General features: G+C 38.6%; 4 protein-coding genes across 14 annotated transcripts in view; 2 read left to right on the forward strand and 2 right to left on the reverse strand.

The window, feature by feature from the left end:
• Positions 1–39247: 39247 nt before the first annotated feature.
• caly (ubiquitin carboxyl-terminal hydrolase calypso) lies at positions 39248–44950 on the forward strand. The gene has a single exon (XM_067149818.2). The coding sequence runs from the start codon at positions 39417–39419 to the stop codon at positions 41082–41084; it is 1668 nt and encodes a 555-aa protein (XP_067005919.1). The 5' UTR covers positions 39248–39416; the 3' UTR covers positions 41085–44950.
• Positions 44951–130048: 85098 nt separating this feature from the next.
• On the reverse strand, positions 130049–385732 carry lqf (epsin homolog lqf). Of its 9 annotated transcripts, XM_067149806.2 has the most exons (14): positions 385460–385732; positions 355990–356048; positions 355834–355906; positions 355465–355554; positions 348651–348860; positions 338066–338287; positions 322688–322723; positions 299618–299663; positions 285791–285950; positions 268857–269010; positions 230908–231019; positions 201535–201765; positions 167996–168178; positions 130049–132313 (listed from the first exon to the last, which is right to left on the reverse strand). In XM_067149806.2, exons 4-14 carry the CDS (start codon positions 355552–355554, stop codon positions 132075–132077), a joined length of 1683 nt encoding a protein of 560 aa, XP_067005907.1. In that variant the 5' UTR covers positions 355834–355906; positions 355990–356048; positions 385460–385732; the 3' UTR covers positions 130049–132074. The 9 variants fall into 9 exon arrangements, with proteins under 9 accessions (XP_067005907.1, XP_067005908.1, XP_067005909.1 ...); XM_067149807.2 differs by lacking the exon at positions 355834–355906; XM_067149808.2 differs by lacking the exon at positions 355834–355906 and having other exon boundaries at positions 355465–355557.
• Positions 356014–487084, forward strand: LOC136876126 (oxidized purine nucleoside triphosphate hydrolase). Of its 3 annotated transcripts, none has more exons than XM_067149815.2 (6): positions 356014–356161; positions 428009–428100; positions 436736–436881; positions 455734–455876; positions 471123–471290; positions 485410–487084. In XM_067149815.2, exons 2-6 carry the CDS (start codon positions 428026–428028, stop codon positions 485655–485657), a joined length of 780 nt encoding a protein of 259 aa, XP_067005916.2. In that variant the 5' UTR covers positions 356014–356161; positions 428009–428025; the 3' UTR covers positions 485658–487084. The 3 variants fall into 3 exon arrangements, with proteins under 3 accessions (XP_067005916.2, XP_067005918.2, XP_067005917.2); XM_067149817.2 differs by lacking the exon at positions 356014–356161 and adding an exon at positions 385843–385999; XM_067149816.2 differs by lacking the exon at positions 356014–356161 and adding an exon at positions 385844–385987.
• Positions 487085–504536: 17452 nt separating this feature from the next.
• Positions 504537–574653, reverse strand: part of Nup75 (nuclear pore complex protein Nup75) — a 201816-nt gene continuing 131699 nt past the window's right edge. The window contains exons 10-12 of the mRNA XM_067149038.2: positions 540311–540529; positions 536288–536387; positions 504537–505305 (exon numbers count right to left, since the gene is read on the reverse strand). Of these exons, the coding sequence (XP_067005139.2) occupies positions 504924–505305; positions 536288–536387; positions 540311–540529 (701 nt within the window). The 3' untranslated portion in view covers positions 504537–504923. The remainder of the gene's footprint in view (positions 505306–536287; positions 536388–540310; positions 540530–574653) is intronic.

Genomic DNA, 574653 nt, shown 5'->3' on the forward strand with positions numbered 1-574653 from the left:
GAGGCGTACAGTGCTCCAAGACAGTGAAAACTTAAAAACCTAAGGGGCACTAGGCTGGTGGAACAGGGGCTATTCCCAAACTACTGAGGTGACTCGTATAAGGGTAAATTAATACATTACGGGAAGGAAGAACAGTTACAAGCATGGTCACCTCAAACCAAGATGAAGGGGAGCTCGAGAGGGAATTTCACTCTCTATCCCCGATTTACAGTTAAAGATTTTATGAAGTTTTACATTGGCCGGCAGAAGTTACATTTTCAGAAAAGTAGGTTACATAGTTGATTATTCGGACCTTTCCCTCGGGTTAAACTGCGGAGCTAGCAAGAAAGAAAGAAAGAAAGATGTTATGTGGCCATTACCTTGTAGAAGCTGTAGTAGCTGACGAAGAGGCTTCCCGCCTCCTGCTTGACACACACACTCAGTAAGATGACGATCAATTGGCCAAGAGACGTGAAAATCCGCAGTTTATAAACCCTCGGGGAAATTTCGAGACCATTCAAGATTAAACTAGCCACACCCTCTAATTTTTATTGGGTAATGTAAAAGTGACACTCAAAATCGAAGAAGAAGGCTGTGATAGGTTGAAAATTAATTACAGAAATTTGGGATTGGCTAGATTCAAACCTGGCGGAAGGAAAAGATAAATATTGTCAACCCAAAAATAAATGAACATCAATTAGAAAAAACCTTATGAATACAAAACTTCTTTAAATCAAAAGTTCATTCACTCCGCACCAGGGTGCATGATCATAGTTTTTTGGTAGTGTCATCTATGGGAGAATGTCCAAACTTCTTGAGGAATGGCAAACAAAACAAGTAGAAATTCACACAGTACAGGAAACTTCACGATAACAAAATTACATCAGATTTATGTGGTGACATCTTCTGAGTAAATTTATAAGTTGGTCTAGTTTCAATTTCACTGTTTCACCAGTAGAGGAGTTCTTTTGGGCGCTAGATTTAAATGCGCGGCTTTGGGGTGGACCTCCGGGTACTATTATTATTATTATTATTATTATTATTATTATTATTATTATTATTATTATTATTATTATTATTATTATTATTATTGTTACCGTGTTTTAGTGGTAGGTAGAGGTGAAAGAAGGTGCGGGCGTGAACGGGTCTCAAACTACGGAATCAAAGTTAATGTAAAATTTAACAAGGTTATATTTTCTTTTTAAAATGAAGAAATAACAAGCATTGCAGGTAGAGAGTAGCAAGTCGACAAAATGAAGGTACAATATTTACTGGATTTGGGCTCAGCGCCCTTACTTCACAATTCGTGGGCAATCAGCTCAACCTTACTTCAAAATAAGTTTTACCAGAGGGGCAGAAAACCCCATTCATGTTCAGGAGCATTTGCTCCAAATTACACTGAAAAGCCTCCACGAGGCATACAACACTCAATTTTCGAAACAGAGCCACTCGCTCTCAACTTTAAGCCTCTCAAAGGCCACACCAAACTCCACCTTCAAGTTGTCCTCTCAGGACATAGACACAGGGGTAACATACCCAACCTACTGAGGTCAATTAAATGAAAAAGGGTTATTACAATGACCTCTAAAGAAACAATTTGAGAGGAGGCGATCTGCACTCCTAATGTATTTGTTTCAAAACCTAATTTGGCTCTAGGCCGCTGATGCCAGGGCTAATCCCATACTACGGAGATAACTTTAGAAAAGAAACAAATTTACATAATGTTAAGGAAGAATAGGTTGAGAAAATAAGTTCACCTCAAAACAATATGAGTGGGAGCTCGAGAGGGTTACGCACTCTCTATCCCAATACGTAGTTTAAAAGATAGAATAGATACAAGTTTCTTTACATTTTTAAGGAAGGTTACATAATGGAAACACTTCGGACCCGCCCCGAGAGTTAAACTGTTGAGCTAGCAAAGAAAGAAGTTATTAATCGGCCATTACCTGGTTGTTGACCGCTGCCGGAGAAAGAGGCGCTTCCCGCCCCCTGCTATGTACTTTACACACTGAAAGATGGAAGAGAAGTGGCCCAGAGACCCTAAAATCAGCAGTTTATATCCTCTCGCGGAAGGTTCGAGGCGTTGGGGGAATGAAAACACCCTCCCATAAACTCTTTATTGGGTAGGATACAGCAACATATTCAAGTTGGGGGAAGATACCTCTGATTGGTCAGAAATTAATAAAAGAAATTCGGGATTGGCTAAATACAAAACAAGGGGAAAGAGAGGGGTATACAGCCAACTTAAACAATAACAGAAAGAAATTTAACAAGAAACAAACTTTTGAAATAAAAATTTCTCCAAAAAAATAGTTCTTTCACTCCGCACTAGGGTGCACTATTGTTGATCTTCAGTAGTGTCCTCTAGAAGAGAAAGTTCACACTTCTTTCTACAAGCAAAACAAAAATATGTCGAAAATGACACAGTTCAAAAACTCTAAAATTTCCAGGTAGTGACATCTTCTGAGAAACTTGAAAATTAATACCGTCAATAAAGTTCAGACTTCCTCCAGCAGAGGAGTTTCAACTGGCGCACATTTTAAATTAGCGGCGTGGAGGTGTACCGCCCGGTACAATTTTTATTACGGGGTTGCACGTGGAATGCAGAGGTGAAAGAAGGTGCGGGCTGGAATGGGTCTAACTACAAAGCCGAGAAATTAATTAAAATTTCATTAAAGGTTATATTTTCAAAACAGTCAAATTAACAGTTTTGATATAGAATTTCCAACTTTAACAAATATCAACAAGTAATATGGTATCAGTAACAAAATTTAAGTCTAGGAACGACAAGATTTGGTGTTATAACAGAACTTAGGCTCAAGCCTTCACTTTACATTTTCTGAGCTCTCAGCTCCCAAACACATATTTACCAAAGGGCAAAAAAAAAAAACCCAACAACATGGAACACTTGCTCCCACTTTCGAATATCGATCCTCTCTGAGGCACTTTTACCACAAATAAAAGAGCTAACCCGCTCTCAATTTTTCAAGCTTATGAAGGTAGTACCAGACTTTTACACATGAGTGCCATCAAGGCAAAACTTACAACGAAACAGGGTATCTTGTACCCAACATATTGGGTCTTCGTTGAAAAAGAATAGGTTAAGCAATTGGAGCAAAATGCAAAACTTAATGGAGGCGTAAATTTGCACTCCTACACGAATCTTCTTAAAACCTAAGAGGCACTAGGCCGATGAAGCAGGGGATATTCCCAAACTATGGAGGTGACTCGTATACAGAATAAATTTAATACATTACGGAAGAGTAGAAGGACGGTTACGAAAACGTAGTCACCTCGAATTCAAAATGAAGGGGAGCTTGAGAGGGTAAAGCACTCTCTATCCCCGATTTTCACTTAAAGATATATGAAGATTTACAAAATTTTACATATTTAAGAGTTAGGTTACATAATAAAAAGGTTTCGGACCTTCCCCAAGGGTTAAACTGCTGAGCTAGCAAGAAAATAAAGATGTTAAACGGCCATTACCTTTGTGAAGAGTTGCTACCCGAAGGAAGAGGCGCTACCCGCCCCCTGCTACACTTCCATACACTAGGCTAGATGTTGTTCGAGTGGCTCAGAGACAGGAAAATCAGCAGTTTTTATACTCTCGGGGAAGATTCGAAACCTTTCATGAATAATTAAGACACACCCACAGGCGTTTATTGAGTAGCTTACAGTTGTTAAAGTTCAGAGTTTCTCCTGTAGAAGAGTACTTAAAGGTGGAAAATTCAAAAGTGCGGCGTAGAGGTGTACCAACCGGTATTGTTATTATTATTATTATTATTATTATTATTATTATTATTATTATTATTATTATTATTATTATTATTATTATTATTATTGCCTCATCATGCAAGTGACAATTTTGAATATCATAAGTAATACACATATACCATAAATGAACTAGCAACAGTCATGTTCTATTAAACCAAAACCAAAATTAAAGAAATTCAAATCCAATTGTTACGTGCTCAAGCGACCGTCAGCCTTGGCGAAGCTACCTCGGTATTACCTGAAACAGGATGACTAAGCCAGCTCGGGGAAACTCCCAGCCCTCCCGAGGTCATGCCACGACCGTTCCTCTATTCTTTTCATCTAGTTTCTCCATGCGATTTCCGGATGATACGACGGGAAGGTTCGATCTCCAGCCGAACACTGAATGTTCTAGAGAACCAACATCGAGGTATAAATGCATGGCCCCTGCGAGCGAGTGGTTGTTGTAGTGTCGGAGAGACCACTGAGTGTGTAACTGGAAGCGACAGAACGAAAGACTGTGTACTGCCTTAGGATTACTGTGTGTGTGTATTTCTGTGGATTGAGGACCGCCGTGAATCAGCGATTGAAGCAGCTATCGCGAGTGTGAGGATAATTGGGTGTGTGTTAATATTCGCTGTTGTGAGTATCGTCCTGCTGTTGGATACTGTTGAGCTGTTGCTGGTTGTTGTTCACTTGATGTGATTGTGTGAAGTACCGGACTATCATTGGAGTTCGAACCAACGAACAGTCGTAGAGTGTTGTATAGCCAGTGACACTGTGTTCAAATCCAGCTATCTACGCACAGCCGCTGTATGAGTTGATTGACTGGACATGGGGAAGTGAAAGTGAGGCTTAAGCGTGTGCAGGTAGATGAGCGGGCTATACCTCCTACTGGATGTGTACAGAAAAGAGATTTGTAAAGAGACTGTAATTAGTGTGGCCATTCATAACTGGTTAGAATTACTTGTGTTTAAATATGTGTGTGTATGTGTGTGTGCATTTATTAGGTCGTCCTGAAATAAATTACAGTAATGAAACAGATGGAGTTTTATATTCTTAATAAATGGTGTCAGAAGTTAGAATAGACCCAATGTGTGACACATAATTGTAATCAGCGTGAATCAGCGGACCAGATACTGCAGGTTTCGACTGCCACCGGAAACATTCCAGAACGTCGGTGTATATTGAATGCACTCTCATATAAATCTTTTGGTCATCTTTCGCTGATTACTGCAGAGGCCACACGAAAATGGAAACACAGTTACATGCGCTCTTCAATATGATGAAGAGGATGAGGGAGAAGATGGAAGGAAATCCAAGGAAGATGGAGGAGAGGATAGAAAAACCAAAAAAAGATAGAGGAGATGGAAGAATATCAAAATGTGATGAAAGACGGGTAAATTACGGCAGAAGAAGGCCAGAAAATAACGATGGAAATGGAAGAAGGCCAGAAGAAGATAGAAAACGTACAAAGACAGATCGAGCAGGGTCACCACGAGATAAAGGATATTCTGCAGGCAGAAATTATTAAAGTGAAAGACGAACATTGTCCAGCGGGAAATTGGCGAGAAAATTGCTGAATAGGTAGGAACGGTTGACGAGAAATTAGCTACGGTCGATCAAAAATTTAAACGCTATTTGCCAGGACCTGAAGCGAGAAGTCGCCCAGCTACGCGATAACGTACGAGACGGGACCTATATGGATGAGCCATCGTCTGCAGTACCTAGTTCGACCAAGTTGACGCCACCAACATTCGACAGGACGGTACCACTGAATACGTACCCGTGGCAGTTCGAGGCGGCCTGTTCCGCTAACCACTGGAGTGAAGGAAACAAAGCTATAGCCCTCGTCGTGGCTCTGAGAGGGGAAGCCCTCAGTATACTACAGACAATAACAGAAGACGCTCAGAACAACTACACCGCGCTAGTAGCCCACATGGACGCCCGTTACGGAGATCGCCACCTACAACAGGCGTACTAGACCCAGCTTCGAACCAGAACTCAGAAGAGTACGGAGACACTCCAGGAATTCCAGAAAGATGTTGTCCGTCTCGTTCGCCTGGCCTATCCTTCAGCACCAGAAGAGTTCCTCGAACAGCTGAGTAGTCAGGCCTTCATGGATGCATTACATGACCAAAATACTCAACAGGCCCTTCGACTCGCTCGCCACAAGACCCTAGGAGACGCTCTCGGCCACGCGATGGAGTTCGAGGCCGCGAAGCAGACATCGAGACTACAAACTAGGGAGCGCCGCTTGGAAGTGGATGAAAATCCGCGGTTGCGGGACGATAAGTCCCTGACCGATTTCCCCGAAGCCGTGGGAAGGTTCTATGAAGCCAAGCGGAACCCAGCGAACGCTCGAGCCATTTGGGTACCTCGAAGACCTGCCACCTGTTGGAAATGTGGTACCAAGGGCCATATAAGCCGGAGGTGCGAGACCGCCGGAGACGGGAGCCTTCATCTGACGCCCTAACGGCCGAGAAATACACCAGTCAAGGAAACGACTATTAGCCAACCTTGGGGACGAAATTTCATCCAGGAAAGTTGTCAAGACCCATCAGCCGACGCCTGCGTAACGAGACTGCGATCAGATAGTAGCAGCGTAATTGTAGACGGAGTCGTCGACATGATAGCGCGGAGCATACTGATTGACACTGGAGCAACGAGGACCATCGTGAAGCCAACAGTTGCGCAGCGGTAGAGAATTTGACCCCTATCGGTGAACCTCAGCCTTGCTACTGCCACAAGAGATACGACCCCTCTCCACGGCGAGACAGCGATGGAAGTCTCCGTAGGGCGGCGGACAGTGAAGTGCCGGGTTCTCGTTGCGGACATCGTAGACAAAATAATCATCGGACTCGACTTTCTGAACGAACATAAAGTCATCCTGGATATGAACGCCAGCACGCTTCGGTGAGAGATGAAGAAATTGCCATGCGTCCAGCGCGGGAAGGCAATTCTTTACGCCAGGTTAAGCTGCGAGAGGACCTGACCATACCAGCAAGGACCGAAGTGGACGCGGCTTTGGACGTGGACGGAGTTGCTGAAGGCTTGACGGCCATTGTGGAGCCGGAATAACAGAACAGCCAAACAAAGGGGTTACTGGTCGCCAAAACCTTGATCAGCACCTCTCATCAGCCTTACGTTCCACTGACCAACTTGAATCACTACGACGTCACCATCCACAAAGGCACAGCACTTGGAGTTTGTGAGCCCGTTGTATGGATTGCTCGCTGCGAAGCCATCGAGTCGGATCGGCCGAATGCAGGAGCGAGATTAGGGCGGAAGTTGCCAGAGGCCCTGCTGAGTTTGTATGATAAAATCCACCGACAACCTAGAACGCGGGTAACGAGAGAAGTTGGAAGACCTACTGCTGGAGTATCAAGACGTCTTCTCCCTGGACAGCAACGTTTTCGATTGGGCGTATCTCGTACAACATCGTATTGATGTGGGTGACAGCGCGCCGATGAAGGCTCCGTTTCGACGTGTCCCACTCGCGAAGCAACACGAAGTAGACAATATGATCGAAGAAATGAAAGAACAGAAAGTAATAGAACCCTTGGAAAGCCCTTGGAGCTCCCCGGTAGTAATGGTGAAGAGGAAGGACGGCTCTACCCGATTCTGTGTCGACTACAGAAGAGTAAATGACGTCACGGAGAAAGATAGCTACCGGCTACCCCGGATTGATGACACTCTGGATACGATATCAGGATCGAAGTGGTTCTCTTCGCTGGACCTGAAGAGTGGCTACTGGCAAGTAGAAATTCATCCTGAAGACAGAGAGAAGACTACATTTTCAGTTGGACATGGTCTCTGGCAATTCAAGGTAATGCCATTCGGGCTGTGCAACGACCCGGCAACTTTTGAGAGACTGATGGAGACTGTGCTGAGAGGGCTGCACCGGAAGATCTGCCTAAGTTACCCGGATGATATCATCGTTCTCGGAAGCACCTTCGATGAGCACCGGAAGAGTTTGAGGGACAATCTGGGAAAATTGAGAGCAGCCCAGCTGAAGTTGAGCCCGAAGAAATGCCAGCTCTTCAGGAAAGAAGTACAGTGCCTCAGCCATGTCGTCCTGGAGGAAGGAGTCCGAACGAATCCTGAGAAAATCACGACGGTGAGGGAATGGTCAGTACCTAAGGACAAGTCTCAGCTTCGAAGCTTCCTGGGCCTCCGCAGCTACTATCGTCGATTGGTCAGGGGATTTTCCAACATTGCCAAGCCGTTGCATAGTCTTACGGAGAATGACATAAGGTTCATCTGGACAGAGAAATGCCAAAAAGCTTTTGACCACCTGAAGCACGCACTATGTACAGCACCGGTATTGTTATATCCCAGAGCTGGGCTGAAATTTGTGTTCGACCCGGACACCAGCGTCCTGTCTCAAGTCATGGACAACGAAGAGCGGGTAGTTGCATACTTCAGCAAGGCCCTTTCCAAACCGGAAAGAAATTACTGTGTCACACGGAAAGAGCTGCCGGCCATTGTGAAGTCCACCGAGCATTTCCATAAGTACCTGTATGGCAAAGAATTCCTCATCAGAACTGATCATGCATCACTCAGGTGGCTTCTAAATTTCAAGAACCCGGAAGACCAGCTGGAACGATGGGTGGAGAGACTGCAGCAGTACAATTACGTGATCGAACACCGCAAGGTTCACCTACATTCCAACGCCGACGCTCTGTCTCGGAGGCCTTGTCCCGAAGACTGCAAGTTCTCCTACAAAAGAGAAGGTGATCACGACATTCCCTGCCGAAGGACCACCGCAGATTTCGAGAGAAGCTGGAGTCGCGAAGCCTTGATTAATGCTCAGAGGGATGACGACGACATCGGACTGCTGGCCGAGTGGAAGATCTCCCACGTACCGAGGCTTGGATGGATAAGTGTCAGTGATCTCAGCCCCAAAACTAAGCCGTACTACTCGCAGTGGGACTCGCTGGTGATCAGGGATCGATTGCTAAAGCACGTATGGGAATGCAGCGACGGGAACACTCTCCGGTAGCAGGTGCTTGTCCCACGCAGTATGGTACCGGAAGTCCTGAAAGGAATTCATGGTGGAGCTTCGGGAGGGCACCTCGCAGTAAAGAAGACATTGGAAAAGGTCCGACAGAGGTTCTACTGGGTAGGGTGCCGATCGGATGTGGAAGATTTCTGCACCAGATGCAAGGAGTGTGCTGCCGGCAAGGGACAAGGTCGGGGACGTAAAGGTCGTATGAAGACCTACATGTGGGCGCGCCCTTCGAGAGAGTCGCAATTGACGTGGCCGGACCATTCCCTAAGAGTGACACAGGAAATCATTATATACTTGTCGTCACTGATTATTTCACGAAGTGGCCGGAGGCGTACGCGCTTCCGAATAAGGAGACAACTACGGTGCCGGAAACCCTCGTAAACGAGTTCGTCAGTAGATGTGACGTACCACTGAAGCTGCATTCCGATCAGGGACGGAACTTCGAGTCAGCGGTCTTCCAAAATCTCTGCCGTTTGTTGAGTATCTGGAAGACAAGGACCACACCTCTACATCCCCAATCGGACGGAATGGTGGAGCGATTCAATAGGACGTTTGAGAATCACCTGAGAATAGTCGTCAGCGAACATCAGAGAGACTGGAATCGTTATCTTACCCTGTTCCACTGAACATACCGGTCTGCAGTGCACGAGGCCACCGGATGCACACCAGCAAGGACGTTGTTTGGCAGAGAACTATGGCTACCGGTAGATTTGGCGTTCGGTCGACCTGGCGATCATCCTGCTGCTATTGACAAGTACTGCCTTGATTTAGCAAGGAAAGTAGAGGGTGTACACGCCGCTGTCCGGAAGAGATTGAGAATAGAGAGCGACCGAATGAAGGCAGGATACGACCAACGAGCAGACGCTACCGGATATCAGGAAGAAGACCTGGTATGGCTGTACCACCCCATAAGGAAGAGAGGTTTGTACCCCAAACTTCAGTCGGCTTGTGAAAGCCCTTACCGTGTTGTCAAGAGGATAAATAACATCATCTATCGCATACAACGGAGTCCGCGGAGCAAGATGAAGGTGTGCATCTGGACCGAATGGCGCCTTACAGGGAGAAGCTGAGAAAGGTAACTGATCGGGACGTTCAACTCTCGAACGGGGGCGATGTTACGTGCCCAAGCGACCATCAGACTTGTCGGAGCCCCCTGAAAGCGGATGACTAAGCCAGCTCGGCGAACTTCCCAGCCCACCCGAGGACATGCCACGGCCCTTACTCTATTCTCTTCATCTAGTTTCTCCATGCGATTTCTGGTAGATACGACGGGAAGGTTCGATCTCCAGCCAAACCCTGAATGTTCTAGAGGACCAACATCGAGGTATAAATGCATGGCCCCTGCGAGCGAGTGGTTGTTGTAGTGTCGGAGAGACCACTGAGTGTGTAACTGGAAGCGACAGAACGAAAGACTGTGTACTGCCTTAGGTCTACTGTGTGTGTGTGTGTGTGTGTGTGTGTGTGTGTGTGTGTGTGTGTGTGTGTGTGTGTGTGTGTGTGTGTGTGTGTGTGTGTGTGTGTGTGTGTGTGTGTGTGCATTTCTGTGGATTGAGGACCGCCGTGAATCAGCGATTGAAGCAGCTATCATGAGTAAGGACAATTGGACGTGTGTTAATATTCGCTGTTGTGAGTATCGTCCTGCTGTTGGATACTGTTGAGCTGTTGCTGATTGTTGTTTACTTGATGTGATTGTGTGAAGTACCGGACTATCATTGGAGTTCGAACCAACGAACAGTCGTAGAGTGTTATATAGCCAGTGGCACTGTGTTCAAATCCAGCTATCTACGCACAGCCGCTGTATGAGTTGATTGACTGGACTTGGGGAAGTGAAAGTGAGGCTTCAGCGTGTGCAGGTAGATGAGCGGGGTAGATCTCCTACTGTGTGTGTGTACAGAAAAGAGATTTGTAAATAGACTGTAATTATAGTGCTATTAAAACAATGTGCGCGTTCTGACAGTTCGCAGCACGTGGCGCCGAACAAAGGAGTGGGAGCGCTGTGTTGCCACATGATCCGCCAGGAGTTACTACATCACAGTTAACATCTCTCGTTCTGCGCTAGGCTCTGCGGAAAATAATAACCATTAACGGCGATCATGAAAGAGTTAGAAAAACTTTAAATATCGTTGCTATTATTCCAAGGTGGCTCAGCAGTAATTTTATTGGCTCAAATATCGTAAGACAAACTCCTCGTTCCCCTTCCTCATAGGCTTTAATCAGTCTATCTCCGGAAGATTTATTTTAATTTCAATAGATTTCAGTATCAGAAATCTCACATGCCTTGTCTAAAATTCGAAAAATCGAAGTCCATCCACCTTAATGAGAAGAAAGCACAGAAGAAAAAGAATTTATAATTATTATTTTCAGATACAAAAAATAATAATCATTATAAAAATTTCGATGGGTGCGGGAAACACCTCTTATACTTCAATTCAAACATTAGCTTTTCTAGGTAATTTTGTCGACTTCATGCTAAAACTGGAAAATTTGCATTACCAATTTTCAAGAAAAATCCGAAATTGCATTTTATGCATATGATACTGATTTTCAGAAAGCAGACTCCCGTACTGGTTACTCAGCTTAAAATGCACTTTGAAGAAGTTCATCACAGTAGAAAATTACTCACCTTCACGGTGTGAGTGGAGCAACTCCCAGGGAGGAATTGCTTTCTTCACCTGTGCAGCTGGAGCTGAAACCGAGGGAGATGATCATTTCTTCCACACAGTGTTCCGAAACTCCTTCTTTTTTCCACTGCTTCTGCGTCAGTCCCCATGTGTGTTTCACCACAATGGCCCATTTTTCTGCAGTAACATTCTCAATACCCTCTCTGGTCAGTCTCCCTATTTCATTGATGGTGAACCTCTTGTTCTCAGCTACGTAACCATTCACTTGTGACCAAATATTTTCTATGGGGTTCAAATGGGCATGGTAAGGAGGCAACCTGATCACCTGGTGGCCATTCATTTTTGCTATCTCATCGATGACATAAACGGGTTTCGGTTTGTAAGCTGTCACAAGCTCTATTAGCTCTGACTTTGTAGTACAAGGTACAATGGTGATATCTGTGTTCCGAAGCAAGATATTTCTTTCTACCCAAGCCAGCATGTCAGCTTTTCTCGTCTGCATTGATGGGGCTCTGTCCGCTATTACAGAATGGTATGGTGCATTATCCATAACAATGGTGGACTTGGGAGGAATGTTTTTAAGGAGGGAATTTTCAAACCATGCCGTGAAGGAAGCAGCATTCATTTCTTCGTGGTAGTCCCCTGTTTTTCGCGACCGGAACATGAGGAAACAATCTGGAACGAAGCCTCGTGCAGTGCCAGCATGCAGGACAATGATCCTACCTCCCTTTCCTAACGGGGCTTTCATTGTGCCTTCTGGTGTTCTGTCTGACCACCCCTTGGTTAAGGTGTGGCCAGCGTTTACAAATGTTTCATCAAGCCCCACAATGCTTTCGTAATCTGCATTCCTAACAGCCCTCAAGTAGCGACAGCGCCAAACTACGATATCATGTCTCTCCATCAGCACCGTTCGGTTTGAGTATTTTTCAAAATGAAATCCTAACTTATGAAGGGAGATTCGAAGGGAAGACGCACTACCAAAAAACAATTTATCTTCTCTAAGACTCGTATGTATTTTCCGTCGAGTTGGATGTTCCTTTCTCTTGTAATAGGTATATATATGGCGTTAGCTTCAGAAATTTTTAAAGCTGCTGTTGTTCTTTCTACAACTTTGTTAACGTCTATAAGTGGGCCTCCATTTTCCCTTTCAGCCTCAAAATATTCCTGTAAGGCACATACCATATCGCGAGCTTGACCACGAATAGCGAAGCCATGCCTCCCCGTTACCTTGCCTTTTTTCTAGGCGAATGAATTCTAGGTCGCCTTCGTTGTCGTTTAGGGGCGCTCTGAACGGGTTGCAACATTTTGAGTTCAGTAAATGAGATGGTGTTAAAATGACACTATACTAAAATTTACACTACACTAGAACGCCAGCCTTGATAACGATACACTTATTCACACGAACACAATAGCACTATAATATTTAGCTGATTTCAAAAACACACTATACAGATAATGATATCACTCAAAGTAGACATTGTTAGCCCAGCCACATGTGTCGCGGTATACTATATTGGCAACGTGGAACTCGGACCGACCGCCTCTCGAAGCTGTAAGACAGCGGGGTTAGAAAAAGGGAGAGTTCATGTCCAGCTGAGATTGGCTGAAACGGGACGCGTGTGCTGGTTGCCATAGTAACTGCCACCTCCTACTACCACGCTGAGAGCTGTCAGAACACGCACATTGTTTTAATAGTACTATAGTGTGGCCATTCATAACTGGTTAGAATTACTTGTGTTTAAATATGTGTATGTGCATTTATTAGGTCATCCTGAAATAAATTAGAGTGATGAAACAGAGTTTTATATTCGTAAACTAATTAATAGTAGAGAAATCAATCTAAAATAAAATCTTACGAAAATCTGCAGGAAAGAGAAAATATGGTTTAGTAGGTGCTCATGTTTTCGATGCAGATAGATTTGGCTGGGCTGTGTAGACATGAACATAGGTCTCCTCTCTCGATTACGTTGGGTCGTACAAGTTCATTTTGCTGGCTCACACAATTACAGCTTAGAAGTAAATGATGTCGGTACAGTCAGGCAATATGAAGTGGCGGCGAGAATTCTTGAAATTATTGTAGAGATTCTCCCTCGCTGATCCATAACTGATAATTTTGCTCTCGTAGTTAGGCTGAAACTGAGATTCAAATTAGAGGTTTGATCCACTTGTATTACGTCACTAAGTTGTGCACAATCATACTTAACTTGTTTAACACTTGATGCAAAGATGTACAACAGTTTATGCCCTATTTCTTCTGGCACCATAATGTCCAATACATCTAACTCTTCATTTATCTCTTGATTAGATGTCCTGCAGTTGCGTACCACACACCGTAAACTGCTTAAAATTGTCTCTCGACTCACGCCCTGTAGTAATCTGTGTTGTGCGTTTCCATGAGTTCAGTCGTTAAATAATAATCTCCCATCGACGAACTGAAATGTTCCAAGTGTACCTCGGAACGAAGTAATTCACACGAAACCGTGGAATGAAATTCGATTTCAAAGTCAAATACGAACTCGTTAGAAAATTTATAGGCCAAGTCCATAAACTTAGATAAACATATACGAAGTTTCCAGACGTTTACTTCCAGACGAAACTGTATCATTTAGACTCCTTCGAATGAAAAGTTCGTTTCTCGACATATTCTCCCTGCTTCAGAAAATACTAGAAGAATATGACTATTATCGTAATTCATCCCATACTATATCGTACTCGCACTGTATTCACACTGTATTCAACTGTACTACCTTTCGTACATCTCCATTTCATCTCTCTACCAACGAACAAGTAAGGTGACGTAGTTTCGCGATTAGGGTTTCTATTGGTCGAGATTTTAGCATAAATGTGATTGGTCCCCTCTTGCGAGAGTATGGATCATTCCAAAAAATCTGTCGCCCTTTTTCCAAGCTTCTCTTGCATGACAAGTACACCGCTGTGATGTAGCTCACGTATCCTTGACCGCTCGACCCATTTCCGACTCTCTTGACTTGCAACGGGACGGCCTGGCTATCAGCTGACAACTGGTCCGTGCGTATGCATGAAATTTATGCAAATAAAACCAAATCTCCATTTGTTCCCATAAGGTACCAGTTGGACGGGTATAATAAATAGTTTCAGATTACATTTCATTCATACCTTGCACTAGAATTTTAAATAAAAATTCAGTGAGAGAAAATTATTTTGAGTAAAAATATTGGTAAACTGTTCATTGCATTGTCGTTGTTTAAATGTTTAAGTTCAGATTATCTTGGATAAGAATGTGTTGTGTTGCTGTCATGTGGCAAATATGACTCTGCCTAAAGAATTATTCAATGAAAGAAATATTAGGAGTAATAAATACCCGAAAATAGGAATAGAAAACTAAGATGAAGGTGGTTGTAGAGAGCTATAACACAAACTTAGGTGTCTCAGTCATTCTTGTGCTTGTAATGCAATTTCTGCTTCAAGCATATCTTCACTTTATGCTAGTTCTTCCACAGTGAAACTGACATTTGAAAAATTTCCTGTTCCTTCGTTATTGACTGTTGAACAGCTTGTATCAGTATTTTGAAAATGATAAGCAGCTTAAACTCTTTTGCGTTTTTTGGGTGAGAGTAGTGCAGTTCTAGTAATTTTTCTTCTAGAACTCTTGGTACTAGTCACCTTTTAACTAGGATCAGTAGGGCACACTGATAGTACAGAACTTTCATTAGTACTCTTCTACTTTTGCCTACGAATGAATAATCATATTCTTTGAAATGAAGGCTACAGACAACAGAAGAAACAGAATTAGTGTTAAGGACAAAGTTATCGCGAGAAATTGCTTTGAGCCACTCCTTAGTTTTGTCCTCGTCTACAGGGAATTCGTGAAATGATAGCGTCCTATTGATCTTTTTACTGTTCGAAGTACAAAAAGGCACACAGCAATAAATGTTCGAATATATCCAAACACAGTTTAAGAAACAAATCACTACACAACACAATTAAAAAAGGAATTGGCGCGTAAATTAGAATTCTTGTTTAGGACTAAGTTACGTCGATAAATCACTTTGAGCCACATTGTAATCTTTCTATTAAATCAATATTAACTGATAATGAAGAAAGGAAGTTAGGAACCACTGAAATATATTAATAAGTATAATTCATAAAATTGCTGGCTGTTGAGATTTATCTTCCGGGTCGTTGCCTTGTGACAAGGGGATCTGAATCCTTTAACATCTGGAAAATAATATTGGAAAAGGAGTCCATCTGGTAATTTCCCCACCCATGGAATTTAAACAGAATATTTCTCATAAAAATTACTTTTTCTATTGAGCGTCATGAATTAAACAGCATTCACCTTGAAATTTGAGCTTAGCTCGTCATGATACACCATTGAACATATATTACCAAATAAACATAATATTGCTATAAATAATTAATGTCTTTTAATTATGAAGTTACTCTCTCTCAATATCTCTCAATAATTAGGACTCAGTTTATTCCGGAACGCAAAATATTCGCACGCAGTCATGACTACTTTTACGAGAATGGACTCCATTTCACTGATGGCGTTGATATTGTTTGAAAAGGCCCAACACGTTACCTTATGTAGACTCTCCGTAAAATTATATATGGCTAACATTCATAACCATACAATGTTGTTACAATACAGCACCTCTCTCCCCAGTTCCGTCAACAGCAGACCTCGAATTCCCAATGGCATGGGACATATTGCGACAACTCGTACAAAATACCTCTGATTACACTTCGAAAGAAAGCAAGTATCACATCTGCTCACTACAAGCTCCAACTCGAGAATAATCTGACACGTGTCGGCTCAACGCGAGTCCAAGCCCATGCAACTGCATTCAAAATGGCATAGCTCCGGGAATTTTTCACCTCAGCTCCGTCAACAGTAGATCTCGCTCAGAGAATCGTCACATACAGAACCGGGAAATAAACTGAGTGATCGAAGCACGCTAGTCCCAAATAAATATAGAGTATATTATAATTAGAGAGTACCCACAATAATGAGAGTTCCCATAAGAATTACCACCGAGCTCGATAGCTGCAGTCGCTTAAGTGCGGCCAGTATCCAGTATTCGAGAGATAGTAGGTTCGAACCCCACTGTCGGCAGCCCTGAAAATGGTTTTCCGTGGTTTTCCAATTTAACACCAGGCAAATGCTGGGGCTGTACCTTAATTAAGGCCACAGCCGCTTCCTTCCCACTCCTAGGCCTTTCCCGTCCCATCGTCGCCATAAGACCTATCTGTGCCGGTGCGACGTAAAGCAACTAGCAAAAAAAAGAATTACCATGCCACGACGGCTAGATACATACACTTGAAATATACACATTAAATAATAATAATAATAATAATAATAATAATAATAATAATAATAATAATAATAATAATAATATCTGATCGGGGTTTGTCAGGTTACAATATATTAAATTTGTTCTTTTTTGCTGAAATTCGAAGTACAACAAAGCGCATAACAATATCACATATTCCAAGATTTGTAAACACAATTTAAATAATAAAATCACCACACTACACAATAAAAGGATAAACTAATTAGAGCATAACTATCAAATCTCAATAACAGGCGAACAAACACCTCATTACGAGCACATTACCAACACATATGACATAAAAATAATAATAAATTAAACTGGAAAAGTGGCAATTTGTGGTATACAGCGTCCTGTCAGTGACTTAAGTGGCCAGCGTTCCAGCGGCATTATGGTGAAACTGTCAAATTACAGCTTTATGATGGGCTTCACTAGCGACTGTCAAGGCCTGTATGAGGAGCGCAGCGAGGGATCCAGTTGGCCGTGCTGTTTTAATGTGATTCAGAGAAAGTGGACACAGTAGTAATTTCCTGCATATAAGTGAAGCGGCACAAGGTTGCACTGGACAGTCGTAATTCATGTTAGTACCACTAAAAAGACTAAATGAAGAACATTATCCGTCGGTTACAACGACCAATCCACTACTTTTTATGTCAGATACAGTTATTATCTGCGCACTTTTCATCAACAGATTAGTGTACGGGTTTGAGGAGTAAGGAGGGAGCAATTCTGGTTCCGTAAGTATTGCCAACCGAATGGAAATGAAATCTGAATTAAATCGATAATATATGATCGATCGATATGAATTTTGCTAAACCTTTGTTATCTTAAGCCAACAACTGTGTCACACTCACATTATATAACATTTCTCGATGCGAATCTTATTCTTAGAGTGAATTCTATAGTTTGGCTTTGCTGTGTAAATAACAACAGTACTAGTACGTAAAGTGTACGCCAGATGTCACACAGCGATGCATAAGCGATTCATAGTTTGTGTTTCAAAGGTTGCCAGTACGAATCTCGAAGATTGCCGAGGTCGACCAATTCAGCACTAGGGTGTAAATCTATCCAGAAAATGTGCGCAGATATTATGCATTTCTTACACATGATTTAGTATTTTATTTCGTATAATGCTTATAATATTTTATTTACTTACCTGTACTTACAGTACAAAAATATGCAGTGTTTAAGCCAATCGCAAAATAAAGCTGAACTATTTTCATTCGATTGTTGTTGGCAATATGACTAGTATAGTTGTGTCGTCTATAATTATTTTGACTACTGTATTGAAGTGTTCCCGCTTCGTCGCCGTCGCTAGCACGTGGTCAGGTGTGATTCGCGCGTTAATGAAAGTTTTGCTTTCTTTGTGAAATAATTGTGAAGATTTATATATAGTACATATAACTAGTGCAGAACGATGTCACGGAAACGATGACGACAAAGTGATGAATCGCGAAATGATAATCCTTTGTGCCGAGGAGTATCCTTTAATACTCGGGCATGTGAATTAGTGCGGATAAAGCATGAGTTTTAGAAGTGGGAGAGAAATTCGTATGGTTGCATGGCTGTCCGTTGGTTCCTGCAGATCAATTTGTGGAACGCACATGTCAAACATTAGGGCTTTCAAAGCGTACTGTTATTCAGAAAGGTGTTCACCTCCAGTGGGATTGCGAAACCTAGCTGATAGTGGGGACTTGTTTCTTAGCACTCCAGGAAAGAAACGAATGAAGCCATCTCCTGTAATGGGAATTGATTCTTTCCAGGCTGATGCTTTGCGAAGACACGTGTGCGACTATTACAGTATGAAGGAATACCCTACCGTGGCAAAATTACTAGCTCCCTACCCTTAAGTGTGCAAAGCTTATCTATGATGGTAATACTTCCTTAAAATTGGTACTGCGAACCATAGGTTTCAGACATAAGCAACTGAACAAGTGCTGCATGGAAAGTCGCACGTCGTAATGTCTAGGAGTATTTTTTCTTAATAAACTTATCAGTAAGGATCTCTGCGAGGTAATATGGTTGATAGATAGATAGATAGATAGATATATAGATAGATAGATAGATAGATTTATCTTCAATAGGTTATTTTCCCGATTAAAGATGATTCAATAAAACATAATATACAACAAATTCACCTTAAATAAATAACACTAATTTCCTAAAATAATAACCAAGTTCAAACTAAATCTATAGATCTTTATATATGCATATCTACAACACCTTAACGATTAGATCTATTCACAGGGAGCGTGTCGAACGTTGGCCATTTATTCTCAATATATTATCAATTTGTTTTCAATATCTACATGGTTTCGTTAGCTTAGGCTAATATGGATTTGAACTCTGCATTGGTCGAAGGCCTCTTTGGTTCACTAAATCCACTGCTTCAACACCTTAACGCGTGAGGGAATGGTAGGGAGTGCATTGCCAAATCTTGGACTGATGACAGTCCTAAAATCTCCGGTAATCAACCGACTGGGAGAGGCGCTAGATTAATAATAACGCACACAGGTCATCCAGTGGTTTTGTGGAAGGAGTTCTTATATTCCGATCGTAAAAGAAACTGCAATATCACTAAGATAGAGATCGTGCTCGCTTTTTGAATATTGCTTTAGGAAGCTCCTAAAAATGCACAAAGACCCTCCCGTCATTGTTATAGACAATGCACGTTACCACTCCGAAATAATGGACAAGAGCGCCCATAAAGAACTATTAGTGGAATGGCTGCAGGAAAGAACTATCTCACCGCACATGAGTATGACTAAATTAGCCTTATATGCACTGGTGAAACGAAACAAACCCGTTTCACCGACGTATGTAGTCGACGAGATAGCGAAGGAACAATGACACGAGGTTATTAGTTTACCGCCATGCCACTGTCACTTCAATCCCACTGAGTAGGTATGTGATGGGGGATGAGGATGAGAGTAGGCGAAGCTTTACCTGGCCCTGTAATAATTAAGAGGGGAATTCCTCAAGGCAGTATCATTGGACCTTCTTGTTTCCTTATATATATCAATGATATGTGTAAAGAAGTGGAATCGGAGATAAGGTTTTGTGCAGATGATGTTATTCTGTACACAGAAATAAATAAGTTAGAAGATTTCGAACAACTGCAAAATGACCTCGATAATGTTGCGAGTTAGACAGTAGGCAATGGTATGATGATAAACCGGGTTAAAGGTCAGGTTGTGAGTTTCAAAAATAGGAAAAGTCCTCTCAGTTTTAATTACCGCGTCGATAGGGAGAAAGTTACTTTTAGGGATCATTGTAAGTAACTAGTTATTATTATTATTATTATTATTATTATTATTATTATTATTATTATTATTATTTATTTATTTTCCACTAATTGTAGGTACAAATTAGGGATGGTGATTGGAGAAAGGGCATAGCCCCACATACACGAAAGCGCCTCCATCACCACTTAAAATTACAATATTCAGATATACAGTTGCATTCTACATAGTGTGCTTATATACATTTACCGTATTTACATAGGCATATTTACATAATACTCACCAGATATTTTCAACGTTCCAGTAATTCGACACACACATACACGCTCTCTCTCTCTCTCTCTCTCTCACACACACACACACACACACACATAATTAGCACAAAGATTATTACAAAAAGACGGTCAATGTCCCGTTTTCTTAAATAAAAATATTTACAAAATAAAAACAACAACCTGGGGAAGAAATACACACTTCGCCTCGAGTCAACGCAGTTAAGTTCATCTTATCGAATCCTGACGGATATCATTCAATTTACGGTTATAGGACATGCCGCGACAGAATAAAATTATGCTAAATCCGATCCATAATTAAAAATTATATATACAACACTTATCAACAAATCAATGTTCCAGGGTCTTAACTTATAGCTACACTGAATTTACTAACAAACCACTCTGTTACAAATTGGATGGCTTGAAAGCCTACTTCCCAAATAAAATGAGCTCCGGCCTCATATTTAAGAACAAGTCTTTATCAACGATGACAATGACATAATCAGCAATAATACATGTATCACAATTCAATATAAACAAAACACTTCAAAGAAACCTGTAAAATTCATGCAAATAAAATAAACAAAACATCCGTGTATCCTTTATCTGAAATACAAGCAATAAGATGCTAAGCACCTTCATATTAAAAAGAACACGGAACTCCTGGCTCAGCTGTCCATGTGTTGGTCTTTCTCTTGACACGCCGTATTATAACTCAAGTGACACTTCTAATAAGCCAGCTATGAAGCATCCTGCCTCGCAAAAAAAGGAAACTAACTAATTGGATTGGTAATTCCTGCCTGAGAGATTCTAATATATCTGGGAACATAAATTAACGCTGCCATTCACTTCTCTGTTCATTAAACTAACACAAGGCCTCGAACTCAACTTAAGGCAAAACAATACACATTCCTATGGCCTTAAATACATATTCCAATTTAACACGGCTATGATACGACATACGGCACATCTGGCCTAACACTTCGGAGTCCATGAGTTCGACTCTTATAGTATTAATGAACTTTCAAGGCAAATCAAGCCTCTCTCACTTAACATGCAGTTAACACCATTACATTTCCCCCTTTTTATATACCAGGCATCCACGTCCGGTATTAACACACATTGTAATCTCGGTATCAGGCTAATCTTGCCTTTTTCTCGTAAATTCATAACACAATACCAATTAGCTAGTCTTCTTTGCCGATCTAAAAGATACTAGTTCAACGGTGAACTTTCACGCTGGTTACAACTGCCATCCACTCCTGTAAAAATGCTACCTGCTTTTAAAAAATGTTCCCTACTAAAATTTATCCCAAAACAAGCTTTAGGCTGTGCAGCCTTCTTAATAAAAGAGTCTAGATCTTATTACAAAAAATGGAATACACAGTTACCTCTTGACATACCTATCCTCATCTACACCTAATCAATTCCCACTTTCCCATCTAATGAAAAGGAAATAAAATAATATATAAGAAACAGGGTTCAAACATGCATCTTCCCTGAAACATGACATTAAACTATAAAAAGAAAACATAACTCAGCCATAAAAGGACTGACATTTATAGTTATACTACTATAGGATCGAATTAGCCTAATTTATTCTATCTAAGCATGCGTAGAATTTTTTTAAGATGAACTTATCTGGTGTTATCTCAGCTTTTTCATGGTTCCAGGCCGCTGTGTCTGCAAAATTACGCCATTATAGCAACAAACTGCATGGCGTTACCAAATACACAGCAGATCCTTTCTTCTTCCATCATCTTTGAAATGTGGTGCTTCGCACACACCATTAAATTGAACCGAAACGATAACGACGATTCGCACACGTTCTTCGCGTTACCGGACGCGTACCGATCACAATATTTGCACTATACAGATGCAAATTACATATACGAGTTTGGAAATATCGATAGTAACTAACGTCTTAGTTACTGTCAAATCCCATGCCACAACCGCATTCTGGCATACTGCATCATCATACGTGATCTTATATGTATATAGCAAAGGTAATTGCTTTGTTACTGTACAATACACTTTTGTAATTACATTATAATCACTTACGTTTAGGAAATGTATTCTCATGAAATAACGTTTCAGCTTTCACAAAATATGTATACTTGCTTGATTACAAATCGTCACTGTAAAAGTTACTTTCATACAACACTGGCTGAATATAAAGAACACCGACTCGCACGGTTATCAACTTCAAGACAGAGTGAGCTTTCCATCTCCAGAAGCTACTGTGTTCACCAAACTTCCGGTACTAGTAATATCATCGGGGATTTCACTGATTTGATGACGCCATGGCTCGGCAAAAGCGCTGATTCAATAGAAATATGTTTATTCTTTATTATTATTTATTATTATTTTTCTCTAGATCACAGTAAACAATTACCAAATTGATCCGTTGAATGAGAAAAATAACAGCGTTCAACTTTAGCCACACGCACAAACTTCTACTAACTTTAAAACAAACAGACATAGTTAATATACATACAAAGAATAGAAAGAACACCACAGATTATAGGCAAAGACAAAAAGAAAAGAACACCACATAAAATCTACTGTCCGGCCGAGTCATCACCCCTGGTGATAAGAAGGCCGCCCTCCCGATGATGACCCGACCGGCCCTACCCGTGGAGACCTCCTGAAGGCCCCAATATCTAACCAGAAGACAATGTTTTCCCTCTCACCATTCCATTTCTAAACGTGCCCCTTGGACATGCTATGAAGTCCGTCGGATGCTCCGGATATGTGACTCCCTCTGATAGGGTCACCCAGTAGTCATCCTCAGTATTTTCATGTCATGTCCCTCCTAAGTATATTTGTCATGGGCCCTTCCCCACTCCGACTTCTTACGGGTGAGTCTCCCTCACCCTAATCCCTCTTTCCTTGCCATCTACACCATCATTTCTCTATACTTCTCCTTCACCACCTTCCAGCATAAAATTCAGCCTTAAATAATCACTTCAAAAATGCTCAGCCCTTACCATTACGACCACCCTTACATAATAAACGACATATAAACAAACAAATGGCCACGGTTAATTCCCTCGAGTAACCGTTAGCCCTAGGAAGAAGAAAAAATACAAAAAGAAAGGCCAGCGCATACATAAAAATAAACATAGAATACCACATATGCAATCCCGGAGCAAGACTACACCTTCTATACCCAAATGTCCTTGTCGACACGGCACATTCCATCACCGCCATTGTTCTTCTGCTTGACCTACTCCATGCTCGATCTAAATACCAATCCATACTCAACATTAAATTTGCCATCTCGTCCACAAAACCACAATTTCCCAACTCTCACAAATACATATAGACCCCTATGTACTACTTCTCTAAAATGCCATATATTTAAAAGATATATCTCTACCATCTATTCTCGATCTCCACATTATAGCAATAAATACACCACACACCATTCCATCTCCACAATTCCGCCACAAATTAACATCTTACCCCTATTTCCAATACCTACACATCAATAAATCCTACAACAACAATACATATACCACCTCTTGCTCTTAAATTCAATACCAACACATCTACCATCACTCTACCAACATCCACTTATGACTTCATTCCTTACTAACAATTTACTCGTAATTCAACACCCACACATCGTTAACTCATCACTCTCACACTCCCATCTTCACTCACTCATACCAAGCTCTCTTATACCATCACTTCTCCATCATCACATTTCAACCTCCACAATCATGACTCTGCTCCCCCTCCACACTCCTCATTATACATCCAATTACAACATCACTTCTCCATCACCAAATTTCAACCTCCACAATCCCAACTCTATTCACTCTCAACACTCACATATTTCATCAATAAATAGCACTCCACAAACTACACATTATACAAACCAATTTCGGCTTCTGACATCACTATTCAAAACTCTAATATTTTTTACTTCGCGTAATAACACCCCCTTCATTTCCACCTGTACCCCACATGTCTGTCAATTTTTTATTCGTTCCTGCTTCTCTACCACCTCTCTTGGCCGTCATTTCATCACTATCTTCACTCTGTTGACTTCCTTTGCCACCAACTCCAGCTTCCTTCAGGTCCCTTAAGCTTCTGCTCCTCCCTCTGCTCCTACTCAGGTCAAGTCTCCCCCAAGTAGTCTCTGACCTTGCCTTTTTCCCCTGCGCTTCCCTTACTACACTGCCTTCACTTTCCTGCCTTTCCTCTTCACTGTTTCTGGTCACATTTTCACTTGGTACCTCTCCCTGCCTCTGTTCACACAGTACACTGTTACTTTTGGTATTTTGCCTCTCTTCCCCATTGATCGCAGCACTTCTCTCTTTTTCTACGTCTTGTTTTATCTTCCTTTCTAAGTCCATCAAACTATTCATATTCCAGATTCTCTTCCAGTTGCTACCTGACACCACCGGTTCTTGTCCTTTGATAGTTGCTCTCAGCCCCTGATTTATAGCCAGAATCCTGTGCTTTTTAAGTATTTTTTCATTCCTAATCGCCTCCTTTCCCAGGTCTCTCTTAATCCATATTTTTTCCCTCTGCACATTACCCGCATTGCCTATCACAGCATCAGCCATCAGCGTAGAAAATTGTTGCCCCTAATTCTTCCCACTCTCTGCACATCGTCTATGTCCACTTCACTAAAATTAACTTTCAATTTCCCCTGTATTAAGTCCACTACTTTATAGGTCGTAAGCACTCTGTCTTCTCTCCGCTCCTCCGGCACATCATATATAAATAGGCACTTCTTCCTTCGATTTAAAGTGTTAGCCTCCACTTCTGCTTTCAGTTTCTGCGACTCCTCTTCTAATCGTCCTATTTTTTCTCTCAATGTTGCCACTTCTTCGGCGTTACTCCTCACTTGAGATGTTATATCGTCAGTCCTTTCCCGTAACCATACCTTCATTTTCTCAAACTCCCTAGTTTGTTCTTGAATCATATTTTTCAGTTGATCAAAGGGGCAGGCTTCTTCAACCACTTCTTTTACTAGGCTTCTGAATTCTTCAAAATCTACCCATTCCTCGTTTCTACTAGATGTCGGACCTGGGTTCAGCTTGACCCCCAATCCATAGCAACATCATAACCACCGCCGCTTAAAGCAATAATTCTCCTTTAATCTCCATTTCCATTTTACACCCACCTGATTTCACTTCTTCTTTCTTCTTTCTCCCCTGCCATCTTCCTATAGTAGCTCTATATTGTTCCACACCAATCATTGTCGATGCAACTCCACACAACCTTCCAGCACTCAGCACTCTCTCTCCCTACTCCCACTCCCGGGACCCACCACACTATACGTCCGCGCTCGACCGTGGCTTAAGCTGAACTGTGAAATATATTTATTACTTTATTAGTTCAGAATTAAGTACAGTAACTGTCTACAGGTAGTTTTTAACGTCTAACTTACTTCTATTTCATATCAAAAACGTGGAGTATGGCTTTTTAACAGATGCCTAATAAAATCAAGAGTAGTGCAGCACTGTAAATCTGCACTGTAAAGTTGGTAAGCCTGACTTCATTTGTTCTGTAGATCCCTTCATTCCACAATATCGCTTCCAGGGCTGTGATTGGGTTTTTTGAATCGGCAGCTCTCAAACACTCTCGTAAAATCCCCGATTGAATCATACGGAATACCCGAGATGCTCGCTGTTGCTATGAAAGGTAAGAAGTTATTTCTGAAGCCACGCGCTGCCGAGATACTGCATTACGCAACTTGTATATTGCACCATGACTGCTTCTTGTATTAATTGCACAATATTACACCATATTACCTAATTAATATTTGGGGCATATATGATATAGCACATTCTCCCCATACCCCGTAGAAAAAATATGTGACCACGTATTTTTTCTGTCATTTTATCTCATGGTTCACTACTGTGGCTTCAATTGTTACTTTTCCTGATAATAATTGTTTACGTTCAGGTAGCAATCGCTCCTTCTCTTTACGAGCTTCAAAAAATATTTCCAAAAGAACTTGGAACTTGTGTTCTTTTCCGTCACACTGTTGACAAATTTATGCTGGTAATTGGTCTGTATCTTCTATATTAGCCATGTTTACTTCCTCTGTAGCTTCTTCTTCGTGTTCTTGATCCACATCTTCATCTACTGGGTCATCTTTTTCGTCAATGTCATAATCATCATCATCATCATCTCCTAAGTCATCATCTTGTACTTCATCCAACTGCTATAATTCAGTCCTTTTTTCTAGTAGCTCCAGTATGACTGATATCGTGCTCTCTCGCATTGAAATATGGTGAATGTAGATTCAATCCATTCTGTTCTTCTTTCTTAAAATTACAGTAATTAACGCTCTCAGAACCATGGTTTCGGTTACTTAAGTTTTCCTGTATCGCCTGTTGCCATTGATCTCCGTCTTGTCGTCTATTTCTCAACTCCGTTACATACCTTTGTGACTCAGCATTTCGCTGTTGATAATCAGGTCTTTGTCTAAAATGATTCCGACCATCTGTATTCCTTCTGTTCTCCCATCTATTATAAGGTCGTTGCTGTCCTGCATTACCTCTGTATCGATGTCTGAATGTTCTTCCATTCCTTCCGTATGAATAATTATATCCTATAGTATCATTCCTATCATTGGTGCATCCTTGTCCTCTCCTATTATCTGAATAATTATTGACGTTCCATTCACCTCTCCGTGATTGCTCATTTTCAACCTGTCTAGCTTGCTGTGATGTCGTCTGCGTTCCTGAACTTTTGACTCTACCTCCTTTCCTAATTTTAGGTGGTGGACTACTATCTTCCGTTAAATCAATCGTATGTAAAGACTCCGCATGTCTTATGCTTGGTTGATTTTGTATAAAAGTTAAATCCAACTGACGTAAAGTCATCTCCGCTTCCGTCGCTGTTCTAACATTTGCTGCTATTAGAGTTCTCTGTACTTCCAAAGGTAATTGTTTAGATATCGCTACGATCATCTCGGACTCGGAAGGTGGTGTATCCAGATCTCTGAATTTAATAATTTGGGAAATGAAATAATTAGCAAACCTTGTTGGAATAGTGGCAGGATATTTTCTTGAATATAGTTACATACGTAACGATTACTGTATAGATATGTCCCAGAATTTTTTTAAGAATGCTACCTTAAATTCCTCATACGTACTAAACGTACATTGGAATGCCATCATCCATTCTAACGCAGAATCAGATAAGAATTTGCTAATTGTACGTAATCTTCTATCAGCTGGCACCCTATTATCTATCATATAATCTTCCATCTCTCGAAGAAATGCACGTGGTGTTCTATCGTCCAATCCACTAAATTTACGAGGTTTATCTTCTGAAGAAGTACGAAATATATTGTAAATTTGGCCTCCGTTCGTCTCTCTTGGCATAGATGATTTTCCGGTCTTGGTAAATTTAAAAGGTCGCTAAGCAGAGCTGGTTCACTAGCTTGACTAGCTTCTCTTTCAATACTATTATGCTGCATTGAACACTTCAGCTTATCCATCTCCTTGTTTGTTCTTAAGTCAAGTAATTATATTTTATCCTTCAAATGCTGCACTTCCTTTTCTACAGATATCAACTTATTCGTGTTTTTCTGCGAATATTCAGCCCATGCCTCGATACTTGCACCTACTCCTTGTCCATTGACTTTAGCATTCTCTCTATCTATCAAAATTATCTTTTTGATTTCTTCACCCTTGCCTCTGTAACCTCTTGTCTCAATTCTTCTTCCATAGTCCTCATCTTCGACACAGTTTCCCGTTGTTTTTCAGATAACTTCGCTTCCAGCTTATCCTCATTCTTCCGTTGTACTTCGGCTATCTGGGTACTTATTTCCTCCGTAATGTTAGAAAATCTTTCTTCTGTAGCCTCGCTTAAGTGGTCGATCGCGCTTCGATTCTTGCCTATCTCAGTTCGCGCCTCCTCTAAGCTATTTGTCAATTCCTCCAACTGCTTTTCAATCTTTACGGCTCCATCTGTTATTTTGCCAGTTAACTCCTCAACGGCTTTTCTAATCCGGTCCACCTGTTCCTCATTTCTATTCTCTGTATCATCCATACGCTTCTATAAACGTATCATTCCTTCCTGACAGCACTTTTGAACAATGTCAATCTTTTCCTCCAGTTCACCATTCCCCTCTGCTATCTTAAGTTCATTAATGTTTTTAAGTTCGCGATTTATTGCTTCCTGCTCACGTTCCATTTCACGTTTTTCCGCTTCCGCAGACACCAAGTCTATTCTCTCCGTAATCTGCTGCATACGCTCCTTTTCACGTTTCTCATCTTCAACCGCTGCTAACTCCATTGTCTCCATGATCCCTGTCATGCTTCTGTCTACTTCCGCAGTCACAAAGTCTATTTTTTCCTTAATTAATCGCATACGCTCCAGTTCACGTCTTTCTGCTGCTTGCTCACGCTCCTTCGCCTCTTTCTCCGCCAAGTCCATCTTAGCCAACAGGTCAGCTAAGGTTACAGCCATAATACCAAATCTAAATACGACTAGGCCTACGCGTCCTAGAATCCATTACGAATGCTTTAAGTGTGTTCCCCAGGTTTATAAATTAATTTCATCAGTTTCTGCGATTTACGTTACTCAAACAACAAACAATATGGCTTTACAATCCGCCATGCAGAAACTGCCTACCGAATATCAGTAATGTTCTCATCACGCACAATCAATATTAAATCTACGCGTATTCAAGTAATTTCAAAAATAATTTAAATCACAGCCTATTTAACTAAATATAGGCTTTTCCTAATATGGGCTCAAAACTATGCATTAGACAACAATGCCTAACTATATTTGCATATTATCTCCATCTAAAGGATAATATTTCCCGTTACAATGGTCCATACACCATCAACCTTCGATAACAATGCCAATATAGTTATCTCTTTCCATCCGAGATTGAGGCTATCTCGTCCCTGACTGAATCTAACTAACAAAATCTACTAACTCACTGGCTATTTAAAATTTGCAATACAAACAAATTATTCAGGCTATGTCTTCGATCAATTATATCTGAAGGATATAACAGCATCTGCCTCACGTGAACTCATTTTATTGTTCACGAATTCCAATGGAATCATTTAATATTTGACATGCCTTTCTCATCGGCTAACATGTTCTATCCAAGATATGTACCATATAAAAATATAAATTAAGTGCCGATATTTATCTAACGTTATCAAATATATTCAGTAATTACAAACTTTCTCTAAATATATTGTGTCCGCTTGTATTCTCATACCAAGAAGTAATATTGAACACAGGACCTTAGATTCAACTGTCTACTACGTTAGGTTGCCAGTTCACATGACTCCGTCTGGGTATCGAATAAGAATCTCAGACTTCATCATCTACCATTCGCCTATTCGAAATTACGTCTACCTATCTAAATTTATAAATATATTAGGTTAAGGTATCCCTTACGGACATTCCCAAAATTTCGAATTCCAAAATCCTGTAAAAGCCTATATAACAACTTCCTATATGTGTGAACAGCATCATTCTATTGGCTCAAAAATAAGTACGACGTCTTTTCACTATTTATGGTTTCAACACCATTAAGGTAACTTAGGGAGATCCCGACATAAGGGAGAACTCGACACTTTTAAGCTTAGCGCCTCTGGTAACCACAGTACTGCACAGGTCAAACTTGCAACTACATTTATTGGAGCCGTATGGTTTTGTGCTCATGGTCACCCTGTTAGCTGAAGATTATCAGTATAAATACAAGGCATATGAACTATTGAAGGTGAGTATGTAAGTGATATATGATTTAAAAGTAACTTGCTATAATATGATGAGTAGGTTGTGTACCGAAATAGGTAGATATGCGATACTTTTAAGATAATGTTTTAGGTTAGGCGCACTAAGCAAGGTTCGGAGAAGCGGTGATGTCATTTCCAAATCGCCAAACCTTCAGCTTGGTAAGTGTTGCGACCTCTTGCCTGCCAATGAAACTCGGGGAGATCTAGACACGACAAGCTGGGTGTCGAGATCTCCCTGAATCTCTAAACCGGGATACATTTTTGGGGACATGGTTTAATGGTGCGTTAATTCTACAGTTTAGTAGGAGTAATAAATGATGACAAACGATTGACAAAGCTATGGAGGACCATTTAGTCAACCATCTTTTTCATCTCGATTCTAAAGGGTTTGGGCGAACAGTGACCGACTTACGAGAACTGGCTTTTAGGTTCATTCAGAGGAATGGTGTTAAGAAGCATATTTAAAAACCAAAGGGCAATGGTTGGATATGGTTGGGTTTTTCAAGAGCCTGGCATATTTCGAATGTCAATGAAACTGGTGGTCAGCTCATATTTAAGGCAGGGAAGATTATCAGTGAAAAAGGAAAGAAAAACGTGTTTCACAGCATTATGGCAGAAAAGGGATCTACGGTAACAGTAATAGTGTGTGGTAATGCTATCCCACACTTTGTTATAATGAAAGGGGTAAGACAAGGATACACTCGAAATGAATGCCCAGTGGATCAGTTGTTAAAATATCCGAATCATTCCTTGATCACCTAAACCGTTACAAACCTCAGGGCAGGATTCGATTCATAATCGACGGACACTCTACGCACTGCGAAGATCCGGATGTGCTTGATAAGGCATAAGCTGTATGAATAGGGATGTGTTGTTCCCCCCACCCCCCAACCGCACCGGTGACTTCGCAGGATTATCGGGAAAATTGAAAGAATAGGAAACGCGAAAATGAAAAGAATTGTTCAAATCGAAGGACAACAACGAGAACTCGGCGTGCGCAACGGGAAAGCTAGTTTCTCAAGCAGTCTTCATTGCTCTGAGAATTACTGCGCGGTATGTGACGACAACCGTAATGAGGCATGGGTCCAATGTAGTGGGGAATGCAGGAAATGGTTCCACGAGTTGTGTGTGGAAAATGGAAACGATGAGCAGTTTATATGTAACCATTGTGTACAACAGTTGCGTAACTATTCGGAGGTCCTACCTAGTGTCAGGTTCTCCCTAAGTGCGGGAGAAGTGGACATTATTGCATCCTGTATTTATTTGATAATTTAACATGTTATGAAATGTTATTTTTTGCCGTAAATAATAGAAAACATAAACTAACTGTGTACAAAATCACCTGGGAAATAATTGAAATATTTTACAAATAAAGCATAATCAAAATTACAGGTTTTTGCTTAGCGTGTCGAGATATCCCTAAATTACTATATAATAGCCTTAACAAAAATAAATAACGTCTACTTACTTCAAAATTAAATCGCACATTCAGGGTTAACAATGAAAACTTAAATAATTTACTACTCCGTCCCTGAATAATATCCGGACACAGCAATGCTAAATCCGGTCCATAATTAAAAATTATATATACAACACTTATCAACAAATCAATGTTCCAGGGCCTTAACAAACTGGAGCTTACAGGACCAACATGAAAACAAGCCCCACGTACGGAAGCCAAGATAATTATGTACCGTTCCCGTCTAAAATACAGTCTACCGGCACCTTCGAAGAGCTGCGTGTTCGGTTCTAAAAAATATGATCAGGGCAAAAATACATTAAAATCTCAGGATAAAATATACCATGGGAATGTGAACTGGAAACAGTAACATAATTCCGAAATGAAATTCAAAATAAGGGGTAAGATAGATTTATTATCAAAGAAAACATTATTGAAAATCAAAAATAAACAAATTAATATGAAAACGATAAAAAATACGGCTCAAATAAATGTCAGAAATTCAATATGAGCCGTGCACATAATTAGCACAAAGATTATTACAAAAAGACGGTCAATGTCCCGTTTTCTTAAATAAAAATATTTACAAAATAAAAACAACAACCTGGGGAAGAAATACACACTTCGCCTCGAGTCAACGCAGTTAAGTTCATCTTATCGAATCCTGACGGATATCATTCAATTTACGGTTATAGGACATGCCGCGACAGAATAAAATTATGCTAAATCCGATCCATAATTAAAAATTATATATACAACACTTATCAACAAATCAATGTTCCAGGGTCTTAACTTATAGCTACACTGAATTTACTTACAAACCGCTCTGTTACAAATTGGATGGCTTGAAAGCCTACTTCCCAAATAAAATGAGCTCCGCCCTCATATTTAAGAACAAGTCTTTATCAACGATGACAATGACATGATAAGCAATAATACATGTATCACAATTCAATATAAACAAAACACTTCAAAGAAACCTGTAAAATTCATGCAAATAAAATAAACAAAACGTCTGTGTATCCTTTATCTGAAATACAAGCAATAAGATGCTAAACTCCTTCATATTAAAAAGAACACGGAACTCCTGGCTCAGCTGTCCATGCGTTGGTCTTTCTCTTGACACGCCGTATTATAACTCAAGTGACACTTCTAATAAGCCAGCTATGAAGCATCCTGCCTCGCAAGAAAAAGAAACTAACTAATTGGATTGGTAATTCCTGCCTGAGAGATTCTAATATATCTGGGAACATAAATTAACGCTGCCATTCACTTCTCTGTTCATTAAACTAACACAAGGCCTCGAACTCAACTTAAGGCATCACAATACACATTCATATAGTCTTAAATACATATTCCAATTTAACACGGCTATGATACGACATACGGCACATCTGGCCTAACACTTCGGAGTCCATGAGTTCGACTCTTATAGTATTAATGAACTTTCAAGGCAAATCAAGCCTCTCTCACTTAACATGCAGCTAACACCATCATATTTCCCCCTTTTTATATACCAGGCACCCACGTCCGGTATTAACACACATTGTAATCTCAGTATCAGGCTAATCTTGCCTTTTTCTCGTAAATTCATAACACAATACCAATTTATCCCAGAACAAGCTTTACGTTGTGCAGCCTTCTTAATAAAAGAAAATAAAAAGAGAAAAATACACAGTTACCTCTTGACATACATATCAAGTGACACTTCTAATAACCCAGCTATGAAGCATCCTACACCTAATCATTTCCCTCTTTCCCATCTAATAAAAGGGAAATAAAATAATATATAAGAAACAGGGTTCAAACATGCATCTTCCCTGAAACATGACATTAAACTCTAAAAAGAAAACATAACTCTGCCACAAAAGGACTGATATTTATAGTCATACTACTATAGATTCGAATTAGCTAATTTCTTCTATCTAAGCATGCCTAGGAATTTTTAAGATGAACTTATCTGGTGTTGTCTCAGCTTTTTCATTGTTCCAGGACACTGTGTCTGCAAAATTACGACATTATAGCAACAAACTGCATGGCGTTACCAAATAAACTGCAGGTCCTTTCTTCTTCAATCATCTTTGAAATGTGGTGCTTCGCACACACCATTAAATTGAACCGAAACGATAACGACGATTCGCACACGTTCTTCACGTTACCGGACGCGTACCGATCACAATATTTGCACTATACAGATGCAAATTACATATACGGGTTTGGAAATATCGATAGTAACTGTCGTCTTAGTGATTGTCAAATCCCATGCCACAACCGCATTCTGGCATACTGCATCATCATACGTGACCTTATATGTATATAGCAAAGGTAATTGCTTTGTTACTGTACAATACACTTTTGTAATTACATTATAATCACTTGCATTTAGGACATGTATTCTCATGAAATAACGTTTCAGCTTTCACAAAAATATGTATACTTGTTTGATTAAAAATCGTCACTGTAAAAGTTACTTTCATACAACACTGGCTGAATATAAGGAAGACCGACCCGCACGGTTATCAACTTCAAGACAGAGTGAGGTTCCCATCTCCAGAAGCTACTGTATTCACCAAACTTCCGGTGTTAGTAATATCATCGGGGATTTCACTGATGTGATGACGCCATGGCCCGGAAAAAGCGCTGATTCAATAGAAATATATTTATTACTTTATTAGTTCAGACTTAAGTACTGTAACTGTCTACAGGTACTTTTTAACGTCTAACTTGCTTCTATTTCATACCAGAAACGTGGAGTATGGCTTTTTAACAGATTGCCTAATAAAATCAAGAGTAGTGCAGCACTGTAAATCTCGAAGTTGGTAAGCCTGACTTCATTTGTTCTGTAGATCCCTTCATTCCGCAATATCGCTTCCAGGGCTGTGATTGGTCTTTTTTTTAATCAGCCGATCTCAAACACTCTCGTAAATTCCCCGATTGAATCATACGGACTACCCGAGATGCTCGCTGTTGCTATGAAATGTAAGAAGTTATTTCTGAAGCCACGCGCTGCCGAGATACTGCATTACGCAACTTGTTTATTGCACCATGACTTCTTGTATTAAATGCACAATATTTCTGTACATTTATAGATATTCTATTTATTTTGCACCACAGATCCACATTATCCAGACATGACTGTAACTTATTTACGTCGTTCTCATTGCGAATGGCTCTGTAAATGATAGTGTCATCAGCGTACTATGCCATAGAAGACGATACAGAACCTGGCAGGTCCAGAGTAAATATCGTGTACAGAAATGGCCCTATCACACTACGTTGAATCACATCCGAGGTGACTAAAGTTTATTCTGACCTGGCCCCACTGAACACAACGCTCTGCGTCCGACCTACCAGGAATGATCGAAACCATGCCTGCAGGTTGCCTTGAATGCCATACTTGTTAAGTTTTAACAACAGTCGTTGATGAGGTACCTGATCAAAGGCCTTACTCCAGTCGAGAGTTACGCAGTCCACTTGGGATATATTAGACTGGTCCAGGGAATGTTGCCACTGTTGTCAAAAGTGTAGTACAGGATTTTCAAGGGAGGAATCCATGTTGGTTGTTATTCAACAGGTTTCTCTCATTCAGAAAATCTAGCACATATTTAACAATTAGGCGTTCCATGCATTTACATAAGCCACATGTAATAGAGACTGGGCGATAGTTGTCTACATTTTCCCTGTCACCGTCTTTGAATACGGGAATGACATTTGCTTTTTTCCATTCTTCTGACACAGTCCCACTGTTCATTGAAATGTTAAATATTGCACAAAGAGAAGGTGCTAATGCTTCTGCACATTGATGGAGAATTCTGGCCGGCACGTTGTCTGGGCCGTTCGCAGCATGACGTCTAGTTCTCCGAAGACTTGTTACAACCTCGTTAGCAGTGAAGTACAAGCTAGTTAGAGACGTTAAGAGAGGGGGTGTCCTTGTAGTGAACATGTCTTCATCCTTGCTTGTCGAGTAATAATTTCCGTTTTCTCTCTTTTTTTAACAGCCTGCAAAGGCAATATTATCTTTGATAATCTGAAAAGATATCACTATAAATAGATGTTTTGGTTTTTTCTGCCATAATGCTATATATGAATGGAACTCAAACATTCAGTTTATATTATTCTTTCTCTGTTCAATCTCTAAGCACCTCCTTTATATGAACAATCATCGCCTGTACCAATTATTAACACAATTCACAATAGTTATTTAAGTTACTCCTTCTAATTTTGTATACGACATGTGTCACAAATTATGAAATTATGAAACGATTACAATAAATAATACCCTCTCCCTAATCTATGATTTTCGAGATTAAGGGAGACGGGTATCTTGAATCTTGAATCTTCATCCTTGTCAGCCGTGGTGAAGTTATTTTTAAATTTACTGTTAAATGTGTCTGCTATTTCTTGGGGAGAGGAAACTGATAGTCCGTCGTACTTGAAGACGGATGGAGCACTGTTGCCGCATTTGTTTCTGATGAAAGCCCATAGCCCTTTACGATTGGAACTAAGGCTGTGGATATATGAACTGTAGTCATCACGGATTAATGATTTGAGTTTGTTCCTAGCCAGTCTGTACTTCTCCCACCTACTGTAACTTGGGTTTTCCGTCCATTTCCTGTATAGACAATTTATCTTTCGAATACCTGATATTATCACTTTAGTGATCCATGGCGTTTTCCGCTTATTAGAGATGGAAACTTTCGGCACAGCTTGATCGACACATTCAAAACATACTTTTTTCCAGTTTGCCCAGATCTCGTTGATATTTATATCGCCGGTGAAGGACGCGAGGGGACTATGAAGATGTTTTGATAGAAAAGGGGAAAGATCGTTCCAGTTGATGCGGAACGATCTGAAGGAAAGATCTTCAGGGGGGGGTAATCACATAAATATGATTGTAAATAAACCGATCTCTCCACATGGTTATGAGGGTATTTATGGGTTGTAGTAAGGATGTAAAGGAGAGGGCATATAAGTCTCTGGTAATACCCCAACTAGAGTATGGTTCCAGTGTACGGGACCCTCACTAGGATTTTTGATTCAAGAATTGGAATAAATCAAAAGAAAAGTAGCTCGATTTGTTCTTGGTGGTTTCCAACAAAAGAGCTGTGTTACAAAAATGTTGCAAAGTTTGGGCTGGGAAGACTTGGGAGAAAGGAGACAAGCTGCTCGACTAAGTGGTATGTTCCGAGCTATCAGTGGTGAGATGGCGTGGAAGGACATCAGTAGACGAATACGTTTGAGTGGTGTCTTTAAAAGTAGGAAAGATCACAATATGAAGATAAGGCTGGAATTCAAGAAGAGAAATTGGGGCAAATATTCGTTTATAGGAAGGGGAGTTAGCGATTGGAATAACTTACCAAGGGAGAAGTTCAATAAATTTCCAATTTCTTTGCAATTGTTTAAGAATAGGCTAGGAAAACATCAGATAGGGAATCTGTCACCTCGGCGACTGCCCTAAATGCAGATCAGTAGTGATTGATTGATTGATTGATTGATTGATTGATTGATTGATTGATTGATTGATTGATTGATTGATTGATTGATTGATTGATTGATTGATTGATTGATTGATTGATGAGGGAAAACATTACGTACGCACTAATAACAAATCCTTCACAATTACTGAAATTGAAACACTGTTTCGGAAGGGTAGGTATTGTTCTAGTGAGTGCGGTTTCGTGGAGGAAGAAAGTTAGTCATGTAGCAATATTAACTCGGTAATAGTAATAGATGTCACCATCAGCGACTGTAAGGAGTTATGATCTGCCTGGACGATGACAACGACGACGATGACGATGATAGCGATAGCGAAGATGACTGTAGTGATAGCAGTGATCTGGAGGGTACCGGTATCTGGAGGGTACCAATGTGAATCAGGTAAGAAGAATAAGGTTTCTGAATTTTCGTCACATTAATAGATTTTACTCGAAACCCTTTTTAGCAACGGTGTATACTATTGTGATATGTATTGGTGAATTTAAAGTGAGATTCTTGTCGACCGATTTCTCCTGTATTTTCTAACGTCGCGATGATAAGAACTTCGTAGTAGATATAACTAGTATCATTTTGTGTGATGATATATTTTATTGTAAACTTAATCGGTGTGTTGAAAGTGCGATTGTGTTGGCCGATTTCATTTATATTGTGTACCATCGTGATGGCATTAAAATCATTTCTCCATTTCTAAAATCTTACGTGTCGTGAAATCAGCTCTTGTTGTAGTGGCAACATCGCGTCATTGCAGTATGGCCAACATTTTGCGCAGCCGTCATGTGCAACCTTACGCCCCCCACCTATTTACTGAGAAAATGCTCGTCTTTCAATCCTATCACTTTCATTCCACAACCCCAGATAGCAGAACATAAATCAAGGTTATAGTATTTTGAAGACTATTTCAAAAGGATTTACTCTAGAAATGTATTGCTAATATTTTTATTTATTTTTCTAATATTGAAGTAAGTAATCCCGAATACAGTAGAGACAATACACGACACTTACGGATTTCGCCTTGCTAAAATGGGAGACAATTCGACGGTGGCGCTCCTAGTGACTTGACCTGAACAAATCGCGCTAAATTCAAATATCAATGGAAATGTATATACGGAAATGGATAAATAAATTACGTCTAGAAAGACAGTGGTATTGAGATATTAACTTCGAAGTTGCTAAAGCAATTCTGGATAAATGAATGAAGAATTATTTAAAAGGTTATTATTCAAAGACTGAAATTAGACATATACACAAGGTGTGAAATGGACTGCTGTGAAATGGCTTGATCTTTCATTTATGCATTACTTTTTTTAGCTTTAGCATACCTGCCTGAAATCTTACGGTTGGATTTGTCTTTTTTCCTCACTTAAAAACAATGTATCATCACATTAAGCCATTTGTCAATAAAAATATCGGCACATTCCGTACACATATGATGCAATGAATTAACATTTAATAGCTGGACAATTTTCCTCTTAACATGAAGCCTACTAACAGAAAGAAAATCTACAAAATCCTGGCTTTAATCTGAGAAGAGGGATAAAAGAAAGAAAAGTTTGAAAATGTCGATAGTGATGCTTTAAGGAATATTTACGTACAATTAGAGTAAAAATGTAACATACCCTTGGCTGTATAGTCGAGGATTTTTAAAGTCGCTGGCCTGGAAATGATCTGAACAGATCTTATAATTCTTATACAAGCGTAACGTCCCTTCTTTCTTGTACACTTTATCCAAATCGCTTCTGTGACATTTCAAAACCCACAGATCACACCTACAACAACACATCGGTATTGAAGGTTAACTGCTGCACTATACAATAAAATATGCGTATTATATTTTAAGCCCGTTAAAACATGGTTCGAGCAGGTCAGAAGATTATGAAGTACTATAAAAATCTCTGTCACTGGAAGAATATATATGCAAACACAATATTACTTACATGTTCTTGTCACGAGGGAACCTGAAGAACGAGCGCGCATTTTTCTCTACTTCGTAATTACTGCAGCCAAACACAGCACATACCTTTCCCCTCATGTTGAGAGGAGATATCAAGGAATGACACACGCTACTATTTAATTATGTCAACTCACTGAAAACGCATAAATAACACCAAAAACTTCACACAAAAATACACGTGCTCTTATGACAGAATCAGTACCTTTCAGGTCTATCCGCTAGAGTGAGCTCCAATAGCTGTCCCTCGATATCTCGCTCAGTGTCGTGTATTGTCTCTACTGTATTTGGTAATCCATACGTCATAATGGTTCGATTTTTCAAATAATCGATAGTCCATCCTATCATTCGCAAATGTAGGAATTTGCTTCATCCGGTTGGTCACATTGGAAATGAATGAAAGTTTCCGGATGTTGTGGATTGCGTAAGATATTTACTATTTACTATGAAGTGTTTATTATGTTATGCGATTTGTGACACAAGTAGTTGGCAGGTAACTGCAGTGTGAACGTGTGTCGACTCATCTTCTTCAGAGTCTGTGTTATGGTACATTGATTTCGTGATACTTATAATGCCAGTGGATATTAATAGGTTAACCGAAGGCTGGTTGGAACTAGAAAGTGATCCAGGCCTTTTCACTCTGTTGTTAGAAGATTTTGGAGTGAAAGGTGTGCAGGTGGAAGAGATATACGATCTTCAGAAGTCTTTAGAAGGTCCTGTTTATGGTTTCATTTTTCTCTTCCGATGGATTGAAGAACGAAGATCCAGGAGGAAAATAGTTGACCAAAGTGACATTTTTGTTAAAGATGAAGAAGTTGTCAATAACATATTTTTTGCACAACAGGTTGTGCCAAATAGTTGTGCTACACACGCTCTTCTATCGGTGCTTCTAAATTGCCCAAATATCCATTTAGGAGCTACTCTAAGTCGACTTAAAGCACACACATCTGGAATGTGCCCTGAAAATAAGGGCTGGGCCATCGGCAATTCACCCGAACTTGCGAAAGCACATAATTCTCATGCGATGCCTCAAGCAAAGTGGTGCTCTGATAAGACAACGGGTGTGAGTACTGCACGCTACACTGGAGAAGCATTTCATTTTGTTAGTTATGTTCCCATTCATGGAAGATTATTTGAGCTTGATGGTTTAAAGCCTTATCCAATGGATCATGGTCCATGGGGTGAAAAGGAGGACTGGACAGAGAAATTCCGCCGTGTTATAACAGATCGGCTGGGTATGGCAACAGGGGAACCATATCATGACATTCGTTTTAATCTTATGGCTGTTGTTCCTGACAGAAGATTAACTTTGGTTCATAAACTCAAGATGTTAAAGACTAATCGACAGATAGTTTTGGATGCCTTACAGCAACTTGTAAAACTGACATCACAACCAAATGATGAAAAGGTGGATGGTTCTGCTATCACTGACACTGAAACTGGAGAAAAGAACTCAAAACAAGAAGAAGATTCTTATGAAACTCAAAATTATATAAAGCCAGTGACAGGTACTCTCTCCCCAGCTGATTACTCTACACCTTTAACAATACAGACTTCTCCAGCACCAAGTGGTTCAAGTACCGACACTTCATCAGAAGTTGGTTCAGCATTCAACTCACCGACTCAAGGCTGGGGTTGGAATTCTGGTCAGAGTAGTCCAACATCATCTAAAGAGTTCAAAAAATTTGTGGTAATTCGGGTTTCTGGAAGTAATGAAAGCTCCACTGCTGCCAAACGATTGTCATCTGATGTAAGTGCAGCATCTACAAAGAGAATATGTCTAGAAACTGGACAGTGGGAAAAAGATGTAGATAAATCAGGAACAGATGATGGAAATTCTGATGAAAAGAAAGAAGAATCTAATAAAACTTGTTCGAAATATCCAGAACTCTTTGAGCCTCATACATTTGCACCAAAAGATTTATTTGCTCTTCTCAAAAATCTTGAGAATGAAATCAGTGTTTGTGAACTGAATTTACGCGATGAGAATGAAAAAAGGAAGAAATACAAGATTGACGATTGTCGGCGCACTCATAATTATGATGAATTTATTTGTACTTTCTTGCAGATGTTGGCTGAGCAAGGGAAGTTGGCAGATCTTGTACAGCAGCACCTGTTACTTCACAAAAAACCTGGAATTCCTGTTGCTAGAGTGCAAAGGACTGTAAAAAAGGTTGAAGTTAAACCTAATCCTTCTCGCCGTCGAAGGGGACGCACCAACTACAGGAAACGCAAATGAAATTCCCCTTACTCTCATCTCTGTTGCTTGCCATGCACTTTATGTTGCTTCAGCATTAATTTTATACCTGCTGTTGTAAGATGGAAGTGTTTGCTTGTAGAAAAGAAAGCCAGGCCTAGATCTTTCATTTGCTGCATATTCAGGTTATGAGCAATATCATTGCTTTATTTTATTAATCAGTACTGGTCAGATAAGTGTATATACTGATAGATGGAATTAAAAACATCCTACTTATTCAGATATTCACTAGTAGTGTGCAGTTATTGTTGCTGTGGTAATTGCATTTGTAAACTTAGTGTCCTAGCATTATAATTTTCAGCTTTGAACCGGTGAACCTCATATTCAGTTTTTTTGTTTATGTGTTCAGTGCTATTCTTGCCAAAGTTGGACATTTCTTTAAGTATCTATTTGCTCTCAAGTATAAGATTGAAATGTCACTTGTGAAGATAGAAACTACACCTGGGTATTTTGTTCGCTAATCTAGGTGAATATTAGTAATTCTGTGATGGCAGCTGTTATTGCCGATTTCACTGCTAGTGATTTGGTCCAGCATGTTCAGAACTTGAGTTTGCTTTGTTTTGGTGAAAATTGAACAAGTATTTATGAAGTATTATTGAAGTGGTTGCTATTTCTCTTGCTGCTGGGACCGTTGACCTAGATGTTAGGCCTCTTAAAGCAATAGGCATCATCCTCTTACTGCTTAAGTATGTTAGTGCTGTTTGGATGTCTGGAATCAGTAACAGCAGTAGAGCACCATCCCATCAAGTACTGCACCAGAGTGTGCTACACGTGGCACAGAGAATGATGCTCTTTTGTTCTTTGCAGCTGGTCGGCGCATTAAGCAATAGAGCACAGCAGCACATTCTATTCGAGAGAAGACAAAACTTGAAATAATTTCTTGCCCATACAGAACTCTGACAGAGATTGGCTTAGTGACAAGACCATTGATCTGGGCAGACCACATTTGCATGGCAAGCAAAGGCGGTCTGGTGTTAGGACATAAGCGCCCCCACCACCACCACATTAGGCCATAAAGCAACATAGGCTATAGGCTTCTAGTATCCCCTGAGAGCTCAACCTGTTTTGCCAGTCATGTAGGAGTTTTCATTGTGGGCATAGATGACATCTACATCTGTATTGAAGGATGTAGCCAACAGCTGCATTCCTTTGTCTACCTACATTCCAAAATGTTGTAATTTAATTACAATTTACTATGAAAGTAAAGTAACTATTGAGGGCAGTGGCAACTATTACTCCTGCATCGTATGAGGTAAGATTTATAAGATTCCACGTCCTGTTTCAGAAAGTGATGGGATGGTGAGTGACTGTGGATTGCTCCTCTTCTGTGGCAGTCCTAGAGTAGTTCAGTAGAGCAGTAACTTATAGGTGAAGTTCCTTTAAAAGAGTTTTTGTTTCCTCACTGGCCAAAGAGCATTCTGGTTCTTTGCAGATTCTCTTCTACAGATCATTGAATTTTAACTTGATTATTTTATGCACTGATGGTTTTTATAAGCCAAGTTATTGATTTATGAAATCAATTACATGTAGAGATCATCATAATTGTGGGTAAGGTTGAAAACAGGTATTCTACAGATTATACAAGATATGAGAAGGTGTAATTTACTGCTCACTGAAGTGCTAGATCAAGAATAACAACACTGTTTTCCACGCCATTACTAGAGTATCCATGATGTTACATTAATGTGTTTCCTGTTTGATGATGGCATTTCATTGAATTAATATGAGTCTGTTCAAGAAAATAACCAATCTTTGAAAATATCTCTTTAGGTGTCTTACCTGCAGCCTAGTTAGTTTTGTTTGCTTCGAAGTACTCCATTTCCACTTATTGAAACAGTCCTGTAAGTAATTTGGGGGATTGTGTTCAGTTCTGCTTACAATTTCAGTTTGATCACTTCAGTTGACTGAGATTGTCATCCTTTTGAGCTTAATTTTAGTTTAGGAAGTAGAAAAATGTCTGCTGAGACCTGTTCAGGTGAATAGGGTGAATGGGGAGCACAGTTAGCTTTGTGTTCACCGAGCGAGTTGGCTGTGCGGTTAGGGACACCCGGCTGTGAGCTTGCATCTGGGAGATAGTGGATTCAAGCCCCATTGTCAGCAGCCCTGAAGATGGTTTTCTGTGGTTTCCCATTTTCACACCAGGCAAATATTGGGGCTGTACTTTAATTAAGGCCACGGCCGCTTCCTTCCCACTCCTAGGCCTTTCCTATCCCATCATCGCCATAAGACCTATCTGTGTTGGTGCGATGTAAAACAAATTGTTGAAAAAATGTGTCTTTGTGTTCATCAACTTTTATGAATCAGTAGCAATGAATGAGCTGGCACGTTGTCATGGTGTAGGCTCCAGGAATTGTTTCTCCACAAGTCTGGTCTTTATCTCGCGACTTTTTCTCTCAAACATCTCATGACATCAGGATAATACCAGTGAGTCACCATTTGACCCTCAGGTAGGAATTCATGGTGTACAACACCGTTTATGTCAAGAAAGACTGTCAACAACACTTTTTCACCTGACCTGTCCTGCCATGTTTTCTTCGATCTTGTAAATGTTTTACCACACCACCGTGTTTCTCCATAAATGTTTTGCCCAGTTTGAAGAAGCAAATGTTGATATACTGATCATAATATTCAGACATCTCAACAATCACAACACATATTGTGCTCATGTATAAACTAACAGATGCTGAGTGATGACTAATTGTTGCAGAATATGCTGCAGATGGTCAGTTATTTAGGAAGAATACAACCATACAGTGCCATTTACCAGAAACCACTGGATCTCACATTTGAATGGTATTTTCAAAGTTCTGTTATTTTTTAAATAGGCCTCGTACATCAGAATTGCAGAGCAACCTGGGTACTTTAGGGTGCATGTCACTTCTGCCTCACTTTTATAACATTCAGTGATATTCTCTCAACCTTGTTCATTCCCATTAAAAATTATTCTGTTTCATCTTTCATTGCTTTTTTCATAGTGGGTGCTCAAAGATTCTGTATTATATTCATCCATCACTTCTGATGTAGGTACTGCTATGATTATAAAAGTAGGGCTATGTGAAAATGATTGTTTTAAATTAATTGTTTCACACACACATATTTAATAAATAGACTATTAAGTATTCATCTTTGAAAAATATATTTCTAAAAGTATTATGTTCTTTGATCAGCCTTCCACCTCTGCTACCTTGCTTCTGGTAGCCTGGCTCACTCTTATGGTATGCTGGTGCTCTGTTATTATTTTATATTAATCTTTCACAGTAAATGAACACCGTAATGCATGGATATTGGGGAGTTAATTACATACATTGTGTTAATTAATTTAGGAATGAAATTCAAAGTGTTAACTAGGTGCTTTTTTTTTGTTCTGTTGTGGATACAATTAATAGCCTCAAAATTATCTAGACATTTTGAGGCCTACCTCTGTAAACTTGACTGAAAACACTGAGATGTTGTGACATTTTATGTTTCCTGAAAATGATAGAATGTTTAGAAAAAACGATTTGTTCATCATGCACCTAAAACATAATCATTTTATTTCAGTACATTATGCTGAGACACAAATGCCATTCACAACTTGTACTTGACCTTATGACCATTCTGTAGTTTCTGTGGTAAAAGTTGTTTATTATGTCAGATTTCATTTATGGAAATGCTTAGTAATATAACTTGTCACCAATGTATGACTTCTAATGTTACCATCTTCATATTTTGTACTAATACAGTACAGCAGTTAAATTCTCATGAACTTGAATTGTACCAGCTTGTGAGGAAAGATGATCTTTTATGTAAAGTTATAGAAAAATTGTTTAATATATTTCCCGTTCTATGAAACAATTGTGTTTTGATGATTCATGTCTTCATTTTTCTGTCCTATAGGACTACTTATCATTGATTTATTAAACAGATTGGTATCACATGAAGTTCAGTATCATTTCAGGAACAAACCAATTGGCAACGTATAGAATAGTTAGACATTTTACGTAATATGATCCATCATACCTGCAAATTTTAGTTATCATTCCGTCTCATTAAGTTCTCCGCAGTCCATTGACACCTGTTTCCTGCAACACCCACTGGTGCAGCAGATTCATGACCTAGCCAGGTTGTGTGGTGTTGGCACCAGAGTCAGTTTCGCATGGCTTCCAAGCCACATTGGGATTGCGGGAAATTAACTTGTGGATGAAGCTGCAAAGGAAGCTGTACTTGTGCCCCCTAGACCTGTAAATGTACCTGCTAGGAATATTTGTTCTCAGCTACATCAAACAATCTTGGTGTCCTGGAAATCGAAGTGGCTAGTTATCTAAACTCCCAACAAGCTGAGAGCAATTAAAAAGACAACTACTGTATGCTGGTTCTCTTTCTGGCCTTCACACAGAGGGTCCATAGTTTTGCAGAGGCTGTGGATAGGTCATGGAAGATGTAAGCACTCTTGTATGTTCTTGTGATACCGACTTCACTGTGGCCCACATCCTTACAGAGTGCACCAATCTCTCTGGCCTAAGATGGAACCTTGGCCTGTAGGAGACACTCAAACTCATACTAGCCGATGATGCGACTACTGCTGATCTCGTCATTCACTTTATGTGCGAGAGAGGATTAATTAAGGGTATGTAAATTTCAAGTTTTCTGTCACTCAGGGATCTTACGTTCCCTTTTGGGACTTTTGTTTCCTTTTGATTCATTAGCGACCTTTTCAGCCTAATATAAATTAATATTCTTTTATTTTATAATTCATTTCAAACCTCCATCGCTCAGGCAGCAGCACACCGGCCTCTCACCGCTGGGTTCTGTGGTTCAAATGCCGGTCACTCCATGTGAGATTTGTGCTGGAAAAAGTGAAGGCAGGACAGGTTTTTCTCCGGGTACTCCGATTTTCTCTGTCATATTTCATTCCAGCAACACTCTCCAATATCATTTCAATTCATCTGTCATTCATTAATCATTGCCCCAGAGGAGTGTGATAGGCTTCGGCAGCCGGCATGGTTCCTATCCTCGCCGTTAGATAGGGGCTTCATTCATTCCATTCCTGACCCGGTCGAATGACTGGAAACATCATTCATTTTGAAATTCCTTCATTGAATTTTATAATTTTTTTTTTTTTTTTTTTTTTTCCCCCCACTTCATTCGTTCAGTGAGGATGATTACCTAGTTGTACTTCCCCTTAAAACAAAAATCACCAAAACTTTTCACTTTTGTCAGCTGTGGACTATCTCATTTTGAAGAATAACATAACAGGGATAGTGGGAAATAGGAACATCAGAGCTGTGTTGTTGAGACAAGTGGCAGTTGTTCAGGAGGATGATATTTCTTTACCTAGGTCACACTTAAATGATCTCTTAGGATCAACTTTTGGAATGCTGATTTGGAGAATATCAAGGAATCAATGACAGAGTAAAATAAATTAACAAAGACTTTTAATTAGTTACATGAGGAGGTTTTAACCATTGATATTTTGCTGATTGGAAAACTCTCTCTATACTTGTACCCTTGATAGGGTGCAGTAACAAGTCATGTAAAACTTACAAGTTTGAGTCAGTTGTGTAGCCTTGTGGAGAGACTTCAACACTAGCATCTTCGTTTGGTCTGCCCATCTGCTTGGTGCATATCCTCGAGGTTGTCTTCCTCTCACCAGCTTCTCCATTGCCTCTCTTTGTCTGGAGATGTGTCCCAATCTTACAAACGATCAGTTAATCTCCTTTTTCATTAGTTTATTCATAACTTTTAGTTTTTCGAGAACTAAATGTTGATATAGATGTTGATTCCCATAGGGAACCTGAAATATTTATCCCGAATAAGTAATAACATGGTGCAGTATTCTGTCCAAAAAACACTGCTGTGCAAAACTTAAGGACGAAAGTAACTTTCGCATGTTGTGTCACAGCCAAGTAACATAGCTCGATGAAACTTGAACCGTACATAGGAAGAACTGCTACAGTATGGTATGGTAGGCAAGTGAAAGGAATATGCGATGAGGGCAACAGAAATGACACTTTTATGCAGAGATAATAAATTACACGTAAGTCACTGCAACTCATGATGGTCCCTTGGACATCACAAAAGAAGGGACATGGTTTTTAAAAGGGTGTGTGATCACCACAGACAGCATTGCATGCTCTGTACCACGTTCCCATTCTGGCCACAAGATTGGTAAGTAGTTCTTGAGGTAGGGCATTCAATTCCTCCACCAGCGTGGAACAACTGCTGGATGGTCGTTGGTGCATGTGGATGTGCTGCATTACATCTGCCCAACATGTCCCACACATGGGATTTAAGTCGGGGGAAACGGGCAGGCCAGTCCATTCGCCGAATATCCTCTCGTTCCAAGAACTCCTCCACATGTGCTGTTCGTAGCTGTCTTGCATTGTCATCCATAAAAATGAAGTCAGTGTCGAATGCTCCCCTGAAAAGATGTACATGGGGAAGGAATACACTATCACCATAACGTTGACCGGTGAGTGTACCCTGTTCAAAGATTTGGAGGTCAGTATGCCCATGCAACATTATGCCTTCCCATGCCATAACACTTGGACCACAAAAATGATCATGTTCGACAATGTTCCTCGGTGCATTACATGTTCTCGCCAGATGAGGGTACATCTAGAATCACTACACAGACTGAATCTGCTCTCATCTGAGAAGAGCACACGACCCCACTCCTCGTCAGTCCAGACGTGATGCTCTTGGCACCATCGCAAACGGTACCACCGATGTGTGGGTGTCAATGGAACACAACGTAATGGTCATTGGGCAAACAGGCCACCTCCACGCAGTCATTGTGCCACTGTGTAACGTGAGATTGGATGCCTTGCAGTCCTGTTAAATGTGGTTGCAATTGCACCCGCTGTTTGACGGGTGTCCCTTCTTGCCTGTTGCACAATGTAGCGGTCATCTGCTACTGTAGCTGACCGTGGTCAACCCCCTCCTCTCCTTCAGGCAGCAGTGCCTGTGGTTCTTCGTCCTTCTTCCAGTTTCCCGATGATTCTTCCCCATGTGAAGTCATCCATATGCTGTCTCTGGGTCATGTTGTAATGAATAATACCACTACAATCCACCATAACAGCTTGCTGATTGACTCGCACTGTCTTGTTCAGTTCCTTCAACTGCCTCATTTTGTGGGGTCACGCTGACCTCTCACCAGGTTTCTATGCACATGTAGGCGACCTCTGGCAACTTGTTACTGAACTTTCATTCATTTTCACAGAGTAGTTGACATGTTATGTTGCTTTGTTCTCTGTTCTCTTCCTCTTAGCTCCTATGATAGTCCGTATCTGACAAGGCAGGGACCTGTGGTTGACACTGATATTTTGGTAAGACCTATCTAATGTTTATTTGTCCAACCCTTGTCCTGTTTCTCTACGGGGTCGGGTATGAGGTGAGATGAACCTTTCATGACAGGATTTTATGACCAGATGCCCTTCCTGACGTCAACCTCATCAGAGGAGGTAATGAGATAAAAAATGAATAGTGTGATATATGATAGTGGGAAGGGAGAGGGTGAAACCCGGTGCTGGCACATAGGCTACTCCTGTCGAATAGCACTAAGAGGTCTGCTCAAGGCTTAACGCCTCCATCTGATGGACAAATCAACATCACCCTATACCTTCACTCCATATGAGCACTGCAGAGAGGTTTGGAATTTAATCCAGGCTTTTAGCACACGATCTATTGATTAGAAATTGTATACCACCACCTCTCCTACCCTGCCGGCCAACATTCTAATGGTGAAATTTTTTTCGACCAACAGGACTCAAACTGGCTAGTCGTGATGTCAGACCGTTTAAATTTCAACGCCTTAATGATCATGGACACCAGGCAGGCTTGTAAGACCTATCTAATAATGTTATGTAATGCACAGATAGATGTTTTGCCCAATTGTATGTGCTGTGGACAGTTAATTGTGGAAGGAGAGGGGAGGGAAATTTACGTACGGAGCGCAGACATATGGGCGAAAAAAAGGCTCCCTGCAGTCCAGACCTGGGTCTCGTTGGGCGCAATAGATGCGACCTACTTCACGAGACTGAAGTCCGTGTCATGCACTGTACAGAATGAAACAAGCTGTGGTTGTCAAGTTGTTGGCTGATTTCTTCGGTATTTTGGAAGAAAATCCAGTGAGAGTGAATTTATACATTTTGAACTGATTAAACGGCAGCTGCTTGAGAATGATGTTGTTTTAACAACTTGTTTTACTTCACACCGACACATATAGGTCTTATGGCGACAATGGGATAGGAAAGGACTAGCAGTGGGAAGGAAGCAGCTGGCCTCAGCATTTGCCTGGTGTGAAAATGGGAAATCACAGAAAACCATCTTCAGGGCTGCCTACAGTGAGATTTGAACCCGCTATCTCAAAGCTCACAGCTGCGCGACACTAACTGCACGGCCAACTCTCTCTGTAATGCTGTATTATTGATGAGTTTAACACACTTATGATAGACAAAGAAGTCATTGATTATGAAAAAATGGTAGTGATTGTGACAGTGATCCATCATTACAACTTGGAAAAAGAACAGTGTCCCAACCAGTACCCATGGTCTAGTGATTATTAAGAAAGCAGTGGTTTTTAATATGTCCCATCACAACCAAGAAAAGAGAGAACAACATTTCCTGAAAATTACTTGGCTGACGCATACAAAATTTGGACAAAGCAGCCAAGAGGAAACAACCCACCCTAGCCTTGTCTTCATGGATTGGCAATTAACATGTTGCCTCATGTGAAATTTACGTTTGTAAAGGCACAGAAAGGAGGATAAAAAATAAGACAGTCTTTCAGAGCTTTGAGAAGATGCTCCAAACCACTCGCAAGCACAGCACAGTTCTATTACAAGAAAGAATCAACAAAGATATACACGATCTTTTCAAAGCAAAAAGATAAGAACATGCAATTACCTATGACCGAATGTTTCTTATCTGGGCAATGAATATTAAGAAACATGTTGACCCAAGCAACATTATTTAAAGCATCCAAAAGTTCAAGAGACAAAAATAAATGAGTTTCTCGTAAAATTATACATAAAGTCAGCAAAATATTTTCTGTTGAAGGTTTGACATACATAAATGAAATATGGCATTTTAGTGTAGAGGACAACTTTACTCCAGAGCAGATAATTAATGCAGATCAATCCCAGTTTGATAAAGAGCTACATTCTGTAAGAACTCCTGCTGTTAAAGGAAGCAAGAGGGTTTGTGGCGCTGTGAGTTCTGTTGCATCAACTGCACAGTCATATGTGATAATGTCAGTTACAGAAATGGATGGCACACTGTTTCCACATATGTATGTTCTTGTCTCGGAGCCCAGTGGACAATTTCCAGTTAGCCTGGCAGTTGAATTACAAAATGTGAAAGCCTGTGCAAGCAAATCAGCAAATATGACCAAATGGGATTTGAAAGTGTTCCTAGAGAAGGTATTGTGGCCAGATTTGCAAGGTAAGGAATGCATTCTGTTGGTTGATTCCTGGGGGTCAAACAAGGATGACAATCTTTACAATGATGTAGAACCTCAAGTTGTGGTATCTCGGTGAAATGTACAGGACTTACACAACCTGGTGATGTTTTCTTTTTTTCATTCGTTTAAAACCATGGTTAAGTTCATCACATATGCATTGACAGTGTCTTCCGACATTAAAGTGTGGCACAGGGACAGTTTTCTCCGCCTTCAGTCATTGGTACAATTTCATTTACAAACCTTACTCTCATCCTTGTTCTGTATTGAAAACACCTATCTCACTAAGTATACAAAGGCCTATTTCATTACCCCACCTATTGAGTACAGGTGGGGTAATGAAATAGGCCTACTCCTTTTGTATACTTAGTGAGACATTTTCATTTTTCAGCCAGCAGATTCAAACCTATGATCCAATTTCATTGCTTTCAAAATGGATATTTAACCCGCCAGTGGTCGCTATATGAGCAAAATGCTCACGGTCCTTGAAAATCATCTGCTCTTTTACACAGCACGTAGTTTCGAACTTGAGCCCTGATGTACCTTCGCACTGCAGTTTTGAGAGAAGGACAGATGCATTGAAACGCACATCTGTGACCTTGAGAAGGGACAGGGAGGGGGAAATTATCAGCGAATGTCAACGGTGAGCATTTTGCTTCATGCGCGACCAGTCATGTTGGCGCTAATTTCTCTTTGTGTGATAGTTATGCTATTGTTGAATAATGTTTCAAAGTTGAAACAGTTCTTTGCAGCTTATTGTATTAATATGTTGCGTAATTAGTGTGTGACGATGGCTTCATGTCGTGACATTTTAGCTTGGTTTGATGAAATTCCTAGTGATCACCTCGAGGGCGAGAACAGTGAAATGCACCGTGAAAGTTAACAAGTGAACATAAAACGGATACTGAACAGTCCGAGACAGAAGAACGTACTGATGGAACCGTACCTGGAGAGCAACCTGTAGCTGGCAAACAACATACCTGTATGTTGGAGGTAAATGGGAATTTCATGTTTAGTGACAATGTTCATATAGGGAAAGATAAGGTGACAAAGTGGGGCAGACACTCACCAAGAAGAAATCCACACTCATGTACTTGTGCTGAAAATATAGTGACTCATCCTCCTTGAGTAAAGGGCATTGCGAAAGATGCACACACTATTTTAGAAAGTTGGGTATTGTTTTTCCAGATACAGTTAGAACAATTTGGGTTTTATTACAATTTTTTTTTTTTTTTGTGTTCTTTATTACCATTTGAGATTTATTCTTATGTTTATTTAATGTGTTAATACATTTACGCTTGAAATCGATTGGTATTTATAATGTAAACATGTCATATCATACCGTGAGCAGTTTGCTCAACACACGACCACTCGTGTTACATTCATTCTAGCAACCACTGGCAAGTTAACAGAACACCTACCACAATTTCAAACACGTTCCAAGTATTGTTTTGACAGTGGACTTACATAAGAGTGTTCCAGAGACAACTGTGGACAGCTTGCTTTCATACGATGTGTTTGCTGTGAAAGATGTTTCTGTGTTGACCATGCCTTAATTGTGAATCTTCATGTATACTTATTTAGTTCTTTTTCTGGGTTGAACCATGTTGTTTTCTGTTCATTCCGTACAAATTGCGGACGTTTCAAATACATTGCAGTATTCTTTGTCAAGGCGACTGAAATACCCCTACTCAATCCGAGGTAATCAGTCTCCTAGGCAACAATCACACTACGAGAGTAGTTCCTGGCCTTGGCCTTATATATCCTACCCTCAGCAGCCAGGGGGCTTACATCAGTCAGAGAAGGTCAGGAAATACTCTCATAGTGTGATTGCTGCCTGAGAGACTGATTACCTCGGATCGAGTGGGAGTATTTCAGTCCCCTTGACAAAGAATACTGCAAAATATTCAGAACGTTGGCAAACTGTACGGAATGTACAGAAAACAACAACACGGTTCAGCCCGGAAAAAGAACTAAATAATTTTACACACCATGGAACGGTCACTTCCTTCATGTATGCTGTTCAAATTGAACTACTGTGGGTAAGTAATATGGTACATATTCAATTTATAACCAACACAAGCCATTTTACTAACCATTCAGCCCTTTATCTCAGGATTATATAGTCATATTCATTCCTTTGCTATGTACTAGGGTTTGTATGTGTATACATATATCAAGGCTCACAATTCCTATGTTTACTGATCATAGTAGCTATAATTTCTGTGCTATACATATTTTGACATAAGCTATCCAATACACTACATAGAAATTGCAATTGTGTGACAACACGCAAGTCCCCTTCCTTGTGAGCAGCATACATGACAATAGAGAAAATTAAGGCATTGACCAACTTCAGTTTCATGCTCTTTGTGATTTGCCTAGCTTTCCAAATCTTGTTTAGCTTGGCAGTCACTGTGCAAACCATTGGAAGATGTCCCTTGGTCTTGTGTGAGCAGTCTCCATTGTTTGAATTTGGAGTTCATAGGTATGCAATTTTTAAATTTATTTTTTACAGTTTACATGCTCACTTTAGTCTGGCGATCCATTATAATCTCCATTTCACTGGAACTTGTGATTATGAGTATCTGAGTATTTCTCAGATTGCTGTGCCTTCCACACCTGTACCACTGTATCAGTTGTTACAGACCTTTCTCGTGATGTACTCAGAATAGATATTGTTCAACAAAGGGGTTAAAAGCATCCTTACATGAGTCCTGAAAAAGTCTACAGTTTATTGGTGTGAGAATCGTGTTGAATTTGTTTGAACTTTTAATCACTTTTCCATGTCTGCTATTCTTATGGTAAAACTTTAAATATGAATCTATGATTCGTTAATTAAATGCTTGAATTACACATTGGAGTATGAAAGTAATAAACAGTGCTTAAGTTAATGAAAAATTCACAGCCTGTTCCCGGTCATTCGACTGGGTCAGGAATGGAATGAATGAAGCCCCCCTCTAGCGGCGAGGATAGAAATTGTGCCAGCTGCCGAAGCCTGTCTCACTCCTCTGGGGCAGTGATTAATGAATGACAGATGATATTGGAGAGTGTTGCTGGAAGTGGAGGTAGACATGGATAGAGATAAGACAAAAGAGGTCATATCCAGGTGTATGAAGTACCTAGTGAACTGGAAAGCAACAGGACCTGATTTTGTATATAATTTTTAAAATGAGTGTATCTATATCTCGAAAACTGAACGGTTTAAAGACATGAGAATTGGTATTTTGAATCTCCTTTAAAAATAAAGAAACAGATATTTTTTGTTTTTGGAAAATCCTGTTAAGGGGGGTGAAAAAGGGGTTGAATACCTTTTATGTGAATACTTATATCTCAAAAACTGAAGATGTTACAGTCATGAAAATTGGAATTTGGAATCTCCTTTAAAAATAAAGAAACACACTTCTTTTTTTTTTTTTTGGGAATATCTACTTAAGGGGTGATGAATAGGAGTGACAAAAGGGGTGAATTCTTAAAATGAGTATATCTCAAAAACGTAACATATTACAGATGTGAAAATTGATATTTGGAATCTCCTATAAAAGTAAAGGAACATGCATAATTTTTTTTTTTTCTTTTTCTGAAAATCCACTTATGGGGAAGTGTTAAAGGGGGTAAATTTTTGAAATGAACATACATACAGTATATATCATAAACTTAACACATTACAGACGAGAATATTGGTATTTTTAAATCTATTTTAAAAATAAAAGTAACACGCATTTGTTTGTTTTCGCCAGCGGACTTGAGGGAAATAAAATACCTCTCGCAGACTAAACACACAATCCCATGTGGGTGGGGGATGCAGATGAAGAATACACCCACGGTATCCCCTGCCTGTCGTAAGAAGTGGCTAAAAGGGGCGACCAAGGGATGATTATATTAGAACTATGAAACTCCTTGTGATTAGTACCACCATGCGGGGAACACCATGGGTCGCTTTTCCTTGCGTGTAGAACCACTAAGTTAGATACCAAATAGGTTTGTGAATAGTAGCAAACGAGAGCGCAGCGGCTTTTACAGTACCTACGATTAGTAGCACTATATGAGCGACACCATGGGATGAGGGAACCCATGGTTTTGGCTTGCCTATGATTAGTACCCACTATATAAGGAACACCCTGGGATAGTATGAGTCCCTGTGGTTAGTACACTTAGGTGATGAAGAACATAGGTTTGCATTGTTGTCAATGGTGCCGCAATGTGTGAAACACCCTAGGTCTGTAATACATGTGTGAATTTCATTACCTGTGAGTAGTACCATAATGTGTGGAATACCACGAGCCTACGCTGCTCTTGATTAGTACCGCAACATGACAACTACCATGGTTCTACTTTTCTAGCGATAAGTACCATTATGAGGGGCCGATGACTTGGATTTTGGACTCCTTTGGACTACAAGCATCATCGATTCAGTATCGTGCTATAGAAGCAGTCCCTTGGTCAGTAATACTATTGTTTTACGCCAGCTTTTGTGCATGTGAGGCACTGTGGGTCGGTTCCAATGATGGTTTAAAATTCATATCCATCCATTCATTCATTCCTCGTCCTCGCGTTTTGAATTGTGGTTAGTGAAGGATTTTGGGGTTTTAATTTGTCCTTTCATTTCGTCTCATTTCGTACCATTAGGGGTCGATGACCTAGATGTTAGGCACCTTTAAACAACAAGCATCATCATCATCATCATGTTTGTTTTTGAAAAAAAAAAAAACACTTCAGTGGGGGAGGGGGTGTTAAAGGACTGATAAAGGGGTCAAATTATTTTTATGTGGATACTTATATCTCAAAAACTGAAGATGTTACAGACATGAAAATTGGTATTTGGATCTCCTTTGAAAATAAAAAAAACATACCTCCTCCTTTTTTTTTTGAAAAATCTACTTGGGGGGGGGGGGCTGACAAAGGGGGCGAGTATATCTCAAAGACGAAACATGATACAGACATGAAAATTGGTATGTTTAACCTCATTTAAATATAAAGTAACACACAGTACTTTTTTGTTTCTGGATAAATCACGTGGGGAGGATAAAAAGTACTGAAAGAGGGGTTAAATTACATTAATTAGGATACTGGTATCTCAAAATCTGAAGATATTAGACATAAAAATTGGTATTTGGAATCTCCTTTAAAAATAAAGTAACACGTATTTTTATGTTTTTGTAAAATCCACTTAAAGGGGGTGTAAAAAGGACTGAAAAGGGGTTGAATTATTTTTATGAGGATACTTATATCTCAAAAACTGAAGATGTTACAGACATGAAAATTTGTATTTCGAATCTTCTTTAAAAATAAAGAAACGTGCATTCTTTTGTTTTTGGAAAATCAAATTAAGGGTGGGTAAATGAATTGAAAAATGAGTTTAATACTTTGTACGAGGATACTTATATCACAAAAACGAAGGATGTTACGGACCTAAAATTGGTAGTTGGAATCTCCTTTAAAAATAAAGAAACACACATTTTTTGTTGATGGGGGGGAGGGGAAATCAACTTAAGGGGGGTGTACAAGGAGTTGAATTCTTTCTTTGAGGATACAAATAAAAAGTGAACTTAAAACAATACACCCCCAAGGGGTTTTGACCGGGGGTGAGGGAATGATGACAAAAATGTACATTTATATAAAACGATTTGAATTACAAAGTTAAAATGTCAAATGATGTCCTAGGTGTTAACTAAAAGAAGGTTTGAAACAAATATAACCCCTCAGAGAGTTAAATGGTTAAATGTTGATCAAGATTTAAAAAAAAATTAATTAATTCCTTCCTCCAAAACGGTTTGATGTACGAAGACAAAATTCCAAGTAGCAGTATGTATTTTAAATCCTAGGTGTGAAAGAGAAAATATTTTTAAACGTTCCACCGCTAAAGTGTCAAATGAGGTTAGCTCTGTATAAATTATTCATCCCTCCAAAACCGTTTGGCGTACAAAGTTGTAATTTTACAAGAAGGGTCTTCTTTTATGTCCTAGGTGTAAAATACTGTATACCGGTACTTCAAAACATTTCTCCCCTAAGAGGTTTAGATGGTAGTCGACTCTCAAAAACACAATATCCATTCTTCTGAGACCGTTTCAGGCATGAACATAACATTTTTTATGAAGGGTTGTCTTCTATATCCTAGATGTTAATACCGTAAATATTTCAAAACATTTACCCCTTAAAAAGTATTCATTCCTCCATTACTGTTCGACGTACAAAATAAAAATTTCACAGGTTGGTCGCTTTTACGTCCTAGATGTTAAATCAGATATGGTTTAAAACATTCAAATTCTTCATACGGGGTTCAAGTGAGGGGTACATTATAAAATAAATAATCATTCCCCCAAAACCGTTTTACGTACGAACTGAGGACATATTTTACAGGCTCAGCTGACAATGCACTCTCCAAAATTTTAAACTTTGAATAATAACTTTCATTTTCAAGCCGCAGTGAAGCACGGGTATCTTGCTAGTCAAACTATAGGTTATAGGAATGTAATACTATAATACTAGCTGCTGAAGTCCGATTTGTTACTTTAGTAATGGTGAAAGCCCAAAAAATGTAATGTACTTTCTAATATGGGAACCAATCTAAAAATAAATTGCAAAGGTGATTTACTGTAAGTGACTTCTATTCATGTTCCTTGTTAGCTTCATACTATAAGTAACAGTACATTGTACGTATATAAAAGATGACAGTTTGCATTTGTTTCGCAAATTTCTGCAGCCACTCAAGTTAAATAATCAATGTTATTTGCTTTGTGTCCCACTAAGTACTTTTACAGTTTTCGGAGATGCTGAGGTGCCAGAATTTTGTACTGCAGTTCTTTTACGTGCCAGTAAATCTACCTACACGAGGCCGACATATTTCAGCACCTTCAAATACCACCGGACTGAACCAGGTTTGAACCTGTCAAGTTGGGGTCAGAAGGCCAGCACCTCAACCGTCTGAGCCACTCAGCCCAGCAGCCAGGCAATATAGAGTCACTATGTTTCAAGAATGATGCCATCAACACATGGTAGATTGTCTGACTGCTTTTTCGAGCCCTTCTTCTGTCATTTCTAAGTTATTTGCGATCACAGATAATAAATATTCTGCTTTTAGTAACAGCTCACGCACAGTCGCTGGTAGAGTTTCATGCGGTACTGGATGATGATATCACAGCCCTCTGCTTACGTCACATGACTTTTTTACTCGCCTTGCAAAAGGAGACTTTCAAATATTTTTTTAATGATAGAAAACAAAGTAACTTATCACAATGCAATATGTTTCCTTACTATTTCATTCATAGCTGCCTCTGTGGATCAGTGGTAGAGTGTCGGCCTCCGGATCCCAAGATAGCGGGTTCAAACCCGGCAGAGGTGGTCGGATTTTTGAAGGGCGGAAAAAAAGTCCATTCGGCACTCCATGTCGTACGATGTCGGCATGTAAAAGATCTCTGGTGACACATTTGGTGTTTACCCGACAAAATTCATTAAATCTCAGCCATAGACGCCCAAGAGAGTTTCAGTTTACTCGGTCTGCCATCTAGTGGGCCTAGAGTAAAACGGAACGTCAAAATTGACAAGCAGACAGCCAGATGGCGTCAAATTGAAATGTCTGCACACGGTAGCTGAGGCCATATGATGATGATGATTATTATTATGATTATTATTATTATTTATTATTATTTTTTTTTTCATTCATGTACTTTAAAAAAGTTTTGAAAATTACGCATGTTCCCTACTACGCTCGAACACTTGGGAGGTTGACAGCCGATCAGATATCCTTAAATGCACGTAGCACTCCTTTTCCTATAAATCAATATTTACCCCAATTTGTCCTCTTTACTTCCAACTCTATCCATGTATTGCAAATTTTAAAAATTATTATTATTATTAAATGGCTCATGGTGTGGGTTACTGTAGTCACGTCCTAGTCCATGAACCATGGGCAACGGCTGAGTGGCCTAGTAAGTGGTCCTGAGAGTCGGGATACCTGTTGCTATGGAATGGGAGTGGGCATCTCGGACATATTCTGAGTCACGGCCCTCCTTGTGCTCAGGCGGCTAGGACTATAAAATTCACCGGTGGTCCATAACCCGTTAGAGGAGAGATCCTCACTTGGACTATGTGCAAGTAGGGTAGTATCCTGCTTCATGAATTTATCAAGCTCAGAAATTTTAAGCAAGTCTCGGACCTATGGGAGTAACGGAGTCCCACTCCCATTTGACCGGCGAGGGACTCCTTGGAAACAATTTGGCAAACGAAATGAAATTCGATTGGGAGCTATCAATATTAATGGGGCTTATGGAAGAAAGAAAGTAGAACTGGCTGAGTCAGCAAAGATGGATGTGCTAGGAGTAAGTGATATTCGGGTAAGGGGAGATAACGAGGAAGAGAGAGGAGATTATAAAGTGTACTTGACGGGTGTTAGAAAGGGAAGAGCAGAGTATGGGGTAGGGCTGTTTATCAGGAATACTATTGCACGCAACATAGTTTCTGCTACGTCTAGTACACATGAATAGGCCAGCTGTACTGCAAGGCGTGCAAGATCATACAGAACTTTATGGACAACTCTTATCTACAGCTTTCTCCGATAGCTGGCTAAGTGTGCTCCCATGCCTTTGTCTTAATATGCTGTCATTCACAAATTCAAGCAAAGTTGCCGCATCACCAGTAAATGAATGGGTATCAACCTTTGGCTCAATAACAACACAAAATACGGGATCACTCATCGCTGTATATTATATCTTTCATTCTGGTGGTTCTGAAGATCGCATTATGAAGCCACACCTGTTGTAATGTTATTGTGTTGGTACAGTATGTGTTGAAAATGTGTACCTCATGTGCCATATATTGTTCATAACGTTTCTGAAGAATATTGAACATATTTATGAACAAAGGTCTGCAAGGACACACACACAAAAAAAAAAAATGTTATCTTCTCAAGTAACTTGGGAATATTTGTAGGTGGATCATCTGTTTTGAAAACTGACTTCAAACATGCCCCATGTGTAGGCATCTCATTTTCTTGCATCAGCCCATCCTCTCCAGAAGAAGTCAACACAGCATCAATCAATCAATCGATCAATACTAATCTGAATTTACGGCAGTCGCTCAGGTGGCAGATTCCCTATCTGTTGTTTTCCTAGCCTTTTCTTAAATGATTACAAAGAAATTGGAAATTTATTGAACATCTCCCTTGGTAAGTTGTACCAATCCCTAACTCCCCTTCTTATAAACAAATATTTGCCCCAATTTGTCCTCTTGAATTCCAGCTTTATCTTCATACTGTGATCTTTCCTACTTTTGAAGAAAACACTCAAACTTATTCGTATACTGATGTCATTCCATGTCATCTCTCCACTGACAGCTCGGAACATACCCCTTAGTTGAGCAGCTCATCTCCTTTCTCCCAAGTCTTCCCAGCCCAAACTTTGCAACATTTTTGTAACACTACTCTTTTGTAGGAAATCACCCAGAACAAATCGAGCTGTTTCTTTGGATTTTTTCCAGTTCTTGAATAAAGTAATCCTGGTGAGGGTCCTATACACTGAAACCATACTCTAGTTGGGGTCTTACCAGGTACTTATATGCCCTCTCCTTTACATCCTTACTACAACCCCTAAATGCCCTCATAACCATGTGCAGAGATCTGTACCCTTTATTTACAATCATATTTTTGTGATTACCCCAGTGAAGATTTTTCCTTATATTAACACCTAGGTACTTACAATGATCCCCAAAAGGAACTTTCATCCCATCGATGCACTAATTAAAACTGAGAGAACTTTTCCTATTTGTGAAACTCACAACCCGACTTTTAACCCCATTTATCATCATACCATTGCCTACTGTCCATCTCACAACATTATCGAGGTCATTTTGCAGTTGCTCACAATCTTGTAAATTTTTCTTACTACTCTGTACAAAATAACATCATCTACAAAAAACCTTATCTCTGATTCCACTTTTTTAAACATATCATTCATATATATAATAAAACATGAAGGTCCAATAATACTGCTTTGAGGGATTCCCCTCTTAATTATTACAGGGACAGATAAAGCTTCGCCTACTCCAATTCTCTGAGTTCTATTTTCTAGAAATATAGCCACCCATTCATTCACTCTTTTCTTTCTACTCTAATTGCACTCATTTTTGCCAGTAGTCTCCCATGATCTAACCTATCAAATGCCTTAGGTCATCTCATACAGCCTTTTTGATCTTCCCTCCTGATGAATAAATCAGGGCAAAGTATTTGTTTATTATGTCATTTTAATTCACTGATCATGTTTTATCCTCAATAATGTAATTGAAGTCTGTTTAATAATAATAAATAAATATATACATACATACATACATACATACATACATACATACATAATCATTATAGACTGTTATGCCTTCCAGCGTTCAGTCTGCAAGCCTCTGTGAATTTACTAAACGCCGCCACAATCCTCTATTTGCAACTAGTGCTGTGGCCTCATTTAGTTCTAAACCACTTATCTTTAAAATGTTAGAAACTGAGTCTAACCATTGTTGTCTTGGACTACCTCTACTTCTCTTACCCACCATAACAGAGTCCATTATTCTCATATGTAACCTATCATCCTCCATTCGCCTCACATGACCCCACCACCGAAGACAGTTAATGTGTACAGCTGCATCCATCGAGTTCATTCCTGAACGAGCCTATATCTCCTCATTCTGAGTACCCTCCTGCCATTGTTCCCACCTGTTTGTACCAGCAATCATTCTCGCTACTTTCATGTCTTACAAGTTGTCCATTTCCAAGCAGGAAACATTACGAACATCTATCTTAATCTGAGGATGAAACTTATTTTGCCTGAGGCATTAATAAAGTATCGATTAGGTGGTTATTTATACTTACTTCTTTACTTTCATATCTGTTACTTCTAACTTACGAATAAGATATCCTGAGTCCACCCAGCTTTCACTCCCGTAAAGCAATGTTGTTCTGAAAACAGACCGATGTAAAGATAGTTAGTTTTGTCTGGGAGCTGACTTCCTTCTTACAGAATACTGTTGATCGCAATTGCAAGCTCAGTGCATTAGCTTTACAACACCTTGATTCAATCTCACTTACTATACTACCATCCTGGGAAAATACACAACCTAAATAATTGAAATTATCTACCTGTTCTAGCTTTGTATCACCAATCTGACATTCAATTCTGTTGAATTTCTTACCTACTGACATCAGTTTAGTCTTCGAAAGGCTAATTTTCATACCATACTCACTGCACCTATTTTCAAGTTCCAAGATATTAGACTGCAGGCTTTCGGCACAATCTGCCATTATGACCAAGTCGTCAGCATAGGCCAGACTGCTTACTACATTTCCACCTAACTGAATCCCTCCCTGCCATTTTATACCTTTCAGCAGATGATTCATGTAAACTACAAACAGCAAAGGTGAAAGATTACAACCTTGTCTAACCCCTGTAAGTACCCTAAACCAAGAACTCATTCTACCATCAATTCTCACTGAAGCCCAATTGTCAACATAAATGCCTTTGATTGATTTTAATAATCTACCCTTAATTCCATAGTCCCCCAGTATGGTGAACATCTTTTCTCTTGGTACCCTGTCAAATGCTTTCTCTAAATCTACGAAACATAAACACAACTGCCTATTCCTCTCGTAGCATTTTTCGAATACCTGGCGCATGCTGAAAATCTGATCCTGACAGCCTCTCTGTGGTCTGAAACCACACTGGTTTTCATCCAACTTCCTCTCAACGATTGACCGCACCCTCCCTTCCAGGATGCCAGTGAATACTTTGCCTGGTATACTAATCAATGAGATACCTCGATAGTTGTTGCAATCCTTCCTGTTCCCTTGCTTATAGATAGGTGCAATTACTGCTTTTGTCCAATCTGAAGGTACCTTACCAACAAACCAAACCAAACCAAACCCCATGGCACTACAGCCCTTGAAGGGCCTTGGCCTACCAAGCGACCGCTGCTCAGCCCGGAGGCCTGCAGATTACGAGGTGTCGTGTGGTCAGCACGACGAATCCTCTCGGTCGTTATTCGTGGCTTTCTAGACCGGGGCCGCTATCTCACCGTCAGATAGCTCCTCAATTCTAATCACGTAGGCTGAGTGGACCTCGAACCAGCCCTCAGGTCCAGGTAAAAATCCCTGACCTGGCCGGGAATCGAACCCGGGGCCTCCGGGTGAGAGGCAGGCACGCTACCCCTACACCACGGGGCCAACACTCCATGCTAATCTTACTACTCTATGAAGCCATTTCATCCCTGCCTTCCCACTATTCTTCACCATTTCAGATCTAATTCATCTATTCCTGCTGCTTTATGACAATGGAGTTTATTTACCATCCTTTCCACTTCCTCAAGTGTAATTTCACCAACATGATTTTCCTCCTCCCCATGAGCTTGACTGTTCGCAGTACACCAGTGTGATTTCCTTTTATGCTGAGAAGATGTTCAAAATATTCCCTCCACCTCTCCAGTGATTCCCTGGGATCTATTATGAGTTCACCTGAATTACTCAAAACACTGTTCATTTCCTTTTTCCCTCCCTTCCTAAGATTCTTTATTACTGTCCAGAAAGGTTTCCCTGCTGCTTGACCTAGCCTTTCCAGGTTATTACCAAAATTTTCCCACGACTTCTTTTTGGATTCAACAACTATTTGTTTCGCTCTGTTTCTTTCATCTACGTACAAATCCCTGTCTGCCTCAGCCCTTGTTTGAAGCCATTTCTGATAAGCCTTCTTTTTACATTTACAAGCTGCTCTCACTTCATCATTCCACCAAGATGTTCACTTTTTCACATCTTTACACACAGTTGTTCCTAGGCATTCCGTTGCTGTTTCTACTACAGCATCCCTGTATGCCACCCATTCTCTTTCTACATCCTGAACCTGCTTACAGTCTACTATTTGAAACTTCTCACTAATTATATCCATGTACTTCTGTCTAATTTCCTCGTCCTGGAGATTTTCTACCCTTATTCATTTGCAGACAGATTTCACTTTCTCTACCCTAGGCCTAGAGATACTTAGTTCACTACAGATCAGATAGTGGTCTGTATCATCGAAAAATCCCCTGAAAACTTGTACATTCCTAACAGATTTCCTGAATTCGAAGTAGGTTAAGATATAGTCTATTATGGATCTGGTACCCCTAGCCTCCCATGTGTAGCGGTGAATAGCCTTATGCTTGAAGAATGTATTGGTAACTGCTAAACCCATACTAGCACAAAAGTCCAGCAAACGCTTCCCATTCCTATTAGCTTCCGTATCTTCCCCACATTTACCAATCACCCTTTCATATCCTTCAGTTCTATTTCCAACTCTTGCATTGAAATCGCCCATTAGCACTATTCTATCCTTGCTATTGACCCTGACCAAGATGTCACTCAATGCTTCATAAAACTTGTCAACTTCATCCTCATCTGCACCTTCACATGGTGAATACACTGAGGCAATTCTCGGCCTAATTCCTCCAACTGCCAAATCCACCCACATCATTCGCTCATTTACGTGCCTAACAGAAACTATGTTGCGTGCAATAGTATTCCTGATAAACAGCCCTACCCCAGACTCTGCCCTTCCCTTTCTAACACCCATCAAGTACACTCTATAATCTCCTATCTCTTCCTTGTTATCTCCCCTTGCCCGAATATCACTTACTCCTAGCACATCGAGATGCATCCTCTTAGCTGACTCAGCCAGTTCTACCTTCTTTCTTCCGTAAGCTGCATTAATATTGATAGCTCCCCATCAAATTCCATTTCGTTCACCAAGTTGTTTCCAAGGAGTCCCTCACCTGTCAAATGGGAGTGGGACTCCATTACTCTCATAGGTCCAAGGCTTGCTTAAAATGTTCTGAGCTAATAATAATAATAATAATATCAGACACATCTTGCATTAGAATTTACAACTGCCCAAGTTAGATATTGGAATATACTGTCTGACAGCTTCAAAATCAAAACAGGAGTCTGGGAAGGTGATGGATTTTCACCAATACTGTTAAACTTGGTTCTAGATTAAGTGGTGAAGGAATGGAGACATTTGAACAAAACAATGGGTATCGAAGGTGTACGGATTGGATGCAAGATCAAACACAATGCCACAGTGGGCTGCTTGGCCTTCGCAGATGATATCACATTGCTAAACGAGAAGGAAAAAGATGCGAAGACAGCGTTAGCAAAAGCTAGCCGAGACTGCGGCGAAGGTTGGCCTGATGATAGCGTACAAGAAGATCAAAATACCTAATGTAAAGGACAACTGGAAGGTTGGAGATCAAGTACTAGAAGAGAGTCAACAGTTTCTGGTACCGAGGTAAGAATATAACAGGTAAACTACAGAATAATAGGAGCGTACAGGAGACAAAGCGCAATTCCTACAGAAACTACGATTCATGGCTAAGACGCTTTCTTTTTTTTTTTTTTGCTTTACGTCACACCGATAACGATGGGATAGGAAAGGCCTAGGAATGGGAGGGAAGCGGCCATGGCCTTAATTAAGGTACAGCCCCAGCATTTGCCTGGTGTGAAAATGGGAAACCATGGAAAACCATCTTCAAGGCTGCCGACACTGGGGACCGAAGACAACTTATGGGAAGAAGAATCTATCAAGCAATACCAAACTGCGACACTATACGATGACCATCCAGAGCACTACATTGTATGCTACTGAGACTGTGACATTTGGGCAAAAGAAATTGTATTCAATTGGAAAAGAAGTAAAGAAAGATCCTGAGAGATATATGGGGTACCAAAAAGTAGGGTGAAATATGGGTGCATAGATCAAGGCAGGAGATATATAGTAGAACCAATTTCAAGCGTATTACGGAAAAGGTTGAGTTTCGTGGAACATTTGATGAAAATGGATAACAAATGTTAACAAAGAAGATATGGAATGAGACGTGCTTAACGGGAAATAACTGGATGAAGGAAATTGGGGAGGACTGGAAGGCTATTGGCATAAGAGATAAATATCCACTATTTACAAAAAGCTCATCAAAAGTCACAAATGGACTGATACTAAGATAAAGATAAAAATCACAGAAGCAGAGAGGAATAGGAGGAGTGAAAGAATGAAGAGGTATTGGGAAGAACGAAAATGTGCTGAACAAGTCATTAAAGGTCGAAACAAATAAAATAATAAAATAAGAGTAGCCTTGTGTGGATACAATGAAAAAAAGAAGATTCATCGAGCTGCGGTATTTTTAATGACTTGATTGATTTATGTGCTGATTTGAGTAGCATGTTAAGAGAACATTTAGGAAGTTCTAAACAGTTTAAAGGCATTTCTAAAATGATTCAAAATTAATTACTGGATAGAATGTTAACAGTTTGTTGTGATGTAATTTCTCACGAATTAGAACAGGCATCCTTTGTTGCGATAATTAATGATGAAACAAGTGACTGCACTCAACAGTGTCAGATGTTTTCAGTGTACCGGTATGTCATTGAGCGTTTTGGTGGAATCATTTTTGCCACTTAAATACTATCTCAGATAATTTTAAATGAAATTGTTTGGATCATTCCTCTAGGCAGATTAATTGTTCAGTATTATGATGGATCAAATGTCATGAGTGACTGTGTGTAAAAAAAGGAAATCAAGGAGATGTATCAGATGGCTCATTTTGTGCATTGTTACACCCACCTGTTGAATTTAAAAATAGTCCAAGCATCGTCACAAAAGAAGCAAATCAGGTTTTCTTTTTAAGTTTACGAGAAATACAGATATTCTTTTCTAATTCTCCACAACACACTACCGTGCTGAATGAAATAGTACAGTGATAGGTATCTCAATCTGCACCTACACAATGTCATTTCAAAAGTCGCACAGTGAATGCTGTGTAAAAACACAGAATACATCTTACTGAATTAATAAAACAAGAAGCACAACAAATGACAACCATTAATCAAGCATCATCAATATAATAGAGTGCTTAAAAATTACAAGTTCATTTGTTGGTTGACATTTTTCATCATGTTATGCTGGATGTTGTATATTATTTAATCAGCTACAGAAAGTCTAAACTGACTATAATGATACGGAAAGGGCACTGAGATGTTTGGAACAAGTATATCTTCTATAAGAAGTAACATCCATGAAATTACAAAGCAAGCAGACATTCTTTCAAACAAATTGGTTTCCTAAGAACCAAAATGTAAGCACACCAACAATTCTGTAAATAATCATCACTTTGCAGCTCTCTAGTTTTTTACATAATGACGAGAAATTTGAGGTATCGATTCGAATTCATTGGCCATTTTAAACGCTCCTAAACTATTTTCGTCAGGTAACTTCCTAAGGTATACCTTGAACTTTCCTACTGAAGACCTGAATACTACCATTCAAAATTACGTAAGGCTCGATAACAATAATTTACAAACAGAATTATCAGTAATTTATATGATAAAGAATTTCGACCCCATCCAGGGTCCGACACCATTATTAAATTACGCACTTTCAAAGAAACTGTTCATCTGCTGGACAGTCTCATCAAAACTCCAATGACTACATCAGAAGTCAAACGTTGCTTTAGGCTCTTTTCACACAGTCCACGTGCTTTCCACGCCACGTCACTCCACTCCACTTCTCAGACACTCTTTCTATATCCTTGCTGTCTACTTCCGTCAACTTGCCGTCAACTTCTAGTTCCCACCACATATTTTGCTTCTTGGTTTGAATCTGGTCCATGGATGCAAACGTTATCCTTGGGATTTATATTCTTACGAAAAGAAGGTTGAGGTGAAAGAAGAGCACTAAGGTTCATTGGGTCCATCCATTGAATTCATATCACCTAGAACGAGGAGCTCATTTTTTTTCTAGATGAACGTACCAGTGATCCAAAAATGTTCTTTAATTACTTTCGTATGAGTGGAAATTTGTTTAAATTGTGTCCGGCTCCATGGCTAAATGGTTAGCTTGCTGGCCTTTGGTCACAGGGGTCCATGTTTGATTCCCGTCAGGGTCGGGAATTTTAACTATCATTGGTTAATTTCTCTGGCACGGGGGCTGGGTGTATGTGTTGTCTTCATCGTCATTTCATCCTCATCACGACGCACAGGTCGCCTACGGGAGTCAAATCGAAAGACCTGCAACTGGCGAGCCAAACATGTCCTCGGACACTCCTGGTACTAAAAGCCATACGCCTTTTTTTTTTTTTTTTTGTCAATCCTTGAAGCACGTTTACAGTGTCAGGACACCAACATGAGAAAATGTATTCCGCCGATATTTTGAAACAAAAACTTTGAACTTGTGATGCACACAATGTTGACCGTTTGAACGACTGATTTAGTGAGCTACCAGTATGGCCTTGCTACCTACACCTAACTGCTGTAAATAAAACACTGGTAGTTCTTACGAATAAGATAGGTTTTTTGTTGTTTTTTTTTAAACAAGTTGCTGGACATCGCACCGACACAGATAGGTCTTATGGCGACGATGGGACAGAAAAGGGCTAGGAGTGGGAAGGAAGCGGCCATGGCCTTAATTAAGGTACAGCCCCAGCGTTTGCCTGGTGTGAAAATGGGAAACAATGGAAAACTGTCTTCAGGGCTGCCGACAGTTGGGTTTAAACCCACTATCTCCCAAATACTGGTTAATGGCTGCAGTTAAGCGACTGCAGCTATCGTGTTCGGTCCGAATAAGAAAATGTTGTTATGTAATTTAATTGGAAGCAGTTCTTTTGAAATAAAGACTGCTAAAAATTATTTTTCAATGACCCATGTTATTGTAATATCGAATAAATAGTTAACATATAACACATATAGCCTATGCATATAGCCTATTACTGTAGTTATCAACTTCTCTCTCTTTGGAGTTGTTCAGTTTGGCAAAATTTGGAATCATTTCATGGGAAACTTCATTCCACATTTGAAGCCTTTAATTTTATTTGAATAGTCTGTCGTTCGTTAATCCCACAGATAAGGGCGATTTTGTATTCCTATTATTAACTTTTCAGTATGTATGAACGGAACCAACATTTTGAAACAAAATCTTTGAACTTGTGGCTCATATGTTGACTGTCTGAATGAGATAATCTGATTTAGTGAGCTTCCGGTCGCCCAGAGTGGAAGACACTTCAGGCCGGTTGACAGCAGCCTGCTGTTGACGAGAGTGGAGGGAGGTTGCACCACACGAAGTGTCTCGGGTGAATGCTACCGGCCTTTTTCTACACCTCTGGTGGAGTGGAGTGGAGTGGAGTGGAGTGGCCATGGTAAGCAGTGGATCGTGTGAAAGGGCCCTTATACTCTGAAAAGAGTAAAACCCTTTCTGTGGTTGATCATTTGCCAACACAGACTTAGTGACTATGTGGAGATGTAGTTCAAGGTGTGCAGAATCGTAAGAAAATAAAAGGTTTTCTAAATAATGTAGTGTTTCTTTGGAAACAATGTGTACCTGTGGTAGAATGTCAGCCTCAAGATTTCAAGATTGTGGCTTCAAATCCAGCAAAGATAGTTGGAGTTTTGAAAGTCCATACAAATCTCCAAGTTGTATGATTATATTACATTTCTGTGTTCAGGGTATGATTATATTACATTTCTGTGTTCAGGATCACAAACTGTGTCCTTCCAGCACTTCGCAACATTGTCATTGGCTGAAAAAAATGAAGGTCGTAATGAGAGCATAGACTACTGTAGACAGATTCCCACAGACCAGAAGATCTTGGACTAGACCACTTAGCTCAAGTATGTAGTGCTACTTAACAAGGTTTGATTTATATCTCAATGCACCGCTGCACAGTTGGATGAGAAATTTTCAGGTAGCAAAAGTTGATTAGAAACCAGTGGTAGGTTCCTCTCTGTGTTCAGTTGCAACCATAAAGAAGTATGATGTTGGATTGTGAAAGATCTCTGGCGACACGTGTGGTGTTTAATTAAAACTTGGCCATAGATAGTTGTTTAAAGAGGAAGTACAACTTGACAACCATCCTCCCTAAATTAACTAAATGGACATAAAAATTCAATTTAAATGCATTCATATTTAAAATGAAGGAAAAATATAAAACAGTAAAAAGCCTAAATGAACCTTGTGGAAGTTACAAACTAGATGAGGTGTCTGTGAGAAATTGGTACGAGTCACTGCAGGTAGAACAACCGAGGAAAGATGAGGAACAGGGAACTGTTGCTGAGAAGTGTGGAAGTAGGAGGAAGGGGAAAGGTAGGAAAAGGAAATGTGGAGTAGTGGATAGGAAAAGACGGGTAGAACAGGGTCATGTGAGGGAGAAAAGGGAGGAGGAAGTAGCTTCTTAATCAGTGAGAGAAGTGGGGTGGGTAGGGTTGAGGCTCTGGTCATGGGGGATTCCATGGTTAGACATGTGAGGAAAGTGTGTGGAGGAAAGGGAACCAGAGTAGAGCGTTATCAAGGTTGAGGCAGATGTTGATGAAAGTAGAAGGAAGATGGAAAGGAGAAGGTGGTAGTATTTCACGTTGGCACTAACAACATAAGACAAGCAGGTATAAGTACCAACATAGTTGGGGATGTGTGTGATCCGGTAAGTGCAGCACGGGTGAAGTTTAAGGAAGCAAGATTGTTATCAGTGGAATACTGTGTAGAAGGGATACTGATTGGAAAGTGATTAGGGATTTAAATGAGACTATGGAGTGGGTATGTGCGAAACTGGGAGTGAGATTCTAGGTCCTAATAGGTGGGTAGGAGATAGGGATCTGCGCTCAGATGGCCAGCACTTAAACCGCAATGGTATATATAAGTTCGGAAATTTGTTTAGAAGGGTTATAGAGAGGTATATTCAGGGAAACGGGGTGGCCTAGGGAGCAGTGGTAAGGGTGCAGGGAACTGGACGTCAAGTAAGGATGACAAAAAAATGTTAGTGCTCAACTATAGAAGTATTGTAAAGAAAGGAACAGAATTAAGTAATTTAAGATATATATACTTAGCAGACATTGTAACAGGAGTTGAATCATGGCTGAGAAATTATACAATGGATACAGAAATATACTCACGGAACTAGAGTGTGTATCGTAGAGATAGGATACGAATGGTAGGCGGGGGAGTATTAATTGTGGTGAAAGAAGAATTTGTAAGCTACGAAAAGGTTAAAGATGACAAACATGAAATTCTAAGTTTAAGCCTCATCTCTAAAGATAATAGGCAACTTGATGTCTTTGGAGTGTACAGACCGGGAAAGGGTAGCACTGATGCTGATTCAGAATTATTTAATAAGATAATCAGCTATGTTGGAAACGATATGGAAAGGAATGTGATAGTAACAGGTGATCCCACTTTGCCAAATGTCAATAGGGTAGGTAATGCGAACGACAGGAAGCATGAATAAAAAATGGCTAATAAGTTAATATGGGAAGAAAATGATGGAACCAACTAGAGGGAAGAATATCCTGGATGTGGTGCTCGTAAAACCAGATAAGCTCTATACAGAAACCAAAGAAATAAATGGTATTCGTGATCACGAACCTGCTTTTGTCGTAGTAAAAAATAAATGTGAAAGAAAGGAAGCTATTCAAATTAGGACCATTAGGCAGTACCAAATAGCTGATAAAACAGACATGAGGGAGTTTAAAAAAAGTAACAGACTCTGGGACGGTTTTAAAACAATTTTTGAGGAATGTGAAAATAGGTTTGTACCTTTAAAGGTGGTAAGGAATGGTAAAGAGCCATTATATTATAACAGAGAAGTAAAGAGACTAAGAAGGAGGTGCAGGTTGGAAAGAAATAGAGTTAGAAATGGTTGTGGAAGTAAGGAGAAATTGAAGAAACTTACTAGGAAATTGAATCTAGCAAAGAAGTCAGCTAAGGATAACATGATGGCAAGTATAATTGGTGCTCATACAAATTTTAGTGAAAAATGGAAGAGTATGTATAGATACTTTAAGGCAGAAACAGAGTCCAAGAAGGACATTCCAAGAATCATTAATGAACAAGGGGACTGTGTATGCGAGGATCTTCAAAAGACATAAGTACAGTATTCAGTCAGCAGTATGTAAAGATTGTTGGTTACAAGGATAATGTCCAGATAGAGGAGGTGACTAATACTAAAGAAGTTTTAAAATTTACATATGATAACAATGACATTTAGAGTAAGATAAAAAAGTTGAAAACTAGAAAAGCAGCTGGAATTGATAAGATTCTGGGGGTTGTACTAAAGGCAATGCGATGGGATATAGTACAATATCTGAAGTACTTATTTGATTATTGTTTGCATGAATGAGCTATACCAAATGAATGGAGAGTTGCTATAGTAGCCCCCATGTATAAAGGAAAGGGTGATAGACATAAAGCTGAAAATTACAGACCAGTCAGTTTGACATGCATTGCATGTAAGCTTTGGGAAAGCATTCTTTCTGATTATATCAGACATGTTTACGAAATTAATAACTGGTTTGACAGAAGGCAGTTTGGGTTTAGGAAAGGTTATTCCACTGAAACTCAAATTGTAGGATTCAGGAGGCCAAATGGACTGTATTGTGATAGCCTATCTAAGGCATTTGATAGGGTAGATCATGGAAGACTACTGGCAACAATGATTTCAATTGGACTAGAAAGAAGAGTGACTAAATGGGTGGCTATATTTCTAGAAAATAGAACTGGGAGAATTAGAGTAGGCGAAGCTTTATCTGACCCTGTAATAACTATGAGGGGAATTCTTCAAGGCAGTATTACTGGACCTTTATGTTCTCTTATATATATAAACGATATGAGTAAAGAAGTGGAATCAGAGATAAGGCTGTTTACAGATGATGTTTTTCTATACAGAGTAATGAATAAGTTACAAGATTGTGAGCAACTGCAAAATGACCTTGATAATGTTGTAAGATGAACAGTAGGTAATGGTATGATGATAAATGGGGTTAAAAGTCAGATTGTGAGTTTCACAAATATGAAAAGTCATCTCAGTTTTAAACACTGCATTGATCGGCTGAAAGTTTCTTTTGGGGATCATTGTAAGTACTTAGAAAGATCTTCATTGGGGTGATCACATAAATATGATTGTTAATAAAGGGTACAGATCTCTGCACATGGTTATGAGGGTATTTAGCGGTTGTAGTAAGGATGTAAAGAGGGAGCATATAAGTCTCTGGTAAGACTCCAACTAGAGTCTGGTTCCAGTGTATGGGCCCCTCACCAGGATTACTTGATTCAAGAACTGGAAAGAATCCAAAGAAAAGCAGCTCTATTTGTTCTGGGTCTGACAAAAGAGTAGTGTTAAAAAACTGTTGCAAAGTTTGGGCTGGGAAGACTTGGGAGAAAGGAGACGAGCTGCTCGACTAAGTGGTATGTAAAAAAATCAGATCTAAAATTAGATGTATGGCTTTTTCAGGCGTTTGCTCTATTAACCAGCGTTTCATCTTAGGTCTAACACTAGACTCTATTTTTTAACATAATATAGCACTTCTCTGGACTCCTAAGCCTCCACGCGCAACAATTACCTAATTCCAAAAAACTGAAGAGCCTTTTCAACATCCATGTGTTTTGACGTCTATGAATACCTTAAAAAATGACGTAACTTCTTCGAATATACAACAGCAAACTCAAGAAGCCAGCATTCAACTGATAATTCTTCTTTATAACATCTTTTAGTGCACACTGGACTTTTAATACTATACGGCGCACTGAATTTTATTCATAAATAACCAACATAACTTCCGCTCAGTGCTTCGTCAATTAGAGGAGTTATTATTTTTAATATATTGCTGTTCAATACCCCACATGGTATGTACTTTTGAAAAGACTGTACTTGTGTTTACATTGTTTATTTTTTCTTCGATATTTATGCTTTAATTTACTTCAGGCTGATGATGACCTAATACTAGGTCGAAACTAGTCCCTATGTAATTTAAACTATTTACATTTTGTATTGAAAAGGTGGACCCAAAATAATATATTATTTTACTCTATTGTATTCAATGACTCTAACTCAGTCAAACCATAAATATAGAAGATACGAGAAGATGTCATGGGACCAGCCATGTAGAACACTGAATGAGGCGTCTGATGGTGAAGTACTTTTGTAGATATGTCATACAGTTTCAAAGCAGTAACTCTCGAAATAAAGGTCTGTACTGCTAGACGTGTCCATGCTTATCTATATAAATAAAATTGTAGGGGGTCCGCTGTCTGTAATTTCATTTATTTTGCCAATTTTTCAGATATTTATCCATTTTAGGTCAACTCAAGATGGAATCAGTGGTTTTTATATTTCGTGCCTGTTTGTCCATTTGTCTGTTTGTTCCACCATCACGGTGAAACGGCAGGATAGATCTCGACCAAACGTCATATTTAGTATATACTCATACCGGCGACAGTTTTGTTATGCATATCGTTTTAAAATCTTTGAATAGACGGGGGGTGTATAGGAAAACCAAAACGGTTTTCCTCCATTTTCTCTTATACTATTGATTTTCTGTAAACCCCATGAACTTTATGTGAAACGCCCCTTCATTATAAACAATTTTTTTTTTATGTTCAAAATTTACCTTACTCTTGAAATGACGGAGAAATTTACTATTTTCTGCAGGTATCATGCTCTGCATTGAGTGACCGACAGACTGACAACGAACCTACAGGTTACCATGGCAACGTCTCTGACTGCATGCCAGCAGGGAAGTAACATATTGACATTTTCGTCATAATTCCTGTAAATTCATGGTTGTTCCTTGAGTAGAAAGCAAGAGAGGGGTCAATCGGACATTCTGCGGAATATTGGCGGAATATCGTTGGAGGTTATAACCGTCCTCGAATAGCTTGAGCAGTGGCAGCTCGTGACAAAAATTTTAGGGGGTTCACAACATTTTTGTTCATGTCTCAAATCAGCAAAAGAGTAAAATAGGTTCGTAAATCACTTCACTAAAAGTTCCTTGTACGATTCCTTTTTCACAAATAATATGGTAGAACCCCTGTAACCGTGGATAAATTTTGTACTAGACTAATCTGTTAGTGTAGAACAAAAGTAAAATTCATAATAACGTTACTACACTGCGAATATTGAAGGATGCGAGTACTATTCTTGGTTTTAAATAGCACAAAATTCACCTGGGTGTTAGTGTAGAACAATACCCAACCCCATAGCCTACCAAGTGACCGCTGGTCAGCCCGGTGCCCTGCAGATTACGAGGTGTTGTGTGGTCAGCACGACGAATACTCTCAGCCGTTATTCTTGGCTTTCTAGACAGGGGCCACCATCTCACCGTCAGATAGCTCCTCAGTTGTAATCACGTAGGCTGATGAACCTCGAACCAGCCCTAAAATCCAGGTAAAATCCCTTACCTGGCCGGGAATCGAACCCGAGGCATCCGGATAAGAGACATGCGTGCTACTCCTACACCACGGGGCCGGCTGTGTTAGTGTAGAACAAAAGTAAAATTCATAATAACTTTACTGCACTTTGAACATTGAAGAATGCGAGCACTATTCTTGGTTTTTAAATAGCACGAAGTTCACCTGGGTATGACGAGAAGCATAGAAATAACGTGTACCGCATTTACCGGTCAATTTTTTAAAAATAATTATTTCCGAATTGACCCCAATAGTCTCCACATTAACCTCGGTTAATCAGGGTTCCACTGTATCACATGTTAATTATTCTCATCTTGAAAATTACAGACACCACTAGCATAGGGAATTCAATACTCGCGCTTTTGTGTGCATGAGAATTTTCATGTTTATTTAATTTTGCGCTCAAATGAGCAAGGTCTGTGCACCCAGCTGAATTCCATACAATTTTTCTTCGTTGAACGATAAACAGGGCAAACAAAAAAGTGCATTCCTAGATCTACATCCACAGAGCCACTTGCGTGTTTCATACACTTCTCTCTTAAACTTACGCCTACACTCGCGTTTGTTAGTTTTTGTAAATTTTTCGATAATCAAATCTGGTCTGTCCGGTCCAAGCCTTTTAATTTCTAACTTATCCTGAGGTTAATATTTCGCTGCTTAAAATTACCTGAACTGAATTCATTACCTCTTGCACAAAGAATACCATGGTTACAAACCATACAAACAGAGAAGCAAAACAAAACACTCAGATAAATTTCACCTGAAACGATATTTTTCCAATCACAGGGCAAAGCAAACTTCTTCCCGCGATTACGAACACCTGTTCACAACAAACTAGAAAATGCTTATTCAGAATTACTAGCGAAATCTGCCAGCAATGTGATGCAATAGTAGCTCCTGGGAGGCTGTGGCTAACCGTAATAGGGGAGGTGGTGGACCCTTGTGGTCAACTGTAATACTGCCACTGGTTTGAGCGTGGCTCTAGACGGCAAGGCATGTACCTTACCGTGCTTCTCGCTAATGGGAATATCAGTGCATAAATCATGACGTCATCTGCTTTCCGCATGCGTATAGTCTTCAGCACAATAGTGCATTATCAAGTGTGCTCGCTGCACTGTCAGTCAAAACGAACAACTGTCGGTGTAACGGAGCTTCGATATAAGTCGAATGCTTTTGATCGATTGTTGAAATCAGTCATAATCTATAAGCTTCATTTCCGTATTGATTGTAGCTACAACATAAAAATTATACTGAAGCCTCCACCTTATCAATACATTTATTTATTTACTATTAACTACTATTTACTATTAATTTACTACTGTGATTACTGTGATTAATAGTAAATAAATAAATATATTGATAAGGTGGAGGCCTCAGTATCATTTTTATGTTGTCGAAATCAGGTCGAAAGAAAGGAAAGTTTTAAATTATCCATGAATGCGTAAAGCTGTATTAAAACTGGGTGTTCACGTGCTCATGTGCTCTTGAGAGCCCACCGCCACTGAGCTCGAGTAATAACACCATTAGTCATCTTCTTATCTGTTTACCTAAGAATCCCTGTGCTTAAATTTCTCCTCTGTTACCGCTTTCTTATATCCATAACTCATATCAGTATAATTTATTGAGGGGCATTTGATATTTCACTAATTCACTTGGAATTTACATATTTGTACTCATCCCGCTGTCCTCAGTTATAATCCTATTTTCTATTAATTTCAACTTTCTCAACTGTATTACTTTCTTCCTTAATTACTCCGTATGTATGTGAGTGCTAATCCCGAAACCTGGATAATCTTTGAGGAAATACAACTTCCAGGCTACGCAAATGTATAACTTTTGGCCCCGGAAAATATCGGAATATGGATGCAATTTTAACGACGGTGCAGACCTTCCTTTCGGAATAATTGGTGGCTAAACCGTAAGTGGTATCACAAAAGATCGCATTTCAATTTGGAGAGATCTACAACTTTGGGTCTATGACATTTTGTTGTATCTCTATCCCTCTATCTCTATCTATTAAATAGTACTGCATTTCTTGAGTTCAGGTTAATTTTATACTTTTTACACGTGTATGTTATCATTTGGCACACTTATAGGAAAGATGCATCATGACATTGGGCACGCACATTCACATGACCAGTGGCCATATGTTCGCAAAATTTTTTGATTCCAGGGTCACATGAGTATCAAAAAAATATAGTATGTGAAAACTGTACCAAATTTCACCCCATTCAATGAATAACTGTCTTAATCTAACCCATAAATATAGGAGAAAATGTCATAGGACCAACCATGTAGAACAGAGAACGAGTCGTCTGATGGTGAAGTCCGTTTGTAGGTGCAATTTAATATAGTCTTACTCACTGCCTTTACAGTAATTTACGGAGAAATCTGTATACAGTATAGAATACCGTAGCGAAGCACGGGTACATTTCCTAGTATGGAGATAAAGTTGGAATTCAAGAGGGCAGATTGGGGCAAATATTCTTTTATAGGAAAGGGAGTTAGGGATTAGAATAACTTACTAAGGGAGATGTTCAATAAATTTCCTATTTCTTTGCGATCATTTAAGAAAAGGCTAGGAAAACAGCAGATAGGGAATCTGCCACCTGGGTGGCTGCCCTAAATGCAGACCAAGTGATTGATTGATTGATTGATTGATTGATTGATTGATTGATTGATTGATTGATTGATTGATTGATTGATTGATTGATTGATTGATTGATTGATTGATTGATTGATTGCAGATGAAACTAGCTGTTTTAGAATATGACACCATGTAAAGGTGAACAGTGTTATGGTGGGAAAATGTTTAAGACAACAATCACATTTATGGTTGCTGCAAATATGACAGGATCATGTAAAGAAAAGCTTTTTCATAATTGGCAAATTGAGAAAACCAAGTTGTTTTAAAAACATTCAGTCCCTACCTGTAATTTATGACAGTAATTTATGTAGTCCTGGATGACATTGGAAATTTTTGAAAAGCGGTTATGTAATTGGGTTTATGAGCTGAAATCAAAGAAACAAACATTTCTTCTCCAGGTCAATAACTCATCCAGTAGACGACAATCTGCAGTGCATTAAGCTTGTGTTTTTATCTCAAAGTGGTACTTCAGTTTTACAACCTATGGACCAGGGAGTTATAAAATCTCTTAAAATGCAGTACAGAAACTTCATGTGATGAACATGTTACAAAGGCAAAGACACAGTTTTTAACATTCTTGATGCACACTTTTTTTTTTTTTAACAATTTGCTTTATGTCACATTGACACAGATAGGTCTTATGGCGACGATGGGATAGGAAAAGGCTAGGAGTGGGAAGGAAGCAGCTGTGGTCTTAATGTTCACCGGTGTGAAAAGTAGGAAACCACGGAAAACCATCTTCACGGCTGCTGACAGTAGGGTTCAAACCCACTATCTCCCAAATGCAAGCTCATAGCTGTGTGATCCTAACTGCACAACCAACTCGCTCAGCTGATGCAGTGTTAATGATATAGGAGGGTGGGAAAATGTCACTCTAAAGGACTATTGCAAATTCTTTTAAAAAGGCAGGTTTCAGAGATCTCTTTACCATCCCACGGTGAGGGAGACACATTTTCAGCAACAGCTGATGGTGCTGATGATGAGGAGGATGAAATTCATTTGGTGCGATTAGTGCAAGGACTTGGTCCATCTTTGTCAGCTAGTGAAATAAAGGAGTTTGCCAAGGTAGATAACAATCTTGCCACATGCTCCTCAGTGAGTGAAGAACAAATTGTATCTGACATCTAAAGCCAACACGTGATTGATGAGAATGAAAACAAATAAGAACAATTTGTTATGCCATCACTTAACGAAGCTCTCAGTGCAGTGACAACTTTACAAAAATGTTTTATTTAAAAAAAAAAAGAGTTTAATACAAATGAAAATAAAGAGGTGTTAAAACGAATGCACTGTCAAATGCAAAACGCATACGCATATCTTAAGTGCAAAAAGCAAAGATAACTGATTACCTTAAGTAGTTCAGTATACTGTACTATGCATTACTGTGTTGCATTTTAAGTTAAAGCAAGTACTTAAGAAAAAAATAAACAACATTGTCTTGGCTTGCACTGCATTGTGTTTTCATGACCGCAATGTTAAGAAATGGCATTTACTCACCTTTTATGTGTTTTGAATGCATCATTCAAGGCTTTTATATTACCCAGCACATGCATTAAGTTTATAACCTGCTCAACATTTTATCTCATTGAACAATTTATATTATTGCTATTTGTTTCCTCATTTATTGAAATGAAAACCTACAACCTATTTTCCAGTCAATGACCGGGTCAGGGATGGGATGAATGAAGCCCCCAACTTGCGGCGAGGATAGGAATTATGCCGGCAGCTGAGGCCAGTCGCACTCCTCTGGGGCAATGATTAATGACTGACAGATGAAATGAAATGATAGTGGAGAGTGTTGGTGGAATGACAGATGACAGGGAAAACCAGAGTACCCAGAGAAAACCTGTCCCACCTCCGCTTTGTCCAGCACAAATCTCACATGGAGTGGCTGGGATTTGAACCAAAGTATCCAGCAGCGAGAGGCTGCTGCCTGAGCCACAGAAAATTTCCTCACTCCACAAATCCTGTATTGTAAATACAGTACCTATTTCAGTTACATTTTTTGAAGTTTTAATTTTTTTTTTTTTTTTCTGTTAATTAACCATGCAAGTATGCACTCTAAAACTTACAGATATGAGAGAGGAAAAATAAAGGTTTGTACAACTATTGGCTATAATGGCCATTAGCTGGCTGTCCCTTCAGAGTCGTTACAACTAGTTTTGACTGTACTTGGAAAGTGCTACTTGTAATACAGTATTATCTTCTACCTGTGTGCACAAATGTCAGCCTAAACACCAAAAGACTATGTTGTTTTTGTTGTTGAAATCATCTATTGTTAGTAATGTTAGCTATAATACAAACTACTTTCCCTCATTTTTGAATGTCTCTGTTGCTTTAGACTGTTTTCCAACACTGACTTCCCTTCAGTACAGCTCAAATTAAAAAATGAAAAAGAGGAGAAAAACTAAAAGCTAGCATAAGTGAAGAAAAGCTCGCTATGGCATGTGCCTAAAAGGACAGTTGATTAGTCTAACTGGCACACTACCGCAAGATGAGGGATTTCTGAATTTGGCATTCGTTCTGAAATTAAGACAGGAGACAGGCATATGGACAAAAAATGAAATTCTTAGATTTAAAAGGAGACAGGCACTCGCAAAGATCGAGTACATTGTGGACATCCTAGAAAAACATGTGCTGCTGAAGATGAACATATTGTGATCCTAAGTAACTGTAACAGAAAGCTTATGGCTGTGGACATCTGTGCTGAAATCAACAGAACTAGAGAATAACCAGAATCAGTGTTGACTGTGAAATATTGTTTACTTGGTGTTGGGTTGTGTACCTGCCAAAATGTCTCTTTTAACACACAGACATACATCTCAGGAAACTTCAGTGGGCCAGACAACACATGGATTGTATCACTGTCCAGTGGAAATGTGTTATGGACTGATGAATCATAATTTGAGAAGTTTAGGTCAAATTGTCATCAGTATGTCTGCCGTCTTACAGTAGAATAAAAGCTAGAAGACTGTCTAATACCAACTGTGAAGCATGGAGGTGGTAGCTTTATGTTTTGTGGTTGTTTTGGTAAAAATGAGGTGGAAGACTTGATGAAAATGGAAAGTACCTTAAGAAAGGAACAGTACCATCTAGAACTCAACTTATCGGAAGAGGGTTTGTTCTAGAGCAGGGTGACGAATCAAAACACACGTCAGAGCTGTGCTAGAAGCACGTAAGAAACAAAGGATTCATCAGCAGTTCTACAAGTAATGATCTCACCCCCTCAGTTGCCCGATTTATTATCCATTTAGTTGTGGAATGAACTTGACTGTAAGGCGTAACAATCTTCTGTTAACAGTTGTGAAGATCTCTGGAAATGCCTTTTGGAGGCATAGCTACAGAGATGTTGGAAAAACTACCCAGAAGAATGCCACGTATTTGTCAAACAGATTCATAGCAAAAGGAGGACACTCATGATGTCAGAGTTTGAATAGTATAGCTCTAAAAGACACTGTTTTTCTGCTATTTGAAGCATCAATTCTTTATAGGGAGCCAATTTATGGGATGCTTATGTATACAGTATATGTGATGAACCATATCGTTTCATGTGATTGAGCTGTTATTTAATGCATAACGAGCAGTAGAAGCAATGTAATGGGCCTTGAAGGCAAGAAAGGCGTGAAAGAAAGCCTGGAGTTCCTACGGGGTTAGCGAGAGCTAGTTTAGGCGTGGCAAGATGTATGAGAGAACAACAGAATCAGATTAAGGGACAGAGTGACTCGAATGCTGTCTACCACACATATAAGAAGAAACGTGGGATGAGACAGGCTTGGAAATGTATGAAAACATGGTGCTAATTACTCATGTGAGCAGATTTCCGTAAGTATAAAATGATAGGAAACTGTGGTGTAATTTACTGAGGCCCAGTTTCTTCTACGAATATTAAGTGTTAACTCTGCTGTTAAGGAGACTTAACACATAATTTAACAAAATGGTAGTCTCATCAAGAATTGTTAATACTTGTGTTAAACCTCTTAACAGCTGCTAAAATTTCAAAATGGAGGTTTGTAGAAGACTTAAGTTTGAAGCTTTACTGCTGTATGAAGACTATTTATAAACTGAAGATGGCAAAGGATGACCCATACTAAGAAATAACGACTTTTTAGAGTTGTCAGGAGAAGTATTTCTAATTACCAAAGCCATAATGAACAAGGTACTAGACAATATGGTATTGAAAATAGGTTAGAGTTTCCAACAGAACGAAACTTATCGGTGTCTCCAGTGCAGCAGTTGCTTATAGACTTTACAAGGAGGGGTCAGACCCTGCATCCAATTGATTTCAACGAGATTAATGTACCTGTTAGGAGACGCTCAACAGTAACTCATGTATAAGGGTTTAGGTTAATACACTTTCGTTTTTGAAAAAATGAGGAAAAATGTCATGAGGCAGGATCCGCTTCAGACCACATGAAGGTGATAGAACATTAAAATGCAAAGACATTTTACTTAAACTTGTTAGATCCGCAACCTAATAATTTCCAAAAAATTTATTAATCCCCCGATTCTAATGCAACGCGTATATACTTGAAGAGTTGCAACACAGGCAAGTGGAGCAGTGGCCGAGTGGTCATCGTACTAGTCTCCGAACTGCGACGACATGAGTTCGAGTCCTGCCATAGATATACTTTTTATAAAAATTAAATTATTATTTCAGGGAATATGAAGGTAAAAATGCAAATAAAATTAATAATCAAATTGCAGTGGAATTTTTATTTTCTACCTCAAATTAATATATATCCGCCTCTGTGTGAGTAGCTGCCACCACCTGGAGGCCCGGGTTCGATTCCCGGCTCTGCCACGTAATTTGAAAAGTGGCACGAGAGCTGCTACGGGGTGCATTCAGCCTCGGTTCGATTCCCACCTCAGTCATCCTGGAAGTGGTTTTCCGTGGTTTCCCACTTCTCCTCCAGGAAAATGTCGGGATGGTGCCTAACTTAAGATTATGGCCGCTTCCTTGTCTAACCCTTCCAATCTTCTCATCCCCCCCGCAAGGCCCCTGTTCAGCACAGCAGTATCCCCAACCCAGAGAATGCAGCTCCAGGACACTGACCTTGTGGCGGTAGAGGTGGGATCCCTCGCCGAGTCTGAGGGAAAAACCAATCCTGGAGGGTAAGCAGATTAAGAAAGAAAAGAAAGAAGTTAATATATACAGAAAAAGAGATCCAGCAGTAATTGTGAGAATGTTTAGGCCTGTATTAATTTCAGGTAGAAAATAAAGTGTACTGCAATTTGCATAATATTTTTGTTCCAATTTTTATCTTAATGTTCCGTCAAATATTAATTTATATTGTACAGCAATTAGAGCTGCGACGAGACTTGAACTCACATCTACGAGGTTCACAGACAAGTATGATGACCCCTAGCCCACCACTTCGTTTTGCTGTGATGTAACTCCCAAATATATATGCCTTGCATTGGAATTGGGGATTCATCAATTTTTCAGAGGTTATTAGGTTGCGGACCTAACATGTTTAAGTAAAATTTGTTCGCCTTTTAGTGATCTATCACCTTCACTTTGTCCGAAGCGGATTCTGTGTAATGACATCTGATCTTTTTTTTTTTTTTTTTTTTTTACGAAAACGTATTGACTTAAACCCTTATACACGAGTTACTGTTGAGTGTCTCCCCACAGGTACATTGAAGCTCGGTGAAATCGGTTGACTGCGGGGTCTGGCCTCTACTTGTTAGATATTATGCTTGAGACACTTCTCATGTAATTGTAGGTGACTATGTTCACGAGTGCAAGAAAAGAGTGTAGAATCCTGCAAAGAATTCCTACTGCCATTACAGCATTAATAAGGCATTGCATTATTTTTCCTGCAATAAAAGAATGCCCGAAGATCATTCAAAACATTTCAATTATCACATTTTCCCGGTGATAAGAATATAAGAATAGGCTATATTGAATGTTGTGATATAACAGTCCGTTCTTTCATTTCCTAAGCAAACTTGCATAATTTTGAATTAAAACTATAACTGCATTTGTCTCGCATTCATCACAATACCGGTAACGCTTCTATTGCCTTTTTCTTGACATGTTTATGTCTTACCGGTCTCCATGGTGGTGGTGGTGATTTTTGTTTTAAGAGGAAGTACAACAAGGTAATCATCCTCTCTCAACAAATTAGTGGAAAAGAAATTTAAAATATAAAACAAAATTATTTATTCAACAAAGGAATTTTGAAACGCAGTACAAAATAAAACAAAAACAATTATAGAATTAGGCCGAAAAAATTACTAACGAATCAAAAGGGAATGTACGTTCCCTGAGTAACAGTACACTTGTAATTTGTATAACCTTGATAAGTCCACTGTCGCACATAAAGTGGATGACGAGATCAGCAGTAGTCGCGTCATCGGCTAGTATGCGTTCGAGTGTTTCCTGCAGGCCGAGGTTCCGTCTTAGGTCAGAGAGATCGGCGCACTCTGTGAGGATGTGGGCCACGGTGAAGTCAGCACCACAAGAACATACTGGGGGGGGGGCTGTCTTTCTCTTTAGGAGATATGAGTGCGTGGATCGTAAATGACCTATCCTCAGCCTGGACACTACTATCCCTCTCCGTGAAGGTCGGAAAGAGGACCGCTACACGGTAGTTGTTTTCTTAATTGCTCTCAGCTTGTTGGGAGTTCGGATAGCTAGCCACTCCGATTCGCAGGACGCCAAGATGGTTCGACGTAGCTGAGAACAAACATCCTTAGCAGGTACATTGACTGGTCTTGGAGGTAAAAGTAGAGCTTCCTTTGCAGCTTCATCCGCAAGTTTGTTTCCCGCAATACCAACGTGGCTTGGAAGCCACGCGAAAGTGATTCTGATTCCAGCATCCTCTAACTTGGCTAGAAGGTCATGTGTCTGCTGTACCAGTGGGTGTTGCAAGAAACAGATTTCCATAGACTGCAGAGAGCTTAACGAATTGGTACACATAAGAAAGTGGCTTCTTTCGTCATACAGTGCAAACTGCAGAGCCTCTAAGATGGCGTAAAGCTCTGCAGTATACACGGTACATACTTTAGGAAGCGAGATCTTCATGCTCATATCATCAATGATGAAAGAACAACCAACATTATCTCCGATTTTAGAACCATCCTTGAAGATATGTCTCGCAGCCAGATATTGGTGAACGAAGTCCTATAATAATGTCAATCATGTGTTTGTGTGACAAAATATTATTTCAGCACGTCACTAGGAGCGCTTTATGTAAAGAAATAAACAAACGTGTTCAGAAATCTCATGGAAATATATTAACTTGTCTTTAACATTTGTTTCGTAACAAATGTTAGAAATGTGTTCGTGAAACAGAATACTTTTAAATGAAGTGTTAAATTAATAACAATTGGTAGTTAACATTTGTTAAGTAAAATTTAGCACAGAGTTGAAGAAACCGGGCCTGAGTGTCTTGAGTTGATCTATTTTGCTAAGTGTGATTGCCATTATTAATATTTAGAGTACTGTAAATCCATACAAACCAAGCTTTAGCTCGCCATAAAGAAGAAGTGTTTGTATCTTGGTTTCCCCCCTAGCATGACATCACTGTCAACAACTCATAAGACAGGAATGCAAGAGGACGCGGTGTGCATTAGAAGACTGACGGTGTGACAGAGTGCATCACGAGGTTACAGCAGTTAGACAAAGCAAATGTGTTAGACAGTGTTAGTCAGGCTCGTCATGCAAAGCCTGTAAACAATACCAATTACACAGACCTAGGAAAAAATATTTTAATAAACTTTGATCAAGGAACTACTGCGCAGATGTGAGCCACAATTCGCAGTAAATATTTTCTACATTTGAGGGTAACTTACCCGTGATTAGTAGCTATACGGGATGAACTATAAGCCTGGATAGAGGAAATACACTATAAATTTCTGAGTTCTAACCCACGAGATGTTAAACTAGGAGTGACGGGAGTGCGCAAACTATCATAGTAATTCTGTGCGAAAATTGCCGTTATTGGCAAGGAATGGTAAAGACCCACCTTATTATAATAGAGAAATAAAGAGACTAAGAAGGAGGTGCAAACTGGAAAGAAATAGAGTTAGAATTGGCTGTGGAAGTAAGGAGAAATTGAAGGAACTTACTAGAAAATTTAATCTAGCAAAGAAGGCATCTAAGGATAACATGATGGCAAGCATAATTGGCAGTCATACAAATTTTAATGAGAAATGGAAGGGTATGTATAGGTATTTTAAGGCAGAAACAGGTTCCAAGGAGGACATTCCAGGAATAATTAATGAACAAGGGGAGTGTGTATGTGAGGATCTTCAAAAGGCAGAAGTATTCAGTCAGCAGTATGTAAAGATTGTTGGTTAGAAGGATAATGTCCAGATAGAGGAGGAGACTAAGGCTAAAGAAGTATTAAAATTGACACATGATAACAATGACATTTACAATAAGATAAAAAAGTTGAAAACTAGAAAAGTGGCTGGAATTTCTGGGGATATACTAAAGACAATGGGTTGGGATATAGTACCATATCTGAAGTACTTATTTGATTGTTGTTTGGTCGGAGGAGCTATACCAGATGAATGGAGAGATGCTATAGTAGCCCCTGTGTATAAAGGAAAGGGTGATAGACATAAAGCTGAAAATTACAAGCCAGTAAGTTTGATATGCGTTGTATGTAAGCTTTGGGAAGGCATTCTTTCTGATTATATTAGACATGTTTGTGAAATTAATAACTGGTTCGATAGAAGGCAGTTCGGTTTTAGGAAAGGTTATTCCACTGAAGCTCAACTTGCAGGATTCCAGCAAGATATAGCAGATATCTTGGATTCAGGAGGTCAAATGGACTGTATCGCGATTGACCTGTCTAAAGCATTTGACAGAATGGATCATGGGAAATTACTGGGAAAAATGAGTGCAATTGGACCAGACAAAAGTGACTGAATGTGTTGCTATATTTCTGGAAAATAGATCTCAGAGAATTAGAGTAGGTGAAGCTTTATCTGACCCTGTAATAATTAAGAGGGGAATTCCTCATGGCAGTATTATCGAACCTTTATGTTTTCTTATATATATAAACTAGCAAGATACCCGTGCTTCGCTACGGTATTATACTGAAATTTATAATTGAATGCTTATTGTTTTATATATAATCAGCCGAAATTCGCGATCTGACTGGTTTTCTGAGAGAATCCGCCAAATTTCGCGATCTGACTAGTTTTCTAATAGATTACGGCAAGTTTCCTCCCATTTTTCAATCTTTCTTTCTAGGAATCGATTTCGTACTTCCCGGGCTAGATCCAAGTATTCCACCCGGTCAGTTGGGTCCCTAAATCTTTGCCATCTTTTCCTGTAAGCATTTTTAATATGGATCAAATCCTTGAGGTGATCGGGCGTGGTTTCGTCTTGGGTGCCTTGGCGGTACTGAACCCGCGGCCAGACTGCATTCTAAGTCATTACCCGTCCAGGACCCATTCCAGTGCGGTCCGCACATTTGGCGACGGTCCAGAACATTATTATTATTATTATTATTATTATTATTATTATTATTATTATTATTATTATTATTATTATTATTATTATTACATGTTCTGGACCCCACAGCAAGATGCAAGACCGCTACTTGGCGGTAAATTACATCTGCTGCCATTGTCATTGTTGAAAATGTGACCAGCACCGTTGTCGCGGGAAGGCAAGTGTGCGGGTTTTCTGATGATACGAATGACTGACTTCCGTGCATTATTGACCTTATTATAGAGGTGAACAATTTGACGGTCAATCGCATTCCTATAGTTTATTTCAAATGTGTTTAAATTTTTATTTATATGCCAGGAGAATCTACTGTAATCTAAGAACGTTCTCCGAAGAAAGAGATGGCTGTTGAAAACGAACCCAGGTAAGATTAAAAATGATCAATTTATGATCAGAATAAGTACATCGAAAATCTACAGCCTGTTTCCAGTCATTCGATAGGGTCAGGAATGGAATGAATAAAGCCCCATCTAGCGGCGACAATAGGAATTGTGCCGGCTGCCGAAGCACTCTTCTGGGGCAATGATCGATGAATGACAAATGAAATGAAATATTGGACAGTGATGCTGGAATGAATGATGACAGGAAAAATTGGAGTAAACGGAGAACCTGTCCAGCCTCCGCTTTGTCTAGCACGAATGTCACATGGAGTGACCGGGGTTTGCACCACGGAACCCAGCTGTGAGAGGCCGGCGTGCTGCCACCTGAGAAACGGAGGCTCCTTATAAGTACATTATGAACAGTAAAATCAATTGGTCTCACCTCCTTTTACACCCCACCGCCGTTAAGTTTATTAACATCCCCCCCCCCCACAAAAAAATTAAAAGAAGGCGTGTTTCTATATGTTTAAAGAAGATTCCAAACACGAATGTTCATGTCTATTACCTTCAGTTTTGAGATATAAGTATCCCTATAAAAATAATTCACTTTCTTTCACTTCCTTGCACACTCCCCCCCCCCCCCCAAGTGAATTATCCGGCAAAAAATACTGTTTCTTTAATAGTAAAGGATATTCTAAATACCAATTATCACGACTCTAAGTTCTTCAGTTTTTTATTTATGTGTCCTCATGAAAGGAATTCAACTTTTTTTCACTCCCGCCCTCCCCCCCCCCCCCCCAAGATGGGTTCGCCCAAAACGCGTTTTTCTTTGTTTTTAAAGGAGATCCAAATACCAATGATCACGTCTGTAACAACTTTAGTTTTTATTATATGTATGTATTCTCATACAATTAAGTCAATTTTTCAATTCTTTCACCCACCCCCCTACTTCATTGGATTTTCCGAGAATACGTGTTTCTTTACTTTTAAAGCAGATTCCAAATATCAAATTTCACGTCTGTAACATCTTCATTTTTGAAATATCAGTAGCCGAATTAAACGAATTCAACCCCATTTTCAGTCACTTTTACCCCCCCCCCCTTCACCCAAGTGTTATTTCCGAAAACTAAAAATATACGTTTCTTTATTTTTAATAGAGATTAAAAAATACCAATTTTTTTTTTTTTACTTCTGTAACGTGTTGAGATTTTTGAGATACTGTGGAAATTCTCATTTTAAAATTTCACCCCTTTTTAGTTCCCCTTAAATGGAGTTTCCATAAACAAATCACATGTTTCTTTACATTTACAGGAGATTCCAAATACACACTTTTTCCGTTTATAACATTTTACGTTTCTCAGATATTCTGTAGATATAGTCTTTCAAAAAATTCACCCCACTCCTGTTTAACCGCCATTAATTGGATTTTCCAAAAACAAAAAATACGTGTTTCTTTATTTTTAAAGGAGATCCCATATACAAATTTTCAGTTCTGTAATTCTTCATTTTCTGATATGTATGTATCCTCATTCAAGGCATTCAACCCATTATTCACACTTTTACACCCCTCCTATTGCGATTTACGGAAAAAAAAAAAAAAAGGAATACATGTTCCTTTATTTTTAAAGGAGATTCTAAATACCAATTTTTTACATCTATAAACTTTTAAAGTTTTAAGATGTAGACACACTCATTTTAAAAATTCACCCCCCTTTTCACCCCCATTATTTGGATTTTGCAAAAACGAAAAAAATACCTGTTTCTTTATTTTTAAAGTAGATCCCAAATACCAATTTTCAGGTCTGTAATATCTTCTGGTTCTGAAATATAAGTAGCCTCATTAAAAGCATTCAACCCATTTTTCACCCTTTTCCACCCTTCCTATTGCGATTTTCTGAAAACAAAAAAATACGTGTTTCTTTATTTTTAAAGGAGATTCTAAATACCAATTTTTACATCTATAATCTTTAAAAGTTTTGAGATATAGATACACTCGTTTTAAAAATTCACCCCCCCTCCCCCATTAATTGGATTATCCACAAACAAAAAATATGAATTTCTTTACTCTTAAAGGAGATCCCAAACACCAATTTTCAGGTCTGTAATATTTTCAGTTTCTGAGATATAAGTATCCTCATTAAAGGCATTCAACCCCTTTTTCACCCCTTTTCACCCCTCCTATTGGGATTTTCCGAAAACAAAACAATACATGTTTCTTAATTTTTAATGAAGATTCTAAGTAGCAATTTTTACATCTGTAAACTTTCAAAGTTTTGAGATATAGATACACTCATTTTAAAATTTCACCCCCCTTTTCACCCCCTTAGCGATGGAATATCCAAAAACCCTCTCTTAGCGAGCACCTACATCTTAATATGAATATATCCTCAAAATTTAATTTCTTTATGTCCAGTAGTTTTGGCTCGGCGATGATGAATCAGTCAGTCAGGACAAGCTATTTTATATATATAGATGATATGAGTAAAGAAGTGGAATCAGAGGTAAGGCTTTTTGCAAATGATGTTATTCTCTATAGAGTAATAAATAAGTTACAAGATTGTGAGCAACTGCAACGTGACCTCGATAATGTTGTGAGATGGACAGCAAGCAATGGTATGTTGATAAACGGGGTTAAAAGTCAGGTTGTGAGTTTCACAAATAAGAAAAGTCCTCTCAGTTTTAATTACTGCATTGTAGGGATTAAAGTTCCTTTTGAGGATCATTGTAAGTATCTAGGTGTTAATATAAGGAAAGATCTTCATTGGGGTAATCACATAAATGGAATTGTACATAAAGGGTACAGATCTCTGCACATGGTTATGAGGGTGTTTAGGGGTTGTAGTAAGGATGTAAAGGAGAGGGCACATAAGTCTCTGGTAAGACCCCAACTAGAGTATGGTTCCAGTGTATGGGACCCTCACCAGGATTTCCTGATTCAAGAACTGGAAAAAATCCAAAGAAAAGCAGCTCTATTTGTTCTGGGTGATTTCCTACAAAAGAGTAGTGTTACAAAAATGTTGCAAAGTTTGGGCTGGGAAGAATCATTTGGGAAGGAGAGAAGAGATTTGTACCTGTTAAGAAGGGTAAAATGACCTCAGACCCTGTTTATTATACAAGGGAAATAAGGAAATTAAAAAGAAAATGTAGAATAGTAAACAGGAAAATCAAAGAGAGTAGGGAGAATAGAGAAACTAGAAAACAGCTAATGAGGGAACTGAATAGAGTGAAAAAGGAAGCAAAAGAGAAATATATGAATGGCATACTTCAAGAGGGTAATGACCACAAAGGGAAATGGAAAAAGATGTATTCATATATTAGGAATCAAAAAGGAGAAGGAATCCAAATTCCTACAATGGTAGGAGAAGGGGGTGAACACTATTCAACAGATACTGAGAAAGCAAATCTATTTAGTAGGGAATTCAGAGATTCAGTAGAAGATTGTCAGGAGTTGGAAACAGTAACAGAAGATAGAGAGGGAGAGACACATAGGGAAACAAGAAGCTTCTCATTCACATTCATTGAAGATATTTTCAGACAAATCCAACTGCTTCAGCAAGGAAAAGCAGCAGGAAGTGATTAAATTACTGGGGAGGTATTAAAGACAATGGGGTGGTACATAGTGCCTTATTTAAAATTTCTCTTTGACTATGTCATAAATAATAGTGTAATACCAAAAGAATGGAAGGAATCTATAATAATACCAATTTATAAAGGAAAGGGTGATAAAAGGATACCAGAGAACTACAGACCAATCAGCCTGACCGGTATAGTTTGTAAAATACTGGAGAGTTTAATAGCAAAGTACATCAGAGGGATATGTGATGATAAAAATTGGTTCATGAGGAGCCAGTATGGATTTAGAAAGAAATTTTCTTGTGAGGCACAACTGGTGGGATTTCAGCAGGACATATCAGATCAGTTGGATTCAGGAGGCCAGTTAGATTGCATAGCCATAGATCTTTCCAAAGCCTTTGATAGAGTGGAACATGGAATATTATTAAAGAAATTGGAGGGAATAGGATTGGACGTAAGGGTTATACGTTGGATAAGAACATTTCTAAATTCAAGGGTTCAGAAAGTCAAAGTAGGAAATAATATATCACAGGAAGAGAAAGTTTGGAAGGGAATCGCACAGGGTAGTATAATCGGTCCGTTACTTTTCTTAATATACACAAATGATTTAGGGAACAATATAACATCAAAAATAAGATAGTATGCAGATGATATAATTGTTTATAGGGAAATAAATAACACTGAGGATTGTTCAGAATTACAAAGGAACCTTGAAAGTATCCGACAGTGGGTTGAAGAAAATAATATGAAGGTTAATGGAGGCAAATCAACTGTTACAACATTTACAAACAGGAGCTTTAAAACTGAATTTGAATATACTTTGGATGAGATAGTTATCCCAAAAGATGGCGAGTGCAAATACTTAGGTGTGAGATTTGAAAGTAATTTGCACTGGAAGGGTCATGTTGATGACATTGTTGGGAAAGCATACAGATCGTTACATGCCATAATGAGGCTACTTAAAGGATGCAACAAAGAATTAAAAGAAAAAAGTTACTTAAGTATGGTTCGTCCATTATTGGAATATGCAAACAGTGTTTGGGATCCTCGCCAAGAATACCTAATAAAAGAAATAGTGTGCAGAGAAAAGAAGCAAGATTTGTAACAGGGGATTTCAGGAGAAACAGTAGTGTATCAGAAATGTTAGAGGAACTTGGGTGGGAAACTTTAAGTAAGAGAAGGAAGAAAACTAGACTTATAGGATTATATAGAGCCTATACAGGAGAAGAAGCATGGGAAGAAATCCGTGAGAGGCTTCAGTTGGAAAATAATTATATTGGCAGAACTGACCACAAGTATAAAATTAGAAGGAATTTTAGCAGAAGTGACTGGGGTAAATTTTCATTCATTGGGAAGGGCGTGAAGGAGTGGAACAGTTTACCAGGGGTAGTGTTTGATCCTTTTCCAAAATATGTACGGTATTCAAGAAGAGAATAAACAGCAACAGGGAAAATAAATGAAATGTTAGAGGGCATTCGACCAGTGCAGGCTATTGTAAATAAAAAAATGTGTGTTTAAAAAAAAAAAAAAACTCCAACCCCTGGTCCATGGAGTTTGGACAGCCAAAGTAAGGGACTGCATGTAGGGGTGAAGTACAGTGGGGACTTCGAGGGCCCTGGGACCGCTACGGTAGCTGTGAAGGCCCTTCAGGAACTCTGAAAAGTGGTGGCAAAAGGGGGCTCTGGTTAAGACGCAGCAGGTCGTTATGCTACTTAGGTTCCAAAATGGGTAAAAAAATAAATAAATAAATAAATGCAATGTAAATTTTAATCTTATACCAGTTGCACAGTATTATTTGAAGTAATTCCACATACTGTATATGAGTTGACTATGTTTGTAAGTATAGGAGATATTATAAGTAGAATTTTGTAAACAATATAAATTTATTAAGGATGATCTGTTTGTTTAATAGAAAAAAATTGTTAGCATAAATTGTATATTATTGTATTCTAGAAAAAAAAAAATTGTCTTATCTTGTTAATTTAAAATTTAGTGCTTGACAATAATGTATTTTAGTGTACCATTTGCCACCGAGGTAGACACCTCATTTGCAAATAAAGAGATTTAGAAGAAAAGCTGCTTGACTGAGTGGTATGTTCCGAGCTGTCAGCGGAGAGATGGCGTGGAATGACGTTAGTAGACGAATAAATTTGAGTGGCGATATAAAAGTAGGAAAGATCACAATATGAAGATAAAGTTGGAATTCAAGAGGACAAACTGGGGCAAATATTCATTTATAGGAAGGGGAGTTAGGGATTGGAATAACTTACCAAGGGAGATGTTCACTAAATTTCCAATTCTTTGAAACTGTTTAGGAAAACAACAGATAGGAAATCTGCCACCTGGGCAACTGCCCTAAATGCAGATCAGTATTGATTGATTGATTGATTGATTGATACTAAGCATGAAACCTTCCCACAAACCAGGCGTTCAAGCAGACAGCAACATGATGGAACATACCATGGAACTGAACTGAGGACCTGCAGCCCAAGACGTTAGCGTGATGATGTGTTAAATCCATGTAATCAGTCCAGAATGAAGAAGCCATGAGGTTGCAGTGTAACAAGTAAGTCTGAACAGATTTTTTTTAGTGTGAGAGAGGGACAGTTAAACCATATCTCTTTTTGCCATCATGTTATCCTTATTCTTTTTTTTTTACAACTGGCTTTAGGTGCACCGACACAGATAGGTCTACATAAAATCAGCTTCATGGTCCGTATCGCACTTCAATAGATTCACAATTAAGTATTTAATTTATTTTCCACCTAGTCGATACAATGATTGCTTAAGGCAATTTTTAATGGTCAAAAGTGGTACATGTTTCGTATATTATCAACATCTTGAGCCACATAACACTGTTTAGATGAAAAATATATAACATTGACAAAGTAATGCTTTAGAGGAAGTGTCCTTAAAATTAACATAAGATTGACAAGATTAAAACAAACAAATAACTCAAGAGAAAATATATATATATATATATTTTTCATCTAAACAGTGTTATGTGGCTGAAGATGTTGATAATATACGAAACATGTACCACTTTTGACCATTAAAAATTGCCTTAAGCAATCATTGTATCGACTAGGTGGAAAATAAATTAAATACTTAATTGTGAACAGATAGGTCTTACGGCAACGATGGGATAGGAAAGGCCTAGGAGGGGAAAAGCGGCCGTGGCCTTAATTAAGGTACAGCCCCAGCATTTGCCTGGTGTGAAAATGGGAAACTACAGAAAACCATCTTCAGAGCTGCTGACAGTGGGGTTCGAACCCGCTATCCTCCGGATGCAAGCTCACAGCTGCGCGGTCCTAACCGCACGGCCAACTCGCCCAGTATATTTTTCTTTGTAAACACAGTACGTGTTCATTATGCCTTAATGGCAATTATGTAAATATATTTAGAACTAATGCACGTGTTTTACAGTGTTACTAGATTTGGATTATGAGGGTATTTGGTTAAGTTTGGTTTGTTCCATAATCATGTAAAGTAGTGTTATTCATATCTGGGAGTGATTTATGGCAGCTTGAGAAGCTAAAATCATTGAAAAATAAAGGACGGACGTGCCTTTTAAGTTACTGAATGGGGAGACTCTTTCTGTGAGTGCTAGGCAACCTAAGGAATAGCAATTGCACGTTATATTAATGCGAACGAGATTTACAGCTGTGTAGAGGAAGCTATGGATTTTAAATAGCCTACCAACATTGTACTAGGAAGGGTTTTCAAAATAATTTCTGCAAGCTAATACTTGGCCATGCACGTGGCAATGTACCAGAATCTGTTGCATGCAGAAAGAGATTTACTGTGTATGTTCCGGATAACCTGATGTGAGGTCTAGCATTTAGGCCTATCTTATGTGAATTACGATTCTGGGGAAAATTATACCAGACAAGTGAGATATGTCACTAGTTATTGAGAGGACGTAAGTGCCCGCAATGCTTTAATGCTTCCCTAGCGAAGGGATGAGAGTTGGCTCAGCTGAGCACTGCCTTGTACTGACGGGCAGAAAGGGGGCCCATTAGCCATGTGATGATAAGCAGACGTACTAGAAGCTTTGCCGTGTAGCTATGTGTATCTGAAGATAGATGAATGTTATGTTTGGAATAGTGGGAGGCAGACGACCTTGCCATTCCCGCAGTAGATGACTCGGAAATTCAATTACGATTCCAACCCCTCAGGAACAGTGTTTAGTTTGTGTTTATTTCAGATCCAGTGGAATTATTGATGTTTTTGTATTTTAATGCTTTTGCTTGTAATTTCATTTTCAGTTACTATGGGAAGAGCTTGTATGGTTTTTATGAGATTAGAGGTTCAGACCTCATCTTTGATCATGGGACCACGCCCATATTAGTCTCAGTGTTCGTTTGGGGGTATCGGAAAGGTCCTGAACCAGACATTATTTTATATTTTGTGTCCCTAATTAATTGAGAGTAATTTTAGTCTTATTTTCCTTTTATATGCAAAGACTAGCAAGATACCCATGCTTTGCTATGGTATTATACTGAAATTTATAATTGAATGCTTAACGTTTTCTATAGAATCTGCCGAAATTCACGATCTGCCTCCTATTCTGAGAGAATCCGCCAAAATTCGTGATCTAACTCGTTTTCTGAGTTACGGCAAAGTTCCTCCCATTTTTCAAACTTTCTTTCCAGCAATCGATTTCGTACTTCCCGGGCTAGGTCCACGTATTAAATAATAATAATAATAATAATAATGCTACTGGCTTTACATCCCACTATCTACTTTTCCGGTTTTTGGAGACGCTGAGGTTCCGGAATTTTGTCCTGCAGGAGTTCTTTTACGTGCCAGTAAATCTACCGACACGGGGCTGACGTATTTGAGCACCTCCAAATACCACTGGACTGAGCCAGGATCAAAACTGCCAAGTTGGGGTCAGAAGGCCAGTGCCTTAACCGTCTGAGCCACTCAGCCATGGAAGGTCCACGTATTCCACCCAGTCGGTTGGGTCCCTAAATATTTACCATCTTTTCCTATAAGCATTTTTAATATGGATCAAATCCTTGAGGAGATCTGGCGTGGTGTCGTCTTGGGTGCCTTGGCGGTACTGAACCCGCGGCCGGACTGCATTCGTAGTCATTACCCATCCAGGACCCGTTTCCAGCGCGGTACGCCCATTTTGACGATGGTCCGGAACATTATTATTATTGTTATTATTGATGTTCTGGGACCCACAGCATGATGCAAGACCGCTTCTTGGTGGTAAATTACATCTGCTGCCATTGTAATTGCTGACAATGTGACCAGCACCATTGTCGCGCGTAGGCAAGTGCGCGGGATTTCTGGCGATACGAATGATATACTCCGGTGCATTATTGGCCTTATTATAGGGGTGAACACTTGCATGGGCAAGATGATCCCCCCAAAATGTGTTTTTCTTTGTTTTTAAAGGAGATCCAAATACTATTTTTCACGTCTGTAACAACTTTAGTTTTTATTAGATGTAACTATCCTCACAAAATTAATACATTTAATTTTTCAATTCATTCACCTCCCCACCCCCTTCTTTGGATTTTCCGAGAATACGTGTTCCTTTACTTTTAAAGCAGATTCCAAATACCAATTTTCACATCTGCAAAATTTTAGGTTTTTGAGATAATAGTATCTTTATACAATATCTTCAGTTAAGTATTCTCATTAAAGGCATTCAACCCATTTTTCACCCTTTTCCACCCCTCCTATTGGGATTTTCTGGAAACAAAAACTGAATTATTTTTCAATTCCTCCTTTAAGTGGATTTCCGAAAACAAAAAAAAAAAAATACTTATTTCTTTATTTTTAAAGGAGATTGCAAATACCAAATTTCACGTCTGGAACATCTTCAGTTTTTGAGATATCAATATCCTAATTGAAAGATTTCAACCACATTTTCAGTCACGTTTAACCCCCACAAGTGGCTTTTCAAAAAAAATACATCTTTCTTTATATTTAATAGAGATAAAAAATACGATTTTTCACTTCTATAACATGTTAAGTTTTTGAGAGGTACTCTAGTATTGCTTTTTAAAATGTCAACCCCTTTTTAGTTCTCCTTAAGTGGAGTTTCCAAAAACAAATCACCTGTTTCTTTACTTTTACAGGAGATTCCAAATGCCAATTTTTACGTCTGTAACATTTTACGTTTCTGAGTAATACTGTAGATATAATCTTTCTAAAGATTCAACCCAATTTGTCACTTCAGTTTAACCCCCATTACTTCTATTTATCAAACACAAAAAATATGTGTTTCTTTATTTTTAAGGAGATCCCAAATACAAATTCTCAGGTCTGTAATATCTTCAGTTTCTGACATATAAGTATTCTCATTAAAGGCATTCAACTAATTTTTCACCCTTTTCCACCCCTCCTATTGGGATTTTCCGGAAACAAAAAAATATGTGTTTCTTTATATTTAGGAGAGATTCTAAATACCTATTTTTAAATCTGTAAACTTTTAAAGCTTTGAGATATAGATACACTCATTTTAAAAATTCACCCCCCTTTAATTGGATTTTCCAAAAACAAAAAAAATACATATTTGTTTATTTTTGAAGGAGTTCCCAAATACCAATTTTCAGGTCTGTAATATCTTCAGTTTCTGAGATATAAGTATCCTCATTAAAGGCATTCAATCCATTTTCACCCTTCCTATTGGTATTTTCCGAAAACAAAAAGTACGTGTCCCTTTATTTTTAAAGGAGATTCTAAATACCAATTTTTACATCTGTAAACTTTAAAGTTTTGAGATATAGATACACTCATTTTATAATTTCAACCCCCTTTTCACCACCTTAGCAAGGGACTATCCAAAAATCCTCCCTTAGTGAACACCTACGTTGTACTATAAATGTATCCTCAAAATTTCATTTCGTTATGTCCAGTAGTTTTGGCTCGGCGATGATGAATCAGTCAGTCAGTCAGTCAGGACAAGTTATTTTATATATATAGATTTCTGTTCTTTATCTCGTATACCACAACATTTAAGTATGACACAGATAGTCGAGTCTGTTCAAGCTTATCTATTTTTCCGTGTAGTGTTTAAGTAACCGACGCACGGATTCCTTCCTGATCTGATTAAATGGTTTTAGGCAGATAAATGACTCAGTGTTATTGGATGACTTGACATAAATATCTGTAATTTGTATTTGTGTTGTTTAATAAGGGAATTTTTATCCAATTTTAAAGTTTTAGGTGGATTACAACTTCTCAAACCCCATTTTTGCTCTGGATTCTCATTCACTCATACACAGTGCTATTCCTGTCCTACTTACATCTCTAAGTAATTTTAGTTAGCTTCCATTGTAGATCTACATCAAACGTACTGCGGGCGGTGCTGCTGAACTAGCCTGGGGAACAAGAGGATAGGATAAATGGTACAATATATTAATTTAAAATCTGTCCTTTGAAATATCACTAATCTGCTGCCTAATGAATAACAAGAACTGGAATTTTCTCAAGGTGAATTCAAACCTTTTGACACCAGAGAGTATATATGTACAATTTGTGAATAATCCACTAAGGATGAAAAAGTAAAAAATCAAATTCTACTTACAGCTATGGCTATTCCATTTGAAAAATTTATTTTTCATCCCATTACATTTCCTATTTACAATTTGTCTTTCAACACAATACAGGGGTTCGTTTGAGTTTCTGGCAAAAATCTATGATGCATGTCTGCGACGGTGAGTTTAAATGCGGAGAATGAGATCTCTTCATCTACAGACATTACATTACGTAGCTGAATTTGGGAGCAAGCTTTGGTATTACACATTCAGGAAAATCCAGACAATCAACACCTTTTGAAACTTGCTTTTAGCCACCAAATTTTGATGGCTCGGATTTCTTTCCAGGATGTTACAATTTTGTTTGCAAATAATGTCCAAGGTTTCCAGACACACACTGAAGTTCAAATTTCACTGTCTGCACAATCTCTGGAGAATCACAAAGGCACAAACTATACATATCTAGTCTTTTAATTATCTCTGGTATGATCTGGAAGTGTGTCCTGACGATTGCTGAACTGCTTCAGTATTGAAAACACCTTTGGCTTGCTGAATAGTACTAACGTAACAGGTATCAACCCATTCAATTGCTTCGTTCACTCTATTGAAATTACAGCAAATAAGTGCAGTCTCAATCCAACTTTCCCACTGTGTAAAGATTGGCTCATGTTATTGGTTTTACATCCCACAAACAACTTTTATGGTTTTTAGAGATACTAAGATGCTGGAATTTTGTTCTGCAGCAGTTATTTTATATGCTGATAAATTAATCAACATGAGGCTGATATATCTGAGCACCTTCAAATATCGCCAGACTGAGATGAGATCAAATCTGCCAACTTGAGACTAAAAGGCCAGCGTTCTATTGTCCACGGCAACTCTTGGCGACAAGGAGGATAATGAACAGTTGGTAGGCAATCTATGCTAAACTCTATCCAGAGAGGTGCTTTCAGAAACACTTCCTTCATAGTGGATATTAGCAGATAGATGTTAGAAATCTGTATTTATATTTCATCTGCCACTGTGGCTGATTTTTGTACCCATCTGAAGGTCTTAATTAAAGCAATGAATTGTTGACAAAATGAGCAGTATTAAAATAATTTGTTTGTATTTTCCAACATTTTAAATGAGATGAAGTACAGAGTTTCCAGTTCATCTCCATACAACTTCCAAACAAAATTGTTATGCATCCACTGTACATACCTCATAGTCTTGCCTACACACCACGCTGAGTAGTTCAGGTTGCAGAGTGCTGGCCTTTTGAGCTCAACTTGGCAAGTTTGATCCTAACCTCAGTCCAGCGGTATTTGAAAACCTTCCAATAAGTCAGCCTCATGTCAGCAGATTTACTGGTACAAAAAAGAATTCCTATGCCGGCCCCTGGTGTAGGGGTAGCGTGCCTGCCTCTTACCCAGAGGCCCCGGGTTCGATTCCCAGCCAGGTCAGGGATTTCTACCTGGACCTGAGGGCTGGTTCGAGGTCCACTCAGCCTACGTGATTAAAATTGAGGAGCTATCTGATGGTGAGATAGTGGCCCCGGTCTCGAAAGCCAAGAATAATGGCTGAGAGGATTCGCCGTGTTGACCATACGACACCTCGTAATCTGCAGGCCTTCGGGCTGAGCAGTGGTCGCTTGGTAGGCCAAGGCCCTTCAAGGGCTGTAGTGCCGTGTTTTTTTTTTTTTTAAAGAATTCCTATGGGACAAAAACTCATAACCTCGGCATCTCTGAAAAACCATACAAGTAGTTAGAGGACATAAAACCAATATATTATTATTATTATTATTATTATTATTATTATTATTATTATTATTATTATTATTATCTTGTCTACGTCCACCTGGCAATTATGATCATTACGGCATCAAGTCTATATATGGTATGACACTGGTTGGCCAGTTCAAGTCCCATTGGTCGGACAAAAATCACCATCAGGATGTTGGAGAGGTAGTGGTATACAAATTCCAATCACTAGATTTTTGCCAAAAGTCTGGATTCAATTCCAAACCTCTTCGCAGTGTTCACAGGGAGGGCATATGATGCTGTTGATAGTGATTCGTCAGTCGGATGGACATTTTAAGCCTTGAGCAGACCCCTCGGTGCTACTGAACAGGAGTAGGCTATGTGCCGGCGCCAGCTTTCACTCTCCCCGTTCCTATTATCATATGTCACGTCATTTATACCTCATTAACTCCTCTGATGAGGGTGACATTAGGAACGGTATTTGGTCGTAAAAAACCTGCTATGAAGATTCATCTTACTTCATGCCTGACCCTGTACAGAAATGGGACAAGGGTTGGACATATGTTATTATGTCTTGTTTAAAACACCTCAATTTTGTAAATCTTCTTGAATTTCTTCAATCATTGCATTGCAGTATTTGTCCAAATTTGCTTTCTTATGTGGCCTGTCCGTTTGTTTTTGTTTTGTTTTTTCTATGAAAGGCACAAATGAGGTTCTTCCATTTATTCCACAGAATATTTGCTGCATTCATTGGGTGACATATATCACAAACAAACTTGTTCTGCCCTGATGAAGATGGGAGATTTTTTACCAGTAAGGTTTGTATTTTGTTACTATATGTTAGCAGATTAGCACATTAGCGAGCTCTAGTATTAGAATGTTGTAAGAGTTATACTTTTTTTTTCTTTTTGCAGAAAATTTGCCCTCCTCAAACATGACAAAAAAACTGTTTAACTGCCTGTAGTATAACATGGACAGTCTGCAAGCACTGGCTTTAAAATAATAGTTATGGGACCAAATATGCAACATCACCACAAGATAGCAACAAATCAAATACAGATTAAGACAGTTCAAGTGATTATAAATTTAATATTACAAGACTATGATAAGTAAGGTGCATATAGAGAAGGCAGAATGTATACCAAACACACTGAGTCCAAGTCACCACATGAAAACCATTGGGGCAGAAACACAGGGTCTTCTCATAGTTGATACAGTTAGAGTTTTCAAGTATACAGTAATCTGTAATTAAATGTTTTTCTTTTTCATGTATTTTCTAATTCACCCAATCCTGCATTAATTTCGAAGAACCAGAAAACTTCACGGTTAGGGATGTTGATACAGTGACATAGTGAAAAATATAGTTCACTTTGCACTTTAACATAGGACTTTAATGTACTGTATTAACTCATTTTCTGTATTTATGCAATTATGAACTCTATAGGTGGAACTTTGGTGACAGTATGTCCAGAACATTTGATAATGTAATATTAAACCTGCCACTGGACTTGTTTGTTGATAACAGTAAGACAAAATGCAAAGGAAACTTGGAATAATTGAATGTCATGGTTGCCATAAGCAGTACATTCAAACAGATGCAACTGGGCTTTTTCCACATACTTGTCTGCTAATTAATTAATTAATTATTAATTCTGTGCAGCTATTCCTAGCCTGGTGCAGCTCTTGTAAGGCAGACCCTCCAATAAAGATAGGCAGCATCTACGTGAATGGGAAATTGCATGTTTTTGTAGAGGAGAGTAGTGCTGTGTTTGGTATGCGAGTTGCAGAAATGCTGGGGACTGTACGAACACCCAGTCCTCAAGCCAAGGGAAATAATCATTTAAGGTTAAAATCTATGATACGGCCAGAAATCAAACCCTGGGCCCCTGAACCGAAGGAGACTACCCAGACCATTCAGCCAAGGAGCTGGACGCTGTTAATTATTTCCTGTTATTCTCATGTCCCTTGGTGGCATCTTTGTAGTCATTAAGAAGCATGAATCTACTATGCCCTCAGATATTGTGGGAGACATGAATCTATTGACTACAACTAAGATCAGTAAACACAAATGGCATGGTTCATTTGTGGGAGTAATTACTAGAGCAAGATGTTACAAAGCTTGAGCAAATTAGACACTAATATGGTAGAATTTCAAAACACTCATATCTAACAAACTTGATCTTCTGCACCAAGAATATTAATTGAGAAACATCTACAAAGGGGCAAGACTTTTCTACAATCTATGTTGTTTTGTGAATCAAGTGCTCCTGGCAAGCAGAAATGTGAACTATATGTCTGTATTACATTAGACAATGAAGACATATCACTTTAAAACACCAGTATTTAATCCAATAACCAGGATTAAACAAGCAAACTGATCCAGGTAAGCAGTGCTCCAGTAGGCTATCTTCATTCACATAATCTGTCTCTAAATTAATAAGTCTATCAAACTTCTCAGAAAAAAAAAAAAAAAAAAAAAAAGGAATTTATTCTATATTTACAAAATAAATCAATAAGCAATTGTCTCACTAATTATAATTACAAGTCACCATATCAGTGGGGTATTAAGAAATCTCTCGTAGAGATTATGGTGCTCTATTGAAAGCTAATAAAGATGTCACTAGGACTTTTATTTTGTAATAAAGAGGAAGGAAAGGACTTCTTCAAAACATGCGCAAAAAAATTAAATTAGTGAAAGTAGTGATACATTATATTACTATTCTGTACAAAGCAATTCATTGCTATACAAAATATGTACATAACACATCATCATGATGTCTACAAAGTAAGATATTTATAAAGCATTTCATTAAAAGCCATGGAGATAACATACAAAGTTCATTTTACACAGAAAGATAAAACAAAATACACATTAAAAGAGCTGACATGAATTCCTTCTTTATCAGGTGGCTGCTTATAACTTAAAAATGATTCTTGTATTCCCATTCATGAAGAATTGAGTAATCTTCAAAGTCTGTGCAGTTAATGATGACAAATACTTCAAATAAAAATAGGCATACATTACTAATAACAAACTTAACATAAAATTGGTATACTTTTTCATCTTTCTATAAGACATGAACAAAATATGGTGTTCAATAAATATGCAGTTAACTATACAGAGTACAAAGCCAATGGTAACATGCATGAAAATGAACTTAAATAAAAAGAAATGCTGTAATTGTATTAGAAGATATTCATATTTCATCGACTTACAATTTAAATAGTTGATATATTAATAAAGAATTAATTAGTTAGCAACCATTCCTCTGATAAGGAAGTATTTCAAAATATCTGTAAATAAGATCTTTAAAATATTTAGGTATTGTATTAAAAATCAAGATAAGGAATTTTGTAAAAGACAACTTACAAGGTTTCAAATAATTCAGTTACCACCTTCTCCAGTTATTGCACTATTTAACTACGTTATCTGATAAGTTTGTATGTACAAATTAGAATCATTATCAGCCTTATAAATTCCCAATAGAAGAAAACAATGAAAGTAGAATAATACATTTGACACATATATACATAAATATTTAATTGTATATTTCTTTACAGCATGCAAGGACATGAGATTACTTGAAATGTTAAAACTCACGATTCAGATTTCTTCTACGCTCAATTCTTTAGAGAATATTTTTATATGAAATTTTTTACAAAGATTGCAGTTGAAAAATATTGAAAGGAATTCTAACATAAAGAAACCTAGAAAACCTGTCATCATCATGGTAGATTCCTAAAGCAAAATTACTGAAAGTATTTAAGTTTCTTTTTTCTTCTTATTCTGGTGTTTATACCACACTTGAACAGCTTTTCTACACACAAAAGAGGGATGTTAACACAGAATTACACCTATATTTTAATTCGAAGTTAAGCTGTCTGTGGGTCAGTGGTAGTGTGTCGGCCTGGATCCCTAGAGAGCGGGTTCAAGCTTGTCAGAGGCAGCCAAATTTTTGAAGGGTGGAAAAAGTCCATTTGATTCTCCATGTTGTGCAGTGTTGGCATGTAAAAGATCTCTGGTGACATAATTGGTGTTTAACTGACAAAATTCCTCCCGCAGGTACTGCCACCTTGACGAAGGCAATATGGCATTGCCGGGTGTTTCTGGAGGCTTGTGTGCTCAAATGACCCTTAGAGCTATGCCAGTGGGAACTATGGCTCCTAGTAGGACCACCCAAGCTGGACAGGTCTAAGGCAATAAGCCAGACTAAGAGCAGTACCCTGGTCCTCCAGGTTGGGGGTTGGGCATGGGGTCAACAATCCTACCCCAGAAAAGAAACTCTCGTTACAGAACCAAAGGACAAACGAAACTGGACAGATGTAATGGATAAAAGACCCTGGCAACAGAAACAGCATATGATATTTTGTGACATGGAATGTAAGAACGCTGAATAAACCTGGAGGATAACTGAATATGAAGAATGAAATGAAGAAATATACTGTGATGATGGTAGCAATACAAGAAGTAAAATGGAATGGAATTTGGAATACTTGCAACTGGGACACACACCTTGTTCTATAGCTGTGGAAACAGAGAATACAGAGATACAGGGTTCCTTGTTGATAATGCATTTAAGAATGTGATATTGAACTTTAAGACTGTTAATGACAGAATTTGTGTCCTACGAGTAAAAACCCCCTTCTTCTTCAATATATCTTTCATATGTATATATGCACCAACAGAAGATGCAGAGTCAGCAGAGAAAGATATCTTTTATGGACAACTGGAACAAGAACCAACACTAGTGGCAAAGCATGATGTTAACGTGGTTATGGCGGATTTCAACGCCCATGTGGGAAGAGAAATTGCTTAAAGGAAAACAGCTGGTAAGGAGAGTTTGTATGAGATTTCGAATGATAATGGTATAAGGTTGATTGATTTTGCTACAGGTAATAACATGCTTATTAAAAGCACATGGATGCAAAGGAAGGATAAAAGGAAAGTAACATGGTGCTCCCTTGATGGGATCACAAACAATCAAACTGATCATGTGCTTATAGATAGATGGCATGCTTCAGATATCCTGGAAGTGGATAGCAGATGGAAATGGTGATCATTATCTGGTAAGAGTCAAATACAGACAGAGGATTAAGAGAGCTGTTATACCCAGGCTTGATGATGCTAAAGAAAGGATGAAAATATAGCACAGCAATATGCAACGGTTTTGACAAATAGCCTTAATGAAGAGGAAGATAGGACAGAAGACAGTACTGGAGTAAGATGGCAAATGGTTAAAGGTATAATACTGAAAACGGCTGAAACTGTTTTAGGCAGAAAGCAACAAGGATTCAAGGATTCAGCACTGGTTTGATGAAGATTGTAGGAAGAAGATTGAAGAAAGGAACGGGGCAAGAAGGAGAATGTTACAGAGAAGAACAAGAAATACTATAGAAGAATACAGAGAGGAGAAAGGAAGCAGACAAAGAATGTAGGGAGAAAAAGAGAGAATCTGAGAAACAGTGGATTGAGGAATTAGAAGAGAGGGACTGCTCAGGAAACTAGACAGTTTTATATAAGGGTAAAATATATAAAGAAAGGATTTCAACCCAGAGCAGTTTTCTGTAAAGATAAGGAAGAAAATCTGATTGGAGGTAAAGATCAGATGTTAGACAGATGGGTGAGCTGTTGAATAAGGAATCGGGATTTGAAGCTGAGGTTGAAAATGTGCAGACAAAAGAGAGGGGGCAGGAACAAAGTAGAGAAGAGGTGGACCTGCAATCAATCAAGGAAGAAGTTAAAGATGGAATCATGTTCTTAAAAACAATAAGGTGCTAGGAGAAGACAGCATTAGAGCAGAAATGATAAAATATGGAAGTCAGAAACTAACAGGGTGGTTGCATGAAATTATGGTAGAGATATGGCAAAAAGAGAAAACGACAGAGCAATGGAATATAGCATAAGAAACATGATAAAGCAGACTGTGGAAATTATAGAGGAATAGCACTGCTATGTGTGAGTTATAAAATCTTGGCAAAAATCATAGCTGGAAGGCTGAGACCATATGTTGAAGAATATCTACAAGATTATCAGTGCGGCTTCACAATTAACAGATCTACTACAGACCAGATCCTTGAAAAATGTTATGAGTATAACATTGATGTTCACCAGCTGTTTATTGATTTTAAACAAGCATACGATAGTACCAGAAGGGATCAGTTATGGAAAGCAATGAAATAGGCAGGAATACCTAACAAACTGACAAGATTGGTCCAAATGACTCTAGCAACAACAGTATATAAAGTCAAGGTTGAAGGTACTGTTGAAGTTAACCAAAGATTACGACAGGGTGATGTACTCTACACCCTTCTGTTTAACATTGTGGAGAGGGTAATACGAATAATACAAGGGAGCAACCCGGGTGGAACATTGTTTAATCGAGTGACACAAGACCTTGCATGTGCGGATGATATTGATTTGCTATCTAGGAGGAAACTGGATTTTGGAAGAGAAGTTGAGAAAACTAGAAAAGTATTTAAAGCAAGGAGTCTTAGTAGGAATCTAAAGCTGACTGTTTATTGCACGGTAGTGAGACCTGAGGTGATGTGTGGTGTGGAAACTTGGACTATGGCACACGGTGATGAGGAGTTGCTACGCAGATGGGAAAGGAAGATACTTAGGAAAGTCTATGGACCAATAAAGGATGGTGGACTCTTGCAAATCAGAAATAATAAGGAAATCAGAGAGCTGTATAATAAACCAGATATAGTAGCAGAAATGAAGAGTAGTAAACTGCAATGGTTGGGACATGTAGAAAGAATGACAGAGAACAGGACAGTAAAGAATGATGGGAAACCAAAAGAACATTGTATGAAGGGAAGACCGAGGATCAGATGGTTGGACAGCGTGGAGGAGGATTTGAGAAGGATGGGAGTTAAGAGGATGGGGAACCAGAGCGGTCAACAGAGAAGAGTGGGTGGAGATTGTCCAGGAGGCCAAGGCCCTACAGGGGCTGTAGTGCCAAGGAGTAAGTAAGTATCTGACAAAATTCATTAAAACTCAGCCATAGACAGTCATGAAAGATTTGGTTTATTCAGCCATCTAGTAGGCCTAGAGTAAAATGAAATGTCAAAATTGACAGACAGATGGCATGAAATTAAAATAGAAGCACATGGTAACTGAGGCCATATGATTATTATTATTAATTCAATGTTTACTAGAAACACCTTTTTATGCACACATTTTACACACGTGTTCATGTAACCAGGGAGCTGTCTATAGAAATAAACTAGAACCTTCTTGTCTGGCAATTTAAATTACGTTTCCATACGTAGCAAAACATTTTACAGCCTGATAAGTTGTTTATACTGCATTTGCTCTTTCTCTAACAGTGGCAGAATTTCTTATGCTCAAAAGTATGTCTGGTTTTCTTATTGTTTGTCCTTAGGATCTTTAAATGAGCATTCGAATCAATTTTTATTTCAGTTTCTTTTGCGGTAAGTGATGAATAAATAAATACACAAATGCATGTTATTTAAGGAAAAAAGAGTAGTATTCTATTCATCGACAAGAATGGAATAAGAAAACTTATCAGAATTAGAATTTTTTTTTTTTTCTTTCAAATTTTAGATTGTAAAACAAAGTTCACTCTAAGTCATATGTGAGATTTCATGCTTCAACCTACTGAAGCATTTGATGTAATTTTATTAATATTAACGTTCATTTCATATAGTAAAACACACAAATGTGATTACATTTTGAAAATACTGACATTTCAAGCAATATCATTTTTAAATATCTTACAACACCCCTTAGCATGCATGTATAGCTTATAAATAATATTTAGGACATCTTGGGTGAAGAACTGAATTAATTCACTAACATAAACATTAGTCATAAATATAATATTTTATTAAAGAACGAAATATATACTACATAAATATTCTGTATACTTTCTTAACTTTCACAAATAAAACATTTCTGTGTTCTTTTGCCTACTCTGATTTAAACAGTATCAAAACTTCAATCTAGAACACTGATAACTTGGACGAATTTTCAGATATAACTATTCTGGTGTTCGTTTCTTCTTTGTCTTCAAAGTTTGTGAACATTAAAAGAACTTGGTCACTTAGTGCACATTGTGATTATCAGGCAATTTGTAACAGTTTATGCAATCTATGTCAAATGAATACTGCGTAACATTTGTCCAGGCTGTATTTACGAGTACTTTTAGTGACTTGTAATTGCATAACTCCGCATTTGACTTAGCACATGAAAACACTGACCAGAAAATGAATTGCCCTTATTTATCACAGGGATATTCTTCTTTCAAGATCATCTGACTCAGGCTTCCATTGTCAACTTACATTATGCCGAAGACAGGTACATCTAGGTGCAGGAATTTGCAGTACTTCTTAGTAATGTTGAAAAATACTTACAAGTAACTCAGATGTTCTTTAAACATGTAAAAATACATTATCAGTGACATATTTTGAAACTTCAAGGGTACATAGCTATTATAAAGAAAGTAATAAATAATAAGCTCTGGCCATCCAAAGAACTATAGAATTTATTACTGAGAATGAAGAATAAATTTCCATTACATGGAAAGTAAAAAATGTTTGGTCAACTATTTGCATGATTAACAAGAGAACCCACAAAAGTTTCTTACATCCAAAGTCATTAACTTGCTTTTCAGCATTCTGAAGTTCTTCACGCAAACTAAAATCAAGAATGGCGACCTAGATGCCACTTGTAAAGAGATATTACTATTATAGACTTGTAAAAAATACAAAAGAAACAATATTCCAAAGAGACCCAAAGAAAATTTATCATTATCCCTGGAATTCAAGTCCAAGCCTCCAATTATCCTGTTGTTCAAGACATCTAAGTTTACAGCTTTTCCTCCCTGAGTTGGTGTGTTACACAATACACTATGTCTCATATTACTTATTCTAAGACAGTGGATAGCATGTCCAACCAGACATTAGAAGGCTCTTGTTTTTAGTTCTGAGGAGTCAAAAATAATTTAGACCAATTCTGTTCAAAATATTATAAGTTTTTGAGAATCTGTTCTCTTATAATAAAATTTGAAGACTAACACTGATTGTCTACAATAACTATCTTAAATTACCAAGACTTCCAGTTCAGCAAGTGGATGGACATAGGTTATCTCCAGTTCACTCAATTTCACATCTTCATATTTATCAGCATCACATATTTTAATCAAATACTTCAATATCATTAATGAAAAAACACATACATAGCACCAATATTCTATTTATTACAAGAGAAGAGTCCAAAGACCCTCAGAGGAAGAGGTAGTATTCCACAACTAAAACAGTTCAAAATAAATATCATAACTATGCACTAAAGAGAAGCTTGAATAACATCAAATCATTCTCTTCTTCTAATTACCAGTACATCCACCACAACAAGACAGAGAACTAATTAATTACCCTCAGGAACATTAGCAGAATTATTCAATAATGTCTCTTTCACCCATACCACATGACCAATGACAAGCAGTATTTAAGGAAATGTCATTACCACAAGTCATACAAAAGTTTAATGAAATTTCATAAATACAATATTTTACGATTCATAAATGACAGAACCTCTCCAAAACACACCAAAAGTACACTTTCCCAGAGCATTCAGACACATAATTCTACAGTGTGAGCACTTTCCAATGATCACAACAAGCTCATCCTCTCATACTGGGACAATATCAGCAGTGGGTGATATGAGGAATCAAAGATGCCATTCAATGTGTATACATAAAAACAGGAATGGTTGGCTGATGTCCAAATGTACCCAGAGATGGTTAAAAGGTAGAGCACAGAACAAAGAATAGTCATAAGTTGTTTTGTAAGGATTGAGTCCATCATTGTCTGCTGCAGAATATTTTGGCAGAAATTTCTGAGCATCAAATTCACTTTATGGTCTGCATTTCACTGATTTAGTGATAAAATTTGAGGTAATGAGATTCATTTTTAAAGAAAAATGAAACACAAACATTATGTTTTATTGCAAGAATACGTTGAGGTTTTTGGTACTTCATTCTAGATTTCATGAACAAGTCAAGCAAATATTCGGCTGGTGCATCATATTTACAAAGTGGAATGCTCAGAAATTACTGGTTGTAAAAAAAAAAACCTACAGTACTCAGATTCCACTTTTAAGTCTAAGAGACTGAGTGGTGAGAATCAACAACTATATAATTGTTTTTTCAGTACTTTCAGTCTGCAACTAATACTTTTAAGTAACAAAGCATGAGCATAAAAATATGTGAACAATAAATTAACTGAAAAATAAGTGGAATGGACTCGCATACAAGAAGAACAAGGTTCCTACCTACATCAAAGCCCCTCACAACACAAAAGGTGCAAAACTAATCGTTGGTCCTAAATTAACTTATCTAGATAAAGGTCTTCTTCATTTAACTGACACTGGAAGAACCTGTATCTGCTTTTAACTAGAAGCTTTGATCATATTACGCATAATACTTGAAATTCATTGGATAAAACAAGCGGCATGCTTTATCAAACATGGCTCCTTTGAAACCCAAACCTAATTCTATGCAATTCTTGTGGAGTAGATAAAAAATGGAAGTCTACAGATCTAATTCTTGTAAACCAGTGGAGTGGGAGAATAACACAGAAGAGGATATATCCTGAATAATGCAGCAGGGATCCAACACTCCAACCTAAATTTATATTCACAATACAATGCCTGCTTGGCAGCTAATGGAAGATGTTTCTAGCACCTCCAGTGAAATGGTAAGCTTTCTAATAATAATTTTACCTCTAACTGCACTCAGCCATCGCTTATGAAGAGTATTGCTGTGCACGCAGTAGTCTGCAAGCACCAAGCACATAACTATGAAGTTGCCAGTTATGTGACACGATCTTCAGGATCTAACAAAAAATACTCACACTGTATAAGATTAACCCACAATCAAATGTTATATAAATCACTGAAGACGGGAGGATAGAAATACACACAAACATAATGACAGGCTAATGAGAGCAGAAGAAGCAAGTATCATCTACACTTGCTACGCCTTTAAAGTCCGTATCAAAGGGAAGCAGTTTCTGCTGCGGTCATTTTTATGAAATTAAGATATTTTGGTCTGGCGCAAGTGAAATTTGATGTAGAGCGCAATACATTAAGTTGGGGGGGGGGGAATAACATGACAACATAGCAGCTATAGCAGCTGCTTGGTTGGACAACTCTTAATAACCTCTTAAGGCCAAAATACTCACCATTTGACAAAGTCTACAAGAAGTTATACAATTAAATACTAGGACAGCATCACTAGTTTGGCAACTTTTCTCAGAAAATGCACCTAGTCGAGGATATACAATATGAAAACTAAGAACAATATGTCATGTGTGACCATAGTGGGAGGAAGAGGAATGGAAGGTAGATCCACCCATTAAGGCATGAATAGAACAAAAGTATAGTTACAGAAATAACATGTTTCAAAAGTTTAAATGTTAAAAAAGTGGATTCTATGAAATCAATTGGTGTGTTTAATTAAATAGTCCAGGAAGAGGATCAGACAAGAAGAAATTAATACTTTAGTTGATTCATATTCAAAGACTTAAAATATTCTGTTACTGGCCTTCTGTCACACCAACAAAGACAAGTCTTATGACAACAATGGGATAGGACAGGGCAACGAATGTGAAGCAAGCCACTGTGGCCTTAATTATGGTACAGAGCTAGCATTAGCCTGGTAAGAAAATGGGAAAACTCAGAAAACCATCTTCTGGGCTTCTGACAGTGGGGTTTAAATCCATTCTCTCCTGAATGCAAGCTAACAAGTACATGCCTAAAATTGCATAGTTAGCTTGCATCTGGGAGATAGTGGGTTTGAACCCCACTGTCGGCAGCCCTGGAGATGTTTGCTGTGGTCGATTTTCACACCAGGCAAATGCTGGGGCTGTACTTTAATTAAGGCCACGGCCGCTTCCTTCCCATTCCTAGGCCTTTCCTATCCCATCGTTGTCATAGACCTATCTGTGTCGGTGCGACGTAAAACAAATAGCAAAAATAAAAAAAATTGTGTAGCCAAATTGCTCGATACTGAAATATTAGTCATCAGCATACTTATGAACTGCCTGATAATCTGCATTATTGGGGATATGTAATTGTTACAACCTAGGTTTGGGATGCAAACTAGTATAGCTTTCTAGTTACATCCTGCAGACACGGACAAAGCAGAGCTTGTAGCTAGTAGCTTTACACAACTCTTGATTTTGTGATCATAGACATGGAATCTCCATTCTAACATGGAATCTGAACCATAGGGATGTGGCTCTTCATTTTAAAAATCCCACATGCACTGGCCAGGATTCAAACCTCAGCTACGTTGGAGAGAAACCAATGACAATGCCCCTCACTCACTTGCTTAACAATTAATTACTAGAGAATTTATATATGGTAATCATTTTTATCATATGTACCATTGAGGATTTTTATTTTTACAATTTGCTTCACGCCACACTGACCCAGATATGTCTTACGGCAATGATGGGATAGGAAAGGTCTAGGAATGGGAAGGAGGCAGCCATAGCCTTAATTAAGGTAAAGCCTCAGCACTTACCTTATGTGACAATGGGAAATCATGAAAAAACCATCTTCAGGGGCTGCCGAGTGAAGTTTGAACCCACTATCTACTGAATGCAAGCTCACAGCTGTGCGATCCTAACCGCAGGCCTATACAATTTCTAATCACTAGATTGCATGCCAAAAGCCTGGATTCAATTCCAAACCTCTCCACAGTGCTCATAGGGAGCGAGGGCATACAACACTGTTGATAGTGATTTGTCCACCAGATGGAGGTGTTAAGCTTTGAGCAGACCCCCTGGTTCTATTTGAGAGGAATAGGCTATGTGCCGGCACCAGGTTTTACCCTCTCTCTTCCTACCATCATACATCATGTCATTCATTTCATCTCACTAACTCCTATGATGAGGTTGACATCAGGAAGGGCAACCGGTCGTAAAATCTCATTATGAAGATTCATCTCATTTCATACCCGACCACGCAGGCAAACAGGACAAGGATGGTGTTCCACTTTAAAGTGTAAGGTAAGACACACATTCTTTTAACTCAGTGGATGCAAATTCCATACTGGAAATTTTCCTAATATAAAGAGCACAAGAATATTTTTTATCATCATTGGGAAAAAATGAGAAACAGACTAATATTGCCAAATATGTATTTCTCATAAACTTGAAAACGATTATCTAATGGTAACTGATCTCTCTTTCCTAGTGTTTATCCCGATGTACAGGATCAGCAATTTTGCTATATCTCCTCCATTTTGGTCTGTTACTGACATCTTGAGGTTTTAAGCCAATGTCACGCATGCTGGCCTGGATTTAAAAAAAAATACTGTTTGTTCGGGGCGTCGACCTATACAGATCTTTTGCTCCTCTTTGCACCATATGAAATGAACCTGCATGTAATTGGAATTGCAGAAGTGTGGTGTTGGATGTAAGGAAAGGAACGTTAAGGATGATACAAACACTCAGTCCCCAGGCCAGGGATATTAATCATTTACAATTAAAAACCCCTGACCCGGCCGGGAATTGAACCCGGGGCCGCAGGGTGATAGGCGGACGCGTTGCCCCCTACACTGCGGGGCTGGATGGCCTGAATGTTACCAGTCCACTGCTTAATGGTCTTCCATGTAGTTGTATTCCACCTGGGTTTAAACTAATGACAAAAGGCATGTAGTGTTTGCAGAGAATGCTACATACACCATGGAGGGAAAGAACAAATGCTTCCAATATAGACCAACTGATCAGCAAGAAACTTCTATCCCTTGTAAGAGAAAGATACTTCTCGTGGCCACAGTTTTATGAAAGGACATCATTTGGAAAAGACCATTTTGCAAGGCAAAGTCAAAGGCATCACACCATGAGGAAGAACAGCAAGTAGATGGTTAGATCAAGCAATGAAGATCACTGGCCTGCTTCTTCAGATTACATCAAGAAGAGATGGAGACTACTTCAGATGGAGAAGTCTCATCAATGAACACAAAACTGATGATGTATTTATCTCTCCTCTATCCCGTAGTCAATTCCAAACTGCGCTGGAGATGATCAAAGGTACTTTCTCAAAGAAATTAAAAATTTGTTGGCATCATTCATTCTATGAAGAGAAGGATGAACTTACTGGATTATTAAACCAGCTTGGTGCTATTATTAAAGTCAATTCAATCATAAATTCTGAAGCAGTAGTGTTCAGCCAAATAATGGTTAAATCTAACACACTGATTCCTTGACTGCAGCCCTCTTTGTCCACACTCCACCATCCTTCCATTCAGTATAACCACACAATCTAACCCTATCTCAATGCAATCCCAATATTATTTTTTGAATAATAATTTTCAATATTGGCTCACATTTATGACGAAAATCATATAATACAAAATCGTTGTGAAAAATAACTTTACATTTAAAATGGTAAATGTCTTCATTTACTGTATGAATAATAGTTTAACCCTCCAAGTGATACGTAAAAACCTCTTAAGTGATAAGTGACTGTAACGTCTTATGATATATGTATATGTTGATTCCCATAGGGAATCTGAAACATTTGTCCCGAATGAGTAAATTTATAATACCAATATAAATGGTCCGTTATTGGACATTATAATTTTCCAGCCACTCACTCCTGGTTACCAGCGTTTCGCCCTTGTGTGCCAGGGTGGGCTCATCAGTTGGTACCTAGCACACCTACCAATACGCTGGCTAGTGCATACCGTGGAGGCCACTGCCTAGGCTACATGCAGCCACCAGCAGTGCCAATGCACTAAGAGACTTCGTCTCATTACCAAAAATTGATGCCTGCTTGGCTATCAGATGATATATGTATATGTTGATTCCCATAGGGAATCTGAAACATTTGTCCCGAATGAGTAATGTCCAATAACGGACCATTTATATTGGTATTATAAATTTACTCATTCGAGACAAATGTTTCAGATTCCCTATGGGAATCAACATATACATATATCATCTGATAGCCAAGTAGGCATCAATTTTTGGTAATGAGATGAAGTCTCTTAGTGCATTGGCACTGCTGGTGGCTGCATGTAGCCTAGGCAGTGGCCTCCACGGTATGCACTAGCCAGCTTATTGGTAGGTGTGCTAGGTACCAACTGATGAGCCCACCCTGGCACACGAGGGCGAAACGCTGGTAACCAGGAGTGAGTTGGCTGGAAAATTATAATGTCCAATAACGGACCATTTATATTGGTATTTGTAACGTCTTAGTACAAGTTTCTTTTAAAAATTCTAAAAAATAAAAGGGACCGTAAAATATATCATATTACATATCTTTTCGTTCAGTATAAAAGAGAGAATGTGATTATGTAATAATATTACGCACACGCCTTGATTACATTTCATTAGGGGTGGTGAATTACAATTTTTCACTTTTGAAAAAAAAAAAAACAATGTTTCAACTTTCACTGTACGTAGCTTCAAAACTATAAAAGACCGAAACAAAAGGTAAATGTATAAAATGTCCACCATTTTGTTAGCAACGAAAGACTTAGAGTACATATTTACCGTAAAACTAAAGAACAGAAAGTTATGTAGAAAAAACCAAAACTATGTACATCTCCTCTTCGGGCATAATTCTTTACTTCGAGTCACTTGCAAGAGTTTTTATTTTCCTTCCCTTTACTAAGGGCCTGTAGAAGTATTTCAACTTATGGTAGCAAGTAGGATGAATGCCACAATTACACTTAGGGTACCAGAATTTGCTTCGCTTTCTTTTTATCATCCTCGTTTTCTGACGAGTCACCACTCAAAGAGACTGCTTTTGGTATTTCTTCACCTGGCAAATCACTGTCGTCACTGTCATCACTGAAAATATAATTTTCATAATCTTCTTCTGACATATCCCGAATATCGTCAGAACAACATGGATCGCACTTACTAAAACACTAACCAATCAAGTAGAACAACATTATAGAACACTGCCATGCAGTGTGGCGCTTCGAACGACCTACGCTAAGATTTGTTTTAGACAGTACATAAGGAAAAAAAACCTATTCGATAATTCAGCTAGATGAATTGAAATAGCAAATGAACTGAACTATTGATTAGTGCAAAGTTCGACAATATTCATTAAATGGTTGCCCAGCTAAACGGCTCTAAAGAAATGAGTCGTTAATAACGACTTTATCATTTCACAAAGACATAAATGAGTCGTTATTAACGACTCATATCACTTGGAGGGTTAAGACTGAGATGATGAGAAATTAGATTTTCTGCTACTTTTATCAAATACAATATTTCAGTGGTCTAATATTTTTGAGAATTGATAATTAGACCTCTAAACTACCACTTTATACTCTACTAATAAAATAATTTATCATTAAAGTTACAATTCCTATTTACCTCAACTTAAATACAGTATTATCATAGAAAGTATTATCATAGAATTACCTTTTGGCCATTTTCATGTCATGTTATACAGACAGATAAAAATGAAAATTAACCTATTTTTGACATTTGTTAAGTCTAATTTGTGTTAAAAATGAAATAGGGGCAATTATCCTCAAAGAAAAAGGATTATTTACACTGTTATTAAATAGGTTGGCATACTTAAGATAGTTTTGTAAGGAATGAATGACAGACTCATGCAACATCATATTATCATACTAAATGTTTACAAAAGAAGCTATTAAACTTTCACAAAATGAGCTGTTATTGTTCATGTGGCCACTTATTGAAAAAGTTGCCTAACTTTGTTATACTTGCCCATTGCAGAAGAGAAACAATAATAATCATGTTATTCCAACAACAAGAACTGAATTGATTCAGAAAAATAACAGAAGATGAAGACTGCAAAGGGACAGGGTATAACAAAAGATGTGGAGAAAGAAAATTATGTAGCATTTACATACATACGTAATTAATTACTTTGACAGTCATATGGTAATGAATTACTTTGAAAATTATCATCAGAAAACAATCTTTTACCAACAATAGTTCAGATAATAGTATGGTAAAGAAAACTGTGTACTTCACAGTATTTTGCAAACAACAACCTATATCATTTGTTAAAATAATTTTAATTACATGTACAATAGCACAACCTTCTTAAAAGGTTTTATCTCTATAGTGCTTGAAAATTTTGTACAAGTAATTCTTGTTGGTATACAAAGAGCTAACCAATATCAAAAACTATTTTCTTTTTACAAAAAATTAATTTCTGAGCTCTCAAATGCATTACAACTAGATTCTCCTTAACAGACTGAAATATTGAAAAATAAATAAATGACAATGGCAGTGAAGGGATGACTGTTTCAAACCCCTAAATTTAAAAACAAATAAATCTGAAAGAGATTCGTCAACATTTAAGATAAAAATGTAAGAATCTAACAATAACTAGTACCTCCCTATTAATTATAACAAAAGACAATCGAGATTTGCCTTAAATCTCAATAATCTTGGAGGATGAAACACTCAAATGGTCATCAATATCTCTGGAAAAAACATACATTTGAAATAAAATTCACCATGTGCTTTCATGCAGTGAAATAACATTTTGGTAATAATTTATTATTCCACCATGCTTCTCTTTGATATGTAGCAGATTAGGAAATAAATTAAATTGACCATTGGGCCCATTCCTAGCATTCCTCTTCCCTTCAAATCTTAACAAAAATAAGTTATCAGTGAATAATTTACTTGTTAACCTGAAGTGACGTTCATAATAAACTTTAGTCTGATATAGCATTAAGCATCGTGGATAAAGAGAAAGGCTTCCTGTCCTCTCTATAATTTAAATGCATATTAAATTAACTAAATACATACACATCAAATAGGCTATGATTTACAACTAACATCCATAACTTAGGCCCAATAAAATACAACAATCACCATCAATACACAAGAGAATACAAAAACATGCAGTTTAAACAACTATCACCTAGAGAAATTAATTAAAAAAATCACAACACAATGGAAATTTTACTCGCAATAGGTATCCAAGAGACATTATGAACGTATAGAAGAGCCTATTTCTTTTACTAGGGATATGACCATTCTCAAGCAATAACAACAGGAGACTAGGCCAATTCCCAGATCAAAAATGTTTAGAAATGGAAGATGTCTCCTTGCTCAGCATCAGCTCAGTCAAATTACTAGCTACAAAGGAACAAAAATACCCTAACTTAGAAAAATAAATGTTTCAAATACTGTATTCCTTTCCACTATACAGGGTGTATCTAAATTATACAGACAAAAATAATCATGTCAGATAAAGAACAATGGCACAATCGGATTGGCAGAGAAAATTTTTCTTTTCAAGAAAATTAGGTTAATTTTTTACTTCCAGGCACACGATTCAAATTGACGAACTCGCCGTATATGCTGTGCCAGAGCGCAAATTGCTGCCTGCTGCCATGCCATGCAGATTAAGAAATCAATGTATTATGGCTTCTATAAGTCATTTCTAGTCTTGTATTTGTTCCTTAAACCATGCAACACTAATAAAGCTGAATTCATTGCACAGGACTGTTAATGGTATAGTAATAGGAAAGGTGATGGGAATATTCCTGTTATGGTCTTCATCTCTCTTTTCCTTTTGGGTATTAAGCTCTTATGTATGATCGTGTGACATTTTGAAAGAATGGCAAAACTGCTATGATGACTAAAAATAAATATGCTAGAAAGTTTTCAGAGCAGCTGCATAATATTTCAGAAGGTACAGGATCATTCATATTAAAAGAAAAAAAAAATGTCTAAAATACTATAGGAAGTTTGAAAGGACAGGATGCTTAAATATACGAACCCCAGTTACGATGTTACTATGACATTATTTTCAAACCAGATCCTTTTAAAGCCTTGTGCTGTTCATTTACTTTCTATAGATTCATTTTTCTCCATGAAAATACCAGAAATTGGAATGATACCATTGGTCTTCATTAAATTCTATGAGCAGATATATACTGCAAGAGCGTTTGAACTCAGAATCAGCCACGCTGTACTTTTTCTATCAGCGACATACCATATGCTGAGTTCAATGCATGGGAAATGCTCATGAATCTGTCTTGGCCTTGGGTGCAAGGCAAGTTTGTTAATGACTGAATGCCCATCAAAAAATGTGTTTGTGAGCTGTGTGATGTTCGGTTTTGTTTCTCAGTATATGTGTACTACTGCTCACTATATGTTTATGATTCCTACATGTTAACTCTGTCAGCCTGTCAAGTCAAAAACTATTTCAAAAAAGATTTCTAAGTGTTTTTAGAGTTCCAGGTCATGCGAAGATTAATACTATTTATACACTGATGAGCAACAGAATTATAGATACCTGCCGCATTGGCTAAATGGCATTGTGGTCAGCCCAGCAAATGTAATACCGGTAGTACGATGTGGCTCGATTGAAATGTCATCAGACCTCATCCTAGCCATGTAACAGCTAAGCACACGATGGGTAAGCCACGATATCTCAGCACTTTTGATTGTGGCCAGATTGTCAGTGCCATGCATATGGGTTGCTCCATCTCTGAAGTAGAGCAGGCAATGGGCTTTCCATTAGCCATGGTGTCAAGAGTGTACCATGAGTACGTGGACTCGGGAGAAACCATCATTGCCAAGGTCATCTGCTTTGGTGTATAAAGTGTTGATGTCAGGGGTCGCTCTTGGCTAGCTTGGATGTTACAAGCAGATAGACAGACCGCAGTGTAGCTGATCACTCCCAAATTCATGACTGCAAAGTGTGAGTAGCTATATCCTTCAGAATAATCTTCTCTCAATGTGGTACAAAAGCCACTATCACACTAGAGGTACCTCTACTCGCTGTACATCACAAAGGGCAAAAAGCCTGACATGGGTAAAGGAACACCATCATTGGACTTTCATAACTTGGACAGATGAGTCAAGGTACCAGTTCATACATGCCAAGACAGGGTATGAGTGCATCACCAAGTGCAGGAAACAATGGATCCCTCTTGCCATCAGGGTTCTGTTTCAGACTGGTGGTGGTGGTATCCTCAATGGAGATTGTTCACAGGGGATGAAATAGGACTCTTAATATATCTGCCAATGTCCCTCAATGGTGAACAATACAAAAACCTGATATCAGATCACATCCACCCATTATTTTGCCTCCAGCACCCTGTAGATCTGTACCTAGAGCAAGAAAAGTACCCAGTCACATCGCTCCCAAATTGTGACCTAGTGGTTTGATGAAGTCTTGCACGCCAGTCTTTTATCACAGACTTGAAAAATCCCTTCAACTTTTTTTTTTCTTTCGGATGTTCGAACCATCAGCGGTGATTCTGATACTGTTCTTATAAACTGAAAAAAATGTCATTGGTTGTAAAAACATTAGTTTGAAAGTATATCTGCATAAATGTGAAATCTATTTCCGTTCCACAAGAGATGAGACAAAATTTTCTGCAATGCAGGGCACTACTCCCAGAATTTGCGTCACAACAAAATCCAATCTATCCTTTCATCGCCTTCAGTTGACACCAGTGATGGGCAGTCTGAGACGGGGTCTTGAGATTTTTCGAGACTGACTAGCGCAAGCACTGTTTCTCGCAAGAAATTTTGAGAGTATTGTCCCAGCATTGTGTGCTAAGCAGCATGCCATAGGCTTACCGATAAATGGAGCTGAATGCTGTTTGTTCCGAGTGTGCAAATAGCCTTCTCCATTCCGTAAATGTGTGTCAACAAGCGACTAGGGCGGTCATTTCTCCCGAGGTCTATTTTGACACAGTATAACATAATTATAAAGAATATGTATTCTGGCAATGTATGCAGCGGTAAGTACACGAATTAGCAGATCAGGCTAAGTACAGAAAGTGATGGCCATTGTAGGTGTACATCATTATCACTCACAATTTATCAGATCCTACATTTACATATCCATTTGACCAGTGCTTGTGTTTACTGACATTATGGTGACGAAGAAAATAATTCATTACAATATTATAGAGTATTCGCATCATAATTAGGTACTTCAATATGCCTCTGGTGCAATGAATAATCGTGTCTTATTTGTATTCAACAACTTTCAGATGATATCTGAAACACAATGTAAGTCGTGTTATTTATTCAAAAGAAATACATCAGTACAAATACTTCTCGGATGATCCAGCATTTAAATACACATAATATCACTGAAGGGGAATAGTCACAGAGAACAACAACTTTTTTCTTTTTGCTAGTGGCTTTACGTTGCACCGACACATATAGGTCTAATGGCGACGATGGGATAGGAAAGGTCTAGGAGTTGGAAGCGACTGTGGCCTTAATTAAGGTCAGCCCCAGCATTTGCCTGGTGTGAAAATGGGAAACCATGGAAAACCATCTTCAGGGCTGCCAACAGTGGGATTCGAACCCACTATCTCCCAGATGCAAGCTCACAGCTGCGCGCCCCTGACCGCACGGCTAACTCGTCCAGTGAGAACAACTCCGGCCAGGTCTGCATACACAAGAAGCTACCCTGACGACAGCAACTGTGATGTATCCAGTTACATGTACATCCTATCTACAGTTATTAACAAACTATACAGGGTTATTCAGCTAAGATGTCCACCTCAAATAACTTGAACCGTTTAAGATACTGACATTTTGTTTTCACTTTCGTTAATGGTATTAAAGGGCTCATAGTTGAACATGCAGTCCTTTTCCAGGCTTTTGATAAAATTTATTGGCTCACGTGTTTACATGAATGAAAACCTACAACTTGTTTTCCCGTCTTTGACCGGGTCAGGGATGTAATGAATGAACCATATATAGGCTATTAGCACAATGGGGTCGCCACTCCCAAAGTGATTTTATGAATGACTGAGAAATGCTGTGAAATGATAATGGAGTGTGTTGCTGGAATGAATGACGATAGGGAAAACCTGAGTACCCAGAGAAAAACCTGTCCCGCCTCCGCTTTGTCCAGCACAAATCTCACATGGAGTGACCGGGATTTGAACCACGTTATCCAGCGGTGAGAGGCAGATGCGCTGCCGTCTGAGCCATGGAGGCTCCACATGTTTCCATATGAGAATGTTATTTCACGCAATAATCGCTGGTGATATACTATCAAGCTTACGCTCGTTGTTACTGGAACGTCACGCAGATCACAGCACAGGAAAATCGGTCTTGGGATTCTCACGAGAGTCTCGAGATCTGTGATATGAGTCTCGGACAAGAGCACTGCCCATCACTAGTTCACACCATGGAAGAACTTGCCAAGCAAAAGTTAATAGAATTAAAAAGGCTAGAGAGTATAAAATTTTATCAAGGCTATGTTCTCTGATTACGGTGATAATGCCGAGATATGTCAATGTCTGATACAAGATCACTGGAATGGCATGACCAATAATTTGAACCCTCCAGCATCCCTGAATTAAAAACAAGCTGGGGTATGATAAACACCCATCAAATTCCTGACTCTTTAATTCTGTTATGTCCATCAGATACTGATCAAGCACATCATCTCGCTCTTCATAAAAAGGAAGCAGGCTCGTGGCTTCAGACTTTATGATCAGCCAATATGAGCACACTTATGGATAAATCACAGTCACCTTATGTCTTGGTTGCAAGCTATGCCAGTCAAGTAAGTGCATATGTGGAGGTGATGTTGACATTAAGGGCAGTCATGCTTTAAGTTGCCTAAAGAGTGCAGGGCACTTTTTAAGACTGTTCAATTAATGACATTATCAAAAGAGCTTTTACATAAGTTGACATCCCTTCTTTCCTGGAATCGAGTGGTATTAGTCGTACAGATGGCAAATACCCTGATGGTCTGACATTAGTCCCATGAAACGAGGGCAGATTTCTCCCGAGGATGCCATGTGAGCAGATACTTTCGCAACATCTCATCTGCCTCACACTTTTAACTGAAGGTTCTGCAGTGGAATCGGCTGTGAGCAATAAAAGGATGAGATACAGGGCAGTGACCAACAACTACATCTTCATGGCATTGCAATCAAAACAATGGGGACATGGTGGCAAACAGTAATCTGAAATTATTGGAGACCCTTCTTCAGTGGAATTCCTGCCGCAGTGAAAAGGAATTGCTATCCAGTGAGGAAATGCCAGCATTATGGGCACTTCCAGATAACGCTCCTCTGGATGAAATTTTCTATCTTGTTTCGTAGACTTTCGAGGCTGGAGTGAAGCACCAAAGACAACACCAGAAATTTTCCATATTGTGATGTTTCATTTATGTTATAAATATCTGAAATACTACCCTACAAAAATAAATTATATAATGCTTATAAAACTTTATGAATTCTCTATACAGTTGCACAACATAATGCAATTTTGCTAAAATTCCTTTCATGACAGTAATAAACAGTCAATTTGGTACGCAAACTTGACATAAAATCTCTTGGTATGAAGAGTAAATAATTTCCCAAAGGCTTCAATTTGAAGTCTAGCGCAATGGTATAACAACAGCCGCTGGCTGGTGTGCTCTTACACCACAGCTGCCTGTATTGCTTTGATGATGATTATGACGATGATCCATTGGCTGATCTCGTACCCAAGTTTACGCTTCTTGCCTGCAGTTCTGTAATTCATTGGGCCACTCGATGGTGGTGGTGCTGATGGTTTATCAGAGCAATTTTTGCATAAAATATGTGGCCACATATGTTGCATCAAATGGAAGAGTGGTGGGGGTGGTAGTGTTTGCAGTAGTTTCTTTCTCTGGTGAGTTTCCTCTTCCTTTCTTCGACGTTCCTACTCAAACTGTACAACTGCAGCTGAGATGGTAGCATGCCAAGAGTGTTATCCACAGCAAGAGTATGCCATGTATTTAGGTTTTTATCTACTCTTCTCATGGTCTGTTTAAGATGATCTATATATCGCTTCAGAGGAGCACCACAAGTCCTCTTGCCAGTGGCAAGTTGGTGGTATTAAAATTACTCCTTGTATCATCTTTGTGATTAGTGCCAAGTTCACCGTACAGGATTTTCTGAGGGAGTCTGCTGTCACTCATACGATGGACATGGTCTGCCCATCTAAGCCAATGACTTCTATACTACTTAGCTGTGCTTTCTCGAGGATGATAATAATAATAATAATAATAATAATAATAATAATGATAATATTATATGGGATTAGCTACTGATCTGTAGAATTCTTGTTGGTGTCATACGGCATTCTGTGTATGATTCTGGATGCTCCAATTACACTACTACTGAAAAGGGATTAGAGGCCAACATCATTTTGTTCACTTTAACATGTCAACAACTATAATATTAGCCCCTTAAAAATATACCACCTCAGCTTTCTCCTAGTGGTTTCACGTTGCACTAACCCATGGAAGGTTTTTTGTAACATAAAGATGGGAAGGAACTGGCCATGGGCTTAATTAGGGTGCAGTTACAATATTTACCTGGTGTGAAAATGGGAAACCACAGAAAACCATCTTCAGGACTGTTGACAGTGGGGTCAAACCCACTATCTCCTGAATGCAAGCACACAGCTACATGATCCAAATTGCACAGCCCACTCCCTCAGCGAGTAGAATATACTTACCTCTGACCCAAGACTGCTTCTAATGATCTATAAAATTACTTTGTGGTTGTATTTAACTTCTAAAACCTATGCCATGCTCATATTTATCTCAAAGAATAGAATGAACTCTTCTGAAAATAAATAGTTCTTGTTAATAATATTAATGTTATTGGTTTAATGTCCCACTAACTACTTTTGATGGTTTTCAAAGATGCTGAGGTGCCAGAATTTTGTGCTGCAAGAGTTATTTTATGTGCCAGTAAATCTATTGACATGAGGCTGATGTATCTGAGCACTTTGAAATACCACTGGACTGAGCCAGGATCGAACCTGTCAAGTTGAGGTTAGAAGGCCAGTGTCTCAACCGTTTGAACTACTTAGTCCAGGTACATAATTCTCATTCTTCATTCAAGGGGCCTTGTGTCGAGATCATTGGTCATGTTTTGGAAAATGCTCGTGTTCACTGACAGAAGGTGAAAAGATCACAATGGATTCAAGAAATGAACTAAACTTTAAACTGTGCTGTAAGGTGGCAACACAAATAGTGAATATTTCAGTCAGCACTCAAGATGGGAAGAAAAAGGAGGAGGGGGAGAGAAAGTTGCAGTAAGGAACAGAACTAGTTTCATGGGAGAGGTCATTCAATTATTCTCATATCTATAAATCATCTTTTCTTTAGCTAGCAAACTGACTTGCCAGTAATGCATATAGGCCCTATCCTGCAACCTTAGTCTGGTTATAGTCCACTGGATCCCAAAGCGAGAGGAAGGTCTTTGAAACAAAATCATATCCACCCTCCAACCTTGTAAGCTCACCTTTTAAGTGATCCAGGTGGGCTTCTTCAAAAGAAGCATTGTTACCAACTCCTCCACAGCGACATCAAACTATCCTAGTATCCAACGCAGTACACACAAGTTTTATTTCTCTTCACTACTTTTATATTTCCATGTAACTGTCTATTATGGATTGTTTTGAAAACTAATATGGAGAAAGTAAGCAGTCAAGGCAAAAACTTGCCACAGAAGTCCAGGCCTGAGCCACTAATTTTTTTTAAATGGGTTACGGAATGAAAGCACGTGTTCTGCAACTCAAAGGCTGCTGGCTGGGGATCCATACATTAGCATGCTGCTTCTGCACTCATAGCACAGATAAGATATTTGATTTACGACACAATTTCAGTGGACTAACTCTTTGTATGAAGGAATTCATTATCTTTGCAACAACAGGATGCAACTGGTACCACATAACAGATTTCACTAGTTAGATGGACTTTGCTATGGACTAGCTCCAAAATGTATCATCTTCCTGCATTTAACAGACCCATTAAAAGGACATAAAGAAAATATATATTGCAGATTAGAATATTATAAATATCTTGTTTTTCAAAGGGAATCCGTTTAAATTAAATATGAACAACCCAAATAAAAATAAAAAGTGAGTTATTCCACCTTTTCAATACAAATTAAATAGTGTTTAGTAATAAACATTTAATGGGACTAGTTTCGACCTATTTAAAGGTCATCTTCATTTCTCTAAATATATGAACAACCCATCGATAATATATTAAAATAACAACTCCAAAGTATACATTATTCAGAGATTAAATGACATAATGGCACAAGTGAAGTACATAACTGATTTTGAAGTCCTATTTTTATGATTTAAAATTACCAATTTTGTGTAGTATACTTTGTCAAAATGGCAACCCATAATATTAGGAAGCAATTATAAATAACAATTACTGCACTGGGATGTGGCGACCCCATTATCCAGTAAGGAACCACTGCATTCAGCCACGCCATACCGATTTGAGGTAGGAGGAAATGCCTGCCTTCTACCCTGAACACCTAGGGAGATACTGCCAGCAGCTCTAAAATGCTTGGTGATGGGCTATGTGACAAACCAGCTGTAAAAACACTCAGTCACAATCTCATGGAACGATGTCTTTTGGATTTAGTACCAAGACTAGGCCCCCCCCAAACCATAGGTGACGTGTGTTGACAAGGCCTGGTCAAAGTGAGAAGTATGCATGGGTTATTGTCACATGGGCGACGACGGCTCAACAAGCTAGCCCATACAACTTGTCTTGCTTCACTCAACGTCGGCACTATGTCTGGGTGATACAGGGAACTGTCAAAGGTTCTTGAAAGGAGACAGGTCGATACTTGTGTGGTGCAGGAAACACAATGGAGTGACAGAAGTCATACATTGGTTGCGGGTACAAACTGATATACAATGGTACTCGTAAAACAGCAGTGGCATTGTATCAGCAAAGTTTGACAGCTGTATCTTTGATGTGCAGTGGTACGATGACTGTCTGATGAAGATTATCTACACCGTAGATAGAAGAAAAGCACACTTTCAGCAAATAAGCCCTGCAGACATGTTTGCTTGGAACAACAAAGGATGCCTTCTGGGAGATGCTTGAAGAGAAGATGACCAAAGTACCCCTAGAAGACTACCTCATTATCGCCGGTGATCTAAACGGACATGTCGGTCACACAGAGGAAGATCATGCAGCCCACAGTGAACATGGTTTCGGGAAAAAGAGCAACGATGGCGAACAAATCCTCGATTATGCAGAAGCCCACGACAGAGTCATAAAAAAAACCCTGGTTCAAAAAGGCGTAATCCACATTTAATTGCGTATTACAGTGGCACAAAAGCAATGCAGGTCGATTACAGCCTTGACAAGCATCAAGACCTTAAAGACGTGTTAAGACACAAAGGTTGTGCCATATGCAACTGTTGCAACTCAACATCGACCAGTCATCTGCAAGTTGCATATCAGATCGCTGAATTCCGAACATGCCTTTCGTACAGGATCAACAAGAATCAAATGGTAGCGCTACAAGGAAGGAGAGGCCGATGTTTGTCACAAGAATAACATTGCCACCAATTACTACAGTTGAAAAGAGCTGGATCGAACTGAAGGAGGCTGCACATGATATTGCATGCACTGTTCTTGGATCAACAAAACCAGGACGGCAAAGAATTGACAAAAATAAATGGCTTTGGAGTGATGAGGTCAGAAATGTACAGTAGTACCAAAGAAGAAATTAATTTACCATGAGTTGATTGGAAGCAGGCAAGAGTGTGTTGGCAGAGCTACTTTGAGAAGATCTCAACTGAGGAATTTCTCCCTCCACCAATCCCAGTCACTGCTGTTGTGGAAGGACCTATCAGATACATTGATATCAAAGAGGTCAAGGCTGCTTTGAAAGAAATGAAGCCAGGGAAAGCTATTAGCCCAGACAATCTTCCAGCAGAAGTCTGGCAACAATAGAGTGTGGCGGAATGGTTAGCAAAAATCTTCAAGCAGATCATTACAGAAAGCCAAACATTGAGTAACTGGCAACAGAGCATCACTGTACCCATCTTCAAACAGAAGGCGGGCCTAGCTGACTGTGCCGATTACTGGCTGATCAGACTTGTGTGTCATACAGTGAAGGTATTCAAACATGTTTTCTTGATGAAAGTATATGTGAGATCGTCGAGTTTTCCAGAAACCAAGATGAATTTGTAAAGAATTGTGGCACAACCAATGCAATCCATGCTGCACGGCTCTTGGTTGAAAAGCATCGTGAGAAGAGCGAGCTGATCCATCTAGCCTTCCTGGACCTTGAGAAGACCTTTGATCGCGAACTGCATGACCTCATGTGGCTGGCCCCACGAGAGTGTACCTTGTCAACTGGGTACAGCTGCTTTATGTAGACCCAGGCCGCTGCACGAGCATCCAGTGACTTCCCATTACCGTCGGTGTTCACCAAGGTACAGCACTGTCACGGCTCTTATTCATTCTAGTGATGGACACTGTAACAGCAGACCTGAAGCGTACTTTGCCATGGACGCTTCTCTACGAAGACTATGTCATATTGACCTTTGAGACCCAGGTTGATCTGCAATGCCAAAGCCAAGAATGGAGCGATCGGCTGGTGTAATACTGCCTCCATCTCAATAAAAAGAAGACGGAATATATGACATCAGATCCACAAGCAATCTGAACCATTCAGGTGAACGGTGAGGACCTGGCGCAAGTGACAAAATTCAAGTACCTTGGCTCCACAATTGCTGATGATGGCTGACTTGTCAAAGAGGTCAATGCAAGGATACCCACAGCCTGGATGAAATGGTGAACAACAACCAGCATTACTTGCAACCATAGGATGAAAGATAATCTCAAATAAAGAAATCTATCATACTTTCATCCAACCTGTTGCACTGTATGGTTGCGAATGTTGGCCCACTACGACTGAGAAAGAGCATTGACTGGGTGTCATGGAGACTAGGATGCTGAAGTGGACAGCTGGTGTTACTAAACTGGATTGCATCTCCAACGAATCCATCAGGGAGAGATTTAGCATTACACTGATTCAAGAAGAAATGCATGAGAGTCATCTCCGATAGTTTGGACATGTAGTAAGGACAGGGTCTGACACATCGTTCAGACGGGTTATATGTTAGAAGTCGCCAGTAGGAGACCAAAAGGACGACCAAAACAGCGATGGGTCGATACCCGTCACAAAGACCTGAAGAGCATCAATCTCCACCCTGAAATGACTCAGGACAGAACTAAATGGAGACAACTAATTCATGTAGGGGACCCCGCCACCAGGAGGCACAAACACAGAAGAATAATAAGACTAAGACTAAGAAGGAGGACTGATGTATTACTATGAAAATCATATTTCAGTGCAAGTCCATTATGTCATCTTATTGCTGTGACTATGACAGCAAGATTTTTATTTGCTGATTAAGACAAAGGTTTTAACCAAACTTATGAATACTCATATGCCTTGAAACACACTTTTGGTTCTGTTCATACATCCATATCCCAAGGAAAAAATCACTTTGATTACAGTGCAATTAACCTGACAGACACAAACATTGCTTCATGTAGCTTCTGCATCTTTTTGTGATAATCATGCTACCAAAAGAGGAATCAATATAATTTTTTTCTAGTTTTACAATGATATCATTGATTTCATGATCATTCCCAAGGAAAAAATTGACAGGGACAGAGCTATCAAGACTCAGTCATTCACTAACTTGATTCTCATCAGGGAGAAATTTCTTCAACTGTAGTATGATTATTTGCAACATGCCAAATCTGTCTGGTTGGGAGTGGACACCTATAAAATCTACTTTGTTGTTATCATTCATCTTGAATATTTTCAAGAGAAAATTTGTTGTGTCAACAACAACACAAATTGCCATTGATGCTTTCACGGCCCGTACTTAGAGACATGATACTGTATAGGCTGTATCGCCAGATGTTTCATTCCACGCTTGTGTCATGTCATACACCTGTCAATGTTATATGTTATGTACACATGTTATGTGACCTTCTTAGACTGATTCTGATGGTTCGGTCAGCTTCTGCTTTGAACTGTGCCACGTCCGGGGAGCCATCTGGTGACAAATAAACATACCATTTCTACTTCTATTACAACGTCTAAATTTCAAAAGTTCATTGTTTAAGAAGCCTTTCTCCTGGACAGTCAAGATTTTTTTTTGATGACGCAAAGCACAGTTCTCTGCAAAACTTAAAGAATTTCACCTAATTTTCTTGACACAGCATAAGCCCAAAAGCCTATACAGTATCATGTCTATCAACACAAATGGTTTGGTTTCATTATCCTCCATACGACCAAGACTACAAGGGAACAAAATACTGTCTAATATTTTAACACCAGAATTTCCAGACATCTTCCTTTCTTGTTTTGCAATCAAATCTGCTATTTTGAAATTGCCAGTTATCTGGGTGGGAGATATGAAGAATTCTCATGTACTTATTTTTCCAGTTATCAAGATTATTACAACAACAAAAACACTTGGAAAAATGTCTCATCCCTCCATTTTTAACCTTTCAACGAGTACGCATGGCATATACCGTGCAATAATGCCGGCCGCATCCTAGTACATAATTGACCGGTAAACAACCTCTGGGGCATAAGAAACTTAAAAAAATAAAAAAAAACTTCTTTATTACAACTTTGAGAGACTTTGAGACACATGAGAAGACATTTTGGATCGAGAAAACACTGTCATTTCAGAACTTTTTTAATATATCACCTTCACTACTATCTCTGTTTAGTTCATCTATAACTTGTGTCCAGAAACTCCATAGTATCACTTGCAATTTTCAAAAGAAGAAACTTTCATAGTTATATTTATGAAAACCAAAAATATTTATAGCTACGTAGAGCACAAACATCTATCTACATCAGCAGCAATCGTAACACTGCTGAAACCTGTAGGCTAACGGCGCGCCAAACTCTTACACTGTAGGGAGTATACGCATTTCCGTCAGAGACTATCACCATACAGAACTAGGATTTGTACAGCGACACTATTGAATAACTGAAAAAGTTCAAAAAAACGCCGCCGGATGTCATTACGTCAGTAAGCAATTAAGTTCTTAATGCTAGCCTGCAATGACAAATGCTGTGCTCCCTCATGTGGGACCAAACGGCAAATGCCGTGCGCACTCTACTGACTATCTTTAGGTGCACTCTTCAAGAGGTAAAACACAGAAAACCAACCAACCATAGAATCACACCCTTCAAACCTTGCTGCAAGTCTTATTCAATGATGTGGTCAACAGAAGTAATTATACAATTTCACAACTATGAAAATGTCACCATCGTCTATGAAATATTGCATGTTTGTGAAGTTGTTACGATGATGTTACTTCAATAGATAATTTCAAAAAGAACAGACTAGAAAGAAACACAAAGTCGAGCTAAATCGTACAGTTAAACACAGGAGTGCTACCTAATATTAGGCTTTGACATCTTTATTTCATCTGTCTGATTTGCACTCAGCTTTTGGCTCCATAATGTTCATTCATAATGTTTCCATTTAAATAGTATGTTAATTCTATAAACATACAAATCACTATTATCTGAAGGTTAAACACAAAGAATATATATTTACAAACTTACAGTCAAGAAAAATATCATACAAACACGAATATTATATAAAGACAATCTCTTCTGTAAAATTCGGATTACCAAAATTAAGGCTCTCAAAACTTTCTGAAAATACGTTTTGTAGAATTTTGCATGAAATTATGTTTTTGAAATCTACAGAGTGAAGAATAGGAAATGGTAGACTGCACTACCAACAGAAGAAAAATTTCCAAACATAAATTACCTTACATACACACGAAACTTATCACAAAATTCCCCTCTTCCTTCATTGAGTTTAGCCTCCAGTCAGCACTCTCTAAAATTCCATGCAAACACTGACAACCGTAAGTTCCACTGAACATGAGCATAACAAAGTAATGTTATTTATACAAAAAATACTAGAAGCACAATTTTATCAATACGTTTTAGGCTGTAGATCATTACAAAATGTTCCTCAGCTTTCTAGTCAAAAACTGTGCAGATTTTAGTAAACCCTGAAGTCACAACAGAGAATGAAGTCTTGAAGTTTCATAAATAATTTGCTGATAAAAGATTCTTTCAGTACAAAATTTCATAAGCAATTAATGCAATAACTTTGATGACTATAATAGCTTAGATATTTTCATCACTTTTTGTGGCATTATTTTCAAATGTCACTGTCTAGAATGATCAGAACACAAGGTACAGAATTGTTAGGAAAGGAATGGATTGGGTTGGGCCGATGGTAATAATGGAGTTGGTAATACTGGTCGAACTGTTGGTGCTCCGCCCCAGGCATTATCAGCTGTAGCTGGACTTCCAAAAGGCTGCTGTCGGATCTGGTTAATGCTGGGTCGAACAGCTGGTTGCTGCTGCTGTTGGAACAGATTCTGTTGCTGAGGTTGAGGTACCACACCAGCAAAAGGATTAGCCACCAAAGGGTTTGCAGGCACTGTAAACGAGAAACTTTTATCACAAAAAAGATCTGATAGAATTGCATCTCAACCATGGGGAACAACAGTCTATAACATTATCGAACAGCACAAATACCCACTGAGAGATGAATGAGAGGATATTGCTAAATCTATCAGAAAAGTCTAGTAAAAAAATAAAAAAAAATAAAAATTACCAGAAAGCAACTGAAAAAATAAAAATCACAGACAAACTTGAAGACTTAGTACACAACCTTAAACAAATTGCAGAAGACCTAGCTCCAATTAAACCACGTAAAAAACACCAATGGTGGAACAGTGAATGTGATGAAACAGTGGAGAAAAGACATCAGGCATGGCTATTACATCAGTCCCAAAAGACAGAAATATCCTATCAAAAGCTAGTAAAACAGAGAAAAGAAACTACCCAAGTCTTAAGAAGAATAAAAAGACAACATCATAAGGACACCCTGCAGTTAATTGAAGAACAGTTCAGTAAAACTAAATCAAGGGACTACTACAAAACCTTCAGAAAGCAGCTCCAAAAATATGAACCCCCGACCCTACTGATGAAGGATGAAGATGGTAAGCTGGCCCATAACAATAAAGACAATGCAGAAATTCTGGCTAAACATTTCAACAAGCTTTTAAATTGTGAGGAACCTACAGAACTCCTTCATTTGGACACCAACACCCCGATAAAAACATCACCAGAAAACATCAATCCCCCCACAATAAAGGAAGTCTACCAAGCTCTGAATAAATTAAAAAACTACAAAGCGCCAGGAGAAGATCAGACCTTTGCGGAAATCTGGAAATATGCAGGAACCTCAGCAAAAGTTGCCCTCCATCAACAACTTGTCTCTATCTGGATTAAAGAAGAACTACCAGAACACTGGACAACAGCCCTCATTCATCCTCTGCACAAAAAAGGGGACAAAACCGACCCTAATAACTACAGGGGAATCTCTCTCCTAGACATAACATACAAAATATTTTCAATAATCATCCTTAATAGGATAAGTTTACAACTTGAGAAAGAACTAGGAGAATATCAAGGAGGTTTCAGACCCTGGAGGAGCTGTCCTGATCAGATCATGAGTCTTAAGTTGATAATGGACTATAACAGGAGAAGAAGCAGAGATATGGTGATAACATTTGTAGATTTCAAGAAAGCTTATGATTGCATCCATAGAGAATCTCTGTTTAAAATTTTAAGGCACCTTGGACTACACCCCAAATTAATAAACATGATAAAATTGACTCTCACCAATACCAAGTCAAAAGTGAAGTTTAGGGGGGAAACATCAGAGACATTTGAAATTAAAACTGGACTACGGCAGGGAGATGGGCTCTCACCACTATTATTTAACTGTGCTCTAGAAATGGTAATGAGGGAATGGTTTAGAAAATGTCCCCCCAAAATAAAGATTGGCCGAAAAATCAAAACAAATTGCCTGGGTTTTGCTGACGATTTAGCATTACTAGCAGTGGACATAAAAGAAGCAAAAACCCAGATATCAGAACTTCAAAACATTGCAAATAAAATTGGCCTCAAAATATCATTTGAAAAAACAGAAATTATGCCCCAAAAACCAACACAGCTAAAAGAAGTCACCATAAATGGTAATAAAATCAAAATAGTAACTCAGTTTAAATATCTTGGAGAAGTAATAACACATAACTTAAATGAAAAAATCTCAATCCAAGTAAGAACAAATAGATTAGCTAAAGCACAAAAATTAACATGGGATATCTACAAAAAGAAATGTCTATCAATAAATACAAAAATAAAACACTACAACACAGTTATAAAACCGGAAGCTACATATGCAGCAGAAACACTCTTTTACCTGAATAAACAATCAAAGACTGACAGACTTCAGAAAATTGAAAGGAGGATTGGAAGAACCTGTATCAACAAAAAATATCAGAAAGATGGACAGTGGCGGTTAATACCTAACAAAGTCGTGTACAAAGAGCTAGAACCCATTACAGATACTATGCGTAAGAGGAGACTGGGATTCTTTGGACATATCATGAGAATGCAGGACTCGAGACTTCTGAAACAACTAGTACAACACAATCTCGTCTCAAAAAATACCACAACAGGATGTAAATGGATCAGAGAAGTAAGAGAGGATCTGAAGGAAATAGGCCTTACAACAGAAGACACCAAAAATAAGATAAAATTGAATACAAAACTCAAGAATACAAACCTCCGCTTTACCCTTACACAAAACAAACCAACAACACGCACATTTTCAACTGAGGAAAGGGCACGAAGATCGGAGCGTCTGAAGAAGTACTGGGAGGACCGCAAAGCCCGAACAATCCCTTCAAAGAGACCTGAACGACGGACTGACTAAAGTGATCCTATGTGGTCATAAAAGAAGAAGAAGAAGAAGAAGAAAATAAAATCAATAAATAAATAAATAAATAAATAAATAAATAAATAAATAAATAAATACTGATCTGCATTTAGAGCAGTCACCTAGAGGGCAGATTTTCTATCTGTTGTTTTCCTAGCCTTTTCTTAAATGAATGATTTCAATGAAATTGGAAATTTATTGAACATCTCCCTTGGCAAATTATTCCAATCCCCAACTCCCCTTCCCATAAACAAATGTTTGCCCCAATTTGGTTTCAGTCTAGTTTAACAATGCATTAAGGAAAGTTACAACTAAAGCCTTGTGTTGCTAAAAATACTGAGAAGAAAGAAATACTAATAATAATAATAATAATAATAATAATAATAATAATAATAATAATGATAATAATAATAATTTAAAAAAAAAGCTTAGTATCCCCTGAGAATCTGAAGATTAAAAAAGGTTCTCTTTTGCTGAACATTTGCAAAAACACTAAAGATGATGTGAAGACTGAAAACTTGACTATACCCAAACATAAAGAAATATGAAAATATGAAACTTGTTATCAAACAGTATTCTAGTCACACAATTCATCAGTGTATCTGCTGGATAAGAAATACTGGTAGTTCTAGTGTTTACAGTGCGCTTTGTCCTCAAGTATGGGCTGGAACAAATTTGTTACTTTCAACTGACCTGTCTCAGTCTCACCCTTGGATTTGACAATATGAAAGTGACAGAGGTATGAGCGATGCTAGAGATGCTAGCAATGCTATTGCTTGTGTAGCCAGTCCCTGTTGTGAATGGTGTGAAAATATCCCTCATAAAATTTGTTGGTGCATGCATTTCAGTGGGCCTGGCAGACTGATATGTAATAGCAACTTCCGGCTTGGCGTGGAAAGCAACGGGAAATTATGTCACTCATTTGCCTCGAATGACTCTTCAGTGACCCCTAGAAAATCTATGACAGCTGATGGCAGAGCTGTTGAGGACCCAACCAGCGTTTGGGCTTACTGCTCAAAATACATACATACATACATACATACATACATACATACATACATACATACATACATACATACATACATACATACACACATACACACATACATACATACATACATACATACATACAATTCCTGTACTTGCAACATTTTATTTCCCTATGACTTGAATTTCCTCACAATCCAGCAAATTTTGTATGTGAGGTTATGCTTCTTTCACTACCACCAAGTTCCACACAGACCAACATGCCTCTGTAAAACTAATCCTCCTTGACTCCGTGGACATGCCTGCTTCTTATCGATAAGCCCACAAAGTCAATGATTATCAAATACCTTTATCAACTTTCAGTCTTCAACAGAATCATCTATGCTTATAATTTTAGGGAAACAACTGAAGGGAAAGAAATCCAAAGATGAATGGGTGATTTTAGCCACTTAAATGACCAATAAATGAGATCCAAAAATGTATATTTTTACAGGAACAAGGGGCCTGTTGTGGCAATAATTTCAATATGGATTTAAACTGCAACAGTACTAAGTCTATAGCATGGTTATCTATGTAGCTGAACTTTGTATCTGTAGGTTTAAGGAAGGAAACAAATTTCATGATAAATTTGAACATTAATCCTACTTTTTTAAGTTTTCTGTTCTAAACAGTACTTTAATATACACAATGTTCTTAAAATACACAGAGTTATTATCCTAGCCTTGCTTGCTTGTTGCCTATACTTTCACCACAACATGACTTAATGCCAAATTCACAATAATTGTCCACGGATGAACACGGGTGCAGATCATAGATCTAAATTTCATTAAAGGTTAGCCCTTGGGTTTTACCTGTGGTCACTGCAGAGGGAATTCTCATTGCAAACATTAAACTTCATGACTTACAAATTCTGGTTTTTAATTCATAAAGAATGGGTCCACCTTTCAATACATAAAAGACTAACACTCAAATCTAGTGATAAACTTAGTCATATAAAAACCTTGTACATCTAGTGATAAACTTAGTCGTACAAAAATAGGGTACATTTTTATATGACTAAGTTTATCACTTGAATTGATGGTTAGTAATTATGTAATGCAAGGTGGACCCATAAACATAAATTCTTTAAGAATTAAAAACCAAGAAAAGGAATTCAGTGGAAATAAGATTGGCAATGGAAATAGCAGTTGAATGATTCTAGATTTATTCTTGGCAAAAATGCAATACCACCTTTTCCAACATCCTGGTATGAAACACAGTTTACCAAGCCTATGCTCAAACTCTGATTGGCAAAAGAGTAATTCTCATTTTCAAAGCGAGTTTAAGTGGTTACAATAGAGACAATGTAATACGAGTTTAGGTACTTCAATGGTACTTCTCTGCTGGATCATCATAAACTATTGAGTCAATACTGCAGTATTCTTAGCAATCACCGGGCATGTCGAAAGCTATGTGAAAAACTCACCCTCGTATTGGTCAATCGATTTTATGGATCTAATAAAACATGACTTCTAAAATCATCTGACATAACAGAAGTATAAGGAACACTACAGAAACTAATTTAGTAGGCATACAATTTTCACCAATCCTACAGTAAAAGGGAAAATGTACAGAACAAAGTCACGATGACAAAAGCTGCTTTACAGAAAGGATCACATAAAAATCAGATTAATAACTTGCATATTATTGCAATACACAGAAGCAATAACAAGAAAGCACAGAAGTTGTTATTATTTTATGCCATTAAAGCCTTAAATCAAAATATGATATGGCCAAAATAAAAATACCAAGCATAATGCAATTTCACAAATTTCAAGTTTTAAAACAATGTGTGGGAACTTTTCCATCTAATCTGCAAGTCAGTATCAATTATGATAAATACTTGTGTTAGCAGCCATTTATGATGTGGTGATGGAAATTTATACCTCGTAAAAAGATTATAATTTATACCCTCAGCAAGTGACTTGCAGGCTTTCTGAAGTGGAGACGTTCAGGCAGTTTACCTACCAATATTGATATTCTGATTGTGCAGTTGTCTACCAACAAAAGTGGAATTCCACTAGACGAATACTGTGACAGAGTTATTTTAAATTTTTTTTTAGGTGACACCTCAATGCACCATCGGCGATCTTAAACACACAGATAATGACATGGAGTGTCAAGATTGTCCTTCACAAATCAAACATGTAAACTTGGGATCATGAGTTGGATTCTCTACCACTAATCCACCAAGGCAGCCAATGGTGATAGAGAATATTGTTTTACGAGACAAAACAAAGCAATGATGATTTTCTGAGAGATACATAAAAAAATTCTGAATTTTCTTTCTAATACCTTGCATGAACTGATGCATAGAATGTATTTCACTTAATTTTACACTAACTTTACTTTTATCATTCACATTACAGTCAGATTGTTGCTTTGGCTGGAATATGTTTAGGTATGACACAAGATGAAAAATGGAGAATGAGTATTGTTGCATTACTGTAAGGTAGGTAACATTTTATCTTTTACAACAAGAATGAAATAATCTATTTAAAATTCTTTCTTTGGTGCAACAATACCAGTTTCATATGGAAGCTATGTCCTAAATAAATTGAACGCTGGCATATTTGTAATGTGTTAACTGCTGTATACTGAGCATTTTAGTCATATTCTTAAGCTTTACAACTTTTACACTTTTTGAGCTAAATGAATTATTCTTTTTTTGCTTTCTAAACTATAATGATCTGTCTCAGCACTGAATTCATTTGGTTCTTTTATTTTCAACATCAAAATATGAAAGGGGCCAATATATTTAATACATTTTTGAGCTTTTAATTTTTCCCATTTATTTCAAATCATCCAAGATATTAATTTTTCCATGCTGGTCGTTACAAGTGTTCTCCATGCATTAATCATAGTTTTGTTGATAAAAAGTGCCGTGACGTACGCGAAAAGTGTAACAGTGCATCCAGATAAGTCTTGTGGTGATTTGAAGAAGGTTCATCTACTGGAAAAACTGTTGGTAAGTGAGAAATGTTCTCTTAAGTGTCTCACTTGGTGTGGCAGTGAAAGCCTTGGGCTGCTGGCGATAGGGCTGCCGCGTCGTAATGGGGAAGGCAGAGTTGCCAGACTTCCGATTGCTGGGCGGCCACTGTGGTGCCTAACTCTCGCGCTAATTGGAGACATTGAATTGAACCCCGGACCTCAGCATTATACAATATGTGAAAGCAGCGGGCGTCGTAATCAACTATTTGTAAACTGCAATAATTGTTCGTCAAGCAGTCACAGGACATGTGCACAAATTTCTACTTCAGAATACAGGAAATTAAAGAAGGGAGGAAGAACGTGGACTTGCTGGCAATGCGAAATGCCGCCACTAACGAACTCTTTCTTTACCAATACCAGTGACGTTACCAGTGACTCTGTAAATAGCTACAACTGTAAATATGTAAATAATAATCTAACTCTCTTTGCGTTTAACGCACACAGCATTTTACGTCCAGGTAGAAAAGAATATATTCTCGCTTCGCTCTCAAGCCTAGATCCCTCTATTGTGTGTATCAGTGAAACATGGCTTTCAGACACAATTAATGACTCAGAAGTGCTACCAGATTCTTTCATCCTGTTCCGTAACGACCGCACTCTAACCACAGGAGGCGGAGTTCTTATTGCCGCAAAACCAGAGTGTAATCCAACTAGACGTCCCGAGATGGAGACGACAGCTGAAGCTGTGTGGTAGAAATTACGTGCAGTATTAATAAATTCCTCATCGGATCTGTATATCGTACACCGAAGTCCTCACAAACAATGAACGATGCCTTGCTCTCGTCTCTGGATCGTGTGCAACAAGTACAGAATAATTATGACGCAATTTATATTGCTGGTGACTTCAATCTTGAAATTACTTGGTCTATAAATGCCGCCCCAGTACCAAACAATCCTCTTGCTAATAGTTTTCTCTCCGCCTTCTACGACATTTTCCTTCATCAGTTAGTGTTCGAAGCGACTCGTATTACTCAAAATTCCCGCTCCACACTAGTCCTGTTCCTTACAAACTCTCCATCATCCGTGCAGTTCCTGGACGTAATACCTGGATTTTGTGATCACCAAGCCATAATTACAACTTTGAGCTACAGAAAACCCTCCCCAAAACTCCACTCCAGAACAATATATCATTTTTCCCGTACCAACTGGAACGATCTTTCCTCTCTTCTATGAAAAAGTCTTCCTATTCCCCTCGCGTCCTTCACCGGCGATATAAATATCAACGAGATCTGGGAAAACTGGAAAAAAAGTATTTTTTGAATGTGTCGATGAAGTTGTGCCGAAAGTTTCTATCTCTAATAAGCGAAAAACGCCATGGATCAATAGAGAGATAACATCAGGTATTCGAAAGAGAAATTGTTTATACAGGAAATGGAAGGAAAACCCAAGTGACAGTAGGTGGGAGAAGTACAGACTGGCTAGGAACAAACTCAAATCATTAATCCATGATGCCTACAGTTCATATATCCACAGCCTTAGTTCCAACAGTAAAGAGCTATGGGCTTTCATTAGAAACAAAAGTGGCAAAAGTGCTCCATCCGTCTTCAAGTACAACGGACTATCAGTTTCCTCTCCCCAAGAAATAGCAGACACATTCAATAGTAAATTTAAAAATAACTTCTCCACTGCTGACAAGGATGAAGACATGTTCACTCCAAGGTCAACCCCTCCCTTTCTGCCACTAACTAGCTTGTACTTCACTGCTAACGAGGTCGTAACAAGTCTTCGGAGAACTAGACCTCATGCTGCGAACGGCCCAGACAACGTGCCGGCCAGAATTCTCCATCGCTGTGCAGAAGCATTAGCACCTTCTCTCTGTGCAATATTTAACATTTCAATGAACAGTGGGACTGTTCCAGAAGAATGGAAGAAAGCAAATGTCGTTCCCGTATTCAAAGATGGTGACAGGGAAAATGTAGACAACTATCGCCCAATCTCTATTACATCTGGCTTATGTAAATGCATGGAACGCCTAATTGTTAAACATGTGCTAGATTTTCTGAATGAGAGAAACCTGTTGAATAACAACCAACATGGATTCCTCCCTGGAAAATCCTGTACTACACTTTTAACAACAGTAATTGATGAGTGGCAACGTTCCCTGGACCAGTCTAATATATCCCAAGTGGACTGCGTAACTTTCGACTGGAGTAAGGCCTTTGATCAGGTAACTCATCAACGACTGTTGTTAAAACTTAACAAGTATGGCATTCAAGGCAACCTGCAGGCATGGTTTCGATCATTCCTGGTAGGTCGGATGCAGAGCGTTGTGTTCAGTGGGGCCAGGTCAAAACAAACCTCAGTCACCTCGGGTGTGATTCAAGGTAGTGTGATAGGGCCGCTGCTGTACACAATATTTACGCTGGATCTGCCAGGTTGTGTATCGTCTTCTATGGCACAGTACGCTGATGACACCATCATTTACAGAGCCATTCGCAATGAGAACGACGTAAATAAGTTACAGTCAGATCTCGATAATGTGGTTCTGTGGTGCAAAATGAATAGAATGTGTATAAATGTACAGAAATGTAAATATATCCGCTTTACTAGAGCAAGATCACAGTTACAACACGAAATTTCACTGTGTGGTAAAAACCTGATGCCTTGTACCTCAATAAAATTGCTTGGCATTCACATCTGCAGCAATTTAAAATGGAATACGCATGTTGAGGAAATAAGGTGCAAAGCATACAGAGTCCTGGGATTCATCCGCAGATCTCTACTGGGAGCCAGGAAGAAAGCCGTTCAGACAGCCTATTTGTCATTAGTACGGCCAATACTGTTGTACAGGCTTCCCTCCTGGCACCCTACTACAGTGGAGAACATGACGAAACTAGAGAGAGTTCAACGCCGAGCAGAACGACTAATTACTCAACACAGTCATTTAAATACAGCCAGGTCACTGCCCTCCATAACATCCCTCTGTAAACAAATAGATATTACTTTCCTGAGAAAATCCCTCGCAGGTAACATTCATATAAACCCTTTCAACCGCTTACAGCTGAACTATCGTTCTGCTCAAAGAGGTCGAGGTGTGTCCCTTTTCCCTCCATTTGCAAGAACAGCATCATATCAAAGTGGCTTCTTTAGTCGTTCTGCTCGGTTGTGGAATGAACTCCCACCGCAGATAAAAGAACTACCTGCAGAAATTTTTTGTAAAGACGTACAAAGGATGTATATATAACGAAACCCTCTGTACAAAACATAATTTATCTACTGTGTGAATGTTCAGTATGAGTGGGGGAATGGATGAAAGTTATGGGGTCCCGAGTGATTGAGACGGTAAATGGGTATGAGTGAGCCGGCCTAGCTAAAATATATGTGGGTTTTCTAGAGGGAGAGAGAGAGACACTCTGTGTGTGTGTGTGTGTGTTTGTGTGTGTGTGTGGGTGTGTCGAATGACTTGAAAGTTGAACAGGTCTTGTGAGTATTATGTAAATATGCCTATGTAAATACGGTAACTGTATATAAGAGCACTATGTAGAATGTAATTGCATATTTGTATATTATAATTTTAAGTGGTGATGGAGGCACTTTTGTGTATGTGGGGCTATGCCCTTTCTCCATTCACCATCCCTAAATTGTAACTACAATTAGTGGAAAATAAATAAATAATAATAATAATAATAATATTATTCAAAATCTAAAATTGTGACATTATTATCAATATGCTATCTAAAAGAAAAAAAAATGCAATTGGTGAAGGTATGAATAATCCTTTTTTCTACAGTACAATTAAAAAAATTTGACTTTGTGTGATAAAGTTTGAAACATCTGGGTAAATAGAGGGGCAAATTGTTATTATCATAATTCAGTATGTATCTTTATTTGCATTACAGAGAATTAGTAGAGATCATTAATCATCATTGCCGTCATCCAGTTAAGATCATGAATTCCAGTTTATAGGGGTTTCTATCGCGCTACTCAAAGAATCAAGACACTATGACGCCATCGTAGGAACGAGCGAGGAAACAAAAGCACACAGAACACAGGTTTGCTACTCTTCAGAACAAACGTTTGTATTCTATTCGGCAAGGGCAGTGGTCTGGTACAACAGCAGTTAAGGAACTGTAACACTGTCATTCATGTTTACTAGAAGTGAGACAGACGTACTTCCAGCAGATGACTGATTAGCTTTAAAAAAAAACAACACACACATCCTGAGGGCTGCTTGGGTACTATGTTCAATGTGTTATCAAAAGGACCCCAAAAATTCAGAGAATGGTGTTGAGTTTCTAAACTTCTAATATCAGCCATTTCAGATATTCACAGAAGATATACAATTGAGAAGTACTTAAAGAACTTTAAACCTTCCGTGATGAGGAGAAATTTAAGAATGCAGTCATCTGCAAATTTCTACCAGTAAGAGAATGTATGGAAAAAGGATGTGCCAATGATGTGCAAGGTTTTATACTCATCCAATTTTAGAAATATACTGACCTATACTTCAGCAGCCTGGTGGAGGCTGACTAAGTGAAAAAGTCAATTCCAAGCAGCTGAAATGAGGTTTTTGAAGAGCATACTAGATGAGGTAGAATACAAATTAAGGAAATAAGGAGAAGATTGGGAGTTTGTGAACTTCGAGAAGAGACTGACATAACAAAGCTGTAGACATGCTATTGTATAGGCTTTTGGGCTTGTGCCGTGTCAAGAAAATAAGGTGAAATTCTTAAAGTTTCGCAGAAAACTGTGCTCTGGATCCTCAGAAGAATTCTCGACTGTCCACAAGAAAGGCTTCTTAAACAATGACACTTCTGAATTTGGAACGTTATAATAGAAGTAGAAGTGGAAATGGTACATTCATTCACCACCAGATGGCCCCTAGGACGTGCCACAATGCTAGCGTTCGAAGCGGAAGCTGACCAAACCATCACAATCAGACTAAGTGGTTCACGTAACGTGTTTGCGTAACATATGACAGGTGTAAGACATAGACATAAGCCCGGAATGAAACATCTGGCGACAAAAAATGTACGAATTTGGAAAACACCAAGACGAAATAACAATAGTGAAGGGACCAGGACAGTCGAGATTTCTTCTGAGGACGCAGGGCACAGTTCCCTGCGAAACGTTAAGAATTTCACCTTATTTTCTTGACACGGCATAAGCCCAAAAGCCTATACAGTATCATGTCTTTAAGTACGGGCCGTGAAAGCATTAATGGCAACATCTGTAAAACAGTTGAGAAAGTTGGGGCACAGAAGAGAACGATTCTCCACTGCATAATTCATCAGCAGGCTCTGTGTGGTCCGTCTTTACAACTGTCTGATGTGATGAATGTTGTAAGTACCGAGAATTTCATCCAGTCAAATGCTATGATACTCCTCATCACTGCGAGATTCGTTGACTTGGTACAGATGAAGTCCTGAAATGATTTTTTGAGCTTCGTAAAGAAATAGAGAAAATGCCCAGTGACTCTTCTTTCAGATGATTTGTGGTTATGGAAATTAGCTTTCCTTGTTGACCTGGCAGAGTAAATTAATTTCCTAAATTTAGAACTTCGATGAAAGAATTGTTTTATTACTGACCCTTATGCACATGTGAAAGGATTCAAACGAAAATTAATTCTCTTCGAGAAATGGATTTCTACTAACTGCTTTACTAATTTTCCTTCTGGTGCTCAGTATAAGAATGAATCCGCCACACCATTTCTGACTTCTTTTGCTTTAGAAGTTAGTTGAAATCTGAAAGGGTTTCGGGAGTTTGGTGGTGCATCAGGGTACTTGAGATTGTTGTGAAGCTGAAGATGTGCCCCTCCTGAGTTTCAGTGGGAAGTAATAAAACCTTCTTGAAATGAAATGTATAAAGTCTCGTTCAACGAAGAAAATCTCTTGTTTTACAAGACACAGCCTGATGAGAACTCAAAAACCTTTGAGTGTCCTCATTCCAGGCTTTCTGTGTTTGGGTCAACATATCATCTCTGAAAAGGCAAAGTATCGTAAGGAACATTTTTTTTTTTAAATTGAGGTTAAGAAGTTTATATGTCAATTGGAATCCACTGCACATGCTGGCAAAGAATCATAAGCATCAAATGAATCTAGAGGGCCAAAACAACATAAAAAATAAATTATCGTAACCCCCATCAGTAATATACAGAACACCAGGCTATTTTAAGCGCCAGTGATTACATCCTAAGCACCTGAGTTACAATCTTGTAATTTGCATGCAGATTATCATACGTGACAAGTTTTAATTCTGAAGGGAATGTGAGATGCGTCTGTTTCATTGTTCATGACTGTTGTCGGTCACTGCTGTAGTACATGTTTTAAGAGAAGAGAAGAGAAGAGAAGAGAAGAGAAGAGAAGAGAAGAGAAGAGAAGAGAAGAGAAGAGAAGAGAAGAGAAGAGAAGAGAAGAGAAGAGAAGAGAAGAGAAGAGGCTGCTTCTGGTGACAGATTTGACTGAGCAAGTACAGTCAGTAGCTAAATAATAATAATAATAATAATAATAATAATAATAATAATAATAATAATAATAATAATAATAATAATAATAATGTTATTTGCTTTTACGTCTCACTAACTAATTTGATGGCTTTTGGAGATGCTGAGGTGCTAGAATTTTGTCCTGTGGGAGGTATTTTACGTGCCGGTATTTGAGCAGCTTCAAATACCACTGGACTGAGCCAGGATCGAACCTGCCAAGTTGGAGTAGGTAAGCTAACGCCTAACCATCTGAGCCACTCAGCCTAGCAGTAGCTAAACAAATCAGTTCATTGTCAGTACGTATTCTTACCGTTCGTGCCCGAAGTGAATTATGCCGCTGAAAATTCTAAACTGAAGTTTGCGGCAACAAGAGGAGAAACACGAGAGATTGTTCAGTGTTCATAGTTTTATGAATAAGGAAGCTGAGGACAGAAAGAATAAAACACAAGAACAATATAGAAGGGAAGGCTACAGCCGCTGCCTTGCCGATCCTAGCCATTTCCCATTCCTCCGTTGCCAAAAAACTTCAATGTGTTAGTGTGATGTTAAACAAGTAGCCAAAACAAGAAAAAAAAGAATAGAGACAGCACGCGACTGAAGAAACTTCATTTGGTGCACCAGGAAAATCATGGAAAGGGTAAAGAACATGGAAAGGCTAAAGGGGGTAATGGATTTTTAAGATTTCGATGCACAATCCATGAATTTTACATTCTACAGAAAACAACTCTATCAATATCTAAATTACGATCTGTGTCAGAAGAGAGGACTAGTTTCCAAGGAGACTGTATCAGTTTGAGAAGTACTGTAAAAGAGTTAGGCTGCAAATGGAAGAAGATTAGAAATAATAGAATGGTTTTAATTGAGGTCACCTATGTGGTGAAAGACCTGCACCGGGCTTCCCTGGAGGCCACACGCCATGACATGACAGTAGTTATCTTGTGAATAAATTTGTGAGTTGCTGTGGAAACCGAGTGTGTTTTTGACGACTGAAGAGTGATATCCAACTACAAGATTAGCAGGTGGCACAAGACGAGTATCTAACATTACTTACGACTCCAAACATAGTGATCTATTACCACTGTACTGTACTGTAACCAGAGTAATTTCCACTTTCATTCTCTTATTATAGTGTAATAAGACAATTTTCCTATTGTGTTTTATCTACATCTATCTATATAAAATAACATGTCCTGACTGACTGACTGACTCATTGTCGCCGATCCAAAACTACTGGATATGAAGGAACTAAATTTTGGAGATACATTTATATTGGAGTGTAGGTACTCACTAAGGGAGTATTTGGGGATATTCCATCGCTAAGTGGGTGAAAAGGGGGGTGAATTGTTTAAATGAGTATATTTATATTTCAAAAACTTGAAAGTTTACAACGTAAATTTTGTATTTGGAATCTCCTTTGAAAATAAAGAAATGTACATATTTTTTTGTTTTCAGAAAATCCCATTAAGGGATGGTGAAAAAAGGTGAATATCGTGTTGAATACATTTTATGAGGATACTTATATCTCAAAAACTGAAGATATTACAGAAATGAAAATTTATTTGGAATCCCCTTTAAATGACTGGAAACAGGCTGTGGATTTTCAATCCCCTTTAAAAATAAACACATGTTTCTTTGTTTTTTTGAAAATCCAATTAATTGGGGGTGGGGTGAACAGGAGTGACAAAGGGGGTGAATTTAAAAAAAGACTATATCTACAGTATATCTCAGAAACATACATGTTACAGACGTGAAAATTGGTATTTGGAATTAAATGAGGTATCCTTTCAGGTAGGAGACAAGGTGCTCCTTAGAGATGAGACTCTAAGACGTGGTTGTAGCTCTAAATTTTCCCAGCTGTATCGAGGCCCATATGTAGTCGAGAAGATAGACGGTGTAAATTGTTTGCTAAAAATTAACAATAGGGGTAAGCTTATTAAAGTTCATAAAAATAGACTGAAATTATATATAAGCTAGGCCACACAGTGAAGGATTTTTGGGCCTTATTTCGGCCACGGTAGACCACACCCCCTTCTACCCCAATGGCTTTTTGGATCTAGCAACGGTCATTGGTGGAGTTATCTGAAATACTCAGCCAGACCACATACAAAATTTCCTAGGGGAGTATGGGAATTCAACCTACAACCAAAAGGGCCTAGAATATTAGTACACAGGGCTCAGCGCACGCCACTGGTCAGTACTTGTCCTAAAAGAGTCGTGAAAGGCGAGGACGACTTATAAGTACTCTCGCAACCTAAGGTAACTACATCCTAAACACGTAATGAGAAGCCCCGTCTCTTGAAAGGACAATTAAATTTCACACCCACTATACATATTACAATTTATTTTTGCAAGAACTCACAACTTATTAGGAGAAACAATAATAATGAACACCCTTAGTAAACACCCTGTACAAGAACATGTAACAATCCGTGACACATACCATGTAACGATTTGTAACAGATAATTCAGGCAAAAACATTACACCCTGAATGAATGAGTAACCTTCACAGATAAGAATGAGTGAAAGATAAGTTGAACTACAGCTGTGTTAGCAAACAAGTGAAAGTAAGCTAAGGCAGCGCGAAACAGAACACTGCCTGAACTTGCCAAACCAGGCACCCAATTTGAACACAGTAACTCCACGAGGAATGAAATGAAAAATGCCCTACGTGGTTAAAACTTCCACGAATGGAACCCAATCAGTCGGATCCAATCTGAGTGAATTCGAGTAATACACCCGCTACCACTAGGGAACCCTAAGTGAGCACGAAATTACCGTTCTTGCAGCTGAAGATTTATGTTCTTCTGCAAACATCGAAGATAGAGAATTATAATTTCTCTCAAACATTACCAGAGATGCACATACCAGGCATGTACACAAGCAACTCGATTCACACAAAATAACCTGAACAGTAAAATCATGACGTGTACCTCGTCCTTAGTATCAAAGGGACGGGAAACTCTCCTCGCCTGTAGCTCTCATGAGAAGGGCGAGATAAATCAAAATTTCACATGACCTACACATTACAGTTTAATAAAAAAATTCCTAAGTTGCTATTGTAATGAATTAGTACCTCAGGTACGTAATAAACTGTGTCACGCTGATGTTGGAAGGCTTGACTACTGCTGATGGACCGTGCTGTACCCCATGAAACCACTTTATCTCAGAGCTGAACCAGCGCTCTAGGGAATATTTCTGTTCCTCACCATCTGTTCCTCGAGCTCGAATGAGCCAGCCGTCCACTTATGGACAATTGAGATGGAGAAAATTCATATTACAAAACCTATAAGGTAACATTCTAACACTTAAATTATGGTGAACACCCGTCTCCTTTCGACGATGTTGAGTGTTAGAAGGTAAGCTATTCCTGGGCCGATGGCCACCACCTTATAGGGTCAGCCACTATAATTCACCTAACATTTAACTGTTTAAAACTATACCCTAAGTCTTATAACAGACATTGTTATGATGAGACGAGATATATCCACATCATAGAGTAACATGTCTTCACATGACTATCTAACACTTAGAAATCTACCCTAAATCCCACATTGGGCATTGTCGAGATTACATGAGATATCTCTACCTCATACTGTAGGAGGCCTTCACGTCACAATTTAACACATAGAAATATACCGTAAGTACCACACTGGACAATGTAGTGATGAAATGGGGTATCTCTACCTCATAGTGGAGCATGCTTTCATAATAGCACAACCAACATATAAGAGCATTGTATACATTGTACCACACGCTAACACTGCAGCTAGAGTGAAAACATTCTCCAGGTCATCATTCTCCCAGAACAAGATGGTGCAGCCAACAATGAAGGCAGCCCACCTCCTAACTGTCATACCATTAATTATAATCTATCACAATTATAGCCAGCACACTACCTTATCAAACCACTCCCTACGAAAAGACTCCAAGAATTTATTTCAAGGATCAGGGCATAGTACAACTTACTACCACAGAATGGAAGTTAGTCACATATGCAAACTTAACAAAACTAAACACAGCACTCACAATAATTCGGAAGAATATTCAGAAAACACAAGCCTTACGTTATCGGTTACCACAAACATTAAATTACACTTGTCAACATGAAGCCCTGTAACATGTTCCTGCCATAACCTTTGTATCTACGTTTCTACGAGTTTCTGGAATAATCTTCGCATCTACATCTCTACATACTCCGGCAATATCTTCGTATCTACGCTTCTACTGGATTATCTACTTTCTACCTTCATTATTATAACCGGCTTTTGCCACCTACGCTTCTATGTATTAATGGTTTAATCTTATTTTGTGCTCACCCGTCTCTCCGCTCCTGTAACTCGCTGCATACTGACTGTCGCTCTGTGTCTACCTACCACTACCTACGACATCTGCTATGTCACCTAAACCTTCTCGAAAATACTAGTCTTCGCTTCCTTGTGTATATATAATGGACAGCCTCACTCGTCTAACTAGCCTGGCATCGAGAGAGAGAGAGAGAGAGAGAGAGAGAGTGTGTGTGTGTAGGGGCCACTGACCTCGTGCGGCTTGCCGTGCAATGCGGATTTCTATTCCGTCCAACTGGAAACTTAACATCGTCGGATCTGGGTGAGCTAAAAATTCCACATGCTAATTATTGGAACTCTTAAGCTTAACCTTTCAGGCGTGCTGGCTGTTTATTCACTCTAGTTTTTGAAGGCCTGGATCTGTGCCTTAACTCTTCCTATTTTCTCCTGATTTAAATTTTTACGTCATGAAAAGTATTAATGTGGATCAAGGGTGACCAACGTTGACATAATTTACTCAAGCATTCAAAAGAGGACAGTAACGGGTGGATGGACTCTCTCAAGTTTGTGCAATCGGATCCCTACTTTATTTTCCTCTCTTATCCTTGCTGTTATTGTCTTCCTTTTAACCTTCCTTCCTTCTTTCATTTAGATTGTTAGACTTTTGTAAACACCCTGGAGGTGTTCTATTTAGATTGTGGCCAAATATTATTGTTGTCATGGTAAAATGTTGTTCTTTGAAAAGTTTACGTCTGTTTTCCTGAAAAGGATGTTATTTGACATGATAATGTGTGAACTATCTTGAAAATTGAAAGTAATCCTGGCTACTAGTTCCTTTTACTCCCCTCTATTTAGTGGATTGTCGAACTTTCTTTCTCTTTAATGAAAGTAGGAATTGTATTAATAATCTCCATCCATGTTTATCTTGGACCTTTTTAGATCCTATATTAATCTGTGTGTACTGTGCAAGGTTATTTATTTAATACATTTGTTTATCTGAGCTATCGAATGATGGTTCTTTTCTCTTGTTGGGTACCTACCATGGAAAACCTCTCCCTCCATCCCCCAGTGTTGCTTCCTGTCACTCTGCTCGTTTTCTGTATTGGATACGTAAAATGTTGATGCGATCAAACTTGTTAGAGAAATCGGTGATGCATTATTACCATTACTTTGAAATCATCTTGTTTTCCCAATAGCAGTGATGAAAATATACTATGCAAAATTAACTTATGTTGTAAACTTTGCCACAGCCCAACTAAAATTAATCAGGCTACAAAAAGTTCAAGATCTTAGAAATATAATTAAACAATTCTCCAGAGGACAGAATCAGAGAACGAAGAGTGGTCTCTTCAATTTTATTGGCACACTATCTAAATCCTTGTTTGGAAGGATGGATCAAAGTGACGCAGATTTCCATCAGGACAAAATATCGGAATTAGAAAAGAACAAATGTTGATGCTTAGGATTGCAAAAGAACAGATGGTAGTAGTCCAATCAACACTGCAATCAATGAACAGTACACTATATGACGTCACTAAAAATGAGCTAAAACTTAGTCAAAATTTGGAGCAAATTAAAAATTTTATTAAAAATGAAACGGAAACAGGGATACACCCACCTCTGCATAGAAATTAATATTAATCAACATTTAATAGAAATTGAGGACTAATTCGTACAAATACATGAACAACACAACGTAATAGGCTCAGCCATCACATATGCTCAATTAGGAATTATTCACATTTAAATTTTAAGCCCAGCAGAAATAGTCAAGGCTTATAAAAGAGCATTAGGACAACTCCCTCAGAAGATGACCCTACCATCTGAATTGGGCACAACTCACGAGTATCTAATTTATAAGATAGCCAAGTTACAGGCTGTCATTAACAGAGATGTTTTAGTGTATGCAATTACTACTCCTCTCACTGACGAAAATAATTTGAAGAGTACAAAATTCTTCCTTTCCAAACTCCTATAGCAAATGAAAATCATCAGTTTGTAATTATAAGACCTACAGCAAAATTCATTAGAATAAGTGAAGAACAACAATATGCTTAGTTAACAAAGGACCAAATGCTCAAATGTAAGGCAATCACTGACGATAAAAGTGTATGTCCATTAGAATTTCCCTTAAAAATTACTCATGGAGAGAAGGATTGTATTTTAATTTTACTAACTGGTTCCAACTCAATACCATTAAGCTGTCCCAAAGATATAGTGCAACAATCATTTTGGATGTCCATTAATATAAACAAATATACAGTATATATATGTAACTCCAGAATCAACCAAATTAATGGTTGTTTGTCAGGAAACAAGTGATGTAATGATAAAAAGAGTAGGTATTCTCACATTTTATGAAACTTGCACTGCCTATGGGCCAAATATAAAATTAAAATCGTCAGTCAAAGTAAATACTACTAATAAAAAGGACATCATTCCTGACATTTTTCTAACATATGAATGTTGTGAACATTTGAATGTAAATTTCAGATTACCATATTTAGATTTAAAGAAAGCTCCCTTACATACTATCCTAGTTCATGAAAACGATCTCCGCTATGCTAGTAGAAAAGTGGAAGATGTCGAAAAGCTTATTACAGAGAAAGAAAAGGAAATGCAATTTAATCAACTGTACTCACATTTCAACATTTATAAGGTCACTGTTTGGACAGTTCTGGCAATAACAGTGCTGCTAGCAATTTTAACTTGTTGTAAATGTAGTCTGTTTTTTTCTGGGATCAACATATAAAAGATATTGGAAAGATACCTCAGGCAGTTGCACAAGGATCTGCTTCAAACAAAAGATTATTAACTAAAGTAAAGTTAAGGCTAAAAATTCAGATCATGGTCTAGTAGTGCATTTTGATAGAACTAGACTTGTAACAGGTCGCGTTAGTATTCATGAGGTAGAAAGTGAAGATGACACTATCGAGCTAGTCCAAACATCCCGTGTTACAAAATCACATACCCGCGTATAAAAGTAAATTGAACATAACTGTCAAAAGGGAAATTAGGAACCTCATAAGAGTAAACGTGAAAAGAGTACATATGAATGAGCTGTATAAATAAGCAGTGTCACTCCAAGACAGGAAGCGAGGAGAAGTGCCTGCATCATGTGGACGCAAACAGTTCTTTTCCGAAGGGGGGAGGTGTCATGTCGCTGACACGGCGCCGCCCGCAATCGGTACTCGATGGGCGAACGGTTCGATCTCAACTCAAACCGCGACCTCATCATACCGGAGTGAGGTAGAATTAAGAATCATAGAATCAAGGAAAAGGATTACGATCCCAAAGTGTCAAGGAAAAATAATTATATATACAAGGAAATGAATTTAAGACGTACATCGGGAATATTAAGAAGATGCATTTCTGAACAGTAGAAACCAACCAGGCAGTGGTGAAATATTGAATACACACTGGATGTTTGTGACTTTCTTATCCCGATGTGTACATGGTCAAGGGGCAGATATGCGATGCTCAGAAACGCACGTAGGCAAGGGAAATTTCCAATATTCGTCCGTCCAGAACAATTGAGAAGATTTACAACTCCCTCGGGGAAGGGATACCGCTGACTAATAGGAGAACGACAAATCAGAATCACGCGGAGTTCGAAGTGGTTGGAACAGGGTAATTTCGAGAGCATAGAGATGAATAATACCAATATAAATGGTCCGTTATTGGACATTATAAATTTTCCAGCTAACTCATTCCTGGTTGCCAGCGTTTCGCCCCTGTGTGCTAGGCTGGGCTCATCAGTTGGTACCTAGCACACCTACCAAGACGCTGGCAACCAGGAATGAGTTAGCTGGAAAATTTATAATGTCCAATAACGGACCATTTATATTGGTATTATAAATTTACTCATTCGGAACAATTATTTCTGATTCCCTATGGGAATCAACATCTACATCATCTGATGGCCAAGCAGGCATCAATTTTTGATAATGAGACAATGTCTCTCATAGTGCATTGGCACTGCCGGTGGCTACAATTAGCCTACGCAGTGGCCTCCACGGTATGCACTATCCAGCGTCTTGGTAGGTGTGCTAGGTATCAACTGATGAGCCCAGCCTAGCACACAGGGGCGAAACGCTGGCAACCAGGAATGAGTTAGCTGGAAAATTTATAATGTCCAATAACGGACCATTTATATTGGTATTATAAATTTACTCATTCGGAACAATTATTTCTGATTCCCTATGGGAATCAACATCTACAGCATAGAGATGACTTAAGGAGGGGCAGAATAGAACAATAAGTCAGTCTGGGAAGTCGCAATCAGATGAAGTAGTTGGGAAGGAGCCTGGAGCAAGGGAAGCTCAGTGGGACAGTAATCCGGTTAAGTCGTTAATAGTTTCAGTAAGAACTCGAAGTCGGAATTACAGCGACTGATAATCGTTATTCTGGGATGGTCTGCCGGGAAATCATATACACTCAGACAATGGAGCATTGAGGTGGAGAATATCCCTAAGCGGACTAAAAGTCTCTGGCAAAAAGGGAAACCCTCAAGTAAGGATATACGTCTAGGGAACCGTATGAGTAATTAGACAGGGAGTCAAGATTCATATTATCAACAGTTAGTAAAGACTTTATTAACCCGATGAGTGCTACGCCTGCCTATAGACAGGCTGACGCGACCGGTCCACCAGTGCTACGCTTGTCTATAGACGGTGCACGAGAATTGTAATTTTTTAGGAGTTTCCCGGTGCACTTTCAAGTGCGAATTTGATCTGTGAAATGTTCTGCCATCTGTTGGGCATTATGTAGAACTAACTTATCAGAGATTATAGCTTCGGGAAGTAACTTACAGAGCTTTTTGTAGATGTCTGTGGAGTTCATCTGTGATGTAAACAAACATGGCAGATCAACAATCTCTTTGCTCTTGCATCAATGTTATTTCGGATCACAGAATCTTCCAGTTATTAACCACAGCGGAAAGTGATGACAGAGATAATCATTTTAAGGAATTGCTAAGCGATTTTGAAAATGAGAGTGATGGAGAGAGTGCCAAAAATATTGTATGTGAGAGAGAAACAGAGCCTCCTTCTAAACGAAAGAAGAAAAGCTATTTTATCGCTAATTTCGTGGTGGATGCATTACTTTTCTTCACCAGAGTTTCAGGTAACTGTGAAAGTCTCCGAGTGCCAAGTAGTGTTTGATGACAACCCGAAAATCATTGATTTTTTAGAAACTTTTGTGTCAGTGAAGTTGGTGCAGATAGTTTAACAAATCAGCATCACAAACAACCAGTAGAAAACATTTAACTATCACCACATTCCAGGTTTGGAAAGTATTTTAAAATATCAACTTATATACTTCTAAGGAGTTACTTGTATTAGTTGCCTACAGATTTTAGGAAATAATATTACTTTGGGCAAAGATAATGCAAACATGGGCACATAAGTGTAATTTTGTTTTCTCTCAAAATAATATTGAACATAAGTGTAGGATTTTCCATTTGCATTTAGATTTATAAACAACCAACATTTATAAACATTTTAAGCTAATCACCCCACTGATAAGTTAAAAATTGAGGCTTCTACAAATTGTTTTACATACAAATGAAAGAACTCAGCACTTGAGGTACCTAACAGTCAACTGGTAACTCAGCACTTAAAAGGTTAAGGGAGTAGCTGTGAAATACTTTAGTTGTTCAGTATTGACAAGTGGAGGTTCCTGGAGGAGCCCACCTGATAGTTGCTACTCAAAAAAAAAGTAGTTCAAGGGAAGCCATAGTTCAGAGGTGAAGAGTATCTCTACTATAGACTCGAGCCGGGATAAGAGCTGTACGAACATCGACCAGATAGTTGGAAAGAGGAAACCACGGCAACAGTATATTCCAGTACATCATTTGAGGCCAACACTACAGGAGCCACACAGACAGTAATTAAAAAGAAGTATCAGAATTGCATCCTCTTGGGGTAGTAGTGAAGGAAGCTAGTGAAATCAGTGAAGTGTTAGTGTACACGAGTGAAGGCACAACTTCAAGAGAGAAGACGTCGCGGAAGACAACAGTTTCCTGGAAGATAAGTATCAACTAGTATATCAAATATAAAAAGGGAACCAAAGACTCCTTAGCTAGGTTTGGAAGTGTACAGATTAGGAAGTTCCCTAAAGCAAGATCGAAACTTCAATTTAACAAAGTTGTATATACTTGTATATTTTTGTACAGTGCAAATACTAGCGTTTCAATATAGTGAAACCGTACAGTGTCCTGTACAGCTCATTGGAATTATAGGTGCCTATCTACTTCATTAAAATCATTCCTAAAGGTCGCGTCATTGGTAGTAGTATGGGCGATGGGGATCGAGCAGCGTCCGGCCAGAATGGAACCCGCGAAAGAGCGCCTGGAAAACAAAGGGAAGACAGACCAGGAGCCAAGCCCCCGCGAAAATACCCTCTCAACTTGCAGAGAGAGCTAGAAGAGGACGCGATGCTGGAGTAGTCAGATACGCCCCGAGGTGTGGCTTAGCTTCCCAGAGTTCCAAACTAACATAAGGAACTTCCGGTTTTTTATGCACGGGTTACGGGTGCCAACGTCGGATTTTGGCGCGTAAAAATGGGATGATATTTTGATCCCGACATAGGAAAATTATGTGACACACACCAATGAATACAGCTGAATTTTCTGCGTTTCCCAGACTAAAAATATGTAATAATTTATTCAGGGGAAGAAATGAGGTCACCAGCTGTCCAGATGTAACATATTGCTAACACATGTGAATACAACAGCGTCACCCAAGCTAAGAGTCGCGCTCAAAGATGACTCCACCCCCCAAGGGACGCTAATGAATTAATCAAAGGCGGGAAGCAAATTGCATAAAAACTGCCGATCGTAGGTCCAGCACGCCTTGCTCAAATGAAAGAGGAGATAGGGGGCCACAAGATGCACTATTTAAATGTCTTCAATTCTTGGTATGAAAGGAGCTCTTGTCCTTAATGAACTGTGAACGTTTACGCCCCCAGGCTTCCGGCGGGGAAAATAATATAGGCCGGGCTGGCCTCATTGAGAAGGGACAGTGTGTCCCGTGGTGCTCCAGTTTTACAGTCCGAACCCATTGACCGCTTACTAAGAGTGATATTGTGTCCGCCGCGTCGTGAAGTACAAAGCCTTTGTGAAGTGTAAACAGGAGGCCAAACGAGCCTAGGTGAATTGTTTCTGTGCTGCGTGTCAAACTAGTTAATCCGTGAGCATAATTTACAAACGAGTAGCGGAAGTCGGCTGGGACAGTGCCGGCTTAAATGAGTCAGTGAAATTCATAAAATGGTATCACCCAAAGTGTTACTCTGAATCAAGGTGCTCGAGTCTCGTGAGCCACCCGATCCCTGCTGTGAATGCGCCCGCCGTGATTTGAAAGACCTGTTAATTCGTGGTGTAAACTCTGGATTACTGTAAGATTTCAGCTGTGAACGAGTTCCCAAAGATGTCGGACTTGTATGGACCAGGGATGAAGGACTGCACGCCTGCCTCCAGCCCCGGGGTCATGCAGCAATAAACTCCACCATGGGTCTCCCGTGGAAGGAAAAACAACGGCCACAAAACAGATGAGTGATGTCCAAATCTAATTTCTTAAGCATGATAATGTAACCGGGGATAGGATTAGCTTTCTTTTGTAAATATCAAAATGTTGTTAGATGATGCATGTCCTAATATGGAAATTTTATTGATCTTTATTATGTTGAAGTAAATTCAAGGGAGCTGAATTCCCGGATGACCCATTCTTTTTCTTAATGATTACCTTATCGTGAGGGTTATATTTTTAGTAATATGTAGAATGTCCTAGCAAATATGGGAACAAGGTTAGGAGAATATTTGAGTTCCCCTTAGGGGTGGCTGGAACAATAATGCTGGCGAGCAGGGAAAACCATGTCAAAATGTTGTTAGTTACTGTCCCACGTGGCTATCGTATATGCCGGGGAAACTCATGGGTCAGTCAGACAATGCATGCCTAGCTTACACATATAATCAGTGCATGTACAGCAAGAGAGAAGAAATCCCGGCCGGGAGAGGTATATGCTGTGTTATTTAGGTAGTTGTGAGAGACCATGTGCAAGTCTCCCATGATTTTTGATTAATTGGCCAGAATGTCTGGAGTATTTTTTTTAAATCTATAGCCGGGGTGAGACACAGAGGCAGGAGTCTCTAATCTTTGGTCAAAAGATTCAAATATATGTATATTTCCTGTGCGAGGAACGAGGAGTATGGAAAAGGTTGACTGAGGAGTCATGAGAGCCCTATGTCCAAGGAAAGAAGATACGTGATATGAGACGTAATGAGAGGGCCGAATGCCCGAGGAATTTACGATGAGATGAGTTAGAAGTGATCGTGCCCACAGTCGGCGTTCAGCGGTAATTATGAGAAGGGAGAGAATAAAAGTGTATTTCTTGGGAACTCAGTGGTAAGATGATATAAACAAATGAAATGGGCCAGGGATATGTGCCCCGGCTGGCCATGGTAATTGAGAGGGGTCAAGAATCTGCCGTGGCTAATGATTCTTGAAGTACAAAGCCTTTGTGAAGTGTAAACGGGAGGCCAAACGAGCCTAGGTGAATTGTCTCTGTGCCGCGTGTCAAACTAGTTAATCCGTGAGCAGCGAATGACCTTCCCTTCTTTTTTTTTTGTGAGTGTCTGCTCCTCGTCCCTCACGACAGAGCTGGTCCCGCTGTGCTATTATAGTTAAGGTTTGAGGCTATGGGCCTCCCCCGTAAGTTACTGTTGTTTAACTGGTTCAACTAAAACACTGCCGGCAATGATATCACGCTGATTTAGAAGGTAATTAATAAATGAGTAGGGATCTCCCCCAAATATCCGGTAATATGAGACTGTAGCTAGTCTAGGGATTTTCAGAAATCCACAGTACCTCTCGGTCGGGAGTCGGCCAGTTCGATCCTGGATCAAGATGGCTCCCTTGAGCGAGCTGCTCCAAGCTTGCGCCTTGGGCCGGAGACAGTGATAACCATGCTGTTTCTTTCTAGGAATTGCTCTCCTGTATGCATGAAGTGTATATATATATCTGTGTATGTTTAGAATTAATGTGCATATATTTTTTGAGTTCAGACAGAACCTTTGTACAACGTTGTGTGGTCTTGGTGATAGATGAGGAAGTCCGGGGTTTAGCTAAATGGTATGTGTGTTTGTCTGTGTATTATGCAAATGTTTCTTTTAATATGGTAATTATGTAGCGTAGGCCCCGGTTATTTTCGTGCTAAGAACAGGAAGTAATATGTGAGTAGGGACATCAGATCATCTCTCGGTGTGATCGACAGAATAATATAAAAAGTCATGAACGGTATGAACTAATGAGGAAAGATGAACGATAGAAATAGCAAAACCTCAATTACACCGTTATGCAGACGACGCCTATGGGCGATTCATATTTTAAAGTGATCATTATTTTCTTTACCTCCCATATGCGGAGAGTTCATTGTATAGAGTTGTATCAATTTCTTTAATATGTCATATTTGAATAAATTAGTATTCGTAACCCCTATTTTATGATTCTTGTCATTTGTAGCAGTGCTAAGCAGTATCCAGTAGGCATTTGAACCCAGAGATCCTACTTTCATATTATATACATAAGGCTCCATCTTAAGTATTTGTTTCTTTTTTTTTTTTTTTTTCTTTCGAACGTACCACTCCCCAAGTGCTCATGCTGCCGGGCCAGCACAGAAAGTAGGAAGGGAAGCGGTTCGAAGCTCGTGAAGCAATTCGACCCGCTCTTCAATCCAATCTCATCCGTAGGTGTTTACCCCGTTACGTGGAGGCATTCTTATGCGTAGGTCATCCATTCGAGGCCCGGAAGGGTGTAATAGAAGATTTTGGCGTTAAGCCACCTTAAAATTGTGTTATCATTTTAGAATTTTAAGTGCATTAGAAACCCTTATAGTCCCCAGCCTGCAGTATTCGTAGAATACGACATGATATGACGGATGCAGAAATTTTCTCACGGAACTGGAGTGCATATCATAGAGATAGGATAGAAATGGTAGGAGAGGGAGTATTCTTTCTGGTGAAAGAAGAATTTGTAAGCTACCAAAAAGTTAATGACAAACATGAAATTCTAGGTGTAAGGCTCATCTCTAAAGATAACAGGCAACTTTATGTCTTTGGAGGGTACAGACTGTGTAGTGCTAATGCTGATTCTGAATTATTTGATAAGCTATGTGGGAAAATATGGAAAGGAACGTGATTGTAGCAGGTGATCTCAATTCACCAAATGTCAACTGGGAAGGTAATACAAACGACAAGAAGCATGACCAACAAATGGAAAATAAGTTAATATGGGAAGGACAGCTGACTCACAAAGTGATGGAACCAACTAGAGGGAAGAATATTCTAGACGTTTTCATCATCATCATCATCATCATCATCATCATCATCATCATCGTCATACTCCAGTCGCTCTGGATGTGGTGCTGGTAAAACCAGATGAGCTCTATAGAGAAACCGAAGTAATAGATGGTATTAGTGATCACAAAGCTGTTTTTGTTGTAGTTAAAATAATTTTTGAGTTAGAGAGGAAGGTCGTAAAAATAGGGCTATTAGGCAGTACCATATCTATCTATCTATCTATCTATCTATCTATATATATATATATAGATATATATATAAAAAATAAGAGTTTTGTCTGTACATTGCTCAGAATTTAAAAAGGATGGTATTTCTATATCGATTATGTCCACAGCAACAAGGAAATGCACTTGTAAATTTTCCATAATTTCTGTCTGTATGTATGTATGTATGTATGTACATGCATCACGAGAAAACGACTGAAGAGAATTTAATGAAAATCGGTATGCAAAGTCGGGGAATGAATTGCTACAATCTAGACCATTAATAATTTTCTTCACGCTGAGAGAAATGGTAGTTTAGGGGAAGGCCTAAAATTTAATTCTAAAAATATTTCTTATTAGTGGTCCTATCTTAATGGAGACTGGTTCGCAAAGGCGAGGAATAAATCGCTACAATCTAGGCCATAAATAATGTTATTCATGCAGAGTGAAATGGTAGTTTAGCCAGGAGAAGGCCTAAAATTTAATTCTCAAATATTTATGTTATAAGTGGTCGTATCGATAAATACTACATAACTAAAGTTATATAGTCTTATATTTCCGATCATTTTATACATTTTTACTGTACCGGCTATGATTTTGGATTTTTGTTTTTAATTCCATATCAGCGCCGAGTCACAAGAAAATGGGTTTTAATGAAAACCAGTGTGTGAAGTTGGAGAATAAGAAACTAAAGTCTACACTAATATCACAGAATTGAAGGAAAACTAATTGTGAAGGCCTAAAATATAGAATGCTCATAAAATTGATCAACAATAACATTACACTGACCATTGTTTGCTCTGATGTGCTTTGTGTCTTCTGTTGCTACTCACCTCCAATAGATAGGATTACTGCAGTGTACCAAAGATATTTTAAAATTTGCTTTACGTCGCACCTATACAGATAGGTCTTATGGTGACGATGGGATAGAAAAGGGCTAGGAGTGTGAAGGAAGCGGTTTTGGTCTTAATTAAGGTACAGCCCCAGCAATTGCCTGGTGCAAAAATGGGAAACCACGGAATACCATCTTCAGGGCTGCCAACAGAGTGGTTTGAATCAACTATCTCCCGGATGCAAGCTCACGGCTGCACACCCCTAACCGCACAGCCAACTTGCCCGGTCGTACTGAGTGCAACAGCCTGCCTGTATATCGGCGGGAAGTAGCTGTGGAGTTGGATAACTTTCTTCTTTAGCATGCCATTCATCTGGTTCATAAACTTTCTGATATACTGGTACGTAGCACACTGGTTCAGCATAGCATTCGTGCTATTCAACCCCTACTACTCTTAGGCAGTCATTGGAATGAGAAATGTGCATATTTAACTGAATAATGGCAGAGGAGTGTTCACGACTGTCTGCGGCCTGGTCACTCCAGCTCTGGAACTTTGGACTGTTAGATCAACACCGTAGTACTGTTTGTTAAAAGTGAGAAAATGTACAGTTTTTCATCTGATCAATTATTTCATATGATAGCACTGCTTTTAATCGCTACATTCCTACTGAAGCTTTTGTAATGATCTATGTTGACTTCAGTTAGGAAAACCACAAAGGCAGACTCTGTCAGAATCCTATAGGGAAGCACGGGTACATCAGGTAATGGCTGATAAAACAGTAAAAAAGTAACTATGATCGGTGGAAAATGGTAAATAAAAATGTAAACAGACTGTGGGATGGGTTTAAAGCAATTGTTGAGGAATGTAAAAATAGGTATATACTTGTAAAGGTGATAAGGAATGGTAAAGACCCACTATATTATAACAGAGAAGTAAAGAGACTGAGAAGGAGGTGCAGGTTGGAAAGAAATAGAAATGGCTGTGGATGTGAGGAGAAATTGCAAGAACTTACTAGGAAATTGAAACTAGCAAAGAACTCAGCTGACAATAACATGATAGCAAGCATAACTGGCAGTCATACAAATTTTAGTGAAAAATGGAAGGGTATGTATAGGCACTTTTAAGCAGAAACAGGTTCCAAGAAAGACATTCCGGGAATCATTAATCAACAAGGGGAGTGTGTATGCGAAGAAATTCAGAAGGCAGAAGTATTCAGTCAGCAGTGCGTAAAGACTGTTTGCTACAAAGATAATGTCCATATAGAGGAGGTGATCAATACTAATGAAGTATTGAAATTTATGTATAATGACATTTACAATAAAATACAAAAGTTGAACTAGAAAAGCAGCTGGAATTGATAAGATTTCTGGGGATAGTAAAGACAATGGCTTGGGATATAGTACCTTATCTGGAGTACTTATTTTGACAATTGTTTGCATGAAGGAGCTATAACAAATTAATGGAGAGTTGCTATGGTAGCCACTGTGTATAAAGGAAGGGATGATAGACATAAAGCTGAAAATTACTGTTTGACATGTATCACATGTAAGATTTAGGAAAGCATTCTTTCTGATTATATTAGATATGTTTGCAAAATTAATAACTCGTTTGACAGACGGCAGTTCAGGTTTAGGAAATGATATTCCACTGAAGCTCAACTTGTAGGATTAGAGCAAGATATAGCAGGTATGAAGATGAAGTTCGAATTCAAGAGGACAAATAGGGGGTAAATATTTGATTATAGGAAGTGGAGGTAGGGATTGGAATAACTTACAAAGGGAGATGTTCAATAAATATCCAATTTCTTTGCAATCATTTGAGAAAAGGCTTCAGAAAACAACAGATAGGGAATCTGCCACCGGGGGGACTGCCCTAAATGCAGATCAGTAGTGACTGATTGATTGATGCCTGCTTTTGTGCTTACACCATTTCCGGTTGCTTGAACTCAACTGCTCTTTGGTGGGAATATCTGTTGTTTCCCCTGGTTGACCATCTTGGAGAGTGGACATGCTCACGCTGAGCTCCTACCTCATGGGAATCGGTCTATTTTAAGCACTCTTGTTTCTTTCATGTTTGGTTGCAATTTCACTTAAATTTTAAATGTAATACTTTTCTTTAAATATGCAGTTCACCATCGGATCTTACGTTTACCGCTAACTTTTAATTTTGTGATGAGCTAGTTCTTCATCTAAACTCATTTTCAACTTTGTTGGAGGCAAACATTTTCGTTTGTATTAATTTTAATTTATCCATCAGGTTTGCCATTCTTTCTATCAATTTATTTTAACATTCATGTCCTGAAGAGTTTTTGTTTTCTTTATGCTGTTGTTTATATAAAAGTTTAGTTGCTCTTGGATACTGTAGAATGGGACTAGACCTGAGTTTCAGTGACGTGAATTATTGTAATAGGTTTTGACATGTTTTCATCCAAGTGCCAAGGCATAAGTAATTTGTATTTTGTCTGACTTAGCGCATCACGCACATCTTTGTCGAGGTATGTTCAAAGGAACATTTATTTCCTTCTTCTTGATCATGTTACTTCTATAGTCTTGTTTAATTTTTGAGCTCTGAATATCCTGTTTTTAAAATTAAATATATATGACTCCTAGGGATATTACACTTTCTGATTTATTGGTCACAAAAGGCTATGTTCCACTACCTCACATGGTTCCCACCTCTTCAGACATCCTACCAGTAGTTGTTGTGTATCCTAACCTTGTTATGTGTTTTAACGATTTTAAATTTGTTTTCATGTTTAGAATTTCCTTGTTTTAATTTAACTGTTTTATGTTAATCGCTCAAGGGCAGTTACCTTTGGTAGCATAACTAAGATGGTCAACCGGGAAAGACAAAAGACGGTCCCTCGTTCCCACCGAAGAGCGGTGGAGTTCAAGAAACAGGGAATGGTGTAAGCACAAAAGGAGATCAATAAGAACGCAGAATTAACCCTCAGGATCTTACACTAACCAAAAGAAAACATTACTTTGTCGCATTAAATTTCTCTTCTTTCTTGCTGACACTGTCAACTGCACAATTTCTGGAAAGGTCCAGGCTTATGAAATTGGAAATTACGCTTCCCAAACTACTGTATTGTGACCGTATCGGCACAATTAATAGTTATTTCAAGGTGATATGCTTGGTAAGGAAGCAGCAAGCTCTCTTTGTGTACTATGTGAACAAAGCGGGGGGTGAAATCTTTCACTCTTTTTTCGTTTATAATTTGTGATAGGCAACAGAAGATTATGGTAATGAGATGTACTTTAGATCTCGGTTGCGAAGTAGACTAAGACTTCGTGAAATATGAAGTAGGGTTTTGTATAGCAACAATTACTGGATAGTACGCAGAATTTCTGTGGGAGAACATAGATCTGTATAAATCCGCGCTGTTTCTGAACAAAGCGCAGGTCAGATTATTAACTGAGTAACAGGCAGTGAGAAGTGTTCCTGAACTATCAAAACATACAAAAGATAGGGATAGAAAATTCTGCATCATGCGGATGCTGGGAGCACCCGGCTTAACAGTGTAATAGACCAGCTGAAAGTAGCCGATATATTCATCTCCATGTAACTGGCAGTGGGTAGAAAAAGAAGTAATAGGAGTGAACGGTAACACGTGTGCAAGAAATTGATAAATTGTGTAAATTACAATCTAATTTCAGTGATCCGTGTGCTACAAAAATGGATTACGCGAGACAAGATATGGAACTTCTGAACTCCAGGACTCCAGGATCCAACGCCATGGAGTAATCCAACATGGGTAGGCCTCCGGATCCTCCGGACCAGGCCGATGACAGCAACCGTTGAGTACAAAGTTATGTTTTCTTCTCCAATGCTAGTATTTCCCTTTGTAAATAATAGTCATGAAGAATAGGGTTAAAATAACGTATATAAATAGGTTTAATCCGCCCAAGAATGGTCGGGAATCCTTTTATTCATTTTTGTTTCAATTAATTAATTAGATATGGGAAGGGAGTGATCCTGTGTTAGTGTATAGAATATGGGACCCCTTTTAGTGGATATATTTGCATGTTATCATATTTTGTTTATTTAGTGCTGAGAAGGTATTGAGGGGAAAAGGAGTAGAGTGCTATGTAGATTAATAATGTAGATCTCATCTGAGCTATTGCCTAAGTTAGACAGGGACTAGCGAGGTGACAGAGTCATCAACGAGTGCCCGTATGAGAGAAAAGGCTTGGGCTAGAATCAGCACTATGTTCGTAATGGTAGAGTTTGTTGCATGATAATATAAGTTTTGGCTGCAACTGAAGATGGTCAAGAAATGAAGTGCCGAGGTTTGAACCCCTGTCCTCCACTACACTATTGAGGTTAGATGTAAAAGGTCTGTTAGTGGTTTGGAAGGATTTAATAATTTAAATTAATTTGAATTTTATTATTATTATTATTATTATTATTATTATTATTATTATTATTATTATTATTATTATTATTATTATTTTCTTAATGTAACTTGATCAGTGTTTGGATGCCAATACAATTTAAGCAAAAGGTTAGAGGATTATTATTATTATTATTATTATTATTATTATTATTATTATTATTATTATTATTATTATTATTATTATTATTATTATTATTACTTTCTTAATGTAACTTGATCAGTGTTTGGATGCCAATACATTTTAAGCAAAAGGTTAGAGGATTATTATTATTATTATTATTATTATTACTATTATTATTTTCTTTCATGTTTTGATCGATGATTTCATGCCGATCTATTAAAATGGCAAGTTAATGTTATGCCAGGTACACAATCTATACACACACGGGTGGAATTAGGAGACGTTGTCGTTCGAGGAAAGGCGATTGGAAGTGTGAATGAGGATACGATTGGAAATGTATGGGTAAATCCCAATTGCTAGTATAACGAGGGAGTTTTTGATATAATCTGGCTGAGTAATAGAAATAAATAAATAATTATTGGTCATAAGGATCGTAATGAGCTAATTTGAGCAGGTGACCCTGCATTAGCTAAATTGAATGATGTTATGGACTCCTTGAAGGCCGCCTGTGAATGTGGTGAATTAGTCTCGCTGTGGTGCGAGAGGGGAGCGGACTTGGGTCAGAATTTATGACCAGAGAAAAGAAAGAACTCGCCTTGTTAAGAAAACGTGTCTGGTAGAATGTTGCGTTCTACTGTGTGAAAGAAGACACAAATTTTATGTAAATAATACACACTGTCCATTAGCCTTGATCCGGAAAACAATGTAGAGAGTAACTACTGTTCGATACATGATTAGATTAATTAGGGCTTGATTACAGTACCCTGGATGGAGACGACCAGAGTCTCAGGTTCGAACCTCGTGTGGGCACAGCAGGGATCAACAGCTCGCTAAGACAGCGGGTTACAACGGGTTATTTACAGCTATTGTCTTTATTGATACATGTGTTTGATATATTTCTTTTCCAGGAAGTGTTTTGTTTACTTATAATCGATGTCGATTTGAATCTAGACTTCGTGAAAGTCCACTGGTAGTGATTGCAAGTGATAGTTCGTTGTTCAAGTCTGTGTTTAATTTTATATGGAAGACTTGAGTCCATTTCTTTTTCTTTCTCCGTGTTTTAATGACGGATTTCTGATATGGTCAGAATGTTCGGATTAATTATGTTTTTTTATATTTACTTTCGTGATTTCTCAAGTTAGCCGACCATTCAAAAGCGGACATTTTTCTTTTGTGTAAATAGAGTCTAATGTGTAATACGGGATTCAGTCCCATGGAATACTCGCATTGGGGGGAACATGGCTTGTTTTATTTTTGTGAATATGATAGGGTCATTTTATTGTGTATGTCGTACTCAAGTGGTTTATGGTAACCGGGGGATGGAACGCACAAAACAATCGCGATAATACACAAAACAATTTGTGTAGCATACATCCAAACTAATGTAATAGTTATGTAAGCAATATAGGACACAGGCAATTCAAAGTGATAGTATGTGAAAAGGTGAGATCATATTAATAACCTCTCGGTAATTCTCTGTTTTGGTAGAGAGGGATATGGATATTTACGTCTGTGTCAAAAGGGAAATTTAAATTGGATTAGAGAGAGTACCAGTTAACGTTGCCGTCCACATAGATTTTGGTCTGTGGAATGTGGAGGTAACATCTGATGTCAATGGCAGCCCGGATTTTTCCGCTGCTAAAATAAGTGATTGCTGATATCAACTGTGTAAAAAGGATCAAGAGTGTATGTAAATTTTTGTATATTTCACCGAGTGAATAGAAAATTGTTCTAAACGATTTCATGCCTATCTCTACCGAAAAACATGCATCCAGAATCCTCTTCCGTTCATTGTAGGCCTTTAAGATAGCTTATGTTTGATAGCCTCTATATGCCGCGAACGTTCTTCGGCCCTGAGGAGTCCGTGTTCAGACCTCAGGAACGGGAGAGTAGCTGTGATCTAGCTGAGTCGTATGGCTGATAACTTCTCATGTGAGTGGATTAAGTATACAATCCCAATGAGGAGAAATCGGCACAGACCAAAAAGATCCCTTGACTATCGACTTCCGTGGAGCATGGTCCCATGTGTTCGTGACCCGAAAGGGTTGGTTTGTTGTCACATGGTCCCATGAGTCATGGGGGACGGTGGGAAAGGTTCCAGTATGTTCCAAAAGTTCAAGCCAACAGAACAAGTTTTTTATAAAGGAGCAAATATTACATTTTTCTATACAATCAAATAAATAAGAGTTCCAATGAATTCCAACTGCTATCATACTGGTACAAATACAATTTTCCAAAACTGATGAAATCTGAGGAAAGAGTAACTGAGTGGCATAAGAGGTTTTAAATATTAAACTTAGGCTATATGTTAATAGTATTTTCACCATATACAATTCCAGACCATATCAGTTAGTAATAAGACAGGAACCAGCTCCAACACGGAAGGTTTAGAGATTTAGACATTTTAAATCATGAAAAATAAATGTAAATTTATGAGGTCAAAACATATACCTGAAGGGTGGATTCTTGTAAATTAACACTTATATCTGTTTTGTTTTGTTTTTCATTTAAAATTCATGCAACAACTGTTTAATGCCAAACAGAACCATGCACAGACTTCCTTCCAAAGACATTTAGCACACAGTGAAATATCACAGTGAAGTAGATTAACTGCTATCCATACTCCTGCAGCATTTCACTCCTTTATGTAATATTTCTCACTATTGTGCATCATGTTGCATGCATCAATTGTCACCTGGTGCTGGGGTGGCCATGACTGAAGGAGGCTTGCTAACAGTCACCAAATTGTCCAGGTTCACAAGTGCAGAATTCTCGCCCAGGAAGCTGTGGGGTGTCTTTTTAGCTGTTGACTGCTTACTTTCTGTGAGCGTGTCTCCCAAAACACTCAAGTCAAAAGGATCAGGTGAGAGGGTTCCCCCTGTAATGCAATACCCTGTCTTTAAAAGACTTAACAGTCAGACTTATCACTGAAAAGAAGTCTATACATTAAAAGCCATTCAAACACTCATGCATCCCTGCCACAGCAGTAGTTCCCAGTTAGATGCTTATATTTGCAAAATGACCTCAGAAATTGCAGTTTAAAGTATTTAAAAACAGAGTATTTATTATCCTCCTTCAGTTCTTAATCCTCCAAGGTGATTCAGGTAATAATAACCAGTATTCAGTGATAGGAACAATGAAGGACAAAGATATGAAAGCTTTTGTGCAGAAACACAGCACCAGAATTTTTAGCATGGTACAAAACACAAGGCTAACAAATGGAACATTACACGACATGCAGAGCAGGAAGATAAAATTCTCAGAACTAACAAAACATTACAGTAACTAAGAAATGTCAAGACCAAATAAACACATTGTTCTCATGCATACTAATTAAATTACAGCAGAATTTGTGAAGAACAAAATAAATAATGTTCTCGTGCATAGTCACAAAGGCAAAAGAAGGCAAAGCTAATAACTGAAAAGTAACAAAAATAAATAAAAATCACATGACAATATTCGAATTGTCAAAACTGTGGAGATCCGAGTCCTATAAAGTTAGTTATTATTTTCAACCATGTCTTGAATTTTAAGAAGCAAAAATATGAGTATTTAGTCAGTTCAACGTGCAATGAGAAATCTTAGCACATTATTCATTCTCAGAAGATAGAAAATCAAGGCATGGTTCTGAATGCTGTAACTAAATTCTAAACATAGGGAAAGTCTTAAATTTTCATGTTCCTTATGGGTCCTTGTTTATTTGAAGTACAAATTTAGAAGGCACTTCAATAACTTGCCTTCTGTAAAGCCAAGTCCTTAATATTTCCCACAGATTACTTTATAGATAATTTCAATGATAACCAAATTATTTCTCTACTGTATCAAATACATCAGTTCTATTTATGTACACTGCTAGATAATATATCTATACTGTATGCCTGTCAGAAAATACAGTTCATCATGAACGGAACACACATTATTTTCAGGAAAGTAGACATTACTCAGAATGTTTGATAAGTTGGTAATTCATGGCTAAACAGAAAAATACACTGAACCAGATGTTACAAGTACTTAAACTACTTCAGCAGAAAGTTCTTTTACTTATTTCAATTATTATTATTATTTATTTTTTTTTTTAGACCTTTAAAAGGCTACTAATCGAATGGTTCATCACTATCAATGCACTTGTCCAGCTAAGGCGAGTGGTTGCAATATTACTACGACATAGGTTTAATTAGACATTTCATAACGATATTAGGTTCTAGAATATTTCTCTTACTCAGTTTCATCAACTTCTGCTAAAAACACAATTAAAAAGAATATTTGTTTTAAAATGTTAAAATGATCCATCAGTATGTTAAAATCGGAGAGTTTCATCAACCTATGCCAGCTCTATGTTAACCAACAGTTCAATTAATTAGAAGTTATGTGAATTTAGAAAGCAGTGGTTGGTATTCACAATTCGGAACGCTGGCCAAAGAGTGTAGAAACAGCATCATAGAATCTTTTATACTTCCATCTTATGCCATGGCAGAAGAGATGTTCATAAAACTAGAAACCAAAACTAATAAGAAATGTGTATGTGGAGTTAATTATACATTACAAGTTTACTGCCATAGATTTCTTGAACACTGATAGAAAATAGACCTTTCCTATTTCTATTGTATTTCATCTTTATTAACACAAGGAGATTCCACTTCAATGTGCACAACGTCCATAGCTCCTAATACACCTGGAAAACGTGCCATTTCATACAGGTATCTAATTAGAGTACCTCCTTCAACTGCATAAGGGAAATTAATATATTGTGGTCTCAATGCTGCTATAGCAGAAAAGACGCTGTAAACCCGTTAACTACCGTATTTATTAATGCAAAAGGTGCAACCGCATAATGTATGCACCCCAACTTTCCCCTTTAAAATTTGGAAAAATAATCCCTGCTTAATGGAAGCATTTAATTTTCTACAAAAATAGGCTTAGTAATACTTAAAATAATAAAATCGGATCTACTACAGTAAGCTACAAAATTTTGGTGAGGTTATAAGTCACTGCATGACTTTGCACTGTGACCAATTAGAGACGTTGTTTTCCTCTCATGGGAAGAGGGTGAAACCCGGTGTTGGTTCATTGCCTACTCTGTCGAGTAACACCATGGGGTCTGCTCAAGGTTTAACATCACCATCCAACAGACGGGTCATCATCAACAGCATCATATGCACTCATTCCATATGAGAAATATAGAGAAGTTTGGAATTGAAACCACGTTTTTGGCATGCTATCTATTCTCCGGACCTTTTGAGGAGACTAAAGCGGAAGTGATTGTATGGACCAGGGGATGGCGCGGGTGACAGGGGCAGCGCCTACGGTGTTGTCACATGGTAGGCGAGGGGGGCAAGGGAGTTTTGGCAGTGGTGCCGTCAGTGCGGAGCTGCCATGCTTACTTACTCAGTGGATGTCTTGAACACGTGGGTGCAGTTCCAATTGTAGTCTGTTTAAAACAGCAGTGAGAGAATTTTATCAGTGTGCTCTGCTTTTACGAAAAGAGTGCATGTGCGTATTGCGTGCTAATTCATAATTCTTGTAGTGTCTTGTACGTTTGTAGGTTTCTTATTATTGGTTATCGATATTATTGTGCAATGGATCTGAACAAAAATTCACCAGACTTATCAGTTGAAGAAGAAACGCAAGATTTTTACGTCCGGCGAGAGAAACATGATTCTGTCTGTTTATAAGCATTTCCGAGCGAAAACTACTGACGGGGGAATTACTACTGTTCATGAAGCAGCGAGACAGACAGCAGAGGCTGTGGGAGCTTCATATACAACCGTGCTCAAGGTGAAAGCAGATTATAAAACCGGAAAAGGGTTGGAGACACCTCGGAAACATAGAGGAACTGAAAGGAAAGTAACTCGTCTTCAAAAGTATGATTCCTTTACTCGAGCGGCAATAAGGAGAAAAATTCACGTCTTGTACAGGGCGAACGATCTACCGACATTAAATAAAGTGATATCAATCGTTAATGAAGACAAGGAACTTCCAAAGTTCTCTAAAACAACCATGCGGAGGCTACTTTTAGATATGGGGTTTAAGTATATAAAGCGAAGGAGAGAATGTTAATTGACAGGGAAGACATTGTTGCTTGGCGTCATAGGTATTTACGCAGTATTCACGAAGTAAGGGCCAAGGGAAAAGCCGTAGTGTACACAGCTGAGACATGGGCAAACGCCAGCCACACTAAGTCCAGCGTTTGGATTGATACATCTCTTAAGACAGCTACACAGGCATGGAGGGAGGGCCTCACCACAGGTAGCAAGGCACCCTCGGGCAAAGGGGGGCGTGTACTGCTGATTCATGCAGGGACTGAATGTGGGTTCGTTGAGGGAGCAGAACTTATATTCGTGGGCATGAAGACAGGCTACTATCATGGGGAAACGGACGGTGAGCGATACGAGGAATATTTCACGAAGGGACTATTACCGAACATACCACCTAATTCAGTTATTGTCCTAGATAATGCTTAATATCACTCAGTGAAAATTGAGCGTGTGCCCACAAAAAGTGCCACGAAACCTGTTATTCAGGCTAGGTTGACAGAGAAAAATATTACTTGGGAACCCTCTATAAATAAACTTGAACTTGTGGAAATATTCAATAAAATTCCTGCAAATTATGATGCCAACTATTGCATTGACAATCTGGCAGCAGCTGCAGGTCATGAGGTGTTACGTCTCCCTCCATATCACTGCGAGCTAAATCCCATAGAACTTGTGTGGAGCCAAGTGAAGGGATACATTGTGGCTAACAACAAACGTTACAAGCTCCCAGAAGTGGAACAATTAATGCGAGAGGGAATACGTAAAGTGACTTCGGAACAATGGCGAAATCATGTAGAACATGTGAAACAGACGGAGAATCGCATGTGGGAAGCTGATGGCCCCATAGAACTTCTTCACGACAAGATTGTGATCAATCTCAACGATGACAGCTCCGGTGATGATACCTTGTGTGCTGACCCCGACTCCGATTCCGACTTGGGGTGTGCAGCCACTCGACAGCGATACAGATTAATTACTGCGGCACAAGGTAAGCTGATGCTCAAACCTCCTGCAGGATTATAATAATAATACGTAATAATGTGTTTCATAAAAATATATTTGTTATAATTTATTTATTGAAATTGTGCTGGACAAAGTGGAGGTGGGACAGGTTTTTGCCTGGATCCCCAACTTCCCCTGTCAGTTTCAATTCCAGTACGAGTACATAATCATCACTTCTCTCTCTTAGTCATCAATCGCTTGTGAGTAGCGTGTCAGACCTCTCCAGCAGGCTCATTTCAAGTACTTGGAATGGATTAATTCGAAAGGAATCAGGCCATATATTTAGATAATAATAATAATAATAATAATAATAATAATAATAATAATAATAATAATAATAACCGACATAGAAACCACTAGAGCTCAAGTTGAAATATTAAAGGAAATTGCCGAACAAACTGGTTTGCAGATATCGTTTGAGAAAACAGAAGTAATGACTAACATCAAAGAGGCTCCACCAAAACTCCATACAAAATACGGGGACATCACCCGAGTAGACAAATTCAAATATCTGGGTGAGATCATCATGAAAAATGGACTGGACAAAGAAGCACTTCAGGAGCGAGTACGCAAACTGGAAATAACCTACCAAACATCCCGCACAATCTACAACAAAAAATGCCTTTCCCAAAACACCAAGATACATCACTATGAAACAGTTCTGAAGCCAGTAGTTCTATATGCAGCCGAAACCCTGTCTCTAAATGCCAACAAAGGACTCCTTGAAGAACTGGAGAAAAGAGAACGCAAAATTGTGAGAGGAATATCTTGGGATCAAAGTACAGAAATGGAATCCATCAAAAGAGATCCAACAAGGAAGTCTACAGCAAAATAGAGAAAATTACCGACACAATCAGAAAAAGACGGGCACGATTTTATGGTCATCTGAAAAGATTGGACAGAAGAAAGTTAACTAAAGAAATCTTTCACTTTTTTGTTTCAAACCCCAAAACCACAATTCCCTGGTTTAGAAATACCAAAGAAGACCTGCAAATGCTACATATCTCAGCTGAAGACGCCTTTAACAGAGATCTCTTCCGCAAGAAAATATTGACGAACGGGCTAAACCGAGACGAGCAACCGAAGAGAAGACACAGTGCCCCTTGGACAGAGGAGCGCAAGCAGGCCCACTCGCAAAGAATGAGGGAAATTTGGGCTCTAAAGAAGGCCAAGTTCAGTGTCAAATGCAACAAGACTTAACGTGGTCCTTGATGGCCCCAGCGAATTTTATATATATATATATATATAATAATGAATGGTAAATGATAAAATAATGTTATATATATTAATAATAATAATAATAATAATAATAATAATAATAATAATAATAATAACAACAACAATAATAATAATTATATGAATTAATTTAATGAATATAATGCTTACTGTGTATGTCAAAAGAATTTGTTCGCAATGCTTTATGTGTGATATTGTAGTTAGTACATTAAAAATGTAAGTCAGTAAATCAATTGTGTGAAGATGTACGCCGTTAAAAGAATGTATGGGATTCTACCATGCATACGTTCAAGTATTAGGCCCCTAATTCTTTTAAATGCACTCGACGTACAATCCTTGAGCTGTGCTGTATTATAGTGCTGGAGTACAACTTCAAATCACGCGCCGGTTCATTTGGCAACAACAGCGAGTGTGAAGAGGCAATGACGTTACTTCCGCTTTAGTCTGTTCAAAAGGTGGTCCGGAGAATAGTGGCTTTTGCCAGTTGTTATTTTTTGACAGATGCGATATTTTTGTATGTATCTCTTGACACAGGCCAGAACACAACATTCTTTCCACCGAAATCACAGTCTCATTCATGGCTGTGACGGTATGGAAGCTCCCAAGGTAGGGAGCACAGCTAGTGTGCCTCAGTGTTATAAAAGGTGTTTATCATAAGATCAGTCATGCTGTAATAGCACTTTCTGGCCAAGTAAGGAGAACAATGGCAAAAACTATCTCACTCTTTTATCTTGTCTAGTACACTTAATTTTGGTGTTGCCACTGGTTCTTGGTTGTGTTTTTACCAATAATCACTGCTGTAGTTTATTTCCAATTTTAAGTTATAATAAGTTGTATGCTGCAAAGGTCGATCAAATATAAACAGTATTTTTATTCCTGAACACCACCAATTGGTAGGACTAGCCCTGTGCTTCTGCCATGCTTAGGCGGGACCGTTAGGAGTGGGGAGAGCATGCTGTTAGATAATTCCCACAGTTTCGTCAGTAACGCTCACGATGTCAGAGCAACAGATGCAACCCTCCACGGCGCAACGCATAATTATAAAATTTCGTGCTCGTGAAGGAGTTACAGCGATGGAGATTTTGCCAGAGATTGACTGCACAGTTCGGTGATCAAACATTGTCAAGGACGCATGTGTTTGCCTGGCATAAAAAGTTCAAGGAAGAACGAGAACGTGTGGAAAATCAGCAACATGATCACTGTGCTCGGACCAGCATTACAGACAAAAACATTTGTGCAGTTAAAGACATCACTGACTGCGGTTGACGGGTGACAGTATCAGAAATTGCAGAACAAGTCTGAATCAGTAATGGGAGCTGTCAAGCAATCATCACAAACGACCTACAGTTCCATAAAGTGTGTTCCAGATGGGTCCCTCGTCTTTTGACCAAAAATCTGAAGTAGAGACGTTTGGAGGTCTGTCAGAGGCTTACAGCAAGGTTTGCGGAAGAAGGTGAGGCATTTTTTAGTTGAATCATCACCTGTGACGAAACATGGGTCCACCACTACACTGCCGAAATCAAACAAGCCACTAAGGAGTGGCGGAGGAAAGGGAAGGTAGTACCAGGGAAAGCCAAGACTTGACTATCAGCTGGCAAGGTTCTTGTAACCGTTTTTTTCCGATTGGTGAGGCATTTTGTTGATTGACTTTTTGCATGAGCAACACACAATCAATGCTGCTTACTAATGCGAGCTGTTGAACATGGAGAGGGTTGTATATTGCCACAAAAGACGAGACCAACCGATTCGACAGGTCGTCCTCCTCCACAACAATGCGCGGCCCCATACTGCAGCTCTGTCTCCAAGCTACAGGAAATGCACTTGATCATCCTCCTTACAGCCCGGCCTTATCGCCCTGCAATTTCCATTTGTTTGGACCGCTTAAAGAAGCTCTAGGAGGGCAATGATTTGAAGATGACGAGAGTGTGGAAGACTTCGTGCACAATTGGCTGGGACAACCCTGTTCTTTATAAGATGAGGGCATTAAAAAGCTGCCCATATGCTGGGACAAATGCATTTCCAAAGCAGAAAACTCCGTGGAAAAATAAATTGTAATTTCCTTGTGTTTTTCAATAAATAAATTTAAACAAAAAATAAAATCCTGTTTATATTTGATCCCCCCCCCCCCTCACATCTGTGTTTAGTTATGTAAGTTGAACAGCTGATGCTAGAGGCTAATCAATTGTAGACCTGTTTGGAATGAGACCATTCTGTAGTCTCTACTTGTTTACTATACCACTATTGATGCTACTGATTATTTCACATTCGAATTGGTGCATGTTTTGATATGTCTTAATTTTTTCATTATAATTTAAATTACTTTAATTTCGCACAATGTGCATAATTAAAGGACATACTCTTAAGCATTTTCACAGAATTTTGTCAGATATTTCTCTGTGCTTACATGTCATTACGTGATATCTGTCACATGGGTTATCACAAAGTTTGCACACGCATAGTTCATCCGGTTGGTGGTAGATGTGTCTCATGCAGATACCGTGGTGAAAACCCTTGTATAAAAGATGCACCGCTGCCTGCTGCCATTTCTTGATGGATACAGTACTTTGGATCCATCTCTTGGCACTGGCCAGAGCAAAGTGTAGCTTCCACTGAAGTCCCAGTCTCATCCATGGTTGTGACAATATGGAAGCTGCCGGGGTATGGGTGGTGCTGATTAATGACATTCAGAGCACAACCAGTGTGTCTGAGTGTCATGAAAGGTGTTGCTCATAGGGTTAGTTGTGCTACAATAGCACTGTCTGGCCCAGTGAGGAAAGCAATGGCAAACCACCTCACTCCTCATCTTGCCTAGTATGCCTCATTTTGGTACTGCCATTGGTTTTTGTGGTTTCCCCAAACGAGGAAGAGGAAGGAAAAAATATCAAATGTTGGACAATATCCAAGGAAATAAATATTCGGACATGAAAAACTTGGCGCAGGACAGGCAACAGTGGAAGAGGTTCATCCCATGACAAGACCTGCCATAAGGCAGAATACCTAGATAGATAGATAGATAGATATAACTTCATAGCCTTTGGTGATGCTATTTCAGGATCCAACCAGCCTCTGGGCTGATGACCTAACAGACACAAAAGATGCACCCTAGATTTTCTTACAAAAATTGGGGGAAAAAGTGCACCCATTATGCAAATCAATATGGTATTCTGCATACTATTGTTTTTGATACTTCATCAGTGTCTCCTGCAATTATCTGGAAGGGTCCTATGACATAAAATTGTACGGTAATGAGTAACTGTTGCACTATAGAAAAAGGGAGGTTCTTATTTGTTAAATGATCTAATCCATATTCAGTTTCAGGAACTTTAACACTTCCGTTTGTTGATCTGTATCCTTCCAGAAACTTCTCTTCTGACATTTTCAAAGTCATTCTTTACAGTAATCACTCTCTCACCTTCAGCTTCTGCAACATTAAGATAATTAAGATATAGCAGATATGCGTATAGACAATTGGCTGACCTATTAACAACCTTGACAAATGTTAAGCAGTTATCATGTGTTAGGGAAATTGGCTCTCTGCGTGTCAAAATGTCCAACAGCTTTACTTGTTTAAATAACATAATACAGTAAAACCTCATTAAAATGTTTCTGCAGAGGACAATGAAGTAGAATATGTTAAATGAGAAAACATACTATTGAATATGTAAATATAAACTATCCACCAGTGATATGGAAACACTAAATGTTTTTCTCTTCTTTTTCGACAGCATGCATTTTACAATGTGTATGTACTGATACAATGAAAGAGGTCTCTACTGTTTCTGAAGATGGTGGAAGAAAATTAAAAGGAGTGAAAAATCCGATCGTACTGAGCGGTAATAGTAAAGATTTATGACACAATATGCAAGGTATTTTTATATAGTTTTAACACAATGGGAATCAGGACTTGAAATTAAAATCTATTAAAGTAACTATTTAACATAGTTTATGTTGGGTCCCCCTAGTCAATACACTTTAAATTATTTTAATTTGCATACTGTTCCTGAAACATGTATGATAGAATAAATAATTTTCAATCATTAAAAGTGTATTGACAAGGTGGACTCTGCAAATAACATCAGCCTCTGTGGGTGAGGTTAACTTCCAAAAGTAACCAGGGGAACCTGACCCCTACAGAGCGCGTCCCCAGGTGGCGGATAGGGGGCCCCTACGGTATGTCGGGCTGGTTGAAATACCCAATACAACCCGCGGACCAACGGGTAGTCCAATTCCTGGGGGCTTTAAAATACTGGGATACCCTCTTTCCAGGGATCATAAATAGGGAGGGCTTGCCCTGGGTTATGGGTGAAGTCCTCAACGGCATCTATGGCGGAGAAGATGAACTTCAGTACGGTGGAAATGGTGGAAGGGGGAAACCCGTTGAGTCTGTACTCCAGAGGAGCGGCTACAAAAGGCATCTGTCTCCAAGTTAGGGGAGGCCTAATTTCGAACCTGGCAGTAGGTATAAAATGCCTTTGGGTGTGATGAGCCCATCGTAACAATAGCCTATATGGATAAAGCAGATACGGTGCCTCGGAAAACGTTAGGGCGCCCCCTGCTCAAAGCAAAGCGCAGCTCTTTGGATGCTGCGGGAACTCTGAGAAGTGGGCATCCAGCACCAAACTACATCAAGAATGTGACAGTAAATGTCCTAACACTGACAGAAAAGACAGAAGAACTGGCAAATTCATGAAAGAAAAAGATAGCCATACTTGGACTGTGTGAGACCAAGAAGAGGGGTACAGGAGAGATTCCTCTGAAAGAAGGATACAGGCTGTATTACAGCGGAGGACCTGGAGCAAAAAATGGAGTGGCCATCATACCTAAAAAAGAAATCCAAGGATATGTGAAATCTACAAAATGCGTCAGCGATATGATGATGGTGATGAAACTCCAGTTTAAAAATGGCATGAAAGATCTATTTCAGTTGTATGCCCCACAAATGGTTTGCATAGATTAACATCTAGAGGGCATTGTAGGGGAAGTGGAGAGAGAGAGAGAGAGAGAGAGAAGATAAGTGCCATTGATGGGAGATCTAAATGCACAAATTAGAATGGAAAGACAAAGAAATGAAGATGTTGTAGGGTCCTTTAGATATGGAAATGTAAATCCAGAAGGCGAGTTGTTGGTGGATTTTTGCATGAGGAACCAAATGATTGTTGGAAACAACATGTATCTTCTAACTTATTAAATGAACTGGTTTCTCACAAGATATTCCCAGTGGTTTAAAAAACACGTATGATGATGGATTCTGCAATAGATTACAACGTAGGGTTGGGAAGACAGACAAACAAAGACCATGACTGCTTATATAATCATTGAAAAAGAACACTGGAAGAACCTTTTAGATGTTACAGCCATGCCTGAAGAAGCGTTTGGTGGAGATCATAGTGTGGTGCTAGGAAAATTGAAAGTGGGAAAGATAGAAAAACCCCCATTAAGAAGAGAAAAGAATTACAGTATGGAAGTTGAAGGAGAAAAGCATAAAAGAAGAATTTCACAAGGAAAAAAATTCCCTTGGTACCCAGGACGGAGATGGGGAACGTTGAAAATGAATGGAAAATATTTAAGGAAGCACTGGTTGGATGTGCAGAAAAGGTATGTGGTAGAACATCAGGAAATATGAAAGACAAGGAGACACACTGGTGGAAAGATACGGTAAAGATTAAAGCGAAGGAAAAGAATATGGCATGGAAAGCATGTAAAACATCTAAGATGAAAATATGTGGTGGCAAAGAATTTGGCCAAGATAGTGCAGCAAGAAAAGAGGAAAAGCTGGGCCTTATTCACATAGAAATTGAGAGATGATACGCAGGGCAGCAAGAAATGATTGTATGGTATCTTAAGAAACAAAAAGAGAGATCAAGTAAACACCAGATTTGTGAAGGATGAAGGCGGCATAATATTAACAAAACCAGAAGAAATAAGAAATAGATGGAGAGAGTATTTTCAGAAGTCGCTGAACAAGAGAACTAATTAATGACTGTCGTTCAATGGACCACCAGGAAAGGCAATTAGTTGATGAAGAAATGGATAAAGAAATTACAATGAATGAAATTGAAATGGCAGTAAGAAGGATGAAGAATGGAAAAACTGCTGGAATCTATGAAATTTCAGTGGAGATGATAAAGGTAGCTGGAACTGTAGGTCTGCAGTGGACATATCGAGTTTTCAGGATTGTCTGGGAGAATAAAGGGGTCCCTGAGGATTGGCAAAAAGGAATAATCATCCCAATTTTCAAGAAAGGCGATAAGAAAATACTGAAGGATTACAGGGGAATTACTCTGCTATCCCATGTTGCTAACATAATGCAGAGGATACTGGAAAGTAGGATAAGGTTGAGGGTTGAAAATCAGAATACAAGAAAATCTGTTTGGTTTCAGAAGTGGAAGGTCAACAATAGAACCCATTTTCATTATGAGACAACTGATGGAAAAGCAATGGGAGTATGGGAATGATAGGGTGATGGCATTCAATGACATTGAAAAGGCTTATGACAGTGTCCCCAGGACTAAAGTTTGGAACAGTCTGGTGAAAAAAGTAATTGGAATTGGACAGGGATTAATAAAAATGATCATGGCAATGTACAAGGAATGTTGTAGTTGCATGCAAACACAAGCTGGCAGGCCAAGTTAGTTCAAAATCACCAGTGGGCTGAGACAGGGAAGTGTTCTATTGCCAATCCTGTTTACAATATGTTAAGAATGAAGCCATATTTTACAGTGTTGACTTAATTAAATGTAAAATAACTTTTCAGTCTGTCAAACAGACAGTAGTAACGATAGTATTTTACAGGTATGTTTATAGTCATAGGATATAAACTTCATGCTTCTGATCCATATCTAACTAACATGCTCTCTCCTTCAATTCATTAATAGAATTTTATCTAATTTTATTCAGGTTAACTTCATGTACACCACAATGAATTGTAAATTTTATACCAGACACAATGCATCTGTTTTAACCACATCTTTACATGCCGTCCTGACAATGTCCAACAACATTTCAGCATGATTTTAACAAGCACAACGAGAGCATTTCATTTTATTACGTTGATTGATGTTGATGTTGAAACACCATCTAGCAGTTCTGCGTCAGCTGGTGGTTGTTTACAGCGGCGTTCAGTGACTTGCATACGACTAACACCACTCAAATAGATTTGGTGATTGACTACAGGATCAACATTTACCAGTTCCTGGTTTACAATTGTAATTGAAATGATTAGCAGTGATGGAACTAACAGTTCTGTGAATATCAGTGCATGAAAGAGCCTTGATGATGAGCATACTCAAGATGCTAAGAATTTAGAGCCTAGTTTATTCTAATTTCATCCCAGTTTTTAATGTCAATTATATATATATGTTCATTTGATTTATGTCAATTGTATGAATGTACATTTGTTTAGTTATTAGATGTTTCATGTTAAGGCTGAAGATGGCCAGACCAGGCCGAAACTAGTCCCTAGTTAATGTAAATCAAAATATTGCATATATAGTATTGAAAGGTGGACCATTACAACATTAATTTACTCATTATTATTGTTAGTATGTTATAGTGTTATAATTGTTACTGCTGTGTGTTTGACAGATTGAAAAGTTTCCTTACCTTTGTTTACAATAGTAATGGATGACGACATGAGAACAGCAAAAGCAGCATATGGAGGAAGAGAAATGAACATGATGTTATTTGCAGATGATATTGTGATTTGGGGAGAAAAGGACATGAATGTTCAAGAACAGTTGGATGTGATGAATGGGAAGATCGAAGAATGTAGATTGAAAATACATGTAGAAAAGGGTAAAACTCTAGTTATGACTAGATGGGAGAAAGAAGGGAAAGGTCAAATTAGACTTGCAGACAAGCCCTGGAAGTAGTGGAGACGTTCAAATACCTGCGGAGTGAATTAATGGAGAATGTTCGACTGGATGCTGAAATTAATAAGAGGATTCAAGCTGGAAGCTGTTTCTATCATAGTATAAGAAACATGTTATAGGACAAAGATGTGCCAATGGAAGCAAAGGAAACTATGTACAAGATGTATTATGTACCCATAACAACTTACGGAGCAGAAACTTGGATAATGACAAAGAAGGATGAGAGTCGAATACAGACAGCCGAAATGAAGTTCTTGAGGTGTATGATACAGAAGAGTAGAAGAGACAAAATAAAAAATGAGGAAATCTGGGAAGAAATTGGAGTGGAAAAAATGAATGATAGAACAGAGAAGAGCTGATTAAGATGGTTTGGGTACAAAGTGAATGAGTGATGAAAGAATGACAAAAAAGGTGATGGAAATGCAAATGCAAGGAAGGAGGGGCTGTGGAGAAGGACACAATCCAACGCAGTATTAGGGAAAGAAACCTGGACTGGGACACAGTGTTGGAGGAGGAGTGGTAGAAAGACCAAAGAAAGTGGAGAGAAACCATAGTAGCTCCTACCCGGATACAGCTGGATAATGGGAAATGATAATGATAACAAGGTGGACCCAACATAAACTATTTTAAATAGTTCCTTTAATAGATTTAGACAAGTCAATACAGAATCAAATAAAATACCTATTATGGTTAAGTTTAACAACTTGAAATTTATTCGATGTGCTAAGCGAGAAAACGTCTTAATGAGGAACACACTAATGAGGTTTCACTGTATTGAAATATTCCAACAACGTATATTATCTAACTTATTAAATGAACTGGTTTCTAACTCACAAGATATTCCCAGTGGTTTAAAAAACATGTATGATGATGGATTCTGCAATAGTAATTGCTTTTTACAATAACCCTCACTTCAAAATTATTAAGAGGCAAGGAAGCAGCTATACAACAGCAATATAAACAAAGTGAATATACTGTATGTAATAAAAAATAATTTCATGTATAATATGGAGCTAATACAATAGGTTACAGGGTAGATGGGTTCCATTTTTAACGTGCTGAGTAAATTATTTTACTACAGATCCCGCCCCCTCCCAGAATTGGAGAGTTGTTGTTATCTTGGCTGCCATTTTTCATTATAACAAGTGGATCTGTTTCATTAACAGAAGAAATGACTTTAGCAACAGTTCAGAAAAATTCGAGATGTACTGTAGTAGCCAGCTTACTCTCCATAGTGACATGTTTTCATTTAACTTTTTACTGGAACAAAACATAGAATATAAAGACTAATACATACATACATACATACATACATACATACATACATAATTATTATAGACCATTATGCCTTTCAGCGTTCAGTCTGCAAGCCTCTCTGAATTTACTAAATGTCGCCACAATCCTCTATTTGCAACTAGTGCTGTGGCCTCATTTAGTTCTATACCTCTTATCTTTAAATCGTTAGAAACTGAGTCTAACCATCATCGTCTTTGTCTCCCTCTACTTCCCTTACCCTCCATAACAGAGTCCATTATTCTCCTAGGTTACCTATCCTCCTCCATTCGCTTCACATGGCCCCACCGCCGAGGCCGGTTTATGCGTACAGCTTCATCCATTGAGTTCAATCCTAACTTAGCCACTATCTCCTCATTCCGAGTATCCTCTTGCCATTGTTCCCAACTGTTTGTACCAGCAATCATTCTCGCTACTTGCATATCTGTTACTTCTAACTTATGAATAAGATATCCTGAGTCCACCCAGGTTTTGGTCCCGAACAGCAAGTTGGTCTGAAAACAGACCGATAGTTTCATCCGGGAGGTGAGTTCCTTCTTACAAATACTGTTGATTGCTACTACACCTTGATTCAATCTCACTTACTATATTACCATCCTGGAAGAACACACATCCTAAATACTTGAAATTATCTACCTGTTGAAGCTTTGTATCACCAATCTGACATTCAATTCTGTTGAATTTCTTACCTACTGACATCAATTTAGTCTTCGAAAGGCTAATTTTCATACCATACTCATTGCACCTATTTTCAAGTTCCAAGATATTACACTGCAGGCTTTCGGCACAATCTGCCATTAAGACTAAGTCGTCAGCATAGGCCAGGCTGCTTACTACATTTACACCCAACTGAATCCCTCCCTGCCCATTTATACCTTTCAACAGATGATCCATGTAAACTACGAACAGCAAAGGTGAAAGATTACAGCCTTGTCTAACCCCTGCAAGTACCCTGAATCAAGAACTCATTCTGCCATCAATTCTCAATGAAGCCCAATTTTAACATACATGCCTTAGATTGATTTTAAAAATCTACCTTTGATTCCATAGTCCCCCCAGTATGGCGAACATCTTTTCCCTCAGTACCCTGTCATATGCTTTCTCTAGATCTACGAAACATAAACACAGGTGTCTATTCCTCTCGTAGCATTTTTCAATTACCTGGCACATACTGAAAATCTGATCCTGACAGCCCCTCTGTGGTCTGAAACCAAACTGGTTTTCATCCAACTTCTCATCCACTTGCCCGGTATACTAATCAATGAAATACCTCGATAGTTGTTGCAATCCTTTGTGTTCCCTTGCTCATAGATAGGTGCAATTACTGCTTTTGTCCAATCTGAAGGTACCTTACCAACACTCCATGGGACCTGGGGGGATGTTTTCATTCCCCTTCCCAAAGGGAAGGGGCAGGCCACCTAGAATGTAAGGCCTTCTCTCTGGCCAGGAGATTTGGCAGGGTTTGGAGGTTGCTAGAGTTAGGAGATGGATAAGGGGTGCATTGATTGTTAGGGAGTTTGTGAGGACGTGGCCTCTTGGCTAAGGAGTGTAGCCTGTTCCATGCGTTATATTAGAATTTTGACAAGTACATATTGATTTACAGGGTTACATATACTGATTTACATAGAGATGTGAATTTATATACAGTACAATTACAGATTCTGATTTTACATATATGCTGGTGGGATGGGGAGATTTAGTCTGAGATGTTTGAGGTGTAATGTGAGGAGATGGATAGTGGCAGTGAAGTTATGAATGGAGGTGATAAGGAGGTAAAATGGGTCATACGTTGGTTGGAATGGTTGGGGATGGGATGGGTAGTCTTGTGGGTATGTAGGAATTGGAGTGGGGGTGGGCGGGGGCGGCGATGTGCGGTGACTGGAGGTTGGCGGCTGGGTGAGGACGGGAGTGCGCGAGGGCTTGACTCTTCAGTGCTGGCCATTGATTTGGATTCCTGTGCTTATTAGTTGCTTTACATCACTTTCTGATGACAGTTGCAGGCGCACCATGAACGTAGGGCCATGGGTGCTGTGTATTCTAGTGGCTTTTTGTATGGGGATGCCTGCTATTCTGAGTTCTTGAAAGATGTCGGCGTCTGTGAAGTTTGGTGTTACTCCCCGTAGCGCGCAGCTGAAGGTGGCTTGAGAAGGTGGTGTTGCCTAGTGAGTTGCTCATGACGGGCCATTGGAGTTCTCTGGTGCCGGCGGTGGAGTAGCCTCTGTCACTTCCTGCGGGGTTGGAGGGGGGGCGTTGCTGAGATGGGGAGGGGAGGTGTATTTCGGGGGAGGGGGGGATACTGACATTATGGGTGCAGGGTGAAAGGAGGTGCTATAGGGGGTTGGAGTTGTGGAAAGGGTGCAAACGGAGGTTGTGATGGTTATTGTGGTGGTAGTGGTTGGTACGGAAGACGATACTGGGGGGCGTTATATAGGGTGGGGGTTCCTGGATAACGTTGGGGTCTAATTTCATCTATTCCCGCTGCTTCGTGACAATGGAATTCATATACCATCCTTTCCACTTCCTCAAGCATTCCTAACAGATTTCCTAAATTCAAAGTCAGTTAAGATATAGTCTGTAATGGATCTGGTACCCCTAGCCTCCTATGTATAGCAGTGAACAGCCTTATGCTTGAAATATGTATTCGCAACTGCTAAACCCATACTAGCACAGAAGTCCAGCAAATGCTTCCCATTCCCATTAGCTTCCATATCTTCCCCACATTTACCAATCACCCTTTCGTATCCTTCAGTTCTATTCCCAACTCTCGCATTGAAATCGCCCATTAGCACTATTCTATCTTTGCTGTTGACCCTGACCACGATATCACTCAATGCTTCATAAAACTTGTCAACTTCATCCTCATCTGCACCCTCACATGGTGAATACACAGAGACAATTCTAGTCTTAATTCCTCCAACTGACAAATCTACCCACATCATTCGCTCGTTTATGTGCCTAACAGAAACTATGCTGTGTGCAATGGTATTCCTGATAAAGAGCCCTACCCCAGACTCTGCCCTTCCCCTTTCTAACACCCGTCAAGTACACTTTATAATCTCCTATCTCTTCCTCGTTATCTCCCCTTACCCGAATATCACTTACTCCTAGCACATCCAGATGCATCCTCTTTGCTGACTCAGCCAATTCTACTTTCTTTCTTCCATAAGCCCCATTAATATTGATAGCTCCCCATCGAATTCCATTTCGTTCGCCAAGTTGTTTCCAAGGAGTCCCTCGCCTGTCAAATGGGAGTGGGACTCCGTTACTCCCATAGGTCCGAGGCTTTCTTAAAATGTTCTGAGCTCGGTCTATTCATGAAGCAGGATGCTACCCTACTTGCACATAGTCCAAGTGAGGATCTCTCCTCTAACGGGTTATGGACCACCGGTGGATTGTATAGTCCTAGCCGCCTGAGCACAAGGAGGGCCAGGACTCTGAATATGTCCGAGATGCCCACTCCCATTCCATACCAACTGGTATCCCGCCTCTCAGGACCACTTACTAGGCCACTCAGCCGTTGCCCATGCTTCACGAACTAGGACGTGACTACAGTAACCCACAAACATGAACCAGTGTTTTTGTAAGATTATAATTACAGAGTACATATTTCATTATTGTGGTATATTGATGGTTTTAGTTTGTTCCCAGATTTTCTGTTTTTCCCGTTATTTCATTTTCTGTGATCCCTCTAAAAATGGAGAATTAAACTGTTGCTAGAGTCATTTCTTCTGTTAATGAAACAGATCCACTTGTTATAATGAGAAATGGCAGCCAAGATAATGACAACTCTCTAATTCTGAGAGGGGGCGAGATCTGTAGTAAAATCATTTACTCAGCACACTAAAAATGGCATGCAAATGAATTCAAAGTCAGTTAAGATATAGTCTGTAATGGATCTGGTACCCCTAGCCTCCTATGTATAGCAGTGAACAGCCTTATGCTTGAAATATGTATTCGCAACTGCTAAACCCATACTAGCACAGAAGTCCAGCAAATGCTTCCCATTCCCATTAGCTTCCATATCTTCCCCACATTTACCAATCACCCTTTCGTATCCTTCAGTTCTATTCCCAACTCTCGCATTGAAATCGCCCATTAGCACTATTCTATCTTTGCTGTTGACCCTGACCACGATATCACTCAATGCTTCATAAAACTTGTCAACTTCATCCTCATCTGCACCCTCACATGGTGAATACACTGAGACAATTCTAGTCCTAAATCCTCCAACTGCCAAATCTATCCACATCATTCGCTCGTTTACATGCCTAACAGAAACTATGTGACGTGCAATGGTATTCCTGATAAACAGTCCTACCCCATACTCTGCCCTTCCCCTTTTAACACCCGTCAAGTACACTTTATAATCTCCTATCTCTTCCTCTTTATCTCCCCTTACTCGAATATCACTTCTTCGTAGCACATCCAGATGGATCCTCTTTGCTGACTCAGCCAGTTCTACTAATACATTAACTATACAGGATGTTCCAAAACTTGACAGCAAAAATTTAGGAATGGATTCCTCACATAGAGAGAAGAAAAAAAGGTTATGACAACATGGGTCCGGAAACATATACTTACAGATTTATTCAAACTTTTGTACATTTACACCGTACGTCTGTAACGGCATCTGAAACACTTTGAGCATGTATCAGAGGAAATGTTCAAAGTGACGACCTTCAGCTTGAATACAAGCGTCGGCTCGTCGTCGCATGGAATTATGAACGCGATCAAAAATGCCTGGTGTAGTGCGTACTGCCTGACAGGTTGTTACAATGTGCTTCATCAGGAACAGGAGTCGCATACACGAGGGACTTAACATGTCCCCACAGGTAAAAGTCCAGGAGGTTCAAGTCAGGAGTGGTGGCCAACCAATCGCTCCTCCTCTACCTGTCCAGCACTCAGGAAAATGGGTATTCAGGTATCTGCGGGCAGGCAGACTGAAATGTGCGGAAGCACCATCGTGTATGAAAAAAATTTGTCGACGGGATGCAGGACAATCCGCAGGAGACAAAGATTGTACACGCTGCAGATAATACGGATACAACAGGTTTTCTCGTAGCAGTCTCCAGATCATCATGTGCGGCCTATTCCTCTGCAAGCCTAACCTCCTAATGTTGATTTCAGGACTTCCAAGTAATCAGGCAATGCAGTACGCAAGAAATTCGTGTAGTTCTGTCCAGTAAGTCTATACAGAGGAACATAGGGTCCCAACAAGGAATCACCAACAATGCCTGTCGAAGCTCCGTTGATGAGAAGATTGGATGACTGCATGAGGATTTGTATCACTCCACACTTGTTCATTATGGAAATTCTCTTTCCATCTCTTGTGAATGTCGCTTCATCTGTGAACAACACAGAAGCTGCGAAGATACACGTCATGCTGCATTTTCAAAATGGCGCCCGGTAATGACGACATAATGTTTTATCCTCCGAGTAAATTAATCGTAAAATGTGACTAAAAGTGCCGAAAACGTTGAAGATCAGTGAAAAATGGAATGTTAAATGATTCATGTGATCGATGGTGGCATTATAAGTGCGGAAATTGCCCTAGTGACATAAAAACTAATGAAAATGTTGACTGGATTTGTGAGCAGTGTGTTCGGAATGTTGTAGTTGGCGACGGCGTTGACGATGAGGCACCAAAAATAATCGATGACGAATACAGAAGTGCATTGGAAATTATAAACATTCTACAAAAGGACAATGAGGCTCTTAAAGTTGAAAATCAAGAATTAAAAGAAAGACTGCGACCGCTAGAATTTGGGACTGACCATTCTTCAAGTGATATACCGGTACCAGTAATGAACTCGAGCACGTGATGTCAAGTAGTTCATGGATGGCCGACTAAGAAGAAATCTACAACTGAATTTCTGGAAATAAACATCAGAAATAGGTTTTCTGCCCTAAATAATTTAATTCTGGAAGAAAGTGATCGCGTGCGTAAAACCAAATCATAAATCAGATCAAAAATTAGATGGATGGCTTGTCCGGCATTTGCTCTATTAACCAGCGTTTCGTCTTAGGTCTGACACTAGACTCTTCAGAGTGGGATGTGTCAGACCCTACCCACTGACGCTGGGGTGTATGCAGGTGAACTTATCAGAAGCTTATTTATGAAGCACAGTCTGACAACTGCATACGGGAGATAAAACTCCACAATGGAAATAATGCCCGCCTAGCAATTCCAAATGGAAATTCTAAGTTCCCATGGAGGGAATTAGATTCTTTTCCACCAATAGAGCATATCAAAAATCAGATCAAAAATTAGATGGATGGCTTGTCCGGCATTTGCTCTATTAACCAGCGTTTCGTCTTAGGTCTGACACTAGACTCTTCAGAGTGGGATGTGTTAGACCCTACCCACTGACGCTGGGGTGTATGCAGGTGAACTTATCAGAAGCTTATTTATGAAGCACAGTCTGACAACTGCATACGGGAGATAAAACTCCACAATGGAAATACTGCCCGCCTAGCAATTCCATTGTGGAGTTTTATCTCCCGTATGCAGTTGTCAGACTGTGCTTCATAAATAAGCTTCTGATAAGTTCACCTGCATACACCCCAGCGTCAGTGGGTAGGGTCTGACACATCCCACTCTGAAGAGTCTAGTGTCAGACCTAAGACGAAACGCTGGTTAATAGAGCAAATGCCGGACAAGCCATCCATCTAATTTTTGATCTGATTTTTGATATGCTCTATTGGTGGAAAAGAATCTAATTCCCTCCATGGGAACTTAGAATTTCCAAACCAAATCATCGCGATCCGTTGCCATGCCGAGGTTAAAATTTAGGCCTAGATTTCAGAATCAAGACCCAGTTAGTCCTAATCAGCAAAGGTAGCTGTGTTTGGTGATAGCCAAGGAAGGTGAATTGCGGGATTGATAAACGACGAGAATATAGCAGCAACCGGAGAAATATATCCACGAACTTCTATCAGCAATGTCCTGGAAAACGTAGAAGAAGCAACTAGGAACTTCGGGAGCGGCGATGCAGTGCTTATTATCGGTGGGACGAGCGACGTAGCTCACGACGATGCCAAGAATGTAAGGTCACAACTTAAATATACACTAGGGAAGCTGACTAACACTAACGTCTTTGTAGTGAACGTGCCACATAGGCATGATTTGAGTAGAGACTCGTGTGTGAACACTGAAGTAGACAAGGTCAATACAGATACTGTTAAAATTTGTAAACATTTTCAGAATACTCAGGTTATTGAATGCAGCATTTTTGAGAGACACTATTATACAAAACATAGCCTCCATCTAAACAATTCAGGTAAACGAAAGATTGCTAATGTTGTTCACAATTTTGTTAATCATAATATATGTAGTTTGAAAAATGCAACTCTCTGAGGTTGTAATACCCACCAGGAAAACTAGTAGAAAGAGCCAGCTGTTCTTCAGGCTGGCTCAGTCAACTAGAAAATGTTATGAATTTTAAGAGGCCATGTAAACCAAAATTAGCAGCTGTGACCGAATCCGATGAGTCACCACATCAAACCATTATCACAGATAGTTTAGTAAATAGCCAAACTGAGGTATGTTATTCTCCTATTCATAAAATACCAGTATATGAAACTTCAGGTCAGAAATCTCCACCAATAATGAGTGATACAGAAAGTAGTTGCCGAGAGGTAAATGGCATTCAAAAGAAGGACAGCAAGGTTAAATCTCTCAATTTATTGCAAGTGAATACACAATGCATTAGAAATAAGTTGTTAGAATTAGAACACTTTCGCCAAACCGAGAAAGTTGATGTGATTTGTGTATCGGAGCATTGGCTTTCTGAAAATCAAGTAGAATATTTTGTGCCCCGTGGATATACTATTGCGGATATGTTTTGTACAAGTAAAAAGAAAAATGGGGGAGCTGGGATTTTAGTTAGAGAGTGTTTAAAATTTGTAAAAATTGATGTACGTCAATATTGTGTGAAATTAGAGGGAGAAATTAGTTGTGTGAAGCTGGTTGATCAGAATTTGATAATTGTTAGTTTGTATAGATCTCCAAATGCCAATGCTTATGTATTTCCTAAGAATTTTGAATTAGTAATGGAAAAAATTTTGAAGTTTAAGGCCAAAGTTGCTGTTTGTGGGGATTTTAACATAAAGATGGCATATTCAGATGAGCAGATTTCTAAAAATGTTCTGAATTTACTTTTTTTTTTGCTAGGGGCTTTACGTCGCACCGACACAGATAGGTCTTATGGCGACGATGGGATAGGAAAAGCCTAGGAGTTGGAAGGAAGCGGCCGTGGCCTTAATTAAGGTACAGCCCCAGCATTTGCCTGGTGTGAAAACGGGAAACCACGGAAAACCATTTTCAGGGCTGCCGATAGTGGGATTCGAACCTACTATCTCCCGGATGCAAGCACACAGCTCTGAATTTACTAAGAACTCTAAATTTAACTTGCACAAACAAGCTACCTACACTTAATAATGCATGCTTGGATAATATTATTGTAAATTTTTCGAGATATTTGTATGAACTTAGACTTGTTGGTGGTGGTTTCGCAAATCATGACCCCTTGCTTATATCATTATATCTTAACCAGCTAAACATAATTTACAGTGACAAACCTGTTCTGATGTGGGTGAAAAGTCAGGGTGATGATTATACTGTATTAACATGTTTATAAAAAATCTGAAACAAACTAACTGGGGCTTTGTATTTGAATCTGAAATGGGAGAAAATGATATTGAAACTGTATTTGGAAACTTTTAGATAAATTGGTTGAATTGTGGCATTTATGTTCACCACTGGTAAAAATTAGTTGTAATGGTAAACTTAAAAGAAAGAAGGTGAACTGGTATACTGATGAATTGACTCAGTATAGATAAAGAATGCTTTTGCTGTACAGAATTTATAAAAACTCTTGTCAAGGAGGAACCGAGCAGAATGGCGTGTATAAAGCTTATCTTAATTGTAAAAAATTATATAAAAGAAAACTTATTCATGCCAAAACTTTAGCTTGTGAAAAATATATTGAGAATGCAACAAACAAATGCAAGGCAGCATGGGATGTTATAGTACAAGAAAATATCCCTACTCGAACTCAAGACGCATTTCTCTATCTGGAAGAACTGAATAATTATTTCTTAAACTCTGTAAAAGAAATCGGAGATCAAATTAAGGCAACAGGTACAGCTGCGAGTGACTTTCTTCACTATCAATCCCCCTGCCGAAACACTTTCCATTGGGTTGAAATCACATCTGATGAAGTAATTAAAGTTAGCTTAAAATTATCAAACTCCAAGAGTATGGATTGTTATCTAATTTCATCATCAAAAGAATAATACATTTAATTTCTCAACCTCTAGCTTTTATTTTTAATCAGTGTTTAGAGTTTGGAGTTTTTCCTGATCTACTTAAAATTTCTAAAGTTATTCCAGTATTTAAAAGTGGAGACAAAGAATTTCTTCAGAACTATCGTGCAGTCTCGATTGTTCCAATAATTTCTAAAATATTTGAATCACTTTTGTACAATCAACTTAGCAACTATTTTGAAACTTACAATCTCCTATCCGACTGTCAGTTTGGGTTTCAACAAGGTAAATGTACTACTACTGCTGTTTTTGAAATTGTTAATCAGATATTAACAGCTTTTGAAAACAAGCAGGCGATCTCTTTGGTATTATGTGATCTAAGTAAAGCTTTTGATTGTATTAATCATGAAATTTTACTTGCAAAACTTGAGATGTATAGTGTTGGATATCCCTTGCTGAACATACTTAAGTCATACTTAAATAACAGATATCAGTTTGTCTCAATTAAAAATAATTATTCTACTTTGAAGAAAGTTACAACTGGTGTGCCACAGGGCTCTGTCCTCGGTCCATTTTTATTCATTCTGGCAGTCAATGATTTACCACAAAATGTCAAATGTCATGCTCTTATATCATACATGGACGATACAACGTTAATTACAAAACACCAGAGCATCTCAGGTTTGCATCAGATGTCACATGAAGCTCTTGCAACTGCAATGCATTGGTTTTCATCCAATAGGCTGTTGTGCAATCAGGATAAAACTCAATTTCTCACACTAGGATTATCCAAAGATATTGAAAGTCAGTTGGTCTAACTTTTGGGTTTTCATATTGACGCCAAATTGAACTGGGAAGCACACGTTAATCATGTTTGTAAAAAAAATATCATGAGTAGCCTATTTGATATGGAAATTGAGGGATTTAGTTAGCAGTGACTACCTAAGGATGGCATATTTTGGTCTCTTCCAGTCACACATTACTTATGGGCTGTTATTATGGGGCATTCTTCTTATGTATATAATATTCTTCTAATACAGAATAAGGTTGTCCGAACAATGTGTACGGCTGGTGCAATTGACGATTGTCGACCTCTCTTCATTAAGCTTAAAATACGGACAATTATAAATTTGTATACTTATATATCCTTGACACATGTTAAAAAAACATAAATGAATACAGTACTAGGGAAAACATTCACCTTCATGATACTCGGGGTAAAGCAGACATTGACATCCCAATTCACAGGCTGTCAAAAACTGCTCACTCACATAAAATCAGTTGTTTTAAGATTATTTAATAAATTACCACATTCTGCATGGTCCACTCCTTTTTTTAAGTAATTTTAAAAGAAAAATGTATGATTGGTTAATAAAAAATCAATTTTATAATATCTCTGAATTCTTAGAAATGCATAATGTTAGTATTAAGTTTTAATAACAGGTGTATGTTCATTTAGCCTTAGTAATATTAAGTACTATATTATCAGTTAAAGATAAACATTTCATGATGTTCCGTATTGAACTGTATCACAATTAAATTGAAATAACAAATAATGTAGTTCAACCTATTCAATACAAATAAATAAGAAACGTAGAGTTACATTTCTATTTAATTATCAGCCGAATAAAATCTAAAAACAATGCATAGGAAAACAAGAAATTAAAGAATGAGTCTTTCACAAAAACAGTTGAAGAGGCAAAATAAGATGATGGGGATTGGCACTGTGCGAATTTAAATCGTAAAATCTACAAGAAGTAGAAAGTCAGTCACTTATATGAAGTAAGGCGGGATCTTCTGAATAGTAGCACAACACACGTGAAGTTTGGCACTGCCTCCAAATGTTTACAAGAAGAGGTGAACAGTTAAGTGAGCCAGCATGCATATAATATCAGGCACAAAGTCACAACATAATTTAATGAATATGAAGTCCAAAACAGTGTAGAAATCGAAGACGAGTCACTTGACTGAAGCGAATTGCTAGCTCCTGAAGATCAGCACAACATACTCAATGTCCGGTACTGTGCTTTCAAATGCCGACGGAACTCGGTGAAAAGCTTGATGATCCAGTCCATAATTGTTTCGGTTGCGAAATGTCCTTAACCAAGGTTGGTTAAATGCTAATTTGCTTATGTTCACTATTAAGTTACTTTAACATACAGTTTTACAGAGCTCAATAGCTGCAACTTTTATTATAATTTGGATCCACCTTATTCAATACCTAAAAACTGTTGTTTAGATGAAATTACAACATATATTTCAATCAGAACTAGTTTCGACGCCCTTTCTGCATCATCATCAGCTGTTTATCTACGTCAAATTGAACACAATTTAAAACCATATTAACAACCTAAAACTGTGTTACAATTATACTGTCTCAAAGTCCATATTTTCTACAAGTCCGAGACTTGCGAGTCTTAAACCTTAAATTGATGAAAACATATGTAAACCGGTTTGCTCACTAATAAAATAACGTGGATTTAAAAGAACTTAAAAATAAAATAGTTTTGAAGAAACATTAGCTTAATTTAACACACTTCTTAAAACGTGACGTAGAATCGTATTAAAATACTTCAATAAAATCTTCAGAGTCGCTTTAATGGAGCAATCCTAGTGACGTGGAAACGAGAAATCGGTCCTTTAAGATGTTAACAAGTACAACGTTCCCAGTTCAATGCGGACCTGAAATAATAGGAATGTAATAAACTATCACTTAACTGAAGAAGCAATATATAAAATTACGTCTTATAACGTAAACGTTTTTACGTGACTTACCTCAAAAGATCGCTGTCCATGCGAAGCACAATGAAGCCTAGCGAGCAGTGTTGTGTTAGTAATCAAGTGTCCAAGGTTGGTCGGGACCGAAGGGGGGAAATAGGGGAAAGTGGGAGGAGCAACTGAGGAGCGGCAACTTGTTGGAGCTCCGGAGGGCGTGGTCGTAAAAAGCAACTAAAAAAAGCTATTACGCAAAATACGAAACACCGTCCTATTGACTGCAAGTAATCAGCTCCATTTTCTCTCTGTGACAGTCCTATTGACCAGGATATGTACATTTTTAAAAACTCAATAAGGAAATCAAAAAGAATATTTGATTTTTCAGAAACTTCATTTAAATTAAGGTTTAGATTAAAATACTGATCCAGGTGTATATAGCAACCCTCCGTAACATCCAGCAAACTACCTTTTCCTAAGCAATGTCCTGTTCTATAGATGTGAATTTATGCTTTAGATCATGTACATGCTAGCCTACCGCGGAGAATCTGTTATATTTTATGGCATTGGTATGTTCCGTGTATCTAATTTTAAAACTTCGTCCTGTTTGACCTAGATATGTGCACCCACAGTCGTTACATTTAAATCTATACACACCGGATTTGGTATAAGGGTTTAATCTATTAACTGAGGCTGAACTGTGCAATACAACTGTATTATTATTATTATTATTATTATTATTATTATTATTATTATTATTATTATTATTATTATCAGTACGAAACAAAACCTTGACATTATGTTTCTTGACAATATTAGTAAACTTACATATATCCTTATTATAAGCAAATATTGCGAACGCCTTTTGATTAGGTTGGTCTTTGGGCAAAGTGGTTTGTAAACGGTACCGGAACTTGTTGATGATACGTTCAATAAAGCATTCACTAAATCCATTAACCTTAGCCACTGAACTATTGAGCTATTGAGTTCTTTATTCAAAATAGCTTTTGTCATGGGGATCCTAAAAGCCTGTTCTACTAAACTATTGTATGTAAGTTTTTTTGACTCTGTGGGTGTTCCGAGTCTTGTCTAATAGTGACTGCCATTTGTGTAGGCTTTCTAAAAATACTATATGCAAAAGATGAATCCGATCTGTTGATTTTTAAGTCAAGAAAATTAATTGATTCATTACTTTCTGACTCCAAAGTAAATTTAATCTGTGGGTCAATGTTATTAAGTACATCTAGAGTAGCCGTTGTGTCCCCAACATGTTCGTCTAAAATTACTAATGTATTGTCCACAAATCTAGACCAAAACAGAATGTTGTCAAATTCTCTGTCGTTCTCCATCATGTATGTTTCCCAAGAATCCAGATAAATCTCTGCCAAGATTCCCGAGGCCGGAGATCCCATTGCCAACCCATCCTGTTTATAAATGACCTTGTCGAAGACGAAGTAGTTATTATTTACAAGTAACTTAACCAATTTCATGAAATCTTGTATTTCAAGTTCACTTAGCTGACAGTAGGATCTTAGATTCTTAAAAACAATAGGAAGCAACTTACTGGTTCTAATACTCGGAAACATGTTGACGATATCAAATGAATGTAAGGTATGGCGAGCTTGTAATTTAAAATTGCTTAATTTATTAACCAGTTCTATGGAGTTCTTTATGGATTTCTTTGCCGTAAATCTATAGTGTTGTTTAAGGAATTTCTGAATGAACTTAGCTAATTTGTATAGAGGACTGGGTCTGAAAATTTTTTATGGGCCGAATGGAAACCCGGGCCTTGTGAATCTTGGGGAGTGCTCTCGCTGTTGGAAGGCCCGGGTTCATATTTACTAGTTTTTGCTTCTGCTGTTAGGGTAACGAGGAAGGAAGTATTCTTTAATGTTTGTTTTAATTGGCATTGTAGAGTTTGCGTTGGGTCTTTCTTGATCAAAAAAAGTTTTCATTATCGAAAAATTGTTTAGTCTTATGAATGTAATCTTCCTTATGCATGATTACCGTCACATTACCCTTATCTGCTTTAGTGATAATGAGCTCCTCATCTTTAACCTTTTTAAGTTCTATAATACACTTTTTATCAATACTGATGTCCTTGGAACTATAAACGGCATTATCTTTATTATTGGTAACTAAACTATTCCGCAACTTTCTTTCTAAATCTAACCTAACTTCCTCCTGCACCTCATGTGGTAATTTACCAATCGCAACCTTCGATTCCACCACAAGTTTTGTGGTCTTTTTGGCCAGATTGAAATTAGGCCAGTTATGTTTTGGGCCTTTAGAAAGAATTTGCATTTCTTTCTCATTCAAAATGGTCTTGGAAAGGTTGATTAATGGTGTATGAAAACTCCTGATTAAATCTTTATTAGGAGAATGTTTGGCCCCTAAGACTGGTTTGCTTGAAAATGATTCTTTCTTTAGCATTTCTAGTTTTTTATCCAATACTTTCTGTTTAGCAGGAAGAAAGTTATCTAATTTATTCTGAACCGATTTCAAAAACCTATATCAGCTGATGACGAAGCAAAAAGGGCGTCAAAACTAATTCTGATTGAAATATATGTTGTAATTTCATCTAAACAACAGTTTTTATGTATTGAATAAGGTGGATCCAAATTATAATAAAAGTTGTAATCTTGGTTCAATACGGACAAACAATGAATTTAATCGATAGCTGCAGTCGCTTAAGTGCGGCCAGTATCCAGTATTCGGGAGATAGTAGGTTCAAACCCCACTGTCGGCGCCCAGAAAATGGTTTTCCGTGGTTTCCCATTTTCACACCAGGCAAATGCTGGGGCTGAACCTTAATTAAGGCCACGGCCGCTTCCTTCCCACTCCTAGCCCTTCCCTGTCCCATCGTCGCCATGAGACCTATCTGTGTCGGTGCAACGTAAAGCAACTAGCAAAAAAACATACAGTTAAATGTCAAATGAGGTTGAATAAACTGGGCCATTATCATGCTGAAGAGAACTAACTTTTATAAAACCATTCTTCTATCTACACATACTTTCATACAGTTATCACTTCTCTTATACACATCACATTTACTTGCCTATAACACCCCTTATATTTTTCCTAATTTTCATCTTCAAAAATATTAAAAATTTATACACCACATAAATATCTAGCAGCTGATGAATCAACAGTGTCTTTCAGAGGTCGTGTGTTATTCAAGATGTACAATCCGCAGAAGCCTACTAAATGGGGACTCAGACTTTAAGTAATATCAGTTTACGTAATATCAGCTTCTACAAATCGATATGTGTGTGTAGTCTTATCCCTTACTACGGTTCTGCAACTACAGAATCGTTGATTCGACCGGACTTGGCTTTCACAGAAAGAAACATGCTTCAGTTAGTTGCTAATGTTACAAATGCAACAGGTCAGTCTGGGTACCATGTCTACACTGATCATCTCTATACAGGTGTTACTCTGGCTGATGAATTACTGAAGCAAAAGATCTATATCACTGGAACAATTCAACCGAATCGTAAGCACTTGCCAAATGGGATCTGGAAGAAAAATCTGCACCTAAAGAAGCATGAAGTCAAGTGATTACGCACAGACACTATGATGGTTCTGGGATGGCATGACAAGCGCACAGTACTGATGCTTTCAACATATGGAAACAATTCAACCTCAGTTATTGTCAGAAAGAAGAAAAACTGTGTTGAACAATTAGAACAATTAGAGAAACCAAACAATTGTTGACTATACGTGTTGATCGCTCAGACCACTACACATCAAGCTACGCTTTTGTAGTGAAAAGCTTGAAATGGTGGTGGAAATTGTACTTCTGGCTATTGGAAGTGGCAATAGTCAACAGCTTTTTGCTCCATAAAGATTAATGCACCACGAATCGCATGGAGATTCCGTCACACAAAACCTTCCGAAAACAGGTGATCAGCGAGTTGGTTGGCGAAGTACGGAACAAAAGTCAAAAGCGAGGAAGACAATCTACTTCTGATGTTGAAGAACGGTTGAATGGTAAACTGCACATCATCAACAAGCTGCCTGGAAAACAATATAAAGACTGTGCTGTTCGTTCAAACAGAAGCAAGAAAGGTGGTAGAAAGGAAACAGTTTATTACTGCAAAACATGTTCGAGAAAACCCGGTCTCCACCCAGAAAACTGTTTTGAAAAGTACCACACAGTGAAAACCTACAAGGATTAATGTATTTTGTGTACCTAATTGTAAATATATTCATGTAACATACTTATATTTTGTGTTAAGATTCTTTTGCATTTTTCACATCCTACAGCTGTTCATTGTGCAGAAATTAATTAGGAGTGGAGCAGGAAGCATACACTAAGGGTAATGGAGTTCAAAAGGTTAAATCTAGTACTATTATAAAGATAAAAGGTTTGTACTGTTGTCTGGGCTAATCTCAAAATTTACTGGATGCATTTTGATTAAATTGTCACTGTCATCTTTCTTATCATAAAAGTGCCATGGGCTATGTATCATTTCACTGTCTATAGGATTTGCATTATATAACAAATCATTTCAGTGTTATAAGAAGCTGAGCAGTAAAAAATACACCTCTTATCTCTAAGAGTATAAAGTGTTTCACTCTGACACCAAAAGCTTGAACTATCTACAGCTCTCCTTCATTCTTGGGCAAAAATGCACGTAATAGGCCATTTTCTTTATCAAGTATTTTTATGTAAGGAGTCCTTAAGAGTGCAAAAAGCTGTGGAATTTTTAAGTTATAAAGGTAAATAGCCTATTCAATATGGAACATTCGGTAAAATATCTTATCCTTGATTGGAAACAACTACCTACTCCATGAACTTATTCTCTACGAATGTCATTAGAATTATGACACCAACTCAAGGGAAAATTGGTTATAGCAGATGCTTCAACTTCCAAGTCAACAGTAATTTGGACCTGGCATGTGATTCAAGGCCGGCCCTATGGTGTGGGGGTAGCGTACCTGCCTCTTACCCAGAGGCCCCGGGTTCGATTCCCAGCCAGGTCAGGGATTTTTACCTAGAGGGCTGGTTTGAGGTGCACTAAGCCTAAGTGATTAGAATTGAGGAGCTATACACGACACCTTGTAATCTGCAGGCCTTTGGGCTGAGCAGCGGTTGCTTGGTAGGCCAAGGCCCTTCAGCGCTGTAGAGCCATGGGGTTAGGGTATTTATGTGATTCAAGAGATTAACTTAATTTGCTGTAGGTTTCACATGGTATGTGACAACTGCTTCAGCCCATTGTTCTCTAAAGCACAAATGAAATGAAATGGCGTATGGCTTTTAGTGCCGGGAGTGTCCGAGGACAAGTTCGGCTCGCCAGATGCAGGTCTTTCGATTTGACACCCGTAGGCAACCTGCGCGTTGTGATGAGGATGAAGTGATGATGAAGACGACACATACACCCAGTCCCCGTGCCAGCGAAATTAACCAATTAAGGTTAAAATTCCCGACCCTGCCGAGAATCGAACCCGGGACCCCTGTGACCAAAGGCCAGCACGCGAACCATTTAGCCATGGAGCCGGACTTCTCTAAAGCACAGATTTGAAGAAATGAAATGGCGTATGGCTTTTAGTGCCGGGAGTGTCCGAGGACATGTTCAGTTCACCAGGTACAGGTCTTTTGATTTGACACTCGTAGGCGACCTGCGCGTCGTGATGAGGATGAAATGATGATGAAGACGACACACACACCCAGTCCCCGTGCCAGAGAAATTAACCAATTAAGGTTAAAATTCCTGACCCTGCCGGGAATCGAACCTGGGACCCCTGTGACCAAAGGCCAGCATGCTAACCATTTAGCCATGGAGCCGGACATTTGAAGAAATATATGTCATTAAAAATTCCTAAGGTAAAATCAAATTAATCTAAAATGTCCTCACAAGAAAGAACATACAAGACTCTCACAGAACATCAAGCTCACTTGTTCCAAGGAATAGCATTTTGACAAATTAATAATAAGAACTCCAATTATGTTGTGCAAACTCAATCCATCCAAGGTGTGTAACAGGACCAAGCTGCAGGTAAAATCTGTTGCACGACAATATTACTGAAGCCACCATCCTTACAGGACTGACAATAGGAGAACTTGTGTACCTTCCTCACACTCTAACAATCCTCATAGAATTGTCATTTTAATAAATGTCTTCAGTTTCTAGTGAAATTATTTTCATCCTAATCAATAAATTACAGGATCAAATCTTTAACTAATAAAGGATGGGAAATCAATAAAATACAACACATTTTAGATTTCATCTGAGGAAATCTGCAGGTAAGAGCTACTTGCTCACAAGGCTGACTTCAGCTTGGGCATGCCTGGTCTTAATATAATTTTACTAGTTTTAAGTTCTACATTTTACACATGGAAGCACATGCCCCATACACTATAAATGAACTTTAAGAGAGGAACTAATGAGCTAATCTGATACATTACACCCTTCTACAAGGGCCTGCCTACACTCTGCAAGAGAGAGAGAGAGATAAAAACGGAACAAACCAATACTAGTAAAGTCAGAAATTCTCAATAAGACACATGGGACTTGAAAAAATAAAAAAATAATAATTTTACAGTGACATTCATGGGAAATCAAACAGCAGCATAATACCATCTAACTATGCAGTGATCTGCAATATAGTTTGATCATTTTGCAATACCCAACATGCACAATGAGACAAACTTAGAATCACAAAAATTACAAATGGAAAAGAATCATACAATAGCCAAAGTAGAGAATATCTTATCAATAATAATACCAAGTTCTAGCCAAAGCAATCTTTTTCAATTTTTAGTTTCAAGAGTGAAAATACTGTTCAAACTACACCACTCAAAAATGTCCTACCATTATTATTCAATGTGTTGGCATTGCTGATGAGATGATGATTAGCTGCCGAAGGACGTTCTCGATTGCTGATGATGTCAAATTCATCCAAGTCACCTCCAGGACTCACAGGACTAGAATGGTCAGTGTTTGTACTGGGTGACCACGGATCTTGACGGGCAGTAGCAATAGGGGGTGGTGGTTGAGGAGAAACAGCTCTCCAAGGGTCGACGACTGTGGCTGATGGAGGAACTAATGGACAATACACAAAGAGTACATCACGTAACACACACATAAACATCACATAACAGCTGGGTTTCATACACATTTTTATTATATTACATTCAGTGCAACTTCATAGTTGACTAGTTGCTACCATTATGACAGAGAGGAAATTCTACTCTCCATATATGGGACAGTACAATCTTATTAGATAAGGTGTTGCAGCCTCAGTTTTATCTTCCTTGTTAAAAAAATATCAGAAACAAGAATGATAGGATGAAGTACACCTAGATATTATCAAAGTTTATTACTCCTTGCTGTTGGATTTATAAACACATGGGGGAATCCATTGTTAGGCATGTGGGAAATTCAAGTAGAGGAAAGGGAACCAGGGTAGTGCGTTATTTGGGAACTAGGTTAAGGCAGACGTTTAGGAAAGTAGAAGGGAAGAAGGTTGGTGAGGGGTGGTAGTTTTTCACACTGGTTCCAACTTACTTATTTCAGAACTTCATTTTATATGGAATTTCTCTATTTTGCTGAAGCAAAATATCAATACGAGATTCATATTGATTGTCCACCTTGTTACCTAGAAGGTTATTTTCTCTCCCATTGAAGGTTGGTCGAGCTACCAATTCCCCACTCATTAACTTAGTTTCAAACAATTCATCTTTAAGGGGTTCCCTAACCTGTGATCCTGTCCAGCTCTGCGGTGTCGGGGGCAACGTGTCTACCTTGTCAACCGGCGGCCCCGGCCGGGTCAGGAGTTTTTAATTGTAAATGATTAATATACCTGGCCTGGGGACTGGGTGTTTGTGTCATCCTTAACGTTCCTTTCCTCACATTCAACACTTTACACTTCTGCCATTTACAAAATACACGCAGGTGCAAGTAGGGGCGAAAGATCTTTCTACGCCTCGAACAAATGGCATTTTTTTCAAACCCTGCGATCCTGTAAAAAAACCTTCTTGGAAAACTACTCTTAAGTAAGATTATATAAAGTTACTCTCCTCCTTGTGTAACATTATATCGAAGTTCTTACCATACTGGCCCAAATATAAGATGACTCTTTTAATGTTAAAATCGAATAATAAAAACTTTTCTTACACATGTAGCCTAACATTTAAAGTCTTTAAAGTCTCCAATTGAGACCATTAGAATAGCAGAGGCATATGTGCCAAAAGCTAGTTTAGAGAAAAACATGAAGTCTTCCTAAGTATCACACAGAGAAACATCTAGATACACATGGAAGGGACGAGGAAGTAGGATCTATAGGCAGGAAAAAAAAAAAATTTAAAATATTGCACACTGCTCAGAAAAGAACCAGAAGGCATTACTACTGTAAATTATAACAGGGAAGGGGATATAATGAGGTGGGTAGGTTTGAGGCTCTGGTCATGGGGGAATCCATGTCAGACATGTGGAAAATGCGAGTAGAAGAAAGGGAACCAGGATAGTGTGTTATCCAGGAGCTAGGTTAAGGCAGACATTGAGGAAAGTAGAAAGGAAGAAGGATGGTGAGGGGTGGTAGTTTTTCGCACTGGTTCCAACAATGTAAGGTAAGCAATTATAAGTACCACCATAGTGGGGGATGTGTGGGATCTGGTTATGCAGCGCACAAAAAGTTTAAGGGAACAGAGATTATCAGTGGGATATTCTGTAGGAGGGATACTGAGTGGAAAATGATTGGAAATTTAAATAGGGTATGTGGGAAACTGGACGCGAGATCTGCAGTTCAGCACTCAGAAGGCCTTCACTTGAACTGCAGTGGTATGTACAAGTCAGGATGTTTGTTAAGAAGGATTATAGGGAGGTATATTCAGCAAACGGGGTGGTCCAAGGAGTGGTAACGAGTGTACAAAATGGTGGAAGTCAAATAAGGATGACAATGTTGTTGGTGTTAAACTGTGGGAAAACTGTAAGAAAAGGAACAGAATTAAGTAATTTAATAGATACATACATACCAGATATTATAAAAGGAGTTGGATCATGGATAAGATGATATTATGAGTACAGAAATGTTCTCTCTGAACTAGAGTGTTTATCATACAGACAGGATAGATTCAATTATTATACTGTAATAGGAGTTGGATCATGGATAAGAAATTATATTATGGGTACAGTAATTTTCTCTCTGAACTAGAGTGTTTATTGTACAGACAAAATATATTCCATAGGAAGGGGAGTATCCATATTGGCAACAAAAAAAGAAAAGAAATTGTAAGGTATGAAAAAATAAAAGACGAGAAATGTGAAATTCTAGAAGTAAGGCTAATATCTAAAATTCTAGAAGTAAGGCGAATATCTAAAGATAATAGGCAACTTGATGTTTTTGGGGTGTACAAAAAGGGTAATGCTGATGCAAAATTATACTAAAGGCAATATAAACTGCTATGTAAGGAACGACATAAACAGGAACGTGATTGCAGCAGTTGATCTCAATTTACCAAATGTTAAATGGGAAAGTAACACGAGTTATAAAAAGCATGGCCAACAAATGATGAAAGAGTCAATCTGGAAACGACAGCAGAAGAAGAAAGTGATGGAACCAACTTAGAGGGAAGTATATTCTACTGATAAAACCAGATGAGTAATAAAAAGAAACTGAAGTGATAGATGGTGAAAGTGATCACGAAGCTACTTTTGCCATTAAAAATAATGTTAGATAGGAAAGTTGTAACAGTAGGACTATTAACACGCTGGGTGCCACGTGCCGCCATATGGCGTCACGCTGGTCTTCAAATTTGCGATGGCGGCACACCGTTCTTGAAATCAGAGTTGGTGTGACGCCATACGGCAGCACAATAGAGTTTCAGGCGATTGCAAATGGTGTAGACACTCATATGAACAATGATGCCTGCGGTCCTTGTGCAGGGGCACAAAAAGATATTCCATTTACAAACCAGGAGCATCTAAATCTTCAAACTGATACTTCTACAGCCACACCATATGAGTTTTACTGACTGTTCATAACAGAGGAAGTTCTTGATTTGATGGTACTACAAATTAATCTCAATGCAAATCAAACACTAGCGTCTATGCATATTAAGCGGTCTAGTCGCTTGAAGGAGTGGGTAGATAATACAAAGGAGGAAATGAAAGTTTTTAGAGGTTTGAGATTGTGGATGGGTCTTGTGAGAATGCCTTCATTACCAAATTACTGGAGCCAGTTTTCCGTATATGGAAATAGTGTAGCTGGTAAGGCAATGCCAAGAAATCATTTTCAGTGACTATTTTGATTCTGTCACTTTGTTCCCAATGATGCTTTAGCTGGAAAGATGCACAAGAATCAGCCACTGATAGATATAATGCATATGAACTTCAAGAGTGTCAAAACTCCAGGTGAAAACCTCGTAGTTGATGAATCAATGAATCCATGGAGGGGTCGTTTATTATTCCGGCAATTTATGCCTGGTAAGGCACACAAATACGGAGTTAAACTATTTAAGCTGTGCGACGACACGGCCTACACCTACAAAACGAAAGTATTCGCTGGTAAAGGTACCTTGAATGTTCAGAATACACTGAGCATGGCTACTCAAGTTGTAATGCAACTTATGGACCCCTATCTGGACAGTGGTCACTTTCTCTGCACTGACAATTATTACTCATCAATTGAGTTAGCTGAGGTGCTACTGGATCGTAAAACACATTTTATTGACACGCTTGGGAAATATCGATAAGGTTTACCAAAGGATGTTGTAAATACAAGCTTAAGAAGGGAGAACTCATTGCAATGGAGAATGGATTGACAGTGATGAAGTGGAGAGATCAGAGGGACATGCTGATTATGTCAACCAAATGTTCTAATGATGTAATAGCTATGGGCAAAAAGAACAGGAAACATAAAAATGTTGTTAAACCAAAAATGGTAATAACGTACAATAAAATGAAAGGAGGAATAGATATTGCAGACACAGTTTCTTTGTATCACACTGCAATGAGGAAAACCATCCGATGGTACCACAAAGTTGCAGATGACATTCTTTTTGGTACTGCCGTTGTAAATGCACTGCTTCTGTACAATAAGACGCGGGCTACTGGACATCGACAAATGTCTCTTGCGCAGTTTCGAAGGAACGTGGTCAGCACTCTGCTTTGTCTAACTAACGATCCTGTCAGACTTACTCCGAAGAGAGAGAACCACTATCTTGGGGAACGCAACAAGACGGATGGACAGAAAAGTACCAGGCAATTGTTATCAAGTTCAACACTATTGCGCTTCTGAAGGATGTTAATACTAATTTAATATCGCAGGAAAGCTCGAGGTTGGTGTCGAAGCTGCTATCAACAACTATGCAAGGTCATGGGCAGAACGGCTGTCTAATGGGGGTGTCGACTGTCTGCAGAACCTGTCCTGACACACCTTTCCTTTGTCTGCAGTGCTTTGAATCATTTCACAACAAAGAATGACTGAAGGTTAATTGTTGTTGTAAGTCTAATGCTTATGTTGCAATGCGGGTGTCACTGCCTGTCAATCGTACCGAGACTCATATTTTCATGGTTTCGATTTATCAGAAAACTGTTCACAACAATATGTAATGTAATATAAGTACTTGTTTTGCATTTTACTAGGTTTTCATAAATATTGTGTTAGTTTGAATTAGCAAATAAATCTCCCGTATTTGAAATTTGTGATGTACATTCCACGTCAAAAATATTCTGTGACACCATATGGCGTCACACGTGACCTTGGTATGGTGAGATAAAGTTTACTTAGTAGGCCTAAATCATATAAATGTATCCCAAGATTATTTAAACAGCCTACAACATGTAGAAGTGCTTTGACACCAGCGGAATACTATTCTAATACATGCCTGGCACTAGTGGAATAGTGTGCTACAATCGGCTAGGCACTCAATGTGTTAAGCAGTACCATGTGATTGATAAAACAGGCATGAGGAAGTAAAAAAATGTACAGTAGAAGTGCGTTATAGCGAGAAACCAGAATGGCGAAAAATTTACTCGCTATAACGAATTGTCGTTATATCCGAATTTTGGTAAAAGTTGGGGAAAACGCCATACACATTAAACTCGGTATGAAACAGCAATCAGTTTGTTCAAAACTCGGCTTTTCACGTATGATATCCACACTTCTGCTTACTTGTGTGTTATTTTTCAAAATCTGATACTACTTGAAGGTGTGTGTGTTAAATTTTGTTCTGAGGTGTGTGTGTTAAATTTATTTTTGGAAAAGTTATAGTATTACTCCAGAGGCCTCTGTGGCAAATGTTCCAGTTTTCTTCTTCAAACAGCGTCACCTAACCTAACCGCACATGTATCATGAAAACATATTTCAAGCACACGTAGAGAAATTATAACCTCCTCGATACAAATTTACATGGGCACAGCCTTTCTGAAATTTAACTAGACGTGAGAAAATATAAACTATCCTCTGAAATCAGTGCTGTACTCTGCCATATCTTGAGGTGTATCACATTCTTACTTAATTTCAGTATATAACATAAAAGTAAGCCTTTATTTCTAATGAGTTAACAACTGCTAATATACATATATGGACAAGAGAGAAATTCCACCTTATCAATACTGTTTATCGTAAATATAGACTTACATCAGTACTGGTTTCGACCCTATTTGGTCATCATCAGCTGACATATCATGGTTTTACATCTATTAGGCATTGGTTTGTATTACTTGTATTACATGAACTTTTAAACCCATCAAGTGTTGTATATACTTTTTTTAGTGTTTTTAATGTGTGTAATATGTACGTACAATTAGTTTTTAAGCTTAGGTTAAGTTTTTACAATCACGTTTAAACCTCAAAAACAATTTTACTTTCGTGAACTTACAAATGAAATGACAACATACATCCAACTCATACCCCAATTAGACATCTGGATATGCTAATGGATGACAACATCTCTTTAGACAAGTAATACAAACCAGTGCCTAATAGATGTAAAAACATGATATGTCAGCTGATGATGACCAAATAGGGTCAAAACCGGTACTGATGTACATCTGTATTTACAATAAACAGTATTGATAAGGTGGAATTTCTCTCCTGTCCATTTATGAGTAATCAGTCAATATGGACATGAAACTCATAAATAACGCTTAACAACTGCTATCCACCACGTTATTTATGCAATTTTTTAAAAAAATGGAAACATGTTATCCTCCGTCATTTTTTTTTTTTTTTTTTTTTTTTTAAGAGAACAGCAGTCATTGGGTACTACTAATCGACTTGGACATCACCTTTGAATTTAAAGTTAAAATGTTTTTCATTGTTCTGTATTGAAGAATATTACAGTTAAAATTGAAATAATTGATAAAGAGATTCAACCTATTCAATACAAAAGAATAAGAAATGTAGTGAATTACATTCTTATTTAATAACAAGAAGAAGTGGTACCGGTTTCGACCATAGTTCAGGTCATCATCAGCTGATTAAAACATGAAAAACAATGCATAGGAAAAGGAGATAAAAGATCAAGTACACTCCGGATCAGTAGAAGAGGCAATATAAAAGTGAACGGGGGTAGACACTGTAAAATTCAGAAGAAGTAAAATGTAAGTCGCTTAAAAGAAAACAGTGCATAATTTTCTGAGTGGCAGTATGGCACACGCAGTGTTAGGCAAAGTCTTATCAAGTTTATGAATAGCAGAGAATGGTTAAATGAGCTAGTTTTTAAACACTGTCAGGCACAAAGTCATATCATAATCGAACACATACGAAGATCAAGATCAATAATCGTGCAGGAGTTGAAGATGAGTAGATCTATTGAAGTAACTTGCCAGCTCCCGGTGATCAGCGCGATATATTTAACATCAGGCACTGTGGTTTCAAACGCCCAAGTAAAATGGAGAATAGCTTGATGATCCAGTAATTTTCTTCGGTTGCGGGAAAGTAAGAAAATTACTGGATCATCAAGCTATTCTCCATTTTACTTCGGCGTTTGAAACCACAGTGCCTGATGTTAAATATATCACGCTGATCACCGGGAGCTGGCAAGTTACTTCAATAGATCTACTCATCTTCAACTCCTGCATGATTATTGATCTTGATCTTCGTATGTGTTCGATTATGATATGACTTTGTGCCTGACAGTGTTTAAAAACTAGCTCATTTAACCGTTCTCCGCTATTCATAAACATGATAAGACTTTGCCTAACACTGCGTGTGCTATACTGCCACTCAGAAAATTACGCACTGTTTTCTTTTAAGCGACTTACATTTTACTTCTTCTGAATTTTACAGTGTCTACCCCCGTTCATTTTTATATCGCCTCTTCTACTGATCCGGAGTGTACTTGATCTTTTATCTCCTTTTCCTATGCATTGTTTTTCATGTTTTAATCGGCTGATGATGACCTGGACTAGGGTCGAAACCGGTACCACTACTACTTATTACTAAATAAGAATGTAATTCACTACATTTCTTATTCTTTTATATTGAATAGGTTGAATCTCTTTATCAATTATTTTAATTTTAACTGTAATCACCTTTGAATGTCAATGAGAGAGCTCGCAAGTGTAATAGCGAGAAAACGATACGGTACCAAAGATGATCGATCGCATTTTGTGGCAATTGTTTCAGTTTTCTTTTTCAAATAGCATCACCTAATCTAACTTAAATGAACTATATGTATCATGAAAACATATTCCAAGCGCCAGTGGAGAAATTATAACATTCTTGGTATATATTTAATGAAAGTAGCCTCTCCAAAATTTAACCAGACATGAGAAAATATAAACTAACCTCTGAAATCAGAGATCTTGAGGTGTATCACATTCTTATTTAATCTCAGTGTAGAGTATTACTTTTTTTTTTTTCTTTACATCGCACTGATACAGATAGGTCTTATGGCGATGATGGGATAGGAAAGGCCTAGGAGTTGGAAGGAAGCGGCCGTGGTCTTAATTAAGGTACAGCCCCAGCATTTGCCTGGTGTGAAAATCGGAAACCACAGAAAACCATCTTCAGGGGTGCCGACAGTGGGATTCGAATCCACTATCCCACGGATGCAAGCTCACAGCCGCGCAGTATTAAAATTAAGCGATTTTTTACTTAGCTTTTATTTCTGACGAGTTAACATCAGCTATCAACCATGTTATTTGCGTATTTGTTACAAAAACTTGTACCCTTTCATTTCTAATTTTCTTTATGGAACAGCAGTTGACGGATATTACTAATTGACTCAGACATCGCCTTCGAATGTCGACGTTAGAGCTCACAAGTACACATAGCAAGAAAACGTTACCGCACCAAAGATGACTGATCGCATTTTGTGGCAAATGTTTCAGTTTTCTTATTCAAATAGCATAACCTAACCTAACTTATACGTACTATATGTATCATGCAAACATATTTCAAGCACCAATAGAGAAATGATAACCTTCTCGCTATAAATTTATATGATAACAGTCTTTCCGAAATTTAACCAGACGCGAGAAAATATAAAACTTACCACTGAAATAGATGAAGCACTGTCATATCTTGAGGTGAATCCCATTCTTACTTAATTGCAGTATTTAAAATTAAAATTAAGCGGCCGTTAACTTCAGCCTTTATTTTTAATGAGTTAACAACTGCTATCGGACAATGTCGACGAGAGAGCTTGTTAGTGAACATAGCAAGGAAACGATACCGAAGACTGATCGCATATGTAATATAATCGCTGGGTGCATAAATATTGGTAATGCAAAAAAACGTGCACGCTTAACGGATGTATCAGTGTGATCGGGCTCTCGTTGTAACCAAAAGGATAATACAGAGTTTAATGTGGGAATTCCGAAGGGACAGAAAACTGTCATTATAACGGGGTTCTCATTATATGCTGTACTCGTTATAGCGGACTTCCACTGTAATTATGATCAGTGGAAACTGGTTAATAAAAAAGTAAACAGCCCAAGGGATGGGTTTGAAGCAATCATTGCAGATTGCGACAATATGTATGTACATTTACATGAGGTAAGGACCAACTATATTCTGAGAGAGAAATAAAGAGAACAAGGAGGTGCAAGTTAGAAAGAAAGAGTTAGGGATGGTTGTGGAAGAAAGGACAGACTGAAGGTACTTACCAGGAATTTGAAAGTAGAAGTCAGCTTAAGATAACATGATGGCAAACATAATAAATTGGCAGTCATACGAATTTTAGTGAAAACTGGAAGAGTACAGTCTATATAGCTACCTTAAAGCAAAACAGACTCCATGAGGTACCTTCCAGGAATTATCAATGGGGAAACAGAGTGTATATGGCAAGGATTCACAGAAGGCAGACCTATTTAGTCAGCATTATGTAAAGATAGTTGGACATAAGGATAATGTACATGTGGAGGAGGTAACTAAAACTGGTAAAGTTCTGACATTCACCTATGTTACGAGCTCAACTTCGCCTACCTTATGGCTGCTTCTCCGTCTTGATTTAGTGCACACTATATTGCGCTGCTCTATGAACCTTCTGCTTGCTATGCTGTCTCACCACTGCTTCATCTGCTACACCGCCACGCGCAATCTCCGTGACGTCACCTAGTTCTAGTGTGTTCTCGAGCTCGCTTCGCTCCGTGTATATATACTCGCCGCTTTCTCCTGTCCGGCGATCAGGTGTGACTTGGTGTTGTAATCGGCAGTGGGAGCTCAAGCCCTGCACCGGCTGGTCCGAGTGCATTTGGACTTTACTTGGTTCTCCGTTACGTGTTGGGTGAGCAGACTTTTACTGGAATTATTTACCATTCATTTTAATTTCGCCCTCTCATTCATCATATGGGCTTGAATAACGCTTCGATATTGAACTATCGTCCCTTCAGGACACAGCGAAATTTCACGGTGCCAAATTATTGACTTTGACTTTATGATGGAAATATGAAGGAGGAAGCGTGCTGGGCTTCAAGTTTTGAACAGTTGTACTGGAACCTTTTCTCTCGTTTGGAGCGGACATCGTACCCTGGTCAATCCCCTTTCCCTGCTTGAATCTCTTTCCCGATTTTTCCTTCTTTTCGTCTACCTTTCGTACCTCTAGTAACATATTAATAAATTTGTAGCTTGGTGCTCTGCTAAATTTTTACACTTCATCTGGCGTGTGCCTTTCGATTATTCTGGTGTCTACTTGCTTTAAAAAGAAAAAAGGTGTGCCTTAGTTTTAGGGGGATAGCCTGTTCTTTTATCACGTGCCTTTGTGAGCACTGGAAAAATTCCTTTTAACTAATGTTAATTTTCTTGTTCCTGTTTCCATAATTCCTTGCTACTTTTGTGGCATTCGCGTGAACATTGGTATAAAATTTTATTCTGGTTTCGTGCTTGGCGCCCCCCCCAAGCTCTATTGTGGTTTGGTGATTACCCCTTTAAGATACGTACACTAAACAAAAAAGAAAAGGAGAGAAAACCTGTTGATAATTTGTACAATTTCCCACTTTAATGGTGTATCAAATGGTCGAAGTTCTCATTCTTATAGTGTAAACAATTGTTATTTCTTGGAGTTGTTTTAATATATGTGTTCATTTTTTGAAACCTGTGCTTGTGGGAGTTTTCTTGGGTGTTCTCCTTCCCCCCCCCCCCTTTTCCACGTGTCCCTACCGCGATAGTTCCTCTGGGGAAAGGCCCCATAATTGAAATCACCACTTGATTTGGGATGCGATCACTGCTATCTGGTTATTCTAGACACGACATTTAAATATTGGTGTTACCTCACTTTACGCCCTTCCCTGCGCATTGCTCTGCTGAGTCCTCTTCCCCCCCGCACCGGCAAGTATTTCTTGAGTCCCTTTGCTTACTTTACGTCGAACTTGGTTGGTTTATGCTTAGTGATTGCTGCAAGCACTTGAAAGTACATATCTGTTTAAATGTGTCAACGCTCACCGTAACACCTATGATAATACAGATATTTACAAAAATATACAAAAGTTAAAAACTAAAAGATGCAGCTGGAATAGATAAGATTTCTGGGGATATTCTAAGGCAATGGGTTGGGACATAGTACTATACCTGAAGTACTAATGTGATTACTGCTTGCACGAAGAGCTATACCAAATGAGTGGAGAATTGCTATAGTAGCCTCAGTGTAATAATGAAAGGGTAATAAATATAAAATTGATAATTATAGGTCAATCAGCTTGATATGTTGCATATAAGCTCTCAGAAAACATCTTTCTGATTATATTAAGACACATTAGTGAATTTACCAACTGGTTTGATAGAAGGCAGTTCAGGTTTAGGGAAGATTATTCCAGTGAGGCTCAATTTGTAGGATTCCAGGAAGATATCACTGATATCTTAGATTCAGAAGGTCAAATGGACTGTATAGCTATTGACCTATCCGAGGTTTTTGATACGGTAGATCACAGAAGACTACTGATGAAAATGAGGGCTACTGCACTAGACAAAATAGTGACTGAATAGGTGGCTAAATTTCTAGGAAACAGAGCTCAGAGAATTGAAGTATGCGAAGCTTTATCGGATCTTGTAATGATAAATAATGGGGTTCCAAAAGGCAGTATTACTGGACCTTTACGTTTTCTTATTTATACATATTTATAAATGATATACAGGGTGTTTGAAAAAGAACTCCCTGGTTTTAAGTATAAATTTAATGGGCCCAACCGCCGCGACGATGCTTTCCGGTAAATGACTGATGTCTCAGATATTTTCACTGTACACAACATCTTTTATGTGGCCCCACAAGAAAAAGTCCAGTGGGGTTAAGTCTGGGTTTCATGGTGGCCTGCAGTGCACTGCACTGTACGCACAGACTGAACTGAGGGAACATAGGAAATAAACAGCACTGGCGCCATCTAAAGGTCAAGCAGACCTGCCAACTGCAGGGGAGCCAAACTTGGAGAGTTGATGAATTATGAATTACACACCACAAACCACAATAGTGTATGCCACTTTGTACAGATTCTAGGACACAATAAAACTAGGGAGTCCTTTTTCAAACACCCCGTATAAAAGAACTGAAATTATTACAGATAACTCTTTTTGCATTTGATGTTATACTGTATAGAGTAATAAATAAGACACAGAATTGTGAGCAACTACAAAGAAGACCTTGAAAATGTTGCCAGCTGGACAGCAGACAATGGTATGATGGTAAATGGGGTGAAAAGTCAGGTTGTAAGTTTCACCAAGAGGAAGCATCCTCTGAGTTTTAATTTCAGTGTTGATGAGAGTGGAAGTACTTCATGGGGATCACTGTAAGTAGCCAGGTTTAATGTAAGGAAGGATCTTCATTGGCGTTATAACATTAACGGGATTATAAGTCAATTTTACAAATCTCTTCATATGGACATAAGTGCACTCTTATTTTGGAGTTGTAGTAAGGATGTGGAAAAAAAGGGGTATTTGCAAAAAAAAAAAAAAAAAGCCACAAAGGGTGTGGGGTGTAAAAATAAAATAATTCCTAGGTCTCATAAATCTAATACAGTCGGGGTCAAAAGAGAACAAGAGTTGGCCACGGGAGGTCAGATAGGAAAGATGAAAGTGAGGAGCCTGATACAAGTGGAAGCAATGCATGACTCAGCTAGGGGAGCTATAGACACAAACCCACTCTCTGAAGTTCAGTGCCCCTGGCCCGCCTTTTATGACAGGCAGGGGATACTGTGAATGTATTCTACCGCCCCCACCCACAGGAAAAATGGCAGAGATGTTAAGATACAAACTTCAAATCGGGAGTTTTATGTAAGGCAAAGTGTACTAATAATGTACAGGCTGCAAATAAAGAGAAGGTTTTAGATAATCAAAGACAGGAAATTTTCATGTGATTTGAAAGCTCCAGTTACTGAATTTAAGGCACATGTAGGGTGGTGTAAAGAAATGATGCAGCATTCAGAACAATATTTACAATGTTGCACTACTGTTGCACAATGGCTACCAGCAGATTACACTGATAAATTTGCTTGCATATCAACATTACACAAAAACACTGAGGAAAGCTGACAATATTTTATATTAAAATAATACCTGTTTCTTAGATTAATTTCAGGCCTTATTAAATTATCTCAGTTACAGGAGACTAAAAATTCAGGGTCATTTCATACTTGGTCCAAAACAAAAATTATCTGTGTTATGCGGGATGGGGCACAAGTAATTTTCTGAGAGTCATTAGCGGAGTGTATTTCACAGAACACTGTTCTGAGATGAATTCATTTCTCTCTTCCAGTTCCTTACCAATGTAGTTTTGCTTTATCAGAACTGTTCAACAAGCAAAATATTTGGTATGCCCTCCTTGCCAATCTAGAGGTAGCCATATAAATTTCAGATCATCACATATGTATTAGGCAAGAATATTGTTCATAGCTAATTAAGCTAAGAAAGGTTTTCACAGTATCTTTAATATAAAAAGCTTTGTAAGGGTGGTGCTTCCATACCCGGTGGGCAGATTTAGGGAGAAAATTATATAAAAATGATGTGCAACGACACCTTAAATAGTAGAAAGGAAAGATCCTTCCTTTATGCTTGCCAGGGACCCACCATCCCATCCCTAGAAGTATTCTTACTTATACAGAAGAAGTAAAACTGAGACTGTGTAAATCAGCTGAATGCGACAATTTGCTGTGTTTCCATTGGATGACCAAGGTTCGTGCTTTGTTTCTATTCGCCGGCCAAGTTACGTGTTGTATCCGATGGAGCTCGCATCACGTGCAAGTACATGCTACCATATTTGGCTGAAGTAAGAGAATCGCCAATTTGAAAGTTTGCCCAATGGTTTTGTCACTAGTGGGACCTAACCTATCCAGACCAATGGTTTTGTCGCCCCTCCCCAGGACCTAACCAATCCACCCCAATGGTCTTGTCACTAACAATGCAGACGTTGGTAAGTGCTATGTGATGTTATCTCGGCCGCGCCATGTTGGATCTCTAACCTAACTTTTGTCCACTGGGTATGGAAGTTTTACCCAATGACCAATAGGGAACTAAACACAACAAATCTTTTTGTATAAACTCATAAATAATAGACCTGATAGTCCTAAACTACTGTACTTGAACAATTACAGCTTAACATTACAAAACCTAACTTATGCTTTAGAAATCACTTAGTAACCCTATTCCTAGGACGATATTTCATTACAATTCTTCACTGTTTAAGATGTACTCAAGGTATAATTTGCTTTTAAATAACCTTTCTGCTAATTATAATTTTTATAATGGGTTGCTAAAGAAGGTATTGTATGAATGTAGTTGTGAAAGCCAAAACTTTAATTTATACAGTATTAACCCACTTTTAAGTTCCCGCATTCAACATTTTCCCATCGTTTACATTTTTTTGTCGGTCCCCTCAATATAATTAAATCCTCAAATTTATGTTTGAAACATTTTATGCTTCCTGCCATTTACCTGTGCCAAATAAGGCTGTTCGCAACGGAGGGGGGAATCGCAGTCAAATGGCGTTGCAATGGTTCCAACTAACCTGTAATGCTTTGCATGATGACCAAACTGGACAGCACGTTTTACAACAACACATGGATGAAACCAGCCGATTACAAATATCAAGGTAAGTTACGCAAACCGCACGACAATTCTGACGAGTGGGTTGCTTATACAACAAAATTATATTTGCATTTTGAAGTACAATTACGTAGGATTAATTTCTTGCAAATAAAACACAAAGTAAAGCCAATTTTACTTCCTTCTTTAAATTTTTCTCCTGACTGTAGGGTGTGTGGATTATTCTATGGCACATATTATTCGTGTATATACAGTATTTTTGTTATTTGTCATGTTTTCTGTTCTTATCTGAGTTGAGTGGTCAAAGTCATTTGCCGCGATCTTCTTGTTGTGGCGTTTGTTTATCCTTCTATCTTACTGCTTTATTGTTGGTGTTTGCTTTTCTGGCTAATAATGAAAAAGGATGGAAAGGAAAACTTTCACTATGGAAGAGAAGGTTCAAATCTTGGAAAAGAATTTATTAGTTCTGCAGAACATGTATTGCATTGGCACACGAGATGTAACTTTCTGTATCCATATCCACACTAAATATAATGGCGAAAAACAGAGGAAGCATGTATCATCAAATGCTTCGTAATGCAGAATAAAAAGCATCATATTCCAAATAGAGGAACTGGAAAACATAGTAAAAAGTTGGTTTGAAACTTCAAGAGCCGCAGGCATTCCAATTGGTGGTGTGCACTTAAGGGAAAATGCATGTACAGTGGCAAACATTCTTGGTATTGTACATTTCAGCACGTCCTACGGCTGAATCGAACAATTTAGGAAAAAGCAGAACATAACCTATAATATGTAGTTAGTAACAAAACTGTGGAAGAGTGGATCAATGAAGATGACCAACTACTACAAACCCAGGAACATTTTTAATCTACATGAAACTGGTCTGTTTTTCAAGATTTTGCCCAGTAAGACTTGGGCATTCAAAGGGGATGAATGCCATGGTGGTAAACACATTAATATGGGCTCACAGTGATGTTGGAAGCCAATGCTCGTGCCTCTAAGAACCTCCTCCACCCCTTTGTGATAGGAAAAAATCTAAAAAAAAGCCTTGTTGCTTCAAGCACTGGCTATGATGCCAACCATAAAACTCTGATAACTTCAGATCATTTGTGAAAGCAGTTGGCTGCTCTGGATGCAAAAATGGGTGCACAAAATAGGAAGATCATCATCAACCATTGTCCTGCACATCCCATGGATGTCTAATTGAGGAACATGAGTTAGAATTTCTGCCTGGTAACTGCACAAGCATACTGCAGCCTATGGACTGAGGGGTTATACACTCCTTTAAGTCACTTTATAGGAAGAGCCTGCTGCAGAGAATTTTATTCCTTATGAATGCTGGCAAGGATCCATCAATATGTAAAGTTTCTAACCTGGATGCACTTACTTCATTGCAAAGTCTTGGAAGCAGGATTCTTCAAGAATCATCCCAACTTTCAGCTGCTGGAAGAAGAAGAAGAAGAAAAAGAAGAAGAAGAAGAAGAAGAAGGAAGAAGAAGAAAGAAAGAAAGAAAGAAAGAAAGAAAGAAAGAAAGAAAGAACATCAGGTTTAATAACTGTTAAGTGATTCGCGAATGGGTCAATTCAGACCATGCAGAATTAACATTTGTTGAGCTTTCCTCCTTGCCCAATAGTTCATTTCCATTAATTGTGGTAATTTCTGTTCCTCCAACCAAGTATGCCATGTTTGTTTCTTCTCATCTTCCTCAAATCCCCTTGCGTGAACAATTTTCCTGATTACATTTTTATCCAGCAGATTTGGTGATCCTAATTCAGTGAGGTCTTTTTTTACTTGCTTACACCATTTTGATCTCATATGTTTGATTTGCAGAAATGTGTGTATTCGATAAGTAAGTCTGGTGTTATTCTTTCAAAATGGCATAAAAATTAAAATCATTGCGGTATGATTGTATCCGTACGTTTAGATATTTTAAAATATACAGTATTTCTGAGTTGGGTTTGAGGTAATATATTCCATTTTTAATTCTTGGCCCTAAGATTTTTCTCATAACTTTCCTTCCTTTAACCTCTAAAAGTCCCCTTAAACTTTTATTATGTAAACTGAGCATTTCTGAAGCATAAAGAGCTTCAGGTTGAATCACTGTTAAGAAATGATGAATTTTACTGTTTCAGATTAAGCGCTTTTTGTTATAAACATTCTTTGTGTGCTGAAAAGTACTGTTTTCCTGAATTCTCGAAGCTACTGATTTATTTGCATTGCTATTTTCAGTGAACCATTCACCTAAGTACTTAAATTCCCTTATTCTTGCAATTTTATTCATATCAATGTTAAGTTCAAGTGGAGCAGTTTTGATATTTGTCATAAATTTAGTTTCTTCATATAAGATTTTAGTCCCATTTTTGATCTTGCTTTTCCAGTATAGTAATCTGTTTCTGTGCATCAGAGATGTCTTGGCAATTAGTGCCATACCATCAGCAATAAGACCTTTAGATGTTATATCTAATTTGAATTTTAAAAGAATTATTTTACTCTAAATTCATTAAAACTCAGTCATAGATGCTCAAGAGAGATTCGGTTACTCTGCCATGTAGTAGGCCTAGAGCAAAATGGAACATCAACACTGATAAGCAGACACCCAGATGGTGTCAAATTACAATGTCTGTACACGGTGGCTGAGTCATCAATCCATAGACTGGTTTGATGCAGCCATCTGTGCCACCCTACCCTGTGCTAACTTTCTCATTTCTATGTAACTGCTGCATCCTACTGTTCTAATCTGTTTGTCATATTCATACCTTGGTCTACCTCTACCGTTCTTACCCCCTACACTTCCCTCAAAAAACAACTACCGGGTGATGGTTTTCCGTGGTTTCCCATTTTCACACCAGGCCAATGCTGGGGCTGTACCTTAATTTTTTTTGCTAGTTGCTTTACGTCACACCGACACAGATAGGTCTTATGGCGATGATGGGACAGGAAAGGGCTAGGAGTGGGAAGGAAGCGGCCGTGGCCTTAATTAAGGTACAGCCCCAGCATTCGCCTAGTGTGAAAATGGGAAACCACGGAAAACCATCTTCAGGGCTGCCGATAGTGGGGTTCAAACCTACTATCTCCCGAATACTGGATACTGGCTCCACTTAAGCGACTGCAACTATCGAGCTCGGTGTGTACCTTAATTAAGGCCACGGCCGCTTCCTTCCCACTCCTAGCCCTTTCCTATCCCATCATCGCCATAAAACCAGTCTATGTCGGTGTGACAAAGCCACTAGGGAAAAAAGAAAAAAATAATAATAACTGCACAAGTCCTGGGTGTCTTAAGATGTGTCCTATCAATCTATCTCTTCTTCTCGTCAAATTTAGCCAAATTGATCTCTCACCAATCCGATTCAGTATCTCTTCATTCCATGATTTGATCTATCCATCTCACCTTCAGCATTCTTCTGTAACACCACATTTTAAAAGCTTCTATTCTCTTTCTGAGCGAGTTATCGTCCATGCTTCACTTCCAAACAATGCCACGCTCCAAATGAAAGTCTTCAGAAACATCTTTCTAATTCCTATATCAATGTGTGAAGTGAGCAAATTTCATTTCTCAAGAAAGCTTTTCCTCGCTTGTGCTAGTCTGCATTTTATGTCCTCCTTACTTCTGCCATCGTTAGTTATATTTTACTATCCAAGTAACAATATTTATCTACTTCCTTGAAGACTTCAATTCCTAGTCTAATATATCCTACATCACCCAACTTCGTATGACTGCACTTCATTACTTTTGTTTTGGACTTGTTTATTTTATTTTGTTATATTTTACTACCCAAGTAACAATATTCATCTACTTCCTTGAAGACTTCAATTCCTAGTCTAATATATCCTACATCACCCGACTTCGTATGACTGCACTTCATTACTTTTTTTTTGGACTTGTTTATTTTCATCTTGTACTCCTCACCCAAGACTCCGTCCATACCATTCAGTAACTTTTCCACATCTTCTGCAGTCTCAGATAAAATAACAATATGATCAGCATAATTATTATTATTATTCTCAGAGGTGAAAATTGTGCTCACTTGTGTAATTATTTTCAGAAACACAATTAATAACCGAGGACAATGTTAACGAGCTGAACAATGACAAGCTACCAAAGAAATGGTAACATTTTCGGATGTCTTTCACTACCAACTGTATGGCACTCACAGACCCAATTTTTGAACTCTGACAACTGAATGCAAACAATGTTTAGAATGCAAATGTTTTTACAATGATTGACTGGTCACAATTAAGTATGCTTACAAACCGAGTTGACTGACATGGATCATAATGAATCGGGAAAAGGGTCCTAATCATAAGCAGATAATCTGCTTGAGCCAGGAGAATCATTCATGTCATGTCCCTCTTTTAGTTGGAAAAGGCTGCTTTTTTTTTTTTTTTTTTTTTTTTTGCCACTTGTTTATGATCACACTAACACATCAAAGATTTTCAGCAACGGGAGAATGGGAAAGGGCTAAGACTGGGAAGAAAGTGCCCATGACCTCAATAAGGTACAGCCCCAGCATTTGACTGGTGTGAAAATGGGGAAAACTATCTTTAAGGCTGCCGATGGTGGGATTCAAAACCACTATCTCCCAAATGAATGTTTACAGCTGTGAGGCTCTAACTGCACGTCCAACTTGCTTGGTAAAAAGCAATTTCAACGTTGTGCTTTCCCAGGCAGTGTTTTCCCTGTAAACAGCAAAAATGCTTCAAGTGGCCTCCAACACTTCTGCTGCTTGGTTGAACTCAACAATAACATATATGGGAAAAATGTGAGATGATGTGATAACCTATTAAGGAACAGTAAAGAGCAAGCCTCCTTACTGAAAGGAAACTAATGTAAGACTATATGAGGAAAGGATCTACTAATTACAAATTACTAATTTGGCAACTGAATAGTGATGACATATTATTTCCTTTAGCCAATTTTTTTTCACGTTATGTCAATTGCACTCAGTATTTCAGTATTTCTAAATATATTATACTTTACTTATCCAGCTGCTGGCTGAATAGTCAGCATTGTGGCCTTCAGTTCAGAGAGTCCACAGTTTGAGGCCCAGCCAGGTTGGGGATTTTAGCCCACCCTCATTATTCCTCTGGCTTGGAGATGGATGTTTATCTCAATAAACATCTCTTTACATACACTCAACACACCAAACAACCAACCACTTCAGAAACATGCAATAGTGAAAACATTCGACATTCAACAATTGTTTTACCATCCAATTGTAAAACAAGGCCAAATACACGTGTGATAGAGTTCAAACCACCAGGGTGTGGGAATAAGTGGTAGAGAAAGAGAGAAGAAGGAAGGGTTGATTATATTGTCCTCAATTTCGCAGGTACCCTAAATTACTAATAAGAACTGTAGCATTTTATCTCTCTAGAATAAGCAGTACCTCTTTTCATTTTGAGATCCGACACATTATAGTCATATGAAGTGCGAGTAAGATTGTGTAATAACCAATGTTGTTGTGATGTTTATAGCAGATTATGTATCTGTACTTGTTGCTACGATTTAAAGGAAGCTTGCATATACACTGCCAAGGAAAAAAAAAAAAAAAGTAACTTCCTCAAGGAAGATGTCATTTTATTCACAAGCAATGTGACAGGTAGTTCATCATTGCAGGAGTTTATGAGGAGCATACGACTACAAATTCAGACCAAATGAAACATACGTCACAGTGAAGGATGCCCGAACAGTCGCAGCAATACACAGTATACTCCCATCTGGTGGCATTGCAGGTGTATATTTGCGCATGCAAATTATCGTAAAGGTGCCGAATGGCGTCCTGCAATAGATTATCCCAAGCATCTTGCACCTTTTAATGGAATTCGGCAATGGTCCTTGCAGGCTCTGGACAACACGCAAGTTCCTGATTCATCATGTCCCACATATGTTCAATTGGCGAGAGATCCGGTGATCTGGCTGGCCATGACAATTGTTGTACACAACATAGAGCACCTTGTGTCGCAGAAGCCGTATGTGGACTGCATTGTCCTGTTGAAAAAGCACATCACCTTCCTGTCAAAGAAATGGCAGTACCACGGGGACAACAACCTGTGCAACGTAACGGGCACTGGTTATGTTACCCAGCAAAAATGCCAACTGTGACTGCGAGTTGTAGCTGATGGCCCTCTACACCATGAAGTCTGGGGTGGGACCTGGGTGTCGTGGGGGAATGCACTCTAGAATAAACCAGGTCTACGCCGTACACGTGTATGTTAATCACTTGCATACAGACAGAACTTACTTTCGGCATTCCCCTTTCCAGTTGACTCTTTCACGACACCAGAGTAGACGTGCTCGGCGTTGTTGTCGTATCAGTGGTAACCTGGAAAGAGGCACATATGAACGTAATCCGCCAGCAGGCAGACGGTTCCCAATGGTCCTTGGTGACACAGCAGGTGCAACATGTGACCGGATTTAGTTTCTGGATGATGTTCGTCGATCTTGACGTGCGTCTGTACTATGTGGACGCCCAAAGCCTGGTCTGCGGATGTGGGAATGTTCCACAGACCACTGCTGAAAGCAGTGACACACCACTGATTCTTCACCTCTAACTTCAGCACAGTTATTGCCTGCAGAGTCAAAACAGAGTGCGCACATACAGGCCTCCTGAGGGCCATCTGATCACCGAAGCCCGTGATGAATCATTATCACAACAATCCCTGTCATAAACGAAGGGGAGTGGGGGTGAATAAACCTCCTAAGTTAAATCTATAAATACAAACCCATAAAATACACTAGTGTACACATTTAAAAATTCAAAACATTAGACATTTGATAAATGGTCAAGTGGATTTGGAATAAAAACTAGTAGGTCACAAGATTAATGACACTTAAAATGATTTCAAAACTGCACTTGTGTTGAACAAAAGATGATGTAAAAACCCACTGTCTATTATTAGTCTCATCATGGATCATAGTAAAATATGCATTACAAGAAAATATCACAGTACTGATGCAGATAAAATCAGTTAATTGTTGATGTGCCTGTCAATGCCCTATCACTGAAGGACGATCTTCTTTGGTACTTTGGTTACAATAAATTAAGGATATCCCATTGTTATTAAAGTAAGTCTATCCGTCCACAAGGGCATTAATAGGGGAATATCTAAAAGAGAAAAGAAACAGAATTAAGTAATTTAATAGACACATACTTACCGGATATTATAACAGGAGTTGGATCATGGATAAGAAATTATATTATAGGTGATACAGTTGTATCGAGTTTGGAAGTTTTTCCCAATTACATTTTCGTTGTGGCCTATCTGCCGTAGAAATCTGTGTCACATTTTGTTTATTTCCCAACTTGTCTTCTTCCCAATTATTTCTCTACACGATTGAGTGGCATGTTTTTGAAATTTAATAGCCTACTCAGCTGGAGCGACTAATTCTTATGCTTTAAAAACCTTCCATGTTCTATTTCACCTTCTAGGCACTACAGAGAGCATATTCTGACTCTGGGTTGTGCTGCTCTCGGCAGCAAGTGGTGTAACTTTGTTTGTAACCTTGTTGGTGCTCTCCGGCCAATGAGAGCACAGCCTGATTATTGGCACGCCTTTTTCTTCTTGCATGCCTGTAGCAACCATCATTATTATCTGTTTGACTACCATGAGAGAAAGACGCGTTCTTTGTCAGCGTTCTGTCCTAGGTTGGGATGGGACAATGGACCCGGGCTAGCCACGCTAGCGTGAGGATGTCTTCATCCTCGGAAGAGTTCTTAATAACTTTTTTTTTTTTTCCTTCGTCCTTGATTACTTCTGCAGATTGAGTATACTTTTTCAAGGTTTCTTCTTGTGAGTATGAGCATCGCGTTGGAAGCCACAACTGATACTGTAAAGTCTCCAACATTTATTCTCTTCTCCTTGGAATTATCTCTCCATGATGAACTTGGCCTTTGTGAAAAACCATAGAATTCATCGTAATCTCTCATGTGCGGTGCCTACTAGAAATTCATCCTTTCCTTTTGGACTTTTAAAACTCACCTGTCTTCGATCTATGCAAGTGTTATCGAGTTCTAAATATGTGTTTTATGATCAGGTTACTACCACAATACGATTGTCATTCTTAATTTCAGAGGAGTTACCTTATTGCTGAGTTGTGATTCATGAGGTTGATGTTATGGAGTAAACTATTTTGCTCCTTGCCATGTTAGCGTATTTACGTTGCCATGGCAATGTCGATGGTGATAGCTACTATTGTTGAGTTGTGATTCATGAGGTTGATGTTATGGAGTTACATTGATATGGTGTAGAATCTGATGGCGTGATTTCTCGATTATTATTCGTCTTTAAGATTTTTGCGGATTTTCTGCTTCATTTGTGCTACTTTTCTTCATTCTTCGTGACTGGTTTAATAACCTATAAGTTCCTTCTTGGGGTCGCAATAAAATATTGTGGAAACTCACGAGAAGAAACTTCACCTGAAAAAAGGGGAATTTGGTTTTAAGAAAAAAGGAGAAACTTAAAATCTGTAATGTAAAATACCTCTAACTTTGAAAAGGGGTACTACCAGGAAGTAATGTATGCTCAATCTGATATTATTTTTATTTTATTTTCTTGTAATTTAACTCAGTCAGCCGGCTGCGTTTAAGTTTTATAATTAATTGAATATCTTATTAATGGTTTATTTCTGAAGTTCAGCTAAAGAGAACGATTACCTTACTTTGTTCATTTCTTTTATGAAAACTTCTTGGATTAAAAATAATTATATATTTTGAAGTATATGTGTTCTCCTTTTTTTAGTGTAATCACTCTGATACCACGTTACCGGGTACAGTGTTTCTTTTAGTACCCCACGGGTTAACTGTGACATCTTCCGCCTGTTAAAGGTAAGTCGTTGGTTTTGTTGTTATTTGATGGTGTTTATTTAATTATTTATTTACTGATGTCTTTATTTGTGGCGAAGTTAGGGCTCTTGGCCCTCTCTTACACTTAACCACATTATGCGGCTTAATACTGAATACAAACTTAATATTCAAACTTAACAAACTGTATATAATATTATAATAATATAACTTAATATAGACTAAAACTAAAAGATTACATCCTAAGTCTAAAATTAGAAAAATAAAATTCAATAACTACTCTAGGTGGAATTCATATAATATAACAGTGATTTATGTAAACTTTTGGGAACTATTTGCTCCAGGCATTCACTCACACATGCACACATAACTACACGATATAGCCTGCGTATTCAAGAGGAAATCTTTAGACTGTCTTTTAAAGGTAATTAATGAGGAACAATTTCTAATTTCAGGGGGTAAAGCATTCCATATTCTAGCGCCCGACACAAGGAAAGAATTACTGAAGGCAGATGTATGATGTGGAGGTATTGTAATTGTTGACCCAGATTGCGTGTCACGGTCATGAAAGGAAGATAGAAAACGGAAATTACTGGAGAGATATTCAGGTATATTTTCAGTCAAGAGTCAATAGATAAGGGTTGATACATGGTGATTTCTCTGCTGCTCTACTTTTAACCAAGAAGTGCATAAAAAGGGGATACATGCGAGGCAAAATTAAATGAAAAAATAAATCTAATGCAGGAGTTTAAAGCTCTCTGCAATTTCCTATTTTGTTCACTGGTAGCATCCAGCAACACATCACAATAGTTAAAAATTGGAAGTATCAATGTTTGAACCAGTTTTATTTTTAAGTTGAGAGGTAATATGGTCTGGTGAATTTTAAGGGGATGAAGTGATGAATGAACTTTCCTGCATACATTAGTGACATGCTCATCCCAGTTTAAAGTTTCATTTATAGTGACTCCAAGGCTTTTTACTGATTTACAGAATGGGATAGCAACACCATTTAGTTGAATGACTGGAATTTATAGACTGTGTAAATGGGCAAGCAGTTTTCTCTGCCCTAGTATGATAGCTTGTGTTTTTGTTGGGTTGATGGAGAGAGAATTCTCAGCTGCATAACAGCTGATCTGCTCTAAGTTTCGGTTCATATTTTCAATAGCTGCATTTATGTCATTCACTTTTGTGTGGCAGTAAATTTGAAGGTCGTCGGCATAGAGATGGTAGTTGCAGCTTTTCAACTTAGAAGAGATCATTCAAATATAAAATAAATAACAGGGGGCTAAGTATAGAATCTTGTGGCACGCCATTAACTTTGTACTTCCACTCCATTTTCTTATCATTCATGACAACACACTGTCGTCGGTTATGGAGGCAGGATAAAGTCAAATAAATATCAAAGTTCATTTGTTCCACTTTCATATTTATTTGACTTTATTGTACATTTCAATACGGACCAAAATATGAGAATCATAACATGTAATATGGAGGTAGGAAGGGAACAAATTGAGAGCAGCGTGGCTAAGATGGAAGGAATGCAATTTCGCTATTAATATGTCCGTACTGATAGTGTCAAAAGCACTGCTGAAGTCTAGGAGAATGAGCACGGTCACTTTACGTTCGTCCATTGCTTTTCTTACGTCATCCGTAATTTTTAGAAGAGCAGTAGATGTACTATGTCCTTTTTTAAATCCAGATTGCAAGTGATCAAGTAACGAATGGTGTGTCAAATATTGGAGGTGTCTATTTCTTTTGCTTCCTGATTTGTTGTTTTGAACTGGGTCACTGGTAGTAATGCTGGTTCGAAGTGGACTGCTATTAACGGAGTGTCTGGGATGACTGAGTTAACGGGTCATGGGAACAGCAATTTTCTCTCTGAACTATAGTGTTTATCATACATACAGGATAGATTCAATAGGAAGGAGAGTATCCACACTGGCAAAAAAGAAAAGAATTTGTAAGCTATGAAAAAATGAAGGACAAGAAACATGAAATTCTAGAAGTAAGGCTCATATCTAAAGATAATAGACAACTTGATATTTTTGGGGTGTACAGAAAGAGTAATGCTGATGCAGAATTATACTAACGCCAATATAATCCAAATCTTGTTGGATGGTGGAGAAATGAAGATTAGCCTCATGAACATGCATTTACATGCTCCAAATACTGAGATTTGAAACTTCTCCCTATTTGACCGATGTACACATTGCTGCAATCAAAACATTTCAATCTATACACACCTGAGCGTGTGAATTTGTTAACTGGATTCAATGAACTGGGATTGTAAAATTCACAAAAATTATTGTTTGAGGTCCTGAATGCTATTCGAACATTACACAGTTAACTCAAAGTCGTCGGGATGCAAAAATCAGACTTCAAATTATGTGATTTTGTATTAACTGCCAACTCGTAATTCAGAAATGCCAACCCCTCGGTGTCACAAAATATTCTAAGACCCGTTACTGCATGCAATTAACCTTGATTCACAGTTTAAACCTTTCAGATGCTATGGGAAAAAAACTATTTTCAAAATGTATCCATCCAACAAGGTGCATTTACATTATTCAAATAATGCACTTGGATAAAAAAACACTGGCAAACATAACCTCATGGCTCACACGATGAAAGAAAGGGGGAAAAAACTCAAAATGAGGATAAACTATGCTGGCTCTTCTGTGCAAATGCTTTCTCCCTTGGATTATTGTACCATTTGCAATTCTGATGCCTTGTACTTGCACGAAAGTGCCTGACGCGCTTAAAACATCGTGGCTTATTGAACTTTCCTATGACAAGGGGAGAAAGTTTCTTACTTCCGTTTGCATTACAATACAGTACAGTGACCCCTACCCTTGTACGATTTCCCGGCTGGCACTTTTCTCTGTTAAAACGTTAAGTCCTTTTGGGCTCTGCATTAAGAAAAAAATGCAGTTTCATCGGTGCGTACCTACAAAGTGATTATATGAGCTACACTCTTTCGCCAACTGTCTGCATCGCCAGTGTTCACGGATTATGTTTTACCACACACTGCCTGCTACACGATATTATGGCGTTCCTTAAAATGCTGCATACAAAAGAATTACGATTACACTTGAACTTAGCAAATATGAAGCACACTGTAGACACACCAAAGTGAGCAAAAATGCGTAAATGTACTGCTGCACATTCCAGAAGATGCGTTCTTTATCATTCACAGTCCCCTGATTTTCCTTCAAATCAGTCAATTAATTTTCTTTCTTTACTTTTTTAGATATCCCCCTATTAACGCCTGTATGGACAGACACACTTATTTTAATAACACAGGGATGTCCTTCATTTATTGTAACCAAAGAAGATTGTTCCTTCAGTGATATAGCATTGACAGGCACATGAACAATTAAACAATTTTATCTGCATCAATACTGTGTATTGTATTCCATTACTTTATTATGTATTGTCTTCAGTTTATGCATTACTTATGTTTTTCAGTTTGTATGTAACTTTTCGTTATTGTTTTTTCTCATTCTTTTTTTTTTACTTTTATGCTCTGGATTTCTTTTTATCTTGTTTTTATTTGTTGAGCTTTGCTTTCATTCTTCTTTGTATGTTCTCCATATGTGTTATTTAAGTTAGTTATTCTTGATTTTATAATAGAATAGTACATCTCTTTTATATATGTATTAACTTGTAACGTATGTAGTTAAATGTAAGAGAGGGCCACGAGCCCTAACTTCACCGCTGCTAAAAAAAATTAAATAAATAAATAAATAAATAAATAAAGAAACAAAGAAATAAATAATAAAATAAATAAAAATATTTTATCATATAATGCATATTTTACTATGATCCACCGATGGGACTACTAACAGACAATGGATTTTTAAGTCATCTTTTGTTCGAGACAAGTGCTGTTTTGTAATCATTTTAAGTGTCATTAATCTTGATTCTAAATCAATGTGGCCATTTATCAAATGTCTAATGTTTGGATTTTTAAATGTGTACACTAGTGTAATTTGTGTCTTTGTATTTGTAGCCTTAACTCAGGATGTTTAACTCCCCCCCAATTGTTTATGACATCACTATGTCCTAATTCTAATTTTATGATTAATAGCTGAGGATGACCGCTATGTACGGTCAAAACTAGTACTGCTTGATTAGGTGGATAATAAACTGATGGTTCCACTAGGTTAGTCTGGCACTGCTTCCATTTACTTGCGTCAGTGTCCTTGGTCAACTATAGTTCTTTCTCGACCCTGATGATATTAGGTTTTCAAGGCCTAGGAAGTCTTTCATTTTCACACTTTTCGTGGCCCTTCCCTTTCTTTTGTCGATACTTTCACTTTTCGATGTGTAGGACCTCCTGCATTTTCCTTCTGATTAGTGTTAGTAGAGGATGGTTGCCCAGTTGTACTCCCACTTTAAACAACCACCACCACCACGTAGTACACAACTATCTAAATCTCTACCAGTAACCACAACAACCTGCCAGTAAATGAATGAGTGCACGACATATCCTGGAATTATACCCCTGGCGCGATGCCTTGCGAGTGCTGGGGCTCCCAAGTTGCTAAGCTCTCGATGTAATGTATATCGATTACTGGAATGTAATAATTACTAAAATGTAACAATTACAATTTTATTTGAAGAAGTAAATTAGGAGTAAAAATTACATTTTGCAAAACATAATGATTATGAGTAAAAATTACTAAAAAGTAATTGTTTCAAGTAATTCAATTACTTTTACTCAATTACTTCCAAATTTTTGGAACATCTTATCGTTTATCAAGTTATTCATCATTCTCCAGTTGCTTACGTGAGCACTGTATACACACACTCAATTTTTGCTGATCTAGGATATTGCACCACTCCTCTCCTATTCTGTGTCCCGTTTTATTTGGGTGAATAATGTTTTTCTTGGTCATTCTCAAAGTCTCTTGCCTTCCAGATCCTTCTCAAGCCATTCTCTTGTTAGTCTGTTTTTGTCCATTCTCTTTACGGATCAAAACCATTTTAACCTTGATCTAACAACAATTTTACACAAAGACTATCTCACCTGGATTTCTTGACATATCTTTTTATTTTGTGTCTTCTTTCTTCTTGTTTTGTGGAGAAATGACCTAAGGAATTTCATTTCTGCAGTCTGGAGCCTACTATTCCCTCTACTGTTACTAGTGCAAGTTTCAAGGCTGTATATTATTGGTAAAGAGGATCCCTGATAAAGGGTTGTTTGGGGTTTCACAGGAATTTGTTAGTCCCAAAGTAAAAAAATTACCATGGTAATGGAAAACAAGGGGAAACTCTTTGAAAGATGGCTGACAGAAAAGTTTTGATCTCATCAGTTTCCTGAGCCCACAGATAAACTTGAGGCTAACATGCTAACAAAGTAATCTATCCTGTTCAATCACTTTTATAGATTTCTTATATTATGAATAAATATTTTAAATTAAACAAACAATCCAGAACACAAACATCTGCTTCACACTCACATGATGATGATGATGATGATTGTTGTTGTTTAGAGGGGCCTAACATCTAGGCCATCGGCCCAAACACACAATCACAACAAAGAAACTCCCAACACAAATATTTTCAACACCAGAAAGAGCACAAAGATAAGAACACATTAAGAAGTACTGGGAGGCCTGCAAGTCCTTCGAAGACAGTTGGATAATGGACTGACTGAAGTAATCCTATGTAGTCATAAACGAAGAAGAAGAAGAAGAAGAAGAAGAAGAAGAAGAAGAAGAAGAAGAAGAAGAAGAACCCTGTAGTTTTGGGATTATATGAATACAAGCTAAATGAACTTGAACCTGATGGATGAATGTAACATGGGATCTTCATTTCTATAAATTTCATATTACATATTTCATCTTACCAGTTGGTAATATCCACCATCTATTAACATTTCAAAGCAACAAGTTTATCATATGCTTCATTCAAGCTGTCCTTATTACAACAAATAAAATACTAAAGATAGGTGAACTAACCTGTCTTGAGAACAGGTTCTGGTGGTACAGGGGCCCATGGATCAACCACTGGTGTGGGCGAAGCAACCGTCGAGGCACTAGGCACAGAAGCTGGGCTACTCCATGGATCATTCTGTATAGACATATACACCGTTCCTTTAGACAACAGCTAACATAAATTGAAGAAAATAATGAGAAGATATCAATTTTACACAATAAATATACAATTTAATCTCAATTATTTGTTACTTATATGCTATTCACACATGTACATAAATATGTTCACCTACTAACATTCCCCTATTAAAAATGAATTTATAAAATAAATATCTTCTTCAAGGTATGGAATAAAAAGTACAGCATATTCTGCCTCAGCATCATATCACTGCCACTACAAAACCTCCTATGTGAAATATTTTAGCTTAGAACTTTGGCCGGTAAGTTTCTGTCATCTAAGGTGCAATATTGTGTGAATACTGTCAAGGCATTCTCACTCTTCATAAAGTATGTGCTGCGGGTCAGTATATCTCCAAAAATATCATCACATAGGAGGTTTTGTCCCGGCAATGACGATATAACAAATTGCCGATTAAGTTACGGAGTATCAACATTTTTCCAGTATTTAAGAAGTCCGTTTTTAGATATTTATTACAAAAATATACAGAAATTATTATTTCCACAATTAAATATAATTGTTAATTATCTCCAGTGTAAGCCAATATAGTTAAGATCAAGTATATTATGAATATTAAATATTTTTACCATTAACTGAAAAACCGTCACTGTGAAGCTCGAGCTAATAGCTCATTGGACAATACTCGGAATGAATGAATAATAAATTACTTACTAAATTACTACTTTTGTTGTTGGTGTTCCATGTTTTAAGGTGTCATGCCTATATGTTGTTACAAAATTGGGTGCAAAACCTGTGTACTCCTTGAAATATGGATTGATGTTGCAGTTTCGGAACAAAATTGACGTTTTCATCCACGTTATAGAAGAAAGGAGAGACCCCATGAAGAACAATGCCCCTAGGTATGACTTTGAAATGGCAATGAAGAGCAGCAATCACAAGGACCAACTAGGTCTTGTCTGGCAGTTTTGGAGTGAACTCAACTGACTAAGGGTCACTAGTCAAAAAACATTAATGAGAGGAGTCTGGTGAAAGTACATGGAAATAATGTAAGAGTCATCTAAGGATCCTGTAGTTACAAAACATATCTTTATTTATTGCAAGTCTGCAGGAGAATTCCACTGTGAATAGGTTTATAGTGGGCTTTCAAATCTAGACCTGTGAGAATAAAACTGTCCTTCATTCCCTGTCCCAAAAACGAACCAACATAGAACAGATGAAATATTAGCAATGGGTTCAGTTCTTTAGAAAGCTTTAGATATACAGGAAAGAAAATAAAATAAAATCATATGACCTGGTCTACTGAGTTGCATGCATTCTGAAGTACTGCCATCTACGCAGCCTGTCTACCCATTTCAACATGCTGACTGTGCTGCTAACAATGAGAGTGGAATTCTACAGGACAGATACAATGAACGATTCATTTAATTTTGTCGGGGGAAAGACAGTACGCCACCAGAGATCTTGAACATGTCAACGATGACATGGAACATACAATGTAAAGAATTGGGCAATTACTACAGGGTGTTCGATAAATAACTCCCTTTTTTGACACTACAGTGTAAATGTATATGACAGCACACATGGAGGCAAATGTTGCTTATGATGCTGAAATACATTCAAAGTATTTAAGTGACCATGGGAAATGAGAAGTAGTGTGGAGGAAAAAACAAGTCAATGGTGTTGAAAAGAGAAGAGAGAAAGTAAAGTAGCAAAAAAGAGGTGACAGAAAAGGGAAGAACTACAAATATTTAGAAAGTGACTTAAAGGAGAATTCAAGACTTTGTATGGAAATGAGCACTAGATCACAACCTTGTACGAGTTTACTATCGCAGAATAAGGAATATACAGACCTATGTATGCTGAAGAAATTATGCATAAGGTATATTACTTGCCCATCATGACATATGCAGCCGAGACCTGGTCAGTGACAAAGAAGGAAGAGAAACAAATACAGAAAGCAGAACTTAAATTGCTTGGAAGTATGGCACAGATGGGGAGATACAGACAAATGAAGATACAGTATACAGACATAACTACAGGTGTAAAGTTGGGCAATGAAATTAATTATGCTGAGATGGTTTAGAATTATTTAATGGAGGAATGAAGAAAGAAAGCCAAAACTAACTATGGAAATATAAATTAAAGAAAAGAGCCAACAAGTAATATCCAAAAAACGATGAATGGACTTGTTTCAGAACACCATAAAGCAACATAGTAATGGATGAGATAGGGTGGAAAGATGTAAGTAAAATGGAGAGGTTATCCTAATCTAGGTACGTCTGAATAAGGGGAAACAGTGAGTTCTATCAAAGTTGGCTAATTCAGACTGTGTATGAGTCCAACCACAATATATATTTATAGTCCCAGGGTAACAAGCCACCTGCTGCCTTTTCTTGATATATACAGTATTTTTCCACGTGTCTCTTGGCACAGCCCAGATCAAAATGTATCTTCCTCTGAAGTCTCAGTTCCATTTATGGCAATGGCAGTATGGAAGCTGCAGAGGTATGGGCAGTGCTTAGTAATGGCATACAGAGCACGACTAGTGCATCTGGATGCTCTGAAAAGGTGTTATTTGTAGGTTCAGTAGTGTGCAATAGCAGTTTCTGACTGGGGAAAGCAATGACAAACTACCTCACCATCACCATGGCCAGTATGCCTCATTTTAACACCATCAGTGGTGCTAGGTGAGGGTCCAACCAGCCTCTGGGCTGTACTCAACATTAAACCCCGAAACTAATTCTGATTCGCCTTCCACAAAATCAAAAGGAGTTACATTAGTTTCAGCTAAACATGACTTGACAGATATTAACAACTTACAAAAACACCTGTAAAGTGATAGAGAAAAGTATTTACACTAGCAAAAAAGCACACTTGCACAAATAATTTGGTTTATATGCACCTATTATTGTGTATGTATACTTGTTCATGATCAAGAAGTCTTACAAAAAACAAACAATATTTTTACATTTATACCTGGTAAATCATAACATTCCCAATTTTTAAATTAATTTCACAATACAATAAGGTCATCTGAACATTTTTGGCGAAAGAAAATATTAATTTTCATTCTGCAGAACGCTAGCGAAAACTACACACAAAGTGGAGTAACAGATTTTATGGTACAGATGTTCAAATACTAGCAAAACATTTATGAATGGAAAGAAGAGGTCCACAATACAGCTTAGTACCTATAATGATACAAGGTAAAAAGTTTAAGCACCACACTGACAATGCTACTGTTATTTAAGGAAATGTATTACTGCAATATAAATTTAGTTAGGCTGAGAAACAGTAGTGCTGGCAGTAGAAAAAGATTCATCATATTTGCATTTTGGTGACACTTAAATTTTAATCACCATCATTGAGTTTATGGTTAGTATACAATTCTCAACAGAATTTACAGCATTTTATGCAACTAAATGAATTCAAGACATATAAAAAGTTCAAACAGAACCGATGCTTATACTATGAAAAGGAGTTTTTTATCCAACCCCCTCCCTTTTTATTCCATAAATTCTGATTGTTTAGCTATACAATGCTCTGTATAAAAAGAAAATAACTATAAATTACATGATGACTGGCCTCTCATAGAAGAGTTGGTTAACCTAGACTGTCAGCTAAATTATAATTAACATTCATAAAACTGTCATGTGGAAGGAAACAGGATACCTGCACATTATTTACCCTAGTAATGCAACTATGAAAGAAGAACAAAACTCTGGAACCATAGATTAAGGCACAACAAATATCTAACATATTTTGGAAGGCAAAGTGTTATACTAAAATTCAACTCAAGAGCTTAGGAAAAGTATCCTTCCGCACGTGAGCACGTCCCCTGTTCCCCCTTCCCGTCTCTGTTCTCCATCTCCACCACAACCAGCTTATTATTAACGCCATGCGTCTGTCTGACAATTACTTCATTCTGAAATAGTGAAGCATCAAACGAAATCACATCCTTTCACATAGCTGTACTTTGATTACCGGTACGTACCATACCTATTTATTCCTTCAATGACCATGTAAAACCTACAGATTACTGACGAATACCGAGGCAAGAGAAGCAAGTTTTTTTTTCTTCCATAATGCAATTTGTGTGAGGCACATGGGGACTTACAACATAAGTATACGATTCCGCTCTCATGCAACGACTGTCAGTGGTAGTTTCTCACAGTTCAAAAGCTGAAAAAACCACCTGTGAGTGGGATTGGAAAATACAATGTTTCCAGGAATGTTGTAAATATTGTAGTCTCGTCATTCGGAAGGTAAAAACGAACTCATGATCTCTTCATGACAAACATTTCTGCAGGTAGAGGGCGGTTAAGAATATAAAGCAAAGTACAAATTATTATTATTATTATTATTATTATTATTATTATTATTATTATTATCATCATCGAATACGCCAAGGATCCTATTCCCACACCGTATTAAGGCCCTTCCTGTTTTATTTACGGCGAGTGCTGAGCTGACACATCGACCTTTCGCTGGAGACTTGGATTTTCCGTGGAGTTTAAATTCCAAGTGAGCGGCGTAAACACTGTACACAGAAACGCTGGTCAGCTGCGCGGTGTTTTTCACCACGTCTTCCAGAGTCACAGCGGATTCTCATCTCGTAGGCTACTGTCAACATTTAAAACAATTTGGTTTAGATTTCCTACTTATTTTTTCTCCACTTTTGTTAGCTTTAAGGTATTTCACAGGGGACTCAAGCGTCACAGCATCACACACGTATTGCTCACAGCTGGCAGCCATTATGAATACTGAAGATGCTGTTGCCCTGCTGCAGCCAGTATTGCCAACAGTTTTCTTGGATCCATCTTCAACGTCGCACATACAGTATTATGCGAACCTATCAGCAATGGAATGAAGTCGAACAAAGCTCACTAAGTACACAGTGCAACAACATATCAATATCATATTAAATAATTTATTTTGCTACATACACCACTGAGAACAATAACTATTCATAGCCATCTACGTATGAAATGTAAGAGTTGGTAACGAACCCGAATAACATACAACCTGTGATATATTTTCCATATTTATATAGGGCAAAAATGTTTAATTCGTCAAGTCAGTTCACCAGAATATCTAACCAAACTGAAGGAAGCTCCTAACTTCAGGAACAAGTAACAAACCTAGGGAACTATTTGGCACTGCGGAAGCCGACCAAAAGTCTGACTAACATCAAAGGGACCGCTAAGGTCTTAAGTTGACTCTCAGTATAGGAAAGAAAGGAAAATGAAGACCTCAAAAGAAGACAATGGAAGCTGTGATGCAGTACATAGGATGCCTGAAGTACAAAGAAATGAAAATGGCAGTTCAAAATAAGGAAGATTATTTGCAGCAACAAGGCAGTGTCTTAAGATGATGATCTAAGACTTTTTTTTTAATATCTTGAAGCCATCTGTTTTCAGTTTTGACTCAGTTAAGTTATAACTGTTATGGTCTTCAGACTGCAGAAGCTAATTTCAGTAATGAGTGTATGTACTACCTGAAAAAGAAAACTTATGGTAACAGTATTATACCTGAAACAAAAAATTAAAACAGAATGATCATCATCAGATTACATCGCTCTCAAATATTTAGAAATGTTTTTCATTTTTCGGTATAATAATGTTACACAGGTTTCCTTTTGCAGGTCGTTTATAAACTTACTACCTATCGGCAGGCTGAAGAACCTAACATGTATAAATTAACCCAGTCAAAACTGAAAAGAAATGGCTTCAGATAATACAAACTAAAATAAACAGTGTCAAATATTTGTGATGTAAAGAGATCTTATTCATACAAGCTACAGCCAGCACTGGGGATTAAAATACCTGAATAACTTCCAAACATATGCATAAAATTCCTAAGGAAAAGCATGTTATTTACAACATTCAAACTGTAAGGTTTATAATTAGCTCAAATGTCATCAGTTAATGGGAGAAAGCATCAACAGTTTAAGTTAAGGGAATCCATTCTTACCAAATCCCAACTATAGTAAGAGATGTCCAAGGTCTGTTACACAGAGAAATAACACAAAGACAAGATCAGAATATAACATTAACTTTCACAACATTAAAAAAATCATATCCTTTTGTTTCATTCCAAGTACTGTAAAATAAAGTAAAACTGATAAGAAAATTCTCATGTCTGTTCAGTTTGATGATCTGGAAAATCAATGAATGTCCATTACAACAAATTTCATCCTTCTTTCTGAAGATTATCTCTTGATAAGTGGCTCTGCAGTTATAACAAAATATAGTGTAGAGCTATTAAAAACTATTTAAAATAGTAAGTGTTTGAACTTCACTGATGAAGGGAACGTAATATGTTCCTGAAACATGTATGAATAAATAATTTTCATATAAAAAGTATATTGAACAGGTGGACCAAAAACTTACTATTTTAAATAGTTTTTAATAACCTGAGACAATTCAGTACAGGATCAAATCAAATATCTATTACGGTTAAGTTTATCAACAGCAATATTGTGTGTCAATTTCCAAGTGTCATATCTTTGCTTCTATTTAAGCAATCATTCAAAAAAAGATATGGTATTTGCCATCTAATGGCTATGTTATTGAAGCTTGTGCTTACTTGTATCCACACAGGAAGTGCTGGTTTTTTTTTTTTTTTTTTTGCTAATTGCTTTATGTCGCACCAACACAGATAGGTCTTATGGCGATGATGGGATAGGAAAGGCCTATGCGTTGGAAGGAAGCAGACATGGCCTTAATTAAGAAACAGCCCCAGCATTTGCCTGGTGTGAAAATGGGAAACCATGGAAAACCATCTTCAGGGCTGCCAACAGTGGGATTCGAACCCACTATCTCCCGGATGCAAGTTCACAGCCGCGTGCTCCTGACTGCATGGCCAACTCACCCAGTAGGAGGTGCCATAAACTTAGTTTAAATATGTGAAAGAGAACTGTTTTTGAGAAGCAACTGCTAGCTGACAATAATGGTTGTTCACAGTCATGCTGAAGTATTACCTACTAGAGAGTGAGAAAAATTGTTAGTTTTGGTGAATGATGGAAGTGAGGGATCCGCTTTCGCCCATACAGATGAAAAAGTTGATGACTCACTTCCTAAGAAAATCATACGATTATGAAGGAATATGAAGGGTGAAGGAATATGCGATAGTGACAAAGTAATACAACCGGCAAAGAGGCGAAAAACCTCTATCACCCAGTTCATGGAAAAAAATTACAGTGGAACCTCAATTCTCCATTTTTAGAGGGATCACAGAAAATGAAATAACGGGAAAAACAGAAAATCTGGGAACAAACTAAAACCATCAATATACCACAATAATGAAATATGTACTCTGTAATTATAATCTTACAAAAACACTGGTTCATGTTTGTGGGTTACTGTAGTCACGTCCTAGTTCGTGAAGCATGGGCAACGGCTGAGTGGCCTAGTAAGTGGTCCTGAGAGGCGGGATACCAGTTGGTATGGAATGGGAGTGGGCATCTCGGACATATTCAGAGTCCTGGCCCTCCTTGTGCTCAGGCGGCTAGGACTATACAATCCACCGGTGGTCCGTAACCCGTTAGAGGAGAGATCCTCACTTGGACTATGTGCAAGTAGGGTAGCATCCTGCTTCATGAATAGACCGAGCTCAGAACATTTTAAGAAAGCCTCGGACCTATGGGAGTAACGGAGTCACACTCCCATTTCACAGGCGAGGGACTCCTTGGAAACAACTTGGCGAACGAAATGGAATTTCGATGGGGAGCTATCAATATTAATGGGGCTTATGGAAGAAAGAAAGTAGAACTGGCTGAGTCAGCAAAGAGGATGCATCTGGATGTGCTAGGAGTAAGTGATATTCGGGTAAGGGGAGATAACGAGGAAGAGATAGGAGATTATAAAGTGTACTTGACGGGTGTTAGAAAGGGAAGGGCAGAGTCTGGGGTAGGGCTCTTTATCAGGAATACCATTGCACACAGCATAGTTTCTGTTAGGCACGTAAACGAGTGAATGATGTGGGTAGATTTGTCAGTTGGAGGAATTAAGACTAGAATTGTCTCTGTGTATTCACCATGTGAGGGTGCAGATGAGGATGAAGTTGACAAGTTTTATGAAGCATTGAGTGATATCGTGGTCAGGGTCAACAGCAAAGATAGAATAGTGCTAATGGGCGATTTCAATGCGAGAGTTGGGAATAGAACTGAAGGATACGAAAGGGTGATTGGTAAATGTGGGGAAGATATGGAAGCTAATGGGAATGGGAAGCATTTGCTGGACTTCTGTGCTAGTATGGGTTTAGCTGTTATGAATACAATCTTCAAGCATAAGGCTATTCACCGCTACACATGGGAGGCTAGGCGTACCAGATCCATAATAGACTATATCTTAACAGACTTTGAATTTAGGAAATCTGTTAGGAATGTACGAGTTTTCTGGGGATTTTTCGATGACACAGACCACTATCTGATCTGTAGTGAACTAAGTATCTCTAGGCCTAGGGTAGAGAAAGTGAAATCTGTCTGCAAATGAATAAGGGTAGAAAATCTCCAGGACGAGGAAATTAGACGGAAGTACACGGATATGATTAGTGAGAAGTTTCGAACAGTAGACTGTAAGCAGGTTCAGGATATAGAAAGTGAATGGGTGGCATACAGGGATGCTGTAGTAGAAACAGCAACGGAATGCCTAGGAACAACTGTGTGTAAAGATGGGAAAAGGCGAACATCTTGGTGGAAAGATGAAGTGAGAGCAGCTTGTAAACGTAAAAAGAAGGCTTATCAGAAATGGCTCCTAACAAGGGCCGAGGCAGATAGGGAGTTGTATGTAGATGAAAGAAACAGGGCGAAACAAATAGTTGTTGAATCCAAAAAGAAGTCATGGGAAGATTTTGGTAACAACCTTGAAAGGCTAGGTCAAGCAGCAGGGAAACCTTTCTGGACAGTAATAAAGAATCTTAGGAAGGTAGGGAAAAAGGCAATGAACAGTGTTTTCAGTAATTCAGGTGAACTCATAATAGATCCCAGGGAATCACTGGAGAGGTGGAGGGAATATTTTGAACATCTTCTCAATGTAAAAGGAAATCATCCTGGTGGTGTTGTGAACAGCCAACCTCATGGGGAGGAGGAAAATGATGATGGTGAAATTATGCTTGAGGAAGTGGAAAGGATGGTAAATAAACTCCATTGTCATAAGGTAGCAGGAATAGATGAAATTAGACCTGAAATGGTGAAGCATAGTGGGAAGGCGGGGATGAAATGGCTTCATAGAGTAGTAAAATTAGTATGGAGTTTTGGTAAGGTACCTTCAGATTGGGCAAAAGCAGTAATTGCACTTATCTATAAGCAAGGGAAGAGGAAGGATTGCAACAACTATCGAGGTATCTCATTGATTAGTATACCAGGCAAAGTATTCACTGGCATCTTGGAAGGGAGGGTGCACTCAGTCGTTGAGAGGAAGCTGGATGAAAACCAGTGTGGTTTCAGACCACACAGAGGCTGTCAGGATCAGATTTTCAGTATGCGCCAGGTAACTGAAAAATACTACGAGAGGAATAGGCAGTTGTGTTTATGTTTCGTAGATCTAGAGAAAGCATATGACAGGGTACCGAGGGAAAAGATGTTCGCCATACTGGGGGACTATGGAATTAAAGGCAGATTATTAAAAGCAATCAATGGCATTTATGTTGACAATTGGGCTTCAGTGAGAATTGATGGTAGATTGAGTTCTTGGTTCAGGATACTTACAGGGGTTAGACAAGGCTGTAATCTTTCACCTTTGCTGTTTGTAATTTACATGGATCATATGCTGAAAGGTATGAAATGGCAGGGAGGGATTCAGTTAGGTGGAAATGTAGTAAGCAGTCTGGCCTATGCTAACGACTTGGTCTTAATGGCAGATAGTGCCGAAAGCTTACAGTCTAATATCTTGGGAGTTGAAAATAGGTGCAATGAGTATGGTATGAAAATTAGCCTCTCGAAGACTAAATTGATGTCAGTAGGTAAGAAATTCAACAGAATGTCAGATTGGTGATACAAAGCTAGAACAGGTCGATAATTTCAAGTATTTAGGTTGTGTGTTCTCCCAGGATGGTAATATAGTTAGTGAGATCGAATCAAGGTGTCGTAAAGCTAACGCAGTGAACTCACAGCTGCGATCAACAGTATTCTGTAAGAAGGAAGTCAGCTCCCAGACAAAACTATCTTTACATCGGTCTGTTTTCATACCAACTTTGCTTTACGGGAGCGAAAGCTGGGTGGACTCAGGATAACTTATTCATAAGTTAGAAGTAACAGACATGAAGGTAGCAAGAATGATTGCTGGTACAAACATGTGAGAACAATGGCAGGAGGGTACTCGGAATGAGGAGATAAGGGCTAATTTAGGAATGAACTCTATGGATGAAGCTGTACGCATAAATCGGCTTCGGAGGTGGGGTCATGTGAGGCTAATGGAGGAGGATAGGTTACCTAGGAGAATAATGGACTCTGCTATGGAGGGTAAGAGAAGTAGAGGTAGACCAAGACGACGATGGTTAGACTCGGTTTCTAACGATTTAAAGATAAGAGGTATAGAACTAAATGAGGCCACAACACTAGTTGCAAATCGAGGATTGTGGCGACGTTTAGTAAATTCACAGAGGCTTGCAGACTGAACGCTGAAAGGCATAACAGTCTATAATGATAATGAATGTATGTATGTATTTTAAAAAAACACTTCCATAAATTTCAAGAGTTAAAAATCTCAATACTTTCAATTCATTTTTAGCGCAGGAACTACGTCACTTTCCCACGAAAAATGATTTTAAGTCAGTAACAGTTTGTCAAAAAATATGCTACTACATAATACTACACAATACCAAGTAATAATGAAAGCTATAACAGTAAAGGAAAGAAGACATGCACAAGCTTGGTTTGACCAAGAGTGTTACAAGGAAAGAAAAGCAACTCTAAAGGCCCTGAATGCAGCAAAATTATATAGATGCCCAGACGACCTAACAGCATATGCAGAGAAAAGGAGAAAGTATAAAGAACTAATAAAAAAGAAGAAGAATATACAGAGAAACAAGGAAGGAAACAAGCCGAGGAAGCAAAATCAGACCCATACATAGCGCAGAAAAAGAAGACGTCAATCGCAACAGGAGAAATTCATATGGAGAAGTGGGAACATCATTTCTCGAACATACTGAATAAGGAAGGGCTGAAGCAAGCATATGACATAGAAACAGCAGAACCCACACATGCTCTGGAGCCAATAACAACGTATGAAATTAGGAAAGCAATACAAGGAGGGAGAATCAAGAAATCCGCAGGACCAGACAAAATTTACATGGAACACTTAAAAGACTCACTTGACGAGATGGAAGAACTGTGGAAAGACCTAATGAACAAATGTATACAGACTGGGAAGATACCAGAGGGATGGAACACACCGACTCTAAAGATACTGTTCAAAGGAAAAGGGAGCAGAACATCACTAGACTCATTTAGAGGAGTAGCACTAGAAAATGCATCCTTTAATGTTTTCACGAAGATACTAAATGAAAGATTACTAGAAGCCTTCAGTGGGTACATTCCAGAAAATCAATTCGGCTTTATGAAAGGCAGGAGCATGGTCCAGGCAGTGAAATACCTAATAAATCAGGTGGAAGAAGCCTTAAGACACAAAGGAGGGAAATATCACGCGGTATTTGTTGATTTCAAGAAGGCATTTGACTCAATCGACAGGCGAAAGCTAATCGAGAAAATGAAAATGACAATCGGCGAGAGAGACCCACTAGTGAGAATAGTTGAAGCATGTCTACAGAGGACATATAAATGAAGAAAAGACAGTACAAATGACCTTCAGAAAAGGTGGGAAATCAACGCCCAAAGACAACATAACATTACACCAAAAGCCACCACAAACGGTACGAAATTACAAATATTTGGGAATAACACTACAAACAACGGCGGCGTCCTTTGGTATACATATTCAAGAAAGAGCGGCAGCAGCAATCAGAGCCTCATACAGCATCCAAAACATTTCAAACCTATCAATCAGCACGGCGATGAGACTTTTCAAGACGACAGTAGCGCCAGTGATAACATATGGAATTGAGATTGTGTGGGAAAAGCTGAAGATCGGAGACCTGATGAGAACAGAAAGACCGGGCGAGTTGGCCGTGCGCGTAGAGGCGCGCGGCTGTAAGCTTGCATCCGGGAGATAGTAGGTTCGAATCCCACTATCGGCAGCCCTGAAAATGGTTTTCCGTGGTTTCCCATTTTCACACCAGGCAAATGCTGGGGCTGTACCTTAATTAAGGCCACGGCCGCTTCCTTCCAACTCCTAGGCCTTTCCTATCCCATCGTCGCCATAAGACCTATCTGTGTCGGTGCAACGTAAAGCCCATAGCAAGAAGAGAACAGAAAGAATAAAAGCAATGTTCATGAAGAGGATTACCCGAGTTGGAAAGACAGCGCCATCCCGGATGGTATACGAAATGATGCGGGAGACGTATTTCATAGAAGACATACGATCACAATTCTACCTACAATCAACGGAAGCAAGCAGTACACTAGTAAACATCAGGGAAAGGAAGAAAAATGAAATTGACCTATACTTCTACACCTCACCAGTGATGACGGACGATAGATGGACTAGAGAGTGCAACACACAGCGCCACGTGATAACACGACTCTCCATACATGGGTTTCACCACAAGATATGCGTAAACCAGAAGTTCCATGACCCAGACGAAGATTGTAAGTGCACTTTGGGTGGGCAGAAGTGTGGTAAGACACCACATAAGTTGCACGAAAAGAACCAGGACAATAACAGACTATAGCAAAGACTGAGAAGTGAAATTATTTAATGCTCAAACTTGAGTGTACATTTCTCTATTAAAATAAATAATACCAAGCCGAGCAAGAATCGATCAGAAGTAGCTTTTTAGTTCTCTGATCTAATTAAATTAAATAACAGTAAAGGATGAAAAAATTCTGGGAGGAGAAGAAAAGATAAACCAGTTGATTCCTGCAGTCCAAAGTAGGCCAAAATCTGCAGCAACAGCAGCAGCAGCAGCAGCAGAAGAAGAAGAAGAAGAAGAAGAAGAAGAAGAAGAAGAAGAAGAAGAAGAAGAAGAAGAAGAAGAAGAAGAAGAAAGCCCATTTGATACAAAAGTGTCCAACATGATGGTGAAATCCTTCATTAAATTTTTTTTTAAAAGTCACCCCTTGTTATTTGGTCACAGTTTTTGTATGGTAAGTCTTGTACTGCATAAATTATCTTCAGACCACCTCAAATTTAAAAGCTATTCTGTAGTCTAGAATATGGCCCCGAATGCAAGCATCCATTCTCAAACAGAATGGATTATATTCAATTCTGCCTGCCATTAATCACAGGCCACAAAATTAATTGGAAAACTCAAAAATCAAGAAATGTCCATTTATTCGTGACCCTGAGCCCGACTGTGAAGCGCACTGAGACATTCGTTGCACAAGCCAGAAAGTGGGAAAGGATACAAACTTTTTAAATGGTAGGCAACACACATAAAATGAACATTTCAAATGTTACACTGCACACATTAAAAAACCGTGGTTTATACAAGGATATTTTAACATAAAAGTGAGAATGTTATATTTAGGTTAATATGATAATATCTCGAGATCTCCCATGGCTTTATGTACATAAAGTCACCCCTTGTTATTTGGTCACAGCTATATGAAGTTTTTGTATGGTAAGTCTTGTACTGCATAAATTATCTTCAGACCACCTCAAATTTAAAAGCTATTCTGTAGTCTAGAATATGGCCCCGAATGCAAGCATCCATTCTCAAACAGAATGGATTATATTCAATTCAGGTCCCAAGAATACAATCATATACATGCCTCATGGTGCCAGAAGTTTGAGTGCATCACTGACATTTGTAGCAAATATGAAAGGTTCACCTTAGGTAACATGTCACAATGAGTCAATTTGCAGAGAAACTATATTTTGTAAAGATTTAGGAAGGACCCATCACCAACCACAGTGCTAAGAATATCTCAAGTCATGAGACAGAGAAATCTTCCCAGCATATTGCAAACTCTCGAGCCTAGATTCCCATCTGAAAGCCCAGTAAAGAGTGCTGTGAGAGATGCACCAAAAACCTTCACGGTGATACAATTGTAAAAGCCTGTCAAAAAATAAACAACTAATCCTGGACAAGTATGAACATTTGACTAAACTCCTTCTTTCTTCAAGTAGAGCTGCCAGAATGCGTTCTCTCTCCTTCCAATAGTAGCAGCTGCTCTGCTTTATGAATTTTGTGGTTTCCCTGAACAATACCAAGCAAACGTGATGTGAAGGTAATCCTTTTAAGCACGTTCACTGCCAATCACTTATTCCTGTACCTGCTCTACTTACCACAATGAGGGGACGTTAAAGCGAAAATCCATAGGCAAAAAGTTGCCGTCCTTTCCTTCTTGTTGTTTGGTCACCGGTACATGAAGTAAATTTTTATAAGTTCTGTACTGCATAAATTCCTTACTTGACTTTTAAAGAGTATGTAATATTGTACTTGAGAATATGGTTTTGAATGCAAATATCAATTCTCACTCGAATGTATTATATTCAATTCTGCTCATAATGATATACTTGACCAAGGATTTAGCACTGATGGGGCTGAAATTTCTGGATGGTAGATGCGGGTAACCATTTCTTTGAGAAACGGATAATGCAGGTTTTTTAAAACATGATTCAATCAGAATGTTTATGTGATTGCAGAATTTAAACAAATAATCTGGAAAAATGTTGTTTCCCAGAATGGATAATCAAGGCTTCCATTGTACCCAGAAATTCTTCCCTCAGCTTGAGTACAATATGGTCTGATGTAACTGTGAAAGGAATGTGTTTATTTTTAGAAATCCACAGAAGAAGAATGTTCTTTGTCCTGTAATCACTATAAAGCAATTTTACAGCACCTCCATTTCATTTCAATGATAACCGTTCCTAATCTGAAGATGACAACCTCAATAAAATCATCCAAAAAAAAAAAAGACACCCAGGAGGACCATTTACCAATGAAAAGACTGGAACAAAATGCTGTGTTCAGCACCATATGAGAAATACCACATAAAAAGCATTAACCATAAATACTGAGTTGATTTTGTGACTTCATTTTTCATGTACAGTATAACTAGACCATTTTTTAAAATACAGTTTGGTCAAAAATAATATCCCCACCTACAAATTTTACTTAATGCATGTCAAAACAACAACAAAGAGGCTATATTTCATTGGTTTACTAAACTTTTTTTGTTTGAAAGTTAAATTAAGTTGTACAGAACATATTGCATCAAAATCAGCTTGCATTAATATTTTGTGTGTCCACCTCATGCCTTTTTAAGTGCTTGAACTCGATGGGTCATTGACTCGACAAGTTTTTTTGAAATTAAATATACATCAGTTAGTTACAAAAATTGATACTAGATGGCACTTACATACTTGGAAGTTTCATTTCACTCCACCAGTTGTCTCTAGTTTGTCTTCCCACCAATTTTCTGTCAGCTGTTGTTTTTTAAGCTGAATTGTGTGCATTTTATGAAGAATTGTGCAAAAACCTAGTTCTGTAAGTACCCAGACAGTTTTTATATTTATCTATTGTGCTATTTAAAGCATAAATAACAATGACTTCGTGTTTCCATGGTTATTCACACAAATATTTTGTGGTGGTGGTGGTGGTGGTGATTATTGTTTTAAGAGGAAGTACAATTAGGCAACCATCCTCTATATCACACTAATCAGAGGGAAAATATGGAAGGGGTCCGACACTTCGAAAAATGAAGATATCGGCCAAAGGAAGACAAGGGCCACGAAGGGCGTGAAAATGAAAGACTCCCTAGCCCTCGCAAACCTAATAGCGTCGGGGTCGGAAAAGAACAAGAGTTGACCAAGTGAGGTCGGATAGGATAGATGAAAGTGACGAGCCTGGCACACAAATATTTTGTTTCACAGGTTATGGGAAAGAGAATAGACCTTTCTCCAAGGGATGGTTTTGGGACTCAAAGCAGAAGGATTCTTGAATAGGGAAGTTGCTAGGAAATTATCAATGGACCACAAAGTTGTGGGAAATATACTGAAGAAACAATCTGAAATTGGAAAGTCAAGTTTGAGGTACAAATGTGGTCATAAGAAAATCTCCAGTCCCAGATTGTGCAGGGCAATGAAAATGATGGCAAAGCAAGACAGAAAACTGAGTTCAAGGCAGATTGTCTTTAAGATTAAACAGGAGTTTGGGACCTCAATTTCCCATCAAACAGTGCTAAGATGCCTTTCTGAACTCAACCTTAAGAAGAAGAAACCTGAAGGAAAAAAAAAAACCACCCTAAGACAAAAGCATGATGAAGAAATTAAAAGGTTTGTCGATCTGCATCAACACTGGACATCCGAGGACTGGAAAAGTGATTTTTTTCAGATGAGAAGAAATTTAATGTCTATGGAAATGATAGTGGTTTGAAACTGTGAATGGAGCCAGGAGAGGAATTAAAGAAAGATTGTGTAGTGGAAACGAAGAAGTTCAGTGAAAATGTAATGCTGTGGGGAGCAATTACTGCTAAAGGAGTGGGAAGAATTAAGGTTTGCACAGGTTCAATTACAGGGTTAAATTACTGTGATATCCTTAAAAAATGAGGTATTAAATACAATGCACTCCTGGGCCTTTCATTTTCCAAGATGACAATGCTAGCTGTCACTATGCCAGGTTTGTCCATGAGTGTTGCACAGACCTGGGTATTGAGTGGTTATGGTGGGCCCCAATTTCTCCCGACATGAGCCCTATTGAGAATTTGTGGGCAATTATGTCTCAAAAACTAAGTAAATATTGTTGTACAAGTAGAGCAGAGTTAATTGAGAAAACTGTTCAAGTCTCGTACCATGAAATCCCACGTAGTACATGTGATAAACACACACAAAATATTAATGTAAGTTGATTTGGATGTAATATGTTCTGTACAACTTAATTTAACTGTTAAACTAAAAAAAGTTCAGTAAACCAATGAAATATAGCCTCTTTGATGTTGTTTTGACATGCATTAAGTAAAATTTGTAGATGGGAATATTTTCTTGGACCGAACTGTACAGTAGAAGTAGGGCATACAAGTACAACATATAACGAAGAAAGTAATGACATTTTGTCCTTTGAAAATTCCTATATTTAACAGTGTACAGTAAAACCATGTGAAGATATTTCTGCAGGGAACAAAGAAAAAGAACATGTTGAGCAAGAAAACATACTACTGAATATGCAAATAAAAACTATCCAACAGGGATATGGAAACACTAGACATTATTTTCTATGATATCAGAGCATTTTACATAGTGTATCTGCAGGTACAGTGAAAACTGTATCTATCACTTCTTATGATGAGAGGAGAGTATTGAAAAATGTGAAAAACACGAGAGAACAAATATGAAAACCTTTTCTGCTGGGGCTTACAAAGTAACAACAATGCACTGAAAGGTTTGAAATAAACCAGACAATAAATATGAAAATATATGCTCGGGGAGCCATAAAAATATCAAGTATTGTTGCAAATCACACTCTTTCTAAAACAAATGTTAGTACAAGCCTTCTATTTCGGACCAGTGGGTTATTGAACATTATTTTCTGATCACACTCTTAGACAATGAATTGGAGATTACACTCGACCATGAATGACTGTTGAGATAATTACTCTGGTCGCCATTTTGAATCCGACAAAACTTCAACCAAGTCAAGTGATGGTATCGGAACTCAAAGGTGTGAGTTTCAACGTTCATGCCACCTCTGCGTGCTTAAAGTTGCGAATGACAGTCCATTATTTGAAAGATTTTAATTTTGCCTTCACTTTTTCCATATCCATAACGCTATCTCAAGAAAAATATGCACCACATTAGTCAACTTTACACATTAATGTTCCTAATCCAGATATAGGTTATAGCGCGACAAAATATTCGCTACCATTCACAGTACCACTCAACACAAAATAAATTTCTAACTTCTGAATCGAATGCAAAATAAAAGCACAAACAGGATCACTTTGTTATTCAGCAATCTCATTGCTAAACAGTAAGCAAAACTGAACATTCCTCAGGCTAATGGCTTGTTCCCCGAAAGTACAGCTTATCTTGTGAAGTTTAGGAATTGAACGCCCTTTCCTCTTATCATGCAGCTGTTGCGAGGTCTCTTTTGTAATGAATGACAAACATTATTTTCAAGGCTAGGAAAATCGTGATCGTTCTAAACGGTAATAGTGAAAAAATCGTGATGCAATGAGTGAGGTATTTTTATTTAGATTTAATATGATGAGCATCGGGACTTTGAGTTTACGATGTGCTAAGAGGGAAAACGTGTTGATGAGGATCACACTAACGAGGTTTCACTGTATTATCCTTCAGTTACAGCAAGAACCCTATCACTGATGCATCCGTTACTATGACTGATTAAGCATGTGTTATTTTTTCCGTTATCAATATTTATGCACTCTAGCAATTGTATTAAGTGCGATCGATCATCTTCAGTATACAGTAGTTTTCTCACTACATGCACCAGCGAGCTCTCTTGTCGTCATTCAAAGGCAATGTTGGAGTGATTGGTAATACCCGCTGAATGGATTACGGTAAACAAAATTCAAAATGAAAGCGAATATGTTTTCATAATAAATGCATAAATAATGTGGCTGATAACAGTTGCTAACTTATTAGGAACGAAGGTTGAAGTAAACAATCGCCTAATTTTAATAATACTATGAACTGAAATTAAGCAAGAATGCGATATACCTCAAGATATGGCAGAGTGCATCACTGACTTCAAAGGTTAATCTGTATTTACTTGCATCTAATTAAATTTTGGAAAGGCTATTTCCATGTAAATTTACATTAAAAAGGTTATCATTACTGTAATGGCACCTGACATACATTTTCATGATACATAGATGGTTAAGTTAAGTGACTCTAAGAAAGCTGAAACATTTTGCCATAGAATCCTTTGGAAGAATAATAAACAATTTTTACCGTGAACTGTAAAGCCAAAATTGTAGGGCAGTCCCTCCCTTGAGCTAATAAGTTATTGGGACAATACTCAGAACGAAGTCGAACGAAGGCAGGTGATGTAGGAAATATTAGATTAGGAAATGAAGTCTTAAAGGAAGTAGATGCATATTGTTACTTGGGTAGTAAAATAACTAATGATGGCAGAAGTAAGGAGGACATAAAATGCAGACTAGCACAAGCAAGGAAGAGCTTTCTTAAGAAAAGAAATTTGCTCACGTTGTGCCCGTTCGCACGTCCACGACAGATTACAAAATTACATAAAATCAGCTTCATGGTCCGTATCGCACTTCAATAGATTCACAATTAAGTATTTAATTTATTTTCCACCTCGTCGATACAATGATTGCTTAAGGCAATTTTTAATGGTCAAAAGTGGTACATGTTTCGTATATTATCAACATCTTCAGCCATATAACACTGTTTAGATGAAAAATATATAAAATTGACAAAGTAATGCTTTAGAGGAAGTGTCCTTAAAATTAACATAAGATTGACAAGATTAAAACAAACAAATAACTCAAGAGAAAATATATAAATTATTACTACAATAGAAAGCAGTCGTCAAGGAAACACTTGTACAATATTCCATAGAGAAATTGTCCTAATAAATATTCTTTTCTTAATAATTCATGAAAAAATATTAATTTATAAATTAATAATTATACAATTTATAAGTAATTATCGAAACGAAGAAATCCTGATATCACAGTGCGGCTCTTATTATTAATGTAGATGAAAATATAACTAATTCCTAGTTGTCAAATCTTATTAAGCCTGCTTTCCTTTGGAACAGTAACTCCTGTCATTCTTTCACAGTTTTGCGCCGGGTGTAATATTGATGATGCAATCTTCCTTGCTCTTGCACCTGAGGAGGTGGAGGAGCGGGGGATATAGGTGTGTCAAGAACTTCCTTGCTGTCACCTATAGCTTCAACTGAGGAGGAACAAGTTGTAGGGCTATCTGTAGGTGGAGAAATTCCAATTCTTTTTTCGTGATCCTTCTCAAGCATTTTCAAATATACTAGAATTTGATAATATAATGGAATCATATATTCTACAGCCTCATTAAGGTTATCATTTTTCTTTACAAGTTGGTCTAGATGAATGTACAGGTCTTCATATGTGTTCATTAAGCTGCCCTTTTTTTAACTTTTTTATGATGGTCAGGTCTTGTTCTATGTTGGTAAATTTATGACCTGTGGCAGTCATGTGTGATCCCATTGCTGAGAATATTCTATGTTTTTCAGCATTCACATGTTCCAAATATCTAACTTTAAAATTGCGGCCAGATTGTCCTATGTATGTATTCTTACATTCAAAGCATGTGAGTTTATATATTCCGGAATCAAAAAATTTATCTTTTTCCGAGAGATTTATTGTATCATGGTTGAAAATACTATGTTTCATGAGGCACAGAAAAGATCAGCATATTATAGTTACGTTAACAGAGCGTTTAGTATTCCTTTATCCAAATCTGAAAGGAATAAAGAACTGTTGTTTATCCGACAACAAGCCCTCTTGAATGGTTTCAACAATAACATGATTGATAAAATAATTAATAAATTTTCGGAGAAGCAACAATCTAAATTAGCAGTTGAACCTAGTAAAACTGAAAAATATATCAAGTTCACATATAATAATCCAAACATTCATGTAATAACAAATTTATTTAAGAGAAAAAATTTCAAAATTGCATTTTCCACCAATAACAACATGAAACATAGTATTTTCAACCATGATACAATAAATCTCTCGGAAAAAGATAATTTTTTTGATTCCGGAATATATAAACTCACATGCTTTGAATGTAAGAATACATACATAGGACAATCTGGCCGCAATTTTAAAGTTAGATATTTGGAACATGTGAATGCTGAAAAACATAGAAGATTCTCAGCAATGGGATCACACATGACTGCCACAGGTCATAAATTTACCAACATAGAACAAGACCTGACCATCATAAAAAAGTTAAAAAAGGACAGCTTAATGAACACATATGAAGACCTGTACATTCATCTAGACCAACTTGTAAAGAAAAATGATAACCTTAATGAGGCTGTAGAATATAAGAATCCATTATATTATCAAATTCTAGTATATTTGAAAATGCTTGAGAAGGATCACGAAAAAAGAATTGGAATTTCTCCACCTACAGATAGCCCTACAACTTGTTCCTCCTCAGTTGAAGCTATAGGTGACAGCAAGGAAGTTCTTGACACACCTATATCCCCCCGCTCCTCCACCTCCTCAGGTGCAAGAGCAAGGAAGATTGCATCATCAATATTACACCCGGCGCAAAACTGTGAAAGAATGACAGGAGTTACTGTTCCAAAGGAAAGCAGCCTTAATAAGATTTGACAACTAGGAATTAGTTATATTTTCATCTACATTAATAATAAGAGCCGCAATGTGATATCAGGATTTCTTCGTTTCGATAATTACTTATAAATTGTATAATTTTTAATTTATAAATTAATATTTTTTCATGAATTATTAAGAAAAGAATATTTATTAGGACAATTTCTCTATGGAATATTGTACAAGTGTTTCCTTGACGACTGCTTTCTATTGTAGTAATAATTTATATATTTTCTCTTGAGTAATAATAATAATAATCGTATGGCCTCAGCTACCATGTGCAGGCATTTCAATTTGACGCCATCTGGCTGTCTGCTCGTCAATTTCGACGTTCCGTTTTACTCTAGGCCCCCACTAGATGGCAGGCCGAGTAAACCGAAACTCTCTTGGGCGTCTATGGCTGAGATTTAATGAATTTTGTCGGGTAAACACCAAATGTGTCACCAGAGATCTTTTACATGCCGACATCGTACGACATGGAGTGTCGAATGGACTTTTTTCCGCCCTTCAAAAATCCGACTACCTCTGCCGGGTTTGAACCCGCTATCTTGGGATCCGGAGGCCGACACTCTACCGCTGATCTTGAGTTATTTGTTTGTTTTAATCTTGTCAATCTTATGTTAATTTTAAGGACACTTCCTCTAAAGCATTACTTTGTCAATTTTATATATTTTTCATCTAAACAGTGTTATGTGGCTGAAGATGTTGATAATATACGAAACATGTACCACTTTTGACCATTAAAAATTGCCTTAAGCAATCATTGTATCGACGAGGTGGAAAATAAATTAAATACTTAATTGTGAATCTAGATTACAAAATGGCGCCGACCGAAGGTATGGGCCTTGTAATCTAAAACAAGCAAGGAATAGTCACCTGCTATGATGTCTCAGAGGGCCATATACTTCTCGGAATGGTCATGTATTCGAGTAAAACGGACAGAGGACGGTCTACAGTATTGTTTTCAAAAAAATAGAAAAAACATTATTATTAAATAATCTTCATCTTGAATTTTCACGACATCGAGAGCGGACGCAATTACTGTCATCGGATATTTCTTTTGGAGAAGCAAAGGATTGCATTAGAGAAAAGAAAGAATACAATGATTGAATAAGAATAAAATATAAGTCTTCGCCTGAATTCAAAATCAGTTGAGACGAAAATAAATGTACTGAAGTCGTTACGTAAGAAATTGCGGATACGACGAAGATACGAAGAAAAATAAAAATAAATTTAATTAAGGATAAACGACGTCAGAGAAGAATACTGAAATGGCAGTATATTGCAATATTATCTTCAACATTGTGACTGTCATGAAGATGATCAAGATGATGTGCTAAATTCAAATGATGGACCGACCTGGGAACAATTCATCTTACCATACGACCTGGAAATGACGAGGAAGGCGACGGGTAACCATCCGACCGAGCCATGACGTAGGAAGGCGACGGGTAACCAGAAAGTACTACCAGAACGAAGGAGCGGATGACGTTCCAGATGTCTAACCCGTGACCGAACCGAAGACCCATCTACATCCAATGGGAATGGAACAGCTGGACCAGGGACAACCATGAGCGAGCTAAGTCATTCATAACATTTCATTGCATAATTTTTGGTTTGCTTACACATGTACCTTAGGTATGTGCTGATGGCAATTGTAGACCGATAATATAGCAATGCAAGTGATGATTACCAACAAAGTGTAAGATAATTAAGTTCGAAGTTACGATTTAATAATATAGCAATAGTTTATGCTATATCGACCTGAACATTTGAAAGAAGCGTGAGGTTTGTAGAGAAATATGAAACAGCTGATTGAAATGACATACTGGGAGATTATAGAGATTTCATTGAAGTAATGCATGAAGTTGACGTCACGTATGGTTGTGCGCGGTGTAGAAAGAAACATGGAATTACGCTTTTGTTTGGTTTATAGAAAGGGCATTGAACTTCGTATGTAAGTTATGAGAATCTGCGACTTGTAAATTTTATTAAGAATCTGTGTGGTATTTTATCATAGTCGTCAAGTTGGGAAACGCGATATATTTTTATGGAGGCTACGGTGTTTATGTAAGATTGATGTTGTTATGAGAATATGAATATGGTAATTAGATGAAAGTTTCGAGTTATGTATTGTGATTTGAGAAGGTTTTACGCGATGCAGGACTATCGTGTACCTGCAAGTTAAGTTATACCACACTACAAGTGAATTATATGATTTATTTGCGTAAGAGTGCCCACACCGCGAGAGCTACATATGCCAAGGTACGAACTGGATTTTATTAGTATAAATGTATGCTCGTGACGTAATTTTATTTCAGAGTAGATGACTTGTTATGAACATTAGAATTATACGACTTTGAATAGCTGTAGTTAACCAGAAGCATTATTAACCGATATATATGAGATTATGTTTTCCAAACCTCACAGCTTAGCGCTTCCATGTTAATTGCAAGAGAGTAAAGTAGCTTGCATTGTGGTTGAATGTTATTGAAAGATAACTAATAAAAGGGACATTGAACCTATTAGGGCATGTGTGAGAGAGCCAAAGATTAGGCTAAAGTTAGATAGATAGCTAGATTGGTTAATATTCTCCGTTTTGAACATACATTTCTTTAACGAACTTCAGCTAGGGAAAGGCTAGAGTAGGAGCCGTATTTAACTGGCACTAGGAAAGAATGCCTTAGTTTGTAAGGAGTTTCAAGGCACAACGAGATCGTTGCAACAAAATCATGTCTTCGGATTTTATTAAAACCTAACTTAATATATTCAGTTCTATTTTAAATTTCCTATAATTCACTCAGAACTACTTAAACGTATTCCAATTAATTCACACTTAATTTATTAATCTATTTGTGATGCATTGCGGCTGGATATTGTATCCAAGTGAGACGGTTTATATAAGACTAAAGAAAGTGAACTTTCGGAACGAGTTAATTGTGTCGATGTTATACTTACATTTCAAGTACGAGGTGGACCTCAGATGTGTCCAGTGATCTGTTGTAAATGAGCAAATATTGAACTTCAACTTCACAAAGGAACTGATCATTTTAACAATTTAAATACTCAATATTATCTTTTGTTTGTCATACGAGCCAGCGCTGACTCATTTTCATTACGTATTTTCAGTTAATTTGAATTATGCGTTGCATAATATGAAGTTAGTTATTTAATATTTTATTAATAAATATTTTGTTATTTTTCTAATTGCTGGTGTCATGAGTTCTTTAATTACTGTCTAGATTGTAAGTTAACTACTAGCTAAGTAAGGTACCGTACAATTAAGTGTTTATTTAACCATGGCTAGTTTCTCTCGAGGTCAAACTCTGATAAGGTTGCCGGCGATGATTATCATTATGTCGTGAGTAACGATAGGTATCACCCGTGAATTGGAATTCTCTTGGACTCACGTAAAGCGAATTCTACAGTAGGATTACATGTCCTACTTGCCATAAGTAAACCCTGAGGTATCCGCTGAGCGACTCCATTTCGTCAAACTAGGCTGCCCAACGACGAGTTAGAAAATGGAGGTATCGGGCAAAGAATGTTTAACCCGGAGCGGTTGCAACGTCAAACATTGATATCGGAATTAGAAAGACGTTTTTGAAGACTTTCGTGTGGAGCGTGGCATTGTATGGAAGTGAAACATGGACAATAACTAGCTCAGAAAGAGAATAGAAGCTTTTGAAATGTGGTGTTACAGAAGAATGCTGAAGGTGAGATGGATAGATCGAATCATGAATGAAGAGATACTGAATCAAATTGGTGAGAGGAGATCAATTTGGCTAAATTTGACGAGAAGAAGAGATAGAATGATAGGACACATCTTAAGACACCCAGGACTTGTTCAGTTGGTTTTTGAAGGAAGTGTAGGTGGTAAGAACGGTAGGGGTAGACCAAGGTATGAATATGACAAGCAGATTAGAGCAAATGTAGGATGCAATAGTTAGGTAGAAATGAAAAGGTTAGCACAGGATAGGGAGGCATGGACGGCTGCATCAAACCAGTCTATGGACTGATGACTCAAACAACAACTCAGAATCATCATCATCAATGTCCCACTCCAGTCGCCCAGGTGTGGTTAACAAGCCTCCTCCACTCCTTTCTGTCCTTCCACTTTTCCTGCTCCATCACTTCCACCACATCTAATCCAGCTTCTCTAATGTCCTTCCAAATCTGATCTATCTACCTCCTCCTCGGTTTTCCAATGGTCTCTTTCCCTTAACTTCTCTTTCCAATTCCCTTCTTGCTACCCGTTCTTTTCCCATTCTTTTTACAAGTCTGAACCATCTCAGTCTTGCTTTCTGTATCTCCTGTACTAATGGGTTCTATATTTAGCTTTTCTCTGATTTTAATATTTTGAATTCTATCTCTTCTTGTCTTCTTAACCGGTGTTCTTAAAAATTTCATTTCTACTGCTTGAATCATACTATCTTGTCTCTTATTAGTTACGATCGTTTCTAGTCCGTATGTTACAACTGGTATGAAATATTGTTTATAGAATGTTAATTTTGCTCTCTTGGGTACTTTGTCATCCCATAAAAGCTCTCTGACTTGATAAAAAGTTGTACCTTTACTTAGTCTGATATTAATTTCAGTGTTAAATAATAAAAAAAAAAATAAATAAATAAATAAAATAAATAAATAAATAAATAAATAAATAAATAAATAAATATAAATAAAAATAAATAAATAAATAAATAAATAAACAAACAAACAAATAAATAAATACTATTACATTTTTTAAGAATGAACCTGAACACACACATTCACACAGTATCGGAATTCGAAAAATAACTAATGAGTAAATAGGATTAAGGAAATAATCTGTGTAAACGCAAATTTGATCTAACTGATTGCTGTTTCATAGTGATTTTAATGTGTTTGGGTTTTTTCCTCCCAACTTTAATGAAAAATCGGATATAATGACAATCCGCTAGAGCCAGAAAATTTTTCGCCAGAATAAATTCTCATTGAAACGGACTTCTACTGTATAAGGCGCTAAGTGCCTTTACAGCAATTATAATGGGGTTTATTTACATATGTTAAAAAACCTAAATTGTGATATGTCAGTGCTTACAAGTCACTGGTAAGACAAACTAGAGTATGGTTCTAGTGTATAGGACCTTCACTAGGATTACATGGTTCAAGAACGGTTGATATCTGACAAAAGAGTAGTGTTACAAGAATGTTGCAAACTTCGGGTTAGGAAGACTTGGAATAAAGAGATGAACAGCTTGATTACACATAATGTTCTGAGCTGTCAGTGAAGAGATGACTTGGAATGACATTAGTAGAAGAATAAGCTTGAGTGGAGTTTCTAAAAGTAGGAAAGATCATCTCTATTTTTTTATTTTTTTGCTACTTGCTTAACATCGCTCTAACACATTGAAGGTTTTCGGCAACGGAAGGACGGAAAAAGGCCCCAGCATTTGCCTAGCGTAACAATGGGAAATGCGGAAAACCATCTTCAGGGCTGCCAACTACGGGGTTCAAACTCACTATCTCCCAAATGCAAGCTCACAGCTAAGCGACCCTAACCGCACGGCCAAAACGCTCGGTTAGAAAAGATCATAATATAAAAATAAAGTTGGAACTGATGAGGAAAAATAGGGGTAAATACTTGTTTATAGGAAGTCCTAGGCGAGAGTCCTAAATGCAGAGATTACCTGACTATCACATGGGTAAATGAAGTCTCTGACAACCATGGAAACAGAACAAGTGTGAACAGTATGAGCCATGGAAGGAGTTGAATAACCCTGAATGATGAGAAGAATTTACATACAAAGGACACCAAAGGATTAAGATGTCCAGTTTGCTTTTGTGCATTTACGTGTTGGTCCTTTCTCCTTCCTTCCTATTGCTCCCTCTACTTACATTAACCTGTTATTGTGTTGATACTTCATACATGATCCTATCCTTCTCCTTAGCATCCACATTGATGAGTATTTCTGTACTTCAAGGTTCCCTTTCCACCATATAATGTTCATTTCCGTGAAACTTGGATAATGAAAAGGCACATCATGATAGTATATGCAGAAGCAACATACGGAAGGCCCTAAAAAATCACAGAGTTTGGAAACACATTACATTGAAACCTCGTTAGTGTGTTCCTCATTAACACATTTTCCCGCTTAGCAGGTAATAAATTTGAAGTTCTGATTCTCATCATATTAAAGTTATAAAAATATACCTCACTTATTGAGTCACAAACTTTCTCCATTACTGTTTAGTACGATTACATTTTGCATAGCCCTCAAAATGTTCTTTGTCATTTCTAGTGAAAAGAACATCATATCCAACTCAGGTAAGAGTCCTTGTCGAAAGTGGCAGGTCTGGGAAAGTTCCTAAACTTCACATAGTAAGTTGCACCTTTAGGGAACAAGCCGTTAGCATCAGGAATGTTAAGTTTTCCTTGCCAGTTAGCAGTGAGATTTCTAAATAATCCGGTGAGCCTGTTTGTGCTTGAATTTAGCTTTCCTATTTTGTGTTGAGTACTACAGTGAAGGATGGCTTTTTAAAAATTATTAATCAACAATAATCTGCATTTAGAACAGTCACCCAGGTGGCAAATTCCCTATCAATTGTTTACCCAACAGTTTCTTAAATGCTTTCAAAGAAAGAAATTTATTGAACATTTTCCTTGATAAATTATTCCAATCCCTTACTCCTTGTCTTCTAAATGAATATTTGCCCCAATCTGACCACTTGACTTCCAACTTTAACTTTATCTTCACATTATGATCATGACTCCACTCACGATTATTCGTCTACTAATGTTATTCCACAACATCTCTCCACTGACTATTTGCTGCGTGATATCCTACCTCTGGATTAGGAACATAATTGTGGTAAATGACTAGCGTGGTGCATATTTGTACTGTGATAACCTAGTTATGGATATATAAAAAAGTTGTGAAATTGCTTAAAAATAAAGACATAATTAAAATTAAAATAATTAAAATTAAAAATTTCCATGGCAAGCACAGCAAGATGAACCAAGCGTTGTTGAGTTTGAGATGACTGACAAATTTACCCATATTGGTTCACAATTGGTCTGTATTGCCAAGCTCATAAGGGGTGGTTGAGGTCCACCCTGTCAATATTTAATATCCTTCATTAATTCAATAATTTTTGTACATGTTTTGAGAACTGCCATTCTCTTCCTCAGTGAATAAACATCAGAAGTAAAATTTCTCAAATTCTAGGAAACAAACTTAATTACATGAATATTGATATTAAAACATGAAATTATTACACATATGACATTCAAAAGTTCTCTTGTAAAAGATTGCACTTAAATTGTTGTGTCAGTTTATAGCTATACACTGAAAGTTCATATTAAACCTTACCCCTCCTCTGTCGGGAGAGGCCCGACATTAAGATATTCCCTTTCCGGTCGCGTGTTGGGCGAGGTCCGAAAATACACGATGCTATACTGTACTGCCATCTTTTGCTTCAGTGTGGAACATGTAAAATCCAGATACTATTTGACAGTCAGTCAAAACTCCATTATTTAGATGGCAGTGTAGCCGTCAGCTGTGTCTAGTCCACTCACGCACGTGAAGGCTTGAGCGTTGAGCGATAGTAAACAAACATGGTTGCCACGAGCTCTCCTAGTCATGTATTACTCGCAAAACTTTTAGTGATACTTCGTACGGGGGTGAGGAGTAAGGAGGGAGCTAGCCCGGTTCCGGTAATACTGCCAACTGAATAGAAATGAAATCTGAATTGAATCGATAGTATGATCGATCGATAGGAATTTTCTAAACCTTTATCATCTTAAGCCAACAACTGTGTCTCACACACATTATATAACATTTCTCAATGTAAATCTTGTTCCTAGCATGAATTCTATATTTTGGCTTTGCTGTGTAAACAACAATAGTACCAGTACGTAAAGTGTACACCAGATGTCTCATGGCGATTCATAGTTTGTGTGTCAAAGGTTGCCAATACGAATCTTGAAGATTGCTGAGGTCTACCGATTCAGCAGTAGGGAGTCCAGGTAACACTAAAAGTTTTGCGAGTAATACAGTGCACAGTTCAGTGTTGTACATGTCAGTAAACTGTACAAAACCCCAGTATTTCCACACCTCTACTCCTTCCTTGTACACTAATGAATATATCTTGCAGCCTTTGCTGGCAGGATGTAATGTTTACAGTGCACTATGTCTTCTGGTATGGGCTAGAATAAATTTGTTACTTTCACTGACCTGTCTCAGTCTCATCCTTGACTTTGATAATACGAAAGTGACTGAGGTATGAGCAATTTTAATACCACCATTCCTAATGCAGTCAGTCCCTCTTATGAATGGTGTGAAAATATCACTCATAGGGTCAGTTGGTGCATGCATTTCAGTGGGCTTGGCAGACTGATATGTAATAGCAACTTCTGGCTCAGTGAGGAAAGTAACGGGAAACTACACCACTCCTCATTTCCCTAGTGTGTCTCTTCAACGACACCTAGGCTATCTATGACAGCTGTTGGTGGAGCAGTAGAGGATCAAACCAGCCTTTGAGCTGAATACCCAACATACAATAGCATTTGATAGCGCCTATAAGTGAACTGACTATGGTCGGCTTGTGAACTGTAACCCAACATGCAGCTGATGCTGATGACTGGCGCAATTATAAATCAACAGACACCGATTTCAAGAAATCGACGTTTACAGCGGTTTCAGACTACAAACCACCGCAAGGTATGAAATCAGACACTGGATTAGAGCACTGATAATTTGTTCAGCAAAATTACTAACAAAACCAATTGGTATGCGATAATAATATTAGTAATAATAAAAATGTGAAATAATATGTCTTAAATGGTACATGTTGCTTTTATTTGCTCCAGGATAGTTCACGTAAATGTTTATAGGTGGTGGTGGTGGCAATTATTGTTTTAAGAGGAAGTACAACTAGGCAACCATCCTCTATATAACACTAATCAGAGAGAAAAAAATGGAAGGGGTCCAACACTTCGAAAAAAAGAAGGTATCAGCCAAAGGAAGACAAGGGCCATGAAGGGTGTGAAAATGAAAGACTCCCTAGGCTTCCATACGTAATACTTTTGGGGTCTGAAAAGAACAAGAGTAGACCAAGGGAGGTGGGATAGGATAGATGAAAGTGAGGAGCATGGCACAAGTAAGTGGAAGCAATGCCAGGTCTCAGCAGAGGGCCCCGTCGTCGCCAACCCATGCTCCAATGTTCAAAGCCCCTCAGGCCCCTTTTAGTCGCCTTTTACGACAGGCAGAGGATACCGTGGGTGTTATTCTACTGCCCCCACCCATAGGGGGGTAAATGTTTATAAGCTTAAATACATCATTTAAGAGCAAGTACTATCTCCAAAATCATGAAACATGAATACAGGTCATATAAGATAGAAATTCACATTTAAAATAGGAGTAGTAGAGGCAACACAGAGAACTTAAATTCGAGGGGTAAGGGATGAAACATCTTCATTATCATCAAACAAAACATCAACAGATGAAACCTCCAAAATCTTGCCAGTTATTTAGATAAAAATGTAGTCCTGCTATGGTTATCATTTCCTTCGTCAGTTACCACTAACTGAATCTCATGACCCCCTGGATTATGCTAAGTAGAACCCCAAGCGATCAATACTGAAGCAAGTCCAATTGAAAACAGCATGGATCAACAACTCCTGCTGTGCCCTTGAAAAGTCAAACGGGTACTTTGCAAAAGAACTTTTTGATGTCATATGCGTAATGATTTCATGTTTTAATATCAATATTCATGTAATGAAGTTTAAGTGTTTTCTAGAATATCAGAAATTTTACTTGTGATGTTTATTCACTGAGGAAGAGAATGATAGTTCTCGAAACATGTACGAAAATTAAATATTGAATTAAGAAACGATATTACATATTGAAAGGGCAGACCTAAAAACAACCCTTTGTGTTATTCTTTGAGAAGATCGTAAATAAAGCAGGAAAACTAAAGAACTTGATGGACAAATTAGATAAACAGAAAATTTTAGTAGCAGGACTCCAGGAGATGAGAAATACTACAGAAGAACCATTTGAATCTCAAGGCTACAGAATTTACAATGGGAAACCTGGACTAAGGGTTATGAAACAATGCCTCCAATTTGGAACTGAGTTTATAGTCAATGTGAAAATAATAGATTCCTTAATTGATTTTCAAGCCATCTCACCTAGAATTGCAACTTTGAGTTTAAAAGCATCCAACAAAATTTATACCATCATAAATGCCCATGCCCCTAGTAATGAAAAGAATTTTCTAACAAAGACTAGGAAAGAAGTGGAAAAGTTTTGGGATCTCCTTGACCAAACCGTAAACCAAATAAATATTAACAACGTTAAGATCCTGTTAGGGGACTTCAATGCCCAACTCGGAAGAGAAAATAAATACCGAGATATCATTGGGAAATGGGCTCCACATAAACATACAAATAAGAATGGTCAAAGACTTGTTGAACTCTGCAGAGAACACAAACTAATCTCAAAGTCCACCCACTTCAAAAGGAGGCCCAACAAACTTAAAACTTGGAAACATCCTGAATGGAGAAAAGGGGAATGGCAGCTGGATCATATATTTATGGACAAAACCTTCCACAGAGAAATCTACAATGTTAAAGTATTAAGAGGAGTAGATATAGGTTCAGATCATTACATAGTCAAAATCAAAAAAGTTCACACCACTAAAAAAGAAACCAAAACGCAATAAACAAAAGAGGAACTTTGATCCACACCATTTAATTACGAATGATAAATATAGAGAAGTCACACAGAACATAAAACTGACAGATAACTTAGAAGAACTGGTTCCAATTCTCAGGCAACAAGCTGAAAATTTAGCCCCATTGAACACACGTAAAAGACATGCCTGGTGGACCACAGAATGTGACAAAATTCATGAAGAAAGACATCAGGCGTGGTTAAAATTTCCAACACACAAAACAGAAGAAAGTGCAACCAACCTCAAAAATATCAGGAAAAAGTTCACACAAATTATCAGGCAAACCAAGAGACAATCACAGAAAGATCTAATCAACTCAATAGAAGAAAACTACTACAAAACCAATTCCAGAGACTTTTACAAAATGTTTGGAAGACAAGTACAAAAATTTGCCCCTCCCACATTAATGCTGAAAAGTGAGGATGGAAAAACAACACATAATGACAAGGAAAATTCCAAAATCATGGCAAAAGCATTCATTAAACTTTTGAATTGTGAAGAACCCCAGGAACTTTTAGGAATTAATACAGACACGCCCATCAAAACCCCGCCTGAACTCAATATATCCCCCAACAATCCAAGAGGTGGAAACAGCACTTAAAGAGTTGAAAAATTATAAGGCATGTGGAGAAGACCAAGTTTTCGCAGAAATGTGGAAATATGCCAGTGATACAGTTCGAACATCCTTACACATGGCCCTACCAAAAATCTGGATAACAGAAAAGTTCCCCGAACATTGGCCCACAGCCATAATCCACCCACTCCACGAAAAAGGAGATAAAAGCAATCAAGATAATTACAGACGTATCTCTCTCTTAGACTGCACATACAAGATTTTCTCCAGAATCCTCTACAGGAGGATCAGAGAGCAACTAGAGGAAGAATTAGGTGAATACCAAGGAGGCTTCAGACTTTGGAGAAGCTGTGCAGAACAAATCATCATTTTAAAATTAGCCATAGCATATTACAAGAAGCAAATCAACCTCTTGCAATAACCTTCGTGGACTTTAAAAAAGCTTACGACTATATCCATAGACCTTCAATGTTGAAAATATTAAAAAATTTCGAGCTTCATCCAAAATGAATCAAACTGATTGAACTCACCTTAACCAACACTAAATCAAAAGTCAAGTTCAGAGGGGAATTCTCTGAGCCATTCATCATAAAAACAGGCTTAAGACAAGGAGATTGCTTGTCACCAATGCTGTTCAACTGTGCCTTGGAATATATAATGAGGGAATGGTACAAGAGTAATCCAAAGAACATCCGAACTGGAAGACCCAAAGACAACATAAGTTTAAATTGCCTAGGTTTTGCTGATGACCTTGCTCTCTTGTCCAACAATATTCAGGAAACCAGACAAGTAGTTATATCACTACAGGAAATAGCACAGAAAATTGGTCTTGGAATATCTTTTGAAAATACAATAATCATGTTTACTGACCTACCACTCATAACAAAATTGCCATAGGAGACCAAGAAATCAAAACTGTAGATAAATTTAAATATCTGGGAGAAATCATAACATATAACCTCAATGAAAAGCTAGCATGGCATAACAGAATAAATAAACTGACCAGAGCACAATATGTCACCAAGAATACCTACAACAAAAAAGGCCTGTCAATAGCAACAAAAACATTACAAAACAGTCATTCAACCAGAAATAACATACACAAGCGAAACCATCTTCAAAACAACTAACACTGCACAAATAGACAAAATACTCAAGATAGAGAGAAGAATCATTAGAACATGCATCAACAAATCATACCAAAAAGATGGACACTGGAGAGTAGCTTCTACTGAAACAGTCTACAAGGAAATAGAACAAGTAATGAGCTCAATCAGGAAGAAACGCATTTCATTTTTTGGACATCTAATCAGGACACCAGAGAACAGGATCATCAGGAGAATAATAGAAAAATTATGGAAGAGTAAGTGCAACATTAAGTGGATTACAGAAATCAAGGAAGATATGGATGAACTACAAATTACAGTGGAAGACCTAAGAAACAAAACAGACAAAATCAAGAAACTCACAGACAAACAAACCAGACTGCAAATAAGAATCAACAAACAGACAATAGGAAGGGTGATTTCCAATGAAGAAAGAAGGATAAGATCACAGAGAATGAAGAAGTACTGGGCTGGCAGGAAACTAAAAAATTCTTTGTATAAAGTTGGCTAGAGTGGTCCAATGAAGGCCATAAAATGTAAATAAATAAATAAATAAATAAATAAATAAATAAATAAATAAATAAATAAATAAATAAATAAATAAATAAATAAATAAATAAATAAATAAATAAATAAATAAATAAATAAATAAATAAATAAATAAATAAATAAATAAATAAATAAATAAATAAATAAATAAATAAATAAATAAATAAATAAATAAATAAATAAATAAATAAATAAATAAATAAATAAATAAATAAATAAATAAATAAATAAATAAATAAATAAATAAATAAATAAATAAATAAATAAATAAATAAATAAATAAATAAATAAATAAATAAATAAATAAATAAATAAATAAATAAATAAATAAATAAATAAATAAATAAATAAATAAATAAATAAATAAATAAATAAATAAATAAATAAATAAATAAATAAATAAATAAATAAATAAATAAATAAATAAATAAATAAATAAATAAATAAATAAATAAATAAATAAATAAATAAATAAATAAATAAATAAATAAATAAATAAATAAATAAATAAATAAATAAATAAATAAATAAATAAATAAATAAATAAATAAATAAATAAATAAATAAATAAATAAATAAATAAATAAATAAATAAATAAATAAATAAATAAATAAATAAATAAATAAATAAATAAATAAATAAATAAATAAATAAATAAATAAATAAATAAATAAATAAATAAATAAATAAATAAATAAATAAATAAATAAATAAATAAATAAATAAATAAATAAATAAATAAATAAATAAATAAATAAATAAATAAATAAATAAATAAATAAATAAATAAATAAATAAATAAATAAATAAATAAATAAATAAATAAATAAATAAATAAATAAATAAATAAATAAATAAATAAATAAATAAATAAATAAATAAATAAATAAATAAATAAATAAATAAATAAATAAATAAATAAATAAATAAATAAATAAATAAATAAATAAATAAATAAATAAATAAATAAATAAATAAATAAATAAATAAATAAATAAATAAATAAATAAATAAATAAATAAATAAATAAATAAATAAATAAATAAAATGGGGAGGCCAGTTCCTTTCCACACCACTTCCAGCCTATAGCACACAATATATTCAATCCAAGCACAGACAGATCTCAAGGGAAACTGGTGCCAGAACACAGCTATGCCATGGCACTATTAGTTTATATTTCACTGTACAGTGGAACCTCGATTATCCGTTCCCGGAAAATACGTTTTCCCGGAACATGCATTCAAATTACATGGTCCCGCGAGCATCATATTGTAAAAATCCTGCATTATCCGTTCCTCGAAGAAACGATTTCCTGGAACAACCGTCCAGAAATTTTAGTCCCATCAATACTAAATCCTCAATCAATCGTTTTTTAATAAACTGTATCTCATGAAAGGACGGCTATGGCATACTTATGGATCTTGGCATTAACGCCCCGTCATTGTGATAATTAGAGCAAGTAGCCTCCTGTACTGGAAAAGCAATCGGTGGTGAAGTTGCATAAGGGACCATCTTAGCATTGCATTCGGGTGGTATTGTTTAGAGAATCTTAGAAATCATAAATCAGAGAATTGCCACAACAATTGTAAGGAGATATGGCGGATTTCGACAGCTCTGCTTGAAGACAGAACGAGTTTCGTCAAATGTTCGCACTTATAAAACGTCCAAATTATGTCCAGGATTAGATGTTTATATTTTTACTTTTTTTTTTTCAATTGTCCTGCCGAACAGGTTTTCGGCGCTTTCCTCAGGGCACTGTAGAGCAGAGTAAATGGGCTTTCAGGCAAGAATCGAAACTGCTTCTTCCTAACACAAATTCAGTATTTTAATATTATCGTACGTGATTTTGTTAGCGAGACCAGAACAGATGTTGCACCTTACATTAAAAAAGAAAGCCATGGGAGGTCTTGGGATTACCTATTACTGTTTTCGTCCTAATGTAGGACTGGGAATTTTACGTTTTCGTGTTAAATTGCCAAAAATCGCAGTCGTTTCATCTGCGCACATTACATTTAAATTTTTTGTATCATTTCCAACTCTTACTGACATGTGCAGCAAGCGCGCTCTCCAGATGACCTCAAGGTCACGAATAACTGTAATTTCTGAAGTTTTGATGATATTCTTTCTCTTTCCAATTTGATTGGATTAGTGACAGGCAGAACTGAATATAATGCATTCAAGAACTTTTGAGAATCGATACTTACATTCGAAACCATGTTTTCAAGTTCAACATAACCTTTAAAAGTCGATCTAGGCCTAATTTACGCGGTACAAGATTTCCAGAAACTGACTACGAACAGTATACCGGAGACCAAATTACAATGAAAGATTAAGAAAAGAAGGGATTTTGCCATCATGTTGGGCACTTTTGTATCTAATGTGCTTTATTGTATTAGATGAGAGAATTAAAAACTACTTGTGGTCGACTGTTGTTCGGCTTGGCGTTATTAGATTTTTCGAAGAGTTTGGTTAACCAAAGTTGCTGAACTGAAAGAAGTTTTCACGGGAAACTGACGAAGATTCCCCTGTAAAATTGAATATAAAATATCGAGATTTTGAACTCACGTACCGGTAATTAATGAGGTTTTGCGGTCTAACATGCCTGCCTCTCATCCAGATATAAGGGCTGGTTCCAGGTCCACTCAGCCTACGTGATTACCTTTAATTTTTTTTTTGCTATGGGCTTTACGTCGCACCGACACAGATAGGTCTTATGGCGACAATGGGATAGGAAAGGCCTAGGAGTTGGAAGGAAGCGGCCGTGGCCTTAATTAAGGTACAGCCCCAGCATTTGCCTGGTGTGAAAATGGGAAACCATGGAAAACCATTTTCAGGGCTGCCGATAGTGGGATTCGAACCTACTATCTCCCGGATGCAAGCTTCACAGCCGCGCGCTTACCTTTAATTGAGGAGCTATCTAATGGAGAGATGGCGACGCCGATCTAGAGAGCCAGGAATATCGGGCGAGAGGATTCGTCACACTGACCGCGTGTCACCTCGTAATCTGCAGCCCTTCGAGCTGAGCAGCGGTCGCTTGGCAGGCAAAGTCCCATTGGGGCTGTAGTTTGGTTTGGTTTAGGAGTTTTTGTAAGATTATAATTATACATATTTCATTTTTGTGATGTTTAGCCAAATTGTTGGTGGTTTTCATTCATTCCCGGATTTTCCATTTTCCTGTGTTGTACGTTTTATTTATATGGTCCCTTGAAAAACAGAGAATCTAGGTTCCACTGTAATTAATCAGATCTGAACACACAAAACACACCTTACGCCTTTCTGAGCCATTTTAAACAAGTTTTAATGAAAACACACACCTGTTTTGAAGAGTTTAAATAACAATGTTACAAAGATAATGATGTCTACTAACTAATCCTTCTGTAACAACAGCTCTTACAGTAAACACATGTAAGAACAGAGAAGTTTTACATCTGTCTAATCACAGCTAAACAAACATCCAAATTCTGCAAGTGGCAAAAATTCTGAGTAACATAAGCAGAATGCATAGAACTTACTTGTGGTCTAGTAGGTGGTGACTGAGGTACTGTTGTCTGTTGAGGAAATCCCCAAGGATCCATCGCAACAGTTGAAGGACCTAGGTTCACATCTAATAAGTCTAACATATGGCTCTGTTTATCAGCCCCAGCCTGCTGAGGTGGTTGTTTCTGCCTATAAAAAAATAAGATTATCTTATGTAGAAGAAAAATTCTGCACTGTGTTCTGATATATCTGGAATATTTACATGAGTGAGCAATATGAAGGGGAAAAACAATACAAACTTCAGACTATCTTGTAGGCACCACACCTGGGAAACTGGGGTTAGAAAATGATAGTGATGATGATGATCTTGTGGAATTATTTTATTATTTGCTTTATTACTATGACTAAATCAATGTATCCCTCCAGATTGGGGGTTGGGCCTGAGGTTAACAATCTCTTCCCGTAAAAAAAAAAAAAAAGTTATGAAAATCCAAAGAGCAGAAGCCGGACAGATTAACAGACGACGACATGGCATGTATTCTGGACAACGAATGGTAAACACAAAATTGAAACTCATCTCCGAATTGATACCTGGAATGTTCGATCTCTACGTAGCCCAGGATCCCTTAAGAAATGATTAGACCAGCATGGGAAGCTCAACGAGAGTATCATCGCCATCCAAGAAATTCGATGGACAGGGAGTGGTGTATTGGAAAGGAAAGAGGGTACTACTGTATGTTCTATAGTTGTGATGACGGCAAACGAGTGTTTGGTACAGGCTTTCTTGTTCATAAAGATCTGAAACACTTGGTGATTAACTTCACACCTATAAACCCATGGCTGTCAATAATTAGAATTAAAGGAAGATTCTTTAATTACAGTATAATTAATGGACATTCAGCAACAGAAGAATCTAGTGAAGACCTAAAAGATGAGTTCTATAATGCCCTTGAAAAAGATGATGATAAATGTCCAAGGAATGATATCAAACGGTACTGGGTGATTTTAACGCACAATTTGGAAGAGAAGCCATGTTCCAGCCTATTACTGGAGCCCACAGTAAGCATGAATCTATTAATGACAATGGAATAAGACTGGTCTTTTTCGCAGCCTCCCAGAATATGGTAGTGGGGTCTACCAGATTTCCTCATAAGGAGATACATACAGGCACATGGAAGTTACCTGATGGCGTAACTATCAATCAAATTGATCACGTAACGACAGACCAGAGGCATAAATCAAACTTGATGGATGTACCAACTCTTCATGGACCGTATGTGGATTCAGGTCATTTTTTAGTGATGGCTAAGATAAGAGCGAGGATAATGAATGCCCGAAAAGGAAGACAAATCAGGAGAGAAAGGTACAATATTGCAGCCTTGAAATTTAAAATCAACAGAAACTTGCAAATTGTATTGTCAGAAAGTCTCTCAGGCCCTAGAACAAGAACAAGAAACAATAAAAGACAGTAAGAACATAGAGCAGAGATGGTTAACTACAAAAACAGCTATAGACAAATCAGCTAAGGATGTAGTGTACTAGGGATAGAAAGACAATTCAAACAACCTACATGGTTTGATGAGTGTAGGAGGACTACTGATGATGATGATGATGCTTATGCTTGTTTTTAAAGGGGCCTAACATCTAGGTCATAGGCCCCTAATGGTATGAAATGTAATGACAAATTAAAAGTTCAAAATCATCCACTGACCAAAATTTAAAAAATGTCCTGAAAAAGGAATGGATGGATATGAATTTAAAACAATCAGTGGATCCAACACAAAAACTATCATAAAAAATAGTATTACTAACCAAGGGACCACTTCCAAAGCACAATCCTGAATCGAGGATACTTGTTGTCTAAAAGGGTCCAAAATCCAGGCAACGGCCCCTCATAATGGTAATCATTGCTAGTAAAGTAGAACCATGGTATTTGTCATGTTGGGGTACTAATCAAAACTAGTGTAGACTCAAGGTATTCCACACATGATGGTACAACTCACAAGTATTGTACGTCGCACAGGTAACGTAGACCTATGGTGTTTCTCACATAATGGCGACACTAATAGGCAACGCAAACCGATGACGTTCCTCACCTACGTGTACTAATCACGGACGCTGGTATTTCCGTGGTGTTCCTCATATAGTGGGTACTAATCACAGGCAACACAGATCCACAGTGTCGCTCATATAGTGGTACTAATCACAGGCAATGCACAGGCTCATGGTGTTTCTCACAATGATACTAATCATGGGTACTGGAAACCCACAGTGAACCACTCTCTGCTACTACTAATCACAAACCTCTGGTGTACCTAATATAGTGGTACTACTCGCAAGTAAAGGTGACCCATGGTGTTTCCCACGAGATGGTACTAATAAAAAAGTAGTTTCATGGTTCTAATGCAATCATCCCTTGGTCACCCCCTTTAGTCGCCTCTCACGACAGGCAGGGGATACCGTGGGTGTATTTTTAGTTTGCATCCCCCACACACAGGGGGTAGACAGAGAGGAAAAAGAAGAAAAGAAAAAAAAAAGAAGGGATCCGTCACTTCGAAAAATGAAGTAACGGGCGAAGAAAGGCAAGGGCCACGAAGGGTGTGAAAATGAAAGACTCCCTAGGCCTTGAATGCTCTAATACAGTCGGGGTCGGAAAAGAACAAGAGTTGACCAAGGGAGGTCGGACAGGATAGACAAAAGTGAGGAGCCTGGCACAAAGTGGAAGCAATACCAGGACTCAGCTAAGGTCCCCCCCATGGTCACTAACCCAAACTCCCAAGTTGAGAGCCCCTTGGGCCCCTTTTAGTCACCTCTTACGACAGGCAGGGGATACCGTGGGTGTATTCTTCATCTGCGTCCCCCACCCACAGGGGGTGAGGGCTACTGAAGAGAAGACCATTGCATACCAAAAGACATTACAGACGAACTGTACAAGAAGTTTGCTGGAGGATTAATGAGAGAAAAGGAGGACTGAAAATATGATACATCACCGAAACAAAAGGGAATGGACTAAGCTTGAAGTGGAATGTATGGAACTGCATAAGAAGCAGAATGAAACCGGAAAGTTCTATACAAAAGTGAACAGTGCACAAAGACAATTTACTCTAATAACTAGTGTGATTAGAGATGAAGAAGGAAACATAACAAGTGAGAGTAAACAGATACTGGAAAGATGGCGAAGACACTTTAATGATTTACTGAACCAAGACCTAGAACAAGTAGACGATGGTTCCCATGAGTGTGAACAAGGATTAGACCATGGAAAGTCACTGGATAACCCAGTGATAGAGGATGTTAGAGAAGCATTAAGGAAGGCCCCTAGCACTGATAGCATCCCAGCAGAATTGCTAAAATGTGGAGGAGCAACAATAGAGCAGTCCTTGTTTGATCTTATTACTCTCATTTGGGAGCGGGAGAAAATACCAGACGAGTGGAATGAAGGAATAATATGTCCCATACATAAAAACGGCGACCGAATGGAGTGCAGAAACTACCGTGGAATCACCCTTTTGAATTTGGGGTACAAGGTACTATCCAACATCATTTTCAATTGGTTACTTCCACAGGTTGATAGAGAGATTGGAGCGTATCAAAGTGGATTCTGCCGGGGAAAGTCAACAATAGATCAGATATTCAACTTGCACCAAATCTTGGAGAAGACTGTCAAATACAGAATTGGAACCCACCACCTCTTTATTGACTTCAAGGCTGCATATCGCTCGTGGGCTACAATAGTGGCACTACTCAAAAATGTAAGTTCTAAGATAAATGAGTTTAAAGTTTCTGATGGACTACAGATAATAAGTAAATTCTTATGCAACACTGGCACAATTTACAGTGTGTCACTATTGATGAACCAAATGTGCTACATGACTGCTGAGCTCCAGGTGCAAACTGAGAAGTACCAGTATTGCAGCCAATGCAAACAAGAATGCAGAGAATGTAACACCAGCACTTACAACATTTGCTGGTAGAGTATTGAACTACAGTACAAGATATGCTGCTGTTGTTGGCGGAAAGACAACTAATCTGCAATACTGGAGAGTGCACTAACTCCAAATTCATACTTTTTGAGTTGTGCCACTATTGCAGCCCATGACCGACATGATAGCATCAATAGAGACCATCTGTACTCTGCTCTACAGGAGATGGGGACACATGGAAAGCTGTTGAGAATGGTAAAAATGTTGAGGTCTGATGTAAGAAGCTACATTCGAGTTACAGGAAATTGCTAAAACCGTCTGGAAATAAAAAACGGGCTATGTCAAGGAGATGCATTGGCATGCTTATTATTTAACATTGAACTTGAGAAGGTGATCAAGGATGCAGGTCTACAGACCAGAGGCACCATCTACTACAAGTCTGTGCAGATCTTGGCATATGCAGATGACTTACACAATACTAGTATTGAAAGAAGCCTTCACAGCCTTAAAACCAAGCAAGCAGAAAGATGGGCCTAATGATAAATGAAGATAAAACAAAGTATATGGCCTGTGAGAAAGCCTACCGACCTAATATGTCGACGACTTTCAGTGTGGATGGATATACATTTGAAAGATTAGATAGTTTCAGGTATCTTGGTTCCACAGTAACCTGCTTTAATGATGTAACCGGTGCTTCAGCGGCTACACCAAACACAGTAAAGAGAGGAAAATAAGTGCAATTGCACAGTACCTAAGACACTACACACACAATAAAACATCTGATGAACTACGCAGAACTCCGCCAATAAACAATACTGGTAAATATCAGTAGGGGCAACTTTATGATAATAAACCAGGAACGTGGAAAGGTGACTGGGAAACCGTACGAAGGGCCATGGAGGGGCGAAAGTTGCGGTTTCCGACAAGCCAACAGTGACCTCTGGTTTTCAAAATATTATTTACAAAATCGATAGTACAAATTAACTTCCGAAACAAATTCAGCTGTACACCAAATCTAGATACACACTACACATCATCTGAATGTTCTTTGACAAACTACAGTATAGATATTCCTAGACAAGAGCTTTGCCTTAAGTTCAAAGAGTTAAGCAAGTACATCTCAGTACAAATCAAATTCCACAAATACAATATTGAAGGTAAGAGGAAGCACACAAGACTATTACCTTTCAGAGTGAAATCATAACTTGCTTCTCACATCTGATCAAAGAGTGGCAATTAGGGCAAACTCCTGTGATACACCAACGAAAACTAAATGGGACTTAAAATCGGACAGAAAGTTACTGCGCACACCCTTAGGCAGCCCATGCAGGTTAAAAAAACCACAGATCAGATGTACCGAGAGAAGACGTTCACGACGTCAAAAACTTCGGAAGGCTCGACAGGCCAAGACCAAGACGGCTCAGAGACTTAAGACCTCAGACTTCAGACCTCCCACCAAATGCTGCCTAGCCCCTTTTAAAGGGAACCCTGGCTTTGGAGTAGCTAATCAGAACACAGGAGCTTGCCCGGATTGACCAATCACAACAATTACTTCAGTCGCGACGTTTAAATAATTTCTTGAATACATACGATCGTGAATCTTCCGTTTCCAGAATAGTCAGAACATACTTTCTAGAATACATAACTAACCATGGCCAACACACCCTGTTCAAAAATTCATGTCACAATTTTCTGGACAGTTCCAGTAAATACAGAAATGAAATATACTAGTTACAAATACCATATGTTACCAAAATATTTACACTGTACAGGTTAGGTAGTTACATGGAATACAAATAAAACATTCTATCACCACACTTCAGATCATACAGGAAGTACTACTTAACAAGGTTTACAAATAAAATCTTCTATAAACACTTTCCACTTCCAATATATTCTACACCTGTGTCATCTTCCTCCCCCTCGAAAGTCGAGCCATGCTCGACCCTTAACACTTTCAACACTACCATATTTTAACATGGATCCTGGCTATGAACTGGGTCTTTTTGCTAACTTTTAACACGTTATTATGGAACAGGGAAACATATTACATGCCTGATTTTTGTACCGTATGAAGGTGTCAACCATCCAAAATGAAGATGTTAATCAACAAGTGAATATCTGAAGTAATTTAATTATACTAATCTTATGAAAAACATGAAAAAAAAAGTACGGAATTTTTTTTTTTCATTGAGGTTATACCAAATAAGCTTGTTCAAACAATAAAAAATAATCATTTCATGTGACTACTTAGGCCTCAAACACAAATGCAGTGGAATAAAATATTTACTATTTAGGAATAGCCTGATTTTGTATGGTAGTCCTGAAAACATTGGACTATACACAGTCCTGCTTTGCACTCCTTGCACCACCATCTACTCTCTTTTCCTGTCTGATAAAAGGGATCAGTAGACCAATAAGCACCAAGTTTGGGTAGCTTCACCACACACATATGCAAAATTGTTGCAAAAAAACCAATAAATTTTGTGAAGTTTTACTGCAGACCACTGGTGCCACATGGAATTTTCCTTCAGTTTGCCCTGACGTTTCATTGCCGCAATTGTCGTACCTGCATATCTGTTAGTTTCTGTTTATATTTTTTTGATCACATTGTCACTAAACAAATTACTGAAACAATCCATTTCGTCACTCCCCGTGCAAAACTGAGTAGAACCAGATGCCGACTGAAAGACAGGTAGCTGTGGTTGGTCATCTGTTTCTGACCATTCATCATCAGATTCAGATGATCTAGCAGATGTTCCCGACACAGGCGAATCATCAGCCTGTGTCTCTTCGTCTAAATGAAAAAAATAAACCCAAATTTCTGTAGGCGAAGTATTTCTATCGTTTGTATTCGGAGTAAAATAATACAGCTAAACACCTACATTCCAAAGTGACGTAATAAATAAAAATCTTACCTGAAATATCGCTTGATACGTTATCCGGTTCGTAAGCAGGGTCGTCATCACTTTCATCCATCTCAAAACCCACTTCTTCTCCCGATAAAATATCCAAAATATCACTACCATTGAGCCGGCGTGAAGACATGTTTACACAGTAACACAGCTGACAGCGTGACAGATTTGGTGCGTGCAGCACACGGCACACCGAGTGCTTTGGTAGAGGTCACGGCAAGGAGAAAATACCCCGTTTGTCGTTTCAGTTCGAAATTCCCTATAACTGCTGCATTGTAGTGGTCACTAGATGAACTATTACCTCCAACCAAGGGACGGGAACCGTACGTGATGCATGCAGTTGGATATAAACACATGAGAAAATCACGCGTGATACGGGCGCCGTCCAGAAGCAGGAAAACAGTGCGCCCGTATCCCGTACGAGCATAGTGTTGAAAGTGTTAACATAATTTTACTGGGGAGAAAGGCGATCACTTTTGAAAACGTTCTCACTATAGTTTACATTAGTACAGATACCTGACAGTCACTTCACTAACAACCAAGATTTTCTTTTAAGCTGAACACAAAAACAAACTGTCACTACACCAAAGGTCCTTTAAGTAGCCGGGAGTTCACGATTTACCAATAAATATCCACGTGGATAATCATACTATACTTCAAATGGGACTTAAAATCGGACAGAAAGTTACCGCCCTTACCCTTAGGCAGCACATGCTGGTACCGAGAAGATGTTCACGACGTCAAAAACTTCGAAAGGCTCGGCAGGCCAAGACCAAGACAGCTCAGAGACTTACGACCGCAGACTTAAGACCTCCCACCAAATGCTGCCTAGCCCCTTTTAAAGAGAACCCTGGCCTTGGAGTAGCCAATCAGAACACAGGAGCTTGTCCAGATTGACCAATCACAACAATTACTTCAGTCGCGACGTTTAAATAATTTCTCGAATACATACGATCGCGAATCTTCCATTTCCAGGATAGTCAGAACATACTTTCTAGAATAAATAACTAACAAGGCCAACACACCCTGTTCAAAAATTCATGTCACAATTTTCTGGACAGTTCCAGTAAATACGGAAATGAAATATACTAGTTACAAATACCATATGTTACCAAAATATTTACACTGTACAGGTTAGGTAGTTACATGGAATACAAATAAAATATTCTATCACCACACTTCAGATCAAATGGAAATTCTAAATTCCCATGAAGGGAATTAGATTCTTTTCCACCAATAGAGCATATCAAAAATCAGATCAAAAATTAGATGGATGGCTTTTCCGGCGTTTGCTCTATTAACCAGCGTTTCGTCTTAGGTCTGATCTGCTATAACTCTAGTAGGTTTTGCAAGTGGAAGTCAAATTTGACAGGTTTTGCAAATCAGACTGTGATCAAGGTGGTTGTCGATGCAAATGCAAAACTTGCTATCCGTGAACTTTAAATTATTATAGCTCAAAAAACTTTTTGACGAGATTATACAGACTTTAAGGTTAAAATCAGGGATTTTTTCCTGATTTATAAAAATAATTTATCTCTTGGGGATTAGCCATAAGACATTTTTGCCAATTTCCACCATTACGTTTATGATACGTTTAGCAGGGTTTGCAGGTGGACGATTCAGTTATCATACAAAGTAACATTGAAGGAAGAAGAGGCCACTAATGAAACAAATATCTTGTTTAAAAACCTTGGTGACTGGTATGGAACCAGCACTTCCACATTGTTCGGAGTTGCAGAGCATAAACAGCAAATTGCTCTGATGACAGCCAGCATCTGATGAGGATATGGTATAAGAAAACAGAAGTATTGATTTGATACATTGATTTCTTCTTCTTCTGTGGCGATACAGTCCAGGGTGAACCTTGGCCTTTCCAAAGAGCTTCTTCCATCCATCACGGTCTCATGCTACCCTCCTCCAATTTCTGCATCTGGCTCCTGTAGATCATCTTCCACTCCGTCAAACCATCTTGTTCGAGGTCTACCTAGCCCTCTTTGTCCTCCTGGGTTTCCAAAGAGAATCTTCTTTGTCACCTCAGACTTCTCCATTCTTGCCACATGACCTGCCCATCTTATTCTTCCTGATCATATGATTTTTGTTAGTGGAGCATCAGTGTATATAGTGTACAATTCTGCATTGTATCATGTTCTCCATCGTTCTTTATTATACATGGGACCAATTATCCTCCTCAGAACTTTCCTCTTGAATCCATCAAGCATTCTTGCGTCGGTTTCTGTCAGGGCCATATTTCTGAGCCATAAGTGATCTAACAAGGGTTTTATAAATAGTAAGTTTTGTTGGGCGGCTGAGGAGTCTTGACCGGTATAAGTTGCTCAAGGCAAAGTACACCTTATTTGCTGAGATCAGCCTGATCTTAATTTCAGCTGAGATATCATTTGACACAGGTGTAGAATATATTGGAAGTGAAAAGTGTTTATGAAGATTTTATTTGTAAATCTTGTTAAGTAGTACTTACTGTATGATCTGAAGTGTCAGATCAAAAATTAGATGGATAGGTCTGACACTAGACTCTTCAGAGTGGGATGTGTCAGACCCTACCCACTGACGCTGGGGTGTATGCAGGTGAACTTATCAGAAGCTTATTTATGAAGCACAGTCTGATAACTGCATAGGGAAGATAAAACTCCACAATGGAATTAATGCCTGCCAAGCAATTCCAAATGGAAATTCTAAATTCCCATGAAGGGAATTAGATTCTTTTCCACCAATAGAGCATATCAAAAATCAGATCAAAAATTAGATGGATGGCTTTTCCGGCGTTTGCTCTATTAACCAGCGTTTCGTCTTAGGTCTGACACTAGACTCTTCAGAGTGGGAAGCTCTTTGGAAAGGCCAAGGTTCACCCTGGACTGTATCGCCACAGAAGAAGAAGAAATCAATGTATCAAATCAATACTTCTGTTTTCTTATACCATATCCTCATCAGATGCTGGCTGTCATCAGAGCAATTTGCTGTTTATGCTCTGCAACTCCGAACAATGTGGAAGTGCTGGTTCCATACCAGTCACCAAGGTTTTTAAACAAGATATTTGTTTCATTAGTGGCCTCTTCTTCCTTCAATGTTACTTTGTATGATAACTGAATCGTCCACCTGCAAACCCTGCTAAACGTATCATAAACGTAATGGAGGAAATTGGCAAAAATGTCTTATGGCTAATCCCCAAGAGATAAATTATTTTTATAAATCAGGAAAAAATCCCTGATTTTAACCTTAAAGTCTGTATAATCTCGTCAAAAAGTTTTTTGAGCTATAATAATTTAAAGTTCACGGATAGCAAGTTTTGCATTTGCATCGACAACCACCTTGTTCACAGTCTGATTTGCAAAACCTGTCAAATTTGACTTCCACTTGCAAAACCTACTAGAGTTATAGCAGATCCGACTTTTTTCCTGTCTATGTATTCTGAACTCATTTTAAGCGTTATAAAATGCAAGTGGCTGCAATATTACAATATTTTGGAACACGTAACTGGGGAGTGACAACCAAATGAAACTAATTAAAATAAATGACCACAAAATATTTAATATAAGTAATTTTTGTCCATGTTGAAATTAACCCCCCTTCTTTTGGGTTTACAGTATAATCATCTGAACACATCAAATCATTAGCTCCTGAATGAGCTGAACTTGACAGGGGGGGAAAAAAAATTAGAGGAAAGAGCAAAGTAAAAGTCTAGTAAAGTAACAAATAAAATTAACTCTTTTCATGGTCCAGATATCATGATGACTTGTAAATTTAACCAAACAAATCATACTTGCAAAACAAAAAAGAAAAATAGCAATCACTGCTTTTAAGAAGGCAAAACATTTACAATCATCTTGACCAAAAATATTAACTAAAAAATTGTGGTAAAAGTTTCGAAAAGATATATAGCAAGCACAGGTAAAAAAAAAAAAATATTTTTAAATGCAAAAGTAGAAGTTCAGAATGCCGAGTCTTTATTTTGAAAATACTCCCAATGTTCAAAATGATCAAGTAATCTCAACGTTTTCAGCGGCCTTCAAATCGAACACTTCTCCATCTTCATTACCTTCATTGTCAAGTAGAAGGCCCCGTTCCTTGAAAGGGTCCAAAAAACTCACGTTTTTACAGCTCATCCTAGTAGTCTCCGTAGTGTAATTTTTTCGGTAATGTTTTGACGCCATTCAATTTTTGGCTCCCCATGATGATGCTCTCGGGATGGAATTAGGAAGAAGTTTGTTCTGAACAGACTTCCCTCTTCTGTTTAAGTTCTTTCACTGTCTGGATTGGAAATTATAAAATTATTCTCCTTGAATGGGGCAAAGAGATTTACTTTTATTCTTCGTTGTAAGAAGTTTCTTTACTTTTCAAAACTGGATATGCCACTGTTCAACTTCCTTCAAGGTACTGTCTGATCAGTGTTTACAGTTTTGAACAATACATTCTTATCCTAGATTTAGAACTTTAGCATCTTTTTTCATGATAATACTCTAGGTATCAGAATGCAGTGTTAAGACTGTGTTGAAACGAAAACAGTTTAGGAGGTTTTTTATTTAAAATTTCACAGCCATACAGAGGGCACTGAGAGCTTTCCATTGGTATCAATAACTACAATTCAAGGTTTTAAAAAAAAAAATTATTTAGTAGGATTTGCAAGTCGACGATACTATTTTAAGTAGTTGGAACTCGCGGTTCCTCATTATGTGATCATAGTACTCAATGGTTTTCTTTCTTTAAATGGTGTACATGGTCTTTATTTCTTTTTGTAGTAATTCAAGTATTTTAGTGTTGTGTACTTTGTCCAACCATGACTTTTTTAGTTTTAATTCAAAGGATTCTAGTCTTTTGCTGGACTTGGCTGCAAGTATCCAGGCCTCAACACTATATAGCAGTACTGAGAACACACAGCATCGGAGTAGGGGAAAATACATTATTTATTTCCTTTAAATTCCATGTATCATACAGAACAGAACACTAGCTAGTGGTTTTGATCAGGAAGGTTTTCTTGCAATTACTTCATCTTGAACTCTTATATGAGTTTGCGCAACTCAACTAAGTTAGGTTATTTGGTGATACATATAGGTAATTTGGCGGTAGTTGCAAGGTAATTTGGTGATAATTATTTTAGAACACTTTTTACTTTCAAGAGTTGTAAAACTACATTTCACAGGAATTTTCCTCTTTTGATGAATCTTCACAACACACGTCACACAAATACACAATTATGTCATCAGTATCTTGCGACTGGCAACCGTCATGCATATTATGGCTACAAGACCTGCAATGACTCCACTTTGCCTCAGTTTTGCATTCTGAATCATTAGGATATGATTTTTCATATATGATAATTATCCAATCATCACCTAACTTTACACCTGAAGGTCCAGGAATCAATAAGTCAACATCAACCTTGCTAGGTCTTCCTTCCTCCTACTGGCACTTCGCGGAAGAGTTTCTTCTTCTTCTTATCGCGAGTCTTTCACGTCTTAGTTCACTGGAAAGCCGAAGAAAGTGCTCGACATTGGAATTTGAGTCTTCAAATTCACTTCTTTCTGAGGAAGGTCTCTCAGTTGTGAAAGATGAGGCAATAGCTGACGAGGAGATCACATTTTGATTAAAAGGCACTATTCCAGCCTTTTTAAATCCACCTGTTATGTTAGCATGAGAGAAACTTGAAATAAATGCAGGATTGAACCATAAGATAATTTGGTGATAGTCTATTTCCTGAAAATGATTATGAAATTTGTTAATTTACACTACTTACAACTGAAATATATACAGTATTACCCCTCTTTTACGCTTTTCAAGGGACCAAGGAATACTGGTGTAAAAGGGGGGAAAATGTAAAAGGGGAAAGTGTAAATCGTGGGAAACAACTTGTACAGGTATATATAAAAATGCTCTGAAAAAGGAGGTAAATGTTACACAAATGCATATTATTAATTTATATAGAGTATTTCAATCTCAATCGATTTACTGTATTTACCTCAAATAAATGTCCATGTAAGTTAATAATTACTGTACTGTATTAACTGTTAACTACACTGTCTTTGTAATTCCGTTCATCTTTTGCCCAGGAGAAGGTTACCAGCAGGTGGTTAAAAATTTGTGTAATATATTCTCTTAATATACAGTAGTTACTTTCTTAGAATGACTATAGAATTATCTAAGATGCAATATTTTCTCTGAATGAAACATTGCTACTATTGTACCTGTATTTACAACATTAACACAAATTTATTCCAGATGGAAAACTACACAACAACTGCTTCCTAACAAAATAGTCCAGAATCGATCTCTGTTTACACTTCTTATTTCTTATGACCTTTATTTGTTTTTCAAGCTCATAAAGGTTATGAAAATTATTTTCAGCCCCCTCTACAGATGACAGATACCTGCATAAAACATCCACTGCTGCACTTGCATCAGCACTGGTAAGCACCACTTCACTGTCTTCCTTTGCTTCATCACTGTCACCGGTGGGAGACTCGGCTGCTGTTTGCTCAGCAACCAATTCCTTCACACTTCTTTCCTCTGCAGTGATCAGAGAATCATCTACCCGAAGAAAATCTTCAGTAGTGCAGCCTGACTGCAACATTCTCCATACATCAGGTAGCAGGCCTTCCTCTTCTTCTTCTTCTTCTTCTTCTTCTGGCAGCTGAGATTCGGCATGATTCTTGATAAAACCTGCTTTCAAGAAACAATTTGAGATGGTCGTCTGCTTCACGGATTTCCAAGACTTTGCAGTGAAGTGAAGCACATCCAGGATTGAAACCTTAAATGATGATGGATCCTTTCCAGCATCCATAAGGAATAAAATTTGCTGCACCAGGTTCTTCCTATAAAGTGACTTAAAGGAGTGAATAACCCCTAAATCCATAGGTTGTAGCCTGCTTGTGTAGTTAGCAGGCAGAAATTCTAACTGCACATTCCTCAAATTAACATCCACAACTGTCGATGAAAAGAAGGATCTTCCTATTTTGCACACCCATTTTTTAATCCAGAGCAATTAACTGCTGTTTCTTTATACTCTTTCGAGTCATTATTATTATTATTATTATTATTATTATTATTATTATTATTATTATTATTATTATTATTATTATTATTATTATTATTATAGTTGGCATCGTAAGCAGTAGGTAATGATCACATATTCTTGAAGCAACAAGGCTTTTTAGATTTCCCTATCACATAAGGGTGGAGCTTCTCAGAGCCATCAACATTGGCTCTCAACGTCACTGCGAGCCTCATCTTGCTGTATTTCCCTCCTTTATCTCCTTTGAATGCCAAAGTCTTCCTGGGCAACACACTGAAAAAATAGTCCAGTTTCATCTACGTTAAAAATGTTCCTCGGTTCGTAATCCTTGGTCAGCTCCTGCAATCTTCTATCAATCCATTCTTCCACAGTTTCAACACTAACTGCATTAGATTACCCACAAACAGTTTTATAGGTTAGGTTATACCTTTTCCTAAATCGGTCGATCCAGTAATTGGACGCACTGAAATTTTCAATGCCAAGAATGTTTGCCACTTTAAGCGCCTTTTCCCTTAAGCCCACACCATCAACTGGAATGCCTGCGGCTCTTGAAGTTTCAAACCAACTTTTTACAACTTTTTCCATTTTTCATATTTGCAGTATGGTGCATACTTTCTTTTCCTGGAGTTTGCTCCGCATTCTGAAGCACTTGGACTTGATGTAATGCTTCCTCTGGTTTTCACAATTGTATTCAGCATGGATCCTGCCTGAATATTGATGGGAAGTAGCTGGTGAGTTAGATAACCTTCTTCTTTAGCATGCCATTCCCCTGGTTTATAAATTTTCTGATACTACTGGTACGTAACACACTGGATCTTCATAGCATTCGGGCTATTCAATCCCTACTCTGAGGTACTGATTGGAATGAACAGTGTGCATATTTAGCGGAATAATGACAGATGAGTGTTCATGGCAATCTGCGGCCTGGTCATCCCAGCTCTGGAACTTTGGACTATTAGATTGGCACCGCAATCTAACCGCAGCACTGTTCGTTAAAAGTGATGAAATGTGCGGCTTTCCATTTGATCGAGTATTTTATATAATAGCATTGCTTTTAATCGCTACATTCATACTTACGTTTTTGTAATGACCTATGTTGATTTCAGTTAGGAAAACCACAAAGTCAGTCTTTCTGAGAATCCCGTAGCGAAGCACGGGTACATCAGCTAGTAATGAGATAAGTGGACCATGAGATACTAGACATGTGGTAGAGTTGGGGGTGTAACGCAGAGATAGTAGAATTAAACTTGTAAATATCAATATAGGATTTGATTGTGGCCCATCAGGCTGCATATTAAGATTGTTTTGATATATCTAAGGGTAAGAGTAGTTACAGTAGATTTGTTTTTTCATCTTTATGTAAAGCAGACAATGATGTAATCTTGATAACACGGCAAGATGTTGTGTGCCATGCGGATATAAGTTGCTTGAGAGTGGTAGACGGGATATGTCTTTGTGTCGGTCGTTGGATACGTTTTCCTTTCTCTTGTATGATTAGGGTACTTGTATAATCATCCTTTCATCTTATGGGGAAGGGCAGACATATCTGCGTGATGTTAGGGGTGCATGCTAATCGTATTTCGATCATAGGCATGGCTCTATTTATGCAACTTAGATGAACGTGATCTGTAACGCTGGTGGAGACATTAGTATTATTGGAGTCTGTGCGACTCTGCCAGACAGGGCTTGAACCACAGACCTTAGGTGACTGTGACCTTGTCGTAAATTTGACGATATTTGATTTATCGGGGTGTAGCACGATCGTAGACTTTTTATGTTATAATTGGGGCCCGTGGTTGTTTGTCAGTGAAATCGGATACATAGTGTAAGATGTATTTCCTCACTTATTTTTGTGGCTATTTTGCTTTGTCAAGGGTAGATAAATAAAAGCCCCTTTGTGAAGTTAGCTCTGGGAGCACGAGAACCAGGATACTGGGTCACAGCCGGTCGGTGTGTTTACAAATTTTTTTGCTTAGGGCGAGTCCCTCATGGCTAGACGAAGCAGGTCAATGCACGGCCCGCACTAAGGGGGTGGCACAGCCATCTTGGTGTAGCCCGCGGGAAGGTCATCTTTCCTTTGAAACAGAGATGTTTTCTGGGGACACTGTTACCTCATTGATTCGAACGTTTATCTCCTTTCCTTTATTTTTTTGTTGTTTCTGCATTTCTTATGGTTGCATATTTACCCTTAAGTTATCTTGCACGATATAATTATTGTGAGAGTCCATCTGTTGACACGAAATTCTGCCTGGTGGATGTGGGTTCACGTCCGTGTAAATATGAAATTGAGGGCGCTAGAGTAGGTTATCTGAGATTATTTTTATTACTTATTGTGCTGCTATTTTTGTGTATATAAATATCCCGGTATGGGAGGAAACTTTCATAATAGCGATAATCTCTGCGGGTATCCTTAATTCTACCATCATATCATTTTATGTCGCAGGCACAGGGATGCGGTTTCCATGTGGGGAACACATCCGGTCTTTCTTGGTTCACAGATCGACAAACCTCAGCATAACGTCATCATCCAGATTGTATTTCTTTGTTTTCCTTTTAAACTGTAGATGTGAGCCTTTGGGGCATTTATTTGGGCACTCCAGGTGCAATCATTGTAAATAATTTGAGTTATGAATACAAACTTATGCTCAAAAATTCTGATCGCTGCGCAAGTGTTCCTCATTTCTTAGTTTAATGTAATTGTATGAGTTCCCCATGATCCTCTCGTCATAAGAACCCAACTATCGACCACTTCTGCCGACTGCAGCTGAGCTGGTGCCCGTATGCAAGAGAAGGTAAGCAGGTAGGTATGATCCTGCAGTACTGATGTGCCCTGTAGGGTACAGTATGTCACGTCTGTGCAGAACTATTACCTTGCTGTTTGGTGCCTAGATACAAGTCTGCAGATGCACTGCATTGTTCAATCCAATTTAGTAGTGCTTGTAGACCAATACAAAACTTCATAATACATTAAAATATGAACAGGAGAAACAAAAAAATGGATATTGCGATTTTTCTGAAGGATTAGTTTCATAATACATTAAATGATGGAAAGTTAGCAGCCAAGTCACTGTGGGAATTCTATCCCTTGAATTTAAAACATCAATTCTTACTTGAATTCTTCTTCACTCTGCGATAGCGCAAGCTGTAATCGCACATCATCGCTTCGTCTTCTTTGCTCCTCCTGTTCAGCTTCCTCTCTCGACATGGCCAAAGCTAGCTGCAGTTGCAGCTCCTCCTCTCCAACAGTCTGTGGACGTGCTGTCTCAAGTTCTACCAAGAAAAATCAGAAGATATTAAAAACATACATACATTCACACATTATCATTATAGACTGTTATGCCTTTCTGCGTTCAGTCTGCAAGCCTCTAAGAATTTACTAAACGTCGCCACAATCCTCGATCTGCAACTAGTGTTGTGGCCTCATTTAGTTTTACACCTCTTATCTTTAAATCGTTAGAAACTGAGTCTAACCATCATAGTCTTTGTCTACCTCTACTTCTCTTACCCTCCATAAGAGAGTCCATTATTCTCCTAGATACCCTATCCTCCTCCATTCCCCTCACATGACCCCTCCACCAAAGCCGGTTTATGCGTGCAGCTTCATCCATTGAGTTCATTCCTAAATTAGCCTTTATCTCCTCATTCCAAGTACCCTCCTGCCATTGTTCCCACCTGTTTGTACCAGCAATCATTCCTGCTACTTCCATGTCTGTTACTTCCAACTTATGAATAAGATACCCTGAGTCCACCCAGCTTCCGCTCTCGTAAAGCAAAGTTGGTCTGAAAACAGATCGATGTAAAGATAGTTTCATCTGGGAGCTGACTTCCTTCTTACAGAATACTGTTCATCACAACTGTGAGTTCACTGCATTAGCTTTACAACACCTTGATTCAATCTCACTTACTATATTACCATCCTGGGAGAACACACAACCTAAATACTTGAAATTATCAACCTGTTCTAACTTTGTATCACCAATCTCACATTCAATTCTGTTAATTTCTTACCTACTGACATCAATTTAGTCTTCGAGAGGCTAATTTTCATACCATACTCATTGCACCTATTTTCAAGTTCCAAGATATTAGACTGTAAGCTTTCGGCACTATCTGCCATTAAGACCAAGTCGTCAGCATAGGCCAGACTGCTTAGTACATTTCCACCTAACTGAATCCCTTCCTGCCATTTTATACCTTTCAGCAGATGATCCATGTAAACTACGAAAAGCAAAGGTGAAAGATTACAGCCTTGTTTAACCCTTGTAAGTACCCTGAACCAGAACTCATTCTACCATCAATTCTCACCGAAGCCCAATTGTCAACATAAATGCCTTTGTATGATTTTAATAATCTACCATTAATTCAATAGTCCCCCAGTATAGCGAACATCTCTTCCCTCGGTACCCTGTCATATGCTTTCTCTAGATCTACGAAACATAAACACAACTACCTATTCCTCTCGTACCATTTTTCAGTTACCTGGTGCATACTGAAAATCTGATACTGACAGCCTCTCTGTGGTCTGAAACCACACTGGTTTTCATCCAACTTCCTCTCAACGACTGAGTGTACCCTCCCTTCCAAGATGCCAGTGAATACTTTGCTGGTATACTAACCAATGAGATACCTCGATAGTTGTTGCAATCCTTCATGTTCCCTTGCTTATCGATAGGTGCAATTACTACTTTTGTCCAATCTGAAGGTACCTTACCAACACTCCATGCTAATCTTACTACTCTATGAAGCCATTTCATCCCTGCCTTCCAACTATACTTCACCATTTCAGGTCTAATTACATCTATTCCTGCTGCTTTATGACAATGGAGTTTATTTACCATCCTTTCCACTTCATCAAGCGTAATTTCACCAACATCATTTTCCTCCTCCCCATGAGCTTGGCTGTTCGCAACACCACCATGATGATTTCCTTTTACACTGAGATGATGATCAAAATATTCCCTCCACCTCTCTAGTGATTCCCTGGGATCTATTATGAGTTCACCTGAATTACTCAAAACACTGTTCATTTCCTTTTTCCCTCCCTTCCTAAGATTCTTTATTACGTCCAGAAAGGTTTCCCTGCTGCTTGACCTAGCCTTTCAAGGTTATTACCAAAATCTTCCCACGACTTCTTTTTGGATTCAACAACTATTTCTTTCACTCTGTTTCTTTCATCTACGTACAAATCCCTGTCTGCCTCATCCCTTGTCTGAGCCATTTCTGATAAGCCTTCTTTTTACGTTTACAAGCTGCTCTCACTTCATCATTCCACCAAGATGTTTGCCTTTTCCCATCTTTACACACATTGTTCTTAGGCATTCCCTTGTTGTTTCTACTACAGCACCCTGCATGCCTTCCATTCACTTTCTATATCCTGAACCTGCTTACTGTCTACTGTTGAAACTTCTCACTAATCATATCCATGTACTTCCGTCTAATTTCCTCGTCCTGGAGATTTTCTACCCTCATTCATTTGCAGACAGATTTCACTTTCTCCATCCTAGGTCTAGAGATACTTAGTTCACTACAGATCAGATAGTGGTCTGTATCATCGAAAAATCTCTGGAAAACTCTTACATTCCTAACAGATTTCCTGAATTCGAAGTCGGTTAAGATATAGTCTATTATGGATCTGGTACCCCTAGCCTCCCATGTGTAGCGGTGAATAGCCTTATGCTTGAAGAATGTATTCGTAACTGCTAAACCCCATACTAGCACAGAAGTCCAGCGAACGCTTCCCATTCCCATTAGCTTCCATATCTTCCCCACATTTACCAATCACCCTTTCGTATCCTTCAGTTCTATTCCCAACTCGCCCATTAGCACTATTCTATCTTTGCTGTTGACCCTGACCACGATATCACTCAATGCTTCATAAAACTTGTCAATTCATCCTCATCTGCACCCTCACATGGAGAATACACAGAGACAATTCTAGTCTTAATTCCTCCAACTGACAAATCTACCCACATCATTTGCTCATTTATGTGCCTAACAGAAACTATGTTGAGTGCAATGGTATTCCTGATAAAGAGCATTACCCCAGACTCTGCCCTTCCCTTTTTAACACCCGTCAAGTACACTTTATAATCTCCTATCTCTTCCTCGTTATCTCCCCTTACCCGAATATCACTTACTCCTAGCACATCCAGATGCATCCTCTTTGCTGACTCAGCCAGTTCTACTTTCTTTCTTCCATAAGCCCCATTAATATTGATAGCTCCCCATCAAATTCCATTTCGTTCGCCAAGTTGTTTCCAAGGAGTCAAGAATATAATACAGTATATGTATAAAATTCAATTTTAAAAGAAGACTTCAGTTTTATTTCTGAAATGGCTTTGAAGGAATTCACAGCAAAGATCTACAGCATATAAATAAAAATATAACTTTGTCGGTACATTTCAAATATTTGCCCCATAATTCATGTTTGTAACCAGATCAGATATACAAATGTTGAAAGAAAGTTCAGTTCAATTTGTTTGTTTAGACATCATTAGGAAATTAGTATTTAAGGTGATGTAAAGTATAGTACACTAGGCTATATATTATTTTATTACTATACAATATCAGTAACAGCAGGAGGGTAGCCATTGGTGCTTTCACAGCCCGTACTTATAGACATGATACTGTATAGGCTTTTGGGCTTATGCCGTGTCAAGAAAATAAGGTGAAATTCTACAGTATCATGTCTAGCAGGAGGGAACTTGGAATACAAAGATAAAGGCTGTTAAAATAAACCTGATGAAATTGCATGTATAACCCTGCATTGGTAATGGCTTCATGTGAAGTGAATGCAGGAAGGGAATAATAATAATAATAATAATAATAATAATAATAATAATAATAATAATAATAATAGACTCAAGCGCATAGGATAAGAGAAGTAGGGGAAGACAAAGGCGATGATGGTTTCGACTCAGTTTCTTAATGATTTAAAGAAATGAAACTAAAGGAGACCATAGAGCTAGTTGCAAACAGAGGATTTTGAAGTGCTTAGTTGATTCACAGAGGCTTGCAGACTAAACACTGAATAAATATGTATGTATGTACATAGTATATATATGTAGCAATATAGGGAAGACGTGCTCAAAACAGGAATTATCAAAACCTCCATTGATAGAACTATTGATATCCGTCTTTTTGGCTGAATGGTCAGCTTACTGGCCTTCGGTTCACAGGCCATGGGTTTGATTCCTGGCTGAGCCAAGGATTTTAACTGTGTATGGTTGATTTTTCTGGCTTAGCCAGACATCATATTAGAAACCACTACACAAACATAAAATAGTAAATACACTCCACCATATACATTTGGAGCCAGGAGGACATCCGGCTGTAAAACTGTGCCAAATCCCCATCGACTGCCAACTCCAATAAATTAAGGAGGAGAAGAAGAAGAAGAACTTATACCGAAAATTTGTACTTAACAAAAGTTGTACAAAATATAAATTTACTTTTTTTAGGACTACATCATAAAATGAGCCTCAGATGTAAACAAAAACCGAGACAAAGATCTCCTTCTACTGGTAAGGATGACTGTCATAAGCCCAAAGTTAAACGGAATTATTCAAAGAAGAAAAGTCCTGGATGGAAAAACAAATTTAAAATAGCAACATTAAATACCATTACCCTGACTGCTAAATGTGAGGAGCTTGTAGATCTCGTGGAAAGACGTAAGACTGATGTCCTTGGACTGAGCAAAACAAAGTGGAAAAGGAAAGAACTGCTGCAAAAAGGTTATAAACTCTACTGGCATTGAAATAAAGAAACATGGAATAGTGTGGCATTCATAATGAACAATATCAATGCTAATAATGTTATTGGGTTTACGTCCCACTAACTGCTTTTATGGTTTTCGGAGACGCCAAGGTGCCGGAATTTTGTCCAGCAGGAGTTCTTTTACGTCCCAGTAAATCTACTGACACAAGGCTGACGTATTTGAGCACCTTCAAATACCACTAGACCGAGCAAGGATCGAACCCCAAGTTCGGGTCAGAAGGCCAGAGCCTCAACCGTCTGAACCACTCCGCCCGGCAATATGAATGCTATGGCTGATATTGAATATGATAATAAACTAAAACTGTTAAGCTACATCAGAAAATCAACAAAAACACCTTGATCATTGTTCAGATTTAAGCTCCACAGACTGAGTGTACTCAAGAAAGTTGGATTTCTTCAAGAATTAAAGGACCACATCAAACAAGGCAGTACCGTAAAACTTCGGTCACTTTCTCATATATTTTTAAAATTAAAATGTGAAATATTCCCTCTAATTTTCTGAAAAATTAATATAAGTTCTGCCATGTTTGTTCTTCATTTCTAAATATGAACATAATTCAAATTGTTATTCAGTAATGAAATATCTCTTAAAACGAAGTTTTCTTCGATGTAGTGTTACTTCGGCCACTGTGAATATTTTTTAAAAACCTGCAAAAAGCCCAGTATCAACAATTACAAACAAATTAAAACGATTGGTGGTGAAACAGAAGTATAGTGACCAAATTCACATTTTTCACAAAGAAGAAACTATTTTATTTAGCCTAAGCATACAAGCATTGTATGATATTACAAATTACGTGTTGCATTGCGTCATTATTCGTAATGGTTCAAAAGATAATAATTAAAAAGTACAAAAATCATAAAGCTCAATAGTATGGAGGGAAAAGGGGATCGGAAAAAAAGCAATCTTATAGACTGTTCTCATAATACACTGTCTTCTAAATTAGAAAATATCTGGGCTGTAAATCAAGTTCTTAATTGCACCTCGTCCATGTCAACTGGTTTCCGTCTATTTATCATTGAAAATAGAAACCGTCCTTCTCCTCCCTGTCGGGATAAACTTCTCCATTTATTGTTATTGTGGCTTTTTAATCTCTTCTAAAGCATTCTTGAAGTAAACAGGCTCGTAATTACAAAACTCGCAGTCGCGTAATGTTTTCCTGTACGTTCTTGGCATGGCCAAAGTTACCACGGAAGTGGACAACTTTCATCACAAAACTATTCCCTGAAGAACCTATTTGAATAAAATGCATCAAATTAGGTTGATCAGTTACCAGACGTACTTACATTTTGACCCCACAAACCACTGGAATGGAGAATCGAATGCTGGGGCTAGAGAACAGTTTGTTTTCTGCTGTTACCAGACAAGACAATAGTCGGGGCTGCGAAAAAAAATGGATTGACTCAAAAATGAGCCCACCAATGTTCTTTGGACTACCGAGTGTTGATAGAGCATTCTATCCTACGTGCATTTCAGTTGTTGCAAGTGCTTTATCTTTTTCAGTTTAGGAGGCAGGAGAAAATAAGTGTTGCTATTCGTCAGTGGCCGAAGTTACCCTGTATGGCCGAAGTTACCCCGCTTTACGGTACTCATTATGGGAGGCCTAAATGTTCAGGTGAGAACTAAAAGGACAGAAGAGGCAGTGACCAGTCCTCATGGATATGGAAATAGGAACCGCACGGGTGAATGTCTCCTTGACTACTACATACAACACAACCTAGTTATCAAAATCATCTAGTTCAAAAAGCAGCTGAGCCATAATATTACAACATACAGTTAGAATGGAGACAGAAAATTCTCAATGACTATGCCATTATAGACAAGGAGGCTGGAACATTTATTAGAGATGTGAAAGTGCTGCCAGGAGAAAGTCTAGGGAGTGAATGAAGGTTACTATTAGCCACCTGGCACTTTTTTAACTTAAATACCATGCATAAACCCAGGATGAAAGTTTGGGAATTTGAAAAACTAGAAATGAGGTCTGAATACCAGATGAAAATTAGAGACCAACTGCCCAAATCTGAAGTAGAAAGAATTGAAGAACAATGGCTTGGATTTAAGAAAACCCTAGTGGACACTGCAGACAATATTGTTGGCAAAACAAGTAGCGGAGTAAGAGAAAAAGGTGTGGCAAAGAATGAAGAAAGGTTAGAAGAACTCAGCTGTACACAGCCCCAAAACTTAAAGTAAAAGAATCATTTCTAATGAGAAAAGAGAGAACCTAGACTGAATTTGCACAGAAACTAGAAGAGGACAGCAAGAACAACAAGAAACTGTTATATCAAGTGGTGAGAAGTAAGAAAAACAACTATGAAGGAATAAAGGCCCTAGAGAAATAAGACTGAAACATCACTTGGAATGACAGAGAGATCAGAGATGAGATGGGACAGTGTTTTGAAAAATGATACAATGGCATAAATTTAAATGTCAAACAACGGAAGACCATGGCAAAAGAAAATATTCAGAATGTGAAGCGATCTGTAACATGGATGGAAATGAAAAATGCCATAAAGAACATGCATAAAGCCAAAGCAACAGGCATGGATGAGGTTAAGTGCTGACATGATCAAGGCTGCTGAGTCCAAGGATTGCAATGGTGGTTTAGGAGTCCTAAACACCATTTGGAAAGAAGAAAACTACCCAAAGACTGGACTAAAGGAGTCATTGTCCCATTATTTAAGAAACCCAGCAACTACAGGGCATCACTCTTGTATCTCATTGACTCAAAATACTGGAACAAATCACAGAAAAGAGATCGAAAACATAACTGAACCACAGCTTCAAGAGGAGCAATATGGTTTTAGAAAGAATAAGGCAGCCACAGATCTAATATTTTCTGTAAGAATGATAATGGAGAAGCACTGGGAAAAAGGAAAAGAGGTCTTCATTTTCCTAGATATTGAGAATGTTTACAAAAGTGCACAAAAAAAATAATAAAAAAAAAATCTGGGAATAGATCTATACCATGTGCTTTAATTAATAAAATCAAGGGGCCGATGACCTAGATGTTAGGCCCCTTTGAACAACAAGCATCTTCAATAAAATCAAAAGGCTGTATGAACATTGCCAGAGATGTGTTCAAATAGGCGATGGATATTCAGAGTGGTTTAAGACTAGGTAGGGTGTACAACAAGGCACCTCACTATCACTATTTTTATCCATCACTGTAATGGATGAAAAAATACTGCATTTACCCGAATAATCCCCGCCATCGAATAATGCCCACACCCTCATTTTAGGAAGGCTCATTTTGACAAAAAAATGAAATGAACTAAAATTCCTTCCATCGAAAGAGTAAAGTTGGCATAAACAAACATTTTGTATCATTCCGCAAGGTCCACGTGGTCTTTACGCAAATATGAACATGTAAAATGAAAATGAGCAAGTAGGCCTACGTGACAGGTATTTCATTAATCTGAATTTGCAATAGGCTTGGTTCCCTGTAGATGGGAAAATTCATTATCTCTTGCATCACAAGAATCCTCTCCTAAATTACTTACAAGTTCGTCACACACCATGTCTAAAACACTTCTCACACATGGTCTCTTTTTACTGGACAGTAACATGATCAGTGGTGGATAATTCTTTTCGTGCAATGTAAACACTTGAAATAAACACACCAGCGTAATCTGATGTTAGTTTTGCAATACAGTACAACCTCGTTAATTCGAAGTCCTTGTAATACAGAAATAGGACTTCCAATTACGTGTTTTTGAATTAACAGCCATCTTGTAATTCTGAAATGCCAATCCTTGCCAGTTTTTGCGGATTCTGCTTTTCCGCATACTGCCTGCTATGTGATATTGTGGAGTTCCTTAAAACACTGAATACAAAAGAATTACGATTTCACTCTATTTTCAACTATGAAACACACTGTAGACACACCGAAGTGAGTGAAAGTGCGTAAAGCTACCCCATCAAGTTCCGGAAGACGCGTTCTATCGTGACGTGGAGAAATTTTGAATTTAAATTACTCTGTAAAATATGGTACTATTTTAAAAAAATGTAAAATCAGTTTAGAATTAAAAGTCTGAATTGTTTTCTGTTTAAATATGACATATGGGGACAGTTTTCTTCCATCTACGGTTGCACAAAGCGTAACTGTGCACTCAGCATCGAAAACTAGGTGAGCCAGGAGTGTGTTGGCAACCTCGATGCAAATAAAACCCACACCCCCATTTCGTGTCTCAAAATTTAAAAAAAAATAAAAAAATATGCAGGGATTATTCACGTAAATACGGTAATTAAAAGAGTTAAAAAGACTCAACAATAACCCTAAGCTCTTGCCTTTGCAGATGATGATGTGATATGTGGTAATAAGGAGGCCAAAGTACAACAAAAGCTGAATGACTGGAATGCTATATTCAAGCAATTTAGTCTCAAGATAAGCAAGTTCGAAACAGTAGTGTTACCTGTTTGTCGACAACTGAACAAACATAACCCAAGATGGATCAAAATTGGAACAAGTACATCAGTTCTGCTATCTTAGCAGTGCAAAAACAACAAATAGCTGATCCTGTTCAGAAATCAATCAGTTGTAATCCAACCAGCGAGGTGAACAGACGTGTAGTGCTGAGTGTGTGACTAGAGTGTGTATGAGGAAGAATGGGAGTGTTGACCGAGCAATACAGGTGTGCTATAGGGAGCTGGCATTGTAGGATGAAAGTAATATCCATTCACAATGCCAACAGCCCCTATAACTTTACACAGTTTGTGTTAACAGCATGTGTTGTGATGGTACTGTTTGTGATCGGTGGTGTGGAGTTGAATCTGGGCCCTCGACTGTCTTCGGAGGATACTGAAAAGCTGAAAGAAGTTATGAAAGATGGATGGACCGGAGCAAGGAACTGCAAGACATGAAGACTGATTTAAAAATGGAACTAATTGAGATCAACGAGTGTCTGGTACAAAATAACTTCGAGTTGGAGGAAATTAAGAATCAAGTTCTGGAAATAGAGGCAGGTGTAACAAAGCTTGAGATGGATGAATTGGCATGAGAAAGGGAAGATAAGAAGAGATAGATGATCATATATAGACTGGTTCAGTCTAGCTTGAGCAACCGAGGAGTGAAGTCGCGTGGTGCAGTGTGTGCTGTGAACATGGTCGGTATTGAACAGTACTGGGCCGCGATTGGGAAATGGCAGGTGTAGCAGAGGAAGGAGGCCAAGAATGGGCTGGTGATAAGAAAAGAGGAAGTAAAAATGGGTGAAGCGGTGCTGCTAGCGACAGTGATAGCTGTGCTGCTGGTGATTGGGGGCTGGAATTAAACCCAGGCCCAAGTACCAGCGGAAAATTCAGCATGGAGGGCGTGGTAGCACTTAAGGTGGTAATGAGCTAAGTAATACAAGAAAATTGTCAATGAGATAAAGTGCAAGAAATAAAGGACATGGAAGAGCAGAGAAAGGAGATAGGGAACATGAAGAAATGGTTAGAAACCAAGACTGAGGAATTGAACCAGACAGTGGGCAACAATGAGAAGAAAATAGAGTTATTAAGAGGGAAAGTGAAACATCTAGAAGAGGAGGTGATGATGACGAAGAGAGAAGCAGAGGGGTACAGGCAGGAGAGAATGAAGAAAGCCATATTTATATATGGTGTGGAAGAAGGTGAGAGGGAAGGCAAGATTGATCTAATTGATCTAACATTTTTCTTTACCCTAATGGCAGAAATTGTGATAAGAAATGGCAACAATTTACAGGGCCAGAAAGTAGGGGTGAAAAGAGACATGGGAAAAGAAGGCAGTGAAATTATGAAGATTCTGAACAGACACCTGTGGAGAGCGAGACAACAGGGCCTAAAAGCCCGAATAAGAGGTCAGAGGCTAGTAGTGATGAATGGAAGATGGGTTAGAGAGCACTCAGTGGCGAAGGTGAAAGAGATGGACGAATACGTTAGCGGTGAGGGGGAGATGGCAGTGCAAGATGGAAGGATGGAAGGAAGAAGAAGAAACGAGGGGTAGAGCGGAGGAAGAAGAGGGTGGAATTGGACAGTGCTGTGTGGATACAGAAGATCAGAACAGTGAAGGGGTGAGTGAGGGTGAACAGCAAGAAACGGCGGGAGCAGAGTGCAGTGGTTTAGTGAACAAGAAAGGACATGAGAAGAGTGATAGAAAGGTAAAGCTGTTATGAGCAAAGGAAGAAGTAGGAGTCTAAAAGATTTGTGGGGTAAAGTATGTAAGGGGATGGAGGATATGGAGGGCATGGAACGGCAAAGGTTGCTAAAAAACAGGAGGAATGGAGATAGGGGACGAGAACTACATGGAGTAAGAATAGGGGAGGAAATTTAGAAGGTAGGGAGGGAAAGTTATAACTATATTGGAAAATAGAATATATGAATATTGAGGGACTAATAAGCAAACTAGGAAATAAAAAGGTTCGGGAAGTAGTGGAAAGTTTTGAGGTTGTGGCACTCTTAGAGACGTGGCTGGAAACAGGGTAAGAGATTTCATGGAAGGGGTTTGTGGTTAAATGTAAATATAGAAGAAAGGAGAGGACTAAGGGACGTGCCCCAGGAGGGATGGTAGTATTAATTGGGGAAGAAATTAGTGAACTAGTGGAGGATATCGAGACAGATATGAAAGAAATCATATGGTTGAGATTTAATATGGGATGGGTAGAGGGAAGGATGAAGAAAATAAATCTAGCATTTGTGTATTGTCATCCTAGTAGTTCAGCATATGCAAATAAGCATCTTTTTGAAGAACTATTGGTGGACATTAGTATGATATGAGAGAAGTTTGCAGAAGAAGAGGATATGTTGCTATACGGAGATTGGAACGCGAGAATAGGGGAACAGAGCCCAGTATATAGTAGGGAAGATGGGAGGAGTTTGTTGAAAAGTAGAAGTGAGGATAACATTATAAACAGTTATGGACAGAAGCTCCTAGAGATGTGCGCTACGGGAAATTTGTATATTCTGAACGGATGGAAGGAGGGTGAGAGTACGGAGAAATTGACCTATGTTACAGAGAAGGGAGGTAGTGTGATAGATATGGTTTTAAGCTCGGAAGGAGTGTTGGAAGTAGTAGACTGGTTTGGATCACACCATTTCCCAGTGTGGATTATGTTAAAAAGGGGGGAGGAGAAGCATATAAGGAAGGAAGTTAAGATGAAGGATGAACTAGGGAGTGGATAGACCCCTTTTTTCCCACTTTTACAGCCAAAAATAATAAAGGGGGATCCAATATGGGATAACCTCAAAATTTTGTGCAGCGAACACATGACTTCTAGGTTATAAAGAGCTTTAAATTGTACATGTAAACATTCTATACTATTACGAAGGCCATCCGGAAAGTGGTATCCGTTTGTGCAATAAAAACACAGGAGTAAATATTAACAAATATACACATTTTTATTGGAAAGAGCATACTTTACACCACTTCTTCACATAATCTCCAAGCAAATTTAGGCATTTGTCATAATGTTGGACGAGTTTTTGTATTCCAGCGGCATAGTCCTCCGCCGCCAGCGCATTGAGATACGTAGTCACGGCTCGTTTAAGATCCTCATCAGTGTCAAATCAAATTATTGTATGGAGCAGAAATATGGGGAGCAGATGATGGAATTGTAACATCAGATATAGTTGTAAGTAAATTTGCCAAAATAATAATTCGACTACCAATAATTGGAAATAGTGGAGTGAGAAAGATGTGTGAAGGGATGAGTATACGGGAAGATATTGTTAAACTAATAATTAAATATTGGTGGAGGTTAAAGACGGGGGCAGGGGGCAAAATTCTAAGGATGGTGTACCAGCACCATATGAAAGACCAAAATGAGGGTTACTGGGTGGATGGAGTGAAGAAGCTACTGAATGAAATAGGAATGGGGTACTATTGGGAAAGAAACTTATCAAGAAATGACAAGGGACTGTGTAAAACGGTGGTCCAAAGAGTGAAAGACATTGAAAGACAAACAATGTCAGACTGTAACAGCAAGAGAACACTAATTGAATTTTATGAAATAAGTGAAAACATGACAGAGACCGAAATGTTAACAAAAAGGTGAGAGGGTAATTTAATAGCTGATGGGAGTATATATAAGAATAAAGCTTTAAGACAAAAAAATGAGGAAAACCTCTGCATTTTATGCAATAAGGACATGGAGGGGAGGCCAAGATATGAATTTGTAAACAGTTACAAGAGATGAAAAATTTGGCACAGGACAAAGGTGGCAAGGTAAGCTGTATCAAATCAGTGTCCGGACTGAGACTCGAATGACGACGGCACCAACAACAACAACAACAAACTACCTACCTCATCTTATGCTATATGGAATACCAACTCTCAAGCCTACTAATAATGTTTAGCTACTGGACCATCTGGACTACTACCTGCAGATTCATAAAACATGCAAGAATTCATTCCATGAACTAACAATCCTAGATAATTCAGATTTAAATTTATCGGGTACAGTATTTCAAGGTTCAGTAATAATAATCTTTCAGGATTTTGCCATGTCAAAGAAATAAACTGTAGGGATTCTTTATGTTTTGCAAAGACTTTGCTTCACGTCCTGAGAAGAGGAATACATCTGCCATGAATATGACTTTTCTAACAAGAATCCCTATTGTTTACTGTACAATGTTTCTTTCACATGGCAAAATCCCTAAAGAAGATGATAATGATGATATTGGTTTTACATTCCACCAATTATTTTTTGGTTTTCGGAGATACCAGAATTTTGTTCCACTGGAGTTCTACTTGACACGAGGCTAATGTATATGAATACCTCCAAATACCATCAGACTGAGCCAAGATTGAACTTCCTAACTTGAGCTCAGAAGGCCAAAGCTTATTTTTTTTTGTCTAGCGCTTTAACATCACACTTAACACATCAAAAGTTTTAGCGGTGTAAGGATGGGAAAAGGGCTAGGATTGGGAAGCTAGCGGCCATACCCTCAATTAAGGAACACTCTCAGCGTTTGCCTGATGTAAACATGGGAAAGCACAGAAAATCATCTTCAGGGCTGCCAACGGTGTGATTCAAACCCACCATCTCCTGAATGCAAGCTCATATTTATGCGACTCCAACCACACAGCCACCTCGCTTGGTTTACCATAGTATGAGCCACTCAGTCTGGCTATTTCTAGATTTCATGAGATGGACAGTCAATTAGCTGAAGACAGTAAAATAATAAAATATTAGTCAAGGTCACTCACCTCTAGAGGTTGCGTCTGATTCACACGATGACCACTGTGTCTGAAACTGCAAAAAAGGCAAAAAATAAATTAACATGCAGAACAAGATGGTTTGAAACAAACACAAGCAGATGATTGCAATGTAACTAAAAATATAATTTATCTGTATACATATTCTGAATCTCTATATAGACAAACATGTGGTTTTATCTCTTAAAATATAATAATCATTACTAGTTTCTTGATCTTCCTATACTGTAGGAGTTCTGCCACTCACACGTTCAGATTATTTATTAGCACACAATTAAAATAAAGTTATTCTTACAATATGCACTTTGTAGAACACATTGAATCTCTGATGAAAGATATCGATTTGTTCTAGTAAGTCTATTGCACATGCATTTGCACAGTAACAGCATATCCAGAAATATCTAATACCAAGTTAAAATATGAATTGCACATGCATTGCACACAAGCTAACATGCTGAATACTACAACAGGGTTTTCCGTATAAAACCTGACCGCTTGTGTGCGGCTGAGTCAAGGCTGGCCAACTGGCTGGCTTTCCCACACCCAGGGCCCACCTGGTTGTCTCGCACGCTTCCTGTGCTTCACTTGACATGCTGTAGTCATTAGTCCATGTTCGTTTGCAAAAACGGGAAGGCGGTTACCATCAGAGCAACATATTTTTGTATGTTAATGTTATTATACATATGAATCAGCTCCTTCCAAAATTTCAATTCACAAATGTGTGAATAAGTTTGGGATTACTGATTCAGTGCTAAACCAGATAGACACAAAAGACAAAGTGTTAACAGAAGGAAAATTACATGAAACTGGTGCAAAACTTCAATGTTCACCACAAAAATCATGAACAAAATTAGCACAGCAAGTTGGGATTTCAGCGACTTCTGCACATACAGCAACAAAATTATTAAACTCAAACCTCACAAATGCACACATGTTCATAATTTAAAGCCAGCTGATCCCACAGCGCACCCAGTAAGGAACACAGTGGCTGAGCTAAATTATGTCAATCTAAACATGTTTACCTGGTACAATGCCTGTTTAACTGCAGAAGGAAAACATTTTGAACATTTGCTATGGGGTAAGAATTGAGTTCAGTGTCTTATACTGTATATGCAGACTCACAGATTTAAGAAGTGAAGACCGAATGCAGGCCCAATATGGACTGGTGGGCCGTGGGTGTGGGGGAAGCTGGCTGGCCTTGGCTTAGCCGTGTGCAACAAGCAGTCAGGCATTATACAGGAAACCAAGTACAAGTACTACTATTACCACCACCACCACCACCAATTGTAAGAGGTGCCTAGCTACAGGATGAACAATAAATCTGGTTAAGATTTAAAGCAGCTAAGTATACCAAGATTTGGTCATGCAACACTGAATACAGAATGAAAGTGTCTACCCGAGCTAGTGACTGCACCAGATAACTTGAACCACGCATTCTGCACTGCTAAAACTTGGTTTGGCTCATAACAGTATAGGGAGTTCAGCGGGATTTCTGATTCGCTATCAACTGTTGAATACATTATCTCTGAAGAGTTTTTTATAACAGCTTCGGAGGAGATCTCTTGTAGCAGTTGGTCTTAATTACAAACAAATGCTAACTTTAACTAATCACAAACCAAAATAACAAAAATAAATCTCTCCAAATAAAACACTTCTTAGATTTAGTGCAGAGCTTACAGTTCCATGCAGGAAAAGTAACACTGTAAGACATAGCAAGGAGAAAGGACTCATCACAAATGTTGTGAAGTGCTGTGAGTAGTAAAAGGTATACTTTCAATAAAATAAAAAAAAAAGGTGTACTTTGAGCCAAATGTTTTGTGTGAACAGAATACATTTGCAGCGCATGCACAAACCTTCATACTGCTGCTCTTTTCTTTGTCTATCCCTTTTGCAATATGGTTCAAGTTAACTAATACAGGCAATATGCTACTGATCAATATAGAACAAATACAATTAAAATGACTTGTTTCTGAAATTATTTTTGCTTTCTTTCCTAATAAACTCACAATTACCAAATTTTTATTTTTTTGAAATTCCACTTAAAACATCCTTTGTGTACTAATTATTAAGGAATGATAAACAGACAGATTGCAACTATAATTGTTTAATTTCAAAGGACTGCTCACAGACACAATGCAAGCCTTGAGGAGGCATGATAAACGAGTAATATATGTGTTTAATGTCCCCTTAAAATATTGCAGATTTAAGACACACCACTGAACAGTAATTTTCACCTGAAAAGTAGTTCTTTAAATTATTCTTTAGCTTATCCAAGGCATATCTCAGATCACTGGAGCAACCCAGGATAATTCTGGTATTGGCTGGGGGTTTAAGGCTGGGTGCCCTTCCCAACACAAAGTGACATTTCAGGTGAGAATAATGTTAACCCAGAACAAACCAGGATTCGAACCTCAGACATCTAGCTGGAAGGCCAGCAGTTAAGTCACTGTGCTAATCACACAAAAAGGGGTTCTTTAACATTCGAGTAAATATACTAGTACGGATCTCTTGAATTTAAGTACTCTTATATGCTGACAGTGCCAGGATGCAATCCTGCAGCCAGTTTCAACTAAGATAAATTTCTCTGAATACATTTTACAAAATACTCTAGACAGCATATGTCAGGACCTAATTTCTCATTCTTCTAAGGGAATATCAATACAGATAAATACACTGCTGGGAAAAAATCAGGACATTCTTTGGGAGGCTTCCAATTCACTGAAGATTTATTGTAGGAACAATACAAATACATGAAATTATTACATTTTCAGATCAACAGCTCAAGCAGTTCTGAGATACTGAGTATCGACCTATGCTGAAACGCCCATACAAGGTATAGCCTCCCACAGAGACCAATGCAAGTACTGACTCTAGCACGCAATCGATCATACAGGTGGTAAATAATGTCTTGAGATGCATTGTTCCACGTCAGTTTGACCTGTACATGTAATTCTATGAGTTGTGGATGGTCAAGTTACTTGTCATCCCATCATGTCCTGCATGTGCCCTATTGGATGTAAGTCTGGCAATCATAATGACCAGGTAAACTGCTGCATGTCTTGCATATCATGTCGAGTTGCCCGGGCAGTGTGTGGGTGAGAATTACCCTGTTAGAACAGCACATCAACTTCCTGTTGCAAGAACAGCAGAATAAAGGCTCAAACAACACTCAACACATACCAAGCTCTGGTCAGCATTCCCTCCACAAACACCAAAAGTGAACGAGAGTTGTAGCTTAATGCACCCCATACCATAAGGCCAGAAATGGGACCGGTGTATCTTGGATGAATGCACTCTACGAGAAGGTGCTCACCAGGTCTACATCGTACGCGTGAACGACCAGCATTCCATCCTACAGGTGATCCTCTCGCAGCGCCAGTTGAGCCGCACACGTCCATACTCTAGTGCAAGAGGAAGACGGGCTAAAGGTGTGCATGCTTGTAGTCCAACTGCCAGTAGCCAGTTCCGAACAGTTTGTGTTGACATTTCTGGGGTTATATTTGCTCTTATCTGTATTGTGGTAGCTGCATGGTACCACACTGCTGCTCTTACAATATAACGATCTTGGCAAGCGTCTGTGCTGTGTAGACGTCCAGAACACTGTCTATGAGTTGGAGAACATTCAATTGTTCACTGTTGCCAGTGTCCCTGCACAACCAATGCGGCATGTCAAACTTATACAACAATTCTCCGCAATGACATTCCAGCCAATTGAAAGGCTACGATCTAACCCCTCTAAAACTTGCTCAGTTAGCTGCAGAAGCACCAGTTTGTCTTTGTGGCATGGTGTCTGTTTGCTCTACATGTTTACATGACACTGAACCTTTCCTTTTGAGGGGTAAACACAAACGGTGCTCTGGTTGGTATGCCGCTACGCCATCTGCTGACAGATGACATTGAAACTATTACCAGCAAATCTACTAATCCCATGTGGGATATGCTGTCATCAGATCAAAATAGACATCAATGTTCTGATCTTACTTTCTGGCAGTGTATTATAATGATTTCTTGTTTCTCTTATATGCACTTTTCATCAGTGAGGTGTGCGACAGCATTTTACATAATAACAAAGTATTGTCACCATCTGAATACTCATAAGTTATTGTACAAGGTTATTTGAATCTTTCACTGAGAACAGTATCAATGCAGATCCTATTCACACCATCCTCGACCCATTTGGACTAACACACTACTTCCAATCTGAACAGTTTGGTGATACACCAACAAGAAAAGAAAATGTACACAACATACACAAGAAAACTAATACCATATAATCTCGAATAGCACCCGCACTGGTTTTCTTTCAAAAATATTGCTTCCAAAATTGGGAGCGGGTCTTTTTTTTTAATTTTGGGAAATTGATCTTTCCAAATGCGTGTAAATTGGGCATCACCGCCAGTGCGGCTTAGCAGCAATGCTCTCTCCGTTCTCAGTATACGCTACTTCCGCGCTTGGCGTCACTCTCACGCACGTTCTCGGAGTATCAACATGAATTCCACAAAGCGTTTGCGATCTTTTACTGCGAGTGAGAAACTGAAAGTAGTTCGGGAAGTCGAAATTATTGGAAATCATGCCACCGGTAGGAAATACGATATTGACAAGTCATGTATTCACGACTGGAGAAAGAAGAAAAATGTGCTATTGGTGATCATAGAGCTTTTCGTGGACTGAGTGTATAGTTTCCAGAAATTGAAAAAAAAACTTGATAAATATGTGACAGAAAGGCAGAAATTGGGATATGGTGTGTCAACCGAAATGTGTCAGCTAAAGGCATTAGAGGTCGCAAAGGAACTTTAATCGGCAAGGTTTAAGGCAAGCCGAAGATGGGTTTGTAATTTTTATAAAAGAAATGGGTTGAGCTTACGAAGGCGTACCGCAATTTTACAGCGTCTTCCTGGTGCCTACGATCAGAAGTTATTGTCGTTTCAGCGTCACATAATTCGGTTGTGGAAGGAAAATGCATATTTGCTTTCCGAAATTGGCAATGCAGATCAGACACCCGTCTACTTTGAAATGCTAGTGAACAAGACTGTGAAAAAATTGCGAAAAGTGTTACCATTAGAACAGGTGGTAATGAAAAACAATGGTGTACGGTAATGTGGTGTATTCTCGCCGACGGAAACATTGCCACCATACATTGTTCTCAAGCGAAAGACGCTTCCTAAAAATCTACCTCCTGGTGTTATCGTCAGATCTCAGAACTCCGGCTGGATGGACAGTTCACTTGTGGAAGACTGGGTAAAGTGTGTCTGGCAACGTCGCCCTGGTGCATTATTGTGACAAAAGAGTTTGCTTCTTCTCTACAGTTACCGCGGCTACACAACAGACGCTGTGAAGAAACATATCAAGGATGGGAAAACCGACCTAGAAGTCAGTCCGGGCGGGATGACGTCTATGCTACAGCCGCTGGAAGTCTGTGTGAACCATCCATTTAAAGTAGCCTTGAAACAGCTCTATACAGAATGGATGGCAGCTGATAATCACACATTGATGCCAAATGGTCGCATTCAGCGCCCAGAAGTTCAGCTGCTGTGTTCGTGGATTTTGACGACATGGAATCGTATCCCTGGAGACCTCATACGGAAGAGCTCAGGAAACGTAGCATTTCTAATACTATGGATGACAGCAATGACGACATTTTGTGGGAAGGTGATGGTGATGAAAGTTCCGAAGTTGGTACTGAAATGAAATGGCGTATGGCTTTTACTACTGGGAGTGTCCGAGGACAAACTCGGCTCGCCAGGTGCAGGTCTTTTGATTTGACTCCCGTAGGCGACCTGCGCGTCGTCATGAGGATGAAATGAAGATGAAGACAACACATACACCCAGCCCCCGTGCCAGCGGAATTAACCAATTATGGTTAGAATTCCAGACACTGCCGGGAATCGAACCCAGGACCCCTCTGACCAAAGGCCAGCACGCTAACCATTTAGCCATGGAGCCAGACAGTTGGTACTGATGATGATGATGAACTCATTGGATATCGTTCTGGAAATGTTTGTTTAGGTACTTTTATTTGTATTTTCTAATCATTTGATGTGTGTTAGTAAAGATTGTAAATAATTTTGACTCACTTTTTTAAAAATGTTGTTCTTTCAAAATAAGGGTGCGGGTCTTTTTTTCGGTGGTGGGTGGTATTTGAGATTATACGGTATATGGCGTTATGAACCGATATTATTTCAAACAATAGGATACTAAATCAATGTGCTTCGACTACTACTTTTTCTAACAGTATGAGATAAAATACAGTGTCAACAGAAAGAAACCTTAAAGACTTTAAGCAATAGGTATTAACATGCCTGCTTGAGATCAGTTACCACTACTAACTAATGTGGTATCAGAACTGAAACAATAAAAAGAGGTTTCTAGCTTCACTTTCAGTGAATCTAATAAAATTATGACTGTTCTGGAGCCATTTTAAATAATAAAAATAACACATTCTATCTCATACAGATGGTAACATATCCCCAAATGTAATCATTATTACTCAAAATATGAAGGCTAGAATTTTGAGAGAGGTAGCCTAACTATTAAATTACTGAAAACCTACTCAAAGTCTTGCAACTGAAGAACTCATCAGCACTATGTAATACCCATTTGCCAGTGTTGTGGAAGTCCTACGATGCAATTGGTTGCATCTGTTCAGTTGATCACTTGAACAGAGATGTCTACTTACTACAGCATGCATGAGCAAATCCTAGACCATTTGATGACCAACCTGCAAAGCCAGAGAACATGACACAGTTCGGAATGAACCGGTAGATGGAAGCAGAGAAAGACAATGAGTGTAAGGGCTGCTGCTTATTCTGAACCAAGTACTCATTACTGTTTATAAGAACTTTAGTTTACAATAAACAACATATATTAAATTAATGTACATGATTTTATTCTGAATTACATTTCTTTTACATTTCCAATTCATCATCATCATCATCATCATCAATTTCCCTTTTCAACCTGACATCGGATAGGGGTGTTTCAGTCCAGGTTCTGTTGTCCTATACTGCTGTTCACAGTTCATCTATTGTAATCTTGGTCTTCCTCCTCTCTTCTGTCTTCCCAGTGCTTGTCTTGGCAGTTTTTCTCTTTTCATGCACTTGACATGTCCAAATCATCTCAATCTGTTCTGTTCCAGTATGTAATTTACTTTTGGCACATATAGCTCTTTTTGTATGTTTTCATTTTTCACTCTATCCCTCCTTGACTTCTGTAACATACTACTCATTAATTTAATTTCAGCTGCCTGTACTCTACTCTCATCTCTGTGAGTCACTGTTCAGGTTCCTGCTGCATATGTCATTATAGATAAGTAACATTCATTGTATATTACTTCTTTAGCCTTCATTGGTACATCTTTATTCTTTCCATTGATTTAGTACCTGGTGGTAAAAGGCACTCCGCAATTATATCCTCCTACCAATTTCCAGTTCCTTGTCACAGATTTTAATAACTCCTTTTCCTTCTTTACTTCTTCACTCCATCTACTCATCACCACTGTCTAGTTCTTTGCCATGTTGATCCTCAATCCCCATTGTTGAATCATCCTATTGAGTACATTCAGCTGTTGTTTTACATCTTCCTGATCTTCTCCCCAGATCACATCATCATCATCCACAAACATCATTATGTTCATCCCTTCCCTTCTATAATCTTCTCTTGCTGCCTTTATTACATCATTTATCACCATTATGAACAGAAAAGATGACAACACACTCCCATGTTTTAGCCCATTGCCAATTCCAAACCATTGTGTTCTATCCACTGTTGTCTTCACACAGCTGCAACAATTATATTGCTTTTATCATTGTTATTAGTTCCTTGCCAATGTCCCTGTGTGTCAGGCTTTCCTAAATGTTTGTTCTGTGGATGCTGTGGTATGCCTTTTCTAAGTCTATCAAAGTCATTCCTTTCCATATTCCCAGCTCTTTTCCTTGATCTGTCTGAGTAAGAAAATGGATTCTATTGCTGACTTTCCACTTCTGAATCCAAATTGTTCCTCTTGTAACCGACTTTCCACCTTTTCTCTAATTCTTCTTTCCACCATCCTGTCCATTATCTTGGCAACATGGGAAGTGCAGGGACTGATTACTGCACATCTTATCTCCTTTCTTGAATATTGGTATTATAACCTCCTTTTCCCACACCTCAAGCACTATTTTCTCTCTCCATATACAAATTAGTATGGAGTGGACACGGGGAAGAGGGTAGAAATGGTATAGCTTTCCTGATAACAAAAGACATGGATGCCCATTACCGAAGTATCCTATAAGAATGATAAGATCATTAAATTATCTATGCAGCTGGAGTCCACAAATTACACGGTAGTGCAGGTATATGCACCACAGGTTGGATGTAGTGCTCAAGAGAAGGAACAATTTTGTCAAGATCTAGAAGATATAATTGATGATGAAAATGTCTTCACCATTCGGGACTTGAATGCACAAGTTGGGACAGACTTGGTTATGAGGAAATCATTGGACCACATGGGTTTAGGAACAGAAATGCAGAAGGTGAATAACTGCTTGATTTGTGCAGAAGAAATGGATTGAACATCAAAAATACCTTCTTCCAAAAACAAGACAGCCACAAGATAACAAGATATAGCTGGGATGGAAAACATAAGTCGCTCATCAATTCTATCATCACTAACAAAGGAGGAGGGAAATATGTAACTGATGTCAAAGTTATCCCCAGTGAGAGTATGGACAGTGATCATAATTACTGATTGCAGACCTAAATCATGTGGCTAACACAACCCCGAAGAAAAGAAAAACGTAAAGTGAAGACTTGGAAATTAGAAGCAGCCAAGCTGAAGGAAGAATATAAAATAAGGATACAGAGACACTTACCAAAAGGGGAAATGAATACAATAGAAGAAGAATGGAAATTTTTTAAGGATACTTTGGTGGGTGAAGCTAAAGACCTGTGTGGAGTAACAGGATCGACCATGAAAGAAAAAGAGACACCTTGATAGAATGACAAAGTCAGATTGGTTATAAAAGAGAGAAACTGGGCAAAAAAAGATGCTAGATAAAGAAAAGCAAAGAGATGCACAAGATCCAGGTGGTCAAGAAATAAATTAACTACAGGAACTCTACAGGGCAAAAAAACTTACAGCTAAGAGGATAGTAAGAGAGGAGAAAGAGAAAAAATTGAATGAGTTTGTGGAGAAGTTGGAAGAGGACAGCAGAGGAAACAAGAAACTTGTTTACAGAGTAATTAAAAACAAGCGAAATAACCTAGAAGACATCAAGGTAATAGAGCAGGGCAGTGGATTAGTAGTGCGAGAGGAAGATGGAATTCGGAGAGAATTCAAGACCTTCTTTGACAAGCTCCTGATTGGAGAGGCATCAAATGTAATTCAAAACAGAGAAGAATCTGAAAAAAGTGAAGAGCCCAGTAAAAATATGGAGCCACCAATCACATGGCTGGAGATAGAGAAGAGCCTTGAAAGTATGAAGAAAGGGAAAACTGCAGGAATAGATGAGTTAAGTGTGGACATGTTAAGAGCAGGAGAAACCCCAGCAATCCAATGGCTATATAGACTCCTAAATGTAGTATGGCAGAAAAATACCATCCCAGAAGATTGGAAGAAAGGTATAATTGTACCTATATTCAAGAAAGGCAGCAGACGGAATTGTACCAACTACCGTGGTATCACTCTACTCTCTCATAGAATAAAAATTCTGGAAAAAATTATAGAGAATAGACTGCAAGAAATTGTAGAACCACTTTTAGAAGAGGTTCAATATGGCTTTAGCCCTGGAAGATCAACAACAGATCTTATATTTGCTGTCAGGATGCTGATGGAAAAACATTGGGAAAAAAGAGAAGCCTTTATATCTACTGTTCCCTGACATCGAAAAGGCCTATGACAGCATACCAAGGGAGCTTATTTGGGAGTGCCTGAGAAATCTCGAAGTTCCAGACAGTCTAATTTCAAAAGTGAAGATGCTTTACGAGAAAACCAGAAAATGTGTATAAGTCGGTTCTGGACTGTCAGACTGGTTTGAGACAAAAAGGGGAGTACAACAAGGTAGTGCTTTGTCGCCCCTATTATTTATCATTGTAATGGATACCATATTGAAGGCGCTAAAAGAAAAGTGGGCAACAAGACTTAAAAGCATTTGCATTTGCAGATGATGTAGTAATTTGGGGTAACTCAGAGAAAGATGTAGAAGAGAGACTGCAGGGGTGGAGTCAGGAGTTTGAGAGATATGGATTAAATACCAATAAGGCTAAAACGGTGGTGATGAAGGTATAGAAAGGTAACAATCAGACAGAAATCATGCTAAATGGCACTAAGCTGGACAGTGTCACAGAATTTAAGTACTTGGATAGTATAATGTCCAAGGATAACTTGGCTAAATATGAAGTAAATAGTCAAATCAGCAAAGCAATACATTTTTACCTCCAAGACAGCTACTATGGGATAAACAAGTACCACTCAAAACCAAGATGACACTGGATAAATCATACTACACCCCTATCCTCACATACAGCCTGGAAAGCGCTACATTAACAACAGAGGACAACTCGAAACTCCAAGCAGCAGAAATGACGTTCCTACGCACAATGATCCAGAAGACCAGGAGGGATAAAATCAGGAATGAAAATGTCAGAGAAGACGTAGGACTAGAAGAGTCCTTACTCCAGAAGATCCAAAAGGCAAGACTGAAGTGGTTTGGTCTTGTGAAAAGAATGAGTGCTAACAGGTCTGCAAGAAAGGAGTATGGAAGAGAAATCAGGGAAAAGAGACCAGTGGGCAGACCTAGAGAAAAATGGACAGACTTAGTGAAGAAGGATGTAGAGGAGAGAGGTCAGGATTGGGAGCAGACTGAACGAAGAATGGTTCATGGACAGAACAAAATGGAAGGGTCTCCTATACCACACCTGGGAAACTGGAGTTGGTCGATGATGATGATGATGATGATGATGATGATGATGATGATGATGATGATATACACTTGAGTATTCTATGAGTCAAGTGAAGTTCCGCTGGCCCTGCCGCCTTGATCATTTTTATGGCTATAACTATTCCCACAGCTTTTCCTATCTTAATTTTTTTAACTACCCATTCCAACTCTGTCAGCGTAATGTCTGATTCCTTCTCTGTTATTTCTATTCCTGCAGTCTAGATACCTTCTTCCTATGTCTGGTTTCTCACATTCAGCAATTGACTGATATATTCTCTCCATCTATTCATTTTCTCTTCCGATTTTTTCAGTATTGGTCCTTTATTCTTCATAAAACCTGTGTTCGTTTTATTACTGCAGTTTCTTACAATTCCAATTTTTTTTTTTTTTTTTTCACCACAGTTCAAATATTCCTTTACTTCCTGGGTGAATATTTCATAACTTTTCTTTGGCTACTGTTTTTTCTGTTGGGAACTATTTTTGCTTCCATGTATCTGGCTCCACTCTCTTCAGTCTTCTGTGTTTTACATTGCTTCCAAGTACATTTCCAATTATTTCACTAAAATCTAATTTTATTTCAGTTAAAGCTATTTTCAGCTGCACCAACGGATGTTTGGCAGTCAAACAGGATCTGTATTTCGACTTGGCATATTTCATTTGTGAAAACTGTTGCTCACGCAAATGAGTAAAAGTAAACATGGCCAAAACTTTAGCTACAAATCATCTTATTTAGGTTTATAATGCAAAAGAGTGATAGAAGAATGAACAGCGTGATCTCTCGTAGTTTGCGCAAAGGTAAATAACCACTTTTGGTTCCTAGACCAGTCCTAGGGAATACAGTATGTGGATTGTTCTGAACTGAATGCTGTGAAGTGATTTATTCCTTTAAGGCAGGGTTTCCCAAACCTTTTTTGTCTGAGGCCCCCTTAGCATACCGCATCCATGTCCAAGGACCTCCTAGCCACAGAACATAATACTGAATTCAGTGAACAAAAAACAGAATTTTGTAATATTATTATGTCTGATTGTACCTGTATAATTTAATGCTAATATTTACTTTATTTTAAATTAAATGTAACTCCATTTACATAAAGTATGTAGAAATTATAAAAGATTGTGACACTTGGCTAATAACTACAAGAGTCTGGAACTGGAAACTTACTTGATAAAATTCACTTGGTTCAGTTGTTGGATCAATGGGATGGATGGTGCTGTTTTCCAGAGAATAAGCGTTTTATAAACTTATTAACCCAAACTGAAGATCAGCCTTTATATTAGTTTGTTCCTGTACTTCGGTTTCATTTGTGTGATAGCAGAAAACATACACTCACACAGGTATGTTGTCACAAAAAGCTTTAAATGCAGTATTTCCTTCCTATAATAATAATAATAATAATAATAATGATGTTGAAAAGGCACGATGTTTCGGAAAGTAGTAAGGTCAGCACGGTTTATATTAAAACGACACTATTTACTACATACGTAAATCACAAGATGGATGCAGTGAACACAATAGACATGGAGATTACAATTGTGACATGTCAGAATGGACAAAGAAACCGTAGTGTGTAGGTGGCGCTACTTGATGGTGGCTCAGCCAGAGTCATATGAATATATATAAATATTCTCAACACCCCCTCTCGAAGGCTGAACCAACTTCAACGTTTCAGTCTTCTGACACCTAGATATTCTAAGCACTTCCAGTGCTTATCCTTCGGTAGTCCCTTGGTTAATATATCTGCAGGCATCTTCTCAGTTGACAAGTATTCAAGATGGATGTCCCCAGATGAAAGAACCCCTCGTACAAAATGATGTTGCACATCAATGTGCTTGGTCCGAGAGTGGAGAAACAGGATTTCCAGCAAGCTTCTGAGCTCGAATGTTGTCGTTATATAGCTGTACAGTCGACACATGCTGTTAATGCCTATCTCCCTTGCTAGTTGTAGTAAGTGCACTGCCTCTTTTGAAGCCTCACTCAAGGCCATATATTCAGCCTCCGTTGACGACAATGCCACTGTCCATTGTTTCCTGGATTCGCATGATACGACTCTGCCATACATTGTAAAGGCAAAGCCAGTGTATGATCTGCGATCGTTGATGCATGCAGCCCAATCAGCATCTACATAGCCAGTTAAATTACTGGTATCGCTTCCAAAGGTGATTCCCACATCAGAAGAACCCTTCAGGTACCTCAGTACCCTCTTTGCTGCTTGCCAGTGTTCTTTGCCAAAAGAATCATTATTTTGACTTAAGACATTCACTGCATCAGATATATCTGGATGTGTTGTGGATGATAGATACATTAGAGCACCTATGAGCTCTCTGTAGGGGGCCTCTCACCATCATCTTTGGACCAAGTATTTGATCTTGACAATTTAATTCCAGCATCAACTGGTGTGGCCACGGGCTTGCAATCAGACATTCGAAAGAGATCTAAGATGTCCATAATGTAACCTTTCTGTTTCAAGGTGATACAGGATTCATCTCGAGAAAACTCAATCCCAAGACAGTACTTAATGTCTCCCCGTGAAAAAACTAAAATGTCATCAACATAAACTATGATTAGGAGAGCTTCAGAATCTGAACCCTTGACATAGACGCTCGAATCGCCGGACATTGGTTTGACACCAAGCTTTAGTAGTTGCTCGTTCAAGCGTCGGTGCCAACAGCGGCCAGCCTGCTTCAAGCCATACAAAGCCTTTTAAATACGGCACACACAATCCTTGTTCAGCATCTTCAGCATCCTCTTGACTTCAGCTATGACCTCGGATGTTGCACTGCTTTCCTGTATGATAAATTAGAGTATTTCTCTGGTGTAGTTTGGTACTTCCATAAAGATTTCCTCTTCAACAATTCCATTTAAGTATGCAGTTGCTACATTGAATTGTCGGACATACATTCCATGATGAGCAGCAAGCACAATAGCCATTCGTATTGAGCTGAGTCGTGCTACTGGTGCAAATGTTTCAGTATAATCTATACCTGGTCTCTGGGAAAAACTCCTGGCCACGACTCTAGCCTTCCTTCTTGTGATCTCGCCATTTGCTCCGTACTTATTCCTAAGGACTACCCAACTTCCAATTGTCGTGCTATTTTCTGGGCAGTCTACAAGATCCCAGGTCTTGTCTCTTAGAATAGAGACAAATTCATCTGCCATTGCCAGCATCCACTCATTTTTCTCTGGACCTGAAAATGCCATCTGAATTGGAAGCTCAGCCAGACATAAAGAACCAATTTGTCCTCCATCGTGTTCCTGGTAAAGCTTTCGAGGTCTGCCTCATGTTCCCGAACGAATCATTTTTTGTCTCCCTGGAGTATGTCGAGATTGTCGTATTTCTGGTTCTGGTTCATTTTCAAAACCAAGAAATTCTTCTTCAGAACTATCCGCATCTTTGGTGCTTTCTGTACGTTGTGTGTCTCTAGGAGTTATGTTTACATTGATGAAAGGATCAACCTGCTCTGGCTTTATCCTGGGATGATCTTCATCAAAGAGCTCTACATTTGGGTGCTGACTTGGAAGAATATCAAGATCGTATTTCCTGTCTCCTTTCCAAAACTTGACATCACATGAGATTTCCACTTTTCGTTCCTGTGGTATCCAAATTCTGAAACCTTTGGACTGCTCTGCATATCCGGAGAATATGCCCTTTTCTCCCCGAGGGTCGAATTTTCCTATGTTCGGCGATCGATTTAGGCAGTAGGTTTCACGTCCAAATTTTTCGAATTTACGAACGTTTGGAACCTTTCCAGTCCAGACTTCGTAAGGAGTTTGTCCACCCAGTTTACTCGTAGGACATCTGTTCCTAATGTAATTCGCGCTGTTGAAACAGCCTCTGCCCAGAAAGAAGGAGGAAGTCCGGTCTGCATTAATAAACTTCTGGCCATCTCGACGAGTGTACGGTTTTTCCTTTCCGCTACTCCTTGTTCCGGGTTACGCGGAATTGTCAGGCGTCGTAGGATTCCGCAGCTTTTCAACAGTGCGTCGAATCGGGAATTCACGTATTCCGTACTATTATCAGACTGCAAAATCTTTATCTTCACGTTTTTCTGTGTTTCCAGACGTTTTCTGAAGTCCTGAAACTCATTAATGACTTCATTTTTCTGACGAAGAAACTTCACTTCGCACCATCCAGTTGCATCACCGACGAATGTGACGAAGTAACGCGCATTTCCATTCGAGGAAACCCTCATAGGGCCGCAAATATCGGAATGAATCAACTCTCCTGGTTCCATTCTCGTATCGGACTTCTTCGGAAAAGGGGTATGTGTCATCTTTCGTTGGAGACAGATCTCACATTCAAAATCCTCTTCAGTGTTGATAACTTCGATACCCTCTATCCTTTTATTCTTCACTGCCTCACGTAGATCTGTTATGTTTAGATGTCCCAATCGAATGTGCCAATCCATAATAGACTCTTTTCGTACATCTTCAGCTCGGGCAAGTTTTCCCTGTTCTTCGGTGTACGACCCATTAACGTAATAAAGTCCGTCTTTTCTATGTGCAATGAATAAGGTACTATCGTTCACATCTGTAACTCGAGCGGATGTTTTGTCAAACAATACACGGTGACCCCTGACTACGATCTCCCCGACTGAGAGTAGATTAGTACGCAGATCAGGTACGTATAATGTATCGCATAGGTTGAAACTTTTATCACAACCATCAACGTTCATTGACATTTTCACAACACCTTTTGCACTTATTTTCTTTGTAGAGCTGTTTGCTAATTGTCAGAAACATTGGATTCTACTTGTGAAATATAGTCCAGATCTTTACACATGTGCGATGTACAGACGCTGTCTAGGCACCACACTGTATCTGTGTCGCGGTCCGTCACGAACTTGCACGAGTTCAGTTCTGATGTAATATATAGCAAGGTACTTCCTTCGGCCTTGTGAGCATTGTCATGATCATTTTTACTCAATTTGCACTCCTTCGCCTCATGACCTATCGTTTTACAACGATAACAACGAAGAGATGTGGATCCTCCTTTTTCGCCTTTATCGACTTTGCCTGTGGGCTTTCTATAATTCTTGTTCTTGTATTTTCGTTCAACAGTCATACAGTTTCGCATCATGTTGTTTCGATCACTGCTCCTCGCATCACTTTCTTCGACAATTTTTTTCCGTAATAAATCGGGCTTTGGAAGTTCGTCGCAAGATTCTATCGCGCACCGAAAGTATTCAAAACTGACTGGCAAGCTATACAGAAGTAATATGGATAACAAATCATTGTTGATTGCCCCGTCTATACCATTGAGCTTGTCTATGGCATCGAAAAATCTCTGCAAATGATCGCGAACATCCCCATCTTCACTCATTCTTTGAAGCACGATCTGCTTTAATAACGTTGCTATCCGCGCTGGCCCCTTCGATTGGTAAATTGACTCTAGTTTTAGCCACAATTCGTGCGAAGTGACACAATCTTTTACCTGTTTCAATTCCGAGGGTTGAATCGCCAAGATGATATCTGACATTGCTTCACCGACACGTTCTTCCCATTCTGTAATAGCGGCCGCGTTCTCGCTGACTGGTTCAGGTTTGACCTTTATCCCAGCTACGTACGCCCAAGTACGATTTTTTACTAACACAGCCTTCATATGAATTTTCCACGTGTCAAAGTTGTCCTTTGACAACCTCTCGATGCGCACCATACTTGAAGTGTTCATCTTCACACACTATTTCTTCGCAGAAGTCACTTGGCTAAAAGTTTAACTCAACCTCGCCAACCATGCGCGACACGATATTTTCACATGTCTATTTTTCAGTGTATTTTGTCACTACACATTTAATCACTTTCCAAAACGCACATCCTAGGCTCATAACCTGTTGAAAAGGCACAATGTTTCGGAAAGTAATAAGGTCAGCACAGTTTATATTAAAACAACACTATTTATTACATACGTAAATCACAAGATGGATGCAGTGAAAACAATAGACATGGAGATTACAATTGTGACATGTCAGAATGGACAAAGAAACCGTAGTGTGTAGGTGGCGTTAGTTGATGGTGGCTCAGCCAGAGTCATATGAATATAGATAAATATTCTCAACAAATAATAATAATAATAATAATAATAATAATAATAATTGTACCGGGCGGTACACCTCCACGCCGCTAATTCAAACACTGCGCCAGTTGAAACTCCTCTACTGGAGAAAGCCTGAACTTTAACAACCACATTAATTCTAGGGTTTCCCAGAAGATGTCTTTACAGTAAATTTTGAAGTGTTCTGAACTATGTCGATTTCGATTCGTTTTTGTTTTCTCTGTAGTAAGAAGTGTGAACATTCTCTTCTAGATGGCACTACTTAAGAACTACAATTGTGCACCCTACTGCGAAGTGAAGGAACCTTTTTTGAAGAAATTTTGTAGTCATAAGTTTGTTCTTTGTTAAATTTCTTTCAGTTATTTTTTGGGTTGGCAGTATAACCCTTCTCCTTCCGCTTGTTTTGAATTTAGCCAATCCCGAATTTCTCTAATTAATTTTTGACCAATAACGTATGTCTTCTCCGATATGGAGATGTTGCTTTATGCTACCCAATAAAATTGAGGGGAGTGTGGGTTCTCATTCTTGAAAGGTCTCGAATGTTCCACGAGGGTATTTAAACTGCTGATTTTCTGGTCTCCGGGCCACTTCAGTAACATCTATCCGTGTGTGATTATGTAGCAGGGGGCGGGAAGCGCCTCTTTCTTCAGGCAGCAGTTCATCCATAAGGTAATGGCCTTTTAATAACTTCTTTTCTTGCTAGCTCAGCAGTTTAACCCTCGGGGCAGGTTCGAAACTTTTATCATGTAACTTTCCTTTGAAATGTAAAAGACACTTGATATAAATTCTGTCTTTTTAACTACAAATTGGGATAGAGAGTGCCTAACACTCTCGAGCTCCCATTCATTTTGTTTTGAGGTGACTACGTTTTCATAACAGTTTCCCTTCTCTTCGTAATGTAATAAAGTTTTTCTATCGTGTCACCTCCGTAGTATGGGATTAGCCCTTGCATATGCAGCCTAGTGCCAAGTAGGTTTTAAAAAGGTGCATTAGGAGTGCAAGTTACGCTCCACTCATGTTGGTATTTTGGGGCCATGTAATTATCCTGTTTCTTTACTGAATAGGCCTCAGTAGGTTGGGTATTTTTACCCCTGTTCTTGTGTGCCTGGAGGGCAGCTTGAAGGTTGAGTTTGGTGTGGCCTTTGAATAGGCTTGAACTTTGAGAGCGGGTTGCTCTTTCTTAAATTGGGTTTCTGTGTGCCTCGAGCAGGCTTAACTGGATAATTGGGAGCTAGTGCTCCTTGGCATGGTTGGGGTTTTCTGCCCCTTGGTTGAACTTTGGACATAGGCAAAGTTGGGCTCATTGCTCAAGGATTGCGTGTCTGGGGGCTCGAAGCCCGAATCCATTAATAAATTGCAATTGTACATTCTTAATTTGTTGATATGCTACTGAGTACCTGTTATACTTGTTATTTCTTGATCTTGAAAAGAAAATATAACCTTTGTTAAATTTTAAATTAACTTTAATTTCGTAAGTTGAGACCTATTCATCCCAGCACCTCCTATCACCTCTGCCGGTCCACAAAACATCGTAACAACAACAACAATAATAATAATAATAATAATAATAATAATAATCGTATGGCCTCAGCTACCATGTGTTGACATTTCGATTTGACGCCATTTGGCTGCCTGCTTGTCAATTTCGACGTTCTATTTTACTCTAGCCTACTAGATGGCAGACTGAGAAAACCGAAACTCTCTTGGACGTCTATGGCTGAGATTTAAGGAATTTTGTATGGGAAATACAAAATATGCCAGAGTACTTTCACATGCCGACAACTCCTTTTTAGAAATTGTATGGTGTAGGGGATGTCACGGACACAAAAGTCGATCAGAGATGTGTTGTAATACAAGGTCTTCGCAAAATACTGCCAATTTGTACTATTTATTAGCCAAGAAATATATATACTGTATGTAAGTTATACAACAGAGAAGACATTAAATTTATTCCTAAATTTAGAATATTGATCTATGAATTGTGTGTGTACAATAAAATTTTGCTCTTTAAATACAACTTATATTATTATGGTGGACCCCTCGGATTATAGTTGCCCCCCCCCCCGGTCTGCGGACCACAGTTTGGGAATGGTTGCTCTAAGGTATCAAGCGGAAGACGCAGGTGATTAAAATAAGGGAAATAAGTCTGACTGAGCACTTCCCATTCCAATGACTGAACAACTCAACCACAGCTAGGTCAAAATGCAATCAAGAAACCCTATGATGAAAGTAATAATTCAGGACACTCAATTCAGAATGATTCTAAGCAGTCTTCAAGAGCAGTCTGCTCTATTTGTGTGGACTATCAAACAAATATAGAGCCTCTATGTCATTGGCTTCAAGTATGACACAATGCTTATGCCTACCTGGAAGGGAAGCAAAACTTTGAAACTTTTCTGAATTTTCAGTAATTGAACAGTTACCACTACTAAAATTCAAACCCTCTCAGAATTTAGATTCCTCAATACTAGCTCAAAATTCATCAATCTGAAATTGTTTTATCTACCATCCTTAATCAAATTTCAGTTTCCTCAATGTACCCATGCTGGTAGGATGATGATTCATGCAACATGCAAAGTCAATGTTCACTACAAGCTCACATGAAACCTGTAAGATATTTTCTATTGTTCATGATATATTAGAGATCTGTACGAATTATGATAGAGAAGTTTGGTTTTCTCTTCATTTGTTACAGAATAGTGAGAGAAGTATAGACTAAATATAAATGCATTTTTAAGTAAATACATATACTGTATGTAAGTTATACAACAGTGAAGACATTACATTTGATATTCTGTAAGGAAGATGGCCATCTAAAAATTAAGATCTGATGATATACCTAATGCAATATGGGAGGCAGCTTTACTGTAGAGCACAGGACATGCTAACAAACACCAATGATACACATGAACATTGAAGGCACTTGTCTGTTACTATGTTAATATTCTTAACTGAAATATTAATGGTATGAAAAATATAAAAAACTATTTTATTGCTTTGTCATCAGCTGGTATTGTGAGATCTCACAAAGATATATTACTATCTAGCATAATTCATAAAGCGTTCAGTCAGGATGATCAATTGAAAGAATGATTTTGTATCAGCTTTATAATGAACACTAAAATTTGTAATCGGTAACCAACCAATACTGTCACCGATAACATTGTTCTTCAATGAATGTTTCTATCTTCTTCAGTGTTTTAGCAGCACAGAAAATGGTGAATCTCTTTCAACAGATGCAATGACTCAAACTCAGACCGCATGTCAGATATGACGACCTGAGACAACCAAAACTACTTAGGATGTCAAATCAATTAATCAATCATGATCTCCATTTAGGGCAGTCCCCCAGGTGGCAGATTTCCTATCTGTTGTTTACCTATTTTTTTTCTTAAAATAACTGCAAAGAATTTGGAAATTTATTGAACATCTCCCTTGGTAAATTATTCCAATCCCCAACTTCACTCCATCATCATCATTTTCATTTCCCACTGTCCAACTCCTGCCAGGTCAGGGTGTTGATGGCACTTCTCCACTGTTCCTCTCCTGCCACCACTCCTCTTCAGTAATTGTATTCCAGTCCAGTCTTCTGTTTCTTATACTGTTCTTGACAGAGTCCATCCATCTTGCTCTGGGTCTCCCGTTTGCACTCTTTCCTTTTATCTTAGTCTCCTTTTTGGTATCCTTCCTCCTCCATTCTCATAACATGTCCGAACCATCTCGATTTATTCTTCATACTTTCACTCAGTTTTCCTATCCCTATCCCTTTCTGACCTCAACATTTTCTTACTCTGTCTCTCCTTGTCTTCCCTATCATACTCTTCAGGAACTTCATCTCACTGGCCTGAATTTTACTCCCATTTCTTGCTGTCAAAGTCCAAGTCTTTGATGCATACGTTAATATAAGAGTATAGTACATCTTGTACATTATCTCTTCACATTTCACAGGAACTTTTCTGTTCCACACTAGGTTCCTTACATTCTGGTAGAACACATTTTCCACTTGTACCCTTCTGGTGATCATCTTATCCAATCTTGCATCATTTTACTTCCCAAATATTTCAACAACCTCAAGGTTTAGTCCCATGATAGTAATGATTCCTTTTCCTTCTCTTTATCTTTTTCTTATCACCACTGTTTTCCTCTTCTCCACACCGATTTTCAAACCATTTTTCTCAATACTGTCATTTAAAGCTTTTTTTTTTTTTGCTAGTTGCTTTATGTCGCACCGACACAGATGGGTCTTATGGCAACGATGGGACAGGAAATGGCTAGGAGTGGGAAGGAAGCGGCCGTAGCCTTAATTAAGGTACAGCCCCAGCATTTGCCTGGTGTGAAAATGGGAAACCACGGAAAACCATTTTCAGGGCGGCCGACAGTATTTAAAGCTTCTAGCTGGATTAGCACTTCTATATTGTTCATTCCCCAGATCTATATGTCATTAGCAAACAACAGTATTTTCATATCCCCTCCAAATCTTCCCTCTGTTTCCTTTAGAATTTCATCCATAACCATTATAAACATAAGTGGAGAAAATACACTTCTCTGTGTTAGTCCAGTTTGGTTTCTAAACCAATCTGCTCTCCCCACTGGAGTCTGGACACAACTGGAACAATTCTTAAACATTGCTTTCATTAGTTCTCTTGACTGCCTTCCACATCCTTTTCCTTCCAGGGTTTCCCAAACCTTTTCTCTATTAACACTATCATATGACCTTTCTACATCAAGGAATGCCATCACCAGATCTTTTCCATATTCCCACTGTTATTACATTAGTAATCTCATGGTAAATATAGAGTCTATTGCTGACCTGCCCTGTCAAAATCCATACGGCTTTTCTTCTAAATTTTATTCCACCATTCCTCTCATCCTCTATTCTATTATTCTCTCCAATATTTTGGCTACTTGTGACAACAGTGTAACTTCTCAATAATTGTCACATACCTTCCTGTCATCTTTCTTAAATACTGGTATTATTACACCTTTACACCAATCATCAGGCATTTGCTTTTTTCCTCCATTTACACCTTAGCTGCCTATATAACCAATGTAGACCAATAAGTCCTGCTGCCCTTATTATTTCCACACATATTTTCATCCATCCCTACCACTTTTCCTGTTTTCATTTGTTTAACATCCATTTCCACTTCTGCCATTGCAATATCACTCTCAATTTCTGGGTCATCCTCATTCACTACTTCAGATAATGCTCCACCTGCTCTAATTCCTTGAGTTCTATTTTCTACAAATAGCCACCCATTCAGGCACTCTTTTGCCTAGTCCAACTGCACTAATTTTTGCCAGTAGTCTCCCATGATCTACCCTATCAAATGCCTTAGAAAGGTTGATTGTGATACAGTCCACTTGATCTCCTGAATATAAGATATCTGCTATATCTTGCTGGAATCCTAGAAGTTGAGCTTCAGCAGAATAACCTTTCCTAAACCAAAACTGCCTTCTATCGAACCAGTTAATTTTGCAAACTTGTCTAATATAATCAGAAATAAAGTTTCCCAAAGATTACATGCAACATGTCAAACTGACTGGCCTGTACTATATCATCATTCATGTGTTTAAATTTTAAAAACTATTCCTTACAAATTTTTTACATTGTTGATGAATAATTTCAATTATGCTGAAGGCCATAGTTGAAGAAGATCATTACCTTCTGTCATCATGTCATAATTTTGATGCAGGTCATGAAAAGACATGTTTTAAAATGAAGTTTTATGTTATGTAACATGAATGTTCATTTTTAGCTAGTTGGTTAGTCAGTTAGTTAGCCATAACTCTACTCAAGAAAAGATTTATTAGAGGGAATCTTCTGTCAATAACATATTCCCAAATTAAAAGCAATGGCTTGAAAGTTTGTCCTTTACACGTTACTTATTCCTTTACAAAAATGTTTACCACAATGCAATATAAAGATTAATAGTATGGCCAGAGGACAAGTACAAAAATCACACTTATGACCCACAACAGAGAGAAACCAACTACCATCATACAGAACTAGAATACATCAGTAGGGTTCCCAAGAGCCAGAAGTGAACAATAATGATGTAGCAAATAGCAGGCAAGAGAGAAACAACACTCACAGTGGGGAAGCTTGGGCTCGGGGGTGAGATAGCCTCCTGCAAACAACAACCAACGTTAAATAGTGCAATCCTAGAGAAGAAAGTGCAAAAACAGGTCATTTACATCACTGGAATTATTCATACCACTTTTCAGCAAACAGTTTCACTAACAGAAGAAAAGTTTAGAACAGCAACAATACAGTGTATTAATGAGTCTGTAGTGTAAAAAGCAGATCATTCAAGATATAGTCTGCTTCACCTGTGCTGCTACTTTATTCCTTGACAATTTATTAACAACTCACTAAAGCTTTTAATTTGCTCTATGAAGTCCATGGCAAAGAAAATCATGGAGCAAATGAATAGGTGATCCACTCATCATAATCATCATGTCATCATTCAGGACAGTGCACACTGCATGTAGCGTCTTTAGGTTTGTCTACCTCATGACTACACTCACATAAAAATATTTTTCACCTTAAATCAGCTTACTGGCTTACTTCGACAAGTGTCGCTAGAACATAATCAAACAGGCCCCAAGTTACTTAGACGAGTGGCACTCATGAAGTCTTTATCATTAATTTTTGCTCTTTTAATGGCTCAAACTACCATGAGAAGGTGAGTGGAGTTCAATGGCAGGACCTATATTCATAGAAGCACTGCTTTTACAGCCTCATTGGACCACTTGAATTCAATACCATTTCCAATTTAAATTATATAAGCTAGGAAGTTCCGTCCCTCGAAAGGGTCCCCAGTCTACAGCACCCTCTGCCTACGTCAGCTTCCTAAAATAAATGGATAAAAAGATTTCCAGTCTGGGACCACACAGGACGTCATCTTGCATCAAATTTGTGTTAGGAAACCTTCATGTCCATAAATATATCACGACCCCTTAAAAAAACAATAATAATGCTATTGGTTTTACATCCCATGAACTAACTTTTTACAGTTTTCAGAGAAGCTGCAGTGCTGGAATGTTGTCCCATAGGAGTTCTTTTATGTGCCAGTAAATCTACCGGCATAAGGCAGATGTGTTTCAGCATCTTCAAATACCACTGGACTGAGGCAAGATTGAACCTGCCAAGTTGGGTTCAGAAGGCTGACGCTCAACCGTATTAGATATTTAGCCTGGCTATAAATAACAACTGCCATCTGTAGTTATATTTACTATAGAAGAGTGCTTTGTATTTTTCCAAAGAATTTAGTATTGATAAGGGTTCTTTTTGAAGCATGATGAATAGCTAAATTAACTTAACCTGCTTGCAAAACTGGAGATTAGTATCCACCACACTCTGGATTCAATGAAATATTGATGCTACTGGTCTGGAGTGGGGAGGACGCTTGCCACGCTAGTAGGGAGAATACAAAGTCAGTGACGTGATGGAAGGTGTGAGATTGAAGTGCAAGCATAGAAGTACTTAAGGGCATACTGCGGATGCTACAAAAATATTTTCAATACATAGGTATTAAAATTGTTACATTGGTATTGTTCACATTAATATACAACCTGTGACAATAAAGTTCGGCAAATAGTCCTGTACTATCAACATAGATGAACAATGCACGACAGTGACCTTACTGTACTTCGAAATAGTCCCCTCCCATAACTATGCACTGCTGAGATCAGTGATACATGTCCTGGAAACTTTGCAAGAAGGCTTCCTTTGGGATGGTGTTCAAAAGCCGCGTCACATTTTGCTGGATGTCAGGAATATCGTCAAATCTCTTTCCGTTCAAAGTGAGTTTGACGCGTGACATTTCTGCTCTGATTTTTTTCTGACAAGGGGATCCCGGAGAATGCCATTCCATGCTTTGCTGTTTCGTTTCAGGGTTGTACCTGAGACACCAGGTTTCATCCTCAGTGACAGAACAGTTCAAGAAATTTGGTGTCGCATCCACTGTTTCGACAAAATCCTGTGAAGCCTCTAAACATGTCTGCTTCTGATTGTCAGTCACGTGATGTGGCACAAGACGAGAACACGTTTTCCTCTTCCCTAACTTCTGGGCAACAATCTGTCGCACGGATTCACGGTTAATCTGCAGTTCACCCGCTATCATACACACAGTTAATTGCCGATTGTTCATGATTAATGTCTTCACCTTCTCAATGTTTTCATCACTGACGGCAGTTGCCGGTCTTCCGCTATGGGGGTTGTCAGAGACACTTTCCCGGCCTCCTCGAAAACGGGCGAACCACTCGTACACACACGTCAAGGACAGTGCTTGATCTTCATAAACATGTACCAGCATCGCATGTGTTTCTTTCGGTGTCCTGCCAAGCTTAAAACAAAACTGTACATTGATCTTTTGGTCGTTCATGTTCCTGTTCGCAGTTCAGAACAAACGCACTAAACACGCACTGTGTCAAACAGTTCTTACACGGCACACACATGATGCTCAACTGAACAACGTTGGGAGCAGGTGGTCAAAACCCGCTGCTACGCAGGTGCAGCATTGTGTCTCGCCAGTGTTGCTGGATTGACCGCTCTGACTTCACTCACCGAATTTATTGTCACAGGTTGTAATTTGTATGTTTGGACTCAGATGCCATACACAAGGCTAGTTTCAAATCTTCATTAACACGTACCAGCACCGCATGTGTTTCTTTCGGTGTCCTGCCAAGCTTAAAACAAAACTGTAGCACTAAAGTGTCAGATCAAGTTATATGAAGAGAGACAGGACTTAATACTACAAAGCCCAGCCCCGCGGTGTAGGGGGCAACGCGTGCGCCTGTTACCCGGTGGCCCCGGGTTCGATTCCCAGTCAGGTCAGGGTTTTTTAATTGTAATGATTAATATCCCTGGCCTGGGGACTGGGTGTTTGTGACGTCCTTAATCTTCCTTTCCTCACACACAACATTCCACACTACCGCCATTCCAATTACACGCAAGTTCATACAATATGGTGCCAGTAGGGGCAAAAGATCCACATGGGTTTAAAAAAGAGCAAAACAGTGGTAATGAAAGTTAACAGGACAAATACAACTTGTAAGCTCACCCTCGATGGAGAGAAGATTGAACCTTCAAATATCTGGGGAGTACAATATCAAATGATGGAAGTGCCAAGAACAAGGTGTTGAACAGGGTGGAAAAAGGATCGAACTTCTTCCATCAAGTACGGAACATAGTGTGGGACAAGAGAGTTCCTCAGAGGGCTAAAGAGACTATATTTAAGACTTGCTCTTTTTTTTAAAATTAATATTACAAAAGCAGTTTATTTTATTTTATGAAATACTTCCTCTCATGCAGAGGTTGCCTTGCGACAAAGTATACTTTTACATTTAATTTTACTATACAAATAATCATTTGCATCTGACAGCAATTTTTATTGCTTCAGAACATACCAACTTGAGTTTGCTATCTTTATTACTATATTTACCGGTACTCACATAATTTTCCTGCATTTCAAACCTTTTTCAACTTCACCATTTGGGCGAAGGGGAATAATATGTAAATTTAATTTTGAATCAAGAATTCAGATTTAAATCCATAACTTATTCAGTACGGTCCTTCCGTAACTGCATGCAAGAGATACCCTCCTTTGAAGACAAAGGGTGTTCCTCTTCATGAATCTACAGTCACCCTCGACTTGTTTTAAACTATGAGATGTCTATATAGCTTTCCTCCGTGATCTGCAGCGCCTGTATAACTGTGGAGTTTTGTGTGAAACTGAATAGTCATAATCCAATTACATAATTTTAATACCTCTTTATCAATTGCTGGATACTACCCAAATTTTGATCCTAGAAGTAATACGGCTGTCTTCTTGGCACATTGACCATTCTTTTTGTTTATGCTAGTAGTGTACATGTGACACATCTACACAAACATCATATGGCGCAGTACAATTACTGCTATTTTCTGCAAACATGATCACTGTTAATTTAAATTGTGTGTTGTAACTCCGGTTTTTCTTACCTATCACTAACCACTACTCACTTATGTATGTAAAGGGACCGGTATATGTTACAGACTAAGTGTGTGTCTCCCACCTGATTACTACAACAAGTGTAGTAGCGATGCGGTAACAGACCAATACTATGCAAAGCTTGCTGAGTGGTACCATTGCTGCATTGTTGCTGCTTGCGCTTCTCAGTCACTGCCTTCAAACTGATAACCAGCTGCTGAAACAATGCATGTTTTCACAGCTGCACATCCCCTTCCCCAAAAATGAACAAAGAACACTATGATGATTGAAAACTTTTACACAACCATGGCAAGGAAAATTATGCAAATTGTCATGCCAAAATCAAAGGTGGAAAATTTATGCAAGGGGGAAATTATGTGGGTAAATACTAAATATTTTAAAATGAATTCTCCCAGAATTTTTTTTAAAAAATGCTAGAGTTAGTCACAAAACAGAGAGTACTGAAATTCATACTATTACAGATATGTAAATGTTCGTTTTAAATGGAAAAATTGCACCAAGACCAATCATGGCATTTATGCTTCTGTTAATTTTTCTTCACATTCTAGGACCAACTTTATGGCTGTAATGTATGCATAGAAAAAATATGCACTGTTGTACTCCAAGTACTGTATCATTTTCTGTTGAACGGTGAACTGACACTAGGAACACAACGAAGATCCAGTGCGGTGGATTTGGTCAAAACTAGCAAAAACCTGCCAGGAACTGGAGCCGGGCCTCTTACAGATAACAAACAAATAAGAGACGCAAAGAAATAAAAATATAACAGTAATAAGGGCAAGAACTTAAATTTATTATGGAGAGGAAATAAAAAAATAAAAAAAAGGTTGCATAGGTAAACTAAGGGGGCCAAAAATCAAATAGGTAGTATTAATAATATGTGGCACATAAACAAAATACACCAGACTCATTGATTATAGCACCTTCACATATGCTTACCTTCATAAAAGACGTGACGAAAAGTTTGGTATAAGGACTTGGCATCTATATTAATTAAATGAAGAATTTGAAGAATATGAATTCAGGTGGGTACAAAACATATCTTTGTAGCACATCGGGTCTAAACAGTCATAAATTTAGGGAGTAATAACACCTAACCATAACATTCTCCCTTTTAATTCCCCAGATAAGACATAAAACTCTCAACAATAAAAAATCACGTCCCCCGAGAATACAATACCATTAAGTAAAAGAGCTTAAAACGGGAGAAGAGGGAAGGGTGCACCGAGCTCATAAAAATAAATGCAAAGAGAAAAGGGGAAGTTACCATGGTTTCACGCCAAACAACTAAAACATATGGAAAGGCAACCCACAAAGAATAAAACATACTAAACTAGAAAATAGGTCAAGAAAGCCAAAGACTGCAATTTGAAACAAGCAATAAATTAGGCACAAAAGGTATCACGAATCACGCGTCAGAACCACACACGCTCACACAGAGACCAAGGGGTTAGGTCGCCGAAATAAAGGGACGTATAAGAACGTCAACGCACAGCACATAACAAAATAAACAACCGCTCTCAAGCTCAGATAATATGAACCAGAAAGTGGTCCATTTTAAAGAGACGGAGTGTCTCCAACACCAAAACACACAGAAGCAGGCCAATCGCGTTGTTAGCTTGTATTCATACCAAGTCTATGAAGTGGACATGAATTATACAGAACACGCGATAAAATAATACAACATGAGCTCAAGCAGAATGTTAATGAAGCGACATGAGTAAAAGGTCTCGGTCGGCACACAGCAAACAATCTCATACACACATGAATCCGTGTCGCGTTCTGTTCTCAAAACATAGTGAAGTAAAGGAAAATCAAAGTTAACACACAAATAAATTAGAAACACACGTAATGAGGGAAGCCTTTCTAACCCAACAATGGTGAGCACAGAACGAAGCAATAATAAAACCAAGAGAAGATTAAAGAAAAATAAATACCTCGATTACATACGCAATTAACATTCTCGAAAGGCCAAGATGTGTACAGAAATCTTGAATCTGTTAAAATATCTTTTATATGCCACAAAGGCGACTTGGAAATCCAATCCTTCCATCTTCTCAAGTCAAAACTCCCCACCCTAACAACCAGAAAGAATAACCCAACAAGACGTGGCAGAAAAGAAATGCTTTGACCTATGCTAACGTATGAGATGCCATCTACCGGAATAAGGAGATTACATAGTGGTAACAACACATGATGGGAAAGAGTAACAGTTCACAAATATAAGAGTTCGCTAGGAACGTGAAGACTTCAGAAAAGGCAAACGTACCATAAAACGATATGGTGCGGTTGAATGGACATGACCAAGGGTAGATCATCTTATTAGCAGCATCAAAATCAAATGAGATTTCTCACAACAGAGAAGTATTCTTAAGCATACTTTTTCCAAATGGAAAGTGAATCAAACAATTAGAGGTTTTTTTTTCAATTTTCATAGCCATAAGTAGAATAATGCTATTTCCCCCCAATTAAAAGCATCCCTGTCCACTTACTAGGCCATTAATAACGAGCCTTTCACTCCAAAATTTCTGTCTAGAGCAAATGTGTTCTCCAGCAAATAATTACTACAAACATAATTCAACCATGGATTCTGTAATTTGTTCCAAAACTCTCTCTCTCTCTTTCTGTCAAAATTTTTAACAAATTGCTTTGGACATATATCACAATTAATTTAATTATCTGACATAACATCTTAGGTTTGCCGAACGACACAATAGTTTACAAATTTTGAAGAAATACATTTAGAAAATAGTCGACATGAAACAAAATGGTACAATGATTCAAGTAACAAGTTTCTTTTAAGAGTACTTTTTTGTTTTTAGAGGAGTTTAATTCTGCAAGTAATCTTGACAAGGAAAAAGTAGGCCTATATGGTATTAAGGTTCTTCTTTAGCTACCTGTTTGCTGTATTTGGTGAATAACATACAAAAAACATTTTCTAATTTGTCAAAGGCAACCGTGGAAATATTATGAGAAGTAAATACAAAACAACCACACCAATAGTTTTAGATGAAACATTCACAGAAAGAAGAAAAACCACTCAAGCAGTACTCACACAGGAAAGTTTACGACCATGAAAAAATACATTACAGAGACTGACATTCCTGGTGCAACACTTTAAACTATTAAAAGGGGGAGTAGGGAAAAGAGGGGAACCACTTTAAGAATGAGAAGTTAAATGGTTTTTAAAGTCATACATTTTCTTCACATTGTAATTTCTCATTAATTGGTAACTCATTGAAAATTTTTCCTTCCTCTTTCAAACTCTTCACAAGTGAGAGATGATACAGATATCAATGATACACAGGGAGCCAGCGCCAAAGGTATATAAAAATACATGCTTATATTTTAGTACACACAAGGAATATACAGTAAAACTTTGTTTATATGTTATCCAGGGGACTGAAGGGAACTAGAAGAAAAAAGCAACATATAAATGTGAAAAACACTTAAATGGAAGTATGTAAATATGAAGAGGAAGTTACATTGAAAAAATATATATGGCAAAATGAAACAATACAAAAATAAATGAAATGTACCAAGATTGAAAAAATAAAATGAAAGACTCACGTTACAATTACAGTAATCAATTATCTTGGCTTGAATTTTTGTTGGCTGCGGCCATGGCATGAACTATGTTCTCAAACCGGTACAATTCGGACATTATTTCCTCAGAAATGTTACGGCATGTCACAAAATGTTTGATAGGCTATAAAGCATCGACAGCATCATTAAAGTCCACTGAAGTATGCTGCGGCTCTTCAACATCATCATCGTTACATAATTTGCTTTACGTTGCATCGACATAGATAGGTCTTACGGTGTCACTGTTACAGTCCTTGTTCAGATCCCATAGGGCGTCTTCAACTACCTCAGAGATAGCCATGGCTTCTGCAATGATGAGGTTGGTGTCAACATTTATGTAATCCTTGAATGATGCATCCTCTTCCAATTTCCCCCATTCACTGTCATTATCAGGAACTTCAACTTTATCATCGATGATATCACCAAGGAAAATTGTATAGCACCACCTCCTCTCCTACTCTGCCAACAGCATTTTTATGGTGAAAATTATTTCCATCGACAGGACTCAAACCAGTTAACCACAGTGTCAGACCATTAAGACTCGACGCCTTAACAAACGTAACTGCCAGGCGGACTAGGACAATGCAACAGTAGTCCAGCATTCTTCTAATGAATGAAGTTGGTTTGAATGATCACTAAACTAACAAGGCAATTATCGTGTGGAAATTCTCATTTCATCAAAAGGGAATAATTTGACTTTCCTTCCTGATAAAGAACACAAATCATATGATCAAGAAAATGGTCTCAACTGTCTTACTTCACATAGTCTTCCCTAAAGCTCAAAGATAAGCACCCACACTATGGCCAGATAGTCACTATCTACAGTATATGGTTTATTCTCACAGGTGACTATGGAGCCAGCGTATACAGGGTTATTCAGCTAAATTGTCCACCTCAAATAACTTGTGAACAGTTAAAGATATTTACATTCTGTTTTCACTTTTAGTAATGGAAGGGGCTCATAATTAGACTTCCAGAACTCTTTCATGCATTGACTTCTTCTGAAATGATGCTACCAACTTTCTCAAATGACATTACAATGTTTTTCTACACACAGCCTCTTTCTTTCTTTGCTCGTATCAAATCAGTTAAGTAAAATGGAGATGATGAACAGTAAGAGGTAAAATACATAAATTAAGATGCAGTACAGTAAAATAATAATAAAAATATACAGTAGTCAAATTATTCTAAACCTAACATTACAAATCCATGACACCAAGACAAGTCAACTGAACCATTCAAAAAATGTCTTGATCGCTAGGCAGTCCTTATCCTATTAAATGTTCTGTGTCCAGCAGCAGGCAACGTCAACAGTATGAGGATTGGCAAGTATTAAATCTTCCATTGTGCATGATGTTGGACACACAGGCCACCGGTAAAGGTGATGAACTGTCTGTAGTTCCCTGCAATAACAGAGGGAAGAGCCACTTGAAAGCCTCCATTTCTGAAGATTCAGCTTGGTTCAGCCTACTTAGCCTGTTGAGTGCCTTCCATGTAGCCCAGTCCTCCTTGTGGCCAGGAGGGAGGCCATCTTTTGGGGTCATTTTTAAACCTACAAACATTACAAATTCAGCACCATGATTATTTTGAAGAATTAGACAAGTACTTCTTGAGAAAATGTAATGTAATTCAAATGTGGTTCATTTGCCAGCTGGGAACTGCCCTGTTCGATTTGCACTACATATAAAATATGAGCTAGCTGTTGACATACAGAGCTGCTTCACCTTTTCCTCACATATACGTATTCTCTCTAATGAACTCGTAAATACAATATGATACAATGTATGATTTAACATCTGTAATATAGTCATAGATAACAGGTAAATGAAAAGCAGATAAGCTATAGGTTCTATGAGACAACATTATTATCCTGGCAAGACATTAAACCACACAGGACCGGGCGAGTTGGCTGTGTGGTTAGGGGCGTGTGGCTGTGAGATTGCATCCGGGAGATAGTGGGTTCGAATCCCACTGTCGGCAGCCCTAAAGATAGATAACCGTGGTTTCCCATTTTCACACCAGGCAAATGCTGGGGCTGTACCTTAAATAAGGCCATGGCCGCTTCCTTCCAATTCCTAGGCATTTCCTATCCAATTGTCGCCATAAGACCTATCTGTGTCTGTGCAACGTAAAGCCACTAGCAAAAAAACCACACAAGACCAAACGAGCTATCTGTGCTGCATGAGCCACTTAGCTGTTAGCTTACATTTGGAAAATGGTTGCTCCAAACCCCACCATCAGTAGCCCTGAAGACGTTTCTCCATGGCTGACTATTTTCACACCATTTTCACTTAATGGGCATGACCGCTGCCTCCTTGCTCCCAGCACTTTCCTAACCGATTGTCACAGAGAACCCATGTGAGTTAGTGCTAACATTAGGAAAAAAGAAAACAATACATTATTGATGTCAGGAAGGACATCTGCCCATAAAACTGGGCCAAATCGACATGTGTGACACGGATTATAACATAACCCCAAGAATTTGTGGGAAAAGTGTCAGAGAAAGAAGGAGAAACAATAAATAAAAAGAAAGAAAGGCCTAGTTTGAATGTTTAAAGTAATGGAGGTAGTGGAATTGAGTATTATTTGAAGAAGTAGTACAACTGGGGAATCTCTTCTTCTTAACACTAATCAGAAGAGAAAATAGTAGTAGTTCAATTCTTCGAAGAATGAACAAAATAGAGAGAATGGCCAAGAAGGACGTGAAAATGAAAGACTCCCTAGACTTTGCAAACCTACCACTGTCGGGATCAGAGAAGAACAAGGGTTAACTAAGGGAAGTAGGAGAGGAAAGGAAATCCGCTGCATATTTGCTTTTCCTTTACCTGTTACCTACAGTGATATTAAAGTTAAATCATACATTTTATCATAGTGTATTTATGAGTACAATAAAGAGAATACTTACCTGTCAGAAGAAGGTGAAGCAAATTTGTATCTCAACAGCTAGCTCGTGTTTCATATGTAGCACAAATCAAACAGGGCAGTCCCCAGCTAGCAAAAGAAGCGTTAGAATACATTACATTTTCTCGAGAAGTACTTGTCTAATTTTCAAAATAATCAGTGTGCTGTATTTGTACTGTCTGTAGGTTTAAGGCCATGCATAGAAAACAGTGTAATTCCATTTTAAAAAACGAAGTACCATCATCTCAGAGAACAGTAACGCCACGGAAAAGTACTAAAATCCGATTATGAGCCCCTTGGCACCATTACTGAAAGTGAAAACAGAAAGGCAATAACCTGAACAGTTGACAAGTTATTTGAGGTGAACAACTTAGCTGAAAAGCCCTGTTTAATGTAGCATATCTTACCATCATTCTGGAACAAACTAGCCTGAAGTTCTACACAATATGAAACTCTACTGGCTGCAGTTCAATTGTAGAGTAGGCAGAGACAAACAAACTTCTTTCGTATTTCCAAGATCTGTATTTGTAACATGAATTATGGCTTGGCTTGGGTAGCTACAGGCTTCAAGTTGTGTGTGTCGCCGTTCTGTTTTTAATTGTGGAATATTTATATTATTTTTCACTTGTGAAATTCTACCTGGATGGGAAAATTTTCTGTCATTTATTTGTTGTCATTTAAATTTGATTTCTTTATCCATGCAATTTTATTTGCTGTTTGAGCCACATTTTGTTTTCGTGCTTGTATCCGTGTTCCTGTCATTGCTTAATTATTGACGTGGGGATTTATTGCAACAAATTTCAATTTTTAACTAGATTTATAGTTAGTAACAGGCCCGTATTCTTTTTATCAAGTACGAATTAATTTAAGATAGATGATCATCTATTTAATAGTATCGATCTATGAATTTTCTTTATGGTCCAAGAAATTATAATTTATTTAATACCGAGCTCGATAGCTGCAGTTGCTTAAGTGCAGCCAGTATCCAGTATTCGGGAGATAGTGGGTTCGAACGCCACTGTTGGCAACCCTGAAAATGGTTTTCCGTGGTTTCCCATTTTCACACCAGGCAAATGCTGGGGCTGTACCTTGATTAAGGCCACGGTCGCTTCCTTCCCATTCCTAGCCCCTTCCTGTCCCATCATCGCCATAAGACCTATCTGTGCCGGTGCGACATAAAGCAACTTGTAAGAAAAAAAAAAGAAAAAAATTAATAGGTTGCAACTTTTCAGTATTCTAAACTTTTAAGGTTTTAAGTAAATATTAGTTATTAATTATTTAAAGATATCAGTTTTTAATTTTCTAATAGAGTAGAAGTCCGTTATAGCGAATACGGCATATAACGAGAACTCTGTTATAGTGAGGAACTTTTTATGTCCCTTCAAAATTTCTATATTAAACTGTGTATCGTCCTTCGGTTACAGCGAGAGTCCTATCACTGAGGCATCCGTTATTACGAGCGATTAAGCGTGCGCGATCTTTTCCGTTACCGGAATTTATGCACCCCAGCGATGATATTGTATGCGATCGATTACCTTCGGCATTGCTTCCGCGTTATGTGCACTAGCGAGTTCTCTCGTCGACATTCGAAGGCAATATCATTGATTAGTAATACCCGTCGAGTGCTGTTCCATAAAGAAAATTCGAAATGAAAGAGAACATATTTTCGTAATAAATGCAAAAATAACGTGTCCAATAATGATTGTTAACTCGTTAAAAATTAAGGCTGACTAAACGACCGCTTAATTTTTAGGCTAAATACTGCAATTAAGTAAGAATGGGATACACCTCGACATATGGCAGAATGCTTAATTGATTTCAAAAGTTAGTTTATATCTTCTCGCGTCTGGTTAAATTACGGAAAGGCTATTATAAAAATTTATAACGAGAAGGTGATCATTTCTCTACTGGCGCTTGAAACGTGTTTTCATCATACGTATAGTACGGTTAAGTTAGGATATGTGACGCTTTTGAATAAGAAAACTGAAATGTTTGCAACAAAATGCGATCGATCATGTTCGGTACGGTATAGTTTTCTCACCTTGTGCATTTGCGAGCTCTCTCATTGACATTCAAAGGCGATGTTGGAGTTGATTATTAATACTAATACCCAACGACTGCTGTTCTTTAAAGAAAATTCGAAATGAAAGAGAATAACACGTTTTCGTAATAAATGCGTAAAAAACATAGCAGATAGCAGTTGTTAACTCATTAAAAATAAAGACTGAAGTAAACGATACCTTAATTTTAATGTTGTATATGGAAATTAAGTAAGAATGTGATACACTTCAAGATATGGCAGAGTACATCACTGATTTCAGAGGATATTTCATATCTTCTCGCATGTACATTTTTCGCGAGGAGGTTATCATTTATCTACATGCGTTTCAAATATGTTTTTATGATTCATATACGGTTAGATTAGGTGACGCCGTTTGAAGAAGAAAACTGAAGTGTTTGCCACAGAAACCTCTGGAGTGATACCGTATTTCTCCGAATCCAAGACCTTTTTTTTTCTCAGTATCTCATGCGAAAAATTAGGGTTGTCTTGCATTCGCGGCCTAACAGTAATTTAATGGATACCACTGGCAACTACCGCAGTAACCACGCTGCTTTCTTTTCACACGTGCATGCACACACAAAACTCGTTGACAATAAACGACCGCCTCTTTACTATACATCGCTAGCCGCGACAACCGGTTGTACAGTGCCCCTGTGTAACGTCACTGGATCTCAGGAAATAGTAAAGAGAGAATGGCGTTCTATTAACCTCTACAAAAATGTTTCTCAAATCTGCAGAATGGCATCAAAACATGCCAGCCTTCGATTTCTTAGAAAGGCCATGGCTACTCAGTGGCAGAGTTATAACGCTCCTATTGTACTTGACGCTCAGTAAAATTAAGTTTTGTAGATAGCAGGAATATTTTTGTTTCCATTTTTGTGATGGATAGTCGTATTGTAAAGATACGTGGAGAAGGTATTGCCGGCAAATTTCTAATGGGTTCTCATCGATATTATGATGCCAATTTGAAGTTAATGGTTATTAAACGCTCGGAAATGTAGAATAATTATGCAACCGCAAGAAAATACGGCATAGGCCTAACTAAAGCCAATATTTAGTGTTAGCGTGAAGACAAAGAGCTAAAAAAAATATGTACCGGTACTGTACAAAAAATGCATTCAGTGGTCCGCAACAAGGACGCTTTAAAGAAGTCGAAGATGAAATTGTGAGGTACCGGTATGTGCATGAAAAACGCAAATGTGGAATGGCCAGACAGTGGCGCAACAAACTCGTTCATTGACTTTCAACGTCCGCGATTAGGCCTATACATCGTTAGCCGCTGAAATTGGCCGAACCCGGCAAGTGAGACGTGCGTGCAGTGGTAGCTGGTTAAGTCTGACGCTGAGTAAAAGTAACAGTTTTATAGACAGCAAGAATAATTTCCTGATGGATCATCGTATTGTAGGGACGCATGGAATAGGTATTGCCGGCAAATTTTCAACGGGTTCTCTTCGGTATTATGATGCCAATTTTAAGTTAATGGTATTTAACCCTGCGGAAATAAAGAATAATTGTGCAGCCGCAAAAAATACGGCATGACGAAAGTCAATGTTCGGCGTCTAAAAATGCGTAGGCCTACAGTACAACAAAGGCATTCATGTGATTTTACAAATTAATTTTTGAGCCTGATTTAAATTTTTTGAGGGAAAAAGTGGTTTTCATCTTGGATTCGGAGAAATACGGTACGATATTTTTTCAGAATTAAATTAAACTACACTTTCACGTAGTATCGGATTTCGAAAAATAACAAACAAGTAAGCCGTACCGTAGTGTGGATATTATCTGCGGAAACGCAAGTTTTGAACAAACTGATTGCCGTTTCATACCAATTTTAATGTGGAGGGGGGGGGGGGTTTCCTACTTTTATACAAAAATCGGATATAACGACAATCCACTATAGCGAGGAAATTTTTCGCTGTTGTGAATTATCGCTATAACAGACTTCTACTGTATTTAAATTCATTGTAATAATCTATGAAGGTATCAGCTTTTCAGCATTCTTAGTTTTAAACAAATGGTTCAATTTAATATTATTTAGTAATTTATTATATGGTATCTGTTTCTCAAATCTTTTTATTTTCATTCATTTTATTAATTTAAAAGGTGCCAAGTTTTCAATTGTAAATATCCATGAAATTTTAATCTTACTTATTTATTAAGTAAATATTTCTCTCCAATTTTAACTTGGTCTCATTATTTAATTTTATTAGTCACGTTGATCAGGCAACCCCTCAAGTGTTAATTTAAGATCCTGTCCTCTTTATTCCTTAATATTTCTGGGCCCTTCCATGCTTTATGTACGTATGCAACTGTCCCAAGGTAAGTAATTTTGTGCTTTGTTTTGATTTTGTCATTTCTCTGTATTCAATGTTGTAAGTGTCCTTGGGCATTGCACTAGTGTGAACCATGCTCTGCTACCACACACTACGCCCACATCCACTGACCAGAATTCAAACCACAACTACCTTCCTGCATGGTCAGCGACGTCACTTGACCCATCCTTTTATTAAGGAAGTGTGTTTCATGTTTGAAATAATCATTCAAGTATCTGTCTACATCTCTTCTCCTGTTCTAATGCAATCTGACATTGCGAACTAGTTCATTCCCTAGACCAGATCAGAGAACCAAACACTAGATAACTCCAAATTAGGAACCTCCTACTACCTTATTTTCTGTCAAAAATTATTTATACTCCTCTTTCGGTTTGTCCAAAGAGCTTGCCAACAGATAACACTGCTGTACACACACTAACAGTCTAGTTAGGGTTTCTACTATGGAGGCAAAATACAGTTTTTATCAAAACACTAAAAATTAATTTCATATTTATATTTTTTTTAATTCACGTCTCGAACCATATTTATAGTTTCTTGCCACTACAATTTGATATAATACGTCTTTAAGTAAGCACAGTTTCCATATTTACTTACCATCCCGTCACTTCCGAAGCCAGATGCAGCTTGAGCAAATCGTTCCTTAGCTTTAAGAGCTCGAGCACGTTCATTTCGTAGTCGTTCATCATCCTTGAGTAGCTGGACAAGTTGCTTAGCTTTCTCACGAACATTTAAACCCTGATCTTTATTACCTTCAAAATACTGGAAGTCTTTTAAAGTCTGAATTGCAAATATATTCTCCTTGCATTGCTGAGCAACCTAAAACAAATAGACAACATCCTTCAGTGATCTTGTTTTCAAATATACTGTAAACTTTGCTTTAACTCTACAGCACGAAAATATGTAACAAGTAAGAATGTGACCAACTTCCTTCAGTCAGTGAGCTATTAATCAGATTCTTCTTCCTGAACTTGAATTGTATCTACCCATGTTAACTCTCCTACATTCCCCACCCCTCTTGAAATACATGTATAAAGTGGAAAATTCCCTAAGCTCAAAAATGAACTGTTCCAGTATGTGAAATGTTTATTTGACAAAGAAATGCTACATTTTAAAGCATGCAAGATAGAGGCGATGCAGGATATGAGCCATACAGAACCAAAGGTCAGCCATAGCTGGGTTTCAAAAGCATCTCTCTCAGCAACATAATAAAATATATGTAATAAAATGTAATATAACGTAAAATGCAAACACCAATTTATTTATTTATTTATTTATTTATTTTACTTCATGTTTGTGGGTTACTGTAGTCACGTCCTAGTTCGTGAACCATGGGCAATGGCTGAGTGGCCTAGTAAGTGGTCCTGAGAGTCGGGATACCAGTTGCTACGGAATGGGAGTGGGCATCTCGGACATATTCCGAGTCGTGGCCCTCCTTGTGCTCAGGCGGCTAGGACTATACAATTCACCGGTGGTCCATAACCCGTTAGAGGAGAGATCCCTTGGACTATGTGCAAGTAGGGCAGCATCCTGCTTCATGAATATACCGAGCTCAGAACACTTCAAGCAAGCCTCGGACCTATGGGAGTAATGGAGTCCCACTCCCATTTGACAGGCGAGGGACTCCTTGGAAACAACTTGGCGAACGAAATGGAATTCGATGGGGAGCTGTCAATATTAATGGGGCTTATGGAAGAAAGAAGGTAGAACTGGCTGAGTCAGCAAAGAGAAGTGTACTTGACGGGTGTTAGAAAGGGAAGGGCAGAGTCTGGGGTAGGGCTCTTTATCAGGAATACCATTGCACGCAACATAGTTTCGGTTAGGCACGTAAACGAGCGAATGATGTGGGTAGATTTGTCAGTGGGAGGAATTAGGACAAAAATTGTGTCCGTGTATTCACCATGTGAGGGTGCAGATGAGGATGAAGTTGACAAGTTTTATGAAGCATTGAGGGACATCGTGGTCAGGGTCAACAGTAAGGATAGAATAGTGCTAATGGGCGATTTCAATGCGAGAGTTCGGAATAGAACTGAAGGATACGAAAGGGTGATTGGTAAATGTGGGGAAGATATGGAAGCTAATGGGAATGGGAAGCATTTGCTGGACTTCTGTGCTAGTATGGGTTTAGCTGTTACGAATACATTCTTCAAGCATAAGGCTATTCACCGCTACATATGGGAGGCTAGGGGTACCAGATCCATAATAGACTATATCTTAACAGACTTTGAATTCAGGAAATCTTTTAGAAATGTACGAGTTTTTCGGGGATTTTTCGATGATACAGACCACTATCTGATCTGTAGTGAACTAAGTATCTCTAAGCCTAGGGCAGAGAAAGTGAAATCTGTCTGCAAACGAATAAAGGTAGAAAATCTCCAGGACGAGGAAATTAGACAAAAGTACATGGATATGATTAGTGAGAAGTTTCGAACAGTAGACAGTAAGCAGCTTCAGGATATAGAAAGTGAATGGGTGGCATACAGGGATACTGTAGTAGAAACAGCAAGGGAATGCCTAGGAACAACTCTGTGTAAAGATGGGAAAAGGCGAACATCTTGGTGGAATGATGAAGTGAGAGCAGCCTGTAAACGTAAAAAGAAGGTTTATCAGAAATGGCTCCAAACAAGGGTCAAGGCAGACAGGGATTGGTACGTAGATGAAAGAAACAGAGCGAAACAAATAGTTGTTGAATCCAAAAAGAAGTCATGGGAAGATTTTGCTAACAACCTGGAAAGGCTAGGTCAAGCAGCAGGGAAACCTTTCTGGATAGTAATAAAGAATCTTAGGAAGGGAGGGAAAAAGGAAATGAACAGTGTTTTGAGTAATTCAGGTGAACTCATAATAGATCCCAGGGAATCACTGGAGAAGTGGAGGGAATATTTTGAACATCTTCTCAATGTAAAAGGAAATCATCATGGTGGTGTTGCAAACAGCCAAGCTCATGGGGAGGAGGAAAATGATGTTGGTGAAATTATGCTTGAGGAAGTGGAAAGGATAGTAAATAAACTCCATTGTCATAAGGCAGCAGGAATAGATGAAATTAGACCTGAAATGGTGAAGTATAGTGGGAAGGCAGGGATGAAATGACTTCATAGAGTAGTAAAATTAGCGTGGAGTGTTGGTAAGGTACCTTCAGATTGGACAAAAGCAGTAATTGCACCTATCTATAAGCAAGGAAACAGGAAGGATTGCAATAACTATCGAGATATCTCACTGATTAGTATACCAGGCACAGTATTCACTGGCATCTTGGAAGGGAGGGTGCGATCAGTCGTTGAGAGGAAGTTGGATGAAAACCAGTGTGGTTTCAGACCACAGAGAGGCTGTCAGGATCAGATTTTCAGTATGCGCCAGGTAACTGAAAAATGCTACGAGAAGAATAGGCAGTTGTGTTTATGTTTCGTAGATCTAGTGAAAGCATATGACAGGGTACCGAGGGAAAAGATGTTCGCTATACTGGGGGACTATGGAATTAAAGGTAGATTATTAAAAGCAATCAAAGGCATTTATGTTGACAATTGGGCTTCAGTGAGAATTGATGGTAAAATGAGTTCGTGGTTCAGGGTACTTACAGGAGTTAGACAAGGCTGTAATCTTTCACCTTTGCTGTTTGTAGTTTACATGGATCATATGCTGAAAGGTATGAAATGGCAGGGAGGGATTCAGTTAGGTGGAAATGTAGTAAGCAGTTTGGCCTATGCTGACGACTTGGTCTTAATGGCAGACTGTGCCGAAAGCCTGCAGTCTAACATCTTGGAACTTGAAAATAAGTGCAATGAGTATGGTATGAAAATTAGCCTCTCGAAGACTAAATTGATGTCAGTAGGTAAGAAATTCAACAGAATTGAATGTCAGATTGGTGATACAAAGCTAGAACAGGTCGATAATTTCAAGTATTTAGGTTGTGTGTTTTCCCAGGATGGTAATATAGTAAGTGAGATTGAATCAAGGTGTAGTAAAGCTAATGCAGTGAGCTCGCAGTTGCGATCAGCAGTATTTTGTAAGAAGGAAGTCAGCTCCCAGACGAAACTATCTTTACATCGGTCTGTTTTCAGACCAACTTTGCTTTACGGGAGCGAAAGCTGGGTGGACTCAGGATATCTTATTCATATGTTAGAAGTAACAGATGAAAGTAGCAAGAATGATTGCTGGTACAGTGGGAACAATGGCAGGAGGGAACTCGGAATGAGGAGATAAAGGCTAATTTAGGAATGAACTCGATGGATGAAGCTGTACGCATAAACCGGCTTCGGTGGTGGGGTCATGTGAGGCGAATGGAGGAGGATAATGGACTCTGTTATGGAGGGTAAGAGAAGTAGAGGGAGACCAAGACGACGATGGTTAGACTCTGTTTCTAATGATTTAAAGATAAGAGGTATAGAACTAAATGAGGCCACAACACTAGTTGCAAATCGAGGATTGTGGCGACGTTTAGTAAATTCACAGAGGCTTGCAGACTGAACGCTGAAAGGCATAACAGTCTATAATGATAATGTATGTATGTATGTATGTTATTTTACTTCAAAAATGTTGTCGCAGTTTGATGCACATAATGGTTCAGTGTAAAACTTTCAATAGTGGCATTCTAGTTCATGAACTATGGGCAACAACCCCAAGTGTTGAGAAACGGGTTACTATGGAATTATTATTCTTGTCGTAGTGCCGTCTCTTTAACGCAAGTTAGTGATCATTATGGAATATGTACGTCTGTCCTGATCTGTTCTAATTACTGTACCTATTGTAGATTCAGACCTGTCCACTGTAATATATTAGAGAGCCAAAAGTCCTTTTCCTCTCCTTTCCTTCCATGACAAGCTGAGGCAATTCATATCTTCCAAGCCTTTTGATATGACCGAGATACGCTATTTTTCTTATTGTAATGCTTTGAAGCAACTCTCTCTCTGATCCTACTGTGCACTGGACATTTTGGTTGGTCATTTGTGCTGCCCAAGGTATTTTCAGCATATGTCGATATACCGACATCTCAAAAGCTTTGAGTTTTTGCTCCATAGCTACTTCAAGAGTCCATGATTCTACTCCATACAGAGGGATAGAACAAACATAGCACTTAGCAAATCTAATAGGTGGATTTCAAATAAGCTGAAGGTCACAGAGTAACTGCTTCATTCACATAAATCCATTTCTTGCTAACTCAATCCTTGTTTTGATTTCAACATTAGGATTTAGTTGATGGTCAATCTAGTAGCCAAGGTTCATGAATCCCTTTACTCTTCACAGTATTTTACCATTTAACAATAATGTTATTGTTTTTACGTCCCACTAACTACTTTTTGACGGTTTTCAGAGATGCCGAGGTGCCTGAATTTCGTCCCGCAGGAGTTCTTGTATGTGCCGGGAAACCTACCAACACAAAGCTGACTTATTTGAGCACCTCAAATACAACCAGACTGAACCAGGATCGAACCTGCCAAGTTGGGGTCAGAAGGCCGGCGCCCGGGCACCATCTATTTTAATACCTACCAGTAATGGAACATTATGACTCTTGCTGATAACCATAACTGTAGTCTTTTGGATGTTCATCCTCATACCGTACTTCGAACTGGCTGGATTAACTAGGCTAATGAGATGCTGTAGTCCTAGATCTGAATCTGGAAGTAGTAGCATATCTGATGTTGATAATTTCTCTGTTCATTTGAATGTGAGCTGTTTCATGTTTTCTCGCTTAGCACGTCATAAATTCTAAGTCCCGTTTTACATCATATTAAATCTGTATAAAAATACCTCACTTACTAAGTCACATTTTTTGCTATTACTGCTTAGAACGATCAAATTTTTTGTAGCTTTGAAAATGTTTTATGACATTGCTTGTGAAAGGAATGTAATTTCCAACACAGATAGTGCCCTCACCACAGGAGGACAGGGAAAGTTGCGGGAAAACAGGAAAATGACTTGAATTCCTGAACTTTACAGGGTAAATTACACCTTCGGGGTGCAAGCGATTAGCCTCATCAGGTAAGCTCAATTTTGCTTGCCGGTTTTCAGTGATATTGCTGAATATCCCAGTAAGCCTGACTGTGCTTGTATTTCACATTCAATTCAGAAATCAAAAATTAATTCTATGTTGAGTGATAGAGTGAAGGTTGCAGTAGCGAATATTTGTCCCATAATAACCTACCTATGGATATGGAACCTAATCGTGTGAAACTGACTAGCGTGGTGCATATTCATCTTGTGGCAGCCCAGTTATGGATACTGAAAAAGTTGTGAAATCGCTTACTGATGAAGACAAAATTAAAATCTAGGAAGTAGACAGGCATCCACATCAATCAGCGTTTGCACATATATTGAAACTCACACCTCTGAGTTTCAACCCAAGTTGATGAGTGTTGTAGTCAAGACGGCAGTCAAAATAATTCTCTCGCGTACAGCCGAGGTTAACCCCCAAATGAATCATGGTCGAAGAGTTTGACCAGAAAACAATGTTTAATAACCCACCCGTCCAAAATATGTGGCTTTAGCTAACGTTTTAGGAAGAGTGTGATCTGCAATAGTACGTTAATAATGTTTGGGCACCGATGCAAATATTTTCATATTTCTCTGGTGTTTTACACACCTTTTAATACACTTGTTATTTAATAAACTCCAGTGGAAAAGGTTTTCATATTTGTACTCTCATCTTTTTTATGCCTTTTAATACTCTCACTTCATCTTTAGAAACGATAGATACATGTCGTAAAATGCAAGCTTATAATACCAATGTAGCTGGTCCGTTATTGGACATTATAAATTTTCCAGCTTTCAGGTTCCCTATGGGAATCAACATCCATCTCAAATGCATGCTTGTCGAGAAAATATACCGAATGTTTACGCATCCCTGTTGGACAGTTTTTATTCGTATATTCAGTAGTACATTTCCTTGCGTAACATGTTCTCTTTCCCTGTCCCCTACAGAAATGTCTTAACAAGGTTTTACAGTACACGATTTTGAGAAGAATCTTCAGTATATGGCTCTAAGACTTATCAGGCGGCAATCATTACAGCGATGGGGTGTAGTTCTTTTTGGGAGAGGATAAATGTGGACTCCAACCAGTCACGTGGTAGATTTCCTATTTCAAGGATCACACTTTGAAAGTTTCCCACAATATTCATATTTTTTTCGGGTATAAATTTGATGATCTCTGGGAAGATATCGTCTGGAACCAGCAAGGGATAAATTTCCTGCATGAAGGTTTCAAATGTCCGGCCAAGTGTACTTTAAATTTAATGCCTGCAGCTGCATTCCATTTTAGTTTCAGAGTTTAATATTGTAATTTCATCGACTTGAGTCGGAACTCAAAGGTGTCAGTTTCAATACATGTGCAAACACTGAATGATGCGGATGCCTCTCTACTTCCTAAATTTTAATTTTGTTTTCACCAGTAAACGAATTCACGACTTTTTCAGTATCCATAACTGGACTACCACAAGATAAATATGCAACATGATAGTTTCACACGATTAGGTTCCATATCCGTAGGTAGGTTATTACGGGACAAATATTCGCTACTGCAACCTTCACTCTATCACTCAACATAGAATTGATTTTTAATTTCTGAACTGAATGTGAAATTACAATAAATAAACTTTTTACGTCCACCTATTCAATTGTTTTATTGTAGATTTCATTGGGTTTTATATTACGCACAATTTAAGGTATATCATGAGTTTTATACATAATTTGCCTATTTTCTGTTTCTTTGTACAGCTGAAGATGACGCCAAAAAAAATGCGTCGGAACTAGTTCTAGTATGTTGAATGTGAAATACAAGCACAGAAAGGCTTACTGGGATATTCAGTTATATCACTTATTTATTTTATTTATTTATTTATTTATTTAGCGTATGATGCTTCATTTGACAATCGTTTGAAATGTATTTTACATTATAAGTGTTATTAGAAAAATATAAACATATTTAAATACATGGATATAGAGTATTTACAGACTAACTAAGAGGTAAAAAAAAACACACACACACAGAGTGATATAACTTGAATATTTATCCAAGTTATATCACTGAAAACCAGCATGCAAAACTGAACTTACCTGATGAGGCTAATCGCTTGCTTCCTGAAGGTGTAATTTACCCTGTAAAGTTCAGGAATTCAAGTCATTTTCCTGTTTTCCCGCAACTTTCCTCGACCTCCTGTGGTGAGGGCACTATCTGTGTTGGAAATTATGTTCCTTTCAAAAGCAATGACATAAAACGTTTTCAAAGCTACAAAAAATTTGATCGTACTAAGCAGCAATAGCAAAAATTTGTGACTCGGTAAGTGAGGTGTTTTTATACAGATTTAATAAAACGTGAAACGGGACTTCGAATTTACAATGTGCTAAGTGAGAAAACATCTTAATGAGAAACGAATTGATGAGGTTTCACTGTATAACAGAATCTACAGAAAATGTTGGAAGAGAACAGTTCAGTGTCTGAAGTGGAATAGGTACAGTGCACTTTTTACTCTTCAAGTACTAGCACAAAATTGTTTAGATCAACTGAAGGACATATTTGTCCGTTTTGAAGATTTTGAGAAAGCCTTTGACAGTATCCAGCATTGTACGTTAATAAAAACTGTTATCAACTTGACTTTCGTCAGTAAAGACATATGGCTTCTGAAGAACTTTCACTGGCTACAGACTGCAAAATTATGAGTGGAAGGATCTGTGTCAGATGAAATTCGTATTTATAGAAGTGTACACCAAAAAATGTGTTCTGTCACCCCTTCTTTTCGACATATCTCAGAGCTGATATCCAAAGAAGCTCTTAAAAATGAAACAGCTTACATTCAAGTGAAAAGGGAAATAATCAACATCAGATATGCTACTACTTGCAGATTCAGACCTAGGACTACAGTATATCATTAGCGTAGTTAATCCAGCTAGTTCGAAGTACGGTATGAGGATGAACATCAAAAAGACTACAGTTATGGTTATCAGCAAGATTCATAATGTTCCCTTAGCTATTAAAATAAATGGTGGCCAGACAGTTGAGGCACCGGCCTTCCAACCCCAACTTGGCAGGTTCGATCCTGGTTCCGTCATGTGGTATTTGAAGGTGCTCATATAAGTCAGCCTCGTGTTGGTAGGTTTCCCAGCACATATTACAATATTAATTAATTACAATTTCGTCTGGAGCTGGACTTTTATTAGACAAATATCTAAAGGATCTTTCTTTCTCTGCTATCGTCAAAGTGATCTTTTACGTACCGGTACACACTTTATTTTTCTGAAGAATTCACAAGCATCTTTCCCCTTGAATTTACATTCCTCAGCATGTATTATTATTATGAACTATCATTAGTTTTTGTATTCAATTCCATCACCTGATTTTGCTATCAATTATTTACTGCTTGCTCCATTTCATTTCATCTATTATGTACCATATGTGTGTGTGTTAGAATTAAGGGAATTTGTATACTGTGAGATTTGCTGCTACATGTAACAGGTTAATTTATTACGTGAACGAACATTTAAGGAGTTGCACTCTAGGTGGTGAAATACAGCTACATTTAGTGTGGAGTCATACTACAGGTTACCCATACGTCACCGAGTTCATTTTGAAGCAGGAAGTACTCTCAGGGAAGTCTTATCATACGGAACAGCTCTACGGTCTTACCCTGCAGTTGCTATTGGCACACAAGGTGCAATCCTTTTAATCTTGGCTTGAATGAGGTCACAGTCTGATTTGCCCATGCCTTAGGGGTGAACCATGCGACAAAGAGAGATGATAAAACAGCTTGCATCCCATAGTGAGTGTTCAGATGGATGTCTCTTCAGTGGTTAGACGTATTAGATGATTGGGATGTGTTCCATATACCATTAGCAGAGTTGACTGTGTCGTTTCTGTGAGAGGTAAATGGAGACTAACAGCACGGTGGGCAATGTCTGAAATTGATTGTTTGAGCACTGTGCTTTAATATATAGGCCATGCTAATGAGAGATCTTCCGTTGGTGAAGGTGAGTCACCGATAAGATGATAAGTCAGCAAATCAGGTCTGAGATAACTACAGCTGACGCCAGTTTCAAGAAACACATCACAACAACACAAAGTGAACCAGTGAGGGTAAATTTCCTTTACGAAGATTTCAAATGTCCGGCGAAGTGTACTTTAAATTTAATGCCTAGAGCTGCATGCCATTTTAATTTCAGAGTTTTATATTGTAATTTCAGTATCGCAGCAAATCTCATGATTTCCAGTTCAAACTTTAAGAATACAATTTGTTTAGTATCAAGTGCAGTTAATTGTTTTAGTTCATGGTAAAGCAGGTAATCCCAAATTCTAAGTGGGAACCGTACAACAATATCCTTTTCCCAAAACCTATTATAGGTTATGCTGTCAAGTAAGCTTATTACCCAACACCCTAGAGGAATTCGAGATTCTCGTTCTTTAATCATTACATTTACTTGTAGCTGACGCCCATTATCAATCAAAGTATTAGCACTTCCATTTATTGTAAGTGTAATCAATCAGTTAATTGCAAAGTTGTCGCCCAACAGTAGGGCATATTTTATGTGTAAACCCCGAGAACACTCACAAAGTTGCGCCCAATGTTCGGCTCGAATAATTCAGAACTTGTTTTGAATGACAGCATATCATAGGTTGATTTAGAGAATATGCACATCTAAGCCTTTGGAATTATAACTGGTAAATGTGAGGAGTGTAATTTTGTGTTCCATATTTGTATTTTGGGGGGCATGTCAGGGGAAGTGAAAGGGGAAATCAATTTGAGATCGCGTACTATTAACAGAGGACCAAAGCTGAACAAGACAATAAAAAGTCAAATAACAAGGAGGTTATTGCTTGTAAGGAAATCCAAGGTGACGTTGAGAACAGGGACTTTATAACCATGATGGAAGGTTCAGAAATAAGTCAGGAAAGTGCAGAAGTTGAGAAATCAGTTGAAACTCAAAAAGAAATCACGGGAGGGAAACAGTGATCATTTGTGGAGTTTCAGACAGTAAAAAGGTTCTTAACTGAGATCTACAATAGGCCTAAATTAATTAAGAAATTATATAGGAGGAATAGATAGTTATGTTGATGTTTTGTATATCCAGATAACACATAATGACAGAGTTAACCATTCTAAAGGACTATACGATCAAAGAGAGATTAATTTTGGAAATTAGAAAAATGAGGTAATGAAGTCAGTCATTTTCATATAACTTGATAAAAATATGAAGTCTCACCTTCTCAGTGCCAGTCTTAATGAGGTATTCTAAAAGAACAAGGGCTTTATATACATGACGCCAATTGCGTCCATGATCATTTAATCTCTTCCAAATCATCTGCATGATTTCAGTAAAGGCCACAACATTATAGGTGAGGTCAGCAATCTCTGACATAATAGTACTACTAGGTCCCCAAGGATCATTGCTAGTGGCTTCACGAACTTTTACCTATAGAAAGAAAATTCAACATATTAAAACACATTTTACTTATTAATTTACCGAATTAACAAAGCACATTAAAGTACTTAAGAGTATCAAAAATTGGACACAACACTATGCAGGAAACAGCAGCCTGGGAGTATTTAAAATGTGGTGCTTTTATAGGATGATGAAATATCATTGAAGGATAGGAGCTTCAATTCAAAGGTCCTTGAGTGTTAGTAAACCAGGAAAAGATCTTTAGTACACCTCATACACAAGCAGTGCCTGTTCTGGCGAGGAACTGTGACAGGTCACTCAGATTCCATACAGGCAGTAGAGGAAGGTTTCAAAAACAAACAAACAAACAAACAAACAAACAAAGAAAATAAACAAAAACCCTACGACGCTACAGCCCTGATGGGCCTTGGCACACCAAGCCACTGTTGCTCAGCCCACAGCCCTATAGATTACGAGGAGATGCAAGGTCAGTGCAACACATCCGCTCGGCTATTATTCTTGGCTTTCTCGACTGTGATCACTATCTCACTACCAGATAGTTCCTTAATTGCTTTCACATATACTGAGCGGATCTCGAATCAGTCCTCAGATAGAGGGAAAAATCCTTGACCAGGCTGGGACTTCAACTTGAGGCCTCCAGGTAAGAAGCAGGCTTCTCACCCTAATGACCAAGGGGCCTGCAATGGAAGGTTCACTGAAGGAAAGACACAATTTGAACAACCAAGATAGAAATTCACCAAAGAAATAATTAATGAACATGCAGATAGTTATGCAGCAATGAAGACAACTATGAAGGACCATGGAACATAGCAGAAATTCATGGCAACTGACCATTTCTAGGAATGATTACTTATGATGAAGGGATGAAGGGTCTCAACATAGGAAGGAGGTGAGCACCCTACACTAAAGAAAGTGAGTTTCAGAATAGTGTAATCATGACATACAGCTGTCATCATCATCATCATCATCATCATCATTTCCCTTTATCCAGCTGTAGCCGGGTAGGGGCAAATATGGTTCCTCTCCACTTTCTTCGGTCTTTCCACCACTCCTCCTCCAACACTGTGTCCCAGTCCAGGTTTCTTTCTATAATGCTGCGTTGGATGGTATCCTTCCATCTCAATCGTGGTCGTCCACGGCCTCTCCTTCCTTGGATTTGCATTTCCATCACCTTTTTTGGCATTATTTCGTCGCTCATTCGCTTTATGTGCCCAAACCATCTTAGTCGGCTCTTCTCTATTCTATCATTCATTTTTTCCACTCCAATTTCTTCCCGGATTTTCTCATTCCTTATTTTGTCTCGTCTACTCTTCTGTATCATACTCCTCAAGAATTTCATTTTGGCTGCCTGTATTCGACTCTCATCCTTCTTTGTCATTGTCCAAGTTTCTGCTCCGTAAGTTGTTATGGGTACGTAATACATCTTGTACATAGTATCCTTTGCTTCCATTGGCACATCTTTGTCCCATAACATATTTCTTACACTATGATAGAAACAACTTCCAGCTTGAATCCTTTTACTAATCTCAGCATCCAGTCGAGCATTCTCCATTAATTCACTCCCCAGGTATTTAAACGTTTCCACTACTTCCAGGGGTTTTGTCTGCAAGTCTAATCTGACCTTTCCCTTCTTTCTCCCCTCTCGTCATAACAAGAGTTTTACTCTTTTCTACACTTATTTTCAATCCACATTCTTCAATCTTCCCATTCACCACATTCAATTGTTCTTGAACCTTCCTGTCATCTTCTCCCCAAATCACAATATCATCTGCAAATAACATCATGTTCATTTCTCTTCCTCCATATGCTGCTTTTGCTGTTCTCATGATGTCATCCATTACTATTGTAAACAGGATTGGTGATAGAACACTTCCCTGTCTCAGCCCACTAGTTATTTTGAACCAACTTGTCCTGCCAACTTGTGTTTGCACGCAACTACAACATTCCTTATACAATGCCATACAGCTGTAACGGATAAAAATGAGACACCTCATATCTCGTAGAAATTGAATACCATTATGATAAAAATTACAGAAACCCAGGATAAATTGTATAGAAAAAATGAAAATTAAAGGAGCCAATGTAATACTTATAATTTCCTGGATTGTCAATAATATCTCGTCAGTTGAGAACTCAAACAGTCAACAAATTTAGACATCAAGAGTGTTCTTCAAGGTCCAGCTGTCAGTGTGTCTTTCAAGCACTCCTACTTTTTCTTCTCTTCTCCAGTGGAGGTGATTATTGCTTTAAGAGAAAGTACACAGTCGAGTCACTTTAATGTGACCACCTGTTATTATACAGAATAATGACCCTTTGCAGTACGGACAGCAGCTAGACATGCTGGCAGTAACGCAGTCAGGTGCTGATAGGTCTCCACGGGAATCTCGAACCATGCTGTCTGCAATATGTCCCACAACTGTTGAAGGGTGTGTGCCAGACATGGCGAATACGACAATCATTGTGGTTAATATTTAGAAATTTCATGATCCGTATTGAAGTGGGATTACAATATTTGTTAAGAGGGTTCCTCATATTCAATACAAAGATGTTTATTAATGTGAAAGAATCACATATCGTTCACATGAGGTACTAGTTTCAGCACCCGTAGAGGCGAGCGGCTGTGAGCTTGCATCCGGGAGATAGTAGGTTCGAATCCCACTATCGGCAGCCCTGAAAGTGGTTTTCCGTGGTTTCCCATTTTCACACCAGGCAAATGCTGGGGCTGTACCTTAATTAAGGCCACGGCCGCTTCCCTCCAACTCCTAGGCCTTTCCTATCCCATCGTCGCCATAAGACCTATCTGTGTCGGTGCGACGTAAAGCCCCTAGCAAAAAAAAAAAAAAGTTTCAGCACCAAATATGTGCCATTATCAGCCACAAAGTCAAATCTGACAAACACAATAAAACCTTAAAATAACTTTAAATACACTATAACACCTGCATGGATGAATATGAAATATGACTTTAAAACAACTTTAAAAACACACTATAACACTTGCACAGATGAATATAAAATAAAATATGGTACATGATGAAGTTGCATTTCATTTTAAAATCCGTTAAAATGATGACTCCGTTGTTGTTTACCCATGACAGTTTGTCCAGCTTGTATATATCTTTAGTTTTCTAAAACTGCTAAATTATGCTGCGGAGTTTAATTTAATGTCATATGAAGTTGACACTATGCGTGTTCTGTAGTTTGGTTCCGAAAAATAAACGTAAACATGAACTTGGTTAGATCCAAAGAATTAATTCCCACTTCAATATGGGTTAAGGAACCTGGGGAAGAAATTAAAAGTCGAATTAGGCAAAAGATCGGAAGGAAAGATCAAAAATAAAAGTGTAGAAAAACCGAGAGAATACTAGAAAACGAACTCACCTTGAGCAGCCTGAGTGATCGGTGGACGGAGCTGGACTGATAGATGCGATTATAAGGTTAAGCAGCGAGGCAGAAGGGAGGAGAGGGGAGGGGTAGAGGCGGAGCAACTGTCACGGAGCTAAGGTGGAGTGGAAGGATGTGGTAGTGGGGGTAAATGATGTGGATATGTACTGCGTATGGTTTGAAAGATCGAATTGTTTTTAGGTGGTCTAATATTTCTTAACCATTTAATTAAGAGATCATAAAGAATATTAGATTTCTCGGAAATTTCTTTTAAATTATAGTTAGGCTTGAAATATTGATCGCAATGAATGAAACAATTTTCGACAATGTTCATAATTGGCCCTTTGTTTGCTATTTGAAGTATCTCAGAATCATGTTCTATATCAGTAAACTTATGATTAGAGTCGTGAATGTGTTGGCCTATAGCAGAAAAATTGTTATATCTTACTGCGTTGACGTGCTCTGAATATCTGTTTGTGAAGTTGCGTCTAGTATTCTCTCGGTTTTTCTACACTTTTCTTTTTGATCTTTCCTTCCAATCTTTTGCCTAATTCGACTTTTAATTTCTTCCCCAGGTTCCTTAACCCATATTGAAGTGGGAATTAATTCTTTGGATCTAACCAAGTTCATGTTTACGTTTATTTTTCGGAACCAAACTACAGAACACGCATAGTGTCAACTTCATATGACATTAAACTCCGCAGCATAATTTAACAGTTTTAGAAAACTAAAGATATATACAAGCTGGACAAACCGCCACAGGTATACAACAACGGGTATACAACAACGGAGTCATCATTTTAACGGATTTTAAAATGAAATGCAACTTCATCATGTACCATATTTTATTTTATATTCATCTGTGCAAGTGTTATAGTGTGTTTTTAAAGTTGTTTTAAAGTCATATTTCATATTCATCCATGCAGGTGTTATAGTGTATTTAAAGTTGTTTTAAGGTTTTATTGTGTTTGTACGATTTGACTTTGTGGCTGATGATGGCACATATTTGGTGCTGAAACTAGTACCTCATGTTAACGATATGTGATTCTTTCACGTTAATAAACATCTTTGTATTGAATACAAGGAACCCTCTTAATTTCAAATATTGTAATCGTGGTCCCACAGATGTTTAACTGGACTGAGATCGGGGCTTTGGTGGCCAAGGATGAACTTTAAAGTATTGATCATGCTCTTCCAGCCACGTGCAGACACTTCTAGCCATGTGGCAAAGCATATTATAGCGTTGGAAAATCCCATCCTCCCAAGGAAAGAAAAAAGAAAATCATCATGTACGGGTGGATATAATCACAGAGGATAGATTCATAACCAAATCGATCAGGAGTCCCATCCACATGGCTGGTGGGACACAGAGAATACCACGAGAACATTCCGCAGACTATAACACTGCCCCCGCCACCTTGTGCTCATCCAGCAATGGTTGTACAGTGCTGGTTCTCTGTAATATCACACCAGACACGCTGACGTTGATCCATTTTATGAAATTAAAAATGCGACTTATTGGAGAAGGCTACCTGTCGCCAATCAGCAGCAGTCCAGTTGCCATGTTATCGAGCAAATTCCAGTAGTTTTCATCGATCCACCTGTGTTAGCATGGATGCAGTCACCCTCCTCCTATTCCGCAGCCCCATTTGCAGAAGGGTTTGCTGAACTGTTGCAGTAGAAATTTGTCTGGATGCCTCCTGGTTCATTCGAACAGTGAGCTTTTCCACTTTAGCCCTTCGGTTGGTATTCATGCACCATCATATTCTGTGTTCACCTCGGACATCAATGGCATGTGGAGCTCTGCAGTTTCCACAACAGTTATTCCTTATTCATCCACTCACGACAGATCTTCACCACAGAGGTACACGAACAGTTCACAAATATCGCCATTTCTAAAATGCTTGGCCTGAAAGTCGATGAACATCCCTTTTTTGCAACTCTGTTAAATCGTTTCCTGCACCAATGATGGCAGGAAGTGCAATCTGTATAAGCACCTTGTCGGTTCCGTTATATATCCGCTTCACCAGCCATGTCACAGGGTATATGCCATGAGCTACGCGCTGCAGATGGCACTTGTAACAGGTATTGACAATAATGTTATTTGACTGAGTATGTGTTAACTCTTATCACTGTAGAAAGAAGAATGGTAGAGTGAAGGTATCGGCAAAAGAAGGGAGGGTCATGAAATGTGCGACAAAGAAAATCCCCAAGCCTTGTACGACAAATATTACCAGAGTCAGAAGAGAACCTCCATGCCTGATGAGAAAGACTTGGGAGTGTTATCTCTTACAACAGACAGCGGATAACACTGATGAACTCTTACCCCCACATTCACAGGTGCTTTGCATATCAATGATTATTATCACACCATTTTTCAAATAATGACAATGATGATAATTTGTTTTTTATCCTAATTGAAAAGATTATCCATAGATACTGGAGTTATTTAATGAGACAAAAGGAAATAACACAAGACAGTTGTCACCTTTAAACACCCATAAACCCATTACCTTGGGAGAAGGATAACTAACAGACTGAACCACAATCTTGGTAATCTTTTCAAAACTAACATTCATGCTGCTGCTGCCTCTTGAAGAGCATGTTAAGGAACATGTAGTGCATATGATCACACAGGGCCAAGTATGGTAGTATAACTTCTACTACACCAAAAGTATCTCACATTTTATTTATCAATTATTTTATTATTATTTATTATTATTAGAACCATTAGTACAGAAGATTCAGAAAGCAAGACTGAGATGATTCGGACATGTAAAAAGAATGGGAAAGGAACGGATAGCAAGACGGGAATTGGAAAGAGAATTTAAGGGAAAGAGACCAGTTGGAAGACCTAGAAGAGTGTGGATGGATCAGATTTGGAAGAACATTAGAGAAGCTGGATTGGATGTGGCGGAAGTAATGGAGCAGGAGAAGTGGAAGGACAGAAAGGAATGGAGAAGGCTCGTTAACCACACCTGGGCGACTGGAGTGGGACATTGATGATGATGATTATTAAATATTTTCCTTTTCAGGGATCTTCCAATTTTGTAAAACCTACGTAAGTTTTGACAGAGTGAAAACCTTCAAAGCTATATATCAAAATTCAATATTCAAACAACATTGTACAGAAATGGGGAGGTACGGATGTTACAGAAAGTTTATTTGTCAAAAATTTACAGCATATTTGAAATATGATATACATATGAATATCACAATGAAATTTACTTACCTGAGCATCAGAATAATTATGGGCTAGGTTAACAATATTTCTGCGTAGTCCAGCCATATTTACTTGCATCTCCCCACGCTGTCTCCGCATCTGCTGACCACACATTCATCATTATTTCCCAACCCACATATTTTTCTTTTAAAAGGCCAGGAATATATATATATATATTTTCCATTTTATATCCATTAAATTAAGAAAATAACATCAAAACAAAGTTAAAAAAAAGCAGGCAAATTAAGTGTTGCTAAGATTATCCAGACATTCACTAAGCAGAACACAATCTGATTTCTAAGAACATAAGTAAAAATTTTTGCTACAATATATGCTGAAAAAAGAAACATAAAAAATATTAATTAATTATTGGCATACCAAAGAAAGGGGCTGCTATTTTTTAATTCTTCACCCATCCAGAGTTATATCCTTCTCTACATATGAAGATCAACTGAAAGTGACAAACACTTCTAGTTATCACATATGTCACTACCTCATAAGTAAGATAAGAATAAAACGAGATAAGAGACTTACAACTGAGCTCCCAGCAAGCAATTATGGGTGCTGCTTCCCGCACCTTTGAAGGAGTCCACCTGGAAAATATATAACACGAATAAATATTGGCATTCAACGAATTTGCATATGAAAAATATCCATAGCAGCAGAGAAATATGCAATCTACATTCACACTGCTCACAATGAAAAGGTAAGATGCAAACCATTATCTACAAAGATTGTGAAATTTTAGGGACTGACATATGAATAGATAGAGAGTATATGTGCATTACAATTTAGTAAAGCTGCATCCAGAGTTACAAGGAGGCAAATAAATGGAAAGAAAAAGAAATCTGTTCAGGCACACTAATGAAGCCAGGACTTCAAAGAAACCTGAAGTGTCATTAGTTGAGAAAGATATGGGTTAATACTGTTTCATAACTATGAAATTATCAAAATTATCAAAATTCTTCTGCTGGAGGTATGTACAGTATTCACTATTGTGTGTTTTGTGAAAGTCTGATATTGTGTGATTTGCTATGTGAATATGAAGAGAAGTGTGTTGGGACCCAGTCCCTGAGACAAAGCAGACATGAGTAAAATCCCCCAAGCCGGCCAGGAATTGAACCTGGGACTCTAAACTAAAAGCTTAAACGCTGACCATTCAGCCAAGGAGTTGGCCAATTATCAAAGAAGAATATATAAATAATTTTCATCTTAAAATTCCAGAGAGATAGTGGAAAATACAACTACAGAACATCAAATTCATACCAAGATTTTCAATAAAATGCATGTTAGTAATGAAATTACCAGTATGCAACAATTCGTGATCTGCAATAGAATTCTTTCAATTGTGAATTTTTAACTGAGCTGCTCATTTCTTTAATCCCAAGTCTTCTCAGCCCAAAATTTGAGACATTTATGTAACACTACTCTTTTGTCACAAATCACCCAGAACAAATTGTGCTGCTTTCCTTAGGATCCTTTCCAGTTCTTATATCAAGTAATTGTTGGTGTGGATCCCATGCACTGGAACCATACAAGAGACTTATACGCCCTCTCCTTTACATCCTTACTACAAATCCTAAGTAACCTTATAAATATATGGAGAGATCTGTAACTTTTATTTACAACCTCATTAATGTGAGGTATCTTCACCCCATCAACACAGTAATTAAAACTGAGAGGATTTTTCCTCTTGATGAAACTTATAATCTGACTTTTCATCCCATTTACCACCATACCATTGTGTACTATCCATCTCACACCTTTATGTCTTTCTCCAATTGTTCACAGTCCTGTAACTTAATAACTACTTTATACAGTAGAGCATCATTTGCAAAAGGCCTCATCTGGGATTCCAGTTTTTTACTCATATCATTTATAAATTTATATAGTATATGTTGTACAAAAATATAAAAATCCAATAATACTACCTTGTGAAAACTCCCTCATTAGCATTAGAAGATCAGATAATACTTCAAATACTCTAATTCTCCATGTCCTACTTTCTAGAAATTTAGCCATCCATTCAATCACTATTTTGTCTAGTCCCCTTATTTCTATCAGTAGTCTTCCATGATCTACCCTATCAAAAACCTTGGATACGTCAATAGTGTTACAGTCCACTTGACCTCCTTAATCTAAATATCTGCTACATCCTGCCAGAATCCTGTAGGTTGAGCCTCAGTAGAATAATCTGTCCTATATCCAAACTGCCTTCCATCAAACCAGTTGGCAATTTCACAAATTGGTCTAATATAATAATATTTCCCAGACCTTACATGCAACAAATCAAGTTGTCTGGCCTGTAATTATCCACTTTATGTTTATTATCCTTTCCTTTTTTAGGCTGGGGCTACTAGAGCAACTCTCCATTTATTTCGTACTTCCTATATCCCAACCCATTGCCTTTAGTATATCCCTGGAAATCTTATCAAGTCCAGCAGCTTTTCTAGCTTTCAACTTTTGTACCTTTTTATCATAAGTCAATTTCAGTACTTTGTAAGTATTAGTCATCTTCTCTACTTGGACTTTATTATTATGTGAGCTAAATAACTTTTTTAACTACTAGTTTGTTTTGTATCAAGACTTTCTCAGGTAAAAATGGTACCATTGTAAGACATGCATGATGCCTTAAACGAGGAAGGGAAGACAAAAAAATTGCCACAAATGATTTACATGTTACCTACAACGGGCTATTAAAAACTATACAATAACATAATGTTGTGATATGGAGTGCTACCAAAATGACTTTTGATGGTTAACAATCTAAATGAAAATACTAAGCTAAAGAAGTTCAGTTCCAAATCATGTTTTTGATTATATATAATTGCAAAACATGCATGAAGCTAGATAATAGGTTAAGATATAAGCTTACAATAATTTCTGTCGATATGCAAGAAGGATATTTATATTTAATAAAAATCAACAAATTTAATTTCTAGGACTAATAAAAATAGTTACATTTTACCTCAATCAGCTTATAGCACCATCTCACTAATCTAATGCATAACAATGACTCTTCTATAGATCATGCTATTGCTAGTCAACAGCAAGTAGTCCTACTAAAGCTTTCCAACACATCAGCGAAGACAAAATGACATTTGGTCTGCCATATCACTTATATGGATGCAAGCCAAGAGATTAAGGTGACACTGCTTGAGCTTCCCCCACATTACTCCGAACGTGACAGACTTCTCAAAGAAGAACACTAAATAACAAATACTTCAAACCACCCTTGTTTGGTCCATTATTTGCAAAGCCATCAGAGGCTGCCACATCCTCAAAAACCACTACCATGAGTTGCAAAACTAATATTCTTTAAATCACTTAATGAGAACATTTAACATTCGTAACATCATTCTTTCTTCAGTTTCTTAAATGTTTTAAACTATAATTTGTGATGTCAATTTTTACAATCTACTGAAGATGATCCAATTAGCATTGAACATCCATGTATAGTTGTAACAAATGTGAAATTTAAGTTTTTTAAATTCACATTAACCATAAGGTATTGTATAAGGAGGATACTGTTCAACAACCACCAAGTTTTGTATACTTACATTTCAGCACCCTCCGAGTAACACTGTCTACAAGAAATGTGTAAAGCCCTCTCCATTCCCTAGATTTATGCCCTTTGCCACATCAGCATAGGCTAATATAAGCAAAATATTGAATCTGTTGTACAATGACAAGATGACCATTTTAAGCCTCACCCAAAGAACAAAACTCGGTAAGTTCCTGGGAAACACCAAACACCATGTTTTAAGGCCTTAAAACAAACCGTTTTCAAGATATTGGCACCACACCACCCCTGCTGTAGAAATCGGATAAAGAAATGACCCACTGTAACCATAGCAGTATCAGCTCAAGGGTTCTAGAATGCAAGCCTGGTGATCGAAGTAGGCACATGTGTGAGTGTAGGCAAGGCCAAGGAGAGATTACACTTAAACATTTTAAACTCATAGCTAGCGTTAACAGATCCATATTTCCATGCTCTTCTCAGCATAGAGATTTTGAATAGCACCAAAGTTCTTCTGCTATTTACAAAGCCGATTTTTAACTAGCGTTAATCTAGCGAGATAATTATGGTTACTGGAGCCACATTTCCATGCTCTTATCACAATGATTGTGAATAGCACCAAATAGTTGTTTTCGCTATTACAAACGCAAGAAATAGAAATAATATCCTCAATAAAAACCTGGTCTTCATGCTATATCAAACATCATCAGAGTCAAAGAAACTTCAGTAAAATTTACAACTTCCTTCTGTAGAAGTAGTAGACATCGGTGTATACATAGCTAAACTTGATTTATTTATTGGTGACAAAAGGTCCCATAAGCCTCTCGCTCATGATAAGTATAGTACAGTACATACTTTTCTTAAGGCGACACGATAATTACATTTAATATACTACAGCACAGTCTTGAACAAGCAAGTGGATAGAACGGATGTGCTGAGTGAGTGCTGCGGAATGGGGAATTCCTTGCAACAATATAGAGCAGCGATAGGAAGTTGACAGAGCAGATGGAAGAGCAATGAGATAACGGATAAGAAGACGAAGGATACGAAAGAGGGGTTAATGGCAGCGCTGCTTGTAGCAGTGGTGGTGGCAGTGTTGCTAATGATAGGAGGAGTGGAGACAAACCCAGGACCAGGTCCAGGTAATGTGGGCGCTCTTGGACGGGAAGAAATTGAGGCAAGAAGCTGGTGAAGGAGGCTAGTCAGGCAGATCAAGTACGGGATCTGATAACAAACCAGGCTGAGGATATTAAGCAATGTATCAAGGAGGAGATGAAAGAACTAAAGGGGAAGGTGGAGAACAACGGAGAAGAGGTAGAAATACTGCGGAAGGAGATCAAAAACCTGGAGGAGGAGCTGGTAAAGGTGAAGATGGAAAGAATTAATGGTGATCAGGAAAGAAGGAAAAGCATTTTTATTTATGGAATTCAAGAAGGGGCCAGAGAAAATAAAGTGGACTTGGTGTATAAGGTGGTGGATGTGGTGCAAAACAAAATGAAGATACTCTTTAGTGAGGTTGACATTGATGATGTGTACAGAGTGGGGAGAAGGAAGGGCAATAGACCCATTAAAGTGTCGCTATTATCCACCCTGATGGCGGATATTGTGTTATGGAACACAGGAAATTTAAAAGGGGAGGAAGTGTGGTTGAAGAGTGATATTGGTAGTGAAGCAATTAAAGAGCTGAGAATTTTGAGGAAACATCTTTAGGTAGCGAGAAAGCAAGGTTTGAGAGGACATATTAGAGGTCAGCAGTTGGTAGTTGGAAACGGCCGCTGGTCACGTGTGTGGAGAGTGAACAAGTTCCAGAAAATTGATGACAAACATCAGCAGGTTAGCGTACAAGAGGCAGGTAAATGTGAAAGGAATGTCGAAGCAAGTGCCGAGTGTGCTGACGCAGTAGTGAATAACTGTGACGAAGTGACCGAAGTCCAGTGTCCAGAGGAGGAAGGAGCATCGGGTAGATCACCGAGTGAGGAGGGGTTGGTGCTGTCACACGCAAGTGGAGCTGTGGAAGGAGAAGGTCTGGGTAGGGGAAGGAGTCTAAATTTAAAAGACTTGTGGGCTAAGAAAAACAAAGGGCAGAATGACAAGGCTAGTACGGAGAGTGCCAAAATGAATAAAAAGGAAGAAGGGGTAGCTGAGAGAGAAGGAACGAGGGTAACGAGAAGTACAATGATCAACACAACAGAAGGAAATAAATTTAAGGGAGGAAGGGTAAAAGATGGAGAGGGGAATAAATAGCTATATTTGAAAATAGGATTTGTAAATATTGAGGGGGTACTAAGTAAATTGGGTAACGGGGGAGTGATAAAAGCAGTGGAGAGTTTTGACATTGTGGCCCGTTTGGAGACATGGTTAGGAGAAGGAAGGAGTTTGACATTGAAAAGGTTTGTGGTAAGGAACATAACGAAGAAAAAACGGGGGAGAAGGGGAAGGAGAAAGACGAATGCATTGAAACGCACATCTGTGACCTTGAGAAGGGACAGGGAGGGAGGAATTATCAGCGACCGTCAACGGTGAGCAATTTGTTTCACGCGCAACCAGTGGAATAGCATTACTAATAAAGGAAGAAATATGTGATATGATGAAAGTGCTTCACAAATTGAGATTTTTGACTCATACAGTGGCTGGTCTTTTGGAAGGTACATCAATGGAAGTTGAATGAAAGGTCCCCTTATGATGCAATATCACTAATGTAAGGCAAGCAGGAATAGGTACTAACATAGTTAGGGATTGGTGGGATCTGGTTACAGCAGCACAGAAGAAATTTAAGGAAGCAGAGATACTTATCAATGCAGCAGCACAGAAGAAATTTAAGGAAGCAGAGATACTTATCAATGCAATACTGTTTAGGAGGAATACTGACTGTAAGATAATTAGAGATTTAAACAAGACTGTGGAATGCAGACATGCCAACTTTCAAAAGTAAAAAAATCAGGAGAAATTTGGCAGCGAATCGCGACGTATTAGGACACATCACTGATGGCAGAACATGTACTAATTCATCATAATTCAATACATTAACCCGCCAGTGGTCACTATATGAGCAAAATGCTCACGGTCATTGAAAATCATCTGCACTTTTACACAGCATGCAGTTTTGAACTTGAACCCTATTGTACCTTCGCACTGCAGTTTTGTGAGAAGGACGGATGTACTGAAACACACATCTGTGACCTTGAGAAGGGACAGGGAGGGAGGAATTATCAGCGACCGTCAACGGTGAGCAATTTGCTTCACGCGCGACCAGTCACATTGGCGCTAATTTCTGTGTGTGTTATATTTTCGCTATTGTTGTATGTTGTTTCATAGTTGAATCAGTTCCTTGTAACTTATTGTATTAATGTGTTGTATAATTAGTGCATGACGATGGCTTCAAGTCATGACATTGTAGCTTGGTTTGATGAAATTCCTAGTGATCAACTCGAGGGGGAAAACAGTGACTCGGACTGTGAAAGTGAGCACAGTGAACATACTATGGATACTGAACAGTCCGAGCCAGAAGAACGTGTTGATGGAACCGAATCTGGATAGCAATCTGTAGCTGGCAAACAACATATGAATGAGAATTTAATGTTTAGTGACCACGTTTATATAGGGGAAAATAAGGCGACAGAGTGGGGAAGACACCCATCAAGAAGAAATCCACGCTCACATATTGTGCAAAAATATAGTGACACATTCTCCTTAGGTAAAGGGCACTGTGAAAGACGCACACACTACTCTAGAAAGTTGGGAATTGTTTATCCGAGATACAGTTATAACACTCTGAGATTTATTACTATTTGTAATTTTATTTGTAATTCTTAATATTCTTTATAACCATCTGAGGTTTATTCTTACGTTCATTTAATGTGTTAATACATTTACGCTTGGAATCGGCTGGTATTTATTATAATACCAATATAAATGGTCCGTTATTGGACATTATAAAATTTTCCAGCTAACTCATTCCTCGTTGCCAGCGTTTCACCCCCATGTGCTAGGCTGGGCTCATCAGTTGGTACCTAGCACACCCACCAAGACGCTGGCTATTGCATACCGTGGAGGCCACTGCATAGGCTAATGTAAACACGTCATAACATACCGTGAGCATTTTGCTCAACGCGCGACCACTCGCGTTACTTTTATCCTAGCGACCACTGGCAGGTTAACAACTCTATTTGGCCTACACATATATATTTTTTTATTATTTATATGTTTATCTGCATTATTTGAATACTTCATTGTGGGTCCTTGTAAGGACTGTTTCCCTGAGATCTTGTCATTGTGATATATTTTAAGCCAGGAGATTACAAGGATTGTCTGGTTGCCAATGTTGTTGCTTTCTTAGCACCATCCAGAGGTCATGTGTAGGGCACTTTGAGGTTAAACAAACTTCTGGAAACTCTGAAACAGAATTAGTTCCATCATTTCTCAGAACTGCCTGTTGAACAACCAGGGTTTTGACCAAACCGTAGCTGCACAGATCAGGTTTTGTCACTAACGACATTTATTGAGGCTGGCTTTGAAAAACAACTGAAAACCTCCACGGCATTTATTGATTTGACTGCAGCTTATGATACTGTGTGGACACAAGGACTTATCTGCAAACTACTATGTGTTTTGTCATGTAAGAAGATTGCACGACTTATTGATAACATACTCACCAAGAGGAAGTTTTGTGTAATACTGGGAAATCGCACTAGAAGTGAGAAAACTCTAAACAATGTTCTTCCCCAAGGTTCTGTATTGGCTCCTCTGCTTTTCAACCTGTACATAGCTGATATACCTGAAACTAGCTTTAAGAAATTTGGATAAGCTGGTGATTGGGCTCTGGCAGTACAAGATAAATTCATGGAAAATACAGAAGAGACACTGACAGCTGATCTTACCACCTTGGGACAGTACTTTTGTAAATGGAGATTACAACCAAATTCAAATAAAACTGAAGTTACATGTTTTCACCTTAGCAACAAAATGGCCAATCCTGAACTGAAGGTTCAGTTTGAGAACACCTGTCTTGCCCACAACAGACATCCAAAATATCTAGGGATCACTCTTAAGAGAACTCTGTCCTTCAAGAGACATCTTGCAGAAAATGGCTGCTAAGTTACAGAGCTGTTCCTTATGGAGATCACTGTATGTTACCCAGGTGTTAATATAAGGAAAGATCTTCGTTGCGGTATCACATAAACGGGATTGTAAATAAAGGGTACAGATCTGTGCACATGGTTATAGGGTACTTAGGGGTTGTAGTAAAGATGCAAAAGAGAGGGAATATAAGTCTCTGGTGAGACCCCAACTAAGTATGGTTCCAGTGAATGAGCCCCTCACCATTATTGCTTGATTTGAGAACTGGACAAAATCCAAGAAAAAGCACCTTGATTTCTTCTGGGCAATTTTCAATAAAAAAAGTAGCATTATTAAATGTTGCAAAGTTTGGACTGGGAAGACTTGGGAGAAAGGAGAAGAGCTACTTGACTGAAGGCTTATTTTTTGTGATAATTGTTTTTTAACTTGTGACAGAACGAACAAACAAACTTGTACCACCAGCATCCTGATTCATCACGTAAAATATTCCCTAAGAGCTTGAAGTGAACTGAAAATTTTGGTCCTTATACAAACCCAAGCAAGAGTTATCACTGGATGAAGGAATGATCCCATGGAGAAGGCATATCAAATTTGGAACGTACAACCCAAGAAAGTTGACCAGATAGGGTATTTTGCTAAGAATGATCTGTGAGGCTAACACTGGTTATAATATAACTGCAGTGAGATGATGGTGGTGATTTTAAAAGGAAGTACAAATAGGTAGCCATCCTATTAGTGAGGGAAAGAAGCTAGAGCAAATATACTGTCAGTCTTGAGGCCTTTTCTTGGTATGTGGCATCACATATGAAAATCCTCAACCTGTTTCCAGTAATTCGACTGGTTCAGGAATGGAATGAAGTCCCCATCTAGCGACGAGGATAGGAATTGTGCAGGCTGCCAAAGCCTGTCTCATTCCTCTGGGGCAATGATTTAGGACTGACAGATAAAATGAAATACTGGAGTGTGTCACGGGAATGAAAAATGACAGGGAAAACTGGAATACCTGTAGAAAAACCCGTCCTGCCTTCGCTTTGTCCAGCACAAATCTTACATGAAGTGACAGGGATTTGAACCAAGGAACCCAGTGGCGAGAGGCCGGTGCACTGCCGCCTGAGCTATGAAGGCTCTTGGCATCACATATACCAGGATACCAAGGAGCCACTGATTATCTACCTGATGTTGAAAACTCTCCGATTGGGGGAACAGCAGACCATGCCTACTGTAGATTTGTGGCAAGTGAAGATAAGAGATGTGGACTGTTGAAGTCTGGAGCAAAGTTGCTGTATGAGTTCATCCCAGGAGGTTTGATAAAACAGGAGTTGGAGTTCTGGGCTAGCCAATCCATTTTCAGAATGTTGTCTGAAAATCATTCATGAGCAGATGCTGTACTATGGCAGTGTGTCATAATGCTGTAACAAGCAGCAAACATTTCCAAAAGTCTTCTACCGTAGATAAAGCACAGCTTGTCGAAATGCCTTGTAAGAATGGTCTGTGAGGCTAACACTGGTTATAACTGCAGCATGGAGATACATGCAGGTGAGGTGGGGGTGGTGCCAAAAGCACCAAGGAAAAATATGTTAGGCTGATTCCAGAGAATAGTCAACCCAAGAAGGAAAAATGTAAAGTTTAAAATAAAACTCAACAGTTGGTTTTTATGATAGATAAAACATTAGATTTTATTAATTTTATAATATGTATTCATTTATTGATGTCTTTCAATTTTTAACTGTGTGGTTCATTGAAACTTCATGTGCAGTCTAAATTCATTTGATATTTCTCAATGTTTTAGGAATTACTGTCTATCATGATGAAAAGGTATGAAAATAATTATGGTAAATATTAATTCTAATGCTCTTTCTCTTCGTAGTAAAGTACTTATTTAGGTTATTAACAGTTTATATAAGGCAGGGCCTCTCAAACGCCCAAAATCTCATGCGAGCAAACTGTGGCGCAGAGTTCCAGTGCACAGTGCATCGGCCCCGCTCGGCTCGGACCAACGCTTCGCCTCTGGACTACTCAGCTAAGCTCGGCTTGGGTTTGGAGCGCTACGGAGCAACTGAGGAAGAGGGAGACAGGCGTGGGGAAAGAGAGAGACAGCGCTATTGCTCCAAATCAAGGAGTGGGGAGGTCTGCACTCTGGTCAACCAAGCGAAGTCGTGTTTTGTACCTGCACAGTGAGAGGCCCTGATATAAGGTATAATAAGGTGACGAATTTATTGCTGCAGGCCGTGTAAACACGAAAAGAAAAAAAAAGAAAGAAAAAAAAAAGGTATAAAAGTTTCTATAGACGAAAAGTGCGTAGCCCAATTTGAATGAACTTTTGTATACAAAGCTAATACTGTACACCCTTTCAAAGTGCTATATCATTCATCTAAAATTTTGAATGAATTCATACGAAGCTGATAGTAAAATACGTCGCGTGTTTACGGCGTTCTCGCAAACGGGCGGCTAGGGAGCTCCCCATCGCATGGAGCCATGAGGGAGACGAAACTGACTAGTACCAGTGGCAAAGTGATGATGAAATTCACGTATCATGAATTAAAGAATCTGGCACAGTTCAAGAGTGTTTTGATAAACTAGTAAAATTGCGTCCCTTGTTTACGAAACACACAATTATTAAAACAATGCAAAGCAAAAGGTTCGAAGTGTAGAAAAAGCAAGTTTTGCCAGTGGATTTCGTGGAGAATTTCACTGTTCTTCCACAAGATTAAATTCAGAGTTGTTATTGGCATCACCGACAAATTACAATATTTACTGCTGTTGCGTGGTTTGTGGGAGGAAATCATGCTTTATATGCGATTATATCTGACCATATGGAGCATGACAAATATGCCACGCACTCATTTTTAAGCAAAGTATTAACAGACATCAAGGACAAACGACCAGAAATCACAAGTGTGTTTATTTTCTCGGACGGGGCGGCGAGCCAGTTCAAGCAAAGATTCACGTTTGCAAACCTAACGTTTTTTAAGGAAACTTTTGGAATGAATTTAACTTGGATTTGTTTTGCGTCTGGTCACGGGAAAGGTGCTGTTGACGATGTTGGCAGAACACTAAAACGTAATTTGACTGTTGCTCTAAGTGTGAAAAGAGACCTTATAAACGTGCACGATGTTGTGGAAGTAGCAAAAAGAAATTCAGCAAACACAAATGTTATATTTGTTCCTTCTGAAAATGTTGAAAGGAGTAAACCCCTTCTGAAAAGCCGCTACGCCGATATCTGTGCAGTACCAGGAACATATGATATTCACTATGTGAAGCAATTTAAAAAAAACATAGTTCAGGCAAGAAAATATTATTATTCAGAAACAACTACCACACACTCTCTACATCCAGACTACAACATCGAAGCAGATGACAAAAATCCACCCTGTGATACAACTTTTGAAGTGGGAGACTTCGTCCTTGGAAAATACATGATATAGATGTTGATTCCCATTGGGAATCTGAAATATTTGTTCTGAATGAGTAAATTTATAATACCAATGTAAATGGTCCGTTATTGGACATTATAAATTTTCCAGCTAACTCATTCCTGGTTGCCAGCGTTTCGCCCTCGTGTGCTAGGCTGGGCTCATCAGTTGGTACCTAGCACACCTACCAAGACGCTGGCTAGTGCATACCGTGGAGGCCACTGCGTAGGCTAATTGTAGCCACCGGCAGTGCCAATGCACTATGAGACACTTTGTCCCATTGTCAAAAATTGATGCCTGCCTGGCCATCAGATCATCTATATCATCTGGGCTACTCGGCTAAGCTTGGCTCGGATGTGGAGCGCTACGGAGCAAGTGAGGAAGAGGGAGACAGGCGGAGCGAGCGAAACAGGTGTGGGGAAAGAAAGAGACAGAGCTATTGCTCCAAATCGAGGAGTGGGGGTCTGCGCTCTGGACAACCAAGCGAAGTCGTCTTTTGCACCGTGCACAGTGCATGCAGAGGCCCAGATCTAGACGTTATTATGCATAAATCTCAATTTGTTTAGGTGGTAAGTTTCATATATATGTTTTAAAAAATGTACAAATGTAAACACGCGATGCCCGGAATTGGCCGTTAGCCATTCTGAAGGATTATGGGATCAGCGATAAGTCTGTATTGGCAATCACAGGCAATTATGTTAACAATAGGGCCGCAGTGAGAACTGATGGTAGAATGAGTTCTTGGTTCACGGTAGTTAAAGAGGTTATACAAGGTTGTCATCTTTTGTGTTCATAGTTTAGGCCTACATGGATCATTTACTGAAAGATATAAAATGGTAGGGAGCGAATATGTTAGGTGGGAATGTAGTAAGCAGTTTGGCCGATGATGGCGTCTTCATGGAAGACTGTCTTGAAAATCTACAATCTATTATCTTAGAGGTGTAGTGAGTATGATATGAAAATGAGCATTTCCAAGAATAAGGTGATGTCAGCAGGGAAGAAACCTAAGAGGATTGAATGTCAGGTTGGGAATACAAAACTGGTACAGGTAGATCATTTCAAGTATTTAGGATGTGTATTCTCCCAGGATGGTAGGATAGTAGGTGAAAGTGAATCAAATGTGCAGCAAAGCTAATTCACTGAGCTCACAGTTATGATCAATGGTATCCTGTAAGAATAAGATAGCTCACAGACAATATTATCTTCACAATGGTCTGTTTACAGATCCACTTTACTGTATGGGAGTGAATGTTAGGTGGACTCAGGATATCTTATTCATAAGTTACAAGTAACAGACCTGAAAGTAGTGAGAATGATTACTAGTAAAAACAGGTGGAAACAATGGCAGGAGGCTGTTCAAAATGAGATAGAGACTAGGTTAGAAATGAACTCTAATGATGAAGCTGTATGTATAAACCAGCTTCGGTGGTGAGGTGACATGAGACGAATGGAAGAAGACAGGTTACCTAGAAAGATAATAGACTCCATCATGGGGTGTAAAAGATATGGAAGGAGACCAAGGTGACAATGGTTAGACTCGTATTTTCACGATTTAAAGATAAGAGGTGAGGAACTAAATGAGGCCACAAAGCTAATGACAAGTAGGAGATTGTAGAAGTGTTTTTTTTAATTCATAAAGGCTTGCTGACTGAAAGGCATCAACAGCCTATAACGAAGATGAATGTAGGCTTATGTAAAATTTGATAAATTTCATTCTCTAACCACTTGAATTAGAATTGATGAAATGAGTATTTGAAATGAAATGGTGGAAACTAAAAGAACACAAGATGGTCACTGTTAGCAATGTCAACTTCCCTTAATAAATTCAGTCGATCGAGGGTATATGGACTGCACTACACAATTAATACTACAGTATGGAAACCTTTTAGCTTTTGTTTTATATTATACTGCTCTTGAATAAGGAATAACATGAAATTTATTACCTATGATAATACTACAGTAGCAAAGACCGTCCCAGGCATGAAGAAAACTGGCTGAAAATGCACTGACAAACACAGGAAGTACAACAGAAAGCCAAAGCGAAGAAAGGCGAAAAGAACACATTTTGGCTGGCAAAAGCCTGTGCCAAAATAGCCTGGGACATTGAACACTGCATGCATATCTAAGATAAATTGGGCAAAGGCTATACAACACACACAAAATCTCGCAGCGGTAGCAGCATCATTTCCGTAAGGTCTGTAGTGCAGAATTCACCCATCCTCCAATACCACACAGTTCTGTGCATGCCAGCCCACTTCCTCAAATCTCAGTTAAGAGGTTGATACAGTTTTTAACAGTATGGAAATGTTTAAAAGCATCTGGTCTTGATGACTTGCCAGCAAATTTCTGGAAGCTATGGGAGCAGGACCATACTGCTACTGTCTGGCTTGCAGACTTTTTCGATGCCACTGTGGAGTGAGGACATGTGCCCGCAGAATGGAGTATGAACACAACAGTACTTACATTCAAGAACAAAGGTGACCCAGCACTGTCTTAAGTTATCACCCTATATGCCTTCAATCCCATGCAATGAAGATCTTTGTAGGAATTATTGACCAGTGACTTCACTAACTTGTCCAGCCGTGAACCAAGCAATGAGGATTTGTGAAAGGCTGCAGAACTAATGCAATTTTTGCTGCTTGCCAGCTCCTGAAGAAACATTATGAAAAGAAAATGTCACTGCACGCTGCCTTCCTCGATTTGGAGAAAGCTTTAGACCAGGTGCACCATGGGCTAATCTAGTATGTGCTACGTGACCATGGTATACTTTAGCAGCTCGTAAACTGAGTTCAGATGTTATTTGTCAACACCAGAAGCAGAGTGCAATGTCCTGCTCGGAATCTTCACTGTGAAGGGATAGTTTACAAAGGTTCTCTCTTGCCGTTACTCTTTGTTCTGGGTATGGACAGGACACTCACGCAAGATCTACAACAAAATGGACCATCAACCTTGCTCTATGCAGACAATTTTATGCTCGTGGCTACCACCAATGAAGAGCTGCAAAAAGTACAGGTCTAGAGTGATCATCTCATCTTGTTTGGTCTCTGTCTAAACATTGCAAAAATGGAGTGCCTGGAAACCATTTTGAGTGCAGACTCCATCAGAATCAAAGATCAGAGATCCCGATCTCACCTACAAAACGACAGAAGTACTGATCGTAATGAGCGGACAATGAAAAAAAGTCACATCGTTCTTGTGTGACAAGAAAATGCCAATTTGACAGAAGTCCAAAATCTATTGGACAATGACTCGCCCAGTCAAGTTATATGAAACTGAATGCTAACAAACTACTAAATCCGCTGAGCTCTGTCTCCATATTATGGAGGTGTGCATGGCTCGCTAGCCATCCAGCTCAACCATGTACCCAATGAAACAATTATGACAGCAGATGGGTATTGTGTCCATTACAAAGCAAATGTGGTAAAGAAGACTTCAGTGATTTGGACATGTAGTTTGTGCTTCACACGAACACTGTCAGCACTGCTCACCACTTCCAAACCGATGGCAGACATTCTCATTTTACAAAGGAAATTTAATATGTAATACACACATCTCCATCATTAGATGGAGTAATAATAGTCAAACATGTTTCACCTCGTTTGAGCCATCTTCAGTGAAAAAACAGGGGTAAAGTTATTTACATAATTGATGCTAAAAAATATGCTAAAACATAATGAATGGAAGAATGAAAAACAAGAGACATGAAGGGAAAAAAAATATATATATACACACATTTCCATCATTAGCTGGAGTAATAATTAACTCGGTTGAGACATCTTCAGTGAAAAATGTTAAAGATTTTTACATAATTGATGCTAAAAATGTGTTAAAACCTAATGAAGAAAAGAATGAAAACAAATAAGACAAGATGGAAAACAAACAATAAGTGATTATGGCGAGGTTGTGGACCTCTTAATCTAAAACTTGCAGTGTGTTATAATTAAAAAACAGGACGAAATATCTGTGTTAAAAATTCAAAACGACAGTCTGTCCCTGTTGAGTCACCACCTCAAATAGTTAAGACGGAATGAAAAACTTGAGAAACTAAATTTGAGAGGAAACACGTGCCAGGTAAAATGTATGTGACACATAGTGGAAAACCACCAATGAAGTTCAAATTTTGAATAGTTGCACTCTCGGAAGGCCTGGCCTTCTCAATTTTAACGGTCCCGTTCTAAATGATCGTGTCCAATGTTGGCTAGGTGAGTTTGCATTATTTTTAAATAGTCAGGAGGGCAGCGAAAAAATTGAGAGGCCATGTTAGAGAAGATAACACCACTATTATTTAATTGTGCTCTAGAAATGGTAATGAGGGAATGGTTTAGGAAATGTCCCCCCAAAATAAAGATTGGTCGAAAAATCAAAACAAATTGCCTGGGTTTCGCTGATGATTTAGCATTACTAGCAGTGGACATAAAAGAAGCAAAAACCCAGATATCAGAACTTGAAAATATTGCAAATAAAATTGGCCTCAAAATATCATTTGAAAAAACAGACATTATGCCCCAAAAACCAACACAACTAAAAGAAGTTACCATAAATGGTAATAAAATCGTTCATTCGTTCATTTATTTAGCTTCCATAGACTGTACAATTACATATTTTGAAATATGCCAACAGTATAGGAGTTGTCAAGTGATTTCCTAATACTAACAACAATATATGCACAACAATGAACATTTTGAAAAAGAAGAACAGAAACACCACATACCTCAATGTTAGGACAGCACAACTTAATTTTTTTTAAATAATATTAATAACCAATATTTACAAGACAAAATAAAAATATATATATATTTTTTTTTTTTTGCTAGGGGCTTTACGTCGCACCGACACAGATAGGTCTTATGGCGACGATGGGATAGGAAAGGCCTAGGAGTTGGAAGGAAGCGGCCGTGGCCTTAATTAAGGTACAGCCCCAGCATTTGCCTGGTGTGAAAATGGGAAACCACGGAAAACCATTTTCAGGGCTGCCGATAGTGGGATTCGAACCTACTATCTCCCGGATGCAAGCTCACAGCCGCGCGCTAAAAATATATATTGGTGTGGTGTTAATAATGTGAACATAGTCAATGTGACATTAACTTATTTTTAAGGCTATATACTAAATTACAAGTTAATAAGTAGCAGCATCATTACCAGCACTTCATCATGTATTCTTCTGTACTGTAGAAGCAGCTACTCAGCAGGAGATTTTTTACAGCTGTGGTAAATGAACTGACGGGACTAATATCTTTAATTGTATTTGGAAGCTTATTATACAATCTGATTCCAACAGAGTCTACATGTCTCAAGGCAATGGTGATTGTCAAAATTCTTTCTGAAGTGATCAATATTTTTTTTCACGTGTAGAATGCATTGCATGATGTATATACTTGGTACTGGGAGTATCCTTAGTCTCTTAAATAATGGTCTGCAATGATCTAACCTGTTACGTCTCAATATAATTCTGATAGCTCGTTTCTGTATTCGAAAAATAACATCAAGATTTGATTTGTAACAGCCCCAGAGACCAATAGCATAAGTGATGACTGAATGGAAATATCCAAAATATGACATTCTAACATATTCAAAATTGTAACTCAATTTAAATATCTTGGAGAAATAATAACACATAACATGAATGAAAAATCTCAATCCAAACAAGAACAAATAGATTAATTAGCTAAAGCACAAAAATTAACATGGGATATCTACAAAAAGAAATGTCTATCAATAAATGCAAAAATAAAACACTACAACACAGTAATAAAACAGGAAGCTACATATGCAGCAGAAACACTTTTTCACCTGAATAAACAATCAAAAACTGACAGACTTCAGAAAATTGAAAGGAGGATTGGAAGAACCTGCATCAACAAAAAATACCAGAAAGATGGACAGTGGCGGTTAATACCTAACAAAGTCGTGTACAAAGAGCTAGAACCCATTACAGATACTATGCGTAAGAGGAGACTGGGATTCTTTGGACATATCATGAGGATGCAGGATTCGAGACTTCTGAAATAACTAGTACAACACAATCTCGTCTCAAAAAATACACCAGGATGTAAATGGATCAGAGAAGTAAGAGAGGATCTGAAGGAAATAGGCCTTACAACAGAAGACACCACAAATAAGATAAAACTGAATACAAAACTCAAGAATACAAACCTCCGCTTTACCCTCACAAAACAAACCAACAACACTGGTGTATTTTCAACTGAGGAAAGGGCACGAAGATCGGAGCGTCTGAAGAAGTACTGGGAGGACCGCAAAGCCCGAACAATCCCTACAAAGTGACCTGAACGACAGACTGACTAAAGTGATCCTATGTGGTCATAAAAGAAGACAAAGAGAAGATAACAGACACCCAGTAAACTGTATGTGACACATAGTGGAAACCATCAATGAAGTTCAAATCTGTAATGGAAAAAATGAGCTTGTATGAGAAACTTGGCCTTATAAGTAAAAAAATAAATGTGAAGAAAACAACTTACTTATTAAGTAGTTGTCCTCTTGAAACAACCTGACCTTCTCAAATTTAATAATCCCATTCTTACGATCGTGTCTATTGTTGGCTCAGCAGTGTGTGCGAGGACGGGAGTGGTGAAGGGGGTGGTGGTGAGTTGGTAGGGTTTGTTTTCATTACAGAAGTTCTGACAAATATATGGGATGAATGTTTCACTAATTTCATTTAAATTATAAGAGGGGTTCATAAACTGATCTATATCGATGTGGATGCTTTCTAGAACATTGAGCAAGGTGCCTTTTTGCTCATAATGCAAGATCTTAATATATCTATTGATGTGTATTCGTGACTGGATTCTTTATGGTGCTCACTAATGGCTGTAAAACGATTATATTTAAAAGCGTTCGATGATAAAATTAGGATAAAATTGTGGCCTGTTTGACCAATACAGCTGGAATTACAGGATTGGTATTCTAATTTGTAAACTCCACAGTTCAATTCTATTATTATGGTTGTTATTGTTGACAGTGTATGGATTGAAAATAAGTCAGGAGTTGATGTGGGAGGTTCTAAATGCTATTTTAATGTTGTGCTTTTTAAAGATACTAGAAATGTGGTAATTGCTGCTACTATTGAATGTGAAACTACTAATAAGTAGTAGAGATTTTGTCCTGTTTTTTAATTATAACACACTGCAAGTTTTCGAGGTTTTAGAGGTCCACAACCTCGCCATAATCACTTATTGTTTGTTTTACGTCACGTCTCATTTGTTTTCCTTCTTTTCATTATGTTTTTAGCATCAATTATGTAAAAAAACTAACATTTTTCACTGAAGATATTTCAAATGAGTTGATTGTTACTCCATTCAAGGATAGAAATGTGTATATATATATATTGTATTGTTTTTCAATTCCATCATGTCTCTCTTGTTTTTCATTCTTTCATTCGTTATGTTTTAACACATTTTTAGCATCAATTATGTAAATACCTTTACCCCCTTTTTTCACTGAAGATGGCTCAAATAAGTTGAAATATGTTTGACTATTATTACTCCATCTAATGATGGAGATGTGTATGTATTGTACAGGTGGACACATTAAATTTCCTTTGTAAAGTGAAAACCGTCAATACAGAATGATTCTAATATCTTGTAACAACATTCTCATACCAGACCAAAACAACAATGGAAAGACGCAGTGACTCAAATATCACTGCCCTTCAACCTGAACAGACACACAATCATGCAAATTGGCATTCCAAAATTGAGCAAGCCATGCACCAATTCAGGATGACTCTTACAAGAAAAAAAAAAATAATAATAATAATAATATCTGTAGTTTTAAACAGATCTGAGAAGTAAACTAAAAATAAATGATCAATTAATAATGCCCAGTAATGGTTCTAATGATCCAATCCTCTTCTAAATAATTCATGCTGATATACTGTGTATTAGCTAAATATCTTTTTTCTTCAATCAAGCACTGACCTAATGTTTGTAAACTTCACCTTTATGCCTGATTTCTTTTATCCCTTCCTTTCTATTACTCCTTTGTGTTCCTGTATTGATGATACCAGGTAGTACTCCAAGTACAGGCATAATCATTTTTCAGATTTCTGCAATCCTTTGTGTGCATCAAATTCACTTTCTGGTATCCATAAGTCATCCATGCTCTTTTTTTAAATATTCTCAGATACTAACTGAAAGTACACTCAACTGTACAAAAACCAGCCTGAAAAGAAATATTTAATTTTATACATTCTCGAAACCCAAGGATATTAGTAAACTGCACATAACCTGTCACCGAAGAGATGACACTAGGGATCTTACCACCTGCACACTATGTTCATCATATTTCAAACAATAGGATTTTTAAATAATGTTATCATCTGTGACAACCAATATTTGTGCAGTTGAGTTTATTTTTGGGGTTTATTTTTTACGCCACACTGACAAGATAGTCTTATGCCGACGATGGAATAAAACAGGACTAGGAGTAAGGTACAAGACTAGGAGTAAGGTACAGCCCCAGACCAGAATTTTCCTGGCGTGAAAATGGGAAACCACGGAAAACCATCTTCAGGGTCGCCACTATCTCCCAAATGCAAGCTGACTGCACAGCCACTTGCTCAGTTGTATATATGGTCATGCAGATTCTGTGTTTATGTATTTGTCAATTTTTTTATTTATGCAACTTATATAACAGGAAAAAAAAAAAGGCCTATTATTTGATTACACAACATGCAAGTTTCTCTGTACCATAGTTAACATTCTGCTATACTGCATTCAGGGTTCATATTGAACGTGTTGTATTTTTTGTTAATATTTACAACCACCAAAAATAAAATATTCTCCATTTCACACTGAAGGAAAATAACAGATATGCCGAGTAGTATATTTCTACAACCAGAACAGAATTCATTCCATTCCTTGACTAAGTGCTTCGGCCATTCGTATCATCATCATCTTGCTGTTAGACCCTTAGAACAATAATCAATGATCTGATTATTCTTAATAATAATCTCTTCCAAAATCATTTCAATAGATATTGATTTTAAATAAGCACCTCTTATTTTGCAACTGGTTTAATGTTGCACTAAAAAAATCATCAGTTTTTGGCGACACAAGGATGGGAATCTATTAAAGAGACTATTTAAAATAGTTTATATTGGGTCCACCATGTCAATATACTTTGAATGACTGAAATTATTTATCGTATCATACATGTTTCCCTTCATCAGTTTGCACATGGTGCTAACCACATGACCAACTCATTCAGTGGATTTTAAACAGTCGTCAGGGTATCTAATTTGGATCACAAAAATTCCTTAATGGAGTAAATACCAACAACACAAAGGATGTCACATTTAAACACCTTTGAAAGCTACCAATTCTCATTCAGGATCAAACCTCCTAACTTGGCAACACTAGGACAATGACTAAACGTAACTATTTGTGCCAATGAGATTATCATTTTTATTCTTACTAAAATTATGTTTGAGTGGGTAGGACCGAACAAGTGGCCGTGAGTTTAGGGTCGCGCAGCTGTGAGCTTGCATTCAGGAGATAGTGGGTTCGGACCACACTGTCAGCAGCTCTGAAGATGGTTTTTCGTGGTTTCCCATTTCATACCAGTACCTTAATTCAGGTCATGGCCGTTTCCTTCCTTTCCTATCCCTTCGTCACCATAAGAACTATCTGTGTTGGAGCGACATACAGCAAATTGTAAACAAATTAATGGGTAGGCCTATCTTTAAAAAATAATTTTAAATCGATGTACATGTATTATGAGATTTATTGTATTACTATAGGCAATCCCTGTACTGTAGCCTGCACAAAGTTTCCAGCTTTTTCCAAGGTGTGAATGAAACAGATTTGAGGTGTTTTAAGGACCTAATCTTTCTTCATCAAACAATATTTCTTTCTAGGAACAGTCTTATTTCCAGGAATTCTTACAACTGAGATCAATAATTCATTTAAGGGTTTTATGACAAAACTGAAATCACTTTACAAATACAGTTTATTCTATTCATTCCATGACGACGACTATTTAGTGATAGAATCACTAATGACAAATACTAGACAATTAGATTTTACTCGTCGTGAATAAAATAATTTATAGCCTACATTGTAGTGCCTCATTCCCCAACATTATATATATCGATTTTCATTAAATTGTCTTCAGCCAATTTCTTGTAATGCACGTACGTACATACAGAGATGACAGAAAATTAAAAAGTGCATTTCCTTGTTTCTGTGGACACAACCGATACAGAATACCATGCTTTTTAAATTCTGAGCAATGTACAGACAAAACTCATATATATCACACTACAGACCAACACAGAAACACAAAATAGCGAATATAAATCCCTCCGCGTAGCACTGGCGTCGGGAAAGGTATATGATCATAAAACTGAGCTAAATCCATTGAAAGTACTGACCCCAGAAATTGGTTAAACAACAGGAAGAAGACGATTCGGAACGCAACTGAGATAGGCATCATTGAAAAAAATGTGTTGCAAATTAAACTTGATAAGGAATACTGAGGCATATAATGCGAGTAAAGATTGCTCAGGTCTTCCTGAATAATCCAATAGGCCTAGTTCATGTCTTAGTTTTATAAGCCATAATAATCTGAAAAGTCCTGTGTCAGTATTTCCTTACTTTTTATTGAGGGATAGAATTACATGCTGAAAATTTAATTTGTGCTCATCCAGATTCTGAACTCCAGAGGTCCAACTCCTTGACTAAATGGTCAGTCTAATGCCCTTTCATTCAGAGGGGCCCAGGATTGATTATCAGCTGGGTTGGGAATTTTAACTTTGTCTGGTCAGCTTTAAATACTGCCTGTAACTGATACAGTGGCAGCTCTCTGAACACTCTGAATACTGAACTTGTCACTGAGTAGTCTCTTATTCTTCCTTGCCTTATTCTCAATTTCTTTCAGTTGGCACTGGTGTGGATTTAGCCCAGTTTTACAGCTGAATGCCCATCTCAATGCCAATCCTATATGGAGGGATATATTCACTACTGCATATTCTTGTTGTGGTTGGTAGTGTGGTGTGCTGTGTGTGGATGAGATGTGTATTAAGATGAACACAAACACCCAACTAGAGGAATTTTAAAAGCTGACAAGGTTCAAATACCTACCTCAGCCGAGAATCAAACCTGGGTCACTCTGAGGCAGCTAGCCTATTAACACAGAGAAGTAATAGCCAGTAGTTTTTTGCTTAAATCTTTCATTGATGAAAACTGTCCGGTCAACTTTACCATTAGTGATCTGAAGATTACGGTAATTGTGCCATAGGTGGCAATTATTTGGTGGTATCTAAAGTTACCCAGTTCTGGTTAAAACAGGGCTTTAAGGGTTTCTCATTATGAGAGAACTCCCAAGTTGAGATGGAATCATTAAAAGCTTTGGTGGTGTTAACCAGTATATGCCTACACATGTAATGTTAAGGACAAATTGTCATTCTTAACACCAATAATTTTATACTTTTCAAAGCTAACAAACCATGAAATAATGTAAAAACAGTTGCCATGTGCTCTGGCCTACAAGTGAACTGGCAATGTTCGGCTTGTGTACTGTAACCGTTCTTTCTGATTGGACTTGGCATGATATATTTGTTTGTATCAACCGAATTTGTGAATGTGTATTCTGAAGTCATTGTCAAACCTTTAACACCTGTATTTCACCAAAAATTAACACTTAGGTCTACAAGAAATTTATCCAAAATTGCAGGTATGTGGTTGTAAATTTCACCGATAAGACTAATTTGAATAGGCCAAGTCTCATGAAAAAAGTAACTCTATATTTGTACAATGCCTGTAGCAGCTATTAAATGTCATTGAATGATATCAACTTCATATCTGTATTGACAGTAGGCCTATCAATTATACAATATACATGTTACGAGTCCTCCTATTCAATACATTATTTAATTCATCTACGAAGATGATGTTTTTACACAATCTACAGTTAAGTGACGTAGATTATGTACCTCTAAGATTTAATCTACTGAAGATGATCCAAAATAGGGGTCAAAACATGTATGGTTGACAACGTAAAAACGGCATCTTCATAGATGAAATAAATAATGTATTGAATAGGACGACTCAATTAAATATTTAACATATATTGTACAATATTAAATGTCATATGTAACAAAATTTCGTAGGCTACTTCATACAAGAGAAAAACTGATGATGATGCTTGTTGTTTAAAGGGGCCTAACATCTAAGGTCATTGGCCCCTAATGGTACGAGATGGATGACATGATATGATAATTAAAATTTTAAAATGTATCCACTGACTAGAATTTAAAACAAATGAGGGTGAATAATGATGGGAAAACTAAAATAATCAGTGGATCTAATTCGCAACGCCTTATTTTCGGTAAAATGAAAGATGACAGGTTAGGGTAGAATAAGACATTGCCTTAAAATTCAATAATATATCATGCAAATGACTATGAATAAAACACATTAAAATAGACAAACACAAACTAAAACAGAGTCAAATTAATAACACGTAGTGAACAACAATACAAAGAATAATACGAAACACTACATTTATATATGACCAGCTGATGTACCCGTGCTTTGCTACGGGATTCCCAGAAAGACTGTCTTTGTGGTTTTCCTAACTACAGTTAACTTAGGCCATTACAAAAACGTCAGTAGGAATGTAGGGATTAAAAGCAATGTTATCATATAGGCTAAAATACTCGCTCAAATGAAAAACCGCACATTTTCTCACTTTTAACGAACAGTACAACGATAAGTAAAATTCTTTCAAGAATAATATTACTGTGTCCATCTATTCAACACGGAACAAAATGAGATCAGTACTACGATGCCGATCTAACAGTCCAAAGTTCCAGTGCTGAAATGACCAGACCGCAGACAGCCGTGAACACTCCTCTGCCATTGTTCCGTTAAATATACACAGTGCTCATTCCAATCAGTACCTCAGAGTAGGGATTGAATAACTCGAATGCTATGATGAACCAGTTTGTAACGTACCAGTAGTTGATGATATAGATGTTGATTCCCATACGGAATCTGAAATATTTGTTCCGAATGAGTCCAATAACGGACCATTTATATTGGTATTATAAATTTACTCATTCGGAACAAATATTTCAGATTCCCTATGGGAATCAACATCTATATCATCTGATGGCCAGGCAGGCATCAATTTTTGATAATGGGACAAAGTGTCTCATAGTGCATTGGCACTGCCGGTGGCTACAATTAGCCTACGCAGTGGCCTCCACGGTATGCACTAGCCGGCGTCTTGGTAGGTGTGCTAGGTACCAACTGATGAGCCCAGCCTAGCACATGAGGGCGAAACGCTGGCAACCAGGAATGAGTTAGCTGGAAAATTTATAATGTCCAATAACGGACCATTTATATTGGTATTATAAATTTACTCATTCGGAACAAATATTTCAGATTCCCTACGGGAATCAACATCTATATCATCTGATGGCCAGGCAGGCATCAATTTTTGATAATGGGACAAAGTGTCTCATAGTGCATTGGCACTGCCGGTGGCTACAATTAGCCTACGCAGTGGCCTCCACGGTATGCACTAGCCGGCGTCTTGGTAGGTGTGCTAGGTACCAACTGATGAGCCCAGCCTAGCACATGAGGGCGAAACGCTGGCAACCAGGAATGAGTTAGCTGGAAAATTTATAATGTCCAATAACGGACCATTTATATTGGTACCAGTAGTATCAGAAAATTTATGAACCAGGGGAATGGCGTGTTTAAGAAGAAAGTTATCTAACTCCCCAACTAGTTCCCGCCAATAATTCGGAAGGCTGTTATACTCGGTACGACCAGGCGAGTTGGCCATGCAGTTAGGGACGCGCAGCTGTGAGTTTGCATCCAGGAGATAGTGGGTTCGAAAACCACTGTTGACAGCCCTGAAGAGGGTTTTCCGTGGTCTCCCATTTTCACACCAGGCAAATGCTGGGGCTGTACCGTAATTAACGCCAGGGCTGCTTCCTTTCCACTCCTAGCCCTTTCCTATCCCATCGTCGCCATAATACCTAATCTGTGTCGGTGCGACGTAAAGCAAATTTTTTTTTAAATGCTCCGTATACAGCAGTAATCCTACTTATCAGACATCACTGGCAACAGAAGACACAATAAACAATGGTCAATGTAATATTATTGTTGTTCAATGTTATGAGCTTTCTGTATTGTAGGCGTTCACATTTAGTTTTCTTTCGACTCTGTGATATTAGGGCATCTTACGAATTTATTTACAGCGTAGACTGTAGTTCCTTATTCCCCGACTTTCATTAAATTCTGTTTACCCATTTTCTCGTGACTTGGCGCTGATATGGACTTAGCAACAAAATTCCAAATCCATTAATATCTCTGTTATCATAGCCGGTATGGTAAAAATGTATAAGACATACATGATCGGAAATTTAATACTATATAACTTAAGTAATGTAGTATTTCTCGATAGGACCACTAATAACACAAATATTTGAGAAGTAAATTTTAGGCCTTCCCCTAAACTACCATTCCACTCATAGTGAATAAAATTATTTATGGCCTAGATTGTAGTTACAAGTCATTACTCTCATTTTTGATCCGTAGTGAAAATAGCGATCTCACTTAATTTACAAAAGGTATACATTATTCAACCTATTCAATACATACAGTACCACGTTATGTGGTTAATTAGACATAAAATATGTGAATATTATGGACATGTTTTGCCCTTCTTATTGGGCATCATCAGCATATTAACTACTAATCTTAAAACAAACATTTTTTAAAAGACGATAACATTTATGGTTTATAAGAATTGAGCTAAGATTTGTTATGATATTAAAATTTATGGAACCACATAAACGTGATTTTGATGTTGGCATCCGAACACCCGGCCAGCAGGTCCTGGATCCGCTGCACCAGAGGGTGCCGAGGGAAACAGGTATCAATAGACTGTAGCGAGCTCAAGGAGTCAGTACACAGCAGAAAGTATTGGCGCTCATCGGACAGTGCATACCGCAGAGCTTCACAGATAACATAGAGCTCTGCTGTGTACCCACTACAGGTTTCCGGAAGGGCAAAAAGAAATCATTATCGACAACAAACGCAAAGCCCACTTTTGTTTCTGCCCTCAAGCCATCCATGTACATGACGACTGTACCTGGATACCAGCCAACAACGGACAGGAAAAGCCTCCGATACATCGAAGGGTCCGTGTTTTCCTTTGGGGCAGTGTGCAATTCCAGGATTATTTTAGGCCGTCGTATTATACGCGGAGGTACCCTACTTGGTTGTCTGACAAGGCAGGGAACCGAAGGTACATCAATCTGTGACTGCTATCCAAGCGTATTCCAACCAGCTGCATTGCTCGAGGATAAGCAGCATACAGCCGACGGTTTCCACTGTGGAATATGCAAGGATAGCTTGGATGAAGTGGCATTTGTCGTAAATTTGCAGCATAAGACAGAAGCATCTGCTGGTGCCTCAGGTGTAAAGGCGGCACACCAGATTGAGTGAGCAGGCTAGCAATGGGACTTGTACTAAAAGTTCCCGTTGCCAACCTAACCCTGCTGTGGTGGATGCTATTCAGTTTTGCAAGGACGCTTTGACTTGCTGATCCATACACTGCACTGTCGTAGTCTAACCTGAATAAAATATGTGCCCTATAAAATCATAGGAGCAACATGCAATCAGCCCCCCAATTAGTACTACTAAGAAACTTCAAATTATGAGAGCGTTTTAAGTGCATTGCACTTTTAACCGCCGCACATGTGGCTCCCACAGTAATTTACTATCGAAAAGGAGCCCAAGAAATCAGTTAAGCGCCGACTATGAGAAGATCGACATTTACTAAATAAAGCTAGGCTGCATGTGAAGAGTGCACTTCCGGCAAAAGTGCATGACAGAGGTCTTTGCGGTTGAAAACCGAAAGCCATGTTCTAAAGTCCACCGTTCCATTCTTCTAAGAGCTTGCTGTAATTGTCACTTTGCGACTGCCATATTGTGCGAGCTATAATGCAGAGTAAAATCGTCCACATATAGTGACGGTATTACTGCTGAACCAGCAGCAGCGACAACACCGCTTATGGCAATTGCGAACAGTGACACTAAGAACCAATCCCTGTGGAACTCCATTTTCTTGAGCATGGTATTGCGAATATGTCCTCCCTACTCGGACACAGAATAGACGGAGGGACAAAAAATTCACAATAACTACCGGTAAGTTACCTCGGAATCTCCAGACTGAAACGATACCATATCACCACGTGGCGTCATAGGCCTTTTCTAAGTCAAAGAAAACAGCCACCAAATGCTGTTCGCAGAGAAATGCATCCTGGATAGAACCCTCCAGGTGTACCAAGTAGACAGTGGTCGAGCGAGCGGCTCGAAAACCACATTGGAACTCGGACAAAAGTCCTTGTTTCTCCAGACACCACACAAAGTTGGCGATTTACCATCCTCTCAAATAGCTTACACATACAGTTAGTAAGACCAACAGGTCTGCAACTTCCTGCGTACTTAAGATTTTTGTCAGGCCTGAGGTCAGGAATGACTATGCCCTCTCCCCACTGAGATGGAAACTCACCCTCTATCCAGATTTGGTTGAACACACGAAGGAGACATAACAGACTATCCTCACTAAGGTGTTTCAACATCTGGTTATGGACACTGTCTGGTCTAAGAGACGTGCCCTTACAAAGCACCAAGGCGCTGCGGAGTTTCCACTCCGTAAAGGACACGTTATAGACCTCTGAAGCTTGAGTGGCAAAAATGACGTTCTGCCTCCCGCTCCAGAGCGAGGAAATTACGATGGTAATTCCCGGAACCAGACACATCTGCAAAATGACTGGCTAGATGGTTAGCAATCGAGAGCGGTTCAGTGACGATACTGCCTGCAATGGAAATTCCCGGTACAGAAAATGATCCTTGGATACCTGAAATACGTCGAAATTCTTTCCACATTTGAGATGACGGAGTATGCGACGTCAGACGACTCATATCTCTCCCACAAAGCTTTCTTACTCTGTCGAATAAGAACTCGCGCCTTAGCACGGAGTTTCTTAAGAGAAAAATTATACCGTATACCAGTAGGCCTACTATGTAGATATTTCTAGATCCTCCTGTGTTGAAGTTCAATAATAATTAAATTACATGGCTTTTTTTTTTTTTTTTTTTTTTTTTAATAAACATGATCCTTCTCTGCAGGTCTGCAGAGCAGCCAAGGTCCATGTGTTCCTAACACAAGAATAACATATTATATCCGAGTATAAGCACAGGAGAAAATTCTCAGAGCGCTTAGTTACTATTACCACATCTAAGCAAATTCTTACCATCTACTCCACAATTAGAGGAAGAATCCCCACTGATAATGGTCACAAACGTCCACAAAAAGCACACACACAAATGGTGCACCAGATCTATAATGATCCACCACTGAATCATCTTATTACAATAAAAGTCTGCAAAGCCATACCTTCCTTTTCATAAATATTCAAATAGTGAACAGCTGTAGACAAGACAAAACTAAGACACACTGTCACAATGCCTGCCACAGAACGATAGGGCATTTTCCCGTACGTCATAGGGAAAAACCAATCTTCAGTAAACGAAAACTTCAATGAAGATATTACGCTAAAATAAACCTTAGCTACCTCAAATAACACTATGATGTCCTGATTACCGCTAATCGCAATTATCTTCGAAAATGTGCTCCTTTCATAATATGTATGTGTCAATCGCCCTAAAATGTAATAGGCCTACATGAAAACATGAAAAAATCCAGACATTTGGACGACGACACCTACTCATGCACACATCATTTCAAAGGAATGGTACTTGTAATAATCACGCAAATAAGGAGAAGAAAATACACTAGTCAATTAACTTAATTTACTGCTAAAGGATTTTATAGCAACCATAACCAAAGGGGCTGGTCCATCATTCCTTCACAGACACCTACGTGGAGAGGTCAACCACTGGAAAACTGTATATGATACTAAAACGACGTAATAAACAATTACACTCACCACTTCCCTGATTCGGAAATTTGTACACCGCTATAAAATAAAAAGAAACATCAGAAAATAATGACAACCCTACTTTTTTACTGACGAATCACAAAACAGTTATCAATATGGCGCTTATTTCCGGTTTCGTCGTATGATGAAGTCGGTCTCCTAGTTTCAAAGTAGGACATCAAGAATTGTGGAGAATATTTAATTTCAAGTAGTAAATATGCAAGTGTTCTTCACTAAAATCACAAGCTGAGAACATCATCTAAATTTTGGAAATGCTTCTACTTTGATAGTATCATTACCAGAGTTATATCTTTGTAATACTTCTTTGCAATTAACAGAGGGAGGGGTAATATCTTTGGATAGGCTTTGATGATCCGTGATTTTAGTTTTGTTGTGCTACAACAGCTGTCGGAAGTTAATTTTACCGGTGTTTTGTGGCTCTGCACGTGCGTTAAGTTGTGTGTGCGATCCCGAGGGTTAGCCGTAGTAGCGACAGCTGAGAGGACCATCTTCAGTATAACTTTTCTGATACATTTGGTACGTTAACAGGCAAGTGAATGTCATCGTGTTATCTGTCATTCCTTGGTCAGTTCTTGTTTCCTTCCACTCGTTCTAAGGTTTGCAAAACCTGTTGAGTCTCATTTTCCCGCGTTCCTTGGCCCTCCTTCTTTAGCTTATTTATATATAGTGGATATGAACACCTCTTGATTGCTTGATTAATATAGAAAATATGATTGTAATATCTAAAAGCAACACCAATCGCCAACGTCATAACATACTGAAGTAGGAGAATGTTTAGAAGCTGAGAGTTGTATAATCTGGACCGAACCCTAATAGACCAATGAATGAATCATTTTTTGCTTATTGCATTCAATCTTTGTCACCAAGAGTGGAGTGGTTTCAGTGACAACAGTCGGTCATTTAGGAATGCTGTCGCACCTAACCGAATTTAACCTAATCCTGTGATTGTCAGTGATTTTGACCAATAGGCGTCTAGTGCTCAATTTTATATTTCTTAATTACAGTATATTGGTTATTATTATATTGTTACTGGTGGTTAGTGTCGCATTAACATATCAAAGCTCTTCGGCAACGCAAGGATGGGAAAGGGCTGGGATTGGGAAGTTAGAAGCCGTGGCCTCATTTAAGGTCAAGACCCAGCATTTGCAAGGTGTGAAAATGGGAAACCATGGCAAACCATATTCAGGTATGCTGACAGGTGGGCAGGAACCCACCATCTCCCAAAAGCAGCTGATAGCTACATGACTCAAACCACACAGCCAATTGCTCGATTAAATAAAGGTAAAATATATACAGGTTATAAGTGCAGAATTCGCTGACTTGCGTTCTGTGGTGGTGGTGGTGGTGGTGGTGATTATTGTTTTAAGAGGAAGTACAACTAGGCAACCATCCTCTATATAACACTAATCAGAGGGAAAATATGGAAGGGATCCGACACTTCGAAAAATGAAGTTATCGGCCAAAGGAAGACAAGGGCCACGAAGGGCGTGAAAATAAAAGACTCCCTAGCCCTCGCAAACCTAATAGCGTCGAGGTCGGAAAAGAATAAGAGTTGACCAAGGGAGGTCGGACAGGATAGATGAAAGTGAGGAGCCTAGCACAAGTAAGTGGAAGAAATGCCATGACTCAGCTGAGGGTCCCATGGTCGCCAACCCACGCTCCAAATTTCAGAGCCCCTGAGGTCCCTTTTAGTCGTCTCTTACGACAGGCAGGAGATACCGTGGGTGTTATTCTACTGCCCCCACCCACAGGGGAATTGTGTTCTGTGGCTATGGGCCATGCAACTGCATTATTTCACGGGTGATGACATCGGGAGGTTGATTTTTACACTAATGATAGATAATTTAAAGGGTGATGTAACAGCTAAGTGAAAAAACTGACGATCTGGTATATGGCTGTTTGACATGCGTTACAAATCCAGTCAGTTTTGGGAGCTGAGTCCTGGTGTTGCTTCCACTTGTCAGGCTTTCCTATCTGACCTCCCTTGGTCAACTCTTGTTCTTTTCCCACGCCGATGGTGTTACACCATTCAAGGCCTAGGGACTTTCGTTTTTATGCCCTTCATTGCCCTTGCCTTTCTTTAGCCGATACCTTCGTTTTTCTAAGTGTTGGATCCTTTCCATTTTTTTCTCTCTCTGATTAATGTTTAGAGGATGGTTGCCTAGGTGTACTACTTCTTTAAACAATAATCACCACCACCATCCAGTGTATTGCCATCTTTGCTTATCTCCCACAGTGAGCAATGAACAGATATTCCTGATGAAAGTAGCATAGTAATTACCTCGATATATTCCCGCCCCCACCAACCATCATACGCCATTGGTAGCACAGATACAGAACTGTCATATGGTCTTAAAAGTGTACTTGATATATCTCCAACTGTTGATCTGAAATCATCAGCAGGACCTGGGAGAATTTATCTTAAAATGGAAACATAGTTCTTACCTAATCCTGTAGGAATGCGAACAGGGTGGATGCTGCCGACCCTCATTTGTAGCGTCTTATCTCAGGTGTGGTAGGGCAAGGGATGTGCTGTAGGCCTACCTGCTCTGGAAGAATGATTATGGTGGGGAATTTCTGTTTGATTTATAATTGTGAATTAATTCGAAGAATAGTTTTGGAACACTGCACAAAGCAATTTGAAGGTAAAGAGTTTGGCAATAGCTCACCTTGATCTGTTACGAACTTCAGTTCCTGTTATCTGCAGTACGTACGCAGGTTTCTATGACGAATAAATGAACAGCATTAAGTGTAAGAGAGAAGCAAGAAGTGTGTGCTTATAAACAGTATCCTCCTGCTAGTCAGCAGAACATTCCAAACAATTTTTCATTGTTGTGGGAGAAAACATAAGCAGATGAAGGAGACACTCCAAGTGAAAACCTTAAGTGGACGGATGAAACATCTCTGTCAGGCATAAATCTGGAAAGTATAAGAAGCTAGAAGAAGCTTTATTAATTTGGATATCCCTAGTCAAAGAGTAAAACGAAACTGAAACCGACGAGGTCACTAAGGAAGCTTATTGATGACAAATTAGGCATTACAGACATGGCCTTCAGCAGAGATTGACCTGGCAGATGGACAAGAGGGCTGCGAAAAGCTTTCAGCAATCATTTAAAATTACGATGAAAACGCTGTGTACAATATGAATGAAACTGTTTTATTATATCGTATGCAACGTGATAAAACAATATCAAATGCTACTGTAAGGGGTTGCATGAAGTCTAGGCCTAAAGATAGAATAACCATTGTATTTTGTACCAATGCCAACAGACATGATCAAAGAAATATGACGTTGATCAGTAGGTCTTCTAAACCTCAGCAAACTCCTGTGGGTGGGGACGGTAGAAACTGGGAGTGAAATTTCTAGATCCTAATGGGTGGGTAGGAGATAGGGATTTGCACTCAGATGGCCTTCACTTAAACCACAGTGGTACATATAAGTTAGGAAATTTGTTTAGAGTGGTTATATTGAGGTACATTCAGGGAAACAGAGTGGCCTAGGGAGCGGTGTTAAAGGAACAGGGAACTGGAAATCAAGTAGGGATGACATAAAACTGTTAGTGCTCAACTGTAGAAGTATTGTAAAGAAAGGAATAGAATTAAATAATTTAATACATATATACTTACCAGATATTGTAATGGGAGTTGAATCATGGCTGAAAAATGATACAATGGATGCAGAAATTTTCTCACGGAAGTGGAGGGTGTACCGTAGAGATACAATAGGAATGGTAGGAGGGGGAGTATTCATTCTCGTGAAAAAAGAATTTGTAAGCTACGAAAAAGTTAAAGATGACAAGCACGAAATTCTGGGGGTAAGGCTCATTTCTAAAGATAATAGGCAACTTGATGTCTTTGGAGTGTACAGACCAGGAAAGGGTAGCGCAGATGCTGATTCAGAATTATTTTATAAGATAATCAGCTATGTGGGAAACGATAAGGAAAGGAACGTGATTGTAGCGGGTGATCTCAATTTACCAAATGTCAGTTGGGAAGGTAATGCGAATGACAGGAAGCATGACCAACAAATGGCAAATAAGTTAATATGGGAAGGGAACCTGATTTAGAAAGTGATGGAACCAACTAGAGGGAAGACTATTCTGGATGTGGTGCTGGTAAAACCAGATGAGCTCTATAGAGAAACCGAAATAATAGATGGTATTAGTGATCACGAAGCAGTTTTTGTCGTAGTTAAAAATAAATGTGAAAGAAAGGAAGAGATTAAAATTAGGACTGTTAGGCAGTACCATATGGCTGATAAAACAGGCATGAGGGAGTTTTTAATAAGTAACTATGATCGGTGGAAAACGGTAAATAAAAATGTAAACAGACTCTGGGATGGGTTTAAAGCAAATGTTGAGGAATGTGAAAATAGGTTTGTACCTTTAAAGGTGTTAAGGAATGGTAAAGACCCACTATATTATAACAGGGAAGTAAAGAGACTAAGAAGGAGGTGCAGGTTGGAAAGAAATAGAGTTAGAAATGGTTGTGGAAGTAAGGAGAAATAGAAGGAACTTATTAGGAAATTGAATCTAGCAAAGAAGTCAGCTAAGGATAACATGATGGCAAGCATAATTGGTGGCCATCCTAATTTTAGTGAAAAATGGAAGAGTATGTATAGGTACTTTAAGGCAGAAACAGGTTCCAAGAAGGACATTCCAGGAATCATTAATGAACAAGGGGAGTGTGTATGCGAGGATCTTCAAAAGGCAGAAGTATTCAGTCAGCAGTATCTAAAGATTGTTGGTTACAAGGATAATGTCCAGATACAGGAGGTTACTAATACTAAAGAAGTATTAAAATTTACCTATGACAGCAATGACATTTACAGTAAGATACAAAAGTTGAAGACTAGAAAAGCAGCTGGAATTGATAAGGTTTCGGGGGATATACTAAAGACAGTGGGTTAGGATATAGTACCATATCTGAAGTACTTGTTTGATTATTGTTTGCATGAAGGAACTTTACCAAATGAATGGAGAGTTGCTTTAGTAGTCCCTGTATATAAAGGAAAGGGTGATAGCCATAAAGATGAAAATTACAGGCCAGTCAGTTTGACATGCATTGTATGTAAGCTTTGGGAAAGCATTCTTTCTGATTATATAAGACATGTTTGCAAAATTATTAACTGGTTTGATAGAAGGCAGTTTGGGTTTAGGAAAGGTTATTCCACTGAAGCCCAACTTGTAGCATTCCAGCAAGATATAGCAGATATCCTGGATTCAGGAGGTCAGTTGGACTCTATCGCGATTGACCTGTCTAAGGCATTTGATAGGGTAGATCATGGGAGACTACTGGGGCAAAAATGAGTGCAATTGGACTTGACAAAAGAGTGACTGAATGGGTGACTCTGTTTCTAGAAAACAGAACTCAGAGAACTAGAGTAGGTGAAGCTTTATCTGTCCCTGTAAAAATTAAGAAGGGAATTCCTCACAGCAGTATTATTGGACCTTTATGTTTTCTTATATATATCAATCATATGTGTAAAGAAGTGTAATCAGAGATAAGGCTTTTCGCAGATGATGTTATTCTGTACAGAGTAATAAATAAGTTACAAGATTGTGAGCAACTGCAAAATGACCTCGATAATGTTGTGAGATGGACGGTAGGCAATGGTATGATGATAAACGGGGATAAATGTCAGGCTGTGAGTTTCACAAATAGGAAAAGTCCTCTCAGTTTTTTTTTTTTTTTTTTCTAGTTGTTTTACGTCGCACTGACACAGATAGGTCTTACGGCGACGATGGGACAGGAAAGGGCTAGGAGTGGGAAGTGGCCGTGGCCTTAATTAAGGTACAGCCCCAGCATTTGCCTGGTGTGAAAATGGGAAACCACGGAAAACCATTTTCAGGGCTGCCGACAGTGGGGTTCGAACCTACTATCTCCCGAATACTGGATACTGGCCGCACTTAAGCGAATGCAGCTATCGAGCTCGGTCCTCTCAGTTTTAATTACTGCGTTGATGGGGTGAAAGTTCCCTTTGGGGATCATTGTAAATAATATAAGAAAAGATCTTCATTGGAGTAATCACATAAATATGATTGTAAATGTACAGATCTCTGCACATGGTTATGAGAGTATTTAGGGGTTGTAGTAAGGATGTAAAGGACAGAGCTTATTTTTCTCTGGTGAGACCCCAACTAGAGTATGGTTCCAGTGTATGGGACCCTTACCAGGATTACTTGATTCAGGAACTGGAAAAAATCCAAAGAAAAGCAGCTCGATTTGTTCTGGGCGATTTCCGACAAAAGAGTAGGGTTACAAAAATGTTGCATAGTTTGGGGTGGGAAGACTTGGGAGAAAGGAGACGAGCTGCTCGACTAAGTGGTATGTTACATGTAACTAATATTATTAGACCCGTATTGAACTATGCTATGATATACTAACAATTTGTTGGTCATTTTGATCCACCTTTTCAATACAAATTACAGTTTGTGTTGTTAAGTTGTAATGTTACAACACTAATTTACTGGGTCATGTTTCGCTTTTATTCACAAGCATCATCAGCCTATACAATTGCCTCAAGGTTTGACATATTTGGGTTGTTGTTACAAATTTCATTACATTGAATGTAAATCTAATTTCAGTGATAACAATATTTAAAACAAGAATAATATACACGTTCAGAGCCCCTTGGGCCCCTTTTAGTCACCTTTTACGACAGGCAGGGGATACTGTGCGTGTTTCAATTTCAATCACTACTGATCTGCATTTAGGGCAGTCGCCCAGGTGGCAGATTTTCTACTGTTGTTTTCCTAGTCTTTTCTTAAATGATTGCAAAGAAATTGGAAATTTATTGAACATTTCCCTTGGTAAGTTATTCCAATCCCTAACTCCCCTTCCTATAAACGAATATTTGCCCCAATTTGTCCTCTTGAATTTCAACTTTACCCTCGTATTGTGATCTTTCCCACCATCCAAACTTATTCGTCTACTGATGTCCTCCGACGCCATCTCTCCACTGACAGCTTGGAACATACCACTTATGATATACTAACAATTTGTTGGTTATTTTGATTGACCTTTTCAATACAAATTACAGTTTGTGTTGCTAAGTTGTAATGTTACAACACTAATTTACCGGGACATGTTTCGCTTTTATTCACAAGCATCATCAGCCTATACAAACCTAGAAGCCATTTTGCAACGACTCAAGACTTCAATTCTAGATTATCATCACGACTAACCACGCATAATGCAAAATTACAGTCTTTTTAAATAACATTATTTAGAGAGCACAATTCTTAACTAAAATTCTCAATACTGAAATGTTACTGTATTCTAGAAACCAACGCACTTCAGAAACTATGGCTCCTATATATTAACATCCAATATTTATATTTATATTTATGACTCAAATTTTAATGCCAAATTATAGTTGAATCAATTTTATTTTAACATTGCAAACAAATTTTAGCCAAATTTTCAAATTGTAAAAACTGTGTTTTGGACGTCAATGTGTTTTAGAATTAAGAGTTAATCCATTTTAACATTGGAAATCATATTGTCATAATGCCCCATCATCACCATAAGACCTGTCTGTATTGGTGCAACTTAAAGCCAATAGAAAAAATGTTATCCCATCATTTTAAGTTGATTATGGGAACAATAGAAAGTCACCAATGTTAAATTCGACAGATGGATCAAAAAATTCTACAGAAACATGGAATAAAGATTATAAAATTTGCATGTATTATGAATACAAAATACCTAAATAAATTAAATGTTCAGTTAATATTATTCCAGAAAATTCCTGTACAGTGCCTATATCGCTACGAAGCATAAGTCATTCAAATTAGTGTTATGATCTAATACCACCATTTTTATTATGCCAACTGCATTCTGAACAGACAGTGGCATTACAGTTAGGGATAATTGTACATTAATGTAAAGTGTAACAAATCAAGGGGCCACTAGATCGTTATTACTGTTGAAACTCAGCAGAGAAAATATAAGACGGGTAGTAGGACTGTTGACCGGCCACTGCCATCCGAAAAAATACCTACATAGAATTGGAGTAATAAGAGACAACATATGTAGGAAATGCAATGAAGCAGAGGAATCAGCTGAACACATACTTTTCGAATGTGAGGCACTGGGTAAAATCAGACTCTCCACTCTAAAACTACCTGGTGAAGAGAGTGAAAAAATCCAAGAAGACCCAAAAAGAATAACCTGCAGCTTTGTGAAGGGAGCAGGTATATCTAGGTGGGAATGAAGGAAAAACATGGTAGCAAAAGTGCTTAGAGGTCAACGCTAATTAGGAACTAATATTTAGAGCATATAATTTACAAAGTTTATTCCTCCTCAATACTGTACAATAATTGCAATGTCTATAAACACATTACAAAATATTATCAAGGGACTAGTTTCGACCCTATATGGGTCATCATCAGCCCAACTAAGATACACTTATGGATTTACCGAAGTCAGACTCAGACAGGTCTTATGGCGATGTTGGGATAGGAAAGGGTTAGGAGTGGAAAAAAAAGCGACCATGCCCTTAATTAAGGTACAGTCCCAGCATATGCCTGGTGTGAAAATAGGAAACCACGAAAAACCACCTTCAGGGCTGTGAACTGTGAAGTTGGAACCCACTTTCTCCCAAATGCAACCTGACAGCTACATGACCCAAACTGCGCAGCCACTATTGTAAAACTATTCACACTAATTTTAGTTTGCTCCCCCCCATCCTGAAACCCCTGCTATCCAGATAGGCCCCACAAGTATGACGTCATAGATGTGCCAGTGCATTCTGGCTTTGTTCCCCACACTCGCAGACGGCACGTTCATCCTATATACACACTTTTTCATCATATAGTGGCATCTGCCGTGACCTGTTTGGATCTGGTTGAGTTTTGACCACTCATGTCGAGGTATCGTCATCACAAAGACTCGCTCACGGGATGCTGTCAATTGTGTACACTATTTTATTTACAAACTAGAGGACCCGTACTGCTCCACAGCATTCGTTATAAATAGATCAGATAACTCATCCTTAGGGAGCGGATTTTTATGTGCTAAAAATGTGAAAAATATTTATTTTTTATGTGCTGAAAAACTTTAAAATATGTGATAAAAAATTGAAATTATTTTCCTTTAAATATCACATAACTACTCGCGTTCAAGAAGTAAATAAGTATAATGTTTTGTATTAGAATATGGTGCTACCAAACATGCTCCTTAAGGCAAAATGGTGTCTGTGTATGGAAACATGCTGTATGGTATATTAATTTTTGATATGCCGGACTGAGTGGCTCAGACGTTTAAGGCGCTGGCCTTCTAACCCCAACTTGGCAGGTTCGATCCTGGCTCAGTCCGGTGGTATTTGAAGGTGCTCAAATACGACAGCCTCGTGTCGGTAGATTTACTGGCACGTAAAAGAACTCCTGCGGGACTAAATTCCGGCACCTCGGCGTCTCCGAAGACCTTAAAAAGTAGTTAGTGGGACGTAAAATAAATAACATTATTATTATAAAAATTTTTGATATGCCAGAGTACATATTATGAATGGTTATTTTTTTAAAGGTAATCTTTTGTTCAAATATGGCAAAAGCAACCTATCATCTTTGAAAAAATAGTACCAGTTCGTACTCACCCATCACACACTGGAATATTAGTTGCTAGAAGTAGTCTCAGAATTGCAGTGAACAACAAAGGTCATCTCCAAATTGTCTATCACAAATGCATGCCGATTATCTCTAAAGAACGCCTTATACTGCGAAAACGATCGCTCCACATCACAGGAAGTCAGATGAGCATAGTTAAAGAGAGGAATGTCACCAACAATAACGCCATCAATTTCGCCAACATGAGCACCCTCTAATACATTAGAAATTTGGCACATTGTTTGAAATCCTCTGTTTTTCCTGAACAAATTTTGATACTTGACCTTTAACAGTCCCTGTACCTGCGAAGCCGGGAGTAAATCTAATTTATTTTCAACAGCGCGCACTTCCTTCACTGTTTCGGACAACAGGTTAGTGGATTTTTCAAGTATGTCTATAGTTTTACACAAGAAGCTTAGATTGGCAGATATAAACGCCAAATCATTTTTCAAAGAGCTGTCTTTTAGTATCTCTTAAGAATCTCAATTGACGACGCGTCGTTTTTATCTAGCACGTTCACAACGGATGCAAAATTTTCGAAATTGTCTGCGTAGTATACCACAGCGCTAAGCCAAGTACCCCACCGCGTAACAATAAGCAGAGGAGGAAGCGCAAGATCCGGGTTTTTCTCTTTAAAGAGATTGATTCTTGAGGGTGCTTTTACGAAGACTTTTTTTTGCCATTAGACACTAATTTATCCACTTGAGGATGCTGAGCCCGCACAGTTTCACATAACCTGTGTAGAGCATGAACAACGCAAGTTACGTGTATCATTTTCGGAAAGCTCACAGAAAGGCCTTCAGCTGCCTTTTTCATGTAAGCTGCACTGTCAGTAAGGAAAAGCAATACATGGTCGTATTTTATACCTTTTGGCCAACGTAAGTGCATGGCTTCATTGAATAACCTAGCTACAGCGACCTGGTTTGCAGCAAGCATTTCTTTACACGCTAGCAAATGAGAATGTTCGCAAGCAGTTTTGTCATTCTTCAACACACCAACTACAACATTTCCTACTTTTCTGCCACTTGAATCAGTGGTTTCGTCAATGCTCACCCACAGTTTTTCACTATCACATACTGCCCGAATTCTCTGTAAAGTTTCTTCGTAACATTTTGGGAGATAGTTTTTCCTTAATGTGGCTTCGTCTGGAGGCTCAAAATTAATGTACTTTGTTAGGAAATTTCTCAGTCCCGGATTATTTATTTTACCAAGAGGAATGTCGGCGCAAACAAATGCTCTGCATACATCTAAATAATACTGGGAATATTTAGATGGGGCTGCATTTGAAGTAGCTGGTTCAGCTATTATTAATTGTCGCGAACGCACACGTGAAGCAGCCGCAGTATGCTTATTTCCAGACAAATGCTGGGTTACTTGAGAACGTTGATCTGCACGTACTGTTTTACCACACGGCTGGCATAATAATACTTGTCCATTGGTAGTGAAAATGCTTTTAAATTCCACTACATATTGTTGAAGATGCGATCTTGTACTCGACTTCTCTTTTGGCATTATTTTACAGGTTACACACACACATTTACGGTGAATCGCTATTTTAGTAAAAAGAATAGCAGCGGACACTGAAGGAAATATTTCTTATAAATCCATACAAAATCACACGACCACGGGGATGATATATGGACCCGAACAGCTAACCTTACTCTTAGGAGTGATGAAATTCCACTACCTAATGGTGGGGCAATATTCTTCCGAGTCTCCCATGTCGTAACGGAATTACGTCACCTTATCTCTCCGTGATTGCCTTTCGCTGATATTCTGTAAACAAAACCCGAGAGGGCTGACTCATAAAGAATTGGAATGACATCATGCAAGGTAACATCTTGTGCAGCAAATCAAATCGCTGTCTAAATGTAACTATGTAGCCAGTGACCAGCAAGTTTTAGAACTCATGGACGGAAGTCCATAAATAGCCAAAACATTCAGATACATTATGTTAAATACACTGTTAAAAACAATACCGTAATCTTAAAATGAAAATATGAGCATTATTTTATAACACAGAAGCATTTTCAATTTTATTGATCAACAAATATTGCCAAATTATGTGCTTATTATAGATTTTATTAAAATATGTATTTGCATTTAAAAAATGTGAAAATATGGGTTTTTATGTGAAATAAGATTCAGTTTTTACACTTGGGGATGCACAGTAGAAATAGTGAACTTCGTAACTTGCGTTAAAACTTACGCAAAAAAAAAAATGTAATTATATAAAAATCCGCTCCCTACTCATCATGGATATATTGTTTTGCCTGCCTTTTTCAATAATTTTATGAACATTTAATAAGAAGCACATTGTGGTATGCTACAGTTTGTAGTCATAATTCATCCATTCTGACATCATTAAGCCGCCTGTTTGGTAAAAATCTATTGATATATTCACATTTTTATCCTGCAGCTCTTGATGTAAAGCTTGGTATTGTGTCGTAGAAGGCAATGGTATTTTCAATTGCAGTTCTTCTCTATGGAACGGTTTACCTTTGAGCTCCTAGGTTAGTCTCGAAGGAACTCTTTTGCCAGGCAGTGTACTTCTCCAAGATACATTGGCTTCACTCCTTCTCGTGTAGCTAGGTTATCCTTCGATAGGTGTACCCAGATAATATCTAGGCGTATGTCATGGTAGGGTCTTTTTTTACATAGACTTTTTATTCTTAGCAGCATGTAAGTTATTAGGAACACTCTGCCATCTGTTGAATATATTTGGAAGCTGGGAAAGGCTAAAGAATCAAAGAGTATCTAACAGGGAATAGTATTCCTCCATGAACAGAGGAAATGTATACTCTCTGGTTTAATAAATAATAGTTTTATTACAGCCAAATGGCCATGTAAGTAAGTACATTAATTTTAACATTTCCAAGCCACATAGGTCTCATTCTTCTGAACAGAACTTAATCAACGATTTCCCTGTATTAGGACATCTTAAGATGTGGTATCTATCACATTCATGATCGCACAATTTACACATGCATTCGAATTCAGGTTCATGAAATGTTTTGGTTTTGCAAAGCTTAAAGTGAAAACCATGAACAGCCAATCTAATTATATGTCTTAATTCGTAGTTCACTTCCATCCCCGCGTTGTCATAGCATCCGTTGCATAGAAATCTAACCAAAGTCTTCCCTTTCTGCTTCAGTTCCGTAAGTAGTCGATCGTAATTTGTCGTGGATGGTAGTGACATCTTGAAGCGTAGCTCTTCGATCAGGAAAGATTCCGTCATCAGAACATACACAAGTTGAGATAGTGTATACTTCGAAAGCCCCAGAGCTCTCTTTAAGTATGCGGCTTTGACTTTCTCTATTCGTCGTAGACTATTAATGTTTAGGTATTCCCAGACGAGTTGTAGACCATAGGCACAACTTTAATATTGAAGAGCTGTATCGTTGCTTTAACTGACATCTTACGTAAATCTTTGATTTCGTTCACTGCTTTAAGTGCCAAGATTGTCCTATTCTCTATGTGTTTTATGAAAACATCACCTCTGGTTTGGAATATGACTCCCAGATATTTGAAGTGACTACCCTTGTTAGTTCTTTACCATTGTAATGGACTCTGTTAGTCATTGCTGGTCTTCCCCCTTTTCTGAAAATCATGTAGACAGTCTTTTGGTCATTTATGCTGAGATCAATTTCATGTGCCCATGCTGCCAGAAGATCAAAAGACTCTTTCAGGTACTCCAACCTTTCTGCAGCGAGAACCATATCATCTGCATATACATACAACTTTACACCATCTTTGATGCATCGTGTCACATCCGAAGTGATTATTGAGAACAGAAGAGGACTTAGAGGATCTCCTCGTAGTACACCATTGGTCTGTGCTATGGCATCTGTTATTGATATGTTACCCTGTATAAATACTGTATTGTTGGAGAGAATGTCTTTGATTATGACTCTCTGGTTTGACAGGTAGTAATCAAGCATGGATGTATGCAGTGACATTAGTAAGGATGAAAATCACATATATCAGAATATTAATGAAAGTGTTAGTCGCTTAGCAGCCTGCTGTGTATTGCAGGCTGGGGTAAACCTTTGCCTGAATTATTGGAGTTATCATTTAATTATTTGATTTTATTACTCAAAGTTGGCTGAACTTGCAGACCTATCAGTATCTTATGATTCACCGGCAGTTAATTCTGGAGAGAATAAAACAAAAATGAAGCAAATCGGTCCAGTAGAACGGACGGACGGATTTGCCAAAGCTGTTTTTAGTAAACTCTTAATATATAGATTATATACACATTATACAGACACATTAATGAATCTCCATCTTGAGAAACACTTCACTGCTACATTAGCATGTCAACCAATTACCAACACAACAAAATCAGAACATGAGTTCACACACTCGACTAACGACGTTCACTAACAAGTCAACTAACCAAAGAGTGTCTCTTTATATACCTTGCCTGGCCAGGCTCCTAGAAAAGTATGACACTGCATGTTTTTCTCGTATCTTCTCGAGTCTTCAATAACCTGTATACAAATGGATAGAATGTTCTACAGTATAAAGCTCAAGTGCGTTGTTCTTGACTATTACCGTATCCTATGTTGCACAGTATTACATTGGATTTATACATTATATTCACAGGTAATAATAAATTATGTACTATTAATTACGTGCCCTTACATTAAATAATGTCATTTTAAAATACATACAGCAGATGTCTCGTGACATAACCTCAGATGTTTTGTTACAAAAGACAGATCATACAACACACAAATAATAAATGGTACGACCACAATTTATACCAAATAAAGTTCGTACATAACTATGTAAAAAGTAAATAATAATAATAATAATAATAATAATAATAATAGACGTAAACAACTTAATAGCCACACCTCACAAGTCATAGTAATAAGAAGAAGAAGAATAACACCACCACCATCTAGTAATCAAGCTTGATATTTTCATTATCTACCCATGATTTTAGAGAGTTGTTTCCAAGTTATACTAGTCCATTACACTTGCATCAGAGGAAGGTGGAAGCGTGGAAATTTCCTCGTTGGGTCTTTGATCAGAGAGACATTGAACTTGCTTCTGACTTCACAGCAAATAGGATTAAGAAAAAATTATAGACCAAGAACAAAATAATAGAATATGAGAACAATGTTTGAAAAAGAAAAAAAAAACATGACATAGAAAATTATTGCTTTTATTTGTTTGCGAACCTTTTTCTTCTTTGTGAATGGGTCACTTAGGACCACGCAGAATCAACACTTTCTAGCCTTCCTGTTGGCCCAGTATTCCTTCATGCGCAACGATTGGATGTGCTTTTGTTGCTCTGACCATGTATGTTGTAGTCTTCTCTTCTTCCTCGAAACCACGTGTGTGAGTGAGTTTCCTGATTTCATTCCAGTCAAGTAGGTTTGGTGATCTTAATGCCTTCAGGTCTTTTTCTGTAAGCTTGTACCAATTCATTCAAGTAGCCTTGTTCTTTATGAGTGTATGTATTTTGTGCATTAGTCTGTTCAGGTCCATTCTTTCTAAGTGTCCCATGAATTGAATTCTTTGCATTGGCATTGTGTCTGTGATTTTCGGTACTTTTTATATACACTGACTGACAGAGCAAATGCAACACCAAGAAGGAGTGGTCAGAACTTTATGCCAATTGCAGGGTAGACTGACGTCACTGAGGTATGCTCATGATGTGAAATGCGCCGCTGTGCTGCGCACGTAGCGAACGATAAATGGGACACGGCGTTGGCGAATGGCCCACTTCGTACCGTGATTTCTCAGCCGACAGTCATTGTAGAACGTGTTGTCGTGTGCCACAGGACACGTGTATAGCTAAGAATGCCAGGCCGCTGTCAACGGAGGCATTTCCAGCAGACAGACGACTTTACGAGGGGTATGGTGATCGGGCTGAGAAGGGCAGGTTGGTCGCTTCGTCAAATCGCAGCCGATACCCATAGGGATGTGTCCACGGCGCAGCGCCTGTGGCGAAGATGGTTGGCGCAGGGACATGTGGCACGTGCGAGGGGTCCAGGCGCAGCCCGAGTGACGTCAGCACGCGAGGATCGGCGCATCCGCTGCCAAGCGGTGGCAGCCCCGCACGCCACGTCAACCGCCATTCTTCAGCATGTGCAAGACACCCTGGCTGTTCCAATATCGACCAGAACAATTTCCCGTCGATTGGTTGAAGGAGGCCTGCACTCCCGGCGTCCGCTCAGAAGACTACCATTGACTCCACAGCATAGACGTGCACGCCTGACATGGTGCCGGGCTAGAGCGACTTGGATGAGGGAATGGCGGAACGTCGTGTTCTCCGATGAGTCACGCTTCTGTTCTGTCAGTGATAGTCACCGCAGACGAGTGTGGTGTCGGCGTGGAGAAAGGTCAAATCCGGCAGTAACTGTGGAGCGCCCTACCGCTAGACAATGCAGCATCATGGTTTGGGGCGCTATTGCGTATGATTTCACGTCACCTCTAGTGCGTATTCAAGGCACGTTAAATACCCACCGCTACGTGCAGCATGTGCTGCGGCTGGTGGCACTCCCGTACCTTCAGGGGCTGCCCAGTGTTCTGTTTCAGCAGGATAATGCCCGCCCACACACTGCTCGCATCTCCCAACAGGCTCTACGAGGTGTACAGATGCTTCCGTGGCCAGCGTACTCTCCGGATCTCTCACCAATCGAACACGTGTGGGATCTCATTGGACGCCGTTTGCAAACTCTGCCCCAGCCTCGTACAGACGACCAACTGTGGCAAATGGTTGACAGAGAATGGAGAACCATCCCTCAGGACACCATCCGCACTCTTATTGACTCTGTACCTCGACGTGTTTCTGCGTGCATCGCCGCTCGCGGTGGTCCTACATCCTACTGAGTCGATACCGTGCGCATTGTGTAACCTGCATATCGGTTTGAAATAAACATCAATTATTCGTCCGTGCCGTCTGTTTTTTCCCCAACTTTCATCCCTTTCGAACCACTCCTTCTTAGTGTTGCATTTGCTCTGTCAGTCAGTGTATTTCTGTGTTAGGCTTTGGATAATGTACACCATATTAGGTTATTGGCCCACCGGGCAAGTTGGCCGTGCGGTTAGGGGTGCGCGGCTGTGAGCTTAAGTTCATGGCTGCCTCCTTCCAACTCCTAGGACTTTCCTCTCCCGTCGTCGCCATAAGACCTATCTGTGTCGGTGCGACGTAAAGCCACTAGCAAAAAAAAAAAAAATTCTTGGCCCAAGGATTTTTCTCATTTTATGTTCTTTCAATTCTATTTGGTGTTTGTGTTTTGTGTTGGAGATTGAGTGTCTCTGAAGCATAGAGTGCTTCAGGTTTGATTAAAGTTGTATATGTCGGATTTTGCAGTTCCAGGAGAAGCTCTTTTTGTTGTATATATTTTTTGTTAACTGAAAAGCAATCTCCATTTTCTAGAGTCTCGATTTGATAGATTTATTTTCGTTAACAGTTTTATGTAATCCATTCACCTAAATACTTAAATTAATTTACTCTGAAGATCTTGTTATTGCCAATTAGATGTTCATTTGATGCAATTTTAATGTCGGTCATACTTTTTTTTTTTTTTTTTTTTCAAACGAGATTTGTAGTCCAATTTTTGCTGCTTTTAGGTACTTTTTTTAATTTATTTATTTATTTTTTTCTTCTTTCTTTGATTTTGGCCATCTAAGGACGACAGAAAACCCTGAGCATTCATCTTAATCCTTCTTTTCTTGACTTCCCATAGTTCTTCACCCTTTCACTTTCATCCTCTCACTTTGCTGTTTCTTCCTCTCTTGTCCTTCTCATGGAAACCCTTGAAATTTTGCAACAATCTTCTGAAAGTTGTTCTGACTTGTGTTATATCATCCTGATCAATTGGATTCGGGAGGTCAGTTAGATTGCATAGCCATAGATCTTTCCAAAGCCTTTGATAGAGTGGAACATGGAATATTATTAAAGAAATTGGAGGGAATAGGATTGGACGTAAGGGTTACACGTTGGATAAAAACATTTCTAAATTCAAGGGTTCAGAAAGTCAAAGTAGGAAATAATGTATCTCAGGAAGAGAAAGTTTGGAAGGGAATTGCACAGGGTAGTATAATCGGTCCGTTACTTTTCTTAATATACACAAATGATTTAGGGAACAATATAACATCAAAAATGAGATTGTATGCAGATGACATAATTGTTTATAGGGAAATAAACAACATTGAGGATTGTTCAGAATTACAAACGGACCTTGAAAGTATCCAACAATGGGTTGAAGAAAATAATATGAAGGTTAATGGAGGCAAATCAACTGTTACAACTTTTACAAACAGGAGCTTTAAAACTGAATTTGAATATACTTTGGATGAGGTAGTTATCCCAAAAGATGGCAAGTGCAAATACTTAGGTGTGAGATTTGAAAGTAATTTGCACTGGAAGGGTCATATTGATGACATTGTTGGGAAAGCATACAGATCGTTACATGTCATAATGAGGCTACTTAAAGGATGCAACAAAGAATTAAAAGAAAAAAGTTACTTGTGTATGGTTCGTCCATTATTGGAATGTGCAAACAGTGTTTGGGATCCTCACCAAGAATACCTAATAAAAGAAATAGATAGTGTGCAGAGGAAAGCAGCAATATTTGTAACAGGGGATTTCAGGAGAAAGAGTAGTGTATCAGAAATGTTAAAGGAACTTGGGTGGGAAACTTTAAGTAAGAGAAGGAAGAAAACTAGACTTATAGGATTATATAGAGCCTATACAGGAGAAGAAGCATGGGGAGATATCAGTGATAGGCTTCAGTTGGAAAATAATTATATCAGCAGGACAGACCACAAATATAAAATTAGAAGGAATTTTAGCAGAAGCGATTGGGGTAAATTTTCATTCATTGGGAAGGGTGTGAAGGAGTGGAGCAGTTTACCAGGGGTAGTGTTTGATCCTTTTCCAAAATCTGTACAGATATTCAAGAAGAGAATAAACAGCAACAGAGAAAATAAATGAAGTGTTAGAGGGCATTCGACCAGTGCAGGTTATTGTAAATAAAAAAATGTGTGTGAATAAATTAATTCCATCCCCTGGTCTAAGGAGTTCGGACAGCCAAAGTAGGGGACTGCCTGTAGGGGTGAAGTACAGTGGGGACTTCGAGGGCCCTGGGACCGCTACGGTAGCTTTGAAGGCCCTTCAGGAACTCTGAAAAGTGGTGGCAAAAGGGGCTCTGGTTTAAGACGCAGCAGGTCGTTATGCTACTTAGGATCCAGAACGGTAAAAAAAAAAAAAAAGTAGATAACTAAATAAATGCAATGTAAATATTAATCTTATACCAGTTGTATAGTATCATTTGAAGTAATTCCACATACTGTATATCAGTTGACTATATTTGTAAGTAGTACAGGAGATATTATAAGTAGAATTTTGTAAATAATATAAATTTATTAAGGATGAGCTGTGTGTTTAATAGAAAACATTGTTAGCGTAAATTGTATAATATTGTATTATAGGAAAATTTTCTTCTCTTGTTAATTTAATATTTAGTGCTTGACAATAATGTATTTTAGTGTACCATTTGCCACCGAAGTAGACACCTCATTTGCAAATAAAGAGATTTTGATTTGATTTGATCTGTTATTCCAAACTCTGTCATATACTTTTTCATTCCTTGGATCCACTGGTTGCCATTCTTGCTCTTGTAAACATGGTTAAACACTCGTTTTGTCAATGTACAGTTATCCATCCTCATTATGTGACCAAAAAATTGAATTCTCCTTTTTCTGATTGTGTCTATCAGCCTTTCATTTTCTTCATCCTTGTATAGATCTTTATTCCTCCTATGTCTAAACTCTCCTTCCTTTGTTTTCAGTGCTCCCCAAATCTTCCTTAATATTTTACTTTCCTTTTTCTCTGTTTCTTCTATTTCACCAGTTTTCATACAGAACATGCACTCTGGGGTATATAGACTCTCTGGTTTGATTACTGTGTTGTTGTGTTTGATTTTAATTTTCCTTGAGAGATCTGCTCATTGTAGGTACATGAATTTAATCTTCTCAAAGATATCTGAAGTCCGTCCTTATTTATTTGTTTGTTTGCTTATTTATTTATTTATTTATTTATTTATTTATTTATTTATTTATTTATTTATTTATTTAAAGTAAGCAGTACAAGAAAAATATGAATTAGTTATAAGAAACAATACATCATAATGAATACATACCAGGCCTATACATAATACCTACACCATAAAACAAGTATGGGTAAACAGTGACTATTTAAATTCTATGTACGCAAATTAAAGGCTAAATGTTATACACACATGCTGTTATTTGAAATATTAATAACAATAATAATAATGATAGTGATGATAATAAAGTTCAAAACTCACATCCTCCTGGCAGTAAAGAAATCAGAATTATAACCAAAGAGGTGAAAAATAACCAGGCTCCCGGGGAAGACTTCATCAGGCAGAATTCTTCAGGTATTCAGTTGACAAGTTGGTTAAACAGCTGGAAGGACACTTCCTCCACATATGAATGCCAGAAGAGATCCCAAAAGATTGAAAAAATGCACTCATTCACGCTTTTGTCTTTGCCTATAAAAGCGATGCCTGCTCAGAGCCCAGAGCAGTCGTTGTGCAGTGGTGAGAGAAGCCAGTAATAATCAATTATTCTGCCCCGTGTTTGTTTCTTTTGAATGATTTGTATTTCCCCATAAACATGGACTTCCTTGTCAGCATTTTGGATTTTAAGTTTGTAACTTAATTTGATACAACAGATACACCCTATCTCAAATAAACAGTGCAACTTTAACCTCAACCTCCAAGGTTAGCAGAAAAAACACCAAAGAAAAAATACTGAAGACAGAACATACTGTTTGAATACAGCATAGACAACTTCCTAATTATGTCACCAAAAAAATATATATATCGAATCAAACATTAGTTTTTTTGTCAAAAGTATTACAGTTGCATTTGTTTACAATTAATTATAGTGACTGACTGATTTCCTTTGTTCAGAACTCATTTTTAGAGCCTAAAAAAGAGGACACTTCGTAGATTTTTGTGAAATCCACCCAGACACATCTTTTTTGCCTCAAAAGGACGACTTGTCCGGTAAAAGAGGACATATAGTAACCCTGCATCTGGGTGAAGGAGGTGCAGTTATATGATATAACACCAGAGGACATGATGGAGAGGAGCATATTTAGGAAGAGAGTTGTGGGATTGAGGGATGATCGAAAGAACCTGCTAAATCGTGGAACATCTTGGCAGAAGACCGACTGGAAGGGAGCGTGAGGTTGATAAACCTTTGGTTACATTTTAAACAAAAAGATGTAAGTCTAAGAAAGAGAGGCAGTCAGCTTGTGTAACTGTAGTCCACAGTTGGCTGTATCGATGTAAATAAATGATAATAATTCTAGGTAAGAACTGCATATTTTGATTGTGAGATCACAAAGTCAGTCGCATACCAAAATATCACAATTAAACAACCTATTGTACATCACCAGTCACACGAAACTGTCAGCGGTGTTCAGAAGGAAATCTCTGGAAGCACTCTTAAATTTCTTATATGACTTACAGTTCCTGACATCAGCTGGAAATGTATTCCAAAGTCGCGACCCAGTCAGAATGAAGGATTTGTTGTACTTAGAAGAGCTGTTGACGGGAATAGCAAGTAAAGAGCTAGATCTAGTATTAAGATTACAGAATGAGTACAGGAAATTAAATTTTGAAGAAATATATAGGGGACGATTTTCATCCAGAGTTCGATATACTGACGTCAGTATATGAAGTTTTTAACTTGTAATATGAAACATTCACCGCCCTTCAGCCAGGAAAGATCTTTGTGGCCAGGAATCGTAACTCAAATGAAAAGCAATCTGAAGATACTCATTGCAGTTTTATAGTTTGTTCGCTAGTCATGTCAACGAGGACCACGTTGCAATAGTGAAGTATTTGTAGTATTCAGTCTCAATAAGTTTTATCCTCTCATCTTGTGTCAAACTGTCCTTATGCTGTTTGATTGGGTGTAACATCATGTACATCTTTCTGCAGATATTACTTGCATGTAAATTTTGTATATGTCTTACAGTTCTTAACATCAGCTGGAAATGTATTCCAAAGCTGTGACCCAACTCTTCAACTCCTGTATGGTGAACTCTGCTCCAGCACAAGACTTCATTGAGCCCCTTTGAGGTGTTTCAAGGATCGGCTATATAAAGCGTACTGTGAAGAGAGCTAGAATTAACACTCAAACCTGGGATCCACTTGCCAAGAATCATACACTTCGGTGCCACACTGTTTCTACATCAGATACCGTGTTTGAAGAGGAATGTTGTAGACATGAAGAGGCTAAACGACACACACGGATGCTCCGTCAAGCATAGCCCTGTCTTCCTCCAGCCATTCCATGTGATTTGTGTGGATGTACAGTATGTTTCATGCCAAGAGTGGGCATGAAACATATTCACAAAGCATTATGAGAGTGAAAATGTAAACTGCTGAAGAATATGTTTACTCGAATATGAGCTGCAGCCGACAGCTTACATGCAGACCAGTCGAGTTTCAGTCAGAGACATATCAAGGTTCTTTACCATTTTACGAAATGGAATTACAGGTGCATTTAGTCCATGGAGGGATAGTGTTATTCTTATACTGGGCATTCAATAATCCCTGCGATCCAATTATAAAAACTTCTGTCTTTTTAGGGTTGAGAAGGAGAGAGTTATCGCTGGTAAACACGCTGAGTTGTTGCAGGTCAGTTTTTATTTCTCATATCGCATTCGATATATTTTTGATAACAATGTGGCATTGAATTTGGAGGTCATTGCGTAAAGGTGATATCTCTTGTATATTTTATTACTGAGATGTCATTAATATAGGGAACAAACAAAAGAGGTCCAAGAGGAGAACCCTGGGGGGGATCCTGCCTTCCTGAGTCAGCACTGTGAAGCACTACCTTCTGCTATAACACATTGCATACGATATGTGATGAAAAGTTTTTAATGTCTGGATATTTATTGTGTCAAAAGCACTGCTCAAGTCAAGAGTGCGAGTACTTGTCTTTCATCCATTGCTTGTCTAATGTCCTCAGTCACTTTGAGTAAGGCAGGTGCTGTGCTGTGGCCCTCCTTGAAGCCAGATTATAGCAGGTCCAGAAGAGAATATGCGCGCAAGTATTCCAGTATTTGAGCAGGTACCAAGAATTCTAATGCCTTGGAAAGAGCGGGGAGAATGGAAATGGTACTGTAATTGAATAAGAGTTTCAACAAGGCATTTTTGGAACATGCCAGAAGGCCTACAGAAGGTGTCAGTCAATCAATCAATAAATCAGTCGATAATGATCTGCATTTAGGACTGTTGCCCATGTGGTAGATTCCCTATCAAACTTTTTCTTTAAACATTTTCAAATAACTTGGAAATTCTTCGAACAGTTCCCTTGATAATGTATTCCAATCCTTTACTCCTCGTCCTATAAATTAATATTTGCCCCAAGGTGTCCTCTTGAATTACAACTTTTCTTTCATATTGCGATATTTTCTCATTTTAAAAGCTCCACTCAGGCTTATTCGTCTACTTATGTTATTCCATGCCAACTCTCCGCTGAAACACACCTCATAGTCGAGCATCTTACTCCCTGTTCTTCCCAGCCCTATGTTTGCAACATTTTCATAACACTACTCGTTTGTCGTAAATCACTTAGAACAAACTGTGCTGCTTTCCTTTGAATTTTTCCCAGTTCTCGTATCAAGTAGTCCTGGTGTGGGTCTCATATACTGGAGCCATACTCTAACTGCAGTCTTACAAGAGATTCCTTTATATCCTTACTCATCATCATCATCATCAATGTCTCACTCCAGTCGCCCAGGTGTGGTTAACAAGCCTCCTCCACTCTTTTCTGTCCTTCTATTTTTCCTGCTCCATTACTTCCGCCACATCCAATCCAGCTTCTCTAATGTCCTTACTAATCTGATCCATCCACCTTCTTCTCGGTCTTCCAACTGGTCTCTTTCCCTTGACTTATCTTTCCAATTCCCTTCTCGCTACCCATTCCTTTCCCATTCTTTTTACATGTCCGAACCATCTCAGTCTTGCTTTCTGTACTAACGGTTCTATATTTAGCTCTTCTCTGCTTTTAATATTTTGAATTTGATCTCTTCTTGTCTTTTTAACCAATGTTCTTAAACATTTCATTTCTACTGCTTGGATCTTACTATCTTGTCTCTTATTAGTTATCAATCAGCGTTTCTAGTCTGTATGTTACAATTGGTATGAAATTATATAATGTTAATTTTGTTCTCGTGCGTAATTTGTCATCCCATAAAACCTCTCTGACTTGATGATAAAATTTTTACTTAGTCTGTTATTAATTTCAGAGTTGATTTCATTACTTCCATTAATAATACTACCCAGATATAAACTGTTCTACATTCTCTAACCGTTCTCCATCTATGTTTACTTGGCTTCTCTTTTCCTCTTTTCCACAGTGCATGACTACAGTTTTCTTCTTACTAATTACCATTCCAAACTCCTTCAGATTTTCATTCCAAAAGTCCAGTTTCCTTTGTACTCCCTTTCCCCAAATCACCACACATCCTTACTACAACCCCTAATTATTCTCATAACCACGGTGGCTAGAAGAAAGACGGTAGGTGTCACAAGAGGGATGCGCAGTAGACTGTCGTGGTCGTGACATCACTGGACCATCCCTCCCATTACACTTCACATTGTTTGGCCTGCTAATATTAGTCTATATACTCTTTGGCGTCAATGATTTCACTCAAGCAGTGAAGTTTGATGCATTGCTGATTGTCTGCGGTCTGCACATTGTTTCAGCGAGAGTCATTGGAAAAACTGACTTACTACCTTTTCAGATAGGCTGCATGGTTTCCATCCATAGTTTGCAGGGAGTATTTTGAAACCTAAAATCTGAAGGATATCAATATCTACTAGCATCGAAATGTAATCAAGATTTTTTAGTCATATTTTTCTATGATCAGGGGCTTTGGTCAGTTTTATGACCACCCCCTGCCCACAACAGTTACCCAGAGAATAAAGTCCCTATTACTGAGCAAAAGTGCATATGACATAATTAAAACTGCAACAGGGAAGAGTGTGAAACATTAACTGAAGATGTCCTCGACCGAGTGGACTGTGCTGTTGCTAATGGCATCATAGAATCAGTCGAAACTAACGTGGTAATTTTTTATTTAGAGTATGAAGACTTTAATTGTATAGTTGACCCATTAATAGATCAGTTTACTGAGCAGCACAATCTCGAAGATTGCTTACATAATGAAAATAAGGACTTATTGAAAATGTTGGCAGGGTATATTGCATACCAAGTTACGAAAAAAGGAATCACCACTAGCTTCATCTACGGAGGAAGAACTGAAAAATGCGTTAGTATTAGGAACTCTGACTGGATCTTGGCTTTGTTTAGAGGATGCCTAATTAATCCATCTCCCCAGTGGTTCGACACTGTTTGCAAACTAGAAAGAGATTTTCAAAGGTTCTACCGAAATTGTCTGAGGAAGTGCTCAAGAGTGATGAAAATATCATCAGACATAAGTACAGTGAAGTCGACGACTTCGCTGTTACGTGTTTTGTGAGAACTCGTTCATTTATTAGAATGAAAGAACTGGATAAAAAGAGAGCACTCAAGAGGTCAGTGAATGAAAGCTGGACTACAGATGTGCATGCTGACGCTGCACGGAAAAAAGTCAAAGAAGATGAGCAAAATTAAGTCCTGAAAGGTAGGCCTAAATTAGTACAGATGTTATTTTTGTTATGTAGATTATTTTTATTATTATCATTATCACAGTTTTTTGTTAGTAATAAAAAGGCAGTAACTTTAGTAGAGTACTTACTATTTTCAGGAAAAGTAACTACATGCAGTATTTAATCTTGTGTATTTTATTTAGACTTTTTCGGTTAATATCATTTCTTGATTGTTAAGCTTTAATTTATTTAATCTGTACGTGTATAGGGTACTTATTTTAAATTCGTTCAAGTAATTGGGAACTGTAAATACTAAAATTTCTGGTGTATTGGGACATTTAAAAATATTTTTAAATTATTCTGGCTTTTAAAGTAGGTCTGCAGTATTTACGAAAGCACGCAAACAAAATAATAAAAATAATAGATTTATGCAATATCTTAGTTGTTTTCGTGTGAAAATATTATATTACAATGTAAACGTATTTGTGATACGGAGGATACGCGGAGCGCTCGGCACACTGATGTGTAGTAAGTAACAGCGCCTGGCAGACTAGAGTCCGCTGACGTTACACGCTCCTGGCCGGCTGCGCGTGGCACCTACCATCTCTCTTTAGCTACTGTGCTCATAACCATGTAATGAGATCTGTAACCATTCTTAACAACCTTGTTCATATGGTCACCTCAATGAAGATAATTTGTTATATTAACACCTACGTGTTCCCTGAAGTACTAACTTATCACTTCATTAACACAATAATTAAAACTGAGAGGACTTTGTCTCTTGGTGAAACTTGCAACTTGACTTTTCATCCCATTTACATTTATACCACTGTCTGCTGTCCATGTCACAACTTTTTTTTTTTTTTTTGCCCCCTGCAGTTGCTCACAATCCTGCAACTTGTGTACTACTCTATATAGTACAACATCATCTGCAAATAGCCTTCTCTGTTCTAGTTCTTTACGCATATCATTTGTATATATAAGAAAACATAATGTCCAATAATAATGCCCTGCAGGACTACCCTCTTAAACATACAGGATCAGATAATGCTTCACCTATAATTCTCTGAGTTCTATTTTCTAGAAATGTAGCCACCCATTCAACTAGTCTTTTGTCTATTTCAGTACCCCTCATTTTTCAGTAATCTCCCATGATCTATGCTATCAAAAGCCTTGGATAGTCAATTTGACCTCCTGAATCAAATATATCTGCTATATCTTGCTGGAATCCTATAAGTTGAAGTTCACTTGAATAACCTTTCCTAAACCCGAACTACCTTCTATCAAACCAGTTATTAATTTTGCAAATGTGTCTAATATAATCGGAAAGAATGCTTTCCCAGAGCTTACAAACAATACATGTCAAGCTGACTGGCCTGTAATTATCCGCTTCATGTTTGTCACCCTTTCCCTTGTACATTGGGGCTACTATTGCAACTCTCCATTCATTTGCATCGCTCCTTCATGCAAATAGTAATCAAATAAATATTTCAGATATGGCACTCTACCCAACCCATAACTTTAATGTATACCCAGAAATCTTATAAATCCTAGTTACCTTCCTAACTTTCAACTTTTGTATCTTTTTATAAATGTCTTTGTTATCATAGGTAAATTTCAGTATTGCGCCATTATTAGTCGCCTTTTTTTATCACGTCATTATTTTTAAATCCAACTACCTTTACATATTGCTGACTGAATACTTTTGCCTTCTGTAAGTCCTCACATATACACTCCCCTTGTTCATTAATGATCCTTGAAATGTCCTTCCTGGAACCTGTTTCTGCCTTACAGTATCTGTACATATCCTTCCAATGCTCTTTAAAATGCATGTGGCTGCCAATTTTGTTTGCCATCATGTTATACTTAGCTGATCTTTTTTCATGAATTTAATTTCCTAATAGGCTCTTTAAATTTCTCCTTACTCCCGCAACCATTCCTAACTCTACTTCTTTTTAATCTGCACTTCCTTCTTAATCTCTTCACTTCCATGTTATAATGGGTCCTTACTATTCCTTACCACTTTTACATCTGTTTTCACACTCCTCAACAATTGCTTTAAACCCATCCCATAGGCTGTTTACATTTTTATTTACCACTTCCATTGATCATAATTGCTTTGTAAACATTTCCTCAATCACTGCTTATCAGCCATATGGTATTGCCTAATATTCCTACTTTTACAACATTCCCTTCTAACACATGTATTTTTAACTCTGACAAAGGCAGTTTCATGATCACTATACCATCTGTCACTTCAGTTTCCCTCTAATGCTCATCTGGTTTTATCAGCACCATTTCTAGTACATTTATCACTCGATTTCATCACTTTCCAGTTCAACTGTCCTTCCCATAATAACTTATACACCATTTGTTGTTCATGATTTCTGCTGTTCGCATTCCCTTCCCAGTTAATATTTAGCAGGTTCAGATCACCCATTACAATAACGTTCCTTTCTGTGATGTTCATCACATAGCTGATTTTCTTATCAAATAATTCTGTGTCAGCACCAACCTTGCTAGGTCTACACACCCCAAAAGCATCAAGTTGTCTATTATCTTTAGAAATGAGTCTTACACCTAGAATTTCATATTTCTCACCTTAACATTTTCGTAGCTAAGAGATTTTTCTTTTACCATTATAAATATACTTCCCCTCCTATGGTTCCTAACCTGTCTCTACAATAAACACTCCAGTTCTATGAGAAAATTTCCACATCCATAATATCACTTCCCAGCCATGATTCAGTTCCTATTACAATATCTGGTAAATATGCTGTATGTTAGCTATTCAGCCCAAAGGCTGGTATGATATCTATCAAATTACTTAATTCTACTATGTATTCCTTTCTTTACAATATTTCTACAGTTTAACACTAACAGTTTTATTTCATCCTTACTTGACTTCTTGTTTCCTATACTGTCATCACTGCTCTCTGGTCCACCTCGTTTTCCTTAATGTACCTCCCCATAACTCTTCTAAACCATCCCCCTAACTTGCATATACTATTGCGGTTCAAGTGAAGGCCATCTGAGCGTAGATCCCTATCTCTTACCCACCCATTAGGATCTACAAATTGTATTCTCAGTTTCCCACAAACTCATTCCATTGCCTCATTTAAATCTCCAGTCACCCTCCATTCAGTATACCACGGATAACGATCTCTTTCTATCTTTAATCTTATTTGGAAGCTTATTATACAATCTGATTCCAACAGTCTACATGTCTCAAGGCAATGGTTTTACTCTTGTGCTCAATAAAAATATTATTCCCTGTTCGCGTCTGCTAATTGTGATTGTCAAAATTCTTTCTGAAGTGATAAACATTTTTTTTCACATGTAGGATGCATTGCATGATGTATATGCTTCGTACTGGGAGTATCTTTAGTCTCTTAAATAATAGTCTGCAATGATCTAACCTGTTACGTCTCGGTTTAATTCTGATAGCTTGTTTCTGTATTCGAAGAATAACATCAAGATTTGATTTGTAACAGCCCTAGAGACCAATAGCATAAGTGATGACTGAATGGAAATATCCAAAATATGCAATTCTAACACTACAACTATTAGACAAAATCCTTAAGACGAAACAAACAGAACTCGGAGACTTCCGTATATGACAATCCCATCTTAATTTCTCATCTATATGGACTCATAAAATTTTTGTGATCAACATATTTTCAATGGCATTTGCATTTAATATAAGGTTGTGGGTTTTTTTTTTTTTCTTGCAGTTTTGTCATGGTAGTTAGATGCCTTGAATTCCATATATTGCATCTTTTTTAGGTTCAGTGCTAATTTGTTTTTCCTGAACCATGATTCTAACCTAGACGGGACTGTATTTGCTGCAGTTTCTATAGACATAGGGTTAGGATTATTAATAAATATGTTTGTATCATCAGCATACAGAACTGCAGTGTCTACTTGATTATTGTGAGGAAGATCATTCACATAGGCCTAGATCAAGAAAAGAACAGGCCCCAAAATACTACCCTGCAGAATACCTAAGTTTATGTTTTTTACCTGAGAGTGATATGCCTTATTATGCCCTTTACTGTTACAGTGTGTAATTTCAACAAACGGATCGTTTATCCAGGTATGATCTAAACTAGTCGTTAACAATTCCTCTAACTACAGTCTGATATAATTTGTGCAACAATATTTCATGATCAACAGTATCAAATGCCTTTGAAAGTTCAAGAAATAGTCCTATCACAGTTTCATCATTATCAAGAGCATTTATGACCAACTGTATAAAATGTGATAAAGCAGACAAAGTACTTCTGCCAGCTCTGAACCCGTGTTGTGCATTATTTAACAAGTTATATTTGATTAAAAATTGAGTACGGTAAGCCGATTTTTCATAGTACATTCAAATGTTTTTGAAATAACTGTGAGTATTGATAATGGTCTGTAATTATGTAAATCATGTAAGTTTCCACTTTTAAATACTGCGATAACTTTAGCCATTTTTAGGAGATAAGGAAACTGACCACTAGAAAAAGATTCATTGATGAGATAAGTTAAAGGCTGTACCAGATAAGGAGCCCATTTTTTTTGGGTTTTGTGGGAATTTCATCTACAGCTTTGGAAGTATTAACATGGTTAATTGTACCTATCATTTTTTAAAAAACATTAATCTTCTTTATCTTCCCACAAAGTTGTTATTGTGTATTATTCTGTGTCTTATGGCAAATCTAGGGTGTCCTGGATCAGACTAAATAAATAAAAATAAATAAAATCTTCAAAGACTGTATGATTTTAAGAAGTTCCAGTTTTGTTACTGGAGTTAATTGCATAGAGTTTTGCACAAAGGTTGGGAGTTCTGGTAATACATCTGATTTATTTTCATTTTTAAGTTTGTATGCTAGGGATAGAAAGAAATAATTTATATAATTAGCCAAATGATGAGAGTCATTCATTTGTATTCCCTTATCATTTTTTATGGCAGCAACTTTATTTCCAACTGATTTCTGTTGTTTTCTCCCTTGATTACATTTCATATGTTTCGTGATTTATTGCACGTCTCTCTAATTTTCTTGTTATTGTTCATTATCTTTCCCGCCATAAGAATTCTTCGATAGACTGATTTGTAGTTTTTAACACACTTACAAAAAACCAGGTCACAACTCTTCTGTGCTAATCTACTTAGTAATTTACATTTTTGACTTTAAATCCATATACCCTCCGTGATCCATGGCTTTTTTGAAGTTTCAGTAATTACTGCAAGTTTTAATGGAAAATGTAATTCAAATTAGAAAAGGTTTTATACTTTTGGTCAATGCTATGACCAAATGTTATTGGAGCCCAAGTCTGTTTCACTCCTGGTCTCCCTTAACTTCCGTGATGCCTGCAGAACTCGCTTCCTACTAAGTTTTCTCCCTCTCACTATACCCTGTTCCACCTCCCTCATTATTTATATATGGTCTGTTAAGCGGATTAGACTGAACCCTTCCTTCCGTGAAATACGTATTTGAATCAAGTGGAATGTTGGGTATCTGAAGCTATTCCTGTGTTTTGCCAATGGCCATGGCTCGGAGGTGCCTCCAGGCACTAGCCATATTGGGTTATGGGTACATTTGTAGTGTCAGAAAAGAGAATCACGTTGAAACATATTTTTAACTTCAGAGGTTAGCTAGGTCTTATGGCGACGATAGGACAGGAAAGGGCTAGGAGTGGGAAGGAAGCGGCCGTGGCCTTAATTAAGGTACAGCCCCAGCATTTGCCTGGTGTGAAAATGGGAAACCACGGAAAACCATTTTCAGGGCTGCCGACAGTGGGTTTCGAACCTACTATCTCCCGAATACTGGATACTGGCCGCACTTAAGCGACTGTAGTTATCGAGCTCGGTGATCTGTCTTTTGTGTGCATGTTTTGTTGTATAAGCTATGTATTAAAAAATTAAATTTATTTTTTGCATCAGTGTCTTTCAGATTTAAAATATCATTCCATGGAAAATTGTAGGCATCGTACCTTATTTCATTCATGTCAATATCTTTCATATTCCTCCACGTTATATATATATATACCCAGATTTATATTTTGGAATGTTATGTAAGTGAGAAATATAAGATTGTGGGTGGACACGACTGGCATTGAAATTTGTCCGTGTGTTACCACTATCTGAGATCTATTAAGGTGTTGGAAATGTTATTGGCAGTATGTACATGGTTAATATGGTCAGAAGGAAGGGTAGTCAAGTCACATTAGGAAAACAAGTCTTCTAATTTCTTAGTACCGTGCAAGTTGGCTTACGGTTAGGAACGCACAGCTGTGAGCTTGCATTCGGGAGGTAGTGGGTTCAACCCCTACTGCCAACAACCCTGAAGATGGTTTTCCATGGTTTCCCATTTTCACACCAGGAAAAATGCTCAAGCTGTACCTTAATGCCACAGCTGCTTCCTTCCCACTCCTAGCCCTTTTCTATCCCATCATCGCCATAAGACTTATTTGTGTTGGTGCAACGTAAAGCAAAGTGTAAAAAAAAAAAGTGTTGTATTTCTTTGTTAATGGATTCATGTTGAAGTCCTTTAATTATAATGGTATGTTGATAGGCTGGTAGGGGCTGCCTGGCCGAGGCGCTAAAGGCGTGCTCGGTTCGCCCGGAAGGACGTGGGTTCGAATCCCTGTCAGGAAGTCGTAAAATTTAAGAAACGAGATTTCCACTTCCGGAGGTGCATATGGCCCTGAGGTTCACTCAGCCTACACCAAAAATGAGTACCAGGTTAATTCCTGGGGGCAAAGGCGGCCGGGCGTAGAACTAACCATTCTACCCCATCACGTGCCGAGGTTAACAATGGTGGAAGCCTTACCTTCCACTCCTCCAAGGGCCTTCATGGCCTGTACGGAGGTGACTTTGCTTGATAGGCTGGTAGCAAGTTACCTAGAAACATTTCAAACTTGGTCAACTAAGATACTTTAGGTAGTTGGTAAACCACTCCAATAAGTATTTTCTGTCCTGTAGCAACTGCTTCAATGAACATGAAGTCCATCCTTTGCATCTCGCTGGTCGATGAGGTACAAATGACATAGCTCATCATGTCATCTCCCTCTTAAAGGTGTGTTCATGACAATGGCAGACGTGCCAACTCTTCCAATTTAAGCGGGAGACTCCCGAGTTTTCATCGTTCTTCCCGATCTTCTGATCACCTGAACCAATCCCCCGATTTTCAGAGCAGTTTCAGAAATTTTTGTTTCCTCATTCTATCAATATATGGCTGAGTATGGCTGGTCAATAGTAGTTCTAATAATCACAACCGGATGGCAGTATGGGGCATGGTACCCAGCCATATGCTTCCCTTTGGTCTATAATACAGTCAAATACTCAAATAGCTTAATAATAGGAAGTGGAAGTCGCAAGCGAGTAACCTAAACTCAGAAGTAGCATGCCATAGATGTCTACCTGGGGCAGGACCAGCGTAAGTGCTCGTGTTACGTCATGTCGTAGTGCTTCTTGGTTGTATGCCTTAATATTTGTTTTGGCCTAAATGTCAAAAAAGAAATATGATGCAGTGTTTAAAAGTGCTTATAGGGAAGAGTTTCCATGTTTCGGTGAATCCAGGAAGAGACCAACCTTCACATTCTGTACTATATGTAGCTGTGATTTTTCAGTTGCGCACGGTGGGAAGTGCGATATACTCAAACATGTGCAAACGAAAAAATAAAATAAAAAACATACGGAGAGTGTGCAATGTGTAGAAAGAAACCAGAAACTGAACTTTTCATGTAAAAACCAAGATGTAAATCCTGTGACAAAAGCCGAGGCTTTATTTACATTATTTATCATAGAACATAACCTGCCTGTAAATTGTGCCGAGCATTCAGGGCCTTTGTTTCGCAAAATGTTTCCTGATTCGGAAATCGCTAAATGATATGGGTGTGCTAGAACGAAAACAGCGGCTATCAGTACAGAAATGTGCATGGAAGGAAGGGCAAAAATTGTATCACATTTGCAGGTGAATGCATTTTCTGTTGCTACTGATGGTAGCAATAAAAGCAGCTTGAAAATATATCCCATTGTTGTAACATTTTTTTAGGCCTGAACTCCATGAAATTCAGAGTTGTCTACTCTCTGTGCCTAATTTGGAAGGAGATGCCAATCTTTAGCTCTCAACTTTTCAGGAATTCTGCATTCCATTAAACTGCCTAGCTCTTGGTGCTGATAATGCTCCAGTAATGGTAGGATTATAGAATGGTGTGGCAGGATGGTTGAAGTAGGAAAATAGTAACATAATAATCATAGGCTGCTCTTGTCACCTAATTAATCTTGGTGCAGAGAAGGGTGCAGCTTGCTTGCCTGTAAATGTAGATGAAAGTATAATTGATATATTTTATTATCTGGAATGGAGTGCAAAGAGGAAAAAAAAGTTCAGAGAATTTCAGACTTTACACAACACAGAGATCAGGAAAATTCTGAAGCATGTGCCTACTCGAATGTTATCACTAAGAAGGTGTTTAGATAGGATTTTGCTGCAGTGGGACCCTTTGGTTACTTTATTCAGGAGCAAAATTGTAAGTAAGAATTCTCAGATGGGAACTCTAAAGACTTACAAAATTCCTAAGCACAGTCTAAGTGCTGATGTGTATTGTTTGTCTGAAAAGGTGAAGCATTTATGTTAAAAATTAAATAACTGGAAAGGAGGTTCAACCTATTCAATACTCAAAGGAAAGAAACGTAACAATCACATTTCTATTTAAATGGGACCGGTTTCGACCTTAGTCTAGGTCATCATCAGCCATAAAAACATACAAAATGTTTATGAATGTTGGAGGTCAGTTCCACACTCTGTTAGGCACAAAGACACGACACCACATTCTGTCCTGCATAGAGTCAGAATGTGGTGTCGTGTCTTTGTGCCTAACAGAGTGTGGAACTGACCTCCAACATTCATAAACATTTTATATGTTTTTATGGCTGATGATGACCTAGACTAAGGTCGAAACCGGTCCCATTTAAATAGAAATATGATTGTTACGTTTCTTTCCTTTGAGTATTGAATAGGTTGAACCTCCTTTCCAGTTATTTAATTTTTAACATCAATAATTTCAATACGGAACAATGAAATTTTTATCTTTAAAGGTGAAGCATTGTCATAACATTTCACCACACTCCTCGGTTAAAAGGAAAACCCAGTCATCAATTTCACCCCCAAAAAATGAAACTACTGGTGAAACTAAGAGCCATGCTTTGCCACGTGAAAAACAACAGACTGTTCGTGTTCCTTTCATCAAATTTACATAAATCTTCTTGCCCTTTTCTCTCAAGTTTTATGAATATCTTTGAGAATCCAAACGTAGATCTTCATTCAAGTATGTCGCACACCCAGTTATTGAAGTCAGTTTGGGAGGAACTATTGAAGAATGTGAAGGCAATGTTTGTGAAACTACACATTATTAAAAGCTCCTCCTCTCTCCTTGATGTAGATTATCATACTCCAGCAAATCAAAAGGATGACTGTGATCTTATGATAGGGAACTCTGCATTTGTTTTGGTGAACACTTTTAAGTCTGAGGAAAAGTGCACATTCTTTAAGTCTGTTAGCAAGTGTTTCTCTTCATCATGCGACTACATGGTACACAAATGTCCATTCAAAGTTGTTTTAATGCAGTTGCAAATATTTCTGCTATAAGTAAGGTATGATTTTCTAGCCTTAGTTTTTTCATTAACAAATTTCCGAACATTCTGACTAGTGAAACGGAACATTTAGATAAAGAAACTGATATTCTGCACTCCCAGTTCTGTAACTTTCAGCTCTAAGAAACAGACCTGGCAAAAGAAAAAATTGATGTTCTCTGGGAATTGATAGGTCAGATGAAATTATCCGATGGTGTACTTAAATATGACAGGCTCTCTAAGGTAATGTTTGCTATTTTATCAATTCCACATAGCAGTGCAGAATGTGAAATGATTTTTAGCAGAATCATAAAGACAAAAACACTTGCTATCTGAACAAACTTTGGAGATACTTTTAACCTTAAAATCAGTTCAGCAAGGCGAGTGCTTTGAGCAGAAATTTAGTTCAGAGTTTCTGAAGAGGGCGAAGTCAGGTACAGGTATGTTGAACAACAGTTAGTCGTAATGTGTTCAGCATGTTGAAGGTTGAGAAGTCCCATGTTCCTAAAGTTCAGTTATGTCCAGTATTTAGTATTCACATATAAGTAATGAAATATACGAGGGTTGGGGCAAAAGTCATGGCAACTATTTCTTTTTCTTGAAGATACCAGTCCGGTTGGAAAATGTGACATATACAGACGAAAGAAGATGATGTTAACTACATGTGTGGACAATGAATAGCACTGGAATGTCATAACAGACTAATTTATTACGGTAGTATATAGGGCAGTATGGCCCTCCCGGTGCAAAATAATGACAACACAGTACAAATAAAGTTGACATGACAAACCTTGGCCTAAGACCCTCAAAGTAGTCCCCTGCTACTGACACCACACGCTGCCAACGATGTGGGAGGCACTGAATACCGTCTGCCTCACCATTTGCCGCACCGTGTGTGAATCGGGTCACCTGTTGGCGCACAGCATTAGCAATGTCCTCTTGTGTTGCAAATCGCCTACCACGTAGTGGTTCCTTAATCTTCCGAATAAGATCAAAGTCACAGGGCGAAGTGTCGGGAGAGTACGGTGGGTGCTCCAATTCTTCCCATCCCCAACGTCGCAGTAGCTGCTTTATGTGGTTTTGCATTGTCATGTAGGATTATTGCACTGTCCACAAGATACGGACGTTTCTCCTGAACGCCACGTCGTACCTGTCGCTCCAGGAAGTCCCTGTAGTACCGTGCAGTCACTGTTCTGCCACGTGGAACAAAGTGGCAAACAATGACACCCCTGACGTCATATGCGAAAATCACCATCAATTTGACTGGGGAAGGATTCTGACGGACCTTCTGCCTCCTTGGTGATCCAGCATGTCATCACTCCGCAGACTGACGTTTCAGTTCTGGTTCGTATGCCCTGGCCCGAAATTCATCGATGGCGATTATTCATGACAAGAATTGATCGCCGTCCTGTTGCCAGTGTGCAAGGTAGTCGGAGCATATTGCATAGCGCACCCACCTTTGAACTTCCGTCAGTGCATGCGGTATCCACCGCACGACACCCACCAACTGACTGATTTCGCTGAGCTACTACCAGCTATCACAGAGCCATCTGTTGTTCTGCATACACACTATGCCTGCAGAACTTCAACATGACACATATACATTTGTGATCCGTTCACATATCTACAAGAAAAAAGTTGCCATGACTTTTTCCCCAATCCTCGTGTGTGTATTATGTAGGCCAAATGGAGTTGTTAATGTATTGAATTATAATGAGAATTAGTACATGTCTGTCATCAGTGATGTGTCGTAATATGTCGTGATTCGCTGCCAAATTTCTCCTGATTTAAGTTACCTCTTTTTTTTTTTTTTTTACTCTGCAATGGACATTATAACCATCAAGGTGAACCATGCTGTTTGGAATTGAAGGCTATAACCAGCTTTCACTATTTCCTATCAAGTGGACAATATTTCTTTTAAATATAGCATGAATTACATCAAAGTTTGCAGGTAAACTTAGGCTGTTGAAGTAACAAAAAGCCTTTTTACGTTTACAAGCTGCTCTCACTTCATCATTTCACCAAGATGTTTGCCTTTCCCGTCTTTACACACAGTTGTTCCTAGGCATTCCCTTGCTGTTTCTACTACAGTATCCCTGTATGCCACCCATTCACTTTCTGTTACAGGTGGACTACGATATGATGTTTTATTTTTATTGACCTAACCTGTACTGTATAATGTTGTAACATAGGCATTTGTAAATAGTAGAATTCTGTCTATAGTTCCTGGAAAGATCCAGAAAGTTACATAACTTTTGTACAGGGTGTGTTACTTTGTTGGTATGTGTTCTAGAAAGTGTGTTCTGTCTATTCTGGAAAAAATACGACTTTCGCGATCATGCGTATTCTAGAATGTTAGTCAAAGTTCGCGATCGAAAGTAAGGTTGTGATTGGTGAGTCTAGGTGGCGATAGGGAACACATGCACGCTGATTGGCTGCCTCCAAGGCCAGTAATTCCTATATATAGTGAGCGAGGCAGTGTTCGAATTAATTCTGTATCCTGAATTCTATCGGTCTCGGTTTATCTGTCTGCGAACAGCCTATCTGGTTGACGTTCCCCGGTTTCCGGGATGGCGCACTCCTCGGGTAAGCATTCTTGAATTCCTTTCCTGCTAAAATTTCCGTAATGTTCCGATTTGCTTTTCATACAGGAGTCTGCCCTAACCTCGCCTAGATTCACCAAATTAGTTACTTATGACGCCTTAGTTTTTCAGCTGGACTTACCTGTTTGTTTCCGAGGCATTCCCGTTTCTTGTTTCACTAAAATATGTATATTGTAGTTTAACATTGGGGGTTTCCTCTGGTAGTTCTGTATCACTTGAGGTACGCTAGGTTTTGGATAACCTGTAAATTGCATTGTACTACTGCATTGGTAACTGAATGTACAGTTGATTTGTAATTTGAATTTACACTGCTACGAATAACCTATGTATATCACTGAACTTATAGCTCATAACTTGGAATGTATTTGTAAAATTATCTTGTAAATAATATTTTAAAAAAAACTAAGGATCACGGTGATTCATTTCGGAATCCGCTATCTAAGCCATGTCCATGCCTTTGGTAGTTTCCCAGCCTTTTCATCTTCCCAGTTTGTTGTTCACTAGTTGGCCCTACTGATATTTCGTACATGTTTTGTTGGAGATCCGAGTAATACTAGGTACTGTTTTTCCGAGTGTGTAGTGTTTGCTGATATTGTGTATTGTACTCTTACCTTCCCCTTCTGTGTTTTGTGCCTTGTTTGGTGTTACCCCACTGTTGTAGAGGTAACACTTTCTATATCCTGAACCTGCTTACTGTCTACTGTTCGAAACTTCTCACTAATCATAACCATGTACTTTTGTCTAATTTCCTCGTCCTGAAGATTTTCTACCCTTATTCGTTTGCAGACAGATTTCACATTCTCTACCCTAGGCCTAGAGATACTTATTTCACTACAGATCTGATAGTGGTCTGTATCATCGAAAAATCCCCGGAAAACTCGTACATTCCTTACAGATTTCCTGAATTCGAAGTCTGTTATGGATCTGGTACCCCTAGCCTCCCACGTGTAGCGGTGAATAGCCTCATGCTTGAAGAATGTATTCGTAACTGCTAAACCCATACTAGCACCGAAGTCCAGCAAACGCTTCCCATTCCCATTAGCTTCCATATCTTCCCCACATTTACCATTTACCAACCACCCTTCCGTATCCTTCAGTTCTATTTCCAACTCTCACATTGAAATCGCCTATTAGCATTATTCTATCCTTGCTGTTGACCCTGACCACGATGTCACTCAGTGCTTCATAAAACTTGTCAACTTCGTCATCTGCACCCTCACATGGTGAATACACTGAGACAATTCTCATCCTAATTCCTCCAACTTCCAAATCTACCCACATCATTTGCTTATTTACGTGCCTAACAGAAACTATGTTGCGTGCAGTGGTATTCCTGATAAACAACCCTACTCCATACTCTGGCCTTCCCTTTCTAACACCCGTCAAGTACACTTTATAATCTCCTGTCTCTTCCTCATTATCTCCCCTTACCCGAATGTCACTTACTCCTAGCACATCCAGTTGCATCCTCTTTGCTGACTCAGCCAGTTCTACTTTCTTTCTTCCATGAGCCCCATTAATATTGATTATTCGCCATCGAATTCCATTTCGTTTGCCAAGTTGTTTCCAAGGAGTCCCTAGCCTGTCAAATGGGAGTGGGACTCGGTTACTCCCATAGGTCGAGGCTTGCTTAAAATGTTCTGAGCTTGGTAAATTCATGAAGCAGGATGCTACCCTACTTACACATAGTCCAAGCGAGGATCTCTCCTCTAAAGGGTTAGGGACCACCGGTGGATTGTATAGTCCTAGTCGCGTGAGCACAAGGAGGGCCATGACTCAGAATATGTCCGAGATGCCCACTCCCATTTCATAGCAGCTGGTATCCCGACTCTCAGGACCACTTACTAAGCCACTCAGCCGTTGCCCATGGTTCATGAACTAGGACGTGACTACAGTAACCCACACCATGAACCATCCCAAACAAATAGCATTTAAAAAAAAAAAATAGCAGAATATGATTTTTGCTCCCCTGAACCAGTGTTTCACCTGGTAAATTTTAAGGGAGAACGCAGAACACAGGTGGAGGAAGGAACGAACAGAAGGAATTTTGCAGCCATCTCCCATACGTTGATATACCGGTCCATGGTTATAAACTGACCACTGCTCTCACTACCATTTCCTGTTTGAGAACCACATAATTTCCCATTAACCCTTTTGCCAGCATAAGAACTGTGACAGAGTTCTTTGTTATTTGGTAGCATACTGTACATCTTTATGGTCTCTAATAAACATCACATGCATTTATTTTAAGCTGGTGTGATTAGACTAATTAGAATTGTATGGTACACCTGTGTCCCTATGGTTCATAAGGGACCTTGATTTTCCCTACATTTTTAAAAAATGTAAACTGTGATTATGAATAAGACATTGTTAGGCTACCATATACTGTTGTTCCATAAGCTATATTTTAAAAGATATTAATGTTTGGATTAACTTTGAAACAGCCAAGTATCTGTATGAAAGTACATACTGTAAATATTTCAATTTGTCTACGGTTATACAGTTTGTCCATCAAAGTACCAAGACATTATGTTTGTATAACTTCTTCCAAGGGAGGAAATTCAAGTTCATTGTACTACATGAAACATTTTAAAGCAGTTGTGCTATCATTTGTAAAGCACAAATGCATGTTACACACTTCACACAACTTATTTGAACGGTTTTCAACTTTGCTCTTATCACATTGCGCACATCTATGTTGGGCTGGTCCTCTCATTACTATATGCTCCGGTTTTCCTGAAACACACATATTTCTCTCTTTTTTTTTTTTTTTTTTTTTTTTAATTGTGTTTGGAGAGCGATCTCTGTTCAACTAGTGTACTCTCCAATAAGTCCTTTAGCAACCAGCTATCGATATTCAAGAGTAGTTTTATTCCATGAATGTTCCTTCAGAAGTTGATTGTAAAGAATACTGCTATGTTTAAGATGTCTATATTAGGCTTTTCAGTTATAACCTACTGTCCAACTTGTGATAAAAGCATACAGTCCTCTTCATCAGTTGTATCTGCTGTCAGTGTAGAAATCTCTGTTTCATTTATCAAAAACGGTCTTTCAGAAGTCATTTTAGAACACTCAGCACCATCAATAGCTACAGCAATGCACAGCAGTCTATATATATATATATACAAAATAAGAGTTTTGTTTGTACCTTGCTCAGAATTTAAAAAGAATGGTTTTTCTGTACCAGTCACGTCCACAGTAAGAAGGAAACGCACTTTTTAATTTTCCTTCATATGTGTCTGTACGTATAGGCAACACGAGAAAATGGGTGAGCAGAATTTAATGAAAATCGGTATGTAAAGTTGGGGAATGAGCCACTACAATCTAGGCTATAAATAAGTTTATTCACACTAAGTGAAATAGTAGTTCAGGGGAAGGCCTAAAATGTAATTCTCAAATATCTGTGTTATTAGTGGTCTTATTGATTATACTATATAACGAAAGTTATGTAGACTTAAATTTACGATCATTTATGCATTATACATTTTTAACGCACTGAAAAATTCATGAATTTTGATTTTTGTTGCTAAGTCAATATCAGCGCCGAGCAACGAGAAAATGGTTGGAGAGAATTGAATAAAAATCAGTATGTTAAGTCTGGGAATAAGGTGCTACAGTCTAGGTTATAAATTATTTTATACAAACTGCATGAAATGGTAGTTTAGAGGAAGAGGCCTAAAATTTATTTTAAAGTACCTGTGTTATTGGTTACTACATGAGAAACGTTATAGAGATACAGTTATACCGTACCGACTTTGATAACAGAATTCAAGAATTTAGACTGTTGTTACTTAGTCTATATTAACGCCGAGCATTGCTAATATGGAAATAATTGTTCAAACGTGTTAACTGGTGATGGTTTTTGCCATGATTGTCTTAAGGTGTAAAACCGTGTGGTCATTGATCCATATCGACAAGAACATTTGTGAAGTTGATTATAAAAATGAGAAAAAAATTGTAAAGGAACGACCCCCTCAAGAATAACGATTGCTTGAAGAATAAGACCAGAGAGAGTCATGAAGGAATCTTTTTACATTAGATACCCTAATATCACAGAGTTGGAAGAAAACTAAATGTGAAGGCCTATAATAATCGAAAGCTCATGAAATTGATCAACAATAACATTACATTAATCATTGTTTGTTGTGATGTACTTTGTCTCTTCTGCTGCTATTCATCTTCGATAGATGGGATTACGCCTGCATGCTGAGTAAAACAGCCTACGTGAATATTGGTGAGAAATAGCTGGGGAGTTCTATAGTTTTTTTTTTTTTTTTTAGTACACCATTCCTCTGGTTCATAAATTTTCTGATAACGATTGGTATGTAACACACTGGTTCATCATATTCCAGCTATTCATTCCCCACTTTGAGGCGCTGATTGGAATGAGCAGTGTACATACTTAACGGAATACGGCAAGGGAGTGTTCATAGCTGTCTGTGGTCTGCTCATTCCGTGGTGAAGCATGGGCACATCAGCTGGTGCAACAATAAACACATGGTCTTCACGTATATAAATAAAAACAAAAAATAATGGTTTTGGGCAGTAATACCAACTACGTTCTCTTATGGACCACAGGGACATAATTACCTCACATACATTTTTGCCCCAAAACTGTGAAAATGTGTTTTGTTACTATCTTCTTGTAAATCTAAAGGATATACTTTTAGAGAATAAATAATGAGATTATAGAGCCATTTAGAATAAATATTGTAAATTATTAAAGTATGAATTAATGAAATGATATGATATTAGCTGAAAAGGGAAGTTTAAGTTTCTATTATTTTTTGTCACTGGTATTTGATAGTGAAAATGTAATTGTACTTACAAACATCATTGACTGGAAATAAAAAAACATTCCATTCTTTCACAGTAAGTGAGGAAAATTAATAGTTTCTGTAGGGGACATGTGTGTCAAAAGCGAGGAAAATTAATAGTTTCTGTAGGGGACATTTGTTTCCCTTAGTCCCAAAAGGTTAAGGAATGTTTTTTGACATTTAATAAGTTTGACTTATTCTTTATTTTTATTTTCCATTGTTCTTTAGTTACTGGAAATTAAGAAATGAAAGGCCCACCACTTATTGTAAGCCTACCAATGAAGGAAGAGGAGGAGGAGGAGGAAGAGATTACTGATGAGGTGAGTGGTTTTCAGTGTGTGCACTATTGATCAAATGCGCAAACCTTGAGAAATATGTTAGATCATTACACTGGTTTGATCTGTAGTAAGGAAGATTGACTAAACAAAGGACAGTATGAGTGTTAGAAGAGTGTACAGCATTCATGAAATGCAGTGTAGCTGGTCTTCAACGTCAGTTGCAGAAGCCATAGATATCGGGGATAAATAGATTGTACAGGGTGACAGCGAAGTAAGGGGCAATAAAAAAAATGTAAAGTGTTTATAACAACCAAGAATTATATATTATTTTAATTTAAAAAACATTATATTTATCAATTTTCAACATAGTTATCAACTTGAGCTCCATTCAAGTCAGTGCATGCTTTTGAGGTCTTCGTTTGATGTTTTCTCATGTCTTTTTGCAAAACTCATTGGAAATTAATATAAAATCCTCAATATATACCCTGCTGCTGATGAGCATTCTTGCCCATTTTATCCCTTAAATACCCTCAGAGAAGAAAATCTAGTGGTTTTAGGCTGGGAGATCTTGGAGGCCATTCAGTATGAGCCCGACGTCAAAACCACCATTCTTCAAGCCATTCTCGTCCCACAGTGGAAATCCGTCTTGCTACCACCACAAGAGTTCCAGGTCAATCCATGCCAGTAAGAGTGGACCGACATCAGTTTGCAGCAGTTCCAGGTACGTTTCTCCTGTGTTATTCTGATCAAAAAAGAAAGGCCCACTTAAGCCCTGGTATGTCATGCCCACTCGCACCGTAACTCCCAGAGATAGGTAATTTTGCTGAATGGTAACAGTTCGGTTTTTGCTTTGCCAGAAACACAGTTATGTCTGTTAACAGATCCTGACATGAAATTTGGCCTCATCGGACCAAACGATGTGTTGTTCCAGATATGGTCAAGTTTGTATTAACCCTTATGCTTTCAAGATAATGATCTATTGGCACCCACAGTTCTTACGAAAACTGTTATGGTAACAATCCATTGTTACCGGCTTTTATTGTTATTATTTCGTTATTTACATGCCAGATAGCAGCATTTTGCACAGAATAAGAAGAGCACAGTTTTATCTCGTGTTACATTCCGCAGGAACTGCTGACTATCTGTATTTATCGATATTCTTAGAGTTTAAAACATGTTCTCCCATTCTCACTGGAGTTTAGTGCCTTATTTACGTTGTGGTTGGCGGCAAACGTGAGCATTTCTCTCTATTTATGTTGATGATGCTGATTATATAGTGAAATTAAGCAGTATCAAATGTATTGTACTTAGTTTACTTGCTAGTTCATTATTTCAATTAGGTAATTAGGTGCGTATTGTTAGTGAAGTGTTAAATATAGTCGGATATAAATCATGTAGGTTAGGCCTAGTTATTTATCGCATGCGACATGGCGAAGAGAGTTCTTTTACCTGACGATGATATCACGGAATAACTTGTATTCTAGTGATGATATTTCTTTGTCCGAATCAGAAAGTGTAGATGGCGATGATGATAATAATCCAGCACCTCCAGTAAGAAATGAGTATTTTATGCATAAATTGCTAACTTTTTTCAGTTATACATCACTTTGCACATTTTAATCTATCCTTGGATCTAACACACATAGAATCTTGATATTTACCATGCTAGTAAACAATAATATAACCTTTGTAATAATGTCAATCACAAACTTGTGCAGTGAAACACCACTTCTCAGAATTACTTCAAAACTTTCAAAATCAGAAACTTGTAACTTTTTTCCATATTTGTTAAAAATTCTATCCTTCTTGCAGTTATAATAAGTGATATATACTCTATAAGTTTACAAACACTCATTTTGGTATCATTAGTTGTGTGCCTTCCATGTAATTTTAAAAGAAGTATGTGTGCATAGTGAGGTAAATATGGCTGACAGTTTTCACACATCCATCAGCTGAGAGCTTGAAAGCAAAAGGGTTAACAGTGCTGTCCCAAGTCAGGATCATCTTCCAACATCTGCTCCAGGTATCAGCAAATTGAAGGCACCAATGAAAATCATCTTTGTTTAGGGAATGTAATAGCCTCGGTCTGTAAGAGCACAGTTTCAAGTCAGTCATGATAGTTTGAGCAGTGGTTCACTTGTTGATACCTAGTGCCATTGCGACTTCAGTTTGTGAGGAGACTGCTAATTCCTCAGCCACACATTCTTGATTCTGTTGCGTACAAACTGATCCGGGATGTCCTGGCTTCTATGAATAATAAACACTTCCTGTTTCATTGAACAGCATGTTTATCCAAATAATTGTATACACTTTTGGAACTGGAGGTGGTGGTAGTGATTATTGTTAGAAGAGGAAGTACAAGTAACACTAATCAGAGAGAAAATGGAACAGATCTGGAACTTCAAAAAATGAAGGTTCCTGTCAAGGAAAGACAAGGGCCATGAAAGGTGTGAAAATAACACTCCCTAGAACTCGAATGCTCTAATACTCTCGGGGTTGCAAAAGAACAAAAGTTGACCAAGGGAGATCGGATATGATTGATGAAAGTGAGGAGCCTGGTGCAAGAAAGTGGAATCAATGCCAGAACTCAGTTAAGTGGCCTGTGGTCGCCAACCCATGCTCCCAAGTTCAGAGCGCCTGGGGCCCCTTTTAGTTGCAACTTACGACAGGCAGGGGATACCTTCGGTGTTATTTCTACCACCCCCGCCCACAGGGGGACGGAACTGGAGGTCCATGCAGTTCTGTCATTTGGCATCTAACCTCAGTGGCACTTTTTGACACAGAATAAGATCAAATACTTTGCACTTGTTTCTCCAGAGTTGATCTCCCTTCTGCCATTTTTTTTTTCCTAACATTGTACAGCAACAAAAGACAGATGCAGAAGTAAACAAAGACTCACAAAATACAAAAGAGCATAGTTCACCTACATAATAACATAATTAAACTTAATCAAACATTTGCCTTTTACTTCATGACCACCCTGTATAAATAAGTAGACTTATATTTACTGGGATGGACCTCGATACCTCAGACGACTAAAATGATGTAGGACCAACAGTAATATCTAAAGGGATATTTATAAATATCCCTGATTAGGATTATATTGAAACAGTATAAAATTAGACCTGTAATGCTGCTTCGTATTCATATCCAACTGTCCGATTGGTTGCTGTGTGTTACAGGATTGTAGACAGTAACTTGCCTTGTTTATGTTCTGTAGCCATGATATTCTTCTGTACTCTGTTACTCTTCCCTTATGTGATAAACTGTAGATGATAATATTCCTTTTAACTGTAACTAGCAGTTCTCAATCTTTATTAAAGTTTGTCTGGCTTTCTTCTTCTCACATCAAGACTGAAGATCTTCCAAGATGGTCCCTTAATGATTGTTGAAGCCCATCCTCCTGATGACCTGGGAAGCAGAAACAAGCTCATCAGGGGCTGAGAAATTTTTAGAAGAATTGGGATTGTTTTAGAAAGAGTCGGTGTATTTGAAGACAACAGTGTATGAAGATTTGGAGACTGTCCTTGATTTTTTGTTCTTTCTATTTCTTTCTCTCTCTCTCTCTTCCCACACTGACCTGTCATTGTGTTAATCCTTTTTATGTTTCTATCTCTCTGGATAGTAATATGATATATATATATTAACCAGAAACCAGATATTGTAATAGGAATTGAATCATGGCTGAGAAGTGATATTATGGATGTGGAAATTTTGTCACGGAACTGGTGTATTTGCCGTAAATAAAAGTTAGGAATGATAGGAGGGGGAGTGTTCGTACTGGTGAGAGAAAAATTAATTAGCTACGAAAAAGGTAAGGACGAGAAACATGAAATTCTAGATGTAAGACTTATCTCTAAACATAATAGGCAACTTTATGTTTTTGGTGTGTACAGACCTGGTGCTGATGCTGATGCAGAACTATTTGATACGATAATCAGCTATGTGGGGAAACAACACAGAAAGTAACATTATTGTAGCGGGTGATCTAAACGACAGAAAGCATGACCAACAAATGCTGAATAAATTAATATGAAAAAGACAGCTGAATCAGAAAGTGATGTAACCAACTACAGGGGAAAATATTCTAGACGCAGTGCTGATAAAAGTGATCATGAAGCTGTCCTTGTCATAGTTAAAAATAAATGTGGTAGAAAGGAATTTTCTGAAAGTAGGACTATTAAGCAATACCATATAGTTGATAAGAGAGGCATGGGGAATATCTAAAAAGCAATTACGATCAGTGGAAAATGGTAAATAAAAATGTAAACAGCCTATGGGATGGGTTTAAAGCAAACAGGTATGTACCTTTGAAAGTGGTAAGGAATGGTAAGGACCCACTACATTATACAGGGAAATAAAGAGATTAAGGAGGAGGAATGATTCCAGGAGTAAGGAAAGATTGAAGGAGTTTTCTAGGAATTTAATTTAGCAAAAAAGACAGCTAAGGATAACATGATGGCAAACATACATAACTGACAGCCATAAGAATTTTAGGGAGCGATGGAAGGATATGTATGGGTATAGATACGTTAAGGCAGAAACAGGTTCGAGAAAAGACATTCCAGTAATCATAAATAAAACAAGAGAATTGTATATGTGACAAAAGCAGAAGTATTCAGTCAGCAGTATGTAAAGGTAGATGATGTAAGGATAGAGAAGGCAACTGATACTAGCATATTACTGAATTTTATCTACGGTAATAGACGTTTTAAAAAAAGATACAAAAGTTGGAACCTGGAAAGGCAGCTGGGATTGATAAGATTTCTGGGGATATATTAAAAGGCAACGGGTTGAGATATAGTACCAAATCTAAAATACTTACGGTATTTGATTACTATTTGCATGAAGGAGCGATATCAAATGAATAGAGAATTGCAATAGTAGCACCATTGTACAAGGGAAAGGGTAACAAATATAAAGTACAGTCGAACGTGCCCTAACGGACACCTTTATTTGGCAGACACTTCGTCATACGGACATTTTTCCACGGAACCAATTTTATTTTGCATAAGACACGTGTTGAATAAGCCTCATTTAAGCGGACATCTCGAATTAAAGACAGTGGACATCGCAATTAGTCTCGTCCCCTTGTCTTAAGCGGACACTTTACGCGTTCCAGGACACTTTCTTTGCACAGGGATTTATCTTAATATCATTCTGAAAACATGCGGGAATTAGTTTTGAATGTTTGTACTATTTTGTGCGAAAGGAAAACAGAAAGAAAGGTGTATGCTGAAGAAGCCTTGAAGTTAATTGTCCTGTACAGAGCTCTTTTAAATATTTCGTTAAGGTTGTCTTTTGTTCTCATTAGTGTACATTCTGAGATGTTTAGTTGCCCGGGAATGCTACAAGTGACTGTTAACTCACGAGTTTCCAAGGGATTTTCCAGCTTATCTTGCATCATTCTATTCATAATTAATATTGTCACTAAGAAGGCCAAGGTCAGGTAGGAATGAAGACAAAGTTGGAGTCAGTTTTCGCGGAAGTGAACATTGCGGTGTATGAGTGATTCGAATGTTTTCGAGCACAGAAACTGTGAGTGAGTAGGCCAATGTTGCAAGAAAAAGCACGAAAAATTGCAAATAATCTGAAAGTTGAGGTTAATTGAATAAAGAATGTGTGTCGCGGTGGGTTGTTATTCCCTTTTCGAGAATTTGCAGTAAAGAAAAATGTGCTAAATTTGTAAACCCAGCTGAATGACTACTTCCCGAAGCTGTAATGAATGTAAAGGCTGTAAAATCACTGGTAATATCTCCCAGACACATATTTAGCATAAATTATTTAGAATAATCAAAATAAAGATGTATGAGTATATTAAAGGTGGATGTTCTTTGATGTTAAAATGTTTGATTTATTTTTACAACCTTGTTTTAGCGTACACCTCTCGTAACGGACACTTTTCTGTCCGCAGAAGAGAGGTTCGACTGTAGTTAGTATCAGTTAGTAAGCTAGTATTAGTCGCCTCATCTATCTGGATATTATCCTTATATCCATCTACCTTTACATACTCCTGACTGAATACTTCTGCTTTTGTCACATATACAATTCTCTTGTTTTATTAATGATTACTGGAATGTCCTTTCTGGAATTACAGGTCAGTCAGCTAGGCGTGCTGGGAAAGCATTCGTTGTGATTGTATTAGACATGTTTGCAGAATTACTAACTGGCTTGATAGAAGGCAGTTCAGGTTTAGGAAAAGTTATTCCAGTGAAGCTCAACTTGTAGAATCCCAGCAAAATGTAACAGATATTTTAGATTCAGGAGGTCAAATAGACCGTATTGCCATTGACCTATCCAAAGCTTTTGATAAGGTAGATCATGGGAGATTACTGATGAAAATGAGGGCTATTAGACTAAAAAGTGGTTGAATGAGTGGCTGCATTTATAGAAAATAAAACTCAGATAATTAGATTAGATGAAGTGTTTTCTGATCTTGTAATGATTATGAGTGGGATCCCACAGGGCAGTATTATAGGACCTGTGTTTTCTTATACATATAAATGATATGAGTAAGGGACTGAAATCACAGATAAGGCTATTTGCGGATGATGTTATACTGTATAGAATAATGAGCGAGTTGCAGGATTGTGAGCAACTGCAAAGGAATCTAGACAATATTGTGAGATGGACAACAGACAATGGTATGATGGTAAACGTGATGAAAATTCAGTTTGTAACTTTTTAATAAGAGGAAAAGTCCTCTCAGTTTTAATAACCGTTCAGTGTTTCTACAAATGATTAGTCAGTATTTTTAAGTTCCACACGACCTTGCCCTGGCCACACAGATCACAGTGTTTGAAAGTGTGAAAATAAATCTTGTCTACTTCCCTTGAATACCTGTCAAGTTATTACAGTGCAAACTACCTAAGACATAACCCTGCAAAGATTTGGGTGTGTGGCCTTTACGTAAGAAATACGGAAGTGCATTGTAAACTCAAAATAGCTTGATCAAGTATTGAACTACAGACCTGTGACAAAACCCTCACATTTAAGAAGCAGTGCATGAATTGCAAAATGAAATTTTCTACACGAAATAACCTGTTGCTTAAATTGGTCGGATTGCAGTGGGGAAGCTAACCACAAACTATATGCATATCAGTTTGTAAGATGGGGTTACATAGATGGTGACATCAAATGTGAATACAGCGAAGAAGAAACCATGAAATACTTACTTCAATGTCTGATGTGCCTTTTCTTACTCCTCACATGCATGTGTCCAGTTTGGTATTCATCATTTATGTCAAATAAGTGGACATGGTCCTCAGTAGGACCTCTAGGTTAGCAATATTTTGCTTAAGGTCTACACCGGTCGACAGAATTTATCAGCTTACAGGGTTTCTCCACCCTGTATTCATAGAGAAGTACTGTAGTTGTAAAATGTGGAGAGGACTAGATTAGAATGAGTGCTTATCCACTACATGGCCATGTACCTCCAGTTCAAAAACTGTATTCCATGAAAAGTTTCCTGTGAACATCACGAAAACTAATTGGATCACGTGAATCAGCAAGAGTACAGTTGTGGAAAATCCAGATCCATAACATCCCGGGACAGGTGACAGTAGTGGAATATTTACCACCTGGTTACAATGGGAATTGGAGTGTATGGAAATCTTTGAATAGATTGAGGACAGAAGTGGGTAGGTCCGAAGTCAACCGTACAAGATTGGGTTACGTAGATGCTGACAACATAAAGTGTGAATATGGCGAAGAACAAACCATGAAATACTTCAATGTCTGATGTGTCCATCTTTTTGTTCTGAAGATTAACTGTTTCAGGCAACACAGAATGTGCTTGATGTTGTTACAAAATATTGGTCACAATTCATGTAATGTACCTTTGGTGTTTCAAAGTAATGTTTGGCTGTGTAGATGTTTCTGACAGGAGAACAAAAAGTGATGTGGACTCTTAAAAATATAGAAGGTAAGTTCCAGTGCAGCTGTACTTTCTAATTTTCTTAAACAATAATATAATTTTTTGAGGACTTTTTTTTTTTTTTTTCCTGCCATGGATGTATACAGAGGAGCCTGTGGCTTGCTATTTCCTGATAGAAGCAGTATTTTTGAAACTGTCTCTTGGCACCTCTGCAGCTTGAAGTCTACTTCTTGTTCTTTTTTAGATTGTACATATTTGTAGTCCATAAGTGGTTTCTTCTTCTCCAATTTATTATTAGACTCTTTGTCAGGTAGAAAAATGAATCAGTGACCTCCATTTCTGCCTGTTCTTCCACTACTCCCCTCTGAATACTTTCAGTACATCAACAACTCTTTTCACTCTTTCCTTCATTTTCTGTATCCATCTTCTCCGTGGCCTAACGCCTGGTCTGCTTTGATTTACCGTCCATTTGGGCTTGTTCTAGGAATTCTCGTTTCCTCCATCCTTCTTGTATGGTCATACCTTTTCAGTCTTTCTATTCTGTCCTGTAGATTCTCCATTCCCAGTCTGTCCCATATCTCTTTGTTCTTGATACAGTCCTTCCATAAGTGGTTATAGGAATAGAATAGTTCTTGTACAGGACTTGCTTAACTTCAGATATCTTGTTATTCCACAGATCATTTCTTATTTGATTACTGGTAATTCGTATATACTTGATTTTAATGTAAGTTCCCTGAAGCAATGCTTGTTTCACCTTAAAAGTGTTACTTCTTGTATAACATGTTCTTTTTTATTTTCTAGTCACAGATTCCCTCAATTCGACACTCATTGATATTTCTCCGCTCAAGGGGAAGTATTCTACTTGTTTGTAATAGGAAAACTAGAATGATGACTGGAATTGGAGGAAGTTTAGACCCTGGGGAGACTCCATATGATGCAGCTGCCAGGTAGTAAATTTACAGCATAAGCTAAGTTTAATATTTGTACAAGGTTTGTCGTTTATAATAATTATTACTAATAAGCTATCTGAAGACAGTTCATAACTAGTGTTTATTTTACTTTTATCGTATTATATGTTCCTGTTCAAGTCTTTCTGTATATTACGAGGGCCATCCGGGAAGTGATACCCGTTTGCGCAATAAAGACACAGGAGTAAATATTAACAAATATACACATTTTTATTGGAAAGAGCATACTTTACACTACTTCTCCACATAATCTCCAAGCAAATTTAGGTATTTGTCATAACATGGGACGAGTTTTTGTATTCCAGCTTCACAGTCCTCTGCCGCCAACGTATTGAGGTATGTATGGAAATTCTAAGTTCCCAATGTGGGAATTAGATATTTTTCCACCAATAGAGCATATCACAGATCAGATGTAAGGCTTTTCAGACGTTTGCTCTATTAACCACCGTTTCGTGTTAGGTCTGACACTAGACTCATCAGAGTGGGATGTGTCAGACTCTACCCACTGACGCTGGGGTGTATGCAGGTGAACTTATCAGAAGCCCTATATAAGAGGCACAGTCTGAAAAGCCTTGCATCTGATCTGTTTTTTGAGATACGTAGTCATGGCTCGTTTAAGTTCTTCATCGCTGTCAAATCTTGTGTCTCCACGGGCCATAAAATCAATGAGCAGTACACATCGGCGATCCCAGAAAACGGTTGCCATGAGTTTCCTGGTGGACAGAACTGTCTTGAATTTTTTTGGTTTGGTTGGTGAATGAGCATGATGCCACTCCATTGACTGTCGTTTACTCTCAGGTGATGCATAACAAACCCGTGTTTCGTCCCCAGTAATGATGCGAGTCAGGAAAGAGTCTCCTTCATCGGAATAACGTCCCAGAAACGTCAGTGCTGCAGCCATACGCTTGGTTTTGTGCTCCTCTGTAAGCATGCAAGGGACCAACCTTGCACAGATTTCTGAATAATGCAGATGTCTTTGACAATTTCATGAACAATGAACACATTAGGAAAATGTTCACAGAGTTCATCAATTGTGACGCGCCGATCGTTCCTCACGCATTCGTCTACTGCTCTCAGCAGTTCATCTGTAATGACAGATGGTCTCCCTGAACGCTCCTCGTCGTGTGAATTCCCCCTCCCCAGGTTGAAGTTCCGATACCAGCGCCGAACAGACAACTCGTCCATCGCATTGTCTCCATACACCTCCGTTAATTGGCAATGAATATCACAACATCGAACGTTTTGTGCATTAAGAAATTTAATCACGGCCCTCACTTCACAACTGGCAGGGTTCTCAATTTGTTTAAACATTTTAAACGATCACAGACACAACACAGGCAATGCTAGCGTCACGCAACCTTGCACAGAACAGGCAGACAAGCCACTGACGCGGTCTGACCTTGCCCAGTGGCTGCTCAAGTTGCCAGCGCTTCATGCGGCGCTAACGGGTACTACTTTCCGGATGGCCCTCGTATTTGATTTATTTCTATCCAGTTTACCATACATTTATTTTATGAGGCTTACAATAACATTCTTCTTCTTCCAATAACATTCTTCTTCTTCTTCTTTTATGACCACATAGGATCACTTTAGTCAGTCCGTCATTCAGGTCTCTTTGAAGGGATTGTTCGGGCTTTGCGGTCCTCCCAGTACTTCTTCAGACGCTCCGATCTTCGTGCCCTTTCCTCAGTTGAAAATGTGCGTGTTGTTGGTTTGTTTTGTGTAAGGGTAAAGCGGAGGTTTGTATTCTTGAGTTTTGTATTCAATTTTATCTTATTTGTGGTGTCTTCTGTTGTAAGGCCTATTTCCTTCAGATCCTCTCTTACTTCTCTGATCCATTTACATCCTGTTGTGGTATTTTTTGAGACGAGATTGTGTTGTACTAGTTGTTTCAGAAGTCTCGAGTCCTGCATCCTCATGATATGTCCAAAGAATCCCAGTCTCCTCTTACGCATAGTATCTGTAATGGGTTCTAGCTCTTTGTACAAGACTTTGTTAGGTATTAACCGCCACTGTCCATCTTTCTGGTATTTTTTGTTGATGCAGGTTCTTCCAATCCTCCTTTCAATTTTCTGAAGTCTGTCAGTCTTTGATTGTTTATTCAGGTAAAAGAGTGTTTCTGCTGCATATGTAGCTTCCGGTTTTATAACTGTGTTGTAGTGTTTTATTTTTGTATTTATTGAAAGACATTTCTTTTTGTAGATATCCCATGTTAATTTTTGTGCTTTAGCTAATCTATTTGTTCTTACTTGGATTGAGATTTTTTCATTTAAGTTATGTGTTATTACTTCTCCAAGATATTTAAACTGAGTTACTATTTTGATTTTATTACCATTTATGGTGACTTCTTTTAGCTGTGTTGGTTTTTGGGGCATAATTTCTGTTTTTTCAAATGTTATTTTGAGGCCAATTTTAGCCCGCCTGGTGGCCATGATCGTTAAGGCGCTGAAGTCTAAAACGGTCTAACACCGAGGTTAGCCGGTTCGAGTCCCGTTGGTCGAAAAAATTTTCACCATCAGAATGTTGGCCGGCAGGGTAGGGGAGGTGGTGGTATACAATTTCTAATCACTAGATTGCGTGCCAAAAGCCTGGATTAAATTCCAAACCTCTCCGCAGTGCTCATATGGAGTGAGGGCATATGACGCTGTTGATGGTGATTCGTCCGTCGGATGGGGACGTTAAGCCTTGAGCAGACCCCTTGGTGCTATTCGACAGGAGTAGGCTATGTGCCGGCACCGGGTTTCACCCTCTCCCTACTATCATATATCACGTCATTCATTTCATCTCTCATTAACTCCTCTGATGAGGTTGACGTCAGGAAGGGCATCCGGTCATAAAAAACCGCCACGACAAATTCATCTCACCTCATACCCGACCCCGTAGGGAAACGGGACAAGGGTTGGACAAACATTTTGAGGCCAATTTTATTTGCAATGTTTTGAAGTTCTGATATCTGGGTTTTTGCTTCTTTTATGTCCACTGCTAGTAATGCTAAATCGTCAGCAAAACCCAGGCAATTTGTTTTGATTTTTCGGCCAATCTTTATTTTGGGGGGACATTTTCTAAACCATTCTCTCATTACCATTTCTAGAGCACAGTTAAATAATAGTGGTGAGAGCCCATCTCCCTGGCGTAGCCCAGTTTTAATTTCAAATGTCTCTGATGTTTCACCCCTAAACTTCACTTTCGACTTGGTATTGGTGAGAGTCAATTTTATCATGTTTATTAATTTGGGGTGTAGTCCAAGGTGTCTTAAAATTTTAAGCAGAGATTCTCTATGGATGCAATCATAAGCTTTCTTGAAATCTACAAATGTTGTCACCATATCTCTGTTTCTTCTCCTGTCATAGTCCATTATCAACTTAAGACTCATGATCTGATCAGGACAGCTCCTCCAGGGTCTGAAACCTCCTTGATATTCTCCTAGTTCTTTCTCAAGTTGTAAACTTATCCTATTCAGGATGATTATTGAAAATATTTTGTATGTTATGTCTATGAGCGAGATTCCCCTGTAGTTATTAGGGTCGGTTTTGTCCCCTTTTTTGTGCAGAGGATGAATGAGGGCTGTTGTCCAGTGTTCTGGTAGTTCTTCTTTAATCCAGATAGAGACAAGTTGTTGATGGAGGGCAACTTCTGCTGAGGTTCCTGCATATTTCCAGATTTCCGCAAAGGTCTGATCTTCTCCTGGCGCTTTGTAGTTTTTTAATTTATTCAGAGCTTGGTAGACTTCCTTTATTGTGGGGGGATTGATGTTTTCTGGTGATGTTTTTATCGGGGTGTTGGTGTCCAAATGAAGGAGTTCTGTAGGTTCCTCACAATTTAAAAGCTTAATATATAAGTAATAATAATAACAACAACGTAAACGTTTCCACCTTTTCAATACTACAATATATTCACAAAATTACAAATTACACGGTACTAGTTTCGACCCATCTAGGGGTCATCATCAGCTGTATTGGAGCAAAGATCATTTGTGGCGAAATCCTAAGAAAATGTTATTTTAAAGAATAACAAGTGAAATGAGATGTTATGGTAATAGTTAATAATACAAGGAATATACATACTAAGAGGTTTTTAACAAAGAATAAAGTATAAATGGGGTGTTGTAAAAATTATAATCATGGAAATCAGTAAGTTCACTTGTTATTCTTTAAAATAACATTTTCTTAGGATTTCGCCACAAATGATCTTTGCTCCAATACGGCTGATGATGACCCCTAGATGGGTCGAAACTAGTACCGTGTAATTTGTAATTTTGTGAATATATTGTAGTATTGAAAAGGTGGAAACGTTTACGTTGTTATTATTATTACTTATATATTATTCTCAGTTCAATACGGACCAAAAACATGAAATTCATAACCATCAATTTAAAAGCTTGTTGAAATGTTTAGCCAGAATTTCTGCATTGTCTTTATTGTTATGGGCCAGCTTACCATCTTCATCCTTCATCAGTAGGGTCGGGGGTTCATATTTTTGGAGCTGCTTTCTGAAGGTTTTGTAGTAGTCCCTTGATTTAGTTTTACTGAACTGTTCTTCAATTAACTGCAGGGTGTCCTTATGATGTTGTCTTTTTATTCTTCGTAAGACTTGGGTAGTTTCTTTTCTCTGTTTTACTAGCTTTTGATAGGATATTTCTGTCTTTTGGGACTGATGTAATAGCCATGCCTGATGTCTTTTCTCCACTGTTTCATCACATTCACTGTTCCACCATTGGTGTTTTTTACGTGGTTTAATTGGAGCTAGGTCTTCTGCAATTTGTTTAAGGTTGTGTACAATAACATTATAATAACAAAATTAAAAATTGTCTGGCTGAGTGGCTCAGACAGTTGAGGCACTGGATTTCTGACCCCAACACCCCCTGCGGGTGGGGGACGCACATGTAGAATACATCCGCGGTATCTCCTGCCTGTCGTAAGAGGGGCTCTCTACTTGGGAGTGTTGATTGGCGACCAGGAAGCCCTTAGCTGAGTCTTGGCATTGCTTCCAGTTACTTGTGCCAGGCTCCTCTCTTTCGTTTATCTTGTGCGACCTCCCTTGGTCAACTCTTGTTCTTTTCTGACCCCAGCGGTATTAGAGCATTCGATTTCACGCCCTTCGTGGCCCTTGCCTTTCTTCATCCGTTATTTCATTTTTCGATGTGACGGATCCCTTCTTACTTATTCTGTTTTCTCTCTCTCTCTCTACCCCCTGTGGGTGGGGGACACTGACGAAAAATACACCCACGGTATCCCCTGCCTGTCATGAGAGGTGACTAAAAGGGGCGACCAAGGGATGATTGTCTTAGAACCATGAAACTACTTTTGATTAGTACCATCACGCGGGGAACACCATGGGTCGCCTTTATTTGCGAGTAGTGCCACTATATTAGGTACACAGTAGGTTTGTGATTCGTAGCAGCAGTAGGTGTGGATGTGGATTCCCAGTACCCGTGAGTCGTACCCACGTGAGCAACACCACTGGTCTGGGCGTAGCCTGTGAGTTGTACCACTATATGAGCGACACCGTGGGTCTGCGTTGCCTGTGATTGGTACCCACTATGTGAGGAACACCATGGAAAAACCAGCGCCTGTGATTGGTACACCTAGGTGAGGAAACTCATCGGTTCCATTGGCGCCATTGTGTGAAAAACACCATAGGTCTGCGTTACCTATACGAGGTACAATACTTGTGAGTAGTACCATAATATTTGGAACGCTCTGAGTTTACGCTACCTTTGATTAGTACCGCAACTTGAGAATACCATGGTTCTCCTTTACTAGTGATAATTGCCATTATGCGGGATCGTTGACAAAGATATTGGCCCATTTAGACAAGCATCATCGATTCAGGATTGGGCTTTGGAAACAATCCCTTGGTCAGTGATATTGTTTCTAGGAATTTGAGTCATTGCGCATCTTATCCACTGATTGTTTTAAATTCATATTCATCAGCTCATTCCTCATCATCACGTTTTGAATTCTGGTCAGTGGATGAATTTTTTATTATTTTTAAATTGTAATCACATTTCGTCTCATTTCCTACCATAGGTGCTGATGACCTAGATGTTAGGCCCCTCTAAGCAACAAGCATCATCATCATTTGACCCCAACTTGGCAGGTTCAATCCTGGCTCAGTCCGGTGGTGTTCGAAGGTGTTCAAATACGTCAGCCTAGTGTCTGTAGATTTACTGGCACGTAACAGTACTCCTGTGGGACTAAATTCTGGCACCTTGGCGTCTCCAAAAACCGAAAAAGTAGTTAGTGGGATGTAAAGCCAATAACATTAATTATTAACATTAAAATTAAAAATCTAGCTCCTGTATCAAAGTTATGATTGTTGATTTTATACATTATTTAAATGTAAGTGACTGGCTGTAGTAGAACTCCACTCTCTGTTCACATATGTTTGTAGTTCTGCTTAAATAGAGAGACCTGTGGTCGTACATTTTCTGGACCATTAAGGATTACATTTTCAGGACAAAATTCAGACTCCCTTCCATCTTAAAATCGACAGATATTGAAGTAATGTTAAGTATATAGAATGTAATATTGTATTGTTTTTGTCATCTGTTAGGATTAAAAATTCTGATGCATCATGCATTTTTTCTACTATGTGCCTTTCTGCTTCCATGACAATTTCTGGAAGAAGAATTAAAAACTATTTCAATTTCTACAGCACTGCTGGTTAAGAGTCTGTGTTAAATAACCCAGGAAGAAACATCAGTAGATTCATCTGAGGATGGGAGTGATAGAATACTTGTCGTAAGAGGCAGCTGAAAGAGGAACCCTCTGGGGCTGTCATCTTGGTGGGTTGTAGGTTGACAATGATGTGGCTCTAGCTGAGTCTGTCATTGCTTCCAGTTACTTGTGCCATGCTCCTCACTTTCATCTTTCCTGCCTGACCTCCCACGGTCAACATTTAATCTGATACTGATTTGCAGGGCCTAGGTGGTTGTTCATTTTTCACGCCTTTCGTGGCCCATTACTTTCTTTTGCCAACGTCTTCATTCTTCAAAAGGTCTGGCCTCTTCAATTTTGTTCCTCTGATTGGTGTTACAAGGAGTTGTTGCTCCGTTGTACTTTTCTCAAAACTGTGATTACTACCACCACCAAACATAGAGCTCAACTAGAGGAAACTATTGTTAATTTGTAGTCATCATGTTGATGGTTACTTCCTATGTGTTGAGATTATCCTTGCTGTTGACTTATCCTGTTTGCTCCCATGCTTGCGAAATTGGTCCGTTTCCTTGTTAATCGTAGCTTTGAGTTAGTAGTTCACCAAGCTAAGCCCTCCTGGAGTCCATGATCATTAGTGTGTCAAGTCGTTATGGTCTAACACTGTGGTTAGCCAGTTCGAGTGACGTTGGCGAAAAAACATTCACCATCAGAAAGTTGGCCATCTGGGTAGGAAAGATGGTGTACAATTTCTGATCACTAGATAGTCAGCCAAAAACCAGGATTCAGTTTCAAACCTCTCCGCAGTGTTCATGTGAGGGCATGTGACACCGTGATAATGATTTAATCACATGTGATAAACTTCATGATTTGATCTATATCAACTTACACTATAGTTCGGCAAAATTTCTTGTAAAGATATTCTTCAGCTGAATAATTGACAGATCTAGAAGCTAAAATAACATATTAAACAAGACAGAATGCTAATTTATACCGGATGCCTAAAGATATCATTATCCTATTTTGTAATATGATGTCTAATTACATCATTTTAGCACTTTTGTGTTAGGACTCGTTGACCAATATCAATATGTGGGTTATAAATTAGTATTCTGTCTTGTTTAATATGTTATCTAGCTTATAAATCTGCCTTAATTATTCAGCTGAAGGAGACCCAATTGGGGTCAAAACTTGTTACATTATTTAATATCAGATGTACTGTATTGAATTGGTGGATTGAGCTTTTGTGATTTCTTTAGAGAAATGTTGCCTCACTATAAGGACCTTAAACCTTGAGCAGACCCCTTGGTGTTATTCAACAGGAGTAGACTATGTGCCAGCATCGGTTTTTACCCTCTCCCTACGTCATTATCATCTCACACCCAGACCCCCCCCTCCCCCTCTATAGGGACACCAGGAACTTGACGTCGGTGTGGAGGTTTGTGCATCCGTTGGTTCTGAGGGCTGTGCCAGCTCAGGGTCACCCATGCTGGATTGACCTCAGAGTAGGGCCAGACTAACAAGGTGTCCCCCGAATTGCCCGAGAGGTGTGTATGCTCTTTTTTCATTTCTATTTCTTTCTTTCCTATTCTAACCACCTTAAATTTCACATCTCTGATTGCCAGCCTCTCTGCCTCATTTCCTGAATGTGTGCATGTTTGTGGAGGTTTCATCCTTCCCCAGTCACAAATTTCAAGCCATGGTGAGGTGATGCGTGGCTACTGGGAGAATAGTTGCTAGAGGCCCACCTCCAGATACCAGGCAACCTCTGGAGTACGCAGCCTTACCTCGGCATGTGGGGCTCTGTCGAAGGTTGACTGTTTACTTCCCTAGCTAATCGTGGGACCGAAAATGGAACCCTCTTCTTTTTCTCAGCTTAGCCTCCTTAAAATAGCGTCCTCTAAAGTGAAGAAGCGTGAGAGATACACTCCAGTACCTGTGAATTATGAAAGTGACTAATGTCTACCTCGATTCCTACCTGCTTTCAGGGTCGATGGGAAAAGTTTCCTAGACGAAAGTCCTTTCTTAATCAGCATTCAGTCAAGGAAATTGTTTGTGGTGAAGTTGACGAGATATGTAAGCTTCGTGATGGACCCGTACTAATCAAGACATTGATGGCTGAGCAGTCTAGACAGCTACTAAAGCCAAATCATTTGGGGAGATTGAAGTGAACATCGAGAAGCACAAATCTCTGAACTGCAAACGAGTTATCTTCTGCAGGGATTTGATTAAGGTTTCCAATGATGTCATGATCAGAAAGCTTGCTCTTCGGAGTGTAACAAACATGGGAAGGTTAAAGAGGCAATGTCGATGATAAGCTGTTCAATACAGGTGATTTCATCCTGTAACCCAGACCCTGCCCGAACGTATCAAAGTTTCAATGTACAGTTTGACTGTACGTCTGTACATTCCAGCTGCAATGATGTGTTGCAGCTGCTAGAAATTTGGCCACATCTCATTGCTATGTCAAGGTCTGACAACCTGTAAAATGTATGGGGAAGGTGAGCATGCTGATGCCGAGTGCACACTAACACCTCTACGTCATCTGCACAGATGCGCTTGCTCCGATATCCAAGGAGTGCCTCAAGTTCAGGGAGGAGGAGATCCAGGAGATCAAAACTCTGGATAAACTATATTACCAGACACCCAGAGAAAGTTCAGATCCATGGCTGCTCTGGAGTTTTGCATCTCTGCTAAAAAGGCTACAAAAACAGAGTTTTATACCGACTACCAGTGCACAGCAAGCATCGACAAGTCTCAGCCTCAAACAAACTACTGCAAGTTCTTAAACTGGAGAGCACAAGAAAGTAACGGCACCTGCTGGGAAATCTTTAACGGCATCAATGCCAACGTTGTCCGGGAAGAGCACATCCGAGAAACGTCCGTCTGGGAAGTCCTCCCCTCCAGGAAGAGGACGGGGGAGGAGAACCTTCCAGCCCTCCTACAAATGTCCAGAGCAACAAGGAGAAGGGGAAGACACAGCACTCCCCTAAAAAGTCAGAGAAGCCGCCTTCTCTGGCCCAGTCAAAGGTCATCACATCCCCCAAAAACCCAGCAAACCCCCCATGAAGCCTCCTCCAAATATTAAGGAAATGGTGAACAAGAGTGAGAGGCCTCGACACCCTCCTGCTCAATCCCCATTCACTGTACCTCTCTTATCTGAGGAGAAAATGGAGGCTGATCACTCATCATTGTGGATGGTGATGACAATTATGGCGGAGAATGGCAGGAAAGTGGACAAAAGAAGGACAAGTAATTGTCCTGATTTTGTTGCATTACTCCTCCACACAATGGCACTATTGCAATGCAACTGCAATAGTTGTACATTTTGCTGAGCTAAGTTATGGCCATTGATATCAGTCAATGTGGCCACCATAGTCTGTCTACAGGAATCTCCTCTGAGGCCTGGACACGACAAGACTATAGGAGGATTTAGTCTCTATTCCAAGGACCAAGTAGCTGCGGATGGCTCAACAACTGGGGTGCATCTGTACCCTAGTCTGCTCCAACATCTTCACTGACGATGGGCCGTTACTAATTCAGTTGGATGCAATTGCATTTCCCGCTACATTGCCTGTAATGACAACGGTGTGCAACGTGTACTTTCCACTGGACTACAATCTTAACTTGCATGAACTTGAAGACTTGATCAGTCGGTTACCACCTCCCTTCCTCTTGCTTGGAGATGTGGATGCCTGTAACATCCTCTGGGGTTCTCCATCGTCCTGCACTAGTGGGGGGGGGGGGGGGCTTGTTGAGCACTTGATCAATCAGTTTGATCTGTCTATGCTCAATACAGGGGAACCTACTCACTTCAGTAGCATGCATGGCACAGTCTCCCACCTGGATCTCAACTAGTGCAGCTGTACACTAGTTCTCCTGTTACAGTGACAAGTATACGATGACCTTTGGTATAGTGACCATTTCCCAATATTTCTCATGCTCTTAAATCAAAGACGGTCTGAAGTACTGAAGCACTGGTTACTTCGACGGGCAAATTGGCCACAGTTTGCAGAACGCGCATTAATGGCCGAAGAAGTGTTGGGGTCTGTTGAGGACCACTCCAAGCAAGAGGAAGGGAGGTGCCCGCTCTGTGGCAGCCAGAATACCATTTGTTGTAATGGAAGAAGCGGGCAATGCCTTCCTTGTCCAGCATTCCTTGCTGGAAACAAGTCCCATGGAGGACTGACGAAATTGCAGCAGCTATACGTGATCACCAACAGGCTTTTAAGCATTGTCAGAATCCTACAATGGCCAACCATATTGCCTTCAACCGCCTCCACGCTAAAGCCCATTTCTTGAGTGTAGAGAGTAAGACATCCACTTGGGAAAACCATGTGTCGTACATGATGGTACATACTCCTTTATTGCAAGTGTGGATAAATCTCTGCCATATTGTCAGAGTTCAGAACAATCCATCAGTCCCCAGAATCTCCATTAATGGAGACATAATTACAATTCCTTCAGTCATTGTGGATCACATTGCATCTCACTTCACAAATACATCCAAATCTAGAAAATACGACCCTGCATTTCTTCCTATCAAGCGCGAGGCAGAGGCTCATCACCTCTCACTTGCCTCTAGTGCTTTGCATTCCTTTCACGGAGTGAGAATTCCGCAGTCACTTGCGCTTTGCAGGAACACGGCTCCTGCACGAATCAAAATCAACAATCAAATCCTTAAGCATTTGAGTAACCGATGTCTCAAGGCTATCCTCATCTGATTCAACAGAATATGGAGTTAGGGAGTGTTTTCATCTCGGTGGCATGAGGTATTTGTAATACCAGTTCCCAGACCAGGTAAAGATCCAATGTTTTTGGTTAGTTATATGCCAATATGCCTTAATATGGCCTTTGTTAGCCTTTTAAAAGGATGGTGAACCTGTGACTTGTTTGGGCTATGGAAGAGCAATGTCTCTTGAGTGCCACTGATCACCTGATCAGACTAGAGAACATCATTTAGGATGTATTTCTCCTGAAAGAACACCTAATCACCATGTTTTTTGACATGGAGAAAGCTTACGACACTACCTGGCGATCTGGGATTTTCTCCACTCTACACCCGTGGGGATTTCAGGGAAATTTCCCAATGTTTATTGAGAACTTCATGTGCTGAGTAGGAAATGCATTTTCTTAATAGTACGTTCAAGAAAACAGAGTACCACAGGGATCTGTACTGAGCGTCACACTGTTTGCAATTGATATCAACGGCATAGTTGCCATTGCTGGGCCTGCACTTGTTTCATCGTTGTATGTAGACGATTTAGCTCTAGGATGGCGTTTGCTGAGAGACAGCTACAGCAAGCTATTAACTGAGTCAACAGATGAGCCCTGCAACATAGTTTTCAATTTTCAATGGTGAAAACCTCAGTTGTCACTTCTGTTGATGTTGGCTTGTGCATCCAGAACTGGAGCTCTGCTTGCAAAAGTGTCTTACCAGTGGTAGACAGCCACAAGTTCGTGGGTCTACATTTTGATAAGCAACTAATGTGGCAGCCCCACATCTGTCAGTTGAAGGTAACCTGCATGAAGAGATTAACATGCTTAATTTTCTCAGTGCCACTTTGGAGGGAGTAGGGGTGCTGACCATGCAGTGCGGCTACATTTTTACATGACTACAGTCGTTTCCCATATTGACTACGGTATTGCAGCCTATTGGTTCAGCATAGAGATCTACGCTGAACGTTTTAGATAGTATTTACCCTAGAGGAGTCAGGCTGGCAACGGAGCAGGTGAACCAAGGAATAAGGAATAAGGAGGCAGCAGATATTCTTCATGTACTCTGGCAAAATTTGTGAAATGCTGAAACATCCAGGCTATCAACGCACCTTGAGTACCCAATATCACTAGAGGTACTAAAACTGACTGAATTCCACATGACCAGTTGGGATTCGAATTGATAGCTTGTTGTTGATAAACTTAACCATAATAGGTATTTGATTTGATACTGTATTGTCTTGTCTAAATCTATGAACATACCTTTGTCTAAGAAGAAGTATAATAGAGAGATAAATATAACCCACCAAATTGCTCGTAACAACGGATACTCCAGAAAATGTATTAATAGAAATAGAATGAAAAATGAACCAAAAACAACTTTAGTTAAAGATTGAAAGGAGAAAAAAGAAATTTGCAGTTCTGACTTTTTGAAATAAGCACTCTTATCAACTGGCTAACATTTTCAGAAAAAGGAACATCAATGTCGCATACAAAACTGATAATAATACTAAGAAGATAATTTTCAGTTCAGGTAAAATTGAGAAGACCGGGCGAGTTGGCCGTGCAGTTAGGGGCGCGCAGCTTTGAGCTCGCATCCGGGAGATAGTGGGTTCGAACCCCACTGTTGGCAGCTCTGAAGATGGTTTTCGGTGGTTTCCCACCTTAATTAAGGCCACGGCTGCTTCCTTCCCATTCCTAGGTCTTTCCCGTCCCATCGTCGCCATAAGACCTATCTGTGTCAGTGCGACGTAAAGCAAAATAGCAAAAAAAAAATGAGAAGAAATGTATTTTTAATAAGTCAGGAATTTACGAATTGATAAGCCGGACATGTAGGCAGCGATACATATGACAGCATGGAAGAAGTTTGGCTATAAGGTACAAAGAACACGTTAATGCAGTCAAACATAAAAGATATTTGGCAATGGGAGAGCATATGGTTGAAACGAATCATAAATTTACAGACATTTCTAATGACATGGAATTAATACATTCGGCCAAAAAGGAAAAATTCATTAATGTTTTCAAAGGTTTAGAAATTTATCATGATTTTTAAAAAAAAATTGAATCAAGTTTAAATGAAAGTACGGATGAGAACCCATTGTATAAACTAGTGGTTATTCATTTAAGAAGAAGGAAAAAAGAAGAAGAACTTGAAGATCTTAAATTTATTTAGGTATTCTCATTCAGCATCATCAAAATATTAAAATTTTATCTAATGATAATTTTCATAATATTTCACTAATGATTGTTTATTCATTGATATGGTGAATTATGTTATAATACTTCTTTAAATTGTGGGCTAAACAAAAGATAGTGTTATATTGTTTTTATTCTTTGATTGGACTTCACAGATGAAGGGAACATTGTGCAATGTTCCTGAAACATGTATGAATGAATAATTTTCAATTGTAATAAAGTGTATTGGCAAGGTGGATCAAACAAAAACTATTTGAATAATTTTTTAATAGATTTTGATAGCTTGTGTCATGAGTTAGATGTGGCTTATATAAAAAATTCTCAAATTCTTAAATTTGAGAATACATTGACAGGGCAGGCCTAACTATTACTACCTCCATAACCAACGACATTGTGTTGCCGACGACCTTCAAATTTACTGCCTCACAAAAGTGAATGACATAAATGTAGCTATTGAAATTATCAACCGAAACTTAGAGCAGTCAGCTCTTATGCAGCTGAGAATTCTCTTTCCATCAACCCAACGAAAACACAAGCTATCATACTAGGGCAGAGAAAACTACTTACCCATTTACACAGTCTACAACTTCCAGTTATTCAACAAAATGGTGTTGCTATCCCATTCTGTAAATCAGTAAAAAGCCTTGGAGTCACTATAAATGAAATATTGAACTGGGATGAGCATGTCACTAATGTATGCGGGAAAGTTCATTCATCACTTCATCCCCTTAAGATTCACCAGAACGTATTACCTCTCAACTTAAAAATAAGATTGGTTCAAACATTGATACTTCCAATTTTTAACTATTGTGATGTTGTGTTGGTGGATGCTTCCAGTGAACAAAATAAGAAACCGCAGAGAACATTAAACTCCTGCATTAGATTTTTGTTTTCATTGAATTTTGCCTCACATGTATCCCCTTTTTATGCACAACTTTCTTGGTTAAAAGTAGAGCAGCAAAGAAATCAGCATGTATCAACCCTTATCTATCGACTCTTTACTGAAAATATATCTGAATATCTCTCCAGTAACTTCAGTTTTCTATCTTCCTTTCATGACCGTGACACGCATTCTGGGTCAACAATTGCAATACCTCCACATCATACATCTGCCTTCAGTAATTCTTTCCTTGTGTCGGGCGCTAGAATATGGAATACTTTACCCCATGAAATTAGAAATTGCTCCTCATGAATTACCTTCAAAAGACAGTCTAAAGATTTCCTCTTGAATACGTAGGCTATATTATGTAGTTATGTATGAATGCGTTAGTGAATGTCTTGAGTAAATAGTTCCAGAAGTTTACATAAATTGCTGTTTTATTATATGAATTCCACGTAGAGTAGTTAATATTGAATTAATTTCATTTTAGACTTAGGATGTAGATCTTTTAGTTTTAGTCTGTATTAAGTAATGTTATATACAGTGTATTAAGGTTGTATTCATTATCAAGCCGCATAATGTGGTTAAGTGTAAGAGAGGGCCAAGAGCCCTAACTTTGCCACAAATAAAGGCATCAATAAATAAATTAATAGTATTTATACGAGCTTGATCAATACGGACCAACTAAAATCAAAAATGGTCAAATTTGTTGATTCTTAGGTGTGGCTATCAGCAGTTGTCTTGAGCTGACCCATAGTGAAATACCTCCGTGGCTAGTACCGCGGCCGGATATATGCCTAGATCTACTCCATGGATCGAAGTTGAACATTGCCTCTGTTCATCGGAAGTATTTCCAGGACTTTGTTCACCAGTATCCGGCCGCATGGTATGTCTTCACAGATGGTGTTCTGATCAGTGAAAATGTGGGTTGCTCACATAAGAACGAATATCTCGCTTCCTAGTGTCCATAGCATGTATACTGTGGAGCTCCTCACCATCTTAGAAGCTCTGCAGTTTGCACTGTTTGACGAAGGAGACCACTTTCTCATGTGTACAGACTTGCTAAATTCTCTGCAGTCTATTGACATGTCTTTCCCACAACACACACTGATGCCGAAGATTCATGACCTCGTAGCAAGGTTGTGTGATGCTGGCACAAAAATCACATTCGTGTGGCTCCCAAGTCATGTTGGAATTGCAGGAAGTGGAACTTGCGGACGATGCTGCGAAAGAAGCAGTACTTTTACCACACACCTGTTAACGTACTGCTAGGGATATTTGTTCTCACCTACATCGAACCTTCTTGGCGTCCTGGGAATCGGAATGGCTAGCTATCCAGACTCCCAACAAGCTGAGAGTAATCAAGAAGATAACTTCCATGTGCCAGTCCTCTTTCTGGCCATCACAGAGAGAGGCCGTAATTTTATGTAGGCTGCGGATAGGTTATGGAATGTGTATGCACTCGTACCTCCTAAAGAGGGAAGAACCCCAATGCGTTCTTTTAGTGCTGAATTCACCGTGGCCCACCACATCCTCTCCAAGTGCGCTGATCTCTCTGGCATAAGATGGAACCTCGGCCTGCAGAAGGCACTTGAACTCATACTAGCTGATAATGAGAGTACTGCTGATCTCATTATTCGCTTCATATGTATAATAGAGGGCTTTTAAGTTTCAAGTTTTCAACTTCCTTTCAACTTAGTATTTTTTTTAAATATTTACTTATAATTCTTTTTTAAAATTGATTTTCAAAGTTCTCCGTTTAATACAGTTTTTAAATTTTATTTTAATTATTTCCACGTTACTCATGCAGAGAGGATAGTTACCTAGTTGTACTTCCTCCTAAAACCACCACCACCGTGCACTGACGTGCAGGATGGGCATCAAATAAAATAAAAATTGCAGTAGGTGAGCTAAATATGTCATCTGACACCACTAAAAGCCACACACTAAATAAATAAAATACATCCTCCTAAAAGTTTCTTAAAGCTACCGGTATTCACAGAACATTAATAGATTTCTGAAGCACTTACTAGTTGAATATATTGTGCAGAAAATGGTATCAAACTGTATTCAGTTGGTCTGTTAAACTTTATACAAAGGTGCTTCAAAAAATAAGTTATCAAGAGCTCACACAGGTGACATGTTGGACTTTTTCGCCAGGGCCAAAGCAAGAAACCACAGCGTTATCGTGCAGCCATTAAATGCTGAATATGTTGCTTCAGATCCTTGCAGTATAAATTGAAAGTTGACTGTGTGTATGACAACATGGTCAAATGTGGAGGTGCATAGTGTGATCTGCTGTTTGGATTGGAAGGGTATTTCATCAGCAAAATTCAGCAGCAGCTTGTTGAGGTGTACGTTCCAAATATCATGCCATGGAAAAGGGTTTAGCATTGGCGCACTGAGTTCGGTAACGGCAGGACAGATGTGTAAGATGAGCAATGATCTGGCTGGCCAAACACGTTGATCACAGATGACAACTGTGCCTTATTGAAGGTCTGTTCCAGGATGATTGTCACGTTTGACCTGGTAATATTGATAATGAACTCAACATTTCAATGGGCAGTGTGCACACTATCATTTATGAGCAGCTGGATACATATTCACAGTGCACTCCAAGGCACTTTAGAGATAAGAAAGCCATTCAGATGAGTTTGTCTCTAATGCACTTGATGCGGTTTAATGTGGAAGGAATACCATCATTACAAGAGATGAAACATGGGTGATCATGCGTCACTGGAAATTAAGTGAGCATCCATGTCATGGAAGCACCTCTCATCCCCACCTCACACCGTACTTACAAAGTCCGAACAGGTCCATCAGCGAAGAAAATTATGGTGACAGTCTTTTCAGACAATGACAAGGGCATGTTTCTGGTTGATTTCCTCACCAGGAGAGGGACAGTGAATGCTGCCAGTCTCTGTGAAACAGTGGAATGTTTGTGGACAACAGTTCGCAGAAAAAAAACAGCATTGTGTTACTCCATTAAAATAGCAGACCAGACACTGCCAACAACACATGTGAATTGTTATGGCACTTCCAGTGGGAGGTACTATACCATCTTCCCTACAGCCCTGCCTGAAAACCAGTGATTAAAATCTCTTCGGACTGTTGAAGAAGCACCTGGGTAGTAGGCAATTCAGTCACATTGTGGCCTTTCAGCATGCTGTCATGATGTGGCTTCAGGAAGTGGATGCAGATTTCTTCCATGCCAACATTGATACTTTGTGTACCATTGGAACAAGTGCTTGGACAAAACTGGTGACTATGTTCAGGGTCCTACTACTGCATATCTTTATATCTGCCTATAAAATAAAGTTTCTCTGTGCAAGGTCTTGTTACCTTAGTTTTTGAAGCTACCGTATACTTGCCTAGGTTGGATAAAAAGTAATAGCATCACTGCTTTATGTATCTGGCTTTACTAGCAGAGAAAACATTAATTACTTTGTTTCAATGTACTCCCTCCACCTTACCTTTCCCATTCTACCACCTTCTGCCACAATTATGAAGATGTTTTTCACCATTAGCTCGTCCATCTTTGGCAATGTCCCACAGTGACTGTTGTTCGATACAGATGATGCTTCTCTTGTGTTGTAAATGCTTCCTGCAAAGGGGTTTATTAGTTTTTTCTGAAGGGTTCATAATCGCACAGGTTGGCATAGGGTGAATACGGTGGTTGCTCCAGTACTTATCATCACCAGTGACACCGGGAACATTCACGGTATTTGCAGTGTGACACAGTGCCTTTCATGAATGATGATGAGAGCCCTAAACAGCAAGTGCCATCTTCTTTTCCTGAGTATAGAATGAAGGTGGTGTTCTTAAAGAATGGCAATAATGGCACTAGTAAGTTACATCAACTGTAAGATAGAGGATGGCACAGTTTGACCCCGTTGATGTCGTGTCATATTGAATGTCCCCTTTACACCACCACTTTGTGTAGGTTGTGCTTTTGTTGGCTGAGGTGATCTGGGGTGCTTCCTGTTCTTGGATTGCTATGCAATTCTGATCTCTTCACAATGAAAGAGCTCTTTTGCAGCAAGCATAATAACACAAAAAACCATCATCTGTGTTGCAGAGTGGTCACTGTACAACACCACCAGTGATTGACATGCTGACAGCGTACAACATGTGTCAGAGGGTGGGGTATATTGAAGCATTGTTAACTGTTCTTTTCTCTGTCAATAAAGCCAGGTACGAATTCAAGCAGTGTTGCTAACACATTTTATCCAACCTACAGTATGTGTTATGAGATTCATCCTTCCTGCATGTGAAGTCAGATCTGTGTAAACCAAGTTTGATTCATTGATATCTTTCCAGTGTTTATATTGTTTCATGTTATTATACACTGCTTGTCATTTTTTATTTCCATATTTGCAGATATTTGTATGATTACGGTATGGTCGGTAGAAAAATGAAACTTCTTGGTTTAATAGAATTAACCCTAAATAATGGGAAAAAGAGATTCCATGTGCATGTACTGTCAGCCAAAGTGTTTTTTGGAAGACTAAGGGAGACAGAAGGTTTGTAACATTTATTTATTTTGTTAGATAATTTGTACTGTTTTCATAAACCTGTGTCAGCAATCACATGTGTTGTGTGGAAGTCTTCTATGAGAAGGAAATTTGTAATTTTTACAAGTTTAGGAATGTTGCATAATTGTCTAAGTTTTAGCACATCTGCTAAATTGAAATTTGTAACATTGGTGATCGCAAGTGTTATTTTAATGTGTTTGCTCCCATATCCAACCTACCTCAGATAGTGAATATCAATCGTGGGAGACCATATCCAACTAGAGTCGGATAATCTTTTCATGGGGGGCTAACAAAATTTAAACAGAGCTCCAGTTGCATATTTTGTCGTAGTTATGCTTCTAACCTGTGGATGACAGATAAATTAAATATATCTCAAAGAGGGTATACATTTTACCCTGCTTACATGTAGACCATGTGTCTGCTATTTATTTTCAACAAAAGTTGAGGTGGATAATTCTGGACACCTTGTTGTGTTTCTAAGCACATATTGTGAGTGTTGATTAGTGTATTGTGAAATAGACAAGAAGTTACGGCTTACAAGGGATGTTTGAAAATAGATGAAATAACAAGTTGGGTGATGGATTTACCATATTCCTGTTGAAAGGAAAAGTAAAGGTGACAGTGAATTTGAAGAACTATCTGCAAAATGCAATCCGGAAGAAGTTTTAGTACCCGATACAGATCTGCTATATGGGCCAACTTCGCCACCAGTCACAGCTAATTCAGGTATAAATATTCAGCTGATAGTATGCCTTTTGTGAATTTCTGTATTTCCAAGAATTTTTTTTTTAATGTTTGCAAACAGACTATCATATATGTCAGTCAGGTGATTAGTGCTTCACCTCACCACGTGATCTAACACTATCTTGTACAGATGTAAAGGTCTGTACAGAGTTTCAGATTTTTAAAGTTCAGTACCTTAGAGGCAGTGATCAAGAATATCCAGTGATGTACAACAGGAGTTGGAAACAGCACGGCACTTAAATGGCCGGGCTGGTCATTACAAATAAAACATTGAAATATCAAAGGACATCTAAAAGAGAGAGGCAACACATTAAAATCAGTCCATGATAAAGTTGAAAATGTTTGTCCAGCTTTCACCACAGCGGTTCAGATTTTTTCACTTTCTATCCTCTTTTTTACAGACATCTGGTATGATCCATATCGACAGATTAACACCTACTGGGCTACTATTCATCTTTGTAATAATTGAGGTGCTGAGATCAAAAACAGGACATGTCACTGAATGCTAGTTTTGAGATATATCAATTTTTGTATATAATTCTGTATAATAATATTCCTACACTCTATAGTTAACCCTACATGCTCATTAGGAAAATTAAAGTCATATAAAAAATATGTTGGAGAGAAAAGGACATACGACCCTCATCTGTTAATCCAGAATGCCCAGTATCAGCAAAAAATAGGAGCTACAAGACTAACAGACAATTTAAATGACCTAATACCAATTCTTTAACAGAATGCAGGAGATCTAGCTCCATCCAAGGAAAAGACATGCCTGGTGGACCTCTGATTGTTGAAAAATAAAGTTGGAAAAATAGCACATAACAATAAGGAAAACTCAGAAATCATGGCGGAAGCATTTAACAAGCTCTTGAACAGTGATGAACCTGAAAAGCTCTTATTCATTGATACACATACCCCGATAAAACTAAACCAGAAAATATAAACCCACCTACAGCAAAAAGCATTTGGAGAAGACCAGATTTTTACAAAGACGTGGAAATATGCTGGCAGTGCAACTCAGACATCCCTCCATAATGGACAATAGCTATAATTAATCCAGTTTATAAGAAAGGTGAAAGAAGTAATCCAGGCAACTACAGAGGTATTTCCATCCTTGACTGCACATATAAGATTTTCTCTGAGATACTACATAATCAGATTAAAGAACAACTTGATCAAGAGTTAGGTGAATACCAAGAACGCTTCAAACCTTGGAGAAGCTGTTCTGAACAAATAATAACTTTGAAGCTAGTCATGGCATATTACAGAAAACAAAACAATCCCCTTTCAATAACGTTTATAGATTTCAAGAAAGCTTACGACTCCATCCACAGACCATCATTATTAAAAATTGGAAGACATTTTGGACTTCACCCAAAGCTAATGAAATTGATTGAACTTACTCTAATACAATTTCTAAAATTAAGTTCAGAGGAGAACTTTCTGAAACATTCTTCGTAACAACTGGTTTAAGATAGGGTGACAGATTGTCACCTCTTCGTTTTAACTATGCACTAGAGTACGTTATGAGCGAATGGTACAAGAACAAGTCGAAAAATATAAAAATTGGAATCCAGAAGGATAACACATTTGAACTGTCTAGGATTTGCTAATGATCAAGCTCTTCTGGCCAATGATATCCAGGAAACAAAACAACAAATAAAATCTTTACAGGAAATAGCTCAAAATATTGGTTTGAAAATTTAATTTAAAAAAACAGAAATTATGCTAACTCAAATTCCGCTTGCAAACAAAATTAAGCTGGGAGACCAAGAAATAAAAATTGTAGAAAACTTTAAACATTTAGTTGAAGTAATCACATATATCCTGAACAAGATACCAGCATGGTAAAATAGAATAGATAAACTGGTTGCAGCACAATGTGTTACCAAGAATACATATAATGAAAACCAAATTGAAACACTACAAAACAAGTCACCCAGCCACAAATTAAATATGCATGTGAAACATATTAAAAACAACAAACACAGTTGCAATAGATAGAGTACTCAAGTTAGAAGGGAGAATAGTGGGAATCTGTTTAAATAAAAATTATCAAGTAAATAGAGTCTGGAGACTGCTTCCAGTGAAACAGTTTATAAAGAAATAGAACCTGTGACTAGCACAATGAAAAAGAAATAAATATCATTCTTAGGGCATCTAATACAGTCACCAGAAAATAGAATCAGTAGAAAAATAATGGAAAAATTGTGGAAGAGTAAGAGTAAGAATACCGAGCTCGATAGCTGCAGTCGCTTAAGTGCGGCCAGTATCCAGTATTAAAATTATAAAATCCTTTTAATAACAACCACCTACTCAGGATTTTATAATTTTTATAATTTTAATTTAATTTTAATTTTAATTTAATAATTTTAATATATTGTCCTCAATACGGTTCTATTATGAGATTAATTACATGTAACAGTATCCAGTATTCGGGAGATAGTAGGTTCGAAGGAGCCTCCGTGGCTCAGACGGCAGCGCGTCGGCCTCTCACCGCTGGATAACGTGGTTCAAATCCCGGTCATTCCATGTGAGATTTGTGCTGGACAAAGCAGAGGCGGGACAGGTTTTTCTCCGGGTACTCCGGTTTTCCCTGTCATCTTTCATACCAGCAACACACTCCATTCTCATTTTGTAGCATCTATCATTCATTAATATATATCACTTTGGGAGTGGCGACCCCATCGTAATAACAGCCTATATATGATTCATTCATTACATCCCTGACCCAGTCACTGACTGGAAAACAGGTTGTAGGTTTTCATTTTCAGTAGGTTCGAACCCCACTGTCGGCAGCCCTGAAAATGGTTTTCCGTGGTTTCCCATTTTCACACCAGGCAAATGCTGGGGCTGTACCTTAATTAAGGCCACGGCCGCCTCCTTCCCACTCCTAGGCCTTCCCTGTCCCATCGTCGCCATAAGACCTATCTGTGTCGGTGCGACGTAAAGCAAATAGCAAAGAAAAAAGGTAAGAATAATATTAGATGGATCACAGAACTTAAAGAAGACATGAGAGAATTACATATTTCAATAGAAGATTTAAAATACAAAACAAATACACTCAAGGTAGTGAAAGAGAAACACACTAGACTACAGGCAAAAATCAACAAGCACAGAATGGGAAGAGAGATTCCAGAATCAGAAAGAGAATTATGTTCAGGAAGGATGAAACAGTATTGGGCTGACGAAAAAGAAGAAAAACCTCCGTAAACCTGATTAAGGTCGTCCTATGTTGGCTAAAATATTAAAATAAATAAATAATAGAGACAGATACTAGGGAACTGATATAGAAAATGACTGACAAGTCCCGTTTTTTTAAACAGCTCATTTTACAAAAAATAAAGTTTAATTCAAACATTCGTACAGATTTATAGGAAAATGTGTTTTTAATCATTTAAGCATATTAATATGCATTCCAAGTAAGTGTATAAACATGCGTCATATAACAAAACATATATATCAGAATCAACGCTGCCATGCAAAGACAAGTCAATAACTTATCAGTATCCTGGCTTGTAACATGGAAGGGATAATACAAGGGATTTTCTTACTAACCAACCCAAAGTATTTAGTCAGAAGACTATGTTCATATTTGATTTGGACGCCAGATTTCACTCCTGATCACTGTCCCAAACTTCACTTTTGCACGACACAAAATTTCAACACTGGTTTAGACAGGTTTGGACAGTTACTGAACAAGTCCCATTTTAGCATCAACAGATGGGGAATCATATAAAGATAAGAACCACAGTAATAACTCATATAGCACCAAAATGATGACTAGTCCCATTTTTGATCTCGCCACCTCAATTTATAGATGTCCACCTCGATCATTTACAAGGGTATAAATGTTCTTTCTCAAGACCAAGCAAGTCACGATTGAACGTTATACAATACCTTGTGCTCTATTTTAAATTTACGGTATAATGTTTTGTGATATAGGTGTTGTTTCCCATAGGGAACCTGAAGTATTTGTCCCAAATGAGTAAATTATATAGTTGGTCCATTATTGCACATTATAAATTTTCCAGCAAACTCATTCCCAGTTGCCAGCATTTCGCCTCAGTGTACTAATTTGGGCTCATCAGTTGGTAAATAGCACACCTACCAGTGTGGACATGAGTGTCATCAAGATTTTCATCATGGACTGTGTTGGATTGACGAACTGAATACTGTAGCACACATATTGTAATACTAAACAGCAATAATTACTCTGGTAGTGGACTATAGTTTGGTTAAGCACGTGGTTTAACCATAGGGCCAAGTCATTTACCAATATTAAACTTAAAAAACTTTTATTTAAAGTATTCATTATTAACAAAAACAAATAGTATTTACATCTTAAAGAATAAAATGAAATGTCTTGGATGGTTATCGATTAAGTTTGACGCCATGTGATCGCGAATGTGTGTCTAGATGACATGTTGTCACTATCAAGTCTGTCTTGTAATTGCTGGAAACCAGATGCATTCTGGTCACTCAGACGAGACGCTGACAAGAGCGTGCTCTGTATAAATTTTATCTGAGAGGACAAAACATTCTCCCCTATGTTGATTGCATTCAGTCAAGACAAAATACAGTTTCAATTAAATAACACTAACATAAAAACACGAAAATGTCATCAGAGTACGAATACATAAAAAATGTTGCTCTTAAATTAACTTCAGTCACTAATTAACATAGATAAAGTGAAATATAACTGTACACTGGTGTGCAGGTTGATGCATTCAGTTTTGTTCACATCTGCACAATGAAAGTTTTTGAATTGTTCATCGTGTTAAATGACTGACCAAAGAATGAAATTAACCTTCAAATCCTGCACAAAATAAGTACAAATGCAACTTTATACGCCAGTCACCCCACTGCCATTGTAAGGAATCATATTGCCATTTTAAAAAAACACTACTCGGTGAGAAGGGGGGACAATTTCACCATTGGTCTCTTGAAATTTCCATAAGCAGTTTTTATGGTAACTGCTCACACAAGTCCATCAGAACCTGGCTGAAGTTCTTCAACCACACCTAGTCTCCAGTGAAGTGGGGGTAAATTGTCCTCCTTGATAACTACCACTGCTCCAAGTTGTACTTGGTTGCTGGGAGGCCCACTTTGGTCTGTTTTGTAGTTGGGTTAAGTATTCCTTATGCCATCTGGTCCAGAATTGTTGCACCATTTGCTGCAGCCATGCTGAAAGTTTATTGCTAGGTACAAGAGCCAGGCTGGATTCAGGAAAGAAATTTAAACCGTTTCCGGTAAGAAAATGACTTGGTGTTAAGGGTTGAGGGTCAGCAGGATCTGAGAATAGGACTGTAAGTGGACAAGAATTTAAACAGGCTTCAATTTGTGTGAGCACAGTTCGAAGTTCTACAAATGTTAACAATGAGTTTCTGACAACTCGACGTAAATAATATTTAACTGACTTCATGCTAGCCTCCCATAATCCTCCAAAATGGGGTGAATGAGGTGGAATGTAGTGCCAGTTGGTACCCTTGTTTGCGAGATTGCTTACAAATTCCTCTTGATGCTGCTGTGATGCCATGAATTGGTGAAGATCTTTTAATTCTCTATCAGCTCCAACAAATGTAGTAGCATTGTTGCTGTAGATATCTGCGGGCTTGCCTCTTCTGGATATGAAACGGCGAAGTGCGGCTAAGAAGGCATGTGTGGTAAGACTGCTGACTACTTCCAAATGTACAGCCTTAGTCGTCAAACAAACAAATAGTGCGATGTATGCCTTGATACAGACATTCCTCCTCTTGTTAATTGGGCAAAGTAGAATTGGACCTCCATAATCAGTGCCACAAACACTGAATGGACATGCTGGTTGAACTCTATGCTGAGGATAGATAGCCATGAGTTGATGACTAGTTACACCTTTCAATTTGTAACATGTTACACATTTGTGCACTTGCTGTGTGGTTACGTTTGTGCCATTCAGAATCAAATAATGTTGACGGAGGGTTGCTAATTACAATTCTGGTCCTGCGTGAGCTTGTTGCAAGTGTTCATGTTTGACAATTAAAGTTGTCAAATGATGTTTTGATGGTAATAAAATTTGGTGTTTTGTTGAAAATGGGAGCAACGTGTTCTTCAGTCTACCACTAACTCTAATTATCATGTAGAAATGGACAGAGATTTTTCAGCTGATTCTTCCTTGATACAACGCCTTCCATCTGTAAGTCATTCGTTTTCTTCACTGAATGACTCCGCCTGAGCTATGCGAATGCATGACATTTGATGAGTGAAGTTTTTGAACTGACAAGGCTCCCATTCGTTTATTGTTTGGCTGTTTGGAGTTGTAAATGAATCTGCTGCAATATGCCAGAATGCGTTGTAGTTTTGTCAGTGAAGAAAATCTTTCGATGATGTCATTGCCTTTAGTGACAAGTAATGTTGTTGCTGTTCGCTATTCCAATGTGGTGTGACAACTTTCATCGATGACTATGGGCTGCAGCAGGTTGAGCTGAGGTGCTGACAACCATGATGGACCTGACCACCACACTGTGGATTGTTGTAACTCTTGTGGTTCAACTCCTCGAGAATTTAAATCTGCAGGGTTTTGATGAGATGAAACATGAAGCCAATCATTGGCATTAGTTAACTGCTGAACTTCTGCCACCCTGTTGGCTACAAAGGTTTTCCATCGCGATGAAGGAGAAGCCAACCATGAAAAAACAATGGCAGACTCTGCCCACAAATGAGTTTCATTAATTTCAAGATTTAAAATTGGAATGGTTTTTTGAAGTAATTGACCCAACAATGCAGCTGCAAGCAATTCGAGGCAAGGGAATGTAACCCGTTTGACTGGAGCCACTCTGGATTTTGAGCACAACAACTTGACACTTATTTCCCCCTGCTGATTGACAGATCGAAGGTAGATGCAAGCTCTGTATGCTATTTGAGAGGCATCTGAGAAACCATGCTCTTGAATGCTACAACACACACCTGCTCCTAAAACGTCTATCCACCTGAATGTTTTTAGTGTGTGAAATGGTTCTGAAGCACCTTCCATTCTGCAGTTAAGTCTTCAGGTAATGTTTGATCCCAATCAAGTTTGTGTAATCAAAATTTCTGGAGAAACATTTTGTAGGTTATTACTAATGGGGTGATGAGTCCTAATGGATCAGAAATTGAAGCTATTGTTGATGTAGTGTTGCGTTTAATAATGTCACTATTGCCTGGAATGTGTTTGATTCTGTTTGCTACTAAGAATTTGTCTGACTTAGGATGCCATGATAATCCTAATGCTTGTATGGTGTCATCATTATCGAACTGGAAAGTTAAGTTAATTTCTCTGTCTTCAGGTGGAACAGCAGCAAGTATAGCTTGGTGATTTTAGCATAATTTCCTGATGGGAAAACCAGCTTTGTTGAGTAAGGTAATGAGCTCACTTTGCAATTGTAATGCTTCGGCGATGTTGGAGTCACCATATAGAGTATCATCAACATAAAAATCCCTTTGAAACACCGTTGATGCCAGTGGAAATGGAGTTGCTTCATCTTCTGCCAATTGTTTGAGGTGCTGTGTTGCCAGATATGGAGCTGAAGCTGTGCCATATGTGACAGTCAATAGTTCGTTAAGTCTTGATAACTGTTTGTGACGATTCCCTCCAAAGAATTCTATGCAGCTGCGTGTCATTTTCATGAACCCGAACTTGTCTGTACATTTTTGTGATGTCTCCAGTAAATGCAATGTTGTGTCTCCTGAATCTCAACACAATGGAATAAAGGTCTTGTTGTATAGTAGGCCCTACTAACAATGTATCATTAACTGACACTCCAGTGGTGGTTCTGGCTGATGTGTAAAATACTACTCTGACTGATGTAGTTGTGCTTTGTTTAAATACTGCATGGTGTGGCAAGTAATAATGTTCAGAATCATCTGTTACATTTAGGCCTACCTCCCTCATGTAACATAACTGTTCATACTCGGATATGAAGCTCGCATACTGTTCATACAATACTGGATATTTCTTGAATTTTGCTTCCAGTTGGTGAAATCTTTGTGTTGCCATACCACAAGAATTGACCAAGGGTGAGCGAGTTTCCTTACGAGGTAACCTGACAACGAATCTTCCTTCAGGGGTGCGTGTGGTGTTTTCCTTCAAGTGATGTAAACACTGTTGTTCTTCCTGAGTTTTAGGTTTGGTGTGCAATTCTTCTATTTCCCAAAATTTAAGAAGTTGCGTGTTGAGTTGATCTTCCCTTTTGACAAAGAGTGACTGTATTGCATGCAGGATGGCTGTTTGACTGAGGGCACTTGCCAGAAATTATCCAACGCAGATGAGAGTCCTGCAGTACTGGGTAATCACCTGCACGTTTTTTCCCATCTGCCTTTAAAATGTTAAAAAACAGCTCTGCACCAATGATTAAATCTACCTTGCCTGGACTGTAGAATTTAGGATCTGCTAGTGTGATGTCAATAGGTAGGTTCCACGATTTGTAATCTAACTCCATGGATGCCAGTGGAAATGAAGTTGCTTCATCTTCTGCCAATTGTTTGAGACGCTGTGTTGCCAGATATGGAGCTGAAGCTGTGCCATACGTGATAGTCAATAGTATGTTAGTGTTAAAATCTGATGCTGTGGACTGGAGGTGAATATCCTCGGTCAATAGTTCGTAAGTCTTGATAGCTGTTTGTGACGATCCCTCCAAAGAATTCTTCACAGCTACCTGTCATTTTCATAAACCCAAACTTGTCTGTACATTTTTGTGATGTCTCCAGTAAATGCAATGTTGTGTGTCCTGAATCTCAACACAATGGAATAAAGGTCTTGTTGTATAGTAGGCCCTACTAACAATGTATCATTAACAGACACTCCAGTAGTGGCTCTGGCTGATGCGTCAAAAACTACTCTGACTGATGTAGTTGTGCTTTGTTTAAATACTGCATGATATGGCAAGTGTTGAAAAGTTGTTATGTCTACAATTGAAGTGGTGTCTTCTTTACATTTTAAATTTAGTCTGTCCACTGTGTCTTTAGTGACGAGACGAATTTGACTCCTGCTGTCCAAGAATCTTGGTAGTTGTGTGAATGCTAGCAAATACCACCTTGTTGTTAGAAGTTGTTCGTTTGTTGTACTAGCCCTGTGATTTTCAAGATGTAGTAATGTGTTGTGGGCCTTGTTGCATTTGCAACAGTGATTGGATGTACACTCTGGCATTTTATGTGATACTTTAAGACAATTTAAACAGAGTTAGTTGTCACGAGCATATTGAATGCGATTTGACACTGTTAACTTGAGAAATGCTTCACATGCAATACGTCCTGGTGCATGACCTTGTTCTCAGTAAGAGCACTGATTGTTAATGCATGCAACAGGTGTATAGGATGACAGTTTTTCCTTGTGTGAGCTTTCTTTACTTCCGTACACCTTCACTTGGCTGACAGACATTTGCATGCTTTCTAGGACTTGGCAGCGATGTTCAGTATAAGATGTTAATTGTTTGAAGTTGGAATTTTTGCTAGAGTCTGCTTCTAGTTCCCAGCCTCTCCTGGTTTTGTAATCAAGATGATCAACAGTATGTTGTGACAATATTACTCAGCGCTTGCATTTTCCACTGTTGCAATGTTTAAGATTTCTCTAATATTCTTTGCTGCTATAAATCTCTTGTTTTGAAACCGATCACATAAGAAGTTTACCATGTAGTTTGTTTCAGTTGTTGGAAGGTTCTGAATTAATACTTTAGCTGAACCCTGAACTGCTCCTAGTAAGTAGTGAAATTTCTCAATGGATGCTAGACTGGAATTTTCATGCACCAATAGTTTGAAATTATCTTCAAACGACTTCCAGTCTTCATAGTTACCACCAAACATGGATAGTTTAATCGCAAGTAATTTGATGTTGATATTTTCGTGTTGGTCTGGTGACAATAATATCTGCATTTTCGCCTTCAAACGGTACACAATATCATCTACTTCGTCTCTATCTACACTATGATCTCGTTTACTATCTTTTCCCTCAAGCTGTGATTGAACTAAATCGTATTTGCTTTCTAAGTCAATAAGTGCATCATATCTGACCCTAATTTCGGCTAGATTTTGAGTAGTGTACTTTTCAACGAAAGTTTTGATTTTTGTGATTCTACCTTTCCGATAACCCCGTAGCGATTTCATTCTCATCCATCATAAAGCACTGGCTCACAGAAATGTAAATAATGCAAGGAAAAGGTCATTAAAAGGAGTCTGACCTTGTAAACTGAAGAGTCCCACGTTGTATTATATGATGTTTCACACGCATTTCACTTTTACCGTGTAATATCGGGTCTGGAAATAGACCAAAAAATGTTGGGTTAATGAACTGAATACTATAGCACACATGTTGTAATACTAAACAGCGATAATTACTCTGGTAGTGGGGTGTAGTTTGGTTAAGCACGTGAATTAACCATAGGGCCAAGTCATTTACCAATATTACACTTAAAAAACTTTTATTTAAAGTATTCATTATTAACAAAAACAAATAGTATTTACATCTTAAAGAATAAAATGAAATGTCTGGATGGCTATCAATTAAGTTTGAGGCCATGTGGCTGCGAATGCGTGTCTAGATGACATGTTGTCGCTATCAAGTCTGTCTTGTAGTTGCCAGAAACCAGATGCATTCTGGTCACTCAAACAAGACGCTGACAAGAGCGCACTCTGTATAAATTTTCTCTGAGAGGACGAAACAGACTGATTTTAATGTGTTTCCTGTCTTTTAGATGTCTTTGTATATTCCAATGTTTATTTATGCCAGTTTTTTAAAATCTGTATGGCTGAAGATGGCCCAGGTGGCCAAAACTAGTCCCGTGTGCTAATACTGTGATGATGGTCATGTAACTATAATTATTGAGAAAAGATAGTTTCATTAGCCTTGTTTTGAATACATGGACCCATTTTATTTACCAAGTGTAACAACTGTCAATACAGATCTTCATGAAATTTTTATCATGAAATAACATGATTATTAGCATCCGAGATACCTAATATTGGTTATTTTTCCTATTGTATTTGCCCTGTTTTTCTAGTCTTTTACCATCTGTATTCATTCTTTTGTCTCTCCCTTTTTACTATGTTTGTCCAGCTTTTTTCTTATCTACACTTCCCACATCAAGACTGAAGATCTGTCAAAATGGGCATCAGTGAGTGTTGAGGCCAACCCTTGAAGCTGGAAAGGAGAAACAAACTCTTTAGACATTGAGAAGAAATGGATATAGAAGTGGGTTTGATGAAGAGAGAGCCCATCTATTTGAAGATGGCATTGTATGAAGAAGTGGAGATTTTCCTTGTCCTTACGGGCTTCCATTCTTTTTTTTTTTTTTTTTTTTCCATCTCCTTGTTTATCCTTTATATGTTTCTTTTTATATTCCTCTCTTTCTATACGGGGTGACTGAAAATAAGTTACAGAAAATTTATGGGCATAATAAAATCAACAGTATAAAAGAGAGTCAGTCATCCATTTTTTCCTACACCCTTTAGTTAATTGCCAGGGGTAACTGGTTCATATCTTTTATGTCCTGCAACATAGTGCTTTGAATTCGCAACAGAATGTTAGCGTTGAAGAGTATTAATATTAGCGTTCAAAATTTCCAAGGAAAATGCATGATTACGCAGATATGATCAGAATCTCTTCTAGCAAACGGAGTACAGACATGAGCACGTGACTAAGGAACGCACGGTATCAGCTGTTTACATGTACTGCACAGTTGGCAAGCAATACAGTAGTGTGCATTGTGTGCCTCAACACATGTAGGGGAGGGAAGTGGCCAAGCAGGGCATCGGTAAAGAAATTTAAAGCTTCATTTCCTGTAAGTTTCCTCCACACTACAAAAATGAAATAAGAATATTAATGTCCACAGTATGTACGATACATAAACAATTAGCAGAAATCAGTTATCACTAAACATTGGCCTAAGGACTCTAAAGTCGAGCTGAGAAGGCCTGGACTGTTAGGTCACGAGATCTAAATAACGTAAAGAAGATATTTGGCATCAATAGTGGTGAACACCTATCAAAACACAACAATAACATACAGATGTACCTTGGACTTACTTTTATTAGCCTATATCCTAGGATAATCTGTTCTAAACACCATTTAATACCTGTCAATACCACAGGACATTCTTGCTATGTTTACTTTTAATATATAAGTTATATTACATGGGTATGTCATGTCAGTAATTATTTTGTAGTGTGGCGAACTTCAACATGTACGAAATGTACTGTGTTTACCAACATGCTTTATGAAACCAAGTCACTGTGCTCACCCGAAACTGGCAGGAATTTTACCACTAGTATTCCAGTTTTGTACGCCAGTCGGTTCAGGATACCTTGGCGCATGATGATGATGATGATTAAAATAAAGACACTACATTATCCGGGCATGATGATCAAATGTTGCTCAATGATACGCCGCCAGTACTAGCAAGGTTGCATATGAGCGAGCGACACATCAGTATACTACAGTAGCGCACCTCCCAACGTTAAAAATTAAATAACTGGAAAGGAGGTTCAACCTATTCAATACTCAAAAGAAAGAAACGTAGCAATCACATTTCTATTTAAATGGGACCGGTTTCGACCTTAGTCTAGGTCATCATCAGCCATAAAAAACATGTAAAATGTTTATGAATGTTGGAGGTCAGTTTCACACTCTGTTAGGCACAAAGACACGACACCACATTCTGTCCTGCACAAAGTCACAACACTACCAATTAACATGCGAAGATCAAAAAGGCTTGAATTCGCAGACGAACAGATCTGTAGTAGAAAGCCGCCAGCTCCCGGTGACCAGCGCGGCACACTCAAGGTCACGTGCGCTGCGGCCAAACACCAAAGTAGAGTGGAGAACGTTTCGAAGGTCCAGAACCTGTCACGGCTGTGGGAAGCCAAGTACGTATATAAAAATATACGACGCCAATTAGTACAACCGAATGAGCACCCGTACTCCAGTTAAGTTCTTGGTAAACAGTTGACTTGAAAAAACAATTGTAGAGAGAAGAAAAAAATGTAGTAAAAAGCGCAATATCGGAAAACAAATGAAAACTTATATGCACAGTGCGCTATTTTTTAAAAAGAAAAATTTTTTTAGATTATGATTGAAGCAAGACAGCTTGACCAGCTATGTGCTGCATAGGTTGACACAGACGTTGCTCATGATTGAACTTACATTTCTTTGTCAATTTTCCGGTGAGCTTTCACTGGGAGGTGCCACAGATCGATTTTTGGTTCAGAACACTGTGTCCTCTTACAATTTCAGTAACTTATTTTCAGATATCCCGTATATTAATATTGTTAAGGAGCATTTTTTCTGTTTCATTGTTACTGTAGTAATTGTGGAAAAGGTTTACTGATTTTGAGCATGCTGACAGATTAATGTATTTATTTCCCTATTTTTTCATTTTGGCCACCTAAGGACCGTGTAAAAAAAACCTTACTGATCTGACTTCTTCTGCCGGCATTTCTTCTGTCTGGCAACCTCTCTCCATTTGTCCAACCAGTTCTTCTTGTTGCTAACATTTTCCTGGAAACCTTCTAAGCTGACTTCATTTCCTAAATAATTCCTATCTGTTAGTGAGTCTCGATGTTCATTATTTGTATATCTTTCTTAGTCTTTTAGAAACATTTCAAACTTATTTTAGATCTTTGACCAAAGATACATACAGTACATACATGCATCTTCATTCTAGACTGTTATGCCTTTCAGCGTTCAGTCTGCACACCTCTGTGAATTTACTAACCGCTGCTGCAATCCTCTGTTTGTAACTAGCTCTATGGCCTTGTTTAGTTCTATACCTCATATCTTTAAATCGTTAGAAACTGAGTCTAACCATCAGTCTTGGTCTCCTCCTCCATTCGCCTCACATGATCCCACCACCGAAGCTGGTTTATGCATACAGCCTCGTCCATCGAGTTCATTTCTAACTTAGCTTTTATCTCCTCATTCCAAGTATCCTTCTGCCATTGATCCCACGTGTTTGTACCAGCAATCATTCTCGCTACTTTCATGTCTGTTTCTTCTAAATGATGAATAAGATATCTTGAGTCCATACAGCTTTCACTCCCGTAAAGCAAAGTTGGTCTGAAAACAGACCAATGTAAGGATAGTTTCATGCAGGAGCTGACTTTCTTCTTACAGAATATTGTTGATCTTAACTGTGAACTCATTGCATAGCTTTGCTACACCTTAATTCAATCTCACTCACTATATTACCATCCTGGGAGAACACACATCCTAAATAATTGAAATGATCTACCTGTTCCAGCTTTGCAATCCATCTGACATTCCTATCAGGCGGTATGGCCTCGTTTAGTGATTATGCTTAACTTTTGGACACTAGTGTAGTTGTTGTTTTTGAATTGGTTAACTGAGATGCAAATCTATTTAAATTTTGTAGATTCACTTGTAGATCCTATATGAAGAGTTTTTCATCCATTGTTTACTTGGATTATCAAATAGATGATCTGCTTTTTCACATTTATCTTTGAATATAAAATTTGTTTCAGATAGTGTACCAATCTGGGTGAGATATATCGACATTCCCTATAGACAAATGCCTGAAGATTATTGCATTTGGCTGCCTCTCCTATTGCAGGGTTTGACATTCAAAGGTGCATTCCGAAACAGAAATAAGCGGTTGATCCAAAATTATAAGATCTCCGTGGTATACAGAGGTAAAATATTGAATTCGCAATGTTTAAATTTAATATTAAAATATATAAAGTAACTTATTTATAGATATCCATGAAGTGTTCAAACCCCACTGTCAGCAGCTCTGTGGATAGTTTTCCATTGTTCTGCATTTTTACACTGTACCTCAATTAAGGCCACATTCTCTTCCTTTCCAGTCCTAGTTCTATCCCATTCCATTGTCACCATACGACAGTGCAGTGTGAAACCATTTAAATGTTTTTAAAAATTATCTACCAAACTTGATTGCACAACTTATGCTGACCAATTTCTTATTTTGATTCACTCTTTATAAGCATTTTTTCTTACAGTTAAAAATGTCATGAATAGAAAGAAAGGTACACTAATAGTAACACATACCAGAATAAACACAATAACATTTGAAGGTATTCAAATACACCAGCTTCTAACTTGATCCTGCTATCGAAGGGCCATTTTCTCCATCAATTTCTGACACTCTTTTAGTTTAAATGACAGCCTGCCCGTTTAAACTAATGATATCTGTCAAAGCTCAAGCTTGCACTAGTGTTGGCTTCACTGAAAGAATCGTCGAAGGCATGGTCGATTGGAATTAGCTAATAAGAGCCAAGTAAATCACTGTCCAACAGTTTTGTTTTAATATCAGCTGTTTGTAGAGAATTATTGCGATCATAGTTAGAGAATAAAGAAGAAATTCAACGGGATATTAGCTTTACTGATAAATAAATTGTTTACATCTGTGTAGTGTTGTGTGGTATAATTTTACCCATTGTTGTGTACAATTTCTTGAAAGCATTTTTCATAATTTTCTTTGACATGCTTTACCATAAACAAGTACAGTAAGCCTAATATATGTTTGATGTCTGCACTATCTCACGGAACACAGGGGACTGTTAAAATATGAAAAGCCAGGTCTTTTAACAATATTCCTTTCCTCAGAAAATCAACCTTGATGTGAGTTTAAAGTGAACAGTTTCCAACCATGCTCGGAATCTATTTCCTATTAATATCCATCACCCTCGGCCAGAATCAATCTCGCAAACCTTGGCTCCAGCAGACAGACCACTGAGGATGACTGTAGGAGATGTATTATTTGTTTCTAGCCTCGTTTATAACATAACCTAGTTTGTGTGATGTAGTACTGTATGCATAATACTCTTCTCCCTACAGCATTAATATTTCTATTGCTGGTATGCTGACAATAGTTATGATGAAACATTCTTAACTATAATTTATTGTATTACTTATTTACTAGCAAGCATGGAACATTTTATTATTTTTCTGATCCCATAAAGTTTTATTGAGTGTAGTTCATATTTTCTCAAGAGCAGTTGCCTGAAACATGACAAAACAAACACATTATGTAAGTCGTGTACCGTAATATTTGACCAGATTCTGGAAATCCTGATCATTCTAAAATAAAGCTGTGGTACTGTACTTAACCTCCAGCAATGTAATTTTCATCATTTCAGTATTTTTCCGCTGAGTGGAACTCCTTCAGTCTACAGCATCACAGTTACTCAACATTTTCCTAGTGTAATTATCAAGAATAGGTTGCAAGAACTTGATAAGTATCAGATTAGTTATCTGAACATGATCACAGTCGAGACATTTAAATATTTCGCTTAAACTTGGTGCTGCAGATGACAACAATGCTTCTGCAATATTTTCCCTGCATAGTTTATTTTGTGCTTCGTCTTTCTGTTAGGTCATCAGCCCAGAGGCTGGTTGTATCCTCAAATAGCACTACCAAAGACTATGGGGTTATGAGGAAACTGCAACAACCAATGGCGACACCAAATGAGGCGTATTAGGCAAGATAAGGAGTAAGGTAGTAAATGTATTGTAAATGTAAGGAATTTACTCAAGGTAAAGGCAGATTTTCTTGATAGATACCGTAAAGCTCCCCGATCTTGATGCTTACCTAAACATAGTAAAGCACTGTCACTAGCACGAGATAATACATATTACAAGCAGGAAGTACATGTGATCTGGATTTCAATAGTTTTACTAGTGGACTTGCTCATGAAGTTTTGTGTCTGTGCGCTTTCCCACCATGTGGATGAGGGGTTGGATTTGTATAAACCCCTACCATCTCTTTCATTATTTAACTTCATCATTTTCTTCAACAAAAACCCAATTAATGATTGATGATGATGAAATTCATTATGTTCCTGTGGTACATAATGCAGCCAATGTTCTATGTCAATCATCTTTTGCTTCCTTCTTGATACAGTGCATTAGTTTCATCGTGGTAGACTGTGACACTGACCCTGGCACCAGTATTTTCAGCAGTGTGTATTTGAGTTCAATGAAAGGAAAGGCTTTAACCATGCCATGCTCTTTCTTTTCTAGTAAAGCTATTGAATAGTCAGTGTATACCAGGGAATCTTGTTTTAACATGCAATATAACTAATGTCTTGTGAAGCATTCTTCTTGTTGGACTTCATTCACCAGTAATTGAACTTTAACATTATGACATGATCAACTGCAACAACAGTAACACCAGCCAGTGCAGACATAGTAATCTTTATTTAATCTGTGGTGACTTACACTTTGATAAGAACTAGTGGATATTCAGTTGCATTCAAGAATAAAAGTTGCATTGTCAGGATGGATCTATGTTTATGCCCATGAGAAAATGCTTCAAAATATGGTAAAATTTACTACCTTAGCCTGAACAAACCAAGGATGATAGAGGAAATACTTGATGTAATGGAGGAAAAGAAAATAGAAATCTCATATCACGGTAGGTTTTCCTGAGACGTCCAACTCGGTGACATTCTGTGGAATCTTTTGGAACCTTTCCTGAGGTATTGTGATGAAAAACGTTCTCTCACCATTTCGTAACCATACATGCCAAGTCTCCCGATTTTTCATCGTTCCTCCCGATCTCTTGATTTTCAGAGCAATATCAGTAATTTTGGTATTATTTTAAACTCTCATGGATTTCTTCGTCCTGTCGATATATGGCTGAGTATGGCTGGTCGATAGTAGTTCTAATAATGATACCAGATGGCAGTACGGGGCACGGTTGCCAGTCATGTGCTCCTCTTTGGTCTATAATACAGTCATTCTCTTTGCAAGCGAGTCAAGCGAGTAACCTAAACTCAGAAGTAGCACACCATAGTCATCTACCCGTGCCAAGACCTGCAGAAGTGCTCTTGTTGTGTCTTAATATTTGTTTTGGCCAAAAAAAACAAAAAATAAATATGATGCAGTGTTTAAAAGTGCTTATAGGGAAGAGTTCCAGTGTTTGAGTGAATCCAGAAAGGGACCAACGTTCACATTCTGTACTACATGTAGCTGTGATTTTTCAGTTGGGCGTGGCAGGAAGTGCGATATACTCACATATGCAAACGAAAAACATAAGGAGAGTGTCTAGTGTGTAGAAAGAAACCAGAATCTGAACTTTTTATGTAAAAACCAAGATGTAAATCCTATGACGATACCAAGGCTTTATTAACGTCATTTATAGTTGAACATAACCTGCCTGTAAATTGTGCCGATCATGCAAGACCTTTGTTTCGCAAAATGTTTCCTGATTCGGAAATCGCTAAACGATATGGGTGTGCTAGAACGAAAACAGCGGCTATCATTATAGAAATGTGCATGGAAGTAAGGGCAAAAATTGTATCACATTTGCAGGTGAATGCATTTTCTGTTGCTACTGATGATAACAATAAAAGCAGTTTGAAAATATATCCCATTGTTGTAACATTTTTTTAGGCCTGAACTCAATGAAATTCAGAGTTGTCTACTCTCTGTGCCTAATTTAGAAGGAGATGCTATTGGAGCTAACATTTGCCAATCTTTTGCTCTCAACTTTTCGGGAATTCTGCAGTCCATTAACCCCTCAGCGTCACAGCCATTTAAAGAGCTTCCTACCCCGCGGCCGGATGAGATTTCAACTACGCGCGACTAAAATACATTGATTCACTTACAACGTTACTACAAGTATAAGAGTAGCCCGATATTCACGAAATTTGGAATTCCTTATAACAGAACTAAGTACGTGTAGATAATAACATAATTGTTTCACATTTCCTTAGTAATTTAGTTCCGTGTGATAGAGTTTGAAGCACTCTTCGAGACAGGGACACAAGTCACACTCCTGGCAGCAGTACACTGATGTCTTCTTTTCGTCGTGTTTTTAACACATGATACAACGTCTCTGAGGTTTGGATTTCTCACTCTTCGCTGCTAATTTCCTGATAAAATGTCTTTTCTGCAACCTTGGAACTGTATTATCTGATGCACTCCGGCCTTAAATATTTCTTTCCCCACCCGAGCGAGCGTATTTTGTAAACAGACCTTTCACCAGCTGCTCCGATAAGGTACCCTTAATTGCTCAATATTTGTCTCTGTGACATGTTTGAATATTATTAGAGAATTTAGGAATCATAATTTACTGTTGAAAACTTCCCTTTGACCTGTATAATTATCTATAGTCTCCTACACGAAATTTCCAAATACTGTTTCCTCCTCATCGTCACTCATCATTTACCACTGCCACATCATCTATTCCATTATCAGTGCTGCTAATACTGTCACTACTACTTCCGACTAAACGTTCTTCTGAATTATACAATATTCCAAGCACGTTACTGTCAGTCAAACCACGGCTGAGCGCGGCGCGCCACACGGACTGATAAAGCTGCAGCAAGACCGAAAGCAGCAGGACGAAACTGAATGAGGGGAATAACACTTACTATATGCGAAACAAACCAACTCGATACATATTTCAGATGAAAGGTCGAGATATAGTCTTTCCAGCGAGATATATACCATGAACAACTGGCTCTCGTATCGTATGACAGAAAGCAGCACTTGCTGATGCCTACACAGAGCGCTCGTGGAGAGTTACGAAAATATTACGAGCTGAGAAATAAAGACAAATATAATAAATAAACCGCACTCCAAATGTAGAAATAGAGCAAAGAATATCACGCGGAAAGACAAACTTCTCAGATCATCATTTCTTTATTTTCTTCTGTGGGAAAGAATGAAGCAAACAGACTTAAAAAAGCAGAAATTAGTGCTCAGTCTTACTTGACAAATAATTAACCTTGCAAAAACAACTACATTATAATGATTTTCAATTCTTATTTACAACACTGATAAACCTGAAAATGTCTTCTTGGAAACAAAACAATTTGCATATCAATAACTACAAAACTCTTCGCGCTATAGTCGTAAATGTGAAACCATGTATGGGTCTATACGACGTATAGAGGTCGGCGGCTACGGAAGTAAAGAGGGTCTATACCACGTATAGAGGTCGGCGCTGAGGGGTTAAAAAACTGCCTAGCTCGTGGTGCTGATAATGTTCCAGTAATTGTAGGATTAAGGAATGGTTTGGCAGGATGTTTGAAGCGGGGAAAATAGTAACATAATCATCGTAGGCTGCTCTTGTCACCTAATTGATCTTGGTGCAGAGAAGGGTGTGACGTGCTTGCCCGTAAATGTAAATGAAAGTATAATTGATATATTTTATTATCTTGAAAGGAATGCAAAGAGGAAAGAAAAGTTCAGAGAATTTCAGACTTTACACACATCAGAAATCAGGAAAATTCTGAAGCATGTGCCTACTCGATGGTTATCACTAAGAAGGTGTTTAGATAGGATTTTGCTGCAGTGGGACCCTTTGGTTACTTTATTCAGGAGCGAAATTGTAAGGATTCTCAGATGGGAACTTAGAAGACTTACAAAATTCCTAAGCACAGTTTAAGTGTAGATGTGTCTTGTTTGTCTGAAAAGGTGAAGGATTGTCATAACATTTCACCACACTCCTCAGTTAAAAGGAAAACTCAGTCATCAGTTTCACTTTAAAAAAGAAAATGAAACTACTGATGACACTAAGAGCCATGTATTGTCACATGAAGAATGACTGTTCATGTTACTTTCATCAAATTTACATAAATCCTTTTGCCTTTTTCTCTCAAGTTTTATGGATATCTTTGAGAATCTAAACGTAGCTCTTCAGTCAAGTATGCTGCACATTCACTTATTGAGGTCAGTTTTGGAGGAACTATTGAAGGATGTGATGGCAGTGTTTGTGAAACTACACATTATTAAAAGCTCCTCCTCTCTCCTTGATGTAGATTATCATACTCCAGCAAATCAAAAGGATGACTGTGATCTGATGATAGGGAACTCTCTGTTTGTTTTAGTGAACACCTTGAAGTTTGAGGAAAAGTGCATATTCTTTAAGTCTGTTAGAAAATGTTTCTCTTCATCGTGTGACTACATGGTACACTAATTTCCATTCAAAGATGTTTTAATTAATGCAGAAGTTGCAGATATTTCTGCTATAAATAAGGCATCATTTTCTAACCTTAGATTTTTCATTAACAAGTTTCCGAACATTTTGACTAGTGAAATGGAACATTTAGATAAAGAAACTGATATTCTGCACTCCCAGTTCTGTAACTTTCAGCTCGAAGAAACAGACTTGGCAAAAGGAAGAATTGATGTTCAATGGGCATTTGTAGGTCAGATGAAATCAGCTGATGGTGTACTTAAATATGACAGACTCTCTACGGTGATGCTTTCTATTTTATCAATTCCACATAGCAATGCAGAATGTGAAAGGATTTTTAGCAGAGTCACAAAGACAAAAACACAGTTCAGATCCTTGCTGTCTGAACAAACTTTGGAGAATCTTTTAACCTTTAAATCAGTTCAGCAAGGCAAGTGCTTTGAGCAGAAATTTAGTTCAGAGTTTCTGAAGAGGGCTACGTCAGCTACTGGTGTGTCGAACAACAATTAGTCGTTCAAGTATGTCCAGTATTTAGTATTCACATATAAATGATGAAATATATATATAGATATGAAGGCGAAATAGAATTGTTAATGTATTGAATTATAAATAATTAGTACATTTCTGCCATCAGTGATGCGTCGTAATACGTCTTGATTCGCTGCCAAATTTTTCCTAACTTTTTACTTTTGAAAGTTGGCATGTCTGCATAACTGATTGCAGTGCCTGATAGAACAGGTTGTTCATGGTCTCCTTATTCTTCTGATGCGATTTCCCCACAAAAGTTCGGCGACCATTCTGGAGTAGTTTTTCCTAGTTTATGTTTCCCGCATCAGAGTTGCCATATCATAAATGTCCAACAACTGTTGGAGGTTCAGTATCCGGGATAATCTTCTCCACATATGCCCATGCTTTCCTTCTATCTTCTCTCTTTTGTATCAGACTGTATTTGTTATTTTGGAAGATGTGACTGGTAAAAGCTGTATTTGTACATTTTGCAAGAATTAAGATTTCACACAATTTCCAGGCACGGCAGAGAACCTCCTAGTTGGTGACGTGATTCACCCATGCAATCTCAAACATTCTGCGATACATCCTCATTTCAAAGGCCTGCGGTCGGTTTGTTGGGGAAGCTTTTAGTGTGAATCCTAAGACACCATAAAGCAGCACTGGTAATACATAACACTTCACAATACACAAACAAGTTTCAAATCAGAGGTCACAGTTACACTGTGATGTTTTAATTCCAGAAACACAGTTCTCTCATTGGCCAGCACCCTAGGTACTTGAAATGCATTCTTGCTGATTACCATGAACTTTGTTTCCTGAACATTTATTTTAAAGCCAAGCTTGGTGACATCCCATGGAACTTTTTCTGGGGTATTTCGATGAAAAAAAATATCTCATTTCATAACTGATGGCAGTAGAAAGTCTTTTTTAATGATTCAATCAAAGAGAAGTCTTCTAAATTGTCCGCATTTATCAGTGTCACCTGCTTAGTGGATAGTGTTTCTGTTTCCTGTTGATCTTAAGTCCTTGATCAACATCATTTATTCATAACACTAGCCTGCAAAAAAAAAAAAAAAAAACCTTTTGTGTGGTACAAGCTAAAACAGGTGGGTTTTATTAATTTCATACCGCTGAATTAAAAAATGAATTTTGTTTTGCCATATCACGTCTGACTAAATGGCATTTGTCAAAGACATTATTTTGTCATTATGCAAAATTTTCGAAATACAGTATTGATTAAATTATACATGCAGAGTAGAGAGAGAAATCATACAAACTAAAAAAGTTAGCAAGCAAAATAAATGATACGTTAATTGAAATTTCCTTACATTTGCTTGGTCATATTTTTCCAATTCCCATAGAATTTGTGTGTTTTTGAAGTTCATGAGTCATGCAATCGACCAACAGGAATCAGCCATCATATTTACATCCCAAGGTCCCTGGTAGTGCCGTTCTGCATCTTTGAGATCCTGGTGGAATCTTTCGCCTTGCTCTTCACTTACAACTCCTAAATTTGGAGGGAAGTAGTCCAGATGTGATGCTAAGAAATGAAGCTTTAGGCTCATATTACAACCAAGTTGGTTAAACTTGTCCAACATGTTTCTTACAATTTCTTGTATAGAGGGTCCTTGATGTTGCCAAGGAATTTTGTCACTGTTCTTTGAATTTGTTCCATGCATCTTCCTCAATATTAGTCTTGGTTTTTGAAAAAAAAATTGTCGTTAGTTTACGAATCTGCAGTCACCCTCTGTGGGTGGGGGACGCAGATGAAGAATACACCCACGGTATCCCCTGCCTGTCGTAAGAGGCGACTAAAAGTGGCGACCAAGGGATGATCGAGTTAGAACCATGAGTCTGCTTGTAATAAGTACCATCACGCAGGGAACACCATGGGTCACTTTTACTTGTGCATGGTACCACTATGTTAGGTGCACAATATGTTTGTGATTAGTAGCGACATTGTGTGCTTCTGGCTGGGTTTTACAGTATCTGTGATTAGTACCATTATATGAGAGACACCATGGGTGACACCATAGGTCTGCCTTGCCTATGATTATTACCCACTGTGTGAGGAACACCACGGGATAGTAAGAGTCCCTGTGGTTAGTACACTTACGTGCGGAACGCCATAAGTTTGCGTTGCCTGTAAATGGTGCTGCAGTGTGAGAAACACCATAGGTCTGTGTTACATGTGCGCATTACATTACCTGTGAATAGTACCATAATGTGTGGAATACCGCGAGTCTACACTACTTTTGATTATTACCGCAACATGACAAATACCATGGTTCTACTTTCGTAGTGATAAGTACCATTATTTGGACCCCTTTAGACTACAAGCATCATTGATTCAGTATTGTGCTTTAGAAGCAGTCCCTTGGTCAGTAATACTGTTGTTTAACGCTAGTTTCTGGGAGTGTGAGGCATTGTGGGTCGGATCCACTGCTTGTTTTAAATTCATATCCATCCGTTCATTCTTCATCCTCACGTTTTGAATTCTGGTCAGTGGAGGATTTTGGACTTCTAAATTGTCATTACATTTTGTCTCATTTCGTACCATTAGGAGCCAATGACATAGATGTTAGATCCCTTTAAACAACACGCATCATCATCATCATCATCGAATCTGCAGTCCATCAAATACTCCTTTGATTTTAGCATCTGATAATGTTGAAAATTTTGTGCATAAATATTTGAAGCATAAATTATTTTTGTCGAATGCTTTAACGTACTGTTTCATCATTCTCAATTTGATATGCAAGGGTGGAAGTAAAATTCTTTCACATTCAGCAACACATACATTCAAGACATTTTTGGATCCTGGTTGAGTTGCTCCTTTTCAGGCCAATGTTCAGGATCCCAATGTGTATTCTGTGCCCTGCTATCCCATTTACATAGAAACAGGGAAATATTGTGTAGCCTTTTTTGTTGTCCCAGCAGCAATCCAATGACCTTCAAATCACTGTTAATTTGCCTCTCATGCTCATTCTTTCAAACAGCAACTTCTGTCTTGTATGTTTTGGACAGTCTTGTGGAGTGTGCAAGTGGTATGGAAGCCAGAACGTTGCTGTTATGAAGCAAAACAGCCTTAAGTTTTCTTTTGGAAGACAGAAAGGCGCCAGTTGTTTCAATCATATTCTTTCTCTCCCAATTGATGCAGAAGATTTCGAACATCTGTACAAAATACAAGTTGATCTTCTTGTGTATGAGCATGTTGGTTGGTTTTTTTTTTTTTTTTTTAGTAAGTACAGTTTTTAAACATGGCCGTTGCAGTGCTTTAGTCATCGTTCAGAGCATGCACGCTCAGTACGTATATTTGTTGTATGCTTGCCACAAACGCCAATAAGGAAGCAGTCGCCGATATTTACATTTGTTTGTGCTTATTGAAAATGCCTCTGCTAAATAATGGTCCAGCCGAGTGTGAAGTAAACCTATTAAAAACTATTTTATATTGTTTTCAAACCATGTTCAATGAATAAATGGTTTTATTAATAAAAAAGGACTATACAATCCACCAGTCCCTAACCCATTAGAGGAGAGATCCTCACTTGGACTGTATGTAAGTAGGGTAGCATCCTGCTTCATGGATATACTGAGCTCAGAATATTTTAAGCAAGCCTCGGATCTATGGGAGTAATGGAGTCCCACTCTCATTTGATGGGCGAGGGGCTCCTTGGAAACAACTTGGCGAACGAAATGGAATTTGATGGGGAGCTGCAAATATTAATGGGGCTTATGATGGAAGAAAGAAAGCAGAACTGGCTGAGTCAGCAAAGAGGATGCACCTGAATGTACTAGGGGCAAGTGATATTCGGGTAAGGGGAGATAACGAGGAAGAGATAGGAGATTATAAAGTGTACTTGACGGGTGTTAAAAAGGGAAGGGCAAAGTATGTGGTAGGACTGTTTATCAGGAATACTATTGCATGCAACATAGTTTCTTCTAGGCATGTAAATGAGCGAATGATGTAGGTAAATTTGGCAGTTAGAGGAATTAGGACAAGAATTGTCTCAGTGTATTGACCATTGAGGGTGCAGATGAGGATGAAGTTCACAAGTTTTATGAAGCATTGAGTGAAATCATTGTCAGTGTAAACAGCAAGGATAGGATAGTGCTAATGGGTGATTTCAATGCGGGATTGGAAATAGAACTGAAGGATAGGAAAGGGTGATTGGTAAATGTGGGGAAGATACGGAAGCTAATAGGAATGGGAAGCGTTTGCTGGACTTCTGTGCTAGTATGAGTTTAGCAGTTACAAATACATTCTTCAAGCATAAGGCTATTCACCGCTACACATGGGAGGCTAGGGGTACCAGATCCATAAAAGACTGTATCTTAACAGACTTCGAATTCAGGAAGTCTCTTAGGAATGTATGGGTGGCCATAAAAGACTGTATCTTAACAGACTTCGAATTCAGGAAGTCTCTTAGGAATGTATGGGCTTTGGGGTTTTTTCCGTTGATACAGACCACTACCTGATTTGTAGTGAACTATATCTAAGCCTAGCATAGAGAGAGTGAAATCTGTCTGCAAATGGATAAGGGTAGATAATTGCCAGGACAAGGAAATTAGAAATACATGGATATGATTAGTGAGAAGTTTCGAACAGTGGACAGTAGTAAGCAGGTTCAGGATAAAGAAAGAGAATGGGTGGCATACAGGGATGCTGTAGTAGAAACAGCAAGGGAATGCCTAGAAACGACTGTGTGTAAAGATGGGACAAAGCGAACATCTTAGTGGAATGATGAAGCGAGAGCAGCTTGTAAACATAAAAAGAAGCCTTATCAGAAATGGCTCGAAACAAGGGCTGATGCAAACAGGGAATTGTACGTAGATGAAAGAAACGGAGCAAAACAAATAGTTGTTGAATCCAAAAAGAAGTCTTTGGAAGATTTTGATAATAACCTGGAAAAGCTAGGTCAAGCAGCAGGGAAACCTTTCTGGAAGTAATTAAGAAAGGAAGGGAGGGGAAAAGGAAATGAACAGTTTTTTGGGTAATTCAGGTAAATTCATAATAGATTCACGGGAATCACTGGACAGGTGGAGGGAATCTTCTCAACGTAAAAGGAAATCTTCCTGGTGGTGTCGCGAACAACCAAGCTCATGGGGATGAAGAAAATGATGGTGGTGAAATTACACTCGAGGAAGTGGAAAAGGATGGTAAATAAACTCCATTGTCATAGAGCAGTAGGAACAGATGAAATTAAACCTGAAATGGTGAAGTATAGTGGGAAGGCAGGGATGAAATGGCTTCACAGAGTATGTTCGAGGTACACCTCACCGGTATTCTGGGGACTGATGAAACTTTGAATTGTGTAGGGGCAGGTCTCTGCTCATAATATTATGTATTCAAAAGAGAGAGAGACACACACACTCACACCCTGTACCTTCTTACAATACGTTTCTAAGAAACAGTTTCCTTGTATTTGAGTTTTTATCCACATCACCCCTCTGTTTACAATACGGCGTGAAACACGAGATGCAAAGTGGGAAGACCACACGTAACAGTTTTGAGGAACTATGCTTCGGCCAGCAAGTAACAGGGTAGGGATATCAGTACTGCCTCTAAACTATTACAAAATGATTGCTCGTGCCTGTGCAGAGTGAGCTGCTATGCTTCCTAACATCTGTTAGCCAATCAGAAACTCCTACCCTCCCCTTGGTTTCTCTCAGTTATTTACTTTTCTGGAACAGTTACACTGATGGAATAGGATACAGTATCATGTTACGATATGTAACTCCCATCTCTAATAAGAAATGGGCCGAATAGCTTACAAGAAGTTTGGATGTTTAATTTGTTTTTGTTTTTCTCTTTGTAACCGACAACGTTGGTCATACAAAAATAACAGTCATCATAATGATTGTTCTGCTCTTGTCATTGCTTGGGTATTTAAAGATAAAAATTTCGTGATGTTCCATATTGAACTGTATCACAATTAAATTGAAAAAACAAATAAACGTAGTTCAACCTATTCAATGCAAGTAAATAAGCTGGGTCATCATCATCATCATCAGCCGAATAAAAATGCAAAAACAATGCATCCTTTAATTTCTTATTTACCTGTGCATTGTTTTTGCATTTTTATTGGTCAAAGTTAGCATACATCTGCAATCCAACTTCCCTCACGCTCTTAATATTGCATATCTAAATTTCTAGAAAAGAACTCGGAACTTGGGGCCCTCGCTTACGTCTCGATCTGCCATCTTCACACACGGAAATCACATATTTCCCTCCGTTGATGCAATATATATTATTATTCTCAAGTGAATTGCATGAGAACATCTCTCATCATTACATCTTATGAATGCAGATACTGCAAAACAGAATTGTGTCAAAAGTAGACCTGATATGGAAAGTATGACATTTTTGGACTCAGGGCATTGGTTTTCATAAATAAATAAAAACATATTTTCTATTTTACCACAAAATCATTTTGGCTGATGTAATCAGTCAAGTTATGTGGTTATTCTGATTAGACACTTTTATTTAAGAAGATGCAGTTAAATGAAGTGAATCAAATATTAGCCATTAATATATCTGATACATACCTGTGAATGCATTGATGTATTCCCAAAGGCAGAAAACAAAGAAGGACTTTTCTCTGGCTCAAATGGTTTAACAGTGGCCTTCTCTCTCTCCATCCCAGGTTCATATCTCAATGGCACTGTGTGAAATTTGTACTGTTTAAAGCATATATGACAAATTTTCCACAGGAGCTTCAGTTTTCCCTCTCTGTTATCATTCTATTATTATTATTATTATTATTATTATTATTATTATTATTATTATCATCTCATAGTTCCAGAGGTAACCTTCACATCTGAAGCTACCATAATATTTTGCATCATATCTGCCATAAAATTAGAGATGGAAATGCACAATTATCACCATTTGAGGTCAAAACCTCACTGATTACAATGACTTACAGTCCAGTGGGTTTTCTGAAGGAGGAGATAAAGGCCAGCTTTGATGGTGAAGTGAATGGTGGAAGATAGGTTACTTAGGAGGGTAAGAAAAGCAGAGGGAAACCTAGGTGTTGAGTTTTTAATAAATGAAAAGAGGTGAACTACGACAGGCCACTGAGCTAATTGCAAATAGAAGATTGTGCAGACGCTTAGTTAATCCACAGAATCTTGCAGACTGAACGTTGAAGAGAATGACATTATATAACGAAGATGCATGCTAAATAAAATAAGAGCTAAACAAATAGAAATGTTTGTCTCTTCATGACCACCTGCTTTTCATTAAATGAGAGAATACAAGTGTTTTGTGCAATTCCAGAAAAATGTGTGAAATTATTCAAACCTCATAGAATCTGTTCGGGTACATGAGAAATGTCATTGTGTTTCAGGGGTTGAACGGAACCGCCAAAAGAAGTTTGGTCGTCCGCCGTGCTACAGATGGCAGGGCCTAGGTAATGATGATTCAGTGGATGTATCCAATGCCTTCTGTGAAGACAATCCGTATGATTTTAATATTATGGATGAGCTGAGTTGTGATGATAAGTCACCTGTGGCTGAGAATATTGATATTTTTAGTGAAATGAAGTCCTATTTAGATGAGAAGTCAGAGGACGACTGTGTTGAAACTGTGGATTAAACATATGTGCATTGATTTTTAAGCTAATATAACTTAGTGTTGAGTTGCTACCTAATACTCAATATTCAGTGTTCTTTTGATATTAATTGTTGAAGTTCAACAGATCATGTTATGAACACTTAGTAATTTCAGTGTAAAATAAATCCTCTGTGAGATAAGTGCTGATTTTAGACTGGTTATCAATTTGTAAAAAGAAATGTGTTCATCAAGATATCTCATTAAATATATGTCAGCAAGCACAGATAAAAATAGAAAGGAATCACAATTGTCAGAAAGCAAGGACATGGTTTAAGTACAGTAGAAGTCCGCTATAACGAGAACCTCGCTATAATGACAGTTTTTGTCTGCCCATATAAATTCCTATATTAAACTATGTATTATCCTTCGGTTACAGGGAGAGCCCTATCATGGACACATCCATTATTGCAAGCGATTGAGTATGCACGATTTTTTCCATTACCGATATTTTTGCACCCTAGTGATAATATTGCATGTGATCAGTTATCTTTGGTATTGTTTCCTCACTATGTCCACAAGCAAGCTCCCTAGTCGACATTCGAATGTGATGTTGGAGTTGATTAGTAATACCCATCAACTGCTGTTTTCTAAAGAAAGTTAGAAATGAAAGAGGTGACATGTTTCCGTAATACGTGCATAAATAATGTGGCAGATAGCAATTGTTAACTCGTTAGAAATAAAGTCTGAAGTAAACGATAGCTTAATTTTAATGTTATATACACTGAAATCAAGTAAGAATGTGATGCACCTCAAGATATAGAATAGTGCATCATTGATTTCAGAGGATAATTTATATTTTCTCGCGTCTAGTTAAGTTTTGAAAAGGCTATTCCCACGTAAATTTATAGCGAGGAGATTATCATTTCTCTACAGGTGCTTGAAATATGTTTTCATGATACATATACGGATAGGTTAGGTGGTGCAATTTTAATAAGAAAACTGAAACGTTTTCCACAGATGCCTCTGGAGTGATGCTATAATTTCTTCGGAATGAAATAAAATATACACTTTCACGTAGTATCGAAGTTTGTAAAATAAAAATTGAGTAAGCCATAGTGTGGATGCCATCCGCAAAAATGCTAGTTTTGAACAAACTTATTGCCGGTTCATTCCAATTTGAATGTGTATGGGTTTTCCTCCCCGACTTCTACAAAAAATCTGATATAACATCCATCCGCTATAGTGAGTAAATTTTTTGCCACTATGAATTTTCGCTATAATGGACTTCTACTGTACTCACAAGACAGAAGGACGGTTCAAAATATTTTAATGCTGGCTAAAGTAGCAAGGAAAAACATTTTAAAATCTTCTTTTATTTTTGTATGTTCTACAATATTATGTGTGCAATTCCTATGTAATATATCTAAACATAGTACCTTTTATTACATTAAAGCTCAACAATTGTTTAATCATGGCATTTTGATTTGTTGCATAATTTTGAAAGAACCTAACAAGTAGCAATTTCTGCCCCAAATAATTCCTGTTCTGTCTTAGCTGTAATTTTAAAATATTTATATACAAATTTCTTACTCGTCAGGAACCTCAAAAAATGCCTATATACAGCAGCAAGTCAACAGGGGTGGTCCATCATGTCTGGACCATTCCCAGCCAGAATCGAAAGCAGTAAATTTTTGGCATATTTTTAATATGAGCAAACAAGGAAAAAAAGGATAATGATTTTAATTTTGTGATGCTTTCCATGCTGGGACCTTAAGAACACTGCTTTTTAATGGCGTACTAACATACTTAGTCCGCCTCTGTGGTGTAGTGGTTAGCGTGATTAGCTGCCACCCCCGGAGGCCCGGGTTCGATTCCCGGCTCTGCCACGAAATTTGAAAAGTGGTACGAGGGCTGGAACGGGGTCCACTCAGCCTCGGGAGGTCAACTGAGTAGAGGTGGGTTCGATTCCCACCTCAGCCATCCTGGAAGTGGTTTTCCGTGGTTTCCCACTTCTCCTCCAGGCGAATGCCGGGATGGTACCTAACTGAAGGCCACGGCCGCTTCCTTCCCTCTTCCTTGCCTATCCCTTCCAATCTTCCCATCCCTCCACAAGGCCCCTGTTCAGCATAGCAGGTGAGGCCGCCTGGGCGAGGTACTGGTCATACTCCCCAGTTGTATCCCCCGACCAAGAGTCTGAAGCTCCAGGACACTGCCCTTGAGGCGGTAGAGGTGGGATCCCTCGCTAAGTCCGAGGGGAAAAACCGAACCTGGAGGGTAAACAGATGATGATGATGATGACTAACATACTTAGTAATCTATTTCATTGTCTTTCAAAATGTTTTCTTCCATATAATTAATTTGTCTTGTATTCATTACTCTTTGTCATCATGCCAACCTGTTAATGCTGCAGAAAACTTCTGAAATAATAATCATCATCATTGTTTTTGATTGATTTTGAAGTAAAGGAACTTGGTGCCTTCAATACTTCATGCCTTTGATATGTCTTCCTTATGCGATATTACAACTTGATGACAAACATGTCTGTTGCATGCATAACCATTTTTTAACAATACATAATCGTCCAACCAATCGGAAACAGGCTCAGAAAGTGCCAACTTCAATTAATGAAATAAATTTATAAAATTAAAAGTCTCTTCATAATATTTGCCCCCTTTGAAAGGAGTTTTTTTTCCTTGGAACTTGCTTTACGTCACACCGACACAGATAGGTCTTACAGTGATGATGGGACAGGAAAGGGCTAGGAATGAGAAGGAAGCGGCCGTGGCCTTAATTAAGGTACAGCCCCAGCATTTGCCTGGTGTGAAAATGGGAAACCACGGAAAACCATTTTCAGGGCTGCCGATAGTGGGATTCGAACCTACTATCTCCCGGATGCAAGCCCACAGCCGCGCGCCTTTTCCGGTCAATATAAAATACTCATAACACGGTTACAATGGCAGTGCAGGTGTTTAAAAGTAACCAATTCAAGAATATTTTCACCAGTTGAATGTATTGGCCTGTATTGTGAGTAATTAGTGAGTAATTAATAGACTATCTCGAAAATTTCCCTCAGCACTTTCTCGGGGATTGACGTTAAACATTAATTTTGACTTTAAGGAAACTTTTAAGCCCAAGAAAAATATGGATCGTCGCTTTGGAATTAAAAATATAACTGGATGAATACATTGTTGTACTTTCCTGCTGTTAGGCCGGGCGCACATTGAGAAGCAGTTGGCCGCAGAGCAGGGAAGAGCAGAGCAGAACACCGCGAACCTTACGAAATTGCGAAGTGGATGTGAGCACACATTGCCACGCAGGGTCTCGTCGGTTTTCAGAAATAACATGTTTTCTTTAGACCTTGTGATACTGGGGCATCCAGTATAAAGAGGCTCTTTTTTCTTTTTCTTCAAGCATTCGCGATTTTTCTTATTTTGTTAGTCATCTTCACAATTTCCCTTGTGCTGATGGCAACGCGGTTATTCAGCTTAAGACAATCGCAATAAAAACAACCACCTTCGCCAGTTTACAAGACTGAACAATATTTCTATGTTACCGATATTCGACGTTCATATGGACTAAGCAAAGAATTTAATTCATGATTATTTTTTATATTTTTTACGGATGTTAGGAAAAACTTAAAACGGTCCACCTTTTCAATACAAAAATGTTATATTTATTTATAACATGTATTTGCACTTGGAACTAGTTTCGACGCTGTGTTTGCGTCATCATCAGCCAAAATGTGGGAAATAGGCAAGATGTAGGCATTTATATTACACAAGGCGTTACATTAAACAATACACATCTTTTAAGGAGATAAAAACAGGGACGAATATAGAAACAAATGAATCGTTGAGAAAACAAAAATTATAATTCCTAATGTTGCGGAACAAGTGAATGTTCCGGTCTGCCCAACCCTATTGCCTTGGCAGCTTGGTTCGGCTACAGAGACCCCTGATTCGAGTGTGTGGCATTCGGGGAAGATGATTTCGGGCATCGCTTTGAAACGTCATCGACCTGCCCAAGGTGGTTCAGCCACTGAAGTCTTTAACTTTTGCTTACCTGAGAGGTTCAACTTCCTGGGAAAATGTGCAGCGTGAAGGAATGGGATCCAGCTTCCCTAGATTTCTGGTTGCTACCAGAATCGATGGGCATGATATTAAGTTGGTAAAATCTGTTCCTTTTTAGTAGACACACTGAAGGCGTCTACGGCGAACTTGGGGATCTCAAGAAAATGTGCAATGGTAGTTTGCTTTTGAAGACTGTACAGCATTGCAAGCCGATCAGTTGCTTAAGTGCGACCACTTTGAGGAAATCCCCGTCAAAGTGGAGGAGCATAAATCCCTGAATCTGGTTCGCGGAGTAGTCATCTTTCACCACGAACTTACATTGAACACTGACTAAGAGTTGATGGAAGACACGAAGAACCGTGGCGTGACACACGTCCGGCGCATTACGCGCAAGGTCAACGGTGAAGACGTTGCCACTGGTGCCTTCATTGTCTCAAGTTGTCAGTGTTGCCAGACAAAGTCAAGGTAACAACTTATCGTTGCGATGTGAGCCCGTACATCAAATCAATACAGAACCGAATATGAAATTTATCACGTGTAATTGGAAAAGACTATCGTGCTCGGGAATTGGAGAGGTTTCGGAGACGAGGACGACCAGCATTGAGATGGATAGGCTCCATCAAATCCAACATGAACAAGTCATTGAAGGATCTGAAGCATATGGTTGAAGACCGAAACACCTGGAGGCAGTCCATCCATGCAGTTGCCATGAGTCGACGTCGACTTAATAGAACCTGATCATCATCAATGATTGCGGTATACAAGTGGTTCAAGAAACTGTGTGTGAGTGAGCGAGCTCCAATGTAAAAAGATAAAGCATGTGAAATTGCAAATAATCTGAAAACTGAGGTGAAGAAATTTGTGTTTCATGCTGGATCATGAGTACGGGGATAACATAATGGAACCATTTAACAGACATTCTCTTTTCGAGAATATTTCAGTAACAATAATTAAAAACCACTTCTAATATTTCATGTGAAACATTTTAGAATACTCAAAATAAAGATGTGTGCTGATATTTAAAGTGGATGTTCTTTGCTGTTAAAATGTTCAGATTAATTTTTACAACCTTATTTCAGTAGGCACTTCTCATAACAGACATTTTTCCACAGAACCGTCAGGGTCTGCAGAAGAGAAGTTCCAACTCTATCTTCCTTTCTATATTCGACCAAAACACCAAAAATTTATAACTGTTAGGTTCTTCAGTCTGTCAAAACTAATTTAGGAATAAATAAAATTTAGAAATTACCAGAAAAAAAAGAAAACAATAACAGATAATACCTGATAAAGAAATAATTAAGTTATATCAGCCTAACAACTTTAACGGTATGTCCGGCCAGCCCTTCTAAATGTTTGTTTTATCTTGACGACACACCTATGAGGATCAGTAGTTTTAAATTAAGTTTTAAACACTAACGATGGGCCTTAGTGTCCGAAAACTGATTATGAACTAAATATTTGTGTGCTGATATAACTGACTGATGTTAAAATAATACAACCATCAGAACTGTTTTTAACATAATGGCTTTGATATTTTATAAAGGTAGGAAGGTGAAATTGCTAGTAAATACTAGTTGCCAGCAGATACTGTTGAACTGTCATTTGGAATTATCATGGAAGAGTATTGGTTCTGAAGTTTTGTTTTTTATTAAACAATTTCTTTATATTGTACATATTCTACATTTCTACATATTGTATTGGATAGGTGGAAAATTTTTATGTTTTATAATTTATATGTAACCTCAGTTCAATACGGACCAATAACATGAAATTTATAACCCTTACAATTTCTTCAGAAATTTCTCACACATTTTGAATGTCCCTATTTTGTCTCAAAGGGGCCTCTACAATATCTGATGAAAAATTCATAGCTATGATACCCATATGCTTTCTTCCATACCACAATTTCAAGCACTCTCCTTTTGACAACCAAGAGCAAAGCCTGATCTAACCAACGCTCAAGGTACACATGTTTCATGTATGCTTCAAGTTTTTCTCTTTGCATTGTTAAGGTATATTTAAATTCCTGTCTATTTGAGATCAGTTTATGAACCATTCATATTCAAAGTTCCTTCTCTCTCTTTAAATTGTCCATCAAAACCCCAAACACCCAGGCTGAAAGACTCTCCTCCTCCTTCTTTGTCTTGTTTTTGGAAGATGTGCAACCAGCTCCCCACAATGCCTTATTGTTGTTGTTGCATTCCTACCAAAACTTGGTAAAAATTATGTGAATCCCAGCCCATTAGCAAAGTTCATGTTATAGTTGCAGTGATCTCTATTAGCCAACAATCTAGTATCAATGGTTTCTTTTTGCTGCATGTTTATGGGCACAACTCAACTAAATTTCTGCATGGAGCTAAGAAGTTATAAAATTCAAGAGTAATGTTTTATTCTGACATTGAAAAAGAGGTCCGGACAGATTAGTATGAGAAGACTTTACATATTACTTGCATATAATTTAGTACTTACATTTACCTGTCTTTCTTCAAAGTTCAGTTGCTAAGCGTTTCCAGCACAAACTTGTTGACTGGCACAAAATAATAAACAGAAAACAGAATGCACCAAAAAATCAAAACAAAGTCACATTTACCTTCCACTCCTCTAAGAGACTTTGTGGCCTGTATAGAGATGGCTTTGTTTTTATATGTAAAAACTAATATAAATAAGCACAACGTAAGAAATATTATGTTTTATAAGCTGCAGATAACCCTGGCTGCATTCTCCTATGCTGGAATAAGTACAAGTATCTGTATATAACCTCTGCCCGAAAGATGGTTGAATCTCCAACCTTCCACAATAAGGTGGCCACACCAGTTTGGTTTGAAAGCAGCAACAACGTCACTCAGCTATTACGCCCCCGTACACTTTATTTTTTTTGAAAAACCAAAATGTATCAATGATGATGCTTGTTGTTTAAAGGAGCCTAACATCTAGGTGAGTGACCTTTAAAGAAATCCAAATGTAATGATGAAGAATACTGACAAAGACGGCATATTAAAAAATGTTAACTTCCGCAGCAGTTATATTAGTGCAGGCAATACACAGGGTATTTCAAATAGCTGTTCAACTGTTCCACCTATCACGAAGGTAATAATTTCTTTAAATAACGTGGTACTGTTGCAAATTTTATTTAAAGAGGATTTCTACTGAATATACAGAATTTCACTGGCGAAAAATCTGATGTATTGTTATCGATTATTTTCTGTCTTCGTATTCAAATACTGCATTGTTGGCTACAGTAGTGAACAAAGGGTATACAGGGTAGCCCAAAAGTAGGTGTACACATTCGGCATTGACACATTCCTGCAACCTGTCCCCGACACTCTCGCACACAAATCCCGGTTTGCAGTGGCATGCAGTGAACACATTCATTACCCCAGCTGCAAAAATTATACAAAAAGCAATTGCAGCTCCACCACTCTCTCTAAAACCAACATTACTATTTTATTAACACACTCAACAACTAAGAGGAAATATAACAAGCAAACAAGACAATAAATAAATAAATAAATAAATAAGACAAATCAGGCATTAAAGAACTTACGAAATCATAACTCGCTTGAATAAGAATATTTTCAACCACATACTCCAACATATTTCCTGGCAGCAACAACACCGTAATAATTTAATTAAGCTACAGCAGATTTTAAACAGTTCTGCCCCTGTGGTGTAGTGGTTAGTGTGATTAGCTGCCACCCCCCCTCCCCCAGAGGCCTGGGTTTGATTCCTGGCTCTGCCACAAAATTTGAAAAGTGGTACGAGGGCTGGAATGGGGTCCACTCAGCCTCGGGAGGTCAACTGAGTAGAGGTGGGTTCGATTCTCACCTCAGCCATCCTGGAAGGGGCTTTCCGTGGTTTCCCACTTATCCAGGCAAATGCCGGGATGGTACCTAACTTAAGGCCATGGCTGCTTCCTTCCCTCTTCCTTGTCCATCCTTTCCAATCTTCCCATCCCCCACTAATGCTCCTGTTCAGCATAGCAGGGTGAGGTACTGGTCATCCTCCGTAGTTGTATCCCCTGACCCAATGTCTCACGCTCCAGGACACTGCCCTTGCGGCAGTAGAGGTGGGATCCCTTGCTGAGTCCGAGGGAAAAACCAACCCTGGAGAGTAAGCAGATTAAGAAAGAAAGATTTTAAACAATGTACTTACAGTTTCACCCGCTGACGCTTCATAATAGTATAGTCATGGTTTTCACGGATATATACTGGGACTAACTTTTTGTTTATTTAACTTAAAAAGCCTAATTGAATGAGCAAAATTTAGCATTTATTTTACCATCGCCGAAGTTTTACAGTTTCACTCTTTTACTGAGCGTAGGTACAGCAACGACGAACGAGGCAAAATATTCCTCATGACGTATACCACTGTTATATTCACAAAGAATGCCACAGAACTCGTGAAAATTTCACCTATAATCCAAGAGGAATGCTACAAAAATTCACGATATACCACCATTACATACAAACTCACTAGTATACAGCAACCAAATACAAAAATTCTTGTACTTCGGGGTTGACTGTGCTCATGCTGGACAACCTAAATATATTTCTGCTTGCTTCAAAAAATTTGCTCTATACTTCCCACCAATGAATCGCTCCCAAAAACTTCATAGATGCTCAAATCCAAGAATAAAATTAATATTTTCATTACAATTGATTTCATAAAAGGGCAATTTTATTAGCAAGACTATATGGAAGTGGCTATACAGTTTTATTTTCTTGTAGCCTCTGGTGTGCAGCGCTGAACACTTCGAGTTTTAACTGTAACAACTAATATGTACCCAAGCTAGCTGCGCTCCGCCACCATAAGGCACTGTGAATCTCGAGTGAGGCCAACAGCTATCACACCGAGTCCCCAAGAGAAAGTGGAGGAGTCAACCAAGCGACTTGAATTTCGCTGGGGTATAGTAGCTCTCTCCCGCGCCGCGCTAGCATGCTGGAGAGACATGGACTGCGGTACAGCGAGCGGGTTATCAAAACAGTTGTACTTAGCTGTTTCCAGGTTTTTCTAACTTGATAAAGAAGCGTTGTAAGGAATAATATGAAAATGTAAATACAGATTTCCTTGCCCCAGCAGCGCTGCGGTAGCTGGAGTTCAATGGATGCCACTGCCGGTTCGTTTCATTAATGTCTAATTTCAAAATCAATTTTGCCCAGTTGTGTCTAATTTAAATTTCAATTGATTGTGCCCTTTCTTTTGCTTCTAATAGGGCTGTGGTAAACGATGGCTGTAAATCTGAGCGAGTAGCAACGACAGTGGATCCTGAAGACCTACTGGAAGTATGAAAATGCTGAGACCATGCGCAGGAATTTCATTTGCTAGCGCCATCACATCTTACTGCATCAGAGACAAGTTTGAGGCCACGAGTTCCGTCGCCAATGCACCAATGTCTTGACAAACGTGTACGACGATGCAAGAAATAGGATGAAGGTAGCCCTCACATTCGTAAACAGTTCAAAGAGGTCCACGTGACGTGTGTCTTTGGAGCTGGGTATCCCGGACATCATTATGTCTGATGCAGCAGATGCACCTTAAGCTGTACCACCCCAGACTGTTGTATGGCCTTCTGGAGGACGATTCAGACCGCAGAGTACAGTTCGGTAAGATAATGCGCAATAAATTGACTGAAAAAACAGACTTGCTTTTGAACATTGTGTGTACAGATGAAGCCTGTTTCAAATTGTCTGGTCATGTCAACGGACATATTGTACTGTGCCGATGAAAACCCACGTCATTATGACTATGCAATTGAATCAGCCAGGCGTCACAATGTGGGGTGGCATATCCTGCAATGGTGTCAAGGGTCCTGTCTTCTTTGATGGTCCCAAGTATCTGGAGATGTTGACCAACACTGTGGTGCCACAACTGCAAGCATGGCCCGAATTCGCGGAATTGTTCCTTCAACAGCACGGGGCCCCTCCGCATTTTTCTTTGGCGGTCCACGAGTACCTGGACGAGACATTTCCGCAGCATTAGATTGGGCGACGGGGGGGGGGGGGGCATTGAGTGGCCACCATGGTCCCCAGACTTGACTCCAAGGGATTTCTTTTTATGGGATGTAATGTAGGGTGAAGTTTTTACCAGATAACCCCTCACAATACCACAGTTTAAGACTTTCGTCGATAATGTGTTTGAGGAAATTCTTTCTAATCGGGATTTGTGTCACACTGTGTGCGAGTGTGTTGGGGACAGGTTGTAGGAATGCATCAATGCTGAAGGTGGACATTTTGAGCAACTATGGGATTAAATACAGCTGTATATGTAACTGTATACCTACTTTTGGGGCACCCCGTAGTGTAATCAAGAAAATATAAATGAAAATAAGCTGATTCTTGTATTCCGATCATTTGTAGTTCTGAGCAAGTAGTTCAAGTGTCCGTAATTTATACTTCGCACCCTCGATCTTTCAGTATTCAAGAGTAGTTAGCTAATAATAATCAAATTCATATATCCCAATAATTGCAATTCAAGTCCCTGGTGTAGTTTTGACAAAAGATTTTTGAGAAATTATTGTAGATAACCTCTTACTTTCAGCATTTAAGGACACTTTTATTCTTTGTCCCGTGGAGTAGGGAAAATAATAGTAATTCACTAGCTGTAATAATCACATAACCACATTTCAGTTTAGAATTGTAGTGTAGGTACAGTTGCCTGCTATATTCATGTGCATCATTGTGTACGGTAACCTTTTCGATACTTCAGCATTTAACTAAACGGAAGTTTTTATTTCTGTTAGAGCATAGTAGGACAAAATAGTACTAATAATAATCTGTCTATGCATTTAACTTTGCTGGTAATCCTAGAGTAATTCTTGCAAATTTCAAACTTAAATTGCAATTTTAATTTCTGTTTGAGCTTAGTAATAACCTATTGTAATTAGGGTACATCTGAACGTAGTTTAAAATTTATTCTAGTGTATTGTAGTATCTTATTAGAAATTAGCTTGCTTATTCTATTGCTGTGAAATATTTGTGTAGTAGAAGTATCTCTAGAAACTCTCTTACTAGGATTCTGTAATTCTTGTGTATTCCTTTTGTTATTCAGTAATTAACGGCGATTTTCATCTGGTTAGGGTGTTGTAGGATAAAAATCTAGTACGACCTAGTAGTATTGTAGTGTAGTAGCATGTTAATTACCTTATTGTCGTGTGATCCTTGTGTACTATCCTAGACAATGTTTCTTTCCTTTCATTTTTTTTGTGCACAGAATACGATATTTTCTTTTCTTCTTTTCATTATTCCTTAAAGAATGACTAAGGAGTGCAAGTGTAAGAACTGTGAGTGTGGCCAGACATTAAGAAGTATGAGGGTGGAGTTGGAGAGTTTGAAGGAGATAATTAGGATTCTCTCAGAGGACAGGAAGAAAAGTAGGCCTCCCTCAAACAATATACAGGATACAGTATGTGTAAAAGAGGGATGGGAAGGAAAGGGGGGTATTGTAGAAGACATAGCAGGCTAAGGGCTCTATTCAGAATCAGAATTCAGGACAGGGTATACGAGAAGTTGGGACGAGTCACTGCAGGTAGAACAACAGAGGGAAGATGAGGAACAGGAAACTGTTGCTGAGAAGTGTGGAAGTAAGAGGAAAGGGAAATGCAGAGTAGAGGATAGGAAAAGACGGGTAGAACAGGGTCATGGCAGGGAGAAAAGAGAGGAAGAAGTAGCTTCTGGAGCCGTCAGGAAAGATACATGCTCTGGTCACGGGGGATTCCATTGTTCGACATGTGGGGAAAGTGTGTGGAGGAAAGAGAACCAGGGTAGAGTGTTTCCAGGAATTAGGTTAAGGCAGATGTTGAGCAAAGTAGAAGAGAAAGAGGAGAGAAAGAAGAAGGTGGTAGTGTTTCACGTTAGTACCAGCAACATAAGGCAAGCAGGTATAAGTACCAACATAGTCGGGGATGTATGGGATCTGGTAAATGCAGCATGGGTGAAGTTTAAGAAAGTGGAGATTTTTATCGGTGGAATAGTGTGTAGGTAGGATACTGACTGGAAGGTGATTGGGATTTAAATGAGACTATGGAGTGGGTATGTGGGAAACTAGGAGTGAGATTTCTAGATCCTAATAGGTGGGTAAGAGGTAGAGATCTGTGCTCAGAAGGCCTTCACATAAACTGCAGTGTTACATATAAATTAGGAAATATGTTTAGAAGGGTTATAGGGAGGTACATTCAGGGAGACAGGGTGGTCTAGGGAGCGGTGATAAGGATACAGGGATTTGGAAGTCAAGTAGGGAGGACATAAAAATGTTAGTGTTGAACTATAGAAGTATTGTAAAGAAAAGAACAGAATTAAGTAATGTAATAGATATATACTTACAGTACCAGATATTGTAATAGGAGTTTAATCATGGCTGAAAAATGATATACTGAATGCAGAAATTTTCTCACGGAACTGGAGTGTGTATTGTAGAGATAGGATAGGAATTGGTGGAGGGGGAGTATGCAAGGATCTTCAAAAGGCAGAAGTATTCAGTGAGCAGTATGTAAAGATAATTGGTTACAAGAATAATGTCCAGATAGAGAACTACAGAAGTGTTAAAATTTACGACATTTACAATAAAGTACAAAACTGGAAAAGCAGTTGGAATTGATAAGATTTCTGGAGATATGCTAAAGGCAATGGGTTAGGATGTAGTACCATATCTGAAGTATTTATCTGATTATTGTTTGCATGAAGGAACTATACCAAAGGAATGGAGAGTTGCTACAATAGCCCATGTATAAAAGAAAGGGTGACAGACATAAAGCTGAAAATTACAGGTCAGTCAGTTTGACATGCATTGCATGTTAAGCTTTGAAAAAGCATTCTTTCCGATTATATTAGACATGTTTGCAAAATTAATACCTGGTTTGATAAAAGGCAGTTCAGGTTTTGGAAAGATTATTTCACTGATGCTCAACTTGTAGGATTCCAGTAAAATATAGCAGATATCTTGGATTCAGGAGGCCAAATGGACTTGTGATTGACCTATCTAAGGCATTTGATAGGGTAGATCATGGGAGATTACTGGCAAAGTGAGGGCTATTTGACTAGACGAACGAGTGATTGAATGGGTGGCTATATTTCCAGAAAATATAATAATAATAATAATAATAATAATAATAATAATAATAATAATAATAATAATAATAATGTTACTGGCTTTACGCCCCACTAACTACTTTTAAGGTTTTCGGAGATGCCAAGGTGCTGGAATTTTATCCCGCAGTACTTATTTAACATGCCAGTAAATGTACCAACATGAGGCTGGCATATTTGAGCACCTTCAAATGCCACAGGACTGAGCCATGATTGAACCTGCCAAGTTGGGGCCAGAAAGCCAGCACCTCAACCATCTGGGCCACTCAGTCCGGCCCTAGAAAACAGAACTCAGAGAATTAGAGTAGGCGAAGCTTTATCTGACCCTGTAATAATTAAGAAGGGAAATACTCAAGGCAGTATTATTGGAACTTCCTGTTTTCTGAGATATATATATATATATATACACGGTATATAAATGATATGAGTGAAGAAGTAGAATCAGAGATAAAGCTCAATTGTTATTTACTACACTCTGACAGTTTACCAAGAGCAATTTCAGACCCCCTTCCTCCCTAAAACTTGACTGTCCCAATTGGGTAACTTGAAATTCCTTACTTTCCTGAGTTTTATTTTCTAGTTGACTGAGCCAGTTTTCCTGGTCAGTATTATAACTCAAGGGAGTTGCCTTTTTCAATATCTTAAGATTAATAAAATCTAGAACAATATTTGCTATCTTTCGTTTACCTAAATTGTTTAGATGAAGGCCATGCTTTGTGTAACAGTGTCTCTTGAAACTGCTGCTATCAATTACCTGAGTATTACGAAAATGTTTACAAATTTTAACCATATCTGTATTAACTTTGTCCACTTCAATGTTCACACATGTGTCTCTAATCAAATCATGCCTGTGGGCCACGTTCACTACAAAGATGTTAGTGTGAGTCAGCTTACCTAGTGTACATTTAAGTTGAGAAATGACATTCTTAGCGTCGTCGTGAGCTACATCGTTCGTCCCGCCGATAATCACTACTGCATCACAACTTCCAAGATTTCTTGCTACCTGTTCGGTGTTTTCCAATACCTTCTTGATTGCGGCCCCAGGATAGATGACGGCTGATACTGCAATACCTTCATTGTTTATTTTCTCCGCAATTCCCCTCGCCTGGCTATCACCAAATATAAGAATGTTTGACACTTTCGCCGGTGCACTGTGTTGGATTTTAGGCCTGTGAGCTACATCGTTCGTCCCGCTGATGATCACTACTGCATCACAACTTCTGAGATTTCTTGCTGCTTGTTCGGTGTTTTCCAATACCTTCTTGATTGGGGCCCCAGGATAGATGACGGCTGATGCTGCAATACCTTCATTGTTCATTTTCTCCGCAATTCCCCTCGCCTAGCTATCACCAAATATAAGAATGTTCGACACTTTCGCCGGTGCACTGTGTGGGATTTTAGGCCTAACTTTGCCGCTTCTCGTAACGGATTTTGCGCTATACGTTTGACTGCTTCCCAAGTTGAATGGAATGGAGCTGCAAGTGAAGCCCATGAACAGAAACTGGCAAATAAGTTAATTTGGGAGGGAGGATTTACACAAGTAGTACAAGAATAGACTTGTCTTAATAACTTACTAGATGTATTCTTGGTTAAACCATGGGAAATTGTTGATAAAACTGCGGTAATTGAAGGAATAGGAGACCATAAGGCTGTAATAATGAATGTAGGACTTGTACCAGAAAGGCTTAATAACAGGGTTACACAAGACAAGAAATTGTACAGAAAAACTAAAGTTGATGAATTTGGGACTTACCTTAAATCACAATTCAGTTGTTGGATAAGTGAAGGGAGTAATGTGGATACACTTTGGGTTAAATTTAAAGGAATCATTTGGGAAGGAGAGAAGAGATTTGTACCTGTTAAGAAGGGTGAAATGACCTCAGACCCTGTTTATTATACAAGGGAAATAAGAAAATTAAAAAGAAAATGTAGAATAGTAAACAGGAAAATCAAAGAGGGTAGGGAGAGTAGAGAAACTAGAAAACAGCTACTGAGGAAACTGAATAGAGTGAAAAAGGAAGCAAAAGAGAATTATATGAATGGCATACTTCAAGAGGGTAATGACCACAAAGGGAAATGGAAAAAGCTGTATTCATATATTAGGAATCAAAAAGGAAAAGGAATCCAAATTCCTACAATGGTGGGAGAAGGGGGTGAACACTATTCAACAGATACTGAGAAAGCAAATCTATTTAGAAGGGAATTCAGAGATTCAGTAGATGATTGTAAGGAGTTGGAAACCAAAACAGGAGATAGAGAAGGAGAGACACAGAGGGAAACAAGAAGCTTCTCATTCACAAATGAAGATATTTTCAGAGAAATCCAACTGCTTCAGCAAGGAAAAGCAGCAGGAAGTGATCAACTTACTGGGGAGGTGTTAAAGACAATGGGGTGGTAAGTACATAGTGCCTTATTTAAAATTTCTCTTTGCCTATGTCATAAATAATAGTGTAATACCAAAGGAATGGAAGGAATCTATAACAATAATACCAATTTATAAAGGAAAGGGTGATAAAAGGAAACCAGAGAACTACAGACCAATCAGCCTGACCAGTATAGTTTTTAAAATACTGGAGAGTTTAATATCAAAGTACATCAGAGGGATATGCGATGATAAAAATTGGTTCATGAGGAGCCAGTATGGATTTAGAAAGAAATTTTCTTGTGAGGCACAACTGGTGGGATTTCAGCAGGATATATCAGATCAATTGGATTCAGGAGGCCAGTTAGATTGCATAGCCATAGATCTTTCCAAAGCCTTTGATAGAGTGGACCATAGAATATTATTAAAGAAATTGGAGGGAATAGGACTGGACGTAAGGGTTACACGTTGGATAGAACCATTTCTAAATTCAAGGGTTCAGAAAGTCAAAGTAGGAAATAATTTATCGCAGGAAGAGAAAGTTTGGAAGGGAATTGCACAGGGTAGTATAATCAGTCCGTTACTTTTCTTAATATAAGCAAATGATTTAGGGAACAATATAACATTGAAAATAAGATTGTATGCAGATGACGTAATTGTTTATAGGGAAATAAATAACATTGAGGATTGTTCAGAATTTCAAAGGGACCTTGAAAGTATCCAACAATGGGTTGAAGAAAATAATATGAAGGTTAATGGAGGCAAATCAACTGTTACAACTTTTACAAACAAGAGCTTTAAAACTGAATTTGAATATACTTTGGATGAGGTAGTTATCCCAAAAGATGGCAAGTGCAAATTCTTAGGTGTGAGATTTGAAAGTAATTTGCACTGGAAGGGTCATGTTGATGACATTGTTGGGAAAGCATACAGATCGTTACATGTCATAATGAGGCTACTTAAAGGATGCAACAAAGAATTAAAAGAAAAAAGTTACTTAATATGGTTCGTCCATTATTAGAGTATGAAAACAGTGTTTGGGATCCTCACCAAGAATACCTAATAAAAGAAATAGATAGTGTGCAGAGGAAAGCAGCAATATTTGTAACAGGGGATTTCAGGAGAAAGAGTAGTGTATCAGAAATGTTAAAGGAACTTGAGTGGGAAACTAAGTAATAGAAGGGAGAAAACTAGACTTATAGGATTATATAGAGCCTATACAGGAGAAGAAGCATGGGGAGATATCCGTGAGAGATTTCAGTTGGAAAATAATTATATCAGCAGGACAGACCACAAATATAAAATTAGAAGGAATTTTAGCAGAAGCGATTGGGGTAAATTTTCATTCATTGGGAAGGGTGTGAAGGAGTGAAACAGTTTACCAGGTGTAGTGTTTGATCCTTTTCCAAAATCTGTACAGATATTCAAGAAGAGAATATAAATGAAGTGTTAGAGGGCATTCGACCAGTGCAGGTTAATGTAAATAAAAAATGTGTATGAATAAATTAATTCCATGCCCTGGTCTAAGGAGTTTGGACAGCCAAAGTAGGGGACTGCCTGCAGGGGTGAAGTACAGTGGGGACTTCGAGGGCCCTGGGACCGCTACGGTAACTGTGAAGGCCCTTCAGGAACTCTGAAAAGTGGTAGCAAAAGGGGCTCTGGTTAAGACGCAGCAGGTCGTTATGCTACTTAGGTTCCACAATGGGTAAAAAAAAAAAAAAAGTTAATAAATGCAATGTAAATTTTAATCTTATACCAGTTGTATAGTATCATTTGAAGTAATTCCACATACTGTATATCAGTTGACTATATTTGTAAGTAGTACAGGAGATATTATAAGTAGAATTTTGTAAACAATATAAATTTAATACGGATGAGCTGTGTGTTTAATAGAAAAAATTGTTAGCGTAAATTGTATAATATTGTATTATAGGAAAATTTTCTTCTCTTGTTACTTTAATATTTAGTGCTTGATAATAATGTATTTTAGTGTACCATTTGCCACCGAGGTAGATACCTCATTTGCAAATAAAGAGAATTTGATTTGATGATTTACATCTTGGTTTTTACATGAAAAGTTCAGTTTCTGGTTCCGTTCTATTCACTAGACACTTGTTTTATGTTTCTTCATTTGCACATGTTAAGAGTATACCGAACTTCCCGCCATGCATCAATGAAAAATTTACCTACAGATAGAACAAAACGTGTAAGTTCCCTTCCTTGACTCACTGAAATACCAAAACTCTTCTTTTTAAATGCTTTTACACACTGCATCATTTTTTTGATATTTTGGTCAAAAAATAATTAAGACATACAACCAATAAGCACTACTACATGGCATTCTCTCTCAACACGAGCACTGAAGCAGGTTTTGCCCTGGGTCGATGTGCACGGTGTGCCACTTTTGAGGTTATGGTTACTTGCTTATGACTACTACTACTACTACTACTACCTATTTCTGCCAGTAGAGATCATTCCACTTCCTCATCGGCCACAAGGTCTACTGTATATAGATCTTTGTCGGCCACTTTGCGATGTATTGCCATCTGGTAGTGGTTATTAGAACTACAATCAACCAGCCATTCTCTGTCATCTATCAACAGAATGAGGAAAAGCACATGATTTTGAAATAATATAAAAATTACTACAAACTTCCCTCAAAAACAGGGGATCAGTCTCAGCAATCAGGAGGAAGGATGTAAAATCGGGAGAGTTGGCACGTCTGTATTTATTTACAAAACAATAAACTTAAGGACATAAGTAACATCCTAAGTCCGACTCACTGGGTGAATGGTCAGCAATGAGGCCTTCGGTTTGATTCCAGGCAGGGTCGGGGATTTTAATCGCGTGTGTTTAATTCTTCTGGCTTGGCGACTGGGTGTTTGTGTATCTCCCAACACTTTCATCTTCATCTTTAGACAACGCACTACACTACCAACCACCACAGAAACACACAATAGTGATTATGGTTGCGTCAGGAAGGGCATCCGGCTGTAAAACAGGGCCAAATCCGCATGGTCGCACCCACGGCCCTACAGATGTGGGAAAATCGGTAGGAAAAAAAAGAAGAATAAGACATAAGTAAAATCCTAAAAGTACTAGAGAGAGAAAACAAACACATACTGCATTAGGTATTGGGATAAACTGGTCACTGCAGAGGAGGGAAGATATTTGGCAGCAACATCTCTTCCCAGGAAGACAGCCTATGTCACTTCGAGAGTGGCTCTGCGAGGCTGGAGGCTGGGTAAGATGGCACTTCTAAGACCTTCCGTTCGCTTTGTTGGAATGACCATGGAGATAATAAACCATGCAGTGAATGTAAATTTAATGTACCCTGCGGAAATCAACTAGTAAAATACATGATACAGGTTAGGAAAATTCAAGGATATACACAATGATTACAAACCCCTCTGAGAAACAAATTTCTTTTAAATTGCAATTACAAAAACTGTGGTGTTTCACTTAATACAAATTTAGGGAAGCCTTCCTTGCTACTATTTACAACTCACTTTTGAATTAACACTTCCCTCTTTCTTCAGTACATTCAGCAGAAATCCATCAATGTCAAATATCAACTGCACTCAACAGATTGTTTGATGGGTCTCGTGTTACCTGACTGAATCAATGCCTCCATAATGATCTGTCTGCTCCAATGATACTACTGCATAGGCACAAAGTTAAACTGTGGTTATAAAAGTTTGTACTTAAAAGATCTCCTGTAGTTAACAGGCAACCTGTAAACAGATTTTAATTTATACAGCACAACAGTACGTATTTCATTATGCTTCCCTTAGTCTCAGTGATCTAAAGCATATGGAGTTTGCGTGGCACTGAAGCTAACATGACTGTCTGTAGCTCCAATAAAGTAAGAACCACTGTCACCTTCAAACTGATCTTTGCTTTCTTCTTCTGCAACAGAAGCTTCTTGACAAAGGGCTCGAGAGAGATTACGTCCTAGTGCTAATCGAATTATATTAACTTTCTCACTGAATACACTTTCAGAGTCTGCATTCGACTGGCTTTGTGGTACTGAATCTGAGGGTGTATTAGGCAATGGATTTCCATTCCGTGTTAATCGCTCGAGCCAACCAAGAAGTTCCAGGGTTTCTTCTGAGGAGAAAACGATATCACTCCATTCTAGCAGAGGAAGCGCATCCATCAGCAGAATCAGCCAAAAGCTGAAAAGAAACATAATTATTAAAATACCTCGCATTTACTCATACTGCAGTGAAATCCCCATTAAATGACTGACCAAAAATGGATCCTTCACCTTAAATTAAGAAATTTGCCACAGGGTTAATAAAAATACAACAGCACCATCTAAGTTTCTTCTGTTTGAGCTGTTAGGATCTGAAGACTCTTCTGTCACTATACAGGTTCATGAAAAAGTAATATGCAACAGCAATAAAAAATAAGAGTTGTTCTCGAGAATCAATTTAGAAATTCAGATTTTCAGGTTAATCATGGCCTTCTTCCTAGCTCTTAGAAAAACTAATGGCATTTCTATGGTATGTTCATATCCTGTCATCATTTATTCATTCATATTTGATTTGCACTTTTTTTTTTTTTTTACTCATTACTCATATTTGAACATATTTGATTTGCACTTGTTTGTTCACTTCCATTACTTCTATTAACCTGTTGTGTTCCTTTTCTCCTTTTGTGATTGCCCTGTGTTCCTAGTGTTTACCACCCATACTCTTTACCTTTTTATCTCTACTTTTTCCCTCCCTTTATTCAACTTTCTTCTCACTTTGAACTTCCCATATCAAAACTGAAGAGCTGTTCAAAATGCCCCCTTGCCAAGTGTTGATGCCTGCCCTCCTGATGAAGCTGGGAAGCAGAAACAAGCCAATCGTGGGCTGAGAAGAAAGGAGATAGAAGAATACTGGGATTGATGAAGAGAGAGCCTGTTTATTTGGAGATGGCCATGTATCTTGGTCGTTTTGCATTTTCATGTTTGCCCTCATCTCCTTTCACATTGCTCCCTCTTCTCACACTAACCTGCCATTCTCTTTATCTTATTGTTCTATCTTTCTACAGTGCTCAAAAAATGTTTTGTATATTCCGGTTGAGTGGATTTTTTATTTTGCTATGTGAATAAACATTATGATGGGTATATACAAAAGGAACACAATATGCAACTGAAATGCAACAAAAGCACAACATTGATAATGTGGGATTTTCAACCCAAAATTATTGCTCATTGTCTGGCAGATCAATACTGTGTATAGCAATATGATGCATGCTTGAACACAATGACGCATACTTGGCACCAAATAATCCAATTTGATTTGGGGCAGATTATACCACTCTTGAATAGCAGCAAAAGGATTATGACACTGAGCAATTGCTTTCTTCAGTTCATGCTGAGCATGTTCAACACAGTTTGTGTCTACAAAATATGTCGGCCACTCCACTGTATGCCATGCATTTCAAGGAAGTGATTGACCACTATGGCTTGATGAGCACAAGCATGATCATCCACTAGTGTAACACCCTTGTTCGCAGCGGCAACCCTGGATCGTGCACTCACATATGAACAACACTGTGTTAACACAAAACACGAAGTATCTACGCGAAATTCCATTCTTCACAAGTTTTGCGGTACCAACTGAGGAATGCAAGCTTAAACAATGAGAACCACTGCTTTAGCACTGAGCTACTCTGCAGCAGAATATGCATGCCCTGCTTGCTATAGATCATGTCATGCCAAACAGGTAGATATTGCTTTAAATGAAAACTGGCCAGCTTATAACCGGTTGCTTAAGATCTACATCTTGTGATAAGGTATACTGCTTGGCTGGCATTGCTCCCACAGATATTAGATGTGAAGTAGCTGCCAAACATGAAAAATCTAAAGTAGATGTTTCTCAAACACATCCATTACATGATTATCAACCTGCTCAACAACGATTGAAATCCAGAAGTAGTTTTCTACATTCTACTGAGTGCCTTTTGGATTCACCTCAATCATCGAGACTAACTTCCTGGAGATCCAAAAACCTTCATCTCAATGGATGGATGGATCCATCTGAAACTCTTCCAGCCAGTTATGAAGAGTCGTGGTCTACATGGAAGAGTCTGAACAAGCTCGATTTAAGATCAATAAGAAGTGGGGTGTATCTGATGAGTCAACCCTCTGTGCCTGCGGAGAAGAACAAACCATGGCGCACCTCCTTCACTGCAACTCCTGCCCTCTTGTTTGCACTATGCAAGATTTAGTGAAGGCCACACCAAATGGTCGAGATCTTGCCAAATTCTGGTCCGATATTATATGACATAATTGTTACTTTGAATGTACCTCTAGTGTGTTTTTACCAGTTATCTAATCATTGTTCACATTTCTTAAGTAATAATTTATACATGATGTATTGCTTCTGATATAAATAAATAAATAAATGAATAAATAAATAAATAAATTAAAAAATAAATTAAAAAATAAATTAAAAAAATAAATATTGGCAACAAGTCCTGTATCTACATGTTGGAGGATGTTGTCTCTGTATGCCAGACCACTCATATTATGCTGGAGAGAAATTGGAAGCATACGTCAACCAATGTGATCCCACCTTAGAACAAAACCCTGTGCTGTTGATAGCACTCAAGGATGAAGGACTCATTCCAACTCTTGCTGGATTGTTTCCACACTCTAATGTTCCTGTTATATGAGTTCAAGCTTATGGTGACCTCTTCAGGAAGAAGTGTAGCCTATGCTTTCACTGTTCTGATTCCACAGTGTACGAGTTATTGCCCACCTCACACAAGCTGCCCTATGGTGTGGGTTAAGAAGAGGTTTCGCACATGACTCCTTGATATCAATCCTCCGTAGTGCAGTACATTTTGCACTGTCTGATCTGATACATTCACTCCAGTGGCCCTCCAAAGATCCTAGTCGAACAAGGCGGCAGTAGCAGCAGGCCTACGATGTGCTCAAAGCAACGAATACCAATCCTCCCTGAGAGTTGTTTTAAGTGGATGTCCTGTCCTTGTCAGTCGGCAACCATTTGAGTCGCCCTGAAATTTTTCGAAACTCTGGAGACATAACTCTGACTCGCTCCAACACAAGCAGAACATCCACTTGTCATCGTCCTTCTGGTGCTCGTAGTAATTATTGTTTTAAGAGGAAGTTCAATTGGGCAACTATCCTCTTTTTAACATAGAAAGAGAAAGGAAGAGGTCTGATCTTTCGAAGAATGAAGGTATCGACAAAAGGGAAGGGCCACAAAAGACGTGAAAACGAAAGGCTCCCTAGGCCTTGCAAACCTAACACCATCGGTGTTGGAAGACAACAGGAGTTGACCACAGGAGAAGAGATAGGAAAGATGAAAGTGAGGAGCCTAGCACAAGTAAGTTGAAGCAATACCAGACTAAGCTAGGAGAACAGTGGTCACCAACTCACTCTCCAAATTTCAGAGTCCCTGGTCCCCCCTTTCAGCTGCCTCTTACAACATGCAGATGATTTCATGGATGTATTCTACTGCCTCCACCCAGTCACTAGCAGAAATGAGTAGTCTTGTCATGTTTACCTCAGTCTTATGTGTGCTGCCTACTACACCACCCACCATACAAGTGATGTTAAACTGACTGCTATGGCAAATGCTTCCTATCAGACAAACATATCAAACCTGATCCAGATTTAGTATCACTACGAGTCTGATACATTGTCGTACAGTGCATACGTTAAGCATGTTCGAGGTACCGTGTCACATAATATGCAGAACGCTGTTTTTTTTTTTATTTAGCAATGTATGTATGACTTCATATTCGTACACTGCCTTATAAGGACTAAGATTTTTTTTTTTTTTTTTATGATGATGATGATCAAGTATTTAACTTCCATCCTTATTACCAGTGGCAAGAGACACTGAATTGCAATGGCACCATTTTGCTCCATGAAGAGGTATTTCAACATGTCAGTGCATCTACTAAGACTGACCTTTCTTATTTAAGCACTATGTAACACCTAACAACTGACTATAATAGTGTGAGCAATAATGAGTGTAACTGTTACGGTGAAGATTGATTGACACAGCTTGAAACTTGATAGAAAAGAAGTGTTCTCCAGGACAGAAGATGGAAAAACCAGATTATAAATCTAAGTACCAGAGCAGAAAGTTCCTATTATCCAGGATCAATAACTCGAAAGATTCAAGAAACAAGAAGTTTCCTTTGGATGGTTCCCCCTAGCTGAGTTTGACATTTCTTCCACTTAATTGTGACAGCCTCCTCTCTCTTTTTTATCTTTCCAAACTGACCAACCTTGGCCACCTCTTGTTTCTTTCCAACTTTGGCAGTATTAGGTTTACAAGGCCTAGGGAATCCTCCATTTTTATACCTTTCATGATGCTCCCCCTTCTTTTGCTGATACCTTCACACACCATAGGGTAGAGTACTCTTCTGTCGTGTTGTTTCCTCTGATCATCATTTTAAGATGGAATGGTGAACTTCCTTTTAAAACAATAATCATACCACCACTTCCTACCCTGTATGACTTGCAATACATTTTTCACAAACTTGGCATGCTTAAACCACCATCACCGAATGAAAAGGCTGTGTGGTTAGGGGTGTGCAGCTGTGAGCTTGTATTCGGGAGATGATGGGTTCGAACCCCACTGTCAACAGCACTGAAGATGGTTTTCTGTGGTTTCCCCATTTTCACAACAGGCAAACCTTAATTACGGCCACGGCCACTTTCTTCCCACTCCTAGCCCTTTCCTACCCCCGTTATCACCATAAGACCTATCTGTGTTGATGCGACGTAAAGCAACTTGTAAAGGGGGGAGCGGGAAGGAAAAAACATCATCATCACAGACCCCAATTAGAGTATGGTTCCAGTTTATGGGACCCTCAGCAGGATTACTTGATTCAAGAACTAAAAAAGATCCAAAGGAATGCAGCACAATTTGTCCTGAGTGATTTCCAACAAAAAGGAGTGTTACAAAAATGTTACAAACTTAAGAGCTGTGAAGACTTGGGAGTAAGGAGACAAGCAGCTTGGCTAAGGAGTACGTCAAATTAAATTTATTTCTATATAAGGGAAGATATATTTGTCCGCTTTTTTCAATACATCACTTTTTTTTAAATTATTAAAATTAAAATTACAAATTGCAGTACATGCTTCAGTCAATGTTTAACCTTCCTCAGCTACAAATACACTAAAAGCTTACATAAAAATATAATGTTTACATGAAAGAAATACACATTATGTATACATTAACAGAAACAATGTTGCTGGGTCAATGATAGAATGTCCATATCAAGTAAATGCCTTGTATGGATTCCAGGAACATCTTGGACCTGTAACACTTAACTGTTACATGTAATGATAAAATGTGAAGTATGTAGTTAAGATGATACACAAAAATTGTTAAAATACTGGAAAGAACCTTTAAAAACATACAATATACCTTAGGTGATTATTTTGATTTCTTCTTACAGAGGATGCAATGACATTAACAGAAATATAGTTTTCATTCCTTTTAATTTTGTTGAAATATTATTATTTTAATATATTTGCACAAACCAGTGAGTTATTAAATTTGGTATATAAAATGTTAAAAAATTATGGACATTTAAAGATTGAATCTTATTTTGAATATAACACGTTATTCTAACAAACTTACCTTTATAGACTACAAAAAGGTTATGACAGCATAGATAGAATGATACTCTCAGAAAACTACGAAGGATAGGAACAGACATAAATACTACAACTCTGATAAGAAACATATTGTGTTACAACATTATCCGGATAGGCGACTACCGGGCAAGTTGGCCATGTGGTTACGGGCGCGCGGCTGTGAGCTTGCATCCAGGAGATAGTGGGTTCAAATCCCACTGTCAGCAGCCTTGAAGATGGTTTTCCGTGGTTTCCCATTTCCACACCAGGCAAATGCTGGGGCTGTACCCCGCTTCCTTCCAACTCCTAGGCTTTTCCTATCCCATCATCGCCATAAGACCTATCTGTGTCGGTGCGACATAAAGCCACTAGCAAAAAAAAAAAGGAGACACATGACTCTGTCATATCAACAGAAGAAATCACTCCAAACAGGAGTCGTCTTACCGGGTGATCCCCTTAGCCTGTTTCTCTTCAACAGTGCCACACCTGAGATCGCAAAAATATGTTTACCTACATCACTGTACATCTATGTTGTTGACATGGCCCTCGATTCAACAAACAAAAATGACGTACAACGATCACTTAACCTCCTTATACACTAGGTGGACCAAAATAAAATGGAATTAAATCAGAAGAAAACAGTCCAAATGGTGTTCCGAAAAGGTAGGAGAAGATCGAAGGAAGAGATCATCTTGATAAAACAGTAGACATTGAAAATTGTGAACTCCTTCAGGTAAGTGGGGGATAGCCCTGCAGCCAACAACAAAGTCATTTAGAATACACATTATGGAGAGAGCCATGGCAGCGACCAAGGGAATGTTCGACGTCAAGGACATCAAAAGCCTAAGTCTCCTTTCTGCCTTACAACTCTTCGAAGATAAAAGCCATTCCGACTATATGTTACGGTTTAGAAATCATTTGACATTATCTCAGTGTCAAGGACCTCAAGAACCTGGAGAAAACATTTCTTAAAGTTAGCTTTAAGACTGTCTAAATATACCCCATCAAGATTAGTATACGAACTTGCAAAAGAAAGTTTTCTCATGGAGGACCTATGAATTTCTCGCTCCCCTACGCAACTAACTGTGCAAAAGTTGAACAAGAAAGACAAGAGAAGAGGAAAACAATATGGCTGGAGTTTTACACCACAAATGCAATGCTAGATCGGTTATGGACAGGATTCAAACAAACCTTCGTCATTTGACAGCAGCATTAGCGGTGAATGGTTACCACCACAATATATGGTAAATACATGAACATCAATAGGACTGTGTATGTGATCTCTGCAACCTTCTGTGAGACAGATATCATATTACCAACTGAAAAAAAAAACTTGTCAGCTCTTATTGTAAGATGCGATATCCTTTCATTATGGACACTTGAGCACAATTCTTATACTGTATTATTAAAAAGCTAAATTAAATAATTTTGAAAAGATCATTCATTGTCCGTGGAATGCCGTCGGTTATCCTTTTTATATAAAATTATTTTTTGCTGTAGTTTGGCAGAAAACTCTGTTTAAGTCAACATGGAAAAGAGCTGTTATAAATGTGATTATGTGGCTCCAAAAATGTTCATTTATTGAAATTGATGTTGCATTAGAACAGGTCATATTCACTCACTGACTGGCTGGAGGTTAATTGATGATCATGTACTACAATTTGTAATTGTAACAACTTTCAAAATTGTGAAGTTTTGTAAAAGACAAATATATTTTTCCTTATATAGGAATACTGTAAATTAATTTCCCATATAAGTCAATATGGAACCAATACAAGATTTATCTATTGTAAGCAGTATATCCTGAGTTATCAGTGGAGAGATGGCATGGAATGACATTAGGAGTTTGAATGGAGTTTTTGAAAGTAGGAAAGATCATAATATACAGTTGGAATTAATATACATTAAAAACTGTACAACACAAACAATATGTCATATCTGATGAAGAAAGGGCAGCCAGGTCAGCCAGAATGAAGAGGTTTTGGGAAAGGCAGAAGATGATGCAAGCTAAATCTTCAGTTAATTCTTTGTTAACGTAAATGTATTTGGGTTTGATTTAAGGGCTCCAATGTGGACGTAAACTATGTAAATAATAAATAATACAGTTGGAATTCAAGAGAACAAATTAGGGCAAATAATCATTTATCATCATCATCGTTGACCAATTCCAGTTACCCTTCCAATTTTTTCTGTCCATGAACCATTCTTCGTTCACAATCCGCTCCCAATCCTGACCTCTCTCCTCTACATCCTTCTTCACTAAGTCTGTCCATTTATCTCTAGGTCTGCCAACTGGCCTCTTTCCCCTGATTTCTCTTTCATACTCCTTTCTTGCAGACCTGTTGGCACTTATTCTTTTCACATGACCAAACCACTTCAGTCTTGCCTTTTGGATCTTCTGGAATAAGGAGTCTTCTAGTCCTACATCTTCTCTGACGTTTTCATTCCTGCTTTTATCCCTCCTGGTCTTCCGGATCATTGTGCGTAGGAACATCATTTCTGCTGCTTGGAGTTTCGAGTTGTCCTCTCTTGTTAATGTAGCGCTTTCCAGGCTGTATGTGAGGATAGGGGTGTAGTATCTTGGTTTTGAGTGGTACTTGTTTATCCCATAGTAGCTGTCTTGGAGGTAAAAATGTATTGCTTTGCTGATTTGACTATTTACTTCATATTTAGCCAAGTTATCCTTGGACATTATACTATCCAAGTACTTAAATTCTGTGACACTGTCCAGCTTAGTGCCATTTAGCATGATTTCTGTCTGATTGTTACCTTTCTATACCTTCATCACCACCGTTTTAGCCTTATTGATGTTTAATCCATATCTCTCAAACTCCTGACTCCACCCCTGCAGTCTCTCTTCTACATCTTTCTCTGAGTTACCCCAAATTACTACATCATCAGCAAATGCAAATGCTTTTAAGTCTTGTTGCCCACTTTTCTTTTAGTGCCTTTAATATGGTATCCATTACAATGATAAATAATAGGGGCGACAAAGCACTACCTTGTTGTACTCCCCTTTTTGTCTCAAACCAGTCTGACAGTCCAGAACCGACTTATACACATTTTCTGGTTTTCTCATAAAGCATCTTAACTTTTGAAATTAGACTGCCTGGAACTTCGAGATTTCTCAGGCACTCCCAAATAAGCTCCCTTGGTATGCTGTCATAGGCCTTTTCGATATCAGGCAACAGTAGATATAAAGGCTTCTCTTTTTTCCCAATGTTTTTCCATCAGCATCCTGACAGCAAATATAAGATCTGTTGTTGATCTTCCAGGGCTAAAGCCATATTGAACCTCTTCTAAAAGTGGTTCTACAATTTCTCGCAGTCTATTCTCTATAATTTTTTCCAGAATTTTTAGTCCATGAGAGAGTAGTGATGCCACGGTAGTTGGTACATTTCCGTCTGCTGCCTTTCTTGAATATAGGTACAATTATACCTTTCTTCCAGTCTTCTGGGATGGTATTTTTCTGCCATACTACATTTAGGAGTCTATATAGCCATTGGATTGCTGGGATTCCTCCTGCTCTTAACATGTCCACACTTAACTCATCTATTCCTGCAGTTTTCCCTTTCTTCATACTTTTAAGGCTCTTCTCTATCTCCAACCATGTGATTGGTGGCTCCATATTTTTACTGGGCTCTTCACTTTTTCCAGATTCTTCTCTGTTTTGAATTACATTTGATGCCTCTCCATTCAGGAGCTTGTCAAAGAAGGTCTTGAATTCTCTCCTGATTCCATCTTCCTCTCGTACTACTGATCCACTGTCCTGCTCTATTACCTTGATGTCTTCTAGGTTATTTTGGTTGTTTTTAATTACTCTGTAAAGAAGTTTCTTGTTTCCTTTCCTGTCCTCTTTCAACTTTTCCACAAACTCATTCCATTTTTTCTCTTTCTCTTCTCTTACTATCCTCTTAGCTGAAAGGTTTTTTGACCTGTAGAGTTTCTGTAGTTTAGCCATTTCTTGGCCACCTGGATCTTGTGCATCTCTTTGCTTTTCTTTGTCTAGCATCTTTTTTTGTCCAATTTCTCTCTTTTATAGGCAATCTGACTATCATTCCACCAAGGTGTCTTTTTCTTTCATGGTCGATCCTGTTACTCCACACAGGTCTTTAGCTTCACCCACCAAAGTATCCTTAAAAATGTTCCATTCTTCTTCTACTGTATTCATTTCCCCTTTTGATAAGTGTCTCTGTACCCTTATTTTATATTCTTCCTTCAGCTTGCCTTCTTCTAATTTCCAAGTCTTCACTTTACGTTTTCTTTTTCTTTTCTTCGGGGTTGTGTTAGCCACATGATTTAGGTCTGCAATCAATAATCTATGATCACTGTCCTTCCTCTCACTGGGGATAACTTTGACATCAGTTACGTATTTCCCTCCTCCTTTGTTAGTGATGATAGAGTCGATGAGAGACTTATGTTTTCCATCCCAGCTATATCTTGTTATCTTGTGGCTGTCTTGTTTTTGGAAGAAGGTATTTTTGATGATCAATCCATTTTGTCACAGGTGTAAAATATATTGGAAGTGGAAAGTGTTTATAGAAGTTTTTATTTGTAAACCTTACACATGGCCCTAACAAAAATCTGGATAACAGAAAAGTTCCCCGAACATTGGACCACAGCCATAATCCACCCACTCCACAAAAAAGGAGATAAAAGCAATCCAGATAATTGCAGAGGTATCTCTCTCTTAGACTGCACATACCAGATTTTCTCTAGAATCCTATACAGGAGGATCAGAGAGCAACTAGAGGAAGAATTAGGTGAATACCAAGGAGGCTTCAGACGTTGGAGAAGCTATGCAGAACAAATCATCACTTTAAAATTAGCCATAGCATATTACAAGAAGCAAAACAAACCTCTTGCAATAACCTTCGTGGATTTTAAAAAAGCTTATGACTGTATCCATAGACCTTCAATGTTGAAAATATTAAGAAATTTCGGGCTCCATCCAAAATTAATCAAATTGATTGAACTCACCTTAACCAACACTAAATCAAAAGTCAAGTTCAGAGGGGAATTCTCTGAGCCATTCATCATAAAAACAGGCTTAAGACAAGGAGATTGCTTGTCACCACTGCTGTTCAACTGTGCCTTGGAATATATAATGAGGAAATGGTACAAGAGTAACCCAAAGAACATCCGAATTGGAAGACCCAAAGACAACATAAGTTTAAATTGCCTAGGTTTTGCTGATGACCTTGCTCTCTTGTCCAACAATATTCAGGGAACCAGACAAGTTATATCACTACAGGAAATAGCACAGAAAATTGGTCTTGGAATATCTTTTGAAAAGATAGTAATCATGTTTACTGACCCACCACTCATAAACAAAATTGCCATAGGAGACCAAGAAATCAAAATTGTAGATAAATTTAAATATCTGGGAGAAATCGTAACATATAACCTCAATGAAAAGCCAGTATGGCATAACAGAATAAATAAACTGACCAGAGCACAATATGTCACCAAGAATACCTACAACAAAAAAGGCCTATCAATAGCAACAAAATTAAAACATTACAAAACAGTCATTCAACCAGAAATAACATACGTAAGCGAAACCATCTTCAAAACAACTAACACTGCACAAATAGACAAAATACTCAAGATAGGGAGAAGAATCATTAGAACATGCATCAACAAATCATACCAAAAAGATGGACACTGGAGAGTAGCTTCTAATGAAACAGTCTACAAGGAAATAGAACCAGTAATGAGCTCAATCAGGAAGAAACGCATTTCATTTTTTGGACATCTAATCAGGACACCAGAGAACAGGATCATCAGGAGAATAATAGAAAAATTATGGAATAGTAAGTGCAACATTAAGTGGATTACAGAAATCAAGGAAGATATGGATGAATTACAAATTACAGTAGAAGACCTAAGAAACAAAACCGACAAAATCAAGAAACTCACAGACAAACAAACCAGACTGCAAATCAGAATCAACAAATAGACAATAGGAAGGGTGATTTCCAATGAAAAAAGAAGGATAAGATCAGAGAGAATAAAGAAGTACTGGGCTGACAGGAAACTAAAAAATTATTTGTATAAAGTTGGCTAGAGTGGTCCAATGAAGGCCTTAAAATGTAAATAAATAAAACCTTGTTAAGTAGTACTTACTGTATGACCTAAAGTGTGGTGATAATTTTTTTTTTTTTTTTTTTACCAGGCAAGTTGGCCGTGCGCGTAGAGGCGCGCGGCTGTGAGCTTGCATCCGGGAGATAGGAGGTTCGAATCCCACTATCGGCAGCCCTGAAGATGGTTTTCCGTGGTTTCCCATTTTCACACCAGGCAAATGCTGGGGCTGTACCTTAATTAAGGCCACGGCCGCTTCCTTCCAACTCCTAGGCCCTTCCTATCCCATCGTCGCCAAAAGACCTATCTGTGTTGGTGCAACGTAAAGCCCCTAGCAAAAAAAAAAAAAAAAAAAAATTTTGTATTCCATGTAACTACCTAAGCTGTACAGCGTAAATAGTCTGGTAACATATGGTATTTGTAAGAACTAGATTTCATTTCTATATTTACTGGAACTATCCAGAATGTTGTAACTTGAATTTTTGAACAGGGTGTATTGGCCTTTGTTAGTTATGTATTCTAGAAAGTATGTTCTGACTGTTCTGGAAATGGAAGATAAGCGTATTCGAGAAAATTATTTAAAGTTCGCGACTGAAGTAGGAGTTGTGATTGGTGAATCTGGGTGGCGATAGGCGGGCTCCTGCATTCTGATTGGCTACTCCAAGGTCAGGGTTTCCCTTTTAAAGAGAGCGAAGCAGCATTTCGCTGTCTGTCTGTCGGGCTGTCCGTCTTCTATCTCCTGACTGTCCGAAGTTTTAACGTCGTCTCCCTACCGGGATGGGCCACCTTGGGGTACGCATTCTTGATTTCTGTTCCACCTTAAATTTCACTTAATGTTCGCTTACTTTTTCATATGGGAGTTTGCTCTAACCTCACCCAGACTCGCCGCTCAATTATTTCGGATGCCTTAGCTTGTCAGCTAGGCTTGCCAGTTTGTTTCCGAGGCTTTCCCCTTTCCTTGTTTCACTAAACATGTAAATTGTAGTTTTATGTACTTACCTTGGGGTTTTGCCTCTAGTAGTTCCGTGTCACTTGGCGTGTTCAATTATGTTGTTCAGATATTTTGAAAGGTACGTTTAATTTCACTCTAAATTGTATTGTACGACTTGGGTTGTAATTAGATGTATGGTATTTGCTTGACTTGATTTGAACTTATAGAAGCTATTGTCAAGGAACGTCCACTTTGTGTGTCTTAAGGAACATGTAAATTGTAGTTCACAAGTTCGGTATGACTGAAATTGTTCGGAATTCGCTTGTAAAGTCCTTTGTAAATAATATTTTGATAAATAATATATTCTGAAAATCAAGGATCAGGGTTGATTTTCCGGAATGCAACCTAAGCCATCTCCATGCCCGTGGTAGGTTCAACTCCTTTCAAGTTCCTGGGTTTTTATCGTCAAGTTGCCTCTACTGACATTTATCAGTATTGTTATCGGCGGAGTTCCGCGCAGTTAATCAGCTGTTTTCTTGTGTGTGTAGTGTCTTAGGTACCGTGTAATTGCACTTACTTTCCTCCTCTTTACTGTGTTTGTTGTAGCCGCTGAAGTAACGGTTACACATTTCTTCTGCACAAATCAAGCAGTTGTTCGCCTTCTGCATTTCTGTTCCCAAACCCATGTGGTCCAATCATTTCCTCATAACAAAGTCTGTCTCTTCCAACTTGTGCATTGAAGTCCCCAATGAAAATGACATTTTCTTCATCAATTATATTTTCTAGATCTTGACAGAATTGTTCCTTCTCTTGAGCACTACATCCAACCTGTGGTGCAAATACCTGCACTACCATGTAATTTGTGGACTCCAGCTGCATAGATAATTTAATGATCTATCCATCTCTGAGAATCTTGCTACCTGCCTTTCTCCATTTTGTTTCACTCATTCCCAGTATGGATAGATTTTTCACCTTCATCATATCGATAAGTTCTTCAGTTTTTCCAGTCAGGCTCAAAATATTCATAGTCTTAATTCTTACATTGTTCTTCGGACATATCTGTCTTTCATCGGAGCCATGTTGGCCATCATAACTGCCAGATCTGCTCGAAGACTGTCAATTTCGGTATTATTTTTTATCGATGTTTATTCCCATAGGGAATCTGAAATATTTGTCCTGAATGAGCAAATTTATAATACCAATATAAATGGTCCGTTATTGGACATTATAAATTTTCCAGCTAGCTCATTCTTGGTTGCCAGCGTTTCGCCCTCGTGTGCTAGGGTGGGCTCATCAGTTGGTACCTAGCACACCTACCAATACGCTGGCCAGTGCATACCGTGGAGGCCACTGCGTAGGCTAACTGGAGCCACCGGCAGTGCCAATGCACTAAGAGACTTTGTCCCATCACTAAAAATTGATGCCTGCTTGGCCACCAGATAATATAGATGTTGATTCCCATGGGGAATCTGAAATATTTGTCCTGAATGAGCAAATTTATAATACCAATATAAATGGTCCGTTATTGGACATTATAAATTTTCCAGCTAGCTCATTCTTGGTTGCCAGCGTTTCGCCCTCGTGTGCTAGGGTGGGCTCATCAGTTGGTACCTAGCACACCTACCAATACGCTGGCCAGTGCATACCGTGGAGGCCACTGCGTAGGCTAACTGGAGCCACCGGCAGTGCCAATGCACTAAGAGACTTTGTCCCATCACTAAAAATTGATGCCTGCTTGGCCACCAGATAATATAGATGTTGATTCCCATAGGGAATCTGAAATATTTGTCCTGAATGAGCAAATTTATAATACCAATATAAATGGTCCGTTATTGGACATTATAAATTTTCCAGCTAGCTCATTCTTGGTTGCCAGCGTTTCGCCCTCGTGTGCTAGGGTGGGCTCATCAGTTGGTACCTAGCACACCTACCAATACGCTGGCCAGTGCATACCGTGGAGGCCACTGCGTAGGCTAACTGGAGCCACCGGCAGTGCCAATGCACTAAGAGACTTTGTCCCATCACTAAAAATTGATGCCTGCTTGGCCACCAGATAATATAGATGTTGATTCCCATAGGGAATCTGAAATATTTGTCCTGAATGAGCAAATTTATAATACCAATATAAATGGTCCGTTATTGGACATTATAAATTTTCCAGCTAGCTCATTCTTGGTTGCCAGCGTTTCGCCCTCGTGTGCTAGGGTGGGCTCATCAGTTGGTACCTAGCACACCTACCAATACGCTGGCCAGTGCATACCGTGGAGGCCACTGCGTAGGCTAACTGGAGCCACCGGCAGTGCCAATGCACTAAGAGACTTTGTCCCATCACTAAAAATTGATGCCTGCTTGGCCACCAGATAATATAGATGTTGATTCCCATAGGGAATCTGAAATATTTGTCCTGAATGAGCAAATTTATAATACCAATATAAATGGTCCGTTATTGGACATTATAAATTTTCCAGCTAGCTTATTCTTGGTTGCCAGCGTTTCGCCCTCGTGTGCTAGGGTGGGCTCATCAGTTGGTACCTAGCACACCTACCAATACGCTGGCCAGTGCATACCGTGGAGGCCACTGCGTAGGCTAACTGGAGCCACCGGCAGTGCCAATGCACTAAGAGACTTTGTCCCATCACTAAAAATTGATGCCTGCTTGGCCACCAGATAATATAGATGTTGATTCCCATAGGGAATCTGAAATATTTGTCCTGAATGAGCAAATTTATAATACCAATATAAATGGTCCGTTATTGGACATTATAAATTTTCCAGCTAGCTCATTCTTGGTTGCCAGCGTTTCGCCCTCGTGTGCTAGGGTGGGCTCATCAGTTGGTACATAGCACACCTACCAATACGCTGGCCAGTGCATACCATGGAGGCCACTGCGTAGGCTAACTGGAGCCACCGGCAGTGCCAATGCACTAAGAGACTTTGTCCCATCACTAAAAATTGATGCCTGCTTGGCCACCAGATAATATAGATGTTGATTCCCATAGGGAATCTGAAATATTTGTCCTGAATGAGCAAATTTATAATACCAATATAAATGGTCCGTTATTGGACATTATAAATTTTCCAGCTAGCTCATTCTTGGTTGCCAGCGTTTCGCCCTCGTGTGCTAGGGTGGGCTCATCAGTTGGTACCTAGCACACCTACCAATACGCTGGCCAGTGCATACCGTGGAGGCCACTGCGTAGGCTAACTGGAGCCACCGGCAGTGCCAATGCACTAAGAGACTTTGTCCCATCACTAAAAATTGATGCCTGCTTGGCCACCAGATAATATAGATGTTGATTCCCATAGGGAATCTGAAATATTTGTCCTGAATGAGCAAATTTATAATACCAATATAAATGGTCCGTTATTGGACATTATAAATTTTCCAGCAACGCTGGCAACCAAGAATGAGCTAGCTGGAAAATTTATAATGTCCAATAACGGACCATTTATATTGGTATTATAAATTTGCTCATTCAGGACAAATATTTCAGATTCCCTATGGGAATCAACATCTATATTATCTGGTGGCCAAGCAGGCATCAATTTTTAGTGATGGGACAAAGTCTCTTAGTGCATTGGCACTGCCGGTGGCTCCAGTTAGCCTACGCAGTGGCCTCCACGGTATGCACTGGCCAGCGTATTGGTAGGTGTGCTAGGTACCAACTGATGAGCCCACCCTAGCACACGAGGGCGAAACGTTGGCAACCAAGAATGAGCTAGCTGGAAAATTTATAATGTCCAATAACGGACCATTTATATTGGTATTATAAATTTGCTCATTCAGGACAAATATTTCAGATTCCCTATGGGAATCAACATCTATATTATCTGGTGGCCAAGCAGGCATCAATTTTTAGTGATGGGACAAAGTCTCTTAGTGCATTGGCACTGCCGGTGGCTCCAGTTAGCCTACGCAGTGGCCTCCACGGTATGCACTGGCCAGCGTATTGGTAGGTGTGCTAGGTACCAACTGATGAGCCCACCCTAGCACACGAGGGCGAAACGCTGGCAACCAAGAATGAGCTAGCTGGAAAATTTATAATGTCCAATAACGGACCATTTATATTGGTATTATAAATTTGCTCATTCAGGACAAATATTTCAGATTCCCTATGGGAATCAACATCTATATTATCTGGTGGCCAAGCAGGCATCAATTTTTAGTGATGGGACAAAGTCTCTTAGTGCATTGGCACTGCCGGTGGCTCCAGTTAGCCTACGCAGTGGCCTCCACGGTATGCACTGGCCAGCGTATTGGCAGGTGTGCTAGGTACCAACTGATGAGCCCACCCTAGCACACGAGGGCGAAACGCTGGCAACCAAGAATGAGCTAGCTGGAAAATTTATAATGTCCAATAACGGACCATTTATATTGGTATTATAAATTTGCTCATTCAGGACAAATATTTCAGATTCCCTATGGGAATCAATATCTATATTATCTGGTGGCCAAGCAGGCATCAATTTTTAGTGATGGGACAAAGTCTCTTAGTGCATTGGCACTGCCGGTGGCTCCAGTTAGCCTACGCAGTGGCCTCCACGGTATGCACTGGCCAGCGTATTGGTAGGTGTGCTAGGTACCAACTGATGAGCCCACCCTAGCACACGAGGGCGAAACGCTGGCAACCAAGAATGAGCTAGCTGGAAAATTTATAATGTCCAATAACGGACCATTTATATTGGTATTATAAATTTGCTCATTCAGGACAAATATTTCAGATTCCCTATGGGAATCAACATCTATATTATCTGGTGGCCAAGCAGGCATCAATTTTTAGTGATGGGACAAAGTCTCTTAGTGCATTGGCACTGCCGGTGGCTCCAGTTAGCCTACGCAGTGGCCTCCACGGTATGCACTGGCCAGCGTATTGGTAGGTGTGCTAGGTACCAACTGATGAGCCCACCCTAGCACACGAGGGCGAAACGCTGGCAACCAAGAATGAGCTAGCTGGAAAATTTATAATGTCCAATAACGGACCATTTATATTGGTATTATAAATTTGCTCATTCAGGACAAATATTTCAGATTCCCTATGGGAATCAACATCTATATTATCTGGTGGCCAAGCAGGCATCAATTTTTAGTGATGGGACAAAGTCTCTTAGTGCATTGGCACTGCCGGTGGCTCCAGTTAGCCTACGCAGTGGCCTCCACGGTATGCACTGGCCAGCGTATTGGTAGGTGTGCTAGGTACCAACTGATGAGCCCACCCTAGCACACGAGGGCGAAACGCTGGCAACCAAGAATGAGCTAGCTGGAAAATTTATAATGTCCAATAACGGACCATTTATATTGGTATTATTATTTTTTATCTCCATCCGAGGCTCGTTTGATTGTTGAAAGCAATTCGAAGATGCTACCACTGGCTTGCTAGGCTACCATGGATCTTCGTGTTGATACTTTGCTATCCACTAGATGGTCAGTGCCTGACACGCATTTCCTCATGTCAGTTGAGTCTATGGCTTACTCGCCAATACTCGGGAGGCTGATTGCAGTGGTTGACCACTGGGCAATGGGGTCGCCACATTTATAAGAAGAATTAGGGACTGGAATAATTTCCTAAGGGAGATGTTAAATTAATTTCCAAGTTCTATGAAATCATTTAAGAAAAGACTATGTAAACAAGTGACAAGGAATCTGCCACCTGGACGACAGCCCTAAATGCAGATCAGTGATGACATTGATTGATTGATTGATCACCTTCATGGTCCTGGTGCTTATGATATAATTAACCATCAACTTCTCATGCACAAGGTGTTGTCCTGTGTGGGTCAACTTTCTCCGTTCCAAGAAAATGGATATTGCTTTGAATGACACATGCTGTGTGGTTTTTGGCTGCCTCAAACCAACAAATGTCAAAATGCTGTGGTGGGTGGGTAGATTATTATTATTATTATTTCTTTCTTCTTTCTTGCAGACCGACCAAACTTAGGACCACGCCAATATCACTTCACTTCCTTCTTATCATCCCTTCTTCCTTCCTCTTTCTCCACAGAGCCTTCATTCTTTCAGAATGTTGCGCTCTTCTCTCTTCAGTCCATCTTCCCCCTCTGCTCTTTCTTTTCTTCAACAAGAACTTTTATGTTGGAAAGTCTCTTCCTGAATTGGTCTCTATCACGACATTCTTCATCTGCAATACCTAACCTCTTGAGTTCTTCCTTCATCTGCTTGGCATATCCCCCCTGGCTCTTCAAGTAGTATATTTTATTGAAAATTTGTTTATTTAACCTTGCTGGATCCATTCTGACCATGTGTCCATAGCCGTCTTTTCCTTGTTGTTTCCAGGTCTTCTGTTCTCTTATATATCTCCTTATTTGATTGTAATCTGTAGTTTCCCTCTACCACCCTTGGGCCGTAAATCCTCCTTAATATTCTCCTTTCAATCTTTAGTAGTTTTTCCAGGTTCATTAGTGTTGCTGTTTCCACCCCATACAGAACCACTGGTTTTAACACAGCGTCATAATGTTTTAGCATTAATGGAAAGATTTTTTTTGTTGTAAATGACATTGGTGGCAGTGTTTAGCCTTTCCAACTTAAGTCTCCTATTTTCCATGGCCTCTTTATCCATCCCATTGCTGGTGATAATCTCTCCCAGGTATCTAAACTGCTTTATGACCTTAACTTCGCCATATTTCATCTTCATTGTTCTCTTCACGTAATTCCTGTCCATGCTCATCTCTGTTTTTGTGAAGGAGATTTTTAAACCTGTTTTCTCGGCTATCTAAATGCGGGCGAAGCTGCGGGTACATGCTAGTATACATTATACACACACGTTAATGAACTGCCATTTTGAACAAAACACTTCTACGGAGGAGGAGGAGAAGAAGAAGAAGAAGAAGAAGAAGAAGAAGAAGAAGAAGAAGAAGAAGAAGAAGAAGAAGAAGAAGAAGAAGAAGAAGAAGAAGAAGAAGAAGACTGCAACATTAGTATGTCAACCAACTACCAACACAACCAAAATCACAACACGAGTTCACACACTTGACTAACGACTTTAACAAGTCCCGCTAACAACTCAAATACACTCCCAAGATTGTCTCTTTATATACCCTGCCTGGCCAGGCTTCTAGAAAAGTATGACATGTTTTCTCGAATTTTCTCGAGTCTCCAATAACCTGTTTACAAATGGATCAAACATTCTATAGAACTAGTAATAAAGATGTGTTGTTCTGGAATCTTACCCTGTGTTGCACAACATGACATTGGATGTAATGGGAAATAATGATGATTATTTACAGGTAATAATAAATTATACACTATTAATAACGTGTTTTACATTAAATAAAGTCATATTAATATACATACAGCAGACGTGTCGTGACATAGCCTCACGTTTTGTTACACAAGATATAAATGATACAACCACGATTTATACAAAAAAAAATCCGTACATAACTACGTAAATAATAATAATAATAATAATAATAATAATAATAATAATAATAATAATAATAATAATAATCATCATCATCATCAGCATCATCATCATCATCATCATCATCAATGTCCCACTCCAGCCGCCCGGGTGTGGTTATCCCCCCTATAACTTGAAACAATTTCAACATTCTATCACATTCACCGACTTTGCCTTGGTCGTAGATTATATCTTCTCTCTTCCTTGACATCGCTGGATGTGCTCTCCTCCTCTTGACCAAATCGTGCCGTGTCGGGGGTCGGTGTCACCTCACTGCCAGCCCCTTCCTCTGTGGTAGTCGATGTGTTCTCTTCTCATGACCAGGTTGTGCTGTGTCACTAGTAACCACTCCTCCAGGTAGTCCCATGGCAGTACCAGGCTTACTCTGTATGCACAGCGGTTGGGTGACTCGCCGTAACTCCAATGCGTGGAACTTGAGAGGAGGGTTGGTCTTTAGCAAGTAGACACCATGGCTCAACTGTTTATCGACCTCGACGGGACCAACCCACTTATGTGCGAGACCTGCGTGAAACTCTTCAATTTTATTACTGACTGGGTGATTACATCATAGTACTTGTTGGCCTGGAAGGAAGATCTGGGTCTCTTCGACATCTTCAGCCTTGGCCTGGGTAAGGGATCTCTTCTCAGCCAAAGCTTGCTTTTCCTTGATGTCCTGCTGCTGCTGCTGCTTATGCTGCCACTCTGTTAGGGAAGCAGCTGCATCATCTTGACCAGAAGTGGGTGGTGGACGAATCTCCCAATCTCCGGTGCCGTATAGCTGTTGACCAAGGAACAGCTCTGCTGGGAAATAGCCAGTGACACGGTTGATGCGTCGTCGCAGGGCAAAGAGACTGACTGTGGTATCTGACGGTCCCACAGTTAATGTTCCTTGTCTATCAGGTGGACCCGTAACACCCCTTTTAGCACCTGGTTCCGTCGAACTGTTGGATTGGCCTTTGGGTTGTAGGTAGGGGTGGTCCAGTGCTCCACACCCCATTCAGTCATCATTTGCTGCCACTTCCTTGACGTGAACTGACTTCCATTGTCTGACAGAACGTACTGTGGATAACCGTAGCAGCTGAATCTCTCATCCTGTAGAAGACTGGTGATGCGTCCCGTCATGACTTCTGGTATAGGAAAGGCTTCGATCCATTTTGTGAAGAGGTTGGTGATTACTAGGAATCCTGTTTTACCCCTTGGTATTCTAGGGTAAGAACCCATCAAGTCCAGGGCTACAACCTACCAAGGGCGTTGTGCCAGTCTTCCTCGCTGACTGAAATCTACCTTCCTGTTGCTTGCCTTGAGTAGGTGCAGATGTAACACCCTTTCACATAGTCAAGGATGTCTTTCCGCATGTTGACCCAGAAGAATCTTTTCTACTTGACCAGGGATGCTCGTCTGTCGGGTCTTGAGGTGCATTTCTGTTCCTGGTCCCACCCCCCCTCAATCCAGAATGGGCCGGATGCCAAAGTTGGGCACTTGTTCTTCAGGTGTCCCATTTTTCCACACTGGTAGCATTTCCTAACCGAGCTGGTCACTTCTATGGCTTTACTCTTGCGTTCTTCTTCTCAACTGCGTGATGATTCTACGCAGATCATCAAAGGAACTCGGTTGTGATATCTTCACTAGGGGTCTAATCTTAACGTGGAGTAGCTCTACGATGTCTGGTAAGATCTTGTTCTCGCTTCCTTCAGGATGCAGCCACTTGAAGAGCTGTTACTTCTGGTGGACAAACGCACTAGCTCTCATGCCAGAGGGTTGTGCATTAGTCAGTAGCTTCCTTTTCACAGAGCTCTTCACCCCTTCAGAATTAAATCTAGCAAGGAATTCCCTCTTGAAGTCAGTCCAGTTTAAGCCCCTCAAGTTTTTCCACAAAGTAGCGGCTTGTCCCTTCAAGTGCGGTGTGACGAGTTGAACGAAGATGTCCTCCGGTAGATTAGTTCTTCCTAGTAGACTGACCGATTCCTCGATGAAACAAGTCTGGTTCTCTTTCAGTTGCCCGTGAAATTCCGGAAAATCTACGTGTCCTGTATTATCGGTTAGATTTGAGGGTGCTGAAGGCGTGGCGATAGGTCCTGTTCGATTTAATCAATCACAAACCGCGTGAAGGATGGTTTCTCATATTCTGTAATCTCCCTTGATGGTAGAAATCCAGTTTACTAACCTTCCTTCAGTGGCAGAAATACAGCTCCCAAAATTTCCCTTGACAGCAGAAATTCTCCCCTCAACCTGTTGTTTTATGCCGGAAACCTGGATTTCCACCTCCTTCTTGAGGTTTGAAATGTCCCCTTCCAGCTGGTTTACCTTACTATCAAACGGTTCAACCTGTCCAGTTTTGACCTGATGTCCGATATCTGCTGTGTTAACTGATTGGTGACATCACTAATTTGGGAATTGATCTGCGAAATCTTATCATCTACGATTGAAATTTTCGATTGTAGGCCCTGTTCTACTTTGTAAACCTGCGTGTACACTTGAAATATTTGTCTGGTTAAAACTGTATTACACTAGTTTCGTCATCTACCTGTTCTGTTAAGGTGGAATTAACTTGTGAATTAACATCTGAGATCTTGTCATTGAGTGCCTGTATCATGTTCATTAAGTTGGAATGCATTTCGATTACATTTAGCTCCTCTTCTGATAATGAGTCTGGTGTTTCGTCCACCTCGACAAAAAACTTTCCGAGATCTTTGCCGTTTTCAATGAGATCTTCTCGTGGCCGTGTCTTCAATGATTTCTAATTGCCGTTCATCGGAATATTTCTTTTTGCGAGTTCGTCTTGAAGTTGTTTTACAGAGATATTTTCCAGTATTTGAACAAAAGACTTCTAAGAAGAAGAAGAAGAAGAAGAAGAAGAAGAAGAAAAAGAAAAAGAAGAAGGAGAATAAGAACTAATAAGAACCAACTACCAACACAACCAAAATCACAACATGAGTTCACACACTTGACTAACGACTTTCAAAAGCAAGTCTCACTAACAACTCAAATACACTCCCAAGACTGTCTCTTTATATACCCTGCCTGGCCAGGCTTCTACAAAAGTATGATGTAACACGTTTTCTCGAATTTTCTTGAGTCTCCAATAATCTATTTACAAATAGATCGAACATTCTATAGAACACGAGTGACAAAGAAGCGTTGTTCTGGAATCTTACCCTGTGTTGCACAACATTACATTGGATTTATACATCATATTTACAGGTAATAATAAACTATATACTATTAATTACGTGTTCTTACATTAAATAAAGTCATAATATACATTCAGCAGACGTGTCGTGACAACCTGACATCTTTTGTTACATAAGATGCAAATGATAAATGATACAACCATGATTTATACCAAATAAAATCCATACATAACTATGTAAATAATAATAATTTAAAAAATAATTATAGACATACACAACTTCATACCCACACCTCACAAGTTGTTTTAATAATAATAATAATAATAATAATAATAATAATAATAATCATAATAATAATACCTGCTAATCGAGTTCGACGTTTCCACTATTTACCCATGGGTTTAGAGAATTGTTTCCAAGTTATACTAGTGCATTACACTTGCATCATATTCCACTGAATCAGGAGAACGGGCGCTTGGCTGCAGAGACTAACGTCAATATGCAAATAAGTGCCGTACGCTGCGCTGAAAAGTGTTGCTTCACCTGTATACAAAATTAATAAATCCAGCTCTAGTTTTAATTTCCCCAATTCCCTTCCTCTGGGGCAAGGCATTGTAGAGCCCCGTAATGGATTGTGGGCATTAAAATCACCCAATAAAAAGAATGGAGGTGGGAGCTGATATATAAATTAGGTCATGGACGTGAAGTGGCTCACCTGGTGGAAAATACACATTACACACTGTTGCTATGACAGGCAGCGGTACACATACCACAACTGCTTCCAATGAGATTCTTAGGGGAACCTCTTCACTGTAGGTGTCAGAGCGAACAAAAATACCAACTCCACCAGAAGCCCGGTGGGCTCAATGTTGTTCTGTCGAGTGTATTACATGTAACTAATCTCATGATTAGACCCGTATTGAAATTTGCTATAAATGCTTACAATATAGTATTTATTATTTAAAATATTTAAAAAATTTTGGTTAAAATTGTTTTCACAATTACAATGTTGAATTGGAGTAACCCTTAATTCTAAAATACATTGACGTCCAAAACATAGTAACTACAATTTAAAAACTTTTTTGGCTAAATATTGTTTTCACAATGCTGTGGTTGATTGAATTAACTGTAATATGGCTTTAAATTTGAGTCATAAATATAAACTGAAGGTTAAAATATAGGAGCCATTTTTTCTAAAATCCATTGATTTCTGGAACACAGTAACTTCCGATATTGAGAATTTGGTTAATAATTGTGATCTCCAATGCAATTATTTAAAAACAACTATGATTTGACTCCATGTGTAATTTGAGTCAAAATGATATTCTAAAATTTTTAAAACTTGGAACCGTTGGAGACCAGCTTCTAGAATTTTTGAGGCTTGATCAGTGAAAGTCTTAGAATAATTAGTTCTTGTTTATTGCGACTTGAATATCCATTGGTAGCAGATTGTATTAATGTAGTTGTAGTTAAAAGGGGGGCTTCTATCCAAATCTTGAGTAGCTGTTTGTGTTTCTTTCGAGGTAATAGAATGAGTGAAGCTTCCCTTTGACTGCTGCTACAAAGTCTTGTGGTCTTTCTTACGTTACTGTAAACATGTTAGATTGTAGTTGCTATGTTTTGGACGTCAATGTATTTTAGAGTTAAGGGTTACTTCATTCAACATTGTAATTCATATTGTCATACTTTTAATGTGTACATAATTCCTCTGTTTTTCACATTATTACTAAACATGGATTTATACTCAAGAAAAAAATTTTGTAAAAACAATCCAAAAATGACAGGTCTTAACCTTGAGACAATTATGTAGGCTAAGGATGCTTATAAATAAAGCAAAACATGTCCCTGTAAATTCGTGTTGTAATATTATGAACTAGTAACACAAAACCGATTTGTATAGAATAGGTGGATTAAAATAATCAGTATAGTCGAAAATTTCTCAAGAGAGTATGATGACCTGGTCTGAGATTGATTTCTTGAACACAGACTATACTCGCCGCAAACTGACTAATTAACTGGCGCAGATCAGTAAGATGCCTGTCATAACCATTACAATTCCACTGTAACAGTGCCATAGTGTGGACTTCTGAGCTTTAGGTTAGAAGCAGCAAGATGCTACTTAACCTACACTCACATCCCCATCTGAAGATGGAAATAAATGTTCCATGAACTTCTCCGAACTTCTTCTTGAACGTCTTCGACGTATTCCGGGGGTGGGGTTTCTTCTTACGAGGGGAGCGTGCAGGTTTTGCAAGAGGAAAATTTGCCCTCCGGGTGGAGGGTGTGAGAACCCATTCGGAGGACAGGTGGTGAAGCGTTATTTTACTAAGTACGCTTGTTATGCGATCTACCTTGGACAATCTACTGTGTATGCAACCTTTATTTAAATTGTGTCCTTGACCCGCACTCATATTTTGGATGAATTATCGCTTTCTGCCATGGACCTCGTGTTCCCGGCCTAGTGACTGTGCAGAACTATTATTTTACCACAATCATATGAGGCTGGAACTCTACTATATTTGAAGTATTAATTTAATAAAAACTTTGTATTTCGTGGACTCTGATTATATCTGCCTTAGCACCTTGGACACTTGACCTACTAAGTATTATTGCATTGTAGGCAGCTACATGGACTTCTACGCCATCTATGAGATCACATTGGGTACTAAAGTGTGTATTGTGACATTTGCCCACCAGGGCGCATATTAGTTCTATTCTGTGTCGCTCCAAGCGGGGAACTTGGAAGCGTTGCATTCTGCGCAAGAAGCCTTGGAGACAAGTCGTTGGAAAGCATGGCTGCTGCGACCGATACTAAAACTATGTGTCCGCAGACTGGGATCGGGTGATAACCTGGAAAATCACCACATCCAGTGATTGGAGTTTCATTATATTTTTTGTTGTATAATACGTGTGTTCATTCTGTATAAACATGTAGCTAAGTAGGTAGTTTTATTTGGTTCTGGTGAAGTGATAGTGTTAGGTCGAATGCGAGGTGAGTTATCTTGGCATAAGGCCTACTTGTAAATATGTTTAATGTATTATTTCTGTAAAAATTATTTTACTGTGTACGTATTATATTCAGTTTGGTGTGTTATATGAACGTAGTGGATATCTAAGTTTGGTGATGCCGTGTTCTGCTACAAGTGTGCGTGTGGTATGTAACAGATGGCCATTACTGTGCTGAGATAATATTTGAAATTTTCGTTTCCTTTTGTTTAAAATTTTGTCATTCTCTTCTCCTGGGCTTAAATTTTTCGGTGTATTTGCTGGTGATTTTCTACGCTATGCCCTTGTGAGTGTGCTGTTTTTCTTTGAAATTTAGTTTTTTTTTTTTTTTTTTTTTTGTCCCTTCTATCGTGATGTATTGTGGGCTCATATTCATGTTTGTGGTTTCTTTCTTTGGTGTGATTCATGCTTCTTGTCGTGTGTTTTGGCCTTCGTGTGCCCGTATTCGACCTAACACTGCACTTACACTTGTCTCTATAATTTTCTTTAAAATTCTATTAACATTATTATTATTATTATTATTATTATTATTATTATTATTATTATTATTATTATTATTATTATTAGTAATATTTTTATAAGATGGTTAATACTTTCATTTCTTAGGAAATATTTTATTTGAGTTTGGTCAGGTTATTTCCTTTCCCCTTTGAGGGCTTTTAAAATGATAATACTATACTGTTGGTGTAATATCGCATTAATGTTATCTCACTTTCAACAATACAAGTAACGTTTGTAAGTCGGGGGTTGGACAGCCCTGGAGTGAAGGATATGGTGCCTTATCTTATCTTTGGTTTGGGAATTGTTGTCTTTATCTTTTCGTGCTTGACAGTTACATAATTTAATTATTGGCGAGAGAGTGTGTATTGTCTTTGCCGCAATGACTGTATCGTGTGTTCTGCCCCGTGAATACTACTATGAACTTATTTTCTTCTGACACTGTTGGTTTGCTTTTGTGTTTTGGGTTATGTGAAGTGATCTGCTCGTGCTATTTTAGAGATGTTTCTGTGGCTTAATTATTGGGCGGTTATCTATGGTGTTGTGATTGTAAATTATTTTGATCTTGGGCAATTTTTTTTTTTTTTAAATCGCGGTGCGAGTTTGTTGTTGCGACATTATGTCAGTAATTGTGGGCTGATTTTATTGCTCATGTACTGTGGTGTATCCTTCATGTCTGGATTTGTGGTGGCCCATTTACTTCGACTGGGTGCTGTTGGAGTCCTCAATTTACAAAACTATTTCTTCCTTTCCTAGCTTAAGAGTTAATGTTTCATTTAATTTTAATAGTCTCCAAAAATGTGCTTACCATGGTAATTATATAGTTCTACTGATGCATCAGTGTATGGCCCCTATATGTGTATATATTTTTTTGGGGAAAAGAATGGTACCTTTATTTAACAATGAATTGTTTTTCCCTACTTTCTCTAATTTATTTATTTACTAAATTTTCTTTTTACTCTTTAATGTTGTCCTAATTGCTTGTTTATCTATTTGTTTCAAGTTATTTAAATTTTATTTAAAGGCTTTGAAATGTAGTGTATTGGAAGATTTATTTATTTATTATATTTTACTTTAAATTTTGAAAACCTTGGTGTCATTTTCTTGGTGTGTTTGCTACGCAACTTCCTGGATCCCATCCTCTCTCCGTTATATGGGTAGGCACCAGCACCCTTCCCTGCTTCCTCTATTCCGTATCCTTGATGTGTTTCTCTGATTTATCTGGTATTTTTTGCTCTTTTGATATTTATCTTGTACGTGCACGCCCCTATGACATTGTCATTTATTCCTCCTATATGTAGGGGCGTGGCAGTGGAAGAACTCCTTGTAAGGGCTTTCTTCTTTCCCGCCGTTGATTCTTGTTTAGTAAAATCCCAGCTTTGGTCGACGATGCCACCTCCGCTGGCTTAGGCGCAACTTTCGCTGACCTCTTGACGGAGGAAAGGTCACGTTGTCTTCTTCCCCTGCTGTGCTGGCATAGTAGTCGGCACAAACTTATTTGTGGTCGAAGGCTGGGTTGAACCCACCTTCGAGCTTTCTCTCTTTACAGCATTGCTCAAAGGAGCAACTCCCGCCGTGGACGCAGCGATCTTCTGGGAAGATGATGTAGTTGTGAATGACGAACCTGGGAGAGAATGTGCTATCATAATAATAATATTATTTGTTTTACGTCCCACTAACTACTCTTTTTACGGTTTCAGAAACACCAAGGTGCCGGAATTTAGTCCTGCAGGAGTTCTTTTACGTGCCAGTAAATCTACCGACACAAGGCTGACGTATTTGAGCATCTTCAAATACCATCGGACTGAGCCAGGATCAAACCTGCCAAGTTGGGGTCAGAAGGCCAGCGCCTTAACCGTCTGAGCTACTCAGCCCGACGAATGTGCTATCATGCTGAAGTCTAGAGTCTTGGCCAAGGCATTTAGAGAATTGAACTTATGGCATGCTTCCTGGTAGGAAAGACCATCCAGGGTCTCGATCTCCTGAATCTTCTTCTCACTCAGGTATACTGGACAGTTCCAATCCCAAGACCATGGCAGTTAGCGCACTCTTCCACACCATGAGCTTCTCTTCCACACGTACCACACATAGATGGATTTGAATGGGGTCCTGGGAAGTGGTATGTAAGGCCTCACATCACAACGATACGTTGTAACCTTGACTTTTTCTGGCAACACTGAGAATTTGAAGGAGACTATGAACGCACCCGTGGCAATGTCTTCCATCAGTTCATCATCAGTGTTCAGAACGAGATCACAGAGGAAGATAAGTCCACGAACAAAATTCAAAGTTTCGTGCTCTTCCACTTTGACAGGGATTTTGCCGAAGCAGTCCCACTTAAGCAATTGATCTGTTTGGAGTGCAGTGCTCGTCTTAAGAAGCAAATTACCACTGCGCATTTACTTAAGATCCTCAACTTTGCCATGTATACCTTCGATGTGTCGACTGAAAAAAGTCGATTTAACCAGCTTGAAATTTTGCCCATTGGTTCTGGTAGCAACCAGGAACCTAGGGAAGCTGGAACCCAAATTAATTCGCTGCGCTTGTTCCCAGGGGATTTACCCCCTTAGGGAATCAAATGTTAAAGACTTCGGTAGCAAACTACCCGTGGTAGGCGGAAGTTGTTTCGACGCCATGCCCGAAGTCATCCTACCCGAATATCACCCACTCCGATCAGGCGCCTATGTAGTTGAACCAAGCAGCCAAGGCAATACCCCCACCTGGTCATAGCCGACATTGCCTGGGGTCCGATGTTAGACAATGCCTAATACGGAATGACTGAGGCAATGAGCACTAGGACTCCCTCCAATCACCTGCAATAGCATGTACCCCATAGTGTGTTCAGAGTCATAATTATAAGAGAGAAAAAAACAATAATAATATGTCCTGGTATTCGGCTGTGCCGGGTCCTGTGTTGTCAGGCGGATACTACTGCACAAATACAGGGCGCTCCCACTCAGGCTTCCCGGGGTCATGATCCGGCTTTCGAGCGTAATTGCACAGGTAAGATGCCCATCTCCAAGCAGCATCCACATCAAGAATTTTGAATTGGTCTACAACTAACCATTTAAAAAAAATGTAAAGATGAATAAATAAAGAAGGGACCAATCGCCACATGACCCTTTTAGTCACCTTCTACGACAGGCAGGGATTACCTGTGAATGTATTCAACCCCTCCCATCCACAGGGGGTCCAACACATGATACCGAACCACAATCCATGTCCGCGCCTTTGTCATCCCTTTTAGTCGCCTCTTACGACAGGCAGGGGATACTGGGGTGTATTCTACCTCTGCGTACCCCCACCCGCAGGGGACTCCAAACAAAGGAATTCGACATCCAGCTGCTCCCTTATGGATACATAACCAAGTACAACCACTCGAGAACATCATCATGCGAAATTTACAATACTTCATGGTCAAAGAAAAAGTCCCATACAGGTGTGAAAATTTACATTGGCATAACACAAAGATGTTGCCCTCTCTCCTACAGACAGCCAAAGAATGCCTCAAAGTCGTTGGCAAAGGGAGCTGCTTATACAGGCCAGCCGAAGAGGGGAGGTACAGGGAAGTCATGACACACGTCACTAGAAACGCCGAGAACGTAACTGAAGAGTGTAGAGCCGATGACGCAATTCACGTTTGACGCAGGTAATCGGCTCACAATAGTCCCATAGCTGACGCAGTGTGTGGATGTCAACATCGGTGAAAAAGCAGCGGAAAATGATGAATGTGGCAGAGGTGAGTTCACAATGTTACAAAGCTATACCATACTTGTGGCATAGCTCACCTTCAATTTGATAGCAACTAGCAGCTGAAACTAACATTGATAGCAACTAGCAGCTGAAACTAACAAACTCCGTACCGTAACAGCACTATTAATAATGCTATTTGTTTTACGTCCCACTAACTACTTTTACGGTTCTCAGAGACGCCGAGGTGCCGGAATTTTGTCCCGCAGGGATTCTTTTACGTGCCAATAAATCTACCGACACGAGGCTGACGTATTTGAGCACCTTCAAATACCACCGGACTGCGCCAGGATCGAACCTGCCAAGTCGGGGTCAGAAGGCCAGCGCTTCACCCGTCTGAGCCACTCAGCCCGGCCAACAGCACCATTAGCTACCATCCTCGGATGTCTGGGTTCGATTCCTGGTGCTACTAGAAATTTAATAATAGCATGAGGGCTGGTATGAGATAAAAATGGTACATATTATCTGCAATTTCCCATCTCCTTTCTGTCATTGTACCTACATTCGGTGAACCAGTTATCAGCTTCTTCCTTATTTGCTGTTTTTCTCTCTCCCTTCTTTGAGCTATCTTCTCAGCTAAAAATGTTTAATTGCAAAAGGTTCATGTTGGTACATACACTGACCTATAATATGGACTACATGCAATTCTAGCACCTCAGCATCTCTCAACACTATTAACAGTTTATTAAACCCAATAAGCAACAAATGATACAGTGAAGATACCTTTTTGGAGCTAATTTTGAAGAAAGTAAGGAAACTAGAAGACGGCCAGCTTCTAGGAAGGCTCCTGCTCGATACAGCTGATGAAACTCACAATACTTGCCTGAAAATGAAATATAGAAAATAAGATCCTATTTTCAAAAATATTAAATACTTAATTATTAATTACTAAGAAAAATTCAAAGTATAACCAACTTACAACATATGAATCTAAATACAGGAAACGTTCTGTGGTTATTTTCCACAAACCTATATTGCATTTCAAAAAGACGAGTATCATGGCGTGATAGTGATCATTTTTTTAAAGAACAAGCAGAAAAAAATTATCAATGTCTCACAACAGTAATTAAAATAGGAACAAATATGACTCCTCAGTAAATGAGGATATTGGTTATAGAAAAAGAATGACAGTGGAAGGGGCACAAAAATGGTACTACCTTGTATGTTTATTGTGCTACCTAATCTGGAGTTTTGCAGTCGCTTAAGTGCGGCCAATATCCAGTATTCGGGAGATAGTAGGTTCGAACCCCACTGTCGGCAGCCCTGAAAATGGTTTTCCATGGTTTCCCATTTTCACATCAGGCAAATGCTGGGGCTGTACCTTAATCAAGGCCACGGCCGCATCCTTCCCACTCCTAGCCCTTTCCTGTCCCATCGTCGCCATAAGACTTACCGTGTCGGTGCGACGTAAAGCAACTAGCAAAAAAAAAAAAAAAAAATCTGGAGTTAACATAAGTCATTATTCTTTTTCTTGCAACCAGAGTATATAGTCTCAGTAATGAGTCTGCTTAGTCTTGGCAAATTAAATACTATTGGGAGTTAGAGAAGAGCAAGTACTGGCCAAGTCAACAGAAGAGCAGCCAAATGAAACTGAGGCATTTGACACAAACTGAGAGCCCAAGTATTATGAACGACATGTTTAATCCAGGTATGTTTTACAACTTACATGTAAAATATTTTTACCTACTCTGCTTCAACTGTGGTTGCTCAAATTTTTCTTATAGAAATTTCAGTTTCTTGAAAGCTTCTTAAGACCCTAAAACATTAGTTCATCCATGTTAACAGTAATATGTTTTTCCTTCTTTTTAAGTGTAACAAGGGCCCATCAACATTACTCCAGATGCACTGCCTTCTGATCCCAAGTCGACAGAATAGTATGATCTATCCAGCAATCATTGCCATTTCTAGCTGTCCTGATGATAAGGACGTCCTTCTTATCACATTGTCAAGTGATGATGAAATCAAGGATGTGCCAATGCTTAGAGCAAAAGTACATCCATGTGGTCTTGAAAGACAAAACTGCATATTAGTAATGAAACGTTCATGTTCAGTACATAGACCGAGAAGCAGCAATTTGTTGGTATTGCAACTACCGGGTCCCTGTTTGCCCATCACATTTTCCCATAGCAGGTTACCCTTCCCAAATCTAGCATTGAAATAAAATGAAATGGCATATGGCTTTTAGTGCAGGTAGTGTCCGGGGACATGTTCAGCTCACAAGATGGTCTTTTTTTGATTTGACGCCCGTGATGAGGATGAAATGGCGATGAAGACAACACGTACAGCCAGCCCCCATGCCAGTGAAATTAACCAATTACGGTTAAAATTCCCGACCCTGCCAGGATTCAAACCCAAGACCTCTGTGACCAAAGGCCAGCACGCTAACCATTTAGCCATGGAGCCAGACAACTCTAGCATTGAAGGCACCTACGAGGAAGAGCTTATCTTTAATTGGTACATTGGAGATGGTTCTTAGCATCTTCATCAGCATCTAATTTAACAGCATAAGCAGAGATGAGAGTCATGTCTTTCACTAATTGCAGCTGGGAAAAGTTCGTGATTTGTCTTCACGGCAAACCCAACACCACGAATACAATGCTCTCCCTCCTCCTTACCAATCCAAAAGATGGTATATCCTGAGCTGGACTCAATAACTTTGCCTTCACTGGATAATCTTGTTTCAGTCAAGGCAGCTACATCAATATTCAAACTAGAAATCTCGTGGGAAACACGAGCTGTTCTCCTTTCAGGTATGTCACTCACATTAGTGCCAAGCAGTGTTCGAACATCCCATGTTGCAATTATAAATTGTTCTCTTTGATTATTTTGACCATATATGGGGTGCCCGCTATGTGCGGTTGTCCAGCCAGACAAAAGTGTGACTTCCAATGTTCAGCCCACCTTTTCTATGGCCTTCCCTGTTTCGAGTGGGCAGCGGTGATCCTAAATAGGTCTGCCCAAACACAGGTGCAGGACCGAATTCCCAAGTATGTGACCATCACATACCTGCTGTCAACGTGCAGGTCCAAAATGAAGACTTCTAATTTCCCCCACGAACCTGCCTTCACTACCCTTATCCCATCGCTGATAGACTTGGGGAGAAAAGTGACAGCTGAAGAAAGTGTCACTGGGGTGGATTTGTTTAAAGTGAATCGCAGCTTGCCAGGAAGTGACCCACACACTATGATTTCGGAATTATTCACCACAGCACATATGCATGAATAAGTGCAATGGACTGCTGCTGACTCAAGAAAAACTGAGGGGCTGGACATCGTTCAGGAGTTTTGATTGTGTGGTAGTTGATAATGACATCTATCTGTGTTGAATTCTGGGGTGACGCCATATTCCATATTGCTCAAGTTATGATATATTATAGTACATATATTTCTAGCGGGATTGATGGCTCCCTATCATTCACTGAACACTATATTAAACTCTCTGAAAAGTAATGTGAGGTAAGATTTGCATCATTAACCATTTGCAAAAATGTCATTTGTGCTGCAGGTCCCTTATTAAAGTTTTACCAAAATTGTCAACTTTGTGCACAACAGTTCACATAGGATAGAGTTTGAGCGATGTTCCACCATTCAACACATTGTAAAATATATTAATTTATAAGAAGACCAGTTCTGACTCCCTTGGAGTCATCATCAGTTCTTGTTGAAAATCAAATCAAGGGGAATCTGATAACAATCATCATAACAAAAAATTATGTACATAAAGGCGATTGCCTGGAAACATATCAATGGGTTGCAAAACATTACCTTGAAATATACTTGGAACTTAAAAAGTTCCCTAGTTCTGGCTTAAACTGTCTTGTGTTCATGGAACACGGAACACTAGAAACATGCACTGGTTGAAAATATACACAAATATGACATGAACATTTATAACAATATGAAACGATTGGTGTATCAAGAATGTTCTTGTACTTGATAGTCTTGTCTATATCTGAATAAAACTGGATGAAATATATATACACTGAAATAAAATGTACAAAGACATAGTTCTGGCTTGAACTGCCATGTGTTCATAGAACACGGAACACTGGAAACATATGCACTGGTTAAAAAAATACACATACGACATGAAACACTTATAACGATATGAAACAATTGGCACTTCAAGAATGTTCTTGGGCTCGATAGTCTTGTTTCTATCTGATTAAAATGGATGATATATATATAAATGAAATGTACAAAGACAAAAACTACTAGGCATTTAAAAAGTTCTTGGTTTTGGTTTTAAAAATTGTCATGTGTTCATGGAACACCGAATAGAACTGCTGGTCTTGTTTCAATCTATTGGAAACAAACGCACTATCGCAATTGAAAATATACACATTAACTGAGAATTTATACAGTGATATGAAACACATGGCACTTTAATGTTCTTGGATATGAGTAAAAATGCTGCCGTATGTTTGTATAACTTGGCATAGACTTATCAATTGGTCTTGCCACAATCAACTGGAATATGTGAACCTTTATAAAAACAAAACTTGTTGACTATTACACCACACAATCACATGAAACAATCACATGAAATATTTCGTAATTTATGAAAGTTCTTGGATAGTTCATATAGGTTCGTGGATAACTTTCTCTTTTTCTAGAAACTGTTTTAGCGTTACTTGTCACTTGGTAAATAAGGACTTCAGAATGAATCATATGACTTCCTGGTAATTACAGAATAGCACTCCCTGATCTAGATAATGACTATTCAAAAATTGGTAAATTTACTTACCTAAGAAAGTAAGTCGATCACTAAGCAGTATACAGGAGCCTAGATTCTCAAGCAGGTCTGTTGACTGGAATTTGCCCTGGTGGTTATACTGTTCCAAGAACTGATTAGCTAAGTAAGTCACGAATGCAGAGTCCTGTGAGCGTAAAGCCCAAGACATTGCATTACCCAGTCGCTGTTGTTTAAATGACCTCATACCCAGCACCTTGCAGATGTCACAAGCTGAGAAAAGAAAAGATTTCATTGCTGAATAATTGAAGTTTCTGGTCAAAAAAGGATCTCAAAGATCATAATCATATTTACCCGCCAATCACCCCCTCCCACACACACACACACACACACTATTTTCATCTTAAAAAATTGGAACGGTAAAATCTGTGAAAAATTCACATACAGTAACACAGGCACATTAAAATGGTTTAAAAGCAGAAAAAGGAACATCTAACATCTTCAAATCAACACCCAAAATAGTTACATTAGCATATTTAAACAGTTTTTTATCCATCTTCCTCACACATTGCTACAGCTAACTGGTCATATGACTCGGCACCATGCCGGGGCGGTAGAATAACACCAATGGTATCCCCTGCCTGTCGTAAGAGGCGACTAAAAGGGGCCCTCAGCCGAGTCCTGGCATTGCTTCCACTTACTTCTGCCCGGCTCCTCACTTTCATCTAACCTATCCAAGCTCCCTTGGTCAACTCTTGTTCTTTTCAGACCCCGAAGGTATTACGTATGGAGGCCTAGGGAGTCTTTCATTTTCATGCCCTTCATGGCCCTTGTCTTTCTTTGACCGATATCTTCATTTATCAAAGTGTTGGATCCCTTCCATTTTCCCCCTCTGATTAGTTCTTGTTGTTGTTGTTGTTGTTAGTTATTTAGTCGCTTTCGACTCTCCGTGACCCCATAGACCAAAGTGCGCCATTTCTTCCTGTTGTATACTATTTTCCAAAGTCTTTCTAAATTGAGAGCCGTGGCTTGATGTCATCAATCCACCTCATCCGTTGTCGCCCTCTTCTCCTGTTACCATCAGTCTTCCCCAACATTAAGGTCTTTTCCAGTGAATCATGCTTTCTCATAATATGACCGAAGTACTTTAGTTTTTGCCTGAGTATTTGACCTTCCAGTGAACAGCCTGGGTTGATTTCTTGTAATATGCACTTATTAGATCTCTTCGCAGTCCACGGAACTCTAAGGAGTTTTCTCCAACACCATAGTTCAAATGCCTAGTTCTACTTCCTCTTAAAACAATAATCACCACCACCCCACCACCATAGCAACACAGCACACTGCGGAGCTAAGTTCAAGGCTGCGCAGCACTGCAATGTTGTCATGTGGCAACTGCCTGAAATATTTGGTTCTAATAATGACTAACTTTTACAAAATATTTTAATAAAACTATTCCTTCTTACTTTTTCTGCAAGTGTGCTTCAGATCAATCACAGCAATCATCAGCTCCCTCTGTGAATCGGTAGTAGAGTGACAATCTTTGGATCCCAAAATAGTCACCAATCAATCAATCAATCAATACTGATCTGCATTTAGGGCAGTCGCCCAAGTGGCTGATTCCCTATCTGTTGCTTTCCTAGCCTTTTCCTAAATGATTTCAAAGAAATTGGAAATTTATTGAACATCTCCCTTGGTAAGTTATTCCAATCCCTAACTCCCCTTCCTATAAATGAATATTTGCCCCAGTTTGTCCTCTTGAATTCCAACTTTATCTTCATATCGTGATCTTTCCTACTTTTATAAATGCCATTCAAACCTATTCGTCTACTAATGTCATTCCACGCCATCTCTCCGCTGACAGCTCGGAACATACCACTTAGTCGAGCAGCTCTTCTTCTTTCTCTCAATTCTTCCCAACCCAAACACTGCAACATTTTTGTAACGCTACTCTTTTGTCGGAAATCACCCAGAACAAACCGAGCTGCTTTTCTTTGGATTTTTTCCAGTTCTTGAATCAGGTAATCCTGGTGAGGGTCCCATACACTGGAACCATACTCTAGTTGGGGTCTTACCAGAGACTTATATGCACTCTCCTTTACATCCTTACTACAACCCCTAAACACCCTCATAACCATGTGTAGAGATCGGTACCCTTTATTTACAATCCCATTTATGTGATTACCCCAGTGAAGATCTTTCCTTATATTAACACCTAGATACTTACAATGATCCCCAAAAGGAACTTTCACCCCATCAATGCAGTAATTAAAACTGAGAGGACTTTCCTATTTGTGAAACTCACAACCTGACTTTTAGCCCCGTTTATCAACATACCATTGCCTGCTGTCCATCTCACAACATTTTCGAGGTCACGTTGCAGTTGCTCACAATCTTGTAACTTATTTATCACTCTATAGAGAATAACATCATCCGCAAAAAGCCTTACCTCCGATTCCACTCCTTTACTCCTATCATTTATATATATAAGAAAACATAAAGGTCCGATAACACTGCCCTGAAGAACTCCCCTCTCAACTATTACAGGGTCAGACAAAGCTTCACCTACTCTAACTCTCTGAGATCTATTTTCTAGAAATATAGCAATCCATTCAGTCACTCTTTTGTCTAGTCCAATTGCACTCATTTTTGCCAGTAGTCTCCCATGATCCACCCTATCACCCTATCAAAGTGGTAGTCGGATTTTTGAAGGCCAGAAAAAACTCCATTCAACACTCCATCTATTACAATGTCGGCATGTAAAAGATCTCTGGTGACACATCTAGTGTTCACACAACAAAATTAATTAAAACTCAGCCATATGTGCCCAAGACAGATCTGGTTTATTCTACCATCTATTAGGCCTAGAGTAAAATGGAACGTCGATATTGATGAGCAAGCAGCCAGATGATGTCAAATTAAAAATGATTGCACATGGTAGCAGAGGTCATACGATTATTATTATTATTATTATTATTATTATTATTATTATTATTATTATTATTATTATTATTAGTGGGATCATCCCTATCATCACTGCTTTCATAGTCACATGGCTGGTCCAAATCCTCATTTTCACTCTCCCCTTCCCAGAGTAGATCACCTTCGGTTCCATCCACAGTAGAAGATACTATTGTTTTCTAGATTTTTTTTTTTTTTTTTTTTGGACAATATCAGGGGTGTTTAATCGCCAAGCATTTACAATCTACTCACAGATTACATAAAAAGACGGACGCTTGATTTCGCCGCCTTCTTTCAACTCGTACATACAATTTACCATCCAACTTGTGCAAAACCTCCGAACATAATCCTTGAATGGCTTACTTATGGTGATGTCAAACGGCTGTAAAACTGAAGTAAGGCCTCCTGGGATGATAGCTGGACAGGTCTGTGTTATGTTCATCTGCCTTTTTTTTTATTTTTATTTTTTTATTACAGCATCCAGAGAAGCTGCCTATAACCAGCATAGAGTTCTTGTTCAGCAGGACTCCTGGTCAACGTTCCCACACTATGTTCAACCAGTCCTTCATTATATTTGGCTTCCACTCAAACTTCCTCTCGCACTTGGACAAGTATGCCCATGGGAAAATCTCCGTTTGGCAGCGATTTCCTTTTAAATATGCAATATGGTGGAAGTTTTTTGGTGGCAGTGGTCAATGCCAACATCACAGTGAATTGTAGTTTTTCACTTCCAGTAATTTTAACTAGAACGCTTGATGCACAGGCTGCATCGATTGTGACATTACACAGCGTATCAAAGAGCAGTGATGTCTAATCAGCGTTGTCAATTTAATTTATTTACAAGTAATGACATTTATTTTCAGGTTCTGTACTGACTACAATGATCAGAAGAAGTATCTTGTCAATCTTGTCAACCTATTCAATTCTTTTAACCTGACATCTATATATATAAAATAAGAGTTTTGTCTGTACATTGCTCAGAACTTGAAAAGAATGATATTTCTGTATCAGTCATGTCTACAGTAACAAGGAAATGTAATTTTCACTTTTCTGTAATTTCTGTCTGTCTGTCTGTAGGTACACGCATCACGAGAAAACGGCTGAAGAGAATTTAATAAAAATCGGTATGTAAAGCCACTACAATCTAGGCTATAAATCATTTTACTCACGCTGAGTGAAATGGTAGTTTAAGGGAAGGCTTAAAATTCTATTCTCAAATATTTATATTATTAGTGGTCCTATCGATAAATACTACATAACAAAAGGTATATAAAATTAAATTTACGATCATTTATGTCTTATACATTTTTACCGTACCGGCTATGGTAACACAGATATTCATGAATTTGTATTTTTATTGCTAAGTCCATATCAACGCCGAGCCACGAGAAAATGGGGTAACAGAATTTAATGGAAATTGGTATATAGAATCGGGGAATAAGAAACTACAGTCTAAGCTATAAACAATTTTATTCACCCTGGATGAAATTGTAGTTTAGAGGAAGCTGTCTAAAATGTAATTTTTAAATACGTATGTTATTGGTTCTATCGAAAAGGCCCTACTAAATAACAAAAGTTATAGAGAATACAATTTCCGATCATTTATGTTGTATTCAGTTTTACCATACAGACTATGATAAGAGTGGTATTTCAGAGTTGGAAGAAAACTAAATGTGAAGGCCTACAATATCAAAAGCGTATAACATTGATCATTGTTGTGATGTTCTTTGTCTCTTACGCTGCCTCTCAACTCCGATAGATGGGATTACTGTTGCGTACCGAGTATAACAGCCTGTCTGAATATGGGCGGGAAATAGCTGGGAAGTTAGAAAACTTTCTTCTTTAGCATGCCATTCCTCTGGTTCATACCTTTTCTGATACTGCTGGTACGTAACACACAGGTTCATTATAGTATTCCAGCTATTCGACACCTATACTAACGCACTGTTTTGAATGAGCAGTGTGCAATCTTAAGGCAGAGGTTCACTTAGTAGTAGTAGTAGTAGTAGTAGTAGTAGTAGTAGTAGTAGTAGTAGTAGTAGTAGTAGTATGACCTGGTCTAGAATTAAAATTCAGGTCTATTCCAAATTATAGCACCACAGTTCACTAAATAACTCAAAACTGAACCCTGAAAAGACCCGTTTCTTAAGAAAAGCTTCTTCCTCTTCACGTATATTAAATTCTACATTAATTTTATTCCAAATTAGCAGTGAACAGGGGGTTTCTCTTCTGGCTTGGAGGAAGTCAGATTTTTCCGCTGTCAGTGTAGTGAATTGAAGTTTTTCGACTCATCGGGTACTAATACGAAACAGATTAGTAAAAGGGCATATTGTTTGCCCTGGGACGCTCCACTATTCGTTAAAAATGAGAAAATGTGTGGTTTTTTATTTTATCGAGTATTTCATATGAAAGCATTGTTTTTACTTGCACCATTCCTACTGACATCATTGTAATGAACTATGTTCATTTCTGATGGGAAAACCACAGGACAGTCTTTCTGAGGCTATAAAAAGGCAGATGGAGAGTGAGTGTCTGCCTGATTGTGACTGTAGGCAAGCGGGCCTACCATTACAATGAAAATTCCCTAACCCAGTTTACATATGAGAAAAGACGTTTGGTGACTTCCCCGTCGTGTTTCTAGGGTAACGTTAAGAGCTATGAAATTTAATATAATCTTGCTCACAACGTGTACACTGACTAACCTAGAATTCTGTATACAATGTAGAATTCCGTAGCGAAGCACGGGTAAATTAGCTAGTAACTCATAAATAAAGAATTCATACATACACCGAAAATATTAAAGTACATGAATGAGTAAACACTGAATACATTTAAAGGGAATGTTACACAAACATGATGTCAGACAAGTAACTATTAAAATCACTGTTGAAAGTCACTTACTTAACAAAGAGCTAAAATCTTCTTTGAGAAGTTAAAATATAATATTAAGTTGAAAGAAGATATATGATGGTTCAACCTTTCATTACTATTAAAATAAGAAATGTAAGTTTTACATTCCTACTTAATTATAATTGGTACCTCGATCAGTATTCTTGGTCATCATCAGCCGATCACAAATAAGTATAAAAGACAATGCACAGGTAAATAAAATGTGAAATTTAAATAATTCCTTCAGCTGCTGTTTGTGAAGCACTAAAACACTTTAGGGAGCACGGTGTGCTAAAATTTCAATGTTATGAAGAAATCCAGAATCAAATACATATTTTTCAGTTGCAGTTCATGAGACACTCTATAATTTTAGGGATCAGCACTGTGTCCTTCTTACCTTCCTTCTTTTTTCCCCTCTCCTATTTGAATGATATTTTCTAACATCTCTAATGATTTAGGCCACTCTTTCAAATTTATACATTACGCTATTCTAAGATCCACCTCAACTCTTACCTTCAAGATATAACACGCTATGTCATTACGCTCCTCAACTGTTCCAATATTTGCACTTTTTAGTATTATTTTCTCTTCACAATTTTTTTTTCTATGTCATATGTTTCAATAACTTCAAAAATTTAACATACAAATTTCTTTAACTTGGATATATTCCTTTCGACAAATAATATACAACTATATTGTACTAGTTCACTCATATCAGCATTTAAAGGCTTGATACTTGAACTTTTAATTTTTTTCATCAGATTTCCATAAACTTTTAGAAGCACAGTGCCGATCGGCACAGGTCTTGCAACTCTTCAAGAACTTGCTCCGTATTACATTTACGTATTTGATCTACGACTTCTTCATGTTTCACAACTAAGTCATTTTTTTATTTTCCACCTTGTCGATACATTAGTCGCTTAAGGTAACTTATTGGTTAAAAGTGATACATGTTTCGTATATTATTAACATCTTCAGCCACATAACACTGTTTAGATGAAAAATTCATATATTGACAAAGTATCAATGCTTTGAAAGAAAGTGTCCTTAAAAATAGCATAAGAAGATTAAATTACAACATTAAAAAAGATACTCATCAGAAAATATATAAATTCTGATTACAATTGAAAGCGGTTGTCAAGGAAACACTTGTACAACAGTCCATAGAGAATATGTCCCGATGAATATTCTTTTCTTAAAAAGTTCATTAAAAAAAAATTATTTTTTTTTGTAATTGTTGAAATGAAGAAGTCTAGGTTTCATAATGTGGTCTTATTACTATTGGAGATGATAATATCACTAATTCCTAGCTGTCAATTATTTTTAAACCTGCTTTCCACTGGAACAGTATCTCTTGTCTTTTTTATGGTTTTGTGTCTGGTGCAGTAGTGATGTGTTCTTTCTTGTTCACGTACTTTAGGTGGTGGAGGAGCAGGGGATATTGGTGTGTCATTAACTTCCCTGTTGTTACCTTCTGCTTCAAAGGGGAAGGAACACGTCGTAGGGCTGTCTGGAGGTGGAGAGATTTCAAATTTTTTTCGTAATCTTTTTCAAGTATTTTCAAATATACCAAAATTTGATCATATAACGGGTCCTTATACTCTATAGCTTCATTAAGGTTATCATTTTTCTTTACTAGTTGGTCTAGATGAATGTACAGATCTTCAAATATGTTCATTAAGCTGTCCTTTTCAAATTTTTTTATGATGGTGCATCTTGTTCTGTTGGTAAATTTATGACCTGTGGTAGTCATGTGGGTTCCCATAGCTGAGAATCTTCTATACTTTTCAGCATTCACATGTTCTAAATATCTTACTTTAAAACTGCAGCCGGATTGTCCTTTTCCTAATCTTTTCCAGAGAGATTTACTGTATCATGGTTGAAAATACTCTGTTTCATGTTGTTATTGGTTGAAAATGTGATTTTGAAATTTTTTCCCTTAAATAAATTTATTACATGTATGTTCAGATTATTATATGTGAATTTGATGTATTTATATGTGAATTTGATGTATTTATCAGTTTTACCAGGTTCGATTACTAATTTAGATTGTCGCTTCTCCGAAAATTTATTAATTATTTTATCCATCATGTTATTGTTGAAACCATTCTTTCTGATTTGGACAATGGTATACTAAACGCTCTGTTAACGTAACTATAATATGCTGATCTTTTTTGTATCTCAGGGTGTAACGAGTTGTTCCTGATAGTGGTCAGTCTAAAAGTGGATTTTTCATCCAAACAGTGTTATGCGGCTGAAGATGTTAATAATATACAAAACATGTACCACTTTTAACCAATAAGTTGCATTAAGCAACTAATGTATCAAAAAGGTGGAAAACAAAAAATTACTTAGTTGTGAATCTGTTAAAGTGCGATACGGACCATGAAGTTGATTTTGTGTAATTCTTGCATGTTTTTCAGAACTATCGACACACAGTGTTGATCCCTAAAATTACACAGTGCTTCATGAACTGCAACTGAAAAATACATATTTGATTCTAGACTTCTTCATAATATTGAAATTTTAACACACCGTGCTCCCTAATGTTACGATCTCCGCTACCGCTACGTATACATCCTACCTTCGCATGCTGGTTTTCGCCGATCACGCCGCCACTGCTTCATTCACTCTTCTGCTATGCTCACCTATCGCCTGCCTACTCTGTTCATCATGTGATCCTGACGTCGTCTTCTTCTCCATGCACCGCCTCCTCTACCTGTGTGTGTGCTTGCGCTAACCTCTATTGGACACGTGATTATGACATTTCTGGAATATGCTGGTTTTCAACTTCTCTATTCTTCTTGATGTTTCTGTACGATTATATAATCTCGCTCCACCGCTCAAAATATTGAGTCTGGCTTCGTTACGGAGTGGTGGAAGCAGCCATACTACTGCTACGTTCGATATTGTCATTTACCATCTGGACTGTTATTTTCTTCAGGTTATCCGGTGAGCAAGTTTTATCATAATGTTATTTGGGCATTAAATTCTTCATTGGGCCATCTGCCCCACTTGAACTTTACTTTGGCCAGCTTATTACGGCATCAAATATATATGCAAGACATTATTTCGACTAAAACCTTTCAAACACGAACTGTACTACAGACAATGGAATTTTGAAATCACAATATCTATTTCCTTGGACCATCGTTACCTTTTGGTATAATGTTTATTTAACACATTCTGCAGCGTAACTTCACCCGGCGAAGAGAATCCCTTTCCCCGTTCAATCCCTACTTCTTTTTTATCCTTTTTCCTTCTTTTCACTTTTTCTTTCAGGTTGCTTCCTCTATATCGACTTATATTATTCTTCATTGTACCCTTTATACTTATTCATACGGTTTTGATGTTTTATATTGTAAATGTGGCACATTTTCCTTGTCTTTCAAGGTTTCCTCTATATATTTCAGTCTAGCAAACTCTTGTCTGCGATTTACTAAACTTGTTGAAAAATGTTTACTATTTTTATTATCTGTTAAATACATATCCTGTTTGCTTTGTTAAATTCGAGATTTTCTTGTTCCTGTCACCTTCTTTTGGTCCTATTCCTCTTCACTGCGCAAATTCTGCTGTAAATTATTATTCTTATTATTATGATTATTATATCGTGCTGCTGCTTCTACCACGTATATGTTTGAGCTATCAACTAATATTGTATACTATTTTATCTCTGCTTCGTATGTACGTACGACGATAGCTGAGGGTATCTGTATTATTCCTGAGCACCCTCACTACCACTATATTGATAATCGGGCCCCTCAGAAGAGTAAGATAACAGAGCAATCTCACCTCAGTATGATAGCAAACTTCTTCTCTCACCTCACTAAAGTGTTTTAGTAACTACAATTAGCCTACGCAGTGGCCTCACGGTATGCACTAGCCAGTGTCTTGGTAGGTGTGCTAGGTACCAATTGATGAAGCCAGCCTAGCACAAGAGGGCGAAACGCTGGCAACCAGGAATGAGTTAGCTGGAAAATTTATAATGTCGAATAACGGACCGTTTATATTGCTATTATAAATTTACTCATTCGCAACAAATATTTCAGATTCCCTATGGGAATCAACATCTACATCATCTCGCTGTACAAGTCGGTACGTGTGCGAAATGATACAAAGCTTTTAAATGTAAAGTGCACACATACCGGTAAAAGACTGCGGTTTTCATAACATTTTAACACAAAAAAAAAAGAAATTTCCAGTCTTATATTAGGACCAAACAGTAATCGGCAATCCCAAAACCTCCCACGAAACTCGTTCAGTCTTCAAGTAGAGCTGTCAAAATGTGCTCTGTCTCCTTCCAATTGTTGTGGATACTCTTTGCTTTATGATTTCCGAGGATTCTCTAAACAATACCACCTGAATGCGATGCTAAGACGGTCCCTTATGCAAGTTCACTGCCGATCGCTTTTCCAGTATGGTACCTACAGTAATTCCTCAAATTACCTCAATGACGGGACATTAACACCAAGACCCGCAAGTATGCCGTAGCCGTCCTTTTGTGAGATACAGTTCCTCGAAAAACGCGAGATTGAGGATTTTGCGTTGATGGAACTGAAAATTCTGGACGGCTGATCCGGGAAATCGTTTCTTCGAGGAACAGATAATGCGGGATTTTTAATACATGATTTAATTAGGATGTTCGCGGGACCACGTAATTTGAACGAATAATACGGGAAAACGTAGTTTCCGGGAACATATAATCGAGGTTCTACTGCATAGTCTAAAGTTTTAGTCCTGTGATATTATTATGTTGTTTGGCTGTTGGCTGAGATCAACTGTATATATAATGTTAAATGTACTCTCCTTAGAGTTGGACAATGTGAAGTACAATGCTAAACTTGAATGTGTGACATGTGCAGAGGATGCAGTCTAGTATACAACAGAATCTATTTAAAATGATCTAAAGATATCATTCAATTTATAAAAGTATTGAATATGTGGACAAATAGATACTTCTTCTGATTGCCATTTTGAGACAAGGAGAAACTGGTGCTGAAGTCTTGCAACAAAGCTGTGAAATTCAATCACTTTGTTGGTATAATCTGATGGAAGCCACTGGCACAGTGATGTCCTTCTCTGCAAACATAGTCCATTTCGACACATAAAGCGTTCTGACCAACATCTACTTGCTTTCAAATCCTTCCCCACACTACCAAGACTTTCGTGTGCTTTAAACTGCACTATTTCATCACTTATAGCATTGCTGTTGTTACTTGCTTCTCTGATCCACTCCAGAATTCTTTTTGTCCACATTTACATATTTTCCCTTCTCTGTACCACAGAAAGATTTAGATGTTTTCTTTGCTCCCAATAATTTGTCTCTCTGGTTACGCTAATAATGAATCATTCACAGCTATGCGTCGTATTTACGACTAGCTGCTCTCACTCCCTTTACTGCAGCATATTCTAACACATTCAGCATGAAGGATGCTGTAAAACTTGTTCCTTTGCTCATTTTTACTCCTCCCTGTGTACTGGATGTTTCCTAATTACACACTACACACACCCGCATGGGATGTGAAACACGTGGTGGTGGTGATGGTGGGGGTGGTGGGGGTGGTGGGGGTGGTGGTGGCGGCGGCGGTAGTGGTGGTGGTGGTCAAGGCCAATGCGCAAGTGGTGCATAAGCATCAGTTTTACCGTTAGCCAAAATTATGCACTTGTTGCTTGGTCACTTAAAAGATTTATTTCTGATTTTTTTCCCTCTGAAAATATTCTACAATTGTGGGGATGTTATAGACGAGTAAATACAGCATCATCATACTGCAATTAAACAGCACAAAACAATTTATAGCATGCATTTAACAGATCATAAAAATAAGGAAAGATAAAATTCCACAGAGAGAGAATAGAGATTTTATAAATAAATGAACTACTCGAAGTTTTACAATAAAGAAAATAAAGTAAAACCTTGTTAATCCAGACCCTGATAAGCCATACTGTTTAATTTGAATAGCAGGGGAAAAAATTGTGAAAATACAGAATGATCGGTTTTTGAAGTGGCTGGAAGTCAAAAATTACATTCATCACATAACTCCATGAGGGTTAAAATTTATTTGTACATTATTATGGACATTACGTGTTCAAAATATGATTACACTCGGATGTATATGGAACTACAACAGGTACAGTAGTAAACTAAATCTAAATCTATGATTGCTCAGTTACATGGCTATCCTTTCATGATACAGTGGTTCCTTTCATTCCAATGTCGTTAAACCCTCAACAATCAACACACATTCCATTCAGAATTGGCCCTATTATTTTCAGATTTGCAGCACCCAAAATTCTTCTTAGATATCCATATTGGTCAAGCTGTAAAGTGATGTAAAGCATTGTAGAAATAAACAGGTCTATGTGTTTATAAAAATTAGGAGACCTCATTTTTGGGATTACTTTCGTATGAGTAAAGAACTGGAATCAGAGAGAAAGCTTTTTGAAGATAATGTTATGAAGGAATTGTAAGCGACTGGAAAAAACCTCGACAATGTTGTGAGATCAACAGCAGACAATGGTATACGACAGAAAATGGGGTGAAAAGTCAGACTGTAAATTTCACAAAGAGGAAAAGTCCTCTCAGTTTTAAGTACTCGATGGGGTGAAAGTACATCATGGGGATTACTCTAAAGTATCTAGGTGTTAATATAAGGAAAGATCTTTATTGGGGTAATCACATAAATGGAATTGTAAATAAAAGTGACAGATTTCTAGTAAGGATGTAAAGGAGAGGGCGTATAAGTTTCTGGTATGACCCAATTAGAGTATGGTTCCTGTGTATTGGGACCCACACCAGGATTACTTGAGGCGAGGACCACAGAAGAATCAAAGGAAAGCAGCATAATTTGTTCTGAACATTTTCTAACAAAATAGTAGTGTTACAAAATGATGCACCAAGGAACCTTGGACCTGTCCTTCGTGTATGTCAACTAAACATTGAAGGTATTAGTCGTGCTAAAAGTGAAGCCTTGCCCAAACTGCTACTTTCTCATGAAGTAGACCTAGCAGTCATACAGGAAACACATTGCTCTGATGAGCAGCAGCTGCAAGCTAGAGGAAAAATTCCGGGTTACCATGTTCTAGGAGCAACCTATCATCATGCCTACGGTAATGCTAAATACGTGCGAAACACTGTAGATAATGCCTTTCTTCTATCTACTAGCACCGAGGAGGACATCCACTCTGTTGTCATCAGAATAGGTGACACGGAGGTCTCAAACGTATACAAACATGCGAATTCTAAGTGGCCCAACCATGTTGTAGATATTCAACCACATCTAGCAGTCTACATTGGTGATTTCAACAGTCACCACCAGGACTGGAAATACAGAACTAATGACGATAATGGGGAAGCAGTACTGGAATGGATGGATATAAACAACCTCTTTCACGTCTTTGATGCCAAAGACCGGGACACATTCAAATCAGCAGCCTGGAAACGGGGGTATTGTCCTGATCTGTGTTTTGTGTCCAGAGACAAAGGAAACAAACCTCTACCAACTACTCGAAAAGTGTTCCATGATTTCCCTCATAGCCAGCACAGGCCTGTACTATAAGAAATTGGCATCCAAATCCCTCTGATCACATCTAGCCCTCGACCACGCTGGAATTTCAATAAGACTGATTGGCCTGGCTTCGCAGAAGAACTTGATAAATGCGTAGGTCGGATACCACCTACACATGACGCTTATGAAAGATTCGTAGGAGCTGTGGTGTCAGCAGCAAAGAAACATATCCCTAGAGGGTTTCGCAGGGAATACATCCCTGGATGGAACGAGGAAAGCGAAAACCTATACCAACAATTTATTGAGAGCAGTGACCATGAAATTGCAGACCAGCTTCTACAAGCCTAGATGCAGCCAGGAGGCAAAAATAGGAAGATAAAGTTAGCTCTCTAGACTTCACCAAATCGAGTCGACAAGCATGGTCTCTTCTAAAGAAGCTTGGAGACGGAAAAGCAACTGGACGGACGATGTCAGAAATCCATTGAAACAAGATCGCCTCTCATCTGGTCATGACTTCCAAAAGCAAAAGAAACAAGAAACTTACTAAGAACTTAAAGAAAGAACTGAAACTCCTGAAAAGTAGTTCCCCGCTGGCACACTCCAAACCATTTAGCATGGAAGATAATAAACATAGCTATCAGTGACACTAAATCAGGTAAAGCCCCTGGTGAGGATGGTATACACCCAGAGTTCTTCGCTCTCTGTGGAGAAAAGGCTCGTGCCTGGCTGGCTAAATTCTACACTGATATCCTTGAAAGAGGCAAGACACCAAAACTATTCAGACAGACAAAGATTATTGTCCTGCTTAAGAAAGGTAAACCAAGTGAAAAACCATAGAGCTACTGCCCTATTGCCTTGCTCAGTGTTGCATATAAACTACTAGAAAGACTTCTGCTCAACAGAATTGGTCCCGAGATACTCGAGAAAATTCCAGTGGAAAAGGCGGGCTTTAGACCACAGAGAAGTACGACAGATCAAGTTATGTCTCTTACAACCTACATAGAAGCAGGCTTCCAAAGAAAACTCAAGACCTCAGTGGCATTCCTAGACTTAACAGCAGCCTATGACACAGTCTGGAAAGATGGTTTACTCTACAAGCTCCTGAAAGTGGTCCCATGTAGGATAACTGCACGACTCCTGAACAACATTTTGAGTCAAACACAATTTTGTGTGTACAATGGGACAGCTGTAAGCAGCCAAAGAGCGCTGAACAACGGTCTACCACAGGGGTCAGTTCTCGCTCCTTTGCTGTTTAGTTTATATATTGCAGACATGCCGAAGACACGTTCAAGGAAATTCGGATACGCAGATGATTGGGCACTTGCTATCAGGGACAAAACAGTTGAGAAAACAGAAGAGATCCTGACTGAAGACCTCAAGACACTGGCACACTACTTTAAAATATGGGGACTCCAACCAAACATCAGCAAAACTGAAGTTTGTTGCTTCCACCTAAACAATAAAATGGCTAACAGAGAGTTAAATGTGCACATGGACAACCAGAAATTGGGACATAATGGTTACCCTAAATATCTAGGAGTCACACTGGATAGACCACTGTCTTATAAACAACATCTCCTGAACGTCTCTGCCAAAGTAAGAACTCGCAACAATATAATTCATAAGCTGTGTGGAACAACCTGGGGATCTACAGCTGCAACTCTGAGGATGTTCAGCTTTAGGGTTTGTGTACTCGACTGCTGAATACTGTGCTGCTGTTTGGCTGAATAATGCCCACACAAACATCATAGATACCCAGCTGCACACTACAATGAATCTCATCACTGGCACAATCAAATCTACTCCCACACAGTGGCTACCAGTATTAAGTCATATCCCTCCTCCAGATCTCAGACGTAAAGATGCTCTCCTAAGAGAATTCAGTAAAATAGTGAATAACCCAGAACTCCTGATACATAATGACATCAGCGATGCGAATATTAATCGTCTGCGTTCGAGAAAACCACCAACTAGAGATGCCATGAACTTGTGGAACAGCAACTACCAAACTTCCGCTGAGTGACAGAAGAGACTCAACGAAAAATACTGCCCGACAATGCCTTCTGTGAAGAAGACGCCGCCACCTGGTTTCAACCTCCCTCGTAGACTATGGTCCGCACTGAACAGGATCCGAACAAACTACGGGAACTGTGCAGCCTTCCACTACAAGTGAAACAGAATCCCAACGCCTGCTGGCTCTTTAGAAGTGTGTGCGCGTGCGTCTTTTATTCAAGAATCTTTCAAATTCAAATATTTTCGCACTGCAAGTTATGTGCTTAAGCTTATTTTTAATATGTACAACTTTTGCTCTCTCAACGGTGCATGTGTTTCTACATTCGTCCCTGTTTTTATCTCCTCGTGAGATATATTATTTAATGTAACACCTTGTGTAAAAAATGGGTCAAATGAAAGGAGTTACATCACGTTCAAGATCATGCTTTCACGTCTTTGAAAAATGAAATTTACCGTTGGTCTTTATAGCTATTGTTGAGAGTGAAGGAGAATTTCCTGTTGTGTATGTTTATCAGGAACTCAAGGGAGACTTCATTATTTAATCGGAACATAGAAAAATGATGAACTCTTCTCAGAAGATCCCTTAAGGTTTCACTTTACTTTGTCCTGCCTGCTGGCTCTTCAGAAATGTGTGCGCGTGTGTTTTATACTCATGAATCATTCAAGAAGAATATTTTCACACTGCAAGATGTGTGGTTAAGGTTATTTTTTAACATGTATAACTTTTGCTTTCTCAACGATTCATTTGTTTCTATATTCATCCATGTTTTTATCTCCTTGCAAGATTTGTATTGTTTAATGTAACACCTTGTGTAATATGAATGCCTACACACTGGCCTATTTTCCCATTTTTTGGCTGATGATGACGCCAACACAGCGTCGAAACTAGTCCCAAGTGCAAATACATGTTATAAATAAACCTATAACATTTTTGTATTGAAAAGGTGGAACCTTTCTAGTTTTTCCTATCTTCCATTCTCAGTTCAATACGGACCAAAAATGAAACTCTTATGTTTAAATGAGTGTGACTGTGGCGCTACACAGCAGACAGTGAAGCACATCATCGAAGAATGCAGGACTAGAAAATACAATGGCAGTGCTAGTGACTTTGCTTTTGCGACTCCAGAGGCTATATAAACAATTTGGACATACGTATATAGTCTAGATCTTTTAACAATAGACGCTGTATCTCTACCCATCCGCTAAATAAATAAATAAACCGAGTTTGATGGCTTTAGTCGCTTAAGTGCGGTCAGTGTTCAGTATTTGGGAGATAGTGTATTCGAACCCCACTGTCGGCAGCTCTGAATATAATACCAATATAAATGGTCCGTTATTGGACATTATAACTTTTCCAGCTAACTCACTCCTGGTTGCCAACGTTTCGCCCTCGTGTACTAGGGTGGGCTCATCAGTTGGTACCTAGCACACCTACCAATACGCTGGCTAGTGCATACCGTGGAGGCCACTGCGTAGGCTAACTGGAACCACCGGCAGTGCCAATGCATTAAGAGACTTTGTCTCATTATCAAAAACTGATGCCTGCTTGGCCATCAGATGATATAGATGTTGATTCCCATAGGGAATCTGAAATATTTGTCCTGAATGAGTAAATTTATAATACCAATATAAATGATATTGATGTTGATCTATATCATCTGATGGCCAAGCAGGCATCAATTTTTGATAATGAGACAAAGTCTCTTAGTGCATCGGCACTGCCGGTGGTTCCAGTTAGCCTACGCAGTGGCCTCCACGGTATGCACTAGCCAGCGTATTGGTAGGTGTGCTAGGTACCAACTGATGAGCCCACCCTAGCACACGAGGGCGAAACGCTGGCAACCAGGAGTGAGTTAGCTGGAAAATTTATAATGTCCAATAACAGACCATTTATATTGGTATTATAAATTTACTCATTCAGGACAAATATTTCAGATTCCCTATGGGAATCAACATCTATATCATCTGATGGCCAAGCAGGCATCAATTTTTGATAATGAGACAAAGTCTCTTAGTGCATCGGCACTGCCGGTGGCTCCAGTTAGCCTACGCAGTGGCCTCCACGGTATGCACTAGCCAGCGTATTGGTAGGTGTGCTAGGTACCAACTGTTGAGCCCACCCTAGCACACGAGGGCGAAACGCTGGCAACCAGGAGTGAGTTAGCTGGAAAATTTATAATGTCCAATAACGGACCATTTATATTGGTATTATAAATTTACTCACTCAGGACAAATATTTCAGATTCCCTATGGGAATCAACATCTATATCAGCTCTGAATATGGTTTTCCGTGGTTTCCCATTTTCACACCAGGCAAATGCCGGGGCTGTACCTAATTAAGGCCATGGCTGATTCTTTCCCACTCCTAGCCCTTTCCTGTCCCTCAGTCGCCATAAGACCTACCTGTGTCTGTGTGACATAAATCAACTTGCAAAAAAAAAAAAAAAAAGTTGCAAACATTATGCTGGGAAGATTTGGGAGTAAGGAGAAGAGCTACTCGACTAAGCAGTATATTCCGAACGGCCAGTGGAGAGATGGCATAGAATGACAATAATACATGAGTAAGCTTGAGTGGAACTTTTAAAGGTAGGAAAAATCATAATATGAAGATAAAGCTGGAATTCACGAGAGAAAATTGGAGCAAATATTCCTTTATAGGAAGAGGAATTAGGGATTAGAATAATTTATCAAGGGAAATGTTTGATAAATTTCCAAATTCTTTGCAATCATGTAAGAAAAACTATGTTTACAACTGATAGGGAATCTGCCACCTGGGCAACAGCCCTAAATGCAATAAATGATGATTGTTTGATTGACTGACTTATTGATTGTATGCAAGAAAAGTAGCTGTAATAGAAAAACTGAAAAGGGAGTGTCCACAGCTAACATTCGTGCAGAGTACAGAATAGCAGAATAAACCAAATTTGACACTGGGAAGAGAAAGAGTGAACTGTTAACATTTGTGCTGGAGAAAGAAAAAAATGTGAAGTGAAGTAAATAAGAAAGCCTGGAGAACAACCCCAAACATGAGTGGATTGGCAGGCAGGGGAAAACTCAAGCTCTAATGGAAAACTGTAAAGTTAGGAATAAACTTTCCAGCAAGTCAGGCAGGCTTTTCAGATTTGAAAGACTCCATAAAATAGTGATTTCTTTATGCCTATACTATTTAAAATGTACCATTATAAACATGTTTTGTAGCTCTCTCGTCCCTGTTCACCAACGGCAGTGTGTCGGCTTCCTGTTCAAACTAGGTAGAGGTATTTGAATTTCCAAAGGGCTGATTTATTTATTCAGTGTAGGGCCTTTTGCAGCGGGAGTTACTGAGGAGACTTCTGGCTTGCTTGGTACAGGTCTTTCTATTTGATGCCCATGTGCAACCTGCACATCCAGGTGTGGGATGAAAATGAGTGAGAGTGAGAAACCCACTAACAGCACATCGCCTCCTCCTGTCGAATAACACCCAGGGGTCTGTTGAAGGATTAATGTCTCCATCCCCTGTTAAGCCGAGCAACTCAGTGGAAGATTGGGTAACCAACCCCAGCGGGAAACTGAGTTGGTGAGCAGACAGGTTTTGGAGGTCAGTGGAAGGCAACGGGAAACCACCACTGAAATCATCCCAAGAAGTTCATGGCAATGGACCTCTGTATAAATGACTCCGGAGGTAAAACTTCCCCTCAATCGGATCTCCGAGAGAAAAATACATCGAGGTTTTCTAATAGAGATGAAGGAAGGATGAGTAAAAGCCCTAGAAAAAGTAAACCGACTTTGAGGATAGGTACTTGGAATGTACTAACTTTATTACAGCAAGGAAAATTGGAAAATGCTAAGTAAGAAATGGCTAAAAACAAACTTGACATACTAGGCATGAGTGAAGTGAGATGGGGAGGTAGTGGAGAACTGGATAGTGGAGGATATACACTATATTACTCAGGTGCTGAGCGTAGTGGACAACATGGAGTAGGAATACTAATTAAGAAAGATATAAAGCCTAAAGTGTTGAAGATAGAATATGGAAATAAGAGAATAATTATGCTAAGATTGAAAGGCAATCAGAAAGATTTAGTAATAATTCAATGAATATTGAATTTTCACGACCGCATTGTAATCGAAACCGACTTTCAACCTATTAGGTCGTGTTACGTGCATTTAGTACGTGTTGAAGAGATGTTAAGTACAGAACAAAAATGGCCAATGGGCAACTTAAACGCACTCTACAGTGTGATGGTAGTAGTATCAGACCTGTAGCTTAGAACCTTTCCAACAGAACAAAGATGGCCTAGGCCACGATAGCTCAATTGGTAGAGCAACCAACGTGAAATCGGGAGGTTGTGGGTTCGGATCCCACTAGTGTCTGGTTGGCCATTTTTGTTCTGTACTTAACATCTCTTCAACACGTACTAAATGCACGTAACACGACCTAATAGGTTGAAAGTCGGTTTCGATAATAATTCAAGTTTATATGCCAACCAGTCAATACCCAGAAGGGAGGTAGAGGAATGTTACGACCAAATAGAAGAGATTAGTGGAAGAGAAATTAAGAATGCATGTGTGGTGGTAATGGGAGATTGGAATGCCGTTGTTGGAGAAGGACGTGAAGACAAAATAGTTGGAAAATATGGGCTCGGAGTTAGAAATGACAGAGGCCAGATGTTAGTTGACTTCTGTAAAAGAAACAACATTGTTATTGGCAATACACTGTTTGAAAACAGTAAAAGGTGGAGGTACACTTGGACATCTAGTATTAATAATGAAAGGTACCAAATAGACTATATTATGATACAGCAAAGATATAGGAATGGCTTAAAAAATGCAAAATGTAGTAAGAGTTGGAAGAGAGGCTTGTTGAAAGGTTACAAACTGAGAATGAGGCTGTGTTAATGAAAAATGGGAGAGATTTAGAAACAATCTTGAAGAGACAGCAAAAGAAGTTCTGGGAACAAAATGGAGGAGAAAAGTAAGAAAGGAATGGGTAACTGAAGAAATGTTGGACAAAATGGAAGAAAGGAGAAAATGGAAAAACGTAAACACTCAGGAAGGAAGAAAGATGTATAGGAAATTAAATAATGAATTAAGAAGGGAGACTGAACATGCTAAAGAAAAGTGGATCACAGAAACCTGCAGCAAAATAGAATGGTTGGAAAGTGAAGGTAAATATGACATGATGTACAAAGAAGCTATGGAATTAACATTCAACGATAAAAGGAATGGAAGTGGAATGACTGAGATTAAAACATTGGATGGACAGTTAGTAAGTGAGCCTGAAAGAGTTAAGGAACGATGGAAAGAGTACATAGAATGGTTATATGATTGGAACAGCAGACCAGGCGAGAGTAGTATAAATTTGGAGAAGGAAAATGAAATAAATGAAGATCAGATTAGCTTCAGTGTATTAGTAGAGGAAATAGAGGCAACTATTAGGGAAATGAAGAATGGCAAGGCAGTTGGTGTAGATGAAATACCAGTTGAACTACTCAAAGTACTGCAGGGGAAAGGAAAGGATATATTTGTAAAACTTTGTCAAGAAATATACTTAAAAGGGAAATGGCCAAAAGATTTTCTGAAAAATATAATACCAATAGAAAAAAGGAAAAAACAGTAAGAAATGTGAAGAACACAGGACACTAAGTTTAATTTCTCATGCAGCTAAAATACTATTAAGAGCAATAAACAGAAGGATTTACAGATGAATGGAGAATTATATTGGTGAAGAACAATATGGATTTAGGCATGGAGTAGGCACAAGGGATGCCATTGGTTTACTGAAAGTCACAGGAGAAAGGTACATAGAGAAGAATAGAAAAGTATACACAGTCTTTGTAGACTTAGAGAAGGCATTTGACAAAGTGAGGTGGGATAAGCTCTTGGAGATACTTAAAAAACATGGAGTGGAATGGAGAGAGAGAGAACACTGATCAAGGAATTATATTACAACCAAACAGCAAGAGAGAGAACAAGAGGAGAATTAACAGCAGAAATCAGACTGGGGAGAGGTGTTAGACAGGGCTGCTGCTTATCACCAACTTTGTTTAATATTTACTTGGAGGAAATTATTCGTGAATGCTTGGATGGTAAAAGAGGTGTCAATGTTGGGGGTAAGAGAATTGAATGTATAAGATTGGCTGATGATATGGCAGTGATAGCTGAAAATGTGAAGGACCTCTGCTAAATGCTGAGAAAATTAAACAAAAAATGTGAAGAGTATGAAATGAGGATAACCAAAAGAAAACCAAATTCATGATACTTGGAGGTAAAGGTGAAAAAGCGACAATCAAGATAGGGGGAAAAATTATTAAACAGGTGAATAAGTTTAAGTATCTTGGAAGTATTGTGACTGAAGACTTCACTCTATAACAGACATAAAAGCTCGAATTGCCTTAGCCAAGGAAAGCTTTAACAAGAAGAAAAAACTGTTTTGTGGCCCGCTAGAGAAAGATCTGAGGAAGAGGCTTGCAAGGTGTTACATATGGAGTATAGCTCTATATGGCGCTGAAACATGGACATTAAGGAAGGAAGAACAGAGAAGAATAGAGACATTTGAGATGTGGATTTGGCAAAGAATTGAAGGTGTAAGGTGGGAAGATAAAATATCAAATGTGGAAGTTCTGAAGAGAGTGGGAGAAGTGAGGAGCATGCTGACCGTAATCCAAAATAGGAAGAAAAACTGGATAGGGCATAATCTAAGACACAACACCTTACTCCGAGTAGCAATTGAAGGGATGATAAAAGGAAAACGAGGAAGAGGAAGAAGACGATATCAGTTATTAGACAGCATTAGAAAAAGAAAGGAAGGTTATGCAGAAGTGAAGAAAAGGGCACAAGATCAAGAGATATAGAGGTCACAGCCATGACTGGACCTGCCGAATGGCAGAACAACCTATGATGATGATTGACGACAGATGAATCACCATCAACAGCATCATATTCCCTCACTCCATATGAACACTGCAGAGAGGTTTGGAATTGAATCCAGGCTTTTGGCATGCAATCAAGAGATCAGAAGTTATATACCACCACCTCTCGTACCCTGCCGGCTAACCATGGTGTCATATCATATAACCTTGACGCCGTAACGATTATATCCACCAGGTGGATTTGAAGGCCAAAAAAAGTTCAATTGACACTATGTTGTACGATGTTGACAAGTTGAAAATATTTGGTGTTTACTTGAAAAAATTAATCATAAATTAGCCATCAATCCCCCCAACAGAGATCTGCCTGATAAAACACAATGGAACACCAAAACTGGCTAGCAAATACCTGCACAAAGTTGCTGAGGCCTAATAGTAGTAACATTTTACTTAGAAAAAAAAAAAAAAAAAAAAAAAAAAAAAAAGTAGTAAATTGCAAGCATGTGAAATGAAGTTCCAACGAACTACTCTCCAAAAAACATGCAAGGACCATGTAAGGAACGATGACATCAGAATGGAACTGGACTCGATAGAAGAGAAGCTAAAGACTTCGAGATTAGCATGGTATGGCCTTGTAAAGCGAATGCCTGGTACAAGAACACCACATGCATGCCTAAAAAGAACGGTTGAAGGAAAAAGGCCAATGGGAAGACCTAGGACGAGATGAATACATTAACTGAGACAATGTAGAGAGAAAAAGAGGGAACTGGGAGTCAGTGGTGAGAGAGAAGGCATTTCTGTACAGACAACGATGGCAAAGGCTCATTCAACACCAACCTACCCAGCACACTGGAGGTGTTCTACGAGGATGATACTGATTACTATTATTCATTATGCCTGACCAAGGAGCCCGATTGAACTTATTTAGCTGATGATGTTGCCTTTTTCATCTCCAAAAATCTCTTCATCTTCTCACTCTGGCTTTTCTTGCAATCTTCCGACCAGGTTTTGTTGGTGGTAGTGCTTGGATGGTCTGCAAAGCGGTGATTGTCTGTAGTTGGATCTGTCTAATACAATGTCATTCATGATGCCTATTTCCTGAAGATCTTTTCCAACTTTGATCATTATTATTATTATTATTATTATTATTATTATTATTATGGATGGTATTTCGGGAGAAATGCTGAAAGTGATGGGGGAGGAGGGCATGCGTGTTTTACATTTGGTATGTAATATGGTGTGGAAAACTGGTGAATGGCCCAAGGACTGGACAACATCAATACTAATCCCTCTTCACAAAAAGGGGTCTATAAGGGATTGTTCCAATTATCGTACTATCGCATTAATATCCCATGAAAGCAAAGTTCTGCTCTACATAATAAATCAACGCCTAAAACCATTCCTGCAACCTCAGATATCCGCAGAACAAGCAGGCTTTGTTGCAGGTAAAGGAACACGAGAGTCTATCCTGAACACGAGACAGATAATTGAGAAATGTCGCGAGTTTTGTGTCCCTGCCTTTATTTGCTTCCTGGACTATAAAAAGGCCTTTGATTCTGTTATGTGGGACAAGTTGTGGCAGGTGCTAAAGGAATTTGGGGTTCCACTGCACTTAATATCGTTACTGAAAAGCCTGTATAAAAACCACGCAGCAACCATAAAGGTGGGTGGTGATCTCTCAGACATTTTCAATGTGACAAATGGAGTAAGGCAAGGTTGTATATTATCACCTCAACTCTACAACGTCTATGCAGAGTGTCATCAAAAGAGCTCTCAATGGCTGGAATGGTGGAATTTCGATTGGTGGCAGAAAAATTAATAACCTGCGCTTTGCAGATGATACTTCCCTCATCGCTGGTAGTGAAGAGAAACTTCATGACTTGCTTACAAGGGTGAAGAACACTAGTCTTCAGTATGGTCTAGAGATAAACATCAAAAATACCAAACTAATGGTAATTGATCGGCAAGGTGAAATCCAACTTATGGGATACCTAAAGGACCTGGATATAGTTAAGGAATTTGTATACTTGGGGTCTGTCATTAATGACACGGGAAGCTGTGATAAAGAGCTAAAAAGAGGTATTGTCTTAGGTCGTGCTGCAATGCTTAAACTTACTAAGATCTGGCAGAACCGAGCAATATCAAAAGCCACGAAGATGTGCTTGGCAGAATCACTAGTGTTCTCCGTCTTTTTGTACGGCTGTGAGACCTGGACCGTGAATGCTAAAGACAAAAAGTGCATTGATGCCTTTGAGATGTGGTGTTGGTGGAGAATGCTACGTGTATCCTGGACAGAAAAAAGAACTAATGTTTCCATTCTGGACGAACTCTGCATCAAGAAACGCCTATCTTCCCGTGTGAGTGAAGGTTATCTCCAGTTCCTTGGCCACATTTTAAGACGAGATGGAGAGAACTTGGAAAAGGTAATTTTACAAGGCAAAATTGAAGGCAATAGACCACGAGGAAGAACAGCAAGCAGATGGATAGATCAGGCGAAGAAGATCACTGGGCTACCACTTCAGGTCATATTAACGAAATGTGAAAACCGCTCGGGATGGAGACATCTTGTCAAGGCTGCAACAAGGAAATTATGGAGTTATGAGGTCACGACGCTCAGTAATGAGCACAACGACTAATGATGATGATGAATGATTATTATTATTATTATTATTAATAACAACATGTTTTGCTGCTGTCCTGTAAACAGAATTTTAATGACCTTTCTGCTGTTCTTTCAGATTATTTCAGTTGATTTTATCACCCCCCCAATCAGTCTGGATTAATGAGGTTCTACTGTACTTGAATTGTTTATTTTGAAAGGGAGTTAAGTCACAAAATGAGTAAGATTGAGTTATGTAGTGTAATGTGATATACTCTTGGGGACAAAACATGACGGCATCAGTTCCTGGAAGCAAACTGGTAGCCAGCAGTCAATCATACCCTGCACCCTGCTGCGTTAACGAGTTCTAAGTGATCCTTGTTTGATTTGGAGAGATTGCCAAACCACTTTCTTCCACACTCTCTTTATAGTTCTTGACCTTGCAAGGAGCATGCACGTGTTCTACCTAGAATCAGTAGCCAGTCTGAATCTCAGCTGTTAACATAGTGAAACAGTTATCATTGCAACACCGTATTTTCGTATGTAAAATTTATTTTAAGTATGAGCTGGCGCAATGGGTACCCGATGCATTTGTTCAGCAATTTTCTGGTGAAGTGCCACTTTCAGAGCACCTTCACATAATTGTAAATAAATTTGAAACTACTGGCACAATGCTCAATAAAACATGCATGCACATGAACAGTTTTAACAGAGGATAAGCTAGATGACATTGGTGCAAATCTTGGTCACCGAATAAATCACTCACAAAATTAGTACAATAAATAGGGGTTTCGCTATCTTCTGCACACAAAGCTACAAAGCTGTTGCACATCAAACTGCACAGGTTTACACGGGCCCATTGTTTAACCCTTTCCACTCGAATTATTTGTACGTCCTGATTTCTCCCAACTCGCATTTATTTCTGTCAGCATTCTTCATATTTTAAAACCTGGTGTTAAGTACTGGTTGTAACAATAATACAGGAAGAAACTACAAAATTAATGAATGTATGGTATTTACATGACACAAAATCATGTTTTTCACTTTCTTAACGGTATGTCTTTAGTGTGTGGAAGCGTTCAAAGCAAATGCTTGGATGGAGCCCTGCTTGCTTATCCAACCAGTCTGCACTAAATTAATCCTGCATTTTTGCCTTACTGTTCATCCCCATGTTGATAATTGTACCAATAAATGCCTTCAGCTCTTCTAATATCACAGCTTTCCAAGAAAACCAGATAGATCTCTTCAGAAGTGGAGTATTTTGCTGTAATTTATATTTCGGCAAATTTGTTTGCCTCATGGACAACAGAGGTTATCAACTGATCAGTAAAAAATAGCTACCAGTACTCTAGTTCTATTTTAAGTCTATTGCCGCAATTTATGAATGCACTGACTAATCTGTAAGGACATTTGGGTAATCCTGCATCACCCGTTCTCCGCGATCTCCAAGGTATGTTTGAAGTCAGCACTGTATCACTGGGACCGGGACGAGTCAAAATACTATCGCCGCCTCCATGATTTCTTGCGACGCTGATATCAATATCGCCATTTGAATCACTAATAGATATATCTCTTTCATTGCCAGATTCAAAATTTTCATCATTTTCATGGTCACTATAAAAACAATCAGCCGAAATAGACGCAAGAATCTCAGCTTCGGTCAGACTGTGCGCCGCCATGTTGCTTCACGCGACTGCTTTCCATTGTCAAGGAAACGGAGCAATTTTGCCAAGCAAAGAGAAACTAAAACACACCTATTTGGTTTCTTTCAGTTTCCGGAAGGGACCAGCACTTACGAAACGAAGTACAAAAGACCTGGCATTCCAAGTAACCTAGCAACAAGCGGCGAAACATTGTGTCGACTCAGGGTCGACACACGAGCTATAACGCTGAGTGACGGCTGTCGACCTCAGGTCGACACACGAACGGAAAGGGTTAAAAACTGCTGATCCAGACACGAGTTGAGATATTGTGAGTGGTATCTTGCATCACTGAATGATTGTTTATTCGACCCACAGCTTGCGTTCTCTTTGGATGAGGCCTGGTCGTGTCCATCAGTTAACAAAAGAAGAAAAATTGTTTGGGTGATTTCAACAAGATTCAGCCCAGAGCAGAAGATTCCTTTTTTACAATCTCAGAAGAGTTTGCAGACAGTGATCAGTGCTGCATTAGTTCCCCCTCGTTCTCCAGATCTTAACAGTGTGTGATTTTTACTTGTGGGGTAAACTGAAATAAAAGGTGTATCAAACAAATCCTCACACACTGGAGGAACTGAAAGAAAACATTACAAATGAAATCAGAAATATTACAGTGGCAGAACTCACTCGCATCAGCCAGAATGTGGTTACCAAATACAATGCCTGTATAACCCAGGAAGGACAACACTTCCAGCATCTTTTATAAGGTAAGATTTCATATAAGATTGTACACACGCTTTTACAGAAATATTGCTCCTTATATTCGGGTTCGAGTCATATTTAAGCCTTTCATATCGTGGTCTCATAATGCATTGTTCCAAATGTCAAGAGTGGTTTCATGTCACACGACTTGGCAACGGCTGAAATCTTGCTCCATCGTTCACAACTGTGTTACTAGAAACACAGGGTGCGGCATTTGATTTAATACTTCATGTTCTGAGTGAAGAAGCACCAGTTGTAACAAGTGATGAATTTAAAAAAGTGTTTTTAGTCATTTACTGTGAGTGAGAAACTTTAAGTTGTAATGGAAACTGAAACTATCGGAAATTGTGCCGCCAGCAGAATAAGTGATATTGATGAATCATGTATTCACAATAGGAGGAAGAAGAAAATGTTATAAAAAAAGTAACGGTGATCGTACAACTTTCCGACGGCAGAGTGCACATTTTCCTGAAACAGAAGAACAGCTTTATAAATAGTGACTGAAAGATGTGAACTAGGTTACGATGTATCGACTGAAATGTGACAACTAAGATCATCAGTGATCGCAAAGTAACTTATGAAGTAGGGTTGGGCACTATGTCCCTGTTTCGGGACACTGTGCCGGTGCACCATTATGGTCCGCTGTTCCGGAACACGGAGTGTCAATTGCTCCGAAACATTCTCAAGCGAGACCGAGATATTGACTTGCTATCCCGTCAGAAGCGCCCTTCCCCTTCGCCTACTAGCTGACTGTCGATACCGGCCGTGTGCACTTTGTTCTAGCGCCTGACACTCAGGAGCCGTCATCGGCTAAGTTACCACGTGTTGGCCTTTGGTCACAGGGTCCCGCGTTCGATTTCCGGCAGGGTCGGGTATTTTAACCATCATTGGTTAATTTCTCTGGCACGGGGGCTGGATGTATGTGTTGTCTTCATCATCATTTCATCCTCATCACGACGCGCAGGTCGCCTACGGGAGTCAAATCAAAAGACCTGCACCTGGCGAGCCGAACCCGTCCTGGGATCTCCCGGCACTAAAAGCCATACGCCATTTCATTTTTATCGGCTAAGTTTGTGCATGATCGCGTAGCAGGATATTTAGCCACCACACTCTCCCTCTGCTTGAGCTTTTCAGAACTTATGATTTTCACTTTCCTCGAGTTCAGAGTGTATTGTGAACAGAATTACAGGCTCAGTGATATAATTGAACGCTCACAATGCTATCGCTTGCCCAATTTGTAATCGGTTCTAATGCTACTAGGTACACATTCATTATTTCTAACACCTTAAAGAGAAACTAAGTCGCTAATATTATTCTGAAACACTTACATCTACATGATTTGTAAATATCACTTCTTCACCTGAATGTTTCGTCTTAAAATGACAATTCAAGTTTTCCTATAATTAAAGGATGTAGAACATTCTGACATACTGAGCCCACCACGTTATTCACAACTATTAGAGAATTAAATAATACACTTCACTAGCTTAAGTGATGATTTCACTGAACATTCTGAAAGAAAGAAACTCAAGTCCACGTTTTAACAAACTTCACCTCATTACCGCAAGCTACAGTTAACTGATTGGAAGCATCTTTTCACGCGGGATCTTCGAGAATGCTTACACTATAAGAAAGAAAAGAAAGAAAGTCTTGTGTATAATAAAATGAAGTACGGGTACAACATACTGGGCACACGAAGTTATACTTGGCTATTTTACAATTAAATAATACACTAGTTTAATTGGTTTCACTTCGAGATTGGCAAGTAATCAACGGTAAGCGGGACATGTGACGACACGATGCGTTCGGCACCATGAGTCAAGTGACAGCGGATATAGCCGATGACGGCTCATGACGGCTCCTGAGTGTCAGGCGCTAGACGGAAGTGCAGTGTGCCCGTGCCGCCGCCAGTCCCGCCATGTGCTGCTCGTGTTGGAGTGTTCCGTGTTCTGTCATATCCTCTTTGTTCTGTGAGTTCCGTTGCAGCCTACCACTGGCCTTCGGTAGTAAATCGGTACATGCGAATAACTTAATGTGTTCTGTTTTGTGTTCAACTGTTCTATAAGTGTGTTTTCATTGAAGCCTAGGAATATACACCGTACAAAGGACGGTAAACTTTCCATGACGTCGCACCGGAGTCCTGTTTGGGACTTTTTTACTAGAATAAAACCCGACAGAGTGAAATACAATATATGTTTTTCTATTTTGTGTGCAAAGGGATCTTCAACCGGCACAATGTCCGACTCGTTGGCTGAATGGTCAACGTACTGGCCTTCGGTTCAGAGGGTCCCGGGTTCGATTCCCGGCCGGGTCAGAGATTTTAACCTTCATTGGTTAATTCCAATGGCCCGGGGGCTGGGTGTTTGTGCTGTCCCCAACATCCCTGCAACTCACACACCACACATAACACTATCCTCCACCACAATAACACGCAGTTACCTACGCATGGCAGATGCCGCCCACCCTCATCAGAGGGTCTGCCTTACAAGGGCTGCACTCGGCTAGAAATAGCCACACGAAATTAAATTAACCGGCACAATGACGAGACATTTCAGACTTAAAACATCCCACAACAGACATTTATCAAAGTAGTTTCTTATCGGTGCATCATGACTCAGAAGACGAAAAGGCAACAACTGAAGCTTCAAGTCCTGTGCCTGCCACATCTGTTCAAGTAATAACTGGACAAACCTATCTTCCTGTGTCGCTAATGCAAGCTGTTTCATCATCATCTACCACCAACACTACTACTGCTACTACTACAACAGGTACGTCCTATCATACACTCGAGTTAAGCACATTAAGCAGAGGGAAGGTACAAAGATTGAAACAAAATAGAATACAAGCCTATTCATCCAGGCCTATGTCAACAACTAAGAGAAACTTGACGAACAGTTGTTGAAATGGATTGCAAAAGATTTTTTACCTTTCAATATAGTTGAGGCTGAGGAGTTTCAGAAGTTTTTATCGATGTTGAATCCTAATTATAGTATCCCAAGCCGTAAAACACTTTCGAATAGTCTCTTGAATAAACTGACACAACATTGCAAGATGTCAAGGCTAACATGTCAGAAAATGCTTCATATGTACCCTTACAACAAATGGGTGGATTTCATTGAAAAATGAAAACTATATAGCAGTTACCGCTCATTTCATATGTAAAAATGATGGCACACTCTCTTCAAAGCTTCTGTCCTGGTCAAAGTTTGTAGGAAGACACACAGCAGACAACATTGCCGAAGAACTCAAGAAAGTGGTAATAGAATGGGATCTTCAGGACAAAAACGTGGTCTGCACAACATATAATGCTTCAAATATGGTTAATGCGGTTCAGAAGTGCAACTGGTGGCACGTTCCGTATTTAGCGCATAGTTTGAATCTAGTAGCACAATCAAGCCTGGAAGAAATAAGGCCAACGAGAGAGAAGGTAAAACGTATTGTCGAATTCTTTAAAAGGAGCCCACAATCCTTGGAGAAACTTCACAGCACTCAAAAACAGATGGGTTATCCTGTTCTGACTCTAAAGCAGGACTGTCCAACACGGTGGAACTCGACATACAAGATGATGAATAGAGTGATTCAGACCAAAGAACCACTACAAAGTACTCTTGCAATAATGAACAATAATTCTGTGGAAGTTTTAAACAATGAAGACTGGTACATAATTGAGAAATCAGTTGAAATTCTTCGGTGCTTCGATGAAATGACGAGGGAAGTCAGCAGTGAAAAGCACGTTATCCTTTCAAAAATTGGATTGATGAGTAGGAACCTTCGAACTCATTACCAACAGCTGCGAGAGGTGGAATATGACAGTCCGGCCATTTCTCGACTCCTTGGCAAGATATGTGAAGAACTGACAAGTAAAATTTGCAATAAGTACCACAATATAAATATAATGTGGGAAGCAACACTTTTAGATCCACGTATGGTTTTATGAAGGATGAAAGCAAACTTAAAGAAATAAAGGAAAAACTTATTAATGATGCCGCTACCGTTATTGGCACTTCACACCAACAGACAGCTGTTAACACATCAGGTGGAACACAAGAGCCCTCATCAAATGACAGTCAGGCATATGGGTCTACAGTATCATTTTCGAGCATACTATGGAAAAACTTTGATGCAGGCGTTGAAGAGCTCGTTCAAGCGCCAACTGTTAATCCAAAAACAGTAAGTATCATACAGATGGATAAGTATTTAAATATGCCTCTTCTGCATAGGTTAGAGAATCCTCTTCAATGGTGGAATGACAACAAAGATACCTTGCCAGCCCTCTACGACTTAATGAAGGAGAGACTTTGCATTATGGCGACATCAGTTCCCTGTGAACGAGTGTTCTCAAAGCAGGGACAGACCATCACAGAAAACCGTACACGTCTGAAAAGTGACAAAGTTTCTAAAATCATGTTCCTGAATGCAAATTTGCCGTGAACATTTTGAGCACCATTTAAAGTGTTGTAGCCTATTGGAAGATTAACATTTGTCGGTAGTTTCACTTAATTTTTATTTTCGTGCTCTCCTTCTACAGTATATAGTGTTTAATTTTTATTTTCGTGTTCTCCTAGTACAGTATAATATAGTGTTTAATTTTTATTTTCGTGTTCTCCTAGTACAGTATAATATAGTGTTTGATTTTTATTTTCGTGTTGTCCTAGTACAGTATAATAAAGTGTTTTATTTTTATTTTCGTATTCTCCTTGTATAGTATATACTGTTTAATTTGTATTTTAGTGTTCTGCTTTAATATCGTGTAAGTAAATAGAGTACCGGTACTGACGAATATATATATTGCTAGTGGCTTTACGTCGCACCGACATAGATAGGTCTTATGGCGACGATGGGACAGGGAAGGGCTAAGAGTGGGAAGGAAGCGGCCGTGGCCTTAATTAAGGTACAGCCTGGTGTGAAAATGGGAAACCACGGAAAACCATTTTCAGGGCTGCCGACAGTGGGGTTCGAACCTACTATCTCCCGAATACTGGATACTGGCCGCACTTAAGCGACTGCAGTTATCGAGCTCGGTAAATATCTCTTTAATTGTGCGAGTATATGTTTAATTAGTGAAAATAACATTGTGACATTTGTAAACACATCTACTGCCAGTGTAATTATGACAGGTGTATTTCAGAATGAATGAAGACATTCTTATCCTAAAAATATTTTAGACATGATATTTCTGGGTGCATATTTCAGATTTTCGACTGGTTTTTCACGTGCCGTGAAGTTATCCTGGCCCTAATTACAATACCTGCCGATACATTCAACTGGTGGAAATATCCTTAGATTAGTTACTTTTAAACACTTGTACTGCCATTGTAACTGTGTTATCTGTATTTCGTATTGACCGAAAAAATCTTGACCTAAACGCAGCCTTTAAACGAGATTATTGTGCGCGAATTTCAGTGTTCCAATATTGTTCGTTCGCGTTTCGTGCAGCTTTATGCTGGCCATGGCCATTAGAAACTACACAGTACACACAGCACGTTCGATACACTGATACAGGCATAGTCCCGCTGGCCCGGAGCATGTAATGCCTCTCGAAGTTCTCTCTACTGCGCAGTGCGTAGTTACAGCCCCGCGTCCGAAGTGCCCACTGCACACAGCCAAGGCCAACTAGTTTATCTAGTGCCGCCTTCGACACAGCACGTTCGTTACAGGCACATTCCAGCTGACGCGGAGCATGTCATGTTGTCTCTCTCTCTCTCTACTATGCAGTTACAGTTCCGCGTCCCATGTTGCGGCACTTTGTACCGAAACGCTCCGCCTCCAAGCTCCTAACGTTGCGGAACAACTGAATGTTCCGGTCTGCCCAACCCTATTATGAAGGAGAGTTTTACTGAAAGCCGTGGACGGATAAGGAAATTTTGATTGAAATAATAACATTAAGTTATTTATTAGACCACCTCGGACCAAAAATGATATTTATTACATGTAAGGAAATTTTATCGAAGAAATGGATTGTGCATGCGAATGTATTTCATGTGCTTCTGTTGCCTATGAAGAAAAGTTTATGGTCTTTCATAACGACATTATTCATTTGCATAAGCTAAATTCCTACTTGCTTTCTCAAACTGAGAATGCTAATCAGACGCCCATTTATTCTGAAATGCCACTAGGGATCTAAAAGCGTTACTATCAGGACAGGTGGTAATAAAAAGCAATGTTACATGGCAATATTATGCATGTTAGCTGATGGAACCAAACTTTCTTCATGTCGTTCTGGAAAGAAATACACTTCTGAAAGGAAATTTGCCATCTGGCATTTTCGTTCAAACCCAAGAATCCAGCTGAATGGACAGTGAGCTAATTGAGGATTGGGTGAAGTGTGTTTGGCAACGTCGCCACGGAACTTTATTGCAGAAGAAGAGCCTGCTTGTGCTCAACAGTTATCGCAGACATAGTACAGATGCTGTAAACGAATTCATAAGTAAAGGAAAAACTGATATGGCCTCTATGCTACAGCCATTGGATGTTTGTAAAAACTGGCCTTTCAAAGCTTCATTGAAACAGCTCTACAACCAGTGGATGGTGTCTGTCAGTGATCACGCACTGACATCAACTGGACAAGTGAAACAACCCGAAGTGGAACTTCTATGCAAATGGATAAAGACTTCATGGGATTGCATCTCCAACAGCATGGTGAGGAAATGTTTCAAGAAAAGTGGAATTTCAAATTCTATTTCAAATTCTATGGATGGTAGTGAGGATGACTATGTATGGGAAGTTGACAGTAATCAAAGTTCCGATGGTGATAGTTCTGATAACCTTGAATAGTGACTGATTTGTACATTGAACTAGTTTTATTTCTAACTGTGGTGTTTTTATTACTTGTAAAGTATTTTAAATTAGCAATTTTGTGACACATTTGCAGAAATTTTTAAAAACTGCAAGTAAATTTACAATTTATTTTTTCCAAATTTTGTTGTTAAAAATTCAGTTGTGTGGATCTTATTTGGTGGCATGTGGTATTCAGGATTATATGGTATTTAAAATAGTTATGGTGAAACATGTACTGTTTATTTTGAGGTGTCTAAGTCACATGTTTATTTTGAGAAGGAGTGTAAGTCAAGTTGTTTTAGAATGACAGTTATTCAAATTACTACTAGAAGTATATTTATCAACTGGCCACAATGTTTTTTCATCACAGTTTAAAAGTCTATAATCCTTAACTCTTAGCCCTGACCAG

The sequence above is a fragment of the Anabrus simplex genome, chromosome 6, assembly GCF_040414725.1.
Source record: "Anabrus simplex isolate iqAnaSimp1 chromosome 6, ASM4041472v1, whole genome shotgun sequence".
Lineage (NCBI taxonomy): Eukaryota > Metazoa > Arthropoda > Insecta > Orthoptera > Tettigoniidae > Anabrus > Anabrus simplex.

Bases quoted from the DNA above. Each gene is read 5' to 3' on its own strand.
- caly (XM_067149818.2), top strand. From the start codon at position 39,417: ATGCCAGTGGATATTAATAGGTTAACCGAAGGCTGGTTGGAACTAGAA.
- lqf (XM_067149807.2), bottom strand. From the start codon at position 355,554: ATGCGGAGACAGCGTGGGGAGATGCAAGTAAATATGGCTGGACTACGC. The intron at 338,288-348,650 runs GTGAGACTTCAT...TATTTGTTTTAG, and splicing joins TTAAGACTGGCACTGAGAAG to GTTGCTCAGCAATGCAAGGA. The intron at 299,664-322,687 runs GTGAGTGTTGTT...CCTTTTTTGCAG, and splicing joins CGAGCCCAAGCTTCCCCACT to TTTCAGACACAGTGGTCATC.
- LOC136876126 (XM_067149815.2), top strand. From the start codon at position 428,026: ATGAAAGGCCCACCACTTATTGTAAGCCTACCAATGAAGGAAGAGGAG. The intron at 428,101-436,735 runs GTGAGTGGTTTT...TTTATTTTCTAG, and splicing joins AGGAAGAGATTACTGATGAG to TCACAGATTCCCTCAATTCG. The intron at 471,291-485,409 runs GTAAAATATTGA...ATTGTGTTTCAG, and splicing joins GATCTCCGTGGTATACAGAG to GGGTTGAACGGAACCGCCAA.